Here is a 576,716-nt window from a genome sequence, read left to right on the forward strand (position 1 = left end):
TCTGCACTAGCAACTTAAAAATAATCTTGGTATCGATGTGGGATGTGAGGTAAGTCCAGCCTACCTTCTTCATATGCACTATACCGTTTTAATGTGCCTGTAAGAGCGCTTTGTTTAGAAGTGCTCTTTGGAGGCAAATCTCCCAGATTTCTCCACCTACCACTCTTTGGTTCACATTGCTGGGCAGGCTTGGAGATGAACGTCAGGACTCCTTTCTGTGGGACTAACCTGGGCAATGCAAGCCACAGGACAGGGAAACATTTTCCAACCAGAAATGGGCATTCAGAACAGGACAATGTAGAGCTGGTCTGGAGACAGGGCAGACTATTAGTCCTGACCTGTCAAACCAGTAAAAAGGACTGAGTTTATCCGTAAAAGGTCCTATCCAGATCAAAATCCACTCAAAGATAGGCCACTCAGCTGGTTTACTACAATGCCAGATGAAATATATCTAATGAAAAAAGCAGATCTCAGCACTAATTGTCCAAATCCTCATTTCTTGATATTTGAAACCTGCTGTTGTTTCACCTGCTCCCTGCCACTGACCACTGCTCAAGAGAAGTCTCTCTTTCTCCACCCTCTGGCTTCATCTCCCTCACTCCATGAACATCCACTTCAACTTCTTCTCCTCTTCCTCATTCACTTCCAGCCTCACCCTCCTACTTCTAGAGCAGTTAACCTGATTTCACATCCTATTATACTACTCTTTAAGCTGCCACACTTCCCCTCACCCTTCTTTTAAGAGTGCATTTTTTCAATAAGGCCCCAAGTGTGGAAAAATACTGTAGAGAAAGAAAAAAAAAAAAAAAAGGGAGGGAAACTTCAGAAGTGCTAACGCCGATGTATTATCTTATCTGATATTCTGTGTGTTGGATTTTGCCTCTCTCTGGGTGAGCCCAGGACTCCATTCCTTCTGTTGTAAATTGGCTTTAAGGATTTAAGGACATTGGTGGCAGGCCCAGAGTCTCCAGCAGAGGTCTGGGGCCTCTCAATTCTGTCCTTATTGCAGATTAGTTCAATGTAGTCAGTGTACAATGGGCTCTCTACCCAGACTTTACTGGGGCCCTTCTCTTTCACAAGGGTTTCCAACCCATCTCTTTCCATACCAGGACTTCTTGTCCCCCGCTGGAAAGTTCAGCAGGATAAGCATCATCCTTTTTTTGCTTGATCCAGTCCTGGGCAGCCCTCAGAGCACCTCGTGCTGTTACAGAGAAGGCGTCTCCCTTTCCTGACAGGAGAGGAAGGTCTGAATGAAGAGGATCTCTTTTGACACTCATGTTTTCACATTATATAGGAAATGGAAACAAACCCTCAGGTCTCACCTTGTTAAAGTCCTCCCTAGCTTCAATACAGGCAAGTAACTGAGGCCTGCAGTTTTTGTTTTCTTCACCCTCTCCTGAACACGTGTTGCTTTCAGCTCTGCCCAACCACTTAAATAATTAATGAAGACTGAACTCTTGCCTGTTAAACAAACTTGTTCTTCCTCCCCTACAAATTCACCCATCCTTGCAAAGTACTTTGACTTTACAGTGGGTTGTACCTTCCTTTTCCTCTGGCTCTTTGAAGATTTTGCTCTTTGTTCAGCAAAGTTCCCCAGTTCCAGGAACATGTACCACATTACCTAAATCATCCTGGTGTTTATTTTAGCCTGACGGTGTTAATGAGGCTTAGCTATGTTACAGTATATAAAATCTTTGTAGTATCTTAAATATACTGTATCTTAAAAGATCCCCTTTGGGTATGTATTATCCAAATCATATAAATGGAGAAGTAAAAACAAATGTTTAGGGATTTGCCTAAGGCCGTGCAATAAGTCAACGTCAGAGCCAAGAGTCAAACCCAATTTGTGGTGAGTCAGCCCACGCTGGCATGATTTGGTGTGTTCCTACTATGGAAATCAGCCTGTTCATTGCGCGTAGTATTCATTTCAATCATTTCATAAACTGGCTCTAGCAGTTGCCTTCCCTTTAATAACAACTTTCCCAGAAATACTTTTGTTTATCTAACTCCATATACTTCCTACACACCTACATAGGGAATAGCATGTGGAATCTGCAGCTTGCATAGTTGCTGTTTTTCCTTGTGTTTTGGGTTCTTTTTCTCAAAAAGGCCAGAAATTAAGCAGAAGTAGAGGGGACTGTATTCCTAAAGTGCTGGGAAGAGTTCCTGTGCCTGCCCTTGAAATTAAAAAGTATCTGCACAACCATTTATTTTGTGGGGTTGAATGGTAGTTCACGCTCCGTAATTTTCCTTTCTCTACTTTTTAAGGATTCAGCAAGACTCTTAGGGAAGGGAGAGAAACATACAGGCAACAAATATGTTTGAGAACATTTATGCTGGGAGTAGGTAATCCAAAAAATGATGAAATAGTAAAGTGACAAGACCTGGCCTGAACATCTAAAACTTTGATGATGTTTGGCAGGGAAAATTAGACCAATTAAAGGGTGCCTCTGGGAAGCTTTACCTTACATGACCAGAACTTCTACACAACATCTTGGTGCACTTGGCGCTTTTACAGGGATAATACTCAAGTGAATATGAATGGTTTTGCCAGTGTGTTAGTCATCTGCAGGATTTTAGTCTGTGCTTGGTTTGGATGCGTTTCTGTATCACCTTTTTTTTCCTGAGATCTTGTGGTAACGCACGGTTTAGCCTGACCCTCTGCTATTGTCTCAGTTCCCCTTTCACAGTATTTTGAGGTATTAGTGGAGTGAAGGATTCTCTCTTCTACACTTGCTTTCTCAAACTTCCCCATTTAAAACTGAAGTGCCTGGGGGCTATTGATTGGTGTTTAATAACAGTCTACAAAAACAACTTTCTCTTCATCGTCACACTAGATTTTTATACCTTAGTATTTATGGCTCTTAAGTGTTTCCCTTCACCAGCAGACATAGGATTCTAGAATAGCACCCACAAAAAAGGTACATCTTTTAAACTCCAGAGTCAAAGGCAAAGAAAAGCACTATTGGATTGTACTGAGATATTTTTTCCCTCTTCCTAGAAAACAGTGCAAATCCAACCAGTAGCATAAAAAGACCTAGAAAAAGTAGAAATGTAGTCAAATAATAAATGAATGAATCTGTTTGGAAAGTGAAGCTGATAATACTGTACTTGGGAGACAAAGACAAAACACAGCTCTTGGGCGTGAAAAAGAAACACAGAGACCTCTTCAGACAGCCTCTTTTTACTGTGAGCACTAATCCGTACTGGGGAATGGAGCTTATGTGAGAGGCATCTGACATGGTGAGAAAGCAAAGCAATAGCGCCTCTGTGTATGATTTTAGAGAGTCAAGAGATATTTTTCTTCTTTTTTAATACATGTCATCACCTAAATGGTTCAGGCACGAGGCACTGGTAAAATCAGAGATACTAATGTGTGATACTGCAGTAATTGATCATTTTGACCTGCTTTAAGCTCATACCTTAAGGAGAAAAGCATTTGGAGGGGTTTAGAGACTACAAACTTCAGGCTGGAAACATAGTTCATCTTTGTTTCTGGCACCTCCTCGCATGCTGGCAGCCAGCTCTTTATCCACAGGACTTTTGTTTTTAGGTGATCATATAAGTGCCTGACAGGCAGAGTCATCAATATACTTTCAATTGAATACTCTTCTATTGCAAAACAGTGTTTTGTAAAAATGGAGATGCCGATGAAAAGATCTATTTCTTTTCCACTTTCCATCCCTTTGAGAAATAAAAGTAATAATTAAAAAAAAGGGGGGGGCAGAGGGGAATGGGAGTTCCTCCCAAGAGGTTTTGTCTGACAGGAAAGAATACACACAGGTACTGTCATGTTCTAGTATTGTCTTAATTGTTAATTTTATACAGTTGTTTTAGGGGCCATCACTTCAAACCTGAATTACTTGAGGGGAATACTCACAATAACAATTCACAGAGAGAAAAATTAAAAGAACTGATTAGAAGTATGAAGGAAGTTAGCTGTTTGGAGAATCTGAGAAGTCTAAATATTTTCCAGAATAAAAGTAATTAAAGAATACTTGGTAAGAATCTACAAGTATCAGAAAACTTGAATCCCCAAAGGTTTAAAAAATAACACAGCTTGGTGTCAAGGTAACAAAATATGTTAAATTAGAGGGCCTCATAGAAGTTTACATTTCCTGAAACTCAACCTGAAATGTACTTCAACAGTGAGATTGTTTCAAATATGAAATAATTTTCTAAAAACAATTGGAGAAACTATATGGATTTCACTTCTAAGAAAGGAAGTAGACTACCAGAATGAAGTATATTAAAGTTGGTGAATGTATTATTCCTCATCTTCACACATTGACCTTGTTTCTGTGTTCAGAAACCATATATAGAGTTGTTGAGTTGGTCAATAAACTAATCCAGCCATCAATAAAGCACACCTTCTTGTTTATTAATATGTGATTAAAAATGTATATGATAAAAAGATATTGACTGAGCAGAGTTTGGGTGACAAGAACAATTATAGCTTCAAGACTAATCAGTACATGAGCTGTTTAACCCAGTGAAAGTCAATAGCCTATTTCTGAACAATTACACTTTTTGTTTTAAATAAAGTATTTGGATTTTGCTAGTGCTCTCGTTTTCTCTTCATGATTTAGATGTGTACACTGAAGCAGAAAGAAACAGCCACAAAATAAATCACTGAATATAATTCCACTTTATGGTCCTTGTATGATAAAGTTGTAAATAAGCAGCAAATAGGATTTGTTTTAAATGTAACTTGCTAGTCACAAATAAATTAAACTCAGAATAAATATGTCTCTTTTCAGTTGTATTACTAGTTGTACAGGTCTTAATCATATTTCTACAGTGCCCTAATTTACTTCTATACTTCTGTTGTTATTTTAAGCTAGTCATAATTTTACTGCGTTCAAAGTGCTCCATCTTGATTTCATTAAAGCAGTTTCTTAAACCTAATAAGAAATTATAACTGAAGTCCATTTAATTCCTCAAGTGATCCTTAGCTTTTACAAACTTTTCTCACAGCTTGATGCACCTTCACTCCAAAGCAATAATACTTCACAGAGCTCAATGTCTGATGAAAAGTCAATAGCAACACAGAAAAGTTTGCACTGGATGCATCTATAAACAGCAAAATATTCCAGTATAGTGGGCGTTCAGTAGAAACTGGGAGCCAGTGAATGGTCAGACATTCCTGAGCAAGAACACAGGGTCACTGGCTTGTCCCCACAATGTTAAAAATTAACCGTGGGCCCAAAGCAAGCAGCATCAAATGTCTGGGCTATCCACAAGCAGAACTTTTAGCATTTTTATCACTGGTTTGTGGTGTCAACGTTGAAGATTCAGTTAAATCAGTGTACTCCCCAAAGTGTTTGCAAGTTGCACATCTTTAAGTGCTAGATCAGAAAGCTCCTTATCTATTCCATAAGTATCGTGTTCATCAAACAGTTACAGTGACTAGCATTTCCACAGATAATTTTCCTACCTGCTAATCATGTCATCTTCTTAATTCCTTTGTGGAATAAAATGATAAAGACTTCAGAAACAAAATCTTTTGCATTAAAGCTAACACAGTTCCATCATTTATTCTTCTCAAATGCATTTGTTTTAGGTGAATGTAAAATTCACCTTGTTGTTGACTGCTGCTATAGAAAGTTGTTGTTTAACAAGGAAGAACAAATGAACTGAAAGAGAAACCTGCCATTGTTCTCACACAGCCTTGAAAGTTTTGGCTTCTTTGAAATCAATGTTGACACTATAAACGCTCTTTTCTGAGTACCTTCATATTAATATATCAGTTCTGATCCAACAGTAAGTAAAAGTCGATCGGCTTTTCCCCTGACTAAAGCAAGAGTCACTGTTTGACTCTTAGTCCTCCAGGAGGTAATTTCCACTTGATTATGGTGTAGTTCCAACATTTTTCCTGGGTATGTCTGATTCTGGCTAGTGCAGGAGGTGGCATACTGGTATAGGTGGACCATTGGTATGATCCAGCATGGTATCTCCTGGTCAACAAGAAAAGTTTTACTTTAGGCAGGGGAAAACCTTCTGATGTCTTGTGAAAGAACACTCACAGGGTCAGCTTTGGTTTATTTTGGATGGTTTATTTTGGATGGTGATGTCTGAAGCATAGAGAATGCTTGTCCAGCAACTGAATTGTTCTAATTTAAAAAATTTCCTCTTTAAATAGATGGTACAGTCAGTCCCTCAGGAGTATGTGCGAGGATGCAGTAGATGTGAGTAAAGGGATTGCCCCAAAAGACAAGCTGGGTCATCTAAGATAAAAGTCTTGCCCCAAGTCGCCTTCAGGAGAAGACAACTATGTAGCTACAGTGTGGAGCTCAGGGAAGTCAGCCCTAGCAGCCTGACCACCTTCAGAGCTTACAGGTCATAACATCTCTGCAGGAGGAGCCAAGTACAGTAGGAGAGGTCTGAATCTCTTTTTATCTATGGCACCAATATGTCTGAGCAATTCCCAATAGATTCTAATCTGAAGAAAGAGTTGGGTTTGATATCCATCTGTTTCAAGATAAATGAGAGCTTCTAAATCAAGGGTGGGGAAGGTATAAATATTCAGGCAAGGAAAACTGTTCCTGAAGAGAAGATCCACTGCACTTTCAGATTAATAGGTGTAGCTGTCCCACCACAATAGCATACTGCCAAACAGTAAAAAAAGAGACTCTGAGAGGTAAATTTATTAGGCTAAAAATCTACTTTTTTGAGTTTAAACTTACCCATCTGCTTATCTTCAGTCTCTGAATACAGCATTGCCAATAATATGCTTTGTTCCAGCCTATTACTTGATCCAGTCACATGTCTAAAAATATTAGTACATTTAAGAATGGTGGTACGTTTATGACTCTAGATATGTGTATTGTAGATCTTTATTCTTCCACTAAATAGGAGTTTAATTCATTTTAGATTTCATTTTTTTATAATGTTCCTCCTCAACTTTTTAAGTTAAAACTCTAGCATTAACTCTACAATTCTCAGCATTTAGGAAAAGCTCATCTGCATTCTGATGAAGCAAATACCCAAGGTGTGTTATTAGGAAAGTGTATTGAAAGAAATGTGTAGTAACTCAAAAAATACGTATTTTTCAGGTGTAGATAACAGTAATAAAATCATTAAAATAGGATAACATTGAGGATTTGTATGATGGCTGGGAAGTAATTTCTATTTTTATTCATCTCAGCACCCTTACTTATGAGTGAGTTTGATCTTCAGCATCAGCCCCCTCCATGCAATTCTACACACTTTACCTTCTTCATCATCATTGCTCATTTTCTCCATGCAGAAGATGGAGGCTTACTGAGCTTTGTACACACTGTTATCCTCACACATATTCTATACAGGACTGAACATTAGTATGTCTGTTGCAATGAAAGCATGCAATGTCTCCTTTTATAATAGTTTCCATTCAATAGTGGGAGTTCAGATATAGGGAATTTTCACTTTAATTATTGTCAAAACATTTTATCATGGATACTTAGCTTAAAAACTACTCTGTTTTTTGAAGGGAGAGCTAAACTAATATGCAGATTTAGTAAGAGTCACAAATTATAGCTGCCAGATCTCAAGTACTTGCCACTTCTCTGCTAAGTGTCACAACTAAGCCTGTATATGTTCCTCATTCACATAAATGTGGAGTAACCCTGACCAAAAACCCGGGGCAGGGGGAACACCACCCCATGAAAGTAGTTTAAACACTGTAGCTCTTCCTGACAAGTTGAACTCAGTGAGAGACAGGCACTTACCTGCCTTTAGGGAGGTTGACTCTTGCTTGTGCAAAGTCAGACTGGATGCCTAACTTCTGTTTGCTAACTTCTGTTTTCTAACTTTGCAAACCTTCCCCAGGAGTTGTCTACTGAGGCCACACAGCAGGCCCAGAATATCTTCATCATCTTAAATTTACTTCCCCAGACAACTCTGCCTTTCACCTTCTATCTGTTGGTGATACGGGGGAGCGAGCAGGAAGTTTCTGAGCAACGAGTGTGACAAAGATGGACCAGCCACTGCTAGAGGAAGAGGCATCCTTATACCCAGAAAATTAGAATAAACTTTTATTTTACTCCTCTCTCTAAATTTATGCTAGGAGTGTCCAAGTCAGTTATATCATTGGTGTATTTATGAATAAAACCTTTGCCTTTGAACATGTACCTATGAAATATTGCAGTGCTATTGCAATGAGTGTTAACCTTATACTCAAATGATTTACTGTGACCCCTACTGTTGTTTTGGAGCCTTCCAAGATACACAGAGATACAGTCAGATTACTGTACATCAAAGAAGGTACATACTTTTATATAGTGATCTATTCATTCATGATTGAGATATAGTCACCTCAGGGGTTGGATGATACAGGATTATCATCACAAGCAATAGTAAAGCTTTATTGACATGAATACTAGATCTTTTGACTTGGTCAGATACACTGAGAAAAGCTTTTTCTTTTTCTTTGCTATTCTATTATTATTGGCCATGGTGAGAGGAATCTATCTCTGCAAAGAGGCTGATAACGTACAATATATAAATACAGCAGTGAATATACTGTTTTCTGTCAACATGACTTTTGTACTACATCTTAAAAGTTGTTTGTTTTGGCTTTATTAACGTTGCTCAATGGAAATGTGGATGTCACACCTAAAACTTCTGTCTCTGACACAAAAACATTTGCTGCTATCTGGGTCAAAATCAGTGCCTAGCCAGCCAGATGGCCACCCTTGCGTTGCGTAATTGAGATTATATTAGTTGTTCTGTCTTGTATATTGGTATAAAAATGATGGACTTGAAAGCATATGTTGCTTTGCTACTAAATCCAAGCACAGCATCTAATACCAATGGGAAAAAGACAGAGGCTCTGTTCTCTAGCAGCTCAGTTTTGTTATGCTTGGTTTTGAAATAAGCTGTCTCCTTTATGCACTGGGTACTTCACATATTTGAGGTCTCTAGAAAGCATTAAGCAATTTACTCTATAACGTTTCAGTCAGCCTGTGGTTTGTTAGAGAGTTAGGCTGTGGTGGTAAAAGTGATGCTAAAGAGGTCCTTGCTCAGAGGAAATGGCACTTTATTTGTTACGAGTTACTACTCAAAATAATGGTGACTGCTGATTGCATCAGGACTCCTGAAGCTATCTTTATAGTCTGCTCTCATAGAGTCTCTGTGTTACTAAAAACTGGATTAGTTTTCTCTTTTTACATTTGCATTTATTTATCCCATTTGTTCAAGTTATTACAGGTACAATTTTACAATGCCACTGTGGTTATTTCTGGGCATAAAAACTGATGCTGTGAACTGCAGGCTTATTCTGAATGAGGATCTGCTGTAAAGCAAAGTAGGAGTAGCAAATTATTGTCTCACTTACTGTCTTGGATCAGTGGATGAATTTTAATCCATGGCTAAGCAGACAGTTAATTTGGCTGTTTCAGTGAGTGCAGCGACTGCTTGACTCCAGGCCAAGGATCCTCCGGCTGAGGTCAGGACCACATGCCTGCAAATGGCACTTCCTATCTCTATGACTAAAAGGGAGAGCAATTCTGGAGCTTCTCTGTGTTGTAACACAGAAAACAGAATTTTAAAATTTTAGGAGTAGCTTTTTTCCTGTCATTTGTTCAAATACAGCCCCATGTAGAGCAATCTGGGTTGTTAATGTTAAACCCACCCGACTGAAATAATGTGAAGATTTTAGTCCAGTTCCCAATGGATAGGTGTCAGTGTTACTAAATAAATAAGCAATTAAATATGTGCTAATTAAGAAAAATGTCAGAGGGTACTTGGACTCTCTAGTTCAGTCACCTTTTTGCTATTATGTTTAACTTCTGCAGGACAGAGGCATTATCTGTATTGTACCTGATCAGTAGATGAGCTGAAATACTGCCTAAAAGCTATCAACCTTCTACCTCTGATAAGCACTCAACAACTAAAAATAAAAATTAAAAAAAAAAATGTTAAAATAAGTGGGATATCACTAATATTCCTAAATTTGTGGTGGGGCTGAATGAAATGAAAAATCAAGGAATAAAAATTGGTAGGGAATGAAAAATCAAAGAACCCATGCAAAAATCTATATTTTAATGGAAATTAAAAAGAACAGCGATAAATTAGGTAGGAGATAAATCTTGCATAGCCATGTAATATTTTACACATACACAGAGACACACACACTCAAATTAAAAGAGCATTACAAACTCTTTAAACATTTAAAGCCAGTAGGAAGTGAGAGAATGAAAGCTAATCACACCACTCAGCACCAATCCCTTGTGCAGATGCTCTATCACACAGCCTTTAATTATACCACCACATACTTGGAGATGATCAAGAATTCTCCAGGAAAAACAGTTTTCCTCAAAATTCAGACTACATAACAGAAAAATGTTAGTTCTGAGGCAATTGGAAGGACTTTAAAAAACAAAGGGACTGTGCAGTAACCAAAAGGCAAGTGACTGCGGTGTACACCTGAAATGGCAGTGTCCCAGATACCAAGTGCTTTCACCGGTAGAGACATGTACTTTGGTCTCTTCTGGGTCAGTACCTTATTTCCACGTTCTCTGATACCCTGGGCTTGTTCCTTTCCTTTTTTTCTCCCTCTCCTTCCCCCTTTTCATGAATAACTTTACAAAACCTTTGTTTCATCCACTCTTATGCAACGGCATATGAATGCAATTTGAGAAGGCAGTGGGACTTTTCCTCTTGATCTTCTTCACAAGCACCCCTTTGGCACTCAGAGTAGTACGTGGTCAAAGCTTTCTTCAGGAGTTAGTTTCCACTGTTAAGCTTACCTATATGGGACTCTGTAGGTTTTCTTTGGGGCACACAACTTAAATCCTGCTGTGAACCCAACACTGCTGTTTTTCTCCTGTGCCTCTCCCCGCCTTGCCATAGGATAGTATCTGGGTGCTTAGCAAACAACCTGAACTTGAAGCAATGAGATCGCCTCATCCTTTTTAATAAATCTGTATTCCAAACAAATGAGATTAAAGTAAAAAAAAAGCCTGGTGATTTTTGGTATCCAATTAGAGATACTGACTACTTGATTTTTCAACCCATTTAGCATTCTGCATCACTTGGCACAGTCAATGCACAGTCCCATGGATTTTGTCTGAGGTAGTAAGCGATTCACTTCAGCCTACCAGACCTCAAAATTTCAGGATTGGCCCTCATAATATGGAAACCTCTTGAGGCAACTTTCCCCACATTGTAGAAGCTTTGAGGCGAAAGGGCAATGGAAGCAACCTCAGCAGGCAAAATTCAGCTATCACGTTGCTACAAAGCCCTGCCTTTCTCTTCTTGTAGTTCTCTACCTCACACATGAACTGTACCCAATTCCATGACAAATCAGAGAGGAATCTAATGAATAAAAACTACAAAGTTCTGATCTGTCCCCAGAGGGAGCGTACCTTGCAGGGTTTCGTTTCTGCTTCAGGAAATTTGTGGAATAAACTCTGTGTGCTTGTGTATCATAATGTACAGAGACAGAATCGAGGTGCTCTGAAACCCTCAGGTTAGTCATTTCTTTATCATCCCAGTGCCTGATGTTGCAGCTAGTGTTGAATATAAAACACATGTCCTTAGTTTGGTGGCGATGCACAGAAAAAAGCATTTTAAAAATGTTTTGGATCAGCTCTGAAATACTTCTCTTGAAAGTCATTTAATTCTTTTTTAGCATTAGAAAGCAGACTCTATTCCAAGTAAAAAGCAATAATGATGCAGCTGGAGTGCATCAGTTAAAAACAGTGAAATAAAACATTTTGACTTTCAGGATTTCTACCATGTTTCAAATGAAATTCAGCCCACCTACTCTGGACTTCCTGCAATTACGCATCCTTGCTCTTGGCTGAGAACATTAGTTGGCTTTGCTATCCTTGCCCTCCTCTCTCCCCTCCAGGCTCCTCAACCGAACGGTTTCTCTCTGCTTTCTGTGCACAACCTCTGTGTCTCCTTACCTAATCAGTCCCAGGCTCCTGCCTCCAAACACCAGTCCCGGTTTTTCTCTCTGGACTGCCTGGCTGCTTCTATCGCCTGCTCTGTCACAGGCTGGATTTTTTTTTCTCCCCGTCGTATTCATGCAGAGACCTTTCTTCTTGACACAACCTTCAAATCGTTTGGAGCTTAGAAGAGATAGGATTCCTACCTCTCAGATCCTGCGCCAAAACTCGGGCTCACGGGGAAAATTTGGAGGTGGGGATTAAAGGGGAAATCTAGCCTCACCACTGTGTCCCTAAGCTTCTGTTTGCAGAGGAGGCCAGTCTTTAGCGATTCCTTTCTCCTGCTAGAATAAAAGAAATCATTACTGAGAGTGTGTTCATTACAAAAATTCTAATATTTACAAGTTAGCCACGTTTGGTTAAATTTTCAGACAGAGAGGGAAAGGCACATTTTAAATAAAAAAAGGTCACATTTTGAGTCTGTGCTTCAAAGCCTGAGGGCAGCAGAGCATTTCAAAGGAAAAAGTTTCCATTTTTTCAGTATGAGCAAAACTGTTTATTTTTCCATAACCTTGTTCTTGGAAATGGACAAATTGTTTTGGCAGGTATTTTCAAAATAATCTGCCCAGTACAGACAGTCAGCATATCAGTTTTCAGCCTAAGTGATGATGTTTTTTTCTAAAGCTACATGCAACAGAAAATATGGTCTCTGCTGAGAAATGTTTGCCAACCAGAATCCAGGGAATAGCAGCACATCCACCTTATTGTCACAGATTACATCCTCTGTGGAGTTCCAATTTTTTTCAAACATCAATTGCCTCATGGAAAGGCAATAGTGTCAGTGGCTATTACTTCTCTATTTTAGAGGCAGAGAAACTAAAACGGGAGGAAAGGAGAAGAAATAGGAGATAGAATCCAAAAATCCTGGTCTGATTCTTAGTCCCCCATTTATGCACCCGTTGCTGCCACCTCTGAGGGGTGTTATTTGTGCGATGGTCCTCTGGTCTGGAGTATTACAGACACACACGTCAGAGACAACATCCCTTGAGTAATTTCAGTGATTTAACTCGCTTGTGATAGAAAGTTTTGGGGGCTATAGGAGAAGGCACAGCAGGTGCAGGAGATACCTGCAAATAATAGTTTAATTCAGCTAAGAACAAGCAGCCTCCCACATTCAGCTTGTATGAGTACATCGGTACAGTATAAAACCAAAAATTTCACATATTTCTTAGGTGCCTGAGGCAACTCGGGGGCGAGACCCTTGGAAAAGAGAGGTGTGAGGCGGAGAGCTGTGGTAGGGCTCTGCCGAGATGGAGCAGCTGGGTGATGGCCACTGCTTTTGCTGTTGCTCCGGGTACCCTGACTGGAGTGAACCCCAGCAAAAGCACAAGCCAGAGATGCCGGAGGCCTGAGGTAGACAAGCTGCATAAAAGTTCATGCCACTGTCTGGCTTACTTAGGAGAGCAAGAAACACAGTTAAGTGTTAACAATAAGTGATGAGATAGCCCCATGCAGACTGAGAACCTCTGCTAAAAACCACACCAACAGCAATAACAAATTCCTTAGCTTAAACTGCAGTCCTCTTCAGAGAAAGAAAAAAAAAAAAAAAAAAAGAAAGAATTGCCAAATCAAACTGCTGACTCCTTTTTTCTTATCAAAACACCACAGCATACATCTTAACAGCCTGAAGTAAATCAAATGCGGGACCAGCTGGAACTGGTCAGCTCTTGACCCTCCCTTGATATCAGGTGTGTGCCGCACTTCTCTGGCAGATTAATTTATGATCTGAAGTAACTCAGAGCCCCTAAAACTTTCAGTACTGCTGTTAGGATGAGGCTGAAGGTTTTCTTTGGAAAGCGTCGCCACTAGAAAAAGATGGAGGTCTTCCCAATTGAGAGAGACACTCCCCTACTGATGTCAGTGACTGTTCCCTCTATATCTCTTCTTTTTAAACTCATCCACAACGTGAGTATGGGACAAAATTCGGAGGCATGGCCAAAGTCTGGATGTGTGCATCTGAGTGACTGTCAGTCCCCTTTTGCATGTGGAACTTCCTCTTGGGGGGGAGTTTGGAAGTGTTTCTAGCAATGCATCCCTAAAGAAACCTTTCAGCTCAAGAAAAAAATGGGGGGGAAGGTCCAGGAAAGAGTGTGCAGAGTGGACCGAACTGAGAGCAGCTCACAGGTGGCTCCTCCGAGGAGAGCGTGTCCCTGTGGGTGATCAATGTAATCTATTGCGAAAGAAAACCTCCGTGTTTCTGGGGGGCAGGGGGGGGGAAAGAGATTTAGAAAGAAACTCTTTAATTATTACCTGCGGAGAAGTTAAAGTATAACTCGTCAGTAACATACTCCAGTCCCTGTGCTGGGGAGGGGGGGTTGGGGGCCAAGTCAGGCATCTAACCTGCCTGAAGTCTGCATGGGAATCTAAAAAAAAAAAAAAATAAAGTTAATTAAAAAAAATAAAATTAATTAAAGAAGGAGGGGAGGGGAAGACAAACATAAAGCATTGGCGAGTGAGAAAAGGAGCTCGTGTTTCAGGCCGCTGACCTCTCTTTGTGCTTTGTGGGGGGGAGCCGCCGAAGAGGCTCTGGAGCTGTAGCACCCACGCGTGAGCCTGTGTGGTTCCCACCCCCCCCCCAGCCCGGTGTTTATAACACACCTCCCGAAGAGCCCAAATCTTCCGCCTTTCTGCCACGACTTTTTGCTCACACACGCTGCTGAGCGACTCCGGCCGCCTTCCCCCGCACCTCCTCCCCGGGGCCGTCTCCGCCCGCGCAGCACCGCGCAGGATGCGCGGTGCTGCGCGGGCGGCGACGGCCCCGGGGAAGGGGGTGCTTAACCCCGGGGGCTACTTGCGCATCTCCTCGCCCCTTTCGGAGATCATCTCCCCCCTAAAAAAATAGAGGAGGAGAGCCCTGGGGCTTCCAGGGTCACGCCAATCCGGCACTGCAAGTATAGGAGAACTTTTTTTTTTTTTTGAGGGAGTTTACTTCTTCGGCAGGTCAACGTGTTAATTAACAGTTGCTCCAGATTGGTCGCTTGCTGTCCCAGATGCGCGATTAACACATTAAGGAAATTATTATTCTTTTTTAAGACATCAGAATGTAAAAACTCAGTAGCAACCCCATTTCCTCCTTACTATTAACTAGCAGTCGCGGAGAGAAAATCATTAGAGATATAATTAAATATGGGTCTATTTTTGAAGAGTGTCCTGCAAAATAGCCCCAAAATATGATGTAGTAATTTGATTTTTTTTTTTTCCTTTGGCACTACAGGTGCTACCTATGTTTTCCCTTCATCTCCCACCCCATGTATATTAAACAGGGAGGCAACATTGCTCCATTGTCGGTGATGACCCCAGACTTCGCCGGAATATTTTGCTCTTCGGTGTAAAATTGCGAAGTGGGTCTCTCTAAAATTCGCTATATTGGTTTTTATAATTACCTCGTGGTCTAAACTTTTTCGCATCCCATTTCTTACAGGGAAAAAAAAAAAAAAAAGGAAAAAAGAAAGAAACTAACTTAGCTGTCACTGTATTAACATCCTTGTTTGTCTCAATCCCAGGCTTTCAGTAACTCTGCCTGGATCGGCTCCTACGTTTCTCTAGTCGCCCTGCTGAGGCGTGCGCTTGCCCCTGCCTGCCTGTCCTGCCTGCAGCTGAGCCTGACGGCCGCTCTTCGCAGGCCTTGGTGCGGCGGTTTGCTGCCGCTGACCCCCCCTCGGCGGGTCCCCCCGCGGAGCGTCGCGCCGTCCCCCGGCTCTGACCCTTGGTTCGCTGCAGTGTGGCCAGCGTGGGCTCCACACCCTCGCGTGTCATTTGTCAGATTTCCGTGGAGAACTAAACAACTCCTAACGTTATTTATTGCAGGGGGGTGGAGGAAAAAAAAAAAAAAAAAAAAAAGAAAACCAGACTGCGTCAGGCCGCCATCCCCCATCCTTTCATCCCCAAGATTTTATTCTTTTCTCCGGAATATTTTCCCCGCGTCCAGTCAGGCAGAATTCGCGGTTTCGCTTTGCCTCCGAACGCGGCTGACCTCCGCAGTCCCTCCGGGGCAACAAGCAGCAGCCGGAGCCCAGCGCCGGGCGATGAAACCCGGCGGGGCCGCCGCGGCCGCCGGCCCCGCTCCGCGCCCCTCCGCCGGCCCCCGCGGGCCGGGCAGCCCGCCGCGCCGCGCTCCGAGGCAGCGGGAAGCGCTGTGGTTTAAACCCAGCCCGGGGCTCGTTGTTACCGGGAGCGTGCTTTTTTTTTTTTCTCTCTCTCTTCTTTCTCCTTTGTAGGATACAGAAGGTGAATAATGAAATCCCTTTGCTAATAGTTTATGAGCCATGAGATTGGAAATGTGCGCGGATGGACCAGCGCGCCGCGCCAAGAGTCACCCGAGGGGCTGGGGGAGCCCGGCCTAGGGACGGCTTAAGCAAGCCGGGCGCAGGGAGGCGAGGGGCGGCAAGGGGCTCGGGTGACCACTCTCTGCCCCCGGGAGCGGCGGCCTTCCCCGAGGATGGGGCTGCGGGGGCTCCCCGCCGCGCACGGGCCGCTCTCTGTCTGTCCGTCCGTCTCTTCCGTCCCGCCCCCCCGGCGGGTCTATAGCGCGGGGAGCGCTTATATAGGGGGGGCTGCCCGCGGTGCGCAAAGCGCGCACACGCTGCCCGCAGCGCTCTGCCTGCACCCCCCCACACCCCCCCCCCCCCCCCCACGCCGGGCGCTGCCTGACACAGGCTCGTGCGCGTCCCCGCGCGACAGCGGCCGCGGGCAGGGACCGCGTGGGCGGCACACAGGCAGCGTGTCGCGCGTGGGGCCGGGCCGTGGGCCCTGCCCGGAGGGGCGGGGGGCGCTCAGCTCCCCGCGGGGGGAAGGGGGGCGAGCGCGGGGCGACCCTTAGGGCCGGTTTGGAGGCAACCGGGGGGGGCGGCTCCGCAACCGGCTTCAGCAAAGGTGCTAAAAGCCGCTTTCCTCGGCGTTTTTGCGGCAGGTCACGCACGCGTGGGACGGGGCAGGAGCAGGCGGGAGCGTTGCCGCTGCCCCCTGCCCTCCCGGTTCACGTCTCCGCGGCACTCCCGCCTGTACGCGAGCGGACATTCCACGGAAGGTCCGTGCCACGGGGTGTCCGAGGGCATCGCTACCTCCTCGCCGTAAAAACAAAACGCTCATCAACTCCGCTCGGTGTACGCCATCGAGAAAAGTCGCCACGGCGCGAACCGGCACCATCTGTCCTGCCATTCTGGGAGACACAGATATATTTCTTTAGACAGGTCAGCAGTTCTTCCCTGGCCAGCCCTGTCAGGCACCTGTCAGGGGAGAAAACCTCTTCATAGCTGCCGCGGTAGGATCCTTATCAGCGGCAGTGCCTCAGCTGACAGGGACCCGGCCTGCGGCCTCCCGCCAAGCAACGTCCCCCGGCGGCGGGTACCCGGCCCTCGCTGCGAGGGAAGGCCCGAAACTGCCGGTACCGCTCAGTAACAGCCGCTGGGCAGAGGGGAGCCGGCCCCAAGGAGCCGGAGGGCACTTGCCGGGGGGCTGCCCGAGGACGGCGCTGGAGCTGCCGGCCCCCCCCCCACCGGCCCCGTGCGGGGGGCGGCTCTCCCGGCCCAGCCGTCGGACCGGCCCCGCCGCCGCGGCAGCGAGAGGGGTTTCTGCCTCCCTCCCCCCCCCCCCCCAAAAAAAAAAAGGGCTAGGCCGGACGCTGCTCTCGGAGGCGAGGGGGGCGCGGGGCGCCGCGGGGGGGGCGCTTGCCCCGGCTGCCCCCCCAGCCCCTCCAAAAAAGCGGCTCTGCCGGCTCCGGCGGTGCCGGGGCTGGGCGCGCTCAAGGACGAGGCTCTCGCGACGCCCACGCGTGCCCAGCCACGGTCCCGGCACCCCCGCGTGCCCGGGGCTCCGCTGCGCCGGGCGGGATCGCGGGGCGGCGTGTGCCGGCTGCCGGCGGGGGGCCGTGCCGCCGGAGCGCGTAAACCCCACAGGCAGGTGTTTCACGGGGCTTTCTCTCGAGTGGGTCCATCGCTCCGTGGCTGACCCAAAGCCCCAGGCGAACGCCTCATCCCCACCGAAGTAACACCCCACCCCCCCAGTAATTCCGACCTCTTTTCTTTCTATTCCCCACTTGCTCTCAAAGTGAGGGCACGTTCAGGAAAGCCTGCCTGCCCCCCTCCTTCACATCCACCGGTATCGCGTGGACCCCCACACACCCCCCAAAAAAACAACCAACAAAAAAACCCACCATCACGCAAACGCACCGTATTTCCAACTTGGAGTTAAAGTCGGTGCTAATCCGGGTCAGTTCCTGCCCCTGGCTGGGAAGGCTGGGAGGGAGGATATAACGTATAGGTTGGGGGGGGGGGGGGGGGACGGGACAAAAACAACCCCCGAAATAAACAAAGAAAAATCTCGCGCACAGTCACAGTAAAGTGAAATTCCTTTCTACACACCCACAACTTTAGCTCTGTCTGCTGCCTGGGGGGTTTTAATCTTGCAAAGAGAAAGGGGGGCTCCCTGCGCAAAATTACGCCTTCTCCTCTCATTTGTTAGCTGATTCCATCAAAAAGTTCGCTATTTATAGGCTACACACACGAACCTGGAGTAATACAAACCCTCCCGTGTTGTTCCCCTCGCAAAGTGGCCGGTCCTGAAGCATCTGATCGGGTTTGTGTGTGTGTGCGTGAGTGAGAGAGAAACACACGGAGCGCGCTACCATCAAAAAGGGGAAAGAAGAGCTCAAGCTGAGAGACTTATTAATTGCTAAGAGCTGCTCTGCCACCAGCCATGTGAGTACCTAACAATGATCACCTTTTGCACAGATGGTCAGCGATCAGGCACAGACACTTTCTGTCCTTTTCTTTCTCCCTCCCCTTTCTTATTTTTTTTTTTAATTCCCCTCCTGTCTCCTTCCCTCCCACCTTTTTTTTTTCTTTTTTTTTTTTTTTTTTTTTCCTTTTTAGTTTGAGTTTGCACGGCTTATTCCTCCCGAAGAGGAGGAATGAAACGTGGGCGAGCGCGGGGGAGAAAATGTGCCGGAGAAGAGGAAGGAAGGAAGGAGTGGTGGAGGGAGAGGAGGAGGAGGGTTTGTTAAGCGATCGCCTTGTCCCCCGAGTCCGAGCCGGCTGGGAATTAGTAACAGCGAGATAACGGAGGTTGTATCCCTCCCTCTTCCCCCGCTTTTCTTTCCCTGGAGCGCTCAGACCCCCTGACAATTATTACCCTGGTATCAGCGCGGGTAACGAGCTGTATTCATCAAACCCCATTGGGGGGAATTAAAAGGGAAATTTAAAAAGAAAAGAGAGAGCGCGGGTGTAAGGGGGCACAGCAATGACTGTCCGCCGGCTCCCGCCCGCCGTGCAGGCAGGTGGAAAGCGCTGGGAGAGCCGCCCGCGAGGTTTCGGGGAGATGGGGAGCGCCCCGGCTCCGGGCCCCCGCCACCCCTTCCCCGGCGGGGGCGGCAGCGAGGTGCGACGGGGGCGGCAGCGCGTCCCCCCCGGCCGTGCTCCGTCCGTCCCCACGCGAGCTCCCGGCGCTTTTCAGGCAGTCCCAGAGCTCGGCGCGGCACCGTGCGTGAAACCGAGCCCCACGCAGCAGGCAGGGCACGGCACGTGGGTGTGCGAAACTGCACGGTTGATTCGGGGCGGGGGGAGGGCGGGGGAGATGCAGTCTGCGGTGGGAAGCGTGGGTCTCGAAAAGGTAGGTGTCCTGGGGTGGGGGGCAGTGCGGGGCTGGGGGACTCTTGGCGTGGAAAGGCGGGGTGTGGGCAGAGAAGGCGCGTTTGCGTCCAGCAGGGAGAGGCGCTTTTCTAAACCTACACGCGAGCTCCAATCACGCCCGCTCAGGTCAGCGTAGCGTTAAATTAACAGGGTCGGGGTTACCCGGGGCATTACACCGTGTGCCCGGGATGTAACCTCTGCTCGCTTACACACAAAGAAGAGGGAGAGACGGAGTTACACCTGGAAAGCCAAAGAGCACGGTGAGTATCGGTGTTCGCTCCTCTCCCTCCCCTGCCCGGGAACAAAGTTCGAAGGCAGGCGGTGCGGGGCTGGGGCTGCCGGAGTCCCTCGCTCCTTCAGGGCCTCCCTGCCGGGCCCCCCAGCACAGCCCCCCCGGAGGCGAGCCCCCGCCAAAGAGCAAGAAGAACTTGCGGTATCTTGGTTATAACTTTGCTGCTTTAGGTAGGGGAAAGGAAAAAAAGAAAAAAAAAAAAAAAAAGAAAAAGTGACTCGGCTCCGGCGCTATTTATAGGTGGCAGTAAAGGCTCCTTTTCAATAAGCAGCCGTGGAAAAGAAGCGTCAGAAAACTGCCTGCTTTATCGATCCAAGGTGCCGGCCGGTCACAGCCGCGCTAGCCAGGCTGGACCTACAAAGTCACGGCTCCTCTCGGGTTAGGCAGTGAGAAGAGGAACAGGATCCGTGTTTTGCTGACCACTAGCTTGGACACGAGTCAATTCCCAAGCGCAGGTATAGGGCACAAGAGTGTGAGGTGGAAGACTTTTCCCTTTTCTTTCAGACACGCACACAATACAGGGCACCCGCAGGGCTGAAAGTGGGCCAGGGCTACACGGTAGGTATCAGATCACACAAAGCAGAGGAAAGAAATCCAGTTAAAAATACATTAGTTGAAATCAGAGGACGAGCTTGATTTTTTTTTTTTTTCCTTTTAAACAAAGGTGCACGTTAGAACAAGCTGGAAGCACTTTGTGCCTGACGGTATCCCCCACGCCCATTGGAAATAAAGCAAGAAGCTTGCTCTTTCTTTGCATCTTTTAAACCTTGTTTTAATTAGAATTGCTAAAGTAGGACACCCCGATGGGAGATGTTTTCAAGTATCCACCTACCTCTCTGCTGTAAGCAGAATTGCTGTCTTCAAAATTGCTTGAAACGCAAAATTCTGCCCCACCCCCAGCTTGTTTTGGCACCTACTCACCCTTTCCCCCCCGAAATTGCAATCGCTGATGAAAGGTTACTCCATTAGGAGGAAAAGAGAAACCCCAAACAACCAGCAGTAATGAGATGAGTGGACTCCGAGAGCCTGGCTTTGCTCTGTGCAGCAGGAAAGGGTTTGAGCAAAGAGCGTCCCTCAAAACTAATGCTTGCCTTTTTTTTTTTTTTTTTTTTGAAGTCCCAAATTGGGCGTATCCTTACCCTTCTCCTTTAATTTATTTGATTAAATCATAACAAAAACAGACTCAGCTTCTCGTACTCCCTCACATGTAACCATACGCGAAACCTTTTATACGGAGACAAGTAATTGGCTGTAGTTAACTAAGGGCACAGGCTGGGTTGAAGTTTTACTCCCGGTCCCAGGGCAGCGTTTCACGCAAACGCGGGTTACAGCTGTACCTCACGCTCCTCAGTCGCGAACCTCAGGGTTCTTAAACTGTTTATCTCATTCCTCACCTCTCTCTGATGTCGCTAATGAGGGTCGCTCATGACAGCGGCTTGGGGGGCTCCCCCCCACCCTCGGGGCCGGTTCAGGGAGCGCCCAGCCCGGTTTAAACTCGGAACCGCTTGTGGACCTCTTCTCCGAGGGCATCCGCACCCCAGCTCCGTACCGCGCTCGCTGCTTGTTCCCACTCCTGATTCAGGGCTAATTTAATTTCGCCTTCAGGAAAGCGAGGTTCTGTTAGCCCACTTCTAACTTAAATTTTAAAAAGAAGGAAAGAAAATTAAAAAACCCTCTAAAAGTTTCTCAGGTAAAGCTCGGGTTTCCTTTGGTTATTACTCAAATGGAGAACGGCGTCAACTAACTCTTTACTTGGGAAACGCCTGCCCGAGAAGAAGAAGAATTCCCCGTCCTTCTCTCAAAGGTAGTTGCAGGTGGCATTTAGTGCATGCGGTCCCCAGGTGACCTAACGACAGGGTTGCTCCCCTGCCCGCTGGCAGCCCCTGCCTGCCTCTCCCTGGCCCCTGGGTTTCGCTCCGAAGTTGGGCAGCAACGCCGGGCGCCGCTCGCAGCAGCTTCTGGGGGTGCCGCCGCGGCTGCCCGTCCTGCCCAAACCTGCCCCCCAGCCCGCAGCAACCCGGGCTTTACACCCCGGCGGGGCTCCCGCAGCCCAGTGCCACCTGCAGCGAACACGGAGTGGTCAGAGTGAAAGAAGAATTAATTTTTTGTGTGTGTGTCCCCCGATAGGAGGGCAGGGGCCTCAGAGCAACAGGTAACGAGGGCACCTGCGGCTTTTCGAGGGTGTTTAAGCGCTAATAGAGGCAGCAGGAGTTTTGCGAAAGGGTCGCCTTCGGGTAAGGGGGGGTGTGCGGGCGGGAGAGGACCATCCAAAATTGGTGCTTAGTGGCACTTTAACAAAGTTTAAGGTTGCTGCGCGGCGAGCACGACCTCTGCGGGGAAAGGGAACGGCGGCCCCGCCTTGGTGTCCGGCTGCCCGGTCCCTCGTGGTCCCTGCGAGCCCCGGCAGCCGCCCCGCGGAGCGGCCGCGGGTTTGGGGCCGCACACGTGTTGCTCTCCCGGGGCGCGGGTCCCTCCCCGCGGGGACCCGCCGAGGATGCTCCGGGGGCCTGGGGCCGCGCCGGGCAGGGCCGGGGCAGCGGACAGCTTCGGCTGCGTGGCGGGGGGAGCGGGGCAGCCTCCCCCCGGTTATTTCATCGTTGCTCTCGAGAGTACTGCGGGAGCGGGTGCAAACCAGACCCCGAGCAGGTCCTCGCAGGGTGTGTTGGGGATGGGGGGAGCTCATACCCCGGGAAGGGTGCCCACGGCCACCCTGGGGGCTGGGGCGCCCCGCGGGGCGCGTGCGTGCGTGTGTGCGTGTGTGTGTGTGTGTGTGTGTGTGTGTGTTCCGTCGCGGCAGCCGCCGGGGCCGGGCGGCCGGGCGGGCAGGGCTGCCCCCGGGGCGGCGGCCGAAGGGGAGGGTCCCAGGGCTGACCCGAAAGGGGGGAGCTCTTTCCTCCCCTTCCCTCCCTCCCCTTCCCCGGCTCTTTGTTCTTTGCCCCTTTGTTCTCCTTCTCCTCGGCGTTTGCCCTAAGTTTCCGGGGGGGTGGAGGTGCGGAGGAAAGTTGTTGAAAGCGGGGGAAGTACAAAAAGTGGATGCCGGAGCAGTAAAAAGAGGCGGGGGTCCCTTCCCGGGGCTACGAGCCGTTCCCCAAATTCTGTCGCTTTGTCTGACTTGCCCAAGGGATCGGTGTGTCGCGGTGGAGACGGGCCGCGCTCGCCCTGATGCTGAGGCAGAGGGGGGAGATGGGGCTCCCATGGCCGCAGCGCACCCCTGAGGGACCCCGCACCCCCTTTTCTCCATTTGAAAGCATTCTGGTGGGCAGCTGTCCTTTCTGCCCTTTCTGGTGGGAAAGGAAAAAAAAAAAAAAACCCAAAAAACAAAAACAAAAAACCGGTGAACGTATTGTAATGAGGTGAGGCTATAGGGCACAGAGCTGAAGGATTTCTGAATGTTAGATTTTAGGGCACATGTCTTGGTTTGAGTTGCACAAACCCGGAATGGATTTGGCCCCATCGCTTTCTTTTCGGCATTCTCCCTGCTTGCTTGACAGGGCAAAGTGTTGTCAGGAGTTAAACAAGTTGGTGCTTACTTTCAAAGCAGATGGAATATCCCCATAGAGCAACATCGCAACTTAAAAGATCTTCAGCATGGTTAATAGGAGATTCTACAGTATGATTTGGTATCGACAATAATAATAAAACTTCATTGGAAAAGGAAATCTCTTTGCTCAGCACAGTATGGTATAGCCTTATCCTGCCTTTTCTAATCATATTTAAATGCTAGAGCTTATTTACTTTGCACTAAGAAATCACCAATAACTTTGCAAACACCAGTTATTACAGGATTCTTCCCTCTTCCCCTGACATATGAAAATAGGAAAAAACTTTATGTGGGTGAGACAGGTACTAGGAAAGCTGATGTAAAAGGAAGTTTTAATATGGTGCATTGGAGTAGGTCACAACAGGTTACGGACAGACCCAGATTCGAGTCCTGAACTCCAGCAGACTTGCCTAACAGCGCTGTTACGCTCCCACCTATATTTAACCAAGGATATAATGGGTGAACATAGCACTTTGGCATTTGTTGAAAAGCTGCTTGAATGTAATATTGAATGTAATGTCATATTTCATAATCAAGAGAATGTCCATAAATATTTATAGCAGCATAATGCAAATCTACTAAAATTTTTATGTATGTAGAGATCCTGTAAAATTATTTTTTAAAAATATTATTTTCACAGTTCTTTTGTATTAAATAAAAGGCTAAAATTGTTTATTATAGTGAGCCAAATTTCCAGAATTTGCATACATTTTTCTGATACCAAACAAAACAAACAAAGTTGAGAAATGAGGTGAGATAAGATTGGAGTTGACTAAATAAACATTTTAGATTGGAATTTTTTTAACGTGCCTATGCTAATAGAGATCATACCATCCTTCTAGCAGATGCTAAACCCCAGGATCAATTTTTTAAATGAAATGGGTTTTGATTTGAGGTGATGTGGGGCCTGTTCTTCTGGCTTTGTTTTTTCCTGATGTTGAGGGGATACGATCCCAGTGAGAGGTCTGGGAACTTTGCAACTGGAAAATCCAGCTTTAGATATTTCAAGCTGGAAACTCAAACCCAGAAGGTGTCCTTGAAAACTTTGACCTTTATTATTTAAGACTGTGGTTCACAGTTGAACGCAATGATCGCTCACTATCAAAGAACAGAAAGATACAGGCATCGTACTGGATGCTTTGGTGATAGTTCGATTTTCTAGCTGAGTCTGTCTCCATACACAAGTCTACTAGTTTATTGCTTAAATCTGGAGGCCAGCTGCATTACTTGCTATTCTGTTTATATCCCAGTGTTCATAATGTGTTGTTGCAATACCCAGATAAAAATGTTCAATGCCATTTACAACAAGGAATCTGCCTTAAGCAATACTATAGTCAGTAATAGCTAACGTTATCGAGAGCAACAGTTTCTGCAAATGACTTACCGTGACACGAGTTAACAAAGCTACAACTGTAATTGTGTTCAAAACTAAATAAAAGCAGACGTCCAAGAAAGAGAATATACATTTAATTGGAAAAATGGATCTTACAGAATGCTGTGTATGATCAATAACAGTTGCTTCTGTCTTGGTAATGACGATGCTTAGAGGGCCAAGGGATGTTAGTGGGTACTTGTTCAAATAGAGGGTTTCTGCAGCATGAGAAAAAATAATTTCTGACTCAAAAGCATCCACTGAAGAAAAGGTGGTTGCATTTATTCACGTTAATTAATCTTCCCTTTTTGCTCATGTTTTTTACCAACGTATGTATATTTCCTTTCAATAGATGAGAAATTTATATGTATTTAAAAAAAACCAACCAGACAACCCCCTACTACTTCCCTTGGAAACTCTGACATCAAATAAAAGTTACTAAATATTGCACTGGATTTCAGAGGCAAACCTAAATATGTAAAGACGGTTTGGGATTTTGTTGTTTTGGTTTTGGAGCAAGGGACAAAGCTGCTGAGCTATAGTAGTTTGCTAAACTATTGAGTTGTTTAAATGAGATGTCAGGCAAGACCTTTTACCTCTGAATTTTTATCATCTTTGTTGATAAATATTTGCAGCAAATGAGGGAAAAAAATATGTTGCTTTCATTTTTACTTGCACTTGTTACTATATCTAAGCAGTTCCAAACAGCATTCGTGCAGAGGAATACAGTATAAAATCAGAATAAGGAGGAAATTAAAAATAAGGACTCCCTGCTTTATAATAGATACCTCTAGGTATAGGTGTGAATGAATACTGATTCATTTATACAGTTCTTAAATGTAAAAGCCTTAAGTTTACAACAAAGGTAAACAGCATGTCATACTGCGTTTAGCAGATGTTGGCGTGCTAACTTTAGGAAAATGGAGAGCAGCGGTCCCCTTGACCTCCCTGCGGAAAATTAGATCTTGCCAGAAAGGAAAGGAGAGTGTATAACTACATGGACTATGTTGAGAATGGAAGGTTAACAACTTTAATATTTTATTTCATTTCTTTTATTAATTTATCTCTGTCTTAACTAAATTAAAAGATTTTTTTTTCTTGTGAATGCCCATGTTTTATTCTTTCAGTATATACTTAATAAAATTAAAAAAGTCTTCAGAATAATGCAAATCTAGAGCTTTCAAATGTTTCAAGGGCCTTATGTGCTTACTACATGTGTAAAATTGCCACTAACCATGGTAAAGAGTGGTACATTTTGGCTAAGATTCAATTGCTGAATAAATAGCGAGATAGAATTTTTTTTTTTTTTTTTTTTTTACTGTTATGTCATGTATGGAGAGACCTGGAGTTCATTTCATTATACAGATATAGGAGTACACCTAGGTTGTTGACTGAATGTAGTAAATATATTTGCAACAAATACTGGTGATAATGACATGTTTCCTTGTAAGTATTTAATCTGTTTCAAAATTTGTCTTATTCTTAATAAATAGAGTAGTAGTAATAACTTAGAAATTACTTCCCCACATTTATATTCTGTCTCAAAAGACTTTTTATTCAAAGCACACAAATAAGTATTTCTCTGTCTTTTCTTAGTGACTCATGACCCTAAGATACAGCACTGCCATAATACACGCAGTCTCCCTTCCTCAAAATACTTGCAAGAATAGTACGTTATACGTGGTTTTTTTGAATATACATCAGTAATGTGTAAGTGTCTCTGGCTCTAAGCACAGAGGGAGAAAAGATGATAAATCAATATAAGTTCATTCTAAGTAACTGATGAAGATAAAGGCTCTGTTCTGTTTCCATTGCAGTTAACACCAAAACTCTTGTGACTTTGAATAGCTTCCTCTTACTGTTTGGATTGTAGAAATGCTCAGAAATTCCAGACAGTGTTTTGGTTTTGTTGTGCAGAAAAACATAGAAGTAACATAATCTTTGTTGAAAGCTATGGTTTCCAGGCCCAAATTTTTTCATAGACTTCTATTTAATATTTTTATATTTCTTATCATGTAGTAGGAGGTTTGCCCTCCTGCCCCCCCCCCCGCCCCCCCCCCCCGGCTTGTATCAAATACAAATCCTTAAATTGGTGCCAGTCTTGGGAAGTTGCCAATGAACTGTTGTTAAGTTTAACATCCATTAATGATGACTGTTAAAATGGGTGAAGAACTTACACATTTTCTTCCAGTTAGGAAAATGTTCGAGTAGAACTGAACTAGGTAATTCTATGCATATGCTTATCAGTCAGCGCTTTCTGAACAAATTGTATCACTATTTAACTTTTTTTTACCTTATTCTTTCATATTTTTGTATTCACAAGAAAAGACCAAGGCATCTAAAATATGCTTGAAATTTGTAATTAAAAATCTAGATCTTTAAAAAAGGAATTAAAATAGTCCAGACTTCTGAATTATAAATTAGAATATATTTATTTTTTCTATTGCTAACTTGTCTTTTCTCTGAATACTTTTCTTCCCTCCTCCCTTCCTGTTCATCTTGTACATTTGAAAAATGTTGGAAGTAGTATGTATTTCAGTAGGATACAGTGTAGTGACTCCTTCAGGTTTGAAGGATACTTGGAGCTCTTCATATGATGTCTTTGCATCAGTAGAAAGTGCTAAATATTTATAGGCTGGTTGAATCTTTTACATACAGCAAAAAATACAGTAATCCAGTGATGGTTTCCACTGACACGCAGAAATCAAAAGATTTTGCAGCTGTACAGGTACATATACTGCTACTGACATCAGGTACTTGTGGGGTAGGTGGTGGTGTATTCAGGGAAAAACAGAAATACATGGAGCTTATACTTCTAATTGGGGTGATACCAACTTTTCTTATACACTTAGCAGACACATTTGTACTTTTTGTTTTTCTTTTTCTAATTTGTAATAACATCTATCCAATGGAATAAGTGAGATATATAGATATGTATGACACACATATAGATGTGTGTGTGTATATATATATATATACATATCGCATCAGAGCCAGGGAAAAATTTACTCAAGCAGACAAACTTGCTTTAAAGGAAGTGCCACGTAAAAGAGGAACTTTATGGGTCTGAATTTGTCTGTCTCAATAGAATGAAGAAATTATTGAAACTGTAGCATCCCACCTTCCTTAAACACAACTCTCTTTATTTAAGGAAGGATTACCACTAGTAGACCCCAGTAGTAAGTGAGAGTAACCATAGTGACTGAATTATTTCTCAGCTCCTTTACGCATCACCTAGCAAATAAATTTTCATCAATATGTCAAAATCCAAATTCTTTAAGAAGAAAAACATGCAATAGATTCAGCCTTTAAATACTGGGGATTTGGGTTTTTGTTTTTGATTGCTTGTTTGTTTTGTAGCAAACAGCACTCGTAGAAAAATATTCAAAGTGGGGGAAAAGACATTTGAGGGACTGTGATGAGACTGATACAGATCTTTCCTGAACTGGTAGAAGATGTAGACCAAACCACTTGTCACTGGAGTGCTAATATCTTTAGAATCACATCGAAGTTCATCTGACTTTAAGTTTGGCATTGCATCCATTGAAATCACTGAGATTCATGTTCCACAGTCTGGAACTTCTGCAACCACACCTAACTTTTGTGAATAGTTTATTTTGATATTATAGTTTTAAATGTTTGGGTAAAACATACATCATAAACCTGTGATTGATTATATTACTTGACATTTAATGAGGGAATTTGATCCATTCATCCGAGGGGTATCAAAGTCATAACCCTTACTTTCATATAAGGAAACTGAGGCACAGAAAGAGAAGTGACTCTCAGAAGCCCAGGTTCCCAATGATATGTTGGTGATGGATTTAGAAATACAGAGCAGGTTGCCTATACCTGTTACATGTACGTTGTAGCCTCACAAAGCACAGGCATTTTATGACGCCTTCAAAAACTTCTAAAACCTTGTTCCAACTGTTTCCTCAAGAGCTTTGTGACGCTTTTCCATTCAGTGGCAATGCTTCATTCATCAAAGGTCTATAAAGCTCGTACCTGTATGAGGATTGGAAGGTCTGTTTGCCTTTCCATTACCCAAATAACTTCTTGAATATTAACTCCTGTATTTGTCAGTATAGCAGCAGAATTACCTGTAATCAATTGGAATTGCTCTTGCAAAGCAATTTGTTGCACTGAGGCCACAGGGAGGAAAATTAGCATCCCATGTTGTACATCCTCTGCAGCAGCATAAAGCCGAGAGAGAAAAAATGAGGCATAGCAGAAAACAGTGAAGGGCCATTTTCACTTGGCTTGTACCTAAAGAATTGACCCAAGAAGCAGCATATGCTGGTGGAATAGAAGAAACTGTTTCTGGATGTTAACTCTGAGTAGTATACTGCCCTGGTAACTTAGACAGTAATGTGATATCTGCACAGGTAGGAATGTAGAGCAACAGTCTCCTAACAACTGGAAATTAACACACCAACCTCTTAAAAAGTCATTATTCATACAAAAGAGGGGGAAAAAAAAATGGTTCAGGCAAAATCATGTATCCTGCTGTGCATCTGGCAGTAACAAGTAAGGGTTAGGAATATGGTTTTATATTGAGAGCTATTAAAATAATTGATTGTTGACTGTGGCAATAGTTTTTCTGTAGTCTTAACTGAACGCCCATGTCCCAGAGGCTCAGAGCAGGGGCTGAGACCGGCTGTTCGGGTTGCATGCAAGCCTGATAAGCATAGAGGGTCTAGAACGGGGATCACAGAAGTCCTCAGGATGGCTCCAGAAGGACTTGGATGGGACATTCGTGAGCTAGTGACTTTACTTCTCAGCAGAAATTTAGTAGCAAAACGTTATGGTGAAGTGTCCTAACTAGTAAAATTGCTCTAATGCAATGAACTGTACCGTAGTGTCCAAAAGTACAGTGCAAAAAATTGCCCTAGGTAAAATTATTCTTGTTGAAATAAGTGAATAGAGAAAATAAGGGACACAACTGAACTCTGGATAGCATATATAAAGAATAGTATTAGTCAGTTGGGAAAAACTGATTTGATATCAGTCAGTAATATCAGTCTCCCTGACGTTTCTTTTAATTCTTCTGTAACTAAAATGAGAACTGGCTTCATTCTAAGGGAACCTCAAGAACATGTCCAGCAATGATGTTTTCCATACACCTTGTAGTGTGCTGGTGGACACAGACACCAACATAATACCAGGCTGAAAATTTTCAGCCAAATATGAGGCATGCTTAGCCATCTCATGGGAGAAGGCAAATGCGGATGAAGAGGTGTTTGCAAGGGAAGCAGTTCCCCAACACTAGATTCTCCATGCCTTCCGCCAGAAGCCCATTCGGGGGATGCTCTCCAGCTCAGCAGCCTGGTTCGTGAGTCCTGACACACCTGGCTGGACACCAGCTCCCTCCTCCCCTGCCTGCTTCTCTCTGTGCAAGAAGGAAATGCCAGGTGGCTACATCTGTCCTCTTTTCTTGTCTTTTTTTGGTCAGAGCTGCCATCTGACCAGAGGGGTAACACGGGGAAGATTGATCCCTTTCATGACCTATTCAGGGCTATGATTGTCTAGACCAAAATTGAAAAGACAGTACTCTGCAGTGGGTCTCCTCGTTTTGGTGAAGATGGTTGAAACTCTGCCATCCAACTACAGAGCAGATTAAATCAGCAACTGAAGCATCTTTTATTTTCTATTTCATTATCTGTAGTAGATATATACAGATTCGGGGGCTATCCTTTATATTCCTTCCTGAATCTTCTAAGAAGACAAAAACCAGACCAAAAAATATCGCTCCTTTACTAAACTTATAAAAAAAACAACCAACCAAAAACCTATTAATTTTATATTTTTATAGAGATTTAGTTAAATTGTTACATGTTCTTAGATATGACAAGGTTTCTAAAGCTTTATAAACTTGATGTTTGTAAGCTATTAACAAACTATGATTCAGTAACGCAATGGAAATATCATAGCTAAAAAGGAAATAAACAACTTGCCTCCTTGGCAGAATTATCACTACCCTTTGTGTAGAAAAAGCCTCCGTAGCTGGCTGCCTTTGCTGTAATTACTGGTGTACTTTCTTCCCAGGGTATGCCGTTGTTTGCCACACTCCCTCCACAATATTTTTTTGTAGGGCTTTTGGGTGCAGGAACTTCAACTGATGAAATCTTTTGTACAGCACAAATTTACCTTCTTACCCTGAACAATGTTACTATGTTAAAAATACCTAATGAGAACACATCTCTGGTAGCATAACTCTGGAGCAGTTACCCTAATTTTTGTAGACATTGCTCTGCATTGACACTGGGGCAACTCAGTTAGGCCTGAAGGCAGCAGGTCTCTCACCCTGCCTTTTGCGGCATGAGAGAAGGACCTGGTATTTTGGGGCTTATTTCTGCAAAATGTTGAGCACCTGTAATCCTGCTGACATCAGCAGGAGAGGAGAGCCTGCAGCTCCTGGCAGCAGCAAGCCCCACTAATTTCTGCACTGCCCGGAAATTAACTTCAAGAGTCTCAAAATTGTCATTAAAATTCAATTGTTTCCCTTCATAATTAGACATCCGCCCATGGAAAAACACCCATCGTGTAACTTCTCCCCCTCACCCTGAGGGTGGTACTGGGAGATTAGCTCATGAGAAGGATGGGAAGGTTGCAGCCCTAATGGTGACAGAAAAGACGGAGGCACGAAAACGAGCTTACTTTGCTGTCCTAAAGTTAAGCAGTAATCTACATGGCTCCAACGCTGAAATATGTAATAACGTGGTTGTGGGATTTCATTGCTAAAGGTTTCGCATTGGTTCTGCTTCTGTCTTGGCTATATAAATATTTATAACTTTTTATTTTATTGCTCTTGCTGTGTAACATGACCAAAATATCACAGAAAAAAATGCAATTTCTCAATTTTTTATTAGAAATTGAAGATCAGATCCCCAGCTAATATAAATTGGCATGACTCCACTGATTTCATGAGATCTATGTCAGCTTTCACTGGCTGCATATCTGGTTTCTAGTTTGTGGCTTTGACCAGCTAATTACTGAGTAAGACTTCACCATACCATGACATTCATATACAGTAATGGAATTCAGGGGTCTGACTGGGGTTAAGCAGTTAAATATAAGTAAATGCATTGGTCTGTGGAATAAGATCTTTTCACTTTTCTCATCATTTTTCATCATGAACAACTGGATTAAAACTAGTGTCCTCTTCTTCCCATTGGTCTCTTGCTAGAGGTCTGCAGGTATAAGAGGAAGGATGGGTTCAGTATCAGCACATGTCACTTAGGGCTCGAGAAATGAGCATCTTCAATGCACACCAAATGAGCTAAAATTATAGGGAGTATTTCCAGCAGGCATTCCAGGGCTGTGGACGCAGCCTGGGAACCCGTGGTCCAACAGGCTTTGTCACCCTGACTGATGTTAAGGAAGTCCTCCCTACACGCTTCCGTATGTCATTTTCTACCTATATCTATCACATCTTTGCAAGTACAGCTTTTTGCGTGTGCCTGGGGATATACTTACGCATGTTGAAAAGTCAGAAGACTCACTGAACTTTTAAAGCTGGGTAATGTCAATGTGCTTCAAGCAGGGTAAGGATGGAGTTGAGGTAGTTGAGGTCCTTCAGTCCAAAATTGTTTAAGATCCAGTATTGACCTATTCATCTTTTGACTTAACATGCCAGCTGAAGTTCTGCAACCTCAGGGAAGACTTAATTTGTACAGTGTTGGGGTTCCATACTGGAGTGTCACAGGTGCTTTCTTCTCAACTACAATAGTATCACTTCCTCTGTCTTTATATAAAACATAGCAGTTAGAGAATTCAAGTTCAGGGATGAAGGGTTTCAAGTTTCCTCTTCTTCCAGTCTATAAACTATGTTATGCATAGGCTTCTTCCACCCTTCCTTTTGAAGCTCTACCATCAGCGTTTAAGGTTATTCAAGCCAGAGAAAAGAAGCAGCAAGGAGCATGACTGTAGCCTCCTGTGAGAACACTGAATTATGTGGGATAATCCTGGATCTCTGGCTTCCAGGACTCCTTTAGCACTTATACATTAAGAATAAATACATTAATGGGCTTTTGAGAATTCCTGAGATATGACCTGAATCATAGATAGAGCCTATCTGCCATTAAACGTAATACCTTCTTGGCAGCCATTCCTCTTCTGCAACCTTTGGCTTTGAGATCTGTTTTGGAGAGGCAAGAGGCATTTTGGAAATCTTGTAGTCAGCACCTGTATACCCAGGAATCAGGCCCATCACATACTGGTTTGTACCTGTACTTTCCCCAGTATGTTGTATGTAATTTGCACATACAGCACGGTTGCTTAAGTGCAGACTGTTAATTGTTGGTTATTTTAATATTTGTGTAGCATGTGAAAGGGGAAAGGCCTTAAATTCTCTTTGTATTTTAAATAACTGTTTTGGCAGTTACACAACCCATAATGTTTATATTTTTATGGAATGCAGTGTTTGTGACTGACGTTAAAATGAGAGGAGCAGATACCAGATATGGCCAAGCAGGTTCTAGAGTTGGTCCAGACTGGGCCAGCCGTGCGCCACAGCTGGCTGTCAAGGGCACCTGGAAAGGTGCCACTTAGCACTGTACAGTTTGTCTGCTATGTATATGCAATGTTATTACTTGCTGATGGCAGAATATAGACTTTTGTCTATATTAAGCAAGCCAAATTCTGATCCTTTTACTACTTCTTAGAGTTAGTTCAAATTTCTCTGACACTAGGCACAATTCTTGTTAGAAGCCAGACTGCAAAAGCTGAGGGGTGAGCGTGCTTATTCTGAGCTGACTTGGATCTCGTATTGAGGGCCCCACCCCAAATCCTGATCTCTGATAACTTTTTAACACCATGTTACTGCTAGCGTACAAGCCAAATGTCTGTGCAGATATTTGTGTTTCAACAGACAAATGCAAGCTCATTTTTTTTTTCCTTCTAAGTATGTTATGCTTTACAGACATGAGTAACCCATGTGGGATATCTTTCCCACAGAGTAAAACCAATGTAAATTCACATGACTCAGGGTTTTGTTTCAATGCTCATGTATAAACTCTCATTAGAAATGATTATGCTTGAAGATCAAAAGAAAAGTGCACTCGCTTGTATTAATGTTTAATGCATAATTCACATTGTTAGAACAAAAAACAAAACAGTTGGTGGTTGTTATGACATATTAAACATTGGCACTACTAACCAATTCCCATAGAGGATCCTTCATTTCATTGCATTGGCCATGTGCTGAGATTTCCTCTTGCACGTGTTGTGCCATTGTTTCAGAGATTTAAAGACACCTTCCTCACTGGATGAATAACTCCCCCTTAATGACAGGAATGGAGGAGAGCCAGGATACACCACCACTGCAGGTGGCTCCAACACTCAGAGACCTCTCAGTGGAAGCAGAGTGTAAAATAATCTAATCCAATTGTTTACACAAGCAGGATTTCAGATCAGGCATGCTTCTATATGGCCTGAAACTCTCATTGCCTTCAGTCTTAGTCTAGTTTGAGCCTTAATATCAAGACTAGACCCATGGTCAAAAGCACCCAGCATGGCAGAATTCAAGGAGAACTTGATTTCTTGTTTTATATTTATCCATGTTTTACCTTCTTTAGTCAATGCTTACTTTCTTACCAGAAAGCTTCTTGCTTAAATAAGCAGGTTTTATGTGAGGGAGGCATACCTGAAATCCATTCCCTATGTCCTTAACCGAGACCAGCACAGGAGAGCAAAGCCATGCTCGTAACCACAAATCGAGCTTAGGAACGAGAATCCTAATGATGTGTGGCATCATTGCCTGTTACACGGTGTAGCGGGGCTACTTCGTCTGCATAAGAGAAGACCCCTGGGTACCCTCTGCCTTCCCACATTACAGCCTTTCACACAAAGTAGGAGTTGGGTATTTTTATCTTCATAGCTTTTATTGGCTTTTTCCATGTCAGTGTTTAAAGGGTCAGCAATTTGTACCATCCAGCTTTTATATTTATGCCTCTTTCAAAAAAAATTGGCTGTTTTATTAGCTGAGCTTACATCATTTCTTTCTTGTCTAGTTTTTTTTTTTTCTTTTTTCCTAAAAAAAATCCCAACAAACAACCTTGAGCTTAAAGTTTAGGAATTTTAATTCATGTCAAAGAGTCACCTCCCTTCCTAGGGAGGTCTGTAGCACAGAATGAGACTGAATGACATTTGACAAACTTTTTGCTTGGCACAAAGTCGCAAAAAAATATGTATGTTCTCATTATCATTTTGGTAACCTTTCTGTGTACCAGTAGTAATACAATATACCTGATTCAGAACAGAGTAGCTGCCTGAGTTTCGGGTAGGTTCTTCCTGATTCAGATCTCTGTAAGCAAACCATAAATTAGTTCTTTATTCTTAATGTGCCTGCTGAAGGCCCTGTTGTTCTCCAAATCCTTCTGTGCAAGTCTGGGAGGTTCCTCATTCGGGAACTAATATTGTTGAATCAGAATGGGTGCTATTGCTTTGAATGGTATGCGGACAAAGTACAAATGGATCATGCGTGTTCAAGAGGACAGAGCAGAGCTTCTGGTTTTGTTTTCTTTCTGTTTATAACAACCCGCTCAAAATATTTATGATTGGGAAGCTGGTATTTTCTCCAGTAAAGAACTTTAAGGCAGCTGAGAATGTTCTCAGAGTTAAATTGTTTATTTTTTAGTGGAGTGTACATGGCATTGCTATCCTGAAATTGATCATAAATACATAGCTGTTGTGGGGTTTTTGTTGAGAAAGAAAAACCTGTAGTGAATTAAATATGCTTCACGAGGAAAGAAGCAGGTCAAACATTGGGCAAATTTAACCTCATGTTATACAGAAAGACTGAATTCTGTTGTTTTCACCTGTGGGATTTTGGACTTGTCTACACACCAAATTATTCCAAAAGATTTATTAGGTACGCTGCAGTAATTACTTTTGACTAAAACCATGTGTAGACAAATCTTACACCAGCATAGGAATTCTCTTGAAATATCTTAATCCACTTTGAAAGTGGATTAAGTGAAACCAGGAAACAACTCGGTCATTCCAGAATGAATAAGCTATCTGAACACAGTTCTGCTTTACATTCACATCCGACCTTATTCCAGCATAATTTTCCTGGGCTGAGAGGCTCCTAGGATATATCTACATAGCAAATGAACATGTGATTATAGACATACCAACCTTTCCTTTACTCTCACTGGCATGAGTAACAGCAGTAATGAAAGATGGTAGCAGAGACTTCAGTCCAGGCTATTAACTGAAGCATATATGCAGTTGGTTGTGAACAGCCTCTGCTGAAATCCACCTCATCACACCCTCACTTCAGATACAACTCACGTCCCTTAGACTAATACCGGGGTTGGGAATGCCTCTCTGCAGCTCCGGTGTGTACGCACACCAAAGATTGCATACGCGATAGGACTGCGCAGCTGAGCTCAATGGAAAACAGGTGAATTTAACTTCAGAGGTTAATCACATTGGAGAAGAAGCATGGCTCACACATTTTTAATATACACACCTTTGACAGCCAAATAAAGTGTCAGCTGTGTGACTGTGGAGGCCAAATTAAATATGCTGTAGACAAGCACAACTCAGTTGATTTCACTGGGGCTGAATCTGGCTCCATAGGTGAGATCTTGCTTATTTGACTAATACTTATTTTGTTGCCTATCTGCTCATTTATTTTAATGAAATTAATGCATTTTAATATTGCTTTAAGTGCATTCCAAAAATAGCAATTTGATTAACTAATTCACTTTCAAAAGTGTAACAATCACGACTAAAAATCTCCCTGTTAGCTGAGGTATGGAATAATTGCAAGTAGCATCTTGGGTAGCTATGCTATACCCTTCATCCTTTCAAACAAATTCCCCACATCAATCAGAAGAGCCTCAGTTAGAAATGAATGGTGAAATACAGTCAACAATCAAGCTGTACACAGTGCTTTTCAAGTCTACCAAAAAAATGTATCAGTAATGTACTCTGTACTCTGCTGAGACAGTACAGTTAAGACAGGTAAGAATTTAGCCTAAAAGCAGTTCAAAACAAGTCTAAAACAGAAACATGAAACAAACTTGTCTTTCTAGCCAAGCCAGAAAGCATCTTGAGTAGCTTGGGTTAAAAAAAAAAAAAAAAAAAAAAAAAGAGGCACTTTCAATTTCAGGCTCCTTAAAATGATGCTTGGACTGTACAATATTCCGAGAAGGATTTCTTTTTTTCCCCAACTCTTTTGTCAGTTGCGATAGATGCTCTCACCATTTAAAATAAGGTGCTATTGAGAGCACCGAGTCCAGCAACAGAGAAGGCGTACACTAACTTCTCCCCTGACTTTTATCTCCTTATAAAAACTGGAATAGCAAAACCTGATTAATAACAATATTAAGGAAAGGCAATTTTCCCTTTTATTGTATTTAAATAAGGAAAATGAAAGTGTTAATGCTAATATTAAGGCTGAACAGAGGCAGTTGCAAAAAATAATTTAGTTGCAGCCCTGCTGCTGTGTCCCTTCATGAACTGCACTGCGCTAGTTACATGTGTATCCGCAACGTTGTAAGTTGTTATTAAAATAGGTGGTGCAAAACCCAAAAACACAGGAGTTAAACTTGACTTTGGGCGCTGCTGGGACGCTCTGTGGTCGCTGTGCAGGTGTTGTGGTGTTTCAGCAGTTTGGGATATTAACAGTGTCTAAGTAACAACTGCTCTCTAGCTAGAGAGGCACTTAAATCTGGACTACCATGGAGAGTTTCGTTTTAAGTGAGGCCTAGTTCTGGAAATGCTTTTGCACCGAGTTAAAGCCAACGTGTAAAAGGTCCCCGGAATTTAGCAGGACCGTTCACGTAGACTTAACAGGATTTGCCTTTTAAAAGTGCCCAGATCAAGGAAAGAAAATGCAGGTGGCTTACCAGCCCCTACCATTACTCATAACACCGCTCACAGCGTGCACCGTGGTCACACCGACTTCGGTGCTGACTGCAGGCCTGAGCTCGCGCTCTGTTCTAACGTAAAACGTCCTGCTTTCAGAAATAGATGCTCCGCAACCCTAGCAGCAGAGGTAGGCAGCGATGGCCTGAACACCCGTGATTAAATCCTGCCAGGGTTCAGCGAGTCCTTCGCTCGCCCGAGCAGCGACGCCATTGTGCTCGCGCGCTGCCGCCCTGCCGCCCTCCGGCCCCGCAGCCCACGGGGCGCACCGGGGCACCCCGAATTTAACCCGCTGACAGAGGGCTCTGTGCGTCGGGGGCTCCCCCCCCCTCCCCACCAGCCTTCCCTTGCAGAGGCTTGTAGGAGATTTTGGGGGGCGCGGCGCCGGGCCTGCACGGCAGCAGCAGTGCGGCGGCTGCACCGCCAGCAGCGTTGCTCCTCGCCTACCTTCCTCTTGCGTTTCGGGTGGTTTCCTTTCCTTTTTTTCTAAAAAATTTTTTTTTTTCTTTTTTTGGTGGTGTCCCCCCTCCCTCCCCGCCCCCCCTGCCGCGGCTCGGCAAATGGCCTGCTGGCGGCTGGCGGCGTGTGCGTGCCCGTGTGTGTCCCCGCGTCCCCTGGGCGAGGTGTCCCGTCCGCCGCCGGAGGACTCAGCCGCGGCACCCCCTCCCCGCCCCCCGTTATCGGTAGTTGGTTTTGTCGGGTTTTTTTTTTGGTTGGGTTGTTTTGTTTTGGTTTGGTTTGTCTGTTTTTTCCAGGTGGGACTTGGCGGTGACCGGCGAGGCTCGCCTGGCACTGAATGTCACCCTGAAGGTAAAATGAAAGACAAAAAGATGAACGCATGCCTGCTCCCCCCGGCCGCGCCGCCGCCGCCGCTCCCCCGCGCCCGCCGGCGAGCGGCCGCCACCATCGCGGGGCGGCAGCCCCCGCCGCGCCCCGGATTTCCTGTCCCGGCTTTTTATTATTTCGCTTTTCTTAAAAAAAAAAAAAAAAAAAAAAAAAATATAATGCCGCCGCCGCTGCACAAAAAAAAAAAAAAAAAACCCGCATGCAAAGGAAACGTGCACGTACCCGGTAACGAGCCCAGGAAAAACCCGGCCGCTTCCCCCTTCTCCTGCCAAGTTATCATTGAGAAAACAGACAGGCGGCGTGACGTCCCGGGTCAGGCCGAGTGCGGACCGGCGCTACCAAGGCGGCAGGGAGGCCCGGGGCCGCCGCCGGGGCCGGGGCCGCGGGGCCCGGGGCCGCCGCTGCCCGCCCGGGGCCGCCGCCCGCCCGCCGGGCCGCGCCCGCCGCCGCCGCCGCCCCCCGCGCCCCCCGCCCCGCCGCCGCGGCGCCCCTCGGCCTGCCGCCCGCCGGCGGCTCCCCCCTCGCCGGCGGAGGTCGCGGGAGCCCAGTTAAAGGAGGCGTGTGTAAAGATTTTGCAATGTCCCTGCATGGTGTTGTAGACTTTCCTAGCAAAGAAACCGGCTTCGGCTTCTTTAAAATCCCCGACGACTCACCTGATTAACCTGCCTGCGGTTCTGAGCTGACCAGGTAAAGCGAGCCCCCCCCTCCCCACCCCGCACCTCTGCGAGCTGGCATTGCATCGGGGGCATGTTTTTGCTTGGAGACGAGACGCTGCCAGAAGCGCTTCCCACCCCCCCCCCCTTCCCCCCCCGCCCCCCCCTTCCACCTTCAGACCTTGCCAATTTGCACTTGCTCAGAGTCATTCCCCCCAAAAAATCAGCTTCGTAAAAAGCCGCACAGCAGCACCGGCCACCCGGGGTTTAGCCGTTCTCGCCTCTCGGACTATTATTTAAAATTATTGGCCCGAGGGGGGAAGGGAGAATGGTTTTTTTCCCGCTGACAGACCCTACCCCGGCAGGTTTTGTCCCCCCCGCGCGTTGCCCAGGGTCAGGAGTGCCGGGGAAGTGACGAGGCTTCAGCCAGCAAGAGTTTGGGGCCGGGGTCCCGGGGTGACTCTGGCGGTTGCGAGCCGGGAAGGGGGACCGGACTCTCAAAGCCTGTGCCGGGGCGCGTGTGACTGTCGCGACGGCTGCCCGTGCCGCCCACCCTCCCCCGGGGTGCCCTTTCGGGAGCCCCGAAGTGTCCCGGCTGCGGCTGCGGCGCGGCCCGGGCGGCGGCGGCGGGGCCCGCCCGCCCCGGCGGGGTGAGGCCGGCGGGGGGGCCCGTCCTCGTCCCCGTCCCTCCCCCGCCGCCCTCTCCTTCTTGAAACACTTCTGCCGGCGGCTGGGGGGAGCCGAGCAGGCCTGGGGGGAGCCCCGCACGCCGGGCGGGGGGCATCGCCGCCGCCGCCGCCGGGGGTTCCTGTCTCGCTGTCCCCGGCCGCGGGAGCGGCGGCGTGGCCGCGCCACGCGGGACGCGCCCGGCTCTGCCTGCGCCGGAGTGTGGGGACCCGCGGGCGGGCGCAGGGGGACACGGACACGCACACACAAAGGGAGCGGGGGCCGCTCGCACCCACAATCAGGAGGGGCGAAGCAAAGTGTGGAAAGTCAGCGCGCCGCCGGCTCCTCCCGATACTTCACCCTCCCGGCTCCGGGCGGGGGGGGGGGGGTTACAGAAGTGGTCGCGCGGGGGGATCCGAATGTGACCCGGCTGCGAGGAAACTGGTTTCCCACCCCCCCACCCCCCCCCTTTTTTTTTTTTTTTTTTTTTTTTTTCCTGGGCATTAATGCTACGAAGGGGCGAGTGGTCTGGAGGTATATTTTGAAGTGCTGCAGGGGAAGCGCTCTGAGTACTTGGTCTAGTTAATATGTTTCTCGTGATACCAAAGAAGAGAGGACTGCATTTAGGAGATGACTAAATAATGGGGGAGGCAAGTAAAAATGAGTAGAATATAAAGGAGAGGAAAATGAAGGTGAATGGTAGTGTGGGAAGGCAGGCACTAGGCAGCTTGGGTTTCTCTCCTGTAATTCCCTCCCGCCCCCCCCCCCAATCTTGTCATTTCATACTATTAAGGAGACTCTAACAGCAAACATAAGCCAACAGAAAAAACAGATGACCCCCGACACACTTCAGCCTATCATCATTTGTGGCCAGGAGGGAAATCTGAATGCCCTTTGCATAAAACCACCAAAGTTTGAAGCATTTGGTAGCCACCCTGTCTCAAATACAAAGCGTAAAACTTGCCTGATACATTTTGGTGTTACTTCCCTGTTTTATTTCAGAGGACAAAGTGCTCTGGTGTAGCATACCTACCGTTACTTTCAGAATGGGAGTAGTTTACAATATAACCTACATTAGATTATACGCGGTGCGTGCGTTGCATTTCCACTGAAAATAGCCAAAGACTTAGAATGACGAAACGACTCGTGCTTATGATCTTTGTTGTCTTGAGAGCATCAAGGTAGCCGTGGTTCTGTGTGCTGGGGAGGGGGGGGCTGTGGTGTGAGGGGTTTCACGTTCGTATGGGAATCTGGCAGGTCTCCTTTTAGAGGACTTTACAGTTTAAAATGTGCCAGGGGCAGGAGAAGGTAAACACGACATTCAGTGTGCTCATTATCAAAATAAGGAAAACAAATCGATTGCATTAACTCTGTGTGCAGTATCGCAGCTATTCCACAGTATTTTGTCAGAAATTAAAAGGTTACCACTAGAGTACCATATCCCTATCTTGAGCCTGGCACCACTTATTACTGCAGCGGTATTTCAATATTAAGTGATCTTAGAGATATTTCATCTTTCATTTTGAATCCTGAATTTGAATCAGCATTAGGATGTCAGGGCTGCGAGATAAGGTATAACAAACTAAGTAGACAGCTGAAGGGCTCCCGGTGAAGGTGTTGCTGAGAAGGATATCTTGGGCCGTTCGCAGTAACCTTGTTTACAGGGACATTTCAATTGCAACCTGAATTTCAGCGAGAGGCTGCCTGGACCAATGCCTGCATGTCTGAAACCCATCACAAGTGTCTTTTGCACTCTAAACCCTCTCTTTGCCTTCCTTGCATACTCGCAAAAACTTTTGGGGAAGGTTAGGATGATTTTCTGATATGAAAATTAAGATGTTTTCCTAAGAGGAACGCTGCTCTTTGAACTCGTGTACATTAGCAACAAAGTATTCATGAGGTTTGATTTTTTTCTGGTTCTCTGATGTGTCAGGATCAGTAGTTACACCAGTCTTTTTAACTTCACGTGCATGGCTTTGATTTATTATATTTAAGTCTCGGCGGTTTCGAACGTATTTTGCAGCACATGAAGTCGGTTCAAGTCAGAATGTGCAAAGATGCATATTGTAACAAGGAACAGTTTTGTAGTGATCTGCTAATTTTGTGTTTTCTTTTCCTAAAGCTGTTCCAGGAAAATCACGTGCATTTAGCGAGTGGGTGCTAAATGCCAGCAGCCACACTGATGAAGAAAGATGCTGTTGAAATACTTTGGAATAATAAATAGGATATGTAATGGTCAACCACAAGATAAAAATTTTACACAGTGTTTTTATGGCTCTAAATTGGCTGCATTGTAAACCAAGCTTACTATTCTATTAAGTCATCAGAGTTTTCAATTATTTAAGATTTCTAGTCAAGCTATCTAATGTAGTTTCATCGTCCATATCAGAAAATTATACATAAGGTTGTAATCCCTTGTTGTTGGTATGTGAGGGCTTTGTTGTGGATGGGGGTTTAATTTTGACTTATCAGGACAAATATTACAAAGCACGCACACAGAAAAATCATATGGAAATGGCCCCGGTCCTACGAAATGAGGATAGTTACAGCACTGAAATGTAGCTAATACAATTTGAGATCCACTCACTAAGAAACCTTGACAGTATCTGCCTTGCAGGTACCGTGCATTTGGAAATACTATATCTCCATTTAAATGCAGATCTTCAGTTTTCTCCAGGGGGCAGTTGGCGAATCTTTCGATTGAACCACCGGTACTAGAAAAACTAACTGAAGATTTACCCATGAACAAGAGACCCTTTCAAGTCTGCCTTTTTGAAATAATGATTATAAAATTTCCTAATATTGTGATTTTATATCGATTTTGAATGCCTTTCAAAAGTCACAGGGAAGGAATAGTGTCTTTTACTCAAGGTAGGCCAATGTTTGCACGCTTGTTTAGCAATCTTAAGAGAGATAACTGTTACAAATAAGTTCTTTGTTTTTACATGGGTATTGTGTTTGCATGTGAGTTTTGTCAAATGGACAGAGCAGTCTTGCTTTGATTTTGACCTAGATTCCTCCTGATTATTCCTATACAGCTAGTACCTGCTTATTTCCCACTGTGAAAATAGGAGAACAACTGTTGATGCTATCTAGCTGGGGCTACATGGGCAATAGGCACACATGTCCAGTTATCTCCCCTCCTCCTCCTCCAAGGCTTCATTAGTAACGGATAAAATAGCGCTGCAGTCCAAAGAGGGTGCAGGCCATTACTTGCTTTCCTGAGAATTTTCATTCTTTGAGGGTTTGATTCAAAGGAAGATGGAAAAAACCCCACAACTGGGTGGAATGAGTGAATTTGTTTCTGTTTCCAGATTTGGCACACAAATTTTGCACACTTGTAGGGATGAACAGGGCTATGTTTTATTTGAAACAAGTCTCAGATGCGGCTTACTTCATATTCGCTTGAAACTCAGTGCCAGTAGGTATCAGTCCTCCTTAGAGGGGCTTGTCCCATCCAGTCCAGTTTTCTATGTTGTTTGCCAGCCGTCTAGGTTGCGGTGTAACCCAAGGCATTAAAAGCCCAGGGCGTAGGGAACAGGAACTCCCTGTTTGGGGTGCAGGCAGCACAAACTACCTGGTGCAGGGGAGACAGAAGATCCTGACCTTCTCTACGCTGGGTGCCATCTGCTGCATGTGTTCCCGGCTGCTCCGGTCTACCCACCGGGGGCAAGGGTGCTGCCCAGGGAGGCTGCCCTTGTCCCTGTGCCAGAGCCATGAGGTTGTGGAGATATCATCCGTATTATGCTCACCTGTTTAATGGCACATAACCCATCGGCCTCAATACCCTGGAGAAAACATGCACTTCAGCCTCTGCATAGAGTTCAAGGCAGATCTGCAAAGTCCAGCCTTACATGCACCAGCATTAATGGCAAAGCTCCCATTCAGCTTAATTGATATTCCTATAAACATCTGCAGGTTTCTGCTTCTAGTGGAAGCTACAGCTGGGTGGACTTCTTAAATTAATGTTTTGCATATTGAGGTTGAAAGGGAAGTCGAGCCTGATACATTAACTTATCATCTGTGCCATTCTCTTGACATCAGCTGGATTACTACAAGCATATATGACAAGGAGATTAGGTGCAAGATCTTCACACACGCATGCTTCTGTTAGCATGTTGATCAGTGGAGATGTTACTTCCCTGAAAACCCTGTTCTAAGTCAAGTCTAGGCAAGCACAAACCTGTGCATGCATATACAAGTTGAGCAGGGCCTATCCTTTATAATACAATTTTTTTCCTTTAATATCTGAGCAAGATCTCTTATTATAACTCAACCATTAGGGGAAAGAAAATGGAACTTTTCTCAAACAGCTTTTCTGTTGGGGAATCTAGTGGCAGTTGCTTTGAAGCATGTGTAATTGATTATCATACATTTATTTTAAAAAGGAGACATAACAAGGAATCTAACATGATGTTTTGGAATATATCTTCTCCCCACAATGTTCTTGAGGGAAATGTAAGGTTGCAGGCATCATTTCATGCCCTGTATGTTTTTGAACATAAATCAAAGAAATTGTTGGAGAGTTATAGATGTTCATAGCAACTGTAGCTATAATAAACACATGCAGTATATATTTTCCAAGCTATTTTGTATGGGTGAAAAGCTGAAGCTGGCATTTTGTACGAACAATTCAACTTCATCACTGAAAATTTATTTCCTAGTTAGGGTGGATTACCGGTGTAGCATGAAGTCGTACACCTTCGTTTAAGTTCATCTGGTTATGAAGCCTCAGTTAAAATTGGGAAAGAATTTAAATTGAATCTAGACACCTTGAATGAATTATTCCAAATGTCAAATTTATTGTGATGCCTCCATGGTGATATTTACATCTATATTATGACCTATATTGGTTTCAAAGTATGCCAGATACTTTAGAGAGCAAATAAAAGACAAGAACAGTGTGAAAACCAAACAGTTTTAATTGTACAGATAGCACAAAATGTGAACGTAGTAAATACAACAGGAAAGAGAATCCTGAACAATCCGTTAGTGCAGAGCTGCTAATGGGACCAACACCTAGCTTAGGCATACAAATTTCTTGATGATTGTATTACTTTTGGGTTAAAGTCTTAATAGATGAAAAGGGACAAGTGACTTTTATGGAGGAATTCCAATGAGGAGAGCGTAGCCACTCAGTGTGTGAGGATGAGGAAGGTGTTCCATATGTTGATGAGGATGCAAATGCATTAAAACGCTGGAAAGGAAATCCAGTAGTGACAGTTAATATGTGTATGGATAGGCTGGGGATAGGACATATTCAGGATCTGTGCAGAGATCAGACGCGTCTAGATGAACAGAGTTTCGGACTTAACATTTAAGAAAAATCCTGAGTGTCTGACTGAAACAGGTGGGATGTGTTTCTTGGAGTCTGGCCTTCCAGGTGCTTTCAGGTGTAGATCTCATTACTCTGTGTACTCCTATTGGGCTCGGAGATTGATGATTAAAACTGATACTGCTTATTGAAAATTTTGAGACTAGCTAAAAGGTGTGACTTTTAAAAGTGTCACTGTGCTTCTGCTGGACTTGTTTTATTGCGGTTACTTTCAATCATTCCTCTTTTATTACAAGAGCCAGAAATCTCTTTTTAAAAGAGAGAGCTGATCTCTTATTACTTGACTCCCGGAAACAGGGTTTTAAAATATAAAACAAATATCCTGAGATTGATGCTAAAACTGAGAATTTGCTCTGTTTTACTTGTTTGTAGTATTAGCCTTAAATGACTTCCTCTTGATGATGTCTTTACATTTTAAGACCGACATGAATTAAACAAGAAGCTGTCTAAATTGTTACAACTGGTGGACGTCGGGAAGGCAGGGCACGGCCCATCTTGGGCGCCCAGTACTAGTTCAGAGTTCAGAAGACCAGGCAGTGGGGTTGGTTTCCAAGGGCCACCCTTTCCACTGAGGATGGGTGGAGGAGGGATGGAGACATACAGCTTCTGACATCCCGTAAGCTTGGGGTTGGCTTCCCCTTCTTCATTTCTTGCCTAGCTCTTGCTCCCCATCCTCTCTGAACATTTTTTGTGGTCTCTCCTTAGTAGCCAGGCTACTTTACCCTGTCCTCCAAAGCTTGGAAAATGGACTTTGAATTGTTACTATACTCCCTGCTGGATACAATGCTGTGAAAACAAAATTCAGTAAGAAAATCAGAAAGGAGAGAAAAGGAAAGACAGAGTGTCGCAGGTTGAGGTATAGCTGTGAAGACTGGAAGGAGAAAGATTTGGCAATTCCTGTGTGTCCCATGATCTGGATCCATATATACTTTTACAAAAGACTGGACCTGAAGGAGCTGTGTCCCTGGATCCGTATTGACCCAGCTGTGACAGATGGGACACGATTATAGAAGAGAGGCAAGGAGAAATGAAGTCTAACCTGGAGTGGACGTCCTCCAGCCTTAACAAGTGCCAGTTGGGCTGTGTGGGGTAGGCCTGTTGAATATGGTTGGATGACTGCTCTTGTGCTGCATTAAGAAGTCTCAGCCTTTTTGCACAGACACTTGGGTATTTAGAGGCTCTTGAGGAGGAATTCTTCATTCACTGAAATTCCTGCTTCCACAAGGATTTTTTTTTTACTTGTCTTAAATTAGTGCCTTGAGTTCCACCTGACAAAAAGAGCTTGTTTTTGTGCTGAATTTCTAAAAGAAAAAAACCCCTCTCCTGCCGTATTACAGTCAGAAGAGACCAGGTGGACAAGGGTTGCGAGTGAAGTATGTGGAGTCTGGGCAGCAGGCTGGGCACTGGAGCACAGAGAGCAGGCGGTCCAAGGTCACGGCCCTTCTTAGGGCACAGCTGGGAGCTGGACGCACAACCTCAGGTTGTAGTCCTTTACATTTCTCCGACATGCAATCCCTGTCTCGCAGCTTGAGCAACAGAGGCACAGAAACTGTGCTTTTGCAACACACATTAAATGTGATGGTGCCAGTTTAGGCATGGAAAGGTGAGGTGATGTGTTGGAGGGGACGCAGCCCATCAGTGAGCCCAGCCTCGTAGCCAGAATTTCGATTCCCTGCCTTGCACTGTCTCTTGAGGGAGAAGAGCAAGATTCATCCTCCTGGTGCCACCACATGCTTTCATTTCTCTGGTGTGACATGGTCCGGGGGTGGACAAGATCCTTCTCCCAAAGGAGAGAGGCAAATTTGTGTGGAAGTGCATGTTGAATCAGCATGGTTACCCTGCTATAAATGGTGCCTACCTTTTATAAAAATTATTTTCAATGTTTTACTAATCAGATTTTGCTTGTTCTTGCTTTTTTAAATAGAAGGGAAGGTGAGGACGTGAACTATGAGTATCTCTGAAATTTGGGCCACAAACCCTTATACTTGTTTGTGCTTGTGAGTGTGTGCACGCGTGTGCAACGTGCTTATGCACACTAAGATGTTGTGTATGCACAGGATCTCAATTATATTGCTCTTTGAATCATAAAGCATGCTGTCTTGATGTACTGTCAGTTTTGGTTTCTGCCCTTTGGAATAAAGTTCAAAATATTAAAGAAATAACACGCAATATACTAGTAGCTAGAACAGTCATAGCGCCCGAGGGGAAAAGAGAGCGGTGAATAATCTGTTTTACAAATGCCTGGAAAAAACCCCCTTAACTCTGCCTAACCAAACTCTGCAGTGGTACACTTTTAAAAGGAACTCTTCTAAATTTTGTTTCTGAGGTTTGCTGGTTATCCTGGAGAGAGAAGTAGGTCCTGTTTGGAAAGCAGCGTGCAAGCTTTATGGTCACGCTCTAACAGTGTGCCAGGGGAATGTATGGTCCCAGTTACTCTTTAGAGAATCACCGTGGGCTAAATGGTGAAACAACTAAATCCAAATTAATTATTGATAATTCTTTAACATCAAATGTGAGGATGTGTTTGGAGCATTGCTTCCCAGTTCAAGAGTTGAAATAGCGCTAGCAGATGTATTATTTCTAAATGTTGCTTTTCTGGTCTTGTTTGTTTACTTGGACAGCAGTAAGAACTAGAGAAGCTGATGCAGGTTCTGCCCACCCCTGGTTGGTTCTGAAGGCCTGAGGCAGGAGCTAAGGGGGTACTAACAGATATTTGGAGTCACACTGGGACTTTGGTCAGAATCTCAAACTTTGCTGAATTTGGGATGTTGCGCTCCATGCTTTTAGTCCAATGGGGACCGTGCTAAAAGGCTCTAGATAAGATATTAAATGAAGGAACCAGCCCCCTCCCACTCCCAAAATCTTTTGACTTGTAATCTGTATCAGAAAAAAAAGCGCTGAGAAGTGGGTGAGTGATGCAAGGCAGGCTCGGGATGAATTTAGGATAAACAGGATGCCTATTGCACTTAATTTAGCAATTCTAAGTCAGAAAATGCTTTTGAGTGCAGCTTACAGCTTCTCATCTGCAAATGCCACAATCAAGACAAAGCAAAATATATTGTGGCGAATTCTGCAGTTCACAGTCGTGACACAGTCAAACCTGCTATTACAGCGAGGGAGACTTCTGCTTGTATCACGACTGCCTAGGATGCAGGATTTCAGAGTGGCGTTAATAAAAATAATACAGTAAATATGCAGTTTCAAAAGTCCTGCAGGACATGCAGCAAACGCCAGTGATTCGAACTGGGTGAAGTTGTCAAAGGTTGCTTTGCTCTCCAGAGCCTGGCAGTAGCTCCACTGAAATGTGATGCCATTGGTTTTCAGCAAAGGTTTCTTTCTGCAGGGCTGCAAACAGAGATCAGCTGCTACTGTGTATACACAACTAGGGAGCAAATCAAGCAGCATATTTAAGCAGCCTTTTTAACCTGAGACTTTCCAAGATTTCTTCTTCACGCAGGAAGTTTCCTTTATATTGTCAGCTGTAGCACTTTGCTCATGTAATGAGATCAGAGCTAGGATCACTGCTGCACAGTAGAAAGACTTCCTTAAGACATTTGTCCTTGAAACTGCACCAAACTCTTGGAAGAACCCAGAACCTGTAAGTATGTATGATATAGGCAACAATAGCACGGTGCAAAGCTGCAATCAACCATTATACAATATCCGATTAGCAGGGCAGGAGGGATTTTTTTTTTTTTTTGAATGTTATGTTACATTCATTTTCAATTTGTTCTAAGGAAACAAATCAATTCGGGCTTCTGATACAGTGACTTTGCAGTAGATGAGCTAGTAGTAATATGTTTGATTTAACTATTTGTTGCTCTCATGTAGCTTGTGGGACAATTATTGTAGCCATCAAACTATAGAGAACTTTTCTTATGTTTTTAGGCATTTTAAAGGATTTGGGGGTCCATCTTGCAAATAAGTTTTTGCTTTGCTTTTTGATTTTGGCAACCCCACCCTACGCCAAACTATAAATAACAGGGCAAACGGAATTAGTGCGTATTGTTCTTAGGTAGCAATAAAATATATTTGTTTGCAGGCTTAATTTTGTCATTAACAATGTTGCACTGTTTGAGGTGTTTTTTGTCTTAATTGAATTCTACTCAAGGCTGTCTATTTTGTGTTTTACTATCTTGTCTGTGTCTGTTTAAGTTACTTTGCCGGGACTGCAGTCTGGTTAAACCTGTATTTAAGCACTATTTATATTCCAAGCACATTTCTGGTAAAATAAGTGTTTGAGATTTTTTCTTTTTAAAGCCTTAAACAGTATAGTTTTATTAGCAGTGAGTGCCAGAGAAGGCACAACATGGATGAATGTCAGACATAGACCACATAACCTAAGTCTTCTGTGCACTAAGTCTGATCCGAACGTGTCCACTTTTGCGACTGCGACTAATAAAAGCCTTGAGCTCCCTTTCAATAAATTTTTCATACACAACGATACTTCTGTTTATCAGATTAATTTCTCCCAGGTTAGCCTGATTGATAGCTGGATTGTGGTTTCTTAAGAGCTTTCTCCATGAAACCCCACCGAAGAGCTGCATTCCATTTAACCAGTGAATGTAAAAACTGGTAACCATGGATTCAGCCACCACTAACTGTCGAGAGCAATGACTTGTTGTAAACAATACAAATGAGCCAGGATAGCAGAAGCAACCAGACATGAAATGATTTTAATAGAAATTACGGTAAAGGTCATGTGATACTGTATCGGCTTGAATTCAGTGTTAAAGGGAAAGTATTTCAGTTTTTCAGGTTTGATTTAAATTGCACATCTCCACTGGCTTCATGTTTGCGTAAGACCCCTGGAAGGGAAAATGAAGCAGTTCTTTGGAAATGCCTCTGCTTAATTGCATGTTGTGACTTAGGCCCTGATCCTGAAAATGTAGGAATAGCTTTAATCAGTGGGATTATTCATGTACTTAAAATTAAGTGTAAGTGTTTGCAGGATTGAGGCCTTTCTGGATAAGTTAGTAAGAAAAAAAAAATTGTATTCTGAGGAAATAATAACCTGTCACTAAAGATAAATAATGGAAATGCAAGTTTTACTACTGTTGTGTGGTTTGGTTGGAGATATTTGTTTGCGTGCTTTGGTAACATGAAAACAAGTTATATTTATCCCTTCGTTTTTAAATGTTATGACTTTCATTTCTCATCCACCATTCCTCAAATCCTCTTCCTAATTTATAGTCTCTTTTGGAGAACTGGTAAACCATAGTGTCAGCTATTATAATACAGCATGATGATAGGCACATGCAGATCGCATGAGCAGTCGTGTGTCCTATCTCAGGAATTTCCATCCCTACAAAATCTTTGCTGACTCCCAGCTGTCACATGGCTGTCACTCACAAATTCTGACCATAATCAAATCCTCCCCGGGCATGCGCTCACCAAACCCCTCTATGTACACGTAGACGCAGACACCAATGCCCCTGCTTAAGCACTTTCTTCTCGTAAATGGGTCTCTTCCCCCAAGCCTGCTGCATTCCACTGATGTTTCTCCCTTAATTTGTTCCTGCGTGCTACTTTGTGCTTTGTAAGGAGGAACCTGGAATGGGAATAGTAGTCAGTAAGAAATGGAAACAAAAATAAGTTTGCACATTATTTAATATAACAGATCAAATCAGTGTGAATCTAAATTCGCAACTTTCATGGCCCCCTTAAATGTCTAAAAAAAATTTAACCCTTACTGTTCTGTGGACAGCACTGTCACCTTGCAGTACACTGACTTACCATTGTGTCTATTTTACTTGTCGTGATATTTATATTATTTGGAAAACTTAGATTATAAGAGTCCTAGACTGGAAGTTTGGTTATTTCTGTATCTCTAGGTTATTTCTGTATTTCATAGATGTCACATACATCTATGTTGTTTTATCAGTAATTATGATTTATATATTTTACAACCAGAAGTATTTCAATTTCTCATCAGTCTGTTACAGCTGACCAGTCTCTGTCAAGCACAGGTCGCAACTAAAATGCATAGGTAGATACAGGACAAATCCTGCTTTCTCTATTCTTCTGAGCTGCCTTGCCAGACGGAGGGGCTGATTGCCTGTGTGAGTCGGGAAGGTAAGATTTAGCTTATACATAGATTAACAGCAGGCAAAAATAGACTGACTTCTTTTGAGAAGTAAAAGGAAAGCACTTAAACAGGAATATTTGAAAACAAATATGCCAAATTGCAAAACATTTTCTGTTGTTTGTCTGTGTCGGTGTTAAGCGTGTATTGGGGTACTCCTGTAAATCAGACCTATAAGTATATTAACACTTTACCAAAAGGGATGAGATGGCTGCACAGAAAAGATACCACCTTGGCTCTGCGTACATATCCTGGGATGAATCCAGAACTGAAAGTAAAATGCAGGTGAAAGCACAGTGAGGCTTGAGACCAATATCCAAGTAAATTGGGGAAACAGCACTGGCCTCCTTACCATGAGCTCATTATGAAGCATTAGTAATTCCTACACCGCTTGAAAACCAGGCGGGGGATGTTTGAATCATTGTGCCTGGCAGAAGAAACCAAGTTTCAGTCTGGAGAGATAATGCAGTGTTCAGGAAGGAAGGAGTGCACTGTGGTCCCAGGGACTTCACTGGCATCTTTACAATCTTTGACATACGTGCTTGTCTACTCTCCTGTATTTTGCATCAAATACCGATTTTGTAATGCAAAACTTGCAGGAGTTAGTGGGTGAGCTGCCAGAACTCTTTGCCCATCTGCAGGTAGGAACAACTGGGAGGCAAGTCCCCTTGTTTCTCTCTCAGTTTATAAAGTTCAAGTGCTGGTTGAAGGGCAACTGCAGGAGACTTAGACCAGAGTTCTCAGAGCTCTGTGAAGATGTATTTGACTCCCTAAAATGGAGACCTCAGTGTTTTACCCGTAGAGAATCCTCAGTGTGTGCAGTCAGGCAAATGTTGCAGTGCATGCTTGGGGACCAGCAGAAATATTTACCATTAAAATAATTAGTAATAATTAATGATATCTCCCTTGTAAACACAGTAATATAGAATAATAACAAAAAGTTGTGTTTTATGGTTGTAATTCTAATTACTACTTCTATGCAAAGACCACTTTTGTCAATTAGATATTTTTTCTGTATGAAAATATCATATTGGGCAGTCCTGTGAACTACATGTGAGTGGTGTAAGTGCAGGGATCTTTAAAAAAAAAATAGGCGGTCTTGATATGGAGGTACCAGGTGTAGGGAATATAGGCTAAACTGGTATCCACTTCTACTCACACTTTACTTCATGGTTGAGATAGTCAACAGCACTGCAGGTAAGTGAGAAATAAATTGGTAGCTTTTGTCAGGTGGACTCCTGGCTATCAGGAACTGGACTGAAACTACTTAATTTCATGGAGCATGGCAAACTACTTGGTCACTGAATGACAGAATATTGTTCTTTGAATTATTAACTCTATGTAAGCATTACAGTGTTTTATAAATTTCTGCTCCTTTCTAGTTTTGCCTCTTAGCTGGTGTGGGTAAGTTAAGTTTTTCTGAGGACTCTTGTATTCATTTTGTCTTTTGAACATTTCCAAATGTACTTCTTTCTATGGGCTATTGAAGACCCATGATTTATGGGTTCTAATGTTCTCCAGGTCAGCAAAACTGTCGTGAGGTCTAAAGACAGGACTGTGATCTGTATCAGCTGCATTAACTTTCCATTAACTTTCCATGACTAGAAATACGTCTTTGATTATTCTGCATTATTCCTTTGTACAAAATAAGGTCGTTCTCTGTGTATTTTAGTTTTAATAGAACCAGACTGTCGCTGACCATCAGCTTTTGCATGCATAGACTCTCTTCTTCCTGGCAAGGCTTTAGGCCCAGATCCACAAAAGGATTAGATGCCTTAAGTGGGACTTAAGTGGGATTTAGGCATTGAAAGCCCAAACTGAGATCCTCGATATCCCCACTGAACTGCCACCTAACCTTAGAAGTTGCCTAACCTGTGTGAGTGCCTATGTTTTCAATATCGAGCTTTCCCAGGTGGCCAAAGATCTGCTTTGGATGTTCTCAAGCACTTCCATCCTGACAAGGTTGAGCCTCTCTGCTCCCATCTTTCCCCCCATGTCTTGACAGACTTCAGAAAGCATGAGCTCCTCTTGCAAAAGGGTGGATTGCTGTGTGTGCTGTATCTCACTTTCTCCAGCTATGTCCTTGAAAAAAAGGACCCTCCAGTAGGTTTCTTTCAGGAGCACCTTGGGAACCTTGAAAAAGATATCAAAACTCAGAAATTTAAGTATCACTGCTCAAACATGTAGGCCCTAGAGAAGAAGTGGGACTTCAGATATGTGTGGCCTTCATTGTCTCCTGCTGGCAGTATCAGACTGCTCTCTGCTCGGCGATGGCCGCTCGTGAATTTGCTGGCACTGCACAAGACACGGGGGTACCTAATAAGAGGTCTGAGGGCTCCATCACATGGGCAAAGCACCTGGAAGTTGGGTACTGGGATATGAAACTGAAGAACATCCTAAAGGAACCTGTTTTGTACTTGTTCTTCCTTCCAACTCACATACCCGCAGTAACAACAAACAGGGGATTTTCTTGGAGAGTCCAGGCCCTGGTGTTTTGTAACAGCAGTTTTGTGGGGAAGCACTTTTGGGGAGGAAGAACTCCTTTCTGCAAGAAGTCACTTAGGATTTCACCTGACTCTGTGATATATGGTGCATGTTTTGTTTTTTGAAAGCCAGACTTATTGGTGTGTTCCACGTGCGCACCCAGAAATAATAATCCCTTTTTTAGGGCTTCAGTCTCAAGAATTTCTGGAGCTGTGGCTGGATTGATAGCTGCCTTGCTCTGCAGAGGCCAAAGCAAATAATGTCTTGTTAGTAGCTGAGTAAGTGGTCCTGTGCCATCACTTATTTCTCAGCTGTACTCGTGACATTTCATGTGTTCTCAGCCATGTCTGTTGTTTGTTTAAATCCTGCTCAGTTCCTTGATTTATCAGTTTTCTGTAGACTTTTGTTCGAGTAGTCCCAAATGCTATCCTATTTCAAATAGATGCATCCTTATCAGCAAATAGTCTTTCATCAATAACTTTAACTCTTTCACATAACTCTGCATACATTCACTTTGACCTTCTATTTTTTAAAATATTGGATTTTTTTATGGGGGAAGTATTTAGGAAATCTGTTAGAATTTCTACTGAATCATTCCCTTTTTTTATGCAAGAGTTGTACAGGCATTTGCCTGTACCTAATAGATAAGAGCAATTTTTAAAATTTTTTTTTCTCCTCCTGAAAGAGAGAACTTCTTCTCAGGGAATTCCTAATTTTCTAATTTGTCAAATACAGCTAGACTGCGTGCAACCTTAATATTATTTATTGCTGGTTGTGATTTATGTAGATGTGTAAAATCCTGAAAACAACAACATGGAACATAAGACATACTTGTATAGCGGTATAGCCTAGAAACTGTACAAGCACAAAAAAGGATATACTCTTTGAAAATTTAAAAACTGCAATCATAAAAAGCCTATATATAGTGAATAAACTTAACATGTAATAACAAGTGCTATTTGTGTTCCTTACAAAACCTAGTTGTGTTTATATTGAGGAAGTTAAAATTTGTAGGACTGTCTATGATAATGACATCTTAATAGGTAAGAATATTATTCATGTATTTTTAAAACTGATACAGGGAGATCTGTTATTTCAGTGGGGAGTATATGTTATAAATTAACCTGTAACTTTCAGTCCACTAACTTTGTGTTTTCAGAATAGCATGCTTGAATTATTATACATTTATTTTGGTGTTTTAATACATACAAACATTGGCTCCTAAGCACATCTTTCATCATTTCATTTGTATTTTTGAATTATTTGTCACATAATCTCACCGTGGCATTTCAAGGACAGTTTCATAAAACTTGTTAGGGGAAGTCTTGTGAGTGTTCCTGTCTTGCTGTTTTACCTCTTTCTTTCACTGCAGAAGATCTGCTCCTGAACTCCTATGAAGACACTAACATGTTATACAGAGTGATAAAACAGAGCACAAATTAGATATAGCACAGTAAGGTGATATAAAGAAACCCATTACTGGACCAGTAGCAGGAGAGAGCCAGTATTGTGAGTGTTAAATCGTCATACATAACGAATGTATGGCTATTGTATGGAACCAATTTTAGGTATAGGAAGTTCAGCAAATATTGAGCCTTGGTGGTTGCCAGATCACTTGCGTGCTTGCTAAATCCTATATACAGTGCTTCCGTTTGCTAGGTTACTCATTGAGCTTTTAATAGTCAACTTAATTTTAGTTAAGGTTCAGTTTAGTAACTCTCGCAATTAGTGGAAAATATTGCCAGCATTCATCTGGTAAACCATATTACATACGATATGCACACGCACGGTACATGCGGAGGTAAAAGATAACAGATCGATTCTGATGGATCCCATCGTGACTAGCTTTTAAGGATAAATTACAGAACCTTTTAATTATTGGGGGTAACCTTGCAGAAAATTGAATCTTGAGTTTGCATGTAGGAGGAAGTTTGGTCTCCCTTGCTCACCATTGCTTCCCAATACCGAGAGCGGCTCCGTGCTCTGGGGTCCCCAGCTACCTGTCAGGCTGCAGGCTTCACGTCAGCGCCGGTTGAGAGCTGTCGTAAAAGCGAGAGGTCTTGTTTTCGGGGCAAGCTTCTGAGCCTTGTCCTGCTTATTTGCTTTGTCTCTCTGAAAGCAGCTGAGGTGCAGGAGGTAAGTCTGCTGCTTGACTCTTTTAAGGCATTTTTATGGGTTGTTTTATGGGTGCGGGTAAAGGACTACAGGTGAGATTTTTTTGCCCTCATATAAAATGGAGATATGACTTCAGCCAGCCAGATAGCATCCTGTGAAATGAAATACCGGGGACAATAACCGTAACTAAGGATTAACTTGGAAATAAAGGCAAAGGTACAACAACCAAATGCAGCAAGAGGGTGTTTTTTTTCTCTTTTGCCAAGTGAATAGGTTAAAATGTATGTGTCTGGCTGATGTTGCTGGAAAACGAAGGCCCGTATGTTCCCACAGGACGGACACTACAAGGACAGTTAGAGCAGTGTCTTGCCCTGTCAACGGTGCTCATGTCTGAACTAGGATTTCTCAGATTCATAGATACCCAAAATGTAGCTCTCTGAGAAAATAAGTAGAAATTGTATAATAGAGGAAGCACAAGGGCACATGCTGTCTTTATCATAATTGTGCCCTTGCTCAGAAGTAAATGCTGGTTGCTTCTGTGTGGAGTGAAATTCAGGAGTGCATGTGCCGATCCAGCCCACTGGGCTACAAGTCACTGTCTTGAAGCTGTCTTGTGTGTGCAGGGTCCTACCACAGTTAGAAATACACTGATTTAAGTAAAGGTAGTAATATTTTTTTGCCATAGAAACCTAATGTAGAAAAGGTGAGACTGGTGATAGGCCACTGTTAAGTTGGGTGAAGAACAGGCAGCAGAGAACTCTGATTTATAGGAGGATGTAGGATCTTTGTAGGATCTTTGTGAGGATCTTTGCATATGAAATCATTCTCCAGCTGTATGGAAAAGCACACAGGATAAACTCTTGGCTTTGCTGTGATCAGTGGGAATCAGCCTTGATATTGTTGTAGATTCTGCGTACTCCTGCAGTGCTTTTCTCACCAGTGACAAAAACCCCAGTACAGACTTCAGCAGAATCCTCACCATCACATTAGGTCTGATCTTTACAGGACAGGTATCACTGCTAGTAATAGTATGGAATAAAAAAATACTCCAAAGACATGGTTTTTAAAACTTTCTATTTTATATTTTGACCCTATTATTTTGAGTGATACCAGCATAGAAATGGTAATGTCTGTGGGGCTTTTTGCAAAGCAGGGCAAGAATGTTGGTTTTTTTTCCCAGTTTTTCCACTTATAGGAAACTGAGGATCAAGATTTTGGATGCTAATCATAAGAGGCCCCAAAAAAGGAAAAACAGGAATACCTGCCTTGTAGGAATATTTCTTTGTAAAGTATGTGAACTCCTTGACAGAGAGGAGCCGTAAGAAATTCCAGGTGGTTATTCCTCTGTGACAGAAGTCCGTATTTAGGCTTCTGTTTGTCTCCTTTATTTATAACAAAACCTTTGAATATAATTTCCAAGACGTTCAGCTATCAGAAACGATGTGATAATGAGGACAGAGGATAGGTCACGAGTCTGCAAATACGTGTGGGGAGATGGTGAGCTTAACCTACCAGGTGAAAGAAAGGTTAGTATAGCAACTGCATGAACACTTCAAAGCATGCACCTAGTTTGCTGTGCTAACTTAATTATCCCTGCTATAGATATGTTTGACAAACATATCTATAACCCAGATACTGTTACTTCTCAGTGGGAAATAGCAGAAGGCTTCTGTTTGGTTGCCAGTTGACCAAATCCTTCCTTCTACTTCCTCACATTACTCTTTTCAAGGACTTTCCCTGCCTCTTTGCTTATTTCATGAAGAGAAACTTACCCCTTTCTTTTTAATGGTGGAAAATACTGTAAGATGGGGAATGATGCAGCCTGATGGGATGGGTGTATAATGATTTTTAAGCAAGTCTGATGAGGATTTAGTCCTATTTTAATCAAATACTGCCTGAGCCAACCAAAAATAAGCTTTAATCACTCATGCTGAATCAAGCATATTCTGGTGTCAGCACTATTTCTCAGCAAGCATCTTGTGTCCTCCGTGTAATACTACAGGGTGTTTTTGAGCATCCCAGCGTTGTTGACTTTCTCCACAAACAGTGTGATCTGAAATGTAAAGAGGCAGGATTACCCCAGCACTTCCCATTACACAGAAACGCAAGCCAGTGCCCTGTTCTTTGACACTAAAACGTGGCCTGCTGTTGGCAAGCTGTGGGCTTTAATAGGCAAGGACTGTGGGGAACTTTTCAGCTTTTTAGTCTTTCTGCTCTGTAAAGTCTGTTACACAGGGAGGTACAGTTTCTAAACGTGGTCATTTTTAATTCCCATCCTTGGAGTCTGGCTGACGGATTGGGAGTGCGGAGGATGGGAGTGGGTTGAAAAGACAAGCTGAAAACACAGGATGTATACATACATTAAAATGGAGCAAAACAAAAATAAACGAACCTAGGTGAACACAGAGGGGATCTGTTTTAGGGCCACTCAACGCCTGTTTTAGATGGCCTGTGGTGAAAAACATTAGCTTAAAAAGGTGCTATTTATGGCTCCTTTGAACTGAGTTTACCCAAACTCACTCATTAGCCAGCAGTTCTAACTGGAGAGAATGGAGATAAAATTTTGGTAGATTTTTTTCTTTATGTTCTGAACAATAGTATTTTCATTGCAAACCTTAAAAAAAAAAAAAAAAAAAGCTTTGTCATGCATTCTTTTTCATATGCAATTTATATTAGCTACCTCCCTTGTTCAGAAGCCCATAGGCACTGATGTATGCTCAATATCATTTGTTCAACAAAGAAATGTGGTTTCATAGGTGTAAATCTGGAATTTATCTGCTGCCTTTTGAGGTGTTACTGTGGATTCCCACTTTTGTAGCAAGGATCAAAACTCGTTTATTGACAGACTAGTTTTCTGATTTGAGAATTCAGGTGAACATTGGTATGTTTTATCGACTCACTTTTCTCTCCATACTGATTTTGACAGGTCACACTGAAAGTAACACTTTGAGCTCCAAATTTTTATTTGTTCCATGTTGGTCATTTGAATTTTGTTATGAAACCCTACCTCTGGCTAATTTCTGCAAGCTTGTCTCTTTGGAGGAAAGTATTGACTTTTCCCTATTTCTAGCAAACTCTTCATGGTTTTCTCTTTGTTTCCTCCTATCATAATAATTTTTATTTTGTCTTGATGACCGTTAAATCTATTTTTCCTTTATACATGGAAGAGAATAAAAGTTTTGAGAAGAGGCATTTATAGTCTGATTATCGTCTGCTTTCCTAGTGTAACTGAAAGCAGGATTGTATCTTACATGAAGTATTACTCATGTATGTAGTAGTAGTGAGAGTAGCATAGGTGCATTGTGACCTATTATTTTTAAACACAGAATGTTTGAAACAAGATATTAAAAGCAATCAGTGTATAGAAAATGAAGGAAGAACTATTCCTTTGATGCATGTATACATCTTTCCACGGCAACTATAAGAGAAGTGTGCTCATATCTGGAGGTAGTGATGTAGTGTAATGGAAAGAGCAGATGCCTGGGAGTCAGGGGGTGGGTTGCATTCTGGCTCTTCCCCAGTCTGCACACCTTTGTAAAATATTTTGAGATTTCTGGATGAAAAGCATTATAAAAGAGCTAAGTGTTATTTAAGCCTGCTTAGTTAGACAGTAGGCTTTAGTCTGTATTATTTTATGGTTTGTGTGTTACATGAATAGTGTGAAACTGCTAGGAGAGCCTTTTGTTCTTGGACACTGGCTCTTTCCTTCAGCCTCTTTTTTTCTGGCTTGATCACATGTTATTGTGTGGTAAAGCATACAGCAGCTACTGGTGCAATAAGGAGATGCATAAATAGCAAATATATTGCACCGTGAACAACAACTATTTTTTTGGACGCCTCTGGAAGAGCACTGACTCTCTCGGTGTGTTACTGTGAGGAGATGACAGGTACACACTGTCCCGTGATTGTCCATGTAGCTGGTACTTCTTCGGAGTCCTGCCATGTGCTCCCTATCCCGCTCTGCTAAAAGGCCACTCTGGCCTCTCTAAATGGTGACAGGATGCTAATGGGTAGTTTCAGAGCCCCATCGATGACAGATCTGTATTTATGGCTTTATTAGTATATGTGCCACTTAAAAACAACCTCTAGGGCAGGACTTCCAAACTGCCACCATCACAGAAAGATCTTTCCTGCTGTGCAATGTAATGCCTGCAGCAGACCCCTCTTCTCTGCCGGAGTATGCGCAGAAGACCCTGTATAGCAGTTCAAGCAGCACTTGCTGCCCAAATACTTGTGTTGCCCTTTCCTCTGCAATGAGGGCAGCAGTCTGGATTTCACCGTATCGGTATATAAAAGCTTGTTTAGTACAAGAAACGTGCAATGTAGCTGGAGAAGCTTGCTCTAAAAAAACGTCTGTAACTGCAAGTGAAGATTTCTAAAAGCGGATTGCTAATCTGGAAAAATTGTATGTATTGTGTTAAAGGAAGTCTCTGAGCCGCAAATAGATGGATGTTGGGAAGAGTAGTCTGGGGAATTGTCACTATACTCCTGCCCCATGACCTTCACTAAGCATCTGCTGTTTGCCATTGTCCCCAACAAGCCCATAAGCATAAGCGGCCCTTTGGTTTCACCTGCTGTGGCCGTTCTGCTAGATACAGCAGAACACAGATGACTGTGAATATGTATGTGTATGTATGCATGTGGATAGCTGAGTGGAGATGTACTGTGAAATATACAGCAGTGCGGACATTGACTACATCTCTTCATAATCCCTTTTCTGACAGTTTTTCTTAGAGTTATTTTTTTTTCTGGCAGTTTCTCTTGGGTTTTTTCTGGCAGTGTATGAAAATGCTGTTGCCTACTTTGACCTTGAGAGTCGAGCAAATTCAACAAGCTTACTTCTCTCTTGTTGCTCTTTGGGTGTCTTCTGTAGTGAGAACTTGAAGTCCTGCAACTCTAGCTCTGTATTTGTAATTCAGTGTGTATGGTCACCAGAAGGCCATGAGGTTGTTATTATTATTATTATTATTATTTTGTTTCATTTACTTCTTGGCTAGTCCACAGCTGTAAAAATAAGGCCAGGCTGTGACAAAAAGAGATGACCTAAAACTGATGTTAAATAAATAATCTCTTATTGCATCATAAATGGAGACTGGACCCTTGCAGTTTTAATGTCTCACAGAGAGGGGATGACACTTCCCTTCGGTGTGGAATGTGAATGTCACCTTTGTGAATGGCAGAATATGATGTTACCCTGTGACATGGAGATTTCACCTGCTCGTTCTTAAGGGACTGTCCCACCTCTGAAGCCTAGGAGCTTTGAAATATGATTGAGTTAATTCAAAAACATAATTGTCTCCAAAATATCCTTGTCTAGAGTTTCTACAAAGTCTATAGAGGCTTGATGCATGATGGATTTTTTTTTATCAAGCACCTGCTTTCTTTGCCTAGCTCAGTTATTGCAGCAAGGTTGTTTTTACAGTACTAAGAAGTGAGCAATATATTCCATATGCCACCAAGCTTTGTAAAGAATCCTGCTGATGACAATTTCACAGCTGCTGAGAAATAGGCCAAGCCTTCCCTATAAAGTGACAGTAAGGGAAAGAATATCTATTCCATTGGGACTGGCCATGCGTCCTCCCCAACTTCTTCCCTCTTGAAGGAAAATGCTAGCACTTCCAAACTATGTAACAACAGATGGTGGCAGAAACCGATTTCCACTGCAAAGCCATTTGGTCAGGAAGTATCAAAAAATGTTTTGGAATCGTGAAAATGAATTCTTGGCTGCAGGACTACCATCAGCCTACTAGAAATGAGACATGAAGCAACTGCTTAACAAACCCAAGAGCCTGATTGGTCCTGAAAGAAATGGCTTTGGTCAAACATTTTAGAAATTAAAACCTTTACATATGTAGGGTCTAAACTTCAGAAGTGTTCTGTGTATTATGGGTGTTGTAAGAATTAGGTTCTTAATTTCTGGACACTGATTGTTTGACCAACTACCAAGAAAGCAGCCTTCAAAATATGCAGTATGACCTCAAGCTGAGACAAGCTTAATATAGCTCCTACTGGCCTAGTCAGGTGGAACCTTCCCTTTTGGCTCAGCCGATTTGCTGCCCACAGACCATGAAAGTCCCAGGGCTCTGGTAACATACAGGGACACAAAATTTATGCGGAAACAGCACAGGCCACTCTACTGATGGGTTACATCTAGTAAGTTGTGTGTGTGTCCGCGAGTTGCTGGACACAGCAGGTTCTTTTGGTGATTTCTGTAGCTGACCAAATGTGCCTCTTGGTAGAGCACTTTGAGAGATATAACGGGTTTCTTTTTAGAAGTGCACCATAGATGTCTGTCTGTGCCATAACTCTCTGAAATAAACAGCAACATGTTTTTCCCTCCAGCATTTCCGTTGCGAGTCTTAGCTGCTCATATAGCGCCGTACATTGAAAATGGTTTGAGAGGACTTCCCATAGATGTGGAACATAAATGATACTTGCCGAGCCATCTTGTTTTATCTATTCTGTTAGAAATGTATACCAAATTATACGGTAATGTCATGTTACCAGAAACACAGAGCAGATGGAAGTATCTTTCCACATATTGACTCATGTTACTCTGATGAAAGGAATTTGTTTCTCTCCTTCTGTCAAGCCTGCTAGCCTCTGGCAAAGGATGCAACCCTCAGCGAGGAGAACTTTACCAATAATGTTCAAGTGACCATCTGATTTAAATACACTATCATTGGCTGATATAGTTCGCCTGCATCAACAACTGTTTGGAGTACCAGTCCTATTCGTTATGTTTGTTTAAAGCAACAAAACCAAGTAGTGTTGTTCCAGGTTGAGGAGACCTCAGGGAATTAACTCTTGAGGAAGCAGATATTCAGGTTTTATAAGGAAACCTTAAAGGCCCCAGTATTGGGCCCTTTGGAGACTAATCCTAGTAAAGCAAGTGCCAGGTCTCTGACCTGTACTTTAATAAAGTGGCACCCCGCACAACACGGGTTGTAAGTGCTGTGTACTAGCTACCAGAAATACCGTCTGGAAACCGCCAGTGAAATCCTGACAAATAAAATCACTATAGATGTCCTGTGAGCAACTGAAAAGCAGATACCCTCTGTATTTCTGTTTGTTTTGAGTGGTATTTGACTTGATGAGAACGCAGTTCTCAGATTGAAAACACGTGAAACTGAAGTCAAAAGGGAGTCAGTGTAATCATTAACTGACTCACCTTCTGGATGTGACAAGTAATGAACCAGTCTAAACTTGCCTGGAGCTTTCTTTGGGACAGTACCCACAGGGGAAACCCTCTTACGCTCAAGTGAAGCGTTATCAAATGGGCCCTCTATTTTCCCCCAAATGGCAGCTCTTTTCTGTCTTGTCTCTAACCACCTGAGGACATATAACTGCTGATCTCAGCATCCCAGCCAACATTTGCATCTCAGGACTTGAGTACAGGATAGTAAAATCCCCAACACAGCCTTTTTTACAAAAATTGCATATGCTTTTTCTTTGTTTCTTTTTTTCTTACTAGCCTGCTCCCAACAACCGGGGAAACGTTTTATCTGCCCGGTTGCAAACCTCTTTAACCAGCATTTGGCTCTTTCCACTTCCTTACTTTGATTTGGATGACTGCCTGAAGCACCTGCTAATGGCCTGAAGCGTTCAAGCCGAAATTTGCAGTTTGTGTCCCACACGCACTCAGACTGTGTGTTACCTGCCTTCTGGAGCACCTGCTACACGGTTTGGGCTTGAGAGCCTGCTCTCCACCCGCTGACAGCAGCTCTCCTCACAACACTGTCTCTCCTCAGCTTTGTCCTGCTCTCTCCCCTGCTCTCTGTAGCCCATGCTTCAGCTTTGCCTTGGCCTTCAAGGTAGCATCGATGTTGTCCTGCTTGTTCTAATGCTTGAGTGAAGAATGCTTGAGTGAAGAATGGGGTTCCCCATAGGAACAAAGGTGATGCAAAGGTAAATCTGTCATTGTGGTCATCTTAAAACCTTCACCATGTCATTCACAAGCAGACTTTTAAAATTTTTAAAGAAGGGTTTTAGAGGGAAATTATGAACTGGGGCAGCTTGCTGAAACCAGCCTGTAGATCAGTGGTGGCCAGAAGTCGAACAGCAGTTTGGTGTTGAGGAAATAAATGTCGGAAATGGCATTGCCATTTTATAGAGAAGGACCAAAAGAAACCTGAGAGACCCAAGGAATGCTCCTCCTTTTCTCCTGCTGCCTTTTGAGGATCTTTTGTATGCTTTTCCATGTGGTTGCTTCTGATGCCAAAACACAGGGTAGGCTGTTAGAATTAGCTCTATAGGCTGCATTTAATGCATTGCCCTGGCAAGGGGCAATCCTAATGGAGGCTTTCAGAGGTAACAACTTCCGACAGGGAATTTTCTTTCCATTCTGCCTTGGGGAGCATTAGCTTTTCCCAGAATCTTGGTCTGTGCTGGGCGTATAATTTACATGGACTTTCCCTTTCCAAAAAGGTGTTTGTTTTCTCTGTTAGAAGGATGCTGTTAACAGCTACAGAAGAAACTTACATGTTGGCTTCCCGCCTGGGTATTTATGCCCATATAACCTGCTGCTCCCTTTACTGGCAGGATCATCCTCTTCCCCGACAAGCTATATTCTTTAATACAGCCACACAGTACCCTCCACCAACCTTCCATGTTAGTGTTGTGTGGGGTTTTCCCCAGGAACCGAAGCATCTCCCTACGTGCCTGGGCTGCAAACCGCGGTTTGCCCGCACCAGTGACATCTGCTCTTGCAGAACTGGGCAGGGCAAGGGCTGATTTTTTCCTCCTTGCTTTGCTTTGGTTGCCTCAAAATAACCCTAATTAATTTTGTGGAGAGTTTTAGTTTGCTCCCATGATGGGATTGCTCTTTGTGCAGATCTCTTGCATGCTATATTTAGGTAGGGTTTTTGGAACACCATGTGACCCGAATCAGATAACTTCTGAACTACTAATCATGTCTTTGACTCCCTCCATGGCTTTGGGGCATTTTACGGTTGTTTTCTTCCATACAGAATGAAAACAGATATACTCATCTACCTTGTAAAAGCTGCTGCCAGGGTTAACAAATATTTAAGACATTGGTTTAAGCTAAATTTAATTTTATTACTTCTACTGTAGTCATAGTTTTATTGTTTCTTAGATCTTTAACTTCAGAAAATTATTCTTTACCATCTTAGTTTTTCTTAATGGATGACCCTCTTTCACCATTTTAAAAGAAAGAAATAAGTTTCTTCTCTGTTTGTAGATGAAAATAAGGCAGAGAGAAAAAACCTAAATGCCCTCATTTCCTGCCCCACACAAACTTTCTTTCTTTGTTTACTAGTTGATCCATGTAGATGAAAAGCCCAAAACGTTGACCTGAACTATTTCCCCTCACACTAGCTATGTCCCTTTTCTTAACAGGGGAAGTGAGTTATCTGCTTGTTTTTTTCCTGATTCTTCAAGTTACGCAGCCTGACTTGTATCCTGTCATCATCCACTGCTCAAGGCCACTGAAGCCCTGGAGGAAGCCAAGCTCCCTTTGGCTCTGCATCCAGCATGGCTGGGGTTTGGAACCTGTCATCCATTTCAAGGCATCATCTCTTTGTTGCTCATGTCCATAATTGCCGCTTTCTGTGTCTTGGCTACTTCTGCAGGGAGCTCTGGTACTGGCATTTCTTTTGGCTTTACCTTTTATTTGCCCTGATCCCTTAAGGCCTTTTGATAGGCAACTGGATCAAAAGGCCTTTTTTGGCCTTCGGTAGGTGGAAAGGAGCTTGGTTTGAGGAGGTAGTTAGTCAGATAAAGAATAGGAGAAATTATGGGAATACTTCTTATCCTTTAGGAAGTAGTGGACAGAGAGGAAGAGAATCCTTCCTTATTGCAAGGCAAATTTATTAAGTCTAATTATAAATAGTAGCTGCTTTTTCCTTTTTTCTTTTTTTTTTTTTAAAAAATTCCTTCAGAATTAAATCCTTTGCCCAAGTACTTATTCTTTCCCTCCTACAACAGCAGTAAAAAGAAAAATAATACATATAACAAAAATCAGCTTTGAGAAAAAGGCATATAATGAAATATCTGCCAAAGACTCTGCAATATGTGTCTGTCAGAGAAAAAAAACTTTCTTATATTTGAATCTCTGAAATGTAACTGCACCAGACTAGTTGGGGAAAATTTGTTTGAAGATGTATTACGTTCCATGATCAAATGGAAAAAATGGCACCTGTCATCATATTTAGAAAACAGCTGGGTAACATGGCCAAGTGCCATAGCCTCTTTTCACATGGCCTTTATGCTGAAACCACCCAAGCTCCATTCTCAGCAACTGGAGAAACCCTGTGCCTTTAAATGGTTACAGAAACATCTACTTAGGGGCCAGCTCTTGTTGCAGCAAAGCCTGCTTCTGATGCTTCTAATTAGCGGTTAATGGATTATACTTTACTTTTATAACCCACCCAGCAGGCACTCTTCTATAGTATTTTTCAGCTATTTTTGGTAGAAGATACATGCAATTGTGCTGCTCTTCATGCTTTCATTTTGAGCATGCAGAAAATATTAGAAATAAATCACTATCTGAGATTATTTTAGCACTCAAATGCTTAATTTAAATCTGATTAAGCATTTCCTAAATGTATTTTCTTTCATCTAATATCTTAGAAAAAACTGTAATGGGTTAATTGCTCTATCTGATCTAGACTTTGATGCAGAATCTCCTAGACATACATATTGTTAATTAAAATATTTATATACCCAGTGAAAAGCCTGTTTTTTAAAAAAAATTGCAAAGAAGCTCCAGTATGTATTCATTTAGGGAAAAATGTTTTTCCAGCTGAACACAGTACAGGTACATGCAGAAGCTTAGATGCTTGAGAAGTTAGATGGGCTTGTAGAAACGAATGATTTTTATACTTTGAATTAAAATAGCAATGAGATTAAGGATTAAGTATTTGCAATGCTATATCTGTGTGTCTGTGCGCATATATATGTATACACACAATATTTATGTAGTATATATGTGTCAGAGTATGTATACAAATCTGTGCATGTGCACATATATTTATGTTTAATAAAGAAATACATTTACATAGGTTTTAATTGGAAGATTATACTGTTTTCCCCTCAGGGAATTAATTTTGGTGCCAGTTTCTAGCAGGAAACCTAGCTCACTGGTACTGCCTTTGAACCTGCTCTCTTCACTCAGGCCACGCTTCCAGTAGGACAAGGTCTAACATTGGTTAGACTGGAACAGGAGGGGGAGCTCTCACCGCACCAGCCAGGAAAGGGGAGGATGAGGTACCCAAGCCAAGGGAAAGAGAGGGAGTGACCATCAGTTTGAGGTGTGCCCTCACTCTGCTCCTGCTTACTGTGGTCCCTTCACCACAGCGGAGAACTGGGATTCTCCAGTCCTTACTCACATCAGTAACACACACAAAAAAAGGGTTTGGCTCAAGAGATAAGCAATTCCAGGTTCTATCCATGGCTTGCGGCAAAGGCAGCACCACCTGCAAGGCTCCCAGTTTGAAAGCACATTTGTATTCTCATCCTGATGCAGCACTGTGCTTGCTAGCTACAAGATAGGCACTAAACTGGTACGATCGTGTTTGTTGAAGGCAGTGAGTTCCAAAATGCCATCCAGAAAAAATGGGGAAACTGCTATTACACTAAAAAGAAAAGAAAAGGAAGGGAAGAAAAAGGAAGGGTTGGATAGTGGTTATTATGTGAAATAGCTCCCTCAATGTGATGGGACAAGAGCAGTTTACTTTCCGTCCTGGTTTTTGAGGAGGATGGGTTTGGGCTTTTCCTCTGTCATATAACATCTCAGTGGAGGAGGAGGAGGAAGAGGCCTACTGTGCAGGAGCCGAAGAGCTGTGTTTCCCCTGCCCCTCACAGCGCTTGCCTGTGCTATAGGTGGGGAGTAGAGGGATGTCTGCTGACCAGGGCCAGTCCCACCTTGTTCCTGGAGCAGGTCATCACTGTTTAATCCATTTCCCGTTCCAGCTTTTTCAGGACAGTGTGGCAAGAGACTATCCCTTGCTTGAAGCAAGGCCATAGTCAAGCCTGTCTGAAATTATTTCATGTTTGCTGACTTGCAATCAGCCGAAGTTATTCTGACATGCTCAAATGTGCTGTTACATTTCCCTTAAGAAATAATGTGAAGATCAAGAGATTTCAGTATTAGCCTTTTTTTTTCCCTAAAAAGAGAGCCATCTCCCCTTGAGTCTGGTAGAAGCTCTGCTTTCTCCCAGAGCTTTCACAGAGATAAAGTCCATCATTTTGCCTGCACTATCTCATCATTGTGTTTTATAAACACAAATTGCGGTGTGCAAGGACTGCAGGAATAGCCTCCCACCAGCCTCTGTCTGAGGTGTTGGTCAAAGTATGTGGCTCCCTAGAGCTACAGTTCTGACCTCCACACCAGAGTGGTGAAAGCAAGACAGAGACACCACCAGCTCAGTGTCTGCATCCCAAGTTCTGCATCAGCCAGAGCTCTGAGATTACTTTTGCCCTCCCCAGTTTTATCCCGTGGCAGTTTGGGCCAGGGCAGGGTAAGCCAAGCTTTGCAGTAGGTGAGGTTATCAGGGAGGACTTCATCCAGAAGAGTAAGGCTCCTTCAAGCAGAGTTTGGTTTGAGTTCTCAGAAGGTCAATGTGGGAAGTTCCCATAAAAGCTCAACTTTGATGTTGGCAGCCAAGACAGATTCAGAAGTTTTGGGAACATTTTTTTTCTGCTTTTTAATTACGTGAAATGCAGGAGACCTGTGAGTAGGGTATTTTTAGATAGCACCTTCGAATATAGAGTATCATAGTATGACAGCAAACTAAAAGCCTTATCAAATACATTTTTTTTTTAAAAGAAAGGTACTGTAACTCATAGTGGAAAGTTTGGTGAAGAGCAGTATGCCTTTCTGCACAGGAATTCTGCTCTTGTGACTAAATTAAACATCACTGGTTGCTTTCATTTAGATGAACCCTTTTGGAAGTTCTTTTTTTAAAGCTAGCGGATTGGACTTCTAATTTTAACTCTTATGGTTTATAATTAGAAACATTTCCAAACTTGTTTACAAACACCTGCACTTGACAGCATGTGTCTGCAATTTTAGAAGGACTCACTTGTCACTTCCATTGGGAATTGAGAGGGCATCTGAGTTCTTTGTGTTTGTACAGTTAGTTTCAGGACGCTGGGAAAAAAGTGCATTTTTTTTTAAATAAGGTTACAAATATGTGATGTTTTGCGAGGGGGTTGTATGCACCTAATCAGCAAATAGCTCTTACTGGCTAGTTGTGGATTATTTCAAAGTCAGGAGGATTGTTAGTTAGTGGTCGTTTGGAACAAGACTCAAACTGGCACCCAAAGGAGAAATTCCAGGAACTATTTTTAGCAGTTTGGTCTCTCAACTGGAGAAGATGATTTACAGGTTTTCTGTATTTATCTCTCATACAAACATACTACTTTTTTGCCAGCTGTCCTTCAGAAGTTATTCAGAAAGAGTTTAAAATGACTTTTGAATAAATTGTTGTTTTTTCATACAAAGTTAGAAGTAAATTGCTGAACGTACAGTGAAGCAACAGAGCATGGTTCCCTTGAGCTTGAGTAGGACGCGTGTCTTACCCAAGTCTATGCAACTTGTTTGAAATAGGATGAATATCATACTATGTTACTCATTGGTCAAGTTTATAATCACATTAGAGGTAATCAAAAGACTTTATAACAAAAAATCCTTTGTCTCCTCGATATGGTCTTTGCACCTGATTTTTAGCTGCATCACATAGGTTAACAATGTAGTTTATCAATTTCTAGTATAATAGGAAAGATTATCCTCACTAAAAATTGATGCTGTGTGGGAGGGTGGCAGGAAGAACCCTCCAAATATGCTTCAAGGGTACGACTGAACCAGAGGTAGTCAAAGCAGACTTAAGCAGTAGTGGCATAATGTGTCCTATTGATTGCTTTATGCTCTTGTTGTTACTAATTAGTATGAAAAACTCCGGTTAATTAGACCAGCCTGTTTGGCTGTGTGTCCTCTACTGGGAACCATGGTCAACCTTAGAGAAACTCCAATATAGGAGAGGATAAGGAGGCAACGGAGCAAAATGGTTTTCATTTTCTGTTGTTTTGTTGTCCAGAAAAATCATGGACCTGCATCCAGATGAGGAATACATGTTCATGTCAAAGGATCGTGTCCTCAGAGGTGCTTACTCTCTATCAATTTCACTGAGAGTTGATATAAATGGAATTAGGCTCCTAAATACCTTTGTGTATGCATGTTCTTTGAAGTTAAATCTGTAGTCCGCAGCCTATATCTTGTGCTTGACCCCTCTGCAGAGCACATGGCATATTCTCACTGGGGGGCTCTTCCAAAGCAATTGCTTATAAGTAAACAAACAGATAATTAAATAAAGCTTTTGGAGTACAAAGTACAGGTCTGAAGAATTAGTTTTTTCCATCTGTAAAACAGCTGTGCCTTGTAGCTGTATTCTGAATTCCTTTAAGGCAATATGATTCTAACAAGCATTCATTCTCTACGGCAAACAGGCATTTTTTTAAAATTTTACTTTTTTTTTTTTGCTTTTTAAACGAGCAGGCTAACCAAAATTATGATGTTACTTACATAGTCCACAGCATAATTTCTTAGCAAGTATGGCTGCAATTAATAAATTGTGTTGTTACCATATTAGGCTGTTACCATCTTTCAAAAGAGCTTCAAATGCAGATTACAAGTTCCAATGTTATCACGGTCCCAGATGATCAGAGTTAGAAATACCTGATGTTTTAGAAATTGCTCATGATTCAAATATGACCATAGACATTAGACTCAAGTGAAATTTAATACCACCTCTCACTTAACTAGAAACTTCTATTTTATTGTAAATTCTATCTGGAGATGGCACTTTCCCAACTGAGGTACTGAGGGAAATGTCACTTTATGCCAGTGTTTTAAGTTTTCCTCTCTTTCTGTTTGCTTGTGTCAGCTCTGTGCCCACTTTCTTAAGTGTTAATATGTAGAAATGTTTCCAAAAGGTTAGAGGAGGCTCAAAAGCAAGAGCTATGCAAGTGTAGAAAGATCCACCTATCCAGCAACACCTTGAAAACATGCAAAAACCTCTTTGATTTCGGCAGTCTTGACTGACCCTGAAGTTAGTGACAAGCTTTCTCAAGGTATATGTGGTAAGAAAGGAAGACCTCTGTGGAATATTTGTAGAGTTAATCTAACTTCCATAAGCTTGAATTTTTGGGTGGAGTGGAGTATGTGGTGTATGCATGAAGCAATCTGTTCTCGGGATAATCTTCCTGGCTCCTATAGGGAAACAGCATGGAAAAATCTCTCTTTTGGTTCATTTAAAGGGATATTGTCTTCCTCAGAAAGTGGTAATTAAGATAAATGGAGGAGTTGTGGAAAGAAGGAAAAAAGGCTTCAGAATTCTGCTTTGGTTCTTCTCACAATAACTCTCACTTCAGGTAAAACTGTTGCTCCTCACAAAGAATCCCATGGTATGATTGAATAGTTTGAGCCACAGCATGCACGATATACCAGCATGATTTAAGAATTGAATTCATATCCAGGTAGCTGGGCATATGAAGGTATATTGTATGCCATCGTATACTGTAAGAGGGGAAGCTCTGGGAGGTGATAGCTGGTTGTGGTTAGAAATCAACCATGGGTGCAATGTGACTACTTATATATTGCCAAAGTGAGTTAACATAGGTTCCCAACCCATCAAGTCCCAGCATTGAAGTGATGGCTGCATCCCCAGGGCTGGAACATGTTGCAGATCCCTGAGATGCAGATCCTTTGCCTGCTTCTCCCATGATACATAGCTATAAACCATTTTTTAAAAGTTAATAAATAGGTGTAAAACGTGCATTTTCCATAGAAGTAATGAAGGTAAAGAGGACTGTGACTATTACTGTGGCCTATTGCAAATTATCTGTAGTTTAAATTTTTGCAGTTTCTTATTACTGGTGCATTTGCTTTATATGAGCAGCTGTTTGATATTTCTGAAGTAATCCTGTGCTATAAAAATACGTGGTTTTCCTTAAAGAAACTGTTACTTGCCAGTTGTATCCCAGCCGAAGGGATCTAGAGCAAATGTGTATGAAGTTGGAGCTGCTTCAGGATAACCTGCATTGGTTTAGGGGATGGTTAATGATAAATTTATTTTCGTGACCTGTCTGCCAAGTATTTGTACACTAATTAGGTCCTATTTTGAGGGCAGAGCATGTGAGCTTGTAAGAAACCCCTTGTACAGGATGGGAAGGGCAAGGGGATTTTTGTCCCTAATGAGTTCAAACCCCATCTTCTTTATGTAGCATCACCTAAATGTGTGCATTATTTCTAAGTAGCGTATAAATCCCTTAGCTCATATGGAGGCAGTTCTTAAATTGGCTTACAGGACTAGCTGTAGCCAGCTAAGGTGCTCAAGTGTAGAGCACTGGGGAAGAAACTGAACTGACTCAAAGCACAGTCATAGTTTTTAACTTTATATAATGTCTTTCACAATATAGTCGAAAATTACCTTTATGACTAGTGGCAGGACTTGTTGTGTAAGTAATCCAGCCGTGGTGCTGGTTGGTATCTTGCTTTTCACTTGAACCTCTCTGCGATGCAGGTCGTGGAGGAGTGAGTGCCTGGTGCAGTCTCTGCCTGGCTCCTTGGTAAGTCATTTGAGTCTATCTTTCTGTACAGTTCCTTTCCAAACTGCTGAGCAAAAATAAGGGAATTTTTCATAGAGTGCTTTAAAAGAGAGCTGCTAATCAATTTTTCTTATTATTTTATGCCCTGTGATTTTTACACCACCCCCACCAGCTGGTTAATCATGCAAAAGCTGAACACTTCATTAGCCAGAACATGTTTGCCCATGGGCATTTCTGTAGTAAATTAGTTCTTTCTATTTATACAGGTAAGTCATGGCCAAAAGTCTTTAAGGTGCCAAAGGTAAGGGTTCGAATTAATTCTTTTTCTGAGTTTTCAGGAGAACTAGGTTTAACTTTGTACGCTGTTGATTTGAAATTACTTTTGAATTAAAGATAGTGTGGGTAAAAGGGCATTCTTAGGTTGTTCTGAAATACATTGTGTCTTTCTGGATCTTAAATTTGGCCTTTGTAATGCAGCCTGCCTTAAAAAAAACCCCAAAACGCATGCACCCACCTGTGTCTGTATATATATATATACACACACATATATATACACACACAGAGTATCTACATCTACACGCAGAGACACTGCTTATCTGAGTGGCATATGGCATATTGACCAGTGTTTTTCCTTTCTTACTCTGTGCCTTTTAAACTATTAATTGAAAATATGTGGTTTGTAGATGCTTTTTTCCCTCAAATCAAATGGTGCCCTCTGAAAGCCTAGTTTAGCTCGACAATGAATTTAGCTTTCAGGCTTTGGCCATTGCAATATTGTTTGAATGCCACCATTTCCTGCAATCAATGTAATTTTATATCTACTTGGAATAGAAAGTCAAGATGGTGATTGCCTTAATTTAACTCAGTGTTGTATTCATTAAGGAGCTGATCCCGAATTCCTTTCAGATCAAAGTCTGTCTTGATTTCAGTGGAACCTTTCGGTGCACAAGGTGTGCGGTAGCCTTCTAAAATGTTGTCATTGTGACTAGTGAATAAAAACTAAATGTGTTGCTAAATTTAGGCTGTTGCTCATGTCAGCTTCCTTTTCTAAATGACGGTAAGTGCATTCCATAAATAGTATGCCTCTTATGTTGTCATATCTCTTTGGCTTGCTTTGCAGTATTTTACAGGATATTTGCAAATGAATTTTGTGTTCAGTAGGCAGGGGATGAAAATAACACTACTCATTGGGACTCCATTAACCCGCAGCTAATGAGGAACCATTTCAAGGGCTGGATGAGTGTAATTCAGATTAGCCTGCGTGCCAGGCTGCTCTGCTCCCGCTCAGGCTCGCGCCGTGCCATGCTCTCGCTGCGGTCTGGAGGGACGGAGCCCCGTGCGGCACAGCTGGCACTCCGGCCACGGACTTTTGTTGGTTAAGTTTTCTGAGCTTCAGTTCCCCTTTTGGAAGGTAGGAGAGAAGAGTGAGTGAGTGTGTGTGTGTGTGTGTGTGTGCGCGCGCGCATAGATAGGTGACAGTGATCTTGACCTCCATAGTCAAGTGTTTTGAGATGTAATGAAATACTCTACAAACACTATACTTGTGCTCACTGGTTGATAGCATTGTTACTTGTAGAAAAGGGTACTACATGATGACAGTAAAGGTGGTCCAGACTGGCCCTTAATTAATTTTATTTTCAAAATCTATATTAGTGACTGTCATGAGGGCACCTGGGCACTTTACATCAATAAAATAATCAATTTAAAAAATGTGTAGACCAGAACTCTGTGTTCACTAACAAAACTCCTGTTCCCCGTTACGACTAAAGGTCAGTCCAAGGCTGGCCAAGCAAGGAGGACTTGCATTTCTGCGCCTTGGTGCTTGCCAGATATGGCGCTGGCGGAACACCACTGGCAGCAGCTTCCAGATGCCCACGGTCTCTGCGGAGAACGTTTTGCTGCTGGCTGACAACTTTTTAACCCCCTGCAAGTCTCAAATCAGTTTCAGGACTGATGGAAAAGGTGGAGAAAGACTTGTTCAGAGGCTGGTCCCAATTAAAAATGTGACTTTGCCAGTTGTGAGCAGCCCGCTGAAGTGCAGGAAACAGGGACTCAGTGGAGCTGTGCTGCTGAAGTAGAGAGAGAGAGACACCTCCTCCTGAAGTGCAGGGTAGAGGTCTCTTAACTGAAGAAACTTTATTGATGATAAATTTGGCGTTATGCAAGCTTAGCAAATTCTCTAGGAATATAATGCTTCCCAGTTTTTTTCTTAACATGTGTTAATATTTTATGATACCTGTGCATTAAGGGCTAGTTCCTACAACATTTAAGTGAGTTTCGGCTGCTAAATTGCCTTTATGGACTTTTAAAAAAACATTACCGGTCACTACAGATTAGCTAAATTCCCAATCTTGTTTAACATGCTGATGATATCAAATCAGTTTGTTTCTGGATTTAATGCATTAGGTGAACATATGTAATTAAATTAAATGTTGTTGCAAAGCTGTATTTTATTTATTTGTATTAGTACATTTGGGGCAATAATCCCGCTTTAATATGTATCTAATTGTGCAAACACTGAAACTAGGAGTTCCTGGACACCGATGTCATTTTTTAAATGTGAAATGATTTTTTAAAATGTGAAATATATTTTGATGTCTTGAAATCCAATTGAACTCAAGCTGAACTTAAAAATCCAAGATCTGATTCAGGAGAATTCAGTCCCATCTGGCCAGTGGGTAGCAGGTGTGCAGTGTGCGAGTGTAAGGGAGGGAGGCAATTGCAGGGAGTGAAACATTTCTCTTTTCCTGTAAAGCTTTAATTCCAGTTTAATGCTGTGGTCTGAGGCTCTCTGCAGTTTAAGTTCTTGTGTATTTACGAACATCTATTGTTGGTCTCCAATTCTAGACAAAATAATGGTCATGGTGAATGGCAGAAGCAAGTAAATGTACAGTATTATGGAGAAATACGGTTTCTAATGTTTAAAGTTTTGATTTAGTTTCTGATTACACCCAAGACTCTGTGTATGGGAGAGTACGTGTTTACAAACTGATACATATGTGATCCTTGAAGACCGAATGAGAAAGGTTTCATTGCAGCGTTCAGTATCGAGGTCTTTTTGAGAGTTGTTGCATGTTCCCACAGCAACATAGAGAAGGTTTGTTTCATCTATTTTTTTTTTTAAAGCAAAGAAAAGGTATTATGCAATTTCTATGTTCAGCAGATAATAGACATGTTCTACATTTTTGTATTACTGCGATTATAATGAAAGAGGGTTTTTTAATCTTTGTAAGTACTTTAACAATCTACTGGGTACTTCAAGCAACTCTACTGGTCCCACTTTATACCTTGTAACCTTCAGAAACTTGTCCCAGCCATTCTCATTTTACTTTTTCTCCTTCCCTTTCTTCATCTTTTGATCAGATACTGCCAGTTACCCTCTGTCTCTACCTGGGAGCTTTTTACTTAGGAGGTTTAAGAACCTGCTCTTCCTTGACTTTTGGCATTAGCTCTCAAGTCAGCTCCCTTTTACACTTCTGTCAACTCTCCGTCTTCCAGCTTTTAAACATTTCCTGTTCTTTTTATTTGTCTACTGTATAACTTTGTGCTGGAAAGTCTTTTGGCACATGTGGTTTTTATGGGAGCTGGCACGCAAAGCACAACTTAATTAACAAAATAAGTAAGCAAACAGTCATACTTCTTTCCTAGTTTTTAACTTCACACTACTACAGTAGGTGACACTTTGCTACTGTATTTCACAGGGTTTTTTCATGGTGAACTGACTTAATTTCTAATGTAGAGTGGAGCTGGTGCTGTGTTGCCAAGGGAAGTCCATCTGGTTTGACAGACAAAATGATAATCATTTCTCTGGACATCTCTGTAAAGATCTTCCTTTTATTTGTTTGCTTCATGAAGTTAAATGGAAGAGGTCACCCCCTTTGACAGAGCAAATTCTTTTTTCTAGCAATAGGGCTTTGCATGAAAACATTTTTTATTAAGCAAGAAACAAGTCATCCATACTGCACCGTAGGCTGTTTGAGTGTAACAGTATGTTACAGTCTGCAAAGTTAATGCAGTTAATATTCAACTGAACTTTTGGGGGGTTGCTAATCCCTTAGGCGGGCTTAGCAGAAAGGGCAAACATATTTATAGCACTTTGAATCAGACTGCAGTGAACGAGTAAGAGTATGTGTTATACCATGCAAATGTTATACAATTTCAGGAAAGCTCAGTGCATAATCATCTTTTAATAGTACTTAAGTTGGTGAAATATCTTGTCTGTAAGCAACAGAGTTGTTGGTTCAGTGGACAACAGGTCTGTTAAAATGAGACTCTTCTGAAAGGTCTTGAGATTCCTGTTCTGGTGATAAATTCTGTAAGTTCTGAGCAGATTTATTGCTGTTTAATTAGGAACTAACTGTATTCTTTAAGCGCTGTCATTTGTATTACTCCCTAGTAGGATTTCATTGGACTTTGTCACACATCTGACTATGACTGAGTGCGTGCAGGGTCATCGATACCTTATTCCATATAGACCACGGTCTCTTACAATCCTTGTAGAAGTAAAAAGATCATTCCTCAATGATCTTTTCTCTGGACTGGAAGTGTGACACTAGGTAGAGTTTGGTTTGGTTAGAGCCACAGGTGCTCTGGGCGAAAGAAACGAGAGTTAAGTCATGAGTTGCGGGAAGTTCATAGAGGAACTGAAGTGCTCAGACCGAGAATGTCCAACAAGGAGGGTCATGTTTCTGTAAGACAAAAACTTTCCATATTTATGTCAAGGACAAAACTTGCATTGAGCGTAAGGTTATATGGAAAAGCACATGAAGGCCCTGTAGTGCTACTAAGGAGCCAGAGAAAAAGGAATTATGATCTTGGATTTTCTACAGAATTTGATTGTGTAGAGTTTTTAGTCTAAGAAATAAGAGGTCCATCAACTGGTAGTCAACAAAAAATCATTCATACATTTTTTATTTTATTCTGAGAGAGATTAATACAATTCCTAACAGCTGTAGTCTATATGGTAGATTTTTAAGGTGAACTTCTGGTGGCATACAAACTCAGAATACAGGCCTAGCAAAGTGGCCATTTTCTTCTGATTAAGATTTTTTTCTGTATTTTACATTTTGGCTATTTCTTCTATTTTTTTAGATATTAAATATTGGAATGAGTGACTACAACATGGAACTTGACCTTAAAGGAGACTTGGGTGCCTGAATTTATGCATGTACTCAAGTAATTGAATGATTTCCTACCCTACCTGCATGTACTCCCTTTTTCTTTTGCTCTTTGTGAACCACATTGGCTATTCATAGTCCTTCAGGAAAAAAAGTCCTACAAAATAATTGATGTGTCAAAATTGTTATGAAAAATGGAAATATGTTGATAAAAAATTTCAAGTCTTTCTATTTATTATATTTTCAGTTAAAAATAAAATGACTGAATACCAAAGTTAAGATTTTGTATTGGAGTTGTTTATATCTGAAGTACCAAAAAATAACTTATTATATGCAAAATTTCAAATTCCTGAATATATTAAAATATTAGCTCAAAGGTCAAAAGTCTTTCCCAAGGAAGGAAGGAAATTGAAAGGGAATTTGGGCTAACTGGGTTAAGACACAGTACGTCTGTAACGGGTGCAAAGGGATGATGTGACTGACACTGATGTGGGTTCCTTTGGTTTCTCAGCCTGAATGTCCCCAGGTCATAGCTGGATCACGTAGCTTCTGTCCAAATCCTAAGCAAGATTCAACCTTATGCCTCTACATCTATAACAAGACTCTATAACATTTCTGTCATTTTATTAAATAGTAAATACATACATCTGTAGTAAACACCTGACTTCACAGAGTGTGCTGGTGAAGGTGTGCTGGATCTTAGCTATGCATCCTGCAGCCATCTTGGATCTTAGAAATAAATGTAACTATCTGCAGTTTTATTGGGAAGACAAAGAGTTAACACTCCGGTGATGTTAACTGTGATAAAAGGTATGTGTGTGTGTGTTACTGTGCTGTACTCTATACATTTATGAGCTCTTTTTATAGTAGCATTCCCAGCAGCATTCCCAGGAGCAATCCAGGTCCAATCAGGACTGGTATGCCATTGTGCGAGGTGTTGTTCTAATTCATGTGTAAATGTGGAGTGGTTGCTGCCCTGAGGATATTACAGTGAAATTACAAACAGGATAAAAAATAGTAGGAGGTGTGGAGGAGAAGGAGGGCAGCTGCAGCGAGGTGCACTTGTCTCATCGGGAATGCGGTACCGAATGATGTACCTGATACCAAATGATGGGCTTCATTTATTTGTAAGTCTTCTGTCTTCAAAACAATTAGCCTTATTGTCTTTCATTTGTGTCTTAGTTATTTAAACAAAAATGTAGAAAGTATGAAATGAATTGCTCCCCAGATCCTTCTAGCCTCCTGTTCTGTCTCCAGCAATGACCAATCCCAGGCGCCTCAAGGAGAGTTGTAAGACTCTCACAATGGGCAGACATGGGATAATCTTCTCTCTACATGTTCTCATCCTAATCTTTCATTATTAGGGATTAATTTAAGATTTGAAGCATGAAGTTTAAAAAAACCCATGTTTGTTGTTCCCCCTCTTCTGCTGTCAACCTTGTTTAAAGTATGAAATATCCTCCCAAGCCTGTGATCTGAGAGGTTCTCGGGGTAATCTTACCTGCTTCTTGGTGTGCTGGCCAAATTTGCAGCTTGGGAACTACCGTGGTGGTTTTGCTTCCTCTGATGCCAGAAGGCACTGGTAGATCCTTTTCCACCGGGAGGTGGGTGAAGGCAGAAGCATGTTGAGCAGTTATGGCCTGGGTGTTCCCATGTCGCCGTATGTCAAAGCTGTGGTGCTGCAGCTGGATCTCTCCCCTTTCTTTTAATATTTTAGTGGCTAATTTGCAGTAAAGCACAATAGGAAATAACCATAAATAAATCTGGGAACCTTTGTATTAATTTCTTTTGCTAGCTGTGTACATATGAGCAGCTTGCCATTTGCATATGTGAATCTTGTCATAACAATTTCGGGAAGTGATTTGTTAATAATCAAGTTCTCAGAACAGCTCTAAATCAGTAATTGATGTAGGTCTGGATAAAGCAAGCCTTCCGCCTGCCTATTTTGTGGAGTATTTTTGGCAAGTTTCAAGCTAGCGTGAAAACTAGCCATCAGAATAAAATTTAGGACAGCTGGGATGCTTTGCAGTGAAGACTTTTGGCTCCACAGTTCAAATAATCACAATAGCAGCTCAATTTAGCCTTTGGCTGGATAGGTTTGGCAGGGCACAATGAAAAATAATTATTTCATGGCCTGCTTATTTGTCCCTTAACAAATAAACTCTCTGACCTATGCAGGCTTATGTAAATATGCTGCCGTATGTGGAGTTGTAGAACACTGTCATGTCCCCATTTGGAAATATGTTTTATTTCACCCTCACGTTACAAACTTTTTTTAGAGTTCTGTTTGGGAAGCAAAGAAAGGGATAGGAGATATCAGAATCTGAAGCCCAGACAGTCAGTCAGAGTCTAAAAAACCGTCTAACAGTCGTCTTTCTGAAAACACATCCATTAGTATGCAGTGTTTTCACTGCTGTAATAATAAGAGCAATCATGATACGAACAAGTCCGTCTCTTTGCAGCCTTCCCACGCGGGATGGAGAATGACAGCTCCTAAAGCATTTGGATATTTGCCTGAATGTATGCTGCTTAGCTCACCACGGTTCAACTTGCTCTCCATCTTATGGCTTCCTGGATATCCTTCTCAATTGTTTCAGTGACAGCTTAAAATGTGAGACTTGGAGGGGGGAGATAAAAGCTTAGCGAAAGGCTTTTTGTGTGTGTATTTAAGGGGAAGTTTTATTACACTTGATGATGGAGAGACGTGCCACACTATTTTCTGTTCCTATGATTTTAGTATTTGCACTTTCTGTTGTACTGGCAGCAGCCAATCCATAACATTGTCTTTCTGTTCCCCACTCTGGAGGGGGAAAAATACACAGAAGAATACAGATTGATGGGTTTGTTTTCTGATGCCACCATTTTGGTTCCGAAACAGTAAAAGAAAGCCTTTTTCTCAGTGATCCAAAAGATCTCTCTAGAACATCTGCTTTTACATGCTCATGCACATATGCACACACACGTGCACGCACACGTGCGCAGACTCTCGCTAAGGTGGCTATGATCTGTTTTTAATAGTGGCACTTCTTCTCAAAGTGTCATTTAAAAAAACATCAGCAGTCATGTCATGCATCGGGATGAATTTCTAAATGTAAATGAGATTCTCTCAGTAATTTATTTACATTTGTTTTCAGCACAACAAATGAGACATCACGTAGCTTCATAATTTCCCATGACCGAGTCACCAGCATGAGGTGTGTAATTTACCCTGATTTAAGATGCTTATCTAGAGGTTCTTGCAACAATACCTGGTGGGCTTTTTTTATACTACTTTTTACTGGCTTTTAACCCATCTACTTCGCCTCCTTCTCTGTTTTGCCATTGAAAAAGAAGTATAAATGTGTCTGCTTCTTGAGGCCTTTTTTCAGTAGAGCTGAGAGGGATGGATTTGTTGACTTGTTTTGTATATTATTTCCTCTGTCATTTCCTTCTCATTTAATAAAAATCATAGAAGGCTTCCAGAGCATATCTTGATTTACAATCTGATGATGCAGGAAGGCAATGCTGTTTGTGGACATTTCTGATGGAAAAATGTTTGTCCAGACATGAAGCATGAATGGGAAACATCCTGCAGTCATTCGTTCTCCCTTTTTTCAGCTGAAGTACTAAATCTTAGGCCTGGTCTTGGCCCTTCTACTGACTGAGTTTCTGATCTGCCTGTGGATGAAGTGATACTTAGATTGAGAAGAGATGTGAACGCCAGTTTTCAAATAATGTGGATACAGTCATGTACTACAAAGCTCATTTATTTTAAGCCTGTGCTTGGAACATTTAGATGTCTAACTGCTTGCTTGAGTATTTCAGGTAGGTAGATGATTAAAGGTGCAATGTACCATGCATACAATTTTGTACCTCTTATCTTTCAGTCTCAGATAAGGCTTGACTAAAAATCAGGGCAATAGCTTTTTCTATTTTACAGGGCAACAACACAGGAGAACTGAGAGACTTTGGTGAAAGTTACTGGTAGTTCAGCAGCAGTACAAAATGCTATGCTATGTAATTGTGCTGTGACAGTAGTTTGGGATGTTATCACGCAAAAATACGTCTTTACGGAGGTCTGCAGGATTAACCATATGTGGGTGATCTTTTCCTCACTGGGAAGAATGACATTTCTTTGTGTTAATCCCCAAAGCAAAATTCAATTGTTTCCTTTAAACTGAGCAAGAGATTCCAAAAAAAGAATAGATTTGGACTGTTTTTTAATGTGTGTTGTACATACTAGGACCCAGTTGAGATTTAATTTTTGGCCTGCTGGCCATTTCCTTAATGTTGCATGGGTCTAGCACCAAATTATGCTGATGGCCTGTCTATCACCAAATTATTTACAGAACTGCAGTTAAATTATAGAAATCTTCCAGACAAGCAGTGCTCTGGGCAAATTATTTCATCAAAGTTATTTTCCATGGTATACTTAAGCAAAAGCTTACAGGAACAACATGAATCTTTTTTTGGTATGTGATTATGCGTATGTGGTAACAGCCCCCTTTTTAGAAATAGCTAGCTTTCTACCTGGGAAAATAGAAGGAAACCGTGATATGAAAATTAGCGATCTCTGTGCTGTCTTCAGTTTGAAGCAAAAGTTTTACCTTATGGAACTGCAGGACTAGGACCAGCAGTAGGATGGCCATTTCTGCACACTGTCAGCTCATTTAAGGTCTTGGGACATTTTTTTTCTGTAGACTTCTAACTGTGCACCTCTGTGCACTTGCAAAATCAAGTACTGCATAAGCAGGTCAGCTGGCTTTACCAACTTTCTGTCACATTCAGGCCCAGTGGTCACTGTCCACTTTTACTGGGAAGTACATCTGCATTATCTGAAGACAGTATAGGCTTTTACTGTGTTAGCCCCATCTAGCAAGATTTGAGCTGCTGTACGATTATGAAATGTACAAAGAGAATATAAATCCTAAAAGCAGCCCTAACTCCCTATTATAATTGGCATCCTTTCAAACTCTATTCCAGAATTTAGAAATACAGTCAGGGTAGAACGTCTATATTTGGGTTTATATGTAATGGTCATACCTACTGGTTCACTTAGAAAAACGTTGGCATAGATCACTATTTAAGGACTCTGGATGCAGTGTTTATGTTTAGCTTGGTGGTTTTTATCACTGCATATTTTTGTAGTATTCCATTCTAACGTGTTTGCACTGTGAGACAAGAATGCCTTCCCAGTCTCTGCACGGTTGTGCGCTTTTTGTTTAATGAATATAGAAATTCGGGTTTTAAACTGACTCCCATGCATAAATTGTACTGGGAAAACAGGTGCTTAAAATCTGTGTTTTCCAGACTTCACCCGTATCTTTAGGGTAAAACTCAGCCACGTGTATATGGCAGACTCAAATGGGACCTCTGCACTCAGGGCCCAGATGTTGAAAAACTTACACGTGTGAGGAAGGACAGCAGGCTCAGAAACGCGTGAGAACTAAAGGTCTTCGCAAAATGAACATCCAATTTAACCTAATTTCTGTCTGGCGTTGGGCTGTGTTTGTTGTTATGTGAGGACTCTGCAGGGCATTGGGGCCAGACCTGGGGAACCCACTCTGCAGCTCAGATGGGTGGACTCAATCCAGGCAATGAGAGGTGGAACTGCAATAGCTGGAATTTTGTTACATTGTTTGAGGATTACTTTTTTTTTTGACTGTCAGGATGTGAATATATGTGAAAGCTGGATCTCCTTTACTCATGATCCTTAGCAGATGCAAGTCTGATTAAGAGCCCCCTTAATTTAGAAATGCTCTTAAAGACAGGAAGATACTTAAAGCTGGCTTTGTCAACAAAATGGAGGAGCTATGCTCTCGGGGCCCATTAACAGTGATGCCAAGATGGCTGCTGCTGCACAAATACTGGGAATTAAGTTTCTAAAAAACCCAAGAAGCTCCAAATTGTATATCTCACAAGTTCTTTACTCCCCCAGTTGTAATCCATATCTCACTTATTGCTAGAGTCAACAGTCTAATGGTAACAAAAAAATACAACCTTTCATCATCTATTGATTTTCAGTCTTTAAAAACTGACAATAAGCTATTTTTTGTCCAATTTCTCAATAAATAGGAACATTTATTGGTTTTTCAGTTTTATTGTATTACATTAGAATATATTTTACTGCATGTAGTGGGTAATGTAGCATCAGGAGACATGTTTACGTTCAGCAAGTAACTTTTGAAACTGCATAGCTCAACTGAGATATGTAAACAAATTTGTAATACTAGTTTAATTTAGATTACAATGCAGAATACTCAGGCTTGAGCTCATTTTTCTATTTATTCCATTATGATCCTCTAACTAATGGAGGAGAATTGCAATAAAAAATAATTACAGTAGAACATCAGTAAAGGTGAACATCTACTTTCTTCCCTATCTGAGGGAGAGGGAGGAATTTTGTAGTTAAGTAAACATCACAGTATCTGGGTTTATTTCCAAGAAATCTGCCAGAGACAATGTTGCACAGGTTGGGCAAGTCATAAATTCTGTCTGTGTGATACTATGTGTCACATGATGTGCCATGAACATATATTCTTTCTCAGTGACTTGTTACCTTCTGTCTCCTTTTAAAAAAGGAGACAATCAGGAATATGATTTAGCCGTGGTAGACCTTGGGATGTAGATCCTGAGTTGCCTCCCCACCACCACCTGCCTTCACAGTGGAAGATCACCTGATGAGTTTTTCCTTTCAGGAGACACTGAAGATCAACAGTTGCCTCTTGCTTACTCTTGTGACGAGGAATGTCAATTTGATGATATTTTTATCCCTGCTGTAGAAGCAGTTTAGGCATTTTTATTTTTTTTTTAATTACGAAGCAGTTAATTTTCCTTCTGGTGACATTCGGCCCCCCAGTCAAAGACAGTAAGGTCTCAGTTGTTTCCAACCTACCAACAGAAAACCTGAGGTGGAGGTGCCACTGCTGATGTGGGGATGTACAGAACAGCCTCTGCATTAACCATCTGTGCCACTGCACCTCCAGCACTGGCCTTTGCAGACCCAAGTGGTTCTTCTGCTTCGAGACTATCAAATAATTATCCTAGCAGGCCTCTCAGATGAAAAATTTCACCTAGATCATGAAACTTCTCCCTGTACACTATGAACACAGAGACAATTCTGGCTTATGTTTCATAACCATTGTGCAGTAAGCGGAGAGAGAACCATTTGGGCAAAAGGCTTCATTTTTGGTGAGTTGGGTGTGATTCTGCAAGTCACGGGCCTTTTCTCATAAGCTGCTGTGGATCTTGCTGTCATCTCTGCCTCACAGGATCTGATGCACAAGGAGTTAATAGATATCCAGTGACCAAAGCCATTTATATTTCTCTATATACAGAAGTGAAGTGGAGCATGTAAAATTGGAAAGCAGAACCAAACCTGAAATTCTCTAACTTTATGACTAGTGTGTGTGTGTTTTTTTCCCATGATCTTTAATTACATTCTGTTCTGGAGGAGAGAGAGGGGGGTTGCTAATCTGGTGCACCAACTGGGGGAAAAACAAACTGTTTTACAGCGGGAGTCTAGATGACAGCACACAGCAAATGCAAAATCTGACATTCATATGAAAGTGAGCTAAGCAAGACCAATAGAAGAGAGCCAAAATGACTGCAGCAAGAGAAATACAAGTGGTTTAAGGAAACCACGGTTTCTCTATTTATTGAAATATCACAGCTGACCTTTAAGGTGGTGGGGATACAATGTAGATTTTGTAGAGCAGCACCAAGAGACAGCTGTTATAAAGGGAATGTGTGATTGGATTCAGGTTCATGAGAAGCTAGGTTTAGAAGAGGATTGCCTTCCCTCTTTGAACAGATAATATAGTGGGGTATGTCTCATTGCACTGAATGGAAATATGCTATTTTCGGGACTGTTGTTTGCCGTGCTTACTAATGAATTTCCAAGGGGTGTTTGAGCCTTGGATATTTACTGTAGAGATGCTTGCAGTCAGTTGGAAGATATGTGACTGAACGTGAAGCTTAGTTCTGTGTACATACAATCCTGCTCTCTGTGGTTCTGCCTCAAGTTGTATATTCAATATCAGTCCGCATTAGTAAATAATCTGTAGGAGTTCAGCTGTGATTTAAGGCTTCTCTACAAACAGCATGCAGTGCAGTCTTCTCACACGGGACAAAATAGCCTTTAAAAAAGCTATTCCCACTTCAAGTCAAAATATTAAAGCCAATGAACTGGGTGGATGCTTTTGCCGGAGTATACCAAAATGATCTCTGCCCTGTTCTTTGGTTCTGATATGTTCTCCATCCCCTTGGCTGAGAGCTGGGTTATAGCTTGCTGCTGTGCTCTTCTGCACCACAGGGGCTGAGTTTCTGTGCAGCGGTAAATGTCTTTGCTAAACAGCTTGACTTAGGCACTATATGCTTACTGTTTATTGGAGTGAAGGATGAGCGGACTATTTAAAAACAGAATTCCCAGGGTGTTCTAGTGTTGTGTTTGAAAGGCAACAGAAAGTCTGACCTAAAAGCATCCTGTGTAAATAAAGGTTTAGACACAGGTCTTACCTTGTCTCTCCACTCTTTTTTTTTTCTTTTTTCTCCCTTCACGTTCATTAGCCTACTATTTAAATGTCAGTGGCAAGTTTTGTCTTGGTGGATAGCATGTTCCAAAGGACTTAAGTTCTTCTCTGGGAGGAGGATCAGGGCGACTATGATGTGTGCCAATTTAACGCCTTTGAGTGGCATGTGAGGGCATCTCTCCTGCTCCCCAGTGGTGCTAACCCATGAACTGAGTAATCATGGAGCGAACGGGGCAGTATGTCTTATACCTCTCTGCACCAGCTGTGACTGGTGTGGATCCCTGGGGTTATATCGAGGATGAAATGAACTCTTGTGTGCTCAGATGTGTCGATTATGAGCAGATCATCACTCAACACCCATGTTGTTATCACATTCTGGGCAGTTTACCTCTACCCTCAGGAATAGATATGACAGCGAGCTTTAATCGGATTCCAATTTTAAATCTAACTTTTATGTGAACCCTTAGAAAAAAAAGTTAAATGGTGCTTTGAAAAAGCAAATAAGTGAAAGGTGGAATGAGAGGATGTAGAATAATCAGATGTGTTTTTTTTTTACTCTTTGGTAGATGCTAGGAAGGAAGAGGAACATATTATGGATCCTCTTCTCTTGCTCATTGTTTTTTGATCCAGCCCATTACACACACTGGTCCCAACACCTTCAATCATTTCCTACCAGCTCTGTCCCTCAGAAGCCAGACTTTACTCCCACACCTTTTAGCACTGAACTGGCTGGGGGCATTCACTCGGGTTATCCTCTACATTTGCTACTTCTTACCACTCTCAGCTGGAGAAAGCACACCGCATTTGCGCATCCAAGCCCAATATCACACTTAAGCCATATAAAGGCCACTTGAGATCATTTACATTTTTCATTAGCCTCTAAAGGTACAGTGGCTTTCCTAGCTGTTTTTGAACTCCTTTGGAAAGCTGTCATTTTGGATCACTAGTCTACCAGTGGCCTATAATTGTTATGCAAAACATTGCACAAACATAACTAATTGCACAATTAAGATTGCTTTCTCCTCATCATCCCATTCATCATACTCCTCATTCACACCTATAGTCAGCATCTGGCATTAACAAAGGCTGTATTTGTTGCATTAATACATTCCTTTTGTGGTGAAAATGCCTTTTGTATATCCCTTTGTTACTTAAGGGTCCTGCCAGCATTTTCAGTAAGCCTGAAAACAGTGTTTAGAAAGCCTTGTAGTGGACATCCCTTTTTCAAATGTTTAATGGGAGGGTAAAGCAGTGGTACTCCAGGATACAAACAACTCTCAGAGCTCTGAAAAAGGACCTGATACAGCTCAGCAAAGAATCCCCCTTTTTCTTAACAACATTGAAGTAATACAGGTTTTGCTACTTTTTAAAATCTGAGGCAAATAATGCAGGATATCTTTTCTTCACAGCGGACATTTCAAGGTCATCAGTCCTGTTAGCCTGACATGTCACATAATCAGTTCATTCTGATAGTCCACACCAATCCCAAGTAGATGAAACCTATGTTAAAAAGTGCAGGAGGTAGCAGGGAGAAGTCCAAGAATGTCTGTGAAGCAAAACATGAGAAACTGCCTGGTACCCTTACTGCCAGTCCTAGGCAGAAGGTTTTGTGCTTGAAGTATTGAGGGTGTGTTTGCCGCTCATGTAAGGACAGGATGGGAGCGTCTTGGATTGGAAGCCTAAGGAGGTCTGCAGCACCATAATTCTTGGGAAAATGAAATGATGTAAGTTTCTACTTCTGGAATCTTTCCCCACAACTCTAATTTTAAAGAAATAAAACACAAACAGAAAATTGATTTTTGAATGACACTGAATTATTGTCATTAGAGGATATGTAGCTTTGTGTCAAGGAAAAAAAAAACCTGGGTGTACTATGTTCTACTTTCTGAAGCATTACTTAATGTACTAGTCATTGCTGGGAACATGGAGTCCTTTTAATGCTAGTCAGGTAATATGTCATTCTTTCTGTAGAAACTCTGTGCAGCAGAGACATGAGTTATATTCTGATGTAGTTATCAGAAGATCATGTGGTAGCACTAATGTGAGTCACTACAGTGGAGTTTGCCCCGTTTGAAATTTTTACATAATTAAATATAAGTGAGTCATTGTCCAAATTCTGCCAAAGTGCAGATGTCTTTAATTTAACATATGCAATTCAGCTTTCATATGCCTTCCACAGGATGAGCATCTCTTCATTTGTACACAACCCTGGGTTAACACTGGTCTGAGAGCAGTTTCCTTTCGCCGTTCAGTGTGCAATGCTCCCGTTCAAATCCGTGGCAGCTTCAGTAAAAATAGCTGGAACACCCAGACTTTAAACAGACCTCTCTGCTTCGTTTTATGTTCTGCTGGTAATTCTTTAAATACACATAGTTAGATCAAAACAAGCATATTTTTGTTTCTGTAATAATGAAGGATATGGCCTACATACTCCGGTGAAATACATTCAGTTGCCTTTTATGACATCTGTCTCTGTACCAAGGCAAAGACCAGAGAGAGGATTAGAAAGGTAAGGCAAGTTTCTTTAAGGGAAAGCAAGCTGGATATGCTTACATAAATATTGGACTTTTTAAAATTATAAACTTCAAGATGGTGGATGGCTTAGTAATACTCAGGGGTAGTTAAACCAGATCATTTTACCCGAGATTAAAACCACCCTCCATGCAGTTAGCTACATCATCGATGTTTCTGAAGATTTCACGAATCATTTGGTTTCTGAGGTCTGAAGATGATGATGTACCATCTCTGAGTCATTTGGCTGAAGAGGCGGCAGCTTTTCTTTCTTTCTCTCTTTCTCTCTTTCTCTCTTTCTCTCTTTCTCTCTTTCTCTCTTTCTCTCTTTCTCTCTTTCTCTCTTTCTCTCTTTCTCTCTTTCTCTCTTTCTCTCTTTCTCTCTTTCTTATTTTTTCCTCCCTCTCCTCTTTTTTCTCAGCTGTAAATCTAATTGTTCTCCGTCTAATGCTGAAACGTACAAAAATGTGATTATCACATTCAGGAGTAGCTTGTAGTTTTGCTGGTCACAGAAGGAAAGAACAGGCATATATGGAAATGTTGGAAAAATGTCTGATTAATTCATGGGAGATAGTGAAAATGACTAAGGTTGCTCTGCTAATTTTTGAGTCACTGAGTAGATAATATTTTTTTCTTATTTGTCAATGTTTCCTTTTAATAGGGATATTAAATAGTGTTTACTACTGTAAATTCTTTCCCAGGAAGGGAAGAGTTGGATTTAAATCCGTTTTGGTTTCACCCGCAAGTTGGTCTGGATGATGTACCAAACGTTTGATGAACTTGCACTGATTTCCAGATTCATTGACAGTCCCATGGTCAGGCAAGTTTTGTATGCATTACTGATTTACTTCAGATGTTTAGCACAAACTGTAACGGGGATGACTAGTTCATTTCTTTGGGAGTTTTGGCCTCTGTCTACAAGCTCTATACTTGTAATAATATTAGTAATATATGTAGGATCCTGTTCTTGAATGGTAACCTTTGAGTCTTACGCCTGCAGTTTTCCTTCTGGAATGTAAAATGGTGTGCAAGCTTTCTTTGGAGCTCAGAATAGGAGGCTGTGTTACAGCAGAAAGTTGTATATTTTTTTGAAAAAGTCTGTTCTTCTCCTATAGAAAGACTGCAGCCTTGTGCAAGATGGTAGGTATGTGACGGCAGCATGTATGCGAGCCCAACCAGAGAGTAGCCCACTAAGGGGGTATATGTTTCAAACACCCTCTGAGAGTCCTGAAAGCTGCCTTAGTAATTTATTGATGACAGAGATGAGAAATAAATTCCTTCAGTAGTCTCCCTCTTTATGCTGCTCAGCTAATACTGCCAGCAAAGGAAGAAGGAAGTTCCCACACCTTCACCTTCACCTGCTGCAGAGAAAGGATTATGCAGGTAAGCAGTCCTGCGTGCCAGGTAAATAAACAGACTCAGGAGCACATGATTTTTGACGCTCTCAGTGCCTTCTTGTTATATTTAAGCGTTCTGCCTTGTTCATGACCTCTGAGCTTGTTCCTGTTTAAGTTCGGGTTTTTTTCCCCCAGTAAAAACCTTTGCTGCGTAAAAGAAAGCTGCATGGATGTGCCTGAATGGCAAAGCACAGTGTCCTAAATGATGTAACTCAGGTTTTGGGAGCAGGATAATTGCTGTAGTATGAGGCTTCTTTTAGAATAATTAGTCTTGCTGAGAACCAGGGTATAAAAGCCTGTGCAGAGCACAGTAATAATGCAGTTACACCATTTCCAGTATTTGTGTGGCCCCGCATAGCACTGCAGATCAGAGCAGGCGTGCCCACAATGATGGTCAAGGAATGATTTCATCTTTGCAGCCCTGTGCCAGGACTGTGATACAAAATACGTGGGATTCATTCTAAAGAAAACAGTGGCACTCATCCTCCATACTAAACCATGAGGCCTTTGAGATCATTAAGAATCATTTTTGCAAAGGAAATGTTTGTGTTTCCATTCATGGAGCCAAAGCCCATTCTCATGCCCTGTTACTACCTGGCATTTGCCCATCCGGGAGTGAACTCTACTTCAGCTGCATGCACTTGCAGATGTTGGGATTTCCATTTCAAAGTACAAACAATTCTAATATTAAAAAGGCTGTTTCCCCAGTGGGAATATGGGTTGCATGAGCTTCTTGACTTTTCTTTTTTGTCTCTTGATCGCATATGATAACACCTTTAGATCTCTCTATCACTTTTGTTTTGTCAGCATCACAGTGGACAAAATGTCAGTAGAAGTTAAAGTGGAAAGTGTCCTTAGAGAGATAAAGGTTCTATTCTACTGCCCGCTATATGGTTGAATCTGCTGCTCTTTTCTGTTGAGGTTTAGTCTGCTGGGGTGCTTCATTGCTTAACTTAAATTTACTTATCTGTTATATAAATAAGGGATAGCCTTGGCTATTAAGTAAATCTACTGATGGAGGGAAAAGGGATTTTCTGGAGCGACTGTGTGCCTTTCTAAGACATGGAGTTCAAAAACATCTGATAAGGTAACCTTCAGCTGGTTTTCTGCAATGACTTTTATCAATGATCCCTAAAAGCATTGATATTTTCAGGCATTATAGCTGAAGAGAACTGCAATGTCCTTGAACTACCCACTAGCCAAAGGAACAACATCTCCAGACTCAGCTGGTGAATGAATTTCCATGTACTGTCACATGTGACTTACTTTTTCCTTTTTCTCCGGGATGTCCGACTGGTACCAGGACCTTGGCTCTACCCTGTATGCAACACTAGGCTAGTACCACTCTCAGGTGTTGCCTGGATTTGCCGTTGCCCTCAGAATGTCTGCTCCTATATTGTACAGTGAGGATAATCCTTTGTTTAATTTTTTTTAACATTTTGAAAGGAAAATAGGGGTCTCATTTCGGTCTTTCTATTTTTGCATGATAGTACAGTTGAACAACGTGTACATGTGTTAATTAAACATCCCTTCTTATCACTGTTTTGGTAAGTGTCCTGTAAATTTAATCACTACGACACCTCTGTACACATTACAATCCTTTTAAAGATCTAGAGAAAAATCCTGGTGGATTATTCAAAGCACTAAATCACACAGAATTACAGTAGTTATTAGAGGCATTAAAACCTGTGATAAGAAGCTTTATCATGCATTTTTGGGGAGGCTTAGTCTTTATCGGAGATGACTGTAAATAGAAGTGAACAGTAGAAGAACTTGATAACAGTTTATTTTACAGTACATCAATAATCAGGTACTGTAATTACAGTATAATTACATGATAATTATTGCATAGTAGGTAACTACAGCATATTAGTTTTCTTGATTTTCTATTATCACAACTACCTGTGAGACCTCAGCCTTATTCTACTCCCATTTACCCTGGGTTTACACACACATACACACACACTTATTTACATTATATATGTGTTTTGACTGACTTCAGAGGAGTTGAACCTGTTTACGTGGAGGAGGAACAGCAGTGTGACGTGCTAAAGTAGATATGATCTCTTCCACATATACATTTATCTAGACTCAGGACTATAAAAAGAAGGGAATAGGATTTTAGCTGTGGTTATATTTAGCTATCTAATTTATTTTTTTCCCCTCTTTTTGGCACTGGAAAAGTTGTGGTATTCTTAATCACTTAGATAAACCTCTCAGTTACAGACCTACTCAGTGTGTGGGTGTTTATATTATATCTGTAGATTATTTATCTCTGTACATCCGTATCTGAATACAGATTAGATTAAGTCTCTGTTAATTGTACTTGGACTGTGTGTGCATGCCTGTGTTTACATATTTCCAGTAGTAACCCTGAAATGTTCTGTCATTTTGGGGTTTAGACTAAGTGAAGATAACCAATTAAGTATGACTTCTTCTAATTTAATGCTGCTTACAACGTTAAAGGTTCCAGTTAATTAAGATAGTTGTGAAACTGGCAGAAGAAATGTTCACATTGAAATTAAGATCTTTTCTTGGTAGCAAGCGCTGAACATGTAATACAAAATATAGCCCAAGAGTATGGAGTGACTTCTGCTCCTCATGGCTTTGGTAGGAGCTCTGCTATAACTCTTAAGTGCAGATTTGAGCAGCACACCCCAAGTAAGCTACAGAGAGTTTGGAGAAAGTCCAGAGGAAAAGCAACGAGGGTGATAAGATGAGAGCGAGGAAATGTGACCTGTCAGGAAATACTGACGATACTGGGGGTGCTTAGCCTGAAAAAGAGATGTCTGAGGGAGAACATGGTGACCGACTGTAAGAATACAAAAGACTGGTGGAAAAGAAAGTCAGTAATTTATTCTCCATCTCCATGGTGAGAAATGGGAGGGTGTGGGAAGTAATTTGTTAAACAGAACCAAACAAAATTCAGATTAAGTATTAGGAATGACCTTCTAAGGTGGATAAAACAAAACACCAGAAAAAGGCAACTCCAGATGTTGTGGCATTTCTTTTGTCAGAAATTTTTCAGAAACAGCTGTAGATGGTCCTGTCTGGAAGCACAGAGGAGGGCAAAAGCTATCAAGAGATCTTAACAGCACTCCTAGTGCCCTTTTCTGTAACTTGATGATGATCTGTTTAAGAATCATGGCTGTAAGAAGGTGGCGTGTTCCCAGTTTGCTTACCAGTGGGTCAAAAGTAAAACAGATGGATTGCTCATCTGAAATAGAAACTCTATCCAGTAAAAGGCCTTGGAAAGAATCAGCATCCACTCTGGTTTGGTAAACTACTGAAACTTCATTTCTATCAAGATTTGAGGGCAGATGCTACACTGGCTGAAGTTGGTGGCAAAACTTTCCCTGGCAGTAGTGGAACCAATGTTATTTATACCATAAAATCCCTGTGTTTTGGACATAGTTTTGAACTAGTGATTGCACATGCCAGGCATAGTTTATACTGCTTAATAATAAATTATACAGTGAGAATAACTGCATTTCCAGAAGTAATGACCCTGCTGTTGACTTTAACTTTGTAACTACCATGAAGTTCCTGTATCTAAAGTCTAGTAGTAAGTGAGAATGTACTCTTAATATGCTCTAATTTCTTTTTCTCATCCATTTGGCTGAGGAAAATGTCAGGTATTATATTTACTATCCAATAGTTGTTGATTAGGGGACTCCATGTGTGAAACAACTCTCATTGGGATGCCAGTGTAACTTTTACAATGCTTCCTAATTTCTTCTAGAATAAATTTTGGTTTTATTTCTGTAGTAGCTGACATTTGTAGTAAACACTGAGAGGCAGTGATCCAGTTGGAGAAGAATTTGCTTGATACACCAGAAATTCTTCCTGCAGAAGATGATGGTACTGTTTATTTAGGCTGGGTTTCTACAATTCAGTACAAAGAGGTAGTTTTCTGTTTTTCTCTGTGTGGTTTTTTTTAATATATGACTCGTGAATAATAGTGTATTTACAACTTTCTAACTGTACTACAAGAGCACCCTGCTCTTGGGCACATGGTAAGTATTTTGCATTAAGTGATACTCCTAAAACCTGCAGATGCTTTCCCTCTGGGAGATGTTTCAAACTGAGTTTTTTTTTTAATTGTAACTCCCTCTTAGGTACAGGTGATGCCCATGGCCCCTCTTCCACCTAAGCCTATTATCAAATGATGTGCAAAATGCCAGACTGATGAGTACGTGGAAGCGCTGCACTATTGGGACAGAAAGGTTCAAATCTTAAGGACTAATTTGGAGGTTGTTGGTTCCTTTGCAAGTATTTAGCAGGAAACATGAACAGAAAGATGCTGAGGTTGCTGTTTATGGCTGAGGCCACTTTCATGCAGTCCACTGAGTGTATTTACAGTGCTCATTATACTGCTGTGGGGTTTGGTCTCCATTTCAGAGAGAAAGGGTTCTCCAGTGGTTATCTGAACACAATGAAAGAAGGACTTTCTAAATTTCTTTTCAGACTCCCATAGTTCTAATGTTAAGGACTTTAAGGATATGGTTTTCTAAAAATTTGTTTTATTTTAGAAAACATTCTTTTTACAGAGACATTAGAGAGAGGAAAGAGTAGGATTATTTAAGGGAGGGGAATTAATTGTGTCACTTCTATGGGCGTTACGCAAATTGCCTCACTTGGAGTTAAGAGGCGGCATGGGAGTATTTAAGTGTAGGGTACCTGCAATGCACTTTATGATAGTCTTAGCTTACGACCTTATATCATTTTATTTCTCTATTAAAGCAAGACATTCCACACTGAGACTGCGATTGTGCATGGTGTGGTAGTTAGCACCTCATGTCCTGAAGACTACATGGTGTACTGTGATAAAACAGTGAAGGAAATGTTGAGTACTCAAGAACTTTGTATGATAATCCAAGAAATAAAAGGTGATATCTGGTATGTGGTAGGATGGAAGATATGTAAATGAGATTGAAAAATGTCTAACTCAGAATTACATTCTATGTGTTTTACCCATAAACTTATTTTAAATGGTACAGCAGATGCCACAGTAAAGAGAGTAACTTCAAAAGTAATTATGGGTCACCCAGACCAAGTCCCTGACTCCAGAGGTAGTAAAGACCTTACCGGTCAGTCCAGTGATGGTGCTTAGCATTTATGTGCTGACGTGGCATTTCACAGAGGATATCTAGGAATAGACTGTGCTGATTGGGGCACCCTCCTGCCTTGGGGAGAAGGGAAAGCGTCAGATGAAAGATATTGTTTCTGAGTTTTATTTTATATGAAACAAGTTCTCTCAGGAGGAACAAGGGGATGCCTTTAGACACTAGCAGTACTGAGTTGTTTTCTGCATGGGAGCAAATTCTGACTCTGCTGATGAGTGCTCTCTTTAGCCTGATGCCATGGATATTGCTGCTTAGGGACTTAGGCAGAGGTAGTTAGAATCATAGAATCATTCAGGTTGGAAAAGACCCTTGGGATCATCGAGTCCAACCATCAGCCCTACTCTACAAAGTTGTCCCCTAGTTTATGGCTCCTAGATAGGTTTTGGTGCATGTTACATGCTACATGGTTCAGTCTTTCGCAGACAGATAACCTGGGCTGTGAGTAGAGATGCAGCCCCAAGGTTCTGTGGATCTTCAAGTCAGAAATTGAAAAACATATCAGGTTTAGACATTTCAGGGTTGGGAAGCAGCCATATTCTCAAAGTTACTGTTTACAGCAGATGAATAAATTCTTCTCCAACTTTTAGGCATATAGATGCTTCCTTTGACTCCAGCCAAATCCTGCGTTTTGTGGGATGGATACTTCAAGTACAGGTGCTTTTGAATAAGAAAAAAGCTATCATCGGTATTGTATTGCAAACCAAGCACAGGTTTGTGAACAGACAACTTTGTGAAGCCAGCTGTTTTTCACAGTAAGGATGCATGTTCATGCTACAGCCAGGCCTTATGATGTCTCTACATGGAAGAATATATCAACACTTTTTCCTCAATAAGTTCTCCTTCACAACAATTTAGAATTTCACTTAAGTGATGCAACACAAGGCCCAAGATGACAAAGAGGTCCAGATCACCAAAGCTTTGCATATTTTAGGCTACTTGGTACAGTGAGATTCACCAGTCTAAGATGTGCTTTTGGAAAGGTGTTACTGCCCCACTTCATCTAAATGGACATTGAGTTGCCTACTCAGTGATAAGTCTTTAATTGTCAAACTTGCTAATAATCTGTGTGATCAAAGGTATGTATAAAAGGAGAGAGAGAGGAGAGTGAAAAGCTCTTTAGGAAAAGCTGTGAAGTCCAACACAGTAACAGACAATATTTTACCACAAACAGAAATTAACTGAGTGGTGTGTCCATGCACATTCATTAAACTGATAAAAGGCAAAGGCTAAGGAGACTGGCAAAGTCCAGGGTGGCATCAGGAGCCTCCAAAGGGAAAGCCAAGCTCTCTAAGGCCAAAGGCAGTCAAGAGTCAGCCAAGCCAGAGCAGCCCAGCAGAGCCCATGGGTGTGTGCATCCATAGGGCAACTAAGGCAGGGAGCTAAGGAGCGTGTTTTTAAGCCACTTGTGCATGAGTTTTTGTGAGTGGTGTGTCGTTTATCTTTGGAGGAAGTTCAAAAGAGAACTATCACCTTTTTGGTGAATTCAGCCCTGAATGGGACTCTGTTTGAGGTGTTGGTAGGCAAAATGTGGTTTAGCACTATGAGGCAGAGCCTGGGAAACAGAATCACTGCATCTAGTGTTTAGCTGCTAATCCATGTGTGTAATGGATTACTTTGTGTAAGTTGGGCATTTTTATGATTTGCCATTGCCTTTGAATTGAGCATGTGGCATAGTGAGACACTGAGATCCTCCACTCAGGCAATGCTCTTCCAATCTACTGGGCTCTCCTCTAGATGAAGCGATGTTACCTACTACTTCTGCATTTAATGTTTTTCCTGATGTTAAATAAATAAAAACAGCAAAGGATTTCCCAAAAGGGTTGGAAAAAAAGTTTTAGAAATGTTGTTTCCAGCAGAATCATTGGAAAAACAGAGTATTAATTTCTATGGGAATTATGTTTCCATTCCTGAATTATTTTTATAAAGTTTATTTTTCAGTAGAAATTCTTGCTATTCACATTTGATTTTAGGATTCTTACCCCTATTGAGAGTTATTTCATCTCCTCTGTTTTATTTCCCCATCTATAAAACAGAAATAATGGTACTAGCTCCTGATGTACAGTGCTTTGAGTTAATTAAAAAAAACCAGTGTTGAAAACTTAGGTACTGTAATGCTTATAACCCAGAAGTCTCACTCTTAAACACTGAAATTATAGTGTTTTTTATATTTTTCTTCTTGATCCAGTTAGTTCAGCAGGAATAGTGTAAATTGGGCAGAACTACCACAGAAGGTAATAACTTTAGTTACAGCCTCTGGAACTCCATTTAACCTGTGGACTGAGAAGCGGTTGGTACTTTGTGCCCAATATCAAATCTGAAAGCATCGGGCAAACTTTAAAAATGTTTCCTGCCACTCTCTGTGTGCCAAACATTCCAGCTGATCTTAGAGCTGTAGTAACTGTGGAATGGATTTCCAATACATGGGATTTCCAGGAGGAGCCTCCCTTTCATGGGACAACTGATGTGTAACAACTGGTGCCCGCAGTTTGGCACAACTGCAAGCCCAATCTTGGTCTTGTCCCTGGAGCTGCATGGATGGCTGTGCAGAGCGGGAGCTGGCAGCACAGATTCTGTGACCTGTGTCCAATTTGTGGCTGCTAAGTTAACATGCACACATTTTATGGGTGCAAATTGTAGCTGGAAGAACAACAGAGGTCTTAGCACAGCCTGCAAATAAATAGCAAAAAAAAAGGAACACAGGTTGGCATAGCTGAAATGTCCCTATGTGTGATTAAAAATGTATACCTTCATTTGTTTTTCTTCATGCAGCCAAAGCATAGTAAAAGAAATACACCTGCTCAGGCACCCGGAGTTTCCTCCAGGAAGGTCAGCTCCCAGAAATTAAATGGAAAAATAAATTAGGTAAGAATGATGACTGAAAAGTAGACTTTATACAAAAAGCCAAGAGCGAGATCTCCACATATGAGATCTTTTTGCAGCACAGGATTCAACGAGCAGTAAATTGTTATCACAGCAGAGGACACCTCTAAACATGCAGCTAGATTAAGAAAGGTTTCATTTTCTTCTCTCAACAGTAGCTGCTGTGTGGTTTTTGTTGTTACGACTTTTTTACAAGCATCGTTTACATAAAAATCACATTATTCTCCCACTGCTGACGTAGTTGATGATGTAAATACACCTGCTCAGGGCCTGTTCCTCGGAGAGGCAGAGCACGCAGGGTTGGTCGGCAGCTCCTGATGCCAGGATTTTGGGACCGACTGCCTTTGTGTTGAGCTCTCTGAGCTCTGTCACGGGAAACAAGATTTGGTACTCAAGGAAAAAGGACCTCATTTGAGAACCGTGGTGCAGGGTAAATCTCCCTTTTCCTTAAGCAAAGCATTGCATACTGTCTCTTCCGAAAAGAAGTACATTTCTCTGAGTGATAGTCAGGAGGCTGTCTGGCAGGATGCAGGCAGAATATAGAAACAAATTAACCCCATCTCTGCGTTTAGCAGCAGTATTAATACTTTTCCAGGCAACGCTTACAATGTACGTCTGTCTGTCTGTTTGTTTGTTTGAAGTGACATTAAACTATTTTCAAGGTAGATCTCCTCCAAAATCCATTCCAGACAGAGAAGAGGGATCATCTGAAAGAAGCCGGTGACAGTAGGACGGGCTGAACCTGCGCTCCCCATGAACAATGAGTGCTGCTCCGAGTAAGACATCAGGGAAGAACTTTGCGCAGGAAAATAATGAAAGCACTGACAGGGTGAGACCACATGCAGAAAGGGAAAGCTTATTTCCTTAAGAGGTGCAATCACGCTTTATTAAAGAAGCATTGTAAGGAAACAAATAAGATTTTAAAAATGACTTCTCGCAGAACCAATAGAAAAGGAATTTCTTACAGGAAAGGAATGCTAAATGAAGTGTTTTCATGATATAAAAACACTCCAGTGTTGTGCTTGCAGCCTGTGTGGAAGAGAGAAAGAAAGTGAAACTAGAGAACGGCTCAAAGTAGCTTCACTGTATAGGCTAAGAGCAATGAGAGATTAAAAAAATAATTCAATTAATTAATAGTGCATTAGATAAATTTATAAGTGTTTACTTTAACATGGAAAATATTTGTTCTTGTGTGTGTGAATGCAGTCTGTCTTTATTTTTCTTGGTTTTAATCTGCCTTACTTCTAATGACAGTAGTTTTGGTCTGTTTTCAGCAGAGGATGTCTGACAGCCCACCGATATCCCCTGTTTGTTACACACGTAGCTGTGAGATTTTGGCAGATCTAGGTGTAAAGCCAGTGAAGCAGAATCTATACTATAGCTCTGCATTTCATTTCTAATAGTTAATTATTTGCTAGTTCTGACCAAAGGTTCTGTATTCAGTCTTGTGCCAAACATGGTTAGCATTAAACCCATACTGTGCATTAAGCCTCTGGGCTAAGGGACGCAGATTTCCTACTTAAATATTTTTTATCTCTGCCAACTGCTTTGTTCAGGTTATCTACTCCGTAGCTGTTGTCTCAGAGATCTTCCTTCCAGTGGCTCTTAAGTATCTGTGTTTTCGTCAGGAAATGTGTAGTGCATTCCATCCCATAGGCAGGTAGTGGCAAAGAATGTGGGGAGTGGGACGTGAGCTGCGGCAGTATATTGGGGAAGACTCAACAAGATAAATGGCACAGTACTCATGCAAGAGGGAGAGGAAAAGTCCTGACCCAGTGCTGAGTTCAGCCCGCATGTTGTCCTCCGAGAGACAGTGGGGTGGGGGAGAAAGTGCCCAGCAGCACGTGGCGTGGAGGCAGTGTCTCCAGCACTGCCAGATGTAGCCACAGGGAAGCAGACTTCGCCAGCAGCTCCTCACAGCTGTGGCCATCCACCAGCTAACCTGCTCATGACCACCACGGTTTACCACAGGGAATGTGTAGATCAAATGGCCCTGGTTTTCCATTTGTGTAGTTGCAACTCGATTGACTGTAGGAGATGTACTTTCGATATGGAATGGCAACAGTGCAGGTGTATGAGAGCCAACATATAAAATGGTATAAATTGGACCACATTTGGGCCTCTTGTGTTGTCTCAGTGCCCAGGGATGACTTAGACCTTAACACCCATTAGCAATGTGGGAAGATAGGTGTGTAATTCTCACTTTGGAGGAAAATACTTTCCTTAGTGTCCATGTGCCAGCTGCATCGACTCAGAACACTGTAAGGAGCTCCATTAAGTTCTATTGGGTCCATAATCTGCACATTAAGAAAAATTTACATGATAGATGGAGCTGTTAAAGTCTAATTGGGTAATCAAAAATTAGTTAATGTGCCAAAATATGTATTTAGCTGATAAACTCTAATGGTTCCAAAGGGTTCTAGTATTAATAGAAGGCATGCTTGCACATTAAGGAGCTGAGAGTAAGATATTGCTCTTCTAACACTCGTTTCAAATAAAGATCCCAAAGCACTTGACAGATATTAAATCACTTATTGATTTGATTTTTCCAAAATATGTCCATCCAAGGCTCTGGGGGAATATATGTTAACAATAATGTCAAATTTGCACATAAGTAATAAATTATAATTTCCCCCCACTTCCCAAGTCTATCAAGTGCAATAATCGCTCCTGCCCTCAAACCCAGTTAAAATGTCTCTAGGCTGGGTCTTCTTTAATTGAACCATATTATGTCCCCATGATATACTATATCCACCTGAGTGATAAATAAGTTGAACCCCAGTGAAATAAGCTGGTTTGAAAAGGGTTAGAGGTAAAGTCAGTGGCAGAGTCAGTAAAAGAACATAGCATTGCTGGTTACTTCTCCTTTACCCGGCAGAGCAACCAACACAGCATTTGTGTATTCACAGAGCCAAAAGGATGTTTTGGTATTCTGCAATTAGCTTTCTTACCTATTTGTTCAAATTTCATTCTTTTTAAAATGGAGGAAATTAATAAGAATTTTAAAATAACTCTTCTGCTTAATAGTTTCAAAATGTCCTAATGTATTATTAATAGTGTGCCACTCCCACATTATAATAGCATGTGGTTCTGTGTTTGTACAGCATCTAGTGAATAGGGACCTCATCCAAGACATTTTTGTAGGCTCTTCTACAGATCAAACAAATAATGATAGCTTTATTTTAAGATGGATCAAGGTTATCCTTGTTTTGTGGAGGAAATGGAGGCAGAAAGGTAAAACCTGTCACAGAAGTAGAACTAGACTCCAGGCTCAGATATTGTTTTGCTGCTCTGACTACTGGACCACAGCACAGAGGCATTCCTAAACTTGTGCCTGTTAAAAGCAATTTGTGCTTTTGTTCATATATAATATGCCTTTATTTCTTCATGGGATTTATAACAATAATGATCCTGAGTGTATTGGACCTGTTGTGCTCTAAAAAAGCCTCTGGGCATCTGGAAATGTTGGTCAAATGGCCAAAGTCCCTTCTTTTCGACTAAGCACAACTTTCAGGAGGGAAAGAGAACATTTCCAAGAAAACTCAAACTTAGGGTAGCCTAATTCTATCTCCACACCATGTAAATATTTAACGACAAAATGCAACAGCTGCATTGTTGAATTTCCTACTTTGGATGACTGTCACATTTTTAATGATAGTTGAATAGTTTTGTATTTTATTTATGTGGTGTCATTTGTTTGCTGGGGAATATGAATTGAACACTTTCCTTGCCTCTGAATTTGAAAATGTATTTTCGCCGGTATCATTAGTTGAAGGATGTTAGACAACTGCATGTTTTCTTTTCCACATAAATAAATAAATAAGCCAAGTGTCATGGTTGTTTGCTGTCTAATATACTTAGATCCAAATGTATACTGAAATGCTGTTTGAAACGGAGGAGTCAGTGTGACATTTTCTGACATCTGCCTAGAAAGAGAGAGGAAAAAAGACCATCTCATAGAGCCGGAAAAAACAGAAACAGTCACTTGGCTTTTTGGGAAAGCTCTGGCCTGAGAAAGAAAAAAAAAAAAAGGTGGGAAATAATGAATTCATCAGGCTGAAAATGCACAGGCCAATGGAGCGCTTAGATTTCAATAGAAGGCAAATGGAAAGAGAGCCCCCATTACTGTTGAGATACACCGACACAGCTCTACTAATCGCTTGGTCATGCTTGGTAGACAGTAAGTCATCACGGGCCATGACATGGTGAGAACGGGTGCCAGGGTTTGTTGTAAGAAAAAATTGTTTATTTAACATCTGCATCCAAGATCATCCCCCTCCTCTACCTTGCATCCTTGTGCCCAAATCCATCCCTCTCACAGGGGAAGAGCACGCCAGGCAGCACAGTCAGGCTCCTCCTGTGGAACAGACCTGGGCAGCTAATAACAATGGAGGAATGTTTTTCATAGGGTGCAACCCAGGTGGTGACAGACAGAACTGGCCCATCGTGGCAATTAGGCATGTGCTGGTAATGAGGGATGGTGCTGTTGTGGTCTCAGTGGAATGAGCTGGTCGATTCAGGTGTGTTTGTGCACCAGGAGAAGGAGGGTGGGAGTACTTACTAGTTTTAGCACAGGTAGCATGAGCATGAAAACAAGCAGGGTAGTACTTCAAGACCAGAATTGAAGTAAATTTCTGGATGTTTGTCCTCTGCTTCAGCCTTTGTTGTAAAATGTATTATGGGCCCCTTTAGCAGATCTTCCTGTCCTTTCACAACACTGTCACACCATATGAGCAGCTAGGTCTATTGCAGAGGAACTAGTAAAAATCCCGTATTTAATATACATCAGGATTTACTTGTCACCTTATGGGTGTACAGACTGAGGTATCTAAGAGGCTCCTAGGGTATTTGGGTCATGAATTCATTTTTGTAAATAAAGGATTCAGATAACATTTTTTCTAGGTTTGGAAAGGTCTGTCTCACCAAATTTGTCACCTCTTTAAACAAAATTTATAGTACTTACTAGCTTCAAAATTCATAAAAGTGTCAACATTGCTTTTATGTGAGATATGGCCGCTCTCTTTAAAAAAAACCCCAAACCACCAAACTAAAATCTACTAGGCTTTCTCTTTGAAAACTGACCATTTCTATTTGAACAAAAGGAAAGACGCTGAATCAAGGGATGCTGGGCTGGGAAAATAATGGTCTCTGGAAACTTGCTATCGTAACATGGAGGAAAGTCTCCTCAGAGCCCAGTCTTTCAAGGTAGGTAAGCTTTGTTACAGCTGTGCTCTGTGATTAATGCAGTGGATGGCAGCTTGGAAGAGCTGGGCTCTATTCTTGGCTCCTGCCACAGACTTCCTATGTGCTGATGAACAAGTCTTTTAGACCAATGCTTTTTCTTTGTGAGAATTTCCTTGCATTTTAAATCTGTGGGGAATTAAATGGAACGGACATTTAGATTCACTTCCCCACCTCCTTCAGTAATAGATGAAATGGAGAGGATATAGAAACATGTTTAAAAGATCAAATCAATGCACTTATTTTGTAACCAGAAACTAAAGGGAACAAGCTGTTGTTTTTTTAAAAATACACATCTGCTTTTGCCCCCAACCTTCCTCTGAGATAAATCAAAATCAGTCTTTGAAATATTGAGGAGTCCATCTCTCACAAAAATGTAGCTGATGACTAAAAAATAAAGGCGTAGTGTTGACTAATAAAGCTGTCTAGCTATACAAACCTTTAAAATCAAGAAATTGCCTGTCCACATGTTTTTTCTGCCACATATCTTAATTAGCTCCACAAATAACACTGCCTACTTTCACTTTCCCATCTATTAATTAGTCTCATACTACTGTGCGGTGAGCACTGAGAAAATAGCCATTCTTTGTTCCTCATGTTACAATACAGGACATTACCTTCATTCTGACCTGAGGAGAAGAGAAGACTCTTTATGCTCTTTATGAGAGTGTGGCTATCTTGTAAGGCTCCTGAATTCATTTACAGATTTGCATTATTTCTGTATAAGAAAGAATTTAATGTCCTGAACACACACACATGAATATATTCACGCAAAATTAGTAAATCTAGAATACTGAACTGTGATCTGCTCTAGGGTGTTCCTCTATGATTAAACTAATATTATGAAAGAAAGAGACTAGGAGAGCAGAAGCTAATTTAAAAAAAAAAAAATAAAAAAATTTCATGCACTTAAGGCAAAAATAAAGATCTGAGAATTTTTTGTTTTCTTCCTCTTTCTCTGGTCAATAAGGAGAAATAGTAGTGAAGAAAGAAGCACTAAATTGAACTCAGCCTGCTCTTTACGAAAAACACCCCAAATTCCTTGAGTTAAAAGTGAGTCTGGATAGCTAGCAGATTCACCTACAAAATTACTGTTGCTCTCCAGTCCTTATTTAGATGAGATAAGTTCTTTTTCTGATAAGACATGTGTGTGAGCTTGTTAACTGAACCCATAATTAACAGACTTCTAACGTTTAGAGCCTCAAGTACCTTAAAATTATATCTTGAGGGTGCTGACCTGTGAAAACAGAGGTTTTCAAAAGGTATTGCTCATGCTTCTAAGCTTTCCAAGTGGCCAGAGTAACACATATTGTTTGGATATTTTCTGGTCAGGCGAAAACTGTCTAAGCTAGTATCAAAATTTCTGTTATTAGTGGCTTTAGTTTTACTCTTTGTAAACCATCTGCAAGTTGTGGGGATTGAGCTGAAACTGATGGACTTTCCTACTGCCTAAGTGTTTTCTACCACTAGGAGACCGCAGACCACCTTGTTGTGAGAGCCAGTCTGCGTTCAGAACAAAGCAGTTTGGAGGGGCTGGAAAAGTAGGGGTTTATGGCACAGCATCAAAGTGCAGGTAGGTAACTGCAGAATATACCCACCCTCCAGAAAAATGTGATCCTGCATGGTCTTGAGTTTCCACAAGTCTAACATTATGGTATCAGTTATACAACATCTCTCCAGTGAATAGAAGTTCAGTCTGAGGATCTATCTGTTGTTTCATCTTGATGAGGAAAAAATGATTGAGTTTAGGCCAGGCATAGCTAATTTGTGTTAATATAGTTGAAGCCTGTATACCCATCTTCAAGTTTAGATCATGTTTCCCATCGTGATATCTGAGACTCCTTAACTATCTATCATGAGAAATTTCAGTTCCTCACTTAAAAAGGAATAATTAGAGAATTCACAGTGCCAATTTGATCTGATTTGAAAGAAGTATATACCCTCTTTGCCCATAGTTTAAGTGTATTCTATGTATCACCAAAGTTGGGTAAAAAGATAGGTCATTCAAAGAAGACTGTGGCGGAGTATGAAGGTTGTTCTTTCAGGTTCATAAAGTGATCTGATTTCATTTTGAGTTCCCAATTGATGTTTGTTTTTATTTAAAATGTCTGTAAGGGTAACTGTTCAGAATGTACTATCCAAGATAATAGCATTAACTGGCATGGCTGCAAAATCAATAATAGTAACAAAAATATACCTCCGCTGATTAAGAGTGACATAAAATAAATCTGTTAACAAAAATGGATGTAGTCAACAGTTTAAACACGTGTCTTAAATACTGTAACACAGTTCATAGTTCTTATTTTAACTTTTAGATATTTTTTTAAAACAAACCTTTGAAAATGTGTATTGTGTTTCTCTCCTTACAAAAAGACAAGCAAAACTGAGCCAGAAAGTATTTAATTTCCTCTGATAGAGCCTCCACCCACAAAAATAAACCTGATAACAAAACCGTAGTGGACTTCACCTGGAGAAAGTAATTGAAAATGGTAATTCAGAAACCATAGACTAGCTTTGAAGGACAGGTCTTTGTCATTAGGCTTCATGAGAAACAACAGAACAGAAATAAAAATAGATCATTGACCAAAAATATCCTTTTCCAGCTGGGTCATTTAAAGAACTGCCTTTTTTTATAATCATACATAGAGCTGATCCAAAACTACCCCCAAAAGGGGTCTAACTCTAAGGTCAAATACTCTGAAGGGTTTTGTTGTTTGCTTACTTTGGATTTTTTTGAGAGCAAGAGTGGTTACAGGGATGAAGAAAAGTGATTTGATTTGCAAAAATATAAATCCTGGAATAGAGTCTTTGAGTCAGGTTATGCAAGAGTATGTTCATCAAGCTGTGACCAGCACCAGGGCACATGCATCCCAGTCATGTCACTTCCAAACCCAATAGATTCCTACTGCAGCTTTTTGAAGTCTTCTCTGCACTGACTCATGGATTTTGGACTTAGCACAGAAATCCAGATGTGTGGGCCACGTATGCATTAACTTACCAAAGCTGATTATTAGTGTCCTTCACATAAGAAACCTAAAGGATTTTGGGTACTGAATGGGAACACTCTGGGCACCCAGCATAGCATTATCATAAAGATACCGGTCAACAGTATGGCAAGTTAATTTTTACCTCATTTTGAGGGGAAAATGAAGACACTTGGTCATTAATTTAGAGGTCTTCAAGCTGTCTGAAATTTGCTTTTTGGAGATGCTGCAGTTGAGGTCAGATTCTTATATATCGGGGGGGTTTTATATATATATATATATACATAGTTGAAAGTCATGGAAGTGCTCTGTTTCTGTAGATAATTTTCATTTTCTATTTAGCTGTGAGGATGAAACAGTTAAAAAGTACCTCTTTCCCATGTGGGTAGAGAGGGCACCAAGGAAGTGGTTTTCACTGTGCAAGGGCAGCAAGTTGACTGGAGACTAGCAGTAAGGATCCCAGGGTGCTGTGCAGGTACATGTTGCACAATTTCCTTCTATCTTGACATGTCAAAAAAAGGCTGAGGAGCAGAAGGATGAGAGGCATGCTCAATGGCAGACCTGCAACAGGGGTTCGCCAGCCACCCCGTGAAGAAAAGGGCGCTGCAAGAGAGGATTCCCCATGGATGTGCATGGTGCACATGCTGACATGCAGCTCCAAACAAGGCACCGCATGCACCCGCTGCAGCTCTGCGGAGCTTTGCCCCATCCCGTGGAAACCCAACAAGAGCTTGAGGTCTGAGCTAACTAGTCTTAAGTTGTATGCTGCAGTGTAAGCACTCTGCCATTTGCAGATTTCTCACCCACTGAGACAGATCTTCAACTTCTATAAACATTTTTTTGCTCAAGTGGGGGCCATTGGTTCATACCAGTTACTTATTTTTGCTGCCAGCTACATGGAAGTTTGGCAAAGCTTTGCTTGTGTCCCCTTCATGCAGTGGCATTTCACAGGAGAGACACATCTGGGAGACTACTATAGATGCTTCAGACGTTTATTCATCCTAGCTCTTTATTTTAATACATAAGCACAGCTTGAAAGAGAGATATAAAATAAAACTGAGTATTGACAAGAGACTGAAAAATATGAAGATTCTAGTTCAGGACTATCAGAGATAATGATACCTAAACACCTTAACCTCAAACTCATTAGTCTCACATATCTCAATCAATATGGATTCTCTCAGAAATCAATTTTCAGCAGCAAATATGATTGTTAAATAATTCACCAGTTACAGGCCTTCAGGCAAGAAGAGGTTAGAGAAGCAGAAGGAAAGTGGTGATCTCGACCTGAGATGTGATTTCAATTAAAAGAGGAGAGCATCTGTAAAACATAGTTTTATGTTCAAGGTGTCAAACTGTTTAAAGAAAAGGGGATTATAAATGTAAATTACAGTCTTAAGCAGTATGGTATTTAAAACACATTCTTATTTTTCATACATTAGCAGAAAGAATCCATTCAGTTGATCAGCAAGACATGTGTCACTTTAAAATTCCCAGCCAGTGGTACTGGCATAATTTCTTTTGTTTATTTACTACCACTTTTCCCCTGCCCGTGTTACACAGCTAATTTATTATGAAGTCTCAGTGAAAGGCAGAAGTGGTACAAAATTTCAGGAGATTCTCTCAAATTCTTTGACTTTATGCCTGTTGTTAATTTTATTTTCTCATGTCTGCTTGGTTCCATACCCGTGTTTTCATATTCGCTGTTAGGTAAATGACAGTTCTTAGTAGAAACATTATTTTAGGGATAGAAAGGTCAAGCTGGGAGAAGTCTTATGAGGTGGGATGATACTCGCACTCCAGTACTTCTCTCAGAGCCTTATCATGCCTACTGCAGCCCATGGAAAGATTTGTATTGATCTGCTGAATCTTGGATCTGGCTCTAATTATGCTTGTGTAAATTTGGAATTACATCACTGAAGTTAATGGTATAATAACTATATTAGATTAATGCAAATATTCATATTCAGGCCCTGAATTCTTTGGATTTGTAGTTTTGTTGTGATGTCCATAGATGCAAGTTGTAGTTTTAACACAATTTAAAAATTGTAATTTAATTAAAAATATTTACTAACCTAATTATTTCTATACCAGACATCTTTTTGAAGTAATTATAATGATACATTTTAATCTGATGTTATCTGTATTCTGCCAGGGATTTTTCAATGGGCATAATTTGGATAAATATCAAGCACTCCAAATGCATTTGAATTCAACCCAGGTCAATAATGGTATTACTGTCTGAAGGCCCTCGATGGGTTTCATCATATGAGCTGGTGAGCTTATTCCAGTTTTGACAGCACTTAGATGCTCTAATGTCAGATGCCAGTATAACAATTCAAGCAGATGGAAGAATTGCAGTGAAAGGTACCTTTAGCGAGGCACAACTGAGGCTTTGTATAAAGACCTAATTACATTCCTAGCCTTTGAAGTGATCTCAGCTAAGGCTCATTGGTTTGGGGTTACCATACATATGGCAAAACTTGAGCCCCACCCATGTTTTAATTTCTTTCCAAAGCACCCCATCCTTCATGGATGGCTGGCAGCCTTTCACCTGCACAAAGTTTCAGTTACATGGAACACCCCCCCCCCCCCCAAAAAAAAAAAACAACAAAACCCCTCTCCTGCCAGATCTTAGAAACCCCATATAATTTCACCATCTCTAAGGTTGTTCAAAACATGAAAAAACCCACCACTTTTAAAAATACTTAAAATACTATTTTAAAATACTTTAAAGTACTTTTAAAATAAAAAAATAAAATATTTTAAAAATATTTTTTAAATACTTTTTATATACTATATTAAATATCTCCAAAATTACTTAAAACTTTTTCTCTGTTAGAAGATGCATGAAGAGTAAAGGAGCTCTGGTTTTCTCAGCTGTGGATAATAAGTGAGTTGTGATCAGAAGTGAAAGGCAGCACCTGGCTGCTGCTGAGAAGAGAGACAACACTTAGGAAGATTGTGGAGTTAGTTTTGTTTTGCAGTGATGGGAGAGAGGACTTGATCCCCTTTTCTGACTTAGCTTACTATGAAAACAGAGAATTTGTATCCATGAATAGGGTCACAGTCTGAGCCCATGTCCCAAGAACGTAAAAGATGGGCAAGGGAGAATGTTTGTGTTTGCTGCTATGGTATTACGGCCAACCACATTAAAAATTATTTCAGTCAAAAATGGGCTAAAGTAAGTGTAATAGTTATAACACATGCTTATGTTATTCTTCTTTTCTAAATCTGGTTTTGTTTTGAATAGACTTTGTTTTTAAAAATATATTTTGAAATGTGATTAGTGGTGAACGTCAGTGAAATTTATTGTACTATTAAAATCCTATTGGGTCTTTGTTTATGAAATGTATTTTCCTGTATTTGAGGTTTAGGGAAGCTTGATAATGAGGCTGTGAAGATTCATGGCCCCTTTTCTGCAGCTTAATTTAGGCTCTATATCAAATATGTAAAGGAACATTATATCTTCCTGCAGCCTGTGTGTGTGATACATTTTTGTATTATTTCCCTGCCAATGTTATTTCTTTTACAAATGCAGAGCTGGAAAATGGTGACAAACTGACAAGCTTAGCTTTCTGTTATTTTCTAGGCTAGAAAGAGTAAATCTGAAAGATGCTGTGGTCATAAGTTTTATTAAGATGAGACATGCGTCCATGGCCACATGTTCACCAAAGATTGCATTATTCTTGATTTAAAGTAGTAACGGACAGCCAGCAGTGAAATTTGTAAGGAGGTGTTCCAGAGGCCCACTGTCTCTGCTGCTGGCTGAGAACTTCCACCTTCCAGTGTAGGACACCTGAAGATATAAACGTTCCTGTTGGAAAGCAGCATGGTGCCCCCAGCCTTGACCTGACAATGAGCTTTAGCTTTAGAGGTTTGTAGGTGAGGAATACTCTCGTCCTCTGCTGTAATGAACTCCAGAGTATGGTGATTGCAGTAGAAGGGTGTTATTTTTATTTTCACAGAGTTGGTCCAATCTCCTTGATTTTGCTGGTGATTAGTGCTGCTGCAATCCGTTAGCGCAGAAAGATGCGGGTACGGTAGGATCAGTCCCCGGATGGTTTTGGTCTGTTGCTCCAACACGGCATTATCTCTTCCAGGGACTTAGGGAAACACTGTAGATTGCTCTTTTTCATAATTCAAGAAGATCTTTAGTTCCTGTTTTCCTTGTACCATGAATTATTTCCCTCTCAATGTTCTAATCCTCTCCAAAATGTGGGTTTACTGAGAGTGGTCCTTAGGTGTCTCTGGGCACAATTGCTCTCAATTCTTCAAATATCCTTTTTACTAACTCGGTCAAATGGCTGTCTCCAACCATAAGCTAGAGAGAGGTTTCAGAAGGATGGGTATATAGGAAGAATAAGGTCAGATGTTCCCATTTGTTATAGGTGCATCCTTAAGTATGAGAGAAGGGCATTCTTTCCACATATTGAAAGTATGTAATTGAAACCACAACCCTGCCCCAGCAGTCTGCATGGAAACTGATCAAGATCAATTTTGTTACCTCGCCGAAAACTGAAATATCACAAATTGATCTCCTCTTGCTTACACTGATACAAACCCTGAATAATCCCACCGAAGGCTGGGGAATGACATAAGTAAAACTCTTGTTCTCTGATCAAGGCCCGGAGTCTTTGGAAGCAAAAGCTTTCATTTGTCTGCATCTTTCAGATTGGTAGGAGCGGTTAGGGAATGAAACCATCAGATCTGTCTCTATGAGCAGTACGTCCCTTGTTTGAATTGTTCTGAGTAGTGTCTTTGGATCCTACCTCAGCTATGTTTGAGACATTGTTTAGCCAGAAAAAACAAATCTTTAAGGGCAGGCTTTCCTTTCAGCTGTGTCCTGGGATGTCAAGAGAACAAAGCTCTGTTAATTGTTCTCATTCAAGACGCATAGCATGGCATTATAATACTCAAACAATATTCATTAGGCAAAACAATTGCAGTAATTATCTTATAAAAAGTCGGGCAGGGTAATTTCTTTTAAAATGAGGATAATCTCCAGAGCAGATTCTGCTCCAGTTTTGTTTTTGTTTGTTTATTTTTGGCTGAATGGTTTTAAATAGAAATTACTGAGGTGTCAATGACCTCTGGGTTCAATTGAATTAAGACATTTAAATGAAGTTTAAGCAATATTGGTATTTGCTGGGAGGTAGAAAATGGTGTCTGTGAAACATACTGCAAAAATGCCACCTACATACATTTTGTTTTGAAGCCATGGCTAAAAATGGTCTGGTAGAGGGGTTTTAAGTGTTTCAGTAAGGCCCTTGAAATTTGGAAAACCAGAACTCATCCTTAACCATCCTGAGGATGTTCTGATTTCTTATGCTTTGAGACATGACTGGGTTTTTTTGTGTGTCTGTGGGGACTCATACAGGGCATGAAAAATAGCAATAGCATTCCTTCTCTTCAATTTTCTTTTGCTTCTCAGCTCTCATGTTATTCCTGAGTATTAGCAAGATCCTGGACCTTGGTGATATTATGCATGATCATCACAGAAGAGGGACATGCCAGTAGCTAAGTATTTCAAAAATCAGTCATTTTTACTGGACACTATGATAATTATCCATCAAAAATTAGGAGTATTTCTAGCAAGCCAAGATTCTCCTTCTTTGGATTCAGTACTGTAGTTTCCAGAAGACACCAGTAGTACTGTGAGATTAATTCAATACCAGGATGCAGCTGCATTGATCTTTCTGATGTCATTGCCCTAAATTATTATAAGATACAACTAAAAAACAGGTCTAGAATACATATGAGCAAGGACACGATCCAGGAGTATTTCTTCTCATTCTAATAATGAGTTAGTAGACCAAATCCTTGTTTTAAGAAATCCAACTGTGTTTCAGTTTTCGTAAGATTCTTATTTTTTTTATTTTAAAATCTGAAGGGGGGGTTGTAGCAAGAAGATTGATCACTGACAGAGAAGCGAAGGCTGGAAGCTGATCTTATACTCTCTTATTCAAATTCATGAATAATTTTCACTTTTACAAATTACCCATTGAAGTCCATAGCACTTCTTATGTGAGACAGGATCAGTCATGCAAATAAAGGTTTTCGGGATGAGGATCTGGGATGTGTTATTACATGGTCATTTCCTGATACAGTCGGCTTTTTTACTTCTTACTCACTAATTTTATAGGATCTCTTCCCCTGCCAGAAGAGGTTGTTACATCATTAATAATGGAGCTTATTATTGCTTTTAATATTTGAATTATATCTGAAAAAGCTTGAAGGTGTGTTCATTTCCTTAGGAGCATTAAAATTAAAAGATGCTAGAGTCTTTGAGTTATACTCTGTATAATTTTAAAATAATTTTGGCATTTTTTCCCCTCTGGCAACTGAAGCCTTTAACCTTATGGGACTCTGATTTACAGTGACACTACAGTCTTTTCAAAGGCAACATTATTATGTCACTGATACTGAAATGGTACAGTCAGAAATAAGCAGAAAGTAATTAAGGGACGGAATTATTACAGTAGAGCAGACTTGACTCAGAGACCAAGGGCCATATCCTGCTTGCTTTACTTGAACCAATAGTCCCGTTGCATCTCATTCAGATGTGCAGCACTAGCATAAACCCAGGAAAAAGCTCACATGAAGTCACCACTGTAACTGAGATTAGAATCTGAGACAGAATTATGCATGTATATGTAGAGGGAGGGAGAGATTGTCCAAAATATTCATTTAATTTGAATATGTATAGGAAGTGAATGAAAGTGTTGGGCCAAATCCTGCTCTCATTTACATTAATGCAGCCCCACGAAGTCTGTTGAGGGTAGAATTTGATCTGACATTAGCACAAACTAACTTTTACATTTGCCAGATTCTTATTTGCTCACAGCATGTGGCCAGCCAGAAATATAAATAAATCAAATCTGTTTCTAGGAAGAATCCAGCAATCCTTTGAAACTTTCCTTCTTTGCATTACAAGAAAAGAAGGGGTAGAAAAAAGGGGAGAGGATGGAGGGTTACATAAATGAGAGCAGGTGCGGTCGTGCAGAAGTAACTATTCAGCATATGTAAGTGCAGTTGGAAAATCATTGTCTTGCAGAGAATACTTGAAATTGGTCCCTAATGGCCTTGGTTTTTGTCATATGGTCTTGATTATCAGGCTAAAATTGCATTGCCGATGCCTTTAGTGTGAACGAGATGGATGAATAATTATTACGTGCGCTGAATACCTTTCTGCAAGGAGGAACCAGGACATCCCCTGGTCACCACAGCTACCATTTCACCTTGCTGTCAAGAAAACTGCAAGTGGCCAATTCATCACTTCCTTATTGTTCTTAAAATATATGTTTATAATAATAAATGCTCATACCTGCACTAAGAATGGGCAATGCAAAACCTCAGTGTTGTTAGGAATAATTGTGAGACCCAGTTATTTCTGGGACCAAGGGGGTGCAAACCGTCCAAGTGCCTTATCTTGTTTCTAAAGACCTTGCTTTATCTTTGTATTCATGCAGATCTCTTTGACTGTATTAAGGAGAAAAATGAGCTTCCAGCAAATAAAACAAGCACATACAAGATACCTCAAATTAGTTTTGGCCTCTGTTCAGAAATTAATGACCATCTTTTTCCTTTTTAGCAGTTAAAAAAGGGCTCGCATGCTTCTTTACTTCCCTCTGCCTACCTTTGTCTCCATTACTGATTACTACTACAATAACAGAAGTAGCAATGAGGTTAACAAAAATCTTATTGCTAGAACTAAGAATAAGTCTCTGGTATTGAAAAGATCACTCCACCTGCCACCAGCCCCTCCACAGAAAGAAAAATGTGATGGTAAGGTTTAGAACCACTTTGAGATCCATGACCATGACCACACTGCTCCTTCATCACCTGAATATTTACATTAAATCATGGCTGGGTGTGACTGCTGCTTACTTTCTGTGCAATCCTTTGCAATACTGGCAATTAGTTATGGGATCCACCATTCCTAAATGATGCAGGTTGAGCTTCCTCATAGCCACAAATAGAGCACAACAGCCTGTGCTTCCTCTTGGCATGAGATCAGAAGGATTGCGTCTGCGCAGGGTCCAAGTGTTTCAGGACAAGATTTCCAGTGTCTGCAGGTTTTTCTAATTAATTGCTTGATGCTATTTGCCATTAAAACCCTAATGAAGTGCCTAAAACCAGTTTTGATTAAATCAGACAATCACCCCAACTATTCAGGTCTACTGATTACCTCTTACCAGTTGTTTTAGTAGTGACTGCCTATTATGGACCTAAAAAAATATATGTGTATAGCTTAAATTTGAAGAAAATAAATAAAAAGTTAATAAAAAAATCACATTTAAGAGAACGGGTTTTAACTATGTTTTAGTATCTTACATCAAATTCTCCAAATACTCTTCTTGCATGAGTAAATTAATAGTTGCGAAACATTTCCTTTGAACTTACGTATTCTTTTATACCTCTTTCACAGATGGCTACACTGAAGCACAGTGTGTCTCTACACTCAAAACAAAAAGTGTAGCTAAGTCAGGTTAAATGGGATCCTATGATCTGGGTGATGACCGATCAAATTAACAACTGGAGTTAAACCTGAAGAGAAGCCCAAAATGAAGCTGCTAGTCTTAATTCTCAGTTTTCTCTCATTAGCTATCCCAGGTTATCTGGCCCAAAGTAAGAAGGCTTTCTTTTCCCCCAGAATACCAAAAGTACCTGAGGAAAAGCCAAGTGACCTGTCTAAAGTGAGTGCCAGGACAGGATGTGAGAATTCGGACTTCACTTCACTCAAGCTCTTATGTAACCCATAAGCGTGCTTGCAGTAAAATTTGGGTGACAGCCTGGCCCCACTTGTCTTTTTAAACCCAATATGATAGGCATCACTCAAGTGCAACCAAACCATTAACTAATCAAATCAGCTGAAGGAAAAGCTGATGGTGAAAACTAGATGTTCTGAATTTTTTCGGAGACGTAGTCTATATATCTGGGTAGGATTCAAGTGATCTGAATCTCCCCCATAGTACCTCATTCATTTCTGTTAGCAATTTGCATTGGAGCAGCCTCTGTTTTTTTTGAAGTACCCTTTTAAAAGGTTTAATCTGTTCAAATAGTGGAACATCAGTCTTAATCTGGGACTGTGATGGACTCTTTTGTGATTGGACTTGTTTGGATCTCACAAAGGTCTCAGACACCTTCTGTATCATGCAGTGTTGCAAAAGGTCATGCATTTCATACCTTTCTCCCCTGCAATCACAGAACTGCTCCAGGGTGTTGCCAAAGTTCACAGCTATGAGGGTGCAAAGAGTTACTGCCTATCCATGTGTGTTGCTTCCCGATGAATGGTCTTTGGTAAATTCACACTGTGCCTCTTGGTAAAAGTTAATGGAGTCATCTTGCTATTAATAAAATTCTGACCATAGACATAAGAGATATTATTATGTAAAAGGATGCTATTGATATTAAGAAAGAAAAAAAAAAACCAAAACCAAACCTAAAAACCATAGAGGCTAAAATTTGGTAGTTTATCATGTCCTAGGGCTTTCTTTTAACTTTCTTTTCTAATTGAAAAAGCTAAATTGATTGAAGCATTTGAGCCCTGATTTAGCTTTTAAAAAAAGAAGCAAAAGCTAAAAATGGCTCAGCGAAGCAACTGAAATGCTATCACAAGCTAGTGAGATCGATAAGCTATAAAAAAAAGGAAGAAGAAAAGTTTTTGAGTGACAGTGTAAAAATGGGAAATTTAAATACATCTATATCGTTCTATTTTGCTCCATTGTGTATTGCATAAAATACACTTTGGCAGTGTGTTTCCATGCAATCTAGAAGGTGATTTATTAGTAACACTGAATTTGTGTTTATGTTCCAAATTGTAAACTACATTTATAGCAATATTTCTGTATTAAGGTATTAATGCTAGAAGTGCTACCTAAGCTTAACTTTACCAATATAACTCAAAATGTAGTTTATAGTGCTATAAATAGTAACATTGATATTGACACTTACAGCAGCATCTAACTCCCTGGAAAGCTGTTTCTGATGCTAAATGAAAATGCAGGGAGCTGACAGTGTATTTATACATACCAGGGAGTACAAATAATACTTCATAGTTCTCATTGTTGAGGTTCCCTTGTGCTGAAGAGTATTTAAATATTTAGTGGCATTGCCAAATATTGCAATTTAAAAACCAGTGTTTGCATGTGTTATTAGATACATGTTATTATTATTTATAATACTGCTAACCTCATGCATAAAAATACTAAACAACAAGCGTAATGCCTGTTACCGGTTTTTGGGGCCTTATAATTCACGACGGTCTTTGACTTTGTTCCTTGCCTGTTGTTTTGGAGTCTTCTGGATTTTCACTAGAGTTCTTCCACATCTCTGAAACATCTGGGAATTACAACCAGGACTGTGACTTCCCCACACCCTCCTTTAACTGAAGGGTCTGTGATAGAGAGACACTTAATGGCTTCATCTCTCCTCCTGCAATACACATGGCAAGCTGTTGTATGAGTAACTTTCTCTATATTCTTTAAAGAAAGGCGGAACAAGGGGGATCGTCAGTTCCCCAAAACCTGATTTTGACTATTCTGAAAGTATTAGCAAGATTAATCCAAATTTTTCCATACTTTTAATTTAGAAGAACATCTGAAGGTTAGATCTTTTTAAAAGTTTGTGATTGATTGTCGCCTCATTTTAGACAGTAGCTCAAAGCACTCACTCAGGACATCAGAAACACAAATCCAATTCCTTTTTCTTTCTTGGGGGTCTTGAGCTCTGTTCTCAAGTGAAGGCCCTACGCACCGTGTGTCTGAAACAGAAAATTTCTGAGGGTTGCATATAACAATCTGTCCAACATGCAACTTCTAAAAAAATTATCTGCTGAACTGCAAAATGAATTATTCTCACAGCCTTTCACGCTGACATTTTTACTTGCAGCTTGTGGCGTAAAAGGGTTTATGTAAGTTTTGGCTATATTACACATGATGAGTGGATGATGTTTTGTGGTTTAGAGTTCCAGGTCTTATTCTCAACACTCCTAGAGAATCACTGTTCAAGTATGGACAAGTTTATTTCCTGGCTTTTTTTTCCTCATTTCTAAATTAAATATGATTGCTTCCTTTAATGATTCCTTACATAAGCATTGTATATTTTGGATTACTGTGGGCCTCATGAGAGGTGTTCAAAAGTACAAACATTTTATCTAAGGTGGATATGTCTGTTACGTGTGTATGATGTGAACGTGTGCATGTGTGATGTTTTGTATTAGAAGCATATATGTATAATAGAGTTATGATGCATGAATACTGTGGTGAAGAGTACTAAATGAAATGCCCCTGCTTGGATAATTACTATTATGCTATGGTATTCCCTTTTAAAAGGGTATTCTGTCCTTTTTAACTGAAGTTGAAGCTAGTCACTCATGTGAGCCAAATTATACCCGCATAGACCATTCAGTACTTGTGTCAAACTGACTTCCTTATTTTCTCAAACAAGTTCTGGTCCTTAGCATATTTATTCACTGGAGATGAGTTAGAATTGAAGGGTCTGAATGTCCCACATTGACCTGAGAGGTGTAGGCCCCTCTGAGATTAAGAAAGGTGAGAGGATCCACTCTCTATAGACCTCCTTAAGTTCTTGCAGTTGACTTTTAAGTTCTTCTGCTCCTGTCAGAGCATGTTTTTAGCTGGGGAACAGCAGGGATGATTCAGAGGGGATGCTGTATGTATGCAGGATAGTGAAGATGAACACAAGTGATCCAACACAAAGATCAGGAAATAGCTGTGAAATCAGGGCTAGGAGTACATATGTGTTTGGTTTTTTTTTTTTCAGTGCTGTGGTTGTCCGAATCCCAAAAGTCTCAGTGAATCCTAACCAGTTGACCATCCCATTCTTTCTTTTGCCAAAACTTTTTAAACTTTTCGCTTTTTTCTTTTTAAGAAGTTTTAAAAGAATAGTAAATAACTGTTCAGTTTTATCAAGCCTGATTCCTAGCAATACGTCTGTAGGGATATTGGCAGCTGCCATTGTAAAGAGAGGTTACAGCAAACATTCTCCTTCTGCAGTCTGGGTGAAAATGACAGTGGAGAGGTCATTTTCATGATTTTTCATAGTTTCTAGCTGTTGATATCTGGGATTCAAATTCAGTGCTTTATATTCTGAAATTAACTTCTCACTTTGGTCTCCCAGAGCCCAAGTGTAGTGTCTCTTGCCCTATGTAAGTTGTGGCCTTCTCAAGCTTTTCCCCAAGAAGGTGACTATAGGTTGGTAGATTCTTGTCTGTTTTGGACACCAGTCAGTATAATTTACGCTTTGTTGGAACAGTATGTTACAATAAACAGACAGATAGCTTGTACTTTTGTACTTCTGTGCCTTTATCTGTCCAGGAAATAACAGATTAGTGTATTAAAACACACTCTGAGAGCGCACACTGGTTTTAGAGTATTGCACTTCTGCTTTACATTTAATTTAAAATACCTTTTAAAATTGTTTCATACTGTATTCATGAAACATTCTAGCAAATACTCTCACAACAAGACCAAGATCTTTCAGAAACGTTAGGAATATGCTTTTCAGTTTATCTTGGGTTTATTTATTATTAATTTTTTTTCTTTGTTCTGTATTCCCCAGTTTAATTAGATGCCTCCTCCTCCTTTTCCCTCAGGATCCTTTACTTTCTTTCTGTAGCAGTTTGTGATTTACTGGCTAATTTGAACTCTAGTTTTCTTTACAGCTGAAAAAACCCACCATGTGTATTCAGATTTGTGACTGTGTGATTAGTGTATGGGAGATAAGGCGGGAACATAAAACTAAGAAAGCAAGAGAAAAAGACTGGTCCCAGTATATATAGCAACTGTGTCACATGTCTGTTATTTATTTGTCTGAATAATGGACAAATGGCAAAACTCCCATTGATTTCAGTGGGAGCAGAAGTTAACTTGAAATGAGCAGCTTTCCTACATGTCTAATATTCTGAGGACTCAGGTGTTAATTTGCAAAGAAAGATCAACACAGATGGGAAAAGTTATAGCTTGTGGAAGAATAGCTGGTTGAAATGCAGATCCACACAGTAAGGGCCTAATCTGCTTGATGCCACATACCGACTTCAATAAAAGTCAGGGCCCTTGCAGGAATCCAAGCTAAATGGTAGTAAAAATTCTAGATAGAGGCTAGACAAAGCCCCTTACTGGTGTGAAATTATGTGTACATATAACCTTCCACATACAGATTTGTACATGTTTCCTTAGAATAAAATGTTAATAAAAGGAAAATGGCATCCGGGAAGACAAAGCATCCAAGGCAACCCATCTGCACTCTTGTCATATGATAGACTTGGACAAACCTAAAGCTGCCAATACAACTGCTCAAGAAGTATGCCAAGGGAGCAGATGCTACCTCTGCAAGGATATTTTCCAAAGTTTGGCATTCAGGATCTTGCGATTACCATCCAGAGAGGAAGAGGTGAGGAAGAGAAGTGGAATGATGTTGCCTTGGCACCTCCCGGTGTCAGCTTGCCTTTCACATTCACTTGAGTTAGGTCTTTTTAATTCTTCTTCTGCCTAAGAGAGGCATCTGGTGTGGAAGTTAAAAAGGAAAACAGCTATGTATGAAAGTAGAATACTGTGAAACTTGATGCTACCTTTAAAATATTTATTCAAAGGCAAATTCATGAATGTATTTAGATTTATGATGCATAATCATGTTTGGGTTAGCAAAAGGCCCACAGAGGTACTGAATAAATCTGTGAGATCAGAAGCCAGCAAGGCTTTTGTGAACTCAAGTGGTTGGAATAGAAGATTATTGTGATTTTTAGAGAGTAGCCTGAAAGCTCTTTTTGGAGAAGAGCAGGTCCTGCAGCACCTTTGTTCCTTCTGAAGGTTGGGGCATGCCTTCAGCACACTGCATGGCTGCTGGGTGAGCGTTAGTACAGCAGGTTCAACACGTCTGAGAAACAAGGAACCGCGTTTGTGCAAACTCTTGCACACCAACAAGACCAGGCCGTCACAGCAGTGAGAAGTGAGAAGTGGGGGCTGCCATAGTGCCGCTGCTAGCACCCAGTTTGGTAAACTGGGGTCAGTGCTCTGCCGCTGTGGTCAGCACGACCCACAACCAAATATAGATCTTTTCTGTAAAAAAAATCCTCTATGGAATTGTTTAAATATTTCTCATTGTTTTCATTCCCTCTTTATTACTAATTGTAAAGGGGTAACGTGACAGCCTGCAGACCTGTATTCAGGCACTCTGCTTTTCTAGTGACCTTCAGCATCCATGTTGTTATGCCTGACACTAGTCCTTATCATCAGAAATGTCCCTTCTCTGAGGAAACACAAACATATCCAGCCACTAACAGTCTCCTTTTCCAAAGGTTTATAGTTTCTTTCAGGCTCGTGCTGACAAATAATGTTCCAGTGATTTTTTTAACATGAGAAAATACTGCTTGAGGCCATGCTCACAATTCTTATCAAACTTATTTGGTTTTTGGACTAAGTATGCTTTTAATCAAGTCCCACCAGCACAGGAACTAGTAAGCAGTGACCTTTATTTTGTTTGGGGGGCTGGAAGGGGGGAAGAAGGAGGCAGGCTAAAACCCAATTCCTGAGGTTCATCCCCGCTGAGCCGTGACCAGCCTGCCCTCTCCCTGCGCCACAGATAGCGCCTGAACCTTTGCTCCCAAGGAGGAGAGAGGCGAGCCAGGGAGGCTCAGCCAAGCCTCCCAGCAGCTGGCAGCCACCCCGAGGAAGAGGGGAAGGAGGGCTGCTCCAGAGGGGCCCTGCCTTTCCTGCCCCACCGTGCTCACACGCAAGCGAGCTTGGTGTTTTCGTAAAGCGGCATTTGCCCTTTCCTGCTGCTGGGCACCACGAAAGGTCACCCGAAATGATCTAAATGCATCGTTTCCCTGGTGTGAAAGATACAGTAGGAAACCTTTGAATGAAGGCGGCGCTTTTTTTTTTTTGTTCTGCAAGTGTTGCCTTTGCTGTTATAGTTCCTGAAGACGCATACTGTCACCTGGGCTGAAATCAGCCCCAGACTGCTTTCTGTCCATGCAGCAGCCTCACGTGTGGTTGGCCTTGCTTTCAGCCCTGGAGTGACCGTCTCTCAGGTGTGAACTCTCTGTCTTACCAGGTGCAGACCCAGGGACTGAGACCTTGGTCACAGTGGCTCTACACATCCCTGGAGCATTGCAGAAACCCCAACCGAAAGTCCACCAAGGAAGAGGTTTTATACTGGTTTTGGCAGCATTCGTTTGACTGGGGGTTAGCAGCGTCCTGAGCAGAAAACCACAGGAACTGAATCTCATTTGCTAGGATTGAAATATAGCAACCAAGGCAGATCATCCTGTCTCGCTGTTTTTATGTGTCCCTGAGTCTAAAGTCATTTTTAAAATGTGAGTGATGCAATTTCTTGCATCTTTCATTTAATATGCTGCTTGGTAAACAGTGTTTTAGATTAGTATATTTGTAATTTAAATGAAGACAATACATCAAGTCAAGTCAGAAAAGAAGGAAGAAGTTTAAGGAATGATTGATGCCTCTTTCAGCATTATGCCCTCTTCAGAAAGGAAAAAAAAAAAAGCATAAGGAGAGGGAAGAGGTGGGATTATTGAGGATCTAGTGGGGTAAGGAAGAAAGAGAGAAACTACTGTTCATGGACAGAAATACACTATTTTTAAAACCACAGTCAGCTCTGATAGCTGAATCTGTTTTCTTCAAGCGCACTAATAAATTCTGCCTAATTCATTTTTTATTCTCTCTTGGGGTCTGCTTGCAGATTTGCCTCAACAAAGGAAGCATCATGTTACTTCTTTTAAATAATTGATGGCTCTTGGTCCAAGCCAGCTTGAAGGAAATTCAAAAATAGGTACTGATTGAGTAAATACCCTGCCTCCCCCCCTGCTTCCACCCCCCATCCCTTATTTATTTTTGCAGCCTGGGTGACTGGCACTTGCCGATGATGTCATTGAAGCTTTGGGTACACCCAGCACTTAGCAGCTCTGATTTCATTTATGTATTTATTTATATTTAAGAAAAGGAGAAGCTGTTAATTGTAAACTGTCTGATGGAGCTAAGAGCTCTCAATAAATCATCAGCAGTCTTGCGCTGTAACAGCCAGGGATGGACTTTAACAGGCTGCAGTTGGAACGGGTACCAAGAAAGGCACTGGGGAGGCTTCCGTATATACGCTCTTCTCTTCTCTGGGCATGTGGTCTTCTCAGGGTACCTGTGGATCAGTGGTTTCCATCATGTTGGTTGTTTGCAGGCTTTGTCATGCTGCCTCTGACAGCAGTGTTGTTTCCATGGAATGAGTCATTTCACTGGGCAGCACGGATTTGCCGAAGCTCTGCGATGTCATTTTTAAAGACTCACCCTGTATAATTTAATTATTCAAAACCACAGTGGTCTCAATTAACAGCAACAAAACTCCGTAATAATTTTTTGACATTTTTTTCCTTTTTTAGCTAGGCTTGGAGAGGCAGCATCATCTTTTTCTGCTGTCTTTACAGCAAATATTGCCACAGTGAGAACATTTTTGGTGTAAAATACCGCACAGGAGAAAATAGTGGAGGAGTTTTGCATTCCTACTCTGATTTGTAGTCCACTGGACTTCATGCCTCCCCAGTTTTGATAGCAGTGAGTTAAAGGGCTGAAGAAAAGTTTGTGGAAGGTAGCTTCTGTGTGAAATTGTTATCCCTCTTAGGTTTTCTTTGTAAGGTGCATTGATGTTTTGTAACATTACTTATGCAGTGTTGCATAAGTGAAGCTCAACTATAAAAGGGGCTAATGTCTGTAAAAAAAAGGGGGAGGGGGGAACTTTTTTTTTCCAAACAGGGAAGTCCTGCAGTTAATCTCAATAAAATATTTTAATGCATGAAACCAGCACTCACCTAGTAAATAACATAAGGTCTTCCTGACCTTGCAGCGTTACGTGGGCATGCATGCCTTTCAGCTGAACTACTCTAGTGTCCAATACCTTGGAGAAATTGTCAAGTATTTCCTCTGATGCCATGCTTGTGTCACCCACGCTTGCTTGGTGTTCCTCACTGCCTGCTAACAGCGCTCAGGCCACGGAGCAGTTTGAGTGCCGACAGCCATAGCGGGATCAGGCTGGGCCTTTCCAGCTGGGAGAGCAGAGCACCATCAGGGGCATGTCCACATGAGTAGGTGCAGATGGACCAGAGCGGACTGAACATGGTTGGCTCTGGTCTGGAAGCCATGGAGCTATTTAATGCAATGCTGTCATCAGGCTAATATTCTTGTTGTGTATTATTAGTAGCATTAGATCTAGAAGCTCCAGTATGAAGATTGATCTGTCAGGAGTATGCCATATATTTTGCATATTTATTGTCCTCTTCTGCCTCCTGTAAAGTGAGTATTGTCTCCAGGAAAGCAAGCATTGTAATGGCAGATAATCTGATTTACAAAGAGAGCTTTCTTTGAGAAATGGAGTGATGGAGCCAGTTCTGTGTATTTCTTCTTTTCCCCTCCAGAAATGGACCTCTGGGGTCTGTATTAAGGAAACCGTAGCATTTAGGGGGGGCAACATGGACACGTGAGTTCATTGTTTCTGAGGAATTACAATCTAGGCAGCAAGAGGACAATGCAAGAATGAAACTTGAAACAATAATACCAAAAAACTCCTGCCAAAATGAGGCATACAATTGCATATTTGGGTATTTACAAAGTGTCCCGTACTCTCCGTAGTTCCTCTGACCAATGTGGTGCACATTGGTGCACAACGATGTGTAAGAAAGAGGTTTTTCAAGAGATTGTGAATGCGTATGCATTTTTATACAACTGCAGTATCTGGAAACTTTTCGTCTGTGTGGTGCAAAGTTTGCAAGCGGAATTTAGAGATTGTTCAAATCTTCTCTTTATCTGCCAGAAGAACGGGTAAAAAATTGATTTGGTGATGGGAAAGGCTTAAAACCAGCACACTAGCTCACTTTGTGTACTAATACAGTCTTTTGCCATAGACGGAAATCAAGGACTTGCTGAAGGCATAGCATACTAAGGTATATCTGTTAGTGTGTGCTTAACTCTGTTGCCCAAGAGCTTTTATTAAATACAATGGCCAGGAAAATTGGCCTCACATTTTGGTTTTTTTTCCTTTTGGCATTGGATCCTGACTTACATCACATACATGTATAAAGCTGGCAATTTACTGGTTTATCAATGAAAAAAACCAGTTGGAAAAAAGGGGGAAACCTTGTAATAGCATCATTGAGCTTTGAAATGTAAGCTGTATCACAGGATATGAGTATGTTATTGGGTGCAATAGGGACCCTTCTATTCGTGAACGTAATGGCATATAACGAATATCATGAGACAAAGTAAAACCAGTTTCTCTGATGGCTGGAGTCTCTGGTTATAAAAAGCTGTTTCAAGCATTCTATTTAGGAAGGGAAGCTAAAAGCCTCTCAAGGGTACCTAGAAAATGCTGATCCTGAATGTATAAATGGACACATTTTAATCCTTAAGTTATTAATTATTACTCATGATTAATTGTAATATTTTATTACTACTCCAAACCCTTGGGTCAAATTGCACACTGAAGTTGGTAAGAAATTTGCTGAAGAATCTCTTGATTTTGTATGTTATCATTATTATATTGAATATTGGACATTATCAGTTGCACTAAAGACACCAACTGCTATCATGCCATCAAATTACAGGATATATTTGGGTTGCAGGCATAACTCCATTTCTTTCAGTGTCATCAGATATAACTGTAAATTTAATGCACAAAGGGAAGGGGAAATAATCCCTTCACCCACGAAGACATAAATTAAATGTTACCCCACGCTAAAAAATGTAACCCTAAATGAACCTTACATTCAGGAAAGTTCAGTGCATACATTCAGTACATAGGCCCTGTTCAAGGGGATGGCAAGTACTTTCAGATTAGTCTGTTTTATAGAGGATTTTCCAGTGAAGAGCTTGGCTCCCCCCTCCTTCTTGGCCAGCCCTACCTTCTGACTGCCTCTCTCTCCTCAAGTAACCAGAAGAATCTTTTTCTTCTGAACATATAGCTTGTAATATACATAAAAGCAGAGTTTGCTTTGATCCTGACAGCAAAATGTTTATTTTTAAACTCGGACTGGGCTGTGGTCCAGTAATGCTCTTTCCTTTGCATCATGCCCTGGGTTTCAGCTCTGCAGCCCGCCTGGGTGCAGCTGGACCTGCTGCACGAGGGACCTGTCTTGATGGGTCCTGCTGAGCTCCCTCCCTCCCTCTCCCCCCATTCCTCCTTCTCCTCTGGTTTTGAAATTCAAATTGAATGCAATTTTCAGCTCATTTGAGCCAGAATATACTCTTGCTGAGCTTCAGTGGCTCTTAAATTCAAACTCGAAGGAGAAAACAGATATCATCTGTCACTGAGGGTGGGAAAGGGTGTCCTCCCCACATTTTATTCATGGGAGGCAGGGCTGCACTGACTACTTCCAGTCTTTCTGACTAATCACTCACTGGGAAACTAATCAGCTAATCGATGTGACTGGTTTCTTGTAGTTTCTGGTTTCTTTTTGCAGGGTTTTTTTGTATTTATCCAGCCTGTTTAGTATTCATATTTAATGTCCTAGAAGTGCCCTATCTGGAACGCCTGTGTTCACATTTGACTGTACCTGCTTGTTTCTGCTCTCGTTGTCTCCATCACAGACTATTCCCTTTAAAGAACTACAGATGGAAATGCCCCAAACCAGATAGTTGGCAGAGGAGAGGCAAGGGGAGAGAGATTTTCAAAAGAAGCTTAAAAATTGAAAGGGGCAAAGGGAGAAAATGTGTTAAATGCATTAGTTGTTGATATGTCAGCAGGTTTAGGACCATGCACATCTATGGGGTACATACCATAGCTACTTTATAAAACCTGTTTCATATTAACACGTGCCAATATCTCATGAGTCACCTCATGGGAGGTGGGAGTCCTGCTTAAAAGTAAAGAAGAAATACAACTCCCTATTTTGCCTTACTGCTTTTTTAAAAAATATTATTTTTGAAATATAAGATGACACTTGCAAAGAGGACCAACTCCTGCTTTTATTGCACTCCTTTGCAAACCCTTCTTTCATTTGGTGAAAATAGCATTGGTTTGGAGATCGGCAAACTACCTTCAAAAGGAAATGTTGCAAGAAACAGCAATTTGGTAGGTGTAAGGGCAAAACTAAAGTACAATCTGTGCTAGTAGAGAAAATAGGTTACTTAATCTAACAGCATGATAGCATTTTAATGCTGCTCTGAGCAACATCAGCTTGTTACTGGCAAAAATCCACAACCTGAATTTTTGCTGTAGCAAAATCTACATGCCATAAAGGATGTCAGAAATAGATAGGACATCTGCAAATGGTGAGAACATATTAAAATCAGACTGAAAATAATATCAAACACCATGCTGATCCCTCAATTGTTTTATATTCTCTAAAGCCTTGATATATTACTAAACCTGGGTGATGGTTGGAAACTGCAGTTCCACAGCTTTCTTGGTGCCTGTTCATTGCTCCTCATACTGACCAAGGGTTTGCCTACAATTAGGGCCCAATCCTGTAGAGACGTTTGTATTTGGTATGCTAATGTCACCCAAATTGAAATCAGACTTTGTACCAATATTCAGTTGTGTCTTTGGGCACCTTAAGTACTTCCAGTTTAGTGTGTTGTAATCCCTAAAAAAATGCTTTTTTGACATGTGCTAAGTCAAAGCAAAGATACAGGCCTGTGCAGTCAGCTGGCCAGTTTGCGATAGCCAGAGTCAGATGTCATGCACAGAAGCCAGCATGCTGTTGTGGCAGAACTTGTGTGTTTTGTATTAAAGAGTCACTGGCAAAAATCAGGGATGAGAAAAGAGGGTACTGTTAGTGTGTGTTAGGAATAGTCTGAGCTCACCTTTGGGACTGGGCCCCTTCACGACAGGCAGTGTTTAGGGACCTGTATCTGGATCACAGTGAAGTTTAGCGAGGTAACAGGCACGCAACTGCCAGGGTAGCAGGAATTGATTTCCAGTGGTCTTTATGGTCGTAAATGTTAGCCCTGATGCATTTACAGTTTCTGAAGCCGGGGATTTTGGAATCTCTTTTTTAATTAGGCAATTAAATTCAGGTTAAGCCCTGTTTTAGGCACCTCAGTGTCTCTCTGAATCTTCCCCTTTGTCTCCAGCGACTCTGTTAGCCATTGACACTGACCTGCAAAGCTGGTACTACAAGTCCTTATAAAGAAATCTGATATTCCTATGGAAGTTATGATGATGTATGTAAATCAGCTGCCACATCCACACTGTCACCTCTTCGGCTGAAAAAGAAGGGCAAATCATTTCGTTGGTAGCTGCTGAAACCGTCAGCTGCACTGTCATTAATACTCTACCCTCTTTCCTGGAAACTCAATATGTCAGCTACCTGATGTACCCGTCCTCTTCCAAGAATACATCTCTTCATTCCTTCAAATTCTTCTTGAGCTGGGACCTCCCATCTGCCAGTTTATTGTTCTTCTGCTGGCCCATTAGTTTTCCCTCCCATTCTTTTTTCATAGCCTCATGTGTTTTTTATAGAGTTTTATCATCTGCTAATGACCAGAGTATCCGAGCTCCTTCCAGGAGTGTATAAAGCAATGTGTCCAACTGCTATTTTATGCCTTTTTCTTCACTCTTTCTCGGGGTTAAAGCATTAGGTTTCGAATTTTTTTATATATACCATCATGACCCTGGTCACTCTCTGCCTGTAAGGCATCCCCTAGATGACCCTGTTTGGACTTTGGTGCTGGATCTGTTCCTCAGGGAACTGCCCAGATTTTTTTCGCGGCTCTCTGGGAAAAGACTCTTCATATGGTGTCATGTCTCTGACCCAGGTCTCCTTGGTCCCTCTCCATAGATGCCACTGTTGAACCTTCTTGTTCCACACCCCCTACTCTGTCTTGCTGCTTAACCCTGATGGTCCCAGAGATCTTCCATCATCAGTCCCCTCATCTATAATTTATCCTACAGTGGCCACACAGCAGCTTGCACACAAACTTCATGCTGGGATTTATACAATAAAAATGATTTTGCTTCACAGCAGAACAAGAGCCATAGAAATCCAGGTGAAATAAGAAGTGCCTGCCTCCTTGCTTTGGTGGATCTCCTGGATCTCACTCCTCTCTGGCACTTGCCTGCCTTTCAGCCCACAGCCATGTTTCTTGGTTTGTGCTTGGCCGATATACAAAGCTCTCTGTTGCAGAAGAAAGCAAAACTCTGGCTGATGTCAGTAGACATTGGCATCAGTGGGATTTTTACTTAAATTATGTCTCTGCAATTCACCTTTTTGTTGTTGCAGATATTCCTGTATGACTACTAAAAAGTTTTCCATGTGAATAGACTCTTGTGTACCTGAGGAATCCTATTAGAGATTTCCACATGAGGAAGAAATGACTGTGCAAGTCACAAAACTCCTAAAATTTTTGTCCTCCCCATCCCTGTTGGTGTGTCTATGTGAGTTTTGCATGTATAGGTGTGTATCCATAGAGAAAGAGATATGGTTTATGATATCCCCTAAATATCATACTGCTTGTTGCTATTCAGAAGTCTCTGGGTGACCTGCAATTCCTGCTTGATTATAGCATGCTCAATAGAGATCACAGTTTCAGATGAATAAATAACTGCAACCAAACTGTGGGTGTTTGTGGTATTGAACCTATAATCAGATTTTTGCATTTTAATTTTTTGTCTACTTTTAAGAATATATACTTTAATCCTTCAGATTGGTTGTTATTCTTCTTTATCATTCTCTATATTTTTTGTTTATTTCTTTCTTTACAGTGCTTCAAGAAATATGGTAGTGTATGATCAGAACTGTTCTCTTTGAAATTATCTTTAGAACTGCTATTGACTTTAACAGGACTAGCGGTCATGTTAGAGAGCCTGAGAAAGTGGTCTTAACAGCATACACGGCATCTGATGCCTAAATAACAAACCTCATCAAGTCAACTATTTTCCTGAGTCACATTTTGTTCTGTCCTGGCACAGACCAGACTGGGACAACAAATTGTATCACCAAAGAGGCATGACATTAGCCTTGCGTATATTTTCACCGGCCTTTGTATTGCCATGGCAACAACAGTTTTAATTATGGAGAGCCAAAATGATAACTTCTATATCAGATAGGGCTCAGTTTTCCCCGTGGATAAAACTCTGATTAGCCATTGGAGAAAAGCTTTGTATCTCAGTTTTCCTCCCAGGCTGGATTTTATTCTCTGCTTTAACAGACAGCTGTTGTGCTCACAGTGTGAACTTGGGAGGGGCTGCAGCCAGCTGGAGGGCTGCTGGACAGTGGCCCAGCGGGAGATGAAGTGACCCTCCTGTCCCAGGAGCAGCCTGGCACCGTGGTGGTTTGTGTGTTTAAGAACAGTTCTCTCACTATAGGACTGCTCCTGGCTTCCCTTTAAACCACTGGAGATCCACATATTTGGAAAAGCCTGGTGTGAAATGATGTCTAATAATCAGCCTTGACAATGCTCAAGACTGTGCTTGGGGGACAAACAAGAAGCTCCACTTCAGCAGTAGACATGAAAATTTGCAAAGCAGATCCACATCCACATCCAGCTGTGACATAGGAAATAAATATGTCTGCGTGATAGGATGCAGGTCAGGAGTGGCTTCTTCACAGTGGCAAGGTTGTTGTTTAAGTCACTTTTCCAAGATGGGACGTGTGAAGGTAGTGACCAAAAATGTGTATGTTACTCAGGGAATTCATGCCAATAGAGAAAAAAATTGGTTGATGTAAATCAGTGGGGTGTTTTTTATTTTATATGTAGTCAATTATGTGGACTTCTAATGCATTAATTTCCTATCTTGGATGAATGGTGGCCCTTGGTGATTATGGTAAGGCTGCTTCTGTGTTTGTGAACTTCCTGGCAGTGCTTGAAGAGCAGAGAGGTTGGTGAGGAGATGGGATGTCACATAACTTTGCCTGGATCTTCTCTGACATGCTGAGATTCCTATTGTGTGTTTTCATGATTGCAGGTCTGAGGCAGTGTCATCAGGAGATTATGGCTAGAGATCATGAAATCACTGAGAATAAGAGTTGCAAGATTGCACTGTTAACTAGAAATTCAATTATTCAAATGTGGTTCCAGAATGCAGGGGGCTCAGCAAGCATGTAGGCTAATATTTAGACTTGCTGAATCTCTAATCTCACTCCTTGCCATGTTACAACAGGTTTTTTTACAACACAAAATCCTCAGCAAGTATTGCACTGGTAATTGTACTGTTGATTCACTTACACTTTTCAAAATTTAAGAAGTCCTGCCTCTAAGATTGTGATTTTGAAATCTGAGATCATAAATTAAGCCCTCTTATGAAAGAAAATAAGAAGTTTGCTGTTGTTTTTAATAAGATTTTACGGTAAGTATGGCAACGGTAAGTCTGTCAGTCCCGGCTTTGCTGCACATGTGTAGCTCTGTGCTTTGAGACCCTTGAAATGTCTGTTTTTAGGACATCAGCAGGGGGCTAATGAGAAGGCTTTGTTGATTTTAACGAATTGCAAGCCACTGTAGCCAAAATAAATATAATCTGCTTTTTGGATTAGTTGTCACACATGATTTTACCTACTAACAGTGATTAAAGAACCCTGGTGGACCAGAAGCATAGCTGCTCTCTGGTGACTCTTGCTAAAATAGCAATAAACAGAAGTAAATAAAGACTTAGGGCATTAGTTATCTTTAATAAACAGTGACACTGCATATAATGTTGGGGGAGACTTCAAAAACCTGCATCGTGTACAGCAGTGTCACTCTTTCTAGCACAGAGCATTGGTCATGTTAGATGTCTGGAAATGATGGCATCACTGTGCTGCTTTCCTTATGTTACTGACCTGCAGTCCCTCTTCAAGAGTTGCTGACCCAGTCGGACACCTCATGGAGACCTTCATTGCTCAGCCATTTTCATCCAGCAGCAGACATCAGAAACAAAGTTTAAAATGTTCAGAATTAGAGGGACTACACTGGGAAAATGAAGGGAGTGTTGACTGCTTGTGTAATTACGCAACCTCCAAACCACTGTAATTCCATCCAGGTAATGAAGAGAGGGCTGATGTTGGACTCTTATACCTTAGTCTTTGTAAGCTGATAAAAAGAATTACTTGCCCCTGCTGACATCTTTTATCCCTGATATTTTCCCAGTAATCAAGGGTGGGTGTGTTTCCTGATCCCCTTCACGTTTGTTGTGAGAAGCAGCAATTACAGTTGATGGTATGGTACTACTCCTTTGGACTCACTGTTGCTTTTAATCAGTGGATAGAAGAAACAAAACAAACAAAAGCATGTTCTCTCTTCCGAGAGGGAATTATAGCTGCAGTACTGAATGTTGGGAGCAATTTTAGGCTCTGTTGTAGGGAGAAAAACACCTTCCTGAGAGTGGCAGAGAATGAAGGAGTTTCCCAACAGGAACATGGAAAGTCAGGGCTTTTGAAATTAAAAAAATCAAGGGATAGCAAAACATAAGAAATATTACTTTAAGGAAAAATCCTATGGAAACAGGGAGAGAGTCTGAGCTTTCTAACGAGTCTTCAATTTGTATTCATCTGTCCCTAATTGTACACCCCTGGAAGGCACATGGCACTGTTCTACGAGGAGTTTATCTTTCACATGACAGCTAAAAAACTTCAAATTCATTAAGCAAACATCCTCAGGCTTTTTTAGAATTGTATGACTCCTTTTTGATGGAGTTAGATTCTTGTTTGGTGTTTTCAGTGAAGTTGTACAGCGGTTACAATCCACTTCTGACTTTACAGTCTATGGAAAAAATACTTTGATATCATGCTCAGGAAGAGAGTAAGACCCACCAAGGGCCCATCCTTCTCTTGGCTGGCAGTCATTAGGAGTTTGGAGACTTGCCCGATGGTGTAATTCAAGTCTTGACTGCATATCTTATTGGTTAAAAATAGGAGCCAACTCCAGCTCATCAGTTTTGCTAAGAAACTATTGATTGTGATTAGCAAGCTTAAAAATAATTACCTTGTGTGTTCATTGCTATCTTTGGACTTACTCTCATATTCCTACTCTTATAGAAAGTATTGAGCAGCACAATAGGGCGATTTGATGACTAAGGTGTTACACTGTTTGTGTGGGAGAAGGGTATTGAGCACTTCTTAATTGTTCCATCTCCTGGTGATTAAACAAACACGAACACCTACACAGGGGAGGAAACCCACTGGTCTTACTGAAGGGTACAAAATGAGCTATCCACCACCCCCTTGTTCCCCTGGGGGAACATATATCCAGTCCTTCCCACTTTCAGTCATCACTTTCACCACTCAGCTCTTCTTTGGCAGGAGCCACAAGCTCACCCAGCACCACAGGTGCTGCACACTGGGAAGGAATAAAACACTGATTTGCTTAGCACCTGGGGAAGGGGGGAGGAGTTTCTCCTGGGTTCTAACACATTATTTTAAAAGCCTGATGGGGCCAATTCATATGTGGTAGTGAGTTGACCCTGAGTGGCTGACTCAGTTAATGATAACTCAAAGCCTGTCTGTCTCTAGAAGTTGTTCCTGTAGCAGGGGCAGTTACAGCAAGCAGTTGAATTTTTGTTACTTACAGCACTGTGTATTCAAGTGAATCAGCATCCACTTCAGTATGCTCAAGCCTAGGCTGCCTGCTGAGCTTGTGAGAAGAGCTACCTGTACTTGTCAGATTCCTAATGCAGGTCAGTAGCCACTTCAGGGGGCCACCTTCCCCAGACTTTAACCCTTGAGCACCCCTGGAAAAGCTGATTTCTTGCCATGTTGTTCCTCTCTGTTGAGAGAGCCTGGGAAGAGTAACTTCCATTTAAGCTTGGTGTCAGAAGCTGGATGATGAGAATGCTGTTGTGTGATACTATGTCTGTAGGATTGCCTCACCTTGGTCTTCAATTTTTGTATATCCTATGAATATGTCAGTAACTTCAAATTGTAATAATCCATAATGCCCAGTTTGGTTTTGCATTTTCAATTTATATTTCTCCTAGAGTTTTGCTCTTGTTTCAGTTTGGTGTGTAGCAGGGTTACCCTCAGGGAGCACCTGATGATAGGGACATGCCCGATTATACACGTGTTTTGCAACCATGGATGGTTGCTGTGGGGCTGTGTGTACCAAACTGAAGTCTCAACCAGATAGTGACGTGTGGGTAGGGTGCAGACAAACTCTTCAGGCCACTTGCAAGTCATATGAAAATGTATGCGTTTGTGTGTCCAGGGGAGGGATTTGTCCCAACTTTTTGTCTGTTAATGGCAGCTTTTTGAAATTCAGAGTTGGAATTTACTAGGGTGGTGCAGGGGAAGTCACTTCCTAAAGTGTTTGCTGGTGTAATGGTCTTCATATCAGCACAGGTGGGAGAGGTGAGTGCTGGGTCACACCAGAGTTATTGTGCCTTGTGTGGGTTTTGGATTTTGTGTTGCTTCAAGAACAGAAAAATGAAATGCGAGGCTTCGGTATGGTAGCAAGGGAAACTGCGGGCACGTTTGCTTTCCTTTGTGCTCTGTTCTGTGTCAGAGGAGGAGATGCAGATGGACTGCAGCTGCAGCTCTGAGAAAACAGGGCTGGAGCAGGAGACCTGTGGGGGTGGCTGAGGAGCCGGTGAACCTGTTGGAAAGGTACAGCTCAGTTCCTCTCATTGCCCTGTAAGGGATGTTATGACAGCCCTAAGGAAGGTCTGGGCTGTGTGGATAGAGAGCAGGTCACAGTATGGGAAAAAAACTTCACTGACAGGAGTTTCTGACAGCAGCTTTATGCACTGAAGGTATTGTCATAAGCTTTTTAAGACTTTCTAAGTGACTCTAAACCTGTATGCTGCAGTAATTTCTCTATAAATATCTGTGTAAACTCTCAATAGACTCATAAACTATGTATTTTCAAACAATTTACTTAAAAAATACTGGGCTGACCAAGAAAAATACTATTGGAAGAGCTATTTTTTTCCTCTTGTATTGAAAGGGGCTTCAGCTTGAGCCCTTAAATTCAGCATCCTTTATTAGCATGATTCCAGGACTCGCAAGGATTTATATAAGAGCTTAAAACATTTAAAATACATATTTTTCACATTTAAAAACAAATGATACAATTTTAAAATTTGATCTGTTGGGCTGTACTGGAGCTAGAAGTGAGTGTTGTATTGCTTTCCCATGGTTTGAGTACCTTCTTCACCCGGGAGACTGCAACATATTTTTTTGTGTCTGGCTGTCTCAGTCTCACATACTTACATGGTTGCAACTACTGCAGTTTCTGAATGTTTCACAACACTTCTGGGAGAATATTATTACCTTAAACATATCACTGGCTCATGAATACTTACTGCCTTTCTTTAACACAGATGAACTTTGACAAGACTTTTGGTGCTTTTTTGGAAAGAAGGGCGTGATTTGGAGGAACTTTACTAACAAATATAACGAGAAGAACTGCAGATTTCGCACACCAACAGGGAACACTGGGCTGAAACACATCAGGTCTTGGCCATGGAGAAGCTGAGGTAGTCAGAAGTTCCCCTGTTTACTTTATTTGCCATGTGAATATAACTGTTATACAGCCTATTGGCTGCACAAACAACTTGTGATCTTACACAGTCATTTGTTTGTGTTATATTTAACACTTTTCTTGACAGAAACAGTGAGAAACAGGGAGAAATACTTACACGTGTATGTAGCTGATGGCTTGGAATCAACTACAGCCTGTCAATAATTTGAATTACTGCAAACGTGTGGGAAGAGTAAAAAAGAAGATTCAGGGCAAAAAAATAATCATCACTAGGGACATTTCTTAAGGATAATTTTATTAAAAGTTCATGTTTGAAGTGATGTCATCCTTTTCATTCTCTGTATTCATTTGCCTTTCTGAAGCTTGGCATAGTTATTCTGATGTGCAGCAAAAATATTACATCAAAGGTGAACGTTTGAATCCTGGCTGAAAAATAAAACAGAGGGCAGTGGGACACAGAGCGGGGGAGAACCCCCAAATGACTGAGAGTTCTTAAAAGTAAGATATAAAAGAAAATAATCATTTCTCTCCCCTGACAAATAGTTCAAAAAGTAGCCAACAGTTTGGATCTGGTATGTCACATTGCATACAAATGAAGAAACTGTCACCATCAGTTTCCTTTGAAACCTTTTGATCTTATCTTCTGTAGTAAAGGGCATGTGACTTGATCAGGGCTTCTCCTCTCTGATATGTAGTCAGAGTCCTGATCTACTGAAATATGTGACAGGTATCTCCACTCAATTGATACGATTATTTTTTTTTCCTTTCCCTTCAGTGCCTTTGTCTGTGGTGGGTATGGTTCACCCTTCCCTTCCCATCCAGGAAAACCAGGTTCCTAATTTGGCAATTTCCAGCTAATCCTGCATATTGTCTTTTAATCAGTAGTAGTCTTATACCTGTTTTCTCTCTGTTTGCCAGGCTGCCTTTTTTTTTTTTTTCTGGTAAGAACAGGAAAGTGGAATTACAGTATTTTGTAAAGACACATTGGAGACACAATTCTTCCAAAAAGTCATGGTATATATATTCTGATAATTAATCAAGGATTGTTTTGTTACACTGTACCTTTAAGTGGACGATTTGAATATGCGTGGTCAGTAGTGTCAGGGGACAGCAGTAGAAGGAAAATATTTTTACAGACCTCTAATACTTAATCTTTAAAAAGTACAGTTTCTGTGAGGTGTTTATATTTAATATGAGCTATATTAGTTAATGTGCTTTAGTTGATTAATGGTTTGGTCCAGAACTAGTGAAGTTAGGGAAAATTTTTCCTAAAGGGTTAAACTCTGCTACTGGGACAATCGATGCCAAAACTGTCTTTGAGCTCTCTGCTGTGAGGGAGAGTTGAAATGGGAACTATATCCCGGGAGATCTTGCTGGGCTCCTCTGTGCACAGTAAAGGCCTGAACAAAATATCTTTGGGTCCATGTGCTGCCACTGCTGGGCTTTGCCGACAAGCTCCTGGTGAAGGACACCTTTCCTGGTAGTCACGTCAGGGTGGTTTCTGCCCCTCCTGGGACTGTAGGAACTAGTTTGCAAAGTCTGTGAGGCTTGCAGCAGAGACAAAGAAAGTTTATACTGATTTTCTTTTTTTTCTTCTGATTTTTCTGAGGAATGTAAACAGTCATTGAGGTGTCCAGGAATTGTCTCTACCCAAACTCCCTAATTAAAAAAAGTACTGGAGTTATTGAGTGCAAAACAGTGTTTAAATGGGTGAAAGTTAATGGCCAGTGTTTGCACAGGAGGTCAGACTGGGTGATCTCTTTTAGCCTGCAGCCAATTAACCCCCGCGTATGCAATGCTGCCTTGCCCTCCAGCCTTTCAGATGGGGAGTTGTCTAAGAGAAACCCAAAGGTTTCCCGGTCCGGTCCCGGTCCGTAGGAGCGACTGGCCTGGCAGCAGACTGCCTGCCTTCATGAGCAGGCGTTGCTCTGTTCGGTTTTCCGTTTGGCTTCTGTCACCAGCATGTCCCTGTTACAAGTAATGAGCTGATAGAGACTGGAAGAAAGCCTGAAGCGTGCCAGCTCATCTGGGAGGTGCAGCTGGGTAAAGTGCAGCAGCAAGTCATTTGCAGCGCTGGTACTGAAAGCTGTTTCACAGAGCAATTTTGTTCTTCAGTGATTTTAACGCTGCTAGCAATTAGATGCGTTTACGTGGTAAGTGTCCCTCTACGCGCTGAAGTGGCTTGCGTGCGCTTCTTCAGAGCTGGAAAAAGGTGGTTGTTGGGCTGCTTGTACAGAAGGGTCTCTTTCGGAGTCTTTCATCGTGTGAAAATCCTTTGGGAGAACCAGAATATGTGGGATTGGTCCAGCAGCACATTCTCTTGTTGCTGAAGTCTTAGCATTCAGCTCCTGGTTTGGCAGAGTAGGAGAGCATGTCAGGGCATCCTGTTGGGGTCCAAATATGTGCTTAGGATGTTTTGCTTCTTGGCTGGCAAGAACAGTTAGCAAAGCTAACTTGACTTTGTTTCATCTCAAGAATTTGGCTTTTCCCATATCTGTGCTTTTTCACTTATGTCGTCTGTTGTGTAAGGAGTAAGAGCTAGCATTGAATAGTAGCGCCTGAAAAGCAATGGGTTTGGATGCTCAGTGGAGGTGAAGGTCCTAACTGTTGGGATCTTGGAATGCAAATGGCATCCAAATCAAAATGCAGGTCAGATGTCTTAACTATCAACATGGGTGAAAAATCAGTCTTCCTGATGCTTCACAGGCCTATCAGTTCAATATATTCTGGATGCTTCAGCCCTGGTGTGTAAATGGCCAGGGACAGAAACACCAGGGGGTTGCTTCCTTCTGTACCGTCTGGAGATGCTTGCAATCTCCCCAGCACCGTTTATCTGGGGTAGACAGCACCTCAACAGCCAGCTGCCAAGCAAGGAGGCCTGCTGGTGGTGCTGAGGGCTGGAAGAAAGACTCAGATGTGGCTGGAGATAACAGGCTGCCATTGCAACCCCCTTCTCCCCTGGCTGGTGGGAGAAGAACAGTGGGGTTCTGACAGACTCACTGTTTCCCCACCAAGGAGTGAGGATGTGAGGGAATGTGATGCTTAACACTCAGTGGCACAGTTTAGGAGTTCCAGAAAACCACCCATTTGCTTTCAAGGCTTACTCTGCAATCAGCATAATTTCTCATGAGGAGAGGATTTTACTGTAGAACAGAAGGTTTGGGAAGGGAGTGTTTGCGAAGGGAAAGAAAATTATATTTATGGACTGGGAGTCTAAGACCTTTTTGGACCCAATCACCTATATCTGTCTTGCTTTGCATACAGGAGGCAAGTTATTGGATAATTTAAAATATTGTCTATTTTATAATAATACTAATAACAATTGAAAGATTTTCCCAGCTGTTGGAGGATGCAATTTTTCTTTTGTAGGCCATTATGTATGCAAGACCGATTGGTAAACTGCAATGTACTGTTCTGTAATTATTCTCCCCTGTAGCTTTAATGAGGAGATCTGCATGCAGTTTGATGGGAGAATATAGTCTGCCGACAGCTACATCGAAAATCAAGACAGGTGTAATCTGCTTACTGTAGTCTGTGAATCCTCACCATGTGGCTATGTTATCTCTAGTGCATGTTTATAGAAAGATGCTTGTAAAAGGATTTAATTTAATGGAATAATGGTAACTGACACTATGAAAATGAAGGGGCTCAAATAATGTGGTGAGCGGAGTCATATAAATACTAAAGTAGATGATTAAAAAATTGCTGTATTACGTCATTCAGTTAACATCATATGAAAGGCAAATACAAATTAAGCCCTATTATGTACTAAAAGAAAATGCATTCTTTATTACTAACCTAGTCTTGTAACAGACTTTGGAGAAAACAACATTTTTGAGTATGCACATAAAGATACGTCCCCAGTCCTGCAGTTGCACTTATGTGGGCAGATGTGCATGGCTATCGCTGGGGCTCTGCATGGGTGTGTTTCCAGGACTAAAATCCTAAAAGCAGAATATCTTTTAGAAGGCAGATACTCTGTTGAGCTGTAGCCAAAAGCTGCAGCTTTCTCTCAGGTGGAAGAATAGTTGATGATGAAAGGACCAGTTGAGACTTTGTTTAGGACCTCACTCTGTTGTGGTGGGGAGGCTTCAAGACACTGACATGTTTCCTTACCTGCACAGTAATGATAATAATAAACTATTAGTAGAAAAGCAGCACAAATACCATAATATTTTGAGCGCTGTTGAGAAGAAGAAGCATCTCCTTGCAAGCAGCAGCTGCACAAGATGGTTCATTTGGAAAGATAAAATTATTTAGGCAGAACTGTGAATCTAGTTCTTTTTTCAGAGTCTGAAAGAAATAATAACCGGTCACTCTCCATGGATGTGATTTATTAATTATCAGTCATTCTTAATCACCTGATACTGACATATATCTAACACACTGGAGAGTTTAATATCTGAAAGAATACTTACCATGATTTTTCTCAGCAGTCCTTTTTTAAGTGCTGGGGGAGATAATGTGGAGCCAGCACTTTGGTATTGTGTTTCTGATCCTGTATGACTCTGTCCTTGAACATGGAGTGTGAGCGCACAGGGGATGGCAAAAAGTTGCTAGCAAGAGCTATGCTAAATGTTGCCATGCTCCTCACTGACTTGCTTAAAAGCCTTTGGCTTATAGAATTTGGACATCTCATGACACTTTTTTTTTTTTAAATATTTAACCTTTTTGGTGTTAAGGTAAATGGATCTGATTTTATTATCCATATCAAGGATAGTGAAAGTGCATGAGCAGACATATTATGTTACTGCATCAAGCAAAATGTATTTTAAAAAATAATACTGGAAAGCACTTCTGTTGGGAAAAGATGAGGGCTAGATAGGAGTTGGGCATTACTGTTAATTATTCTTATTATTCTGATCTCGCTCAGATTTTGAGTGTGGTGATTGCACTGACAAAGGAGCAGCCTTGATTTCTGCATGTATGTTACAGTTACTTGTAAAACCGGGCTCACAGATTGCTCTGAAGCTTTTACTGTTCCTGCAGAACATTTCCATAGTTCCAGCAGTTTGATCACAAATGCAGCATCTCTCTCCTAATGCTGTGCAGGTTGATAAAACAGTTGCCGAGCTGGAGTCCCTAAAGAAATTATTAATTATCTGGTTAATGTGCATCAGGCTGTGGGAGTGTGAGATTAATCACCAGTGCTGGGATGAGTTGCTGAAGTGGATTTTGGTTTTTTGTCTCCTGTCACTCGGTAATGGCTTTTCCTTCCTTCACCATCAGGTGAACAGGTGCGGAGATGCTGTATTTTCATTTTCCTGTAGTCGGTAACAGCCGGTGACCAGGAGATGCCTTTTTCTTAGTCCTGCTGCATGAGCAGTTTACAACATGGAGCACTACCTGCTTTGGATGTTCCAGCTGCAGGAGATGCTCCTACAGCACAGGACTGACCTGAACCTTCCCAGATAAACACATTTGAACACATGCGCTGAGGGAGGGGTGCCAGGGAGGACTCTTGGGCTGAGCTGGGGCTGGCTCTTCTGTATTCCCCAGGTCTCAAAGGGATGTGCAATTGCAACTTGACTCCTATTTTGAACATATTTATAGTACTCAGAATTTTTCAGTTAGTGAACATTCAGCATGCCTCCTTTGTTTTAATGTAACAAAAGAAAAATGTGCTTCTTTATTGGAAAGATACAGAAGAAGGTTCTTCTAACTCAGTCTTTAGTGGTACCGTCCTTAAAGCCAATGGGCTGCACAAATACTCAGCCATGGGAGAATGAATCAGACTCCAGTGGTGGTGGATCAGTCAGGGTGTTCAGGTACAACGCTACAGAACTTGTCCTGTTCCGTTAAGTGCTGTTAACCATCAGCAGCTGCATCAGAAATTGTTCAGTGAAGCCCTGATGTTCTTCCAGAAGTCCCTATTGGATTACACACACTTGCACCACATAGTGCACTGCTGAAAAAAACTGAGGAGTAATTTGTCTTACATTTTACAGTTGTGTTGCTACATGAATCTTCTTGTACATGAAGACATAACAGCTCTGCCTCAGGGTCAGGACTGTTGGCTGGAAGAGTCTCTTGTTTTAGGCACTACTGGTGAGGAGAAGAAGGAAGCTGAGATGAAAGGAGCTGTATACTCATCTAAAGAAGACAGTTTGCCTGAGGCCAGGGGAGCATCTTCTAGTTAAGAAGGGAAGAAACTGTAGACAACATCACAACAATCGTTCTGCTAATATGTGCTGAGGGACAGAAGAAGAGTTTGAACCTCTTTCTATTTATGAAGTCTAGTAATTTGGATTACTTTATCATCTCTAACACAAGTGTTGTTTCTCCCTGAGGAAGTTCTGTAAATGACCACAACTACTGAGACTTTGAGATGCATAGCACTTGAGACTGGAGACCTGCTTTTAACCTTCTACTTGACTATGTTGTATCAAGCTTTTTTCTGATGTGAATGTGTTGGTACTGGCCTTCATCAGCCTATGGGTTTTGTTTCTTCTTGGCTGAACTAGTGGGGTTTTTTGTCCCTGGTGAACTGAAAATTTTTTATTACCTTGCCACTTCAAGCAGGCAGAGACGTACTCGTATTTGAGATTGCATTGCACTACTCCATTGTTGAGCTTTTGTTGTCCATATTGTACTATCCTGAATCCCTCTTCAGCTAAAGATGCTACCTTGGGAGGGGAGATGTGTGCAGTTTTCAGAGAATTTGCTTTTTATAATAGCTATGTGCTCCAGTCTGGAATCCCTGAACAGCCCCATGATGGCATAAACATCGATTTGTTTGTCAGGCTATGGTATAACTTCACATTAAATGTAGATGACCCATTCATGTTTGAAACCCCCTAACCAGCGAGTCAGCATGGCAGCAGTGGGGTTTTAAACATTAAGCAGTCTTCAGGGCTTCAGGTTGAGCATTTGCATCAGAGTTGTCTAGGTTTCTGCTCCTTAAAGAGCTTTCTGAGCTTGTTGTGATAAGTAAAATCAAGTTTACTTTAAGCTCAGCAAGCAGTTCCCAGCACTGAAGAGATAATGGGGGGAAAATAAGACCTTTAGGAGATGAAGTCAATTTCTGTCTGTGTGGGGACGCAGATCACTTTTTTGTATGGCTTTATTTGATGGTGATGTGCCCATTTCTTTATGCATGGTTGTGTGACCATGCACACACGTGTGCTTGCACACAGTGGTGTACAGAAGTGATGCAAAAGGAGTTTTTAAACTTGGTATATGTATGAACCATAAAGAGTAAGTCACCAGACTCTTTTGTAGCTGTTGATCTCTGGTGCTTAAAAATAAGTAGAATAGCAAATTTTCAGATGAGTAAATTGTGCAAATCCATGCCTAATTTACATGTACGATCACCTTGACTGCTTGTACAAATCAGGTAATTGTGCATGCAAATAGCTAATTAACACAATTAGCTGATCTGCTGATGCAGTCTCAGGATCTGTAAGTGTATAGTAGCCATGTAGTTATCATGTATCTGCAGAATAATTATATGAAAAAAATCTAGGCCCTGTTAACTGTTAGTAGGTGTGGGGAGTTGCTTACTTTTTAATATCACAGTGTTTTGGCTTTGGGGTGAAGTGTCTGATGGGGTTCACAACTGTTATCGTAGTTGGAATCCAAAATCACTTAGGTTTATTTACAGAATTTAACTTCAAAGTAGCAGGCTGGCATGTCTGCTGCAGCACGCTCCCAGCACTGCAACCTGTGACGGGCTAGCTGGTCTGGTGGCACGAAGGCTGCAGTCATGCCCATCTTGTATCAGTTGTTCCACGTGAGCACAGGGCCATGCTAGTTTTGCCCTGTGGCTTCATAAAAAGTACCTATGAAGAATGCTTGTTAAAAACCTACCTATTACTATTTTTAGCTAATCAAAATATTTGAGATTTTAAAGCCACCTGCCTCTTTTCACCTTGGTAGGAAAAAATTTACTCAAAGATTTAAAGAGTGAGTGTCCTCTTTTTATTTATTTGTCCAGCTTTAAGATCTATTCCTTAGCATTTTCCTGTGAAACAAAAATATCCAGGCAAGTTTAAACATGCAAATTGTCAAAGTTTTCCAGCTGCATCAATGGATACTAAATACAAGTCCAGGGATTTCAGAAATGTGTTTCTCCCATCTTTGTTTCTATTATTTTTATAGCTGTTATGGGGCAGATGGACAGCCTTCATCATAGTAATTATTTGTACTTTCAAAGCAAACATAATGTGAACTTGCAATCAGTTCCTACAAATACTTTACATCAGCATTTGTGGCTTCAGGTTGAGTCTACACAAAAGTAAGTAATAGCGTCATCTTCTGAATGCATGTATTTCTTGAACTACCTTTTTAAAAATGTTTCCTAGTTATAAAATAGAGAACTTAAACCTGTGTATTAGATTTGTGACCTACCTAATATCCCAATTTTTCTCTGAATTTCCTTTCTTACAAGTGTAGTTGTATTTTAAAACAAAGATGAAATATGCCAATACCACATAACTGGCCAGGATTAAAATCCTAGCAAAAGGTTTGTGTCCAAGACCACATCACTGTATTCTATTTCATATTTCTCACATAGGTGTTTGTGGTATGTAGCATTTTCCTTACTCGGGAGACTTCAAAACACATTGAAAAGCAATGAGTTAGATACTGATTGTGCAGGCACTGTGTTGGCAAAAGGAGCACCTTGTTACATGTTCCACAGTAAAACTCTCATGTCCTTAAAATCTGCTCTGTGAAGGGACTTAAATGTGGCCAGGAAAGCTGGGATATGTCTTAAAAAAACCTGCTGTGAAATGTTTTACTGTCATCTAGGTGGCCACCAAAGACCCAAGGGACTTCAGTGTAAGACTTCATGCGGGGGAGGGAAAATCCTATTCCTGGTAGAGCCGTATCCATCTAGTGGCAGTTGGGTGCAGAGTCGGGAGAGAAGAGTGTCAGCCCTGATGTGGTCATGAAGCCTCTCCCCTGAGGCTCAGGGTGTTTCTAAGCGAGTACAGAGGAAGCCTCTCAAACGTGGACAGAAAATCTACTTAAAGGTACATTTTTAAGAAAGCAGAATTAAAAACAAAGCAGTGGAGACTTCCACACTTCTTGTTTGCAAAGTACACTGAAGAAGCATAAAACCCATAGAGAGCCTCTTTAGCAATCTGTGTAGTGGCAGTATGGGAAGTGGGAATTAACCCCCCTGCCCCTCCCCCAACAAACAAAAAGACCCAAAACCAAAACAAAAACCACCCCAAACCAACCAAACAAAAGAAGTCGAGGTTTGGATGCTAGGTAGCATGCCGATACCCAAGAGCACATCCAGCCCACGGGTTGCTCTTACCAGCTTCAGTGTCCAAGCCCTGGGAATGGAAGGGAAGAGCTGGGGCCATGCTAGTGTGTGCTCAGGCTCTTCCCCACTTCCAGCCCGTGCTTTGCAAAGTAAAGATGCAAAAGTCATTGAATGACAAATGATGATTAGGAAGGAGCTGAGGCTTGTCTGCCTCAAAAGGGAGCTGGGGAGGATGACTATTCCTGGTCATGTCAGGCTTTCACTTCTGCTGCCTGCTTAGTCTTTAGAGGAACAGTGGCAGCTGTTTTGTTAAACATTTTATTTAAAACTTTGCTTTGACAAAAAGAAACTGCTTTTATAATTTTATAACTTATTATTTCTCAATGATTCTTTAAAAAATAATTGACTATAAAAATCTTCTTAATCGTCAATCAGCCAAATTTTCCCATTGACTGTACTGGTGACCTGGAATTGAAAACTAATGGGAAATGAGAAGGCAAGAACAAGAAAAATAAGCAGTCTGTTTTTAAAGGCCAAACTGAATGAGACTAGTGGAGAAACAAAGCTGCAATAAACTGAAAATAAGACAGGCAAAGCTTCTGTAGCTATTTATGTTGGGATAGCTTAAATGCTACTTTTACCAGGTTGCAGAACTGCTTGCAGAATTGTGGCCCAAGGCTATAACATACTTAAGTGTCTTATAGGCGTGTGGTGTTTTTCCTTCTGACCTGACACTAACTGTGGGCTATACAGTGCCAGTCAGAAAGAGAAAGAGACATTTATTGAACTGTTTAGAAGTTGGAAGAGCAGAGCTCATACTTAGCTACGGTGATGACGTTTATACTTTCAGGTAGTTGAAATGCTGTTAATATCCACGAATACAGGCTTAAAGCTCTGTCTGAAACATTAGGAATTACTTGGCTGTTATTTTAAGAGACAGCTCTTTTTTCTTTTTTTTTTTTTAGATGATCTATGCTGTGGCAAACTTCTACCTGTGATGGGATGAAGTTCCCACTCACTGCTGTTTCATTAAGGACTAAAGGAAAAGGCAGGTTTTATGTGCTTTAGAATAGCTTGTGGGCTTTTTCAGAAAGGACACACCTGCCAAGCAGTGAAGCAGCACCTCCGTTCCTAGGCATTTCACTTGGAAGGTCCTAAAAGTTGATATTCTTTTTTTCTCCAGTTACTCATAGACATTAAATAAACGGGAAATGCAGTGTTGATGCAAGTGCCAGATTGCTACAATATGCAGATGACTTCTCTCCTTGCCCTTTCCTGTTAAGGACCATAGTGCCAGCCAGCAAGATGGCTGATTGCCTTTGCCTGATCAACGGATGTTTGAGGAACAGCTGATGGCTGAACACCTCTAAAATGGAGTTGATGGTTGTGAAGAAGAGAAACCTGTGCTAAGAGTTGGTAACCACAGTTTATCTAAAAATATGTGCCTGCAGTCATTCCCTTGAGCCTGCCTGAAAGCTCTCACATTGTGATGTCCAAAAAACATGATCTCCATTATCTCTAGGTGGTTAGAAGACTATATTCCCATCTGGTGAAAGATTGCCTCTTCCTAGATATTTACACCTTTGTCTTGGAGCCCTTTGGTGTCCCTGGACCTGAAGCTGGTAGTGCTTGGGCTAATCTGTTTTGTACAGCGTGTAGGCCTCTGTGTGTGGCCTCAGCAGCGCCAGTCTCTGTGAGCATCCTAGTGCTGACTTCCAGGCAGTTTTAAATACTGTCTGACATCCTAGGTGTTTATCTCTCAATTTCTTTGTGGCTGGGCCTTGCTTGGGTATTTTTATTAAAGTCCTGTGATGAAAACTGTAATGAGTGGCTTTGTGCCTCTAGCACAATGGAGTGCTCTGCAATAACAGTGTTAACTTTTTTCCCCAAAAAACATCTTCTAGTGGAGTCATGGACAGCTGTGCAGTGAGTTTGAGCAATAGTTTGTTCATCTCAGTCATTTCAGGTTTATTGGGGTTCTGTCAATTGAAACATGTGAAAATCCAGTGTTCTACAGCCAGTACAGAGTTGGCCTATGTTCCAGGCAGGATTTTCTTGTGGGATGGTCTGAAATAGTTACGTGGACTTCCCCACAACTTTCTGGTCACATGTCTGGTCTTGTGCACTGGGTGCATGGTTGACTTGATTCTTGCATTCCATATCACAACCATGGAGTCTCTGCAATGCAAACAAAACACTGCTCAAGTTGTTTCCTTTGTGGAGGGGGTGAGAGAAGAAGCAACATGTGAGAGAGATGGTAATGGCTCCTTAGTGTGGTGGTACTGAGGGCAATGTGGCAATACCCCCTAGGACTTCTTGATCCCCATTTTCATGAAATATAGGCTGTTACACCCTTCAGAAAGCAAAGGAAACGTGCCTTGGAACAGACAGACAAAAGAATTGTGTTTTGTCCCGCAGCGCCTTTATTTATAGAGTTTATCTTGGGAGCCTCAGAGCATCACTATCAGAAACTCGGTACACAATGACTTACTTTTCCCAGTGAATCAACAAGCATATTGTATTGACATTTAAGTTTTGAGGTCTTTGTACATCCCTGGTGCAGGAATGAAGCTCCCAGATCAGCTGCTGCTGGTGAGGAGGTGTAGATGCATTATTAGGGATAACTTAGTTTATCTCCTTTGACACTTTTCTGATATCTCTTGATCATTAAGGTCTGGATTAAGTGGGAAAAAACATTACTTGCACAGATGTTATGTAGCTTATGCCTCAGATCTTTCATGAGAGCGTTTGGGTGCTTAATGTCTTCTAATTCAAAAAGAAAAATCAGAGTCTTATGTACAGCTTCCTTCTGTCAGGTGCTGAGATGAGGGTTAGGTGAGCATGTAACAGAAACCTGAGTATTTGAAAGTCACATTTCCAGCTGCATTTTAATATGGCGGTAGCTAAAACACATTGAAGTAGACGGGGCTATTTGGAAGTGGTTTTGCATTTACTTAGTGGGTTTAATGAAGTTTAAGGTGTACTACTCTGTGTCACTCTTCGGAGAGCAGTCATCTGTATTTTCTTTTTCTGTGAAATTGCAACTTGATGTTTTTGTGAAGCGCTGCTGTGTCAGGATCTTGTTGTACGTTCATCCCCGGCATTGGGAATAGATGGCTCTCTGGCAGTGGCATTGGCAGCATTGCACAGATGTGAGAAGGTGCTTGGCGGCCAGCATGTATTGGAAGAGTAGGAAAAGTAGGTCTGTGTGTGTCTGGCTTCCCCAAAAACCATACTGATCTTCAGAGAAAGGTATGTTTTTTCAATGTTTTGTTCCTAATCCCTACTCCAGTGAAAATGTAGCTATTACTTATAATTAATAAATTAAGGGCTTTCATTGTGAACTTGTAACAGAATGGAGAAATCAAATGTTTCTGTCTTTCAGTCTAACCAGAAGTGCCTATTTGTGTTTCACAGGAACTCAATAGGCATTTCTGCTACTCCTGAGCTGATGAAATCTCAGGAAGGCTTTGTCATTGCTTCATTGTGATAGCGGGAACACTATGGTAATATTGAAAGACCTGTCCTAGGGACCGATGTATTTAGCAGCCTGTTGCCCCCTAACTGGGGCAGTCCTTTTATTGATCCTAGTTTGTTCCTCTTCAGCACTTTTCATCTGAGGATTACAAAAAGTGGACTTCACCCTGTGAAGCTGTTACCATAACGGTTTATGGATGAAGAACTGAGGCTCAGATAAACTGTGACTTTCCAAAGGTTACCTCACATTCCAGTAGCACAAACAAGAGTCTGTGTGTTGTTTCCCAGACTGCTACTTTTTCCACACTTTAACCACATGGGAAGAAACTCATCCCTACATGGGGTCTAGCACAACTTAGGTAAGCAAGGATCACTTAAATTGTCAAGTGAGACCTTGTGCTGGTGCTGCACAGAGGGATAAATTGGTCAAGAACTTTGTGGGCTGCTTTACAAAAGACAAATGACCGCGTGAAATTTGATTTGCGGAGAAACTGCTTCCTAGGAGAAAACAGAACCTCAGCATAAGTAATCTGTAGACTAATGACGTAGAAATAGCTTGGATAATAAAAAGCTGGTAAATAGAGGTATGGCAGCAATTTGGATGTATGTGAGAGACAAGATAAACTGATCTGAGTTTTGAGGTATTTATTATCTCAGAGTTCCTTCTGGTTTAACTCAGTGCTATATCATTTTTAGTTGAAGCAGAAGAGTATTTATTTGTAGAAGCCTAAAGTCATCTTCCTGTAAAACAAAGAAAAAAACCTGCCCAACTGCAAGCTTGAGCTTGCTCAGAATAATCCAAATGTGTTTTGAAGGACTTTGGGGATATATTTCCTTCTGAAGATTCCTGTTCTTCTGTATTTTCTTTGCCAAGTGAGTAATTAGTTACTCCTTGATTATTGCTTATCACTTTATAGTTTCTCATGGAGACAGCAAGGGACTGTAAGGCTGTTAATAGCTATGCTCAGATCACCTTTCTTTCTCAAGCATGGTTTCATTAGCTTAAAAATAACATTGGGACTGAAACATTTTTAAGTTCCTGTAGTTTTTTTTTTTTTTTTTTTTTTTTACTGGAATCCTGAGTGCTTTCCAGAGCATCCTCAGTGAATACCAGAAGTGTGTAGTCTCATTTTTCTTGCCTTGAATTGCTGCACCCTGACAGTGTTGATCAACAGCACTGGACATGAAAGCTTGACTTAAGCAGTCTTGGTCTCTTTTTCATCCCATAGTTGAAAATTTTCTTTCATCTTTTCAGATGTTCCTAAACATGGCAACAAGCATGGCTCTGCAACAGATGCAATTCTTTCTAGGTCTCTAGGTAACATTTTAACCTGTGTAATGTTCACAGCATAGCATCGTAAGTAATATTCCAGGAAATACGCTGCTGCTTGTTAAAAAGGATAGGACCCCAGAGATGCCTTTAAATATGCCTGTAAAGTGAGAGGTGCCAAGAGAAAGATAATATGGCTGATTATAGTTATTTACCTTACATTTTCATTCGCCCTTAACTGGGTGTAATTTAGGGGCATGAAATCTCTTATTGGAAGTGTATTTGCATTAAACAGCTCTAAGCAACCATGAAAGTGCAGAAGCTGAAAAATTGACAGACTGGGTTCCTAGAATCCCAAAGTAGCATTTTTGTAATAGGCATACAAACAAATCAAATAAACATGTTTTGCTTCAACGATTTAAAGAATATGGTCTTTGGAGTAATTTGTCTTTTTTTTTTTTTTTTTAAACTATCATTTCTAACCTTTTCATTGCCTATCTCTAGTTTGCAGCTCCTCCTAACAATCTGCAGCAATTTCCTACCCAGCTGTTGTGGTTGCAGAGCATTGTGCCTTTGTTTAGCTTTCCCTGAGCTATCAAATCGGCCTATAAAGGGGATTACCTGGCTGGTGATGTTGTTTTTCAGGTCTGCACTTTTTAACAAATAATTGTTTCACAGTGGCTTTTCAAAAAAAAAAAAAGCTCTGAAAATCCGACTTTATGGTTGGATGGAATCAAGTCTTGCAAGTAGGTACCTTTGGTTGTCTTTCATAATCCCCGTCGCTTCCTTTGCAAGTGATCATAAACAAGTTGAAATCAACTGCAAGAGTCATGGATCTTTTCAATCGAGTCATGTTTTGTAGCAAAACTTAAATGCTTTATTTAAAAAAATACCTTTTTCATCTTCTATATTGGTATGTGCTAAGCCTAAGAAATTTATAATACGACTGTGTACTATTAAACAGGTATGATCTTCCACCTCTACCTCTCAGTAGTTGGTCAGTTCTTTTATATCCATTGCCTCTCCTGCAAGGCAGTTTAACTGAAGTTTGTGAAATGTTGTGATCTTTGCATGAATGGGGTTATTGAAGTGAAAAGCATTAGCAATATTTATTTCAGCAGGCTGTGGAATTAATGACTAAAGAACTAAAACTGGTAAAACTTGCTTTTTATATATACAATAGAGTCTTTAAGAAACTTAATTTACGTTTAAGAATGCAGACGTGTCTGCCTGAATTTATATTACGGTATGTATGCCCCCCCCCATACCATGCTACGCTGAAAGTTTTCTAACAATATGTGTTATTGAAATATGTCTATAGTATTTGCTTTTTTAGTATTTTCTTACATTGAGTGTTAAATGGGAGCTAGTGTCTGTCTTGCTCTGCTCAGTGCAAAAGATATATTTACTGTACTTGAGTGTCTTCAATTTTGGTTCTTGTTTTGCAAACACAGTACATTTTAATTAAGGCTTGTCACTCGAGACCTAATGAATACATTTACTGTAATGTCTCCATCTTCAGGAGGTGAATTTGACTTAGAAATTGTCTCTGTCACAGAGGGGCTGATAATATCAGTTTAAAGATTTCTTATTTTCCTGGGGAAGAGCAGTCTGTGTGGTTTGTGCTGCTCTGTCTGGGTACAGGGTAGCAGCGCTCCCCTAAAGGATTGCAGAACAATGCTTACTGCAACATATAGGCAGAACAATGCTTACTGCAACATATAGACAGACAAGAAAATTCCCTAAAGACACGTATGTACACTTAGCTCAGAGAATATACCTGCATGAGACTTTTTTTTTCTTCCCTGTTTTTGACACAGTTTCAGAGGTGGTTTATTGATTATATTTGGAAAGATTAAGAAACTCCTCTCCCAAATCACACTTCTGTTAGCATATGAGAGGACTTTGATCAAACAAACAACGAATAGTCTAATATACACAGTGGGGGGAAAAAAATTTCCTATAAACAGTTTCAATCGACCTTTACCTGTGCCTGTTTCTAGTTTGGCAGGTGGGGACTGTGCGTGAGGACGATTGCCATGCTTCTGTGTCCCCAACTTGTGTTACTGTTGGCATTAAAACTCCTGCTTTTAATGTCAAGTCAAAACCATAACTAGTTTTACTGTCATGTAGATGCTGTTTTATGTCCTGTTGTTGCTGGGAAAGCACCAAAAAGTGCATTTGGAGTCTTCAAGAAAAAGACACTAACTAAAGCCTTGAATTTGTTGCTTTTGAGTGTTGCAATATTTTAAACTGAAATGATTTCCACATACTTAAGTCAAGATTATATTATGGTGCTGTCTTCTGGTGTGGTGTTATGGGGGAAAGGGTTTAGCTCCCAAGCTTCTTACCCAGCAGCTTTTACTGTCACTGTATTCAAACTGTGTTACACCCACCTTTGTTAGAAAATGCTGGGTTTTGCATGAAGGAAGGGCCTGGTGCAGGGTCAAGATAAAAGGGAGATGCTGGGGGGACCCCACACGGCACAGGAAGGTGTCCTGCCCTGGGGTCTCTGGCAGGGAGGCTGCCCACCTTGGGGCTCTCATCATCCTTCTGACATTCTGCTGAGAGTGCCAAGCAGGGCTTTGTACGATGCAAGACAGTGCTTGTGGCACAGAGGGGTTGAGAATGGAAGGTGCAGTAAGAGGGCGGGAGGAGGCTGGTGGGATCCCCCAAGAGCAACCCATGCTGTGTGCAGCACAAAAGAGAGGCCAATAGGGTGGCTGTTTGCTCATCATCCTCGGATGCCCTGGTTAGGGACTTATTTGGAGGGTAGTATGTGATTCACCCCGATCATCCAATGCAAATGTTTAGGAAGTGGTATTGCATCTGTTTGACATGCAAGGAATCACATCATAGTGAGAACAAAGCCCAGATTTTCAAACTTACTTAGGTGCTGTGCACTGGTGTCCTCATCCAGGGTCCCAGAGGAGGTCTGTGATGGTGAGGAGACCAAGGCTGCCTCACCCAAATCATGCCACGGGATTCGTCCTTCTCTCTGCCAGCCCATCCCCAACACAGGGGTGGTGGGAGCAGGCTGAGAACCAGGGTGCTCTGGCTGCTGCTGTGGAGGGGTAGGGAGTTAAGTGCTGTGAAGGGCCCTGAAAGGGCCACCTGGGAGGTGGCAGGTTATGGCTAATGACAAACACATGCCACTGATAGTTACATGCTTTTTTGACCTGCCTTAATTTTTCTAGCCTGGCCTTTAATTGCCAGGGAAAGGTATAGACAAATGCAATAAAAAAGAGCCAGACAAATCGGAGCTATAGCAAGGCTCTACAGGAAATACGTTTTAAAAAGATTTTTTTTTTAATTAATCGGGATTTTGTTGTCAGGCTAAAACAGACTAAAAATAAACAGCTGTATAGTACTTCATTAAGCTGCCTGCTTGGAGTGATTTTCCCATTGATTAGTCTCAGGGCTAATGCTGGTTCATTCCTCATTTCATTGCTAATTAACATCAGCTCTGCTCCTGACCACTTGACCGCACTCTCTCTGTGAACATGTGCTGGTTTGGCAAGTAATAACTGCTCCCTCCCCCTTAAAAGAGAGAATTAAGGGAGAAAAATAGCTATCAAGCGTAGATCTCTGGCTGCTGCTACTGTAAGGAGAGCAAACTGTAAAACCGTATCGGCCTGTACGAAGGGTAATAAACATAGTTTACAGAGCACAGGAGTTTGATTGAGGAACTATGTAAATACAGATGATGAGCTCAAGCTGCTGTATGAATTGACAGGCTTGGCTCATCTCCTGTCAGTCGAGTTGATTCAGGCTCTTCTGGGATGCTTGTGGTGCAGATTACCTGACCCAGGGGCTTACAGCTGCTGGCCATCAGGGAGAAGGCTGCTTTGGATGGGCAGCACTTACTTTTCCAAGTCTCCACAATGTTCTCGGAGTTGGAATAATGAAATACGTTAGCAGTGGGTACGGCAAGAGCAGGAAACATAATGCCACAGTTATAGCTTTGTCAGGCCACTTCCATGCAAGCAGAATATAGATGAAAATAGGGGAATGAAATACTAGAATTGGCATGGATGCACTCTGAGAAAATATCTAACAACTTTAATGAAATTAGCAGCTTCTGTTCTGGGTGAAAAGGTCAATTTTTCCATAAAAACCAAGTAAACTGGCATTTTGGAAAACATCTACTAAACTTGGCACAGAATAAATAACATTATCCCAAAGTCTTGGTTCAATTCCAGATCATAGCATTTCTTTTAATTGAATTGGGTATTGCATTTCATTTTCAGAAAGTCTTTTTTTTTTTTTTTTTTATTCCTACATTTTGAAGCATTCATATCTTAGAACTAATCAGAAACTCAGCCTTATACAAATCTATCAATCAGGAACAGTCACTGGAGAGAGAGCTTGCCTGAGTGATAATCCTTTTCTACCTACTTTTGAGCAGAATCCTAATTCACTTGTTCATCAATTATATATTTTATATATTTCCACCATTAATTTAATGGATTTAGGGCTCAGTCTTGCAAACACTTCTGCACGTGAGTAACTTTATTCATGCAAGCAGGCTGCTCATGTGAGTGAAATTAACCATGTGAGATATTTGTAGGATCAAGCTTTGCAGTAGTTGTATGTATCCATATGCAAAGCCATTGCCTCCCTAATTCCCCTTCTTTGATCTGTAGTAACAAGAAGCATTTTTACTCACATGAGTAAAAAAAACCAAAACAAAATAATTAAACACTATATGAATTATAATAAAGATAGAGAAGTCCTTTGTATGTTTAAGAATGTAACCACTTTGGGTCAGGAAGGACTGCCTCCTAATTAAGTATTGCATGATTGGTTACATCATGTAGCCTTCATGGATGGTTCTGGAATTGGCCTCAGAGCAGAAACAGAAGTGTAGAAAATCCTTTATCAACTGACCATAGATAAGGCTAAAACCATATTGTGCTGCAGATTTTGTTCAGCTGGAAAATGGAAATGGAATTTTGCTGCTTGTTCCCAGGATACATCCAGCGTCTCCTCTTTCTAAAAAAGATGCCTACAATTTTTTTAACTTTTCTCATGATACTTCCATTTCCAGTCCTGGTCAGATGCAGAACAAAACAGCAAACAAATATTTACATTAATAATAAAATAAACCCAAGAAAAATATTTCCTTGGATGCTTTTAAACTGTAAGGAGTTCTGTTTGAGAGAGTGTCTTGGTCTGTATCTTGCTTGTGGTAGGTCAGTAGTTATACCCTCTTGCTTGCATTCAGATATTTCATATTTTGCTCTCCTGTGGAGAGGTATTGGGAAATGGCAAATTACTGATTCATTGTTGGCATAAAAATAACCGCTAAGTTGTTTTATTTCCTCTCGCTTATATAGTGAAATAAGCGTATCCATGTACTTTTGCACATATGTATTAGGAGTAAGCATAGTTCTTCTGCAAGACACTGTCCATCCACTTGCTGGCTGTCCCATGTAGAGGTGAGCTTTCTGGGAAGCTTCACTGGCTGCATGATGTGGGGTAACACTGGTGGGTGGTCCCCAGGGCACAGGGACAAGCTCTGGAGCCCCCATTGCAGGGTTGGAGGGGACTCCCACGGTGATGGAGGAGAAGAGCAAGCAAATGAGCCAAGCGCTATGGGCAGGACTGTGGTTTGGAGGTGGTGGGTGCCTGGAGTATTGCAGATTTAGCTAAACCAGTAAATCTGTGAATGGTCCTTACCTGTCACCAAAGCATTTAATAATGAAGTTGAAAGCTGGGTGTTTTCTATTTTTCTTCTTTGCCTCTTCATTCAAATAATGTCAAAGGAAGGAGCTAAGAGAGTTTAAAAAACCCTTATGAAGATGGCATGCTTTGAATAAGATCTTAGAGGAGGCTGACTTGGATGACAGAGACTTTGTCATCCTAGCAGTGAGGCTATTTATGAACCAAACCTTATGATAAAGATGCCCTTTCTGGCCTTGTTACCCTCACTACCTAAAAAGAAAATGAATCTTTGAGTTTTCAGAGTTGAAAGTTACTGTGAGGGCCTCCAGTCGTTTGAACTGTAAGTTGGCATATTGTATTAAATAGGCTTCAGTAGCTTCTTGTTTCACTACGGGCTAGAATTTGGTGACTAAAGTACAATTAATAGCTCTTAGAACCCTCTGGATGGACACCCAAAGGAGAGGAATAATACAGTTGCAGTATTACAAGTCAGCCACATATTAAACATTTTTTTTTTTCCTTAGGAAAGGATTTCCTGTAGAGGTCCTGAAGAAAAATAAGTTTCATTAGTTGAGCGTCGAGCAGAGATAGAGCAACAGGATTGATTGTAATAAGCCTCTCCTTTTTACCGAAATCCATTACTTTCTGAGCTATTAAGTGATGAAAGGGATTAAGAGAATAAAAAAATATAAGCGGGACTGTATTCGTAAATCTAATAAAGTTGATAACAGTAGAGCATTTTGTGAAATTTGCATGTGAATTTATAACATCCTAATCCATCGGCAGGCAGCGTTGTGCTGCAGAGGGAAAGAGGTGCACTGTGCATACTGGATAAAAATGCAAGAGCAGAATTTCTGGCCAAGAAACCTTTTTTTTTCCCATATGGATATCCATATGTTTTATCACAGATTCCATACTTTTGGTGCCAGGATCCATATGTTTAGCTTTTGCTCAAATAAAAGACTAAAATCATTCTTTATTATCTTTCTTCCTAGCTGGTGTTTTTGTAGACATAACCAAATGTGATGCTAGATGTTTGAGGCATACCCAGATAGGATGCAGTTGGCTCTCATCAGAGGTATTTAAAACCAGTACCTGGGGAGTTCAAGGGCTGGATTATCTTCTGAGTATAATGCCCCTTGACAGTGCTCAAACAATGCAGGGGGTGCTATCATCTGATTGCAAAGTCCTGGCAAGGCTTTTCCCCTATAAAAGAGAAGCTCCTTTGGGAGCTACAATGAGAATTTTCCTCCTTTTTATTTAATTTAATTCTCAACCTGCACCTCTGCCTCTGTTCTTCTGCTGAGGGGTGTGTAATGCAGGGAGATGATGTGACCGACCTTTATTTTACTTCTGCCTTTCCTGCTTGCCCTAAAGCCTGCAGTTGGTAGAATATCTGCAGCATTTAGAAGGGCTCATATAGAGAATTTGGGGTTGGCATAAGGATCCTTGAGTCTGTTCTGTGCCAAGCAGGTATCACTCACCAAGAATTGTGCCTAATAAGGTTTTATTTTTCCTTTTCTATTCCCTCCTTTCCCCCCCCCCCCCCCTTTGATGGAAATGTTAATATAATGCTTGTAAAGGTGTAAAACACAATTCAGTGTCCACAGTTAGACCTTGGAATAGGTACCAAGCAACCATCAATATCAAAATCTGCATGTTGGCTTTCCAATTGGATCCTATGTTCACTTGGACTTCCAGTCCTTAACTTCTCTGCTGGGACAGCATGTGGCAGAAAAGCAGGTGTTGTGTGTGCATTTACTTCTCTTGGGAGTTTCATTGCCTACCAGCAGATTCTGACTGTCCTATGGCTATGGTGTTTTTAAGTTGAGGAAGGGGTAAGGAATACCCTGTGATTTTTGAATAGGAGAAAATTAGGGTAGTTGTAATTACAAGCATTACAGTACACAGTTTCAAAAAAAAGGCAGCAACGTGAATATTTTATTCTCAGTTCCCGCCTCTAGCCCATGAAAAGTAACCCTGAGATAGGTTTGGAGTTATGCTTTATCCTCTACATTCCTGACATTAATAGAAGTTATTGTGAAATAACTATTGTGCATCAGAGCTGTATTATCTTTCATGTGGAAGAAGGAAAAGGCAACTACCTTCTCTGAATAAACCAAACAGTAGCATCTTGCCTTTAGAGAGGAGACAATCAATGCCGTAAGAGCTCCACGGAAGCAACTACATATCGGATAGACTCATTATATTAATTTTCAGGCTAACCTCACTCTCATCAGAGACAAAAGCAAAATTTACCACTGATATCATTTAAAGCAGACATGACTCCTAATATTATCTGTACAGAAGGTATAGAGAAACTTAGCCTTTCTTTTGAGACTTACTTGTAAAAGTATCATCTATTTGAGGCTGAACTTAGTTTGCATTTCAGTGGAAGTAATCCATCATTTTTCAGCTCTACCTCTCCTTCCCAGGGTTGTGGCTCTGGCAAGGTCAGTGGCAGGTTTGTAGCAAGTTGCCAGTTGCAAGCTACCTCATGGGTCTTGATTGATAGTGCAGTGAGCCACTATTCAAAAGAGATGGCTCACAAGGCATGCCCCGTGCATGGTGGCCTTCTGCATGTGGTGGTTCCTGGGCACAGTGGTCAGACATCCCAGTTCAACCTCCCCAGCTGCCTGGCCCATGCATGCCATCCCCACTGGAGATGTCTTAGTGTGAGGAGCTGGTATGTTGACCCCCAAGTTGGCAAGAGGTTGGCAGTCACCTACTTGTTATATTCATACAGGGAAGATACACTCTAAATACTAAATGCAACTCAAGCTGCTTGTCCAGAGAAATTGAGTGATGCCTTTCCTCCTTTCAGAAATTATTCTCTTGTAACAATGCTGTGCACTTTTTTCCTTCCCCCCCCCGCCCCCCCCAGTGTTTGAATACCAGATTGAGCTAATTTTAAGATTCCTCAGGGCAGTAGCACTGCATTCCTTCCACTCTGCTATTCCTTACCACATTACCTCACCGCATCAGCACTTGTATCTCCTGCTGATGGCATCCAGTTTCCATTCCATTCACAGAAGCCAAGGATCATATCTCTGATCCACTTAGAAACACAATGATCTCTACCCCTGAGAATGCAAACGCTTTCTCAGTCAAATCTATTGATCTACAGGGCTCTATTTCTGGCTTTCCATTCACTCACTCGATGTTTGGGATGCTGCATATTCTTTCTGGGGAAAGAGTTAACTTGGTACTAGGAACTCAGTGAAGAGTGTTTCTGCAGAATCCAAAGATAGATGTGTTCTCTTATATATTCTTGCATCTGTACAAATACTACACTTCTTAACTGAGCAAAATTAAAACCTCTCAGCTAGCAGTGTGACAATGATAGTGAGCGTGCTATCACATTCTTATCCCAAGCTGATTCACTGAGTGTGCTAATGTTGAGTTGAGACAGACAAGCATATGCTGACTTCTGGAAAGGAAGAAATAAACAGTTTACATGTGTTCTACAGGCTAAGGAGATTTAAAATCTAAAAAGAAATACAAACAGACAATGACATTGGATGTGAAGAATGATGTGGTTTGATCAGCAAAAGCACTTTAATGACAAATAAGAAATTTTTCTGAAGGCCGTTGCTGCCGGGGAACTTGGCTCCTAAAGGCTTCACTTTGGGGTCTCTCAGAAGTATACTTATGAAGAAAAGCAGGAATCTGTGTGGTGAGTATTCTAGCCTCCCCATGCAGGTTATGTGTTAGAATAAGCCTCTCCAGGAGGCAAGCCCAATGTGTGCTTCAAATGGTCCTCAGGAAGTCCTCTTCTTTCATGACTGATAGCACAGGCTATAGAGCAAATACACCTACATGCCTAACTTTGGCCTTGGTGTTCAGAGATGTTCACCATCACCCCCAAATGGGATTTTGGTTCTTAAAATATGAAATTTTAAGGATTTTCATGTATTGCTCAACATTGACCTTGAACTCATGATTAAAAGAAAACCAGGCACCATGATGTTGAGTGAGCTATGCCTGAGTTAATTTAATTATCTAGACCTTAGACAATTTTGAAAATATTACCCGTAATTCATGTCTTGTGGGTTCCAGCCGAGTGCCCTATTTTCTCTACTTGTACATGACAAATGAATCCACTGTTTCTGTGTGGGGTTTTTTAAATACAGATATTAGGTTACCACTTGGTCTAGGAGAAGACTTTTATTATTCAACATTAGACTGCCGGGGGTGTAGTAGCTAACCTGGTTTTGTCTTGATTGTGTCACTCACCCTATAGCTAAAATTGTTTCCCACCACTCACGGTGTTTAGTCTAACAACTGACACGTTATAGGTAAGTCAAACAGGCAGGGATGGGAAGGGTCCCAGGTGAAATAATTATGGGGTTGATTACTGTGATTATATACAATTATAATCTTTCTTAGTATATCCATAAAGAGTACTGATGTATGAGAGAATTTGACTTGCGAAAGAGTATTAAATTTTGCATGGAAACTTACTCTGAAGTTAAACAGATACTGGCTCCCAATGTGCAGGAGTAGTACACGGTTGGTGATGAACTGCCTTGCTTCACTTTCTCCTTTAGCCACAAAAGTTTTCTTCCTCTTCTCCTGTGAGCTTTGCCTGCAAAGATAGGTAATAAGAAATAAGTAGTGCACTTCTTTATAACTTTCCCATGTAGCCAGCTCCTCTGACTGTTCAGCATGTTTGTCAGCATTTCCAAATTTAAACTGAGGAAGGGGCAGGAAATTTCTCCTTTCTAATCAAAAAATGCAGGAAGAATAGTGTAAAAATATGAACACTGAAATAATATGTAATGTGGTATAATGTCCTTGTCTGGACATTTCATTGCCTTTACAGCAATAATTTAATTTGATGTTCTAAAACTCTAGGGATATAATAGTGCATGGATGATTGTTCCCTGCTTACAGACATGAAATAGGCTTGTACGTGTACATACACACAGGTAAGAGCTTCCTTTCACTTCATCTTTCTAGCAGATACAAACCATTGATCATCTTTGATTCCTGCAGAAACTGGGGGAGTGGGCAGGCATCTTTTAGGAATAGCCTAGAGCTGCTTGCCCAAGTCTTTAATAAATCCAGTCTTCTTGACTAAGGCCTGTACCTTAGCTGCCTTCTCCCAGCAAATGACACAGATAGTCTTTCTTACTTTATGCCAAAGAATTACAAATTACTTTGAAGATTTTATTACTTTATTTTTCAGTCCTTGCTCCTAGTACACCATTTGGTAATGCCTTTCCCTCTGAAAGAAAAGAGCATTGAACTCTTCCTGTATACCTCCCTTATCTGTACGTGTACATAGCACATCTATGCGCGCAGCACCCGTAGGTCTCACTAGAAGTGTATTCTTTAGCAGGATATCATTATGTGCCCACCACAAAAAAGGTTTCTGTACCAGTTTGGGCAGTGGCTTTATAAGTTTTCAAGACACCCTCTCCCAGTTCCAAATAAAGAATTTCAGAGGGCAAATGTGCTGCTGCTGGTAGACATGTAGCTACTGTTGTATTACAGGGTTCTGTTTTGGTTTTTTGCCAGCTACTTGACATTGTTTTACAGCTGGACTGTGCGGCCATTTCCAAAAGGCTCAGCTAATTCTGTTGTCCTTTTTTATCAAGGAAATTCTTGAGAAACCACAATAAAGCAGCTGTAACCCTGGCAATGCTTACAACTGCAGCCAAAAATAGAAATTGGTGCTTCATGCATTTTCTTAATGAGGGTATAGGGGTTTTTTTTCAGTGTGGTCCTTGACACCTAGCCAAGTTAGGGCTTGGCTCTAAATGTTTAGTGCAAGCTTTATAAATAGTCCTAGATAGATGGGGCATTTAGTTTTCCCAGCGGCATGCCCTCTCTGGGCTGGCCCTTCCCAGGGCTGCTAGGGGCAACTGTGCTCCTGGGACATGATGGTGTTTCTGCAATGAGCCTTTTAGGCCACAGTTGCCAAACACTTCACAGGAGGTGCTGATCACCTTGCGTCCCCATCATTTGGAGGAGGAGGCTCAGCATCTTGCAGAATTAGGCCTGTAAGCTTTTGTTATTAATTATTTTGTTATTAATTTTGTTATTAAGCCTTTGTGTTTGTTTTGCTGATAGACAGGATTTATTTGGCTTTTGACCATCAGTGAAAGTGTCCCTGTAACTGGATTTTTATGCTCTCTCTGAACAAATAGAAAACCTTGGTTTGTTTGCCAACTCAAGTAAGAGTTTACAGATGTAGGGTTTTTTTCTATGGCACATAACATGGCTAGTAAATGGGTATGAAATGGCTCAATGCTGGGATTTCACAATGTTCCCATAGGCTGAAGAGAGAGAGGGATGAGGGAAGATGAATTAAAACTTTGGGAAAGTTCAGTCAACAAACTAAGAAGTGCAGACATACTGATTTATAAAGATACTATAACTCTTAAACATGTACTTTCAATCTGAAGGACTGCAGTAGGGATTTAAAATATGACTATTTAATTTTTTTAAATTACATAAATTAAGTGAACAGCCCATTAATGGGATGCCATCAGGATCACATGGCCAATTCAGTTCAAGTTATATTAGCTTGCTGGCCAGATTTGAATAAGAATTAAGAAATTACTATTCAAAGTGGTATGGGACATTGATCCTCATTCACAATGAAATTCGTCACCATAACTACCTGGAATTCCACTGCTTTCACAGAGGTGTTCCACTGAATCTTCTTTATGGAGCAACTAGAAGGGAATTGTATTAGTTGGAGGAAAAAAGCTGCTAATTAGTTGTTCTGCCTACATGTTAGATGAAGTCTTGTCTTGTAGAGACTTCACAGATAAGCAGCAAGACATGTCTAATGAATGATAACCCAGAATCCAATAGACAGCGAACTTCCAGTTGGTCCATCGCTTGACTAAAGGTTCACCTCAGGGGCTATTTATCTGTCCTAGTGAGAGAAATTTGTCTCTTATTTAGCAGCTGATACTTCACATTTGAACTTGGCAAATTGAAGCATGTGTGTTAGACTTAACCAAGCTGAGTGATGCACTTTAAGGATAAGTTGTTCTCAGTGAAATATTTTCCAGAGTCTCTGTGAAACTGAATAACCAAAATTTGCCATTACATACAACTATTTAGTTACTTTTCACAATTTTGGAAACCTGTTTGAAAACATCTAAAAGATATCAACTTAGTTCAGTGCTACACTATGTCAAGAACATGTAAAGAGTAAAACATAAAGCTGCTACAAGTGGTCAAGCAACTCTTGTACAGCTTAAAGAAACAAAGTCAACGTTATTAATCTTAACTACATTCAGTCTATTTTATAAATATTAATTTTACCAAGCAACAGCATTTTTCTTCACTGCAGTGCATTTAAAGTCTAATTTCTGTGATAATTAAAATGTGAATAGCAGAATCTAATTCTGCATTTGCACCACTTTTTTTGCTCCAGTTTAACTCCATTGACTTGCTGATAATTTACACTGGCATCAATGCAAGGCTACTAGGCTCAGCAGTTCAGCATGTTAAGATCAAAACCTTTTAAAACCTTTTACTGACAGAGCACACTTGGAATGGCAGATGCTGAGTATTTGCATTGTTAATCATTTACAAAATGTGATAGTTGTATATAAATGCTAAAAAGAATGCCACCAGATAAGTTACATGTCCACGCATCAACTGAAATTTGCATTCTGGAGTTTACAGTCCATGGAAAGAATTGCAGTAGCTGGTCCTGAATATTTGTGTTGTTCACCATTACCTGACATTTCATAGGCTGGTACTTGTATCTGATGCAACACAGATGTGTTCCCGTAAAAAAACTAGGAAAAAAATTTTTTATGTTATTTTTTATGAAGTCTTTTCTGCACCTGGGCTCCCCTAAGGTCACAAATTACTATCATAGGCTTTTTTCCTCTTTTTGCTTATAATGAGTAGCTACAGTAAGAGTGTGGTAGCAGGGACTGTCGGTTTCAATAATCCATTTTAAATAATCACAAACAAAACATTGAAAGTGTCTGTGTAAAGAAGTTAAGCAGTCTACCACTTGCTGATGGTTACCTATGTTCCTAGATAAGAAATAAACTCACACCTTTTTTTTTTTTTTTAAAAAACTTCTTGCATATCTTTTCACTGCCAGCATTTTACCAGAAATGTAATAGGAAAAGGAAAGGACTTCTTATAGGCTCTATAGCTATGACTAGAAGCAGAAGAGCCTAAAACCTCAGAGGAAAGACCAGGCTGGTAAGATTTACATTCACATTTACAGTCCCAGTTCAATCAGAGACACTTTTTGAGAGTTTGACCAGAATTCGAAATTTTTTGATTTAGCTGATGTGCTGAAATTTATCTTAGATTCATAGAATGGTTTGGCTTGGAAGCGACCTTAAAGATCATCTAGTTCCAAGCCCCCTGCCATGGGCAGAGATACCTTCCACTAGACCGGGTTGCTCAAAACCCCATCCAAACTGGCCTTGAACACTTTCAGGAAGGGGGCAGCCACCACTGCTCTGGGCAACCTGTTCCAGAGTTTCACCGCCCTCACAGTAAAGAATTTCTTCCTTACATCTAAATCTACCCGCTTTCAGTTTAAAACCATTACCCCTCATCCTATCCCTATACTCCCTGATAAAGACTCCCTCCCCACCTTTTCTGTAGGCCCCCTTTAAGTACTGGAAGGCTGCTATAAGGTCTCCCTGGAGCCTTCTCTTCTTCAGGCTGAACAACCTCAACTGTGGACCTGCTTGAGCAGGTCCATGTCCTTATGTTGGGGGCCCCAGAGTTCAATGCAGGACTCCAAGTTGGATCTCAAAGTGGACTAGAGGGGGAGAATCACCTCCCTTGACCTGCTGGCCACACTTCTCTTGATGCAGCCCAGGATACGGTTGGCTTTCTGGGATGCAAATGCACATTGCTGGCTCATAGTCAGTTTTCTAGCCATTAATATCCCCCAAGTCTTTCCCCTCAGGGCTGCTCTCAATCCACTCATCACCCAGCCTGTATTTGTGCTTGGGATTGCCCCAAGCCACATGCAGGACCTTGCACTTGGCCTTGTTGAACTTCATGAGGTTTGGACAGTCCCAGCTCTCCAGCCTGTCCAGGTCCCTCTGGATGGCACATCCCTTCCCTCCAGCCTGTCGACCGCACCACACAGCTCGGTGTCATCGGTGAACTTGCTGAGGGTGCGCTCAATCCCTCTGTCCATGTCGCCAACAAAGATGTTAAACAGCGTCGATCCCAGCACCAACCTCTGAGGAATCCTGCTTGTCACTGCTCTCCACCTGGACTTCGAGTTGTTGACTACAACTCTTTGATTATGACCATCCAGACAATTCCTCATCCACCAAGTGGTCCACCCATCAAATCCATGTCTCTCCAGTTTAGAGACAAGGATGTTGTGTGGGACAAATGAAAGCTTTGCACAAGTCCATGTAGATGATGTCAGTTGCTCTTCCCTTATCCACCAGCACTGTAACCCTGTTGTAGAAGGCCTCCAAACTCATTGGGCACAGTTTGCCCTTAGTGAAGCCATGTTGGCTGTCATGAATCACCTCCTTATTTCCCATGTGCCCTAGCATGGTTTTCCAGGAGGATCCACTCCATGATCTTACTGGGCACAGAGGTGACTGAGTGGCCTATAGTTCCTCAGGTCTCTCTTTTTTTCCATTTGTAAAAATGGGGGTTATGTTTCCCCTTTTCTGGTCAGTGGGAACTATGCTGGACTGCCATGACTTCTCAAATATGATGGATAGTGGCTTAGCCACTTCATGTGCCAGTTCCCTCGGGAACATCTTGAATAATATTTTTTTTTAAACACAATATTTAACTTCATTTTAGAAGGTTACTTGGTACCAGTGTTCTGGTTTTGATATTTAAATTCAAAGTCAGTGGAAGGCTATAGATGAAGATATCAATAGGACTGTGCTCTGCTATCTTCAGATGATAATGAGAGGAAATTTATACCCTGAAAACTCACCATTTCCTGGTGTAGCATAAACTGCAACCAAAGACTTAAAAAACAAACTTATATTACTCATCTCTTTTGTAATCACTTAAACTGTAAACGTGAGCTTGAATTTTGCTTGAGCTGCTGCAGTACAGTGAATTGCTAAGTCCCGTGCTGGCTGTACACTGGTGTTCATGTATGATTTATGTGGTGGGGTGCTGATTTGGAAAACCAGAACAAAATTCTTGGGAAAGAAGCAAATCAAGGAGGATGACGTGGGACCTGACTATAATCACACCATACAATTATTTTTTGTGTGGCTGTAAATGTTAACTCTTAAGAAATGACATGTCCATCGAGCTGGTCATCTGACAGCGGCCTGAGTTTTTGTTGGGGTTTTTTTAAGGATGTTGAAGTGTTATTGTTTGTAGTGTGGTAGTAACTAGAGACTTCTGTTCCTTTGTTCTAAGCAAAAGGCAAGCATGTATCAAAATGATAGTTTCTACCATACAGTGACTCAGCTGAGACTGCTTTTTAAAAGGAGGCTTTATGAAATTCCCACAGTTTGCTGCTCTGTTGTTTCTTCTTTAAAGATTTCAGTTTTCACTGCCTTTTGAATACCCTCACCCTGTCTACAGAGTCTTGTTCATCAGGCTAAGGAGGAGAAGCTCTTCAGGGTGTTTTGTGTAGCTAATGGCAGTTAACCAACTAAATTTGGAATAGATTTGTTGCAGGGTCAATAATTTATTTTACTTTATTAAAAATAAACACAGCTAAAACTGGAGAATTAAAAAACCAGCCAACCAAACAAAAAAAACTCAAACCCAAAAAAGGGGAGAAATTACATCAGGCAGGTGTGTGTTGGGGGATTATATAAACTAGCTGTTTAGAAGCTGGCTGGCAAGCTTTTTCCCTATGTGTCAGACCATTTTTTTAATGGATGTGTTTTCTCCTTACCTGCCTCTCATTTTAATTTTCCCTGTCTAATGGAAATGTAATATGAGCTTATATGACACTAGGATGGAAAACCTGCGTAGTTCCCCAATTCACAAGTCTTCTGTTGTACATGGATAATGGGAAGTATTTGGCCTCCAGTGCCAGGAAATGTGAAGGGAATTTTCCTGCATCAAAAATGGGTACCTAAGCAAGATATGTGGTTTTGGGTTTTGTTTGTTGTTTTGGTTTGTTTTTTTAAAATTCTTTTGAACAGACACACACACAAATGCTTTCATATTCAAAGACCCACGTTCATACAACGATGGTGATTTGATCACAGTTCCTGTTGCAGTGCTCTCCTTTGAAAAATGCATTGTAAGCACCTCTTTTTTGTTTGTTATTTACTGCTAACCTGTGTTGGATCTCATAGCTCTGGAGAAGGAAAAATACTTTAACTGAAACTTTGCTTTGCATTTATACCTCTTCTGTTGTTTCAAGTTTCAGTTCAAGACAGTACTTAGGCTCATGCTTAGGCTGAGCTCAGTTCAGGTGGGTGCACAAGGCTGTGTTCATCTCTAATACTACCCAGCACAAGCTGAAGCCTTGCTTAAATTTAAAGCGCTTTCTTGCAGGAGCGTTGGCTGGGAGGGAAGCTGTGGTATAGAGGGACTTGACACTCCTTCCCAGCCTCCATCCTTTGCTGCAGGAGTTGTGGAAGATTTGCTGCTGGGCCCCATTTTGTTGTCCAGTAAAGCCCATGGCAGGGCTCCTAGTGCTTCGCTATTGGTGGTGGTGTCATTGCAGGGGGAAGGAAGGATCTGCAGTGAAAGAGGGACGGTGTGCTGGGGCTGCATTAATGCGGCAGTGTGGCAGCAGCTGTCCTTTTTAAACAGCTTTATTTATTTACTTATTTTCCTTCTGTAGAGTAAGCTGACCAGATTTGCAGTTTATAAAACTGGGACAGCCTAGCAGGAGATAGGGTTGTCCACGCACCATCTTCAGGGGATAATAATATCCATCAGAGAATGACTGCCATGACAATTGCAGAGAGGTGAATTGCCGTGTGCGTGTACCCACGCAGTAAGCAGTTTCCTTAAAGAGAGAAAGATGGGGAAGACTCCCAAACTGGGTGCTGGCTTTTGTTAGAGCTGGAGCAAAGTATTTCATGAACAGTTGAACTCCGGACAATGTGCTCCTGTAAACTCTTCACCTTGGTATTGTTTAGAGAGGAGAAGGGCTGCAAGAATTGATTTAAATAAATAAACAGAGCTAGTGAGGATCCTTTTAAGCTCTCAGTGCTCTGGGTTTGCAGCTAGAAGTAAAATATTGTGGATAACAAAAAAATATCACTCTCCTACGAGCAGTGTTTTTCTTCTTGCACTGTGGATCTCTCTTTGTACTAGGCACCCAAGTGCGACTCCTCTGATTTCTTCTGTCTTAGCTGGTCCCATGTTGCTGGGGTTAGTTGATATTGGGGACATACTTCAGGGGCTGCCTGTTTTATCTGGCTCTTCCCGAGGGGCTGGATTAGAGGGGTGCAGCGAGGGAAGGCAAAGCCGTGGTACTGCGGGCAGTTGAATGTTTGTTAACATAGCTGTTGGACGAACAGCAACTGCTGTACAAAACCTTCTGCTGGTTTCTATGCTCACCACAAGTTTTCAAGGGGAAAGATTTTTTTTTTTTCCCCCCCCTATGTATTTTTAACTGATATATAGAAAAAATGAAACACAATTTGGAGCAATCTTTGTTTCTTCTGTTCTGTCAAGCCCTTGGGGGCAAAGAAGAGTAAATAGCCCTGAGCCTACCCAGTGTGTTTGAATATCTGCCACGTTTAGAAACCTGCTGGTTCGACAAAGCCCTGTTTGTTTGTTTCTCACAGGACAGCTCCGTTCCCCTACCTGGTTTGCAGTGTTCCCAGGTGTGTTGAAAGTAAGAATTACAAACTTGTGCATGTAGAAAGGAGGCTTGATTTACCTGGGGAAGATTATAATAGCATGGCTGTCAGTTTTTCACTTTTCCTCAGCCTTTAAAACTGTAGATTCAGTCTTGCATCTTTTCTCCTGCTGAAGTAGTATACACATACACACATATATACGTACACGTATGCCTGTCTGATAGCTACCCAGACTTGAATGCTACTCTTTCAAAGTGCATTCCATGCTCTGAACTGAATCAGAGATACTCAATAATATCCCTCTGTGTGGTTGCTCTTGCTGGTTACCACCATCTGTCCCTGGTGCTGCTATAACCAAGGTATTTGAATTTTTCCATCACAATTAATGTTATAAATAGTCAAATATAGATAAATCTCAGCTGTGTCATAGCTTGGTGAATGTCACAAGGAGGTAGGTCGCTGAATCAGTATGTTTTAACCAAATCTTTGACAGGAAACAGGAAAGGCACAAGAAATTAGGGTTTTTTCTTTTAATAGGGTGGTAGGACCAAATTTAGATGAGGAAAAACTGGGACTTTAATTCAGATATTTTTTCCTCTACCTATAGTAGACAGTGAACTGATAAAAGCAGGAGGAAGATTGTGTTTGTTAAAAGTCTCTGATATCTTGAAAGTGATATACATCATTTCATTTCTCAGCTTTCACTTCTGTCTAAACAGTTTAAAGACAAAAACTAGACCATCTATTTTGTGTACACATGTGGTTATCTGTTTACCCATACGTATCAGTTTGTGCCCATGTATATATAAACATATACTCCATAGGTGCACTTTTAGAATGCTCTTCAGTATTTTTTTTTCCTAACTCCTAGATTTCAGTGTTTGACCCCCTACTTCAAAAAACCAAGAGATTAAGCAGGACCCATTATTTTGACATCAAATGCAAGTCCTAAACCGTTGCTAGGATACGGGATGTGGCACTATAATATTGCCATGGTGTAAGGTTATATTGTCTTAAGTGTGGGGAGCAGGCCATATTATAAATCTAAGTAAGTTGATAGAAGAGACACCGAGTGCTGCTCTTACACTATAATTAAAAGGAAGGGAATGTGTATAAACCAGTTCAGTCATATACTCTGCTTTTATTTGGACACTAAGTGAAGTGCTATCAATAAACAATTTCATTACAGTCAGTATGGGTTTTGTCTACTTTCAGTTTCCATCTGCATTAATTCAGAGTAACTCTACGGGTTTATTATTGATTGACACTGATTTAAGCAATGCTAAAATTTGGCTGTGATGTCAGACCTGTTAATTTTCTCTCTTTATGTTTCTTTTGTCATCATATTAATTGAAACTTGGCTTCTGATTTCAGCTGTATCAATTCAGGGGGTGTTTTCTTAAACTTTTTATAGGGCTCAAATGAGCTGCAAACTTGGTATGTTGTGGAGAAAAAAAACGTTTGCCTTTGATTTTTGTTGTAGACTTGGGGGAGTTGTATAATTGTCTTGGATGTCACATCCAAATTGGCTCAGATGTGGTGTCTAAATGAGCCAAATCCAGTGTATGTGTGACCCTGCAAAGAAGTGGATGTTTTTATTACTTTTAATGTGTTTTGTCTTCTCAGGAAGGAAAAAAGCCCAAAACAAACACACAACATTCCCCCCCCCCCCCCCCCAAACCAGCAAAATGGAGATTTCTTTCTGTTATTGTTTTTCTTTTAAATCCCAGCAAGTTGTGCTGAGGAATGGCAGTCCTTTATATGCAGCCCCTGCATGCAATTGCCACTTGTAAAGCAGCTGGCTCATGTGGAGTGAGAGCCTGCACTCTGCTGTAGAGTTGAAGTCTCTATCACAGACAAAAAAGAAAGACCTTTGCACAGGTGGCAGACAGGGGTAGGTGCAGGTGGAATATGAACATGGTTACCTCCTGGGTCAAGTTGCCCACTAAGTGCACAGTGGGCCAGATCAGCATGGCAGCCTCCTCGCCTATGAAAATTAGTGATTTTCATAGGTAAGGATGCTGCCAGGGACTGTTGGATTCTTCACCACTGATGCAGACAGATCATAGGCTGCTTCATGTGTCTTACTGAGATGCAGAAGACCTTTCAATGTACTTAATGCAGGCGTGTTTATCCTTATCATAAATGCTGAGTTGGAGGGACATCCCAACTGGTACCTCAGAAAAGTAGCATAAATTGGAGATGGATGAATAGTAACTGTGTTTATTGGGGCCAAAATAGTACGTGTTTGGATGGAGCATAACCAAACAAGCCATTGTGGGTCTAACTGGTGCAATGAACTAGGTTAACACCTTCACAGAGAGAGATGACATGAACTTTCCTACTCCGAGTGGATGCAGTAAGTGAAGCTGCTGAAGGCTGTACTGGAGTGGACTAGGGTGCTCTTGTGAGCTGCTGGTGAGGCATCATGAGAGACTGCTAGTCAACAGCGGAGGGCAACACCACCTTAAAGCAGCAGAGCTGCTTCTAGCAGGTTTTGCTGTCCTTGCTCCTGCAGCCACGCAGGTGCATCCCGGTTTGGGAAGCACCACAGCCTTTATTCCTTGTGTTGCCACAGCAAAAAGTTTCCTTTTCCAGGAGTAATGGGCAAGGATCATTTGCTCAGTGTTCATATAGTCCAACGCCCTGGTTAATGGCTGAGAAGGTATTTCATATCCAACGAATATCCAACCTATTGACTGATAGAGAGCAGTTCTGGACAGCTGAATCAGACTGCATAGCTATGTTTTAGCAGACTGGGTTATGTCTGGCAGTTATTGAATTCAATGACTTCGTAGTGTTTTGCACCACCTATATGAGGTTCCACTTTGGGCTATTCAGTAGCAATGATTTTAGGGTCATTTTAGTGGAATGATGAAATACTTCCATACCTATTTAACAAAAATCTCTGTGAATATCAAGTTAATTCTTATGAAATTTCTTTAAAGATGTTAGTTTTATCTTCCCTGTTTTTTGCACAAAGACATGTAGTTTCAGCCCCTAGGCTAACAGACACCTGAAAAATCAGATTTCTGTGTCAAGTGTCTCCTAGTTCTCTGGTTTCAGGACACTGAGATTTTTAGAAGTGCAACTATGAGCCTAATCAAAATAAAGTTGGATGTGCAATAACGGAAGTAGAAAATGGTCTACATATTTTGGCTAAAAAACCTTCTCCAAGGTCAAAAAGAGAACCAGTAGCAGAGCCAGGAATAGAACCGTTATCTCCCAGGCCTTTTTCTTTTGCTTCTGTCCCAAAAGACACTATGCAAGGTACAATATCCATTTGACAAATTGCACAGTTATGTGATGAATTGCATTTATAATGCACATTTTATGGCCTCTTTTGGCCACTTCCTACTAATCCATCTTTCCTGGGGTATGTTCTTAACACTCCACAGCTCTCAGTGGCTATTAAACAACAACACAAAAATGTTCTTTTCTCCCAAACGTAGAATTTACCACAACTTCTTTGGTCTGAAGCAGAGGCCTGGAAATATTCAGGTCTGCTCAAGTGATGAGTTTAAGGCCTGATGTCCTTCAACCTAAGGGGGTAGGAAGTAATTTTTGTATGGTGAAAAGAACATGGGAGTTTCCCAATTTCTCATTAAAAACATAAATTTCTTCTACTCCTGCATGGTTATAAGGTCTGGTATTTATACATAGTTCTGTGATTTGGTACTAATATAACTTGGACTTCCTTCATAAGACTTGTATCTTCCAGCCAAAGCTGTACCTCTCATTACTCGCATCAGATCTGTAGCAATCAGCAAGTTACCAGTTACTTCTTAATGTCATGTATATAATATGTGCATATATATATTTTCTGACTTATCAGTAACATGAATATTTCAGAATATAAAACGGTTATTTACTGTGGTTCTCATTTCTTGCAGTAAATACGTATGTACTGTGGTGTAGGATAAAGTGACTGGGCTGGGACCCAAGTTGCTGGGACATATATAGACTTAGACTAAGGAACAGGACAGCTGGAGTTGAACAAAAGCCAAGCAGGACTTATGGGCGTCCTTGAAGTTAGGCAAGTAAGATCCTAGATAAGGATGGGTCTTAAGTATACACTTCAGTATTATATTGAGCTGAAGAGTTGTCAGTTTGAGGCATCTTCATGGTGACAGTTGGATTTCTGGGGCTGTACTTGTATTACTACCACTAATGCATCATGATGTTAGAAACATCACTTAACCTTTCTGTCACCTAGTTTATACACCTGTAAAACAGATATAAAACCACCTACTTCTCAAAGATCTTGTGAGAATTAATGAATACTGAAGTGCCTTGAAACTCTTGGCCAAAAGTCATTTACAGAGGTACAAAGTAGTAGACATGGACAATTATATAATATTGTGTCTCTATATAAATGTATGCGGTTCAAAACCACAGTTCATTTAAAAAAAAAAAAAGTAAAAAATATATATTCCAGGTGCAATTCTGAAAATATTGCTATAAAACTGGCTCTTAAGCTCCATGACAGAGGTCATAGATGAAAACACCCTTAATAGAAGTTACCTTTACTCTAAATTAACATCATGAATGTACGTAATTTCAACAAACCTTATGACCCCTTTTGCTCTCCATCCTTCACCCTGGAAGACTGGGAGAAATAAACTTGTTACCACACCAGCTTTATCCTCCTGCCTTTGGCATTTTCTATTGTGTTTCAGAAAACATGAATCATGGAAAAAAAAAAAAAGTGTTTATTTTTAAATATGAAACTATGTGGACAATATTATTGTTGCATTTCTTGAAATGTGTCCAGAATTCAAACCTGGAGGCAATAGATGTGTGAGAGTGAAATTGGCCCTAGACAGTTAATAAATTCTGAGCAGAGATGCATAAATCAGCGAGGGTATTTTTCAAACTTTTTTTTTTTTTTTTCCAAAGGGTGGGCATGGGGGAGGGAAATGTCTTTGGAGAATTGTTTTCTATCAGTTCAGAAAATAGAGAAAAGAATTCAGCAATACCCAGTGCTGGTTAGCAGATTGTCATTTTTGGGTTTGATGTTCCTGGGTTTAATTGTCTTTCATGTGAACAATGGCAGGAGCTCTCTAGTGTGCCATGCGAGCATGATAAAAGGGGGCCGTTCTTGCATAGCAATGCCTTTTTTTTATTATTAGCGTAAAAAATTAGCAAGCTGGAAGTCGTTAGAAGGAGTTCCATTGGCATTAATTGTAATGCAGCCTGAATTTGTTTGCAGACCAGTGCGGCAAGACAATAGCAGCAGGGAAAAAAAGCAATATTAATAGCCTTTTACTTATTGTATCATTTTAGTGAGCCTTAATAAGGTGTCTGCTGTCAACTGGAATTTATTAAAATAAAAAAAAAGACATGGTAATTGATGTATTGCAGTAAGTATGGATGAGGGCTCAACTTGATTAATGTATGAGTTGGCTTTTTAAGGCATTTTAAAAAGGCTTCTTAACTGGGTCTTAAGAGACTGGCACAAGCCCACTGTAAACTACCTCATTGCAGTTGGAAAACAGCCTGACAGCTGCTGATGTCTCCTGTGGCTTTGCTTTTTTTTCTGATCAGAGAAAACTGAAGTAATATAGTCCTCGTCAATAATTGCAGTGCTTAAAAATCTTATAAAGGGATTTCTATTCTTCCCTCCGGAGATAACTTTTCAAAGGTTAAATTAGTTTTACTTGTGTGTGCTTCAAATATCTCTGGTCCCAATAAGGATCAAGTTTTGTTTTAAATAAACTGCTAGTTTGTGTGTTGCATTGGATTAGCACTTTGCTGAATACCTTCTCTTTCAGTACAAGATGGACACTACAAAGTGTTTAGTTTAAGTCTAGCTGGAGTTCCCCACAAACCTTCAAGATACTGACTCACTTGGCTACTTTAGTTCAGAGATGGGTACTGTCCTTTGTTGTTTTTTGTGGTGAACTTTGCCTGAATTTGTCAGCTTTCCTGTGCCGTATTACTACTCAGCTTCAAGTAGTGGTGGCAAGATTTGCATACAGGTTTATGGGAATTAGGGACCGTGATCTCTTTTGACTTTAGTTTGCACCTAATTTCAAGAAAGTCTCATCTTAAAATATTTTGTCTAGATTGTTCTCACACTGCCAAAATGACACAGGATGTATGATAACAGGAAGGCCATAACATGTGTGAGGAGGCTGGTTTATGTAGGTTATGAGGAAACAGTTTTGTAGGAATATAGATTATAGAACACTAGTATTTCTGTAACTATGTTTGGGTTTTTGTCTTAACCCACCTGTTTTGTCCTAGGTCAAAATACCAAACATTTGGCATGCTGTATATAGAAGTCATTTGTGCTTACCTAGCATTTCAGTTGTATTTGCCAGGTAGTCTGTGAGCACACAGAGAAATGCCTTGTGAAGAACAGATGGAGGTTTCACCTATAGAAATTTTTCAGTTAGTTTGAATAACTATATTCCATATTTTCTGTCGGGGTCACCATGAACCTTAGGTGTAAGGTGAAGCGACAGTGTCTAGTTTTATTAAAAATTTCCAGATTTGTCTCCTAGGGTAATAGATGACTTTCTACTGGCTAGACTAATCAAGGTTCTTCTTTCCATAGCGTTGTCCCCATCAGTGCTGCAAATGTCGTCCAAGTAGATTGTCAAAGTCAAAGGGAGAGAAACAGACTTTTAATTTGTTACAGTACCATGTTGTCCTTCCTGATAGCTCTGGGCCTTTCCCAGAGGTAGTGCTCATGCTTCATTATGGATGTAAGCTTTATTAGTATAGACGTCATCAAGTTCAAGTGTTAGGAAAAGCCTCTGCTTGCTAGCAAAGGCCATGGCCTTGGATAATACAACTGTTCTCCTTTACTGAAAGTTGTAAGTCAGTGTGGATGATACCGTACTCTTCTCCTTGTTTTGTTTGTTGGTTTTCTTTTTTTTTTTTTCTTTGACATCCTGATCCTGCTTGGAGATCTTGTGTGATGCAATTCTTTCGCTCTGAAGGCTGAAAAGGAGACCTTGAGTGCTCTGTTTTCAGTACGTTCCTTTTGCTTTGGATCCAATCACTTACCAGAGAAAAAGCCTAGTTGAAGTAATTTCAGAACTCTCTGTATAACCTATACTCAATTATTCCACAGAGTGCCATATATGAATAATACTTCCTTTAAGATTTCTTCTTCAGGTTTCAGATACCAGAAGTGCAGCAACACAGTGTACGCACTTGTGTGAGACTTTTTTTTCTTTCCCCTTCTGGCAGGTTTGCTATTAAATGGAATTGTTGCATAGTTCTAAATATGAGCTTCAGTTTCTTTTTATGTTAGAATTCTGAACTTTAACTTCTTTCTATGCAGGCTACTTTCTGCGTGAGAGATGCAGCTGAGGGCTGATTTTTGCAGGAACTTTCTTTTCCTGTCACCATTATTTTATCCAGCGACACTTCTTTCTCCAGTAGCTGTTAGGGAAAACCTTGCTTTCTCCTGTTCCCTGCCAGCAGGTGAGAGGAAACTTGAATGAATTGATAGTGATACAGCATTGCATTAATTGCAGCTCCTGCTCCTTCTTCAGCCTGTTGGCCACCTGGGCTTTCCAGTTCCAAGCAACACTCCAGTGGCTCTGATGTGCTATTGAGGATAATATTTAAATGTAGACATCTTAGATATTTACTCTCCTAGTTACACCACTGTAGCAAATGCTGCAGCAGTCCAGCATAACAACTCCGCGATCTATGCAAAAAAACCCATGCTGTCCCAATGGTTTCTTCATTTAGCCTAACTCACAGTTTACATAATAATTCGCTTCAAGGTCTGATTCACCTCGAGTCATTTTCTCCTTCTCATTCCCTTCTCTCCTTCATTTTTAGGCATGGGCTTTCTGAAATCTGTTCCTGAATATACCCAAAGGTTGCAAGCATTTGAAAGCTAAGTGTGGATTCTGATCAAAATTTTACAAATGGTTTCCATTTTATTAAGGAGTCAGATTGAAGACCATTAATAAAATGGAAACTCTGCAGCTTAATCTAACCTTGATATATTTCCAGCCTAATGCATCTGCTTATAGCCCTGTCACCGCTGGATGTGAGCACAGAGAGCATTGTTGAATACATTTTCATACCTTTGCATTTTTTTCCCCACTATCCCAAGTTAGGCCAATTCTCTACTGTTCCAGGAATCTTTCCTTCCCTGAATTTGGCTAGGATTAGAAGAGCCATGCCAGCCTTTATTTGGTTCCGTGTTTGCTGCTAAATGTACAACTTGTTTAGTGGGAGTGATGAGGAAGGGACATTGAACTTCCAGCAGATTTTGGAGGTAAATAAGACTGGGTGCTACATAGCTAAATTATCTGCAAGAAGAATTACACTGATGAGCAACCCCGTAGCACAAGTGCAATAGCAGGTGTTACAGAGAAGGTGTTTATTTAGGCTTTCAAAACATGTTTCTCACAACTCTTACCGAGCCTGAACCTGACCCTAGCAAATGGATTCAATAATTGGCTTTGCGACATGGATCAAACATTTGGGGGTGATGGCAAATTTGCTTGCACTTGCAATTTTTGAGGTGCGTACTTGAAGAAGCCCCGTTTCCTCTTTTGTTCAGGTACCGTTGCAAAGTCTGGCACAAAGTCCTTTCAGTGGCACGGGAAGAGGTCTCATCTCTCACCACATCAGAGCACTCTCAGATTCCCTCTTCTGAAAGTGGCCTCTAGTTATTACACGAGTAAAAATACAGACAATCTCTGCCAGACATACACGGAGACTAGGTGTCTGTGCTGACACATCAATACAAAGAACTGTTATCACAGGAAAATTTCTCCTTCTAAACCTGGGCTTAAACTAATATGAACAGACATACAAAGGCCCCGGTGGGTGACCTTTGTTCGCACGAGAATATGTCTGCTCAGGGATTTCTTAGTTCATGTTAATTGATTGCCTGATGGGATTGATTAACTAATTGATTTACTGTGGTTTGTGATTTAACACAAGGATTGGCCTAGGGTATACTTCAGAAGTTTTTGAAGTGGAAGAGAAATTTGGGAAAATCCAGCACTAGCAGTGATAGTCTCTTTGAGTGTGAGTCCAGCGTCTTACACCAGATGAATCCCATTTCTCAGGGTATTAACACTTAGTATAAGTAACACTTTATAGGCTGGGTTAGAGCAAAGTAAGCAGAGGAGTGAATTTACAGCGTCTTTGTTAAACCCATATTTATTTCGTATAAGGCCACTTCAAGTGCGTCTTAATAGTGTCAGTTTGTGAGGTATCCATCTTCTCTCTTATCCTTTTGCAGGCAGAGGGACTACTGACAGGGTCTGTGCGCAAAACCATTGTCCCTTCCCTCTTTCTGCAGGAGCAGGCTCCTAATCATTATCCTCTGTGTGCCTCTACTCCCCCCCCTCACCATGGTGCACATGTACTCAAGCAGTTCTTGCTCCGGAGGTGCAACGGAAGATATGAACACCCTCATAGGAGACCAGCCTTGCAGCAAACAGTACTTCTGATGATGTGGTTCACAGGTGTCTCTGCTTCCTGGTGAAAAATGCCATTTTGAGTGAGACACCAGAACCAAAATTCAGATCTATTTGGCAATATTGAAAACGTTGTCTAAGTGCCTGGTAGGTGCGGTTGAAATGGCTTTCCTGCTGTTTATATAAACTTGTTTCAAAGAAATCGTGTTGTAGACCTACAGTGAGGGCGCAATAGACTTTCTGTTCACGCTCTGGGTCTTTCTTGGTACTTAGGAGACTCAGAGAAAAAAAAAATATTTCCTATTAACCTGTTTTGAAAATAGTCTTCCCATATCAAAGCATGTTTAAAAAGCAGATTGCATTTGATAGCAGTAACTAAAATGCAGTAAGAAGCAGCCTTTTGATCTGTTGCAAATAAACTCTTTTGCAGATAAATACGTTACAAGTGTATTTTTGTTCATTTGCTATCAAATTTAATAACAACCAGTGGAATTGAGTTCAACCAAAATGGTTTCATATCAGACTTTGAATACATACTTTTAAATATTAAAAGATAATGATTTGTATGGCATTGTTATATAATGCATTTCTTGTCTTCTCTTGTGTGCATGTGACGAATTCCAAGTCGATAAGCCCAGGACTCTGGAGTCAGTTGTCTGGCTAGTTATTAAGATTAAGATAAGTACTGAGAAGGGAAAGATACAGCACATTGTACTGCCCTGCTGGGACGGGGCCACCTCGGATTCCAAGTGTAAACAATGCATTAGTTCTCCCTGGCTTATTTCAAACCCGAGGTGTACACTGTAAATATTTGGGAAATATGATGGAAAGACCGTGGAGAAACTTTTTTATTTTTTATCCATTAACTGTTATTACTAAAAAGTGAACCTTAACCCTCCCTTCGGGTCCCAAATCATTACTCATCTGTAAAAGTCCAAGACAAATTTCTGTTAATTACTTATGAAAAATAACTTTTTTTTTCTCCTTACCCGAGCCATAGAAAAGCAGACAGACATTTGGATGGCATTATCACTAGGCATTTTATGCTGAATACACCACAACAGTAACAACGTAGTTAACGCTCGCGCAGCAAAATTGGGTTTTTTGGGGGGAAAGGGGAAGGCTTGAACTACAGAACACTGAGGCTAATGCAAAGTCTCCTTATGACTTCAGTAAACTTTGGATTGGGTCCAAAATGAAAGTTAGTGAGGTCAGTGCTTTCTGAGCATGTTTGAGCTGTTATTGCTTGGTGTCTCTCTGGTGGAGTCCTAAGGGCATCATACTGCCTTTGCCAAAGGAGGAGAAAGGGAAAGTTTTCTCTTATTCCAAAATATTACTGTGATATTAAAAAAAAAGACAAGTATTTCCAAATAGTTCAGTTGTTGAGTCTCACCAACTGTAATAAATATGATCTTTGTTACAAATTGGTAGTCAACGCTTTCAACACAGCAAAGTTTGACTTGTTTGTAGGATTGCTGGAGGAGTGATAGGAAGCTGTAATTTAGAAAGCATATTGAAGCTGCATGCTGTGCAATGTAGACCACTGGGTAGCAATTAATTTTTGTTAATGAATTTAAAACTAGATGTATGGAAATGGTTATATAAAATGTATACACTGCTAAACAGCTAACTAGTCCTTGGGGTTTGCATTTTCATTATCTGTATGTAAATCATTTCAGCGAACGTGATCTAATGAGTCAAAAACTGCTCTGAAATTTGAATTGAGATTTTTTTTCAAGACACTTTTTGAAAATCCTTATGCCCTGCTTCATCGTATGGCTCTTACAATGAAGCTGTGTCTATCCTCTGATTAATCACCTCTTATGTGGCAATAGTTTGTAGGTTTTATTGTGTTTCAGAAGGGTTATTTCTAAACTCTAGCAATATCCTACATTAGTGGGATGGAGAATTAAGGAACATTCAAAACCATTCAAGAGAAACAAGGAGCAGAGCTGAATGGTCCCCAGTGAACCTTCCTAAATCTGATGTTTCTTATGTGATAGGAAATAAATAAAAATATAAAGTAGTTAACTGTAAAAGGCTATCTGACCAAACCATGCAAACTGCTTTTTCCTGAGCATCAGAAAGTTCTATTACTGAATTAGAAGCTGTCTCTTTCCTTCATATGCCAGTTAAATCATTGTGCTTCCTTAGCTCCCCTAAGGTATACGCTACGATTTCCTCTTAACCAGCAATGAAGATAAATAGCTCCTGTATCTTTGCTGTTTACAGTTATCTTAAGCAAAACCAAAATTAAAGCAGAATCTCTGCGACATCAGTGTCTTACAGAATCCTGAATATAGGACAAAAAGTTAGAATACCTCAGAAAGAATATATATGAAATATAAAATATGTGTATATACTTGCATGCATATTTATAACTTCAATTACTAATAGACTTCAAAAAACTGAGTAATTAAAATTATATCTAAGCTTGATGTGCTGTAACCAGATAAATGAAATGTACAGAGTGGACTGGAATATTTGGAATACCACGCTCCGTTTCCCACCCCTTTTTTCACAGCATGAGCATTATATCATGGTTGTGTACATTCCAGTTAGCTGCAAGTGAGAAATCACTGCCGAGGTCGCTGAAATGTCAGTGCCTCGTACTCTGAGAACAAAAATGGATGGAATTCCCTGTTATAACTCTAATTATCAAAACTCATATGATACAAGAAGAAAATGTGCCTGTCCTATATGCTGTGTACTGCAGCCTAACAGAGACACTGCCTGGCTGAAAAGCCCTACAAACAAACCTATTCTAGATTTTTAAACATTTCATGCACCAGGTGAATGAGGTTAGTCTCTGGCACACACGTATGGCTTTATGCTGTATATTAACTGAATACTCTTGAAACCAGCTACATGTTTTTTAAGCTCCTTAGCTGAACCCTGTATGGTCTGAAATACCCAGGTAGTTAGCATTCCTGCCAATTTGATATGATTGAGACCTTTACTTGAACTGACCTCAGAAGGAACAGAAGACTAATTGAGGCAGCCCTAGTTCTAGCTCTCTAGAGGTGTAAAACACTGCAAATGGTTTCTGTGTGCATAAAAAGGTTTACATAGTAGAAAAGGGATATGGGAAGGAAAAGAAAGATGTTTCTTTCTCCATCTCTCAGCAGCTTTCTCCCCAAAGCTTCAAGAAAAATGGATTTTATTCCTATCTTAATGTCATGGCATTGTAAAATAATAATAAGGAAAAAAAAAAAAAGAAAATGCACCCAAACAATGCAGAAGGTAAAATTAGGACAGTACTTGGGTGCTTCAGGGCTGTAATTAAAGCTATCTAGATAAAAAGAGATATTCTCCCTCAGATTTATGTTCTGAGGAGGGGAAAAAAAAAAAGGCTGAAAGTGAAACACAGCAAAAGAAATCCGTAATTCCAATGTATTCAACTCACCCATCAGAAGAAATGGCATTAATTCAGGTACCCAATTACTGTAATGTGGTTCAGAGCACCTCAATAGGTGTTTCAATCTCAAGCCAGGACTAACATTTGTAATCCTTTAAATGCACTTAAGAAATTGATGTTACAGCCCCACAATCTGTTAGGGGCCTTGCTTCCTGGCTGATTGCAAAGTATCCCACCATTAATTGGATCATCAGAATGTGATCCGCGTTCTGGTCCCCGGATTATGTAAGACTGACTTTGCTCTGACGCGCTGAACCAGAGGCTTCTTTTGCTGGATATTTTGACCCTTAATGTAGATAAGTGGTATTTTTCATCAATCTTAGCTTGCATTAAAAAAGGGAAATGTCAATTCAATGTGGGGCATTTAACTTAATTCAACATCTTTTAATTTAATACCTTGGAGAAGTTAGTCCGTCTCCGACCTGCCAGAGACTTCTGCTGATGGAATGGTTTGCGGAGCGGGGCTGGAGTCACGTCATTCCCGCTCCATAACACGGTCAGGTCCCAATAGTTTCTTCATGTTTTGTACCTATATGAAAGGAAAAGATAGGAGAAAAAAAAAAAAACCAAAACACAAAAACCAAAAAAACCCCAAACAAAAAACCCAAAACACAAACACAAAAACCCAACCAACCAAACCACAAGAAACCCCCCACAAACCCAAAAAACCAGTGACCCCTTGACCATGCTTTGCCGTACTGGTAATGAGTTTCCTCAGTTCCTTTGGACTGTTCCCTAATGACTGCTCTGTGTGCCTGAGAGAAAAGAGGCAAAAAAATTAATTCATTGTTTACTGCCCTGTTTTATTCTTGGGCTTCAGGTTTTCTTGATTTTTTTTTTTTTTAATATTTTTTTTTGTGAATCAAGGTGCTTTGATTAATTTGCTTGATACTCTTAATGTGGTTTTGTGCTACAGTAACAGCTGGTTTGGAAATCCTCTACGTGGACTAGACCTAAAATCCTGTTGAAAATAGGGGACATTCTTTCTGCCAGGAGGAGGCTTTATCTCAAAAAAAAAAAAAAATTATTACCAGAATAGGAGCAGGACATGTTGTAACACCTTTTTTTTTTTTTTCTTCCTTTTCTTCTTGTACTGCCTCATAAAAGCCCTCTGATGTTTCTCTTCCTGATACTGAATGCACTTGTCCCAGTGGTACAGACAGAAGTTCAAAGGAGACTGCAAGATTTTTTTTTTTTTTTATTTCAATGAAGATAGTAAGCTTCCCAGTTTCCTGTGCATTGCAATGAGCATCAGATTCATTGGAGTCTTACCATGGTTTTGGCAAAAAAACATTATATGTTATGGTGTCTCTTAGCCTTATCATTGTTAGGAGTGAAGATGGTGAGGTGAAGAGAATAACCTTAGGTTTCATGACCAAGGCTTGATGTTTCTCCTGGAACTGGTGCTTAATAATCCTAGGTATGGCAATGTAAAGTTAGTACCCACTATCTATATCTCTATCTACACACATCAAAAATCACTGGCAGAATCTGACATTTTTGGTGTTTCAGAGAAAGAGAATGATTTTTTCGCCTGTGTCACACAGAGGCAGAAGCTCATAGAAATAATTTTGCAGCCGAGGCTGGCTGACTTGGGTCTCCTTTCTTTTGTTGTCTGCCATGATCTCAGTCTTATTTCTTCAGTTCTCCCCTCTCCCCCCTCTTTTACAAGTCATTCAAAAATAGTGCCATACTGTGGGCAGGAAGAACTGCTGAGGCACAGCAATGGTGAGGGGGTGGTTGGACTTCATGTTTCACTGCCGTCTTCTAGGCTGTGGATACTTTTTTTGAGTGGTCTTCAGAACTTTACAGGTTGAGGAAAAACAAGCTTTGGAGTCAGCATTTTTGTTTTGTGAGAAATGGTCAATCCCAAGGAGAATTGGACTGAAGAGATGATTCTTGCATTTCTCCCACTCTCCTGTTGGCCAGGACCAATTCAAAGTCTGCTGTGTGGGGGTAAAAAGGTCAAAACGTTGAGGCAGGGAGTTTAAATAGGAGGTTTGGGACAGTCCCGTTAGACATCTCATCCATACGGTTTTTGCAGTCACTTTGGATGACACCCTGTGAGTTTTGTCAGTGTGTCGGAGAACATAGCTGTCCTTGTCTTTGGTCCACACTAATTAGGTTTAGTAGAATAACAGAATACCTATGTTAGCTTTCTCGCTGGATTTAGAGACAATAAACACAGATGAATAAGAAGGCTTTTGGTGGGAGACATCTTTGCAGTGTTGAACACAGATAGGAAGAGAACTGGGCTGGTGTTTGGAGTGAGCTGACTTATTAACAATTAATTGCACATGGAGCAGGAAGAGGCAGAGTTTCTGGTGTTGAGTTGGGGTTTTGGGTCCATGTGAGGTTGCTGTTACTCATATAAGGTATGTGGCTCATACACAAGTGCCTGACCTTGCTTCCCCTCCCCACCCCCTTTTTTTTTTCTTTCTCCTTTCTTCCTGATATGAATTGAATAGGCAGGTAGATATATACTGTTCTGGTCAGCCTAATTGGCAGTAGAGGTGATATGGTGCTACACTAGGACAGGATAACCTTTAAGTTTAGGCTCCTGGCTGGAGCACAAGAAACATGTGCATTCAATTCCCAGCAGTTCTCTAGCTGGTCTCTTTGAATTGCAGTATGTATTGGTCATGGTGGTCGTCTCTCTTTGCGCTTGTACAGCTCCTGGTGCAGGAGGATCTCACCTGAAACAATAGATACCGCTGAACTGTAAATAAGAACCCTGGCTAGAGATTCCTATAAGCAGGTGACTAGCCTTCAAAAATATAGTTTTCTACCAAGCATGTTTCATGTTACATATTTGAATCTCTGTGTTCTCCTTGAAACTGCCCCCATGGATGAAGATTGTAAGTTCATGATGTAATGTTACATACTTGCTATACTAACATGAAAAGAGAAGTCCAAAGATGTATACATATATATTATCCATGAGGGAATTACACGTACTTAGATATTTTAACAAGCAGTGTTGAAGGAAGCTTGTTTGACTGTGTTCAGACCTGGTATAAACAGAATCACTTTTTCTGAAGTGAGTGAAACTGTATCTACTTTGGCCAGACCTAAGTTTAGCTTGGAGACTTCTAGATAAGTTCTGGAAGTTCTTACAACTCAGCTCATTCAACACCGATACAAAGCTCTTTTATGAAAAAAGAAATATAAAGAAATACAGGTAAGTCTAAAATTACTTTGGCCACAGAACAAACATATTTTTTCTTCCTGCTTGGAAGGGTCTGACCTTCTGCAGGGAGAGTAGGATCTGTGATATCTCCGGTATTGATAGAGTTCCTACAGCAACTTCATTTTCCAGCGAGCTTTGTACTAGCATAACATGCTTCTGAGTTCTTCCACTGTATGGAAGGGAAAGAAAACCTTTTAAAGTTTGTGGTGATGCCTTCCTGGGCAATTGATTTTAAACACAGAGAGTGTATCTCAGGGTGTTTTGCTGTATGGAGTTGCATTGGAAGTGCGTCACTTCCAATCTGTTTAATTGGAGTCTTGGGTGACAGTTCTCTGCTGCCTTATCCCTGGATAGAAAGTTGATCTATGTTTTACCTTTAAGTACGCTACAAGGTTGGAAAGTAAAGTTGAGTTGCAATGAAGCAGATATATTGGCTTCCCATGCTTTGAAGACAAATGGAACCTCATCCATCGCTGCTATACCAGTATGCTGGTGCTGTTTCAGGCTGCTTTGGGTTAGGATTTCAGTTTGCCCTTCCTTCCTAATGGGGTCCCTTGGTGGAGAATGCCATCCAAGCGCAGGATGGATGAGATGCCCTAAGGACCTGTATCAGGCTTGCCTTTTAAGCAGTGCCTGGCTGAACTGTGAACTGGGCTTTTCCTGGAGTGCTGCATGAGGGTATGAATTCAACTTAGAGACAAAAAAAGGGAACAAACACCACATACAGCAGCATATGTCAGCCTGAAAGCACACAGTATTCGGTGGCGGTATTAATGCGCATCTAAAATGATTTTCTTCTGGTGTCTTAAGTATTTCCCAGGGGCTCCTTTCTTTGTTCTAACTCCCTGTGGAAGGGGCAGAGAAAAATGGCTGGTGCATTTGCTTTGGCCACTGTCAGCGACAGGCTCACCGCAGAATTAATTCTGTCCTCTCTAATGACCATCAGTTACCTCATTGCCAGGGAAATGGCCCCCTCCGTCTGCAGGATCATAGCAACTAAGTTTTGTTACGCAGGACAAGACGCTTCTGTCCTCCAGGCTGCCTGCAAAGGCTGAAGTGTTTCTGCTTGCCTGTATGGCCAAGCAGCACAGGTTTCTTCGTTCGCTTACACTTACCTGTCCCAGGGTAGGCTGTGTATTGACAGCTTGCCTGACCACTGCTTGGCACGTTTCTGGTTTTTGGGGTTTCTCTGAAAAGTAAGCCCTATGTTTCCTTCACATTGGGAGGGACAAAAGATTTAAAAGTAGCAGGCAGGATGAAACAAACCCACGTGCTGTATCCATTGTGATCATACCCTCACCTGGGATTCTTGGTTCCCTGGGAAGTTGTGTTTGCAAGACCAGGTGGGTACATATAAATACTGAATGTTTTTTTGCATTGGGATGCATACTTTTTGGGGTTGGACTCCTGCTTGAATTTATAAGTATACCTTTCACACAGACCCAACTGCACAAAATGTGAATACTTTTCAAGGCAACATTGATTAATTCAGCAAATTCAGACCATCCTACACAGTGGTGTGAAACAAATGCCCTGTTTCTATTTCCCAAACTTGCACTTGCTATGAACTTTACCTATGCAATTAGTTGAATGATGTTGTTAGAAATATAGGACAAAAGTGTCCTATAAGTGAGCACTAGTCAGCATATTTGGATCTGTTGTGAGTGATAGCACTCACACATAGTAGGGTGTGAAGCTGAGCAAGTGTCTTTTAAATGGTTGATTTGGGTTTCAGCGTTGAGCCCAGCTGTTCCTTGAAACACTCTGTACAGTACAGTAATTTAGAGCGTAATGGTCTTGTGTAAGGAGACAGATGTGAATCACAGGTGAACTACTTCTGGATGACGACAAGGGTGTGAGCACTCTCTGTGCCCTTGTCTTTTCCCTCCCAGTCTCTCATTCTCATATATATTTATTTTTCTTTCCTCCTACCACCTCTTTGCAACAGAGGTAGGCACATTCCAGTGTGACTCTGATGAGCCTGCTATGTACTGGTTAATCTGGTTCTTGTGTTTGATTTTAATGTCTTTTTTTTTACCCTGCCTACCCTAAGAAACCCATGCTGCCTCATTAAGTTTGAATGTATCAGTAAGCTTATGGTATAGAGTGAGAAGTGAATCAGAGAACGTGTCTTCACCCAAGATTTGGAAGTGGTACAAAATGACCTCTTACACTTCTTTTGCTTTTTAGATCTTTAAGCCCTAAGCCACCCTAAATCTACTGTCCCTATAAAAAGCTGCATTTTAAAAGGCTTTAGAAGGCTTGCTGACCTTGCAACCTACTTTGTAAGGAGTCTGCACCCACAGCTATTAAACAAAATTAATTTCAGCACTTTTAAATTGTTAATCTTGCAAAAGACAACTTGCTTGCTCTCCAGTGATCCTACAGGTCATCATTCTGTGAGCTGCAAGCCATCACCAGGGTTCATGTCTCTGAACATCATCAGCCTGCTTGCGGTCTCCCAAATGCCTTGCAAAATTAATTCCTCTGTCCTCCACTTTTCCTCCTCCAGCAGCTCTTTGAGAACTGGGCACTTGATGAGCTCTCTGTATGTAGCAGCTATTCACCAGTAGTCATGCCACAGATTATTCTCATTTTAAGGTTACTCTATCCTAAATCAGTGCTTCCAATCCTCAACTCATGGTAATGAACTTTGGGCAGCAGGACATGAATTCAGGTAAGAAATGACAGTTTTAGTCTTTGGAGTGTTAGGTTTTCTATTGAAAGGGCTACATCTCTGGTAAGTTAAGTTTCTCCATACCCATGGGGCAAATGTTTTACCAGGTACTAATTTATTTTGTATCTTCTTAAGTGTATTTTCTCTGCCTAGACATGAAACTTGGAAATGTTGCCTTTTTTCCTCCAGGTAGTGATATGTGTGAATGCACTGGGGGTGGGGGAGAAAGTGTGTACTGCATCTGGTATTATCATGCCTGGTTGTCCCTGCTCCTTCCACCTCTTTTGTCTCTGCCACTCAAGCCAATTTCAGCCATCCGCTGACTCTCATTTGGGATAATAGCCTCTCTTTTTACTGTTGTCTTGTCATGTTTGATTCGGCAGCACAAGGGTTTTAAATTAGCCAAAACGTTTGCATGCTGGGCTTACTCTGCTGCCACTACCAGTTGTAGAGCCACTAAACCACTTGATGCTGAAATTGATGATTGCTCGGAAGGAATAAGAAATTGTTGGTGGCTATCGGGAAGATTCATTCACGCCGAGCCCCTTTTAAGAAACCTAGGGGGGAGGGAGAGAGAGATTTCCTTCATTTTCCTGCTGCCTGGCTGGTGGTTGCATTGTGCTTGTGCCAGGTTCCTGCTGAGTGATTACAGCCTTGCTAGGCTGCGTAGTTCCTGTGATTTCAACATAAAAACAGAAGAAGAAAAATACAGAGGGAAAGGAAGGAGGGGATAAAGGTCCAAAGACTTGCAGTTCAATTCAGTAACATAGAATTGTGATTTTTAACTCACTGCCCACTTCTTTGTTTTGTTTTGGGTTTTTTAAATCTAATTTATTCCCCCTGGCTAGAAGTTTACTTGTTAGAAATTTTCTCCAGTAGAAGACTCTCTGTATCAGCCTGCCTGAGTTGGTGATGCTAAACCATGGCTGGGCAGTAAGCAGTTTTTAATATTCTCTGGATTAAAAATTGACCCATCATTAATGGGATCTGGGATTACCAAGAAACTACAAAACTTATAATAATACCCCCCACATCCCCCCTAAATGCTTTTTACTTGTTTATATTAGTGTTTAAAGGTATGGAGGGCCAGAATTTATAAGGGGAAAGAAGATGACAGTGCTTGAGAAACTGTACAAAGAGAAAACAAACAAATCCACAGAATTAAATGTGAACATCTAGGGTTGTATGAGGGATATAATTATATTTCAGAGCTATATACGATCACATATGCAAAGTGAGAGAGGCATCTTTTATTTCTGTCTTTTTGAGGAGAGGGTATGTTTTGGCTTTTTTTTTTTTTTAATATTCTAGCACTAGCTTCTGGGTTACAGTGATGATAGGTAGTCAAATGACCAGAAAAGGTCAGTAAGAGAGCCATGTGCAATACCTCAGGATTTCCAAGTCCACAGACAAACACTATCTATCAGAATATAGAAACTGTGAACTAAAAACAAAACAAACCAACCCAAACCCTCTGTTAGCCATATATGCAAGTTCCCAGACAGTTAGAAGCACAGCTTCAGATATATAATGCATTATACAGTGTCACAATTAAGACCCTAAATATAATACATGTGGGAATACAGTTGCAGAGCATCCAAGCCAAGAAAGATGTTCTCATTTGATCTAATACTGCTAACATTATTAGTAGTAGTATTCTAGCACTTTTTTCCTGATTACTAAGCCACATGGTCTCTTGCATAAGATGCCCTTTTTCTGGAAGAAAAAACCACAAATCTTGTAAATTTGAAGGTGTTGGCATCCAACTTTATTTCTCTCATATGTAATAAATCGTGAAAAAATCATGTGAATGACTAAAGATCTAAAAATACAAATCTAACTAAGAGACCAAATCTCTGGAGTCCAGCAGTGGTGTGCTGTTGTGCAAGTCTAGCTCTAAGGGCTTCCGTCTGTGCCAATTAACAGTAGATTGGAAAGCCAGGTGACCATGATGGGTTTAGTCCTGTTATCTGTCTCTAACTGCTGCACTGTTCAGAATTGCTGATTTCTCTGCAAAATCATGACAGATGTATTACAGGAAAATGCATTGGTCGAGTAGCTAGTGAGAGAGTTAATGCAAGGGATAATAAGTAGCTAAGGCTATGTCCTCCAGCAGACTTTGATGTGGTTTGATAATATATGGGATGGGTCAATCTGCCCTATTAGCAAATGTAGCCAGTTTATGCTCTACATACAAACTAGAGATTTGATAAAGCACTAAATTAGTTTTCACAAGGTATTAGATGTTAGATACTTAATGGGATCATCATGCTTTTGCTACACTTGGTTAAGACGTGTTCTGTAACAGAAGCATGTGGCAGCATGACATTTCACCAGGAAAGGAAGCGTGTCTTGTGACTGAATCACGAGTCTGGGAATTACAACGTCCAGGCATCACTTGGCTTCTGAATTAATGTCTGTCTGATTTACCAGAGAGGTTTCTCTTTTCAAACCTGCGGAATGGGACTGCGTCCTTCCCTTTTCCTTTGCCTCCTTGTGAAGCTTAAGCCACCAATGCTTGTGAAGTGTATTTTTTTTTTTTTTTTTTTTTTTTAATCCTTGGATGCAAAGGGTGCAAGTAATCATAATTCTGTGAAGCTTCAGTTGCATGAGACTAATACTGTCCCGCTCAGTAGGTGCTGGGAAATTCCCTAAACTTGGCAGCAGAGAACTTACAGGTTCAAGCAAATTTGAATAAGAAACCTTAGTAGAGTGTGAAATGAGAAGTTCGGGGTTTTGATGTAGTGCTCCACAACCGTGCTCTGCATTCACTCTGTGCCAGTGTTCAACTAGTATTTAAAAGGTGAAGTAAAACCAATAGTTCAGTGAAGCTAGTAACATTTTTGTACAGCCAAAAATCCATTGGTAAGATATGTCACATGGCAACAACTTCCTTGCCTTCACACACTTGCACCCATTCTACCAGTGGGGAATGTGGGTGAAGAAGGCAACCTTCCTGGGGCCACATGGCAAGTCGGACTCTGAAACGGACGCTCAGTTTGAGCATTCCCCTTATCTGAGCTGATGTTTAATCCACTAAAGCAGGCTGCTGCTTTGGTTAGCTGGTAACACTTTTATAAGCTTGTTTCTTCACTATCAAAGAAAGCGCTGTAAAATTACACTTTTTTTTTTAAGTTCTGTGGTTTTTGTCTTGTTAAATAAAAACCTAAACTGCTGACAGCAGTGTATGCCCACAGCTACATTCAGAAAACTATGCTTTAAAACCCATTGTTTTGTATTTATCACATGAATCTACTTTTTGCTAATGTTATTTTTCCCTGTGTTCACAGATACTGTTCTCAATTACACTTGAAATGCATCATTTTACTTTCTTTAACATCTTACTACTTATCCAAGTAACCAGTCCTGAATGACCACTGCCAGGCTTTGCACTTCTCCTAGCGCTAGGGAGACATTCCTACCTTTTTGTGAAATGCAGCAAGAGCGTCATATATAAAATGATCCTGTTTGAAAGGGTAGAAGCTGCGTCCCAATATAGATCACAGTGGAAAATGACTCAAAATTACATGACAGCTTCTCCCCTGTTTAGCGCCCCCTCCCCTTCCCTTTTTCAGTCTGTTTCCCAGTCAGGCTGTGGTAAGAAATGTGTTGTGTATTGTGACGTTTTAGTTTACTGTTACTAATAATCCCTTTGCATCTTTCATTAGCGTGTTATTTATAGGATCACAAAAGGGCATCGGTACCGCTCAGCCTCTGAGGTGGTGCTGCTGGCGACACAGGACTGAAATGTTTTTTAAAAGCACTGGGTCACACCTTGGCCTCAGCAGCGGGCTCGCCTAGCTCCGGCAGAAGCCTGTACCATGCTTTGGGCTGAAATCCTGTGTTATAAAACCTGATGAGGCCAGCATGGACTTCAGATGCTTGTATAAACAAGAAGACTTTGCCTCATAACTCCTCCGAAGCTTGCACCTGACGAGCCGCTCGGAGCTGGAGGGCTGCGTTTCCCCTAATAAATTCCTTTTTGTGAACCCACTTGTTAGTCAAGCGTTGTGCACACTAACTACAGCGAGGGCCCTGTGTCTTGGGCATAAATTACTCTCGCGTGGCACTGTCTCTGAGCAGCCCCCCAGTTATGGATTACTTTGTTCTCGACTTGACAGGAACATAATTAGAACTGTTGATGAAATCTACCAAATTGTTCCTCCGTGGCCTCAATGGTCAGGAAATTTGGCTGAGTCGTATTTGTCACGGACGTAAAGGCTCTAAACACTTCATATTAACTATGTTATTAATGTGCCCTCTAATCTGTCCGTGAATTGGTAACACTTGGAGTGAGCTTGTGCTCTAATAGCACCTTGTGATGAATACATTGTAATGCTGTTAAAAAGTTTCTGGAGGGTGGGGAAAAAAAGCAAAACACCTTAATAAAAAGTGAACATTTCTAGGTTGTTTCTTTTCTCTGTATGTGCATTTTTATGTTATTCAGTTTTGTTTTGTTTAATTGGAGATTCATTTAGGCTTTACATTGACAGACCGTTTTCTGTTCTATAGGATTTGCTGACATTTGGGCTGTTTCATTGCCAGAGGAGGCTTTGTGTGTCCCAAAGGAAGTGAGTGATCTGGCCATAACAAATCCTGCCAAAATATTTTAACACCGTTACGATTTTCTAATGCAATGCGTAGTGAATGTGACTAGAAAAGGATGGTGAGTCCACGAAGGGGGTTCGCTCCCTCTCCTCTGCGATTTCTCTGGTGGAATGAGCACGCAGGAGCTGCCGGGGGTGGTGGGAGACCACAGCCAGCAGTGGGGGGGTGGTTTACCTCCTGAAGTGTATCACTTCAGACACAGCAATGGCTCACACTTAATCTTTAAACCAACCTTTCAAATTTTGGTCCTGCTCTTGAACTTTCAAAGAGTACTGGGTGATCAGAGACAGCATTTTTAGTTATGTTAAATAAATGCATTTTGGCTGCTGTAAATGTTCGATATGTTAAAACAAGGAAACGTGTTAAACACTTATAGATGAGAGCGAGGTTAGTGGCTGAAGGTCCTACAAGTTGATGAGCTGTTGTCTTGGGTAAAACAAACTCTTACATTCAAAACAAAGGGTGATCCCATACTTCAGTATGGTTTTGAAAAACACTAAGGCAGCTTTTAACTGTATAAGCAACTGTGCTTAGGTAAAGTGTTAGAACACAAAAATAAGAGTTTTCACATGTAGTGTTCAGGGCATGAAGATGCTTCTGACAGCCTAATGTCTAGCACAGAGCTGGAAGTATGGGAAAACAATAATTTAGATCCCTGAGCTATGCTCTGAAGTAGCAGGTAAATTAGCTGCTGTTTTTCTAATACCTTGGTGATTTGCTTATATTGAATTTAACACCACTCACTCACCCCCACCCCCAAGAAAAAAAACAAACCATGGCTAAAATTAGTATTTAGTAAACAATTTAAAACCTAAAACCAGTAAGCACTTCAAAATGTGCTGACTGTAGAATATCAGCCATCGTCTCTTGTGCCCAACATTCTCCATGTTGGATTACTCTGGCAATTAACTTCTGTAGCAGGGTAAACTCATGTTTCTTTGGTCATTCTGTGATCATATACTTAAGAATAAACAAAGTAGCTGACCATGTGTACCAGCAAGTTTTGCTGAAGGGAGGAAATCTAATGAGAAACAGAAAAGTTGAGCGCGACCACAGCTTTGGAAGTTGCTCCATATGAGCAGATCCTTCCACTTCTACTGAACTTTCCCAAGTTTCTGGCTGGGTTGAGCTATTTGCCCCTGACCTGTGTTGTCAGGTGCTCGGATGGACATAAATAAACTCAGGCCTTTCATTGTTGATGGTGTTTCCCACTTGGATGTTTCTCTATTAGTCTTTGAATACTGAACAGAATTGCAAGTTCTTATGCTCATCTCCTAAACCCTTGCTCAGTATTTGCTGGGCTCGCTCAAACTGCCTCTTCCCTGCGACCACTGTATGTGTTATTTCCCAGGTCCCAGGGGCAATGGTGCTGTTACCAACAGGAGGAAAGTGTTAGCCTGGGAGTTAGGACTTACTTTGAGACCATTTTATGATCTTAATATTCGTAAATTAAATGGGAATCTAACTCTGCACCTTTCTCATGCAAATCAATCTATTTCTAGTAATGAGCAATTTAAGTATTTTTTTTAATATGTAGTTGCCATCTCTGGAAATCAGGATCAGAATCCAGGATGCTCAAATTAGGTGTTAGTGCATACAGATATTCTGTTGATGACTCTATTATTAGAATGAAGTAGACCAGTACTTTCCCTGGATCTGTTTCTTTTCACTGCTTTTGTCTCTCTTTCTCTCGCAGTTCATCTTGTCGAAGTTTTTCTTCTATTCTCTAATTTCACCCTTTAATTAATTTCTACCAAAGCCATGGGATCTTGAAGGTCTTTCTAAATAATTAGATCTTGTTACTTATTTACAGTGTGTTCAAAACTGAATTACATTTTTTTTGGTCATAGTCTTGTTTTATCACTGTTCTAAAAAGGGATGTTATGTGGGGCATTCTTACCCAAAAGAATGCTTTATGCTGTTCTGGCTCTACTGCATCTGTCTTTCTAATATGCATTCACTACTAAAAAATTTTCTTTAAGTGAATGAGTATTGTATTATCCTTGAATGTTACTAGGTTTCTGGCCTTGGTGGTGGTTTTTCAGTTTCCAGTGGGAATGTCATGATATGCATCCTGTACATACAAATCTAACTTGTGGCATTCAGTAAATCAAAATGTATTATGAGCAGAGCTTAATCCTGACTTCACTTTTTGTTTAAGAGTAGGAAGTAAAATTACTTCTATAGACACCAAAGCACTTATTCAAGCAGGAGGCGGTGAATGGGGATTTAATATCAGAATCGGGCCCTCGAATATTAATCGGATAAAACTGGATCTTACAATGTCAGCTGTGGAGAGCATATGCTAGTAGACACTCGTGTTTGAAATCAGGATTCATAGTTAATCATTCTAAGAAATAGACTTATCACTTCATAAACTCTAGGAAAGACTGTTTTCTTTTCCAAACATTTAAATTACTCAGCCGTTTTATACATTAAAACCCAATTATAACTTGTAGGGTATTTTAAAGACTTTTCAAAGCTTTTTCTTTTAGGAACTGTGCACAGACTGAGGCTTTAGCACCAAGTAGTTCATTTTCTCAAATGCGTCTCTTTTTTTTTTTTTTTTTCTAGCAAAATAGGGTTTCAAGAATGTTCATTACCACACTAGCGAGTACAAATCCCAAACAGCCAGTACCACTTTCAGAACATGTGGCATGTCCCCTAAAACTAACAAACTGAAATCCCAATGTGGCTAACGAGCTCCAGAATATATCTTAAAAATACTTTATATCCTTTCTCTGAGATGATAATGACCAGGTTAAAGTAAAGGTTTATTCTGCCACCTCTCTCCTGCCACGTTATGCAGACTGCATGCAAAATACAGTCGGAGAGAAATAAAAATCAAAATGTGCTGCAGAATTTTAGGGAATGAGATGCACCTGCTACTGAATGGAAAAGTTTGGTTTAAGCACCACCTTCTTGGTTCTCAGGGACAGCTCAACACTTGAGTTGGACTGGCACACATCAGTGGCATTCTCCTGCTGAAAATTGCCTTTCTTCAAAATGCATAAATCCATACTGTTTCTCGGAGCATACAGCAAACCTGATTTGACAGAGCCCAGCTATAAAGTTGTATGTTACTTGACCCACATGAAATCATGAAGTTTCAAAAAAATATACTGTCCAAAGCTATAGAATAATATTTCAGAGTATTCATTTGGTTGCTGATTTATCAGCAAAAAGGTATATGTGAATCAGATCACACCAATCTAGGTCAGGAAATCACTGGTGTAATTGTACATAATGCAGTAGCTAGGGAGGGTATTATAAGTATGAAGACCCAAAAGATGCATGTGACACTAGTGCCGTTACCAGACTACTTACCAAAGGCACCCTTTTTCTGAGCGTAGCAAGCTATTCCCACAGCATTATTCACCTGCTGGGAATTAATAGGATGGTGTTTGGTAAATGTTATATTCCCAAATCAAGGCTTAGCTATCATGGATATCAAGGAGTTGAAAAGGAGATTCATAAGATGGAAAATTCCTACTTTAAAGGCCAAATAAGAGAGACAATAAGCTTCCAGAATCAGAAACTGCTTTCTAAAGACTACTGTCGGCCCAGGATCCCTGTATAGGAAAAAATAAAGCGGTTTGCTTTAACAAAAAGAAATAAAAGGGAGCTAGGCAATTGCTGACCTCTCTCTGTATCTTGCAGCAGAACTGAGTTGAGATGAGAACCTTGTGCTTCTCTTCATGAAGAGACTGTATGAATGAAAGGTCACAAAGATATTAGGATTTACTAAGTGAAGTCATACTTGTCAATGGCTTCTCTTGCTAGATCTTTAAAGTTCAAGTGCTTGTTTGCTTTAGTTAAGTGCTCTGAAGTGCTTTAAAAAGCATTGGCCCATTTATATAAACAAACAGAGAAATTCACTGATAGTCTTCCCAGTCAGAGTGTGTTACCCCGTATTTGGATATCCTTCCTTGGGTCTGAAAAAGATTTGCACTAGCAACTTCTAGTACATGTGAGTCTTTGTTAATGGAGTATTTATTATATGATGTCATGTGATTGTAGACATTGCCTATGTTGAAACACGGTCTCTCTGTTGTACACAACCATAAGGAAATAGAGAGGAGTCAGTAGCTTAGAAACCTATTTATCCAGAACTTAAGTGTGACTTGAGAGGAAGAATAAGCTGGAGGCCTGATTTCCTTTTGGGATATTTTCACTAGAGAATTAATACTTATCTCTCCCATATTTTTCTTTCTCCTGCTCAGCTGTGCTAACTCAGGAATCTCTTTTAGTGCTGGGAGTCAGGCAACCAAATTTAAACACATTCTCAAACCACAGGAAAATCCTGTTCGCACACGTATGACTGCTCACAGAAAGAAGGGAAACTATCAACATTAATTGGTAGTGAAGGTGAAGATTGGGATGGTATTTACATGCTTTCCCACAGTGTTCCCTACTAGTCAGTGTTGTAGTGCTTCCCTACCAGTTGTCCTCATGGTGACAGCTGTACCATCACAATGTTGCTCTTCTGGAGTAATGTCCTTTAACCTAGTGACACTGTTGTGATACTGAAAGCCTGAGAATGTAGTAAAATTGTATATTGAAAGTTGTCCTCTTTAATATGTATGAAGAAATAAGCATTATTTGGAGTAATCACTGGATATACCCTATCCAGTAAGGTTAAAGGCAGTTAGCTCCAGAAGGAAAAGTAAACTGAATACCATTGGCAACTATCTCCCAAAATGCAACGTAATGAGAACCATAGGGATGTAGATGGGTGCTATCTTAAAACTAAAATGGTGTTCTTCATTTGAAAAAAAGTTTGTCCTAATAATTTTGATCTGGATGTGTTTTCTTTTTACCTACCTCATGTACTGTCTGTGAGATTCAGGCAGTGTCATAAGGAGGTGGATTTAGAGCTGTTGCTAATTTAAACTGCATTTAATAAAACACAAGTTTGAGATATCTTACAAATCAGTGAGTGTGGCGTAGTTTGAAGATTGCTTTTGTCAAGTTTGATTAGCTCAAAGAGAAACCTTTTCTAAATATTGGTTGTGAGATTAATCAGGCAATGTAAGACCTTGAATTATTCCTCATCACAGGAAAACAACATAATGTATTATCTCACTTGATGACCGGGAAAATGTAACTTTCGAGGATTTAAAATCTGTGTTTTAAAGATTGGGCCCAAGTAAGAACTTTCAGACTGTTCTTTTTTTTTAAACTTACTTGTAATTTTCCATATTATACTTCACTTTCTATAATGTATTCCCATATTACAAGCTGATAGTACCAACATCATTACATTGAAGGATGTTCTCGTTATTGACTCCATTCTCAATTAATTATAAGTTTGTCATGTTTTAATGAGTAGGATTAAACTTTCATATTCCAAATATATGTCTGTGTTGCTTGCTTAGAAACTTTCTAAAGAAGGTGGTTGAACTATTTCTCTGAATAAGTACAAGAAACAAAATATTCCTTGTGCGCATTAAAAAGCATTTACCATATTTACAAACACTTGTAGAAAAGCTTTAATAGCTCTGTGCTTTGGAAAAAAGTTTTGAAATTTGGGCAGATTTCCTGTTCTTTTCTAGCCTTCTCTGTCACAAACAGTTGTTGTCTTCACTAAAATAAAGACTCGTATAGGCATGTGTTACATCCTGTAAAATAAAGGATAGCAGAAGGAAGAGTAGCACTAATGTATTTCAGGTATACCCTAATTTTCACTGGGTGGTCTTTATTCCTCTTTAATAAATCCCTGCTTCCTTCTATAGCATTTTTTTTTCTTTTTCCCAAAAAATTAAATGGTACTTTGTACTTTTGCTTAATTGCCCTGTCTTTTAAAACCGTGGTATGTTTGCAGTGAAGCTGCTGCCACCTGTGCCTTTGAGATTCAGATTTGGTCCAATGCAGTTCTGCAGGGCATCTATCAGACTTTCTCTCCAAAGTTTAGTATGCATTAATAGACCTTGTTTATTCATCATATTTTCTATCAGAAGTTTGATGTTAATTTGTCTTTTATTTCCTCACACAACGTAACACCTTTCTCACTAGTACAGATCAAATCCTTTCTAAGAATGCTTATTCTTTTGCAAAATACGCAAACAGGATGGGTGTATTCTAGCCCTGTTGTTGCTGGACTGTTGCAGCTGATTTCAGTATGGTTATGATTCCCCCCCATCCATCAATAATAATTAGATACCTGTAAGCAATAAACACCAATAAGTTTGGACTCTGTGTCAATAGATGGGCATCGCAATATGGGCAGGTACTGGTGTCACAACCACATAAATCATAGCAGGTTATTACCAAAGAAAAGCAGGTTCCTTGCCAAAAAGAATATCTTTCATGAAATATGTTTAGTCTGTATTGAATCAAAGCAGTAACCTTGCAATTTGAATAGCGATGTCAACTGGTATCGCAGTTTGGCTAAAAACACATGAGCATGATTTGAAGGGGGTTGGCTCAGCATGTCCCTCACCAGGTAGAAACCCAAAGTCCTGGTAAATGCTCAGCAGCAGTCTACACCCTGGGCCATTTCTCATGAGACCTGTTACTACAAATAGCATGTAGCTACATTTGGGCATTCAGGTTTTGACAGGATGTGGCTGCTCTTTCTCACTTACCAGATGGCTTTCCCTGTGCCATCACCTGTCTTAGTGCTCCTTTGCCTCACTATAACAGAGTTGTGACAAGAACTGTCGTGATGGTTGCGAAAGCTGCTTTCTGCATGTGGCCGTCATAATTATCACGTATAGGCACCTTTATTTAGCAAGTCCACGTGTATTAATATTACTGTTGCAAATGTCTTATGTTTGGGTACATTTATTTTATATCAACTGTCTGTGGTGTTGATATTCTGCAGCCTAATCAAAGAGTTAAACCTGTGTAAAACCTGCTTGATCTCAACTTCAGGCTTTGTATGACTGTATGATAGGGTATGAATTTCTTCATACTCCTGTTTGGAGGAACATCTATAACTCAGCTGTGGCTTTGCACTACTTGAAAGTAATTCAGTAATCTCATGCATGGTGATGGAAGTTTTATACTACACCTCCCCATCACCCATCCTCACGCACATTTTCTACATGTATCATTATTATCATCAGCATCTGTCTTTTGAGTGATGATTTATTTGTCTGTAGGTCTCTGTCCCTTTATACAATACTAGATCTAAAATTACATCTCCCTCGAGAGAAAGGCATGATCTCAAAGATTTAATACTGGTTTCAAAATTTTATTGCTAATATCTAAATGTGAAATTACTTTAACTAGTAATTATTTAGAATTAAGTAGGAAAGAGTTAAAAAAAAATTAAAGAAAAAAATTCCCTTTCCCAGGCAAACTGGACCCCCTCCTTCCAACAAAGCTGTTGCAGAAGGTTTCAGTGGTATGCATAAATGTATTTCTTTTAACACTTCTGTTGTTTAAAATGCTATTGTTTCATCTGAGGTGTGAGGGGATGTGCTAACCTTGTCAATGTGGGTGCAGTAGAGCAGAAATGATAACTGTATATACTTTTTTTTAACAAAAACAGAGTGAGTGTGTGTGTGTGTGTGTGAGAGAGAGAGAGAGAGAGAGACAACTTATTTAAATCCTGAATACAGTCAGACCTCATATGCATTGTTAAAAAAAAGCCCTAAAGAATTGCATATGGATTAGGGGGATGAATATTCTATTATTTCAGTCTGTTCTGCTGATCTTCTTATTGTGACTTTGCGCTTCAGAAATCTGCCAGGAATTTGGCTTTGCTGTACTAGGCAGTAATTTTAAATGTGTATCAAGCACTTGATAGTGTATGATTTGCGTGCTGTTGCATTCCCATTCCCTAAATTTTCCACCAATTTATTACTTTTTTCATACTGTTTTAATATTTCAGGATGATGAATATATACAGCATCATTAAAGGTAAATAAAAAATGCATGAAATTAAAAAATGGAATATTAGATGTTTCTTTGCTGTAATCCCTAGGTCCAATAGGAATGAAATGTCTCTGTTCTGTCAAGTAATCCCTAAACATGATTAGGGACCTTGTAGTTTCCACATAGCCCACATAATATTTGTATCATATAAGCCTATTTATGTAAGGTTTGAGTAAAAGTTGTTATTAGAAGACCTATAAACCTATTTTACAATTCAAAAAGATATGCTTGCCTCTTAATCTCTCTACTTTTATTATTTTGCTGGAGATGGCAATACGTCCTTAATTCATTTTTCAGAATTCTTTTACATCTTTTGGGTACTTATATCGTGCATTAACGATCCCAATGAAATGTATTTTTAAGACACAGGACTGAGTTCAACAGTTCATCTACTTGTATAGCTTCTCCTTAAATCCATATTGGAAGGGACATGCACCTATTTCTAGGTCTCTTCTTTGACATCCAGGTTTAATCTGAACTGGGGGTCAGGAGATGTAGAGATTGTTTTTCTGATTTTGGGGAAGGGGAGATGAAAAGAAAGAGGGGGGATTAATTTTCCCTGTTTAAATCGTCTGTAAATATATTATCAGTGATATAGGCACTTCTGGCAGCATCACACAAAGTTTTAGAAATCGGCTTTTGATTTGACCAGCCAATAGCAGAGCTCTAGGGAGAAAAGGTAGAAAGAAGGAAATGGGGAAAATTTTTGCATGACAAAAGAATAAGACAGGACAGACCATAGCTGTTTTGAGCTGTTTCTTATAACACAGTTGCGTTGGGGATGCAACAACCCAATACTTCCCGTTCCCTGCCTCAGCTTCTTGCCCGGGCAGCAGAGATGCCCATAGTCCCATCTTGTATGTTGTTAGGCTGAATTCATTAATGTTCAGAGGTATTCAAGTTCCATGGTAACACAAGGAAGATCAATCAATAAATAAGGACAGTAACTTATATATTTCTATGGTTTGAGTAGACATTTACTAAGAAAATATTTTCAAATGATAGCTGGGGTCAGCTGTGGCAATTCTGTATTTCCCATAAGGAAATTTGAGATTATATTAACCTTGGGCTATCTACTCAAAAAACCCTGTGGAAATACACCTGTATTACTTCCACACTGCACTGAAATTTTACTTTTATTTCATTTTCAGCAGTTAGGGTGGCATTTGAGCAATAGCTCTATTCTTGTATTTATGAACTGAGAGAAGCAAAACTGCTCATTGCTGAGCCCAGGGATCCTCTTCCAGGAAAACTGAGATCAATAGCTGTTATCAAGTCTTCATTTATAGAGAGTGTTAAATGACCACAAAGTCCTGATGTTCATCAATTAATAGGGTGTGCTCAAAATCAGGCTGTCTGCCTCCCCCCTAGCCTACGATAGTCAGAACTCTTGATCTTTGCTATCATTTTAAACAGTCACTTTCACGTATTATAATTTCTTTTTAACTGGAGATACTGTATTACAGTGGTGCCAGTAAGTTAAAGGTAACTGATGTTTTCCCTTGCCAACCTCCTCCTTCCTGCTAGCAATGGAAGGCAGGAATGAGATGATACCTGAGGCTTGTTTTATGATCCAGGACAAGGAATTGCAATTATTATTGCAACTATTTTTGTGTTTTGGTACTCAACAAGAAGGCAAGTGCACACCCCGACCAGCGCAGAACAAAGCTTGAAAACTAAGAATAAAAGCCTCATGCACAGATGCATTTCAGATGCCTTTATTCCCTCCCTTTATATTTAAGTGGAAATGAGGGATTTGGAAAAGAGAGAGCTTAATTTAACAAAATAATATTATGCTTTCGATCCTTAAAGTGAATGAATTATTTGGATACTTAGCAGTATAATGTCTTTGAATAATGCTGGTACTTAAGATAGAAAAAATGATATTGTGAGTGTGCTGCGTTTGCCTCTTATGATGTTTTTACCAATTTGGCATTTATGGGAAGCAATATCATTGTTGCAAAGTTTCTAAATTGCTTTTTACACAAATCTGAAGAAATTAAATCTCCTCCTTGTTATGAAAATGAAGCGATGTCTTGAGACGCTGGTATATTAGCACAAATCTGTGGAGACAGTAAGCCCAATCCTACTTGCAGTTATTGTGTGTCCACTTTTAATAGCTCCAAGAAGCTATGTTAGGTATAGGCTATTGCACGACAAAGTAAATAAGTGTATGTTTAAGTATAGCATGTGAGCAGTAGCAGAGATGTCTCATAGGACCTCTTCTGCTTAAAGTTAAGCCCGTGCCTGACTGCTTCCGTGGTGAAGAATTTAGCCCCCAATGTGGAGTAGTGTGTGATGCAGGAATAATGGCAAATTATGTAAATTGTGAGCCTTCAGAGAGAACATCACAAATCAATTTCAAGCTCAAAGAAAATAACGTGAATACAAATTGGTGTAGACCACATGAAGATTTCGGGACATGACATACCATGTGGTGCAATGCAGAGTGGGCCAGTTGTGGAGGTCTTCAGCAAAAGCCTGCTGGCATTATTCTGGTCTATTCAGAACAGCTTTGGGAAAGGCCACACATTTTGTCTGAGAGGTGGGTAAACATAGTGGTACAGATTGTACTACCACCAAAAAAACCCCCACCGTTTAGTAGAAACGTATTTTGAATAGTAGTACTGTTGGGCTCTGAATGAAGGCGCTAGGTGAGTACTGCCTGCCTGGTGAGCATTTTGCTGGGTCTTCCCCAAAACCCTGCTCGGTCACAGCTGCCAACAAAGGTGGCATCAGCAGCGCTGACTCGGGGCAACGTGTACGTGTCTGAGGGACTTTTGCCTCGTTAGTAAGAGGCAGTCTAACACCCCAGCCCCTTTCCCCATCCCTTCAGACTGCACAGCCCAATACATATCAGAAGGGAACAGACACAACATGGGTTGTAAGAGAGACCAGTTCAGGTGACTGGCATCACTTCCAGGCGAGCCACCATTTAGCAGGGTGTGATGCACAATTATTTTAACTCAGAACCATAATGGGTCTTCATAGCTGAGTTTAAACTACATGAACGTGCTGTATGTGATGTGTTTAAATTCATTGACAGAATTAAGGCAAGACTTAAGACAAGTGCATGATTGATTTTTTACAAATACAAATGAATCTAATAGATGGAGGAAAGCAAGATGGATCAAATTTTAAGACCCAGGAGCTGATTTACCTACATCAAATGTTTAATGGGATGCTTAATTTGATTGCTTCTCCAAAAGCTACTCACAATAGTCAAGCCACTGACTAAATGCCTGCGTAATCAAGGCCTCTGCGTGCATCTACATCTTGATTTCCATGTACAAATAACCAGCAATTAATGATGCTGATTGACTGCAGGGAACAGTTTGAGGTTCAGAATGGCAACTCCAGAGTTTTGGGGGTCTTTTAGCATTATTTTGCTATGTTTTTAGAAGTGAATACAGACAGACTTATGCAAGTCTATGTAAATGAAAGCTGCTCAACTCAAATTGCAGAAGGTTCTTTGTGGCTGTAGCTAGAAAACATCTCTCTTCAGCAAGGTTAGACGCTTTTAATTGTGAGAGTTAGGCTCTTTATATTAAAACCAACATATCAGCCCACTTCTGTGTAGCCTATTAGGGTCCCACTAAGTGGTTTTATATTTCCATATTAAAAAAAAAAAATCAGGAAAAGTGTTTGAATGGAAGGATGAGAGAAGTTGTATATATTTTGTAGCAATCCCAAGGCACTGTATACTTTTCTGTTTCTCAGGATTGAACACATTTCTCAGTGGAAAGTCAGCAGTCATTGTTGATACCCTTTTTATTTGTTTTTTAAAATCAGTCTCATTGTAATGTATGTGAAGGATGTTAGAATATTGGACCAAGATTCTTGAGAATACTGGTGGTTCCTCATTATTTTTGCTGTAGTATTTTCTACAGTAGTGAATTATCAATTACATTAAGTCTTTTTATTTCCCATGACACAGCTACAACTAAAATTAAGGGTGTTATGCTCACAGTCCCTTGCACTACTCATTCTACTATGAGGAAACTTTTGCTGTTTTTTCATACTAACCTTTACAATGCAACCGATACACATTATTCCTGTTTTAATGACTCCCAAATAATGTCATATTTAAATGAAATGCGGTTTGCCTCAGCAGGGTTCTTTGAATTTATGAGCATTTTTGTCCCATATCCTACAATAATGTGACAAATATTATTTGCATTTTTACTGTTTTCTTGAATACTTTTAAACAGCCATTTTTAGGAGACTTCAGATTGCTTTTGAACATATTTGAATGCATTTTTAGCTATCACCAAGCTTAAAATAGGAACCCTTTTTTCAGCTTATCTTTATTAAACACCTGTAAAAATCAGTGGTATTTCTTTTTTCTTATAAAGCTTTCTTCCTTTAACGAATGCCAGAAATGCTGCACGGTTTATTCTAGTATGGGCTTCTCTTCTTGGTGGTAATGGGCAGTAAATGGTCTGTGCCATACACACACAGACATTTACCTACCTGAATGTCATAAATAGAAACTTGAAATTGTAATGTAATGCATCTGATCTTTAACTATAATCAATTAATATTAGAACTCTTAGGCAACTTTTAGAAAATACTATCCAGAATAAAGTCTTAGAAATTGATCATTCCATACAAATTATCATGCTTGCAATAAACATGTGATCTAACGAGTAGGTGGCCAGGCATCACAGTGACCAATTAATTATATTTTCTTATTAAATATTCACTTTGCATTTTTTAAAATCACAGATATTTTTTGTTGGGGGGTTTTATGGTGTTTGGTGGGGGGGTCTTGTTTGGGGGTTTTTTAGGTACTTATTTTAGAAGAAATTTTATTATTTGCACCTTTATAACCTAAAGGTGAACTAGCAGATTAATCTTGCTGTTCTTGAAGGCAGGTGCTCCAGTGCTTTCAGAGTTCTTTATCTTGGCTGGGTTAGGTTTTCTGTTTTCCTTTGATTTTTAAATTTTTTTTTTTTAGGAATGAAAATTGTCTGATCATTTTTAAGGCAATGTTTCATGTGTTGAATCAAATTTTTAAAAAATCCATGAAAGTAATTCTTGTATCTCTATACAGTCATACTAAGACCTCTCTAACATTCGCAGACATCAGTGGAAAGGTTCTTTATTGTTGTTAATGTGCAAAAATAACTTCTGTGTATGGTTTTGTAGTCAAAAAGCCCAACTAAACACCCTGTACAGAATTTTGCAAGTGAAACCAAATTGTTTAAAGGAGGACTGCGGTCACTCACCGGTCTCCGTTTGAGCACTGTTCTAGACCCCGGTTAAAATTAGACCTACTTAATGGACTAATGAGGGAAGGTAAGAGTAGAAACAACAAAGAGATGACAAAAGCAAATATGCTTGTAAATAAGGAAACGATGTGTTTGCTTTCGTGGCCTTTGATCAAGCCCAGGAGTTTATTTTCAAAGGACATTGCGGGATGCTTGGGAAAGGAACAGCCACGCAGCGTAATTGGAAAGGGGGAAGGTCTGTAGCACGCCAGCTGCTGCTGCTCCTGCCTCTCTTATAAGATTGTAAGAGTTGCCAATATCAGTATTCAGTCTTGTAGCATGTCAGGACGCTTTCATGTGAACTGAACTGAACTGTCTCTGCAAGCTCCCTCTCACTCTCCTCCCGCTCTCCTTCCTGGCTCTCGTTGTCGCATTGAAGTCAGGGGAGAGGAAAAAAAGATTTGAGGATCGTCCAATTTGTTCTGACATAAAGAGATGTTTAGCTCTGTGAAAGGTGGTGGAGGCAGAGTGCCTGACTGACATTTCAACAGGCTGTCTGCTGGGATTGCTCACTTCATGTCCCTTCATATTCCCGCTGTGTCCTGTGCGAGTGCTCTTGTCTAATCTTCACAGTGAGAGCACCAGGAGTCCCCTGGGCTTCGGTGCTCAACACCTTGTTAGATGGGGCATACGGTGCTGTAGCTCCTGCTTTTGTATTTGCTTTTGCTCTAGTGTTTCAGGCTTGTTTCAAGTCCAAATAACTTTTTTTTTTTTTTAACGGACGTGCTAAAATAACAGTGTGTATCTCCTGATTGCCTTGGTCTTCTCTTGGCAATGCTAGATTTGGGTGATACCAGGTAGAAACACATGGAGGGAAAGAAAATAAAAGACCCCAGTAAGTCAAAGCCTTAAGCAGCATTCTGTGCTTTTGTTTTTAAATGAAGATGCACTGACCTGCTTTGGCTGGTTTAGAGAACAAATGAGAGAAAATAGTCATAGAACAACCAACAGGAGGTATAACACGTTGATGATAAAGCGAAGAAGTGTCTGATCAAGAATGCCAGATTCCGTACCAGGGGCTGCAGGGAAGTTTAGTTGTTAAGGGTTTGTTTGCTTTTACGATTCTGAACACGTTGTGATGCATTCTGGTATGCCATATCCTGTTGTATCACGTTGGGTCAACCCATGATGCCAGATAACGCTAAGACCATGAATTGATGAGAGCTAATGCTCACCTCTTACTGCAGGAGCATTATCAGGTACCTTGTTAACCACAGTTCCTATCCAGATTCAGTCCTCCTAAAGCAGAGACGATATCAGAGATATATGTATTATGTTCTTAACAGATAGATATTTTTCATTAGCCTTCTCAAAATACATTAATTAATGGATGTGATTTAATCCTTGTTAAGCCATTAAAAATAATCCATGTACTGTACTCATGGTCCTCCTTTACATCTCTTTAAAGGCACTTCTTTTCCTCAAGTGTATTATTGCTAGTGACAAAAAGCAGAACAGTATCATCCTCTCTGCTTCCTGCAGATCTGGGGTCCTGTACTATTATCTCAGAAACACATTGCACAGATTCTGTAACATATGATTGCTTGTTGAAATTTCCCCTCAATTTCAAATTTTGAATAAATATCTCTTAATATATGTTCTGAGATGGAGTCATGTGTCTCACCAATAAGAGAATTCTAACATAAGCTCATATTCTCAGACAAACTTTGCAAACTTGGGTGCCTTAAACTGAACCCTTCTACCTCCCAAAATGCAAAGACAGCTGCATGAGAACGCTGATCATGAATAGCTGCGTGGTTTCCTTCTGCCACTGGGATATCTAGTAACATGTTCTGTTTGATAGGGATCGGCAAGGACTTCTTTTCCTGTGATAGACTGAACAAGTGGATAGTAAAACAAACTTTTCTTCATTTCTGCAGCATCTGTAGCACAGAAGAGCTAAACTTATGTTAATGCATTGTCACAATTAGAGGATGTTGTAGAGATGCCATAGAGGTCTCGCCAGGGTCCAGGCTATTCAGAAGTCCAAATTCCAGTTTTCAGAAATTAAAATAACCATGGAATTAACTAGTAAGCTTTTTGCTGTAGGTAAGGGCCGGCTGATGTCAAAAAGTTTTAAAAAGTGGTTTGGTGAATCTTGGACACTCAAGAAAAGACTCACACATACATAAGGATCAGATCTCTTTTACCTGTTATCCAGCATGACTAATAACTGGGCCCATGATGTAGCAGATATAATTGATGCCTGGTCATATTTATGTAAGAACTGCTGTCATGCTTCATTCCCATTTCAATGTGTCTGTCTTCATTTTGCCTATGAGTTGGAGTCAGCACAAGCAATGATTAGCATCCCTTAAAATACATACAAAGGAATCACGATGTCTGACATTTTCACTGGGAGAACGTTATGAGTGTACTCTGGCACATGTAGCCTGATTCTGTCAACTACTGAGATGATAGTTGGTGTATGTACTGTGCAAATTTGTAAGAGGGGGCATCTCATCATGGGGCATTTGGAAAAGAGTATACCAAGGAGATAGTGCCAGTCATGCCCATCTTTATTGCTCAGTATCCCAAACTCCTGCAGACATTTCACTACAAAGAAGCACATTGACAAAACATCTCCGTACTTCAGGCTGTGGTCTAGTAGTTTGTGATATATGTCTAATTTAAATCCAACAGAAGCTCGGGGACAAGTCATGTGTAGTGTTACACACGTTTAGTGATTGACTGGATTAAATGTTAAGCAAAAGCCAGCAAGTACATAGCCAGCACATGTGAGAGGTTCAGAGATACACACTGGCAAATGTGTGTTTATGTGCATGCCTACAGGCTTTCTCTCTTCCTATTTGCTTTTGTGTGCACACACATATTATTATATAATATTTCATCTGTATCAAGAATTTAATTGTTTTATAAAACTTGTACTTGTCTGTACAAGTGTAGCAGTACAAGCCTGCACTATTAACTCAGGTTGATTGTTTCCAAACAGCTGGTTACAGAAGTTACCATCAATTTAACAGAAGTGCACTTATTTTAGAATTGACTTAAAAGACAGTAAATTAATCATTAAGTCAATTTTTATATTGATTTTATTACAGTGACTCATTATATTAAGCTATAGAAAGACACCAAATAAAAAGAAGAAAAAAGAACCCAAAACCTGACAGTAAATTGTAGTTTAGTATCCTGATTTATTTTTGTTCAGATTAAAATGGTCTGACTACCAAGAGTGGATGCAAGGACATCTTACCTGCATATTACGAAATACTCAGGTAGCAAAAGCACCACCGTAAAGCAAGAAGCCAAGTGTCACTGAAACATGTCTCTGATTTTTGTATCAATAAATGTATATTACAATAAAGCTTTAACTGGGAGATGTTTAGTTGCGTATCTGGATACTATTAATTTACTAATATTGAGTAACTGTTCTATATGTCCCTAGATTTGTTGAACATAATATCTATATGTTAAACAGTTTTCTATGGTATTTAAAAATTGACATTTCAAAGAGTGTAATTGCATAATGAAATGTAAACTGAAAACAGGAATGAGTTAATTAGACTAATGATCCCTTGACTCCTTTATTAGCTAGCTCTTTAGAAATTGGGATTAGCTTTGTTTTCTCTGCTGAATAAAGACAGGAAGGATGATGTTGATTCTAGTAAATGACAGCACCAGAAGAAATGAGTGTTTTCCTGTTCGTTATAGGTTTCATAATTTAAGATAAAAATGCAGCCTTCCTGCACGCATACCTAATTTTATTACACTTCAAGTTCAGCTCAGATTGGAAGAGACAAATCAGGAAAATAATTTAGGAATGCCTACTGATTTCATATTATCATTTTAAAGGTGATCCACTCTATGTCATTTCTGGACTTGAAACTTTATAATTCTTCTTGTGAACCTGGAGTAGACCAGGTTTGAATTTAAACGAAGTCTTCAGGAAAGGCAAGCTTGACAACTTTTTGATAGGTTTTGAACACTTAATTTCTCCTCTCTATAAGAGAGTGATTTACGCATTTCTCTTGCTTTTAAGGGCTATCAAGAAGCATGAGAATTATCTCTATAGTGGTTCAAACCAAGTGTGTACAAAGAAACAAAATAATTTTTACAACAAATAGGAGGATTTGTAAGTCAGCAGCTGTTAACGAAACAACATCATTAAAACGTCCAGTGATTCTAGACCTTGCTCTCGGGAGTCACTCAGGCCAAGCAAAACCTTAGATAAAGTGCTGAATTATAGGCAGGAAAAAGAAAACCAGAATTTAAATTGGTAGGAATTAGCAATGATTCACTAAGCTAATTTCTGTCCTTCATTTCCCTCGCATGATGGCGTGGCGGCACGTGGAGCGGTGCCGGGATGAGAGAGGGCAGAGCAGGAGCCGCTGACAGCCAGCTTTTAAGTTCAGATTCTTGATTCTTTCTGGTAGATCTTTATCCTGCAAAGTAATGAGCTCCTCAGCTTCCCCTGAAACCTACAGGTATAGAGGGCACCCAGCGCTGTGCAGGATCAGCTCTTTAACAAACGCCTGAGGAATACAAAATTTATCACACAAATGAGGCGATGGAGAGGAGGTGGCAGCAGCTGAGTTATGAAGCTTTTTACTTACAGGCAGGGTTCGTTTGCTATCCTGTATGCCCTTGTTAAGTGTTCTTTGAGCACCACGCTGAAGCAGAAGTAATAATGTCATTTGTTTGTAGTTTAGCTTTCTGGAGGGTGCTTTTGAAGAGGTGTGGTGGAGCAGTTTGGGGTTGGCAGGACAGCACCCGGCACGCTCAGGCTGTCACAGGTACTCTCCTCCTTTGTGGAAAGGAGCATCTAGTACCCAACATGTGCCTGTTAATTGTTTTGTAGGTGCTACTTGGTGGCTCTTTGGTGTGAGATTCACTTGATGCTTAATTTTACCACGCTCTAGGCAGAGGGTGCGGCCCGCGTGTCACACATGGAAGAGTTGAACGTTGCTTGTAGTCCAACACCATGTCTGACCTTGCGGCTCTGTATTAATTCGAAGTAGTGGAATTAAAATTTTCCATTCTTTTGCATTGTCATGCCTCACGTTGATAAGCACAAAGAAATGTAAATAAAAAAGACCTATTTCACAACCCTAGCTACAACCTTTTTGTTTTATGACAAAAGACAGTTAATTAGCATACTAGCAGTAAGCAGCCTTCCCAAACTCGTGCTAATTATGTATTCTGTTGACCGTGACTCCAGTCATAAGGTAATTGGCTTGCAGCAACATGACATTTCAAATCATCTCTTGAAATTACATCAAAAAGCCAGCCTGTTTTGTTTTGATAGGGGAACAATCAATTTGATAAGTGGTAACACAGCTCATTGTTTCACATTAATTAGACTAATTGCAGCATGTTAGCCTCTGAAATAGACAGAACTTGGAGAAGACAAAGGCTGTGGCCTTTAGCATGCAGTGCATGTGGTGGTTCCACTTGCTTGCACATACTGTAGGCAGAAAACAGAGTTGTTAGGATTCAGCCTTGCGGGAGACTGGGTGTTAACAGTGGTTTGATGTGTTATGCTTAATCCACTGGCTTTCAATTATAAGATCCAGGTTCAAAAACTCCAAGAGAGGAAGGAGGAGGAAGAAAAACCCCGCCATTTCAATGTTAATGGTGCCAAAGTTTTCGGTGATCTTTGGTTTTCTGTCTCCTGAAAGACAAAGCAGAGATCTGGCCACAGGATCTCTTAGATGTTTGTGGCCTGTAAGGCCTTTCTTTGAGAAGGCTTCCCTTCCACTCTTGTTTTTCCTGCCCATTCCCACTAATGTTTATTTCTTAGTATACCTTAGTTGGGCTATTTTTATTTTCACTTTTATGTTCACTTAAAAATAATGTATTAAAAAAAAATACTTAGCGGATGGATTATTAAAGACAGATAGTAGAGATGCAAAACCCACCCACATGTTTCTAATTTAAAGCATCTTTGCCTGCTACTGAGATTACCAATTGTACTTAGCTCTGTGATGATTTTTATGATCAAGCTATGTCATCTGTGGATTGACATGGCCAAATGGATTTTGCTTGTGACCTAATTGAAATGTAAAGTAAAGTTTTAAAGAGATGAAAAGTTTAAGGGGTTATCTCAGTCCACAGGCTAGGCTAACTTCATTGCTGTTTACAGCTTGGTACAGTGTTTCTTGCATGTCAAACCCAACATCAGGCCACTGGGTACATAAAGGGTGTGTTCTTTGACCAATACGTTGCTAGTATGTTTGATAAATGGGGTCATAATTAGCAACTTCTCCAAGACTGAAAAGCATCAGAGACTAGATTCCAAAACTGTGTGAATGTTGTTGAAATTGTATGCATGAGACCAACTCTGACTTCTCTTCTACAGCTCTCTAGTCCACCTGGATCCAAACTGAAGTACCACCAGAGCATTTTACCTCTTTTAATTACCACTATTCAACAAAAAGTATCCTCAGTTAAAAAAAAATAAAAAATAATAATAAAAAAAGACTGGGGAGGCAATTGTTATTAATCATGGAGTTGGTTACACGAAAGCTGTAATTCTTCAGTTGCTCTCCATGGAAAATGAGATTTTTTTAATTTTTTTTTTTTCAAGTGCGGCAGGGAGATATAGGTATCCACATATTTCTGCTGGAAACAGGCTTCACTTACACATTTTTGTTTCTGTTACTGCCCCCCAGTCATTGACTGGTTAGACAGTAAAACCTTTGGGGCAGAGATTTTGTTAAATTCATCTGTAGTCTGTTTGGAGAAGTGTAATTTCGCTTAAATCAAAGAATTTGTTCCAACAGCTTAACATTATCATTGCTCATGGAAGCTATATTTTTATTAGTTTTGCTTATGCTTTATGTTGGCCCCTTAGCAAATGGTCATAAACTCTGTTTTAAATCCAGCTACCAGTGACTTCATACTGCTGATTTATTTCTATCATTTACTGGCAAGAATACATTTTTAAAAATGTATTCTAAGCAATTCATTCCTCTCCACCTCTTCTCTTCTGTGCTTTCCTTTGCTTTCCCCCTCCTCCAACATTTAAATCGCCTTTCATTGAGCTTAAAATTATGCCCGGATTAGCGATGTAACTACCCTAACGTGCCGCTCTTACTAAAAAGTCCTGGGTTTATACAGGAGGTGAATTGGAAAGAAGCAGAAGATTGAAGCCTTTTAGCATTCAGCTTAAGTGCTGGTTCCACTTGCCTGAGCACAAGCTGGAAACGGCATTGTTAGGATGCAAGCCTGCACCCTCGCTGTCACTGCTGGTCCTTGTGTAGTCGGGTTCCTGCTTGGAGCAGAGCAAATCTTTGCTCAGTTAAGCGAGCGTCAGTCACTGGCAAGCTTGGCTGCCAGCCCAGGGTTGTTAGACTTTTCCATGCTATACCTGAATGAGATATTGAGAAGACATGGCTGCCTAAACAGAATTGAGAAGCACTAGATAGTTAAAAAAAAAAAAAAAAAAAAAAAAAAAATTAAATTGTCAGGGGGATGACAAAATAATTTTGAGAATATAACTTACACTTCCAGTGCTCACTTGGGAGGCTTGCAATAAGGAATCTGCGTTGCCTGCTCAGTGATAGATCCTGTGTGATCTTGTTTAAATGTCTGTTTTCTTGAAATCCAAGACTAGAAAGTAATGCTAACTTCTGAGTGAGAAACAGGGGCATAGGCAAATCATAGCTTAGCAAGCAGGAACACACTGATACCATCCTGCAAGGTGCTGAGCTCTTTCAGAGGTGCTAAATTACTGCTTTCCTCTTACATCAATAGTGGGCACTCAGCTACTTGTAGGATTGTGCTTTTAAGTTGCTTGGTTATTATCCAGTCAAACAAAATCGACAGGACCACCTTCAAGTAGAAAAGGAATAGTGACAAGTAAAGTTGCAAAATTTTGGGTTGCATGAAGACGCTGGCAGTGGGTATTCTGCACAGAGTGGAGGAAAATCAGGGACAGGGCAAAAAGAGATAAAATAGGAATAGTTTTTAAATAAGAATTGCTGGCAGAGCTATTAATCACAGAAGTCTTTGAGCTCTAAGGCTTGCATGAGCAGAGCTAATACAGAAGAGGAGAGATACTTTGCCGATATCTCGAAATACACTAATAAAAGCAACAAGCAAAATTAAAGGGAGATGATGTCTGAACAGATTAATGACATGTAATAATAATTAAAAAAACCCCAAACCTACAGACAAAACCCAAGTATCTTCAAAAATCTGAATCCCCACATGTGACTGTTGTTTTGTATGGGATAGCTTTTTAATAATCACTTTTGCAAGTTGCTAGTCTTGTCATATAGTCTCATCTCTGAGCTTTGACTTTGATGTCATTTACACTAGTACAAATAAATCAAAATTTCTGCTATTTCTCAGGCTATATGTTGCAACTGTGACCAGAACATGGAGTCTGCTAGAGTCTGTGTTTTTTAGCAGGCGATTTCACAGTGTCTCTGAAGCGGGTTAGAAAAGGAAGAGAAAAATACATTTTTTCATTGTTGTCTAAGGTAGGCCACTGCCTGTTCTTTGCAGACTGCCAGACTAAATGAGGACTTGATGCAGGTGTAGAGGCTTTTTGTTTGAAAAGAGGAATCAAGAATCTGTAAATATGAGAGAAAGATTTCAGACGTAACCTGTATTACTGTATTTCTTTTCAAAATCTACATCATCATCTTTGAAATGATGTCATCATTGTAGTCAGTTCAGGGCAAACAACAGAGGTTTTGACTTTGCGCAGGGGAATAATCTTTTCCTCACATGGGATGATAATTTTTTTTAGAAGTCCTTTTCTTGCTATATCTATGACCTTTCACCCCTTAAGAACAATTATAGATATTTAATGAAAGAGAACAAACCAAAATTCTGCACTGACCTGGACTTGTGAAACAACCAGGGTTTTCACTGAAACCTTCATAAGCTCTAAATCAGTGTAAAATTTAGCTCATATTGCATTCTCATTGGAAATGGGTTATATGATAATTTATGATGAGCTGATCATAACTAAACACCTCATAGTAGTGTCCTTCAAAAAATTTTAATCAAGATTGTCTTTCTCTCCCCACCTCTCTTGGTGCAATTTCAAGAGGTTTATTTGCGTGTCAATCTGCACGTGTTACTGAAGTTATTCCACTGAAGCAAGCACATCTTGGCTGCATACGTGTTTTACAGCACCATTATGTCAGGTGACTCCTTGCATTTATTTCTGATTTGTGCTAGTGGAAGAGTCAGGCCCTTAATTCTCTTAAGCCCTGAAAACAGGGGCATTTCCAAGTGCCTGTCAGAGCTGTTTTCCAAGTCTTTTTGTGCTTTGCAGTGACTGTGCGATGAACAACATAAGGGAAGAAACTGTGAAAATCACTGAGATGGTCCAACTTTTACTTTAAAATCTGTGTCAAAAAGTGTTTCTGAGTGTGTTTGAGACTTACTTTTAGATGCGTGTTTTCTCTTGAGGTTTTTCCCGTGGTTGTTGTATGGCGAACAACAAAGGGGTTCCAGGTGTCTTGGGCAGCACATACCAGGAGAGTCCTCTCCAGGGGGAATTTGCCAAAAACTCTTCACATCAAGGACTGCCTTATTTTACAGTACTTATGCAATCACTAATATGATGAGGCTCTGCAGTGAGGACAGAGTGGCTCCATAATTGGTGATAATAAACAGTTTCCCACCGAAGTATGTATAATCAAGACGAACAGGGTAGGGAGAGGTGTGCTGGTAACAGTGGGTGTGTTGATTTCTCATGCAGGCTTTTTTCTTTTTCATAATTAAAGGCTTATGTTATGAAGTTACACATGGGTGGACTCCTGGTAGAATCCTAGAAAGGATAAACAGATTTTGAATGGATATTGAAGACAAAGGTTATGAGCTATGACCAGAGAAGTTTGACTCCAGAAGCCCAGCAGAGCATATTTTTAGTTAGACTAAAGCTTTAAGCTCACTACGTGTCAAGTTTGACAGCCAAGATGTAAGTAGTTTTCATGCTGTGGTGGAGCTTTGGATTTGAAGGTGGAAGACTTGGGATTTTGTTGAAGAGTGACTGAAGTGGAGGAGTAGGAAAACCGAGGTACAGAAAACATACTCGGACAATGGTAGTTGTAGTTGCAGCAGATGCAGTGAGCTAGTGGAAGCTGAGACAACTGATGTGGGAGACTGTGAAGGTAGAGATGTTGGTTCTTTGGCAGATGGCTTGTAGCTTGCTCTGTATGGAAATGCCAGGAGATGCTCAGTACATTTGCCCCTAGATCCTGCTAAATCAGCAGTCACTACCAGGCTTCAGGTTTCATAAGTCTCATAAAATTAATGGAGATATTGCCACAAACCACTCTTTTCTCTCTCCCATCCTTTGCTACATGTTGTCTTTTTTTTGTCCCCTTTTCTTTTTTTCCCCCCTACCAGTAAACATTAAAAGTTGAGGTTGATGTATTTCCAAATTATCTTTTCCTTCCCACCAGTCGTTTCTGGCTATGTTCCAAAGAGGGAGAGAAGACGACAGGTTTTCATTGGTCGCTTAATTGTGTATGTCCATTGTTTTTTATGACTTCCAAATTCATATTTTTGTGTGCTTAGGGGCTTTTGTGACAAGGTGCTAATGGGTTCCTGGCTGGGCAAGCACCTGTGTCAGAAAGTGTTTCATTGTGTCCCTTATTTTTCCAGCTCTGACTGCTTCTATTAGCTTGTATATACCTTTATTGCAACCCCTGATGTACTTTTGTTTGTGGGGGTTTTTGTGGACATATAATCTGCATGTACAAAGGAAGCTATTATTCGCATGTGCAGAAGAAGCTATTACTCTTAAGACAGAGAGAAAATGGGAGTTTCAAATGAGAACTCTGCTTGTACCTGTACCTGAGAGACAAGAAATCTAGGAGATGTAGAAGCGATTTAGATCACTGACCTGTCCAGGGATTTTCATCATATGATCTGAGAAGTTCTGCAAGGTGGGCTGTGGGTAGCTGGTAGGTATCATGCTGCTGGAAAATCTCATTTCCAACTGTTATGCTGCATAAAAGAGTAGATAACAGTACCCTACATAGTTTCCTAATAAAGTGTTTCCAAATGAACTCCTGTAGCTGCTCCAGAGCCTTATGATTGTGAAAGTGAAGAGAAATGGTGTCTGCAGCTTTAAAAGAGAAGCAAAGCATCCACAAGGTGATCTCTGTATTAGACTGTAATCTACCTTAGGAAGATGACCTTAAGTCCCCTCAGGATATTGTGTCTAAACCTGTGTGATAGTTGCAGCAATGAGTATCTTCTGCTTCTGAAAAAGATAAAGACTAGCTTTTCTTGCTTATTTTGCTGTTTTTTCCTCTAATACAAGTTATTTATTGATGACCTGGTGCATTTTGAGAGATAATATTGGTTTCTAATCTTATGTCTATGCAATAATGTAGCATTTTATTCCAGTCCAAATACGGACAAAATCTGTTGCAGATTTTGGCCACTTTAGCACTACCAGCAAGCAAATCCAGTCCACAACTGTTATACAGTATGCTGTCTCTTGTTCTAAGGAGCAGTTTCCATAACATGGCTGTCATGAGCTCTTTTAATGGAAAATTATTAGACTTTTTTATGCTTCCTAGTTTGCTCTTGTATATTGGTTTGCCCTCTGCACTTCTTCAAAGTTAAAGATCTAGCTGATGAACTTCTGGGTGGCAAAAAATAAAGTATGGCAGGTTTGGGGTTCACTAAAAATAGAAAAATAGAAGTAGAATAGATTTAGTTAATAGACTTTCTGAAACTGAAAACGTATATGAATACAACAAAGACCTTAACTTCCAAATCTATAGGACAAGATGTGAACAATAAAGGATCTCTTGAGACCCATAGACTCCATCCTGGCATAGGTCTTACAAATAGTTTTTGTATATTAGTTTATACCATCGTGTTATAGAAGAGAGATGCGAATAGAGGAGCAGGATATATAAATGAGATTTTTATGACCCAAAAGTGCATATGAAATGTAGGACAGACTAGATTCAAAGTTAGTTCCCTCTTGTGGAACCTGCCTTTAACAGGGAGCTTGCAGCACTTTTCATTGTGCTCCAAAGACTATATTGTGCCACAAAAAAATTATTATGTCTAAGCCTATACAAATTTAAATATATCTATTAATTTTCATGCCTTTTTCCAGACAGATGTGTTTATGCTTTCCAACTGATAGACATCTTTAATGATTTAGTTTTAACTGATCTATAACCATTTTTCCTAAAAGGAAAATGTCCTTGATACCTTAAAATACAAATGTGTCTGTGACCACTGCTGGTCTGGTGGTGATGTACAGAAGCTTTTGTTTTCTCTGTACAAGGAAGGAGAGAGATGATTTTTCTTGGAATTCTGTCTCTGTGGGGTTTTTTTGCAAATGTTATTTCACTGGAGGTTGATCTTATAATTCAGCAGTGTATTATAAAGCTTGCCTGCTTAGAAGCCTTCTATCTAACCCTGGCTAATAACAATGACAGTGCATTGGGAACTCATTTAAGACATGGGCTGGACTGCAAGCTGTGCCCTGCTCGTGCCACTGGGAGAGCAGCTGTCAAGGAGTCTTTTGAGACTCTTTGGACTGACTTGTCCTCCATCCCAGCACTGTTGTACTTTGGAGCAACTTCAGGGCTACTCTGTATTTGTAGCTGGATATCTGTACACGATACCCACAAAATAATCAAATTACAGGAAAAATCTGTTTCAGTGGCCACTGCCCAAACCTCAGCACTGTGCTGAGGAAGCAAGACAGAAGCTCTAAGTCAGATGGACATTTGGGGCTTAAATCTTGCACCTTGAGTCCTCGTAATCCGTTGTCCCCACAACCAAATTCACCTTCCAGATATGCTGCTGTGAGAATTTGAGTAATTCAATGTCATCAATTAAGTTATTCTAGAATTACTCCAGTGTAGCTGAGAACAAAATTAAGCCTCTAGTCTGTTCTGGGAAATTAGACAGATATGTTTTTTTCTAAGTGGTTTCTAATACATTTCATTAGGAAATTATTTGATGAATGTCATTTAGGCATTGGGGATTGGTATAGTGTCTGGGGTTTGAACATCCTGACAATTTGTAGCTGGCCAAAAGGAATTAAAGGCTAATATCTTCACAGAACACTTCAATATTTTTAATCTTTTTTTTTTTTTTTTTTTTTCCCTAAGCATTGACTGCTTCAAAGATGTCATAAAGACATGGAATAGGAGATTCATTCCTAAGGACCTGGGAGTGCTCCAACTTATTTTCCTAAATGAGCTTGGCTATCTTAAAACTTAGCCGTCTCATAGTATTAGTTTGTATCTGTGTCAGTTGTTGTAATCTTCACAAGTAAGCAGTCTGCAAGCAAGAGGCAAAGATTCAATTATACTTAAACTGCATTAAAAAAATCACCTAGATGTTGTTCTGCCATGACTTCACAGTTTCTAAGGTACCAGAAAAACTTTATGCTAAGGCTGATGCAATATTCTTGGCTACAGAACAATTTATTTGAGTTCACTGGAAACCTGAAGGGAGGTGAATCCACCAAGGTCGGTGGCATGATTATATAATTTTTGTGTTGTGAATAAACAGATGTTCTTTTTCATGAGTATTCACACCTATAGTATTGGACATTTAGGTGAAGTATCCCAGCCTATTGATGCATCTAAAATAGGTTTGTTGCTCCCAAATACATGGAAAACTTTTAAATCCTGTTGGATGCTGACATAAATGCTGAATATAATTCACTGTTGATGATTTTCAATCTCATTTAACTCATGTTTGGAACGGAGGACTAGACCTGGCTCTTGGGTAAAATTGCAGGCTTTTTTTTTTTATTATTATTAGTGGGATACTTTGAATTTTTGCAAAGACAAGTGAAATCTGGCCCACTGGACCTCTGTTGATTCCTCAAATCAGGAATTTGTTAATGGGTGTCATTAAAAATTACCTGCTGTATGCAGGAAACAAAACAGCGACTCAACCAAGAAGTGGTCCTTGAATTGTGCTTTGGGCCATTTTTTCAGATGGTACTACTGTATATTAACTTAATCTATTTTTTCTGCATCAAATTGTGTCAGATTTTCTGGTTTCTGCAGTTATTCTACATCACTCTGATGATATAGAAAAAACCTATACCTATTTTGGCTGGTTGTGTTCCTGTGTACCTTTTTCTTACACTGTCAGAATGATGCTAAGATACTGAAGTGTGCCTGTAACTTTGGCGTAATGAATTCTTACTGCTTCTAACACATGAGTTCTTTCCTTGTCTTGACTATTTCTCTTACTGCTTTTAACTTCTCTTTTCTGCTATTCTGTTCTCAAGTCTGGACTAATTTCTCTTTTCTTAATGTGTGCCAGATAACTAGCTCTTTTTCCTTCATAAATATATACCTTACATGAGGTGCGTTAACACTTACCCGCCAGAGAAATGAGAAGAGGGGTGGAGAGGATCAGGATAGGCAAGGAAGTTCGAGAAAGCACATCAGTCAGTTTGTCTGTCCAGTCTCTGTCTTCTAGCTTAAACTGTATTGACTGTGATCTTGATCATAACTTGTTAGCAGCATGAAGTGTTATTTCAGCTGCTCACAGAAATGCACCTGCCTGGCCTCTTTCGCTGCTGTGTTACAATGACAGGGGCAGAATCACAGTAAGAAAATAGCAAGAGATAAATAAGTGGAGAATCCTTTTCCATGGATGAGATATTTTTATTTCTCTCAAGATGCAGATGTTAGCCTGACAGTGGTCAAAGAGAAATGTCAAGAAAGGAAATGGAAAAGTTGAGAGTATTTATTGTGTTGGTATGTCAATCTCTTACACACCCTGTGTGAAGCCGAGAGAGTTCAAGCCTATTAACTGAAGACTTTAAATTGTATTAATAAGTGTCAGTATAATCCAGTGCAGTTAGAGTCTAACCACACCTGTATGAATATCTTCAGCTATGTTTAATCCATTTCTAACAAGAAAAACCCCACCCTTTGCATTTTTATTGAAGCACTTTGCCTTACTCTGTGCCTTTAGTCTTCAGTCTCTGTGGTTTTACATAGTTACCAATAGCACCTGGACAGTTGTGTGCAAGACCCTCCACTTAATGTTCACAGTGAGGTTCACCAAACAAAGTGGACACACTTTAGTTAATAAAAAGCTTAATGAGGCTCAAGAACAAATATAAATTGGGGAATCACCTTTTCCTTTGCCTTCCTTTGAAAAATTAGGAAAAAGAAAAAGACGGTTTGTCCAGCTAGAACATTGTTAGAAGTATGTCAGGGAACTGGAGAAAGAAAAAATTAGTGAGAAGAAAAATATTAATATGTGATATTCATAATCCTTGTATCAAAGAATCTAGATAATTTTAGGAATGTGTAATTTGTGAAGTCCCTTTGCCTTTATGAAGAGACCGTTGGAGAGGCAGACAGATTAAGGGACTGGGAATGGGACCCTAGAGTCACTCACTTGTAAAATCAAGAACAAAGAGGAAAAATCCTCATATTCATCTTCTGTTCTGACCCACTTGCTGTGTTGTTGCAAACAGATAGAGTGAAATAACTCTGAATGTGATGTTTAAACCAATTTTGCTAAGGAGAAATGAACCCAACTTAAAGCCAGCCATAGCTAAGTGAATTATTTCTTTTTTTGACTATGACAGTTATCTTGAAATAGCTCTTTGATGAAATCCTCTCCTCTTTCAAGTCCTTGGAAAAACTCCTACGATGAGATTTATTTCACCTAACTTTAGACATCTCTAGTGTAAACTTCTATATCTGAGCTCCCCATCCTTCCCTCTCTTTATAGCTGGTGAAGAGAAATGGGCTCTTCTAGGCTACGATTCATCTTCCTTGTTTCAGATGGCTACTTTAGGAGATAGAAATTCAACACTAAGTATGTGCCTCTCTCTGTCAGCTTTAAAGAGATATTAGACGAGCAACTTTGGTAGCATCACACTCACCTAGTCAGAAGAAACCCACCTGTTGTGACTTCAGAGGGGCTTTGAACACCCACATTTTTTTACTTGGGAAGCCATCACTGGCTGTTTGTGGGAAATGCTGAGGTTCTTGCAGATTGGCAGTACGTTTTGGTTATGCTCTCAGCTGCTTTCACACCTCTACCTGTAGTCTCAGAGCTCCCTAGCATGAAAATACATTTAACTGTAGAAAATCTGCTGGAGTTATATACAGGGTGTTTAAGCTTACTTTCAAAGATACTGCTTCTCTGTACCGACAATGTATTCATTCCTCTTCCTTAAACTGCAGGTAAATGCTGTGAATCTGTGGACTCACTCACTCACCCCTAAACATTCTGGGAAAACTTTAAGAATCCTTTCAGAGGAATGCTGAAAGAAAATGTTACTCTGATATCTCTTCTCTTCTACGAGTATTTCCATTCCTAGCTTAAGGTAGAGATGAACCAAAGCAGAAATAGGCATGGGCCATAGTGCATAATGGAACATTTAGGAAATGATGTGCAATTGCTACACGGAAATCAAGAATAACCCTGAAAGCATGCTAAGCAGCAGTCAGTATGTAGCAGCGCTTCTGTTGAGCTTTATCCCAGTGTCTTGAGAAACTGGTTTGATCACTCAAAGGTGGGAAATAGCAGTTTGGCTTTTTTTTTAAAAAAAGTGGAAAAAAGAGATATACTTGGATAATACTGAAGGTGCTGTTTAGGTGCTTTCACTTTTTGTGTTGTGATTAACCCTTTTTTAGGATATGTTCCTTAGCAAAGGTTGTCTGTGCGGGGATCAAATAAAATCAAGGTAAAAAACTCCCATGGTTTAAAATGGTCTGGTATGTTGTGACTTGCCATTACATATTGGTGAGGCAGTTGGTGGCATAATCAATTCACTGGACTTTCTTCACTGGCAAGTGGGTACATTTCAGAGCCTGTTGTTTCCTTGCAGCCCCTGCTGGCCAGGTAACTGTGGAGGTTGATGTTGGTCTCCCTGCCACGGTGGTCACCTGGGCACTGAAGAGTTCTAGTGCTGAAAATGACTGCTTTGGTCAATAGGCCATCTCCTTGGTTTGGTATACATAAGTCAGTGTGGCTTGACTGATTGCAGTTCTTACATGAGCATTGACAGCCTGGCCTGCTGTTTTTTTGTGATAGTTTACTTTTCTGGACATTCAGAAGTGGATATGGTTGAGTTAAAGGAGCAGTTGCTGTAGCAGAAGTGCATTCACACAAGCACAGCAGAGGAACCTTTTATGTCTGTGGAAGGGTTTGATGTGTGGGTGGGAAAGAGGAAATCAGAGCCATGAGAGGGTCATAACAAGACTGGGACTGTAGGAGGAAAGCAGGAGAAAAGTTAGGCTGGCAAATGAAGAAGAGTATTTAAGTTGTCTATAACTCCTTGGAACCTCAGGGATAGAGGGTCATTCTGTCCATTTACATACATATAAAACCAGAATAACGTAATTGCTGTCTTCATGTTATTCTGATGACATTGTGGCTGATGTTTTTTCCTTAAAAAAAGAATACTTCAGATCACCTTTCATCTGTTTCATATAGTCACCCCCTTCATGTTGTTTTGGTGGGATCCAAAAGAAACCTCACCAAATCTTTCTTGTAATAGTGGTACAATAACATGTCTTATAAGGAAAGAAGAGTCTTCCATATAGAGGAGAAAAAAAGAAAAACCCAACATAAAAGACTCGCAGAAAATGACAGGTTCGTGTGTTCATATGTTTGCAAGGGCATAAACTAATAAACTTGCTTTATTTTTTTTAACTTTACGTAACTGCCTTTTTAGGCAATTTTTTTTTAAAAAAAAATTGTACAATACTTCAGCTATATTAAAATCTAAAAATGTACTTGCATGTTCTGTATGAAGTGCTTTAGGATTTTCTCAAGATGACTCGTGTTACAGCAGTTTAAAACACTATGTTATCACTACCTTGTGTGATACCACTGTGTCCCTTCAGCTCTGACAGTCGTCTTCTTTCTTCCCCCATTCTTTCTCCCAGTAAAAATGTCTACTTGTATTTTTGCTTCAGTGAGGTTACTTAGCAATTTATTCCCTATAATTAACACATCTGTACGTACCTGATCTAAAGGCAAGCGAAGATGAGGGAATGTTTTCCCTTCAGCGGATTTCAGATGTGATGCTCAACAGATGATTATCAAATGCTGAAATTCACATCTGAATAAAGGGGGCTCTGTGTGTGTATGTATGTAGAAATGCTTTCTGTAGCCTAAGGGATAGCAGTCAATACGGAAAGTGAGATGAAAACTGAATTTTTGCAGAACAGAGATTTCATTTTAACTAAGCATTTTTCCCCCTTTATTCTTCTCTTTTCTGTTTGAAAAAATGTTAAACACGTTGAGTCAGGGATACATTCCTGTGCTGCATTAAGAATAGCCATCAACGTCAGCCGAGACCATTTGGATCATGTCACTTGTCCTACAGTGTGTAGCTGTTTTTAAAGAAAGAACATGTCATGTTCCGTACAGGGATCTTTAATGCATGAAACTTGTTTGAAGCAATAATAAATCAAGTCCTTGCTGCTAAAACCAGCATCTGATTTTCCCTCGTGACAATCTCTGTCTTTCCGTGTGTAAAAACTGAGACAATAGCAAGAACAATTCTGTGCTCAGAAGTATAGCAAATAATTTTGATCTCAACTAAATACATAAATCTAGCAAAATAAAGAACTGAGATATAAATGTCCTATGCATTTACCACAATGTTTAATAATGTACTCTTTTTCTACAACTATCATTATAGGTTGTTGCAAACTATGTAGAGATTTTCATTATTCATGCTCTATTGAATAGGCAGTTCTGCAGACATTTTTCTCACCTCTCCTAAAAAAGTGGAATAATTAAGACCAAGTAGAGTGCTTGAGACTTACTTGCCTGTCATTTTCCACTCTTTTACGCAAGTATTAGTTCTATTAGATTCAAACCAGTTACTAATGATGTAAAGAAAAATCAGGCTTTTGCATTTTTGCTCTTTATTAATTACTCCTTTTGACTGTGCGTAGCCATAACTAATACAAGTAAAGGAAATGTAAATGCAAATCCATTTAAATTAATCTGGAGTAGTTTAGAATTGCAGGCTATTTTAGCAGCATGACTTAGTTTCAAAAGCCCTGTGAGAAGATGACAGAAATCTCAGTCCTGGCAAATGTTATTACTGTCTACAATGTATGGTAGTGTAATCATAATTACAAATGGGTGATGCTGATATCCCCGTTTGGGCTTTAGCTGGGGTTGAAGTTTAATCAGGCAAAGGATTGAAGGGTCTGATTCTTTATCACCTTACAAAGTGCCTTGCTGTTTCCTCCACTACAGATTCACTGGCTTTGGATTTGGGCAATAAATTCAAAGTAGGAAAATGTGTATTTTTTCCTTTGTATAAAAAAAACCAAACCCCAAAACTTAAATAAAATTAGTGAAGAGTATCAAAGTGGCAGCAGTAAGGGCTATGGCCCCTGTAATAGGAGTGGACTGTGTCCAGAATCAAAGCCCGGCCAGGGCACCTCCTGAACCAGGTGAGCTGTCCCAGGGGTGCTCGGGGAGTGCCGTGTTGGTGCCCACTCACTCCTCCACTGAGAATATCAACTAAGGTGCCAAGCGGTGCTAAGTGAAATTATGTTTGCTTTTTAAATATCTGTGGGCTCCAGTCCACTAGGGACTGCAGACAGACCAGAAGTGCATTTTGCATAGGCTAGGATTTGAACAGCAATTTGTAATGACTTTGAGTTACATCAAGAGCAAACTTGACTTTAGCCAGTGACCTTGAGCTGAAAAACGTTAGCCCATTATCAGCACCCTGAACCACGAAGTTGCTTTGTATGGTTTTGGGTGTTTTTGCTTATGTAGATTGGTTTATTTATTTTTTTAATCTGGTGCAGCATAGTAGAGGTAACCATCAGTTTGTTATAAAACCAAGTGCTTCATTGACCTTTCTCCTTCCAGTCCCAGTGCAGCAGAAACCCGAGGTAGCCATCACTTGTTTGTTGTTCCACTTACTGGGCTGCTCAAGAACTTCCAATTTCCAACAGCTCAGCTCCAAGGAACAAACTTGAGCATGGAGGCACAACATGTGAAGTGTTGTGATTTGTTGCCATGATGACAGTGTCAACTTAACTACAGCTGACAAACAGTTTTTAAATAGAACATTTCAATTCATTATAGTATTCTCCATCTGTTTTTTTTCACTGTCTGCATACATGCAAAACATCTGAGAAATGCTACCACAATGGTTTAGTTTACTTATCTAGTCACTAACATTAATTAGTTGTTGAGAGTGGTAGTTTAGGGAGCAAGTAAAATTATGAAATTCCCCCCTCAGTAAAGGAAACTATATTATTTATTTGACAAAATATGCCCAGTAGACCTGCTTCCACGTTTAGAGAGAGTTTTTCTAATTGATTTTTTTTTGAGCGTAGGTTCTATATTGTTGGGTTTGGGGTTTTTTTACTACTTTGTTACCTCTTGCTTTGTCACATTCTGCTTTATTCCCAAAAGCATCTGCCACAGCTATTTCCAGTGTGGACCTGGTAACAGAAGGGGAACATCATTTCGTAATTAAATCAGGCTGCTGGGGTCAAATTTAGAGGGTTTTATTCATGGCTTTGCCACTGGCCCACTCTATGACCTTGAGCAAGTTGCACATTGCTGTATCTCAGTTTACCTATAGGTAAACTAATATTGACTTCCCTTGAGGGAATATCATGAGACACGTAATTAAGCGTCTGCAAGATCTGTGAGACAGAGGACTGAAAGCTGCCATAGACATACAAATGACGATGATGATGATGATTTGTGCCCAACTGCACCACTTCCCACAGAACTGCCACCGTAGCTGCAGTGTGGATTAGTTGTCAGGTGAACTATGAATCTATCAATTCATCCATCATTCTTCCCCTCGTAGATTGAGCCCAGCTGGCTAGCTTTGCTTATTAGTAGCTTTTAATAAATCAAATCATATTTGCTGTTTTAATTGTACCTTAAAGGGTAGCATAGCTCTTTGCTTTTAAATTAAAAACAGTGTGACAATGTAGACATTAGAAGCTCTTGCACTCCACTGCTTTCAAATTACTGACATAAAACTGGGTTAAAAATATATGTTTAAGGAACCTCATAATTTTAAAACATGCAACTACTAAATTCTGGCAGAGGACTTTCTCTGGGTGCCTCTTCTGCAAAATTTGGGCATTCTTGTTCGTAAATTGTCTCAGAGCACTGTCCCAGTAACTGCATTTTGAAAATTACAATCTACTCATCCACAGGAATCTAGGGTGCAAGTAGTTTAGGATTGCTGTTTTTTGACAGAAACAGTCATGTCTATATGGGAGGGAAGCCTAAATGATGTAAAATCAGATTAATGAATTATTCAAGATATACTTTGTTGTGATTTTTATTTTTAAATAACACTGTCCAAGAAAAGGAATAGGAATAACAAACTGACATATTTTATTTTTAATCTAGGGCCAAAACAGTATCATACAAATATAATTAAAATGGAGTATATCCACTAAAATATTGATAACATAATTTCCTTTAAATTTGGTTCTCAGTCATATGAAAAGCAAAGGGCCTACATGGAAATGGATATTCTTAGAGGAATCCTACTCATTGACATCAGTGGAAGTAGCCCAGGTGGCTGGACTTTTGCCCATTACTAATTTATAGTAAATCAAGCAATACTTCCTTTTCTAACATAACTTGAATGCAAAGTCATATAGGAATTCCTTACCAAGTGCAGGAAAGGGTTCGGGTTAAAAACAGCAGGAGTTCCCCATTGATTTCAGGTAAGCTTTTTCCCAATGTCTTATTGTATTTTAGATCATCAGCCTTGGAGTTTTGTCAAATTCACCTTTCCATTGTGTACAAAATTTGATTCAAGGGTGCCTAGTAGGTAAAAGTGAAAAGGGGCCATTGGGCTCTTTAGCCATGCAGACAAACTTCACCCTCTAACTTTACTGTTTCTAGAGGAATTGTGTAATGATAATAATTCATTCAAATGGCAAGCAGGAAAATCAACACAGCATGTGCGGTCAATAATTTCTAACTCCTGAGAGGAGATCAAAGAGGAAGGCAGCAGGGAGGAGGAGTAGCCTTCTATAAATGTAAAGGAAAAACTCTCAGTAACTGAGATAGCACTATGAGGAGATAACAGAATTCAAAAAGAATTATTAAAAAAAGCAAACAAAGTAGTTAAGTGGAGAATTCAACTACTGGAACATAAACTGAGTGTGCTAAGTGGAGCGGTAAGCTGAAGCAATATATTTTTGGACATGCTGGTCCTGTATTTGACCCAAAGGCCCCCGTTCATACTGTAAAAGGGTGTGAAAAGCACAGAAGGATTTGAAACCTTTACCACCATACATTGGTGGTAGGAGGAAGGATCTCTGATCCTTCAGTAGGGGTACGGGCTTGGAATACGTGCTGAAGCTGGGCTTCCCAGTAGGAAATAGCACAGAGCTCTGGGGATCCTTCTATCCAGGCCCTGCCTTCCCACCTCCCAACTGCCCCGTGCTCCTCAGGGCCGAGACAGGACACCAGCAAGGTAAAATCCAAGTACACACGAGGATCCTCACTGGCAGCTGATAGGTGTAGGTCCTGATGAATGTTGTGGAGAAAAGGCAGTATGTAACTATTAGAGCCTCCACTAGTCCTGTGGTGGTGTGCACAGCTGAGCAAGGCAGGTTTCCTTAGAAGTAGCTTAGGCTAGTATTTTTCTCACCTAGGTATTTTAAAAAAAAAAAAAGGGGGGGGGACAGCAGCAATGAAAAAGGGACGTTGCAAACAAGAATAGCATTTCATGCAAAACAGCAATGTGTATAGAGCATACAGGCACATTCAGTTTCTTTGAAATCAGTCAGGATTGGGTTCGAACACCTGTCAGAGGGTTTAAGAAACTGGAAAGGTGAAATTCAGTGAAAAAGGCTCCACAGGAGTTTAGGATAAATATCGACATAGATTGGCAAATGAGACATTGGTTTGGCCAAAGACACTTCTGTACGGAGCAGATGAGGCAGACTGGGGGCTGTGTGAGCCAATGATGTACAGAAGCACAAGAAAGCACAAGAATAGTTATGGCAAGGGTCAGACATTCTAATAATTTAGGTAGAATTTCTTTACAGTGGAATATACTACAAAGGTCAGGAACCAGAACAAGAAAACTTTATAAGGAAAATATTTTTGTCTATGTATTAATGTTCTTACACTTTTCCCCCAAAGACTACTAATCCATTATAAAAATATATATATATATTAATAGTGTGTCTAGGGAAGTGCTGTTTTTCTATCATCAGCCTGTAAATTAGAGGGGAGTATTTTGTGTTGAAGGAGCTCCTCTTTTCCACTTACAGAAAATTTTCCTCTTGCTCCCTCCCTGACCTCTTTATTAATTTTTTTTTCTAAACCTGAACAGTTGTCTGAAGTGACTTCACTTCAGGATCCCACAGTCGGATAAAAAGAACAAAATGCGGAAAGATAAGTTCTTAAAATCACTCTGGGCTTTCTTTAATGGTAATCATTAGCCCTGTTCTGAACTCTATTGACAAAATGCTGGAGTAGTCTTGAAAGCCGAGTGAGTGCTCTTTTAAAGGAAGAACTGGTTAATTAGAAGATCTAATGCAAGTGACCTAATTCTGCAGCTCAGCACTAACTTTTCTAACACACAATAACATAAAGATTGGAAATGATATGTATTGATTCATGTAAGTCAACAAGATGAAATCTTGTTTGGAAAGTTAATTTCTCCATAGCTATTTGAAATCATCATCTTCTTTCCAGACCAGTACTTGGTATTTTTTGCCTGCGGTTTGCTAACCAGCACGGAGCTTATGTATTAATATGTACAGGGAGCCACAGACACACAGAGAAGATACTTAACGGTCAAAGAATGAGGCAACCATGTCATTACTCATAAGTGGCACAGCTCTGAGTTACTAAGTCATTTTATACCAAGTGCAAATATTCTTGTTTTCTAAAAAAATAAACAGGAATTTACTTTTAATCACTTACACAGCTATTGTTGAGGATTGAAAGCTATTGCTAAGGGTATGCAAATGTTTTCACTGTAAATCAGCAGGCGAAATGTCACTGCATTTTGGTATCCAAATAGGCCTCTTTTAAAAGCAGTGCTATTTTCTGTCCCATTCCTCAGATTTAAGTAGCAAAGATGTGTAAAATATTTTTTCTGGCTGCAGATGGATATTTTAGACATAACTGGAGGATAGTATAAATTATTCCTCACTAGGCCTGGTAAGATTAATACATAATCTACCAGCATTGTTCTGGTTTCCTTTTTATGTAGATGGGATGCTGATAAATTATGAATCCTTACAACGCCTTGCTGAAGTATCTCACCTGAACTTCAGAAACAGTTGTGCTTTTGTATGCTTATAAAGAGGCATGCTGCAAAGGAGGATCTTTGCATCCAACTTTAGACGTCCTATTAGGGTGTGTGAATAACCATCTGGAGGACCTCCCCTTCATGTGTTTGAATGTCTGGCTCCTGTCTGTAGAGGCTCTGAATGACACCTAACTTAGACATCTATGATATTGGGTCCAGAGGGCCTTCCTATCCATAACGTAACTGCTGCACATTTATATATCATTCCTTCTTTAATTTCTGTGGGAGTTTTTTATGAGTAAGAGGTACAGGATTTGTCCCAAAAGAGGAAGTATTTCAGCTATCATAGGCTATGATGGTAGTGTATTTAGATATGGAAGTGCTAAGGTGGCAAAGGCTCCAAAGCACTGATACATCAATGCCAAGAAGTCTGCAGCTCTGGTAGCAGTAAGAATAATTCCAATTATTTTTATAGCCAAAATGCCCTGTTTCAGAATAATGTATCCAAAGTTCTAGGCCTAGTGAAGGCCCTAAAAAGTATTTATAGATAAAGATATGAGGTTTTCTCTCAATCTGGTAGCCCCTTGGTATTTTATATTCAAATTCAGTTGTGCTGTGGAGTATGTACACACTCTCCTCTGGTGTCTGGAGAATTTGTGTCCTTAACTTCATTTGATTTCCTGGAAGAGGCTTTTGGAGCACCAGGTCAAAGCAACTTGTTAGTCTCTTCTGACAATTAAGAATGAAGATTTTGGGGTGTTTTCATGAAAAAATGTTGGCAATTTGGCTGCAGACTATACTAGTTCTTCTTTAAGGCTGACTTAACGGTTCCATAGTGCAAAGGCCAAGCTATGGAGATAGTGACTGAGTAATGCAGAGAAACTGGTCATCCTAAGAAGTAGGAAACTTTTTTTTTTTTTGAATCAGAGTCTTTGATGCTGTTAAATAAATTAAGTGAGCCTGCTTCAAAGAGGTAATTTGTGGGGATCATATGTATCAAATAGAGGAGCTAGCTGAGAAAAGAAGCACTGAAAAAAATTCAAAATAAATGGCAAAAATTATTTGATTCAGGTTTTTAGTCATAAGGAATCGATGTTACAAGAATACAATGTAAATAATATTCAGTATTCCTATTTAATGACTACCTACTTGATCTCTGGATTGCTGGCTATAGTTTATTCTTATTCTGTAACCTATCATTTAAGAGAATAGCTTTTTGACTGAAACGGGAATAGGCAGGGTAACAAGTGATGCTCTGGTTTGTGATGAGAGATGGGACCAAATTCCTATATGTGGATGTTCCTCCACTAGGGGAGAATCAGACTACTTTTATTTTTAGGAATTCCAGTGTATTGAGTTATGATAACAAAAGCCATTGCAGTAAAAATCCAGCACACTGATTTCAGTAGAGTGTAGTCTCTTGCACAATATGGCAGCATTTACCTCTAATCAGTTTTAATTCAGCTCCAGTCTGTAGTAACTGAATATGATTTCCAGCTGATGGAGGCTTAGGTAGATGCTTATGTGAAGGGTCAGTTGTATATAGATAATTCTTTCCTATGTAATAAATTTTTCCCACCTAGTTGGTAGTTTTGCAAGAGAAACTGGCATGAGCACTCCTGTACCTTCTCACCTCTGAAAGGCTTTCTTTCTAGACAAGGGTTAAGCTATGCTGATAACATAAGGAAGCTGTTGCATGTCTGGTTTTTTGCTTTGTTTTTTATCTGTAAGAATAAGTTCTGGGAAAATTGTCAGATGTAAAATTATTTAGCCAAATCTAGGTGAGAGACTGTAAGGAACTTCTAAAGGACTTAACTGGCTGCATAATGATACATGAAATTAATTGATAATAAGTGCAAAGAAATAACCACTGAGATGGAAACATTTTACCAATTGTCTGCCTAAAAATTCTACTGTTTGCCTAACTGGACTATAAAATACCTATATCAACTCAGGAAAGAAACCCAGCCATCAATTCTCGTGGTTACTTGAAGACATCTGCTGAGTGCACAGCTTCAGTCAAAAGACAAGTTTAGGTACACGAGGAAAGAATAAAGAATAATATGGAAAATACAGTATTGCCATTATGCAAATGGTGCTGGTTCATCAAGAAGGTGACACCATCTCAAATAGGGCATTACGGATTTACCAGGAGTTCAGAATGAGGCAAGAAGAATGATCAGGTGCATGGGAAAACTCTCATATGAGGAGAGATTGAAAAGACTGGGATTGCTACCCTCGAGAGGAGATGAATAAAAAAAGAACATGATAAGACTCTAACATTCATTATTTTGCATAGAGAAGGCAGTTTGGGAAGAGCTTTTCTCTCTATCTCATGATACAAGAACAAGGGAATGTTGTAGAAAAGGGGCTGATAAATAACAATTTTTCACCTGGTGTGCAATTAGGTAACGGACTTCTTTGCTCTGAGAAGTTGCTAAGGAATTTAATGTGTTTTAGGAAAAGGTCTGGCGATTTGTATGAATGAGAATATTCTGTGTTGATATTACCTATTAAAAAAAGACTACTAAAAGAGATCTGAAATTATATGCTTTAGGTTTGCACTCTAATTGGTAGGAGACATTGCAAGGACGCTTTCTTGGGGGATGGGTTATCCCAGATCTGCCTAGTGCAGGGTTTTTTTGCATTTTCCGCTGATGCATCAGGTTCTGCTTATAGTTCTAGATGAAACTAGATTTGAGCCCATGTGGCAATTTCTGTGTTCCTGGTTGTTTCATTGTCAGGCTATTTCAACGGCTGTTGATGCCAGCTCAAATTTACAGTCATATTACATTGTGCAAGATACTTGTGGCATGAACTGTCCTTTTGTTGGGAACTTCTTCAGCATTTACAAGACAGTGGGTCATGGTCTATGAGCACAGTTATAGGCACAGTGGTAATACAAACAACAAATAGTAATTGTCCATGTGAACATTTAGAAAACATCCTCAACTACAAAAATAAATTACTACAGGTAGTAGCAGTTATGCATCATATATGAGAATTGTTTATTATTGCAATTGTTACGCTTTCTTCTCTCTATGCAGCAAAGAGCTTATGGCAGGAGAGAAGATATGAGTGAGGAAAACATTTCCCCTTGGAAACCAGTGTCCAACTCCACCTTGAGGTCCTCACTAAAATAATGTTTGTTATTTTTGCCTAATCCCCAACCGGTAGGACTTCACATTGCAGAAGCATCACAAGACCCACTTTACAATCTCAGTGAGTTAGTCGAGGAAAACCTTTGGCCTTCAGAGACTCTCAGGCCTATATCCTTCCCATGATACATGTATAGCAGTTAACCATAGTACTACAGCGTGCCCTAGAGAGGAGAATATAGTCCTTACAATATTTGCTCCTTCACCATCCTCCTAGTGATTGCTCGATTATAGAAAAGCAGCCTGTAGACTACACGCATACGCACACTACCATATGTATGTATGAGTTGTGTGTATACACACACATATATACCGTACCATAATATATAGACAACCGTCTATATAAATCTGAAAATTTTTTGAAGGAGATGATCACCTCCTGCTGTTGAAAATTCTTCGAGGGAACTTGGTGCACCAGTGTGCAGTCCCAAAATAAAGCACTGAAAATCTCAGCAATCCTATGAGGTTAATAAAGTTCACTGTTGCTTAAATTAGATCAGTGTAATTCACTGCATCTCTAGCGGAAATTAAATTTGTGTTTAAAACTAAAGAGCAAGCTAGCCAGGTTCAGGAGCACATTTGGGATGCAAAATACATTAGGCCTATTGTGACTTGGTTATTGCTTTCAGTGCCTTGAACTCCTCAGATGAAAGTACTCTATGATAGTAGAAGTTCCTTGTGGTATTATACATACCATTTATTATCGGAACACTTTTTAAAAATTATTTTTTGTATTCTTTCCTGTCAACTCTTCCAAGAAAAAAGGAGAAAAATCATAGAACATTTGTTTAGTCTATTCAATCCTTATGGCAAACTAATGAGATACTAACCGTCAAGCCCACTCCTTTGTGCAGATAGTTTTCTGCATTGACAAGCAAGTTTACTGCACCGTTTTGATTCTTAGGCATATACAAGACAGAATCAAATGGGGTTGTTAACACAGCCCACAAGAAGCCATCAAACTTTCCATCTATCTGATGGATGTAAACCTGTGTTTTTGTTCTTTGCTGCAAACAGTGTTAAGTGGTCTCTGCCACATTCTGGAAATGGATGCACAACATGGCCAAAGGATTATTTTTTTTTTTTTCCCCTCCTTTGAAAATGAATATGTGGAGCTTTCCATAGATATTTAGCATGGAAGAGAAGCTGTGGTTTGTCATCAGACTTCCTTATTAAAAATATAATAGCATTATGGGTTCTAAGTACTGGCAGATTTTTGTTGTTACCATGCTACTCCCTAGTAGATTGCACTAGGAAGTTGGAGATGAAACTACTGTATGCAGACAAATCCATATTGTTGCTGTCTGCATGCTTGCTGTGAAACTGCTCTACAGCTATACAGTTTGAAAAGCAGAATCTCATGAAAGTAAAATCAGCATAAAAGTCAGGTTTAGACTTCCATATTCATATTTATGAATTTGAAAAACCTCCACCATGATCTTATCTGGAGCTGTGGTAGCAGTTGACAACAAATGTGCCCTTGAGAAAACTGTGCATGGTAATGCAATAGAATCGTGGATATTCCTTCCTAGTACTACTTGCTTGCATTGATGTTGTTATTAATAACAACAGTGATAATTGTTGTTAGAAGCTTGGGTGCCACAGAAGGTTTCTGCTGGCCTGCAACTATTGCTCAGCTTTGAGTTTGTAATAACTACTGTGCAACAGATTTACCTTTCTACTCTGTTCACAATGTGGGGGGACTCTGTTCTCCCAGACTGTTGTGTGTCTGGGCTGCTGACGATTCAAGGTAATTAAATTTGTTCTTCTGAAGTAGTCAGTTTATTGCACTACTGCTGTTCAAGCCACACTAGTTTGCATTCATTTCTGAGAGTCCTCACTTTCCCCCATCAGATTTTTCTGTAGATCTGTGACCATTCTAAATAAAACTCAATCTTTTTTAATAAACTACAAATTAAAGTTTCTCTTGCTCTTTTTCATTATTGGGATAAAAAAGTTGTGGTTTTCTGGAGTTACTAATACTCGATTGAGGCTTTTGAGGTGGTCAGGTAAAGATGCCTTGTAGCGTGCTGTGGTGTTTGGCAAAATCAGGCAAAAGAAGTTAGTTTTTCTTTTCTCAGTCACCAATCTGTATTGTTACCTGAAAAATGTATTAATATAAAACATGACACAGCAGGCTGAGGACTAATGGGCAGAATGTGCCACAAAAGAAGATGCTCCATAGCAAGTGTAAATATAGCAGTGTAAAAATAAGAAAAGATGATAAATCTCATTCTGATTCAACCTATTTTATTTTTTTTTAATAGCCACTTAAAAGACACAGTATTGTGGTTTATGGTGTAAATCCTCCAGTCTTTGTACAGAAAGCCATTAAATTCAGGGCCTGAAGACCAGACAGTTTAAAACATACCAAGACTAAGTAAAGTTTTGTGGGGTTACAGTGACAAGGTAGTAGTCAGGAAGGAGGAACATTTCTTATAATACTTATAGCAATATTTCTTATAATAATAATTGGAACTCCTAGTGAACAGATTATGAAACCTTCTTTTCTATAGGAATTTCATTCATTGAAGGTGTTCAACTGATTAAGTAAACTGCCCAGAGTGCCAATTAAAAGGGTAGACTTTACTTAAATTTTCCATATTTACAGTACTCGGAAATCAAAGCCAGCCTGATCTGTATGGCAACCTCTGTTACAAAGTCCAAGTGTCTACGTTGTTATAAGGGTTTGTATCTCATTGTTTAAATAGCCTTTTGATAAGAAACAATATAATAGTGTTGGTGATTGCCTTCAGATTAGCCTATCAGGATGGCCTTTTAGGCTGTAGTCCTGAGTGTTTCTTTTTGCTTTGTACCCATATTATTAATAAACAAAGCACACAGGTCTTTGAACTTCCAACCAGCACAAATGCCTGTGTGTTTGCATGCGTGGGATCACGTGTTCATGTCTCTGTGTGGCATTTTGGTTTGGGGTTGTGTTTATTTTTAAATGGAAGTGGTTGCTGAATAGAGTATTTGGTCAAGGTTTTTTAATTTAGGCTTCTGTATTCAGATTTAATTAAAATTATTGGTCAGGCAAAGAGGAAGCCATAAAGGTACAGAGAAAAAAGGACAGAGAGGAATGAATAGAGCAAAGTAGGGGAAATTAATATGCGAATAAGTTAGTAAGAAAATAAACCAAGAGGGGGGAGAGCAAGAACTGAGAAAAAGAAGATGAGAGAAACTGGGAGGTGATTATTTGCAGAGATTATTTTATTTGCAGAGTCAGTAATCCCAGTGCTCTGAGTTGTTACTTGTTTGGCAGCGTAGTGACATTTTTGTTGAGAAGGAAGAGCATGACATAAGTTTTCTAGGATGCATGCAAGGATTTATTTTATTATCCGAATACAAATAAATCTGAAGCTCATGGTGATCAAGGAATTTTTTGTGTTGCTTCTGCTGGGCATTGTCCTTTGGTTCCTTGTAGTTCCCACCTGAAAAAGGTCTTCATGGATGTCTTTACGTTGCTGAGAGAGGGGAATAATGGCATCACCCAGCTGTTGTCTGCTCAAGTTTTGCTACCTGCTTCAGGAGCAGGCCTGCTGCCCTCCATTTATGCCTGCTGGGAAGGATGAATCAGAATCTCTGATGGGAAAGGCAGGTGACAGGTGTGTGGGGTTAGCCTGTATGATAGCCTAAGATGGGAATAGACCTTGTTTCTGATAGGACTCTAAATAAGATCTGAATTTGGGAATAGGTTTGTAAGATCTACAGAGAGTTGTTGGTTGAGTTTATTCTTGCCAGAATATATTTCATCTGACCTGGATTGGCCATTGAAAGTGGAAAGTCTTGATAATCACGGCTTTATTTTTACTGGCTCTTTCAATACTTGAGCTTTAAAACTGGGTACAAGTTCTCAATCATGAGGTAGAAAATATTAACCTAATACATTGGTGCATTAGGAGAGGCACCTTCAAACAGTGACCTATATTTTTTTTTAATCTATAAAGTATGAGGCATGCCTGCAGCATGGTAAACATGAAATACCGCTACAACAGTACTCACTCCACTTGTCTTGTTCACTTATGTGACTGTATAGGATGGGTACCGCAATACATTTCTGTGAAAATATGGTTTGCAATATTATATGACTCATATAATCAGGAAATATTGAACATTATGTAGCATTTAGTATTTGTGTTTGAATTGTTATAGACTTGAATACCGCTGATGCTCGGAAATAAATCTAATGAAGAAAAGAAGAAAAATGCTGGAATCAGCTGGTACTAAGAGTAAATATAAGTACAAATATTAATTTAACTGTTTCTTATAGTCCAAAGCTATTCTATCAGCCACTTAGTTATGAACATACTTCCTTCTCTTTGATTAAACTACTCTTTCTTAAAGGATCAGTTAATTGTTCAGTGAACTATATTAGAGATTAGGTTTTGTAACTATACAGTTATAAGCCTCTTTGCCCAAAATTTTGGTGCAGAGAGCTCTTAGCAGTTATTTTTTCTTCTTAGCAGTGCTTTGACAATTGATCTTCAGAAGAATTTTACTCAAGAATCGAGATTATTTTTAACACGAGGGGATGTATACCTGCCAACATTTCTTCTCTCTGAAAAAAGATGTGTAGGAGATGCATAAAGATACCACTTCTGCCTTGCACTGGAGAGCTTTCTGGAGGGGTGACAGGCTGGAAACATGGCAGTTAATTTTCCTCCAAAAAAAGGAGGTTTTGAAACTGACTATCTTGCATGTGGTGTTGCTTTTTTTTTTTTTCCCCTTTTTTTTCTTCCCTCCCCCCAACATGAGATGGTTCTGTGGAATAATAAGCCTGGCCAGTTTAGGATCTGAACACAATCTCACTTGCTCTCATGTTGTTTGGCACTTGAACAGGAGTGACAGGCTTTGGTTTCTTTATCAAATAACTCAGTGTATCTATTTTTGTAAGCCGTGTCATTGGCTGAAAAATGCAGGTCCCTCTACAATTATGGGGCATGACCGGGAGGAACAGAAGCAGCCGGGCTTCTCTTGGACTCCTACCAGTTAATTGAAATTCTACTCCAGCCAGTTGAGATGGGAAGTGATATGAAGATGTGGAAAAACCTGAGTTGAATTGATTTTTCCCTCTCTTTTTTTTCCTTTTTTTTTTTTTTTTTTTAAGAGAAAAGAAAAAGGCAATTGTTTGTGTTTGTTAGGGGAGTTTAATACAAGTACTGAGGGATAGACCACAAAAGAATGGGGGCCTACGTGTATTATTGGTTTTGTTTTCTTTCGCATTTTCTAAATGAAAAGAGAGAAAAAAATTTACATACTTTCACTATATTGACATGTATCTATAGCTCAGCTTGCTAAATTTAAACAGGGAATATATACATAAACTATATAAGCATTAGTATTGTGGTATTTTAGAAGATGGTTTTGGTATACCTGCCCACCAGCGTTTGCCTGCCACAACTTTTGCTTACCTCTAAGAATTTGCAAAGAGGTGAACTCCAATTCTGCTTGACTTCATGGTTTTTTAGTCTTTCTTGGTGAACAAATGCTCAGGATTCTTCCGCTGTCAAGGTTTTCCTTCTCAGGGCCTAGGGGATGATATGGTGGTTACAGTAAGGCCAAAAAAATGCTTCAGGCTTTCTTAGAGCAGCAAAACTTTTTTTCTGCCTCCTACCTTCGCCATGACCAGTTGCTATCAGAGGTGTCTGTCCTGTTACTCAGACCCAGATATTTGGATTACCACCAGTTCAAAAGAAACTTTTTTTTCTTCTGACTCTGCAAGAACATACGTATACGTTTGTTCCAAATTCAGGACTTTGAAATTCGTGCTAGACTCGAGCAGGTTTAAAAAAAGTGAGAAGGGAGTTAAAATCTATTGTATTACATGTACATCATAGATGTTATCTCTGTATTTTCACAAATACCCTTGTAAACACGTGTTGTAATTTTCCTAAATATGTAAGCTGCCAAAATATGCCTACCCTTGTGTACCAGCTAAGGGTGTGGTAGCACTGAAAAAGCATAGGGGATAAACTTGTTCTCATTTTTCTCAAGGAGGAATATGGTATGAGGCACTTGGGAAAAGCTATTGTAAAATTCCCTTCAGCACTTGGTTTAGTGGTTGGTGGGTTTTTGTGTTTTTTTTTCTTTTTTAATGACTGTTGCTGCCATAAATTTGATCCCATGAAGTGATGAGCAACATTTGCTTCCATAAACATTAATGAAAGTTTAAAGTGATTAATACCCCTTTAGATTGGGCCTTTGTATAAAAATCCTCAATTGTTATAAACACATGTGTTGTTATAAGCTTAATCCAGAATGAATGATTGTCCAGCACAATTAGGTAAATCTCCAAGTTATCAGGTCACCCGTCTGATTAAGCTCATTGAAATACCCTTGTGCACTAACTTGGAAATAGTTTGACTTTGCTAATATTGAAAAATAAGCATGAAATGTTATAAGCAATAAATAAATATGCCTTAGGCTTTGGCCACAATTTAAGGAGGAAAAATCTTTGGGAAAAGGCTGGAAGCATGATATTAACTGGGTTTGGTTTGATATTTGGACAAAGAAATCACTGCTCTGAGCTGAGCAGAGAGATAAGCGCCTTGACTTGCAATAGATTAAGAGCCCTGCATTGGTTAGAACAAACCATGTTTGAGACTCTCCCCAAGTGCCGCCACGTTTAGATTTAAGATTAACTGCAGCAGAATGGCGGAGCGGCTGTTTGTTTTATGAAACAATCACTAATGACATTAAACAGACGGTGCCCCTTCCAACACGATTGTTCATTTGCGATAAACTGAGAGAAGCCCACAAGAGATTGGAAAAGAAAACTCATAAGTGCTTCATTTTCAGGCTCTTACAATGTCCTATTGGAGGTGACAATTAGTGAAAGAGAAGAATCTAACTCCTAATGCATTTAGAATTTTTTTTTTCCAAATAATTTGTAAATATTAGCTTTACTCTATCTTTATACCAAGGAGCTGCATGGCAATAATATAATGACAAGGTTTTCTGTGTGGATTTTTTTCTCTCTCCCTCCCCTCACTCCTGTCTGTGTGAAGCCCACACTAAGCATTAACAGTATTAAAAAGAGTGTTATCTATTAGTTCAATTAGACATCAGACATTTACTTTTCAATGTATTTGAAGACTGATTTGATTTGGGTCCAATCATTTAAAAATAAGAGAGCAGAGCTGTGTACAGAGCTGTGTACAGATATCTGTAGCTCTGAAGTCTTAATTGCAAATTCAGATAAGGATTAGAAGGGGCTGTATCTCTGTAGACCAAAGGTATTTGCTAATACCTGAGATATAAAAGTGGTTAAATTCAATATTTACTAATTTAGGATTTCCACTTTGGATTTTGATTAAGCTTTTTGGTTGAAAACCCCACGTTATTAAGCTGTGATGAGGGAAAAACCAACCCTTTCAGAAGCCTCACTTTAGCGCTTTATTTCAAATAATTTATTTTGGACCTTCTAAAAGCTGCTGCAGTACCTAATTTAGAGAAAGAAAAACCCAACAAAACAAACAAAACCATTGTCAAAGGCCTGTTGTAGCATTAAGCTTTTGTTTTGTACACAAAGAAATATATTAATAAAAAGTGTTTTTAAGTGCTTATTACCGAGATGGTTTGTTTTGAAACACAGGCTTTTTCACAGCAGTTTTTACACTTCATTGTGTACTATGAAAGACACACTAAGTAGAGGTTGTCAGGTTCCCATCTGAAGTAGACTACTGCTGGGGAATGGAGCCATTTATGATGCCACTCAAGCAGGACTAATCTAGAGTAGATCTCTTATAAATAACCAGCCAACAAAAATACTAAATCATTCCCCGTTTCTGATTGAAGTGGGCAGAATTGCTGTTTTAAAGAGCAGGAGATGCTCCTTATGAAGACATACTGAAAGAATTAGTGAATCCCCTGAATAGTTTCATATCAAACCTCAGCCTTTCTTGGAGGAATCAAAGCGTTGGTTTCATGTAGACTAGATTTTTGAGAGTTATGCTTCGTTTTTCAGGCTATCACTTGACAGATAGGTGCTCTGTGGTTTTGTTTTTGTGTTATCGACTCCGGCTGTTGTAAATCTCCTGTTGTAAAACTTCACCATGTATGTTCTAACTTGCTGTAAGTGGTCTCCCCACACCGTGTAGTGCTGATTTACGAACCCTGCCTTCTCCGGCCAGGGTTCCTGAGATTGCGCCCTCCTAGCAAGGGCTAAGCTAAAATTGGGGTTTTTTGCACTTTTAAGATGTGTTTTGGCAACGTGGTGCTCAGTCTTTCAGACCTTATTTACATGACTAGTCCCTCTTATGAATAATTGAACTTCTGTATATTGCTTATGGAAAAGAAAAAAGAAAAGCCACTTCAAAGTCATGTCCTCCCATTAGGAAATAGGTTCCTGCTTAAAAGGAAGGATATTCATAATTTTTTGACGCTGGAGCAGCCTTTCTGTGTTTATGCTTAGGCATCAGGAGTATGCAATTATTTTTAAAATAATAATTCTGCATTATTGACATGAAGGACTGGGTGGGTGAGTAGGAGAATACTTTTGGCTCTAAGGATATGCTCTGCAATTTGCTGATTAATTTGCCTCTTGTTTCGAAAACTAACTATTGCTTTAGGGATTCATGAAATGTGAAATGCACTTACCAGTTCAGTGCTGCAAATCTCTAGTACAGAGAGCAGCCAGCACTGATGCCAGGCATTGATAATGGCGCACCTTCGCGATTCAAACATCTCCATGCTTTGCTCCTCCTTTTCTCTTTTGGAGGAAGAATCATTGGCAAGAATTAATCTTAGGATGAATAACTACCCCTCATGCCGTAAGAAGTAAGAGAGGTCCAATGTCTACCTAGTTTTAAGGCTAGAGAAGTTTTGCTGAGTTTACTTCTATCATCTTGGATTTTTTTTTTTTTCCAAATCTCCAATTGGTTATTAACATAGTCCCTTTTATTAAAGACCTGGGGAAGAGATCATATAATTAGTTTCAGAAAAACTTGAAGACTGAATGTGAAGAAAATACAAGAAACAGCATCTATAGTATTTCCTGCAATAATGCTTAGTAGCTCTATTTTTGTATCTGGCTGTACTAGATTAAGTATCTGAATTTGTTCCACAAAGATGGTCTAAAAGTTCTGTAAAAATCTTTATATGAATGATATATATACCTTTTCTAGGACTTTGGATGTTTTCTGGAAGTTGCTAGTGTCTAAGTAGTTGTGCATAACTGTAGTTTTGATATTTCCTAATGCATTTCCAAGCCATGTTGGTTATTGTTCCAGGCAGGTCAATAATAAAAGGAAAAGAATAAAAATGACCTTGCTGGAATCATTGTTTGATAAAGGTCCTTTCTTATTTCATTAGTCTCTAGATTAGTTTTGTGCTGGTATGAGTCCATTCTAACTCTATTGAAGTAAATCCTTTTGAGTCCAGATTTAGTGATGTAACTAGTAATAAAATTTGGCCCAGTGTAGTTATAAGTATCCATCAAATAAAAACTGTGGATTAGGAACCAGTAAATTCTAATACATGTATTGAGATGGCATCTGGATCACTTTATATCCAGTATGGTCTGACATGGAGAATGACAGGAAAATAATGTTGAGACAGTCACTGAGATGACAGAGCAATCAGTATTTTGAAATGGTGGACAACACCTTGGGGAAATGTAGAGATGGGGTCAAGTAGCAGAGACAAGTCATACCATGTATCCTTCAGAATATTTGGAATCTACATTTTACCTATCCAGCAGTTTTGTGATAAACTTACTTTTTAAGAATAATTATGACTTAGATGGAAAGAGGAATTCTAAAGCCAGCATGACTTCTGACCTAGGTAAGGGCTCCAAGCAATGACTGCAAGGCACCTAACTGTGAAATACAGGGTGACAGTAGGGGTAGTGGTCGTTGCTGAGCAGCTGAAGGCTAGGCAAGGAAAATCTATGATGCGTGGACAAGTGATAAAAACTTGAATTTTTACGTAATATTTTTTTTTCTTTTTGTGTCTACGGGTTGAACTTTCATATAGTAGTTCTATGATAAAACAGCAATAAGTTGCTCAAAAGAATTTTTTAAAATACAACCTATTAAAGGTTCCTGTCTTTATCCTATTTATAAACATGTCTTCTTTTTCAGGTACTCTCCATATGTATTATCTGCCTGTGTGTTTCTATGCCTGTTGGCCCACTGCAGCTTTATTGTATACAAAATGTCTTGGCATCCATGGCTCTGTCTTCTGTTTACACTTTTAGCATAGGAGTAAGCAAGAATTTGTCTGTCACCATGGCCAGAATATGCGTTGGGTAGCATCACAGATACTGTTTGTGTCTGGCTGCTACTTGTCTCTCAAGATGGTCAATAAGACACAATTGAGTGTCATCTGTATAATAGCACTTAATATGCTGAATTGGAATGATAATCCCTCATAGCACGGTTTGTATTTTACCTCTTAGTTTGCAACATGTCTTATGACTGCTTGAAAGAAATGGGGAAGTATGCAAAGGCCAGGGTCTTGAATGGCTCAAAGAATAAAGATACAAAAGGCAGAATGCTTGCATTAAGGTCATATTTAAAAAGAAAAACAAAGAAAAAACCCCAAACTAAACAACACAAACCCCTTTGAAGTTAGGGGTCATCTTTTGATGTCAGAAAATGCCAGTGATGGTGGGATGAATAATATGTAGGCTTTTCACCTTTTCAGTATAGTCAAATAAAGAATGTCTAGTACTTGCATTGACTGTCTTGGATACACAGCCAAAACTATCTTTAAAAGTTCCAGATCAGAAGGTGGAAACTCATTATGTTTCATACTGATTCAGGACAGAAATTTGAGTTATTTTCTCTAATTGTGTGTCTCTTGCCTTGGTAGTGGAAGTAACTTGAGTCCAGCTTTCAGATTTGAGCCTAGCTATTAACATGGCCTTAACGCTGTATCGTTTGACTCTGACAAGATGCTAATATCGTAAGACATGCCAGAGTTTGGTATCTTTGAAAATGCATCGCTTCTGAAATTGAGGAGTCAGAAATTAAGCTGTACAATTCACGAAGACTTTGCTGTCTGCAGTGCATACAGGAACATGTTTGATTTTTCATTTAAAATATGTGCTGAAATTACCGCACCAGAATATTAGTCTTTGTTATGTTGCTCCAAATAACAGTTATTCTGAATTAATCAAAGTGCATTTACCAATTTTTCACAATGTTAGCAGCAATCCGTTAGTTGGTGTTTGGTATTTAAGTCTCTCTTGCTGAAGTTTCAATCTCCAAGGCTGAGAAACAAATCTGTTTCTTTCAATAGCAACGAGAGACAGGTAAGCATTTAAAAAAGGTAGATGGTGTTCTGATAACAGCAGTTCTAACAAAGTTTTTATCTTCTTGAGATTTATTCTGGGAAAACGGCTGAATTGTCTTTTAAATGGGTTTTTTTAATGCTTATAGAGAAAAGGTAGTTTCAGGTGCAGAACCTTTCTAAAATACTTGCTCTGCATGTACCACTTTGAGTAGCTGCATCTTTTTGGAGCTAGGTGAAACTGCTTAAAATGCTTTAGTGGTATAAGATCTCCTGAGAAGCCCTTCTAACTAAGAGCTTTCAGGTAGTAGCCCAATATCTCTCAATTGCTGATGTTTGCAGCCAATATTTCTATATTAGCTTGCTAGAAACACAGGTAACACACATGTTAAGCATCCTCTGGCTTCTGCCTTTATCAGTGGGATTGCTTTACCTTGAACTACTGTACAGAGGTATAGGTAAACACACAGGAATGTGGTGAGAAAGTACACAGAAGAGGGATTTGGATGAGGAAAAGTTGTGTCTGCTTTGTTCAATGAACAAAAGAAAATAACACTTTGAAAAGCTGCAAGTATTAGCGTGTTGTTATCACATCCTACTTTCTGCAGGCGAAAAAAAAAAGAAAAGGAAGTTTAAAGGACAAAGAGAACTTTTCTGAGACAGAAATCCTCTCTCTACTATCTACGTATTTAGCATAGTTGATGTGGTTTGTGTGCTACCAGTACCACCGCTATTTTGTCTGTCTGGTGCGTGATGCGTTTGCCAGATTAGAAGCATTAGTGCCCTCTATTGTTCAACAGAGAACTGCAAATATTTTTACAGATTATGGTCCTTATTATCACTCTTGGTATCAAATAGATTTTAACAAAACCCACACAGACTATAAAAGCATATTTCTAGAAGCTAAACCGCTTAATCAAGAAAAGTACATATGTTTTTTTTCCCCTATATCAACATTCTGCTGCAACTTTTTTTGCTTTATGAAACGCAATAAAATAAATTTTAACCCCCACTAGGGGAAAATGTCTTGCAATACTTATAGAAATAGGTATTCTTTTTGCTCATGTATTTGCTGACAAGTTCACTTCTTTCTAGGTGTAATTTTTAGCAGCAAAGTTATTTTTAATCAAACCATTCTTCAGTGTCCCGAAGGAAAGTGTTTTGAAAGAAATATTTGATCCTTTGCCATTTTTTTTCCTTTCTCAAATTCAGGTTTATTTGCTAGAAATCAGACTTTTATTATTTTGATAGGCTAGCGGAAATATAAGAGAGCGCAACTTTTCATTAGAACAATAGAAAAATAACATGACCAAGCTGTGGGGTTTTTTTTACTACATTAAAGTGAACTGCAAGAATGACAACTTCATTCAAGCAGATCATTTGGAATTACATTAAACAGCTGCTATTAAACAGCTGACAACAAAGGAGACCATTTTGATCTCGACAGCAGAGAGATTCGAGCAGCATGCTCCCTCAGTGATGTTATGAAGAACACATTGTGCTCTTGTATACCAACACACAGTGTACTCCCCACTGTGCTTGTTGCCAAACACCGTTTTTTCAAATCACTTTGTATTCAGTCAGGGATCTGGGAAGTCCAAATCCAGCCAGACAAATGCAGAACAGCTTAGTTGAAGCAGCTTTAACAGGTGCCATCAGCACAGACTTGTCGAACCAGAGAGACAACGCAAACAGCTATGGAGTGGTGGTCAACAGGGTGTGGATTTGCCCCACTGCACATGATGGCACGGGGGACTACATAGCTTTTTTGCCACAGAGGCTGGTTAATGGCACTTTGGTGAAGGGGAGGGGATGCGACAAGGGAAATATGTGGTAGCTCCTTACAGACGGAGTCTGCTAGACTTTTATGCTTGCATTAATTTGTTCTTCTCAGTCGTGCCAGACGCTGAGTGGACCAGAATAAAATGAGCGTACCTGTAAAGGGATAAATGGAATGAACGTAGGATTGATTTAAGAGGGTGCTTCCCGTGCTTGAGATAGTTGACTGAAGGATGAGGAATAAAATAAGAGTAGAGATAATTGGATGGGCCATTGTCTTGTGATGTCCTTGTCTTTCAGGGTACAAGAGGCATCCCTTCATTATATCATTGTAATCTGTCGTTGCTCATAATATGCCACGTGTGTTGCCCGCTAAGTTGTGTCACCGATTCCCAACGTGTAGTTATCCTGCACTTTTTCTGCCTTTTCAGCTGTAACCTTGACCCATTCCATGCTGTTGACCTCCTCCTGTAGGCATGGATTTTTTTTCAGGTGGTATAACAGGGACGGAAAATAGGTTGCAGTATTTAAAGCAATTGCATATTCTACTGGTTTTTTTAAGTGTGGACTTTGTGTAGTGGTCTCTGGATAACACGAAAGGATATAGTTGATCAGAGGACTAGAATATATTTTATTGCTTTCTAGCAAAAGAGGGAAATTCCAGCAAATGGCTCGTCTAAATGTTCAGATTTTAATTTAAAATTGCAACATAATGTTTACTGTGTTGGAGAAACATGAAACTTTACTTCCTTGAGAAATTTTGCAAGATGATAAACTGAATTTTTACGTTAAGCTCATAGTTTTAGTTTTATATTTGTATTTACATGAATAGGCCTTCTCACTTCCACAGAAATGATGTGAAAGATGTGAAAAATTGTCAGATGGGGCTCTGCCAGTCACAGAGCTATTTTGCAGGCTTGTTTTAAAGAATGCACAGTATTGGTAAGGAAAGAAGTTTTAACTGTATATTAGATTATGCTTATCTGTGCCAGAAACTGGAGACTTTGCCTGTTTTACTGTAAGAAGCATTCTACCTTTATTATTGTTGTCACACTAATAATGAGTAAAAACAGTAAGGTGGCCTGGACAGAAGTGTTAATAATAATAATTACTGATTATAAGGGGCGTCTGTCCTCTGTTCTTCACCACATAGAATAAACAGTAGTAAACTGCATTCATGTTGGATGCGTGCACTTCCAGTGTAGAAGCAGCTTGTCAAGTTTGAGCTTAAATTGGACTGCAGTGATTATCAAGCTTAACTGTATATCATGAGTAAAAAAATCTTCGGATGGCAGATTTTGTACTTGGCTTTATGCAGAATAATTCAAGCTATATCATGTATTTAAAATAGCACTAGTGCAACAAAAAACGTTAAGTGATCCAGAAACTACTACAACCTGTAGTTACCTCAATGGTCAATTTTTCCACTTGTTTCATCATAACTCTAAACTCCATTTGTCTAAAGAACTGGCTAGCCTGAAAACCTTTGTGAATATCTGCATTTTGTGAATTCTCATCAAGTCAACTCTCTGTCTTTGCTAAGCTAGATTCTTATGATAGTGAAGTTACTCCTAGTACTCTGCTGTTTATGGTGAAGTGACATTTCATTGTACTTGAAATAACAGAATAAACAGTATTTTCAAAGAAAACAAAACAAAACACAGCCCAAACCCCCTCTATCTCCAATTCTAAAGCAATAGATGCAATTGGACTCGGGCATTTAATGCTGCAGTTGCTTTTAATTGCCTGTATTGTGTTGAAGGAGTGCACGTATGAGAAAGTTTCTCAACAATGAACTAAACCAGTTTTCCAGGATATGAATGTGTCTTGCTGTTCATTGTATGTTTGTGGAATTGAGTGTTGTCCTTAAAAACAATGGGTCTTGACTGGTAGGGGCACGCAGGTGTCTTGTTCTCAGCCGGAGGGGAGGCTGTGCCTCCTCCCTGCTCAAGACAGTGGAGGGGATGGGTGGAGTTTTGCTCTCAGCCTTTGCAGAAAGACAGCTGGCTATTTCTGATTTAGTTTTGACTTCCGTCCTGCTGAGTCCAAGACATTTCTTTTTCTGAGCTGAATTATGTTTAGTGAAACACAAGTCCATATTGATGTGAAAAGGAAGCACTTACTGAAGTCAAGCATTAGGCATTCACGTTTACAGAAGTCTGTGTGCATGTTATGTCCAGCATCGTGCAATGGCTTGTATGCTTATTTTTACACAGTAAGGAAAAATGCTGTAGAGATGACATAAAAACTCAGGCAATGAACAAATAAAAGAAAAAATAATCTAGAAAGAGATCAGAGTGAGGCTGAAAAAGTCTAACTTTAGAGCAGCCTTGTTTCTTTATGTGCCCTTGTATTGGCTTAAAGTAATTTGTCTTTAACTGATACACATTCTTCTCAACATATAGCTTAGTGTTAAGGAGCTGACACTCAATGGCAAGCCACAAGAAGGCTGAAAAGGCAATATCATGAATAGTGAACTCTCTCTTGGTTTCCTTGACACCTGCATAGTGCATACTGCCAACTATGATAAATGGAGCAGAAACATAGACACTTACTAAAAAGATGGAGCAGAAGTTAAAGGCTGGAGCGAGAGACATAGAAAGATGTATGCTTGATCTCACTTGGAAAGAGAAACAAATGGGTAGGGGAGCAAGTGAAGTTGAATGACATCTTGAAGACAGGAAAGGACTGAGGCTGAAGTGGCAGGAGGCCAGCAAGAAGAGCAGATGGGAGGTGGGACAAGTTTATTACCAAAGAGGCCATTGGATAGTAACAGTGCACATATTGCTAGAGAAACAGATGAGGTGAGCTGATCATTTTTCTGATTTCTATCTGAACGTCTCCTATTCAGATTCCTCATTTCTTGAAGTTGGTATACTTTTTGGGAAACTTCCCTAGCAGATGGAAGAAAACCGTGCCATGTGACACTCAGAAAGGCGATCATCAGAAAGACAGCAGAGCGGGATGGGGAAACGGAGCTGTGTTCCAGAATATTTGAAGTTGTGTTCCAGAATATTTTCTTGAATTAAGAACACAGTATTTCCCATTTTAAACTGTTGTCCATGGAAGAGCAAAATAACATTAGAGAAGCATATTTTGATAAATCTGAATTGGTCTGAACAGTTCTTCCCTTACTGTGGGAATTAGACAAAATATACCATGTTGTTTGACTTGATAGTGGGGACAACTGAATTTTACCTGGCCACTGTTGTCTTCCAAATCCTGTGTATGTTGACAGATGAGTCTGACCTGATGCTGGGAAAAAACCCAGCAAACAGCTGACCTTGTAAATGCCCCAAAGAGCAGAAGAAATGATGTTTAGCCTGCAGGGCTCATTAATTAGTTGAATTTCTCATCTATTCCTTCTGGGTCAGCTGTGTTGCTTACTCTACTCCAGAAGGGACAGGCTTGTAGAAACCACCATGATAGGTATCTTCCAAGATGCAGTACATGGGCATAAACTATGTATGCAGTCAGCAAGGTGTATTCTACACTTTCTGTCCTCACATGTTTATGAGGGGGCAGAGGTAAGGGGTTATTTTCATTTGGATGGCTACGTAAACCCATTAGAAGACCTGATTTGAGATTAAAGCAGACCTTGGACCAATCTGTGGAAAATGTTTTCCTTGGCTACTTTTCTTCTTAACTATCCAGCTACTGTATCTCTTTTCCATCTGTACTAGTTGGGTTTTTTTTAATAAATCAACAGACACAAGTAGTTCCAACAGTGTAGTAGTATGTGATTTCTCATAATACCTCTAAGGCTACAGTCTAGAAAAAAAATTTAAAAATATTGACATGTTAGTAGCAATTATTTAATTTTGTTCTATGTTTTATTTTTATCATAGCAAGTTTAAGGACCAAATTTTGCTCTGCACTGCACCATATCTACAAGCCTTGTATGAAGTTCACTTGTATACCTGCACAGTTGACGGTAGAAGTGATCTGTCACCTTGACAGCATTCGAGGGATCTGCAGTGCTTTAGGAGGTATGATACCAGGACAATCGGTAGTTTCATACCTCCTTGGCAATAAAGCCATTTGCACTGCTAAGGATGATAAAAGTTGGCTGTTCTCTTACTAGCACTTGAAGAGGCAGAATGTGCTCCAGCTCACACAAAGGCAACAACAACAGACAGCAGTTTTTGAAGCATCAGTATTAGTAAAATTAAAAACAATGGGCTGTTTTAAGGAGCTTTGTGTTTCCTTTGAATCCAAGTAAGTGTTCTGCATTTCTCACTGTCTCTGTGCTTAACTGTCTTGTTTTTTGGCAATAATAATATCATTTTATGTTAACGTGATGATATTCATGCCTGTAAATCTTCAAAAGTGTGTGAGTGAGAAAAAGATAGAGAATCACTACTCATTGCAGCCACCTCTGGGGAGAAATTCAGCATTTGTTCAACAGCAAAGAATAACCTTACCTAGAAGTTCAGGACAATTAAAGTATAAGCTAGCAATGTAAAATTCAGTATGCTATGTAAAATGTATATTGTGCTTTAGGATATACTAAGTAGGACAAAAGGCACTCTCCCACCCCTCTCTCCATGCTTGCTAGCCCAGATTACTTCTGTATATACAAATAAACCTGTGGATAAGCCCCTCCACAAGGAAGTTTCTTGAACTCGAGATTGTGGGCACAAAGCCTATTTTACCTTGAGCATTTGAGAGTAAGGGAGAGGGACAAGAAGACAGATACAACGTGTACATATATACCTATCACGGAAAGCCAGACTAAAGCCAAAGTGTATATAGAACTGTGTCACAATTTTTTTTTCTTGCTGTTTAAAGCCCTAGCCTGTGTTATAACTGGCTTAAGTGCTGTCATAACACAAGTTTGATCTGGAGGTTTCTGCTTGTGAGGGGTTTTTTTGTGTCATTTCTAACTTTTAAATGAGACAATATTAATTTTGAAGGAATTAGCTGGAAATTTCTTCATACTGCAATGAAATGGCATGAGTTAGCCAGCCTAGCTGCTAAAGGTTTTCTAATGAAAACTAGGGCGATATGAAATTTCCCTGATAAAAGGATCTCTAGATTTCATCTGCTGTATTAAATACCAGCCTAAAAGAGACAGCGGGAGTCAAATGGTTGACTAGATATTATCTACTTTCACATTCCAGGGACACTCCTTTACTTCTCTGTTACGTCCAAACAAAGCCTGAAAATCTTGAGGGTCGGGACTATTTTCTTCCTCGAGGCTGGCAAGCTCCTTAAAAGTCTCGATAGCTTTTTATTTTCTTTCATTTTTATGATTTCAACCGTTTCCTTTTCGGACACCGGGTGAGGGTTTCAGGTTTTGGTGTGGACAGGTGTTGGTGCGACTGCATTCCCCACAGGGCTGGAGGGGGCGGGGGGGGGGGGGGGAGGAGGTGTTGAGTGCTGAATGTTAAGCTCGTTCCTTTGTATGGCTTAGAAATCTCTGTTGTCCAGAATTGTACAGATAAGGCAGACCCATTTGCTTCATTGTCAGGCAATGTAGCTGAATAGAAATGCAAATGTGACATAAGGGGACTGCGCTGGGGAGGCGGTTGCTGTTACCTACTATAACAGTGCTCCTGGCTGTTGGAAAATTCCTGCAGAATCCAAGGGTGGGGGGGTGTGTGTATGTATTTTTATTTATTTATTTATTTATTATAATTAGCTACAGGTTAGAGGGAAGATTTTCCAAAAGAAAATGTATCTCTCTTGCAGATGCTTTTATTTTTATGCAGTGGAACGGCTTGGTTTTAACTCCCTTATCAAGAGCTGCATGCACTGCCCAGACTAAATTGGGAGCATCTCCACACTGTTTGACAAATAGATTTTTTGTAAACTGATTTAGCCTTTTCATTGTTTGCATTTCATTATATAGCAGACTTCATGTCACAAAATCGGTATTCATTCAAAATAGAGAATTTAGAGATAGGACTGTAGCCAGATAAAAAAATATTGCACAGGTCAGGTCTATTAACCATAGAATAATAGCAAGTCAGTGATCCAAGGGGTAGTTCTTCTGCAGGGAAGGGCTAACATAACTGAGGTCAGGAGTCAGACCTCAGGACTTCAAATGTGGCTGTCACCAGATTTACAAGTAAATCTACTGGGAAAACAGGGAAAATGAAGGGACCTTGCAGGATAAGGAAAGAGAAAGGCAGCCCAGCTCTTTCATCTTAAATCTCAGGCTTCTCAGTGGATGAAGAATAAAAGTCTGATTTGCTTAAGTGCTTCACTTTATTCAGAAACTCCAAGTTGAATCTTCCAAAGCATGATTCAAGGATCTAACTCAATCAGGTTTAGAGAATTTATTTAGGAAAATAACAATAAAAGAGAATAGATTCTTGTTTTTCTGCCAAATTCATTATTGAATAAAGACCGATAGCATTCTGAAAATATGTGTACCAAATGCAAACAGTGCTAAAGAATACAGATATGGCCTTTAATAAGACTGGAGCAGTTTATGTTAATGCCTCAGGAGCAGACAATTTGAAGTTGGACTAAACAGATCAGTAGGAAGACTGAGTTGCAACTTTTCCTTTCAGTATTTAATTTCTAAAAGCCTTTCCAATTTTTCTGAGCCTATTGTTTCCCTGACAATATTAGAGAAGTTCTTGCCTGTCTCTTAACAGTCACACTATAATGGTTGTATGTAGAAATTGCTGTATATTTTTGTATATACAGCTCCCTGCCATCATTCTTATGCTTATAAACTGAAGCTGTTTAGAACATAGTCCTGGACGGGTTCAAGGCAGGTAACAACAAGGGTGTTCCCTCAGAAATCAGTATTTCATTGGTAGTATTATTTGAACTCGTGCTCAGATAAGTTGTAAGTGTGTTCTTCTGGGTTATCTGCTCTGTAAAGATACTGTATTATAGCACTAGTATTAGATCTGTTTTCTAGATGCACAAAAATGGATGTGCTTTCAGGAAGTAGGTAATCAGGAATTTGTTCTACAATGCTTTATTGTGGGGGGAGCAAGTTAACATGCATTTGTCTGAGAAAGGAATGTAAAATCTGGCTCTCTGCGAGAAATAAGGCATGTAACACGCTAACTTGGTGTGCTTTCAAAATAGCTCACCTGGAAGCTCCTTAGGGAGAGAAGCGGGGTCTTCGGAGGAACAAAAATAATGAAGTCACTTCTAACTAGGATGAAAGGAGCCATTCACTTCTGTGTACATACGTTGGTTCAGCTTACTTTTTTTACTACTTATTTTTTGTGTGTAAATGTAGATAACCAAGAGCGTATAATATAATACATTTATGTGTGTGTTTGTGTAGGTATAGGCACACATATCCATGCATCTACAGTAATTGAACCAGATTGTTTGTGATACAAGTGTCAGAAGTGAAGTAAGTCTAAAGGCTGTACTTTCTGGATCAATTCACACTTTGAGTGAGTGCTTTAGCAGGAAAATATTGACTGGATCTGCTTAAAAGTCATACAGCTATTTTATTGCTTTATTCAGCATACTTGAATCAAATAATTACAACTCTCGCTTTTCCTTTTTTATCTGTGAAAGACAGAAATTTCTGTCATAGGCAAGTTAAGCTCAATTTCTGGAAACGTAACACCTGAAATGGCAGCAGACCTGGTGGGAGGTAAAAAAACCTAATATAAAAACTTAGATTTGCATGTTTCTTAAAAGGGAAATTAGAATATAAATCCCAATTCGCAAGTACAAGAATTAAGCTGAAAGAGCGTGTACATAATGTTTACATCTTAACCATTATACACAGAGCTAAATCTATTGATTTGAGATTGAATAATTGAATAGGGCTAACTGTCTGGTCAATAGGACTGAAGCTGCCATAGGACAGAAACACAGGTGATAATAGAAGGCTTCATCTGCAGAAGGATGTTGTTACAATTATATTGTCTCATTTAATCATATTTACTAATACAGATGGAAAAAAATGTTTTCATTACAATAATGTAACAGGTATTTTTGTTAATGTGCAATTCGTATGTATTGTATTGAAGATGTTAATATGATCCTGTTAAATGTTAGTGTACAAGTCTGCTGAAGATAGCAGGATTTTTGCACTTATATTGGTGTATACTGATGTATTTTTGATTGGTGTTCTAGACCTTCCACCTCCCACTAAGTGGGAAATTAATATAGGAGTGGTGAAGAGCATTTCGGTGCACCTTGTTATGTTCTGTACAGGCTTCCTCAAAGACCATCAGATCTTTGACTTTCAGGTGGATGGAGCTGTAGGACCTGGGAAAAGGGCAATTGATGGTGAATTCCATCACTGAAACCATACAGTTACCCATGTGGGAGCTGTATATCCATTAAAACCTTTATTTTAAGTCTCTTCATACTAATGCTTGGGGAAAATGTGCTTAACGTCTTCCTGTGGTTGGTTTATATCCATACCTGTGCGTCCAAGAAATCATTGGACCTAGAGTCTAAATATGCCTCTATACAAAGTTTACAATATTAAGGGCTGTCAGTCAGCTGATATATGCATTTTAAAGAAGGCATGTATACAGAAAGAAAAATTAGAATTCTGTTACCACAGGGACAGATTTCAGTGGCCTTCATTATGGAGGTCTCTAACGTGCTTTAGATCTGGGGTGTTTAGAGATGAGTTAAGCGTAGCTAGTACCTTATGGGAAGGGAGGATTTGTTTACTGTGAACTCAACCTTTGTCACCCGTTTCTTCTGACTGTTCTGGAGCTGTTAATCTCCCATGGTGAAAGCTCTGATTCACCAGCACAGTCAGGTAACTCTAAGCTGAAGACTTTTCACTAGTCTTATTTGTCTCCAGTATTAATTCTGCACCAAATTCTTGCTTCCCAGATCAGTGAAATGTTTAGATAATCTCACCTTGATCTTGGAGAGAATAGTTACATACTTCTGTATTACATTGAATTCTTCCTTAATAGTTATGGATAACAAAAGTAGGATACCCATGCAGAAAGTCCCTGCTTGAGAAGCAGCTTGGTTTTTTGGCTTTCAGTACTTAAAATAGATGTTTTCCTGCTTGTCAGTATTTATTGTACTGAACTGTGAGTGTTTAATTTAGTGTCCCTTGCACCTTTAAAAAGTTCAACCCCTTTAATCTATTGTTTTAAAAACCATGCATTAGATGTCAGACAACATAAAGACAGCATGTAGAGATAACCCTGATGTAAGTGATGGTTCCAGTCATCTAGAGTATGGATAAAAGATTTCTGAGGCTATGTTACTTGGCAGTTCAACATGATCTGGCTGTTTGCTAATCAGAGAACATGAGAAGAACAAAGGAGGGAGAACAAAAATGTTGAAAAAGTGTTGTATAGCTAGAAGATGTACAGTGGGACAAGTAATGCTGTGGTAGGATTGGATAAAGCAGAGTCATGGAAACGATGAGCCATAGGAGGGTAAAATTTGTTTCACTTTGTTTCATGTGACTTCAGTTTGTTGGTAAAGGGGATAACGTTTTGTATTCAGTCAGAGAGCATGTTCTGTAAATCTCTTCAGTTACCCATTCCCTGGGTGTCGCAATAGATTAAGTCGCTGTGTGATGATATGACACCGCCATCACTCGTCTTCCTGGGATATTGCTGGAGGCAACAACAAACCTGTGTCTTTGGCACATGTGAAGAAATTTAGTGCTTGAGGGGTTAAATTACACAGGCTCCCCTGTGGATCAGCTTATGCTTGGACAGTAATAATAGCAATAACATTAATAATAAAAATGCCAGCGCGAAGGGAGTGGAGGGGGAGCAGGGGGAGAAAAAGAAGAGTGATGGAAGATGGGCTGGGACAGTCGTGGCGGTGGGCGGCGGGGGAAGGCAGGCTAGAGAGAATGGGTTTTGTTCAGCAGGTGTGCCGGCTCCACGTCAGATGTCGGAGGAGCTTCTGCGACACGCACATCCACAAATACACGTTACAAAAGCTTTGAGGATGGTTGGTGGCTCTGTGCCTGTGCGCGCACGCTCTCGCTTCAAGCCATGATATCCTAGGGCAGCGTAACAAGCAATTCATGTCAGCTCACAGTAAAGATTATTGGTGTTTTCACTGGGGAAATATTTACGCTCCATCTTCTTCTTCTTCTATTTTTAGAACTTAGAGTTTGCAGTCAGGTAGAAAGGCTGGTGAGGGAGTGGGAAGAGACCCATTGAGGGACACATCTCATCCCTCAATTAGATGGAGCTAAACCCCTAATCTTGCTAGGAATAGCTGCTGATGCTAAGTTTTCTTCTTTCCCTTCTGGTTTAGTGGGATATCACATTTCACTGCAATATAGGTGATAGAATGGGATGTCAACTGGAGTGTTTTGGTTGTTCTAACAGAGAGCACAAGAGCTTTTTAAGGAAGGTATTTTTACATAGGTGAGGCCTCCAAATAAGCCAAAAGGTAATGTAAGCGCAGAATAATGTGGATTTTTTTAAAAAAATTCCTGGATAGAAAAGTCATCATAGTAACGGGCAGCAATTTATTGCAAGGGGGGGGGGGTGGGGGGGGAGAGAGAAATCTGGATTTGTTCTCTTTTGGATTTCTTGTTTATCATAATAATCCTTCTAGTGAAAAGGACTAATTTACTCTTTCTATAGGAATATTTTAAGTGTGATTATCATAATATCACAGCTGCTGAAAAGGTCTAAAATAGGACATTGACCTTGAACGTGTTCCTGCGTTTAGTATGTGGTGCTTAACATTCAAGAAACAATATAACTGCAACTCATTTATTAATGTATAATCTCAAAATGTTAACTCTTGCTCTGTAAATACATGCCACAAGGATTGTAGAAAGCTTGCAGTATCCCATGAAGTACATGTGGTATTTTATCAGTGTAAATATGTATAAGATTTTCAAGATTTCTGCTGGGAATACTCCATAACTAAAGTAAGTTTTCCCTTTGGTACTGCACTAGTTTATGATTTAATTTTTACTGACATTCCACCAGTCATATTATTAGCTTCACAAAATGAAAGTGAAATAATCCTGTATTAATTAAACAGAGCAACTGAATTCCCTCAGTCATCTTATCCTTGGCTGTCTGAGACAGTAATGCACTTCAGCTTCTCTGAAGAAACTTACACTAAAAAAAGAGCTTGGGGTAATAGTGAGATATCCATATTGAAGTGTGTGCCTGAATTATCTTTAGGGAGTAGACCTTTTTTGGTGGGTGACAGGCAATGTGCGTGCGGCTCCCTTTTTCTATTTTTTTTTTCTCTTTCTTTTTGTCAAAGGCTTTGGAAAAGGTGTTTTGTCAAGAGAATAATTTTCATTTATAGCAATGTGAATAGTTTCTATTCTGTACCAGTGAAGGCAGTCATTTAAATACCCATGCCCTTGAAAATAAAACGACGAGAAAATACAGAGTATTTATTTGAGACCAGATGAAGTGAATGTAGTTCGGTAACATGGTAAGGCAATTGCTGTTATTTCAAGGAGACATTTTTTATATGCTGGAACTGAGTGTAGCAGCAAAAGCTAAAAGCCTTGCTCTGTGTATTTGTGAATGCCCTGTTGAAAAGTTCTAAGGAGCATTTGGAGATTGTGTTATGCGAGCCTTTTTCTCTAAGATCAAAACAAGGAGTAATTAATGCTAAATACAGATTGAAGTAGCAGATGGCTTTAAAGTAATAACCTGCTACAGTTTGTCCAGCTATGTGCAAACAGGTGAGCAGAATTTGGAAGTTTCATAGTGTTGGGGTTTTTTTAACTCATTAGCGGTATATCCAGGGATGCACCAAGTGCCTTCCAGTGAGAAGCACAAAAGGCAAAAGACCAGTAGACAGTGACAGCATATTGTTCTAATGTTGATTTTGCTGTAGCAGAGCACATCTGAGTTGTGTTTTTTTTAATTAGTGACTGTGCATAAAGAGAAAATAGTTGATGATACTTTGATATTTATTTCGAATTCTTAACATGATATTTTCCAGCTGGACTTTGAATAAGGCGCAATGGTACATGGCAAATTTCTATCTAAAGTTACAGCATACTTGTTTTCAAATAAAATCTCAGCGGCTAATGGACTCTTTTATATTCTTGCTCCTTCCTAGATGGCTTGAACTTGTTGCTCCTTTTGGTAAATACACATTTGACACAATGCATGGTGCGGCTTCTGTGAAGTGCCACCGAATCCTACTTCTTCAGTTGCTTTGAGGTAGTTGTGTTTTAATTGGATGCCTTGAAATGTCTATAGTATTTAAACATGAAGATGCTTAAAGACATACTGTTTGGCACACAGGAAAAATTATATGCACAGAGAGACATGGAAATGTAGGTGCTGCTCAGTAATGCCCCTTGACTGCTACAGGCACTCATGATGATTTTTTCCCTTCCCTCTCTGATTCCATTACCGCTGTTTTGTATAGACTCCTTGTGGTAAGATTTTGCATTGTACATTTTGATAAGTTAGTGCAGATGTGTGTTTGCATGCATGTTCTTATTCTATATCCCCTGATAAAATTGAGTAAATTGATACCTGTTTTGCTTTTTTTCTTTCCCCTACTACTATTTTTATTTATTTCTACAGAAAAGCTTGAGAAAATGAAGCTATGCTTTGCCCCAGTGTATTTGCTGCTGTGATTTCTTTCTTATTTTTCCCTTCCCCAAACTGATGGGTAACTGTGAAACCCAAGTTCAGGAATGTAGTTGGAATTCCAGGCCCCAGTCTGGTAGAGGTGACACTTTCAGTCCCAGGGGAAGAAGCCAACTGCTTTGTTTATCAACATGCAAAGTACAGCACTGTATTTCTGGTTCTCCAAGAAGCAGCACTGGCAGGGAAGAGAGCCGCTTGCTTGGATAAAAGATGGTTGATAGAAAGGTAGTGATGGCTAATAGGGGGAGAGGAAAAATGTGTAATTTGGGGGTGTAGAAGGAGGGTGGGGGATGACAGGCCAACAAAGTAGCAGGAAACTACACGAACATGAAAAGGAGGGCTTACAGGAAGACAGACTATGACAGGAGACCATCATGTTTCAGCGCTTGAATATAAATATACAATCTTAGGAGATAATGAAGGGAAAGTAGAAATCAAGCTAACCTGTGCTTTGGGAAGTTTCAAAATGGATTAGCTGTCATATTTTAAGGAGGGTGTATTCCAGGGAACTTAATACAGAAAAGTGACCTTATCAAATTACTCATGTATAGGGATTCAGCATGGGTGGTTTTTAAATAAAGAAAACACATACACATGAAAAGATTTGAAGGCATTTTAACATAAAAATATTGAAAAATAGCAATTTTGGGTATAAGTCTATGAACAGACTCTCAGAGAGACACTCAGTACAGTGTATTTGTATTTTCCTGTTTTACCAATGTAAACATGTAAATCGGTTTGTAGGAACTGTATTTTAGGTTTATGTAGTAATACATATACCTATACATAAAGACATCATATTCAAGTTCTGGTTTGATTCCAAAATCCACATTTATCAAATGGTTACTTAAAGAGGATGTCTCAATACAGTAACATGATTAAATGCCTCTCACTTTAAGATTTGATAAAAAATGATTTTTTTTGTCTCTGATGTTTCTACGGAGTACTTGGATTTTACTCTACGTTTCAGAGCTTTTTAATTCACTGCTCACAAGCAAATTTACATCTTAATTATAGAGTTCACATTTAACAATATAGACAGCATAATGCTACTGGTAATTAAGCTTTTAGTACCTGCTTTTATACAGTAGTCTGAGCTGTAGTTTTGCTGTGAGAGTTCCAATTCCTAAACTTCCATGTATTTACACCAGGTTTGTAGGAAGCAGGCCCAGTCTTTCACATAAGGTTAAATATATAACACTGGAGTCTCTCTGCTGTAAACATGTACAACCACGTCTATTGAACTTACATATTTTGGAATTGCGTTCTGTTGTTGTATTTATTTGGTAAAATGCTGTGAAACAGACTTGGAGAGGGCATTTGCGTTCCCATCTGTTAATGTTATTAATGCATTCTGGGGGCGTGCACTGATCTGTTTGGATCTAAAAGATTGTCATTTACATCATGTTAGGGCTCCAGCCACAAAAGATTTTGTAAGAGTTGAGCTGAATTATAAAAAATTACGGTCTTTTCAGTGGTGTGGTGTGGGTTTTTTTTTTTTTTTTCCTAGAAATAGCCTGCATCTGTTTTCACTGGTAGGGGCTGAAACACTTTGAACCTGGAAAATAAGTATGGTGTCTTATTTGTAATGTTAAGTAAAAATAGTAGCTTTTGAGAGAAAAAAACGCACCCCCAATTCATTACTGATCCTTTCAAAACGGGGCGTGTGCGTGTGTTTCAGTGCAAACAGTGTCTCTAAATTTGAGTACGGTCATTTTCTTGGAACAAGTTTAATCAGGGATGTTTCATACAACAGAGATGAGCAACTCTGAGCTGGCTCTAAGCAGTGGTTTGTTGGAATGGGGCTTTGTGATGTTTATGCCAGCATAAACATCAGGCAGGGCTATGTGTTTATTTCCCTTTCAGTTTGGTAAAATTTACTTTACAAAAACCCAAACTCCGAAACAGAGTGGAGGTTTATGGACGCTCCCAGATTTACTAATGCAGACCTACTACAGTACAGTCCTTGTCTTGTTAAAATGAGGTAGGTTGAGCTAGTCCACTATAATCCCTCCTCAGTTAGAAAAGAAATTGATTAGTTCAGGAGCTTTTCTTTCTCTTTATTATATCTAAACATACACATCTAAACATGTAAATATTTGCACAGGGGCATACACCTTAAATATACCCGTGTTACAGATGTAGCTGAGCTGTGTATGAACACATATACCTGTATATGCTCCCCGTGGCACCCACGCTGTTAGGGAATGGATTTGAGTGCTCGTCTTGGTAGCAATGTCCTTTTTTAGGAAATACGAAATGAGGCTTTTAATTTTAAAATATATAATTATATATGCATATAAATTTTTATGTATTTATATTTATTTACATCTATTACACATAATAAAATCCAGCCCACCCGCCCGCCTCCCTCCCCCCCCAGCAACTCGGACGACAATGAAAAGTTGAGTTACCCAGAAGCTTCGGCAGGCTGCCCTTGGTGTTACTATATTTTTTTTTTTCCCCGGCGCCGAGCAGTTCCAAAGGTTAGGGCGGCGGCAGCAGCGGTCCGGAGAGGCCGCCGAGAGCCGAGCCCGGCCCCGGCCGCCACAGCCCAACGCCCCGGCCGGCAGCGGCAGCGCCAACTGCGTCCTTCGCCACCTTCACCGGCAGCCTGCCGCGGTACCTGCCGAACTGCGCGGGAACTTCGAGCCGGCCTCCCCGGGGCGGGGCGGGGAAGGGAGGGGAGGGGAGGGGAGGGGAGGGGAGGGGAGGGGAGGTCGGGCAGCTCCCGGCGGCCGGCGGCGCGGACATCTCTGCGAGCTCTGCCCCCGCCGCCGCCGCCGCCGCCGCCGCCGCCGCCGCCTGAGGCCGCTCCCCCGTCCCCACCCCTCTACCTGCCGCCCCGGCGCCCCCGGCGCCTGATTGGCCGCGGCCCCACCAATCGGCCGCCCCCCCGGGCCGGGGGGACTGCATATGTAAAGCCCTACTTCATATTCATGAGCTCCGAGCGGGGCTTTAAGTCCTTGATTAGGCGCGCGGGCGAGCTTTTGGTCCCCACTGGCCGTGCCTGCCGCCGCCGCCGCGCCCGGGGAGCACTCCTGCCAAGTGCGCCGCGCTCGGCCACGGAAACTTTGCTTTACCGCGGGGGCGCACGAAGAATGGTCGCCGGGCGCACATGGATTCGGTAGAACTTTGCCTGCCGGAGCCGCTCTCCCTGCACTACGAGGAAGAGTAGGTACCGCTCCCCGCCCCCACCCCACCACCGCCGCCGCCTGCCCCAAAACATGACAGGCGCCTAGACGCCGCTGCAGGTAACGCTGGGCCGGGGCCGCGGGCGTCAGCCGTCGCGGGCGCGTCGGGCCCGGCCCGGCCCGGCCCGGGGCACTGCGCGGCGGCTGCGCGCCGGGAGGCGGTGGGGGGGGCGCGGACGGGAGGCGCCCGGCAGCGGAGCCCTCCGCGTCGGCGAGGAGCGGGGCTGTCGGCGGGCCAGCGCCCGGCCCCACCGCCGCCGCCGCTTGCCCCGGCGCTCGCCGTCTGACAGGTGCGCCGGCTCCCCTGTCAGCGCCGGGGCGGCGGGAGGGAGGGAGGAAGCCCGCCCGCCGCTGGGGCGACGCTTGGGAGCGGGCGGCCGCCGCGCTGCCCTGAGGTAACGGCCGCCGGGCGCCGCTCCGGCCGGGCAGCGGGAGCCACCGGGCGGGTGTTTTGTACTTTTGGAGGCGTCCGCGCCGCACGGCGTGGCCCGCTGCCCTTGCTTTTCCCTACAAAAGGCAGCGAAATACTTTTTAACGAGCCGCAGTTCTGGGCTGGCACTTAGTCGCTACCTGGCGGAGCGTCTCCGGCGAAAAGCGTGGCGCCCAAACAAAACCAGGCGGGCTGGGGCTCGCGAGTGGCTCCTGAACTTGCTTTCAGCCCGCAGCCGGGATTAAATATTCGTATATCACGGGAGCTGTCACCGATTCATTTTTCTTTATGTCGAGCCACTTACGTAGCCGTGCCTCCGTACTGGGCTGAGGGTGACAGTAACACCGAAGAAAACCCCCACGCTAAGAGCCAGCATCGCCCCAGACGCAGGCAGTGGAGAGGCTGTATTGAGAGGTGACAGTGTATTATAGGTAGATGCCCACTAGCTGTCCTTACTGTCTGCATATTGCATTGCTATTTGTAATTAAGCCAGAGATGAAAAGTGAATTGCGGTGGTCGCGTGTGGGTGAAATAATGCGGGAAGTAACAGATAGCCTGGCTCGCAGGAATACCATTGGGGAAGGGGAGGCAGGGAGAAACCCACTCTAATATTCCGGGATAAATAAAAGAAAATAAATAGACGTAGGATGCTTTCTCAGATGTGGTTTATAGGTCAGTGCACTGTGAGCTGCTGTATAGTGTGAGATAGCTTCGTAAATGTAAGAATGCAGTTTCCACAGCTTTTACTAAGTGACACGTTTTTTATAAAATATGTGAAAAGACGGTAAGTTTTTTGGGTTTGTTTTTTTGGGGGGTGGATGCTCCCCCCCCCCCCCCCCCCCCCAAGAGCTTTCTTGAATTTACCTTCTCGCAGCTAATTTGAATGATTAGTTTAGATAAGCCTCTTAGAGTAGATGCGTTTAAATGAAATCGGGGCACATGTCTTTTTGGCTCTGGTGCAAGATTCAAACTAATTTTTTTCTTTCTCTTTGGCTCAATTAAAAGTCATCTTAAAACACTCCCAATGTATTGTCCTAGTGTAGGGTTTGAGGCATGTGTGGTTGAGTGGACACAGAGAAATAACTAACATTCAGAAACATATCTGCTTCTGTGTCTCAATTAAGAAACCTCAGAGTTTTACACGTTATTAATATTCATAGTAATTATGGTTTGACTATATATTGTAATGTGAGTATGCACGTACAAGCATAAAAACATACAAAATAAATATAGTAGTTTTTGCAGTTCTTAATGTTATGGATGAGGGCAGAAAAGATTTGATCTAAAAATTGTCCGAACATTTTAGGAGTGCACAGACATCTGTCTGACCGTCACTAGGTATGCTTTGATTTTAAGGCAGAGCATGTTAAAGAATGCAATAACTTAAAGCCAGCTGCAACCTTGGCTTTTTGCTTTTTCAGCAATAACAATAACACTAATAATTACTAATAGTTAATAAGCTAACAGATGCAATAAATATATCTGCTCATTTTGACGTATGTGTCAGTTTAATCATTCTAAATGAATCGGTGCGTTCATAACGTGAAATCTCCTTCAACCTCTGATTAAAATGTAACGTTGACTAAAGGATTATAGAACGGGCTTAATTTTACTGACTGTTTTAACAGTTGTCACAGCTGTTGGAAGAAGGAAAGGCAATTGAAACACTCCAAAAAAGCGAGGCGGGGAGGGAGAGCGGGACTAGTTTAGGAAATTTAAACATGATCTCTGAATGCCAAACATAGAAAACTGAGGAGATTTGTAACTCCAGAAAGCTTCTGTGCCCTATGTACGTTTGCCCTTTGTGGCTCACTTGTGTTTCATTAATTTGAACCCTCAGCAGTTTCCCTACTTTCCCCATTTAAAACTGTGCAACAGCGTTTAAACATGAAACAAGTTCAGCTGTTGCAGCGTGTGTAGATTTTCATCTTAGAGTGCAACAGATAAAATACAGATGACAAGAAATAAAGACTGTGTAGAATGGCTATAACATTTAAAAAGCGGACGTAGGTGTCACATCACGTGAATACTTCAGTGCAGTGATGGTCAGTATACATATTTTATATTTTTCTAATCGTTCTCATGTTGCAATGTGGGAATAGTCTGTGGAGTTACCCTGCGAGTCTGTCTGGGTTATGTTTGTGTACGGGTGAATGTGTGTGTGTGTATTCACATGCATCAGCACGTAAATATATATATATTTATGTGTATATGTGCCCTCCTGCAAGGGGATTATATGCTAAACATAAAAGAGTTTATGTCAGTTTCACCGTTCTTTAAAATATTTTGGCATAGCTTCTAATTCCTGAAGAATTTTTTAGAAGTGTCTTTCATTTGTAAAGGGAGGAAAGGGGTGGACTGCAGAATGCTCCTTTGTGAAGTGGGAAGCAGCACTTGATTCCACTCCACGGTTTCTCCAGGCTGTGGAGATCTTTAACCTCATGCATTTGTCTTATTAGATAGCTATTTACAGTTGTTATGAAGAAACAAAGCCCAAAGGTAATATTAAAGTCGGAAGTCTCCCGGCCTCCGTACACGCACCCAGTGGGTAAGGTGGCGCGCAGCTCCGTGTTGTGAAGCCAGCCCCCAGGTGTGGGTGAGTGAACAGCCCCTGCCTGTGTTCTCCCCTTGGGCAGCAGGCAGGCCTTGCTCCCTTCTTCCTTCTCTGTTTCCGGTCGTAGGTCTTTGCTTTTTTGGTTTTGATGGACTGCTGGCAAGTTTTTAAATCCTGCAGAAACTATAAAGGGTTTGTGCTGAAATGCCCATCTGACAGCCTTTCATTTACTGGGGTTTGTCCCTCTTTCAGTAATGGTTGCTCATTTTCATGTGTTTATGGTTGTGCTCTTTTATTTACTGAGCCTGGTGCGTTGCAGCGGTAATTAACCCGTGTTATTAGCAAAGCCCTTGTGGATATCCATTAATTCTCTTGAATGGCTGATCATTTTTTCTGTACTTTTTTCCCCCCGTTTTTTCCTAAAGCATGCTGTCCTTTTTCTAACAGTCCTTAAGCTTTAATATTTTCTACAAATTTCTTTCTAAACCAAGGCAGGTAGAAGGGCACCATCCCCATAGTTCCATAATAAAGAATAACTATTGTCTTAGCAAACTGTTTTCAGAGATGCTAATGGGAAGGAAAACAACTGGGAGAATCTGTAGGGAACAATTTATTTAATTATTATTTTTCAAAACACATGCTTAATGATAAGAAAAGAGATAAGAATTTCCTTAGCCTTTTTTTTTTTTTTTTTTGTGTAGCTGCATTAGCTGTTTTGAATATTTTAGCGTTCATATTTTAATCAGATTTCAACTTAGTTAATAGCACTTTGGGCATTTAAAAAATATTGAGCCAGCAGAAAAATACTTGTGCTTGCACTGCTGAGAAAAGATAAGGGCCGCCTCATTAGCCAACCCTACTTTTGCAATTAATTTCAAATACATGGTGCTATTCATCAAATACAGAAGGTAACTTGTCTATGATAATATTTAACAATACTTGAAACCTACTTTGCTTAGAGTAGCTAAAAAGTATGATAAGTCTATTCTCACAGATTATGTCAGTCCATATGCTATGCTGCTATTTCTGTATGTTACAGAGCAAAATTATGATAGAAAAATTACAGTATAAAAATATGAATTATGTATAAGTGACATGATTATTCATTTTACGGAATGTTTTTAGAGGACTGACCCTTCACCTACAGGGAGGTTGCCTGCACCCCTGTGGAAGTGTAAGTAGGAATGAAAAAGACACTTATTTGAACCTTTCAAGGAAGTACCTCAAATAATTATTTTTTGCTTAAGTGAAATGCATAGGATAAGTAGGGAAAAAAAAAAAAGGGAGGAACTCTTGCTTCTATTAAAGCTTAAAGTAGCCCCTGTCTATAAGATAAGCTTTGCTATGAATTCTTCTTCATAGCACATTCATGGAGAGAAGAAACAATAAAATGTTGATCCGTTACAAGTGCATATGAGCCTCACGCTACCAAGCTCTCTAGAGGAAATCTGTGATTATGCCGGGCCAGTTTGTTCAGTTTTTATCTCTTTTACATCCACTGGCCTTGTATTAAATTGTCATTGTCCTAAAGCACATGAGAGAGAAATGAATTGCATTTCTCGACATGATCTGACAGTGAAATATTTAGCCTCTCTGTCTCCAATCATACTCATATGTATGTTTGATAGTGCAGGGATGACACCAACAGTCGCTGCAGCTTGACATTCCACTTATTACATGTTCTTTTACATTTTGTGTATCCTCTTTTATACTTGAGTTAGGTAATCATATGTGCATACGGTCATATCTGTAGAAGCACACGTGTGGTTTTGTTTTATATATTTGCATTTTATGTGGAAATCCTCTGTCTATGCATAGCAAGTTTTGAGTTCAAATACATACATATATATCTCTACGCACGTGCGTGTGTTCCAGGTATATAGTGTATACCTTATGTGATTTGTGCAATGTACATCTATTGTGTGTTTGCACACAGACATGTATACAGTAAGTATGTGCAGAGCTACATAACTTCCCTCTGTGCAGCTGCTTGTCAAAAACCTGCTGCTTTTATATGTTTGTTTATTCCTTATCCATGAGGAGAGAGCTGGCCAGCAACGTAGATAAAGTATTTGCACCTGATTTTATATTAGATTCTCCATAGAACCTGGCATTTTCTGTATTTGTACTTTTTTGTACAGTTTTGCTTTTAAAAGAAAATGCTGTATTTTTTTAAATAAAAATTTCCTCTTCCAAATAATTTACATGACTAATATTTATTCATATTCCTGTAAGTTTTGGCTCTCAATCAGAGAACTGTTTTTTCAGCTACATGTGTCCTTGGATACACAGTTACGTTTACACCTAAAGAATATAATTATTTTTAGGGGGGGGAAGCCTCCCACATATGGTTGTTAATATAAATCATGATGTCCTCAGACAAAAGTATAAAATACACATTCCATTTTAAAGGTCCTTAGTCCTCACCAAAAATCCTATAGTTTTTTGTTATGGTTTGCTTGTCCAGAAGTAAAATTACTGTGAAACATTAAAGAAAAATATTAAACTGAGTTATGTACTGCTATTTCAGATAGTATTACTTAATTATTTTTAAAGGATTTTGGTTTGTCTTTTCAGTAGCACTTTGGAGAGTAACTTCGATAGATATGATAGACTATTGCTTTTTGACATGTATATCTCGTGAAACAATTTATGTATTTGCTATGTTACAGAAGCTTTAAATCTCTTGGGTTTGTTTACATAATGCTTGTAATGTTTTTCAATTAATTTGTATTTCCTTCAAACAAAGAAGGGCTTTTCTCTTTGCTATTCCTTAATATAGCAGGTTTGCATTAAAGGGGATCTTGCCTAATTTCCTCTTTAAGGAGCAGAGCTTTTTAATGAGAGCATCATTTCCCACTACTTTTAAAATTGAAATTTTTTTTTTTTTTTTTTTTTGCTTCAGCTTTCTAGACTTTCTAGGAAAAATCTCTGTTAACATCCTAATGAAAGTTAGAGCGATATAGGTATTTTTACGGAGTGTAAGACAAGCGTATGTTACTCTTCTTTACTGCTGAATATCTAATCCTTACCATGGGTCACCTCTCTGAACCTGTATGAAATCTAGATGGAATTTTCTGACTTAGATCAAAATAATTTACAAGGCAAACTAAAAAATACTATTAGAAATATAAATTCATATTTTTCATGACACTAGCACAGAACATTAAGCATGAAATTGGAGAAGGGTCTCCATATACTGCAGAAAGTTAGTATATCGGGGTGTATGATATAGAGGTTCCTTGTCCTCGGTCTAATCAAGCCATTTATATTATCTTTGTACAGAATTGTGCACATTTATTTATATGATAACCTACTGAAATATGATGAGTTACCTCTATGCATGTGAGAATAGTATAAATATATCCTTTTATCATAAATTGAAAATTATATTCCCTTTCCCTGACTAAAACCGCTTTGCAGATTTGAGCTGCAGTCTTTATGTGGGAGGAGGGCAGATTTTGTTAAAGGGTTGTGTTCTGAAACCAAACTTCTAAGATAAAGTGATTTGAGGTTTTTTAGGTTATTATTCCATAGGTTAGTGTGGATGTCTCTTACTCCTCTGTATCCTTCCATGTTGCTATAAGTGAAAGAAACCGCACATCTCCTTTTCATCATTTTGATTGGAACTACATACCATATGTAATGTGTTTTGGCAGCACTTACCTAGCCAAAGAAAACAAATTAATATTAGCCATGCTGAGGGGTGTCAGAAGTATCACAGATGTGTCGATTTAGCTTTGCTCCATCACACACTCTTTCCTTAAACAACTGGTCAAGCTGTCGCAAAATGTAGTGTTGTCTACAGTGAGATTCTAATAGGTGTGATCAGAGATTGATGGCTTCGGCAAGTTAGAATGAGAAGATGATGTGGAGTTCCTGTTGCTTGTTTTGAATGGCCTCAGAAAAAACCCAAACAAAAACAAAAAAAAAGGAAAAAATGAAAAAAAAAAAAAATTACAAGCCAGCCCACTCCCTGTGTCTTCCCCCCCCCCCCCCATCTCCAGCTAGATATTAAACAATTTAAAGTCCTGCAGATACAGAGGTACTGGCAAGTGTAATGAAAAGGTCTATCTAAAATGTAGTGCTAACTTTTTCCTGATCATTTCTGAAATTCCTTCCAATATAAAGGTGCCAGGACCGGTGGGGAGATGACGAGGTGGCTTGTTTTATTCAGTCCATCCTTATCCGTGATATTGCTGCTCTTTCTCCCCTTTCCCCATGTTTCTGGGTTTGCTTCTAGAGGTATTTTTGGAAGAAACACTTTTTTCATCTCACACATGAATGTTTTTAAGGAAATACAAGATGGAAAAATCTAATAAAGAAAAATAGTTAACAAAATGGTGAAATCATACTCCTTTATGTACTCTTTAGGTATGCTCTTGGTATAGCCAGTTACTGGCAGTTTGTATAATTCTCCATGTATTGAAAATGCAACAGAGAGAAAGGATCAAGCAATTTTCTGTGTATTCTTCATTTACTTTTTAATTTTTTTTTCTGTCTTCAAATTGGCTGTGGGATTTGGTTTCTGTCTTTTTGGAGGATGAATGCCAGTGTCCTTTTATGTTTAAGTTGGTATTTTCTTGCTTAGATGGACTGTGATATGCTCAGTTGACAAGTATTAATGCTAAAATAGTTTTCAGAGGAATTAATTTCAGAAAGTCTGTGAGGTTTTCTTTAGCATAATTATTTTTTTTAAAAAAGGGAGAAAAAACGTCTTGTAAAAATAAAAGCTAAATCTGTTGTGCCATCTTAGAAACAAACAGATTTAGAGTGTGTTTCTGAAAGTGAATGCACATGGATTGCTAGCAAAATTATCTTCAGAGAATGGCAAAATTCTTATAGGAAAAAGTGGATGATTTCCCCCCCCCCCCCCCCCCCCCCCCCATCGTGGTAGTTTAATGTTCCATGAATGCAAGATTTCGTCTGCTAAATTATATTCACTTTTCCAGCAGTGAAAGAATTCCCTGGCAGTGTTCTCATAGCAGCCGTTAACGTAGTGGGACAGATCAGATGTTTTGAAGTGGCATGAAATGCCGTGTCTTTAACCAACTGTTCCCGTGAGCGTTGAAGGGGTGAGAATCGGATTCCCAATAACTGAGTAAAGCTCACGAGCACCCCATCGCTCTTCTCACAGGAGCTGCTCGGGCCCAGTTGGTGCTGGGTGATATTTAAAGAGCTGAGCAGCCACTGTCGGTGGCTGACATCAGTATGAATGACACCTGTCCCATCAATCACCAGGCCGTGGTGTCACAGATGGAGAAACAACAATCGGCTGAATTACCCGGCACTGCACACTTGGCTTAATTCAGCTCATTGTTCTCCCACAAATCTAGAGGATGGCTCGGTCTGTGCCGGGAGTCCAGACAGAAGCACAAGATGGGCTCAGGTGGTGGCACGTGCCTGCCCTTTGCTGCTCCATCAGAGGTATTCAGCAAAAGGCTGTCAGTGGGTGGGGGTGGTGGGAAGGAGGGGATCCATGCAGGGACTGAAGCTTCAGCTTCTGAAGAAGGCTGTAATTAATCAAGAGCTGAAACTCAGGATTTCTCCCGGCCTTCCAGAACTTTTCATTTAGCTAGCCGAAAGCGCCCAGTGCACAGCCCGGTTAACGTTTAACTCTTCAAATACTACGTTGTGGCTGTCGTTCCGAGAGGAATGAAGGGAGCTTTCGAACACATTTCCTATGGCTATGCAGTGAGCAAAATCTTCAGAGCTGTGGCCCTTCTTGAAGTGGTAGATCTTTTATTATTATTCAGTAGTTAGTACTGAAAAGTCAGTATCTGACACACTGAATGAAAAGGAGAGTTGCTGAGAGGCTTATTAGGGGGGGAGTGTTGTTTTTTGTTTTTGTGGTGGGTCTTTTAATCTCAGTGCCAGACAAAAGTTGGATCATGAGAAATCATGGTCTTGTTCCAGACAAAAACAGTAAAGGCACTTAAATGCTTTCAGACACTGTAACCATTTTCCCTTCCTTTCTTTCTTTTTTTCTCATCCCTTGCAAATCAGACAGTTCCTAGAGGACAGGAGAATAAAATAAACAGAAAAGCAAATAGAAATTATTTCTCTGCTCTTCAGTCCTCTGTCAGGTATACTTTGACTACATTTGAATCCTAGTGCTTCCATGCGCTTTTCCAAGTAGCACCATGTAAATGTAAGTGATCATTCTTACTTCAGAAAATTTTTCTCTTTTTTTTTCGCACCCCTCCTTTTCTTTTTTCTCCTCACATCGCTTTTGTGTTATGTGCTATAGAGTGGCTGTATTTTTGTTGTCAGCTAATTCACTGCTGCTTGTTTTTGTTACAGCTGATGTCACGCAGAAAACCTGTAGCATGCCAGAAACAGGCTACAATGTATTGAAGACGCAGCTTATGTTTGATTGTGTGTAAATACAGTTAGTTAGTTGGGTTTATCTGATAGCCTGGCAGAAAGAGAGAGGAGCAGTACAAACTGTTTTCAGTAACTGTGCTGTTCATACACCTGATAAGATTGAGAGTGCTTTCGAACTACTGATATGCTTTGAATAAGAAAAGAATAATCACATCCATTGGCACCGGCTTATCAGGAATGAAGTAAAATGCCAGCACTTTTACATTAGCAAAAGTAAATGTTTTAGACACTTTGGGCCTTTTTTCCATTTAAATTAAATAGCAGGGTGCTTTTGAGTGTTCTGTAATGAATGGAAGGATTTATTACCTTGACAAAATTACAGGTGAATATGTTGAGAGAGGAGTCCTCGGCAACAATAACAGCTCTTTTGATAAGTGGCTACATCTATTCATGCTTTTGGTCCAGAAATTCAGTAATTTTATCCTCTCTCACTCTATGAAGTGCAGTGGCTAACTTAGAGTGTGCAGTTCTTCATAGTGTAACATACTCGAACATTTTGTAATATACTGACAACACATTTGAAATTCAGCACGTAACACGGCTGTTCATGAAATAATGCTTGATCATTTACTAGTATGTCCTCTGCCTTCAGTTGCTGTGTATTTTTGTGTTTGAAAAAGAATATATCTCAGAGCCTTTGCTGGGAAAGCAAGGTATGATTCATCATTAGCTTACCCCAGCAGGCACGAAGCATGCTCGGATGCACTATTATCTTCTCAAAGTTCATGGATTTTTATTTCTGTATCTTTTAATTTTTTTTTTTTTTTTTATTTTGAGGTTCTTTTTCTTTCACGTGCCTACAATTAATTTTGGGATATTCAGATTTGATGAATGATAGTGCAAGAGCAGATTTGATTGATTTTGGATTATTATTGATTACTGTCAATGAGATCACTGTGACACTCTGAAATCAATGGTATGTGATTAAACCACTGTTCTATACATTAGGCAGCAGTGGGAATTTAGGAACTGAATGTTCACAAGCTATAAATTGAGAAAATGTTCAGATTTAAATAGTCCTTTGTTTGGCATTTACTCACCAAAATATGTTTCTTGGGAAAGTTAGTTTTCCCAAGTGCAGGCTTTCAGTAAAAGAAAGGTCATTGATTTAAGGTTTATTAAATTTTAGCTAAAAACAACTGGCTCCATTTGGGTGTAAAATAATTTAAGTACTTACTGCAGGCAACCTTCATGCTTTAGAGCTGTTGCTCAAAGGTTTCATTCTTCTATGAAGATGTCAACTGTAAATATAAAAATGCATCACTGAAAATGTAATGGTTTAAAGATTCAAACTGAAATAAAAATTCCTGCCTGGGGAAAGCACTATAATCAAAATAAAGTGGTCTTAACTTTTTTTTCTGTGGAGGCCATACTTGAAAAGAGTGCTTGAAGGCAGCAGGTAGTGAGGTTGGTAGGGAATGCCAATTTTCATTTATTTATTTATTTATTCTCCCCCTCAGATGATGATAGTGTACCTTTGGAATCGGCAATACACTTCAGCCCCTAATACTAGACAATATGTAAGCTGCTGCCGCTTCTGAAATATGGTATCCTGGCATTTAAGTCAACTTTATAATCTGGCAAAAACCCCACCTGGCAATATTAAAATCCACCTTCTGAAGCACTTCTATTTCTGAAAGCTTTTTATATCCTTTTATATCTTTTTAGCATATATTAAATGTCTTAGGAGCAGTGGCCTGGATGTACACTTGATGGATGACTGGGGCGGGGCTTCTCCCCCCCCCCCCCCCCCCCTTTTTTTTTTTTTTTCTAATTTTTTAAAAATGTGTGATACTTGCATATTAGGTCATGCTGGAACAGGAACACTGCAGATGCACCTGTTTGACAGAATTACTGGGGGGGGTTTGTACCATTGTTAGATAAGTTACAAGAGATTTTTCAAGGTATGAAGGACAGCCTGCTGCCAGGCTCTTGCATCTGTCTTAAGGAATCTTTTGCTTTTGCTGGTAGTGCCCTGATTCAAAACTAAATGGAAAGAATGCCATTCATTTTAGTAGATTTTGGATCAGTCTCTATAATTAATTTTAAAAAAAAGGAATGATTTGGTAGTATTTTAAAAGAAATCAATGAAGAAATGGAGCCTGTGTCCAAGGATTCACTGCCAGGAAGTGACATTTGCACCAGTATAGAGTTGCCTAAGGGAGTGTGACCAGGAAATACTAAGATTACCCCATAATATTTTCTGCGTGAGCTTAAAAGCAGTGTTGGCATTATGCCAATATCTTCAGTCCTGTGTTGACTAAAGAGGAAGTAGAAATGCTTCAGGTGGAGATGGTAAGACAAAGTGAGACTGACCCCTTTTTTCTTGGTTTTACATTTGTATTGAAAGAGAGGTTGAAATGCTGAATTTACGTGAGGATTGAGTGATCTTGGTTTGTTTCTGCTGATGAATTTTGGATGAGAAGTTGTAACATGGAATACATATATCTGCGTGGTGTGTATTATCTTCCTATATAGGCAGAAACACCTTGGTGTTCCTATGCAGAATTAAAAAGTCACAAAGGATGGTCACGGTCATTCAGCACGTCTTTCACCATGAGATGCAAAATAAATTTTAATAGATGGAGAATTGCCTTGACTGGCCTCCCACCAACATTTTATTTATGAAGAGGTTCATATAGTGTTTAAGAGATATAGGAACTGGCTCTTGGACAGAGAGCATTTTTCTGCTTTCTCTTTTGTAGAAAGAAATAGGCCAAGATGGCATAACAGGATAAAGGAGCCATAGAGAGTTCATTCTCCAAATATTCTGATGCTTCTTTATGTTATTCTAGTCATATAAAGAGTGCCTTAAAGTAGGTGTGAAAGTAGTATGTCCTGCCTTCCATTTTAGGGACTTTTCTAGCACAACACTTTGTTGTAGATAATGGTGCCTATATCTGAGTCTCTGAGTTAGTAAAGTTGCATGTGATTTCTATCCCTGATCTCGATGTACAAGTTGCACACCAAACAAAGGGTTTCTGTTGTAATTAGTTTTCCTTTCCTTGATTTTCTTACTCTTTCTGGATATGAGCACTATTGTAATTCCAAACCTATTCCTTTAATCACAGATCACCTTTTTGTCTCTGATAAACCATTCAGTATTCTGTACAAATGAAGCCATATGTGTGTTTTACTGTTGGGATCAATGGGAGGAAAATCTGACTTCCTGGCTTTTTTTTTTTTTTTTTTTTTTAATGCTTAAATGTGTAGATTAAATGCTTAAATGTGTCGATCAGCGTTGTGATTGAAAAAAGAAGCTGTTTTCTAGAACAGTACCATTTGAATTTCATCTGAAAATATGTTAAAGGAAGTTTCTTGGAAAATCTGCAAAAGCCTGTTTCTGTAGAGGTTCACAAAAGGATGCTTTATCAACATTCAGTACTTCTGTTAGAGCAAAGCCCATTATTTTCTTGGGCACAAAGGAAAAGGTTTGTTACGCAGCATATATTTATAAAGGTTGTGTCTATGAGATTTTCTCTAAGATTTGCTACCTGGAGAAGAATTAGAAAAGCTAGGCATGAGGACTAAATATAAGCATGTGCACTTAAAAGCCAATTTTACATTTTGAACAGTCGGGAGTAGCATAGTAAGGAAAACGGGGCATACATGTCAGTTCTAACCTTTTACAGTTTTTGCATAGCAGTTGGGGTTTTGTTTCCACTTTAGTGATTAGTTTTTTTGTTGAAGCTGGTGAGGATTGTCTCAGAGCAGCACAAACCACAACCCATCAGCGGGCTGCTAGTCGGCAGCAGGTGTGAACAACATAAAACAGGATTAACGCTGAACCAGAGTGTGCACTAAAAACAGAACCCCTGCCTTGGTTTTACAAGGGCAGTAAGGTAGAAGCACTCTTGTAGTGTTTACTAAACAGTGTTCAGTGGACTATGTAAATGGCTCAGCTGCAGAGAAGTGCAAGAATTGTTACGTATTTGAGATTTTTAAAGGCACTTTTTCCTCCTTTAAGAGTAGACCTCTGTTAGTGTCAAACCAGAGGCAGAGTGGCAAATGTCATGGTGTTCAAAGTTAGTGCTTCAGTTTCTGCAGCAGAAGGAAGGGAGGATGGAATGTCAGCATTCAGCGTTTAATTTTTTTGGTCACTGACACAGGGGAGCAGGTAGATTATATTGTCTTTTTGAAATTATACCTTTATGATTTAGGGTTTAATGTCTGCTTATTTCTTCTGTACACACTTCCTTTTAAAAGGCAGCTTTTCCATTCCTTTGCATTTGCATATTTGGGAACTTTTAAAGCCATGTGTTTATTATATCTGTTACATTCAACATCAAAAATCTGCTCTGTATTAAAAGTAAGGGGGATACATTTGCAGTGGAAGCAGAATTTACTTGTTGTTATATATTAGGATTGTTTATATGCTACTCCCATTTCTCTGCTTCTATCAGTATATTATCTGACCAGAGAAATTTTCATGTTTTAAGTAAAGATATGTTTAAGGTGACGTAATTTTTTGTAAATACTGTGTGCAATTCTACTAACATGAGGGTTTGTTTTATTATTGTTGTTGTTGGTTTTTTTCTCTTTCCCATTGTTCCTGGACCAGACTTTGAAAAGAGGTTAGTATCTCTCAGGGTGCATTTGCACAATATGTATAGTTTGATTTGAAAAAAAAAAAAAACCCAAAACAACAGAAAAACCCCAAAACAAATAAAAAGCACAAAACCAAAACCCCAACCCACAAAAAACACAACTCATTTTTCCTGAAGTGGTTAGCATTTTCAGAAGTTCTACAACTTTGGCCCTAGGAAAGCTCATCAGATCTTCTGTTTGCAGAACTCTAATGAAAATTTGATCCTTTTTAAAATCGACTCGATGACATTTATATCAAGTTCAGTTTAAGTATAATTATGTCTTTTCTATGATGCTGTCATGGGACTAGGATTGACAGTTACTTTCCTCATAGAACAGAATAAAGTTTTTTATCATTCAGTGTTCTTTCTTCAGCAGTAACTTCTTGCAAATTATCGGATTATAGATACATATTTAGGCATGAAAATTTTTTTACTGGAATGCCTTTATGAACAGCAGCTGCTTTTGTAGGGTCCACATCCTGTCTTCACAGATACCCGTGCAACTGAATTCCTTTTGCTGTCAAGATGTCCCTATAAACCTTTTTAGAGGTACAAGTCTGATTTTTGAGGGGATACCTCAAGCTTCAGGTGATGAGGGCTTTGCTTATGCATGGTGTCCACAAAGCAATGGCAAGCATTCCACAATCAGGAAGACTGCATTCAAAGTTTAAATTTGAAGTTAAAGAGAATTGAATAGGTTTGAGAGCAAAAAACAGCCATAAGTTAATACAAAACTAGCTTGAATAGTCACACCACTTTATTAATTAATGGATTTAGTAAATCCATTAAAAGCAGTTTTTTAAAACATTACCTAAACTGTGAAAATATGTCTAAACCAGAAAGAACTTGGTATCAGTCTTGAGGCCTTTACCATATCAGTTATTTAATTCTTTTCCCCCTATTTTTTTCCCTACCTACAGTTAAATACACAGTTTCAAGAATATACATGACCAGTTTCAGCTATGAGTTTTGCTGATGAAAACAGAAGGCTTGGGAAATCTTAATTTTTCATTGTATTAACTTCTTATCAGTAGTGGAACAAGTTTACCAGTACAATACACTTTATGAATTCAAATTTGGTTCTACGATTGCTGCTCCAGTAGTGTGTGTGTGTTCCTGTTGTGACAACCTGGCAGTGGCTCAGAGGTTTATTTTTAAAGAGGCTGTTCCTGCATGTTCAGAGTTCTGTTCATATATCGTTGTTGGGAAAACAGCTTATATCATCATAGTGAAATCATGACTTGTGTGATAACGTTTGTAAACTGACTGTAAAGTGCACAGCTTTTACTGTCTCTCTTCAATGTTGTAAACTAGTTACTATAGCTTGAAATGCTTTTCTGAAGCTGGTAGTGCATAGTTCACCATTTCTAGAAGTTGCTGGTATGAAAATCTATTGCATAATTTTGTCAGTTTGCGTGTATGATCCCTGGATTCTTTTACCTTTTTTCTTATTTTTTTTTCTTTTTTTTTTTTTTTTTTTTTCTTTTTTTCTGAGAGGTGGTGGTATAAAACTTTAAAGTTCAGGATTTTCAGTTAGGACACATAAGCAAACAGAAGTTGTGCTGATTATCCAGAGTTTTTCTGAAGTGCTTAACCTTTTTGGCCTCAAAATCAGTCAGGGCATCCCATGAAAGCAGTCTGTCCATGGAGGTTTTCTGTAATTCCTGGCTTCTGCCAGGTCAGAAATAAACAAGAATAAACTTTTTGATAATACTGCTATGTCTTCTCCCTGAGCCAGATGAAACTAGATGCTATATTATTGTGTTTATTATTATTTGAGTCCCTACTGAATGTGTTTAAATCTCTGAAGAGATAAGTTTCTGTTTGTTTCAGGCTTTAGTTTCCAGTTTGGACCAGACCTTGTTTACCCATACAGGTTTATTTACAGTCAGTTCATTTTTTCCAGTTATTCCAGTATGCTCAAAGGGAGCAGAATCTAACACAGAACATGTATCGACTTACACTTTTTCTTTTACTTTCATGTAATTATTCTGATTAAAAAAAAAAAGGATATTTTGACTCAGTAGTTGAGTGCGATTGCAAATCAATTCCATATGATTTACCCTGTTATTATTTAGTATTTCTGTTATGGTAGTATATAAAGGCCCCTGTCATGCTACTGTGGTGTACAGTGTGTAAATATATAGGTCATTCCTATTCAGAGCTTTGATGACTACAAATACAAGTAATTCATGAAAGCTGCAGTAAAGGGCACAACATACCTTTTCTGTTTAATATGGCAAGAGCAACCAAACTCTATGTGTGCATATATAGTTACGTAAAATTTGTGTGTGGTTTTGTATTTTAATTTAAAATAAAAGTATTAACTTCAGGCTAACAAGGAAGTACGGATTGTTTTATTGTAGATCAGCAGAAATCTACCTGGCTTTTGAGAGAGAGGTGGGTGGTTTCCTCTGTGTCAGTTCAGAGAAGGTGCATTTCATGGAAAGGAGTGAAAAGCACTGTGAAAGGGAGACAGACCAGGGAGTAACACAGGCTGCTGTTCTTGACATATCACAAGGGGTGGAAGAAGAGGTTGGAGAGACACATCTGGACAGTATTAGGATTGCATAGAGCATCTAACTGACCACTTACATCTAATACCTTTTTTCAATATAAGTTTTAAAAATCGTCCTTGAAACAGTGTTTTCAATTAATACTCTGACTCAGTTGCCTGCTGATTTGAAGAGTATGAAGTTAATCTCTTCTGCTCATTTGGACAGCAATACATCTTGTATAAAAAGAGTAACTTCTGTGGTACAGTGATACTGATGCCAGTTAAACTCTGCTAGATGTGTCATCAGATTTCTTTTTTCCCCTCAGTTTCATGTGTTCTTGCTCAAAACGCATATTACAGTTTTTTCTTACTGCCATCTTCGCTGTGTTTTGCCCAGTGGTCCAGAGAGGAAAGCAACATATTAAAATGTTAATTTTTGCAGTCAAAGGAAGACTTACTGCCTCAGCTTTTGTTTGCATTTTTCCTAGAAGTATCAAATCTTTTGTAATAAACTCTTGGTATTATATATCTCCTGAAATGGGAAACAGGAGAGATTCAGTCAAGGAACATACTACACAGATGGAAACTGAGGCTTTTCACTGTACGTATAATAGCTGTTAAGACTTCATCTAAAAACTGTGACCATGTACCAGAAGATACATAGATTTATATAAGAATTAGAACAGTTACCTGTGAAAGGGTAGAGGTATTTGGAAACTGAAGCTGAATAAAAATTTTTGTGAAGTCATGAGTTTTAAGATCTTTATAAGATTTCAGGCCTATTTTGTTTTATGCACACTACTTGGGGGGCTTGCTGGAGAATAGAGATGGACTTTTCCCCTTTAAGGGAAGAGGGGAGATGCTTCTTACACTCTCTAAGTAAATTGCATTTTGGTTTAAAAAGCAAATAAGCATCTGGTCATTTATTTAACTAATTCATATAGTATTGTATGTAAGGGTTTTTTTCCCTCTGCGTACTGCTTTCTGCTACACTGATGATAATGTACCTGGAAGGAAAAGGCAGTCCAAGCTGAGGCAGCCAGCGTCAGACAGGGCGGTCTGCCATCTGTCCCACCTGCTGCATTCATGTGTCCATCTGGTTACTGCAATAGCTCATTGCAGGCTTCAACAGAAGAACATTCAGGCTGAAAAGAAGGCAGTGTGAATTATTTAGGTAGCTAGTGTAAATAAAGAGAGGGGGAGAGGAGCGAAGGAGGGGGGGGCTGTGAGAGGGCGAAAGCACTCTCTTACTCCTAGATGCTTTGGAATGTGTTAATGCATGAGAGCATTTGATTTGCATATAGATTTAGATGTATAGATCATTGTGAAGATTACAAGCCAATGAGTTTTATCTAGATTTAGATAGCTCTCAGCCTGGTTTGCACATAAAATATAGCCAGTTTCAGGAGGAGAATCTTTGGGGACTTTAAACCTAAGTGAAACTGATGAAATGTAATGCTTTTAGGTATTAATTTAGCAGAAATAAAATATTTCCTTTAAGGACTTTCTGTGCCCTTTGTTAACCAAGAATTTATAACTACTTTGCATAGTCGGAGCTTTATACACACTGTGTGGTTTTGATTTGGTTATAGTTAGTTACATTTGTAGTCATCTGTACTTCATTCTAAGAGGAAAAGCAGTTGACGAATGCTTTTCCTTTTCCTTTTCCTCTCATGTTTGTCAGCTGAAGATTAAATCTAGTCGTCAAACAAATAATTTTCCAGTTGTCAGTATGTATATTGTTACACGGACAAATATATATATGCTTTTCTGCCTACATCAATGTACATAGAACACTTAAATATTTTTAGATATTTTTAATGGGGGTGAGCAAACAGAATTTCGTGTTGTTAGTGACCTTGAAAAAATATGTTTATTTTACAGTTGCTTGCTTTAATTTCAAAATGACAACCAGAAGGTTTAGACTACAGTGGATTATTTATTGCTAAAATTGAATTATTTTTAGAAAAGATAAAAATCGTTAGTGCTAGATTTGAGCATAGGAGGACATTCATCATTCTATTCTGAACATTTTAATGATAGCAGGGTCTTGTCAGATAATTTTTTTTAAATGTGTAAAACATTAGTCCAATGCTGTGCTTAAAAAACATAAAAGATTGGCTTCATATTTTGATATGTTTCCTCATGTCAGATTCTTCTTGCTCTCAAATTTTAAATGTCAAAGTTTCCTGGGCCAAAGAATAAAACCAGGATCATCTTAAGAGGAACTCTTGAAATTGTGGGAGGGTTTTGTGTCATTGTTTTGCCTGGTTTTAGATCTGCAGAAGAAAGGGACATAGCATCTTGAAATCCCAACAGCCTGGCTACTTCTCTAAGATTTGCATGAAATTCAGCTGCAGCCTTCAAAGGGATTTGAGTGGATTGGATTCTTTAAGGTTAGTCCATGTCAAACCTATTAAGTTCAATTCACATGCAAAACCCTTTTTACGTTTTTTTTAAGCCAATAAGGCTCTAGCTACTATTAAGGCTACATCATGTACTTGCAGTACTTGCAGTAGAATGTCCATGGTAATGGATCACCCTACTGGCACGTGTAACTAACCAGTAATCCACTTTGTCATCTTTCAAATTAAAAGGTTATGTGTCCTGTATCTTCCTCAGATTGAAGAGGTTTTGTTGGCAAAAGTTGAGATCCTGGAGACTATTTTAAAGTATCTGAGTCAGTGTGAATATCCATCTTCCATCTAAAATGTGATCCCCCCAGTAAATGAAGATTAATTTAACCTTTGAAAGTAACTTAAACTCTATGTTCTTAACTTTCCAGGTCTTTGAGTTCTCCTTCTTCCTGTAGATTGACTCCACTGTTAATGATTTTAGGAGTACAGTGTATGTTCTGTGGTGAATCAGGAAACAATTGCAGGGGGAAAAAAGTGATGAAAATATTTTATGGTGTATAAAAGGATTAGTGACTACATCAGAACTGCAAGGACATGACTTTCAAAAGAAGAGTTTAATTTTTAATTTAAAAGCCAATTGAAGGAATTCTATGCATTTCAAACATTTAGGCCAAACCATCTAAATGCCACGTGCAGAATTTTTGAAGTCCACCTCCTCTGAAAGGAGTACCAAATGAAGACACTTTGCCCCTATTAGATATTGTCAGAATAAATGGATGTTATAGGAATTTGGGTTAAATAAGGAACACCCAACATTATCTAAGGTTGCTTCTCATTCTGGAGCTTTCTGTCCTGCATGAGGTCTGCAAGATTTGCCCTTCATTTTGTGAATGGCTATGTATTGTTGTGCTTTGGTTTGAACATTGCACACGTTTTTGTAAAATGCTGGCTAGATCCTGTAACCAGGTGAGCTGAATCTTGAAAGCAATTGTGTGTTTACTGCACGAAATCAAATTAATCCGCTTCCACAGTGGTTGCACTGGCACCTGGGTCTTCAGTATCCAGCAGGATGCTGGATTCAAAGTTGTATTCTGATGTCACTCAAGCTCACTGAATTTTGCTCAGTTTTAAAGACGTAAGTTAGGAGAAAGTAGTATCTTCTCCCTGTACTTTTTCTGATCGTGGTGTTTGAACTTTACACTGCATGCTCAAGGTAAGCACTGCTTTCAGTTATGTTTAGATCAAAAATGGATGATTTCTGTGTACCGATTGAGAACAGATTATCTCCCATTGACTTAAGGTTCCAGCTGCTCCAAGTGTTTTAAAAATATACATAAATTAGAACAGGAAAAAACACTTATTTCCACTGTTTGTATCTTAAGGAAAGAAGAAAGCATCCCATGACACATACTTCATGTTTAGAATGCCCTTTTTTCTAGTAAAAGCTGAAGAAGCTGCTCTTTAAATGAAACACTGATTTTTGAGACTTGATCCTGCAAAGCATGCATGCGTAAGTCACTTGATACAGGTAGTAAATTACCTGGCTAAGTACTTGGAGGAAGGGGATAATAAACCCTTTCCAGTTGGCCTGGTTCACCTGTTTCTTGTGCAACAAATACTTAGATTTTCTCAATATAGAAAAGAATAAGATTAAGAAGTACTGTAATTAATTGTCGTGTGTTTGGCTTTTTTTTTTTTGCTTTTGTTTTAAGTTTTCAGCATCCATTTAAAGAACTGAAGTTGCTCTGACCTATGGTCAGAATTCTTTGTTGCATTTCAAGACCTCCGAGAGTAATTTTTTTAAAAAGTACCTAAACTGGGAATGTTTTAGCAGGTAAAAGATACATGTAGGATATGGAATTTTGTGTTTGCATGTAAATTCTTAATTGTTCATCTAAACATTCTTTATTGATAACACTTAAGCCGTTCAGGGTTGTGCAGAGCTTGCAGCTTTTAATACTGATGCCTTGTAGTATTAATGTGGCTATTTACAGCATTATTAATTATATGGGCTAAATAACAAATAGTAGCATTTATGTTGCTATTTGGTAGCGTTCCATAAAGCACGCTATTTTCTTGCTTGTAGGTTAGTGAATTGTGTTGTTACATGCATTTTTCATGTGTTAGTATTTGGGGAGGTAAAGTTAGTATTTTGCTGAGGGAGTAAAGGGGATGAAAAGGCTGTCTAGATGTGTGAATTCTCTTTTCCTTGGCACCCACAACTTTGTTGTTGAGAATATTGTAAATATCTCATTGAAGAGTATAGTCATGTTGCAAGAATTATGTATCTGTGTTGTTTGGCGGGGTGGTTCTTCTGGCAAAAAAAGGTGATTTTCTATCATATTTCTTTAGTGTGTTGGAGTAAATATAAAAAACCTGTACTGATACTACTAACTCGAGGTAGAAAATAACAAATCTGGCAGAAATTGTTTGACTTTAACAGCTTCTAGTAACATAAACAGAGGTAGTCCTCCTTGTTCTTGTTTATACTTGTTGTTGGCAGTCCCTGGATGGAAAGTAGAATGGAGGGAGCAGGGCCGAGGGAGAAAGGTTAAATGGCAGAGAGGTTAAATTGCTTCAGTGACAGATTCTCTCCAGAAAGGCATTGAGTTGTTTTAAGAATTAGTTTGGGAAGATTTGAATTGAACCCACTTCTGTACTGTTCATATACTGCATTGCTAATGCTGCCAGTCTCTTGCTTTTCATAAAATCAAAATTATTTTCCAAAATGAGTAGAGAGACCACTGGGGAAATTTTAAAAAGCCAAGAAAAAACCTGTAAGTTTCATTAGCTGCAAAACTGGTTGGAGTTTTACTGGTGTGATTTTATTGTGAGATTCTTAAAAAATTACAGCAGATTATTAAAAACAATATATTTTTTACTTTTATTCTATGATTGTTGCAAGACACCAGAGAAATGTTGCAGAAATAGTTATCAGTGATCTAAGGGGAAATGTAGTTCCTCAGTTAAAACCTGTACCAACTTCTAAATGAGTCTCTGTTTGCTCCTGATGGAGATCTGTCATTGCAGCAGTGTAGTTCTTACAGTAAGAATCTTGCATCCTATCAGCTAGTCTTAAACATTTTCTTTTGGAAAAACCTCATCATACGAGCTGGGAGTCCAGGAGGATGTATGCACAATCCCTCTTCAGAAAAAATGCGCTCAATCTGTTTCAGACGAGTTCCCCGAAAGATGGGTTAAATCAACTGATTGAGCTGATTTTCTCTCTTGAGGTGATATTTTATTTATATGATAAAATGCTTGGAAAGTGATTAATTTGTCAGGGGAACATCTTGTTACTGTAAATTTGCCGAATGTGTAATAAAATTGCCATAACACAGATGGGAAAATGAAGATCTTTTAAAATGAAATAACTGAGTAGTCTGCCCACATTTTCATCACTTAAAATTAACTTAGTTAAATTTCTTTGTCATTTTTACCCCTGGAAGAATGCAGGCTGGGGAAGATTTGTGGCAAATGTGTGGTTTGTATGTGTGTGGTGGGTGGAGGGTACGGGAATGGACTGTGTAGTTTTCCTTCTGCCCTGGAAGGGATTAATAGATTTATTAAATTTCTGCCAGGGTTCCTTGATTTGAGTGAATTTTTAGAAATTAAAATACACAGGTTGGATACTCCTTCCCAGTAGGAGAAAATTTAAGAATAGGGGACCTTTGTGGGCAAGTACCTTGTCAGTAAGATGTACATGAAGTAGTTAGTGCTTTTGTGCTAGTTTGTGCAGGATTGCTTTCAAATGCCAGCTAAATAGTGTAATACACTTCTTAATCTTTGTAGCAATCTCTTATTGTATGGAATATAATTTAAGATTATATAAGACTATCCTTGAAAATTCAAAGGAAGGCATGTCTTCTCTGTCTCTGAGTTGCAGTGTGTAACAAGTGAAAATAGCATTAGTGAAGGAACAGTGCCTTTTATTCATACATTTTGCTACTGCTGGTCCATCTGTCCACTGGAATGAGCCACTTATCATGCTTCTGTGTTTTTCCCTTTCAACTTAAAGAATTATGAAAGGAAAATTCAATTTTTCGTGTCCTTTTATGACAGGTAGACTGGAGACTGTGGTCATTTGGATTAAAAACATATCCATCACCACAAGCTGACAGGTTATTATTATGTCTTCTTTGAATATATGAATTTTATCCCTACATGTTGGAAGTCTATGAATGGGAACTTTTTATATAAATAATTATCCTAGTAGTGATGTACTGCATACTGTTGCCATATTTTTTCACTTTTACAGCATTCTTGGCCTTATCACCCATAACATAAATCTTAGGCTCTCATATTTAATACAACCTGTAGGATAACCATGCTCGTATAACGTACAGTCAGCCAATCCCGCATCATCATTTGACTATCATTATTTGTTGTCCTGTGACAGATGTTTCAGTTGATGTCCCGTTTTGGATTTGACAGTATGTTTGATGCAGCCATCCAGGGGTAGATGAGAGTGGCCTCCTTTGGGTGTTCATGCTGATCTCCACAAACACCCTCAGTTTATTAAGCTTCTAACTATAGGCAGTAAAAGTTTTGAGTATATTGGTGTTATCTTGGTTGCTCATAATTTATTTTTTAGAACTCCAGACTATTCATGCCTTGAAGCAACAGTAATATAAAGACTCAGTTGCTGTCAGACTGTGTAAAGAACCAGTGAAGGAGTGGAGCAGATTTGGTGTATATTCAAGGCAGATGCTTAGTGAAATGCAGGTGGATTTTTATTCTGGACCTTAGTCCTATCATGATAAAAAAAGTAAAGCCCAATCTGGTATAATTATCATTTAATACACTCCTGTTAACTGATCAGAGCTGATACTCAGTTTGTCAAGCAGCCTGAACTTGCGCTGGAACTAGTAAGGCACAAAACTTCTCAGGATCAAACGTGTGCATTAATTTCGTTTAATGGTGGAAGCAGTGCTCTCTTCAGGCCAGTCTTTCTTTCACTGCTTACCCAAGGACAGTTGACTTAAGCAGAACTTTTAGATCTACAAGAAATAAATACTTGATCCAGACTTTATTCTGGTGAAATAATTGAAGCAAGTCTGTCATTAAAATACAGCTGAAATTTGCGGTGTGCAATATGGAGTAATGAATGCTGATCTGTTCATGTAAAGCTTTTCTTGGACGAGTCTCTCAGTGACTTCTGTAAGAAGAGATGACCACAGGTTCAGCACGTAGTAATTGCAGCACATTGATACAATTGCTTTATAATTGCAAGTATCAACATCCTTGTTCTGAATGTAATAATTGGGCTGGTACACCTTTCTTACTTTAGACAATTCTTCTGGAATATGCTGAATTTCTTTGTTTTCTCCCTGTGATTTCCATCAAAGTGGAAGGCAAAAGAATGAAGAGTAGAAACCATATCAGGACTTCGTTAAAAGCTCATCCTGCAAACTTGCTGGAGTCATGCAAACATTTTAAAAGTGAAAGCCATTACTTCCTGACCTTTGCTGCTTATATCCAGAGGCAAATCTCTGACATGTAAACCCAGTGGCATAAATAGGTTTGAATTACACATAGTAATATGTGAAGAACAAGGAACTGTGAAAAGCCAAAGGTTTATTTATTTATTTGGAAAAATCTGTAATCGCACATTAAAATCCAGGACAGACTAGGAAAGACTTAAGATGCATAGGTTTTGCTTCTGTAAATTCTCTGATTTTTCTCATCATGTGATGAATTTGGTGATCGGTACCATACCCAAGTAACATACTCAACTACTTATTTTACCTATTTTTAATTTCCAGTGCTTTCAGGATCAAGATAGATAAACAAAGCGTAAGAATTCAAAGGAAGAGGTTCTTTTTTCTTACACTTTTCATTTACAAATGTTAAAGGACTTTATAGTGTAGAAATAGAAGCGTTGTGCATTAACAGCCAGGGCTCATATCACTTAAATGCTTTAATGTAAAAAAAAATAAAAAATGTATATATAGACTGCTGTGCTCTCCAAGTCCTTTGATGTCAGTGTGGTTTTTCTTTGGGTGCAGAAGGTTACGGTAATCTACTAGTATCTTGCATATTGGAGTATCAGGACCTTAGACCCTCTGAAAGCACAGTCTGGGTTGGGGAATAACACCATTAGCTGGTATAAATTTGCAGAGCTTCAGAGTTGCTGGGTCTGTTCCTCTGTACCTAAGATTTTGACCCACAATGAATGGTAGATGTGCTGTATTTGGAACAAATTTGATTTTGTGTGTTTACCTACTCTTCCCATTAAAATAACAAACACACACGGTTTGTACAATTACCCAGATGTTTTAAGCAATTTGTAAATTGAGCAGTGATACTGAAGGAGGAGGCTTCTTCAGAATTCATGTTCAGCTTTAGAACTGACATCTCTGTTCATGGATGTTTCACAGCAGTTGCAAATTTGTAATCTTTTCTTTTGCCAGGAATTTGTTTATGCATTACTCTTCCATATAATGAAAACTAGAGCTGCTTTCTGCATTTTGTAGAATATTACTGTTCTGTCAAAGTATTTTTTTTTCCTGGTATTGTCTGCCTCTTCCATTTCAAATCCTTAAAAAAATTAAATACATGAAAACCTTGGGCTATTCACAGCTACACGTTGCTCACACATTACCCTGTGTGCTGGCTAAAGCTGTTCTTGCCATAGGCATTGTTTTTGGGAAGGCTACACACAAAGAAATCAGGATTACTTCAACAGAAAAATAAACATTTTAATGTAGAAATAAGAAGAGATTTAATTTAGCCTTAAAATAAGTCTCCCATTTAGGAAAAAATACATATTTAAGAATAATAAAGGTGCCATTTCTGGAAGTTCAAGGCAAGTTCCCATCTTAGAAATAAATATTCAGACTTCCAAGGCATGTTTTCATCAAAAAAAAAAAAAAATTAAGAATGCAAAATATACTGAATTGGGATTTCCCAAGACCTTGATTCTGTTTCATGCCGTGTCGTTGGCCTGCTGAACAGCATTAGGCAACTTTTCAGCTTTATGTCTTGTTTTGCCTATCTGTAAGAGGGAGATAATGGTACTCCCTAGAAATGCACCTTAAGATCGGTGTTAAAATCAATAAATAAAAGATGAACATTATTAATAAATAGTACCATAAGATTATTAGTAGTAATATTTGTCTTGTCTAGGTCTTTTTTTCCTTTTTATGTTGATTTCAAGAGGACCTCTTCAAGGAGCTCTGTATGGGAACTGAGGAGAAAGCTTGAGTCACCCTTAGACCCTGTAGACAAGGGACAGCCTGTCTGAAAATGCTTAGCCGCAAGAAAGGCCTGGTCCTTTACTTTGTTTCCAAGTCCCACAAAAGTGATTGGGATTTTTGTCATCACACAGCTAAGAGTAAGACTGTGGCACCCAGGAAACTGTTTTAAACCACTTTCAATTTTGGTCCCTACCCTTTTGATTTCTTACAGATGTTTGCATCTCATAATTTGAAATAAATGTTTTCTCCCTTGTAGAATCTTACACTGCACTACTTCTACTTTCCTTAGCAAAAATACAGTTTCAAGCTTTCGATATGAGACCGTGACAAAGTGATTTTATAGCTGGTACTGAAAGTGAGTAAACTTGACAACAATTGTATTTTATGACAACCTCTGCTTTCATGTCCACAGCCTACTTTCCTATCATCAGCCGTGATGGTTTTTTTTCCCCCCTCCCCTTCTTTCCTCTCCCCTCCTCCCCTCATGACTTTTTTTCAAACGTGAGCAATTCTGTATCTCTGCATTGACTGGAAACAAATCCTTTTACCAGGAGTGCATTTTAATGGGCAGCATGCTTCACTTAAGACACCAGAACCTTAACTGTATAATATTCAATTTTTTACCAACCCAGAACCAAAGCTTTTTCTTGAGAGCGATGTTCGTAAGAGTAGTGGAAGAATTAGTATTACAGAACTAAACCAGATTAGGAGGGAATGTGAATTAGATTTGGTAACAGATGGTGCCATGGAAATTAAAGGTGCTTTGCGAATGGAAGCGACAGCAGCTTGCCTCTTTTCCTCTCCTGTCTCTCTCTTTCATGCGCTTGATAGACGGGTATAAATCACAACAATCCCGTCTTGACAGCCAATTTCGAGAATTTGATCTGGTTAAAGACATGGCTTTCCTGCTCCACTCAGTGAAACTGGCTGCTATTTTATTTTTATACAGCACCTTGTCATATTTAGGAAAGTGGAATCACCTGCCTCCCTTTAATGAAATTTTCTTTAATTACAGTTTTAGCTCTTTAGTGTTAATTACTTTTCCATTCAGCCTGAGTTCTCAGGCTGTCTCATAGGAATGTATTTCTCTCCCCCACCCCACCTCCCTGCACTATTCATGCATATGCTTTCATTTTTCTAAAGATGCTTTTCGTTGTTGGAAGTTGTTGTCAGATCCATTATAATTAGATCCTAATTATCAAAATCATCATTATTGTGTAGGAAGAGAAAGCATTGTAAACAACTGTTAAAGTTATAGGATCTTATTTGACAGAGGAGAAACCTTTCAGGATATACATGAATAATAAACATGCAAACAAAAAGCCCTACTAAAACTCTGTTTGGGAAGCATAAAAAGATCTGGATAGCAAATGCTTTCCTTGGAAGGAAAATCCACTCAGGTTATCGCTCCATACCTATTCCTTCAGCCTCTTATCCCACATTTTTCAGAAAAGATCAGAATAAAATTCCCCTGCTTCAGTTTGCTTATGTAAATATTCACCTTTGCACCTCTCATTCAGGTGCCCAGATATAAAAATCACTTTTTTGATGTGTGTCAGGATTGACTCATAGTTGCCTTGATACAGTTACTTTTTTGCGTTTAAGGCTGCAAGTGTAAGTGAAGAGACTGCTGTGATGCATGGAGATGCTTCTGCCATGTACTAAAAGTCCTCAGAGTGAAAGAGAAAAATAATGGACTATATCTAAAAAAAAAAACCCCTCTCAAAGTAAGAGAAGATCCTTAGAGCTGGCAACTAACAGTTGGTAGAAATAAAGCTTCCTACTGGCAGTCAAATCAAATGTAGTAACAACTCAACGACTCCCTGCTGCTAGCTGACAGCATGGTGTAACACACTGGGACAAACATTCACTTAAACACTGATTGCAGGAAAACGTCATTTTCCAACTCACCAAGTAGCTTTTTGGTTGCTTGTGCCTGTGTGCATATATGTGTAGGGGGGATTTAAAACTGGTGGCGTGTAGCTGGGAGGACAGGACACACTCGGGAGCCGGCTGAGTGAGGGGGTGGGAGAAGGATCACTTGCTTTATAAGTTTTAGTCCTGAGTCTTTTAAGACGCTCACTCTCTGATACTATTTCTGGTATGTTCTTTCTAATCGCTTCTCCAATTTAACAGAGCTTGGCTGGCAAATTATAATTCTTCTGATACAAATCTGCAGAAAATCAGTGAGGGAGCTGGGTGGGGAGACAGGTACACGGTGTGCACACACCTACACTCTGCCTTTCAGCAATGGAAGGAACTCTACTAGAAATTGTGAAAAATCTGATGATGCAAACTTTGACTCTCTCTTGAGACTGAAGGCATTTTTTTGTCTTCTTTTTCCTTTTGGAAAGTGATGAATGACAGCTATGTCTCTGATCTGTAGTACTGGCTTTCTGAGTGGTGCAAGTAACTGCTTTTGATGCTGTAATCATTTCAAAATAATCCCTCCTTAGAAAGCCTGTTATGTTCTTGAGTAAATCTTTACTTATTTTTGTAGTTTTATATTTTTCTCTCTTGAAATAGCTGAATGTAGCATTTTATTTTGTTTTGCTAGTTCAGTTGATTTCTCTTAATAAAAAGAATCCTCACAATTAATAATTAGATGACTCCTTGACACTTTACCATGTTCTCTGGGGGGCTAGAGACATCAGGTGGACTCCACCTGATACCGCTGGAGTATAACCGCAAGTAAAATGATGTTCCATTCTAGAAAAACACCTAACTTAACCAGAGATTTGCTGTCTTTCAACATGTCATGTAAACTGAAAGTGTTGGGCTGTAGTTTGAAAATAGAGTAATAAAATCTTACTCTTCCTGATCAATTTACTGATTTTCATATGATGAAACTTGGCCGTCATCCTAGTAGTCACATCACAGCCTTTTGGTTTAAACTGTTTGGGCACGGGAAGTCTTAGTGTGAGTTTGTGCAGCTTTCCAGACACTGAAGAGCTGACTCATTTGAGGCATGTTAATTATTGTAGCCACAAAAAATATGTAACATTAGGCTAGAAAACAGTAAACGAGAGATGGTAAGTCTGAAGTTTTTTAATGATGTGGTTGTAACTCAAACAACAGCCGTGTTCTAACTGTGTAAAAATGTTAGACACGCAGGAGAAAAAGAGAAACCTAAACGTTAAGTAAGAATATGAAGTATTTATTGAGGTTTAAGTCATATCAGAACCATAATATGTACACAAAATACAATTTCTTTTATGTATAACTTTCAGTCATTCCAGAATGATTTTCATTTAAAGTGCCGTCTATTTCTTGTGTTGCCTTCACTTCGGTATTTGCCCTTTTTTTAAGTATTTGAAAACTGAATCATCAGAGCATACCGAAAAAGTATCTTTTTCCACTTGAAATACATGAAATCCATAATAGTAGGCAAGTCTTTTTTGCAGGAAACTTTCTGTGGTGATGGCTTTCTGGTAGTATTGCATAACACAGCTAATAGGATATTTGTTGCATACACACGCACAAAAATAAAGATCAGTTTTCTGATTTTTATATCAGCTTTATTTTTTGCCTTTCAGTTGGGGAGGTTGGTTTGTTTTTTTAAGTGTGTTGCAGTGACATATATTGGATGCATTGGACAACTCTGTCACTGAGGGTTGGCATCTCTTCAGATGTCTGGTGTTTTGGCTCAAAGTTGCAAGGTCTTTGAGTATTCTTCCCTGTTTACTTTTTCTTCCCAAAAGAGTACCTGATGTAAAGAATAATAATTTTGCAGTCTGAAAAAACGTAAATTCTGTTGGCTATAAGTGCTTCAGCTTTTAAATTCAGAAGAGTAATGTTATGGTCTGTCAAACCATAGGATCTCTATGCTGCAGAGCTTGTGCATGTCTAAGGATACATTTAATTAAACCAGCATTAGTGCATCTATACAGACTTATTAAAACACTTAGTTTGTCTCAATAATATTGATTAAATAGCAGTAGTTTGTTTAATCTAAGTGTATTTTTGCTATTACTACATTACTTCCAAGTAATCAGGGTAATAGTCGTCATCATCAGTGAAATATCACGTTAGTTATGAAGTAATGCCATAAGAATTGATTTAGACTTGGCAGGAAAGGAAGGCTTTCTATCATATAGTGCCAAAGCCTGATTTGGATTATTAGAATGAGAGTTTTAAACATAATTTCTGTTCATATAAACAGGGTGTGTTTTATAGGCTTATAGGTTATTCCATACTCTGAGTATCCATTATATCAAGGAACACCTCAGACAGTTAATTATGCAAAACATCATGTAAGTAATTACACAGTATTATTATGCATTTAACAGTTTTATTGATTTGCCAGTTGCTCACTTACAGTATTTAGAGCTATAAACAAGAGATGCTCACCCTCAGTTGAAATAGGTCCAAGGAAATGAGCTAAAGATAAATGACACTTGTATGCATTGTTGCATCAGATGTAATCCTTAAACGTAGAAGCTGTCAACAGTGATAATTTGCAACACATTGGGGTATCTCAGGATCATTTCCTTCTTGTTAACAAAGTGTATCAACCAGGAAGCACAGGGAATCAACTTGAAATAGAAAGGGAAGCAATTATTAATATTTATATACTGGAGGGGAAGGAGGGGAGGTTAAAATAATTCCCCCTCATTTTGGAGAGGCTGCAGTAGTTGCAAGTCAGCCACTTGAAAATTTTGCTTCTTAAAAGCAGCATGGAAAACAAACTAAGTGCAGCTGCTCAAATTAGGTGCAAATGTGAAGGGCCTCAGATAATGTCTTGTTTTGTTAATCTTAAAATGACCACGCAGTAGTGTAGTCTTCCACTGCCTTGTGTGTAGGAAGTGCTTTAGCAGAGCATGGTAGATTGCATATAGAGCAATAATAACTGTTTGGGAAGCTGGATCCTCTGTCAGCAATCATCAGCTAACTCGGGCCACTGCTGGTAATGACATGATGGCTTCAAGCATTGCTTCTTCTGTTCCGGTGCCAGTGGCTGTGACAGCTGCTCTGGAAGAAGTCATTGGCTTGCTTTGCTTTCCCTTATGAAGGTGAAGTGGTGAAGGTTTCAAGAAAACATTAAGGAAAGAAGAAATTACAAAAAACAGTGAAACATTCAACATTTGTTTAAAAAAAAAACCAAAACAAGAAAACCAAAAAAACCCACCACAGCTGTTCTTTTTTGCACAGGGTACTCTTTACTACATGTTTGTACATGTGTTCATTAATAAAGACCTAATGCATAATAACAGTTTTGTTTGTGCGTGCATGGGACAAGATTAGCAATACTTTGCAATTAATGATCTCATCCACTAGGTTAACCAAGCAGGCCTTACGATATTTCTTATTAAAAGAAGAAATTCCTTCTTTTCCCTCTCCCAACTAAGCCAGTGCACCTTAATGCAATGATGATATGTTAGACCCAGCAGTTGTCAAAGCATCGTATTACTGTGATGCCATAATGACACCCTGTCTCTGTAAAGTAGTCATGTTTTCTCAAATCACACGTTGCACCGTTGATTTCTGACATGACACTTCATTCAGTCACTTTCCTTTTCTCCAGCATCTCCATTCTCTGACAATAGCAGCTGGTGCCCATTTTCCTACTAAGTGATTCACATTTTGCCACTTTACTTCAGTGCAATTAGCTGAAGCTAAAAAATGCTCAATGTAAAGCAGCTTGGCTGAAATTGTTACTCAGCTCTTTTTAACAGGACCCAGTGAAAGTCTTGAGGTGGTGTTGTGGGCGTCAGTGCAAGAAACATTCCTTTCCACACAAACATTTTTTCCCACTTACATTCAGAGAAGCAGAGTATGGGAAGTCAGTGGAACATGCTGCAGTTTTCTGTCTGCTGATTTTGGCATAGACCTATGAAATGATACCAAAAGTAAGCACAGTATTTGAGGGGAAATGTGGTCTTTACGGTCAAAGCAAGGAGCTGGCTTCCATTCCTGACTCTGGTACAGACTTACTGTGTCACCTAGACCAAGACTTTCTTTCATGCATTGGTTTTCATAAAGTGTGAGGATAACAAGTTAAGACCTTTTTGGTTGACATCCGTGTGAGTTAGAGGAATGTGTCGGAGGAAAATCAGATGGATTGCACTGTTAGCGTAAAAAGTACCTAGGTGTGCATAATAACACCTGCCTTGCTGATGCTCCCACATAGTAGCTGTCATTAAAAATGTCAACTGCTAACAACCTATTCTGACATTTATGGAAATAGGGTAATTCTCTCTTCAAGAAAGGAAAAACTTCATGTGCAGCTAAAAGTGGACTTTTGTGTGGTCTGTAAGAAAGGTGCTCACTCTTAATTATCGTGACTAATCATTACAGTCACTGAAACCACCAACACAGCTCTGAAGTAGTGAATGATGCTGTAAGCAGAGCTTTTCCGACTTGAAAAGCAAGCATGAAATGTGTTCATGGGTTATGAAGTATTGGTATGTTGTTTTGACATCCTTTAGGTATTTGTAATAAGGGAGATGAGGGAAGAATAACTTTCCTGAACCAGTTGCATGTATGGATGGAATATAAAGAGCTCCCAGTGGTTTCAATGGGAAGGCTTTCTTTTTTAAGGCTATATACTGTAATCAGATGCAGTTAATTTTTGCACTCCACTTGTATATTGATACTGATTTAGCCAGTGTCAGCACTGTCAATATCATTAGTAATGTGGCAGGTAGATGGAAATATGAATGTGATTGCATTAATAAATTCTTAATATATTCAACCTTTCATAAGCACATAGCATTACAATTTATTCATTATTATTTAAGACCATTTTAAAGCAGAAGTTGCATATTGAAGCGCTCTGTCATTGTACCTTTCTGCCAGCAGTGACTGGCTTCAGGTCTTACTTAAATGAAGAAGTTGTGAAGTAAATCTAGTAGAGATGTGAAGAGTCATGCTGTATGTTGAATATTACTTGAGGCTTGCAGTACCCTCTCTTGTATATGGGCATGGAAATTCTTCTAGAGCCAATTAGTTACTTTCCCTATAGCTACTGAAAGGAAGGTTTACCTGAGAGCTGCCAGGTGTTAGAAAACTTACCTGAGAACAGCCCACCACAAATGGAGCTGCCATTTATTTGATTTAAATCTAGTCAAGAAAAAAAACAACCCCACCAAGGCTTTAAAATAAATACTGTACATTTTTATATGACACATGTTATTTCTATTCATAAACCTTAACTAAATTTAGATTTTTATTAATCCAATGTGACCTAAAAATTCTGCATTAACAGCACAATGTGGAATTGGGCTTATTCTCTTTGAATGCAGATAAAGCCATCATCTTGAAAATAGCTCTTTCTGACAAAAAGGTGTTCTTTTGAAATAAAGTCTTATTCACTATATTCCTCTTAGAGTTAATGTGAATTTTAGTGCCTCTAATTTTAGATTGAAGTGAGGTCTAGAATAAAACCCACCGGCTGACAATTGAATTTATAGATAGTTGTGAATATTTCAGGCTTGAATAATAGAGCTGTAGAATTTCAGACACAGAGAGGAAGAGAGAATTAAGCTCCAACTGTAGTTTTAGACTATAATGCAATGGTGTCTAGGAATTCTTCAGTGTAACAAGCTAAGTAGTAATTAGGAGGGAACTGAGGGAGGGATTTTACAGAGATCTAGCTTAGGCATTATTCCAAACGTTCAGCATGATAATTTGATGGTGGTCCCACCTGCCATCCATATAAGATGGCTCTCAAATTACTTTCGTTCAGATGTGGTACGGTATCGAAGGAGTGAAAGCACTCTAGGTGTCTGTTGCCCACCCACAGCTAGTACCCAGCCTTGTCTCTGGTTCACCTTCAGGGGATTGAGAAAGGTTTTGTTCTCAGATTCAGGTGCTGTTGTTTTTGCTTTTCTTTGGAATGGTTAATGTTTTAACTGCATTTGTGCTTTGCCAGCATGCACCAATCCAGTCTGTACTGTTTAAGCTGTAGCCAAAAGCAGCTCTATCTGGGTTCGTACCAGAAACTGCTACTTCAGAGGCATCAGCAGACTGGCTTTAGCCTAAGCAGCACCGGTGATCAGATTTTAATGCTTTTAGAACTGAGATTATATTTTGGTTCTGACTGCTTGGAGTGGGAGGTATCCACTTTTGCACTGGCTAAAACAGCATGCATTTGGACAACTAATTAATTGCAAATGGTTTTTCTGGGAAGGGAAGGGTGACATTCGAGCTCATTATTGCACAAATTAGAAAAAAAAAATCAGCAGTGGGAGTCTTAGACAGGAACGTGCCATCAAGCTGGTTATGACAGACTGTAGGCAGTGACTCCTACTGCTGTATTTTGAGACTTTATATGTGGAGTCGCAGCAGCAGGGAGATGAAAAGAAGACCAAGTACCTGTTTAGTCAATAAAAGGACCTTAGTGTTAGTGTATAGAAAAATAATGTAAAAAATAAGTTGGGAGAATGTGAAAGTTAATTGATATTTTTATCATAGCTGTATAAAATTCAGTGTCAAAGAAAGAGGAGAGAGAGACAGAGAGACACCATGTTTTAGTACCCTAATAACTTCTAACTCTAGTCTAAGATCATAATGTATGTGAGAGCGGTCCAGTAATTATAAGGTAATAAGTGGAGTGGTGGTGTAAGTGCTCTAAATTAAAAGGAATTCGCAGAGCTGCTGTAAGTCAGTGCCGACCCGCTTTCTTTCAAACGTTGACTTGAGAAAAGTGCTTAGCCCAGAGTGCAAGTAGAGAGACAAGAGAGAGCTATCTATTAATTACAGCACTCATTAACAGTGACGGCTACAAGGCAGCAGATGCAGAAGAAAAGGCACACGCTACTGCAGGCTGGCAAGGGGATTTCCCCCCCTCCAGTTCTTGAGGAAAGGACAACACAAGCAGGTGGTCCAATGTAATAAGATATTTTCACGGCTTTAACCTTCCCATTTCCTTGGTTTATTTGCTGACACCAGATAGCTTGCTCCTTCCACCTCCCCAAACAAGTACTGATTTTAAGTTTGGAGGGTAACATTTCTGCACATCAGTCTGGCTGTTTTCCAGATTCACATGTTGTTTGTTTTCAGTAGAATTTTACAGTAAAAATCACAACAATTGGAAGGTCCTAGATAAGATCCATGGGCACTGATTTTGGGGTAAATCTCATCCTAAGCAGATATGTTTAATTGAAGGGTCAGGCTTTAATTTCAGTTACCCTTATTGGAAAGGAAGCAAGCTCTTTGGATTTATGTCTATTCTCCATTTGATTCTAGATCTTGAAATAGAAATTTATTTTTTTATTATTATGGTTTTTTTTAAACATGAAAAGGTGAAAAGTGAAGACAAGATCTCAAAAATCACTTCAGAAAGTTAAGTCAGTCAAATTGGCTGGACTTAGGCGCTTGCTTTGAAAACATGAATATATAGCTCCAGGTGGGTGGCCTTATGGGGTAGTTGCTTTTCTGCTGATAATGTTTCTAGAGAAATGCTCATAACTGTCATCTGTACTTTGGCAGCTTCTCAGAGTACTGTCAGGAATATGCTGGGTAGGCCATTTGCTACTGTGGTCTCATAATCACAGCTGTAGCAAATGAAGATAATATCTGATTCGGAGCTTTCTAATTATTATTTTTGTCCCTTGTTCTCCCTAAAATATGTTTAAAATTAATAAAAAACTTGGGGATGGAATAGACAGAGATTTTTTTTTCCCCTTAGAAAGCACTAATTTGTCAAATGAAATATCATTTCAGATGCTTAATTCTGAAAATGTGAGAATTGAGAAGTAAGGCAGAGTATCACCTTCTGAAAGACAAAACTTGTCTAAAATATCCTCTAATATATTTTTTTTAATCCAAGAATGGAACACGTAAAATGTCAGATCCTATAGAGCTGCAGATATATGGGATAGTGGCATAGTTATTACTGGTTAGTCTGAGGATAATGGCTAGAAAGTAATTGCAGCCAGAGCTGATGAATCATTTCACTTAGATTTTGTGAAAATGGAGTCCAACCTTAATTATTTGTTAGAGTTCCCAGTTGATATGCTACTCCATTACAAAATAGCTGTATCTATAATAAAGCAATATTAATACAGAAAAAAAAAAGGACTGTGGGAGACTTGCTCTTCAGTTCTGGGATCAGATCAATAGATGACGGATATGTGTTTTAGTCAAGTGTCTTGACAAATACTAATTACAGAGCAGAACATTTATGTGATCAAACTTGGAAATATTTGTTCCTGATAATGATGGAGTTTACAGAAAGAAAGTAGCAATAGGGAAAGGAAGACATTTAATAGCCAAGTCATCTAATAGGATTTTTAAAATTTTTTGACTTGCTAGATGACAAGTTTGGAATTTAGAGTTGATGCTGAGGTTGACACGTAGCCTAGAGGGCAGGTGGAGGGGACAACAAGCGGATTTGGTCACTTGAAAGTTTTTGTTTACTGCCTGTCTGGAGCTTTGACAAAGCTCTGTCATGCCCTTATGCTGATTACCTTCATGTAGAACAAGAGGTATTGACTAATGAATGAATGATGTGCAGTCCCTAACCCTTCCAGAGCAGCCTTAAAGAGCACTGTCTTTAATACACAGATTCTTCTTTCTCTCTCTCCCCACTACAGGCTTCTCTGCAGAATGTCAAGCAAAGATCGACACATTGATTCTAGCTGTTCGTCATACATCAAGACGGAACCGTCGAGCCCTGCCTCTCTGACGGACAGCATCAACCACCACAGCCCTGGTGGCTCCTCAGACGCCAGCGGGAGCTACAGTTCCACCATGAATGGACATCAGAACGGGCTGGACTCACCTCCCCTCTACCCTTCGGCCACAGGGCTTGGGGGCAACGGGCCTGTCAGGAAACGGTATGACGACTGCTCCAGTACCATCGCTGAAGATTCACAGACCAAGTGTGAATATATGCTGAACTCGATGCCCAAAAGACTGTGTTTGGTGTGTGGTGACATTGCGTCAGGGTACCACTATGGAGTGGCTTCCTGCGAGGCCTGCAAGGCTTTCTTCAAGAGGACAATTCAAGGTTGGTTATTCTTTAAATTTCTTTTCTTTCTTTTGCTCAAAGTGAAATAGTACAGTCCTTGACTAAATCCTGTTAGGACTTCAGACTGTACCTTTTCATTCTTCAGTATTTGATCCTGCAGATGTTACTCATGAAAAAGCCCCTTTGGGCTTCTTTGGGAGTTCTGTTTGTCACGTTAAGCCCACTGCAATGTTTATTTTGATCATGAAAAATAATAAAACACTGGAGCCATCCGGTGCATGTTCAGATTTGTTTTCTGTATGAGTTTCTCATGGATTCCCATAAATGATTGTTGCAAAGAAAACTGATTATTTTTTGAAGGTTGTAATGAATGCCTTTTGAACATACCTTGTGGCTGGCACACAGGGATGGTGCTTGGGTTTTGCTCCTAGTTACACCACTACCATACTTTGATTGTTATAGAAACAGTTAATTTTTGTTAAAGCATCAGTGCATTTAAAATTGGAACAAAATGCAATGGTGTAGTGCTTTGTGCATATCGGTGTATTAATAACTGGTCTTTCACCCGTGTGGTGTACAGTGGCCTTAAACAGGTTCAACAAATATCTGTAAAATCACATTCTAAGGAGAGTAAGTTGGCAGCTTTTGGTCTTTGCCCAGTACTTTGTACTAATCTGCTCTTGATACCTGTTACAAATACACCACATATTTTGGCATAAATTAGTATGAATGGGATAATTTGCATGACCACTTGTTCTAGCTTCAGAACCAATGGAGACAAAATAACCTTCTACTTTGATTTAGATATCATCCTTTCAAGTAAAATTGAAGGTGCTTTATTTAAAGAACACGAGGCCAAGCTTGGCCTGTACAGGAGTATAGTGTCACATTAAATTAAATTCAAACTTCAGAGACTAAAATTAGGTTGCTAAGTCCAAATTTAAGCTCCTCAATAAAACCTGCTTGATTTTCAGAGGTGTTGAGCACCTAGAATTCTCAGGAAAGACAATGCAATCTGGTGGTGTACTTTTCTTTTTAAAAATGAGTTACGATAAGGAGCAGAAAGTTAGTTTCAGTTTGTAATTTCACATAACCCAAAATTTGAAACATTTGGTCAAGATTTCTTAAATATAGTATCTCCATATTTAATGTAAAACTAATAAGGAAAAAAAATATGTTATTTTAATTTATCCATTGCTGAGACAATGGCAATTTTATTCTTCTCTCATCCATTTTACTACTGAGGGATTTGGGCCTTCTACCATCAGGAAATACCCATTTTATGATAGTCATATAGCCACTAAAAAGAAACTATAAACTTCAGTTGTTCTAATGAAGCCAAGTGTTACAATGTTTGCAACCAATAAACAAACATACCTGTGAAGGTTCCTAGTGGCCTTGGTTCATATGTAAAATGAGTGCATATGCAGAACCAGTAGGCTTATTTCAAGTCTTTGTTTTGGAAAAAGTAAAAAAAGAGGTAGGTGATTTCACTTGACCTTCAAGAACATTTGCAGAAAAGCTCAAAAAGTGTTTCCACTGCATCAGTTTGTATTTTGTGGTTGCTAAACTTCAAGCACCAACTTCAACTAGCAACTCCGTTTTTATAAATGATATTTAATTGCTATGCAATAGCTGCCCTACAGAACTGAATCGATGCACAATTATTTTGGTTGTATTTTGACCGTAAAAAATGCCACAGAAACGTTAACTGACTTCTGGCAGCAATAGGTAGCCTGCAATTTTACACCACACCACAGACAGCAAGTTTCTGGGCATGGAAGCACAAGACAGGGACGTCATTCTCCAGATTAGCAACCTGGACTTGGCCATGCAGCTCAAGTTAGAACTGGCAGCTGTGCAAAAAGTCTCAGTATGGTTAGAGCACTAGCTGCATCAGCAGGTGACAGTGCTGTGTAGACAAAAAAAAAATGCAGTAAGGCAAAACCAAACACTGAATGGAAAAGCAATAATGAAGAAACTAAGAATAGGAAGTATGTTACCATCATAATGTCATGGCAGCCTCTTCAGTAATGGTGCTGACTAAACTGACACAACTACTATGAGTTTTCAGATACCGTCCAAAATAATGGAAGCTACTTACTTTGGTGAATCAAACCATGGACTGTGGTAGGTGACAAGAAGTATATAAGAAAAATGTACTCTTCGTGTTTTAAATGAGCAAATTCTACCTTAAAGCTTGCATGAAGAATAATTCCCCTGAGGTGTTTTTTTTTTTGTTCTAAATGATAGAATTTAGTCTCAATGTTCCTAGAGGTCGTTCTTCCCTCTACCATTTAATTTCTGGATTCATATCACATTCTTTCTCTTCTTGTTTTTAAAATAAGTTGATTACTACATAACTGCAAATAAGAAAACAGGAAAACAGAAAATACCCAAGAAATTTATAAATACAGCCAAGTAAACCAGATTACCTGAAGAGTCAAATATTGTAACTGTGCATATGTAAGGATAACATGTCTTGGCTCAAAGAATTGCTTATTTTAAATGATAATGATTTAATTGTGATCAGTACTTACTTATAGATTCAGTGAAAAAGAATGTTTGACTTCCCAAACCTTTCTTGTTTATCGTTCATCAGTTACTAAATTAGCTGAGACTTGTAGAACCTAAGTGCTACTCCTGTTGAAGTCATGGACAAAAATGCTCTGACTTCGGTGAGAGCAAGGCTGAGCTGATAAAGTTAGATTATGAAGCACATCTTGTGTTCACGTCAGGACTGATGTCCTTTCCACTAAGTCAATGAGAGTCTTTCCATTCTTTCCATTTCGACGGAGTTGAAACCTCAGTAGGTGAAAGCCACAGGCAGCTGTTTGGAGAGCCAGCACAGTATCTGTATACCACCAGCATCTTATGTAAGAGAGAAATGAAGCGCATCACAGGATACCTTGTAGCCCCTTACATGAGGTGAATTTTGCCCTAATGTAGAGTATACACCTGTTTTTAAGGGTAGTGGAGATTATCATTCCCTTTCAGATGACAGCAATTTAGTCTAAAAAATGTCTGTTCCTGACTGATGTATTTCTCCTTCCTGCCTCTTGCAATCCCTGCTAGTTTTCTTAAAAGTAAAGAAATTAAATGAACCCTGTCTTGAATTATAAGAAGCAGTAATTTTGTCTTTTATGAATGTATATTTTATCATAGCACAGAAATACATTTGGGGCTGTGGTAAAGAATGCATGGATTATGATAAAAGTAAAGAATATTAGAAAAAATTAGAAAGAAGAAATTGCCTGCCTAAAAAACCAAACCAAAACCCACCAAAAACCAGCTCAATATATAAAATCAGTGTCTTAGGTCATAGTAGAATCTAATGACGTTCTACCCCCTTTTGTGACATATAAGGGATGGGAGAACTGGATGTTCTCTCTGCTCAGCCTAGTACTCACTCAGCTGCAGCTCTTCATTTGCTTCTGGAATAATTTACATGGTGGCTGATTGCAAATGTCTTACAGAAACACACACACAGCCAAATCTCCCCAAAATTGGCTTAGTAACAGGGATAGTAGAAAATAGCAACATCTAAAAATAGTTACAGGTCCATTGATTTTTAGGGTCTCTCTACAGTTTTTGCTGTGCACTGTATTATCTTGAAAACTCCAAGCTTTCATTAAGAGAGAAAAAAGAATTTTCATTTGTCAGCTGGGTGCAAAGTCTTGTGTTCAGCACAGAGGTCTTGTACTTACTAGATATTTTGTAGTGAATATTTAGTGTAAATACATTTCTCATCATTTTTATTTGCTCAGTTATCATAAAGACTAGTAAGTACACATTTTGCATTAATAATATGTAATTACTCAGTGTCTGTAACTTAAACATTTCTGCAAGTGGATTGAAATGGTATTCTTGCTTTCAGTAGAAGGATGATAGGATTTACAGAGTCAAAGACAGTTTACTATTTTGTTTTATTTTAGCCTTCATCTCTAAAAAAATGGCCTGCATCTAGACAAATTTCTTCCTCCCTTCTTCTAAATCTTCAGGACGGTTATCTTTGGGCTCTTTAAACTTGCATGAAAAGGCAGTGTGAAAAGCCTAGGTTTTGATATGTTGCCTTCTTGGTAAGGCTTGTTGCAAAAGTGTCAGGTGTCAGAGCTTACTTATTATTTCCTTGGACAGTGTTTGAATTTTCTCCACAAAAGCTAAAATATTTTGCATTCAATAGCCCTTGTAGTTCTTGGGCTTTGGTTTTTTTTTTAATATGTTTATTTTTACGGAAAAACTGTTGGATGAACAGTATTGTGACAGCAATCTTTTGTTTATATGCAGGGTGAGTAAACCAATAGGTAGTAAGACGACTTGCAGTCATACCCTCACTGTCTCATTTAAGAGCTTTGTCCCTGAGAGCTGTTGCTTGACCATGTCTCCTAAACAAATGAAAATTCCATTCAGGGAATACTGTTGTCTTCTTGGTCATTATGTGAACTAGATCAAGACTGCCATCTCATTTTATGCTGATCACCTAAGAGCCTTCAGCTCTACAGTTCTGCAGTAGTGTAGTTCCTATGGTCTTAAAAGCCTGCTGAAACTAGGAGCTAGATTAAACTGCTTTGTACTTGGTTCACCTTTCTGGTTACTCAAAGTTGGTTTTAATCCCTTCAGTGTTCAGGTTTTTCAGCCCTCTTTAGAGTGTTTATCCATTACTCAGCCAATTTGATCTGTAAATGTACAAACACCTTACAGTAAATATATTTTTTTTTTTAATTAGGTTAGAACTGATTAAAAGTTAGAATTAACTATGTAAATTCAGATAATAAGATGACATTTAAAATAGGCAACATAAAGTTTGATTCAAAGTTGCATTTGACCGAAGTGGCTTTCAGAGGTTAATTTGTATCTCAAAGCTGCCTCGTATAATGCTGCACATCATTTTTGTGGAGGAAATGAAAGCAAATTAAGATTTTAGGGCTTTTCAGCATATTTACTGGTAGTTAAGATTATAGTTTTTCATAGAAAGATAGGGTGGAGGCTTGCATCTTTGTGCAGTAGTCAGTGGACCTTGGCTCTGGTGCAAAGATGGCAGTCTTCCAGTGAACCTAACACTAAATGTCACCTGAATCCATCATTACCTGATTAAATCATTCACCTTCCTTATAGAAGTGAAAGTCTGTGCTTCAGCATTTCTTTCAAAGAACATTTTAAGGAAGCAATGATAGATATCTTCCCTTTTGCCCTGATTTCTCTGTGCCTATGGGCCAACCAAACTAGTGAGCAAATATTTTTAATTCCTTCCAACATGTCTTTTAATCCTGTCATAATGTCATTGTGTAACTATGGCAGCCAAACAAGATGAGACAATAAAATATAAACATGCTGAAATCTGAGAACCAGAGAGAAGTTTAAAATTATACAAATGGTTCTATCTTTTTTGCTATCTGTGCTTTCTTTTACAGACTTGTAAATTATATGCTGCATTTAAATTATTAGGGAACAAGAATGAGCATCCTGATTTGTGCGTGGCTATTTCAAACCTATCAGAAATAGAAAGAGATGTGGTTTACAAATAGTACTGGTACAGTGGTATGTAGCAATTCCATTTTAATTAGGTCTGGATCTCTATTTGTTATAAACATCTGTGAAAGCTTCTAGCCCTCTTACGAAGCTCTGTCTAGTTTGAAACTAGAGACATGTCTAGTCTCAGCTAGAAAGTGATTTATTTTAATGTTTCTACAACTTTTTAAATGACTTTTTTTTTTACTGCTGTGAAAGTCGTTTGGTTTGCAACTTCAGAGACTTAAGATGTTCTGTTTTCTGAGAAACAAACGATGACAATTTTTCATGCTACCTTGGTAGGATGTGTCAAAAACAACTTAGATAAAATACCAGTAGGGACAAAATATAGATGGTTCTGTCTTTCTGACTTGGACAACTCTTCAGTGACTCCTAGGCAGCAGGGGATCAGTTCTATTTGTGTCTTTAAAGCATTGATTCTCTCTTAAGATGATGTAAATGTACTTCATTTCTGTTGAAGATGAAGAAATTGATTCCAGTGGGAATCAAAGGTAACTGGGCCCTTACAGGTGTCGTTCAACACTCCCCAATATCAGCCTCATATTGAAAATTATGGTGGTTTTTATGATGCTGGAAACCCATCTACCTTAAGTTAGAGGCTGATGCAAAAATGTCATGCAGTCAGACGAGCCAGCATCACTTTCACATTTTTGTTTTAAATCTCTATTCATGTTGCTTTCTAGAAATAAAAAGTACATTTTAGAAGTTCTAAGTATATTATAGTTCAGTAACATAGTACACTGGCTTTTTTTGAGCAACTCAGCAGAGTGATTTCATTGAAAATGTACTTTTAAGCTGGCTGTGTTCCTCTGTCAAATACCATTCTTACACTGTAGAGTTATTTAAAAACCAGCTGCTTTTCCTGAGTTTCTAAGACAGAGTGTCAGAAAAGGCAACACAAGCAATGGAGACATAAGCATAATCCTTCATACATGATCCTATCATCTTAAAAAAATATTTGAGACATTTAGGAACCAATTTTTTAAACGTTCTGTAACTTTGTATGTGCAGTGTTGTTTCTGAAGTCACCCAGGTGAAAAGTTGTGAATACAGTCAACTTTAGTCTTAATCAGCTCCAGATGATGTGTAGCAGAATTCATAGATCTGTAGTTCATAGAGCTATCTGCAGTATCGAGTGAATCCATCTAAGGATTTGTTAGCCAAAACTGGATTCAGTTAGGTTCAAATCCAACCTCATTCCAACCTGACCCCATTTCTGAAACCTTATTGATAAGAGTACTTTTACTCGTGACAATATCTACTCATACTTAAATTCAGTTGAGTTCTGACTGCAAAGTAGGGAACAGAGCAAGAACTGAAGCTTTAACATGAGAGAAAATATTTTTACTTTCCTCAGTTCAGCTTTGCTAAGACCTGTAAACATCAAATACATTTTTTAGTCCATCTGGGACTTTTTCTCTATCCTTCTTTTCCTAAGTTAGCCTGTTACTCTCTATTTCCGACAGCATCTACTTCTCAGTTTCTCAGGAACTATTCTTTTCTGTTGTTGTTGAATTACATATCAAGGTGTGACCTAACATACCATAATTCACTCTGTGTTGGCATAGATTGTCCTGCCTCTCTTTTCAAGATTTCTCTTTTATTAATTTCCAGAAGACCTGTGGCTGTAATCCTGGCTACCTTTAATTTTCCAGAGTTTTCATGCATGCCAGTTCACAGACAAGCAGGTGTATTCCTTTGGGTCTGTCACCCAGGAAAACAGAGCATGAAGGTGGTACCTGGGGTAAACTTTACTGCAGAAAGACTTAAATCCAATGATGCAGTAGCCTCTGTTAAGAATAATAACACTTGCTTTTTAAATATAAGTTTTTGGAAAAAGGTAGTAGATTATAGAAGCTCAAAGAGAAAGTTTGGGAGAAAAATGGGGCATTATTGAATATAAATAAAGAGATACTGAAATGCAATTTCATGAGCTAATTATAGCATAAAATTATTACACTGAAGGAATAATTAATTCCTCTCTGTTGGTTTAGTGCTTTTTTTCTTTTTTTGGTCTTCTGGACCTACACTGCCACACAGTAAAAGTTTCAATACTGATATCTTCAGCATTCCTCCTGCTTTTGTAAGTGGCTCATGGCTACTCTTTCCAAACACATTTTCACCCTGTGTCTCAGTCTTCCTCATGTCTTTTATTTGTCCAAAGATTTTCTGAGCATGTTCCTATAGCTCATAGCAGTCCTTTACATCTTTAGTGTTACAATATCAAATGTCACAGTGTGAAAGGGGAAATAAAGCTTCCGCTACTAATCGCTGTCTGCTGCTTCTGTTCATGTTTGTATTTGTGGAAGGAAGACCCCTGTTTCAGCCTGTCCCACAGACTGGAGCCAGTTTCTAGAGTCAGCTTCACACTCTTGATACGTGTGAGGTTCTAAAGTTGTAACTGTTGATGCCAATAACTTCATTTGGGATAAGATGTCAAGGCATAAGGCCCACTGCTTTCAGTGGCCTCTTCTTTGTCATGGTTCTCACTTCTCCTCTTCTGTTACCTTGAGTGTCGCTGTCAATTCTGTGCTAGAAATGGCCAAAATGGTCTCAAGAATTTTGGCTAAGTCCAGTCAATTGCCTGGCTTGTAAAGCCATCAAGTCCCTGTACCATTAAAACTGCACTATGACTCCACATCTCATTCAGGTAACCTCCAAGCCTCATCTGTGAGATGAAAAAAATGGTATCTTGGCCCACTTTTCCTTGAGCTGTGTATAAAGATCTGACAGTCTGAAGCATCTAAAACCAGAGAGCTGATTATGTACCCTAAGTTTTAGCCTTCTATCTCAAGATCAAATGGCATCACATTTTTAGTGGGTCAGTTGCTCTTGATAGGCACACTGTGTTAGAAGTATTTTCTCAATTTCTGGCTGAGATAATAAAATTTAACAAATTAGTAGAAAAAAGGAACTGTTTTTAAATAAATATTCCTCAGTGCATGAGGGGAGAACAGGGACTCTGGCTGGCATAAATCCCCTTGTGTTATTATAGCACAAGGCAATGTGTTTGGGGAGTGAAGATTTGACATATATTTTTATTTTCAAACGTCATACTAATTTACATTACTCAGCCCTTTAACTGCCAAACTGTAAAAGTCCATTACGCTACTGAAAGGAATATACAAATTATCCCCTGGCACTTCAGGCAGGAGTTTTACATATAAGCTGTTATTCTATCAGCCAGCTAGCTGCACGATTCTATTAAGGAGTAAGTGAGAAAATTATATTGCCTGCAAACTAATTGTACAAAAGACTCTGAAATAAGTAATCAGAGCCCAGTCCTTTCTGAAAACCAGCCAGGAGATATTATAAATTGCTCGATCATTCTTGTCAGCCTAGTTTAAAGACTCAGAGCTGCCATGTTGATTTTGTTCACTGTGTAACACAGCTACCTCTCCAACTGTTGACAGGAGTGGGTAAACCCAACTTATATTCTCACTAGCTGCTCAGTTTCAGCCTCTAGCATCGTGCAGTAGACAAGTAAATGGTAGAGCTTCCTTCTGAGTCTTCCTCATTGAAATAAAATGCAGATCTGAGCACCCTGAATGGATGCAGTGTACCTGTGAAATTGTACAGATTCCCAAAAACTTCTTAAAATCGTTTCTGTTTCTTTATCTCCAGTGTATAGAAGTAAGAAATTATGAGAGCTCTAATGACCTGCAATGTGCAGTAAATTTAGTTTTTTACTAAAAATATATCCACTAATACTTTGAGTGCTAGGTGAAATACATTCTGAGTGTGATATATATCCAGGTACATATGCATTGCAATGAAGTTTGGTTTTTTTTAGGAAAGCTCCCTGACAGAAATGAAGTCTATCCGTGGAGATATTTGATGAAATACTGCATTCATATGTGAAGTGGTGACAAAAATGTTAGTTTCCTTGAACTCTTACTGTGGTCTAGCCATATTCTAAAATGTTGAAACACTTTAGGGGAACCAGCTATAGCCATTGATAAGTTGTGGATCTTTTCTGCACCAGTAAATCCAGTTACTGTAACTCTACTGAGTTCACTGGAGGAGCTCTTTCCAACATCTTCCAAGTTTATTTTCTAACATCAAAAATTAAGAATGAACATCTGCTGGAAAATATTTCTTTAAAGTAAAGCAGCCTAAATTGATAGGAGAAGATTCCCTCTCTAAGGTAAAGTACTAGAATCTAAGTGACTAGACTAATAGCTCATTTTAGAGTTCTTTAAGTGGAAAGAATTTGCAGGAAAAATATGTTGCATAATGTGCTGTACACTACAGACCCTTACCATGTTTCACAGTATTTTGTGCAAAACTGAAATGTCAGGGTATGGATTAGAAGTGTCTATTTAGGGAAATAAGCAATTTTTCTGGTTTTGAATGCTACTTTTTGATGTGGACATCTGTACCTTTGTCATCTGTGCCTTTGCACGAGGGCTCTGGCTATAGTGGGAGTGCTCCACTTGCCTCAGTACAGAGCTTTGCTGCTTGAAGTTCTGTGTTGTAGTCTCAATCTTATTTTTGATCAAGATCGTTTCTGACCTTGTGCAAAGATATCTTTGATCTCTTGCACAAAGCATTTCTGATGCCCTGTTTCTTTTTTTTGAATAGGGATTGTAATACATTTATTACTATAATATGATTAAGTTAATTAGGTACAGTTTGTGAAAGGCTTTGAAGATGTCCCTGTGTAGTGGTTGTGCCTCACTAAGAATGCCTCGTTAGAGTGTGAGAGGATAATGTGAATCTTTTTTTAAGCTTGCCCTTACCATTCTTTCCTATGTATCCTTCCAGAAGTGTTATTTCCTAACTTTGCTAACGTGTATTGGAAAGAAGTTTTGCAGGACCTGTTGGGCTGAATTTCCTACCCACTCTATGCTTCAGTTTCTTAAATAGCTTTCCTCTCAGGAGCCAAGGAAGGGGAACAGGACTAAACTGAAGTTTGAGTTTTGTCAACAAGAACCATTAGCATTCATACATACCAAGATCTGTTCTACTCACCAGCATTGCTAAGTCAGTCATGCAGCAATGTTCAGGAGGAAGAAAGCCCACAAAGGCCTGAGAAAAGTGTGATGGCAGTATTGACAGAACATACATTTCACAATGCACACCTGCTTTATCATAAATACTTAACCAATTTTCAATAGATTTAAGTAGTTTAAGTATTACTTCCTGTTGAATTAGCAGTTGCTGAGCATTTGAGTCTTTGTGCAATCCTGCAATCCACTAATGCGATATTTAATGAGGAGACATCAGTCTGGAGAAAGGTAGTCAATATAAATCAGTGTTTACAAAGTGTGATTAACTCTGAAATATTTCATCAATGCTGTGGTCCCAGGCAGACTCTATGCTAATTATTAGAACCTGTGCATGTTTCAGGGGACTTTGACGGACCCTGAGTGCAGCAAACATGGAGCAGCAAAATTGCAATTATGCTCGGACTGTCTCTGATGACAATTTATGCATTTGGTGTGATGACCTCTTCCTTCCCAAGAGGGCAATAAACAGAATGCATTTTCATTAAGATACTAATGCACTTTATCACAGGGGGAAAGGGTTAGAAAATAAAGAAATACCTTTAAAGCAAGATGTGACAGGCTGATGGGGAAGATACTTTATTTAAGAGAGTCAGTTTTCTGGTGAAACTTCTGACTGCTGCAAAGTCTGTCATACTAAATGTAGTCATGGGCAATAGGATGCATGGCTGGGCAGATGAATAAGCTGAGCTAAGCTGTTTTGTGAAAAGTGCAGTGGTACTAGGGCAAAAGAGAACAGATGTTGTCCCATTTGGACGTACACCCAAAGATGTGATTTTAAAAATGTAAAGAAAATTACTCATATCTTTTACCCATTAATTTTCAGGCTTTTTTTTTTTTTTCTTATTTTTGAGGATAAATAATATCTAAGCAGTAACAAAAAAAAAAAAAAAATGGAGACAATGAGGGCTCTCATTGAAGGATCTAGCTTGTTCTAGACCTTAAGGACAGTTGGGAGAAGCAGAGGCAAGCATCTCCCCCAGTTTTTGTTACTCTGACAACTTGGTAGGAATGATCCTATTTCTGATACCTCTCAGTACAAGAACTCTGTCTAAAGTATAGAGAGAAGGGGAGATGTCCTGTCTGACTCTGCAGCTGTAGGGCATGCTAGATGTGGTGGTAGCAATGCTGGTGAGCCTTGCCTGATACACTTTGCCTGCTGTTGTGGAAGGAGAAGGGTGAAGCTCAGTAGTATCTGTGACAGTTGGTTGTCCAATGAAGTATGACAGTCTCCTTTTCCTCTTCTGGACAAAGAGAGACTGATGAAACTGGTGAAAAAAAAGGAAACTAAGAGTGCTCAGGCTAGGAGGAGCCGGAGTGTGTGGCTTGGTACAGACAATAAATTACAAAATTTCCTTCTCCTACCAGCAGGAATAACCTACGTGAAGGATTTTGCTAGGGACCATGTATGGAGCCAGACACAGACTCACATTAATTGTGGGTTTGTATATTTCTTTTTTCATATACCTGTCTAGATTAAAAACAAAAAGAAGTCAAAGAGCTCATCCTTTAACTTGGCTTTTCATTTTTACTTGAAAGGTGTTTCCTTTCTGTAGCACTGTTTACTCTTGATATATTCCAAAATTAAACACCACTGCAATTGTATGAGTCCTTCATATATCCATTATGTTGGTTAGTCAGTGATTCTGAATACGTCTCTTTTCTGGCACTTTCTGTTACAGGTAACATAGAATACAGCTGCCCAGCAACGAATGAATGTGAAATCACAAAGCGCAGACGCAAGTCCTGCCAAGCCTGCCGCTTCATGAAGTGTCTAAAAGTTGGCATGCTGAAAGAAGGTAAGACTGATCAAGTCAATATGTGTGTCTCTGCAAATGCTTGCAACAGTTGTAGGGCAATCAGGAAAGAAGAGAGATTGGTGAGTGTTCTAATCAGTTATTGTAGAGGCAATTTTCATGTATACTTGCTCTTCCTGACAGTCTGTTTCTAAGCTATGGAATCACGGTGTATCTACACAGAGTTCATCTTCTCTGGAATATTTCTAACTATGTGTAATACAGCAAGATGTACCCCAGCATTCAGACTCCTTCAGTAGGTAATTAATAGAATAATCATCAGAATATATCCTCTCATTTTCCTTAATGCTTTAACATCAAGATTTCTTTCCTCCATTCCTTATCCACTGTTAGTCTGTCCCAGTTCTGGCAGAAACACACACTGTGCCTTCTTTTCCCTATTTTTACTTAGTCTTCATATCATCAGGACAAATGAAAGTGTTACTTCTCAGTTAAACAAGTATAAATATTGAGTAAGTCTACTGAAGCTACTGTAACTACCTGGAGCAAATAATGGCATACAGAAGAGGAGAATCCACCCTTTTTTTGTTTTGTTTTGTTTTGTTTTTTTTTTTTTAAGCATGTGAATACCCATGCCCCTCACTGTAAGTATATATTGAGTGTTTTAAGTCATCAGTTACATTTTGAAGATACTGAATAACAGGTAAATAACAAATGTTTCCAAGAGGCAGTACTATCTCACCTGGAACCTGATTCATCTGTTACAGAAAGAGGGAATTCCTTAAATCTTGGTCGCCTGCTATGCACTTGTATTGCTGTTCATGTGTATGCAAAAATAGGTTTTTATGTGCATGTATTGTATACATTATTATTGTAGTGCAGTTACCACCAGGAAAGAATAGCAGAAGATGTCATGGACTTCTGAGCTAGATAACCTTTTAAAATAAAATCAATGTAATGTTTTCTAAATATTGTCTCCAGTGGAGAGTACTTTGTGTTAAGCAACCACTTTAAAATAGTCCCATGCAATTTTGCTTTGCTAGTGCTTAAACAGTCAGCTTTAATAGATGGCTGATTTTTGCAAATCGTTTGATGGTAATTTAAAACAGGTTTAAGTACACGGCTATCAGGGTAAAATCCAAGAACAACAGAGACCAGCGAAGAGATGATGGACAAATTAGGCCTATCACGCACCTACAGACATATTCTTATTGGATTATACTTACTAAGAATAAACCTTGTTCTGTGCAACTGCTTTGGCAGATGCTATGATCCTGTGAGCCAAATCCTGCTGTCCTTAGTCTTACTTGAGCAAAACTCCTGTCAGATTCAATGGGGATTTTGCCTCAGTAAGAATGGCAGGATTTGACCCTCTCTTCCAGTGGTGATGGGAGGGTTCTTTACTTGCCAAAATCCTCATATAACTGACCACTAGGAACAGTTACTTAAAGGTTAAATTGTGATGCTTAGGTGAACTGTAGAAAGAAAAGAATGTCTGAGTATGGCACCTTTTGAAAGGGACTGTTCTTCTTGACATCTTTTTTTAGTAAGTTAAGACCCCATATCACTAGTAACCTAACATACAGATATAGTGAGCAACTTGTTTGGAAATGAAACAGTGCTGCCAAGAGTACATACAGGTGAATTGGTTTAGACCTTTTCTTTTTAATTTTGAGAACACCATTACACATCCATTAACATACATATTTAAAAATCTAGTCTGTGTGCAGCTTCTGGGACTGCATGAGGAAATTAAGTGACTCTTCTACAAATGAGTAATTATCTGAGCTACGAAAATTGTGCTCAGATTTACTGTGTTTCTGCATACGATTTTGGTAACTGAGATAATTTAGTTAGACAATTCAGATGCACATTGTGGATCAGATTTTTTACGTGAATGATCATTGTCCATGGATACAAATCAATCCCACAGTTTTTCTTAATCAGAATTTCATAAATTGTCTATCCTAAAAGTACATAGTTTCTTCGAAAAGTTCTACAATGACAAAATAACTAATTCCTTTGAAAAGAAGTTTCCTTTGTTGGCCCTCCTGGGCATGTCATAGTTCTTGTACTCTTACTGTGTGAGTTCTTCTGTCAAAACACAGTAATATTTGTACTTATTTATTGCTGAGTCTTTTCATCTAGGGGAGAGTTAGCTTACCTTCTTTTCAGGTATTGCTTATCTACCACCTAATAGGACAACCTAAACGAACCTACTAGGGTGTTTTGTTTTCTTTCCACCTTTAGTGGCCACTTTTACTTTTGAAACCATACTGATTCATAGTGCACTTTTAGGTCTGTACTTGAAATAGAGATATTTTTCTTTTGTTCTTGTGGAAGGTAGTTTTGGAGATAGCTGGTGGTTTTTTTTACCTATGGGGAAAGTCTGGAGATGAAATTTTGGCTTTGACCACATCCTTTATGCACAGAATGAAGAAAGATGATATACCTACTTCTTTCATGTGTAAAGTGGCATAAATTTACTGATTATTAGCATGGACTTACACTGAGCTGAAATAATTCCTGCTGTATTTTAAATGTTTCTTTATGTACAGACAAGGATTTCAGTCCCATGCAGCATGTCAGAGATCGTGCTGCAGTAAATCTATTCAAATGTAAACCTGTTCAATTCAATTACCAGTTTATAATAAAATTTGCTGCTGCAGTCTCCACGTTTTTCACAGCAGTCTCTACATGCTGATGGCACAGCATGCCTGGAAATTGACAGCCTAAATCTATTTACAAAAAAAATTTAGTTGCAGACCTGAAATAAAATCAAGTTTAAGCAGCTTTGAGAGGAGCATCATATTCCTTACAAGAACTTCTGCACATCTGCCAGTGTGCATCTTCTCCAGAAATCTTATCCTGTTAGTGGGGAGTTTTCTTCTAGAAATTTTCCTTACAGTTTTTAAATATGATTGTAAGTTAAACAATTATCACATATTTCGCTTCCCTTCACATTTGGAAGGACTTTATTACATTGTCATTTTGTGAATTGTCATGTAAAATTCATGATAAAGATTACAGTGCCTGGAAAAAGATCCCAAGTTTTATTTTAGCTTTTAGGGTAAGGTCCGAAAACCACTTACAGCAAATATATAGAGTGGCTTCTCTTATGATAGCTGCATGTTAAATCATTTACTGTGGGAAGATAATGGTGCTTTTCATCCAGCACCCAGTGTTTCTGCGAGAGACCTAGTGTTAGGATTGGGCCATGTCTTGGGGTCTTCCCTGGGAGGAAATTGGATTCCTGGTCACATGTAATACTGGGCGGAATGGGGAATTTCTGTACATATTCTCAAGGATGTCGATGGGGTATAGCCAGTGACACCTAGATCAAGATTCTTAACAATTTGTAAGTCGTGGGCCAGAAGCTATAGAAGAAAGGGTAAAGCTGGTATTGGGCTGAGCTGGAGTGGGATTAAGTCCTGGCTCCTGTCAGCATCTCCTATTGAGTAGCCCAAGAAAGTTGCTACAGACTGATCCAGAGGAATACTTCGTTTTGGTTTAGCCCATGGACTGTTACTTGAAAACAAAAGTCTAGATGTATGGACACTTTTTGAGTATGTGTTATGCTTTATAGTGAAGCATTCAGCAGATGCTGATGAGCTTTTAAGCACATGGCAAATATGAGGTTATCATATTTTCATTTACTTTCCTAGGTAATGGTTATTAACAGCACAGCAGAATACACTTTACTCAAAGAAAAAATGTTGCATTTTCCTATTTTTAATTTTGTGTGCCAGCGTTATGAAAAATCAGATTTTCAAGGATCAGTTGGTTATTCTGCTGAAATACAGTTTCTTTGACTGTGCTTATGTTTTGGTGGATTCTCTCAGATTCACAAGAACAGATGAAACAACATAAAGATTCCTGTGTAGTTCAGGGAGAAACTTTTCAAATCTGTCCCTAGAGATTTCTGTAAATAATATTGCAATTGCTAAAAGGGGGCAGGGAGGGGAAAAGTGACAACTTGCCCTTTTAAAAAAGGAACACTTTTAAGACATTCTCTAGTTTTCACTTTTGTTGGTTTATAATCAGTCTTTTTAGTTTGCTTCAGGTGGTACAATTAAATCTGTGTGTGCAAGATTGTGTGTTTTAGCTATTTTCCTTTTTATACAGCTAGTTGGAGTGAGAAAAAATGTGTTGTTTTTTTCTTTTCTAAGAAGGAAAATTGGATGTAAAACTGCATAATTTGATAAGGGAAATCATGGGTAGATACCTGACTTTTGGTTTTTTTTCTATTGCTAGCCGATCTGGTTGAATTCTACTTTTAGTCTTCCGTCAGTACTATGTGCCTTTTAATACTATCTGTGAGACTACTTACTAACATGTGTCTGTGATAGAAAATATTATTCCAAGTTTATTATACCGCAGATCTTGCTCAGACTAGGTGCCCATGTGAAATATTTCCACTGGAGTAATTATTCCAAAATAAAATTACTTTTTATTTCAGATGCAGTGTTCATATAATTATTTTTTCAAGAGGTTATTCCATATGTTTCAATTTTCTCCATGGAGGCAGAGCCATATCCTCAGTTTTATCTGTCCCTATATTGTAGCAAGGTTAAAAATTACAGTTCAGAGGGGAACCTATTGAGTGGCAATAACGCAGCTTTTAGACCAGCTGAAATATTGTATCCTGTCTTAGCTCTCATGGTTCTGAGCAGTGCTAGTTCATACCTTTTACAGGACTGTGACACCGTAACATCTCCCCATATCTCTCTCATGTCTGATATCTGGATGTTTTCAGAATTTTTTATGAGTTGTTTGCAGGGGCTGATCTCATTGCTTGTGTAGTTCATAAGTGGGTGATGGTCATGGTTTAACCCCAGCCAGCAATTAAGCACCACACAGCTGCTTGCTCACTCCCCCTGCCCCCAGTGGGATGGGGGAGAGTATCAGAAAAAAATGAAGTAAAATTCATGGGTTGAGATAAAGACAGTTTAATGGGTCAGAAAAGGAAGGGGAAAAAAATAATAATAGTAACAGCAGCAGCAACAATAGAAGAATATACAAGTGAATATACAAGAAAAACAAGGGATGCACAATACAGTTGCTCACCCCTCGCTGACTGATGCTCAGTGAATCCCCAAGCTGCTGCGTCCCTCGGCCGACTTCCTCTGGTTTATATAGTGGGCATGACGTCATATGGTATGGAATACCCCTTTGGCTCATTTGGGTCAGCTGTCCTGGCTGTGTTCCCTCCCAGCTTCTTGTGCCCTCCAGCCTCTGCTGGCAGGACAGTATGAGGAGCTGAAAAGTCCTTGACTTAGTATAAACACTGCTTATCAACAACTAAAGCATTGGTGTGTTATCAACATTATTCTCATCCTAAATCCAAACCACAGTACTATACCAACTACAAGGAAAAAAAAGCGAAACCAGGATAGTGATGCGTATGGAAACAAATCTAAGTTTATTTGAGAAGTAAATTATTCCATAATGAAATGGCAGAAGATTTGGGCTGCTTCACATAAGTATGTTTGTATTTTTCTTATGAATGGGTGACCTTTACAAATTAACTGGGTACAAAGTGACTGATGATAGACTAGGCAGTGACAGAATTCCAGCTTAATTAGTTCAGCTATTAAAAATGGGAGGCCAGATCCTCACCTAGTATTAATGGAAGCTGTTGGAGCTATGTTAGATTGCTGTTCGTTTGGCAGGTTTAGCAATTTATGCTGTGGGGAAATCAGCAATATACCTTTTTGTGTCTGTGAGTCTTTACTGTTGCTAGTATGTTAGCTGTCATTAAGGCTCCAGAACTGAATAGAAACTCTCCAAGCTTGTCATCTGGCGATGCTGACTTCAGTGTAACCCTTCCTATCACAGTAGTGCAGTTAGCATCTTGTACTTACACTCCTCACTGAGCAGCCCTTAACACTTCTCATTCATTAGTTTGCTGGGGTTTTTTTAAAAGGCATCATACAGTCCCTCGAAGTGACTTCAGCATCCCTAAGGTAGTGTTAAGGCAGTAGTCAGAATCTGCCTTGTGTGTAAAGAAATTCTGTATTTTAAGTTTTTTCCTTCAGCACTGATCTGAATAAAAACAACTACTGACAGTTTTTAAAATGCTTGAACATTTTAGATGGTCACACTACTGTAATGAACCAGAAGATTATTACACAGTAGTTAAACTTTTTCTTAACATGCTAAAATTGGGGTTCTCTAAAATATTTTTGCTTCGCACTTTGAGGGAGTTCCTTAATTCAAATATAAGAATAAATTTTTTGAAGTGGTATGTGTATTTTAAAGGATAAATTACTGAGTTTATTATGCAAAGATTACCGTATGAACATCTCTGGCTTGTGTTAAGTAGCAGATCGGATTAAATTATCATATTGATCCTTTCTGGTTTTGACAGTCTATGAAAATGAATCCGATACAGCAAGGAGAATAGGCAGCTTGAGTTTACTCTTACGTAAAGAGATGCGTGATGTGCACAGGAGCAGATTAATGGATTCTGTCTCAAAATAATAAATAAAACTAAGCAATCCTCTTTATAACTAAAAATGTGTTATCACCTATGTTTTGAGGCTAGTGAAAAAACCTGGTTAATAGGATTCCTCCTAACAACATCTCCTTTGAAAAGACCTGTGCATAAGACATTGCCAAGGTAAATTTCTCTCACAAGTCTAATACCATTAGTCTGCCAAGAAGAAAGCAGAAATTATTGTGGAGGAAGTTTTAGTTTTTGCTGCCTTCAGAAATTAGAACAAAAGGAAGGAGAAAGTGTTAATGGTATTCAAAGAAAATATTTCTATACAGGATGACAGTTAATAGAGCAGCGTTGACCTCAGTGATATTTCTTATGCTCTCTGTTGTAATATTATACTTAAGAAGCTCCTTCATTAATGCAGGATATTAAACAAAGCTCCTGTGTTATAACATCAAGAGATAACACAGTACATCTTCTGTTGAAGACTCTTCTGAATATCAACTCTTTTCTATGTTTCAATGTGTTCTGAGGGAGTTTGGTTTCTAGTGCAGATATTTTTTTGAAGTGTTTCTTCTCCTTTTCCCTTCTTCTCCCCTTCCCCCTTTCTTCCCACCCTTTCACCCTTTTTTTCCCCCCCTCCTTTTCCTCCTCTACCCCTTTCCCCCTTTTCTTCCCACCTTCTCCCTCTTCTTCCTCCTTTCACTTCCTCCCTTCCCCTCCCTTTTATTTCCTCCTTCCCCCCCTTTTCTTTCCCTCTTTCCCCTTGCTCTCTTTTTCTTTATTTCATTCAACCTGTGCTTGGTTTAATATATACAGGGACACGTTAAATCTCCTTGGAAACAGTAGAAACTAATCCCTAAGTGTTGTTGGTGTTCATAAGTAGGCCTCTTTCCTCCTAACCAAAATGTGGCCTGATAGCCCAGTTCACACATTAGAACTGACAGCCCAATTTGTCTGCCCTAAAACATGGCTCATGACTATCCACTCTCTGTCACTGATGAGGAAGGACAAACTATTCAACTGCAGGTTAGTGTTTATAGCGAGCTCAAGCAACTACCGTTTCTATTCATCCATTAAAAAAATACTCAAGAAAAAGCAAATATTGGAGATGTGGATATTCTTTCTCGTCTTAGAAATCACACAAAAGTACCTACAGCTAAGACCAGCTGTCGACCTCCTGAGAAGTTCTCACGGTGCTTGTGTTGCAGTATTGTGCCAATCTGGTTTATGTTCTGCCTCTGAGCGGTTTTGGTCCCCATAATCTCATTGGAAATGAAACAGAGAAGTCCCAGGAATTCACTGGATTCAGTCTTTAAATAAAATTTCCCTTTTTCTAGATACAGCTTTGTTTTGCAGTTGTCCCTTAATACAAACACTCCACTTTCATAAAAAAGCTGGTGTGAAGTGAATGTAGAAAAAGCAGTATTGTTTATATGTCTGTGATTGAGAACTATTTACAGTTCTTGGCTTTCCACAGATTTGTGAATGTACTTTTTTTGACATTATCATCTGCAGATCTGGGGCCAAAGCTGTTTGCTGACCCACTCATCTGCAGCTTCCTTGAGGTTAGATGTTAGGCTTGATTCTGCTCCCACAGTTGCCACTGGTGAGAATCCCAGTGACTGCAGTTGTTTGCAGGGTCAAGCAAGCAAAGTAACTATCAGCTGACAGTTACTTCGTAGTTTTTTAAATTAAAAATAATGAGTGTGAAAGTTTTTGAATGGGATTAAAATCTACAGTATTTTTCTTAGTGCACATACCTTCCTTAGAATCAGGAGTAGGTTCTGCAGATTCACAAGTCTACTTAAATTGGAATACCGTTAAAAATTAATCTCTTTATGATGAGAAAATATTAGTACAATCTGAGGTTGTTAACTGAACATTGTCATTTATCATATTACTCCTTTTGACCCTAAAATAAGGAAGCAGTATATTTCTAATTTTCTAGAAATTATTATTCCATTTTAAAAAAAAGATATTCAGTGGACTTAGCCTTTGTGAACATTTGCTTATGCACTGAAAGTGCAATGACAGCATTATAAGTGATAAGGGAAGGTAGAGACAAGTCTGAAGGATGTAGGACTGTGTATGATTTGGCATCTTTTCCCATGAGCTCCCAGACAAATAGCTGCCTTTCATTCTTGGTCTCTGCCACCCATAAACACATACATCAATATGGCACTGCCATTTATTGCAGAGTGCTTGAATTCTTATACATGGGTCCTGCCCTATATTAAATAGGGGTCATTTTGTAAAGAGTGTCATTAATGTTATTTGTATTCTTCACTTTTCTTTGTTTCTGCTATGCGGATATTTGCACATTCCCTGCTTGAGTGGAATAGGTTTAGCATCTCAGGTAGAAGGTACATTTAGCAGTGATGCATACACATTATCTCTAAAATGCCACTTTGAAGCCAAACCCTTTTTTACTTAGCCCTTACTTGGGCAGCATTTGCGTCTCCTCAGTAAGACTTTTGTCATGTAAAATCTTAGTAGTAACAACAGGATGTATGGTAGGACTATTTGGGGTGAGTGCTGAAATTATGTCGGTGCTGCTGAACAGAACCCATGTGGCAGATGTACAGGCAGACTTCTGCTGCTTGGGACGGATTGGCACCAAAAAGCTTGGAGGTTGAGGAACTCTCTTGGCCTCTTCACTCAGCCAAAGCAATGAACATGTTGAGAAGCACTAAAATTGCCATCTGCAGTTGTTACCTCTGACCTCATATAGTGCTATCCCTCAAATATTTCACACTTTCAAATCTCTGCTGTTTTACAAAAAAAAAAAGTTTGAATCAACACGGTTTATTGGGACATTAATGTAACTAAAGCCACAGACTTATCCCTCGTCAGTCATTGACCTTTTTAAGCTGGAGGTGTTTTTACCAGTGGTGAGTCTTTGTCACTTCTACTCACTGAGTCACCATGTGGGGCTGGAATATTATTTCATTTGCAGTTAGTAATGTGGCTTTTGTGGTTGAAAGTCAACAGCCTGAAATCTGAAATAAATGTCATCTTCAGCAGTGAATCGTCATTATGTCAAAATTTGCCATGCTTACTAGCTACTCTAGTAATTGATCTCATCTAACAAGCCTTTTCTTTTTTTCTTTTTTACTTCTTTTCCTTTCTTTTTATTTTCTTTGGGTATTTATGTGACAGAAAAGGGAAACTATGGGGGGAGTCTGTTTCCCTCATAATAGCAACTTTTTATAGCTATTAATCTTTATAAATGAAAAACATAGCTTTATTTTAAGCCTCAGTAGTCTTTTATTAGATTAATGATTCTGGAGAAAGTCAAACACAAGCTATGTTAAATATATTCACTTACTGAGTAATATCAATATTTTCCTGTTTGCTCTTTATTGTTCCAACAAAGTTAATATGTTTATCTATTTTTCTCTTCTTAAGCATCTGGTTTTAGTTCTCAGGATCATCAGGTATAAGATCACATGTCAATTTGGTTTGCAGTTTTAGTGCAGCAGATCCAAAATCAACACTCTGTACAACTTGCTTGCGTATGATCTTATTGCAGTCCATGTTAAAGCAGTTAATTATTAAAATAGTTAATTTAGAAAATTAAAATACTTTCTAAAAGAAAGTCTGTGTGATACTGTTCTGTAATCAGCTTAACGCCAGTCTGTGCTCTCAACGGCAGAATTGTTGGTGTGCTGTAAATGTTTTGTAGCAAAACTGCTTGAATAACAAGAGAGGATGTTGGTAACTTGCTGCATGCTGAGCACACGCAGATCCTAGGAATCACCAAATAATACAAGACCGTCATCCTCATCTTTTGTCTCCTCCTTTTCTTTCCTTTTTCTAGCCAAGAGGTAGTCCATAAAGCAGTGCTGTTCTTGTCATTTTTAGTCAGCCATATCAAAATTATTTATTGCATCACCATTGCCCTTTGTCTTTTTCTAATATTCCCTTTCGGTTCTGTGGGTGGATGACTGAAGAAAGGCTTTCCAGACGGGCCATGTCTTTCGTTCTGGTCTGAATCAATCAACAGACCGGTCTTATATCATTTGTTAAGCAGTTGTACAGCCACATGTTGCTGTTAATGACAGCCTGCCAGACTAGATTTACAATGGTGTCCAGTGTCTACATTTCCGAAGTTCTAGCTCATTTTCATACTTTCTGTAATTCAGTGAAAGCTTAAGAGACGGGCACCTTAGATTTCATTGCATGGTCAATTGCAAGGGTTATCCACTGAAGCATGAGAAGAGGAACATATTTGTCCTAAGTCACTGGAACTGCTGGATATAGTTTGTGGAATCTGTTAAGGTAAGATGACTTAAGAGATGGCATAAATAAACTTTAGATCCAGATTGAGGATACCTGCCCATGATTATTGAATGTTAGGAGAGGTCTTGCTCTGAACTGATTTTTAAGTTCACAAGCCACTTGCTGGTTTCCCTGTCAAACTTTTAATGAAAGCTCTTAAGCTTCCAATTTCAAGACAGTTTAGACTGCTAAATATCGAAATAGGAAGATGAATGTTTACCTTTAAAAGTAGAAGGCTGTTTTAAAATACTAGTTTTGGTGTATTTCTTTTGTGAATTCTCGCTCAAAGATGTACTAGAAAAGTTTCTGCTAATTTGTACCTCAGGTGAAGGATCAGGCTGAGAAGGGAAGCTCTAAGTGTAATGATCTTATTATAAAGGTACTAAATAGACTCCTCCTTTTCAACAGCCCTCAAGAGCATCACCCCAAAATACAAATCTCTGACTGTATTCCAGACAAAAAGAGAAGCTGGAACACCTCTGAGTCTGGTGTGTACAGGCATAGTCTTTGCTGATGCTTTTCGTCTGACAGAGCATGCCACATGCCCCATTGCTTGGTCTTGTGTGAGATGCAAGGGAATGCAGTAATCAGAGAACAAAGCCACAGACTAGCTAAGATGACATAAGATTCTTCTTTCGTCTCTTTTTTTATCTTCTCTCATTCTCATGATTTTCTATTCTTTTTCCTCTTCATACCACAATTGTATCAGAAGAATGCTGATGAGAAAATCGTTGCTGCAAGCACATATCCTCCAGGCAGTCTTTTTCTGGCCAGGTGGGAGAGAGAATCATTAATTTCTTGAGGTTCTCGTTACCTGACCTGCACTATTTTGTGAGTACTAGTCAGGCTGAATGACTGTATTTCCTCCTGGGCATCCTGGTATTGCTGGAGATATCCATACTGGCGGGATACTTCAGCTCATCTCTAATTAAAATACTTGTTATGAAGTATTCTTAAACACGGCTGCTTAATGAAGTTAGAAAAAGCATTTGGATGCAGAGTGTGAAGGCTTCAAATGTTGGCGTTCCTCTCTAGGGAGATGCGTGCAATCAGAAAGCATTCTGAATGCTAGCAATCCATCCCATTTTGTTCCCATTTGTTTTCTCTAATTTCCTGCCTTTTTAATGCTGGTTAGCTGAAATAAGTCCTCTTTCCCTCCTCTCCACAGTTCCCTCCCCCTTTATGGAATAGCCCATGACACGTGCCTGTAAAGTGGCTTCTTGGGAATTTGCAAGTCTTTGAATGTGTTATCTGATTAAAGGGATGTATGTGTCTTTAATTCTCATCTGCAGTTCCACCTTTGACCCCATCTGTTAAAGTGGAAAGGAGTTGAGAGTCAGCAAAGTCCCAGATTCAACCCAGATAACCTGCACATTGGAATGCTTTAACTCTTTGGTTGCCCCTGAAAACTGCATACTTAATTAAGTGACAGGTTTGATTGGAAAATGTGGCGGGTCTGATATGAGGCAGGTGAATTGTTTATTTTGTTGATATATTGAAGGTAGGATAATTTAGTTCTGGCTTCACCTTTATATTAAAGAATGAATGAACATATAGTTGCGTGACACAAATAGGTATAATATCTTGTTTGTGTGTGTGTGATTTTTTTTTTTTTTTAATCTCTTGCTTACAGAACAGGAGGGAAAGTTCAAACCCCCACATCTATTACACATGCTTCCTTTTTGAATAGGAAGCTGAATTACATGGTTGGAAATGATGTTGCAATTTTGGATGGGATTTTTAGATACTCATGAATAACACAGAACTCTTTCCACTGAAAGATTAAAAAAGTAGATAACATGAGTGTCGTTTTCATTATACTTTGCTAGTATTATGCATTTTCTGCAGAACAATGTGATTGTGACAATTCCTGTGCTTTACAGACACATAACATAAGTGACTAGAATATCCTAATACATTTGGACCTGTGGATGTTTTCATCTTTCCTCTGGTCATTTTCTCTCCTAGCTTTCAAACACTCTTAAAATACTGAAAGGATTTTCAGTATCCCAGATCTATCCCTGTTCTCTGAAAGCCAGAGCCAAATTCTTCCCCCACTTACATCTGTTCAACTCTGGTGGTTTCACTTATGCTGCGTAGCTGTAACAGTGCAGAATTTGTCCTAATCTGCCCTTTCTTTTTCGATGGAGAATATGCACACGCAAAGTGAACATAAACACAGTAAGTTGAATTGCAAATAGACAAAAAATATCTCTTTTGTGTGTGTGTACACACAAATAGAGAGAGATAAATAGCACACAGATAGGTTTGATAGTATATCTACTGTACATAATATTGTAAATGGTATCTTGCTGTGCTGGAATCTAGGCAATATGAGTTCAGTACTAAAGTGTTCAAGTTGCACCTGAGCTAGCTGGAGCCTGCCAGCCTCTGCAAGCCCACTGAGAGCATCTGTCTCGCCACCACCTTGCTCACGCTGTGTCCTCTGCAGGCTCTCCGATTCTTCCGACTATGAGCATAAATCATCCACCTGTCAGGAGCTCTAGCTGCCTGGATTATGCAATGCCTGCCTTCATTTGGAGATGGTGTGAGCAGAAGATTGCGGCAAATGGTTTGCATTCATTTTAATGCCGTTCCAGCATCTCTTCGGCTTTAATGAGGGTTCAGGGTGGTGACGACTCCCTGAGACAATGGAAGTCCTAGAGACCCAAGTTTGCTTTGTACAATTGTATGGCCTAGTTTAGATTTATTTTTTTTTTCGCTTTTTTCCCCTCTCTTTCTTTCTTTTTTTTTCCCCCAAAGAAATGAATGGCTTCAAAATTGAGGCAGAGAACTGCTACTGCACAAAGCCAGCTGTCCACAGCTCTGTTTTTTGGCCTTGTAGTACTTCCCTCCAGCTGAGCAATGAAGAATTTAAAAATCAGTCATGTTTAATGTTGATTGTCCATTTGTGCTGTCTACGGCTGTGTAATGCTTAGTTGCCTACACTTAAATGTTTAAAAATCCTACCTTTGTGATTTATTCAGTTACAGGTATATTGGATTACACTATCAAGTGTGGAATACCATGTTGTGTATCCCAAATTTAAAATACAGCTCCTCTATATAAAGTTTTCCTCTTATTAACAACAAAAAAAATTGTCTGTCAGGAAAATTGTCTTGTTTCAGCTTCATAGACCTGAATTAATCAAATTTCTTAGTCATGATTTTAATCATGCATTACAGGCAGAATGAATGTGGGTGTTATATTTATTCATATGTGTAAACAGAAGAAAAAAATGGAAGTTGTAAGACAAAAGCAGCACAGATCCTTTCAAAGGCAAATGTTGAAGGTGATGAGGGTAGGTTGCGCTTTCACACCTGTAGTATCTCTCTGTCCCTAATCTCAAACAAATTGCACCAGATTCTTGCGAGTACAGCCTTTAGACTGTGGCCTTATATGACCATCAACCTCACGCTCTTACTTGCCTGAAAAACACATAGGTAATACTAATTAATAATAAAATACTTAGTTTTAATACTAGTCAGTAGTTAGCAGAGGGAATCCACGTTCGGTATCTTAGCACTACAGGTTCACTGTTTTTCACAAATATTTAAGGAAACAAACTTGTTTAATAACTTTGGAAAGCATTGGGCATGTGCAGCATGATTTTTCTGTAATGAATGTGGCATGAGCTTGTCAACAATTTTTTCAGAGAATTTTTTTTTTAAGTTTCAGAGCACTCCTGTGATGTAGGCAGTAATATCCCCATTTTATAGTATTTAACCTAAGACAAAGAGAACAAGAGTTGCTTAGTAAAAATCTCATGTGGTGTTAGGGGCACAGCTAGAAGTGGAACTTCTGCTCTGAGGTTAATGTGTCATTCAGCCTGGGACTTCAAAGTCCAGCTGTTGCCACCCCTTTCTCACCCAGTGACTGAAAGAGAGAAAGCTTTATTGCTTGTTGGTTTTGAGTTTTATATTTCTCTTTATAACACTTCTCTTTATATGTGGATTCCTCAGTCAGCTACTGCTGTAAAGAATCCTAAAAGGTACAGTCAAATTAAGGCCAGTTTTTGTCAACAGGGAGATACAGCACTCTATTTCAGTGCACCTGTATATTTCCTGTTGATATTAATGGAGGAGGCTTACACACATGCAGAGGAATCTGTGTTGCCAAAATATTTTAAGTTTTCCCCTGGGTGAAAATTTCCCCGGCTGACAAGTACCACTGGTGGCAGCTGAATGTGGAATACGTAGTGCTGCAGTCTGTATGACAGTCTGGAATCGTAACAGTACTTGAGAGCTGTGCTTGTGCCTTGTGTTCCCCCCCCTTGGTCTGAAAGCCAGAGAATTTCATGCAACCTGATCATACTTAACTAGGACCACACAGAGCAAGGGAGATTTTTTAATAGGCTGTTTGGGAAAGAGTGAAGACCCTAACGAATGAAGTGTGTAGACTTTGAGATCTTTACTGTGAGCCTTATTTGCTTCTGGTAACAAGCTAACCTCCCATGCCATTCCCTCCCCCCTCCAGTTTTAATTTGATGGAAAGCCAGCAGTACTGCCGTTTTATGCAAAGCCTCCAGTGAACTCAAAAAAGATTATTATTTCTCACTTTGTCTTTACAGATAACTTTAAAATTTTATGCATCAGAACGCAGGATTATCTGAAGACACAAATGCAACACAACACTGACAAAATCAGATGAAAAATCTCACTCTTAGCTATGAAGAAATTAGATTTATCATCAGAAAAGCATTCTCTTTTCATTTTCTGAAAGGTGCTTTTTGACAGACCCTTTGCAGTGGACGTCATGCTCACAAAACATGCTGTCACAGGGCTATTTGAATATGGTGACAGGCTCATTATCATGTTGAAGACAACTGACAACACTGCAGACTAGAAATGGACAGGCTTGCCAATCAGCTGTTCAAAGGATTGCAGTTGAAATAGAGGTTTTTTTTGTTCTGAGAACAGTAGTACAAATTGACTACATTAATTCTTTTTATTATAGTTGCATACACTGTAGTTAAGGGTCCGTCACTGTTTCCATTATAAATCCCTGTTTTCAAGGGTTTATTAGTAGACCATAAAAAATGGTTCCTGTTGAAATTTTGCATTAAAAATATATATTGCCCTAACAGAACAAAATTTCTGTGGTAACTGTGTGGAGGAGGGAGGGCAGAGAAGAGGGATTGACTGATTTTTAGATGAAAATTGCATAAAGCTGAATGCATTATTATTTTTATAGCACCTTAGATGTCCAAGAGTTTTATAGACAGGTTTGTGCCTCAGGAGTTTACAATTTTAGGATGCAGTACTGCCAACACTTATTATGGGATGGGATTTTCCTGGTAGTTTCATTGGAATTGGTAAAGCACCAAACGTTATCTGCAGTAGTAGATATTTGCAGGTTCAGGTTCAGTACTGAAATGAACAGGTTTTTTTCTTTTCTTGTAACTTAAAAATGGCTAGGAATTTTTTTTTTTTTTAGTATTACTCTGGAATGTTAAATGATAACCTGAGATTAAGGGAATTTTACACATATAAACAGGGAATAAGCAGAGAATGAGCAGGGAATTTTGCATATGTAATAATAATCCAATTTGAAATGCTGCTAGATTCCACCAAGATTAGTTAGTTGAAGTGGGGAGTTGGGTGCAATTTATCTGCTTTAATCCAATGTGGCAGTCCTGCAAAATCCTGCTCATCTTCTAACCGTGGAATTTCCTGATGTACCCAGGAGTTTGTGCTGCTGGAGTTTCTACAGTGCCCTTAAAATTTCTGTAGCTATCTACAGTGGCATACTTCTGTGCAAACACAGAAATGTCTGTGTTTTGACAGGTCTGAACAGCTTACCTTCTTTTGAACTCTGGAGTCAAAGATGTTCCTCTGAGGCCCCTGAGAGCTCGATCTGCCACGTGTTCTCAGAGCACACCTTCACACCTCAACAGACTGATACAAAATACAGTGTCCACGGTTACTTTCCTCTGTAACATACAGGTGATTCCACTGCTATGCCTCCACAATTTAAGGCAGGCCACCAGGATGTGAGAAGGGAGAGATGGGGTTTCTGCATTCAGAATGGTCCAGCAACCTCACCGTAACAGTTAGAGAGCATGCGTTTTCCCAGGAGCTGGGATACCTTTCCATTCCTTCAGACAGAGGAGGGCGTTAAATCTGTGTAAGTGCTCTAAATCTGAAGGAAGTGATGTTACTATATTTTCTAAGAGAAGAAATCCAAGTTAGCTGGAGAAAAGGCATGGTGACCTACCTTCCTGCAGGAATAGGTGTCTATGAATCCTGAGTGGAGCAAGTAATTTCTGGGAAGTCTGGAAGGAAAGGTCTGAAAGTTCCATATAAATTGACCATATAAACTAGATGTAGGTGGCAGCAATGTGTGTATGTTGGCTCATTTATATCCTGCCCTGAGATGCCTCCCTTTCCCCATGCTCTGTACAGGGAGTCTGGATCTCTGTTTAGGTTCCAGCTCTGTCTGGTGGGTCAGGTGGAAGAAGCTGGGCATTGTGGTGCATAAGAGGTGTATATCCTTTTGTTGGATTTGGTTGTTAAGTATAAAGTAAGATAGTGAAATAGAAAAAGAGCACATGTAGACCCCTCAGGTATTAAATTCATTTATCACACAGTCTGAATCTTTAATATATTCACTAAATATTTGCTGTGAGGCTGATCTAGAAAGAAGACACAGCTTTACCTAACGTATTTTGATGAGAGCTTTGCAAGGAAAAATAATTTTACTTGTAGTTCCATGGCTTCAAACATTTGGAGGCTTAATTGATGCTCATTTGATTACTTGATTTCAAAGCACAATGAATTACCTTAATGCATATCACTGTTCTCACAACTACGGTGATTGCAAAATTGTGAATGTAAAAATGGAAGTCACTTTTGAAAATTAAGTCTGCAGTCGTATTTGCAAAGTCAGAACTGTGACTCTCATGAATTACAGCACTACAGAGCAGAGGACTGTATTGTCAGATTGCCAGAGCTATGATAATGTATCAGGTCAATTGTGTGCCTACTTAAAATTTTTAAAACATTTACTGCTGCTCTGATGAAGTCAGTAATCTGTTTTTAGGAGGAAACTTACTGAAGATACATCAAATAATGCAGGATGTTGAAACTAAAAAGTAGTGTTCAGTTGAAAATTATTAAGGAAGATTTTTTTGTCTTTTCATGAAATTATGGCTCCATTGAAGTCAGTGACAAAGCTGCTGTTGATCTGAGAGCATCCAGGTTTTTCTTCATGGAGAGAGTAATTCTAGTGGTTAAATCAGAGGAATGGAATCAAGACCAATTTCTATTCCAGAACAAGTCACTTCTACTTTGTGTGCCTCCAGCAAAAACATAATAGATAAAATAATATGCAGCTATCTCACCACCATGTTGTGAGGCTTATTGAATTAATATTTATGGAACACTTCAAGATTCTTTTGATAGAAAGTGCTATATAGCTGCATACTATTACAATAAAATCCTGAAAAGCAAATCAATCTGGAGTTTGTCTTATCTCATCCAGTTTTAACTAACTACTGGAGCTGCCTATCGTGTTACAGAAAAAAAATCAATATTAGAAACCAATGATAACTATTTAAAAATCCCACAATTATTTGGAAAACGCTGGGCTTAATATTTGAATTGACTTTTAGTTTTTATGGTGATGGGCCCTTTTTTAATACTTTCTCAACTAGATTCATAGTTGAAACCAAGCACAATGTAGTAACCTTATGTGGTTTGGGAGAGTAAATTAATATTTTCTTCTTACACTGTAAATTGCTTCACAGAACACACATCCGATACCTAGCCAACTAGACAAGTAAATATCATTGTCTTTGAGTCATTGGTTCTAGTGATTCCTTGTATGAACAAGTATTATTGATGCATTGATGTGGAAGTTTTTGTTGGCTAAGTATTTTTATATTTGCTTTTGAAAAAAACCCCAAATATTATTACCATTAAAAGCTGCATTGATTTGAAATGAGTTACACATGAGGGTGGACTAATTACCTATTTTTTTCCTCTCATCAATCAAACTCTCGTTACTTTAAACATCCCTCTGAAAAGTTAGCAGAAGCCCTGAACAGCAGTCTTTAAAGAGAATATTATAAACAACACTGGACAGAAAAAAACCCACCCAAAAATGTAAATGTACTGAAGAGATGTTGGTTGAATAAAGTTATTCATATCATGCAAAGAAAGCAGCTTATCAAGCGTGTAACTTAATTTTGCCTATCACCAAGTGCAGGACGAAAACTCTGAAATCTAGGCTATGAAGCCTGGAGGATATCGATGTTTTAGCAAAACAGCGCAGGCACGGAATATTCTTTTTCCCCAGGACTGACCTAGTAAATTGTGCAAGCACCAGGAGAAATTTTGCCACCTGTCCCTTATAATCAAGGCCTGTCCCTTACTTAGTCTCATTTCAGTGATATAATTAAATGACACCATTTTCCCATTTATGTTGCATGAACATGCTGCCAGAATCCTATAGTCTTATCCAGGTACCCAGGAATGTGACTTGATTTGTTTCATCTAAAGCCAAAAAAATAATAATTTGACCATGGTCCCTTACCCTAATAGCTAACCCAGCATGGTATATTAGAATACTATTGTTGCAGCATTCATTGCAAAAATCAATAATCCACTAGATGGAGCAGAATAGAAGTGTAAAAAGTGAGTTAAGTCTGGTATTTTAAGGAACAGAAATGAGTATCAAAGTGGCAGGACTCGGACAAAACAGCAGAAAAATGCAACAGTAGTATTTTTGCAGTGTGTAGTTTTAGCAAATCAATTAGTTTTACAGTCATTCATGGATTAACGTTACAGCCTTCCTTTGGTGGTCTCTTTTTTTTCTGTAAGCAATAAAATGATGATTAATCTCTGCTCTAGAAAAGATGATGGTGAGAAAATTTTGGGGAACAAATATCTTTCTTGGAAATAATTAATTTTTTTCCTTGCCCAAAACAAAGGCAATTTTTTTCCTGGAAAATAATATGAAATAATAATATAATCAGAAAAAGGAATCATAGATTTGGAATCAGCTAAATGAAAGAAGGGAAAATAAGTTCTTCAAACATCCTGAAGTTCATGTAATTTGTTTTTAATCTCTTGAATCTTTAAAGTAGAAATTGAAAGTCCAGTGGATATTGGAGAATAGTAAGATGAGCATTTCTATCTATGCTATCATTTCCAGCCTGGTTATCAGTATGAGTGTTTTTATGAAAGACAAAAATTATTTCTAGAATCAAGGAAAATTGAACATTGCATGCAGATAATGTTCTATAAAAATACATAAAAATTCAGTCAGTTTTTCTTCTTTTATGGTTTGGTATTGGTGAATATTGTGAAATGTGGATAGCAGTGCTTCGGGGTTTTTTTAAAGTTTCTGCAACATTCTGAAGTCATATTCCCTACAGAGGACAAAGCGTTAGTGTTAATGTAACTAGCTGTATTTTTTAATGAACGACATTTTTTTATTCCTCTCTATCCATCTATAGAAAAGTCAAATTGCAAATTTTACTGAAACCTTCAGGTTGCATGCTGAAAAGAAAGAGATGCAAACTCCGGTTTTAGACTTTGATCTATCTTTGTTTAGAAGGAAGAGGGCAAAGAAGTAGAGTGAAAAGAAAGATAACTCTGATTGTTTTCTGAATAAACAAGTCTACAAGGATAACGTCTTTAAAGTTTTACACTATATGAAAAGTCCAAGCACTGCATGGGTATTTGCATATAATTAAGATTTTCATTCAGGTGTTTAGTTAGCTGAGTCCCTTAAGTTTTAAACTGTTTGAAACTGGTTTTACCAGCAGCAAACATCTATGTATAGTGGTTATTTTCTAGAAGTTATTACTCATTATTTTGTGGATGAGCTGAATTTTCATGAACATGAAGATTTGGGGTGTAAAATCACAATGTTTTTCGTATAAATAATCCTTACATTAATATAATCTTAAAAGATGTGCAGGTGACATGATGTTGATGGCAATCACATCAGTAAGTAGACTGATGAAGATGGCAGAAAAGGCTCCAGTTGCACTATTCAGCCAGTTTCTACTGCCGGTGTACCTTAGGCATGACCTAAAACCTGCTTATTCTGTCCTAGGTGTCTTATGAAAAGGGATTGCCAGTTATGCCAATATGAAGTGGTTGTTTGATGGAAACACATATGGGAAAGATTGCTCTTAGTGCTGGAGTTATATATTTTGCAAACACAAGGAAGAAAGATATAGTCAGTATTTCAGGGAAACAGCTATCAAATTTGGTTTGCTGACATCTGTAAATGTGCTGCTTTGTTGTCTAAGCAAGGCTTTGAACCCAGGTCTCCAGAGATGAAAGCCTCAGGCATTAACCAATTGCAGTATCTCACCCTCAGCTTTGTATTTAATAAAATGCTTTAGATAGATGCAGGTGAACTTTATTTGCTTAATATTGATTGCTTTGCCTCTTTGAACAAAGAATTGTAGGAACTTTGATAAATTAATTTAAAAGTTGTCCAGTTCTATAGTATCTTCTGCATATTTCTGTGTATCTGAAGCTGCATTCTTCAAATTACAACAGATAGGCTTCCCACAGAATAAATGTGGAGATGATATTTTCTTTTTTCTTAAAGAGGAACTTATAGCAATTAAACTTCCCATTCTCAGCTCTAACTGCCCCCTGCACTGTTTTGGTGTATTATGGCAGTACAATCTGAAGTTTTTTCTTTCTCTGGAAAGGGTTCTTGTATGAAATTCTAATTTTGATGATGTAAAGTATTCCTGTTACTTTGTGTCCTAAACTACTGCACAACATCACTGTGAGCCATCTGCTGGATTTCTCCCCATGCTTATTCTCTTTTTTCAAGATATGATTGATTTGTGAAATACTTTGGGATTTGCTGTTGCTACAGAAATAGCAAGTGTTAACATTTGTAGTCATGCACGTACTTTGGGAAAAGAATAGCCTGAAGTTCTTGCATTACAAGATGTCTTTTCTCTCTCCTCTCTCCTTCCTTTCCTCTCGCAAGTATTAGTTTTGTCCACCAACAGATAATATTTTTTCTTTATTTCTGCCAAGTGTTCACATACGCATTTAGTCTAAATCAGTACAATATGTATAGAATGGATATCAGTTTTCTCTGAAATGTGAATTTTAGTTAGAATGGCTGATAATCATCAATTTTTCTTGAAACTGTAACACTGTTCTGCTTCAGTTTGTTTGAACCGATGCATCATCCTGAGCCCATGGAGTACAATCCACAAAGGTCTTGGTGTAATACAGTCTTAAGTTAGTGCTTCTCTCTTCCTTGTTCCCTATGTTGACCAGACACCGAGAATCTTCAGAGGTCGTGTTGGGACAGGATCTCCAAATGAGCTAGGAGCTGTGCAGGAGAGTTGTCCAAGTGCTTTTTTAAAAAAAAAAAAAAAAAAGTGTCATCTTGGTGCACGCTGGTTGTCACATAGTCTATAAGTAATCTATCTCTGTGCAACTAGCGTTTTCCCTTACTCTTCATGTTACAAAAATGAGTATGTGAGCCTGAACTCTTTTCTTTATAATATTCTTCCTTCCCTTCTCTCTTTTCGCAAGGACATCTGTGCTAGGACACTTGTTCAGAACCCATGAATGCCCATGGACTGATCTCGTGTTACTGAAATACAGAAGGTGTCTCAGCATGTCTGAAGGAAAGTAAATTTAATCTCAGCTTTATCCTTTCTCTGTTCGGCAGTTTTGATGCACACAGAGGGCTAAGATCTGTGAGTGGAAAGTTCTGCTGGATGTCACTGGGACCAGGTTGAAGATAATCACAAAGACCATTGGTTGTAGGAGGCTTGGGTCTTAAGTAAACCACTGGTTTTGTGAAGGACTAATGTGGAAAGGACATAAAGTCTTCTCATCTCTCTTTTTTTTCCTCTGTGTTGGGCAGGAAGAAAAGATTTTGTCTGTACTGAAGGAAGATTAGAGAAATGAGAGAATTCTTTTCTAAAGAACAACAGGGCAATAACCAGTTAGTCACTTTTATGTTATTAGTTTGAAGTGTTTATTGCGGAACCGTGGAGTTTTACCCATTGTCTATTGTGTGATAAAGTAGGTTGCAGATGGCTTTGTCACACCCAAGCTTGGGAAAGAGCAAATGAATTTCAGTAAAATTAATTTGTGTCTTGTCCTCAGTTTGCAGAACAAAGTTGCGAATTCAGTGATAATTGATGATATAAGGCAGATTCAGCTCTTTGCAAGTGTACACGTTTGTTACAAGTACGCAATGGAAGACATGGAAGCTTAAGCATATAATTCTACAATACTGGGGAATATGTTTTAATCTAGTGGCAAGGCATACACTGGAGTACAGAAAAGGCTCGGTCTGGCGTCCTTCGTTTACAAGTGCTCACAAAATAACTTTTGTTGAAGTTAGCAAGATGGGATAGTGAAGGGGGGCTCATTCTCCTTTTTGAACAGAGCATCAGGAATGAACAAAGCAGTGACAGAAAATAAAAAAGGTATATGTTGAAAGCAATCTTGATTTGTAGGAATACAGGCTGTGAACTTGTTTAGGATGTTTCCCTACAATTAATTAGAGAAATATTTCCTAAATGTTTCTATTCAGTTCTCAGGTTTCTTTTTTTAAGTACTTAAAAATTTTCTGAAAGAACAGTTTTAACCAGTAGTTTAAAAAACCCAACAAAACCAAATAGGATCAATGTTAAAAAGAGGAAAATAAAAAACTTAAAAAGATGATGAGACTGAATGTTCTGATGGGATTATCGTAACAAAATGGAAACGGCCTAATTTGGAAAGATGTTTTGTAAAAGTATGCCATTACACACTGAATTCTGTAATATTGTTTTGTGGTTTTATGTATGTGGTTGCATGTGATTTATTAGGTCTGCAGTGCTTGAAAGTCCTGCTCCGGATTATCTTGTTAGAAGAGAGAAGTTAGTTTTAAACTGCAAAACTAATTGACCCTGTAGAAGAAGTAGGTCTTGAATAAAGCCGACTTATTCTCAGAGGGACAGTCTGTGGTAAATGAGAAGTGTTCAAAAGAAGCATTTCCAGGTATTTATTTGCATATTAATAGTTATGTGCAAGCAATGAAAGAGGAATTAAAAATCAAATATATGTGGCAAATAACCTACCCTATGCAACATGGTTGAGGGTCCTGTGCTTTAGAAAACAATTTTGCAGAAATAAGTCTCCATGAGTGTTTCTTAAGATGTTAAATTTTTCATAAGCATTAGTACTTCATCTATTCTATTGTCAATGTAGACTGATAAACAAAACCCCAAGGCTTGATTTCAATGATGTTTAATTTTAGTCCCACATTAAATGCAAGCTCAGTTTTACTATATTACACATATTATATGATGGGTTAAATAGCAAGAGAACAGTAGTAGGTTATCTTTTTTTAAAAATTACTATTCTAGTACCCTGACTTGGCCATCAAATGTTAATGGCTATTGTCTCTTGTACAACAATAACTGTATGCTTGAATTATTTTGTGGTGCAATACAATATGTACATTAATTTTTGCATTTTTTAACAAAGTGAATTTTAGTATTAAAATCATAATAGTAAATTATCAATGCTATTAACCAGCAGTATTGATTAACTATGCAGATTTACTTATACATTAGGCCTGATCCATAATCCATTGAACACTTGCTAAAATCTTGAGACTTATGTGGTTAGTTAGACCTAGTAAATGAGAGAGAAATTTTCTCACATTTTTCTTCTGATTAATTTTATCTGCTGTAAAATTTTGTTCAACTATGAGTAGTGACATTTTCACACACAACTGTGATGTTTTTGGCATTTTATTTTCTTTGGTTTTATTGAGTTTATCATCAGAAGGCATAGGCTACCCCACTAACATGAGAACTAGAAATGAAGTAGATGTGTCTATTCATTCCACAGCTAGAAGGAATGAGCAGTAAGCTAGCAGTATACTTGCCAAAATAAGTGACAAATACAGATGTTTCAGTAGGAATAGAAAATATTACACAACTCATGACAGAAATAACATTGCTTGCATTTAAAATACATAAAAAGCAAACCCTTATATTCTAACTGACATTATCTTCTTAAATTCAATTTCTCCCTTTCACTCATCCACATTGCTTCTGATAATAAGGCTTCACCTTGCCCAGTAGAAGTTAAGAAACTGTTTTATCCTCTCCTGAAATATTTCTGCAGTGATGTGCAAGGTACTAATTACGCCACTGCTTGTGACAGGCATTCTTACACTTTGCTGTATAGGCCTCATTCAGTTGGGACCCAGATGATTTGCCCAAGCAGTGCATTTGTAGACTGTTGCTAAAAACAATTTCACTCCAAGACCAGTGGACTTTTTACAGTCTAATTTTGGCCATATATGAGGGTTACTTAAATACAGAGATAACATTAATCTTTCAGTAGCAACAAGTGCTGGCGGTGGTTAAGACCAGGAGCTTAGCATTCCTGTAATCAAAATGTTGTTGCTGGACATGAGTAATACAGTATGTGATCATTTCTGAACATTAAATCTAACCTGGATTGGATTCAGCTCTGCTACATGATACCATGTTGCCTCACATGGCACTGTTCTACCCCTTTGGTCCTTGAAGATATGGGACAGTAATTAGCAAGTACCTCATTTAATTGGCAGGAGTTCATATAATACCAGTCCATGCCCTCATGATGCTTGCGTAAATAAGTGTTTCTATTTCTGTAGTCAGCAGGCATTTGGCTTTTTTTTTTTTTTAACAATATAACTGCCTGGGCTTAGTGTTACAAATCATGAAACATTTTGTTTATGCATTATAAATAGTGATATCTATTTATAAATCAAAGGCACTGTGTTCTCGCTCTATTCCTAGGAGGCCTTTGGTTGTGTTAGCATTAGCCACACATGTGCTTCCATTTTGTTGCCCAGGAAGCTAAATAGAAATATATGACTCTTAGCTGGCCTCATTAATGAAACAATAGATACGGATTGGATGCAGAATCTGGAGAGTCACTGAAAAACATAATAAGCAGTGAGGGTAAAAAACCAAATTCAACAAACTGAACATACTATTAAAAAATGTTATTCATAGGAAGCAACACAGAGTTTTATTTAGGGAGGTGAAAGGAAAACCCTGCCACCTGCAGAGGATTCCTGAAGGGTGGAGAACAGCTTATCCCGCATAGTCATGTGGGGACAATTTATTCTCATCTTGGAGGAACAGGAAATATTTTAAAGTTAATAATGTTTCTGCCACCTTTCTCTCCCCTCCTATCATGCTTACAGTCAAAGGTGAAAGCCTACCCTACATCCCCTGTGACTGGTACAGAATCTACATCAGAAGAAGAGAGATGAGGGAAGGAAGAAGAGTGGAATGAGATCAGCTCTGTGGTTTGTGACAGCCTGTAAAATTAGAAAAGCCTTTACAAAAACCGGAGCCAGATAGAACTCATAAAAAGACAGTAATGTCTAAACATGGGCTAGTTAGCCATCCTGTGCTGCGGTTGTTTGTCATTACAATAGGATATCTTGCTGCAAATCAACAGATGATTTCTAATACAGTTGTATGTACAAACAGTAGAGAAATATTTGTTTCTGTTTCTTCCAAGCTTTGTGGACTGACTTTGTGACATTGTGCGACAATCCCTGCCCCAGTGATCTTGCAGTTTAAGAGAAACTGCAGATTCTAGTGCAAAGAAGTTGCCGGAGTGACTGGTATTCATGACTGTTTTGTAGCACTCCCCCCTCACAGCAACCTGGGAAGTACCTCTTCTGCTCAAAGTATCTTCAGCATATACCTTGTTCATCTGGGTAATGTAGCGTTAACCCTAATACTGAATTTGAAGTAGTTCCCTTGAATAGTTAGTGAATAGCAAGAAAAGTGGTGTAGTAAGTAGTGCTCTTGCTTTGTTCTGTTATGGCTTTATTTCTGAGCCCACTGTTTTACAGGGTTTTTTCTGCATATCATATCCCCACTGGCATGCTGTAGTGCACACTAACTTACTGAACTATTGCCCATCACAGCTGTAGGTATAAGCTATCGCAGACGCCTCTGATGCACTCCTGACATAATAGACCTGATGACCCTGGGGCCTTGCAGTGCTCTGTTTAGGGTGAAGTGCCATTTTGCTGCCTACGTAAACTATATACATGACCGCTCCCCCCTCTCCATGTCAGACGGCTGCAGAGACCCTGCCTTTAATAGGCAAGGTTAGAAGGATAGAGTGTGGCACATGGGCTGAGGCTTCCTTTTTATAAATCAGTAACAATAGGGTGTTGACAGGCCTTGAAGCCTAGACAGGCTACGAGGGTCATCACGATAAGAAAGGATTAGTGTATATAATTTGCCAAATATGGGGCCAGCCACTAGCTGGGTTTTTCTGCATATGGCAGATTATCTACACTAACTTCGTGGCATGCACCTTAGCTGCAGGCTATATTTATTAGCAAATTTAATGCTGCTTCCAGCTTAAAAACTATATGTTAAACAGGGAATGTATGCAAATGAGATGAAAGAAGTTTTGGTTTACGTTTTGACTGAAGAATAAAAAATGGAGGGTACTCTGTATGTCTTAAGTATAAATACTTTTCAGTATACCATATCTGTTTTTCCCCTAAGATTTTCACTTGAGAGATTTTTGTTATGCATCTTCATTCTTTGTAAATAAAGCTGTTTCTAACTTAATTCCCTGGAGGGTATAGTTACCCAGCCCAAAGATCAATGGTCAACAGAAAATATAAAGAGCCCCTAGATCAGATACTTGACTGCTTTGTGGTAGATAGCTAAACTGCCCACCTTAAAATGTTAAGAGAAGGATAAATGCTGTAAATTCTTGGCTGCAGTGAAGAAGAACTTGTTAACCCCAAAGTTACTGGAAATAGATATGGTCAAAATCTAACAACATTGCTGTGTTGTAAACTGTATTTATTCTTTAAAAGAAAAAGAAGAAAACAGGGATTTAGTCAATTCTTGCAAATATTCTCCAGATTTTCACGGACTCCGTTAATTTTCAGTTTGGGCCAGAGTTCATTCTTTTGATCTTTCGAGTGGTATTATGCCAGTTTATGTCAATTTATACAAATGTTTAAAAATGAATAGGCAGTTACTTTTTTCTGTATGTTTACTTGAACATTTTATTTATTAGTATGGCAGCTTCTTTAAAGTAAGGTGCTGCAATGCCTTTGTGCTTCCTTCCTCAGCACCTTGATAAGCTCACCCATTAAACAAAAGACCCAGTGTAAATAAAATTTTGCAAGTCATTTGAGGATGCAGCAAAAGACATAATTGACTTTTTTAGTCCATTTTTAGAACAAACTCTCTCAAGGCCTTTTTTTCCTCGCAGGAACACTTCCCACTGCACTGGAACTGACAAGACTGTATGCATTACTTTATTTTGATACTGACATTTAAACAATAAAATAAAGCCATTTAAAACAAATAGTGGTGCTTTAAGTGTCTGAGCTGTCAAGATATCAAATTATATAACTTGGAAAAATCAGAATTCATTGTTAATGGTATGCACTTAACACAAAGGGTCGCTGGAGTACTAACCAGATATATATTCAGCTACCATGTTGGAGCTAACAGGCTATATTCCTTTAGATAGAATTGACTATATTCACTTAAATGGACTTGACTCTAGTACAATCACTGTATTCAAATGTCAAAAAAAAGAGAAAGAGGATGTCACGTAGGGTCACAAATTATGTTGGATTTTGACAGATTGTAGCCTTGCTTTACAAGAGCAGTAACATCTCATTTGTCACCGTTTGATCTGTAAGTGCGGGAATGAGAGCGGAAGGCCCTCCATCTCCACCGCAATTTAATCGCTCTGAGGCCGACAGTGGCAGCTAAAGCCACCTGCCCATGCACTGTACTGCTGATCTGTTTTAATTTAATCGTCCGTCAGCTGGGATGAAAGCATAAATCGTCTCCCTTTGATCTGCAAACGGTGTGGTTTTTTTGTAAAGCATGGTGCAGAATCAGGCAGACAGTTTTCACATTTAGTGCAACATAGACAACATGGGCTTGGAAAGCTTGTAAGTGATATTTCACTGTAGTAGTAAAGCAAGAAGTTGCTCTTTTTGTAAATTGATATGAAATAGCATAAGTTTTTTTTAAAAAAAATTGGTCATAGGGGAGGTCAAGTGTGAAAAGCCAACCTCTACCCTTAAATAACTTAAACATCTTTAAAACTCCGAAGAACGCTAAACGTTTACAAAGGGTGGGATAAGAGCAATTATTTGGCGATAACACTGGATAATTCTGTGAACTGTATACTGGTCGTGTTATTTAGTTATATTATTGCATGTAAATGAAAAAGGGAGGATCTCTAATAAAAAAAAAAAAATCTCCCTTCTCCAGTGAAAAATTTTAGGCTTTCCTGGTATTGTTGGAAGTTTTGTTTAAGGCCAAAATGCTATTTACACATCAGATATGGTTGGTAAGCCAAACCCCACTTTTGGCTATACTAATGGAAATCTTATGCCCTTCCTTGGAAAGAATCAGCATGAATACAACTGAAACTAAAATGGTAACATATGCACAAAATCTTTCTCATTATTATGTTTTATTACAGAATAGCTAGTGAGCAAAAAATCCTGATTTCTCCATTGCACTTCTCAGCCCATTCTCCCAACCCTTTAGGCTTCCTTTTTTCAAGCTTCTGCTTTCTTTGGTTTTGCACTTGGCCTCTCTCATGAGGTATGTCATTCATTATTTTGACGTTGTCCATTTGTGACAAGAACCGGCTCCTTCAGCTCCTTGTCAATCCAAGCTGGGTCTTCCAGTGCTTCAGTCATTAAATCTAAAGAAACATAGCAGTGGAAGGCTCACCCCTCAACTGTGAGAATTTTGACTGACCCCATAAGCGTTTAAATGCACCATCTCCTCTCCATTTCTTAGGACACCTTTTAGGGACTGTGCTCCCAGTTCAAATTCCCAATTGCCAGTATGAAAATCAAAATCTCACGAACTCTCCCCAAAATTCATACAAAGCCAGAGAGTTGCATATATTCTCTGCAGTGTCATTTTTCTGACTGGGATTGGAGGTATGAACTGCCCACTGCGATCTCTGAATATCTTTCCATTAGTGCTGAGACTAGACTGTGATATTTTTGTGGTCACATGTCAAAACTGCGAAGTTCCTTTCCTAGTAACAAATGCAGCGTGTTTTGTCGGAGAGCAGAGAACACGAACCACAGCTTGTAAGAGTCCTCCCTTTTTGAGTGACTAAACATCTTTTATTTACCGAACGGTTTTATTTGAGAAGGTTTTCCATCTCCATGATTTGTAGCAGGATTTTATTATTTGGCAAAGGATTCTGTCTTGGGGTAAAGAAATGTTTATGCTTTCTCTTGTAAAATTCCATTCAGCCTATGCTGGAATACAAATAGTGAAAAATTGCCTTTGTCCTTCTTTTGCTTTCATTCCTCATGAAAATTTTGTCAGCTGACAATATAATAAATAATTATGGAGTTGCTGTGGCCCTGGCTTGGGGAGGGAGAGAGAACCAAGCTGCTGTCTCCCAACACAGATTCAGCTTATGGACCAACTGGGCCCTGACCACTTTGAGAGCACTGGTTTGGTCTAAAACACACCAACATGTTTTCTTGGGGAAAGAAGAAGAAAGAGAACAGAGAAAAAACTTACTCTTATCCCCAAAATTGACATCTGGGGCTGACCCAGATCTCTGGGGCATAAGCTCACATGGCATGGGACCAAGAGAAGACAAATGCGCCAGACTGTTCCTAGCCCTGCTAAGTGACCCTTGTCTCATCTCTGAGTTTTCTACTACAAGCTAAGGTGGTAGGGATCCTCTGGTAACAATCAGTGGTGCTGTTATGAAATTTAAGTGTTAAAAGGTTGCTGACAAAGCATGTGGAAGAGAAAGACCCTTCGCAAATACTACAAATTGGTTTATTTTTCTCAGCTTCAAAAACACATCTGGAATATCATACGTGTACAAGCCAGTAATAACATACAGCAAAGGATATTAATTTGCAAAGTTGAGTGTTACTTGCCTAATTTTCTGTATAAAGTCTGATGCAAGAGAAGGCAGAAATTAAGGTTGAATGAACTATCATCAGTTCTGATGTGTTCTGAGTTCTTGCCTTTGCGGACCAAACCTGGGGATGGCTATGCAATGTTTGTAACTGTAAGGGTTTTTAGATGGAATAATGAAGTGCGTAGATGCAGGCACCCTGTGTAGTGTAAATGATGGTGACAGTTATCTTTAGTCATGTGTGGGTAATGATAACGCAAATAGCAGTAAATGTCATATAGCCTTATACTGAACTATCATCTAATCAGTCCTAGGAAGGTTTATTTAAACATATTTAAATAAAAGCAATCTAAACTAGCAAAAGATGACAAATTAATTTTCATACTAAATTTTTATCTGAGATTAAAATTATTTTGCAAGTTTGAATAGTTTATTTTCCCTAAATATAAAAGATTTCTACCAAATTTTAGTCTTCATGATGATGCTTAATGTTCATGGGGCATTGCTCCACTGAATTTATAATTGAGCTGATAAACAAAAGGCATATTTTCTAATCCCATTGCTGTAACTGGCAACACTGTCACTGAGCTACTGGGTACAGAATGAGCCTCTTAGTACTAAACCATAACATCCTGAAAGATATTTCCAAGTCGTCTGACTTTTTGATTCCAGCTTTATGAAAGATGATGTCAGTCTAGTTTTGTATCCCCTTCATACATCCAGTCCTTTTCCCTCTTACTATTTTGGGTATTTTTAATTAGCTTTTCTATGGGAATTCTGAACTCCGCTACACTGTAGTCAGATAAGTACAAATATAAACCACACCATGCTGCTATCAATACAGTCCTCTCTTAAAACTCCAGCCCATACAACAAACACAGATAACTCCCTCCTGATAATGTTCTTGTATCTACTTAGACTAAGTAATGTAGTGAAAGTGAAGGAAAAGACACAAACGGTATACAACATATGATGGGTTTGTGGAAAGTGCAGTAACAGCTAACGAGTAGGGAGAAAAATATTCAAGAGCATTGCTAGTTATTTATAGGCTCTCACTAGTCCATTCATTTGCATTGCATTTGTGATGTTTGTATTATTTTTGCCAGAGTGTGTTCTTGCATTCATTCATACTCTCCATTCTTCTGTGCCAATGTCACTTTTGACAGCAGTCACCAGAAATCCCCTCCACTGCAAAAAGCAGAAGCAATAGTAGAAGGATATGGCTATGATACCCTGACAGCAATATGATGATAATGGATAGATGATAGTTAGCACTTCTGTCTTTATTTTTCTTTATATATTTTGGTGTTTTGTTTACAGCTTGAGGTGTGTGGCTCCATTTACGTAGTCTTCTTCAATGTGGGTGTAGTTCAGCGTACATCATCAGTTGTGGTGGCACCATTATATACTGAATTCTGTATGTACGTGTACACATACACAGGTCAAACCACCTCCTGTCTACTTGTGGCACACTTAACAGCTGTAGCTTTTGATCTTTTAGGACAGTGTTACATAGTATTGGGAAATGGGTTTTGTCCATGGTACGAGTTGGAGCAGAGGGTAGATACTCTGTGGACCCACTTAAACCAGGTATTTATTTCTGTGGTTGCTTACTGTTACGGAGGACAGAATTCAGTGACTCAAATATTTCAGTCCTATGTATAAAAGGTCCATTATTTTATAGCTGGAAAAGTAGAGAAACTCTTAGCTTCTTTACTAATACTTTTCTTAATGGTTTATAAGGTGGACAAACACATTTGCACACATCTGTCACAGAATATTGTGAATTACATATTCAGGAGGTCTCCATGGTCTAAATGGCACTATTAAATATTTACCATAACTATATAGACCACGGCAGCCAGAAATTTATTATGGGTACAAATAATTTTTCAGCCTGTCTGTTCTTAAGAAAAAAGCAATAAAGCAAGATATTATTTAAATTGATAAAAGATGCAAACACAGCTTCACTGGGTTTCTAGATTCATATTAAAACAATAAATATTTCATCAGTGATACTAATTAAAGATTAGTCAAAAATTTATCCATGTCTTGTACTGCAAATACCTATCAGACCTGATTAGGAAAAGTAACATTTGTAGTACTGCCCACTAGTTGAAAAAAAATTTTCTATGAAGCCCACTTTACCAGATAATGATTGTTTTATTAGTCTTTGTTTAGCAAGGTGTTACCCAAGAATTCAAGAAGGTAGTTTCTGGTAGCAAAAATCAATGAATTCGTTTTTTAAAAGCCAGATCTTTACAATGGCAAATATTGTATCAGGGGAAGGCTGTTAGAAAACTACCATTTTACTAATTAATTTCCATGTGGATAATGGATATACACTAAGGAGTGGAAGTAGATAAAGATCTCAATAGCATAGGCAAAAATTAAGTAAAGCCTAATGATAGTATCTTATGTCCTTTTTTATAACATCTGATTAAAAAAAAAAAACCCAAAAAACAGAGACCAGAAATACATTTTTGTGGTGACACTTTCTAAATTAGAAACCTGGGATTTTCCTTATTTGATCAGATTGAAAATCTGTCATTCTGATACGTTGTTTCCATTGGAGACCTAATAACTGATTCTTTCAAGACAAGCATTCAAGTAATTAATTTTGTTATGCAGATAATATTTAGAGAGTGGGTGAATATTTTTTCCAAATGTTCTTTAATTCTCTGACAAGTTGATAAGGCATATTCCACTGTTTCACCTACCTCATCTTAATTCTGGTCCTTTCTTCTGCAAGTGGTCTAAATCTGCCAAGCTACTTGACTGAAGGATTTGGCCCAAAAAGTATTGAGGTCAGGTAGTAGCTTGGAAAAAAGCTGCAAGTGCTGTTTCTGTCTCCTTGTGTATGTGTCTGGAAACCTTTTGTACATCCTGTTTTTCTGTCTCAGACCTAACGTTTTTTTTTTTAAACTTTAGTAGAATTTTTTATTTTAGAACTAAAATAGTACATATAATGGCTGAACATGTTTCTGGCTGTGGGAATGTATTTTGTTTTCAATGTTTTTTCTTTTTCCATATTAGTAAAAATTCTTTAGTTTTAATAAGTGCAATACAGCCACACTCTGGTTGATGTATTAATGAAGAATTTGCTTTTGAAAATTTGTTCAAGAGACCTGAGTAGATACACAAAACAGTGCTGGGATTTATCTAAAAAGACATTACTCCTCTCTGTTACAGGGAGGAAGATTCAGAAGTTATGTAAAGCCTGTGCTTCTCTGAATGGTTTATGCAGAGTATACTTATTTGATACTGTTTTCACTAATGAAAATACGGAATAACTGTTAGTTTAAACCGTGTCTTTAGTGACCTACACAAACTAGGTACCCACCTGCATGTGTTCACCATACACTTTCTGTCTCGCTTGCTTTTTGTTACTTACCAGGTACATTAAAATTCATATTTAAATTTCAAATGAGCTAAACCATTTATTTCAGATAAATAGCTGGTTTTGTTCCTCTTATATTAATATTAGTATTATGGGGTATTCTGTACCCTTGCTTTACTTCTGAATATCTGATAATTGGGTTGGCAGAATATACCTGGGGTCATCTTGTTTAGCTTATCTGCACAAGAGAAAGAGTGGCAAATAATAAGGGAAAGCAGCAATAAAATAGTGAAAAAAATTGAAAGGAAGATTTAATCTTTGACCAATTTGAAACATATCCTAGAGAATCCATGGAGAAAAAGATAAAGTGTGACTATGAGTAAGTTAACTAAACACATTACAGTGTGTGAGAGCAAATGGAGTTAGTCCATTGTACATGTTTAATTTCCTATTAGTCTCTGGCGTTTACTACTCCAGTCTGAGTTGGGGCATCTGTAAATTCAGTTAAATACAGTGCATTGTCTAAACATATCACAGCTCCAATCAGTCACCCAGGCTGCTGATAAGAAGCCTCTTGTATTATTGAATCTACAATAGGGAGGCTCTGCAGGCACAAAGATAACAGCTAGGTATTTCACTTTAAGTATGAGGAAAAACAGTGACTCGCCTTTGCTGCTACAGCTCTGACATTTATTACTACTCCCTGATTTGTTTTATACTACTGATGTGAGTTTGGTTTCAGGTGCTTTATATCTCTTCTTATTCCTAACTTAAGACCTCTATCTGGAAACAGTAAGGAAAAACAAGTAAACGAAAATCAACTTTCATGGTATTACATAGATAGCAACAACTTGAGCACTTTCTAGTGCTTTAAGAATGTCTTACTGCTTTCATCTCTAAAGGATGAAACAGAGGCTTTTGTTTATTCTTTCACCATGTTGTTCTTTTTGACTTAAAGGAATTTCAGTGATGTCGCTTCAGAAATGCAGCTACTCTAGAGGAAGTATGAATCTGGCTATAATAGTGGGGGGGGTTAGACTTCTCTAATGTTTTTAACAGAAAACATTTTTAATAAAAAAAATTAGGCATTTTTGTGATCTTTTAATAGAGGCCTTGAGTTTAAAAGAAAATAGTAAGCAAGTTTTATCAAAAGGTGTCAAGGCAGATAGAAGTACTACAGCAGCATGTCCAAAGTATGTTACATACAGAAAGACACTGCAGATTGGTAATGACTGTCTGTCAGGGTCCTTTCTGTTTCTTAATTTAACAATGTCTTTTTAGTCATAAAATTTTGGCAAACTTTAGGTGTTTAGGATAAAAATTCTTCTGCCCAAATATACTAGTCAAGCTGATAGTTTGGGGTTTTTAAAGTTTTGGCTATTGTCAAGAATAGGGCTTAGTAAAAATGTAAAAAAAAAGGTTTTTGTTTTTTTGTTTTTTTTTAAAATAAAACCTCATGCTTTAGTGCAAAGATCTGGGATTATGAAGGTTGATTGTCAAAGCATGTGTCTCTTGCTTTCCCCGGAGCAATCAGTTCAACTTTGGCCAACACTGTTGGCCAATTTAATGTGACTTTGAACAAGAATTTATTGTTCAGTGAGTATAAATTCATATACCTTATTTCCCATAGCATATATATGTATTAATTGTGATATATACACACAAAAGGTCTCTATATAGTAGAGAGTATCTATATATATCATATCATATCATATATTATGTAACATTTATATATTTATTTACTTGTAAGCTATATTTAAAATGCTGCAATTTTGATCTTGAAATGTCATGCAGATACTTTCTCATTGTTTTTGTCTCCTAGAAATACGCCTATTTTGTACTATAGTTGATATATTGGATATTCTTAATTCACTGGTGATTTTATAGGTTTTATTTCTAGTTTGATACATTTCTGAGAGGCTATAATTAATTGTTCAGTCACTTTGCAATAGAAAGTTCATAGCTTATGTACACATATGTTGAATTACAGCTGTATTTCTTGAGGTAGCTTACATGAGTTTGTTTTGTCTGAGCCCTCAGTTACAACTAAGTTTTCTTTTTGATTGCCATCTGATTGGTAAGTGCATAAAGTTCAGCTGACTACCTGATGCTACACAAATAAAATTCCTAAAGGAAATAACCCAGAGATCAAAATAACCCCAAAGCCCTCAGCAAGATCCCTAGTAAATGCAAAATCAAAACAAAGAAAATGCTAAGATTCACTTTTGTCTTTTGAACCAAGGCATTGCAGTATGTTATGTAGATGCAGGTTCTGAAGCAAGTTAATGCTCTGTTCTGCTGTGTGAAAAGCAGGTCTGATTAAGCATTCAGCATCTTGTCTCTTTGACTGCTAGCAGCAGAGTTCCTTCCAACAAATATTTTGTGGCGCTCTATGTAACTGAGATTAGGCAAAAATTCAGCAAATTTAAGGCTGTTTTTAACTTTCTGCATAAACTTAAATCCTTCTTGTGTTCAACCAAACGCAGTTAAAAGGCACTCATGAACTGGTCAGTGTGATTCGAGAATGTCAGCTGATGGGCTTTTGAAGGAATACCATGTAGTCATCCACTGTAGAGAGACAGTTGCAGTAATACATATCCTGGAGGACAGAAAGGATATGAAGGACACATTTGCAGTAGGAAACAAAATACAGAAAAGCCTTTTCCTGGACATTTTAAGACTAAAGGTATGTGGTACTGCAGCTTTTTTTCCCCTTGCTTTTAAAGAAAATGCTTGCAATTATTTCAAGATTTTTTTGGTTTGTACCATGGATTATTTGCAAAGCTGGTGTTTGTTCGCATTTGTAGGATCACAGTGCTGGGCCTTATTGTTTCTGATACAGTGAGCATCAAAGATATGGCTAACATGGCAGGCTAGCACATCTGCTCATAGTGTTAAAGGTACACCTAATGTAAGAGTGAAGCTTTATACAGCCAAAGATAGACTTAAGAAGAAAGCAGCTAAAGGACATGGCAGATAGGAAAACTGCAAAGGGGAAGGAGCTACCAGTTGATGATAAAAGCAAAGGTGGTGATTAGGCTGTAAAAACCAATATGTGCGTACATACTGAAATATAAAATTGCTCCCAGTAGACAAAAATCCAAGGTGTTGCCATGCCTTTAGAAAAACCTGTTCATTTTGTAGAAGAAAAATTTAAATCACTTCTATACATAGATGCAGCCTCTAGTGCACACCAATAGCGATAAGCAGGGATCTCTATACTTGTGAGATCTGTGGGGACCAAGAAGAGATTGCATTTACTCTAATCAAAGGTTGAAATTACCAGGGAAAAGCCAAGTTGGATATTCATTTCATGAGAATTAATGAAAGCCAAATTTCTGAATAGCTAGAATTTGTAGGGGTAGAAAGCATCATGAATTGAGAGTGACCTGAGATGAAATACTCCAATCTAGCAAAGCCAAAGTTGATTAGAACACTGTTTTATAAAAAACCACAATCATTTTCAGCTTCTCAGTGAGGATTAGTAATACTGAAATATATTTTCCATCACAGTTTTCTTGGTATTTACAAAAGAGAGCTACCAGAACAATTCTAGAGTTTGTAGGAGAAATACTTCAGTAAAGTTTCATCACTGTAAATATGCAATTTTGTAATGACTGTGCTTGTTTTGGTGTATTTTCAGCTTAACTGTTATTCCTTTACCATAAGTTTTTGTACTAGGAGGGACTAGTTGCGCTCCAGGTTAACTTGGTGTTGTCTTAAGTGGAAACCTAGGTTCAGGAGTGGTTTACATAATGGAAATTAAATATTGCAGTTCTTGCCCAGCCCATTTGGAGGCCATCCACATCACTAAACCAGCATCCAGGTTGGCATAGCTTGAAATGCCGACATCATCTGTGCCAGGATTTCATTATCCAGTGTGTTACAGGTTGGTTACAAATGTATGTCAGGATTGTTTGGAAAGCTTGTGAAATGTCTGTCTGGACTGGCCTCCAGTTTCTCTCATCAGGTAACTCCTAAATTTTCAGAAACATCTATGTATTTGGCCTTGCTACTCAAGTTGTCCCTGGCTCAAAGCAATAGAATGGGACAGTCTGTTTCCTGAGGGTCAGAAAAATAAGAAACACCTGTGTCACAGAGATACACACTGAGGCTTGATCCACAAAAAAACCTACAGCTCTGCTACTCGCTTCTATATGGTTACTCCATGCGGTTACAAAGATGACTGTGACACAACCTTGATGCAAGCATTGAACCTTCAGTAAAGTCAAACTGATAAGCAGAAATTTTAGCGTCTTCCTTGCCATGGCAAGTGGAATAGTATCAGTCTCTGTGCTTTGGCCCAATTCGGAGATGAATGGGGTGTGTTACAATTTTTCATTGAACATTTCATATGGCATGAGTGAATTTGTAATTAAAATGCAATGTTATTCATTTATCAATATAAATTGTGATGACTTTTTACTGGTTGATAAGCACCATAACCTGAAAAATATGTAGAATAGTCACAGTTCTTAAAATAAACTTTTGTGAGAACAAAGCTAATTGTAGGGGTACAAGAAGGAGAGAAAAATAGAACTTTGTTTTTCCTTTTGTAAGCAAATTAAGGGTCTAATGGGTTGGACCTCTCTTCTCTTACAAGACAGTATATGTGATCTGAATAACCAGTTTTTCTTCAGTTAATATAGCTGACTTTTTTTTTTTTTTAAGCCCAAGATCTTTCTCTTCCCTAGTAGACAGCCTGTAACTAGGTATTAGCAGTTTTGGGAAGGTTAAATTGCTCTTTCATAGATTAGGATTTGTTAACAGATGTGGTTATTGGTACTGTGTGCTTTCCTAATCCCTCTTCAGTACTGGTGCATCTCCAACCCTACCAGTTTAATTAACATTGCAATTCTCATATTATTTTGGTGTGCTGATTACAGGCAAAGACTAAGGAAAGTCAGTTTGGCATCCCAAGAGAATTCAGTGTTAACAATGCAGAAAGGGTTTTTTTTTTTTAGCTTTTCTCCCCCTTCATGAACTCCAGATAAGCAGTAGGCCCCAGTTAGATTTCATTACTATCACGCACTCTTCATGGTCATCTTTTAATATTTGAAAGGATCATTTGTTAACTGGAAATGGTCAATTTTTTTTTCTTTGGCTTTTGAAATATAATTTTCAATTTTTAATTTGATTCATTTAGATGAAATCATTAATCAGGGTTGAAACTGAGTTAATTTTCTGGAAAATAAATGAGGTTGTTAGAGTGAACGTTATTAAGTGGGCTCTTTGCAAGAAAGGAATAATAGCTGAAAATATGGAAGACTTTGAGAACTATAGCAGTTGAGGGATAAAAAACAGAAAGGTTTTTTTTCCTAGCTAAGTGCAGTAATTTTTTAAAGGAAGCTAGGAATAGGAGGAATATTTCAGAACTATCATTATTAAAGAGTTATGGAGTAAATACTCTTATTAAGTGTATATATGGCTTAAAATGCTACAGAGCCAGAATATAGATAGTGCTTTTTAAAAATGCTGTTATATTTTTACAAACAATATGTTTCTCCTAAAGCTCAGTATTTGCTATTCCAAGCAACAGCCACTTGATTTTTGAGACAGAGAAACATTATTCTTAGTAATTCAGCAGAGGTACAGCCATCCAGGTAGAAAGCTTCAGCAGACGGGGAGTGCAGGCCACAAAACCTTTTCTTTCAGTCTGACCCAAATTCAGCTACTGGCCTTGAGAGGCTTCTGTTTGATTATTTTCTGGAGTTTACCACATGATACAAAGTGATTAAGATAGCCAGCAAAATCTCTTATAAACACAAACCAAAGAAGAAGGGATTGGACTAGTCAGGCAACATTCTAGATTTACTATTCAAGTTTATTTCAGTTAACTACAAAATTTATTTTGCATTGTTTCCTAATGTCATCTACTTTCTGCAAATCTTCTATTTAAAACAGTGCTTGCCTTTTTTTTTTTTTTCTTTCACAGAAGATAGGGCTGCCTCCTCTGTTCTGATAGGAAAGAATGTTTTCCCTTCAAGTGCTCCAGTCTCTGCTCAAGAGTTATCGTAACACTAAGCACTTAGTGGCCTTAGGTCAAAATTTTTGATGAAGCACTACAACTCTGTTTAGGTTTTCTTTAATGCCCGTGAGCTTGTTAAGGACCATTTCAAAGTCCATTACTGTGAATGAATGGTAGAAATTGTAGGTGTCTTAACCGACAAAATGTTTCCTTGTAGGCATTTTTTAACTGTCCTGTCCAACAAGATACTAAATACTCTCAACTACCTTTAGCTGCAGAGGGAAACAGGAGTGCGTGCCACGTTAAAAAGAAGAATTCTCAAATGGAGAAGGGTGGAAAAGTTTCTGTGGTGGATCAGAAAGTCACATGGAAATGGATATTATTCCAGACTATAGTTGCTTTCCTTTTGTGATGTATATGATAAAAGGTGAAAGATAGTAATAATCTAACTTGCTCAGGGAGCACGAGAGTTCAGTTTTCCTTTCCCTTTAAAAAGGGGCAAACAGCAGCAACCAAATCTGAACCCTGGCAGACATGAAAGTTGAGTTTGTACATCCTCTCTGCTAACAATGCTAACTAAAGAGATGGTAGCTACAGGCTTTTAAATGTCAAAAATAGTATTTGAAAGGTGGTTATTTTGAGGCAGAGCAGAACAAATGTTGATTTACAATTTAATTTTCAGTGACATCATTGTGATGTAATGAATCTCAGTGATGTAACAGCCTCAAGTGAATAGAGTATAGCATGTTAATCCAAAATGGCAGTGCTGTGGTATCAGTATTCTTGAGCAATGCTAACTGGCTTTGAGCTGCATGATGCAAGTACTCTTCTAGAAGTGGCAAAAGTACCTCTCTTCTGGAATAAGAGAAGGTCCCGAAGTCCCTCCACATGATTAAGATCAGTCACTTGTCATCAATTAGTCAATTGAAATTAGTTACTACTAATGGTTTTTGTATCCAGCCTGCATTATAGATCCTGCATGCTAATAGGAGCAGATTAATGACTTGGCCAGGGAGGCCAGAGGCCCCAGTTCTTAATAATATAATTTATTATTAAGAATAGTAGGTTTATTACGTAGATGCTATGAGAGTATGAAGAGGACCTGCTAAATCTCAAGCCTTTGAAGTTAATAGGCTTTTAAAACTGCTGTAAGTAGCAGAAGAAGGATCAGGCCAATGCTGTGCCATGAAGTTGTTTTCAGATCTATCCTGCATACACACCTTTGGGTTTAATGGTATTGTTTTCAATATGCAGTGTACTTTGATATGCAGAATCTGTTTCTCATAGGATACATTTGCAGAACTTCTTAAAATCACTCAAATTTTAAATTAGGTTTTAAAATGTTCACGTTGAGAAAACATTTGTTGTTCCTGCATGACTTAATTTTGCTGCTTGTTTGGTTATAACAATAGCCGCTTTTCTCACAACTCTACAAAATGTTTGCAGTATCGTGGTCCCTCCCACAGTCAGAGCCATGTCAGACTCTTACACTTACAAGTCAGTAAGGTTCCTGATAAGGTCTTGAGCGTTTACATAAAGTTATTTCCTAACCAAGCTGTTTCCAGGACTTTGCTGCATTTGATACTCACGAATATCAAATAGCTTGTGGTGGGGGTACCAGGGATCATGGAGGTTGGTCGGGGCAAAAAGATGGCAAGGGTTGCCTAGTTGGGTGTGTAGAGAAGGACCCACTTGTCAAGCTGAGCGTATACAGCATGGTTACTAAACAGTGCTTTGCCACTTGCTTGCAGGCAATTTCTGGCAGGTGGCTTGGCTACTGACTATCATTTTAGAAGTTGGTTCTTCTGATTCTAATCAAACCATCTCCCAAGCCCCCTTTTCTTTTTCTGTGGTGTAGGAAGCCCTTCTCTTGTCAAGCTTCCTTTTCATGTTTTCTTCGGCATTCAGTCCTTGCCAGCTTTATATTTTGTTGTAGTGTTTTGTGGTATCTTTGGACAGCCATTTCTAACTCTTTCTTTCTTCAAGAAGTTTCCTGCAGGGAAGGTTGCATTGCATTTCTTATTTAAAAATATGTTAACAGAAATTTGCTGTAATTTTGGCATGGAGATTCTGCCCTCCAATGGTCATTTGTAGTTTCTGGGTAACCTTCAGTGTTTGTCTTATGACAGTGTTAAAAAAGTCAAGACTCCATTACATACTTATTCACATTAGAAGTCTTTCTGGTCGGGAAAGGCTGTTTTGCTTCTCTCTGCTATGTTATTGGCTCTGTTTTCAAACTGTGCCATTAAAACTCTTCAACAATGAGGAACTTGCTATCTAGATCTGGCCAAAACTTACGATGTACAGCAGTGGACAGCAGTATTGGGCCTCTGAAGATGATAAATCCCAAGTAGTTATAGCAGTGGTAATAAGGTGGTAAGAGTAGATTTCCAATGTCTTGAAGAATGACATCATGTAGAAAGCACCTTGAGGGAAACTTCCATGTCTAAAACTCAAGGATTTTTGCAAAATGACCTCTTCTTACTCCCACATATCTTTCCTTTAAACTCATGCTTCTGGTAAGTTTTAACTGCAGATATCAGTATTAGTTGGGTCTTCATCATGAGCTGAACAAGATGTTCTGCTTCTTTGGTGCATTCCCAATGTGGACAGATTAGTAATATGAGACCGGCAAATATTTTTCATTTGAGTGGATTTTGAACTAGATGTTACAGAGCAGGAATACCTATGCCCTGAGCCACCACTCGGTTCTCCACCTGGCAAACTACAGCTGACATGAAAGCAAAGTATTTTAAGAGATGGACAGTTAATTTGCTTTGTTCCTAATGACCCATTTTATGTAAGCTTTTAAAAACATAGCAAGTTTTTGTAGCCACTAGATAGTAAGTAGCTATCTGGTGAAACAAATTTCATGTATAAAATCTAACAGTAGGGGAAGTCTTTGTTAAAGTTTGTTTTTCTTTCATGTCTCCTTACTGCGCAGCAAACAGTGCTAGGACTTGGACATTCACACAACGCTTAGGATGTCAATGAATGAAACATGTCAATTCAGGTTTGGCCCAAGTCATTCTGTCCACAGATGGAAACATATGCCACTGATTGCAAAAAATTTTAATTTATTTGCTTTTTGGATAAGGAAGCTGGAGCTGTAATTCACATGGTTTTGAACTGAGTGCCCTGGAATGGGATAACCATCTGTCCTGTGAGTGAGATGCTCAGCTATGTGTGGCTATTGATAGTAACATGGGTTACTGGCTAGCAGTGTTATCTAAGCAGTCGCCAAAGGTTTAAGAGTACACAAACAAAAATGAGTTACAATGACCATTTTTAAGGGACTTCTGAAGCTTTTAAAGAAAAAGCAGGGTTGGTGAGTGCAATAGTCTTGCTTCAAGTTTCTTATTTCAAGCTAAGCTTACCAGTTTAATTTTAATCCCTTTCAAACGCCTTGGTCATGCTTTGAAGATAGAAAACCGCCCCCTCAAGCTCTGAAGCTGAGCAGTGGCCCTTTTTGTTTCCACAAGCCGAAAATAAAGTGTTCGCATGAGCTCATTTACAGACAGTAGAGTTGGCAGCCTTATCAGGAGAGGAGAAAGGAGCTCTGAAGATGAAAAGCTATCGCTGTGACAGAAGTCTTTATTAGGTTGGGCAGTAATGGAACGTGGTGTACATGGGATAAAGTGACAGCTACCTAGAGCATTTAGGGAAAACCAGAAGAGTAATAATGTTTTATGTTGTTCTTAGGCTGGCTTCTTTGGTGATCCCTCTGGCCCAGGGATGTTTGGAGTGAAAAAGGGGACTATGTAAACAGCATACTGTCTCAACTTTGCTTGGTGTTTGAGCCTCTGCTGATCACAAAAAAGAGTGAGTCAGAAAAAGGAAAAGTCATTATGTAGTTTCATAATTACTCAGCATTCTGTGTTGTGCCAACCCTCCCTCTGCTATAGAGCTTGCTAGGAGACAGACTTACATTGAAAATCTGTTTATCCAGTTTCACACATATGTCAAATCCCATTTACAACAAATACTTCTGTTGTTGAAATTCGGGTTTCTCAGGATAATTTTTTTATATAATAAAGATGCTAAATGTATAATTACATTAAGATAATACTTTAGTATTTTATATATATATATAATCTATATAAAATATAATTTGCGTGAGAGTAAAACATTTAATTTTATTCAGCTTGCTCCAGTGAGTTACTTCTTTTGCATTCAAGGTGAGGTGGCACTTTTCTATCAGTTTCCACAAAAAATCTGTGTGTTGTTGTTGCGAGTTTTGTTTCTAGCGGTTAAAAAATTACTTTGTAAAACAAATAACTGATCACTCAAGCCCATTGAAATTAGTGGAATTTTTGTCACTCACTTTTCTTTCTGTGGATTGGGACTGTAACATGTGATAGGTACTGTGTAACCAGCAGATACACCCTCTGATGCCTTCTTACCTTATAGTGAGCAAGCCTGAATTTCCCAAAGCTCATCTCAAGTCTTTGCCGAGGATGTGTGGAACATCTTGTTTAGCGTAGTGGGCAGTAGTATTGCATGGACCTGTATTCTACAAGTGTTATTTAGCCCACCTTGTGCTCCTATTCACTGGGAATGATAGGGATAAAATAGCAGTTACGACCGAGGCCTGCAAAACCCACTGCATGCCTGGGAAACAGCTTGCTACTTGTTCATAGCTGTGTATACATACATCCATGAATAGAGGGAGGATTCCCTGAAAGCGCTTCACTCAGCGACTGCTGACTGTAGTTTGGAAATACAGGCTATAAACCAGGGCTAGTCTCATCCTTTTAAGACTTATTCCTGTCACTTCAAAAGGCTGTGTTAATACTGTTTCAAGGGCTTACGGAGTTTCAACTTGTGCAGAGGTCTTTGTTTGCTCTTTGTGTATTTATTTTACCTATGTGAACTAACTGATCTGATTTTGGCCTGATGGGCTTTTTCAGTACTGAGGGCTCTTCTTCTTCCAGCTGAATGCAGTGGCAAAACTTCTGTTGACTTTAATGGGAATAAGACTGGAACTTACTGTCATCATGTAAAAGATCAGATTTAAATTGATAATAAACAGTATAATTCCTCTAATCTTTCCCCTGTCATTGACAACCTATATGGCATTTTGTTGTTGTTTTTACTTCAGAATTTTTCCTATTTATTTGTTTAAATTTCCTTCTTCATTAAGGATTCTGTCTCTTGCTAGCCCAGGATTAAAGTCACAGCAACATTTTGTACGCCACAATGTCTTCACAACCCAAACCCATTAGAAGTAGTGGTACTTTAGCTAAAAGAAAAAATGGATAGCTAATTGTTTCTGTGGTTCTTCTAAATTTCACAGCTGCTATGAAATTCAGATAGAGACCTGCATTGCTTTTATAGGCATCTCTGCCCCTCAGTAAAAACAAAAAGGCTTTACTTCAAGTTTTGAATTGCCTTCTTTAATGCCACTAAACAATAGACCCATTTCTTCATTTAATTAAAACAGTAAAAGTTGTGCCTCAACCATACAGATTGACAGAGGACTGTAATTGATTTGGTTCATTCTTTTTTTTATCACAATTAACAGTAGAACACAGTGCATTTTGCTGGAGAAGTAACTGAGAAAAAAACAATTAAAAAGACAGATAAATGGCAGTAATACTGCTTACATTAATTAGTTGAATATTAGGCTGAATATTATGCAGTTGGGATTTCAGTGGCATGGGAGTTTCAGTTGGAGTTTTCTCTGAGTGAGGACTGCAGGCATTTGTTCATCAAGAAAACTGTGTAAAATCACCTGATTTTAATAACAGATCTTTGTGCAGTGGAACATGCCACTGATCTTTAAGTGTGTCCTCAGGTAAACTGCTCATTAAAAAGGTGTGATGGAAAACCTTTTCTTGAAAGATACACTTGCCCATTTCTTCATGGTCTGTGTTAAGATCCCATATTTGGGTGGGAAAAAAGCACCAATTTTCATTGATCCTTCATCCAAATTAAATTTTTAAAGTTTTGTTAATAGTTGTGTGTCAAAACTGAAAGGGGGGAGGACACATCCACAAGCCAACTGACTTTTTAAAATGAAGTTTTTGCGCCTTTACTATAGTTTTGTTCCTTTGCAATGCTTACTTTCTTGCAAAACAATATTTAGTCTGGTTCCTCACATTAATAATGTAAATTGAAACTAGCACTAAATAATCGACCCATATTTTTTTTTTTTGTGGTATCTACTGATGAATGCAAAGGACATAAAAGAATTCTTTGTCTCTCCCTACCTGTTCTCAGTGGAGGAATTACTAGCCTAGCCATTGATCTTTGCTGTTGGCAGGATGGGCTGTGTTGCAATTGCATGTAATAAGGTATGTTTTCTGTTCTAATTTCTAAACTGACTTAGTTTTACACAAATAATATGCATTAACCGGTTTTGGCAATATACTTTAGGAATCACCATTCATTTTATGATGCATGACATGTGAGAGATACCTAGAAAACATCTGATTATGGCCCAGTTCAGTAACAACCATCCAAGATAAACAGGTAAATGTCTGTTCACGTCACTATGACTTGCACTGGTCCACGTAATTGAAGTTGAACCCTTTTCTATCTCTGCCAGCAGTCAAAATTTCTTTACTGATACTTCACACCTTATGTACATAATAGTTAACCTGTTTGTTTTTTAATACTGTGAAGTATGTTCATGAGAGAAAATTTTATTTTCAATTTCCCTTTAAAGGTCAGCACATAGAGCCTTTCTTTCTTATGCATATGCTGGCAAAGGGGGATTTCCTCTAGATAAGTAATGCTCTCTCTTTCTTAAACAAGATTTAAGAGCTTCTCTGGCTGTTAAATATAGTATCCAGCACTTGAAATCCCAGTGTGTTTAGTTCACTGTGACAATTGCCAACTGTGTGGAGTTTTGACAAGGATTGTATACCTTAGTGGTACAGTGTACTGCATGGCTTAAGAAATGTAGAGTGCATTTCTTTACATTTAGTACAAAGATTAAAGTGCATTCCTCAGAGTAGAAGCAATAGTATAGAATGGGAGAAATAAAAACCGAGCATATTAAAAGCTTTTTTGCTCTCTTACATATTTATATAACTAGGAGGAGAATTTCCCCATATTTTAATTAGATCATTTTAAAAACGAAGAGTCCTTGTAGAGGATTTTTAACTGTATTTTAATGTTGTTTTGTGGAAATGGCTTTGAATAAAAAAAAATGGACTACACTGTTCTGGATGCAGGGAGGCTACCAATACAAATCACAGAACTCTGGCTCTGAATTTATCTGAACTGTAGGAATTTTTTGATGTGGAATTTCAGTAATCTTTGGTCTGTGGAAGTTGTACTAAAATTCACTCTGAATGTGGAAAGGACTGGACAAAGATAAGATTCTTAATTTCAATTTTGCAGTATATTCTCATTTTTGCTTTTTGCTCATAATCTTAATTTAAAGGTCCAGTTATCACTAAAACTGCTGGGTTGATGTATTTAGGATATCTGACCAAGTTTTCTATTGATCTAGTGCTTAACTGCAAGTTAACCTAGTTTCAAGAAATATGTAAGTACTGTCACTGAAAGAACAACAGACCCCACACAAACTTGGCACAAAGTAGAGAAGTTTACTATACTTCTACTCTTCGTGGATAGTTTGAAAAGATCACTGAGCAATCTAAAAGGAAAGGCACAAGCTGGAGAGCATAATAAAGAGGTATCAATCCACTGTACCACACCATCTCTGACACAATGGCATGACAAGTGGAAAATAACTTAACTCTGTAAAATGGGGAAAAGGCAGTAAAAAATGAATTGTGTTACAGTTTCTAAAACCTGCCTCAATTCAAAAAACAAATGCTCCTGAGCATTGCCAAGGTGTACGATGTTCACATAAATCTCCCATGTCAGCAAATGGGAAACATGTAAAACCTTAAGAAACAGCACCAGAAAATATCAGATTTGTTAAGACTATTGATACCACTGATTAAACAAGGTCCAGTCTTCAGTCCCAAAGGCCTTCCTCATAGGATCCATTCTCAGTGCCATCTGTTTTGATTTTCTCCAATGAGTGATATGGCTGACTATTCCCAGAAAACATATTGATGTTTCCTATAACTGATGCACGATTTTGCTGGATATAAGCATATTTATAGGCACATTAGTCAATGGTCAGTTCCTTTCTTTTCTGCAGGTTAACTAAGGTAAGGCGTCAAGGAAAAACATTTGAATCAGTTTCCTTTGAAAATACAGGCAAGATCTTATTCCTGTTATGTCATTATAGTAATGCAATAAGCAGTGCTCTCTTATTCAGAACTCTTGGCATCTTTTTATACCATTCTTCTGAATATATCTAGTCCAGATTAAAACTAGTTGAAAAAAACTGGAACATCTGAAAATGGATCCAAATTTGACCTCAGGATCGAAATACCTTCTGGAACAAACAAAGCACATTGAAGAGGGAGGTTCTGATCCAAAGAGAAAGTTGTAAGGTCAAAGAGAAGGAAAAGAGTAAGAAAAGGCTTGTTTTGCTTAAAGGACAGTCCTAGGTATAAGTTTAGATTTTAGGGAAGTAATGTGGATGTGTGGGGACAGGTAAAATCTAAACGCTGAAGACTGAACCACAGAGAGACCTTATTTTCCAGCAGCTGTCAAGCCCTTTACTTGGTTGTGTTCAGTTTCCTGTATTTGTATTGAAGGATTACCTGTGTTAAGGCAGGATAAAAGAATGAGTAAGGAATTTTGACTCTTAGCTTTTATTAATCATTAAGCAATGCAGTTTAATTTGTTCGAGTTACACTGTGATGTGCAAAGCACACATGCCTTTGGTGATCGTTCTCTCAAGAGTTCCTGCTGGAGAAAGAGAAGCGTACTCACTGCAACACATTATGGGTCGTGTCATCTCCTTTTCCTTTAAGCCTATGTCTGTTTTCCTGATCACAAAGGTGAAGAGGTGACAGCAGTACATTTTTTCATGGGGAACTCACAGGACCCAGGGAACTCATCTATATTCAAGAAAAATTTGACTGCCCTTTGTATCCAGTTAAGAAGTTAGAACTTATGTGCATCTGTTTCTTTTGTGCTTTCTTTGATCAGATCAAGAAGAATGGATTAGTAATAAAAATAAATTCTATGTATCTTTCCTTTAGATATAGCTTTGTAATCTGACTTCCAAAAGACCTAAAGAAGCCTTAAAACTAAATGATGATTATGCTAAGAGCATTTCTGATACTCTTGGCAATAGTATCGCGTAAATATTTTTCATGTGTTTTATTTCCACTTTGCATTAGTATTTTAAGCTGTGATTGTCCTCACTTGACCTAGAATTTTAATGTCTTTAATATCATAGCAAATGTATATAAATGTTTCAAGTCAAATCTTACATGAACAAGCCTTTATGCTTTGACTATATAGACAGGAAAGGTATAAAAAAAAATTATCGAAAGTGAACTTCAAATTCCAAAACAATGTTAGGAAAACTTCTGTCGAAATGTTTGCTTCTGAAGTCAAAAGAACAGTATTCTTAGTAATTCAAAATTATTTTTTTCAATCAAAAAAAGGAAAAAAGAGCAGCTAAAAGAATCCCCTGTTCAAATATGGCAGGAGGAACATATACAGTAATAGGTGAAAGGGCACTACATGTTTGCTGGAAGGGGACATTGAAAAAGATGCTTCATAATATGTCCAAGGCTCTTTCTGTTAGAAATTTTGGACTTCTGCTGAAGATGAAATGTAATTCCATTATTGCTGAATTTTACAGTGAACTAGTATGGTAAGTCTCATGATGATGAGAAGAAACTTAGATCTTGCAGTGGATGTCCCAAACACAGATTTGGATTGACTTGTATGTACACTTCATGGTTAAGTTGCACAAAAACTATCCTTGTGAGAGGATTATGCACATTTGTCTTGTGGGTGCTAGTTATAAGCATCCTGAAATATTTCTGTAGGTTTCTGTTTGTGGGTTTGTTTCATTAGGTTATTTTGTACATAACCTGTCAACTTTCTACACAGTAAATTCTGCTCTTGTTTAAAATGTCACAGTCCATGAAATCCAAGTAGAAATGAATAGTTACATGTTTAAAAGAAAAAAGAAAGAATGAGTCCAATGTACATGTTTTAATTGGGGGAAAAAAACTTTGGGAGAGAAATAGGAGAGAAAGCAGAAAATTTTGAAAGGAGCACAGTATTTGGAAAAAATACTGAGTCCATGAAAGTAAATTGTTTGCTTTTCCTGCCCTTAGAAGTAACTCTGGAGAAAGGTACAGACTTCAGTAGAATTACACTAGATTTGCAATGCATTGAGTGAGAAGACCTTCATCTCCTGTTTGGTAAATATTCTTTTTATGGCCTCTAGAAAAATAAAATATGTGTGTCTTTAGCATTGCACACAGTGAATATTCCCACTGAGATCTACATTCAGAAGGGTAAGCATGGGCCAATTTAAATAGATCGTGCTTGTCAGGAATTATTGACTTAAAACTATTAAAGGTTGTTTTTTTTTTAAATTCTGCATCTGCTAAAGTTCTATATGAAAATAATTCCTGGGGATGAGGAAATTTTATGCTTTATTTCCTCTTTTAAATAATGTTTATATAATTATGTAGCGCAATTACTTGCATTAACATACCCTTGTACACTTCGTATGATTTTTTTCATAGCAGTTGCCATTACAATTTGGACAAAAATATTCTCCTCAGACAAACATCTTTTATATAAAGGCATTTTTAACAGGGAGGAGTTGTTGTGGAAAGGAATAATTCTTGTGACAACAATTGTTGACCTTTTTTCTCTTTCTTTTTGTTTTGTTTTGTTCATTTAGTCTGGCTAAAATTACATACATATTCATGTATTTTAATAAGAACAAAGCATTACTCTTGGATATTTTCCATAAATTTGTTCTCATAAGCAATTTGATAGACATCTACTATAACTGTAATGGGGGAAGTTTGCAGTAAATCAGTCTGCCTGGTTTAGAAAACTAGAATTTATTAACCCATTTCCCAAAGGCCCGACATTACCTATGAGATTAGAAGAAAATTGTCACTGTTTCCTGTTTTAGAGCTGGGGCATTTTATAATCAGAGTATATTGTCTAATTGTTTCAAAATTTATTGTGTTTTATTAAAGTGAAATCAATTTACCTCATGGTATTAATTGTGCGTAACATTATGGATAGTCAAAAAGGCTAGAAAACACTTGAGCACATTACAATTATGTTTTTCAACTGGGATCTTCTGCATTAACTCTGATCCAGTCCTAGTGCTAACTATGAAAGAATAGTCGATACCGTTATGCTTTTGTATGGAGGGCTTCTAGCAGTAGTATCAATAAAGTGGTATCACTAATAAACTTATCATTAATTGCTCAAGTATTACCTCAGGACGAGACGCAGAGGCCACAAACAAGATTATCCGTCACTCCAGCATGCTAGGCAGGATGTCAGGCTATGAGGCTAGCAGGATATATGAGCTGATGTATAAATCAGTTACACTCTGGGCATGAACGAAGTGTTAAATATGTTCGGGAGAATACTTAAAATTCAAAATGAAGAGTTACTTAGATTTTTTCATTTCTGTCCAGAGAACTTTGCCTGTACCTGTTAACTCCTTGTGTTTCATTTTCTTTTCCATTGCTTTACCGAGATGAAACACAGAATATATACACTTGTTATAGGAATTGTAAAGATTTCATCGGGTGTTCTCTTCAGGCTTTAGCTGTTAAAGCCACATATTATCTTAGGATTTTTATAAATACGTATATACAGGAATATTTCAGACCTTTTTGTGTTAAGGGAGAAGAAGTGAACATTAGAAGATTCAAAAAGTAGTAGGTATTTTTTAATCTTACAATATTTCACCAAATCTGATACTTTTATATACTATATAGATCTGCCCATATAATTAAATTGAAGGACTGGAGCCTTCTTTTATAAAGTTAAATAATTGAAAAATTTTATTCCCTATTTTGCTCCTCACATAACCTTAGTATCAGAAGTTCATTAAATAATTTTGGTTTTTTCTGTTGTCTCACTTTCTGATTCTCAGTGTATGCACAATTCTTTCATACTGGTATTCATGGAATAACAGGGGAAAGGTTAGATAAAGACAAAGGAAAAGGCATTTTTAAAACATTTGTTTCAGTAATGTTATGTAAATACACAAATATCTATTTTAAAATGTAAAAGCTTTAGCTGAGTTTACAGCATCCCTTCAACTGCATCTTTCACTGACACCTGGGGTATTCTCAGTACTCTGGAAAATGTTGGGTCACATGTTTGTACACTCTGATACTTTGTATAAAATACAAGTATTTGTTTCTTGAGAAGAGTTCTGTGGATGGGGTTGTGAGCCTCAGTAAAGGCCATTTATAAAATCCCTTCCTGACAAGGCCGTTTTGAGTGGATCACTCACGAGTTCAACATCAGGTGATTTTTAATCAAACACAGATAGGGATTTAATGTCACAACATTTTGATTTTATGCACTGGTTTAGTCTGTGACTTTGAACATTTTTCATATATGTAAGAATGCATGTGCGGACATAAATACATTCTCACAATAAGAAGCTATGATAAAGAACCATTCTCTTAGAAATACTGTGCTATAATACCCTCATTTCCCTTTGCTTTCAGAAACTTTGCAGACAGATGTTTAATTCTGAACTAAAAACTAGTTTGCTGTATTTAGTCTCTGAGAAAACATTTGAAATTAATATGAATCAATTAAATTCCTTAATACTGGGGTGGGGGCAGAAGAAAGTTTCAGATTAATTGTAGCACATTGTAGATGAAAATATTCTGTACTAATGCTCTTGCAGGACTTCATGAAGCTGTTATTGTCATGACCAAAAATTATAGAACACTATTTGTAAAGGGTTTGTCTAATTAATTTATTTTTCTGTTATTACTGAATACAATTTTGTGAGTAAATTATCAGGGTTTTTTACAGACTCTACCTTTATACTCATCCTTAGATACACTACTACCCAACTTTTTTTGAGGAAGAGACAAATACTTTCTTCCCGAGTGCTTTTTTCCCAGGGCTGCACACATTCTAATGTTTTTACCTGCCACGTCCAGAAACCATTATAGATGCAGAGAATGTATCTCCCTTCTTTGTTTCTACCTTTCAACACAATGCTACAAGACAACTCAAATAGGAAGCAATTCCACCACACTGACATTCTACATTTTTTTTTTATTTTACTATGGTATGTCTTGATTTGATGCCCATCTAGCCACTTAATTTTGAAGTTTTAGTTTTGTTGTTGAACAATGATCACTTTAACCCACTGCAAATAGTGAAACAAAAAAACTTAAATTTATTCTTCTGCATAGACTCTGAGATTTTCAGGCAGGAGCAACACTGCATGGGAAGATGCTGTGATGTGGTATGTCAGTGCCTTCCAGTCTGAACATATTAACCTAGATCACTGTTTTTTTCCTACCTAAGTAGCAGATAAAGATTACCTTTTTAAAATAAGTAACTGCTTGGGGAAGTCAGAAACAGAGTAGAAACCAGGAATTTCAAATTCTTCACAGTTATAAAATGTGACCGTCTGTACTATGAACTCATGTAAGCCACTGTTGAACTTTACTCTTGCAGCAGGTAGACTTTTAAGAAACAGAAAGTTACAGTATGTTGACAAGAGGAGCAAAGTACAGAAAAGCCACATCATTTGCCAAAGACACCTGAAACTAGTAATATAAGATTTTCTTTTATCTTGAAGTTAGAATTATTCTGTAACTGTGCTTAAGAGTGCTCTGAGACCCCAAATGAAACCCTGTTGTATAACTCCTGTCTAATCCTGAAAAAAAATTGCCCACAAAATAACAGTACAGAAGACAAAATACTCATATTTTGGGTGCAAAAATAAGTCAAAACATAAGAATATCACATTTTCCAAGCCCACATTTTCATGTAAAGTTGATGCTTAGGTTTAAAAGTACCCCATCTTTTTAGCATCAGGCTGGCATGCACTCATTAAATTACTTCAGATACTCTAGTTTCCAACACAGTCTTCTGTATAGGTAAAATTGATAAGTATACTTAGACTATAAATCATGATAAAATATAATACTCTTAAAAATGTGTTAGCCCCAGTCAGAGGCTGAAACATGGTGTATGCTTCTTGGGCTGTTTTCCCATTGTGCCACCTGGTGTAGATTTTGCAGTGCCATAAAGCAGCATGCAGAAGAAGGAATAAGTTCAGAATTATACCGTACCTTTTGAGGAAGCTTGAAGGATGAAGTGTGAAATTGATGAGGTTCCACAAATCTTACTCTTTAGAAGAATAAAAAAAGCGGGGAAGAATTGCATAGTGCTTCACCAACAAAAGTGTAGTTCATAATTACTCCATACATAAATATGAGAAAGATTGCAGAGATAGACACGGATGTGCTAAGAGAAGAGACAATGTCAAAATGGTGTTTCCATGAATAGCCTTGGAGGAGTCCAAAATTCAGTGAGAATACATATTTTTGTGCTAAGGCAATATAAAGCCGCCTTAACTGAAAAGGTAAGTCTCTTACTTTGCCAGATGAGTGCAATTTGGAAACTAAATTTTGCTTGTCTTACTCTTGTACAGTTCGGCACAGATTATCTATTCCTTGAGGAAGATGAGAAAGATTTTGTCTCAAAGGAAAAAAAAATCCCCAAAGAGGATAATAAAACAGAAAAGAAAAAAAAAACACACAAACTTAGGGAACATGTTAGGGTAAAGAACTTTTAATATTTCAATGAATTGTACGTTTGTTTTAAAGTTCTAGTATGATGAGAGATATCCCTTTGTTTTCTCTGGTTCTGTTCCAGCAAAATGAAATTACTTCCTCTAGATAGAAATCCTAATTCTAAGCAAGCTATTTCTTCATCCCAGTAGGACCAATATGATTTTATATAACTGTTTCAACTCAAACTATTAAAAACTTTCCCATGACTTCTGGATCTCAGATTAATTCCAGAATCCCACATCATCCAAGCCACTAACTGAAATATAGTGAAACTGCACATTATTGTATCTGAAAAGGGTATTGAGATCTTGATTCATGCTACTGGTACTTCACAGTCCAATTATTATAACACATTTCATTTCGATCTTCCCATCTCTCCTGAGAGTCGCCAGCAAATGGTCCAGAACTTCAGTTAGACTTCTTTTCTATTAGAGTTGTCACTAGCGTTGCTCTTGAATTCTTTATAAGCTCTGGTGATGTGATCTAGAATAAAGGCCTGCTTTTGACCTTCAGGCTTTGGTGCGGCCTTGCTCAAACTTACTTTTTGACCATTCTGTCTCCTGGTATTCCATGCCCTCTCCTTGGATCATCAGCCAAGCTGACTTTCCCAGTCTGCACTTGTCACCTTAAAGTAATGGTTACAAGTGTATTGATGCGGTAATGACTTTACAGACCAGCAAGCTCCACTTCATTAAATTGGTTGTAATTTGAACTCTGAAACAAGATAGCATCTTGTGTAACTGTATTTAAATAAATTAAGGAAGGAACTGTGGTATTTAGTTAGTGATAGATTGCCTTTATTTATTCTTATGCCTTGTCCCAGGACATCGTATGCATAATTACAAAAATAAGGGCTATACTATTATGTAGTATGGTTATGATATATAAGCACATTGACATGAAATTTAATGGTGCAATTAGCAACAGTATTTTCTGTGTTATTCATAAAAGCTTTTGCAGTATTTTACAGTGCTTCCTAGTTATTAGTATATTAGTAATCCAGGTGATGTGGAGAGAAGTATTATGTGATGGTAACTGTTTCATTTCAGAAACATCAGGGCTTTATATATTCACAGTCTTAGGTCTCAGTCGCTTTTCCTTCACAGTCTACAAATATGCACATTATGCTGCAACATAGGCTCTTCCTTACTTTGGAAAAGTGAAGGAGAAGAAGTGGAAGTTTTGTAGCCTGTATTTAGTGGCCTAATTTCAGTCTCTTTAAAATCGGCATGAGTCTAGTATAATTCTAATGAAGTTCTGGTAGCATAACACTCAGAAGAAATCAGATTTAGGCACTAGGAACTGAGTGCATAGAGTATATCTCTTCTGGAAAATAAATGGATTTTTTTTATAAGTTCTTATGTGACATGTAAAAGGTATTCTTTTGTAATATTTGAGAGCTAATAATGGGTATTGCATGTTTAATGCAACAGCGTAGCTGTCCTGTTTTTCTTTTTTTTTTTCCTTTCTTTCTGCACATTCACCTCTTCCTGAACAGAAATAAAAGGTTCAAGGCTTGTCAGCATCAGTTTATAGATAGCTGTTTAAAAATAATGAGATATTGGGTATTGTAAGGCTCAGGGCTGTCTTGCCAGACTCATTTATTTCCATTCACCTTTTGTCAGAATTGAAGACAGAAGACATTCAATTAAAACTTGTCACCTGTTGCGTGTGACCTAATTTGTATTTGTGAGTGTCACAGATTAGGATACTTAGCTTCATATGGAACCATTAAAAATGTAAAGCAACGGTAGTACTCTTCAACATTTTATGCCACATTTTCTTCATGTGAACATCTTTGTTTATGGACCATTCCTCAATGGAAATCACTTGCACTAAGAAATAATAGAATTTATTTACACAAAATCTCATTTGCATGGGAAAACTAAGTGGATTTTATGCATGTTCTTTTATGTTTTAATGCATAAATGACAGTGCACAAAAATTCAGCATGTGGATGATTAGTTCATGCAAAGTTAATGTTCCTTTCAAGAGAGGTTGAGTACTGAGCTGTGTAAGTAACACATTTATCAGTTCTTTTGTCAAACTGAAAAAAAACCTCTGGGCTTTAACCAAAGAGAATTTTTTTTTCAGTTCCTTTCCCAAATTCCAGCTTTCTCATCCCTTCTTCCCAGGAAAAAAAATGGATTTCCAATATGTTACTTAATTTGGTTGCCCAGAGACATTTTTAATTATTAAACATGAGTAAAATCTGAAATGAAACGTTGGTTTGAAACACGTTTACAAAAGCAATATTTTTCTCTTTTGATTTTTCAACCTGCAAAAATTCACTAAATATTTTAATTGGCCCAATACTTGTTGTTTTTTTTTTTTAAATAATAAACTGTTGTAAATCTTTGTAATGGGAACAGATAAATCAAGCAACTTACTCATAGTCACAGAGCAAGTTGGATAATAAACACTGTTTTGTCTTTCAGTCCATTATATGGGCAGGTTCCTGAATGAAATTTTTTTATAGACATCTCTTGAGGACAGCCAATTTTATCCTATATTAACAAATACTTTTTGGTAGTGACTGAATGTAAAGTAGGAGGATGATTTTTAGACTTCCTATGCTACACTAAATAGTGTATTTAATAGTGCAGATAGCTATCAGAAGACAAAACACTAAAGCCTTCCCCTGCTAATTGTTAATTCAGCTGTCGATCAGGAAAGCTTTAATGTGAGTCATGGCTTTTATCTTCTTTGATGACTTAGGACTCTGTTTTCAAAATATTACCAGCCTAATGGACACATATTTTACATCTCTAGCTGAATTTTCACCTGCACATGGTATTATTCAAATACTTTGTAAACTGATTATAAAAGCTATCTGGCATCCTTATAATTTAGCACATAAAACAAATATGCAGGTCCAGAAGAAAAGATAGCTCATATTATCCTTTTTTCGTCATGCTGTGTTACTTCCTGCATGTTTCTACTATAGTGAGAGAGATCTTTTGTGGTTAAAGTGGAAGTATTTTTTCCACTACAGATCTTTCAGACCGTAGGATTAATGCACTGGCCTCCCACTACTCTAATCCCAAACTATGGAGATTACTGAATTGTCTAAAGAGTTACTAGATGATCATGCATTTTTAGCTCTAAATACATTCTGTCTGTGTTCGTGGTGGAAAAATCAACTGGTTTTCCCATTTTGTGTGAATAAATTGAAAACCCAGAGTTTATAATATTCACCCAAGCTTACCCAGCAATCTTACAAATAAGCACAGTATGTTCAAGTGAACCGGAACACTCTATCAAGATGTCCCAAAGGAGAACCACATCAGAACCTGCCATTAAAATTCCTTTTGCTCTTTTCAGTTTAGCTGTTAATCTGGTTTTCTGTCTCTGCTACTGATGTTCCTCTAAAGCTTGGCACAGTTATGTGTGCATCCATTCTTACTGGTCTTGCTGTAAAATTTAATGCTGGGAATCTTACAGACATCTGTAGAAAAAGGATCGTTTCCCAGTTACATATCTCAAAAATTGAGATAGGAATATATTTAGTATACATAGAGTGCTGTGTTAAAGGTGGAACTTGCCAGAACGGCACTGGTGTAGAATGTCTCTACTTGCCATAAATATCTCATGTAGGGGGGATGGAAAAGGAGCAGAATTTGAAATTTCCATAGGAAGTCAAAATTGTGGGTTTGGTTCTGATCTCAAACCTGTTCTTTAGTGATGTACTGGAAGGAAGAGAGGGAGTTTTGATTTATTCAGATATCAGTTCATATTTAAGTTAATTAGATATATTTTTTCCAAAATAAAAAGCTATCGCCATTTGTAGGTAGTAAGCAATTTCTTATGGGCAGTCCTGGCATTGGTAGGTCTTGATTTAAAGGATTGGACTAATGCCTTCCGAGTTAGTCTGAGGATTTCCTGTGGGTATAGAGCTCTATGGGAAGTACAAGAATGTTTGTGGGACAAGTAGATAAATGAACACTGGAGACTTGCAGCAGAGGTAAGAAGGAGGGAATGGAAAACAGGAAGAGAGGTAGATTATAAAGGAGTAAATAAGTATACTTTGGATATACTTGGGTCTTGGATTCTGTATGGAGAAATAGATGACACTGTTAAATATAATTATCATACTGAAGACCTGAATTGCAGAAAGAATGATATACAGGGGTAAGGGCAATCTTTTTGATTACATATCACCAGTCACAGTGGGGTGCTTGTCCCACACAAGGGGTTCAAGGCAGTGTGAGAGAAAAGGACTATACAAAAGGAATAAAATTTGCATCTGTTGGTGAGGGAGGAACAGATGAGAAAATGCAGAGAAAATTAAGAGTCCAAGTTTCCCCACATTAAGTTTGTTTAGATTGAAGTACCCGGTGGGTAACTCGTTACATACATCAGCTCTAGACTTCAGTTATTTCTGTGCAGGACTATGTGGATACTTTCACTTAAGAGTAAGTGCCTAATATCATAGAATCATAGAATGGCTTGGGTTGGAAGGGACCTTGAAAGATCATCTAGTTCCACCCCCCCTGCCATAGGCAGGGACACCTTCCACTAGACCAGGTTGCTCAAAGCCCCGTCCAGCCTGGCCTTGAACACTGCCAGGGAGGGGGCAGTCACCACTGCTCTGGGCAACCTGTTCCAGTGTCTCACCACCCTCACAGTAAAGAATTTCTTCCTTATATCTAATCTAAATCTACCCCTCTTTCAGTTTAAAACCGTTACCTCATCCTATCACTAAACTCTCAGATAAAGAGTCCCCCCTCCATCTTTCCTGGAGGCCCCCTTTAAGTACTGGAAGGCCACTATAAGGTCTCCCCAGAGCCTTCTCTTCTCTAGGCTGAACAACCCAAACTCTCTCACCCTGTCCTCACAGGGGAGGTGCTTCAGCCCCCTGAACATCTTCGTGGCCTCTGGACCTGCTTGAGCAGGTCTATATCCTTTTCATACTGGGGGCCCCAGAGCTGGACACAGCACTCCAGGTGAGGTCTCACGAGAGCAGAGTAGAGGGGGAGAATCCCCTCCCTCGCCCTGCTGGCCACACTTCTCTTGATGCTGCCCAGCATTCAGTTGGCTTTCTGGGCTGTGAGCACACATTGCTGGCTCCGAGTCAGTTTTCCATCCACTACTACTCCCAGGTCCTTCTCCACAGGGCTGCTCTCAATCCATTCTCTGCCCAACGTATTTTTGCTTGGGATTGTCTCAACCCACATGCAGAACCCTGCACTTGACCTGTTGAACTTCATGAGGAGTGCACAGGCCCACCTCTCAAGCCTGTCCAGGTCCCTCTGGATGGCACATCCCTTCCCTCCAGCCTGTCGACCGCACCACACAGCTTGGTGTCATCGGTGAACTTGCTGAGGGTGCGCTCAATCCTGCTGTCCATCTCACCAACAAAGATGTTAAACAGCGCCGGTCCCAACACCAACCCCTGAGGAACACCACTCGTCACCGGTCTTCTCTTGGACATTGAGCTGTTGGCCACAACTCTTTGAGTGCGACCATCCAGCCAATATCATTTTGTTGTGTGTTGGTAAGCATTTATAGAAGGTCGTGGAAAGATTGTGTGAGGAACCAGGAGGTGAACCTTTTTTGTAGAAGTTCGCATAGAATCACAGAATCACAGAATCAACTAGGTTGGAAAGGACCTTGAAGATCATCTAGTCCAACCATTAACCTAACACTGACAGTTCCCAACTACACCATATCTCTCAGCTCCATGTCGACCCGACTCTTAAACACCTCCAGGGATGGGGACTCCACCACCTCCCTGGGCAATCCATTCCACTGCCTAATAACCCATTCTGTAAAGAAATACTTCCTGACATCTAGTATAAACCTTTCCTGGCGCAACTTGAGGCCATTCCCTCTTGTCCTATCACTTGTTACTTGGTTAAAGAGACTCATCCCCAGCATAGTAACTATGAGGCCATTTTTTTTTTTCTGAAGGCCAGCTGGAGGAATTCTTATGTTGGATCAGTATGTGTAATTGCCTTCTTTTAAAAAAGTAGCTATTGCATTGATTTACATAGTTTCCATCTCTCCATATTTTGCAGTTCTAGTCTAATCCTTATCTTCTGAGTTTGGTACCTTTTTTCAAAATGTGTGACTGCCCATCACTCTTGAACAGAGGAGCTGTGAGTTGTACTTATCGTAAGGTGTAAAGTGAATGTGTTGCACTTGACTGTTGAAATGGTATCATAACTGGTAGCAGACCTGTTCTTTCTATTTGTACCAAAGAAGACACCCTGTGGTCATCCCTGTTTTTCTCATTTGGGTTTGTTTGTTGGTTTTGGTTTTTTTTTTCTGTTGAAGAATTTTAGAATTACACTTGGTGTTGGGGAATGTGGAGAATCAACTTGCTTGTCTTCAGTGGGACTTTGTTCAGTGACATTAATGAATGTTTTGACTCTAAAAAACTGTAATGATAAGACATAGTGCAATTGATTTGGAGATGTGCCATGAGTTTATATAGGTGGGGTGGATATCTTTTCACTTTATGGTTGAGGACTGCTATGGTCAGTGAATGGAGTTGCTGAAGACTCTGGCAAGCCACATGCATAGCAGAGTCAAAGCAGAGTTCTACTTAACTTCTCCCTGTACTGTAGCTAGATGCCACAATATCCTCCTTAATAGTCTGAGTACAGAGTATGTGTTGAATTATAGCAATTACCTCTGTAATCAAGATGTTAAGCCCCTCCCACCCCGAATTAAGACAAAATTATTTTTCTTTCTTCCCTGTTTCTCTAACAGAGAAGGCATCAGCTGTTAATTAATTCTCTCATACAAGCCACAAGAGTTACAGAGAAAGATGCATGCATATACACAGGAACCTATGGATTTCAGTTTGCTACCCACCAAACTCCAATTTTTTATGGAACATCAGATGGATATACTCTCTTAAGCGGTGTCTTGCATTGTCTTTACTTCTGTAAAGACTCTTGGGAATTAAAATACCACTTAGGGTGTGTTAGATTATCAGAAATTGATTCTAAAATAGCTACTTTGTAATGGTACTTAGGAGCAAGGAAAACTTGGGACCTAAAATGATGGTAAACTCCGTACCAGTTTTACTGAAAGGATTATAAACCTCTAATTTATATTCTGTTGGTATTATGTTATCAAAAATGTTTTCACATTAGCATTGGAATTAGTTATATTAGAGATTTACGTAATTCTAAAATGCGTAATACTGTTACTTGCCCATTATTTAGAATTATAATTTTATCATTTTAAAAAAGAAAGTAGCTATATTTATAGGTATAGCTATGTATAATAGGTGAGTACATGGATCTATGTATAATTTTACTATTGTGACATTCATCTGTATTTCCTTCCATTGAGTGTGTGAATGGCTTGAATGTGTATCTTGGCAAATGCAAAGGAGGTAAAAAAATTGTTCATCTTGGTAGATTTATATTATTTTAATTTAAGCTTCAGTTCCATTACTTTTTGATTAAACATACTTCTATCTGATTCTATCCATCTTTTATCACTATGAAATCTGCTCCCAAGCAGAAAGAAGGATGGCATCTGAATTATGCAGATATAATTTTCTATCTATTTTTCTTCAACTGCTGGGCAGTCTTTTTTATACTCCCACCAATATCGCATGTGGCTTGTTCTAATCCTCTGCCTATTTCTGAATATTCAGCTGGGTCTTTTGCTACTTGTTTTTACGGCAGTGTATTGTCATGGATGTAATTTCCTTCAGGTATAGCTCAAACTCCTAATTCAGGGGTGGAGAACACTGAGATACCATTAGCTCTGAAAAGCTTTTGACTATCAGTTTTTAAAGTGTTCATGCATTTCTAAGTATAACTTTGAAAACAAACAAAAAATAACCACACTTTGATGATTGAATCACTATGGATTTTATAAGATAGCTTAGACCACAAATAGGTCACAAGTTTGGTAGTGAAATATGTAAATACCATATATAAAATTTCATTCATCATTATAAACTGACCTGTTTGGGTATGTGGTTGATTGGTTTTATTATTTATGTAATGTGATTCACAGAAGTATAACTGGTAACACACAGTGAGAATGTACTTCCTGAGTTTGAGGGAGTGAAATACAGAGTCTTGTACAGTCAACCAAATGAAATGTCACTATTAAATAGAGGTGATCACTGCCCATTTTCCTGGTAAGCAAAAGGTGGTTAGCACTGTTGTATGGAATTCACAGCATTATAGTTACAGACATTGGTTGTGTCCTTAAGCAAGGTATCTCCTGTGTTACTAACCTTTATAGATACCAGCAGTCCGTCTGTGTGAATGAGAACCCGTGCACACAAAGCCTTCCCTGCTGGTAGGGGAATACAGACTTGGATCTGTAAACTGCCATCTTCCATGGTTCAACTAGTGAGTGTTCTGGTGTGTTAGTCTCATGCCAGCTTGGAGAGTAGGAGATCGAACAGGAAAAGAAAAAAGCAGGAAATATAACAGAAGAAGACACAAAAACAAGCCAACGAGAGTTGGCCTTGGGTTTCTGGCTATTTGGCAAATGTCTTTTCTCACCAAAACCCAGTCAATCCTCTTTTGTTTTTGAGGATGAAAGAGGACTGACAGATGTTTCTGGTAACTAGACTGAGTTACCAGTGCAGGTTCATGGGCAGCATGTAAATTCAGTGCCGTGTTCTTCTTGCTGTGCACATAAACTGTAATTTCTTCAGTGGTGGCTTCTCTGCCATCCAGAAGCCAGTTTTGGAGGTATTTCCTGTGAGGGAGAGATCAAGGAGATGGGAAGTAGTAGAGTAGGGCTCAATAATGGCAATAGAAAAGATAAATAGAGGGAGAAAAGCTAAAATAGACAATGAAAAGTGAGAAAGTGAGCTGCACTTTATTGCATCGCTCATAGGGATCATTGATATGTAATGTGTCCTTGCATTCTTGTCTAGTTAAATCCATGTCATCAGGGACAAATTTTGCACTTGGTATTACTTGTCCTGTTGCCCTGCATATGTGCCGAGGTTTTCAACTTCAGCGTTATGTTACTACTTGGTTATACTGACATTTGTATGACATGGTTGTCTGGTAATCTGCCTGTGTGACTCAGAAGGAAATGTGTTATAGGACCTACCATCTTTTTTTCTCCCGCCTTTTTTCACTATGTCTATGAGAGCAGCTATAGCTTGTTTCGGGAAGGTAAGCTCTGATGCATGCGTACAAAATAAGTAGCAGAATGCTTTATTGAAACGATGAACAATATGCAGGTAGAACATAAGTGCTAATTCATCATTGATGACATCTAAATGAACAGTCATACAATTTCTTTCAAACCCTTATGAACCATTTCAGGTCTTTAAGCCACATACATGTTCTTATTTTACGAAGGATACTTACTTTGTATCCTCTGGCCGTGTTAATCCATGTTAATTAAAAGCATTTGCTTTGACTATCTAAACTCTATATGACACTCATTGTTTCTAAAGTTCTAATTCTCTGTACTTCTCTACTCATACTGTTAGCCTTGTATATCCATGGTGTTTTATTACAGCTTTGAACTTTTTCTGGCAAAGATGACTTAAGATCAGACTCTTTCAAATGGAAACTAAACGTGTTAGCTGTTTTTAATAATATGTAAAAATGAACAAATGGTTTTAAATGAACAGGAAATTATGTTGTGTACTTAGTCTTGCATGTGTGAAAACCAAAACAGCTTGCCAATACTTCTAGTGCTGCTTTCCCTTGCTTTCTGAAATTAATCTTTTGAAATAAACATGCATTTTAAATAAATATTGGAAGGCAGGAGATAGAAGATTGTTACCTGAAAGGCATCGTCATAATATATTTAATTACATGTTTGCTTATTTTTCCCAATGTAGGTGTCCGCTTAGACAGAGTACGTGGAGGTCGCCAGAAGTACAAGCGCAGAATAGATGCAGAGAATAGCCCATACCTGAACCCTCAGCTAGTTCAGCCAGCAAAAAAGCCATGTGAGTACACCAGATATACATAATTTCTCTTCGAATACAAGGTATTGACTCCTAGCCCTGTTTGCTAATCTTCTGACTGGGACAGGGGTTTGGTCAGAAGATACTACCATGAACACTATATCCATTTAGCTCTTAACATATTTTGTTTTAAATATGCTCATCTTTCTCAAGTGGAGTTGAACAAAGAGTATTTTTACAGGTGGAAGTGTATAAAAGCATGGTTTATGCAGTGCAAATTTTACATTTACAGGTTATCTTTATTTTCAGTGGTACATAAAATGGTTCATACTGTGATCATTAGTTCATTGAAGCTTCTAGTTTCAGATTTCACAAGAAAGTGATTTTTGTAGTTTTCACTAACTAAATGAGTTTGACTGCTCAACCTCCCAAAGAAAATACATTAAGAGCCTCATTAATTTATACCTATAGATTAATACACTACCTAGTATTAGATTAAAACAGCAATATGCCACACTAATAACAAGCCTAGATTGGTAGTTACTGGGCTCTAGTACTCTCATGGATTCTTTTTGCTTTGTTTTGTTATGTTTTAATAATGTCCTTGATAGTATCTCGCCAGGCTGAAATTGAGAGATGATCATCTCATTGCTAAAATACAAGTTCCATCCTCTTTGCGATTAACTAAAAATAGTTAGGGGTTTTGCTTTGCAGCTTATATAAACTCAAGCAGCGACTGTACTAATTCCATGAAGTAAATTTAATAGCATTATAGCTGTAGTGCAAGAGGCTAGTATATTACTCTGCAAAGGCATACACGCTATGTCAAGTGTTGTAAACTCTTCTGAATTCAAATGAGAATATACACGTCCAGTTGCACCTGCCAAGAAGGTTACTTTGCTCCTAAAATAGAGAAATAAGCCAGAGAAATGAGGAGGGCAAACTCCCTCTTGTCTCCCATTTGCCTCTGTCCCTGTGCCTCTGACAACACACATGTCAGTTTTAGGCTCTTGAAAATACCTGGCTGTATGGAAAATGGAATTTGTTTCCGTGCATGTTCCCCAGTAGGGGACAGTGCTGTGTACAATACGTTTGAGCATATGGGGATCTGGAGAGCAAATAAACAGTCTTTGAACTGTAAGTGAAAGGGCATTTTAGCTGTGTCAAAGAAAAAACAGCCAGTTTTACATAAAATTAAGGCTTAAGTGAACATATGGCATAGTTTCCTTTTGCCTTTCCAAAAAACATTATGCTGATTATATTCCTTCAATTGTCCAATCTGGCATCTTCTACTCAGCCTCCATAAGCTGTCCCACTGTTCTGTAAATACAATCTAGGGCTGCACTAAGCAGATTTTGCACATTATAATAAAAACTTTCTGATAATACAATAAAATTTAATAAACTCTAATGCTTAATTTCATTAGAGGTTTAGTTTTCCTGCGTGCACAGATTGTCAGTTTTTCATTTACTTGATATTGTCATTGAGTAGAAATGATAGCCTAGCATACCAAAACCGCCAAGACCAAACAGGCAAAAAAAAAAAATCCAACCCCAAAACCCCAAGCCCTTTAATATGAATAGAGGTTAACGCAGTTTTACTGAAACACAGGAGTCTGTGTGTAAACCCAAGATGACTGCAAAGTAGTGCATTACATTACCTTTAAGACGATAACTACACCAATTTCTATAAGCTCCATTTGTCTGAGATGAACTAACCTCCTTATAAATCATTACTCATTATCTGAGTGCCTCCATTTTCCTTAGCTCATCCAATTACAAACAGTTTTGTAACAAACATTTATAAAACTTAATTTTCAGATCCTGCCAGATAAGTGTCAAGACTTGAAACAGTTGAATCGGTTTTGTGTGGAAGTAGCCTGGGAGATTTTCTGGACCCTGACTGATAGTTTGTGCATAACAAAGGCACAGGAATGAAAATTGGGTTCTATTGATTCTAATTAGGGAAACATTAAATAAGATTTACCTAGAAACAGTGCTCATGGCTATTCAGTTTCCTGAGTGATGGAGCTTTTTGAGTACATTCAGAAATTTCCTATGGTCTATACTAATGCATGCTCCAATACATGTAGCTTTTTCCCCCTATAGGGAAAGAACAGGTGTTTGGAGGCTTTCCTACACCTGCTTCTGGTCTCTATTGTATTTTCCAGCTTCCCCATGGAATCTAATGGCCTGCCCGTAGATCTTGTTGATTGCAAAAATAAAAAGAATTTGAGATTTTGCAAATCCTGAGTCAAAATGTACAATATTTGTGAATCATCTACAAAAAGCCATTGGTGAGGAACCTAATAAAAAAAAATGAAAGAGGTTCTTTGGCCATTTCTTCTGTTTGCAGGGAAAAAAAAACAGAACATGGGAGTGTGAATGCTCCTTCATTCATTTATCACTGGTTAAAAAAACACAAAGTTGAAGTCCTCAGCTGCATATGTTTTGTTGTTAAGAAACTAATTTATTTATCCTACTTTCTAATACATGTAAAAATATTGGAATTAGGAAAGAAGCGATGTTATCTTTTCTCACTTAAAAGGGTTTTGTTTTCTGTGTGAAATTAAACAGGATATGAAAAGATTGTTTAAAAAATAAAAATTACGTGCAAAGGATGTTTGCCAATATAAGTTAAAACTACCATCTGTCATCTTTAAATAAGAATAGAATTCCTCATTAATCAGTTTGATAATCAGTAGAATATTGAGATCAAGAATTACTCAGTTGGCATAGTTCCTATACTTCATATAAAGCATGAATATATCCCCTTGTAATAAAACATGCTTGATGTGATGGTTTCCAGTTGGCTCTTGCACTTATTTTACGAAGGGCTAACGTATATCACAACTTCTGACACATGAATTTGGAATAAGGCAAAAATTGTAGAGACAGTAGATCAGAATCGAGCAGTTTATGTCACAAAAGAGCAGTAAAGTATCAGAAATCTGAATCAAGTGAGTATTTTACAGAAATCTGTCATAGGCTTGTAGGGAGCCTCTCTGACCCTCCTGGGCAAGTCACATCCCCGTCAACTGGGACAGTGTGGTCCATCCTGTGACTTAAATGCGGAAAGGGAAAATTATACTAATTCTGGCAACTTTCTCTGCAGTCAGAAAATACATCACACCTTCTTGCAGTGGAATCCCATCTAATCAAGCCCCATAACTCTTTATCCTAATGAAGGGAACAGATTCGTGTAAATTTGCTAAAGGTCGTCATTTGGGCTTTAAATTCTGCTGGTGCATTTGCGGTCACAAAATATGTACCTACCATGAAAAGTAAAATGTAAATGTATTGGCAAGTATAGTACTGTATCCTGTATTAGGAGGCTTAATGAATTAGTCCTTTTCCCATTTTTCAGTTCTGCCTTCTCAGAGTAACAAATCAGGCTCCTGTATAGAGATATTTCCATTGTGCCTCCACATGGATATAATGTTATTTTTATGTTTATCCTACTTATTGAATATAGAATATCAACTCTAGTGTAAATCTTCCAGGATCTTCTATTCTTTTTTTTTTTTCCTCTTCACTTTTCCTTATAACTTAATTGGTTATTCCAAATAGATTTCACAAGTCATCTGGATGAAAAAGTAAATATTTAACACATGAATGAAAATGCTATGTAGATAAAAATAACCAGTGTGTGAATAAGATAAAATATCATTCTTTGCACAAAACCAGTTTTCTGAGGTAGAGTCTGCATCTATTGATACTTTCCTTAGTTTTACACTCTTTATTCTCATTGATTTTAGTACCTATTCCTGGCTGGAAGTGAGAGGAGATCATTAGTCTATTTTTGCACTTGAAGAAGCTAATTTTATACATGATTCTAAATTTGTGTCTTTCACTGAAAAGCAAATATAAGACAACACACTGCTTTTCTCACAGCATAGGCCCTAAGGAGTACAGATTTGTTCTTAACAGTTCAACAGGCAGGATACCCATAATATAAGATATATGGGATAATGAGTACTGGGAAAGTCCTGAGACCATTTTTGTTGCAACAGTGATATCTAAAATAAAGAATGGTAGTTGGAATTGCTGACAGAAGTTACAGATTTCAGTGACTGACTAATTGCTTGTGATATTTAGTTGCTCAAAAAATACACCTGCCTTTGGGGTTGTGGGCGTTGCAGGTAATTAGAGGAAGGCATAAATTTTCTATTTGCACAGTCCAAAATACATAATTTTTCTACGAAGTTTGTATTCCGGTATTAGGAGGTGGTCATGTATCTGTACATTCCGTTAAATTTACTATCTTAAGAACATACATGTCTAGCTTGATAAACATTGTTAATGGATGAGATTTGTTTGTGCTGTAACCACTTAGAAGCCAGTGAAGTTACAATAAGGTTTAATTGGGCCCAGTATTTTAAGACAAATTCTTGCGCACTTAGAAATATGAGCCATCTGTTTGAAAAGTAGAATGATGCTACTGGTGATCTTGTACTGTTCTGGACCATTTTTACAGATAACAAGATTGTCTCCCACTTGCTGGTGGCTGAACCAGAGAAGATCTATGCTATGCCTGACCCTACTGTTCCAGACAGCGACATCAAAGCACTTACCACGCTTTGTGACCTGGCAGACAGAGAACTGGTGGTGATCATTGGATGGGCAAAGCATATTCCAGGTACATACAGTATTTATTGCAAACAGATGACATACAGAAATCATCGCATGGGTTATTCTGTTTCAGTAAAAAATATGATTTGTTCTCTCACTACAATGCACAAAGTTTTCTTAAGGCTTTGGATTATTCACGTAGGACATATGTTAGATGATAATATATCGTACTTTGGAAATAGTATTATTGTTTCTATGAGTGTTACTATGTTAATAAGTTTTACATGCTGCTCAGTGAATGATTTTTTCTCGTGTATTACTTTTATTAAGATGAACTTACCTTGCTATCCAGAGCATTAGCCTGGTATGAAGGGAGTGTTAAGTCCTTTCATCTGTACTCATCTGATTCAGCCGTATTGAATGTAAGTCTGGTTCTACATTACATAAATGCAGCACTATCTTACCCTGACCACAGGAGGTGCAAAAATTCAGTTATATTTTGGCATGGCACAGAGGAATTGTTCTCTTCATTGAATGAGCTACTGTGAGTGAGAACTGAATTGTACCAAAAGTTCTCTTCTTATAGCTTAGTAGTTCTTTGGTCTGCATAAAATAGACTATGGTCTACATCACAGAAGTGTGTTGATATTATAAAGGCTGACTGGCAATCTTGTTAGCAAGAAGAGTGGGAGTCATCCAAAGCAGTTTCTCAGAAGATTAGCAATTTCTTCAGATAACATTTCAGGTATGTTTTGCTTCCCCCCCCCCCCCCGCCAAATGCTGAGGTATTTGTGCTTGCTCTGTGCGCTAGCAGGCAAACTTATAGAGAGTCTCCAGGGTTGTCACCTGTCACCTTTCACAAATGGTGAAGTCACACAAAAAAGGTTGCCTTTTTTTCTTGTTTCTTAAGGTATTTTTCTAGTCCAGCAGATGAGTGAACATGTTGGTGTGTTTTCATCAGCTCGTTAGTTTTCTAGTTTTGATAGTGGAGCCTTATTGAGCATAAGAACAGATAACCTTTAATTCCTCTGAGTAATACATCATCCTCATTTTAGATGTGATTTTGGGATACCTTAATAGGTATATAGTCAGTTGTTTGTTTATCAAAGTTAAATATATTTTATTTCTAGTATCAAAAGGAATCACAAAGAAATAGAAATAGTCTTCCTGGCGGTTTTTTCCCTTGTGCTGACCAGCACAAGGCTTCAGTTCTTCTGGTACGTGTTTCTGGGTCATCTTTGATAACTATAAACACTAACAAAGAACAGTAATAAAAAAATAGGTACATTTATGGATTGTTGTTTTTCTTCAGATGAGGGACAACAACCTACATACGCTAAAACTGCCGGTATGTGACACGGTTGAAATTTAGTCATTCTCTGTGCCACAAATAGCATATAAACAAGCTTTTGTATCACAAGCAATGTTTTTCTGGTACAGTTAACTTATTTCTGTCTCCTTAAACTAGTTTGTCTTTATGCTTTGAATGCTACAGTAATTTCTTTAATCAAATTGATGGAAGTCCCTTTCCCAGCCCACACTGAAACCAATTTATTGGTCATGATACGCCAGCTATGTTGCTAACAGTCGTAACGAACTGTCAGGCAATATTGCAGTGAAGCTAATTTGAAGTCATTAGGTGTGCAGCGTTCAGGCAACAATTTGTTACAGTGGTTAGGAACACAGCTGACATTTCTGAATGGCTTTGTTCAGAGCAGTTCTAGATGAGCCCAAGCAAATTGTAAACTAATTTAAACATCACTCTATATTATAGGAGCTACTTTGTCTTACACTGGTTGCTAATAAAGCACCCGAAATTAAGTCAAAATGAGTTAAATAGGTGAGTTTGAGTTTCATCTTTGGAAGATACCTAGATCACCTTAACCAAAATAGAGTAGCTCTCAACGAAGTCAAGTCATGCTCCATAGTAGTTGCAGGGGAGCTTTTGTCAGTTTGATTTGTGAATATGCTGTGTAGCTTTGATTTGGCTGGAGGAGTAGGAAGAGCAGAGGGATGAGTCTGAGCAGCCTTTAAAATGATGGCTTTGGTTAGTGTGGAAGAGGTACCGGATGCTGGAAACTGGCCTTGAATATTTAAAGTCTGTGATCTGAACCAGTTGAGGAACATTTCTGCCATCAGGCAGCCTTTTATTACAAGGCAAACAAAAAAACTCACCTGCTGTGGTAAAGCTACACTAGCTAAGTTTGCTCACCTGACTCCATTTAGGAATGAGAAGGAAAAAAAAAAAAAACAACCAAAAAAACAACCAGGAAATAAAGATAATCTTTTTATAAGCCTTCTGGTAACAGAGGGCAGTGATAAAATCTGTGCTTGTTGTCTGGCATTTGATCGCAAAAAGCAAAAGGGCTTGACATGCTAAAGGGCAAATGTGATGAGCTTTTGTAGCTTGGTTTTGAATGATGGAGTACGGCTGAACTTGGACTGCCTACACTCAGCTAATGTCTGGCACCAAAAAACTTGTAGAAGAGCCTGGATTGGTGCTAGCTGAGTGTTTTCTAAGCTAACAAATGAGACTGTAGGCAGAAACATAACAGAATTAGAAACAGGATGAGTTAGAAAAAGGGTGCAAATTACATAAAAGTTCACTGTAGCTTAGCGGACTAAGTAAACCCTTGGTGTAAATCTCTTGGAATCAATTAATTATACCAGTAGTGAATTTGTGCCTAGCACAGCAAAGCAGCAATCAGCAAATCTTTCTTTCCTATAGTGGTTTCTTAAGGTTCAGTGTAATTAAAGGCCCTTATATATCAGGTGCTTAATAATGAATAAAGATCTCAGCTGTAAAACATTAGAATTCAAAGTAAAATTTGTCTTTGTGGAAGAGACCAAAATAATGTTTTTGCTATTCTAACAGAAAGTCTTTTAATGAGACTATCTATAAAAAGGTAACAATGCAATGTGCATTCTGTCCTGGCCAACCACTTCCCATTGCAGTCATAGACTAAAAAAATGTTTTAAAATTGTACAAAGTTCAAACGCTTTCATAAAATCATTAGTATTTTTGGGCTATTGGAAACATTTCAATAGTTGATTTTACTGAACAAAAAGTCTATGCCATCTACAAAAGGAAATATTGAAAGAAAAATATATATGGAAAGCCTTTATCAGTAAATAGAATTAGTCTCCTTGCATTTATAAATCAAATAAATGGAAAGTGTGTTGTTATGAAACATGACCATGTCTTATCTGAAGAAGAAAAAGATCACAATGGCATTAGGAAATGCTTGACTTTAGTTAGAGGAGCGTAAGGGCACAAGAACAGATGATGGTGCCCTAATAGCCCTTTTTAAGAATGACAGGGCCCCGCCATTAGCATCCTTTTATATCCTTGGAAATTGCTCATGCCTCGCTTTTCTGGTTCCTATCTGCCTGACTCTTTTTTATTTCTCTTTCAATTTCATCCGCGCTCGGATAAGCGCATGCTAACACAATATGATTGAGCTGTAAAATGGAACGCTGTCGCCTCTAATCTCTTTTATGTAGATATGGAGGTACTTCCACACTCCACTTCATTCTCTCTCCATTGTTGGCCTTTTTAGAATGTGTTGCCGAGTAATGGAGGCTCAGTCAAATATTAGAGCTAGGTTTCACAGGGTGTGATAAGAAGATTATCAGCCCAGCAGTCAGATCTATTGTTGTTCTTTGTGTCAGATTAAAATATTCCGATGTACTGTAACTTTGTTAGTAAAATACTGAAGGCGCTTAGGGAGAGGCCAGTGCTGCTTCGTCTCCTGCCTGATGAGACAAAACGCCTATTAACTGACCTAAATAAATTGTAAATGTATTTATGAAACCTCTGCAAGACTTTGCTATTTTATATTTATTATTATTCTTTTAAATTTTATTTATCTTTTAAATAAGAGAGCCCTGCTTAATTCAATATTTGCTGGTGGTTGAGTTTCTTACCCTTTGCATTGTATTTTGGGGAGATTCCATTTTATATTGGTTGCATTATATTAATTAAACTCTTCTCCAGTATGGGGTGGAATTCTGCTGATACCTAGTCACAGTATCAGAGTCATTTAGGCACAATTTCTGTAATGTAACTATCTCATTGACATTCAGCAAAAATGTGCAATGTTCTTTCATATTAAGTGGCAGCAGGAAACATTAAGCTCTTAAAAATGTGCATAACAGGAAGCTAAAGACAAAATGTTCTCTAAAAATTTGCATGCATAAAAAACATCAACCAGACCATAGAAATCAACTTTTTGCACTTAAAATGAAAAATTTGTTTGGAAACAGTAAATCAGACTAATACATCAAAAATAACTAGTTACATTATTTAGTAAAATAAGCCTGCTTGTCTTCAGCTGTGTCCCTGTTTTGCTAGCAGTAACCGTGTTCAAGAAAGGGAATAGTTAGAAATTGGTACTGCCACTGGTACTAGTATTAACAAAAAAAAAAGGGGGGGACATGATTTTGATGGAGCAAATCCAAGGATGTTTTGAATATTTTAGTGTTAATGTTAATGTTTTATGAAACATTATTGTTCCGGCATACTCTTTGTGGAGGACAATATAATATTTAAGCTTTCCTTTCCAAAGCAGCTCTCAGGGGTGTAGTTTAGCATTCTAATACTGAACAAGAACGTGATTTGCTGCAGAGTTGTCATTTCTAAAATGCCCTTTTCTCATCATCTGTTTCAGAAATACCACCCCATGTGGGTAAAGTACAGAGAAAAAGTTGACCATAATCACTTTTGGAAAGCTAATGTTTAAGAAAGCATGAGAGCATACATATATGGTACATCCATGCAGATACGAATTAGGTATATAGGTACCTGCTCTCACGCACGTAGTTTATGTATCTCCATCTTAGTGGACATACAGCCTGTGTTTGAATGACAGAGAAAAAGTGCTGAATGTTACTTTATGGTAGTATTCACGTCAGTAGGACTTTGAAGACAGACTGAAATCATATGTTGGAACTGCCTGGTGCATATAATCACATACGTTGTAGCTATAGCCAGAATCCTGTTTATGCCCAAATCCTGGATTGTTATCTGAGCTCTGCAAGGGGAATAGATGTCTTCCTGTATGTCTGTACCACGCTGCTTGCTACTGTAAAATTTGCTTCTGCTGAGGTTGAGGCCTTCTCTAGTCTCTGGTGCTGCTAGCTGAATTCAGGATGGTTTCAGACAACATGAGGACTCCCGCAGCTGTCTTATCGCCCCCTATCACAGGGTGCCAGTCACTCCACAGACAGGTGGCCATGTAAATGGAGTGTTTACTGCTCATGTAACATGGAATGGACTATGAGCTGTTTCGTGCTGCCTAAGAGGTTTGTAGTGATAATAACTTGAGCCTCCTGGAGAACCAGGACATCCTGCCCTATATCAGTGTGCTATCTTGGACACTTTTCAAGTTCTCTTTGCCTTGTATTTATCAAAAGCCCACTATCTGCTCTTCTTTTAACTCCTTCTACACACATGCACTAATTATGAAAATCAGACATACTTTTCCTGTGATGGAAATGCTCTTGAACTCACAACTTGCATGACATATGTGATCTGAGGCAGACCACTCCCTGGGCCTTACAGGTAGAGATTCCAGCCAAAAGGTTTCTCAAAAACTACTGACTTCCTTGATCTCTGTCACTAAATTGTACAGTGTGGGAAATCAGCATTTGACTGTCAGTTTTATTTTTGAGCATTAACATGGATGGACTGCCTGACACTGCCAGTGTTTAGATCACCATGTTGATTCAAGCTTCTCTGAGCAGAATGGAACAGCAGTGTGCCTAAAATGCTAGCAGTTCATCTGTCCTGTCATTTGAAGTGCTAGGAATAGTGGGATTTTTTTTTTTTTCTCATTTTTTGAAAATAGTATCACGGAGAAGGTTTAAGTGTTTTTGCAAGGGAGGGAGGAAGAGGTAGGATTTCCAGTATAATGCATGAATAAACATGTCCACAGTCTCTTAGCCTTTTCAAAACAAAACAGGGATCTGCAGTGTGGTAAAAGGTAGTTACAGAAAGGTCTGTTTGTTTATTTTTAAAAGTATTTAATATGTCCACCTGAGATATGATGGCAGACTATTCTTGATGGATCTGTTGCTGAAGTCAGTGGAAAAATTTCAGCTGATTTCAGTACAAAAGAGTAGGCTTTGTGTGCAACTAGAGATGCACGCACCATCAGTGTGTCTGCTAATCAGAAGAGACTAGTTCCAGTTCAGAACTGAGAGAGACAGCAACGGAGAGGTGAGGAGGTTTCTAGTACTGCTAGACATAGATGTCCTGGGGTAAAAAGAGCACTTTAGTGTCCAGGATAGTCACTTCTGGCATTTTTTACTAGCATTAAATTAACTGAGGGGAAAAAAAGAATATAACACCAGGCATATAAACATCTCATCACCTGTAAATTATATGTTAATATAAAATAAATGTGCAGTAAGACTTTTAAAAAAGTATCTGGAACTCTTGCTAGTTTTGACTAAAATCCCTGTCTATTTGTTGAAAAAGCTTGTTTCAGAATAAACATCACCAAAAGCAAAACAAAAACAAAAAATTGAATTAACAGGTAACAAAAGAACTTGGCTTAATTCTTATGTTTCACTTTTTTTAAAAAAATAATAAATCCTTCATTAAAATCCTCTCAAGATCAGAATTAAACAATGACTTCATTTCTCTGTTCACCTTTTATTCACAGACAAATACTTGGCCTCTTCCTTCCAGCTGTCTTTTTTTTTTTTTTTTTTTTTTTTTAAACAAGTCCTCTCCCTCCACCCATGCCCCCAACATACATACTACACTGTCTGGCTGTTGCACTTTTTTTTTTCCCAGTGTCCCCCTTTATCTGCCTCAACCAATCTCCAAATGAATGCATGTCTATCATGGCCTTAGCTTTGACACTCTGGATATATTGATTAATAGTTGCCCTAAGCTCCTTTTAGCAAATCAAATTTTCACTTTTAGCAAGGATTTCGCCTCTGATTTATTCAGCAAAGTGAAATGCACTAAATTGACTTTGACATTCAGGGAAAATGGCTGAAAAACAAAGAGGGGAGGAAAGAGATATAAATTGTGTGGCAGCTGGAGACTTCAAGCATAAAAGAGGTAGTTTTCTGTAGAATATCACTGGTTAATTTGGAAACATGCATTTAAACAGGAGTGGAAAATTATTTTCTTAAAATTAGATATTTTTTAGACTGAGGATTTGGGCTATAATAAGGTTTACTTAGCAAAATGCAATATATTCAACCCAAATTCATCACTTGCTAATCATGGTGCAAGTGTGGGATCCACTTTTGTTGCCACTAATAATTATTATGTTAAACGAGAGACAAAGAGGTTTCTGAGTAGTTTTATAATGAGGTGCTAAATTGGTAAATATCTTCCTACCATTGCATTATGTTGTTCACTCCTGTGGCCCTTTAAAAATAAGAAATGATTAATAAAAAGAGAGCAAATCAACAGTAATGAATGCCAGTGCTTTTCATTTTCTTTCTGTAAACAAAAATGGCTATTATTTGATTCTTAAATGCAAGAGTATAAAAAGATGTAGAAGCCATTCCCAACTATTCTAGCAAAATCAAGAATGTTGTATTACCCTGGATGACTTGTAGGCTGACGTACACAGCCTGCTTCCTTACTTGCAAACATTGTGTTACTGAAGTACCATGAGGCCAAGAAACCACTGTTACATATTTAAAAGTGTTCGAAGGTGATGCTGAGTAGAATAAAGGAGGGGGAAAAAAAGAAAAAAAATTTGAATCTGATCCGTTAGCACATCTGGGTTTTTTCTGAGGTGGAGTGTAAGAAGATGCAAAATAAAGACATAAGAAATGGTTTGGTCTTATTCACTGATCAGGCATTATAACAAGAATTTCTAAAAGAAAATACATATGGTAGTTTGCCCAGTTAATCCATAGAGACAGACCAAGAGCCTTTGGTAGGATCAGTCGTCATGGGTGTACATGTCAAATGTGCTATGCCAGCCTCTGTTGTTTAAGGATCTGGCCCCGAAGGGAGAAACCCCCATCAGCAGTCAGTATGTCAGTTGGAGCTGAGAGTTTTCTTTGTCCCCTGTGTGTACTTACCACCTCAGGACTCTGCAGCAATGTGCAGAATCGAGCTTTAAGCAAGTATTTCCACTTAAAGGACAATACTCACCTTTGTACCCACTTCTTGTGTGACAAACGGGTTTACTAGATTAGGTCTGTGTAAATTGCATATGACTCAGTAAGAGTTTTCCTTCTTCTGAGCCAACAAGGAATTAATCTTACAACCAGAGGGTAGGAAGTCTAAATGTATCTTAACCTTTTTAATTTTACTGTAGTCTCCATTCTCTTTTTTTCTGTAAGCAAGCTGAATTTGAGACTTCAGCAATAATCGCCTTTTGCAAGTGGGACAGTGTCTGGAGTTCCATACAGGACATAGCTGGGCACATTAGATTTTCAGGCATCTTATCTCTTCAAAGTCATTTCACTGCCACCCCCCATAATTTAGTTCAACTGCCAAGCATATGAAAAGACTGCCAGTTTAAGAGCGTACTGTATGAAAGAATTTAAACTTCTGCAATAGTCTTTGAGAGGGTCTCCTTTTCCAATCTTTCCCTAATTGTACAATTGATACCTCAAGGGCCACAAGGCAGGAAGATGCCTTGCTCAGAAGCACAGTAAGAAAGTTGGAACAAATCCTGATGTTATTCCTTAGGTGAGGAATTTGCAGAAGAGCCAAATGATGCAGAACTGAGGCTATCATTTATGTTCACTTCTGTATTTGTGGGACTCCTCTCCTCTGGAAAAATAAGGCTTTTTTCAACCAGATTCAGAATATAAAGAACATCCAAAGAGATATTTTTTTGGTCAGTTTTAGAATTCCTGAAGGCTTTGTTTGGAAATAAGATCATAAATGTTACATGTCATTTAAATTGGCCTGTGAAAGGATCATAGCAGATGCTGGGAGTGCAGAAGTAAACATAGCTCTCTTAAGGTAACCATTTAGTCCATTTTAAACTAAACAGGCGACTTACTCATCTAACTTAGCCTCCAACAAAAATATATTTACTTTGTTCTGGGTGGGGAAGAAAAAGCAGCTTTTCAGTCGTTTGTGTTGATACTGTAAATCTAGGATGGGAGACGGGAGGGAAAAAAGAGCCAGTTGCTCAGACTGGATTTAGAGCAGACAGGTATGCAGACCTGTATGACTGGGTCAGCAGCACAGGATGGTCTAGTTTCCTAAAGTCAGCTGAGACCAGTTAAATACTGTAATTCTAAGGATGCCTCTACTTTCTCTCTGGATGAGTTCGGCTTCACACCTGCTTAACCTACATTAGAATAGGATTAATTACCTGAATTGCAAGGCCCCCTTAGCCAGTCAGCACGTTTCTGGCAGGGCACATGGTGACCTGGGCCTGGTTATATATATAGTATAGGGATAGCAGGGGAGCACCTGGGATGTAATGGCAAGGCTCGATCCAGCCTGATAACAGAATCAGCAGTTTTTAAAAATGAGTCTGCAGTAATCGCCTTCTGCATCAGCTGGATCATGCAAGAGCTTTATGAACTCATGTCTTCACTGCTAGTAAGCTTTTTTTATTGTGCAATGCTCAATTTATGCACACATATACATGTGTGTGTGCATACACATTTATGTGTGGAGAAAGAATCCCAAGAAACATGGGAGACACAGAATCCAAAGAATGCAGATACTGAATGCTCCTCTGTTTAATTACTTAGATGGAGCACTTACTTGGCCGTAACTTTTAAGTCATTTTTTCATGTTGTTTTAATTAACTGTCTCCAAGTTTAATACTGTATAGCAGGGAGAAATATTTGGGTAATTTTCCATGCAAGAAAAAAACAGTGAACCTTCCTTTCATTTGAAAACATGTTCTATAAAGAGAAAGTTCTCTGACAATATGTTGGTCTGCCCAAAGGATTTTCCAGCCCAGGCTCCTGAGGCGTGTATTATAGACGAATGGAAATTTCACAGTATAGCTCTGAACCTTCTCCCCAAGATGTTTTTATCTGCCATGTTGTGCACCATCAGTTTCAATCAGCTGCATTAACAGTTGAGGTGAAATCAAATATTGAAATGAGATCCAACTACAGACACAGAAGGCTCCAAATTCAATGGAAATGACACTTGAAAAGTAGAGTCAGCTAACTTACAAGGTCCTGACACGTTACGCATGAGAACACTGTGGCAAAGAGTTGTGATGAAGGTGGAGAAGAGGCAGGAGGCAAATCTGTGCGTGATGTGCATCTAGCTGGTGGAGAGATTAGAGGGAACAGTTTAGCATGTAAGGGCTGCTGCTCATATGTTTGTTCAAAGAAGAATCTGCATTTACTGACATAAATATGTCATGACATTAGCAGGTTGCAGGGTGCATTTCTAGCCAAGAGATTTTCCTATAACTATACTATAGCATTGTGCCTGCCTTAATGAACAGGCATTGGACTCCGAACTTGCTTGATTCAAGCTATATCTGGTAGCATATGGAAGTTACCATGACCCTTGTGTCTTCCATCAATTAACTGCACTTGCTGTGAGAATTTTGAGTCCTTCCCCATATCGGTCTCTTGTAGAAAGTCATTCTCCTCTGTGGCCCGTCCTTCACTTTTTACTACTTTGAAGTTTCCCAGAGATAAAGTTGACTGTTTTGTAGATTCAGGAGTGCATTGCTTAGTGTCAGTGAATCTTCAGATTTAACATGCACTATGCATTGTGAATTCCAGATGATCTTTATTCAGTGAAATTGGCAGGAGTCTATTTTGAAGAGTTTCTTTGCAAGTTACAAACCGATTTCCAGACACCATTAATGATTTGTGCTGAACACTGCCTAATACATTCAGCACAAATTTGGAGTTCACAGTGATGGCAGGATTGCACCTAGCACTTCGGCAATGATGAGTAACTTACTGTGTACTATAATCCTCATATATGAAGCACGCCATGGTCTCTGTAATCAAAAGGCCACTGGAAACAGGGTGCTTCAGAAAGGCACTAGTCAGGGAATGCAGGTAGAGTTGGGGATGAACATTCTGCAGGATAATTCAATCAGTATCATGAACCTACAGAGGGCAGTGTCTGACAAGAGGCTCAGATGGGCATTTCAGGACATAAAGTCAAGAGAAGAGGGTGTTGACAGGGAATATTTGCATACTCATCACCGTAATCAGCCAGCATCAATGACTTTCAGAGAACCTGCTTGGAGGAAAAAAATACACCTAAAAAGAGCTTATGACACGGGAAGATAGGAACACAGGCTGCCGTGGGTCTCCTGAGTTCCAGTGCTACAGCCAACACAGGTGAACTAGAATTTGCCATCGGTAGTTACGCGGAGAAGTGTACTGTCTCCGTGGTAGAAAGTGGTAGCTATTTATATACTGAATGGCAACACTAAACAATTTAGGAGAAGCAGTGAAGTGTGTCCTACCCAATTAAAAATGCAGTGAGAATTTTAGGTAGGCAAAATGTAATTATTTAATTGGAATTTGACCGGGATGCTTTTCCACTGTTAAAATAAATATAAATTACATGAGCTGTAAAACTTTAAATTATGAAAATATTTTGAGGTCTTTGAGCATGGTAATTGGAGCTATATATTCAGCTTTGTTTTTAACCTGACACTTCATAATAGCTGTTCCCTAAAGCAAGTTTTTTTTTTTTTTACATTATCGAATATCCCTTAGTGAAGCAAATTAGCAATCAGTCTGGAAAATATTTAAGTAGTACAATCACATTATTTACACAGACACTTCCATTGTGCGGAGTTCTCTGTGTTCCCAAATATTTGTAGGATCACTTCCTCAGCTGTCAACATTCACACTCAAATGTCCCTCTTTAGTAAAGCTCTGTATGAAAAGCTATTTAGGCCAATAGAAAGACTTGCCTTGATTTCAGTGTGCTTTGGATCAATCCCTAAATATGCAGGTCACAATCTGAAACCTGTGTGTACCTCTGAGCTTTATTATTTGCCTTCTTCTTGACTTACCACTTCTGTTTAAAAGGGGGAGGGGGCCTTGGTGCAATTCCTTGCACAAAGTTTTTTATTATTAAAAAGGAAGAGAATCCTACTGTGGAGAATTAGGGTCATTTACTGTAAGCACTATAAGAGTCTGGTTTTATCTAGAACCATATTTCAGCCGTTACAGAAACATCAGCATCTGGCCAGAATGATAGAATGTTTATTGTGAAATATATTATTTAACTGTTTATGTTATCAATATGGTGCAGATAAAAATCTACAGAAAGCCTACATTTATTGTTTGGGAGGATTTTAAAACATCATCCAGCATGCCTCTGATGCTGTGGCTACAGTGATTCCAATTGCTCGAATCATATTATCCAAACTACATTCCCCAATTAATGTCCCATCAGGTTGAGGAATTCCAAGTATTTATTCTGTAACTTTTGTACTGGTGAGGAGTGTTCTCCTGGGGTTCCCTAATTTAAAACCACTTTTATTTTCTTATGAAGTTTTTTTCCTCTCACTCAGTAAAGACTTTTATATCATTGAGTTTTGCTTTTCGGCTTTATGCTCACTGCTTTTTAAGGACTGAAGGCACAGTAAGTCCTATCCTGGTACTCCCACTGATACATTTGTACAGTGCTGAGGTACAGTCTCCATGTTACATCCATACTTGGCTCGTTATCCTCTTATCAGGCTCTTTGCATCCCTTTGTTTATTTGAGGAGACAAGAAGACTGTGTGAAGGCTGCTTAGTCAGGGATATCAGCGTTGTTGGCAGGGGAGTGATTGCCAGTTGAAAAACAAGGCATTATTGCTCATTTTTTCCCTCTTATTAGTTTGATTACATTTGCAAATCAAATCAATCCATCAGACATGATCAGGCCTCGTCCGCATTTTAAGGAATAGTAATCTCCGTCTAATAAGATGCAAATGTGTCACATCGGTAAGTAACCAATAAATCATCGTCTTGTCTTTGGCAATCATTAAATATCAGAACCAACAGTCAATTTTTAGTATTTTCAATTTGCGATATGCCGCTGGAATATAAAGATAGATGGACGTAATTACACAAACCAAACACTATTTCAGTTCATTCCAGACAGCAAATTTAGTGGAAGGTATAACTGGCTTGTCATCACACTACATTATTCCTGGCGGTTCATGCAAAGTTCACAGACAAGCTTCAAATGGACATTGCTTTTTTTACTTCCCTTAACAACATTCCCACTACCACCACCAAACTTCAATAAATGACTTGAAATGCTGTAGGACATCACTTCCATCAGTGCACAAAAAGGCACAGAAAGAGAAACATTGCTGCTTTTCCCAGTGCAGGCACCTTGTGCATGTATGAGACTGAAATCCAAAAGTTTCCTAATACTTGCCACATTCTTCCTCTCTCTTTCTTTTCTTTTCTTTTTAGACATTTTAATCTGAAACTTCAGTTTTTCCACTGACACAGTATCTGTCTTTCACAATTTTTGCAAGTTAGCTCACATTTAGTAATTTCAGAACATAGTGAAGACAGTGAGAAGGATTGGCACACCAGCTTCCCTCTCTCTCCTCCTCCCATACCCATCTTTTTAAAGGAGTGAGAATTCAAATTGTTTTTCTTTATCCTTTTTTTTTTTTTTTTTTAATTGATTTGGGATTTGGGAAAATTGATTGCCTCATGTGCATCCCAGGGATTAATTGATATGTCTATTGTCTGATTTGCAATGTCTTGCTTTCCATTAATGACTCTATTTGTATACAACAATTTACATGCTTTTCAAGAGAGAAAGAGACATAAGCTGGCAGCACTACTGGCAAAAGAAACCCAAACCTTGTCTTAAACAGCGTAGCTTTTACCCAGATATTTTAGGCTGTTTTAATAGTATAGGGTACAGACCCTAAAAATACAGACTTGCAGCAGACTGCTAATTTCAGCAAGAATTTGGGCCTGTTGGAAATTATATTGCTAGGCCTTCTTACAGTGCTGAGTGACATGAGAGAGGGAGAGAGTGCACAATACTGTCTCTCTGCTGCGACACAAGCGGCTATGCGGAAATAAGAAAAGAGGATTTTGTAGGCTTGTGCTGACTTATGTAGGTTTCCAGTGCACCAAAGCCAGACAGTGGGCTTACTGTATTTGACCTTAAGAAACTTCTTGCTAGGAGCTGTGTGCCCTGGGTGGACTTGCTGTTGCAGCATCCTGTCAGTTATGTTTGTTTCAGCTAACCCACTTTGAGAAGCTGAACCTCAGGTGCTTTGGAGTGACTTTTGGAGAGCTCCTTTGTCCTCCTTCATGAGGAAATAATTTTCACAGGAGCAGTTTGATTTGATTTGGTAAATGAATTAAATGGAAATTAGGGAAGGGGCTTGCTTGTGAGCCCACCTACTTGCTTTGGGTTCCCCATCGTGTTGAGCTCCTGTTAAGGTGGGAAGAGTGATTTTGCAAAAATGAACTTGTAAACTCCTGGATGGTCACTGCATCTTATTCATTCTTGGCATCAAAACTCTTGTTCTTTGGTGAGGGAAAATTGCAAAGAAATACTTGAGAGCTGCACACAGTGTTGATTCCACATGTCAGATTCAGACAACTTAAAATGTACCATCAATTAACAAATATTTATTTTTGCTATTTTGAAACAAAAGATGTTGTTACGTGCTTTTACCTATTTTTATCCTTACTGTAGCAGCTTTGTGAAAACAAGAGGTTTATTCCAGGTTTAAAATGAAGCAACTAAGCAACTTTAGCTCCGTTGTCCTAACAAAGTTTAAGCTTTCTGGCACTGTTTTCCAAAGATCTCTTTACATTAACATATTCCTAGATGTTTCATACCTCAGTGGCTAGACTAATGCTGTCTAGGTCTCTTGCAAAAGTCTCCCCTGTCTCTGTAATCTCCAGAGACTTTGGTGACTAAAAGCTCACTGAGGCCGTGTGCCTAAGAAGCTCAGTACCAGAACCTTATGTTCTGTCTAACCAATTTACATACTACCATGGTATGTTTAATTTGCTTTTTCATCAAATCAATAATGGGTCTAATTGAAAAAATTGGCAGAACTGCATCCAACCTAACTACCAATGTCAGTGTTTTCAGGAAATCGGAGATGTTACACAGCTATGCAAGTGACACCTGTGTTAGTGGTGCACCTCTGTTGCGAGTGTGTACAGAAACAAACATTACTCAGGTGCAGCATCTGTACCAATTGATCACTATGCTATCAGAATTAATCACCTGGTATTCAGCTCAGAGAATAAAATTTACATCTTAATGTATGACACGTATTCCAGCACACACATGCACTACTAAAAATGGTACTATTCACTCCTGTTTGGAAGTGTGCATCTATTTTCATAGGCAAAGCCTAGTGATTCTTGTTTTTAGCAAATTCCCAAACACTTGGGGTGACTGGTTCTATTAAGTTACGTGGTTTCAAAGATGAACTCATAAAGGACTGTATAATAAAATAGATTTTGTCCCTGGAGTTACATGTCTCAAATCCTGCCCTCACTTTCACAAGAAAAAAGGACTTTTGAGGATCTTCAGTGCTCTGCAGAAAATAACCCATGTGAAGATAAATAAGTAAAGTTTGGCACTGTACAAGATTGGCGGGCCTTCAGCAAGATGGCCCAGCGGTGTTGCAGGTGCATTGGCTAGCACTGTGGAGAAGCTTGTGTGAGAACTACACAAAATTGTAGCACGTGCTCTCAGTTCCTCACTGACACGAGTGCTCGGCTAGCACTGCTGCTGCGGATGGAGCCGTGCTTTATGCAGAGTCTGCTCAACGTCTGGGGGGCTGGCAGAAGGGTTCAGGCCAGGTGCACCAACTGCGAGATGAGTATTTTAAAATATTAATTTTAAAAGAAAGAAATGTGGATTTCAACTTTATGTTCTGTATAATTGCAGAGCTAGCAGGATTTTAAAATATGGCAAAGCCTTAGTCATTAGCATAGGGTAATCACCTTTGCTGTTTAAAAACAAAATAATAACAATAGAAAAGGTATTGTACAGTGACACATGGAAATTTAATGCTTTTTAGAGAAATTTTGTAGGGATTTTTTATTATGTGGCTAATTACATATTTACATGTAATGGCACTAGCAGAGCCATTACAGTCCATTGGGTAAATAATATGCATTTTAAAAACCATTTATAAATATGTATTTATTTGATGGACCAGAACGGTTTTTTGAAGTCATTCTCATCCACTGAGTAAATAATATATGGATTGCTTTTAAAAATAAATATGTATTTCTCCAATAGACATTCCAGGCAATTGGGTAAATAATATGCATTTTTAAAATATTAAAAAAATACATAAAAATGTATAGAAATCTGGCCTAAATATGTATCTTCCTGAGAGATCAGAATTACTCGAAAGGTGTCAGGCATAGCTTTGAAATTTCTGTTTTGAATTGTCAGTCTGTGTCACAACCTAGAGTTAATTAAATGTGTTTTATGCATTTTCATACATACAGTATAATATCAATGTCTGTTTACAGCTTTATGACGCTAGTGCACTTGACCCTCTTACTCAGTGTTATAAAGTCGGCACTAGATGGTTAAGATCCTAGTTTTACTTTGTGCTCATCTTAATACAATGCGAAATGCATTCATTCTGTGGGTACAGTCCTGCATCCATAGCAGTACATGGGAAAAAAAACTGGTCACCTTAGTAGAAGCCATCTGAAACTCTGTTGTTCTGCTCAACTTAAACTTCCTCATCATGTTCTTTTGGTCTTTTTCTGATGATTGGTTAGCAGGCAAAGTATGAGAAAACATGAAAGTGTTTCATTATGTGGGCTTGATTCAGAGCCTCTTGATGTCAGCAAGACTCTTTCCACTGGTCTCAGAGGGCTTTAGTTCAAGCCAGACATAAAGATCTGCCATAATCCATAGAGACAGCCCAATACTAGAAGCTGAAGGCTAAGTCCCTTTCTTGACTCTGACACTGACTTAGCATATGACCTTGGGCAAACCATTTAACTTCCTTATGTTGAAACTGTGATTTATACCTCCAATTTTGGGAGTCCTCTGAGAGCTATAGATTTAAAACATTAAATATAATTCACAGCATGCTAAGATTGAAAGATGTGAGCACAATGCATCACTGGTTTATTTCTTTTATATACTATGGTCTAGAGTTTATCCATCCTTTTCTAAACATTTTAGCCAGCTTATCCCTTCATCCATTTTGTATACTTTTCAAGAATGTTGAAAATACTTTGTAGACCTTCTTTTTTTGTGAAAATATTCATTGTTGTTTTCAAACATTAAACAAATAAAATAGCACAGCAGCCCTGTGAATGAATATATATATATATATATACACATAGCTTGCACAGAAAGACTGCAAGACAGAGGGGGATTAAGTGACTCCAACAGAATCACAGAGAAAGTCAGTGGTAGATTTGGGATACTAAATAGTCTTTCTCATATTCTTCATGTATACCTGTACCTCATGCTTCATCTATGTCTCTGACATCATCTATGATACACTCCTGAAAACTGCTGATTTTAATAAATTAGCGGTTTGACAAGGGTGTATTTGGCAAGTGCCAACTATAAATGACGTGTGCTCTGTGCAGTCAGGATAGCTAAGTGGGATCTGTTGTCAATCCAATTGTTACTTTGATACTGAAGGAATGAAAATATAAATACATAGTGAGAATGTTTCAAGTAGAGCTCTATTACAAAGCCAATCAGAGTAGCAATGAATTATTACAGAAGAGCTTTTGGAGCCATCTCTTATGGCTATTCTTGCACAAACATCACTGAGTCAGTGCTGATTTGGCCTTGATACCCAACATTGCCTGAGAGGCCAGCAAACATGATGTTTTGACAGAACACATGAGGAAATTCTCACCTCCTTCCTTCTCAGATCACTGATAGAGCAGATAAAGTCCATAAGGAAAGCCATAGTGAGTGGCTGGTCACCATAAAGAAGGATCAGCAAGAAACAGGCATTTGAAAGCAAATCATGGGACAAGAAGAAAGCCAGAGAAACAAAAGATGATCCAACAGTATTAGCACATTAAAATTTTGTTTCAGACCTCTCTGATGGCACATCCACACAAAGCTGACAAATGTGTCCAAATACCAGATGGTAGAGCCCAACACTTTGTGGTTGCAAGAATGTAGAATGTGGAGTGAGGAATGCAAAATAAAGCCCAACTCTCAGGTCACAATCAAAGTAAAGCTTTCCAGAGCACTGAGAGCTGCATAGAGAAACAGAGGTGTAGGTAAATTAGTGTGCACCTATTAAGGATAGGGCATTACTGGTGGTGTTTTAAACTGACCTACTGGTACCCAGAAGGAATAAGAGGGTCTGACAGGAGAAGAATGCAAAGAGAGGGAAGGCTGAAAGTAATGGTGAGAGAAACGTGGTTACGTGAAGTAGCTTTGAGCGTACCTAACGCTTCTTTGGTAAAGCACATAAGTAACTGAGATATTATTGACTGCCTGCCTGGTCATTATCAGTCACCAGTTTGCTAAGACATAGCAGTGGGAGTAGCTTGTCATGTTGAACATGAAGGAAGTGAAAGAAGGTGGTGATGTTAAAGATGAACTAGGGAAGGGTATCTGTGCATTAAAAGATGGGAGACTTGAAATATAATGTGAAGGTGCTGAGGGATAAGATGGCACAACTGTAAAAGAAAGTCACTCTGTGGCCATATTGAATATGACTGTTAAATTCTCTGTATAATTAAAAGAGATAGGAGCATTCATACATTTTGTTGCAAATTGATATGATCTTTTTTGTCAGTGATCTGAATAAGATTGTACTATAGTTTTTTAATTTAGCAGATTAAGAAGCACAATTAAAATATCATGAAAAAGATCATAATCTAAACCTCTGGGTTTTTTTTGCTTATCCCTGCCAAGTTGATAACAAGAGCCAGTGTATGTAACAATTACCTCCACTACTGTAAATCTACTCTAGTTTGTGGGCTGAAGTGTTAATAAATACCTTGCAGTATTCCAGAGGGAGAAGCTTTCCATCTAATTAATAAAACTGGGAAGAATACCCAGGACACTGAACCATATCTTTCTTATTAGTGTTGGCTTCTACAAAGGAGAATCCCTGAATCTCAACACATTAGTAAATGTCATACTCCTGGGTTGCACAGAGACCTCTTGAAAAACTGCTGATTTGCTGTGGAAAAAAATCACCATAGACTTCAGAAACAAGTCAGCTAGGGAATACCAAGTGTAGAAAATCAGTGTAAAGCATGGCATACATTAGAGTAGCTACAGATTTGTGCCACATTTGGTGAATCTTGAAAGCGAAAACATACAATTATACCCCCATTTCCCTTCCATTTTTGGTCTGTACACTTATGCTAATATCTTTCTCTATGTCTGAGTATGGTCTTACTGCAGTTAGGTTTTCTTAGAGACTTAGCAATACCTCTCCTTTACATGTTCTCTGAAACAGGTTTCTTAAAAACACTTTATACTGATAGGTAAGCCGTAACTGTTCATTAAATTTTTTTAAAAAAGGATCACTTGAAGAAGGAAAATGTTTTAAGCTCAATACTGAAATGAAAGTCTTTCACAAAATATGTAATGCTGATTCCCTTTTCCTTTGCAGTAATCCCTATTTGGCAAAAATAAACTTTGTCTCACTGTGTTTGAGCCAGTTCTGTTTCAAGACAGTTTGCAGTAGATCACAAATTAACAACCTAACTTTCTGACCAGCACATAATTCTTTGCTGTTCTTTAATAAAGTCATAGTGGTAATCTTACATTATGGAATACTGATATGCATTCTCTGACAGACTGGACATTTACCAAAGAGAGTAAAAATTCACGCAGTTCTTCTGTATAATAAAAATGGTATATATGTGTTTTCTCCCACTATTATAATTATTTTTATTAGACTGATGTAGCAAACTGGTATTACTGCCTCCAATAAAATAGAAATAACATCTTTGCATTTACTTCTTACTTGAAGTTTTTGCTCTGAAAAATGACCCTGGTTGTATTTGTATCTATTTTTCATCCTACTGATATGAGTGAGTGGGAGGATAAAAAGAGGTAAAGCTACAGAGCTTAGCCATGAGGTTGATGCTAATTTGGCTAAATATGAGTCAACTGGATGGGAAGTAGAAGAGGTAAAAGGTCTGCCAGGTTTTTTGTCTGCATCCAGTCTTCTCAGTTTTCATAGTCCATGCTTTAACTGAGGTCTTCAGTGAATTCTGTTATTAGAGCATAAGAAGGCAATTTAAAATGCTGTCCAGGAATCAGAGTCTAGTGGTATCTGTGTAGTCTAGTATTTTAAATGTTCTAATATACTGTATATGCTTAAACCTTTCAATTTGGGTTTGTTTTTTTTTTGTTTTTCCTCCCATTAAGAATGTTTATGTTGCTTCCACATACACTGCAAGGAATAGATCAATTCATACCAAGTACAATGAATACCCACCATACGTTCAGTTTCAATAAAGCACGTTAACAGCAGATTCTGGTCCTTAAAAGACCATATATCAAGCATCCTCAGCATTATGCTGGAAGAACCTGAATCACCTTGCCTGTTTTCAGTTGCAGCTTTGTTGATCAGTGACCCTTTGTGACTCTGTTCCCTCTTTCAGGAAATACTTCTCTGATCTGACCAGGTGATTATATTATTATTTTGTCCTTCAGCAAGACAGTTTTTTATATTAAAAAACCCTCAAAACATCATTAATAAGCAAAGAATACAAGTTAATGAGCAGGTCATCCTTATTCATTTCTGTAGCTTTTAGAATACCCTGAGTTTGCTTAGTACAAATGCATGCATACACAGGCTTATGCAAAGACACACTTGTGCATAAACCTGGCTTGCTTTTATGTATATGATAACACCATGACTCTTCCGTATCCATTATTTTCGTCTTTCTACAGTAGCAGCTCCAGAGTTAGAGCTCATTTGCTGTGATTTTGAAATTCTTTGCCTGCGGCACATCTCTCTAAGCTCGTCTTTCTGAACTCTAATGGTAGGAGTAGGCGCCAAGCACCTCAAATAAAGGCAACCCAAATTTTGAAGCTTCAGCTTTTAGGAAACTAGAAACTGAATGCTACAGGTCATCAACATATACTCTACTGTCTTCAGCAGTGATCAGCCTCAGGGGAAGAGATGTGGACCCCAGAGTAGACAGAAACCGCAGGAAAACTTTTTCCAATTCCTTATGCTTAGAGATTAGACTAAATAAGTAGGAAAAATGTCCTTGTCCTACTGCAAAGCAGTATTATACCTGGAGCTATTCTGGCTGTCCATGTAAGCATCAACTCCCTTTCTGAATTCTTGGCTTCAGTGACATCCTTTGGCAAGGAGTTCCCCAGTCCAGCTACTCTGTGAATGGAGAGTTTCCCTCCTTCCTTCCATTTTGAATTTCCTGCGTTTCACTGTAATGACGCTTGGTCTGTGTTACGAGACAGGGAGAATAAATAAATAAAATAGACCTATTTTTTATACCATTAATTTCTATATACTTTTAATGCATTCTCTCATGTATCACTATTCTGAGGAAAACAATTCCTGCTTTCCGAGTCTCTTTTTTTAAGAGTTTCCCCAGGTGTGCTGTTTGCTTTACTTTCTCCAAACCTTCTCTAAATCTGTCATACTTCTGTTGGAAAGGACTGAGACATTCTGTCATTAATATTGGAAATCAGACAGTACTGTTGAGATTTTCCTTTTAACTTGTCTTCTGAGGTGTTTTTTAGCCTCAGTCATGAGCCTAACATCAGCTTCACAACTAACCTTGAGCTACTAGAAGTGGTACTAATAGATGCAGTTTTCAAGCTAATGTTTTCAGACTCTTCCCTAGACTCTTTCAGAGTTGGCCAGGATGCTGCAGCTCTCCATTTCTTCTCATCTCTTAGTCAGCCTTGTCTCACTCTGGAGGGACTAGCAATACATACTTGGAAAGCCTTCTGTCTTAAAGAGGGCATTGATGGAGGTCACCTCCATAAAGTACATTCTGGTGATGCAGGTACCGAGATCATATATAATCCCCTTGTTCCTTTAACTTGCACTGAATTTTGAGAAATATTTTCATTTTCAAACTGAAAATAAAATAATGTAGGACAATGTTGCATGAAATTGCATCTCCGGTGGTGCCTCCAGTGAAAGCCTATCATCTAACTTCACCTCTGTGCATCTGCTCAGGATAATGCATTTAGAAATCAGGGATGCTTTGCCTTTTTCAGTCTCAGAAGCAAGTGACCTGGATTCACTTTTAAGATTATGACTTGAAAACTTGTTGACTAAGATTCTTCATTTGGAGGATGAGTTAATTCGTCCATATAAATCCCCTTTGACAAATTTAATAGATGGATGAAGTGACCCCTTACCTTCCATAGAAAAATACATTTTTTTTTTTAAAAGTATGAAAGGGTTTTACATCTTTAAGATACCAAACAAATTCCAAACTGAGTAAGAGAGAGGTTGCCTTTCTGCAAGCCGCCAGCTTTCCCAAGTGTCTCATCCTCTCCCCTCTGTCATCCTGAGGCAACGTGCCTGCATTTGTGTGTAGATTTATAGTTTATTTTTATCTATGGCTTCATCTGTAGGTAGCTATTATAGCCGCCTTGCCTGGATATTGTTTGGGCCTGATAGATCTGTCTGTAGTTCATCAAAGGGGAGCTGAGTGGCTAAAAGCCATTGGGTCCAGCTGAGGATGAAATACGAGCCATCAGCCTTGGTAATGGCTGTAAAATTTCATAATTACACGGCCTTTATTACATTGCATAATGATCCTGAAGCAGTATGGAACAATTAATTAAGATTTTCAACCGTGGCTCTTTCAGAAATTAAAAGGTGCTAGTGGCTGAGAAATGGGGAAGTGTCTTGTCCTAAAAGCATTAGGGATGCTTAAGAAGTACTTCCTGGGTACTTTAAAAAAAAAAAAAAACAAAAAAAAAAAAAACAAAAAAACAGAAGAAGGAAAAAGATGTGAAGAAAAAGGACAAGAAAAAGAAGAACAACTAGTTAATCAGCTGATGTCAGAGTAATGTTTTTGTACTTTACTGCTAATTCTTAATGTCAAAGCCAATCTAAAACTCTTGCAATAGTCACTGCTATAAAGCTGTTCCTCTTCTGTTCTGTAAAAATTTTCATGCGTTTCTTCCTCCATGTTCTGTTCTAGCCATTTGTCACATTTATAGAAGTTGAGCTCTGCACATTATTAAATAAATGCATGCCATGACTTAGGAGGAGGGTCACTTAGCTGCGTATTGGGGTGTACTGACCAAGGATTTTCTCTTACACACCTTCTCGTGTCTGAGGCCATTGAAATTCTTTGAAGATCTCTGCAGTTTGACAGACATCCCCAAGGAAGACTTTTTTTTTTTTTACTGTTTTGATACTTTTCTTCCTTCCTTTTCTTCTTTGTAAATGCAGCATGTCAGATGTAATATAATATTTTCCATGAGGTTGACCTCAGACCTGATCAGAAGTAATTAGATTCCTAAGGTGCTGCAAAGGTGTCTCACAGGTTTCTGATGTACATACTGAAAGAAAAAGTGTTTATATATGTGCAAGGAATACGCAGGGAGAAACAGGAGTCCTGAACCTGTGCCTGTACACATTACCTGTTGTGAGCAATTGCTGGGTGTAATTCTGAAGGCCAGCAAATTGTGATCCAGATGGGGTGTGGAGTACTCACTGTGCCAATGGTAGTAAAACTGATGAAAAGACAGCAAAAATAACCCTGGTGTTCTCCGTGCACCATCAAAACTTTCAGGTCTTACAGGAAGGAATCTCCTTTTCACTATGTGCCTTTTTTCCCCCCTCAAACTATTTTGATTCATACAAACTCTCAATATAACTCTTAGACAGGATGAGCATTGAGTATTAATGTTTTTAAATTGACTGGTCATCATGTAAGGTCCTATCATTCTAAATATTTTATGAGAAGCTAAGGTTTCCCTGAGGCACCTCTAATAATAAACTTTCTGCAGAAAATTTAGAAAGGATTTTGTGTTTCAAGGAGGAGCTGGCTGCTTGAAGTAAATTCTCTTGTTGAGTCATTTATTCCCTTAATAGGAATTTTCTGATCTGCTGTCATTCTTGTTCACACACTGGGTGTCACTGCCTCTAAAACACTTGTCATTCTTTAATGGAAACAAAATAGTCATTGCAGTCAGAGCCGCAATGTCATTCCACTACCCCTTGCTGCGTCGGCAATAGTGAAAATGACAGAGCGGCTCTCAGTAGGGGTAATTAAAATGTAAATATTGATATTTTATTATTTGAAATTACTTTCCAGTGCGGCATTTAATATCTCTCCATCTGTGCGGCTCTGTTTAGCGGTCACTTTAGTGCAGCTCTGGGATGCCAAGCGGCGGCTTGATCCCCGTTATGTCAAAATGCTTGTTGCTGCTTAATTTTGATATCTAATTAAGTGGAAAAGTACAGTCCACACTGTAATCCATGGCATCTTAACCAGCTGCTTGGGTATATTTAGAATTAATCTCCACTATGGAATCATCCTAATGTATGCAATTAAGAGTCTGCCGATGGCTAATTAGGTGTATTAGAATCAGGCAGCTTCCTTTTTTTTTTCTTTCTTTTTTCTCTTTTTTTTTCTGGATGTGGACTGTTGTAGTCCTAAGACACAGACTCCGGAGACGATCTTAATGGTACATATACACTGAACTAGGTAAACCAGAAATTTCACATTCATGTAGGAGAATATGTGGGACTCTCTTCCCCCAAACCAGGGAGACTATAAACATCGTTTGAATTTTTTGGCATCTGCAGCACATTAAGAAAATCAACTAACCAGTAGAAAAGTTTTTAAAATTGGGAAGAAGAAGGAAAATGTGTAGGACAGTGTTCTGAGCTGTTGTTTTCCTGCCGGAGGGCGAAAGAGTGTATTTACCCAAAATTTTGCAACCTGAAGTTTTTGGTTTGGCTCTGGAAAGAGATTTTAGCTAGCTTAGCACATACAGGGTTAACACAGATATGTTGATTGGATAGTAAGCATGGTTTTCTCCCTATGCTAATACATTCCAGTATTGGATTCATATTATTAACATGATTGGGGAATTCCTGGAAACATGACTTTGCCTGATGGAAAGATGGAGGGAGCAGGGAATGCCACAACTCTCAGTGAGGAAATGACTGGTGGCTTCCCCAGGGGAGTAAAAGGCAAACAGCAGTGACCCAGCACTCTTTGAGGAAAAGTGCTCTCAAAATAGATCCGTAGAGGTTATTAATAAAAGGTAGCAGGTATTAAATGCACAAGAAGTCCCTCCTTTTTGTGAAAAAAAACCATGATCTTTTATAATCCAACAAACTTGGTTTTGAAACCTAATGTGCATGAGGCTGAAGAAGCTTGAACTCTAAATTTCTTGATATTCCCAGTCTATGTGTGTAATTGTTGGGAGGCTTCTGCGTACAAGGATTGAAGTGAGCAGTGCCTAAACTAACACTGATTGTTGTTATTAGTTTAGTTAGGTTCCTCTCTCAAGCCCATGGGTTTTTTTTTTAAATTTTGTTTAGTTCAGTAAAAATTAAAAAAAAAGCAACAAGGTGGATTCTTTTTGTTTAATTATGTGTGATTGTAGTTTAATTTCTGCTACTGGAACTCTAAAGGATCTAGGTAAGGCATACCATACACAGAATATGCATGTGCAGTGCGGGCTATTCTAAACTGAACTGTGTTACCATTTTAGGGATTGGACTTTGAGAGAGATTCAGCCCTATTCGTGATACGTGTTGGTTTTCATCTACAGTCACTTTACTAATGACAGAACGTAGTTTTTATTTTTTCACCCATAAATCTGGCTTTAGTGTACGCATACTGAAATACATACGTCCACAACAGATTGAAGGAAAATTTGTGTGAAATCAATATTTATGTTGAAAATACGATTGGGTTTTTTTTTTTTTTATATAGGCTCAGTGAAAGAAAACAATCAGGGTCATAAATACAATCCTCCATTTTCTCCCATGTAAATGTCTGGACACACAGGTGATACCTCAAAATATGCCACACATTTTTAAAAACAGATTTCATATAGAATGCTGTAACCCAGCAGCAGGCTTTTCAAGTCTAGGGGCAAGATGGTGTTAGGAGCATACCATGTCATGTCATCTGCCTTTGCTGTCTTCAATAAGAGAACAAAAAAACCCCCATAGTCTAATGAAACCATGTTTAAAGGTTATAATTTAAAGAACTGCAAGAGTTAACTTTAAACAAGCAGATCAGATCACATATGTAGTGCATTAGAAAGGTCACTCTCAGGAATCTGCAAGTTCATACTGCTGACCTTAAGCAGATCTACAGCTATATTGAGCCATACTGGACTGCTAGTCTGAATTTTAAAACTTTTTCGTTGTCTGTAACTTAGAATTCAAAACCTCACTACAGAGAAGGTAATACACAAGGACTGACAACTGTCTAACATACAGGGGAAAAAAAAAAAAAGGCAGTTTACTACTTACCAGGTCTTCCTCTGTTTTCACAGCATCTAGTGATAAATCAAAATATAAGTGTTTGGCCTGGCTGCTTTTTAATACAAGGTTGGTATGAGTTTGGTGTAAAGCTGTTTAAAATTGTGGAAGTTCCAGTGGTAAAATCAGCCCAAAGGGAAAATCCAAGTATTAATCTGTTTATATCTATTGTCTTATATTTTCCTTTTCTCCATGCATACTGAAATAATAAGGTATGAAATGAAAATTAATGGAAATAAAAAGTACAGTACTTCAAACCATGTGTTTCCAAAAATGCCATTATAAAGTACTCATACATAGAGTTCTTACCAAATCTGTCCTGAAGCAAGGGTGACTCATCAGTTTTTTCATCTTTAATGTTTCACTTCAGAGTATTAGCAACTGAAGGTGATTATGTGAAGTCAGGGAGACATTCTTAATCAGTCACATTTTCCAGCTTCTTTCCATTACTGTTGCTGAAGAAGCAGCTCACAAGAGCTTGTGCTGTAAGAAATGAGAAATTTAAAAGTAGCTGCCTAGAAGTATTTGGGTGGTTATAGGGGGATGGTGCTGATTTCAGTACTGATATCAATTTGAACTATAGAGAGTTACATCTCACTATATGCATCTTACCCTGAGAAGAAATGACAAGCTTAAATTGTTCCTGTTTAGTGTTATCATGTAAGGTTTCACAGGGTAAAAGACAAACCAGAAATATTTCTAACTGGTATTTAAATTTCATTAACACCTTTTTGTATAGCTTGAGTGAAAGGTCAGGCTAGACAAGCAGCATCTTCACTGTTTGTAAATGTCTAATTTGCTGCTTTTAAATTGCTGTGAACTTCACTTACTTAGTCCTGCTGAATGAATCCAGTGTTGCAAATACTTCTGACAAGCGAATATTTACTTAGTGAGAATCCATTGTTCGTAATGGATTGAGAGGGACATGCAGTGTGAATGCATTTTTATTGCCATGCCATCTCTCTGCTGTTGTTTCAGTGAGATGAAAGTAGCGTTGTGATAAAAGCCCCGGGTTTCTTAGTGCTCTGTGTGGCATTTCTTGTCTTACTGATAGGTGTTAGTGAAAAAGTGCTTAGCATAGACATTTTTTCGTGTTATAAAATATAAAAAAAAATGTATATTTTATAGAACTTGGACAGCAAGAGTTAGGAATACAAACACACTTAAATAAAACCCGAGAAAGTGCACAGGCTTGGCTGAAGACATCCCAGCACTCTCCAAATGCGTTTTGCTTTTTGTACTCGAGTCCGAGTAATTCTTGGGCACCTCAGTGTATGCAATCTGATCTCCCTTCTCCCACGGCCACACAGTAACAGATGGCAATCACAACTCATAGCGCCGCTCACAACAGAGCCCCAGTGCTGCTTTTGCAGTGCTGTGCTATAGGGGCAGAAGGAGATGCTATATAGCAAAGCATCGCTCAGAAAAGGCAGTGGTTTTACTGTGCGGAAGTTGTTGGATGAAACTAATTTCTAAACATAACTTTAATTGTAGCACATCAGTTCTAAATAGCTTGGAAGCTGAAATAGTGTAAATTGAGCAAATAGCGTAAGTTGAGCCTTTGGCTGTATTTCTGGTCAGTTGTAGTTTGTGCTTTGGGACCTGGCTTGTGATTTTCAAGTTTGGGCAAATACCTGTGCTTTTTGTTTCGTGAGCTGACACCTTTCACATGAAAATCTTCAGTCATACTTAAATTTCAGCTTGCTATGGCATCACGTGCAGCTGTTAGCCCTTTGACCAGGGGCTCCATGAGCAAATGAGTATGACAAGAAAAAAAAACAGCAAAAAGAGAAATAATGGGTTCACCCTGGCATAATGACTTGTATCTGTTTCTGTTCCAGCTTTCACCAAATTTCATCATAATCTGTGAAATATGTTTTGTGATTAGTGAGAGTACTCTCCTTCTGTTTGATGGTTTTCATAACAGCTGAAATGTTTGTGGGTCTCGAGATATAGACTACAGAGTATTCTGAAATGCAATTAAATCTGTTTTTTCTTGGATTAATGTAATAAAAAGGATCTCTCAATTCAGATCTATGTGGGAGATTCAGCTCTAGATGTACCCTAAAGAAACAAATCATGCCATCCTCTCTTCCTTAGATTCCTGAGAGAATAATATTAAGTGGCAGTCAGGCTATGAAGGTTTCCTTCAGCAAATATTGTGATCGTATCTAGAAAACATTATGTAGCCCTAGTAGAAATTTCACTGCTGAAATTTCCCTAGCCTTTGTTTACATCCCTGGAAGCCAGCTGAAGTTGTACAATGGATTCGGGCAAGTGCTGAGTACATGCCAGGAAGGGAGAGGAGGGCAGAGTGACAGCTGTACGTCTGAGAGAACACTGGACCTGAGCCTGATCTTGAAATGAAGTGGGGTTTCTTTACACTCACTTCTGTGCAGCCAGGATAGGCCTTTGGCCCACTGTTTGTCATTGGACCATGAGCTCACACACTCTCTAAATAAAGTAATCTGGGCTGAAAGAAAAGTTTTTTTAAAAAGTGTTTACAATATCAGTTTGTTCTTTTGACAATGGTGACTATACATCATTTTTGAAATAAAGAAATCATGCTGGAAACATCAGTACCCATAAAACATTTAGAAGGAAGTTAATCTATCAAAATTAAGTGTAAATAATTTAAAAATCCAACTCTGATATTTCAACTGTGTAAATATATTGGATCTGCAACACACTAGTGAACATGTCATTTTCAAGCACAGCTTTGATTATACAAAATGTAAATGAAGATACTTGAAGTACAAACCAGGGCAAGCAAGAGGAATATTTTACTTCTGAAACTAACAATCACAAAAACAACTGGTAAAATAAATGGGAGGTGATTATCAGAAAAAGCAAGCAACTCCCAGCTTTGCCAGGTATTGCATACCTGGTTTGATCAAATACTCAGATTTCTAAACACATAACAGAGAGGAAGGGAAGTTCATTCCCTGCGAAGTGAAATAAACTAGGATTCAAGTCAGAGTAGCCTGATTTAGGCATCGCCTCAAATGTTTAAGGCTTAAAATAATGGTAGGGATCAGTCCAGCCACTGTCTTTTTTTGTCCAATAGGTCTCGGAGTGCTGTGTGCAAGGCACAGATCTTACTTTGGCACTTGACCATCTGCAGCTGCTTCACTCTAGCCCCTAGTGAGTTAGTGTCCATGAAGTCCATCTTAATGAAGTAGAGGAAAGGGTCTTCAGGAATATAAAAGATTTACCCTGCTTAGCATGGAGCTGTGTACAGTGTGAAATAGAGAGCAAGTAGTGCATGTGCTGATATTTGAAAAGATCTGTGGTTTAAACAGCCCCATCTGAGAGACTGCGAACTGTGTTTGGAGCTGGCGTGGAGTGCTGAGCGCTGCAGAGCACGGTCAGCTCACCGCCAGTTGTTCCTGTAATAAAAACGCTAAGGCCTTTTTACCTATTTATTTCTGCTTCCTTTGAGCTTTGGGTTTACTGGTATGCGAAAGGAAAAAAAAAAAACCAAGCATATGTTCGGTTGCTCAATCAACCTTTTCTCAATCCACACTCTGTGATCTCAGTGAGTCATTACGGCATAATTACAATTTGAGTGTGATACGCTGTTTGTAGAAAAGTATCTATTTTTAGCTGAAGAAACACTACAGTTCCTGAAAGGAGGAGAAAGAAAGAAAAAAAGGAAGGAAGAAAATCTGTAACCAGAAAATCAATGCTATTGTTAACTGATATTACGAGACACCCTGTAGATTTACAATGCTTGCATTCAGCCACATAAAAACTGCACTGAAAAGAATGCCTACCAGGGGTTAAATTCATATGCCTGCGCTGCAGCCTATTTCTGTCAACACTCAGCTCAGGAAATAAACATTTATGCTTTCTGAAATGAAAGTGTATTTTTGAAGACTAGCCGTCAGATATTTTTTGCCCTTCACACTTTCAAATGCTTAGCCTTTTTTGTAAGTTGACTGCAAAGTGCATCAGTTTGCTAGGGAAAAAGAGAAAAAAAAATCTTGACAAGTGCCCATGGCATCATTGTCAAGCACATGAGCGTCTAGTAGAAGATGGCAGGAGGGTTGGCACAAAACATGCTTCCTTCAAGCTTCTTACCTCAGGGGTACCTGACTCTTGAGAAGCCTTTCAATCCTTCCAAATGACGTTGTTGCAAACTGTCATCTGGTTTATTTGGAGAGCGGTGTATCGCAGATAAACATGCTATTTAACTGCAGGTCAAGGTACAGAGTTGTTCTGCTGGCAAATGCCCGAGATACATTAAATGGCATTGACTTGGGGAGGGAGATGGAGAGAGATCAAAGTTGTCACCGATATGGTACATGCTGAGGGGTAAAAAGGTACACAACATTGTATTTTAAAAAGCCATTATGCAGTTCTACATTTAAAACATTGACCTGCAGGACTCCTAAGGATTAAGGACCCACACAAAGTTCAAAACCACACCCTCGTGCAGCATCTCAGGGCTGTTTGGAAAGAGCTTGCAGTTGTGATTGGGGAGTCCAGAAAGCTAGAAGTGTATTTCATCTAATTTGGAGACTTTTTAAACAATAGTTACATTTTAAAATAGAAAATGTCCACTTGTCACAGAATGTGGTTGATCTAGAGGATTCATATAACAAAAGCTGACGGAATCAGAGCAGAGTTTGGCATGAAATAAGTATAACCTCTTCCAAACAATTAAAAATAAATCTCTGTGTGTAAATACATATGCCTGTGTAATCTATTCTTTTAACTGTGACTTGCTGAACATCTTTTAAAAGGGCATTGTTGTGATATAAGAGACATGCTGGATGCTTTCACATTTTCTGAAAAATCAAAACAAAACAAAAGCAGATTAATTACAACTTGATGCAGCTTTACATTCCCATGAGGGATGTCTTTAAAAGTTAAATCATGCTTTCAGTGAGCAGGCTTTCAAGGAAAAGTTACTTCGATCAGGAAAAAAATTATGTTTATTTGATTTATTATTGGAGAGCAGAACAGTGAGGTTTATATTTGCCAATTTTTCTGTAATGGAAAAAAATTATTTTGATTTTTTTATGTGTCATATAAAAACAATTAGTATATTTACTGCACCAGAATGCAGATTTTTCAAGAGTGCAGTACAATAAATTGTAGACAATATTCCATTTTTCCCCCTCACAGGGCATATGTAATTTGCTTTCTCTGTGGCACACAATAAATGTTATTGAAACATAGCATTATTTGTTTAAAAAAAGCCCCAGCAAATCTGTACTAGAATAGATAAGTAAATAAAAGAAGGAAGTTGGGAGTTTTCAGAAGAAAAATAGAGAGAAATTGCAGGTTAAACTTCTTTAATCAAAACTGATTTTATTGCTTTTTGCTTAATTAAACTCCTCGGAAGTGTGTGAAACATTGTTATACCTGAAAAATTGTTAATTTGTAAATCACAGGGACAAAAGGGCTCCACTGCAACTTTAAAGTTTCTATGCACGTAAATGTCAATAGAGTGCCTTCTCCATCATCAGCACTAAATTCACATTGATGCCTCTTTTCTTCTCTGTATTGATCCTTCCATGAGAACGTAGATTTGTATCTGTTAATTAATGCGTCCTGAAACAGCGTTTGTATTAATCAGGCAGATAAGAAAAATTGGATGCCTGCACCCTCATGACAACCGTAAAAGTGCTGGCCCTGATAAAATCGTGGATGGACCTCAATAAAAAAGTTCCTCCTTCCACTCAATAAACTAATCATCCTGCTTTTAATTATTCGGCAGAAAGATGTGTGGAGATTGGAGAATGTGTAAATCTATTTACTAACAGCAGTGTCTGGGAGGGAGAATGGGGCTGTCACAGGACGGTGCTGCAGGCTACGTTCTCTGTCCATCTGCTACTGCAGAAAAACTGGTTCTTGAAAGATGGGAAGGAACAGAAATGTTGAAGCTAATTGAAATCATGAATTCCTCCCTATAACCTTTCAAATGATTATTTCTTCTCCATTTCCCTCTTATTTATTTTAATCGCAGATGTGTTATTTTCCATTGTCACCTCTTCAAGGGTTTCCTGTTGTTGTTGGCTCGGTTTGTGTTGGGTTTTTTTTGAAGGCAGAGAGCTACAGTTCTATCACAAGACTCAAAAGACAGTAAGGGAAAATGAAAACAAATAAGGAGGGGGAGAAAAATGAGAGAGAGAGCTTGCAGCCAGTTTTATGTTTCATTTTTTATGGATGCTTGGTGGTTTGGATGTGGGGCTTTCTTTTTTATTGTATTACTTTTGCTGCTTAGTGCTTATGGAGAAAATCTTGTTTAGAGTAGATGCCTTGCAGATTTGCTAGTTTATGATATATTCCTGCTTGACTGTAACTCTCGACTTTCAAAACAGAAAAATGCATTTAAGTGTAATTGAACGCCAAAAAGAATGTTCTTACAGCGGGAACCCTGTCAAAGGACATGTAAGCAGCTCCATAAACAACTAAATGAAAGCCTCAGACATGTCTTTAAGACCCTTTAAGAAAAGCTTGACTAATCCCCTTTGATGATTTTATTAAGTACTTGTGGTTGATGGTGCCAACTGGCAAACTACTGCATTTCACCAGCAGGCCAGGAAAATCACTTCCTCTCCCATATTGTTTTGTAGCTCCTAATGTGATTGGGATATTAGCAGTTCGATATAATAAACTAACAGGTACTGTAAACGAGAGTCTGAAAAGGTAAGACAGTAGAGATGTTTGCCCTTACTGATCCTATTAGGAAAGACAGCAGGGGAGGGGGTGAAAAGGCAAAAGTTAAATTCATTAAGAGTCATTTATTAAGTTTTTGGTTGCCCTCAGAAAAAGAATGGTGTGACTGCTATTCAGTTGGCACTTTAATATGCCACCCTGTTATTTCAACAAGTGTAGTAAAGGTGGGAGCCATTACAGAAGTAATCAGCATCTTTTCTGAGGAGGGTAGGTGTTACTTCTCTTTTCCCCGAGGTTAAAGTTCAAAGAGAATTTTCCTCTTTGTGATAATCACCTTAATTCTATTGAAACATCAAATCTTCCATTTTAGAAAAAGCTTTTTTTTTTCCTCTCCTAAATTATCCTTCTTGGTTTATGGTGATGATGAACAGAGTCATCAGATCCCTGTTTCACAGCATCAGGTTTTAGAACTAAGCATGAGTATTTCAGAACAAAGAAGACGTCATACTAATCACAGGCTATCACTGCAGTACTCTCCAAATTAATATGATTCTTACAGAAAGCCTGCAAATTTCAAATTGTTTGTAACTTCGTACGTTGATTAGAAAACGTCTGATTTTGTATTGATTTACTTTCCTGTAGTAGGATGGGGAGGAGAGGCACAAAAGCAGAAGGGAGAGTACGTACATATTTTATCACAATGTATATAAAAATAAATCAAAAAGAGGAGCAGATTTCTGACAAATCCAAACATGCTTAATATTTTTCCTGTGTTTTTCTCCTATTCAGGATTCTCCACTTTGTCTCTAGCTGACCAGATGAGCCTTCTGCAGAGTGCTTGGATGGAGATTTTGATTCTTGGTGTTGTATACCGGTCACTTTCTTTTGAGGATGAGCTTGTATATGCTGAAGATTATATTATGGATGAAGACCAATCCAAATTGGCAGGCCTTCTTGACCTTAACAATGCCATACTGCAGCTGGTAAAGAAATACAAGAGCATGAAGCTGGAGAAGGAAGAGTTTGTCACCCTCAAAGCTATAGCACTTGCTAATTCAGGTTGGCAGAGTGGCATGATGGTTGCTATGTTTTTAATATGTCACATTTTTTAATTTCTCCATAATACTTTCTGCATGCTTGTTTTAAACGTGGTTTTAGAATAAGAAATTGCTAATCAGACTTCAGTCTGAAAGGCAACAAACAAAGCAGTTCAAACTAAGAAGAGCTTTCTGGTTCTAAGTAATTGTGGAATAAATTCCGGAGGGAGTGGAGGATACTGCACTGTATGATTTGGAGAGTATTTTACAGGCAGAGATCCTTTCACATGAATATAGATGTTGTTCTCCTAAATCCATTGCATAATCCAGGCAAGTCTAATCATTGCAATTAAACGAACAGAAAGGATGCATGAGAATATGCTATATATGTTTTCTTTAAAGGCAGCTACTGATTCATTTGATAGGGTGATTTCAGGATATGGGATGAGGGAAGAAATTATTATTTAATCTCACAAGGACCACACCTTACCTTACGGATCCTCTGCATTTATGAGAATGCTTCTGCAAAAATTATGACCTGTGCAGCAAGGGTTAAAAATCTCAGAAAGAATCTTTTTTCTGCATTTGAATTTAAAAGTGCTGAAGCAGTGAATACTGTCAGATAAGTAAAAATCGTTTGTGCTTTGTTGTTTTTCCTTTTGTGTCTCCTTAATGCTTTATTGTGGTCTTAAGTCCCTTTTAGCATTTGCATAAAGTTCACGATAGATCCCTCTTTAATGACGTGCCGATCATTAGATACCTGTGTGTCAATAACATGCTCTGATGCTATGTTCCATTGACAGTCACACCGTGCCCCTCCATCTGCTTTTGTTTTGACCCTATCTTTGAACTTTATCTTGGTTGCTGGCCAGTAGTTTTCCCTTTAATTACAAGAAGGAAACTGTCAATAAAATCTGTTAAATGGGATGCAATGAGTGGCTTGAATGGGCGGACGGCTATTTGTTCAAATTCTGCAGCATTCAAGGTATTGACAGTTTGTTTTCTGGGGCCATATGTGACGATCAATCTCAGGCTGGGCTCAGCCGCGCTGAAAAATGAAAAACCAGATTGCTTTTGCTTACTTGTGGATGACGACTTGTGATTTGGCGCGGTCCTAGTGAGATGAGACCTTCTGCCCAAATTGCCCCCCTGAGAGCCAGGACGCGTGACTGTTTTTAGAAATAATTTTTTAATTGATTTTGTAATTAACAGTTCATCTACAATATTGATGCATGAATCCTCAGATTGATAGGAGGGAAATTGTTTTCAACAATGAAGTTGTACTTTCCTATTTGTCTTTGTAATGTGATTTAGCACTCTGCATTTTTAATTGGAAATATAATTCAAAAACATGCAAAGCCAAAATGCTTATTAGTTTCTTTGTAAAATATTCTCCACCCCACTAACTCTGCCCTTAGTTTTAGAATATTATCTTGTTTCCAGAATAAACAAAATGCTGAAATGCCTCTCAGAGATCAAAATTATTTTTAATTGAAATTTTATTTATAATTTTTGACCATTGTAAATAGACACTTGAGGATGCTTTGCAGCTACAAGAAGGATTTTCTCAAAATTGGTCATGCTTAATGAACAGAGCAAGAAAGTTATCTGGAATTAGGAGTCTAAATAGAGAAGTTTTTTTTTACTTATTTTGATTCTGTAATTCAAAGCCTGAATTAGAAATATTTCTACAGCTTACTTCATAAAAAGGGTAAGGGGCTAGAATATAGGGATATGATGTTAAATACCAGTCACACCATTTTTTTTTTCCTAAAAACAAGACATGCAGTGTTCAAGTAATAATAAAAGATACTGCTGCCAGAAAAAGTTTAGTCATACATTGTGCATAGAGTGTATCAAAATCATCTGTAGCTTCATTAACTTCACTGGGAATTACAACCAGGGTAATGTCAGAGATAAATACAATTCAGCATACTGAAATTCAGGGCACATTTAAGTGAAAACATTTCCTTCCCTCATCTTAAGAGAAATAAAATTGCTGTTTTAAAATGAAACTGTTGCAAGGAGGAGTTAAAAAGCAGCCCAGCCATTTGACTTCCCTTTCAACAGAATGTTTTGACTGCTGACATTCAACATTTCAGCTTCAGGTTGTACAGACAGCAGATACCAAATTTCCATCAGCTGCAGCTACACTAACCTGTTAGGTGTAAAATAGCACCTGCAGAATTACAGCCCATCAAAGAATATCAGACCCCTAGTGTTTAAATGCTGCTGAAATTAAAAGTAAAATTAAAATTAAAGTTTTTGTCTTTTTTAATAGACAAAACTAGAAATAGTTTATTTTCACATAACTATGAACTTGATTAATGTAAATGCAGCTGTATCTGGGGGAAAAAAAAAAAAAAAGCCATTATAAAATCAATCAGTTAGCAATTCACATTTTAATATATTTTGTTGCTACATCTGCTTTTTACCAAAACTTCCACTATTTATTTTTCCGGTTTAATATATATTAGCCTTTTTATAGCTGTAGAAAGAATGGATGGAGTATAATAAGAAATCTTAGGCGTTTCGGGCATTTTTGCCGTATCCACACTGTCTAGAAAGATTCCCAGGTTGACTCTACTATAAACAGTAGACAAAGATGATTTTATAGCTCTGTATCTCTGTTAGTGATTTATGATACAGTGTCATAGTACTTTCCCTGCTGGTGTATAGAAGCAGCAAAAAGAAATTGTAGATTGTCTTCATATTGATTGTATTTTGTTTGAATAAATACCACAACCTTTGTTTGGGCCAACAAATCTCAGTATTGTGAGCATTAAAACACTCCAACTACTAACTTTTCTTTAGGCCTATGCAGTCTACTTGTGCAGTACTCGATCTGAGATAATCCTGCCATTTGGTTTCTAAAAGGTGGGGAGGAGGAGACATTTTTCAGGGAGATTCTCTGACAGCCATTATCAAATGTTCCCTTTGCAGGGTTGGCCAATGCCACGCTGCTTCTATAAATTTCCAGAAACGCAAGATATATCAACCTTGTAGATTGTCACCGATTTCAAATGGAGTGCATATAGCATCTGAAATGTTAAAATACATATTTAAGAGCACAATACTGAAATGCATAGACATTTCAGTCCTATGTGCGTTAAAGTCTATACAGGAATTATTTCAACAGTTAGGTTTAATATGTAGTGCTTAATATGGAATTTTAAACATCTGCGTTGATGCAATAGTAATTAATACAGCCTTCATGCTTGAACTCCAGAGAAGTCCCTTTCACCACAGCATTGCCCTTGTCCTGTCCGTATCACGAGTGCCTCCCTTCTTTCTGTACCTTCTCCACACAAAAGCAAGTAGGTACCTTGGAACTGCAGGATGCCACTGCCCTGCATTCCACCTCACGCCACCCAAATGAAGCAAGCTGGCACCAATGAGCACTTTGTTTACCCACGCAGAAAATCAACTTTGAATGGCTTCCAAAACATGCATGTACCAATTACTTCCTCGTGTGTAAGGGAAGGTGAAATATTTACAGAATATAGTTGAAGTGTACACAGGTGCGCACAAGCACATGCAAACACTCTGACACAGAGAAGATGACCTGCTCGTCTCCTTTGTATTAGAAAATGCTTTCATGTATTGATTAGGTAATACTAAACAGGGAATTGCAGGTGAACAGTTTTTTGAAATTGCCTAATCAGTAAGGACTAAATTGTGCCTTCAGGTCAAATATTGCAGAAGGCTTAGGAGTCATAACTGAGACCAGATTTTTAAGAGAAGCTCAGTTCCCATCTAAGACCTAACATAAGGAACTAGAGTGTCAAAATACATTAGCACATTTGAAAATCTGATCCGTGTGTACCTGGCTAATAGGCTGCTGGTATCTTGAAAAATCTGACCCAAATGTGGATGCTAGGCACTTAAAAGTATAACCCTACGCACTGTTGAAAATTTAATCTGAAACGCTAATACTAGCTGTCTAGCCTGTGCCACCAGAAGGAGAAAAGGACCTCTGCTCACTGTCACAATTTCTGGTCTCTCTTATTAATTCTCCTAAAAAGGCTCCAGCACCCTTTCCGTACTGAAGGAGCGAGAACCAAGAAGTATCTTGTGCATTTTAGTGTAATGAAACACAGATCAACACTGATGCCAGTAAAGTCACACAATCATCTATCCTGGTAAAAAAATCAGTTTGTTCTTAGAACTTAGCTTTCCAGCCACCAAAACAGTGTACTCGGAGCACTATCACCATTAAAGAATATTATCATAATAAAAATTAATCGGTAGAACCCTATAAATCACTTATTCCACAGGACATCATCTTTATTTCCAGTATAGACTGTAGCTTATCATATGTCACAACAATTATGTAGTTTCTAATAATGCCAATTTTTTCATTTGATTTTATTTAGTCATCTTGTTAGTGTTAGAATTCATGATTAAAAGGTATCTATTGTGAATAGGCATATATTTTATATATATATACACACACCTGTGTGTTATTGGTGTGTAACCAATATTTATTTCGCCAATATAAATAGCAAGGTCTGTTAACTCTTTCGTGTAATTTTGTACAGAGGGTGGTACAGCATAGAAACAAATTTTTAAAAGAGGATGTTGCCGCTATAGTCAGAGTTTTCGTGTTGGTTGAACACAGTTTCTTCCTCATATTCCATTTTCATGTAATCGAATAGATGGCACCCACAATTCTTCGAGAAAATAAATAACTCTGCTACTCAATGTTATCATTAAGCAAACGGTAGCAGAGGTAATCAATGGTTTAAATTTTTTTTTTTTTCTTTTTCTGGTAGTTGGTCTAGGAACTGAATGACTTTGAGATATTCCTCACTTCGATATGAACTTGGTGGTTACTATTTACGTGTTAGCAGTCTGAGACTCAGGAAGGGCAAGAAGCGAGGCCAGCCCAATGGCCAGTGGGAGGATGGAGCCCAGGTTCCTCCCTGCTGGGGCAGGACTGTAAGGGGAGCACTGTGCTGCGTCTGCCATGGGCCAGCTCTGTGCTGACCAGAGGATTTTCTGCGTAGGAAAGCAACAGTGTGAACCGCTGTGTTACCAGTGCAATTGCTAGTCTTCACTGTTATTCATCCTGCCTTTCCATAGCACTAAACTAGTGGCTGTCAATGGTAATTATGGCAATTACTTACATCTTGTAGTGGATAAAAAGGATTTTGAAGCATTCATTCAACATTTTCTTTTATTTGGTATCTTACCCCCCAGCTCTATCATTCGCATTCCCCTTTTCCAGAGTTTTAGTAGCCTTATCAAGGAGATACTGGAACCAGTTCATACTATGCAGTTTGTTCTGCATTGCGGAAATATTCCTTTATTTATTGCTTTCATTACCTGTCCTAGTGGAAAGTAAGCCATTTCAGGAATAAAAAAAAAAAGGTGGTTTACTGTGTTTTAACTTACTTTATGCCTGTGGTTTTAGTTCACCACTAATCCAGTTAGCCCCTGAAATAAATAGGCATGTTCCGTGAGTAATTTCTTTTCTTACTAATCTTCATTCCCTACTGTGTTTTAAAAACTGTTTTGAGGCTTCAGTTTTCATGTGTCTTCTTAAAGTAGGCCAAACCAGTTCAATCCAAACTAAGACCTTGTTCACTACAATCAATCATTAAGCCCTTTGCTTTACTTTTTTGGTTTCCACTGCCTATAATTCCTACGGGCAAGGAATTCTTAATTTATTCCTCTTTAATATCCAACATACATTTCAATTGAAGTGTCTGTTTCCGATAGAATAATGCAGATGTCAGATCATTTTTGCCATACTCTTTTGCAAGGGTAAATACTCTGTTTATGTGCTTGTCTCTTAGCCTAACCATGCAGACCCCAACACATGGTTCTGTTCAGGAAAGACAGACAAATAGGTGGTCAAAATCAAGTATATTTGTTGACCCTACACAGGGAGGAATTTCAATTCTAGACTAGAAAAGGATGGGAATTCTTGCTGGGTGAGGGAACCAAGAACCTAGTTTGATTTGCTGTTGACAATTTCCCTCTATCTTAAGCAATATGCTTTTCAAAATGTCACTGTGTTGTGTTTGTCATAAAAATTATACAGAAACACCATGTGGTGAAGTACTTTGCAAAAATGCAAGTTTCCCGGTGTAAATCTGGCATACATTTCAGGCAGGAGAGGAAGGGGTTCTGTAATTCTGAGAACAGTTCACCCTTCAATAAACACTGTGGTGGTTTTTGTGGGGTTTTTGGATTGGCAATACAATCTAGATAATAAATTCCTCTTATTTGAGACATAATCCAGATTAGGATTTTGTTGTTCTTACGTAAAGCAAAAACCATTTTGCCTGCTGTTCTTACTCTTCATCCATCCAGTTTTTCCAGGATCCTACAACTTTCTAAACTGATCTATCCAGTTTGGGTTTGTGAACTACTCAGCTTGTACAGAATCAGAAATGCCACAGTGATTGCTGTCTTTCAAGTACTTGTTGATATTCGCCTCTCTGATGTGCTTTATCAGCATCTTAATGTGTGCGTTCGCTGCTGCATACTCCCTGCTGCTTGATTCACTATAATAATTTCTTCCTTTATGCTGCTGGAATTTTCTGACGTGAAGAAATACTTTATTTGAGACCCCTGGGTTTCCCCTGCTTCTTAGTGATGTTATATACAGAATACATACAAACCAGCCTTTAATTTTCCTCAGAGCAGTATTTTGAGAGGTCTCCTTGCCCTCAGTTCAGGTGCTTTCCAGTCTTTAGCTAGTTGTCACCCTTTGTGGTGTTTTCTGAATGATTCCTGGGTGGCTGGATGTTTGTTTGCTGTATTTGAGATGAAGCTTGAATTTTAAACAAGGTAGATTGTAATCTGAATTTCTATCTGGACCTTGTGGTGTTTTTCTTGGATGAGAACTCTAGTTTTCTCCCATTTCTGCACAATGATACGATCAATCAGCTAATCAGAAGAGGTACAATTCTATTTTCCCATCCTGTGATGGTGAAAGAAAGCATTTGCAAGGATAGAACGAGATTCTCCAAGCAGAACTCAATGAGTCAATGTCCTCATCTGTTGATCTCACTCTCTCCCATCATATTAACAATTTTTTCCCCTGCTAGACTGAAATCCCATGCTCTTAGCAGCACATTGTATCATCAAGTCTTGTGTTTGTCTGTTGAGCTCTTCAGTTTCACCAGCCTGGGATCGTTTTTTTGCAGGGCATTTACGATCAAATCCTGCTTGCTTTCAAATGACAACACTTTCAAAGTACCCTGTTTAATTTCATTGTTTATACAGGCACTGATTTTTAAGTGTATTACATCTGGATATAGGTTTCCTCTGGATATTACCTGTGTAGGATGTAATTGTGAATTATCCAGACTGTCTACAAAGCCACTCCAAAAAAAACCAACCCAAAACCAAAAAAGGGTTTTTCTTGGTATAGGAAGAACATTCAAAATCTTTGTACCTAATTTATAGTTCAATTTCATAGGGTCTGTGGAATTTTTTATTTCTGGATTATCACACAGATTCTGTGTTTCCTTTAATTATAGTGGTTCTTGTTGACATTGCCCTCTCTTACTAGTGAGGATTGGGTTTATCAGCAATAAACTAACCTGCTCTGAATTCACTTCTACATCTGCCAGTCTGTAGTTACTGAAAAGATTTCTCTTTTCTTTTACTTTTCCTCCTCTTTTCCCCTTGGCTAGTTCAGCGTTTTCAACCATTTTCCTTATTTTCAAAGGCTTACACCTGAGGGATTAAGATCTACATTCGTTTAATATCGGGAATAAAGTGGAAGTTCCAGACTGCAAGGCTAAAACTTGAAGAAGGATCTTTGTAGAGATTAATATTTTCCTGAGCAATCTGCAAGCTGAATCATGGTCTAATTAAATAGCACAGATTTAGTGAGTTTGCATTTAAACATTAGCAGACCCTAGAATGGCTAAGCTGAAATGAGTCTGAATCTTTTCCGTGAATGGGAAGTTAAATTATCATAGTAATTTGATTAAATCATTTTTAAATCTTTCAAGCTAAGTCACCATTTCAAAAGAACAGTTTGAAGTCTTAATCACCGTTTGGAAGTGCCCTCTCTCTGCTATTTTGTCTTACCCCATTTCCTGTGACAAAATCTGTTTCCCAAGTCACAGGTTCCTAAACTGCTCCGTGAACCACTGTTTGGCAGCGGAGTGCTTGCATTAGGCCGGTGGAGAGCTGGCTGGTCACGTTCTTCCCAGCTGCTAAATTGATTTCAAAGACAGCAACAAATACGTTAAATGCTTCGGTACTATTACTTTTCCATGTAAGCAATTGCTCTGTTTACCGGAGGGATGGTATACAATCAACCTCTGCAAGGAGAGGATAAGATCCCTTGTTTTAAGATGTTGTCCACACAGAGGAAGAGTTTGAGAGCATGGAGTGTAATAGCTGTATCAGAGCGCAGGGTTTGATTCACCTTCCGTTCTTGCATTTTCTGGGAGTGTTCTCTTCCTCTTTTTCCCTCTCACTCAGTTTCTGTGTAAGAAATATGTAGAGCATAGATATTCCTCACGCTGCAGGCCAAATTGCTATCCAAACTGCAGAGCTAAAGATCTCAGGGAAGTTTCATCTCTGTGTGAAAAATATATTAGTCTGGACTCCGTCTATCTATTTTCAAACTCAAACATGGTTGCCGTTACAAATACTGATTCAGGGAAGAATCAGACTAGTTTTATACAGGGTTAAAAACTAAACATTTATAGTCAGGTTCTCAAGAAAGACCTGTTGTCTTATGCAGTATCGTGTAAAAAAATTATCACAAGAACAGTCAGTCTTTGACTCGCCAAGCATTTGTTGCTGATAAAATGCTCCAGTTTGGTTCCGTGACAAATCTGAGTCTGGGGAGAGGAGGAAAAGATGTGTAATTTCTGCACAGACTGCATGGTTTATGGAAAAATTATTTGGAGTAGCATATTGTGTGTTCTGTAGCACAACAGTCAATATCCAAGGACTTGGAAAAAGAATCAGGGAGTAAAGACAACAATTTGTTTGCATTCCAAATTAAGCCCAGTGGCTGGACCCTATGCTTAAGACATCAGTCACGTTTGTATGTGTGTGTTAGCATGTCTGTATCGATTACATCTGTTTGTAGGACACAGAATTCAGGGCTTTTCCTTTATTGACACAGAATTATTTAATAGAATTGCCCTATTAGAAAACTATCAAAAATGTACGAATTTGGGGAATGGTCTCACATTAATTAAAACTAAATTTTGCTAGAGGTAGTATTTCCCTGTCATCTTTTTTAAAATGTTGTAGCCATTTTTTTTCCCTAAGAGATATTTTTGTGTTTTTCTGCTTTCAGCACAGTGCACCTTGATGTGCAGTATCACATCCCTGCAGCATATGTCTTAACTGCATGCTTCTTAGAGCATGTATTCGCTAAGACTCAGAATTATTAAACATGTAAAATTCCCATAGGACTCCATTATGTGTAATTAACAGATAAACTGTCATCAGAATCAATAAAACGTGCTAAATGATCCAAACTTGTATATAATTAAGTGTCTGTTTTAGAGCAGGAGCTGTAACTTTTATTTTTTTTCTTTTCAATTTGCACATTTGTTTTGACAATAGAAGCTGGAACATTTTTGTTAACCTGTTATTTACTGGTTTGTGTTTTAGTTTACATGTTTGTGTTTGAAAAGAGAGAGGTGTTTACTATCTGGCCTAATTATCTGAGGAAACAGTTGCACATCAGCTTTTAGGAAATGAATCTTAGATGCATCGTAATTCTCTGGGTGTAATTCAGATATTTGAAGCACGTGCAAACTTTGATGTTGTTATCATCAACAGGGTAAAACATGAGGCTCTGTCAAAATACTGATCCAGGGCATCAGACTGCTTAATACAGGGCTTGGAAATGATGATAGAAGCGGGTTCTTCACCATCCAACTCCTCAATCATTATTCTGTCTGGGAACAGGAGCTTTATTCCAAAACCAAAAATTAAGATGCAAAGCAGGATTGTACTAACTAGAGTTTTCAAGGATATACTTTCATAATGCCATGTCCCAGTTTCACCCTGAGCTAAGCTTGCACAGTGTAGCCTATCCCTAGGACTTGCACCCTCTCACAGCAATTCTGTTTTCATATGGGGTTTTATTGGCTCTGTAAGTCTGTCGACCATCCAAATTTTGGTAGCTGATAGGGGCTGTTTGGTGGTCTCTTTCACGTATGACTATTCTTCCTTACTTGCATTCACCTCACTTTGGACCACATCAGGGTTGTTTCAGCATTTATGGCTACATAAAAGTAAGAGAATTAGGGCTGCTTGTCCGAAGTCATCTCAGTATGGTCCAGTAACTGCATGTTCTCAGGGACATCTTCCCTTTCTGTATCTATGCAGTTGAGGGTTTTACAGTTATTTCAGTTAGATCTTTTCTTTCTATTTCACACTTCCATTGCTTTAATCTTTCCAGGTCATGTAGCAGTTTAGTTTAGTTTCTGATGTGCATTGTGTCTAGGCTTGTCACTCAATACTTACACCACCAAAACATCTCACCTGGAAAGGTACAGGGCAAGGTGCTTGCTCTGAGTGATTTAGAAAAAATGCAGAACCCCAACAATAACAGGATAAACCACCCTCTGAGTGGGTGGGAGAGAAGGATTACACCTTGTAGGAGATGTTAGCTTCACAGAACAAAAGCTGTTCAGGAACATCCTAAGTGTTGCCTGTCTGAATGTGCCTGAGGGAGAAAAATTTGCTAAACCTATCGGGAAATCACATCAAACCTGCTTTTCCCTTGTGTCTGTGCAGTGGCCCTAATCCCACGATTAGCTCCGCTGAGCAGTGGGTAATGACCATGGCTTCCAGCTCTACAGCCTTGGAGCCTGACACAGAATTTTACTGAGCTTTTCCATAGTAGGGCAGTCATTCTTGCTTCCCCGATAAAATGCAGACCTCAATTCAGGCAGCCCTTTGGCGCTGTCATTTCTTCAAAGCAGTAACTGTAAGAGGTGGTTTATGGAGCAGCAAGGGTGACTGTTTTACTTGTTTGAGGAGGATGAGGAGAAGGATCACTTACACAAGAGTTAATGATACATTTGTAGTTCCACAGTACTTCCAGATATTTTCCTGAAGGTCAGTGTAGAAATTAGTGGGTAATTATCTTCCTTCTTTGTGAAGGAGTATGGACAGAACCAGTGACAGTGTTACGCAGCCATAGTGTTATCTGACTTCTGGAACACCAAACCAAAACCTCCTGTTGCTCCTTTGTTTTGCAGACTCAATGCACATAGAGGATGTTGAGGCAGTGCAGAAACTTCAGGACGTCTTACATGAGGCTCTGCAGGATTATGAGGCCGGGCAGCACATGGAAGACCCACGTCGTGCAGGCAAGATGTTGATGACTCTCCCGCTTCTGAGGCAAACCTCCACCAAGGCTGTGCAGCATTTCTACAACATCAAACTGGAAGGCAAAGTCCCCATGCACAAACTTTTTTTGGAAATGCTGGAGGCCAAGGTCTGACTAAAGCATCATGGGCTTCCCCATCATGCACGTTTTAAAAAAAAAAAAAAAAAAAAAAAAAAAAAAAGGGAAAATAAACAGGATAATAATGGCAAAGAAACTTAGTGTTTAATTAAGGAAAAAATGACTGCACTGATATTTAGCAGCAAGACTGTGAAGCAGCTTTCAACTTTTTCTTCTGTGTCTTTCTGATGCAGTTTTTCTTTTCCTTTTCCTTTTCTCTCTTTTCCTTTCTGTTCTTTCCTTTCCTTTTTCCTTTTCTCTTTTTTCTTTGCTGCTGAACTTTTTAAAAGAGGTCTCTAATTGAAGAGAGATGGAAGCCAGGCCTGCCAAAGGATGGAAATCCATAATATGGATGCCAGTGAACTTATTATGAACCATAATGTCCCCAATGACAAAGGAATCAAAGAGAGAACCACCGTACCTAGCAGTACAGTACAACACGATGAACTGACTGAATGCAGTATTAGATTTCATAGGAGCAGTCTCTAATTAGACGACTAAGCGACGATGCATCGGCTGCTTCTTATCATTGCATTTTCCATCTAGATCAGTTACAGCCATTTGATTCCTTAATTGTTTTTTCAAGTCTTCCAGATATTTCTTAGGTTAGCTACAATGTAACTTTTTCAGGGAATAGTTTAAGCTTTATTCATTCATGCAATACTAAAGAGAAAGAAATACTGCATTTTTGTGCTGGCTTGAACAATGATGAACAATAATGAAGGACAAATGAATCCTGAAGGAAGATTTTTTTAAATGTTTCGTTTCTTCTTACTAACGGAGATTTTTTTGTACCAGCTTTACCAGTTTTCAGCCATTTATTAATGTGGGAATTTATCTTACTAAAGCAATAGTCGAAGGGAAGGTGCATATTATCACGGATGCAATTTATGTTGTGTGCCAGTCTGGTCCAAAACATCCAGTTTCTTAACATGAGCTCCAGTTTATAACTAAATGTTCACTGACTCAAAGGATTAGATTACACCTACAGTATATCCAAGTAGTCTAACATATAAATACTCCATGTCAAATACCAATCTGTAACAGTGTTAGGAGACAGCGACTGTACAAAGGTATAGTTGCTACGTGATTTCTAACTGCTTCAGTTGCAAATGAACAAGATACTGCCTGTTTGCAAAATTATAACCTCACACGCAGAAAAACCCTATGAACCAATAGTAGCTTAGAGGCAATAAGGCAAATGCCGACGTTTGCAAAATTAAGAAATCAGAGTAGTAGACTTCTGACCAAATTGAAGAATTTAACACTTCTATACCTTATTTATTGATTTAGATTTTATTTTGTAAATGGCAATCTTTAACAAGTAGCTAAACCAGTATATGTGCTTTTCAACCAGTATTGTCACAGCATGAAAGTCAGTCAGTTTCAAGACTGTTACGAGGTGTAATCTAATGTATAAACCGATTAGATGCCCCCAGAAAACTACAGTCGCTAAATAACCAATAAACAATAACCTCCATCAAATGCTATACCAATGTACCAGTGTTAGTAGCTGCTCCCTGTACTATGTGAACATCCTTATTCTATGTACACAGATGTAATTAAAATTGTAATCCTAACAAACAAAAGAAATGTAGTTCAGCTTTTCAATGTTTCATGTTTGCTGTGCTTTTCTGAATTTTTATGTTGCATTCAAAGACTGTTGTCTTGTTCTTCTTGTGGTGTTTGGATTCTTGTGGTGTGTGCTTATAGACACAGGGTAGAATTAGAGACAATATTGGATGTACAATTCCTCAGGAGATTACAGTAGTATATTCTATTCCTTACTGGTAATAAGGTTCTTCCTAGTAATAATTAAGAGATCGAAACTCCAAACAAATACTCGTTATTAACAGATACACACTGAAATCATAATATTTTCAAAACAAGGGATAATTTCTGTAACAGTTTATTATAGAATACCAATGTATAGCTTAGAAATAAAACTTTGAATATTTCAAGATTATAGATAAGTCTAATTTTTAAACGCTGTAAATATAGCTTTTATTCAATCATCTCTCAGATGTTGTTATTAACTCGCTCTGTGTTGTTGCAAAACTTTTTTGGTGCGGACAAGTTTCCAAAACTATTGCTACGTTGTGTGCTTTAAACAAAATAACAATGGGCTGATGCTTCATCAGCCTCGTGCTAGGAAAAAAAAAAAAAACTGTGTATCTATCATTAGCTATATGGGACTATATTGTAGATTGTGTTTTCTCAGTAGAGAAGTGACTGTAGTGTGATTCTAGGTAAATCATCATTAGCAATTCATTCAGATGGTCAATAACTTGAAATTTATAGCTGTGATAGGAGTTCAGAAATTGGCACATCCCTTTTGAAAAATGTCAAAAAAAAAATTACAACTCCTGGGAAAAAGGTGCTGATTCTATAAGATTATTTATATATGTAAGAGTGCAAAAAAAAGTTTATTTTCCAGAAAGTTTGTGCAGGGTTTAAGTTGCTACTGTTCAAGTACACTATATATATATAAATATATAATATAAATATTGTTTTTGCTGTATCACATTAAAGAACTTGGGCTTCAGGGTCAAAAGCCAATCGACTAGAAGTATACAAAAACACACAAAAAATGGAGATGTGTTAAAGGCACACGGTGCAAACTTTAGTTTTCATTTTCCGTAATTTTTTGGAGCTGCAAAAGAACAAGTATCTCAAGACTGTAAAAGCATTACCTGAAACATAGCTAAAAGAACTGCACGGGCTTTATAATGTTGTTCATCTTAAACCTTGCTGGAGAAGAGTTCTTTCAAGACCACTTACTTAATGTGAAGTGTTGGGAAAATTTCAAAGGGTGTATGTTTTAGCCATAACGATTTAATTTCTATTTTTGCTTCATTTTTTAATTTTTTCTTATTTAAAGCAATATGATTGTGTAACTCCCAGAAGTTACACATTTGTTTCAATCAGATCAGATTGTTGTATTTATTCCACTATTTTGCATTTAAATGATAACATAAAAAGATATAAAAAATTAAAACTGCTATTTTTCTTATAGAAGAGAAAATGGGTGTTGGTGATTGTATTTTAATTATTTAAGCGTCTCTGTTTACCTGCCTAGGAAAACATTTTATGGCAGTCTTATCGTGCAAAGATCGCAAAAGGACAAAAAAAAATTAAACTGCTTATAATAATCCAGGAGTTGCATAATAGCCAGTAGTTAAAAAAACGAAACAAAACAACAAATAAAAACAAACATGTCTATAGCTGTAGATGGGCTTCACATCTGTATAGCAATCAACTGTATATTTTTGTGATGTGTATCATACCGTGTGCTCCAACCAATGTCCATTTGTGTAAATGTATTTATTTTATATTGTATATATTGTTAAATGCAAAAAGGAGATATGATTCTGTAACTCCAATCAGTTCAGATGTGTAACTCAAATTATTATGCCTTTCAGGATGATGGTAGAGCAATATTAAACAAGCTTCCACTTTTGATTGCTTTTATTTTATTTTTTGTGTTGTGGGGTTTTTTTGGTTTTATTTTCTTTTTCAGAAAAGGAAACAGGAATTAGCATTACCTTTTGTTACTTCCATTCAAAGAGGAGCCAGCGTTATCACTTCTCCCTTAAAGTACAATATGAGTGTAAATAAGTGCTATATAAAGCCTTGTCAGAATGAATTCCAGTGTGGTACAAGACATTTTGCATACTCTTAAATATGCAAAATGTCTCATAGCACATTAGAATTCAGGCTGACAGGCCTTTATATAGCACTTATTTAATCTTAAAGCATCTTCACATCAACCTGCATTACTCAAAATCATTGCCTCTCTGTCAATGTCATAAAAGAAAACTTTCCCACTATTTTAAGATCACATTAATATCATCTAGAAGTACTTATTTGCTTTCTCCATCAACAACCGAATCTATCATTCATTTCCTACTGCAGGAGACTCCTTTTGTGTGTTCTGGGTAAAAAAAAAAAAAAAAAAAATCTGTATTATTTGATCCAGCTTTTCTGAATGGAAGTAAATAGCCACCGGAGCAATAATATAGATTGGTGTTAATGAAGAGCACTGATAAGTCATCAAGATCCAGGGGGGTTAAGGAGCACGGCTGCAAACTGGCAGTAAACGGCCTCTCAGCCTCTTACCCCCAACAGGTGCGGGGTCAGCCCCTCTTGCCTGTGGACCCTTCTAGAACCATCACAGAAGTGCTAATGTGTGCTTTTCTTGCTTTTTAGCCTATCTTGATAGTATTTTGTCGTTGTGTTTGCCAACATTATTTCTCACCTTCACTGCTGGCTGTTCTCTGGCTGTTCTCTGGAGGTTCTGGCTGATGGCACAAAGGCTGCTGAACAGAACGCTGGCACTCAGGGACGGGGATTGTTTCAGCCAAGCTACCAGGGCAGCGCCAGTGGCTTTTTGTGCTTCACAGTCTTCCAGTAGCAGTATGCCTCTTCCCTGCTACCAGTGCCTTCTGTATTTTAACCATCCTAAGAAATAGGGGGGTTTTGAGTAAAAGGAGCAGCAGAACAATAGTAAGATGAATCCTGTGTGGACTCTTCAAGGAAGGTCAGAATTGGTTTTTTTGTGTTGACACGGCTGTGTACACAGGCATACGTACGTACGCACATACGTACGCGTGCACAGAACTGGTTTTCCCTGCTTTTTTAGTGTTCTGATTTTGAACTATTGCGAAGTACCTCCTCAAAGGAAAAGGTAGTACTGTACCATAACTTCAAAGTTAAAAAAGTAGTATCACAAATTTTTACACACAAAGGGGGGGAAAAACCGTAAACACTGGTATTCCTAGTCTTCCTCAAAATGTAGTTGTTTCTAACCGTTGGTTAAAGTTTTCACATACAATTAACAAAATCGTAATTAACATCTCTGTACCATTTTTCATGAGAGGATCATGAAGCACCATGCAATCATAAATTTAGCATCACAGAAGAGAAAATACGGGGAACGCTGAGATGAAGCCACTTCTAGGGATGCAACTGCAGAGTCGTTTTGTTTTTTTTCTTTCTGTCTTCTCCTGCCACTGTCTCTGCAGTAAAGCCAGGATGGGCACAGAAATCCATCAGAAAAGTTTCAGTAGGCAGAAATGTTTCAGTAAGTATCTGTGGGGAATTTGTCTAGGAGCACAAACTTCTCTAAAGTATGAAAATAGCTACTAAATCTTTAAAGAAAATTAAAAGGGCTTGGAGCGCTGGCATTCGTAGCTTGCCCAACAGGTCCTGCTACAGCTCTCAACTGCTGCATCCCCAACCTGTGGCTGCAGCAACACCACTGAGCTAAAACAAGGAGATGCCAAACTGACAAGAGTCTTCCTGTGGTGGATATGGCTTAGCTCAACAAAACTAGATTTTGACTGACATGGCTTACATCGCCCTTCCTCTCCCCTACTCCCCCTCCCCAATAAAAGAAGCCATCCCAGGGTAAGAGCATGGTTTTGCCACCGTGGGTGCTTGTTTGACGGCCTTTGCCCCTCTCACCACACCAGCCTGGCTGCGGAGCGCTCTGCTCCTGCCACGCTCTTACACTGGCACCCGTGCCCGCTCGCAAGCTGGCCGATGCCGCCAGTAGTGATGCAAAAGGAAAACGCTCCACTTGCTGAGCTGGCTACTAAATGGCGTGGGATTTATGATGGGCTCTGACTTTTCTTTGGAGATTTGCATCCAAGTGATGGTCTCGATGTCATTTGGACTTTTTGTGTGGTTGGCAGGGTTTTTTTGAACTGGTGAATTCACAGTGTGAAAAGGTCTGGCAAACACCAATAAAAGGTAGTCTGGTGTGGTGCCTTCAGCAGCTCCTTTCTTGGAGAAAGAAATGGCGTGAAAATCATGCACCGGTCAGTGCTATTAAGCATGCAGTTATGTGTGCTTCTTAATACACAATGCCAGTGCTGTTCAAATACTAACAGAGATTAAATATGTAAAAAAACCAAACCCACAACCAAACCACCAAAACCAAAAGAAAGAGAGATTCTGAAAGATAACAGAGATGGAAATACTGTCCTTAGTAGGACAAGCCCTCATGCTGTACATCTTTAAGTGTCCTCCTGCAGCATCGCCTGGTAATACCATACTTGAAAAAAGAAACCCTAAGCACAAAAACACCTGAGACCTTCTGTGCACAGGCTTTTGCAGCAGAAAACACCTCTCTAATTTTTTTTAACATTACCTGTCCTGGCTCCTGCATTAAACTCAAGAATGGGACAGCTTCCATCTGTTTTCTGCATTTTTTTCTACAGCTTTGTTTATTTTCCTTAACAGCTTTTTTTACTTGCACCTTTCCTTTACTTTGCATTTCATCTCTCTTGTGTAATGTAGGTCTCTGATTTCACATGGCACTTTGCTAATTACTATATCCTTCGTTATACAGCCTGCCTGCTGTAGCTGCCTCACAAGGAGTGTGCTTTTTCTGTCTGCTAAGATAGTGATTCTGTGTGTATAGGTTGTCTCTAACATATAGGTCACAAACTTCCTCCTTGTGGTTGCTATTAAAGAAGAAGAAGAAAAAAAAGTATAGAAAAGAATATGGGTGCATTTATTTGCTTTTAACATTTTTATTCATAAGTGTTCAAAAGTGTTTGCATTTCCACATCCCAGCATGCTAATCCTTAGTATTTTGTGGAGACTAAAGGCCGCTCTTTCTTAGTGTTCAGATTCCCAAACCTGGCTCCTTACAATCTCCGTTAATATAAAAAAGCAAGTGGCGGTAGATTGATTACACGCAGGCTCTTATTATTAAGCAGAACAGAAAAGAAAGGAATTTCAAAATATAATCCTCCGTTCCCAGGAGTATTTGTCTTGTTCTCCATGAAGTTAAAGGTCTGAAATAATGTGCCCATCAGGAGCTCAATGTTGCATGTCCATGCCAGTTGGTCCAAGGGCTTGTTATGATGGTAATGACCTGCTGAAACGTGAGCTTTGATGGCAACAATACAATTGCTACCAGCTCACCCGCTGGGAGAAATATTTTATTATTGTCAAATGCCCTCCACAGAGATTTGTTTTGCCTGTTCCTGTTTAAATTAAATTCAGAGCAGAACTGCATTATTATTTCTCCAGAGTATATTTGAAATAAACAACTAGTCTCCAAATTTGGGATTCCTGGTTAGTTTAAATTTTCTTATTAGCAGAAAAATTACAATAGGTGACAACATAGCTGCAGGAATATTATTATGGCAGCCATACAAGAGATTTACACACTGAGAGCATGGCCTAAAAGCACAAGAACTCCCTTCTACTTTACAAATGCCAGCCAAATTAATAATTACCTGTGCCATAAATTCTCCAGCCTTCAAGAATGATGTCAATGCTCTTCTGTGTCACACTAGAGGAATTTTGTCATAAGACTAAGTGGTGTTCTTTATAAAGAGTGTTACTTATATGTAGAAAGAGGCCCAAGAAAACAACCCTTGCCACTCCATATTACAGCAGCTCAGTGAACGAGTGACAGCAGGACTTCAGAGTCATTTACTGCTGCTTTCTCAAGGCAAAACTATCTCCTTACGCCTGTGAAACAGAGCAAATTTTGTTCCACATTAAATGGGCCAGATTATCTCTTCCACAAGCTAAAGAGACAACACTAAATCCCAGCTCATGTAATTTCCTTCAAAATTGTTCTGCTTGGGCTGGGTGTTCCCAGGAGCGCCACCAGCAGAATTATCCAGCAATTCAGCTGTACTTAAATTGGCAGATGTCGGAGATTTAAGACAGTCCCGAAGCCTTAACACAAATCCTCTACTTCTGTACTGCCTCGTGGCCTCTCCTCACTCGTCAGCCGATGCCACCGTTGCTGCCTGCTGCCAAGCAGCTGATCCCGTGGACCGACAAGCTGCCGGGCAGTGTCGTGATTGCCTTGTTCAATCCAGCACCGAGAACTGGGAGGGGGGCAGAAGATGTGCTGCATGTTTGCATCTCTCTCTTGCTAAAAACAAGCTCTAACCCTGTGTTTCTCATTCATGGTGCCTGGTTATCCACTTGCTGTTTGCCTTTTTCCCTGTCTCCTGAGTGCTCATGCCAGTGAAAAGCTGTTCCATCTCAAGACTGGGTGATTTTTGTACCCTGCTTTGCTGAAATATGCTTTGCCCAGAGGGGCCCTTGAGTAGTGCAGGGCAGGCATCTTAGCATGGGCAAGGTGATACCTGTAAGCTAATGGTGCAAGGGCAGGTCATCTGCCTCACATCAAGCCGTAGAGATCTATTAGAGGAGCTACCACACTCCTGAAGAGGAGGAACATTTACAGGGGAGGTGAGGACTGCTGGGTACACCTCCCCTGCAGTGATTCCCTTCCAACTGCATTTCCCAGCCCCTTGCACAAGCTGCCAGCCACTCACACCAGCCATGGTCTGACCAGCAGAGAGCAGGGACCACTGCGGCCAGAGCCATGAGCCAGCGTGGTTGGGGATTCTAGAATCACAGAATACCAGGTTGGAAGAGACTTTAAGGATCATCTGGTCCAACATTTCTTGGCAAAAGCACGGTCTGGACAAGATGGCCCAGCACTCTGTCGAGCTGAATCTTAAAATTGTGCAATGTTGGGGAATCCACCACTTCCCTGGGGAGATTATTCCAGCAGCTGATTTTTCTCACTGTGAAAAATTTTCCTTGTGCCCATTACCCCTTGTCTTTTCCAAGTGTCTCCTTGTAAAAAGTGAGTCTCCATCTTCTTTATAGCCACCCTTTAAATACTGGAACATGGTGATAAGGTCTCCCCTAAGCCTCTTCTCAAGGCTAAACAAATCCAATTCTCCCAGCCTTTCCTCATATGGCAGGCTTCCCAGTCCTTTGATCATCTTTGTGGCCCTTCTCTGGACCTTTTCCAGCCTGTCCACATCTTATTTGTATAGCAGGGAGTGTAGGATGGCAGTGTTTAAAGGCTCTCCTCACAGGCAACACAGGCAAGGTTTGCAAACTACAGATGTTCACCTGGCTGGGTGCTGGGGAACCTGATGCAGTGGCCCCTCAGCATGCTTTTTAGAGAGAGAGTTAGAAGGTAAATGGCAAGTGGAAGGGGTTAAAAGAAAAAAAGTATTTTTAAATTGCAAGTGCTTTATGAATTGCGCTCCTAACGCTCTCCAGTTCAATCTACCATGCTCTATCTAATTTCACAGCTTTGCTGGGAATGTCCACAAGGTGAGGGACTGGCAGTAAGAGGAAGTCAATAAGGGCACAATTCTCATACCAGGCTGTGAAGGAGTCACAGACGTGCCAGTATTACTTGCCAGAGGTTAACTTGGGGTCTACAGGGCTCCATGATGGTACTGAATGGAAAAACTCCATAACAGCCTCAGTAGTTTCCTTCTTCACTGCTACCCCAATTTAGATTAAAAAAAAAAATACCTGGGTCTGAATCCCAGTGAGCACCTCTATATTCTGACACAGAAGTGCTTCATCTTCTCTAAGACCTGCAAGCTTATCGCCCCACAGACTTGCCAGGTACACAGGTCTCTCTCCTTACCTGTAGCTGAAACTTCACTGAATATTTTGTCCTTCCCTATGTAACAAGAACATCTTAATGAGTCAGATGTCTACAGTCCATGGAGGCTGAGTTGCACAGCTTAGTGGCAGACATGGAATAACCTCCTCAAGCAGGAGCTGAATCCCAGATCATGCCCACAGTTTCCACCTAAGTTAATTTGCAGTGGGTTGTTCCCGCTCTGCTGTGAAATCTTAGCATAATTGTACAGTAGTTTTCCATGTTCATAAAAGAAGTGATAAGAAAATCCTTCCCCCCAAGCAGCCTTTCCACTTCTCTTTCTTCCCCTCCAGTCTCCTCCTGCTCCTCCTTGCTGCAGGACCAGCACTGCGTTACCAATGCGGGCCCAAAACACTGGATTTAAGGCAGGAGCAGGGAAATTATAATTTCGTTCCAGAAAGTGTGCTTTCCCCACCCCACTGCCCAGCACAGATCTTGGCTCACAGCTCTGAGCTCAGGGCCCCAGCCCATGCTGTTATTTTCAGCTGAAAGAAATACCTACAGTACCAGCATAAAGTTTATTTGGGCTGGCCCTGGGGATGCTGTGGAGCAAAGGTTACAGTGGTGCAGACACCCTAATCTCAGGCTTGAGACTGGGCATTGCAACCTGGAGCAGCCTCTCTAGAAATGCAGAAAGCAGTTCTGCTTGTTAATAAAGAAAAAGGCAGGGGTCTGATACAATCTGATTCTCTTATTGAAAAAGCTACAGGGCTCGTTACCAAATTCCCCCTCCCCTCCCTGGGAAAGAATAAAAAAGAAAAAAAAATAAAGAAGAAAAAATGGAACACTGTAATATAGTCTCACTAGACACGTGTTTTTATCCTTCCTGTCTGGCTGTCACAGCAGTCTTCATGTGACTTCCATGACATTAGCCTTCTCTGAAAGGGCTCTTTCCCAAAAAAGGGGGCACTCTCCCATTTTCCCATGCTATACAGTTGTGGTTTACAGACACTTTTGGTTTTTTCCCATTCCCAGGTGACTGGCTCAGTGTCAGCCTACCCTGGCAGTCATATATTGCTCCAGATGATTGAGATCAGCCATACTCTGGAGCATCCTGGGTTGGTTCCTTTTTTCTACTCAAGGTACCCTAAAATCTGCAGCATAAGCCTTGTAGAGCACAGTGGCTGCTTCTTCAGGGTTTAAATCTGCAGAGTGCAACAGGAATAGCTTACAGCAGTACCAGCGGCCTGGCCAGGAGTGTTTTCTAATGAGTAGCAATGGGGCAAAGGAATACAAATCCATAATAACAAGCTTCTGTCTTGCTCTAGTTTGGTTATGTGAACTTGGACATCTATATAGTGGCTCTTTTCCATCTCTAAGGTGGACATAAGCTCCCATGTCCCACTGACACTGTGGGAAATAATGAATCAATCCACGTATGTAGGCAAGGACTGATACTGTCTACGTATTCCACTCCTTACAGATGGATAAAATGAACTGTTGTGAGAGGGAACAGGTCACTTCTTGAGGCCAATTCCACACATTGTAAGGCAACAACGAAGGATGCAGACTACTACAGTACTGTGCTGGCTTTGCTTTGCATCTCAGATTGCAGTAAAATTAACAAGCTCTTCAATTTCTTTCCATGACTCTTTGTCCTCTTCCATTTATATCTTATCCTCTGACTACAGCAACAAAAAAAATTTCTCTTTGATATATTTAAGATCGTGGTACATTGATGGATTTTGGGCAAATTTTTAAGATCGGCCTTGATAATGCTCTGAGATGTAAACGTGCCTATACTTGCAATATATGAGGTTTTACATAGTTCCTACATTGATTCCCTTGCTCCTTTGTCACCTCAACACTGAGCCCCACTCACAAGGTGACCATGACAAAAGTATACAATGGAGAGGGGGATCCCTTCCCCCTCCTTCCCTTGCTCCTTTACATTGACCAAATGTCTTTCTAAATGACTTGCTGAGCCAGGCTGTTCTTGTATCTTACATATAAATGGACTCTGTCTTACAACCAGAAGATTCAGGGGAAAAAAATTTCAGCTCCCAATGTGAAAAGATTAAGGTCAGTCACTTTACACTACAAAACCTTTACACAAGAGCAGCATAACAAAAGGATCCTCAAGCCTATCCGCAACATAGTTTATAGCTCCAAGAAAAACAGGAGAGTCTGCTACATCCTTTTAGGATTGCACCACTTCTTTATAGACTTACAACAGAAACAGCTGGGAGATGAAGGTAATATTAAATAGGAAGAAAAGCTAACTTGTCTCCCTACTTCCATTTATTTACTGGTAATTTTTTAATGGGGAGAACATCTGCAGCATAAGTGGCACATGTGTGATTCACAGAAAATGCATCACATTTTGGATCACATTGGGTCACACTGCAATGAAAGCAATGGTACTTGGTAACCAAATCCCTACAATGGTTGGCTCTGAGGCTTTATTCCTCTTTGTTTACTCCATCAGCATCTAAAAGCAGGTGACAGAAGCTATGTGACTCAATACCTATGAAGCACAACACACTCCTTGGACTGAAGCAGTTTAGAAGTGCCATTCATGAAATCAAACGATCTTAACAGATGTTCCAGCTTAAAGATAAATTATTTGCATTTGGCACTGTGGCCCAGCTAAATTGCACTTCCTTCAGTAGACTTCATTTTGACAAAGCAATGAGTATCAGAAAGGACTTATTAAATGCATTAAAAAATCTACTTAAAATTTATAGACCATGCCAACAGCAATGGGGGTCTGGAGCACAGGTTGGTTAATATAAATAGATTAACAGTTGCCAGAAGGGATATCAAACATACCCATGGATTTGGAAGAATCTCAAGATGAGAAGGTCATGTCCATGTTAGAAGAGGGAGGCAAAACCTGCAGAAAGGAAAAGAGACCTATATATGAAAGAAAATGCAGTTGTGGGGGCGAAAGAGAGCAAAATATGGACAGAAAGAGAGAAAGAATATATGTAGGAATGGAGTACACATCAGGGAAAAGTCCAAAAACTGCAGCTTGCCTTTTTGTTATGTCTATTTTGTAACAGCCTAGCTGGAGTCAATACAGCTATATTAATTTATTATTATTTTTAAGTCAGTGCAGAATATGAATTGGGCCCACAAGGCTAACAAGATGGCAGGCAGATACTGGGATAAAGAGGCATCTTAACAGAAAAATCAGAACATTACTCCTTGATTTTGTGATAGAGAGCAATAGATCTAGCCTATGTTTTGCTTAAGCAGCAGGACAATTCACTGGGTGTGAAGAGCTGTAGTGTCCTGGCCTCCTCTCCGCCTTTGCCACTGCCCTGACCAAAGGGTGGTCTGAGCTGGGGTCCCTTCTGGAGCTGAGAGATGGTGGTTTAGTTCAACTAAGATTAAAAACTTGGGCATGCTGAAGGCTCTGTGGATTATTGCTGTTTGGACTGAGTGGTTGATGAAGCACTTTATCAGCATGTACAATGAAAGTAGGCCTTAGAAACTGAAGTATTGCATGGAAGGTAAAACATAATGAAGAAAAAAATGGTTGGTGGGTACAAATAACAGTGAAAGGATCCTGATCAGGTCACTATGTACCAAGTGCTTAATCAAGTGTGAGGGCTTTCCTATAAGCTGAGAGCACTAAAGTTTCATCCTGGTCAGTATGCAAACTGTTCTGTGCACTTTGGCAGCTGAAGCTGAACTATGTGAAGGCAAGCTGAATGTTGATGTCTACCTTCTATATGAGCTGCTATTTTTGGAAGCTAATTACCCCTGTTTAGGGAGTCAGGTTAATATATATTTGTGGGACACAGGATTAGAAAGCAGAAGGCCTCAGCTTGTTGGAAATCAATTTTAATATCCCTATGGCTCTAGTAGCATAAGTGTCAATATACCATATATATGTCTTACAGGGGCTTCTCTTTTACAATTAAGCCACTTGATTTACTGCAGGCATGACACTTGAACTGGAAGAGCAAGGCAGGAGTTTTATTTTCAGGGAAAAGGGGAGAACTAATGATAACATTCATAAACTACTCCTAAGCATAAGTGCTTATTTCTCTTAAGTTATCATATGAATTCTTACCAAATTGTAACTCTATATTCATGCTTGAAAGATGATCATTTAGCAAGGAGAATATTTTCGCTAGTTTGGACTTTTCTCTGCATTTTACACTTGCAGTGTTACTGCAGTACAGAGCTTGTTACTTCTATTCTGAACCCTTAGAACATCTGCCCTCAAACTGAAGGGATGAATCTTTGTATTGGGATGAGGCATGTGCCTTGAGGTGAACCCAGAGACCTTAAAAATAAGCAAAAAATCTACCTCTGTATCTCTCTTTTGCAAAATGCTTCCTCTTATTTGCCAAGCATATGGAAGGAATAAAATTGCCATGCTTTACCCAATGGACCAAAATTTGTCTTGGATTGAAGTGTGTCCTGCACACAAATCAGTAGTGTGTAACACCTCCTCTATCTCTCTTAAACCTTGAGTAAGGACAAACTTCTATACCCAATAACAACCAGAAAACAAACTACTTCATGTTATGTGAAGGACGAGCACAACACCTGCAGCTCCCTCTAAGGAGAGCCCAAGGTCACCCCCTGAGGAGAGAGACCTGTGTGAGTGGGGGCAAGGTGGTCTCTGAGCAGACGAGCTGGGGTATCAGGGTGGATGGTTCCGGTGCTATGAGTGCTTCGCATCCTTTTTGTGCAGGGAGTTCTGGCTACAGAAAGGTGAGCTGCTAGGAAATGGTCAGAATAATTAACTGCATTTCATAGGTTAATTTGGGCAGAACTGGTGTTGCTAGAGCCTGAATTGTAATTATTTTGTGGAGGGCAGCAGAGGAGAAGGCAGGGCAATGAAGAGGGGAAGAAGAGAAGACAGTGTGTACCTTCAAGGAGCTGAGGAAGGCCAGGTTATGGAAGGTGTGTGTGTTTATGGATGGGTGGAGAGGGTCCAGCTATTACAGAAAACAAGCAGCATCTCATCTGAAAAGCTCGCTACTTGCTGCTGTTGAATAGGGACTGTGGTGAGAGTAAAGGCATTGAGAGCAGGTGCTCCCACAACCATTTCTAGCTGCTGGAATGGCTGTGGCCCAAGCAAGAGGAGGAAGGGAAACATGTGCAGGCAGGCGCAGGCAGGGCAGTTCAGGCTTCAGGTAGTGGCAGGCAGGAATTCTGTCACTTCTGGGGATCATTTTGTGGGAACAATGTTTCACTCTAAGTCTTCTAGGCACCATGTTCAGTGTCCTTTCCTTCAGTCTCAGGATTTCTCTGGAGACTGCAATATGGGTATTCATTCTTTTTTAAATTTCTTCTAAACTGATCTGCACTAGCTCCTGCTCAGAATACAAGCACATATGCCATTTTAACACTGGCTAAATGAGGAAAAATCTTGTGTAAAACATCTTCTATTTTGATATTTTAAAATATATTAAACTGAAGTAATTTTGAAACAGTTTTATCAAACAAACCAAACTAGGTAGAACTAATCTGCACAGATTAATTTTGTTCTCTAGCCCCTGTCTATGGGGTAGCAATTTTGCCGTGCTTATTGATTATCAGACAAGACTACTAATCCCCTTAAGGTCATTAAGTGTACTTAATTAAAGAGCAGTTAGCAAGCTTCTCTTTACCAAGTTAATAGTGGCTGTTAAAAGTGATTTGTACATTACCAATATGGTAGCCATTAATCTAAAAGTCAATTTGTCATTTATATTTGCCCAAACAAATACATTCAGTAGGCTGCAAAGAAGGCTAGAAAGCATTCAGCATCTGTTCTTGCAGATTGTGCAAGGAAAAAACTCTGCTTTCTTAAAGTGTAAGGCTTAGGCAGTAGCAATTTCCACCTACTCTCTTCTATAACCCACTGTCCTATTCCATCCTGAATTGGAGGGGGAGGAGGAGAGGATAAAAATCTTGGGAATATTCAGTTCTGACAAGTTTCATGAAAGGTAACAGCTAGATGGAGACGCTCAAAATAATGTCTTTGGCAGAAAGTTTGAAGATCAGCTTTACTTTCTTTGGCTTTTTGACTGGCAATTGGTGAAAAAGAAGTTCAAGAAGCTTCTCATTAAAGTCAAGGAAGGAGGCTGAATGTATGGTCAGGGTGACTTAAAAGATATGGAAAGGGGAAACCAGGGATATTGATGAGAAAGGAGGGTAGGGGAATGCAGTTCTATAGAAGTCTGGATTTCCTTGTTCTGTGAATATCAGAATTAATTTTTTCATTACGAAAACATGAATACATATAAGTTTTAGTACGATATATATTTCAAGATTAAATATATAATGAAATATATAACATTTTCTGGTTCTTATTGCATACATAACTTGTTTTGTGAGAATGATGTGTATAGGTGGAATCTTCAATATAGATGCTGTTTCACTAGCAGAAACCTATTGCTACAATTAAAGCAAAAGCTCTTTAGTAAAATACCATGTCTGTCATGTACTCTCTTCTACAGACTTAGTAATTTAACACCAAAAGCAAATGTATCTAGAAAGTGATGAACCTCAGCTGAGCATCTTTTAGGGTGCAGGGTAGGATGAGCGTTGCCCTGGGAATGGGGATGTAAGGGTGATGGTCACACCCAGCCTAGCTCTGCCAGCAGGTACCTCTCAGCAGTGCTTAGTGGTGCTCTTCTAGAGAATCACCAGCTGGTGAGGAAAGCAGTTACTTTCCCTGTTTGACCTGAGTAGGTAGCCTTCCTTGAACTTGAATTTCTGCTCCTGGGACTGGAGAAAATTTCAAGGTAGAGGACTCGCCTGTAGAGTATTTTAGACTTGGGAAACTTGCAAGGATAAAATGTCAGTCACAGAAGTATTGTTTTAACCCATATTAAGGCTCAATTATTTGCCTCCAATATTTTATTTTTCTGCTGTATTTGAGATATATATGTATATAAATCTTTTACAAAGATAGACACCATGTTGTAACTTGCTTTTCCCATTAGAAAAATGGAGCCTATACTTGGCAATAGGATAAAATTCTCATTTTGTTCTCTAGATGCAAATATATCTATAAGCCAGGATAAAACATTATCTGTCCTGATCATACAGCTAGTGTCATTCTAGGATAACACCTGCATTTGAGAACTTCTTTATAATATATTATTTTTGCTTTACTCATCAAGCCTGTTTAGAAAGTTAGCAGGCACCTTGACTTATGGTGAAGGTCTGTCTTTGGCAGAAGTACTCATTTAAATCTTTTGCCTGCTCCAGTGTGTCAGCAGAGCTCCCTGTGATGACGCTGGGAACAAGACTAGGAAACCAATCTTGCTTTAAAAAAACAAAACCAAACCAAAAAAACCCACAACCAAAAAACAACCAACCAAATAAACCAAAAAAATCCCCCACAAATGTGGCCCAAAACCTCTGCTCTAAGTGAATCAGTTCTCCAATTAAGTTCAAGGTTTGGCTGCACAAAAAGCTAAGAAAATGAAGGGTGGAAACAAAACTAAAGAGGAGAGAAAACTGTGGTGGAAAGGAGGAACTGTGATTTCTTTCATGCTGGTACTACACTGAGAAAATGTATATGGGACTGTTTAGGCAAGGTGGAACAAACTGTGTGAAGTAGTGCAGTGTCTACCTGGGAACAGAAACTTGTTACATGTGTTTAATACAAGCTTAAGAGCACAATTTAGATTTTTTTTTTTTTTAAATTCTTAAAGTCAAGTGCATTAGAAAACTATTTAGTAACTATTATTCATATATAACAGAAAAGAAAGAATAGCTTTCAGTTGTGAGGCTTTTTCAGGTTTTATCAAAACAAAGTTAACTACACGACTAAGGGCCAAACCAGCATGTCTCCTAATAAATCCTTTGGTTCCCACTAGGGTGCCAAGGAGAGGTTTTTCACAGCAACAGGCAGGGGTCACAACAGGCTTGGGGCTCAGCTGGAGCACCTGTGCAGTCATCTTAATTTTGAAAATGTATATACTGTTAAATGACAGAGCTCCCTCCCATCCAAATACATTTAATTTGCAAATTTCCAAGCAGCTTATCTGCTAACAATCTTTTAATATTCTATTTATTTATTTAATATTGTTGCTTGGGCTGCTCATATAATCAGATAAAGGTCATTAAACCAAATTTATGATTAAATAGGATAAAAATATTTATTCTCTTTACTCATCCTATTAATGTTATAGCTTATGCTGACTAGATGTCGATATTTGAAATGAAGTTACTACATTTTTCAAATATCATAATTATATGAAAAAGCTATATCATCTCATTGTGAGGATTACTTTCTACTACCTTATTTACCATAATGTTTGCACATATTGGTCTTCAGATTTCCTCATGCTGCTAAGTGCAGACATTTCTCTAAGTCTCCCATCTGGTACCTGCATTAGCCTCCACATAGTTTTATTTTGATTTTTTTATTCCTTAAGTCATTGTTAATGATTTAAGGGATTGTTTCATACATTAGTCAGGCTTTGTGTTTTCAGGTTGGCTTGCAAACCAAAGTATTAAGTATTTGCTCCTTTAATTGCAGCCAAATTGTTTGTGCTATGAGAATGTCACAGTGTAAAGCAACTGCCTCATGGTTCTGGGGTGCATTAATGGAAGAGTATTCTTTCAAAGATATATTCACCAAAACACAATTGACTTGAGCACTTATCTCAAACTTGTAGGCTCTTGCAAGCTTTCTGTTTTGGGAGAAACAGATCTTAAGCTGTGTATTTTCTATGCCAAGCTGGAAGAGACCACCCTAAGGCACAGTGCATCTTGCATCTCCTTTTATTTGAAAAGCTCTGTGGTGTTTGAGGGTTTTCAAAAGAAAAGTTTCTGTAGTCTGGGCTGTTACTCTTTTGCTAACCTTGTCTCTCCTTTTAATTGCTCGTGACCTTGTCTTCAGAAAGGTTTAGTTAGAAGCTCACAATGGCCATGGCCAACTTGATGGTTTTGGTGTAAATGTAAACTGCAAAAGGAGAGCTTGTGTTCCTCAGGCAGTCCCTGTTGTTGCAGATAGCCAGCCAGTTAGCTCCAATTTCTAAGATGCCTGACAGAGGTCTGAACCCATCCATGTGTGGTAGAGTTCTAGAGAAGTGATGGCATGACCAGCCTACCTGCAAATGATACACCCTCCTAGTGTGGATGATGAGGCTGAGTCTCCTTGTGACAGACTGGTGACTACACAGCAGCAGAGTAGGTCTGGCTCCAGCAGCAAATTAAAAACATGGCAGAAAAAAAAAAAAATACCCAGAAAATATTTTGTGATAGTCTGTTTGAAAGGTTCCCAAGTAGTTACAAAGCAGAAGCATAAATCATATTTTAAAAATAATTTCTTCACCCTTTATATGCTGAAAATTTCTAATAATTTACAATTCTTCATAAGAATTAGTGTTTTAGTTCATCTCCAGATTGTCTGCTTTCCTGACTTTTTCCCTATAAAAATTGGATAGTTTTCTCCTCATTGCTGACTTCTGTCTTCACCCTCATTCTTCCAGGTTTTTCTGAGTTTCCTGTTCTCTCAACAGCTGGCCGCAATTTCATCATCCAAAACTTCATTTCTCTAGGCAATCAGGCAAATGAATTGTCTTCATCCATGTTTAAAACAAATTCATTCTAAATTAGTCTGTGCCCCTTCAGCGTTAATTTTCCATGACTATTATAGTCATTGAGCTTTATAGCATGAACACAAGCAAATATTAAGTTTGAAGGCTTAAATGTTTTTCAGTGAATTTTAAATTGTGGGCTACATCTTCAGCTGTGATTTCAGTCAGTAGGAGTCTTCAAAGCCAAGGGATATGGTTTACACAATGTGATGAGAACAGTAGCTTTATGTTGTCTTCATGCTAGCTGAAGAGCTGGCTTATAACTAGTCAAAATAAGTTGTTTCAAATTATGAATATTAACAAATTTTAAAACAAACTACTAAAATTACTCAACTAAGGAACCAACAATGTCGAATGTGGCTAAGTATCACTTCAGTGAAGTCCAAAGTCAACATAAATGAGTTGCTTGTTATTTTGATCTGGGTTAGTTTGCTGAAAACTATTTAATATTAATTATAGTAGCAAACATTTAAATACGAAATGCACTTAAGAATTTTGCAGTTGATTCACAGAACCTGGAAGTCTCATACAGCCATAAGGTTTTAGAACATTTCTTAGATATAAGTAAGATATACCTCTGACATATGAGTATTCATATGACGAAATCAAGATCAATATCTTGGAGAGTCAGTCAGCACCAGAAACAGTGGCTTGGCAGCTCCTCTGAACTATTCTCCAAAGGAACTTAATTTAGGTGGACTAAATTACTCCTCAGAAAAGTCTCTCTATGTGTACTCAGTACAAAAGGCATATAAACCTATTCATCATGTATTTAGAATTTATAACCTTATTGTATCTGCAATCACTTAGCTGGGGCTTATTCCACAGTTCTTAACATTCTCCCCTCATGAATTAGGGTACTGATAAATATTATCAAGTTGCTTAATATTTGAAGCAAGGTTCAGTTGGAAAAGGAATGTATGAGAGTATTACTTCAGTCTTATATGTATATTTTTGGAATATAATACTAGATGATGGAAATATTTCATTCCTTGTCTGCTGTTTTAACTTGATCTAGTTTGATTTGGTGACAACAAAGTTAACATTATGTGGTGCTTGTATGAAGGTAACTTTGACTCAGTCAAGATATGTCAGGAGGGAGACAATGTAAGTATCCATATAAAGTAATTTCCACTGAGCAGATGTACTCATCTTGCTATTATTTGTTCCCCCTGTTGGCTTTCTAAACAGAGAAGGTAAAGGTTGAAAACATGGACCAAGTTACTTCTACAAAAATCGGTCCTCCACATCCAGGCTAAAGTATGTTGTCAACCTGTCAATGAATATTTTATTTCCACGTTAATCTGCAATAGAGTCAAATAAGCCCTCTCCACTTGGGGAGGGGGAGCAGTTTCTATAATAAAAAGCTAGTGTTTGGTCTAGCAGCTTCAAAAGGAAGGTTTTCAGCATCTTTGAAGTTCCCTATCACTGCTGTCCAGCTGTCATTGTGGACTAACATATCAAACAGGTTCCAGATTATTTCAGTGATGCTCTGTGTTTTATTTAAATTTGTAAAAATGTGTCCTACTTATCAGACCAGTAGTGTTTTGTATATGCTTTTTATAGCCAGGAGTATTTGGTTTCATGGCATCATGTGAAACACCCTCAAGTCCCTGCTCCTCATGCTATTTCAGCTCACTTTATGTGTTGCTGTTGGTGGTTTAGTTCAGGCTTCCCTGATGTAACAGTGGACACCCTCGGGAGCTTTACATGGCCGGGACAAGTATCCCAGTTCTTGATTATAAGAGACTGATGTATTGGTCACAAATGCTGAAGACTAGCAGGCACTTTCTACATAAACCCCTTTATTAGAAAATGCTCAAAAAGAGTGGGAGTTGGGGAATGGAGCAGGAGGGAGACAAGACATGGTATCTTTTTATTTTCTTTGTCTAGGAGGAGGTTTCATAGAATCATAGAATGGTTTGGGTTGGGAGGGACATTACAGATTATTTAGCTCTAACCCCCCTGCCATGTGCAGGGACACCTCCACTAGACCAGGTTGCTCAAAGCCCCGTCCAACCTGGCCTTGAACACTTCCAGGGAGGGGGCAGCCACAGCTTCTCTGGGCAACATGTTCCACTGTCTCACCACCCTCATAGTAAAGAATATCTTCCTTATACCTAATCTAAATCTACCCTCTTTCAGTTCAAAACCATTACCCCTCGTCCTATCCTTACACTCCTTGATAACCAGTCCCTCCCCATCTTTCCTGTAGCCCCCTTTAAGCACTGGAAGGCTGCTATAAGGTATCCCTGGAGCCTTCTCTTCTCCAGGATGAACAACTGTAACGTCATTACAGAAGGTGACCAAATTCATCAGGCATAATTTACCCTTAGTGAAGTCATGTTGGCTGTCACCAATCACCTCCTTATTTTCCATGTGCCCTAGCATAGTTTCCAGGAGGATCCACTCCATGATCTTGCTGGGTACAGAGGTGAGACCAACTGGCTTGTAGTTCCCCAGGTCTTTTTTTCCCTTTTTAAAAAGGAGAGTGATGTTTCCCCTTTTCCAGTCAGTGGGAACTTTGCTGACTGCCATGACTTCTTGAATATGGATAGTGGCTTAACCACTTCATCCGCCAGTTCTCTCGGGACCCACGGATGCATCTCATCGGGTCCCATGGACTTGTGTGCCTTTGGGTTCCTTAGATGGTCTCAAACCTGATCTTCTCCTACAGTGAGCAGGTATTTCTTCTCCCAGTCCCTGCCTTTACCTTCTGCATCTTGGACAGTGTGGCTGGAGCACTTGCCAGTGAAGACTGAGGCAAAAAAAGTCACTGAGTACCTCAGCCTTCTCCATATCCTGGGTGACCAAGTCTTCCTTTTCCTTCCAGAGAGTGCCCACACTTTCCCTAGCCTTCCTCATATCATTGACATATCTATAATAGCCTTAACATCCCTGGACAGATTTAATTCTACCAGGACTCTGGCCTTCCTAACCTGATCCCTGGCTACCTGGACAGTTTCTCTGTATTGCTCCCAGGCTACCTGTCCTTGCTTCCAGCCTCTGTAGGCTTCTTTTTTATGTTTGAGCTTGTCCAGGAGCAACTTGTTCATCTATGCAGGCCTCCTGATGGTCTTACCTGACTTCCTCTTTGTTGGAATGCATCACTCCTGAGCTTGGAGGAGGTGATCCTTGAATATCAAACAGCTTTCTTGGACCTCTTTTCCCTCTAGGGCTTTATCCCATGTTACTCTGCCAAGCAGATCCCTGAAGAGGCCAAAGTCTGCTCTCCTGAAGTCCAGAGTAGCGAGCTTGCTGTGCACCCTCCTCGCTGCCTTAAGGATCTCAAACTCCACCATTTCACGGTCATTGCAGCCAAGACTGCCCTTGAGCTTAACACTCCCCATGAGCCCCTCCTTGTTGATGAGAACAAGGTCCATCATAGCACCTCTCCTTGTTGGCTCCTCTATCACTTGGAGAAGGAATTTATCACCAACGCATTCCAGGAACCTCCTGGATTGCTTTATATGCTGCAGTGTTGTCCCTCCAACAGATATCAGGGTGGCTGAAGTCGCCCATGAGGACCAGGGCTTGTGAACGTGAGGCTGCTCCTCTCTGTCTATAGAGATCCTCCTCGGTCTCCCTGGTCCAGTGGTCTGCTGCAGACCCCCACTATAACGTCACCTGTCCCTGCCTTCCCTTTAATCCTGACCCATAAGATCTTGTTTGACTCCTCATCCATCCCCAGGCAGAGCTCCATTTAATCTCATTTGAGTAGGAAGGAGCTCTGGCAAAGGGAAGAGGCCAAGCCTGATACTGGAAGAAGATGTGTATGAACAGTGCATGGGTTATGGGGAGCAAACACTTCACCAGTTCGGTTTTAGTTATCCTTTCCTTAAACAGATGCCCAGGAAAGATTATGAATCAGCTTTATGGAAGTGGGCTCCACTTGAGCATTATAGAGCAGGAATAAATTTCAAACTGCGGATTTGTGTTTTCTCCCTCTTCTTGTTAATTTCTGGACTTATTTGTGATTAATTTTTTTTCCTGGAAGTGAAGCCTTGGAAGACTGTATTTTTATGGCTTTAATTGCCCTACAAACTAGGTTAAAGTATCACAAAAACATCTTAGAAGCAAGGAAGATGAGAACAATTTCTAAAATCCTGTTTAAAATATCCTAAGAGGAACAATGTCTCCTGTAAGTCACCACATGGTAGGTGGAAAGAATCCTACATTTTGACCAGGAAAAAGGCTGGAACTCTTGTCAGCAGCTAACTGCAGTCTTCATCATCTGGTCAGTTCTGCTGTCAGGCTGAGACACGCTAATTTGAGAATCTGTCAAAATAGAAAGAATACATCTCACTGGTTGCACACATAATTTTACTTTAACATTGAACATTTCAGTTCAGCAGTTGACATGAGAAGACAAAATGGAGAAACAAGACAATCTGAGTAACCTGAGCTGTCTTGTTCTGAATCACACTGGAGGTCCTGAGTCAATAGCCTGGGCTACCTCCAAATGCCTTGAAGGCTTCAGTCAGCTTCAGGGTTTCCCAGATTCCACTTCTGTTGTATGACTGCTCTGAATTCAACCATATATTCCTGGATCATGACTTCCAAATTAAAATTTCTTCAGAGCTGCTACAGATATTCATATCAACTTTATGTCCCCCAGCCCTTCTGAGTAAGTTTTCTTGCAGATTTCAGTCAGGTTATTCATATAAAGCTGAAAGATGGGACACATTGTGAAGGACAAAACTGCTTCAGTCTCAAATTTCATTTTTTGGATATCCAGATAAACAATGCCTTATTATGTAAAATAAACTGAGGATGAATCCTACATATGAACTTTCTTTTAATATGCTAGATTAGAAAGGATTGACAGGATATCTCCTTCAACCTGTGCAGCAGGTTAAGGAGACATTTCATGGTGGAGAAATGTGATTTCAAAGTGCATTTGCCATAACTACAAACAGGGTGGCTTTAGTCTGTCCCAGAGAGCAAATACCATTTGAAGTGCAATCTAATGCTCTGCCCATGGTGACAGTGAGATCCCAGTTTTGCTTGGCCTCAGAGAAAGAGTACTTTCACCAATATGACTAAATATCAATCTTTTTGTGGTTCCAAAACATTCTTGTCCTTTGAATTCGCTAAAAAGAGGAAAAAATAACTTAAAGTTGCTTTTTATACTTTGATTTTAGGTAAAACCAAGTTGGAAGTTGTACATAGAACCCAAATGATACAAGAGGATTAAAAGCCAGCAACAAATTTTGATGGCATTAGAAACTTTTAAAGTATTTTCCTTAAGTAGACAGGGATTTTGGTTGCAAGAATAATCATGGAAACTTGTGTCTGTTCTGAAATCCCTTAGGCTTCTCCTTTTTATTTAAAGAGAAAAATTTCCCAGCAGAATAGAAATGATGTGGTATAGGTGATCCACTCTCTGCCCACAAATAGTGAACTGTCAAGGGTAAAAGAACCACCAACCTGTCATCTCTTCATCTGAACCCTGATGTCATTACTAGCTCTCCTGAAAAGTTAATAAGCTTCAACAGAAGATCAAAGTTCAGTCCTCACAGGATGGCTGGCAAGATCAGAGCTAAAGCTGGGATGGATCTTTGAACAAACTTGTAAACTGATATGTATCTGAAAAAGTTTAGGGAATATCAAATTTAATTCTTTGAAGAATCTATTATCTCTGTGGAAAGTAGGAGGGAATCACCAATCATTTGTCATTCATAATATTTATTTCTAGGGTGGACTACTGAAGTTAGTAGGTTTTCCTTCTAAATGCAGTGCCTTATGCATGAAACTTTCAAACACTTGTTGATTTTTCCAGTTGTAGGAACACTAAATTGCTATGGAGATAACTGCATAAATTTCAAAATTAAAATTAATTTTAAACCTGAAAATTTCAATTGCTGAAAACTTCTGGAATAGACAACAGTGTCAAAAGACTGGATGTACAGTGAAATGCTTAGAATACAAACCATTAAGTATACATCAGTCATATTTATATGACTGAGTTAATTTTTAGTAAGTTTTAAAGAAGTTTAACATGAATGTTTCTGGTAGACAACTACCTGAATAATTAGTAAAGATTAATAGAAAAATAATTATATTCTTCTGGAAATTAGTTTCAACAAAAGGTGCGTGTACTCGAAGGACTTCTGGAATCTGTTTTAGTGAGTAGGAAGTAAATTTCACCTTCTGAATATGCAAATAAAATGATTAATTAATAGTCAACTTGCCCCTGAAAACTGGACTGTAATATGAGGCCACTTTCTCATTTATACCCAGTTTTACTTATGTTATGCTGATATAATGCTGGTATCTTTAGTGTTACTTGGTAAAATTTATATAATAAATAAATGTGGAAGACAGTGGTAATTACTTCTCTTTATGCCAAACATCCAAATGCTGAAAGTCATATATACAGATATTTGTGTGATTTTTGTCAAGGTGTCCTTGAATGAGAGGATTTAAACCTCAACACTGTTGCTTGGGCCCAAGCCAAGTCATGTGTCCTCATTGGTCTTGAGGCTTTTCCTGTGAATGCAGCTGCCACTCGCCTTTCCAGTGTATCCTAATGGGATGAGACTTCTCTGTCCAGTCCCTGTCTAAGACTATGGATGTGTAGCTGAGGCTATAGGTACTCCTATCTATTTAGCACGTCTCACTTGAGCTCTGTGGTTTTTCATTGCTCTGAGACCAACTCTGCAAGAAAAATATCTCAATTATGAGATTTATAAAATATGTATTAAGCAAATGAGCTTGATTAAAAATATATACATACATCATATTTAATATAAATTATGTGCAAAGTGCAAGGGGATCATTGCCTGTTATTTAAACCTTCTCTACATGCATAGGCTGCATTGTTTTAGCAATACTGATAAAGCTAAAGCAGTGCATTCCCCAGTCTTCAGCTATATCAGTATAAGCATACTGATGCACATACAGTTTATTTCTCTTCCCTTAGGGTAACTGGGATATTAGGATTTACCTTTCCTCAGAGATTTCAAAGAGGAGCCAATTGCATTGTGACTGTATCAAATTGTTTGCATTTTTTGCATATTCCTGATGAAAATTGCACTGACATTTGTGCATATTCATTAAGATGGTCATGAAAATGCAATGATAATGGCATAAAGTAGTTCTGTCTCTCACAAAACAATTGTAACAAATTTCCCTACAGTTTTGTCTATTTAGTGATGGCCTATTTCTCTTACACACAGGCTCTGTCTCTCTTCCTCTGTTCTCCGATATATCTGTTAAGATCCTGGGCATCATGTGTTTTGCTTTGTCAAGGAGATATGTGTAATTACAGGTGGGCTGAGTACAGACAAGGAGAATGTATCGTGACTGAGTTCTGCCGCCTTTTTCATCAGCAGTATAACTACTTTAGATATCCCTCTTTGACTTGGGAGGGATGGCTAGTAGTTTTTCTGTTTTCTGGGGTCTCTTCCCCTGTAAAGCTCCTGGGAAGTGGGCAGATACCAGCAAGCATAATGTTCTAGAATGTCATGCCTGAGTCTACATAGCTGGTTCAAAAACTGCCACTAGTCCTGGAGACTTTAAGGATCAAATAAATACACAACCTGGGATATGTTTCCTCAGTGCAGACTGAGACCACCTAAAAGCTAACTGTGTTTAGAACAGGTGATCCTGTTCTTGCCAATACCCTTGTACCCAATTTTGGCACTCACTTGACTCCTTGGTGAGTGGACTCAATCTGCTAAATCCTCTGGGCGGGGTGGGACTGCCCCTTTGGGCAGCAGTCAGCTGTTAGATTGGTTCTGCTGCATCCTCTAGCAGCACCCTTTCCCTCCAATTGTCCTGACATACTTCCTGTGCTGTGTCCTTACGACCCACGGTCTTGCTTATCATGCTTTCTAGATTTGCATTTATTAAACTACAGTGTGGTTAAATCAACCTCTCATCAAAGAGCTACTCCACTGGGAATTTTGTGGAGAAAAAGAAAAGGACTCTTTCCTTTACAGTCACTTCTCTTAACGTGGGAGGCTCCTCTGCCTCCCTGTGTTGTTGCCCAGCACTTTGAAGGACTTTCTAGTCTTCTTTAGAACATCTTCACCTGTAGAGCTGCAAATCCATGATTTCTCGCTGTGACTTAGATGGTATTTTCATGTTATTGACCCTATTTCTATATAGGAAAGATTTGTAAAGATGCAGGGTCCTACTATCAATTTTCCTTTGCCATGGGATATTAATTATTGACTACGCTCTAGGATTTCACAGGACTGGTCTGGTGGAGCATTCAGCCATCATATGATACCTCAATTTTTTGGCTTTTAACAGTAGATCTTTTTGTTAGTAGCTGAAACTAGACTTTACTGCTGTTAAGCACTTTCTTGAACTTCAGAAAAAGGGTTGGTTTTGACATTAGATGGTTAAACTCAGAAATTTTAATGCACTTGGTAATTCTTTGGTATTTTGTTACTTCCTGCACATCTCATAGTGCTTTGCTAAAGTGAGTATCAATCTTCTTGATTTGTAGATAAGGAAACTAAGGCACAGACACGCACAGTTACTAATTTCTGAGCTCTGATTAGAATTTGGATTTTCTGACTGTTTTGTTTCCTCTTCAGATAGCGTTCCTTAAGCCCGCATCTGAATTTTATTATGAGAAGGATGTCCATTTATTTTATTTAAGCTAGCCTATACTTACCCTACAATTGTAGAAAACTACAAAACCCCACAGTAGATGCTAATGCTCCTCAAAATTTAGGGTATAGAATAAGGTACACGAAATGACTTAATGCAAAAATGTGTACATGGTTACAGCAGATATAATACTTGTTGAAGATAACTGGGAATAATGAACATCTCAAAGTTAGGATGTGTTTCACTTACAGGTGGAAGTGTAATGAGCTTAACTTAGTGGCCCTAGGGAGACCACTGTCTCTTTAAATGCAACACAATTTATAAATTATTCTTGAAGAAAAGTGGTGCCAGGAGCAGAGGAATCACTACTTTAAAGAAAAGCACATGGCTTCTACAAGCACTGCATGCATTTGAAAGATGGCAGATAATATAACAGGGGAACTTTGGAGTGAAGTAGTACTGACGGTAAAGTTCTTGCTCTATATCAGTCTGGAGAGAGGACCTGAAGTCAACTGCACCATGTTCCTGAGGCAGCCATGTCCCTTCCAGGCTGGGGGAGTAAATTGGTCCTGGTTGCTGGAAATGATTTGAAGAGGTAACTGTTACTTGAGAAGGCAATACTGCACTGTGCCAGCACAAGTGAGCTGTAAAGGGGTGGGAGGAGGGGAAGAAATCAGGCAAACACCCAACTTGGTTTCTTCTTACTTCTTCATGGAGGGGAGCAGATGGGGAGACAGCAGCAGCTCCTCCCCATGTCTTGCTCTTGCTGCTCATCAAGGGTCTCGTTGGTGCAGCAGGAAGGGTTTAATTGCTCCTCCTGGCATGGAGAGATCTTGAATGTGTCTTGTACAAGAAAGAAGCGCAGTGTGACTCTGCTCTAGAGATGATGAAAGTCCTACCTTACCATTACTGGTGCTAGGCAAAGCACAGCAGTAACAATTTTATGGCTCTGAAGTTTTTTCCTCCAGGTCTCTCCCTTAGGACATACAGAAGAGAGAGAGCCCTTGAGAAGAAAAGGGACTTAGCACAAACTTTGGAGAACTTTGGACTGAGGTTAGTTCAGGGGGGAAACTTTCAGAGGGAAGGGAAGCTGAACAGGAAGAGAGAGGAAAAACTAAAGGTGGGAGAATTAGTGAAGGCTGTGTGCTGTGAAGGAGAGGGACATGATGAAAAGCAGCAGAAGAAATTGGTGGGACATAAGGACTCTGAGGGCAGAAGACAAAGGTTTGAGGGACCTGATGCTGGTTGAAGAGTTGTTCTGAGCAGAAAGTGGTAAGATCCTTACAGGAGCAAACAGGAGAAAGATGTTTGGGGAAGGACCATGTCCTTAGCAATGATAAGTATGAGTGAATTTACTGTAGTGATTTGCAAGAGGCAACAGGAGGGGCTGTGAAATAAAAGTGAACTTAGAAGCTGAAGGATATAAAGGGTTTGGCAAAATAATTGATAAAGATAGGTGAAGTATTTTGGGAACTATGCAATAGGAATTTTCAGGAAGCATAAGTTGAACATTTATAGGAGGAAATGATTATGCTCATGCTGTATGGTGCAGTCCTCAATTGAATACCCAGTTCATCTGTCTTCAGAAAATTGCCTAATTATATGAAACTCAGACAAATCCTAATGTAACTTTCCAGTTTGTCAACATGTATATGCCAAGTCAAAGTCTACCTCCTCTGCTGTTACCTGAGGACTGTGCTGAAGACATACTGACTGTAACTGAACCCAAACAGAGAAGAGGAGGCAGATGGAGAGCTGGAAGGTCCTCCTTTGGGATAGAATGAAAAACTGGAAGAAGATGTGGAATCACGCTGTGGTGAAAGGCGGCTTTGGGCAAGGAAGGTGAGATCAGCTTGAATGCTCAGGGTTGAGCAGGATGCTTGTTGCTTAATGTTGATGAAGCAGAAGAGGATGAAAGGGGCTGCCTGGTAAAGCAGCCATAGATTAAGGAGCCATGAAATAGGGGATTAAAGGAGAAGGTCTAAAGGAAAATTAAGAATAGGGGCAGAGATTTGATTGAGAGTCAGGAGAAGGTGTTGATAATCAATTGATGAAAACAGAGAATTGATTAATTAGGTATAGATAATGTACTGAAAGGGTTGAAGGCCAGAGGATGAATTAGAGAATGGTTTTTGGAGAATGGGCTAATAAAGGAAAAGAGAAGCTTTTACTTGGACACTTCCTGTGCTGGGAACTGGCAGGAAAGTATACGATGGATTGGGGTGGGGGAAGGTGTGGAGGAAATAACAGAAAAGGTCAATTATTAGAGCCCAAGTGCTTCAGTTGTATAGGATGGCCCATCCTGCCTGGACAGGCCATTACTACAGCCTACTATGGTCATGCAAAAGAAAATCTGTGCGACAAAGTCCTTGCAGAGGTTTCTTTTCACTGGATTTACCATGTGGAGGTCTAGCTCAGTATTTTCAAGTGAAGGAAGCCTGTAAAACTTGTTGCCTAAAAAAGTCTTTCATTTCTGACTTTCTAGTAACAAAGAAAGTTTTTGGTGCTAAAATAAGTGATGTGATGTACTGTACTTCTAAAGCTGTTAAAAGGCTCTTAACAGCTCTATAAAATACTTGCTGCCTCCTCCTGTGCTTTCAGAAAATTTTACTCTAGTATTTATTTCACTGGCTTATACAGAATTTCCTCCCCTTTAAAACATAAGTTGTTAATTATTTCTGGGTTGTCATGATCAACTCCCCTCCAGCTATTAAAATATACTTGCATTGTAGTTTTATTATTACTTGCAAAATATTGGAAAAAATAATTTTGCTAGACAGTTAAATTTGAAATAAATATTGACTTGGCTATGCAAATGGATCTTTTATGTTAATTTCCTGCAAATATTCAAATGGTGTAGTTTTACGAGAAAAAGCACTCATAAAAACAATCTTTATGAATATTCACTGAAAGTGAATTTTGAATTGTACACTTGAGCCTAATCTTTGAAAGTCATGCTGTGTGGGTTAGTCTGCATAGGTCACTTCACACAACAGCAAAAACAGTACATGCGACTAGTCAGCACTGCACAAATACTGGATAATATTGTTGTAAGGTGTTTGCAGAACAAATATACAAATGAAAGCTTTCAATACCCTGCAAAATTCTTCAGTTTTTCAGAACTCTTCATGAACAGAAGACAAGGCAAAATTGATGAACAAATTAGTAGTCAGGACTTTACTCATCACCAATTAAAATATTATTTAAACGCAATTGTGACAGTGCAGAACACCCATGGCATTTTGGGGAGGGAAATGGATTACCTGAAATTCTAACTCAATAGTTCCAGGAATTATGCTTCTAAGGAATTATTTTATGTTTTAAATTGGCATTGCACTGTGTAATTATAAAACACGTGCAATTGTACGCTGTTTGTGCATACTAGTTTTGTATTATTGGAGCTCTGAGTAAGTGTATTGCTGCATTCCCTGTCTCCCTTCAGCCGTTTTTTTTTTTTTCCTCCTACCAGATTATCATTGTTACAAAGTCAAGCACACTGAAGTTTGGAAATGGTGGTGTTAAGTTTGCCCTGTATGCAAACTTAATTAGTCCCTGTGGTTTTACCATCTCCAACAAGATGCTCCAGTGATCTCCACTGAGCATATGCAAATTGGTGGTTTTGAGGGCTTTTAACTTGATTATAGAAAGACAACTTCTCATATCAAATCCCTGCTTCAGAGCATACAAATTTTATACGTGTGCTGTTCAAAATTTTCCAGTCAAGGCACAGACTGTTGTGTGACAAATTAGACTTTATGGTTTCTTTTCAATAGTAACCTGCCCCAACCTCCTAGAGAGGTCAGTGGGTCCTAGACTCTGCTAACCATGGGTTAAAAAACCAGCTGGTATGGAAAGCTTTTTTGGATGATGCTATCTGCCATGGATAAGGTGTCGAATCATTAGGAGCAGGCTCCCAGTTATGTCACAACTTTCTGATGCAGGTCAGATTCTCCGATGGCATCTGTATGGCTCAGAGCACCCCAGCGGCTATTGAAGGCTTTCTTTTCTGATGAGATGAACAGTTGTAACTAAAAGCCTGAAGCATTTGAATTAGGTCATTTTCCTTGCGTGCTTCCTAAAGTCATTCTAACTCTGTTATAAGGGCATAATGAATTCTTCACGAGAATTCACTACATAATACTAGCATACTTTCTTGCCTGGTAGGATTCCCTGTTTTCATATATGTATAAATAAAGAGCCTTCAAAACACTCCTGTGAACAGGATCCATAGTATTTCCTGCAAAATCACTCTCTGGTTTTTCGTCTGTGGTACAGTTTATATTGTATGCCTGCTCATGGTTGCCAGGGCCTTTGGATGCTTTCTCATCTTTTAACCTCCTGCAGGTAGTTTATTCATTATACTCCTGATGAACAGTGGTGTCTTTGACAAAAATGTAGTTGATCCTTGACCTGGTTAATGGTGCTGTTTGCCCGCAGTGTGGCTTTGCAAGGTTTGTACTATCGTCTTGTGTATTTGAATGAATTATGTAAAGGGAAAAATCGTGATCTCTGCTGGGCTGGTTACCTTTGGGGATAGAGGGTGTAACATGAGAGTGAGGGCCATTTTCCCAAACTGAGCACTGACTAGGGAAGATGCTGTGGTGTACCTGGGAGATGCTGGAGCTGTCAAGTATTTGCAGAGTGTAGCAGAAAGTGCATTTTGTGGTGAAGGTACCCTGAGTTTCCTTTCGGATACCTGTTAGACCTGCAAGGATTCTTGGAGCAAGCCTTGCCGCTTGATAGAAAGAAGTGGGACAAAGCAAAACTTGGTTGTTTTTTTTTTTAAATATTTTAGGAATGCCAAGAAATGCACACAAGTCACAATCTGGTATCTTGGCCACTTGGTAAGTCCCCATTTTTTTCAGACGTATGCTCCATGACTCATAGCTGTTCCCATCCTGTTTGATGTCCTGCAATGGTAGCTAATGTTTGGGATTTTATTACTGTGCTGTTTTCTGTCTGCTCTCTCTCCATCCTGTTCTGCAAGACCTGGTTTGTTCTTGATGTGCAAACGCTCTTACCGTCGTACTGTTGATGGACTGTGGTAGCCTGTAGTCTAACTGTATTTATCTAGAAATGCTTTGTGTGCTGGGATGTTGCACCATGCCTCAGACCAATGTGTTTACCACGGAAGGGTTGGGGGAAAAAAAGTTCTTTACATTTGAATACTTTAGGGAATGTAATTCTGACAACAGAGCTACGATGTTTAATGACTACCAGAACACGAAAACACTGCAAAGTGACTGATAACACTTTAGCAGGAATTACTATTTATCTTTTATGACCTTAGGAAAAAGATCTGTATTAAAGCAGAGATGTTCCAGGAACAGCTGAGGAGCTTGTTTGATGTGGGATGAAGGGCTTGTTAAAATGCATTAAGAGTTACGACACAGGATGGTTTCTTAGCAGTTGTGTATATTGCCAAATAATTTTGTCGCTATGTAGCTAGTAAAAGTCCAAACATGCTAAGGTGACAAGTTACTGGAGGCTATTTCAACCAAATTGTCAGGAAAGATACCAGCCAGGTTGCAGCTCATGTAACTTCCATAATAAAGATAAAATTTATAGATGCTTTATATATCCTCAGGGGACATATTAATTGGCGCTTGTCTGTCCAGAAATACATAATAAACAACCTATTGTAGTTCATGCTCAGCTCACTGATGACAACTTTGCAGCTTGTTTGGGCTTGCTTTGCATAGCCATACCAATGACAGAAATGAAGTTCATGTCAAAAACATCTGAAGGTCCTGACAACGTTTCTTCTTTGCACTTTTTTTTTTTTTTTTTTTCCCGTGGAAAGTGTACCTATGGCACTTCTCTGCTCTTGTTCGTGCTCCTCCGTCGGTCCTCTGACTGCGAACTCCCACCAGTTTCAGTGCGTAAAAGAAATGAATTCCCCTCTCTCTACCCAGTTAAAACCTGACCTTAACACTTGAGAAAAGTGGATCCAGAGACAACTAACTCGTTGCTTTTGAAGTTGACCAGGCAGACGCCGACAATCGCGCCCCGCGCAAGGCCTCACGCCCCCCCAGAAAGGCGGCCTGGCGCCGCCGCCACTGCGCCACGGAGGGGCTGCCCCACAGAACCGCGGGCCCGAGGGGAGCCGGGGCCTGCCCGCCGCCGGCCGCCCGCTCCTCCTCCGGCGACGGGCGGCTGCCCGGCGACGGGCGGCTGCCCGGGGCCCTCTTCAATATTTCATACGGCGCACCCGAGCGGCAGCGACACGGCTTCCCGCGGGCCGCCCTTCTCATCCCGGGGAGGGGTGGCTAGGCGCGTGTAAAACTAAGCCGGGGTGGGGTGGGGGAAGAAAGAAGGAGCCGTGCGCCCCGGGCCGCCGCCTGCCGCTGCCGCTTTAAAGCGCGGCGGGCGCCGGACGGGCGGGCGGGGGCCGGCGGGGCCGCGGCGGGCCCGGGCCGCGGGGGCGGGGAGGAGGCCGCGGCGTTGCCGGGCGACGGCGGGCGGCGTTGGCGCGGGGAGCCGGCGGGCGCCGCGCCGCTCTCCTCGCTCCTCTCCCCGGCGGAGTAAATAACGGTAAATCAACTTATTTATCAGCTGCCATCGCGCGGTTCGCCGCCTGCCCCTGCCCCGCCTGCCGGGGAGCCCCAGCGCAGGCGTTCGCTATTCGAAAGATCCACACGGGACAGATGGGGAACGTGGTTTTAATCAGCTTTGCCGAGGGCTGAAAGGAGCGGCGTGAGGTGGGCAGCGGGGTAAGGCACGAAGCGGGCCGGCCGCTTCAGGGGACGATAGATCCGTGGCCGGGGGTTCAGGCCGCCGCTCCCGCTCGCTGGCCCCCAGCGCGCCTCGGGAGCAGAGGCAGGGGGGTGTCCCTCAGCGTACCCTGAAATAGCGCGGTGGGGATGGCGCCGAGCAGCTCCCAGGGAGCGGTGTAAAGCTGAGGTGAGCATCGGGGGGTTGCAGATGTGAGATGGAAGCAACTAGCTTGAAACCCTCGGGAAAGATGTTTGGAGGCTGAAGGGGCATGCCCTGGTTTCCTACCTTAGTCTGTGCCTGTTACCTTAACGTGCGAAGCCGTGTGTCGGCCTCGCGTGACGTGACGGGTCTGGGATAAATGCTCGGCTGCGAGCGTGTGCGGGTTCAGGTCGGCCTCACCCCGTTACCCATATGTACAGAGACGTCTTGGCTGTAGCCAGTGAAGGTGCACAGGCGGGCCTGCTGGCTGAAATTTGGAAGCAGAGTTCCAACCCTTAAAATCCCTACTGGGGCATCGCTCGCCTCTGTTGGTGCAGAAGGGCACGTTCCTCCCACGGACTGTGTCTGTTTTCTGTGGTTTGCAGATACCGGCTGTCACCCATGTGCGTTTCGCTGGCCAGAAGACATAGATGTCCCCTGCGACTGAGTCCTTGCATGAGTGTTTTGAAGATGAAACAGTGCATAAACTCTTAAAGCGTACCACCTGAGGACATTGCTACCGACATGGACATCATTATTTATTTACAGATGCTGTAATCAGGAGGAGCTTTTTTGTAAACATGAATTGCTGGGCTCTTTCCTTGAGGTGTCGTTTCTTGTTTCATGCTATTGAAACATTAATCTTAACTTATTATGACTCCTTTGTGTTGGTCAGCTCTCAGGGACATTTCCCTAGGCTTGAAAATGTGGGAGCTTTCAAGAATGTGTCAACCGTGCCAACTCAAGCCACTTGTGGGCTGCCAGACCGAAGTACTTTTTGTCATAGCTCAGTAGCAGTTGAAAGTATTATGTCCTGTACCCAGAGGTTTTGTGTTCAGGAGTGTCCATACAGGTCATCGCCTTCTTCCTACAAACTGCTTCTTTCAGAAGGCCTTGGTACCTGTATCACAGAGGACAAAAGGGACTTGCAGCCAGGGTCCTTCAGCAACGCTTCCAGTTTCATTTTTCATAATCACAAGGATTGCTTCTCTACTCCCCGTTCTCTGAGGCTTGCAGCTTCGTTTACGTTAACTGTATGGTTGAAACCTGAGCAAGAAGGTGTAATGTAAGTAGTATTGAAGGTGTTTACTTTCCTGGTGCTCTTAAAAAAATTGATCATTGTAGTCACAGTCATTATTAGCAAGCTATTTAAAATTTTAAAAAGGTACAGTGAGAAACTGTGGTGCTTTAAAGCCGTATTTAGGTTGGGGGCTTCGCAAATGTCAAGACAAGTAGATTCAGTTTCAATGGCACTGACTCAGGTGATAATCCAGTTGCTTTCAGTGGAAACTATTCATACATAATGTGTGTGTCTATTCTTAAAAATCTAAATTTGTATTTCTAATTCACATTCCTCCTTCTAAAAGCTGCTAGAAAAACGTGTTGTCAGGGGTTTGTGCTGTTGCTGCTTTCGTGATGGAAAAAAATAATTAAAATTTTAGGAAACCCCCAACACAAGTTTACTTCTTAAAAAAAACCAAGGAAAACCTCTAGATCTTCCAAAATGAATGTTTCAGAGCTGTAGAAGAGTGGTCATAGTTTTTCTGGAAGATATGGGGAATGTTGATGGAACGAGAGATCATGTTGCTACTTTAACAAAAGATTCCACTATTCAAACTGCTAGTGAAGTTTCACTAGGTGTTCAAAACCAGACGTGGATAAGCATGCTCCCTCTCTTATTTGCCTACATGTCACATTTTTAGCAAATATTGCTGTTATAAGTGGCCCTTCAGCTTGACCAGGCCTAACCATAATGAAGAATTTGCTTTTTAAAAAATGCATTGCAAATCCTGCAAAAAAAGTTCCTCTCAGTGACAAAATGCAGACCCTCCTACTCTTTCTTACCCAGGTTGTGCAGATCCTCTTTGAAGTGAAGCACAGAAAGTACGGTGCATTCCTTCAGAGTATATGTCACAAATGTTTTTGTACTTGTGCTCCTGACTTACTCTTGGAATGAAACTAATGATCTGCTCTGTTGTAGCATTCTTCATACTTATTTGCATGCTGATGTGAACTAGTAAGTTGTCTAGGGGTGTGAAAATCATCGGAAACAATGGAAATGTCTAAAATTATAACAATATATGTAAAAGTATAGTCTGCTTTATGCAAAGATAATTACCTTTAAAAAACCAACCTAGCTACAGAAATTGTGGTTATGGAGGGGAAATAAATGAGATCTGCAGAGCAAAAGTGACTTTCGTTTGAGCTTAAATCAGCTCAGCTGAAGGTAGGTGTAAAGGTGTCTCTGGAGCTTTGGCCTAGTGTCTTTTATAGACAGCATTTTCTGTATAATGTTTCAATGCCAGAGAGTCCATGCCTGGGGTTGTCCTATGTCATAAATTCATGTCCATGCACATGTGGGGATTATCAACCTTGTTCAGCAGAGCATATGCCTAACTTGAAGCAGAAATGTCCTGCTAATTTCCAAGCAAGCTGTGATGTGTTGAGTGAGATCCGTGAAACTCTTTTGTCAATGAGTTAGGCTTTTGCTTGCATGGAGCCTAAAACAATGAAATGTGTGTCCTTAGTTTCAAATGATTTAGTGCTGTGCAGAAACCAGATTCTACCAATGTCTGATTATCCATGGACTAGTGTAAAACATTAGCCTCCAATTGCTACTGTGTTAATAACTACACAATGTACATATTCCTGTTCAGTGGGTTTTATAGATCACTTTAAAATCTAAATGTTTTTATTCAATTTTTGTAATAGATCACTTCATTCTTCTGCCTTGTGAGATTGCTGCTACTCAACATGTAGAAATGATTATGGTAGAGCCCAGTCCTCAAAATAGTAGTTGTACAACAGTTATTCCAGTGGTCAGGATGATATGCTGCTGTCCAGGCTCTTTTTTTCACTGTTCACTGAAAGAAGCATGTTAATTTTTCTTTCTTCATAAAAGGAATTCAGAGCTGCAGTTGTGGTGAAACAGTAATTGCACACTAATAGTCACCGAAGCTCAACTCCGAAGGCATCCTACAAAAGAGAAATAGTTTAACAGCAAACTAAGATGTTTTTCCTTTTATTGTATTGGTTTAGTGAGTCCTTCAGGTTGGCAGAAGGAATTTGACTTACCAGATGTCCTACATTTTGCAGTCCCTGATGGGGAATTGTCCCTGTTAGATGTCATTTGTGAGACCTTTTAAACCCCATTATCACAGCAGAGGGACTTCACGGAAGTGGGACTCATTCTAACAAAGTGTTTGCGCTGCCACCAAAACACAGGAAGATGAACCAGAACCAGCCGCTCACTTTTACCAGTAGAATAATTGAAAGTTTAACAAGGTATTTTGTTTAGTGGCATAGTGCTCTTACATTAAGTACCCCAGACCCATGGTTTCTGAACGTGCTATACTAATGCGTTTTTTTCATGCTGAATGTTATATGGTCTGGCTGCTAGAGAGCACTTAGGAAAGAAGCTAGGAGTGTTGCTGTGTAGTATCCCGTTGCATCCTTGTAAAGACTGTGACATGTCTGTTAGGCATGTGCCCATGTAAGAGAATAGCAGGATTTTTCTGCTAGAAGTTACTGTGCTGGCTGAAGTGAGAGATACTGATGTGAAGATGCAAAGCCTGAAGGCCCTTTAAAGATTGTGACATTCTGAGGGAGCAAATATATGTGAATAGTCAAAGACACCAAGAATTTTCTTCATCAGTTTCATATACCAAGTTTTCTTACGTGAATCTGGGAAAGAATACACTTTCATAAAAGGTGAGAGGAAAGTGAGATCATGTGGATTTATTTGAAGCCCTAATGTTCTTCTAAGATGTATAGTATAGGTATTTGTAGGTATGCTTTTAAGTCACTGCATATCGGAAATCTTGAAGAAAAGCAAGAGAACAGTGAGAAAACACTGACATTTGTACTCTAGTCTTTAAATTTACTTTCCCTTTAGGCAATAAGTGCAATAAGTCAGCAGAGCTCTTGTCCCTGAATTTTATTCTTTCCCAGCGCTTCCTCTCTTACTGCATGGACTCATCAGTTAATATAAATGATTTCTGTAAGCCTGTGCGTAGCCTGTAAGCAAGCCTTAGCACAATACAGGAAATTGTATATGATGATAACCCTTTGCAATGAAATAGGATTAAGAATGTGAGTAGAAGCTTAGCATATATGAGTAATCATTACCGGCAGTTTATATCAATTTAGTGTGAACTGGGCTAACTGGAGGTTAGATGACCAGAAGGCATTGGCGGTGGGAGAGGAATGAACCGGGGGCTTTTACATGCAAAAGGCTCGGGGGAACAGCCTGATTGTGAAGTAGGCAGTAGATGTACTTTTTTGGCTTCATTTATCTAGAGGACTAAAATCATATCCTATTACTTTGTATCCATTCAGATGTTTTACATTATGAATTAGTCTGAAAGGGGGATTTGCCCTAAGATACCATGCGTCTGATGTTGAACCCGTGCAGATGTTCCCATTTGCAAGTGCTCCAGTTAATGTGTGGGGATCACCAATACAGCCGTGTTGGTTCTCTAGAATATTTTGCTCTTTGAAAGCTGACCAAGCAGATTTGTGTTGTTTGCTTTTTCTCCCTTCAACCCCACCGTAGAGAATCACGTAGTCAGGAATTGGCTCTGTGGGACTGCAGGTTACCAGAAGTTGGAAACTTCACAAAGAACAGTGGTTTCTCTCTGTAATCATGGCTGGAATGGAAAATCATGCTCAGAGTCAGAAGTAATGCTAATGCCTGTTTCACCTACGTTAGCGCTAGTTTGGGTTTTTTCTTCCCCCTCCCCTCCCTGTTCTCTGCCTCTTGATTTTTCTCCTTCAGTAGTGAGTCACAATTCACATTTGTTCTTTCCAGTTTTCAAAGTGATGTACATCAAGGTCACTTCCCTTCTTAAAGTCATGACACCTTTGGGGATAAAAACAATGTGGGGATGTTTGTTTTAGATAACTAAAATAAACAAAAAACTGGATTATCCAATTATTGTTTATCCAGGAACTGGGTAAATCCAGTTCCTAAATATTTTGCTACTTAGCTGAGCCTTCCCTCACATTTATTATCTAGCGAAACTAGCATGTTTACAAGCAAACAAAATATTGAAAAGACCAGTTGACAATATGTTAAGAAACATGTTTCTAGTAAGGTTTGGAAAACAGAAGTCTGCATTTTGCAAGTTGTTTTATTGACAACATTTCAGTAGGCTAAAATCGTGATAGTTAAGATGAATTAATTTTTCTCTTGTATTTAAAGGTGAATTAGTGAATAGTGGCAGTATCAAAGAACAGTCTTTTAGTTTTCTTTTATAAATCCATAGTAGGTAAAGACAGTTATCAGTAGATAAGTGTGGGTTTTTTTCTGAAATACGTCTAAGTAAATCCTGGTTTCATACAAATTTTATATGCTTCTCTCTTGTGACTTAGTGCACTAATTTAGTCTGGTGTAACTTAAAATATTTGACTTTTCATGGGTCAGTAAATTGGGGACTAGATTTCTCAAGCAGCTTAAATGGCAATGCATAACTTTAGAATTTTTGTTGTGCTGATGATTACCTTAATAAAATACATAGCTGTTTCACAAGCATATATAGCCTGTGCTTTCTCAGGGCTATTGACATCATGGTGATTGGGTTGGCAAAAATATTTCAGCAGCTAGATATGCAACGTGGGTTGCTATGGATGGTATTCTTTGTGGCTTATATGTCAATGTTGCATTTGATATTGATGTGAAATCTTTGTGGGGAAAAAAACCTAACAAGTGGCTGGATAGCCTTTTTGCCTTGCTCTGGTTCTCTTGGGTTAAAGAAAGGCTGTGTCAGAGGGACGCTATAAGGGAAGCTGGTGTTGCTACCTTACCTGGGCAGATTTGGTGGAAAGATAGAAGACTTATTTCCAGAACGTGTCATTTATACTGCTTTTTGTGGTTATACTGTATTTGCCTTGTTAGACTAAGAAAAATGTAAGTGGCTCCACAGGATGTGCTGTGTTGCAGAGCTTTGTACGAAAAGTGCAGCAGAGACCTGTGCAGTGCTGGCCAGCTGCTGTGGTTTCTGCCACGGAACTCTGAAGAGAGGAGGCAAAGTGGACCCCTCTTCCACCCCCAAGTGAACTGGGGTTGCGTGCACTAAGTTTTAAAAAAAAATTAAAATCTCACAGATTAAGACAGAAAATATCTTTCTTAAAGTTCTTTTACACTTAGTACATCCTGTGACTTTCACTGTCACTGAACATCTTCTCAAGAGCTGTATTTTTAACGTTTATTTTAATACATTCTGGTTAGCATCACTTTACAGGATAGCACCTTGGCAAGAATGTGTATATGCGTGTGCCTCTGACCTTATGTTGTTTTTCTTGGTTATTTCCAAAGGTGTGTGATAGAAAAGGCTATTGATGGGCAGACTGTGTTCAAACTCACAATCTCTGAGAAAGAGACCATGTTTTATTATCGCACAGTAAATGGTTTGCAGCCACCAATAAAAGTAATGACACTGGGGAGAATTCTTGTGAAGAAATGGATTCATCTTAGTGTGCAGGTGAGTAAAATAAAAACCATTTAATATTTGTTGAAATACAACACCTGTGTGTGAATGGTATAACTGTATAAATACAAAAGGGTAAATTGGGGGATGTAAATGATAACTCTTGAGTCTTGGTAAAGATCTTAATTTGCGAGCTCATTTTGAGGCAACTGCTAATTTAGCACTGGAAAGAAATGCTGTGCCTGTTCTGAACAAGCAAGGCTGAAAAGGCTCACCCTTAAGAACACAGGTATTTGGGGTGAAGAAAAGCTACTTATTTCTGACATTACCAGTAAGTCCTGGGTCTCTGAGGTTATTTCCTAAAAAAGAGAATGTTTTCCTCATCTATACATGCTAATGTACTTCTCTTAGAGGTGTGTCCCATTTAGTTTTAAAAACCTCTTACAGTGCATATAAGTAAACATGTATGAGTTTGTGCAGGATCAGCCAAGCTAGTAAGTTACAGAGCTATTAATTCTTAATTTAAAAATATGTTTCAGAATTATTAAAATACAGTCTTTATAGTCTAAGTCTTCTGTTGACATAACTTTTTAATAAGTGTACAAATATCCACTGATATTCCACTAAAGCAGAATTGAGTTTGTTAAAATTTAAAGCGTATGTACAAAAATCAGTAAACAAACACAGAAGTTAAAATTCCGTTATTTGCATGTCTTGTAATTCCCAACAGATGCTCTAGTAAATTCTATTTGTAAGCCAAGTTCATCTAATAATTATAAACCACAATTATCAGGTATTGAAACGTTTATCTTCTTCTTCCTTCATTTCCTTTATCCATTCTATTAAATTTCATTTGGGTTACAGCACAATCAAGAAGTGTTTTGTTGCTTTCTTGAAACTTGCTAAAAGGTATTGACTGTGATTTGGATTTTTAGTGCTGATCTTGTCACTCGTAAGAAGTATCTAAGCTGACGTCTTGATTTTTTTTGCAGTTTTCTTTTTTTCCAGGATAACAGCATGGTAGTGCGAATAAGATTTTGGCTGTTGGATTAAAAGAGTGACCTTAAGGTAGAACTAATGAACTTTACACTTCAAACACTCCAAGGGTGCTATATTACTGCTGTTGCTGTCAGCCGCGTTTTGTACTAGCCTCAGAAACTGCTAAAGCCTGGGATAGCAAAGTGAAGAGTGAAAGGGCAGGATTTAAATACACACACGCATCTTAAATTGTATTGCAAAGAAACCTCGAGCACTCTGTAGAATCTGGTCCTTTGTTTCTTTGGGGAAAGTTGTTCAACGCATAGCAGGAGTAAAGAAGTGTAGCTTCTAGACCCTTAAAGGGACTGCAGGCTTAATACCTTTTCCAAGTTTTTGAGCTCAGGGTAGAACCTTACATTCTGTGGTTTGTGGTATCGTAGGATTCAATTTCCCATTAAAGATGATAGTGGCTGCAGCATGATCTATTTAGCACTAGGTCTGGCTATGAAACTTTAGGTAAAGGGGTTTTTGTTTTCTTTCATTTTTTTTTTTCCTTTTAGCAGCTGTTCAAGAGCATTTTTTCTATAAATGGAGAAATAAATGGAAAATGAGAATGGCAGACCATCCAAAATATGCAAAAGTAACATTCATATGGAAATGTCTGTGTGTCTTCAGACAACAGTAGTATTTGATGATGAGATATTTTTATATATATATCGTGATGATATATAGGTGTTTCCTTATGCTGATGAAAGTGTCTTCGGAAGATGAAGCACTATGTAGTTTTATAGGCAATAGTAATTGTAGTTAAAGGCAGTGGGAGAGCCTGGAGTTTACACCTGAAAGTACAAATCACCTGATCTTACCACAAGTGTGACTTTTGACTTCTCTGACTAACCAGCCTTCTCCCCAGGCGATGGCCATGCGGTAGGCATGGGCACTGCAGGATGGAGGAGAGACCCTCCTGTGGGCTATAGGTGAGCTGCCTGGGGTCCTGAGTGCAGTAATAACCTACTACTACTTCGAGTTTTTCCGAGTCAGACCGTGCCGACTTCCTTGCTGAGGTCTTGTTGAGGTGAAACTGCCTCTGATACCTGTAAAGGATTAACAGTCTCAGTTCTATGTCTCTGTTGTAGGCATAACCTTTATCTTCTAGCAAAGACAAGCCCTAGGACTGAGCTCCGTGGCTAGTAAGTTAGGAAAATTTGCAGTCATCCAATAGCCATGCTGGTTTTGATGTGGGTATGGTGTTACCAGTGTAGTTGCTATATAACCTTCTTCTACAGAAACAAAAAGGAAATTGTTGTTGGGTGTGAAATGTCATGTATGTGGCTGTGATGTTTAGCCACAAGGTATTAGGTTTAACTAAACTAACAGTAGATTCAACACCTTTTTAGGTACTTTGCAGAATTTAAAACATTGGCATTCTTTTTACTTTCTGGTTCTAGCCAGAGCCGGGTGGCGTGTCCTGATGTAAAAAAACCCCTAAATCTATTCAGACTTCTGTGACAGCTTGCTTGGTATGATTTTCGGACTAAAAGAAAATAATGTTTGTGAATGTTCTGATAAGGCAGTTGAAAATGTGGAATGGATTTATTTTTGTGCGCATAACAAAACTTGTATGTGTGGAAAAAGTGTAATTAAAAAAAAGGCTGCATTGCCATATTTGGAGTTGTAGGACCCCTAAAAACCTCATCTGTGAATTTAAGATGGAGAGGGTTAGGATGCAATGCTGCTATGCTAAACAGAACTTTACATAAAGAAATTATATTCTTTATGCCTGAAGCATAGTAGGCACAAGCTATTCAGAATATTTTTTTAAAAAGTATGTACTTTTGCAACGTTTAGGTAATTAATTAAGATACTGCTGGTAACTGAAGATGTATATGTTAACAACTCTTCTGTTTTTTATGAAAATATTTTAACTTTATGCCAGAGGTGTGGGCATGTAACCTATTGACAGTTGGTTTCCCAGAAATTTAAGGTAGAAACATTAAATGCTGCAATTAATATCCCTTGCCTTCAATATGCATGACTTTTCTGGTAGCTGAAGCATATTTGGTCCTTGTTTTCTCTAAGACTACAAAACTTTTTAACAGTGTAGCTTTAGGTGGTTTAGGTCTGTATAGGAAATGCAGGTGACAGCAGTGGGTCAAAATAGTTACCTTGTAAATTATATTGGATATAAACTTGATGGGATATTCACAGCATATTGCAAAATATCGTTCAAAGCCATGCACAGTATTTCATGTTTGTATGGTAGACAGGGAGGAAAAAATAGTTTTTGGCATGATACCTTGTTGCTCAGTGACTGCAGACCAAATTACAGGTATGTGTAATTTGAGGTGAGTCTGATTCAGGACAAAAGTTTTTTTTACTGAATGCTAGCACTTACTAATATGGTTAGCAAATAAGGGTGTCTAATGGACCCTGCCCCTGAGAAAAAAGCAATACTTGTTGGTTGACTCACAGGGAATTTATGCATCTTGTTTGTGACAGTACATGGATGAAGGGCAGGGGCGGGCAGGCTGGCTGGCACAACCCAGTGTCAACAATCAAAGAATCAGGGATTGAGGCATGAGGCTTTGCATGCTAAGTTGGTGACAGGAATAACAGCTAAGGGAGGCTGTGGGATTTGGTTTTGAGAAGTGTTCACGGCAGATTGGTGATTTTTTTGTGTTTGTTTTTCAGCAGGTTGGTTATAGTTTGTGAAAAGTGTGTGTGTGAGTGATGTAGCTGACCATGAGAGACGGTTCTGCCAAGGACCTAGGGTCCAAGTCCATCTCTGGACACAGGTCCAGCCTAATGTGAGACTGACTGGGGCCAAAGACCTCCAAAGCCAAGAAGTCAGTAGGAGCTGGGAGCCTGCAATCAGGGGAGTTCTTGTGGTCAGTAGGAAAAACTGAAATATTTGTGCATAAATGCTAGGCAACAGACACCATAACAGAGCGTGAAGTATTGGTTACAGATGTGCAACTGAATTTAGAGAGAGCAGAAATATGGTAGGATGGCAGATATGTTTGGACTTCAGGTGTAAGAGCATATGCCTATTCAGGAATGATAAAAATGAAAGCTAAATGGTGGAATAGCACCAAATAGTAATTAAATGATAAGAGGGAAGGACAGAAGAAAGGACAGCACAGATTGAAAATAATTTCTTTGGAATAAAATAATTCTAGGGGAAGAGAAGGCTACTAAATTAATTCTACTGAGGTAATCTAGGAATTTAAATCCTTGGGTTTGGATTTAGATGTGTAATTTGTTAGAGAGAACTACTACTAAAAACTGTGTCATTGCAGAGACTTATTCTCCAGTTTATAGCTGGGAAATTAAAGTTCGAACAAGAGCAGGGGCCAAACATTCCTGGATGTTCTGCATGAAAGATTTCTTCATCAAGTAACTGCTGAAGCAGAAAGTCTGGGTACCAGCTTTGTTAAGTGATGAGGGCATTATTAGAGATGTGGGTCTCAAAAATATTGCATATTTACAACTAGATTCAGATGAAATAGTAGAATAAACAGTTCTTTGGTTCTGTAAGTACACTTTTGGATTTCAAAGAGAACAAATAAATAGGACTATTTTAATAAAACAAGGTGACCTGTGGAGCCCAGAGATGGAATGGAAAAAAGACCTGGAGATTGTTAAAAATAATAATAGAATTAAGAGGAATCTCTGCTCTTAAAGAAAAAAAAATTGGAGGTGTAGTGCCCGGGCTTATCCGAGTGAGTAAGCACCTCTACAGTTAGAGATGGCAGAGTCTGCAAGCACTGGGGAATGAGGATGCAAACTCACAGAGAATGCTATGTAGGAATAGAAATAAAACTGTAAATATGTCAAGCTGAATTAGACTGCAGTGACTGTCAAATGGTAAAAAAGTTCTTAAGATTTTTTTTGTGTAAGAAGGCAAGACCTGTGTACAGTGAAGGTGTGCTTGAGATGAAGAATGATTTGAGTAAGGTCCCCAAAATAAATGAATAGTTTTCTTCTGTTTTCGATAATGATAACAGTCACAGAGCAAAAACAAGCTGGGTAACAGAAATGAACGTATGGAAACAGAAGCGATCATAAAGATGTAGAAACATGAATTTGTAAGCTTATTGTGTACATGCTGATGCGATCAGATGGTCTTTGTCCAAAAATTCTGAAAGAATTGGTACATGAAATCCTTTGACAAAGAGCTATTTTATGCAAATTAACAAGGCAGATATGGAGCCTATAATGCTTACATTTAGGAAGAGTGTCATGCATTGATGCCATCTAGCAGCTGGGCCTCCCTCGCCCCTGCCAGTGGAACAGGGGAGAGAGTAGCAATAGCAAAAGTGAGGAAATTCATGAAAGAAAGGTGAGTGGGAGGGGAACAAATGACTCGTCACCTCCCAGAAGCAGACCGCTGCTCAGCCAGTCTCCAGGCAGCAGCCTCCTCGGTAATAAAACCCCTGTCTTCCCAAAGTCTTCCTTCTACTCCAGTTTTTATTGCTAAGGATGAGTTATACAGTATGGAATATCCCTTTGGTAAGTTTGGGTCACGTGTCCTGTCTGTGTCCCCTCCCAGCTTCTTGGCCCAACCTTAGTTTACTGCTGAGGTGAGATGGGGGAAAAGAATGGGAAAAGAGAAAGGCTTGACACTGTTCAAGCACTCTTCAGCAGCAGCAAAATGTTAGTGTGTTATCAGTGCTGTTTAGCCACAGATTCAGAACACAGCACCACGCAGGGTGCTGTGAAGAAATTTAACTTCATCCCAGCCAGAGACTGTACAGAGGAAGGAAAAAGGATCTTGGCAATGCAGACCTATTTGTCTTGACGCAGTGGCATATGAGGATTTAGAAAAGATCTTTGGAGGAATAGATAAAGATGTGGAGCTAAATGGAAAAGGGGATAAAATGAAGCGTGGATTTACTAAAGATAGCTCATCACTGTCTAACCTCTTAGCTTTTTTTGATGAGAAAACTGATTTTCAGGCAAAGTAAATGTGTCAGATTTCCTCTATCTGGAGTTCAGTTTAGCATTGATGTGACAACCCATGAGAAGTTGTAGGGTCAAAGGGAATGCTCATGGGGAGGGTTGGCAATAGATACTGCTCAAAGGAACTTGCTTATAATCCCGGGGAGGGGGGAGGTAAAAAGCAGTTGAATTCCTTGAGAATTAGTCTTTGGGACCAGCCTTGTGTTATATTTTCATTAATGATCTTGGCAGAAATATTAAGAGTGTGCCGATAATACTAGCTAGTAACATAATGTGGAGAGGCGTCATTAGAAAGAGGAACAGTAAGATGTCATACAGGAAGAATGGCATCACTGAAGGAACTAGTGTAACTGTCATGAAACAAAATTTGGTATTACAAAATGCAAAGTGATGAACTTGAAATCCCTCACAAAATCTTTTGCTAAGTAGTTAATCATTAGAAAATTGCTGAAGTAGTAGTCCCAGGTAGTGATGATGAGTTATTGGCGTGATGTGGCTACAAAAAAGGTATGTGTTGGGGAAACGTATCAGGAGAGGCCTTCCCAATAGTAGTGAGAGAAAAGCATCGTTGCTGCTGCTCTAGACTCGTGAGATTTCATGCAAAACGTTGGGTACAGTTTCCATCATTCATGTCTAAGGAATATAAATCAGAACAGAACTACTAAGCCTATGATCACAGTGAAAGGCTCTATGCAGGCCTTACAGAAGATGATTTGGAGAACCTTCTTTTGGGAATTAACTATGGTGAAGAGTAGGAACTCATACAGTTTTCTTCTCTAAATCTCTTGGAGTGTAAACGCCAGGCAGAAAAAGGGACTGTTTAAGTTGGAAACTGAGTTTGTTCTATTGCAGCAGAGTGTTTCTGAAAAAGCGTTCTGATCAGAATAGTGAGGATAAGAAAATGTTTGGGTTTTTTTGGTTTTAATGTAAATTCAGTAACTTTCATAAAAAGGGTAATGTGGTATAGTGTATCCAACAGGAAAAGATGGGAATTGCTATATCAATCAGTTATGTAGGTAGACCGTGGGATTTCATTCTTTTTTTCCCCCCTTTTCCTGCAGTATTACTGTAACAACTGCTGCCAGCAGGATGTTGGACATGAGTCACAAATAGTCTTGGAATGGACTGTTGAAAAAGCTACTTGAGACTAGGTGGCATTGGTCTAAGAGTAACTTCATACTTTTTAATAGTTTATGCAGCCTTCTTAATATGCGGTATATTGCTGACAGAGCTATTTGCTATCCATTTCTTTGCTCTTTGTACCAAATAAACATTTGAGAAAAATCATCCTTGAAAAGTTCTGCTGAGGTAAGTTGAAGTGGATTTGCAACAAAAGTCAGTTTTGACCATTTTTTTTCTGCTCTTCAATTAATATGACTTATTTTTCTCTAATAATGTCTGCCTTTATTTTCACCTGCTTATGATTTGTAAAGGAACTTACCTTTTCATTTTGCATTTTCAAACAGCTTTGTCTGTTGTTTTTTTTAAGGCCATAAATTGTGGATCCTGTTTCATTGAAATTACTGCCGCTATTTTAGTTGATTTCAGTTAGTGAGGATCAAGTCCTTCAGGCTTCTGAAAGTTTTAGATTCCTTCTGTGTTTGATCTTGATTTAATGATATTTATCACTGTATCTTTTTAGGTATATATTAGCAAAAACTCTGATTGAAGGTACACAGTGGAGTAAAGCATATATAGCCTTAACTTAAAGGAATCTGATATTGCATTGAAGTGAAAACTCAGGAAAACTGGTGTCTTAAAAAATTAACTTTTAAAGAAATAAAGAATTTGAAAGCATAATTAAGGCCAATTGTGTGCCGTATTATTTTTGCATAGTGATACCAGTATGAGATTTGTGCCACTTATGTATTTTCATTTTCAGATTCATGTTAAGGGTCTCTCACTTTGATACTTCAGAATTTATTTAAGCAATTAAGAAGAGTGGAATTTAAACATGAATTTTCAGATCCAGCCAAGGCTGCTGAAACAGGAGATTCTTAGAGAACATGTCAGGTTGATGTATTTGTTTCATATTTAGTGTCTGCAATTATAAAAATAATCTTTTTACTAGCCTTTATTTTGCCTGATCATATCTGTGTAACTCTGCCATGTTTTGGCAGACTATAGCACATTAAAAGCTTAAGAAAGTAAGTTTAAAATCTAAATGCAGAGAGGTAACCATGACTGAATTACTCTCCTGGGAGGAAAATGCTCTTAGAGTGCCTATTGAAATCAGCATTATCATTTCAATACATGTCAAATATGAGTCATTTCCTAGTTTAGGGAAAATTTCTTTATAAATCTTTAAATCTTCCAGTTCTTTCAAGAAAAGGTTAAAGTACTTATGATTTAATGAGACCGCTTTACATCATAACTGTTTGACTATCAAGAGAAAACTTGTCCTTTCCAATTTGTGAAATCCTTTTATTTTCTGCACAAGTTTTTGAATACTTTAAAATTTATATTAAAAGCAAGGAACCTAAGACTTAAAAGTAAGGAGGAAAACATTTACTCTGTACACTCTTTGTGTATGTATTACTAAATACAAGGTGTTTTAAACTGTATATTCCCTAAGTTTAGTAAGGCCATGAGAAAGCAAGGAAGCATTTTAATTTAACAAATCAGTTTGATTTCCTGCCTGAAGTCACAGCTTACTATTAGTAGTTCGTCAGTCCCAAGAAGGGAGGGGAGAGTTTGCATCAATTCTAAATATTAAAGTTTCCTGTCTATTAATTGCAATTGTGTGTTGAAAATATTTAGGAGGTTTCAGTCTGTCCATGTGGTTGGTGCTGTGCTCCCAACAGACAGCAGAAATAAGCCACGTTACAGTCTGTGTAATGTATTTGAGTGTCTGTTTAGAGAACTGTTCACAGAAACAATGAGCATAGCTCTCTTGGCAACTGGTTCATCATTTAATCTGCTACGGTTGCAGGCCATGGAGACACTGCTGCTGAACTTGCAGCCTTGCGGTTCTCTGATATTAGTAACTTGCTGTGCTGCATGCAGAAGTCCTACTGTGGTGCTTGTCTCTTCTTCTCCTGGTCCATGGGTACCAGGATGTTGACGTTTGTTGATTTGAAAGCTCTTTGTTATAACTTCAGCTCCTTGGGAAACTGGGGTATTTCTTAGATCCTCGTATCTTCTTTTCACTTACGCTATCTCTTAAACTGCTTCCTTTCTTGCCTGAATATGAGTTCAGGCAAGTTCTTGCATATTTGCAGATTTAGATTTACAGTCTAACAACTGTCTGGGAACAGAAGACAAGGAACTTCAGCTGGGCCAAGATTTTAATTTCAGAGAATGCCAAAAAAACAGGTTTTGTTGTCATCTTGACTACACTTCTGGAAATTGCGAATGTTTTTTCCATTGCAAATGAAAATCCCACTGAAGTGTGCCTAGACTCTGTTATATACAGTAGTAATGGAATTAAGCCTTTGTATGACCAATGCTGGGAGGAGGTAGTATTGAATGGTTTGCAGAAACTATGCCTGATTTGTCTGGAGAGTTTCAGATGAGATTTGAAATCCATCAAGTTTCAATTTGTTTTACAAGCAGTTTCCCTATACAAAAATATGTGGCAGCCAATTAAATTATGTTTTTAATAGTGAAAGCACTATGTTAAGAATGATTTGCTTTTTTTTCCCCCTAATCTCAAATCTTGAAACATCTTACATTTCTTAAGGTTGTATTTTCAGCATCTGGTGCATTTTTGCTTTTTTATTTAATTTTAATTTTAGATATAAATGAGTAGAGATAAATAATGGTCTGTACTACTCTAGAATTGGGAGAGGGCGTGGTGTCAATTAGAAAATAACTTTCAGTCTTCCTAAACATACCGTAACATTTTTAAGGATAATTAATAGCTGTGGAACAAACTTCTAGTGACCATTGTAATATGCAATACATCTGTTTCTGTCATGTGTACTTACAGAATATAAAATATAATTTGTAAGAATATTTTTTGTTGGAAAAAATATTTAATATTGTGGTGACATATGAATCTAAAAGGTGTGTCATACCATATGGAAGTAGCTTGCATACTTCTTAGAGGAGAATGTTTAGAAAGGTAAAGAAAAAAATGTTCTTCAAGTGTTCAAATTCAATATTAAGAATAATAGTAAAAATTGCATAACTGAAGTTAGAAGAACTGACAGAGATGTGTGCTGTTTAACAGCATCTGGTGAATTAAACTGTGGCTGTTGGAATCAACTACTTTCAGATTGCTAGAAAGCTGGAGTCCTACTGGAAACATAAGCAAAAAAACATTGTTTAAGCTACACAGCCCTTGATTCTGAACTAATCTTTTAAATACCTGTATACATATACCACTTACAAGTGGGTTCCCAGATATGTATTGCTTGGTGTAACTTTAGGTACACTTCTGCACCTGTGTGACTGCTCTTCCATTTGTATGTTTGTGTGCCCTTGAGTTGTGTAGGGAGCAAATTTTGAGAGATGGGAAGTAGCTGCATATACTTGGTATGGCTGTTGGTGTAAAGCATTAAGATGACACAGGGTACATCTACACTGTCAGTTTTGTGTATGGGGAGGGTGCTTTTTGATACAGGTTTGCCTTCTGTCTATTTGGAGTCTTGTGTTAGTGAAGAGCACTTCTGATATGCCTGAATTTGATTCCGTTCTGGGGACAGCAAGCTTCAAGTTGTACACTGGAGTATCACCATTTAGAGCACACCATTTTCAATGTGGACAAAAGGTCCTCCAGCAGGTAGTTCTTGGGATGCATGGTGTGGGAGCGGAGAACTGGCAACTGGTTTGAACTTCTTTGCTGGTGAAGGTGGATCACAGATATTGAACCATTGCCCTTAACCTCTTCATGCTATGACAGTTGCTAAGTAGATGTTTTCACAAGATACTTGAGACTTTTTGGATAAGAGTCTAAAAACTTCATGAGTACAGCCAAATAGAGCAGCTTCTGCTTTTCCTCGTTATTAAAAAAAAAAAAAAGTAATTACTACATTTGGTTCAGGTTTCTGTAGCTTGAAGAGGGAGACATGAGACAGAAGTCTGATCAAGAAATGGAAGATGAAATTTACAGATTGTCCTTTATGCAAACTCCATTATTTATGTGTGAACTCTCTCATGTACATCTTGCATTAACACCTGTGCATGCAGCAAATGGAAGGTGACATAAATGACATGTATAGATCCTGTAAAATGCAAAATCCATATGTGCTGGTGACAGTCCACAGGAGGAATATTCTGGTAAATCTTCACATGTATCATTTTCTCATGGAAGCAAAGAATATTTTCTGGTACTGAAATTTGTCAACTTGGCTAGAGGCCAAGGCTCGAGGCCTGTATACTAAAGTGCACCGCAAACCACTATGAACTTTCTGAGCAGCCTCCCCTGGTCCTCTCCTGGCCCATCTCCAACAAAATGTGGTTGAGAGAGCTGCCACATGAACATTTTCCTTTAGCTGTTTCCAAAAACGAACAATAAGCTACCAAAACACAGACCTCCTAAATCAGGTTTGGTCTATTTTCAGTTAATAGCAGAGTTTGGATCTACTGCAAAACTTTGCTGGTAAGATGCTTAGTAACTCTGGAGAAAAAGCAGTTACTATCAAAAAATGAAAATTGAAGCTTACAGCGAATTGTCATCAAAAAGAGTGTTGGAGAGCTACAGTATAAAGGAATAGCTGAACGACTGTTTCTAAAGGACTTTGTGATGGAAGGAAGAAAGCAGGGCACAGAGGAGGAAGGAAGGGCCTGAAGTGAGGTTGTTGGGAGGAATGTGAAAGGAATCAAAGGCAGAATTTTGTGAATCCTTGACCATGAAGAGAAACTAAGCCTTGAAAGAAAAGATGAGACTTTATTTGCAAAAATCCCTTAACTGTGTACATGGAACTTTTGTGGTGAGGCATTCAGAGGGCAAGAATAATTTTAATTCTTATTGAACTCTTCTTATGTAAATCATCACAAAAAAAAGAGAGGGATGAATTTTCAACCTTCTAGTCCCAGCAGAGCTGTTCAGCTGTTGTAGAACCAATGTATTCTTGCATTAAATTTGGGAATGACTTACAAGTCTCAGTACTGAGGAGTGCAAAGTGGTACAAAATTCTTCATATATAATCAATTCAAAAGACTAGTATTTAATGTACAGCTGATAGTGTAATACAGGGTTAATAATTGTACATTAGTAACAGCTCTCTTCATTTGTGTGGGTATCTGCTTATTCTTTGACTAGCGAAGCACAGAGGCTTTATTCAGAAGGGACGTTTCATTTGACATCTACATCTCATCCCTAATTTACATGATTACAAGTAGTTCAGGAAAATTCAGAATCAGTGGTTGTGCTGTATTTTAAATGGAGGGGGCAGAGAGAAAACGTGCATTGTTATGAGATTATCTAAAATGTACTTTCAGACCTTTTGTTTCAATTAATTTTGGCAAGTCTATGTAACTGTTTTAGCTGCTAAAAAGCAGCTTGTTGAATCCTTAATACTTGTCTCCTTTCATGTTACTATAGTGATCATTGGATCTTGGATCTGATTTGTTCTGTGACTTAGGGAAAATAGAGTCATTATGCATCAAGAAAGCAATTGTTCTTCATGTATTTTCAAATCTGATTACTATGATCCTCTTATTATGTTTTATTGTTTGGAACTCATTTACAGCACAAGAGTCACTTGTTAAACCTTTCCATGTAAAAAGAACAGAGGTTGATCAATGTATGAAATAGTAGTTAGAGTAAAGCTTATTTATTAATTACTTCAGTTTCTGACAGAATCTGTATTTGTAATTTTGAGCTCTCGGGTTCTCTCTGCCACTCCCCTGCCCAGATACATTTATTCTGTCCTGAGGCATCAGTAACAGATTGATAGAGCTCTACTGATACAGGCAATAAAGAATATTTTTCGTTGGTACAGTGCTGGTTGGAGTAGAAAGCGGCAGAGCTGTAGTTAACCATTTTTATATTACTTCATATTACTGAAATACTGATGTACTCACCAACAAAAGATTAAATGAAAATTGCTGATCCATAATTGGAATGCATACTCTGTGGCAGAAGGATCACTAATCTCTGATTCAACTGTTTATTTTAAAACAATTGTTTACTTTTTAAAATACTAATTCTTTAAAAATACAAACCACTTCAAATCTGTCTCTTTTCACATCGATCTTTCTTTGTCTTCGGCCTTGTTTATCAGATAATTGGCAGTGTGGGTTATATCACTCAGTTTTTAACACTACTAAAATTACCCCTCTCCAAAAAATTAATGGCATACATGATTCTTATTTTGGATCCTTCTGCTTGCTGTTACTTGTATTTTTGCATTTTGAAGGCTTTATTCATGGAATAGCTATTAGTTTTTCTTAAGCCTGTACACCACCTTATGGATCGGTCTGCATTCCAGTTGCTTTCTGATTTCACTGTTTGGGGTCAAATTTATATTAATACATGGCTTGGTCTTGAACAGAGTTAATTGCTTCAGGAACACTCCAGGGTTCCATCTTTTTCTCTGCCCCCCCCTTTTTTTTTTTTTTTAATTTTATGTTGTTCTTCAGGGAATTCAAGCTGAACTCGTGGATCTATGCACAAAAAGAAAGACTTGGATTGAAGGAAAACCATTTCCCATTGAGAAGGGATTAACATTGTAGGAGATAGTGAAAAAGAAAAGTAAAGGAGGGCAAAGAGAAAAGCTAAATATCTTTTACACAAATGCTAGGAGCATATGTAATAAGTCTGCTGAATTGGAGTGACATGTTTTCAAGGATAAGAAAGATATTATTGGAATAAGAGAGACAACCAGGAAAATGAAGGGGGATTTAAAATGCCAAGATACACAGTTTTAGTGAAGGGAGAGCTAATATAAAGCTGGAAGAGATGTAACAATATTGCTAAGGGATGATACTCAATCTGCAATAGGAAATACTCCTGCTCCCCCCCCCCTTTTTTTTTTTTTTCTTTTTAAACTAAGTTCTGTGGTTTGTATACAAGGTAAGGACAATTTAATGTGGTTGTGATTCTTGGCTGTTGCAGTAGACTTGCAGGTGGTCAGAAAAGAAGCCCAAACAATAAAAATATTTAAGACATAAAATGGGTCCCTAGGAAAACCAGAACTTTGATTTGAAGAATGCTGGGGGATTGAGGAAGAGACAGTAGGAAGAGAGTTTGTTAGAGATCAGTTAGAATATTGACTTTGTTAAAACTAAGTCTGAGAGAGCATGTTTCCACTGTTGCTGTAAGGTTGTTGCCTTTATGCTGTTATTGAAACATTATAGACTATTGTCACTGTTACAATGGAAAGATCGCAAATATAAATAAATCTGTATATGGAGATAAGAAATATAATCAAATGATGATAAAATCATGACATTTGAAATGGTCATGGGGTGAGGGTATGTGCTAGATGGAGGAAGCAGTCCTAAAGTTATTGATTTTAGCAAAGCTACCTTTGAAGGAAAGAAAATGCTCCCGGGATTTTTTGCCTGCAATCCTGTGATGAATGGGAAATCCACTCCACACAAGTAGAGAGTACATAGTGTATAAAACACGTAGAGAGGCTGCAATTAAAATTCATCCCAGTTAAGTCAAGAAAAGGAAAGGCCGATATGGGCCTGAGGCAAAAGAAGGAAAGGCAAAGAGACAACTTGCCCCTCCCGACCTTATGCTTTTTCCTTCCCCTTCGCTGTTCTTTACCATTTCTTCTACTGTCCCTTTATCCTCTCCAGCCCTTCGTTTCAAGACAGTTCTGTCACTGTGGTCCCCTGATGAGGTTTCTTCCTCAATTCTCTCTTTGTTGTACACTGGTTTTCTCAGAGCATGGGCATAACTGCTTAGAGTGCTCATAACATGGGTGTGAATATCTCTTCCCCCTGCCCCCCAAAATGCTTACACTGTGTATCCCCATAGCATGGTTGCAAGATGTATGTAGTCGACATAGTTCCTCTTCCCCAACTTCCTTTATTTGTCTGTGGCTCTGGGATGATTTCAATTCACTGTATGGTGAGTGAAGGAATGAGGCAGCAGGAGCTGGGGGGTGGGCAAGTAAGTGGATACACAACAACTCACGTAGACAGTGGGCCTATATGAAAATTTTTAGAAAAAGACACTGCTGTGCTAGAGCATCTACCACTGAAATGGCAGTTCTCTGAGAGAGAGAAGGGTCAACAAACAAGCACCTAGATGGTTGCAGGTGGTGTTCCTCTCTTCAGTGCAAAGTTAGGACATGAATCAGATCTTCTTCTGGGACCCAGTATGCAAGATGCCTTATTGTTCATCATGCCACATACGCACACTATTTGACATCTTGTTTCGAGGTGTAAAAAACAGCTGTGAGGAAGAAAGTAAATTTAACATATTTTAGACTCATATTTGAGTCTAAAATGGCATTGCTGAAGCTGAAGGCAGTTTATAGTAGCTGAAAATCTGGTCCTTAACTAAAGCAAACAGTTTGAACAAATTTTGATCTGGCATTTCACCTTTAAAAGGCGAACAAAGATGATAATGGCAAAAGGAGATTTCAGAGAGAGATTTAATGGGACAGTGATGAAAGAGTGAGTGGTCTTTTTCTGTCAGTCAATCTGTATTCTCTCTTTTTCTTTTTTTTAAGTCACAGTGATCTGTTAACTGCAGAAATTGGCAACAGGCAGAGAGGATGACCATGTGGTCTTACGGCATCCAGCTGATGACCAGTTTCTGAAAATGGTATGAGGGATCATAAAGTTTAGCTCCATGTGTATTGTGATGATAGTTGCATCTATATTTAAAGCTTTCTGTCACTGAAGCACTCTTGGTGTTGTCAGATGTCTATTGGACTGGCTGAGCTGCAACTTCTTGCAATTGAATGTCAATAAGACCAAAGCAATTTTGGTTGATTCATAGCACCAGCTTAAGCATATTCACTTGCACAGATTACATTTGACAGATAGTTACCTTCAGCTGAACTCTGTGGTTAGAAGCCTTGGTATACTCTTGACAGTGAGCTTAGAGCTGATGCCTTATGTTTATTTCATACCCTGTTTTTGCCTTCCTAACACTGCATGTGTATGTCTACATTTAAATAAATTCACAGCTGAAGTACTAGTCAGTCCACTTGTTATCTCTGGACAGAATGTTGTGATGAGTCAATTTCAGTATTTAAGAAATGGTGTTTTTTCCCATTTAGGCAGTTTTAATTTCAAAAGCCATCTAATCGAGGATTTTATTATCAGGAACTCCTGGAAAAGTGTCTGTCAAAATCTAACAGGAGTAAAAGAAAGAAAAAAGTAGAGAATAAAACCAAAGATGAAAAGGTATTATTCCTTTTGGAATGTTTTCCTGGTATTCTACCAGTTTGCTGGCCTGCAGAAAAATACATTCAATACAGGTGTTCTTACCCTGTTATATTAGTGAAAGTTAAAATCCTCTGGATTCTGTAACAAGGTTGTGCACAGTGTGCATCCCCTGTAAATCTTGTAAAGAAAGACATATTTCCAGGTCTTTTCTTGTAGTGGTCCTAAAATAGTCTGGGTTAAAACAGAGTTTAATCCACTGATTCATTTGGTTAGTTGGTCCTGCTTATGGTGAATTTACCATTCTCTAAAGTTCATTTGGAGCATACTGAAGAGCTAAACTTTTGAATTATTTCCAACCATTTCCCCGTGCAGGCTCCTAGTCAGTTTAAAGCAGCATCCTGATTTGGAAGAAAAATTCAGTGATTTAATGCCAAATACCTTGTGCATATACTGTTCCACTTACAACTTCACTTCCTGTTTTTAAAGGCTGAAGGTGATTTTCCTGTAGAGCTTAAGGAGGTGTTAAAAGGGAGATTTTGAAGTTTTTACTTCCTTCTCTCACTGAAGAATAGGAATGCAGCATCCTTGAATTTTGATATGAATGAACTAAAAATAAAATACTTAAATGAAAACATTTGTAGTTGCATGTTTCAGCTAGACTGACAGTGAGAGGGTAGAGTTGACTTTGGTTTTTTGGCTCTGGTTAATGAATCTCAGCCTAGAACTACGTTGTCAGGGCTTCCTTCTAAAAATGACAGAATGGTTGGTAGTAAAAGAACCTCCACTAACTATGAATGCTAATTTAAGCATTTTCTTTTTTTAAAATCATCATAATAAAGTCCCTGACCATGCTGTTTAGTTAGTGGTTGCAATGAATGACCCCAAGGCCTTTGTTTTCTTCCTGTAAAATGCTCTTTGATTTGAAAACCAAAGATGTGTGAAAAGCATCACATTGAAACCTCCATAGATGCCAGGGTTGCAGCTTGCCTCTGTCTTCATGTGCTCTTTTCCTACAAGCTTGCAGCCAAGTTGCTTTAAATGCTTGAAATACAGAGGGGTGGGTAGTAGGTTTGGGTTGGCTCAGAGGTGCAGAGTTCTTATAGCTTAAAAACTTCATTTTTTGCCATGTGAGGGTAGTATAGGATTTGAATATGGAAACACAGGAATTTAGAAATGTGAATAAAGTCATTTAATAATATCAGGTAAAATAAATTTTATTAAGTAATATCTTTTGAATTTGCTGTAAGATAATGGGTAAACAACCTAAAAACAACATGGAAGATTTTAAGTAACTGCAATGGCTATATAGGACAGTACTCCTTTTCTCCTGTACTTGGTAAGAAAGAGAAATACATTTGAAATCGAGACAGGGTTCTGGCTGAAGCAGCAGCGAGCTCACTGGTAAACTCAGGCAGTTCTTTTGTTGGTATAGAAGGTGCCATTTGTCTCTCAAGTGTTATGCAGATAAATTATCTGATCTGGCTTGTCCTCCTGGATATTATTTTTCAATTTTCACACTCGTCCCTCCTCCCATCCTCCTGTTCCTATTAACATGGTTATTAGCATCTTTTTTGGTCTGTTTGAGAACAAGATTCTAGACAAATTTCTACTGACATATTCTTGTTCTCATATGTTTGCTACATAAATTCATAATCTCTTGCCAAGCTTTAGATCTGCCAAGTTCCCTCTGTGTTGTCTCAATTTTCATTCCAAATAAAAAAATTAAAATGCAAAGAACAAAAGACTAGAAGTGAACTCTTTTTATCTTAGGATTGTAAGCTTTGTCTCTGAGAGGGGTGGGGGGAATAAAAAAAAAGCTCAGAGGGGATTTTTGATGTATGTAAGACATCTGCCCAAGCATCCCTAGCAGTAATGTCATCACTGCCAAAATGTACTTATACTACAAAAATGTACAATAGTGCTTATTCCTGAATTAACCGTTCAGCTAAGGTTTTAAGTTTGACTTAGGCTGCATGTGGTATGTTGTAAGGAGAGATAAGCAATATAAGACTGTACGAGCAGGTTGTGCACCAGTGCTGGTGAGTGCTGTGCAGAGTAGGAGGTGGCTGAGTGTGGCGTGGAGTCCTGATGCATCTGCAGAAGTTAAACTGTGGAAGCTACCGCACCTCTTTATTTTCTAAAGCAGTCATAAGGTGGCTGACAGAAAGACTACCTGAAGGCTTAGGACGAGTACAGGAATTTTGGGATAAACAGTTTATTTTGTTCCCTGTTTGTAGTAGTATTTGAAAAAAATAGTGCTTGGGGACATGGAATCTGCTCCCACCTGTATTCACTACTTTTTTTTTTTTTAAAAAAAAGCTAAACATAAATGTAGTAGATTAAAAAGGAGAAATTAAAAATAATAGAATAATGCAAAATAAGAATAAGGCAGAACTGGGGGGTAGGAAAGGAGCCTTTGAGATGGATGTTCAAGATCTGTAAATTCTGCAATTTAATCAGTGAAGGAAGGTGTTGAATTGTGGCAGAAAGTTCTATGCAGTTTCTGATGCATCAATTTAGGGGCACATAGACATCCAGCTTTTAAAAAATATGTAAAACGCAACATTGTGCATTTTGGTCCCTAGCACTGCTTAAATCACAGATGAAAGTAAACTTGGATTCATGCTAATGGTTTCATCCTATTTTTTTCCACAAAATTCCATTCATCTGCTTTGTGTTGCTTAAGTCTGTATCACTGACCTTTCCTCTTTACAGAAATTCACTTACGAAATATTAAAGCTGTGTGGAAGCCCTTGTAACTGCAGCTTCAGCAAGATTTGCAATTATGCAAGAAAATACTGAAATACATACCTGTGTACATCTCATCTCTTTGATATGCAAACCCCCTTTACTGTATCTTTCATTAACTGTTATGCTTCTGTTTCACACCTGCTTTCGCAGAGTAGAGATGTGAACCCACATGTCCCTGAGTAGTAGGATATGCCGTATATCTTTATATGAGCAGGCAAAAAGAACATATTTAGACAGGTTGAAGGTGAAAAATATTTTTATACTCAAGTTTCTGATTAGGCCATTATAGCAGCATCACTAATTCCCCTCCTTCCATCTATTGTCTTCCCTCATCTGTTGTCATCAGTGACCACTGTTGATTTGTTGACTCTATTAAAGTATTCAAGGAAGCCACAGGCCTGTCATTTTGGTCATAACCTTAATCTGTTTTCTCACCTTGGGAGAAAATGTGTTAATACACTGTCTGTTTCTATAGAATGAACTCTTGAAAAAGTTCCTGATGCAACAAATCTGCAATATGTTTAGAAGTAAAAAAGGTTTTCTGAATCTTGGTTATTTTAACAGATAGCAAGCTATGTTTAGGTAGCAACTTTTGTAAGAACCATACCAAATTAAGTGACGGTAAGCAATTTTAATGGTATGTTGTGTAGTAATTTTTGAGCTGGATGAGTTGCAACTTCTCCTGATTTCTTATAATCTCTGATTCCTCATTATTTCTGAATGATTAAGCAAATCATTTATGTTAACTTCTGCTTTCATTTACATCTCTGTAAAGCCTGTGTAACTTATTGATTTTGGAGTTGCTTTAGCTTTTATAGTAACTGAGGGGAGGGGTCATTTCTACCAGTCAGCTGATCTGGAAAATAAATGGAACTTTTTTTTTTTTTTTTTTAACGCCTTATAGGTAAATTGTATATCTACCTAATTGGTCTTCTTAAAGCAGTTTAAAATTCTTCATATTGTGCATTGCCTTCTTTACGATAATAAAATTATTTCTGTTTCTGAGAAACATCTTGCTGTGCAAATAGAGAAAATTCAAAGGATAAACTAATACAGACTTGTTTGCATTTTCATAGTTTATTTTTTTTAATTTATTTGGAGGAGAATTTGCTTGTTTTCTCATATTTGAGAAACAGGCTTTTGTTTTAGTTTTAGCATTTGCATTTTTAACTTAAAAATTAGCTTGCTTTTTTTTTAAGTTTTAGTTTACAGATACCTGATATTTGGAAGAATCTTGTTCACTGTCTGGTACCTATCATAGATCCCTGAACTGCTTTTTTGTTTATTTGAACACAGTGGTGTCCATTACATGTACTAGAATGTATTTATTTGAAAATGAATTTTTGGTCCTTGTCCTTGTTTTATATGTGTCGGTCATTCCTGCCCCTGCCATCTGAGACTTTCTTTAATGGTATAAATAGCCTTAAGAGCTGAAGTTACAGTTGAAGTGTTTGCCATCACTAGGTTGGCTGGATAACTAAATAGGCCAGGGTTGGTATCATTTGGCTTGAATAACTGAAAAAGATTTTTTCTTTCTTTTTTGGTGCCAGAGTTCTTTCTATTGTGGAACTCCTCATTTATGGCCTGCAAATCTGGGAAGAAATCCATCTGGTTTCTTCAGCTGTCTTGCCAGACACTGTGATCTAGTTATTAGAACAATAGATGATGAGAAGAAACTTTTAAGATTAAATTGTATTTTATGGTTAGTAGAAGCTATGATGAATAAGAGTAAAAAGAATGTATATTTGACCAGTAGAAGAGATTAATGTTGTCTTGAAATAACTCCCCTCAATTTATCTGTAATATTTTAACAAATCTTTCCTGTGCCATTAAATACTGGGATAGGAAAGATAACCTAAAGGGAAAGATTGACCTTACTAAAAAACAGGTATGCCTTTGAAACATATAATAATTATAAAATCTAAAACATTTGGGGAAGAGACTACCACATCTGTTGGTTGTATGGCATTTAGTGCAGTGGATTTTTGATCTCTGGTTAGTGATCTTGAGCTCTGCTAGGATATATTAAGGTATTCTTCATTATTTTTTAATGGAACGTAAAGGATTCTTTTCCATGTCACTCCTTTCTGTCTAATTTATTAGAAATAATTTTGCACAAAGTATATGGGTAGTATTAATTTTAGGACTTATTTTTTAATGGAAAAATCTTACTGATGCAAAAAGATCATAGCGTCCACTGAAGAAGAATTCACTTCATTTATTTTGGCTGTAATGTTGCAATTCAGTTCTACATGGACGAGACTAAAACTGTCTCCATTGCCTTTATATATATGTAACAGGAAATTCTGATGACAGGATGATGAATGTGTGTGAAGAAAAAGTGTGTTTTGCTTAAATGTGCCAGATGTAACACATGTATGTTGCAATGTGATATGTGTGTGTTATTACCTGAAAGCCAAAACTTTGTAGATTGGGGTCTCAGAATTCCCCCAAATTGGCTTTGTCTTGGAAAGTTCCATTGTAGCTCAAAAAAAGGGATTCAATATAACGTGTCTTTTACTTGATACTCCAAATGTCTTCTGCCTCTGTGTTAATGAAGAGGAATATTAGGCTTTTTTTGAAAAGGATATTTATAATTTTTATTGAAATACTAAATATCTTTTTATACCTCTTTTACTGTTTATACCTGTTATACTGTGTATTTATTCATTTATTATACCATTACACATTATACCTATAGATAACATTTCAAGGTTTAAAAAAAAAAAAGAGAGAAAGAAAAAACCATGGTATTCTTGAATCAGTCTATGCAGTGAGTACCTTTGGGGGAAGTACAAGTTTTCGCATTCAAGGAGCAGCTATACAAAATCATACAAAAGAAATCTGTGGAAAGCTACTAAATATATAGAAACCATGGTTGGCTGATGAAGTCTCTGAACTGCCAGTGTTTTGAGGTTCAAAGAGTATTCAGGAGCAGTGTCATACGTGCTTACCATGCTCCTGTGTGCTCCTCTGCTTCTGCTTTTTGCCATAGTTAGTCCCTCAGTCTTTGCCAGTACTGCTCTGAAGTGCAGTATTTGGTTGTGGTGCTTCTTTTTGCCACACAGATTACTGCAATATAATGGAAATTTCTGTTAGCAGTTAATACATGAAAATACTGGCTTTTGTTTATGTGACAGCTCTGCCTGGTCCAAGCCAAGTGGCAAAATTAATGTTAAATTTCATTGTTATGTTTTCATGGGTAGGGTCTGAGAAGGTGAGAAAATAAACAGTTGTAATGCCTGCCTTTTCTGTCCCTGTCTCATTTTATAAGCAGTAGGTTGTGCTTGTGTGTGTCCTCCTTCATTCTGTGCTACAGTGACCCATAGGGCAGGGAATTTTTCCTTGGTAGGAAGTGATTGGATTTGGTACTGCTGGCTCTGATGGGCAATTTGCTTGTGTGACAGAGGACCATAAGGGCTTCATTTGGGATGCACCGAAGGAACGTGCCTATCAGCTCATTGGCCCGGCCCTCTCATCTTTGAAACTCTTCTGTATCATAACAAGAATGCTATTATGGATATCTTTCACCATCTCAGTTCACCATCAAATGGATTTTCCATTGCTTGGAACTGGTATTAGGCTCTGCATTGGCAGAGGCTAATGTAGTTGCAGAGTGAATTTATCTTAGTAACTAATCCTTGCCACCTCCCTGTGAGGTGATTTGCTAAGTATCTGACAGATGGGGAAGCACATGAGGGAGAGATGGTTTCAGAGCTGGGATTAGAGCACTGATGTCTCAGGCTTCTGGTCCTGTGCCCCGCACAGCCATGAGACCAGCCTTTCCTACCCATCTCCTCTTACTCTCCTGGGGCAAATTCCTATTGAGCATTATTAATAAAGACAACAGGGGAATAATCCTGTTGTCCTAGTCAGGAGTGAAACTCATCTTTTATTTCTGTGGTATTGTATGCAATTTAATGCTAACGGTCAGGAGACCTTAAATAACCACATCAAACAGCTGATTCGGTGCCAGCCGTCCTTCTTATTTAGCTTAGTCTAAACTGACACCAAACTTTGAGACATTCCTCTCCTCCCACAGTGGAGAGCCGCTGGGATTTTTTTATACCACACATGGTTTCCCTCCTACATTTCCCTCCCATGTCAGATATTCATACCCCCTTTAATAACCAGCAGGGGGATCATTACATTGAGCTACTGCCAAATGCATAATGACTGCTGCCTTTGCCTTACACAGTCACTGCACTACTGATATCCAATTCAGCATTGTAAAGTGCTTAGGGCTACCTTGGGGATGTGCTATATTAAACCCAACTATTCTAAATCCTATTTAATACAAAGAGATTGGTGGTGGGGGAGGGGGGAGGGAGATTTAAAATTGTCGTTAGCCACCTATTTTCAACAAGTAAAAACACCTGGTCACTTAGGGCCCAATTCTGTCACTCTGAAGTCATAAATAGTCCCACTGGTTTTAGTCGGGGGTGCATGAAGGCATGCACTCTGCTTACCACTGGGGGAGGCAGAATCGGGTCCTATAGAAGCTGCGGCTGAGATGGTAAGTTTGCAAGGAGCTGATGGGGGGGAGTGTGCCCATTTCTGAATTCCACTTACAAATGTTTTACAGTGAAAACAGGAAAAAAGAAACATGCTTCATATCTGACTAAAAATAAAGGTACTGTTAAACTTGTAAAAGACAACATTTTTATTTGAATGATATGACAGAGCTGCCACAGGAGTGTTACCTGCTATAAAGAAAGCTTAAGAATTATTACCTTTATTAGACCAGTGACACTGAGCTTTAGCCATACATTTCTAACTTCTGTCCCTCTACAGAGACAATTTTCTTTTCTTAAATAAACTGTCATGCTAGTGTTAATATATTGTTGGCTCCCTCATACTCTGAGAATACTGCTGATATAAAACATGTATATGTTAGATTGGTAATAGTATCTTTAGTGTAGCTGACTAGAACAAATGTGTTTCCCTCATGGCTGTGCTAATGTGATAAAGGAAAATTGGCTGTTCATCAGCTTTTGGCTGGGTAAAGACAGTGGAGATGGAACCACATTCTTTTTTATGCATTAATACCACTGAGAACTTTTCACTAGTTATATTTCATGTGCGGGCATGTTGTGCAAAGATGTTGTAAAACATGAGATAATGCTACAAATAACAAAGTAGAAAAGCCTGTATCTTTTATGATGATAACAGTCAAACACCAAATGACAGTAACAGGCTGTAAAAAATGTGATGCAGAAAAAAAAATGCAATGTAACCACCATATACACATATACTTAGGCTCTTGCAAATAGGGCATCAGATGTTTAGAAGGCTTTGAATTAAAATTAAATAAAAAACTGTTGTGTTTAGGTCATTGATGTACCAACACAAAAGATAATTTAAAATGGAGAGATGTATTTTGAGTGGTGAAACTCATATGCAATAACTTTTTGAACAAATCTCAAGGCTTAGCAATTATGATAATAGCCTTCAAATTTCCATCAGTGGAAGGGCAATAAATATTCCTGTCTAAATTTGGGAAATATTAACTGAATCTGGAAATGGCAATAAAGCTCAGCATGAACGTGTATGTTTGAAAGTGCAGTTTAAGGAGAAAAAATCATCTGTACAATTCTGTGTGAAGCCTAAATAAAAAAAAAAAATCCAAACAAAAACCTCCATCTCATTTCATAGTTTCTTTCTTAAAGTACTGATAGAGTCATGTTGCCTGAGGCACTGATGCTGATCATCTGAGCTCAGATTTATAGATAATTGTGTCCGTTTATCTTGGTCTGAAATTTGAAAGACTTTATTGGTGGAATAGTATTGTGAGTGCTTATATTGTGGTTTTCAAACTGTTATTTTTTTCAGGTCCTGGCTTTCCTCTTTGCAACAAATTATTCTGGCTTGTAAACCTTCTGTTTGTCCTCACATATATATTGTTCTTATGGAAGCAATTATTCCAGGTTTATTTTGTTTTCATTAGCGTGGGTATCAAGACAGGCTAAAGCACTCTAGTTTTATTTGGCCTCTGTAGACAGGATTCACCAGGCATCCATATCTGCAAAATGAAAATAACGCTCTGTAAATTGGCAACAACAAAACGATGTTTCAAAATCTGAAGGCTACCAAGCTCTCATGTGAAATAAGCCTTATGCAAGCTAAATATTGCTAAAAATCCAAGTCGCTTCAGTTTCGCAGATAAATCACTTTCTGAAATAAATGAGATTAAGTTTATTCTGTAAACAACTCGGAGTTCAGAAGTTTTTCAGTAAGTTGAACTTAGTTTCTATAATTAACTTCATTAATGGGAAGCTGACTACAGCCATGATGTCTCCAGTTTCCATTTTGCATCTGCCTATATTTTGTAAATTAGAGTATTGAATTTCATAAAAAGTACGGCTGAAAGGCACTCCCATATTATTAAACTCTTTCTAATTTTATGTATTTTAAACATGAGGATTTTTAGTCCAAAAGAATACTTTGTAAAAGCTCAGCATCTTGTGACTTTGTGGAGCTGGGAGAATGCCATAAAGTATTTCCATGAACGTTAGCTCAAATTTAAAACGAATTGGCAGGGAAGAGAACGCTTGGAGAAAACAATACCCTGGGGTGGTGGCTGAGTGCGTATTCCTTGCCAAGGGTTCCCTTAATGTAAGGGAATTACCCACTGGGTGTAAAGCAGATGTAGCCAGTTCCTGTACTGCTCCCCTCAGCCCTTGTAGAAAGAAACATGCTGGGGTTAGGGAGGCAGTTTGGAGGGGTGTTAGAGGCCTGGCTGAAACATGCTGTGTTTGGTTAGCCTGAGTATGGTATATAGCCCCTTGAGGCATATTTGAACTGATGTGTATGAGAAGAGCTCTGACAGCTATAACATGAGCCCATGGCCTGAAGTGGTGATGTAGCTGTAACCAGTCTTGTACCTTGTGAAACAGACCCACCCTTCTTTTCCTCTCCTCCCCCTCCCCGCCAGATCACTGCACCGTAGTTTCTTCTTTGATTTAACAACTGTAGAAATTTTATACTCTGCACATCTGATCTTATTAACTGGATTGCTGATGGATGGACAGAAAAGAGGTAACTACTTTCAGTAGGCACCAAAAATAAAGACACGCAGCAAGTAGGTTGAAGTAATGTTAGCGGTTAATCAGTGATAGATGCAACATGTAGAGGAATCAAAGCGATTGCATAACGATGTGTTTGCCCATCTACATTGATTCTATAGGTGCATCACAGCAGAATTAGTTTCTTCTTGAATGGCTGGGAAGATGACAACACACCTTTTGATTCAAGGATTCTTGTGGGAACGGTTGCAGATACTGATGGTACACTGCAAATTGGACAAAGCTTCACAGGTAAATCTTGTAGTATTTTAGTGGAATGATCTGGAATATTCAAAATAAGATGCACACAATGTGATTTAAAAAATATGTGTGAGTCATTTTAAGTTATCTAGATGCTGAGAAGTAATACCTTCCTGCAGGAGAAAATTCATGTTGTGCAATTAGCTTTCTCAAAAGATTGGTTGAAAGATAGATGTGGGATCATACTTTATTCTATGTGTTACTGCATATAGGTAAATTTTCCTGCGTTCTCCAAAACGTAGGTATGTAAAGTGACACATTCCATTAATTTACAATCATAGTTTTTCGGAGTAAGTATATGAAACTATTTGAGAATGGGGTTGTGCATGGCCACTAGACCACAATCCTCTCCAGAGTCAGGAATAGAGCTGAAGATTTCTGGCTGTTCATGTGCTTCAGTTCTATCAGTAGTCACGTAAACCACTAGCAGAATGAGAATCCCTCAGCCTCTAGTAATGCCTGATAGCATTACTCTTCATCTACATCTAGATTTTATATGTACTACAGCATGACATGATCACTGCAGAAGAGCTGGGGGATGTTTTGTTGCTTTTCACAAATTCTTGACTCTGCAGATGTAAGAACACTGAGTACTGATCTTTAGGAACATGCACAATTTGAAGTTAACTCCTAGATATAACTATATGTCACTTAAACAACTTTATTGTGCTCTTGGGCAAGAAAGTAATTCTGTGCCCCATTTCTTAAAGCTTGTATTTGGAAATGTGTTTTATTTAACAACTGTAGAAATTTGGTAACTAATAGACATATAAAAGATAGGAATATTTTAAAATGCTTTTTATCTTTATTGTATAAATTGATAGGTACAGTTGTACCTACTGTATCTCTTCCCTAATTAGAGGTGGCACATGGACTGGCTCATTACTTCTGTCTAATGAGCCGATCCTTGTGCCACCTCTCTAATCAGAAAAGAGATAGGTACAAAATGTTCTTATAAAGTTATTATAAATCATTCTTTTTTATCAAAAAAATTAAGTCACTGCCCTCTATAGTTTTGTCCAGGTCCAAGATGGTTTCATTCAGGAGGGGTAATTGTGCAAGAGAGATCTCTGAGTGCTGAATTAAAGGTGCTCTCATGCAGTGCACAGCTGCCTTCTACTCAATAGATTACTTATTTATAGTATATTTTCTTAGGTTTAGAGCAATTTGTTGGAAGAATGCAAGATTTTCGATTTTACCCAGTGGCACTTACAAACAGGTAAAGAATCTTAATTTTTGTAAAAAAGTAAGAGTGATGAGAAGAAAGAATAGATAACAATATTTTTATTTCTCAAAATATAGTGCTTTTCAGATGTCTCCTTTAGGTGATTGCTTATGATGATGTAGTTTACTGAACCTAATTTCAAAGATGACTTTTAATCTAAAAATTTGAGTTAAAATAAATTCAGCAACTTAATGTGTTTTTCTTTTGAACTGTTGCTGAAATATAGCTAGTATATGTAGTATATATGTAGTGAAACAGCACTCAGTAATCAATGTGTCCTTTCCTCGTTATTGTTGTCCCTGTTACAACCTGACTTAGGGTTCTTGCAGAGAGTAGATCCAGTTGCTAGATTTCAGTGCTCCTAAACTGTCTAGGTGTTATCAACTCATCATAATTCTGACATAATAGTGTGTGCTGATAAACTTAGTCCTGCTGGATTAGATTTGCCAAGCTTTCCCAAAGCTTCATGGAAACTGTAGAGCAGGGAAGGAAGCATCGTGGACCAGTCCAGGTTAGACCCCTCAAATGCCAGTGATCCAAATGAAGAGAACATTAGTCAACATGCTGGCTTTGTGGCTGCGAGCTTGGGTCCCATGCTTAGCAGTTCCTTTCCTCTAGTTTCAGTTTATCCATGGTATCGGACATCCATGTCAGGTATTCCCCCCACACCCCTGCCCCAAGGTGCTATTGTCTTAACTGTTCATTGCTTTCTAGATTAGACTGTCATCATAAACCACCAGTGACTTCACTGGCTCAGCCCACATAGCCCTGGGCAACTGCTTTGACTTCCTCCATTCCTGAGGCCAAATCACGGTTGCCACTGCAATTTCTGTTGCCCTCCAGCCTCCCTTCCTAGCACATTACAAAGAAATGTTACCTTTGTTATCCAGCTCATGCTGGATTAATCTAGGCAATTCAAGCTGGCCAGAAGTAGTCAGGTCCTATTTGTCTGCTTAGTGCTTCTGGGTAGGCTACATGCAATGACACTCGTGACTGCAGACCTTAAGGCTACTTAATGATAGTCTTTCAATAAGATGTAGAGCAGTTTCGTAGGAGCTGAGCTGTCTGCAGGACATTATGATGAACTGAGCTCCTGTGAATTTAAAGTATTAATATGAATCAGAATTCCAAGTTATATGAAAATCATGTTGCTTGTATTCTTTCACAGCAATGCTTGTCAAATTCTTTGAACTACAGTTTAAGTCAGTGAAATGAATCCAGTTTGAAAATTGAAAGATAAGGTATTTTATAAAGTGTTGTGACCTAATGATGTCTTTGTAGATGTAGTTTTATATCCACAAATAACTTGGTCCAAAATGTTTATCTGGGATAAACTGTGAAGGAAAGTCTTGCCTGCATATCAATTAATTTAAGTCTATGCCTATCTAAAAGGACCTGTAACTTTGGGTTCTGTGGAATTCGTAGTGGCAGCTAGCAAGTATTTATTTGCTTAATAAGTATATAAAAATTGCATTCTTACTGATAAAGCAGGAAAATGGGAAAAGTAAGAGTTTTTTAATTAAAAAAATTAGTGTCTTCTAGGCTCACAAAATCCTTCTTTTACACCAGAGATGAGCAGATAAAGGTTTAGGTAACCTGCCCATGTCGTTCATATATCTCTCTGCTTGCCTACCGACCTACCTATGTATGTATCTATTTCAGTTGCTGATGTCAGAGGGAACTAAGGTGACTAGTTGCTTCTTACAGTCCATGTGAAAGCCACTGAGTGATCACAGACTGGGACAGCTGAAAAAGTGGGCATTTCTATTAAAGTTATTAACAATGAAAATATTTATATCCAGGTTTTCTAAGGTGCAATGTGATATTGCTCAAGCTGGTCTTTCTGGAGGATTTGAGTGCAAACATTCAACTCATCTGTGGTTACAGGCAGTATGCCAGCCCTATGGTGTGCTTAAGAACAGTGTCCAGATCACTGACTGGAGTCAGACATGATGCCGTAGTAGTTTTTCTCCTTGTATCTAGGGAGCTAATTTCCCTTGGCTCCATGTATGTCTGAAGCAATGAAAGCAACACCAGAGTGCTTCTTCACAGACACCTTCTGAAGGTGCCTGCTGCTTACCATTCATTGGCTGGTTGCTCCATTTATGTGAGATGAAACCAGGCCTTTAGGGCTTCTACCTAAACTGAATTTTGTTTAATCTATGAGCTTAGGGGCACAAGGTGGCACTTTTTTATCATGTATGTAATTACTTTTTTATATGCTGTGACAGAGACATTTTGGAAGTATTCTCTGGAAAATTTCCTCATCTGCATACCCAGTCTGAGTGCCGCTGTCCTGGAAGTCATCCCCGGGTACACCCATTGATACAGAGGTACTGCATCCCTAATGGTGCAGATGATACCACTAACGACAGAGTGCTGAGGTTGGATGCAGAAGCCCATCCTCTGTATTACATCAATGATGATGACATTGGGACCACCTGGATTTCATCTGTGTTTGCTAATACTGCAGGTCTGGATCATGGTGTTTCAATCACAATAGATTTACAAAATGGACAGTATCAGGTAATGTGAAGATTACATTTGCTGTTTATTAAATCAAAACTAGGAAAATATTTCTGTAAATGTTTCATTACAATTTTAAGGAAATTCAAACCTTATGCTTTAAGATGTTATGCTTAGAGGACCAGGAAGAAAATTTCCTTTATCAACACGAAACAATGCAAAAGGCAACAGAATGCGTTATGGGTTTTGTCACTCTCTTTTGATGTGGCTTGTCTGCTGTAACAAGCAGCAATCTAGAACAGATATACCAGAATGAATATCCTGTGTGAAGACACCAATATTTAGAAATTGGTTGCTCTCTTTTAACTCCACTTTTGTATATTTCAACTTTAATTTTAATTTCTGTTAAAACTTGAGGTGCTTGTTTTATACCTTCTGGTATAAAATGGAATTTAACATGTCTGTGGCACACTGACATATCAGAGGGGATTTCTATTCTGTGGGTGTTCTGGAGATGGTAGTTTAGCCTCCTGAGGAGAATATGGAAGGAGAATACAATAAGCAGGCAAGGTTCCTGAAGAGGACAGATTGCACCTGACACTTCACTATGCTGTTGAACAGTGTCAGGATGTCTTAGAAGGAGGGACATATCAGTAGTGGGGCTGCATTCACAATCATAGCTCTACCGAATTTCTGTGTATTCTTACTAGCTTGTCTTTTTTCCTTTTTTGTCATTAATGCTGGAAAGGGAAAGAATACAATGACAGGTTTTGGCTACATAAGTAAGAATTAGTCCTTTAGTTAAAAGCGAGTTCAAATACCTGTGAAGTTCTGAGACTTGGCTTATTTGACACACACACACTTCTACATAAGCAGTATGCTGGAGGAAGTGCTCTTTAATATGACACAGGGTATTCGATGAGATTCCAAGCTACAAATAGTGGGGATTCCTTAAAAAAAAAATAAAAAATGTACCTGTTATCAAACAACTCATCAAATATTTGGCAACACAAAGCTATGCCCTTAGTTTTTGCCAAAATAATATTACTGTAATAAATCTTGGACTTGACTTTCTGGTGCATTTTCAAATGGCCTTCAAGAAAAAGTGGAGTTCTCATAGAACAGTTCAGTTCTGTAATAATGTCTGAGAGATCAAAGAGCTTGTTTAACAAAACAGGTTATCTTTTTTAGTTGGGAATATGTGGACTGAAATATTGGTTATTTTTCTGTCTGAGTGGTAAAGCAGTCTATATTGTCACATTGAAAAAAAGCTTATTTTCTCATTGTTTAACAACTTAGTCATTAATATCAGTTTAAAAATTTGTTATCTTCATGTAGGTATTCTATATTATACTGCAGTTCTTTAGCCCACACCCTGAAGCAATACGAATTGAAAGGAAAAAAAGAGATGATCTAAACTGGGAAGACTGGCAGTATTTTGCTAAAAATTGCAGTATTTTTGGGATGGATAACAATGGATCTCTGGAAAAACCAGACTCTGTCAACTGTCTCCAGCTTCCTAGGTATGAGTGGGTATTATCTGCATAATACAGATGCTTTGAACAGGTAACACCCTGACACAGTTCTTTTCTATGTCCCAATGAGATAGAATCTTTTAATTTGGTATACTCATTTATTATGGGCTGCTGAGTATATAAGAGATCCCAAATCCGACCTTTCAATTGAAGATTGCCAAAGGTCATCTGTCACTTTTATCAGATTTCAAACACTGAGGAATGTGACACAATTGATTCCTCTGTTATTTTTGAGCTAGACTTTTGAAATTTTACATGCTTGTGTTTTGGGGGGCTATTGTCAGTACAGTTATGGAGCATTGAGATGAAGAATGGAGGAAGGTACTGGGATAACAGATTGTTTAAAACTATCTAGTAAATGTGAAAGTATATCTCTGAGAGTGCAGCTTCTTCTGAAGCTTAGAAGAGAGGCCAAACTTAAGTACCAAAGCCAATCATTCAGCCTTACTACTAATCATGCAAACCACGTAAGACATGGGTTGCAAATTGTATCTTGAAGCTTTCTAAGCTTTCTAATCTTTCTAAGCAAGAACCAAAATAAAACTGAGGGGAGGCGAGAAGGATCATTCCCTTTTAGAAACATGTTGCAAGCCTTTTTACTAGACAGTTAGCATGTGCAAATTTAAAAATATGTAATATATACAACATATATTTAATAAATATAGCATATAACATAATATGTAGGTTAATACATATTACGGTTTTACACACACATGCATGTATGTACATATATATGTATTTGATTCTATACCACTACGTATATTCAAATGCACTATCTCTTGCCTGAATTCAGATGCCAGTCAGTATTAGGTTTGTTTAGTACTTGGCTGGAAATCAGTGAGAAAATACAGGTGCTGTAGGCATTTTGCTTTTTTTGTTGTTTTCCTTTTGCTACCTTCCTAAGACTTTTCAACTGTCAGCATCTTTGTTCTCCAGGAGTTCAGTATTCTGAGGAGAAGAGCATAAGGTCATCTGAGTTACACCAATTTTCAGCAAAGGACTTTGAGCTTCATTGTTCATACTTGGTGCAGAGAGTAGAGCAGAAGGGAAATCTCTTATGTAAGCCAAACATTTTTGGATAAATAACCCAAATGAGGTGTAATGCCCTTTTCAGCTCAGAAATATGTATTTGTGTATTTTCTAAAAAGAACTGAGCGGTTAAGTATGAACTGTTTCCATAAATGTTTTTTAAGTAGCACTGTTTCTCCCCTTCGATTACAACGTAAATGATACTAGGAAGTGATATGAATGAGTGATTTTGGGTACAGCTGATGTACAGAAAGCTTTGTTTAAGAGGTTAAAAATATACTTTGTAATGGTGAGTATTCTGTATACTCAAAGAGAAGATACTGTTGGAACAATGCTCCAAATTTGTGTCAGCAGTGTAGCAGAGCTCCCTGCTGAGACCTTTATAGGAGAAGACGATTTTATTGTAAAGCAAAACTTGTTCCTCTCTCTCACTCATGCCGACATACTTGTAAGTGTCAAGACATGTTCAAATTGTCTGTGCAGGATTAAGACACCAGTGTGCTTGTATCCTGGTGACCTAGCCAGGACTCCTTGGGATGACATGGAAGGCAAGTGACCTTGGCTTTGAAATCCTTATCATGGCTTGAGGGTTCTTGGTTTGGTGACCACATGCTAGTACTGGATAGACTCCTTTGTGTTCTCTATAGGAGATGAAAGTGATTAAGGTTTTTGTTTCTACATCCTGTACCACCTCTGTAAGTTAGGAGTTGTTCACTGTCCATTATCCCCCTATCAGAGCCTTGAATCTTTGCTTAGTCTGAATATTGGCTGACCCTTGTTTTGGGATCTCCTTTATTTTCCTGTTTTCCTGAGAAGCTGTGTTTAGATGCCCTCAGATCTTGATGACCTGCTTATCTAGGTGCCATCAGCCTTACAGTCCGTCTGCTGTTCCTTCTGGTGTTTCCATACAAAGATGGTGTAATTTGTCTGCCATTCATGCCTGTCTTAACATTTCCATTACAGCTCTATATGTCATGGAAGAAAAATACTTTATTTAACTTTCTGTGGAGGGAAAGAAAGGACGGTATCCCCCAGAGAAACATACAGATATATTCCACTGAGATTTTTGTGAAGTACTGACCTGGATAGGGGCACAGTAAATTCAAAGATCCTTCATGAAGGCAGAGGAGTATGACTCAGCAGACCTAGTCTAACTACGAATCTCATCTTTCAAAAGCTCAGAGATATTTTGAAGTGACGAGACATACAACATTTTTTGAATGTTGTATGTCAGGTGCCAGGTGATACTGTGGGAATACCTATTTTTAATGCGCCCATGTAGGTGTGCAGATAAGCAGGCATTCTTACTTTTTGCGGAGGCAAGTTCTACTCCTAGCTAAACTCTGCCCAGCAAATATTCCAACGTGAGATGTGATTCATACCAAATTGTGCAAATGTGCAGTTTTTATATACTTGTTTACTCAGCCTTTGCTTAAATTCTCAGGACTGTTCTTCCCCTTCTTGGGCTTAAATATACAGTTTTACTCTCAATCCTGCTGTATTCCATTAAATTCTCTTGCACTTCACTCACTGTAAGGTGGCATGTGTTTCTAACTGTGCTTACTCATTGAACGAGTTGATACAGTTCAGTGACTCTGGAATTCAAAATGTAATTGTTTCTGTATGGTTTTTATAAGTGTTTAGCAGGTATATAATTAATGATATGGACATGTTAGTCATCTGAATGATTTCCTTATGTAATTCAAGCATAGTTCATGTTTCTTAAAGACATTGTTTTAAACTTTTTGAAAACTTAGTGCAGATAACACTGTATCAGTCACACTTTATTCATATTTTGAACTTGCCCTTTAGAGGCTTTACTTCTATTTGAAAACTTAGGGTCTGAAGAAGAGCATGGCAGTTTGAGCCATATAGACGTATAGAGGACATTTCTTTTCCCCTGCTTGAATTCTGGTGACTGGGAATCCACTGGCATAAGAATTTTCCCCAGAAACCACAAAAACCCTATGTACAGTTGAGACCCTCTCTGAGAAAAAGGATATTAGGAGATAGAATCTGTAAAATATGTAATGCTTTGATTTTCATTTGTTTTCCTCTCCATTTAAACAGCTTTACACCGTATTCCCGTGGTAATCTAACTTTTAGTGTTCTTACCCCGGAACCAAATCACCGACCTGGTTACAATGATTTTTACAATACTCCATCTCTCCAAGAATTTGTAAAAGCTACACAAGTGAGGATTCATCTCCGTGGCCAATATCATACTAATGAGCCTGGGGTAAATTTTAGGCATAGATACTATGGAGTTAATGAAGTTACAGTCAGTGGAAGGTAGGTGTTATGGAACTCTTCCCGCACCCATTGCTGCCTCTGACTATTACAGGTGTGCAAAGTATATAATGACCTGCCTAAAATTTCATGAAGTTGTTCTGCTTTTACATTTATGAATGAGCAGGGAATTTGGTCTGAAGCAGTGTATCGAGTTTGAAATGATTGGTGTACTGTTTTTTAAAACATTTGCTCACATATTATTTTAAAAATAATTAAACTTATTACACAAATCTGTCAAAAGCAGTCCTTTCCTTGGAATTACCAGTGCCTCTAAGTAGAGGCTTATGATTGAAACCATGGCTTGTGCTTTACTTCAGTAGCTCTTCCAAGTTTCACTATAGATTCCCAGACATGGCAATTCTAACAGTCTTAACGCAGAGCTCATTCTTTGTTTTAGCTTTAGTTTTCCTTTTAAAACTGGGCAGCTGTCAGTAAAAGTGTTACATTATCTGTGACTGACAACTTTATTGTATATGATAAGCGTGCTGTCTTGTGAAAGGACTAATTATCATTGTAAACAATATGCAAATTTGGCAATGAAATAGTTTCTAAGAAGCATATGGTGCAGATTTTTGTTAATAAGTATTATTCCTGAAATTATTTTGGTAGTTCTCATTTTGAGAGAAAGCACTTCATGAGAGGTCATATTTACCTTAAAATTTTCTGCACTACTAATATGTTTTGATTACTGATTTAGAAGTGTTATGATAATGCTTTTGCTAAAATAGCTACAGTCTTGCTGACTATGTAACTGTAAAATAATTTCAGCTGTAGTTTGCAAAGCTATGCCATGCCTCCAGAAGAGCAGCCCTTCAGGTAGAGTGGGATGGTTATTGCCTATTAACTAATACTCTATAAAGATTTTATTTTAGTAAGAAATGGACATTTTAACTGAGATCAAAATGGGATAAACTAGAAAATTGTGCTTAATATGGTTAAGACTTCTTGAAAAACTATAGTTACAGTGTGAGGCTTAATATTGATGAATAATTGCCATTTAATAAAGTTTTACATATTAATGTTATGTACTGAAATATAGTTTTCATTACATATTATGTATAAGGTAACAGTAGCTCTACTACATGCTGGTTTTTATTTTCTTGAAAAGCAATTGTTGATACTTAAAAATATGTTGAGTGAAGTAGTCTTTTGTAGGTTACTGCACTTAAGAACATTCTCTTTGGTGATGTTTATTTGTTCTTAATAAAGAACCAGACTATGTAATACACAAAATTGTCTTTGTGACCATGTTATATATTGTTGGACAGATGTGTTACTATGTTTTAATTTTTTCTTCACTATTGTTCTTTCAGGTGTAATTGCCATGGCCATGCTGATTATTGTGACACAGCTATGGAACCGTATAGGTGCCTGTGCCTCAAGGAAAGCTATACAGAAGGACATAATGTTAGTCTCTCCTTTGTCTATCTATGTCACCTATGACCAACCTCAAAATTGGGATTTTAGTCCTGGGAAAGAGTGTGTGTATGTGTGTTAGTGTTCTAGCTTTTATAAGGAAGCTTTCCATAGCATGGTTTGTATTAAATAAGGAAGTAAACACCCTGCCGTTGCCAAAAGTCATTCCACCCTTGACCATTAGGAGTACTGCATTCAGGGATTTGATTTCTTGTTGGAGGATTATGCCACTTTCAAACATTAGATTCAAACCTGAATTTAGACTGTCGGCATCTAATAAAGATTATGGCTCTACCTGATGTAGCAACTAGCAAACGATCTGTAGAGTGAAAAGGGTTATGAAGACTCAATGTTCAGAGTAGGTGTGCTTCAGGGATTTTGGTTTTTTAACTCCATAGTAGTTTTAGTCTGGTCCTATGGACTCCAGACCCATTCAGTAGATGGAGTGCAGTAGGCACAGTCCTGGAGTTCAGCTTAGTTTCAAATGAAACCAGTTTAGTTTCATTTGAAAGGGAACAGTTCAAGTGGTCCAAGACAACTCCATGATGCGAAACAAAGCACAGTAAATGCAGAAAATTCGGAGATTTGCTTAAAAACTGCATGTCTAATCCAAGGTAAAACACTAAGATAGATTTACCTTCTGATACTTTGAACAGCTCTAGATACTTGAGACATCTGTAGCTTGCAGTCTCTGACTTCAGCTAAGAATGAGATCTTTTAACGCAGTTGTTTTACAAAATATGTCCGAGATAGGAAGAGTTAAAACATTTTGGTCTTGATTTTAAATGTCTCTTGCATAGTTGAGCACGGTTAAGAAAACAGTGAGATGTGCCTGTGCATGTATTTGGAAGTTATTTTCTTGGGGGTCTTATTAATTGTTTTGATCTAAACCAGTGATTTGGGTAGTGGCTTTTTAAAATTTTGAATATTGAGCTTTGAACTTATTTATTTAAGGACAGCTTGTAAATGTCAATTTCCCATACTTTTTACAGTCATATATGACATTTGGTTATCTTTAAAATAATCTGTAGTAGCAACATGATTGTTCTAATACAAGAACAAACTTAATATGGCTTTTTACTGCTCCGTGTTTTCAGATAATCTATATTAACCTATATTAAGGTTAAATTTCTTGGAAATAATTAAAAGGCCATATTAAAAAAATCTAGATACAATCTAGAAAATGCATTCTTCTTATTTCTTTACTCTGCTCTTAACAGCATTTCTCAATAAAGAGGGATTTTGTGTAGTGTGTAGTTGAAACTTACCAAGTTGCAAAATCATAATTTTCCTACTAGTTTTAGAATTCTTGGCCATAGAAGAACCAGAATGGGGTTGTTTACTATAAATCATGGTCTTCTAGAGAAATATGTAGAGGAGAGTTTAGAATAATGGTGCCAGTTTGCACTTATTTCATGCAACCTTTGGTTTTCTTGGATGCTGTTCACATACAATTTAGCAAAAGCAGAACCATGATGTATGAGTTAAGAACACTTGCTCAAAGAAAAGATTCTGTCTCTAGATTAATTATTTATCTCAAAAAAAAGAAAAAAATAAAAGGAAGAGATGTTGAGGTTAAGAAAGAATGAGCTACGTCCAAGGAATGAATCCCACAGTCCCACTGAATGTTAGATTTCTGTCATGAGTACATGTTGTATTCATTGCTATATTTATGCCTTTTGGAAATAGGCTTTCTAAAAATTAGGAAGGGGTTATGGAATAGCAACAGCAGTAGCAAAGGGGACACTAATCTCACATCAAAAAACCCCCAAGCAGTCTGTGCTTGCTCGAACACAGCAAGAAGTGTTAACATGAGAGCATTTGATACTGTGCTTAGGATCATGTGAAAGATCTTTGTAAAATTTCATAGAGGATCTAAGTTTTTTAGTTTTTAAAGCAGAAGTGTAGGCTCTACAGTCTAAATGAGATTTCAACAGAAATTTGAAGTTTTTAGATGGGTCAAATTAGAAAAAAAATTAAAACTGACAGTGTCCCTTTAATTAGAACACACATTGTGAAATGTTACTTTGTAAGGATTAATTATAAATATTTAATAAGATCTGGAAGTTCACCAAGCACTCTTGCAAGACTTATGCTACCTTGTGAAAACAAACCAAATACATTTTAATGATGTATCTGCCTTATCAGATATTTTCTGTCAATATTAATGGGTTGTTCCAGTCAGTGTCACATTTTTGATCTGGCATACATTCATTGTAACTATAATTGAAATGCTTGAATTAACTGTATTCATTCAGAGTACAATAAGGAGGTTGTTTAATTATTTTCCTCATTCTTTAATGACCATGTCAGTATCTACTAAATATGAAATAAAATAAAGTCATAATAAAATACAATTAATATTTGCAAATATATCACTAAGTACTTTGAATTTTATCAAGGATTTGCATGAAGTACAAACTAGATTTTTTTTGTAAGGCAAACGCTTAAAAACAAGACCAAAATCTATCCTGATTTTTGTCTGTCATTGGCAGTGATAAAACTCTGTTTTACAGACTTAAACCTATGTTTCTCAGGCTCCTACCCCAGAAAATCAAGCATTTATTATTTTTTGTTATGTTTATAAAGGAAGTTTCCAAACATAAACTTTTTTGGTGGTGAGGGGGCAAATGTTTTTGAGAAGAAATTGTGCTGTCTGCAAACTGTCTTTTTTTACCTTCTGTCCTGTGCAGTGAGTCACCACAAGTGAGGGAGGTTATAAGAAGACTTTTGGTTTTGGGGTTTGGTTTTGTTTTGTTTGGGTTTTTTTTTTTAGTATCTTGAACTAGAAATCAGAGATCCCTTGACAAGCTCTTAACATATGGCAGAGTATGTCCTTGTCACGTTTACACTTAATACAACTAAAATTACCATCTTGAATTTATCTGGCATATACATCTGGATAGCTGTTGTACAGCAAAGCAATACCAGAAACTAAAATTTTGCAGAATTCATTACAAATAGAAATCTTAGTTTAGTTACTTGCATCACCATATTATGAAATTTGACATATCAAATGGAATTTCTTTTTTTTTCTTTTTTCTGAGTTCTGTTTTGATGAAGAAACATGTTGCTATGAAATTTGAGATGATGGGAAGAAGTGAATGCTTAAGAATGTGTTGCAGATGTTGAGGAGCCAGATTAACAAAGAAGAGGAAATAAATCCTCACAGAGCTTGTCTCCCATCTTATGAAAAAAAGTGTTCCGCTTCTTAATTTACAAATTGTTCTGTAAGTGCCTTGTGTCCTGCTTTGGGAAATAGCGCTCTCTTTTACAAATGGAAACTGAGGCACCAAGAGTGGAGTCCAGGTTTTGGTAACATTTATATGCAAAGACTGATTTATAGACATGAATAGTAGTATGTTCAAAAACTTTCTGTGATGTCACATGAAAAACTGGAAACAGCCCATGAAAAAATAAGGTAATGAAACAAGGTCAGCCTTACCTTAGAACCTCAGAGCCTCCTTTAAATTGGTCATACAGAACTTCATAAAGGTAATGGCAAAATACACAGGAATAATTGTAGAAATAATAATAGAAAATAAAATTTAAAATAAATAAAGCAACTGATAAATTCTTGAGAAGGATATGAATGGAAGTGAGAGAGTGACTGGACACAGTAAAGGCTTCAGATCTTCAGTGTTTTCTATGCAAATAATTAATGGTCTTAAACATCTGCTGTCTGCAAGCTGGATATGGCATTACTGATTGCCAAGAATTGGATAAATAAGGCTTTTTATGTTGTTACAGAAGAATCTGTCTAAACTTTTGTTAAAAGTCAATCTGTATCATCATGTTAGATGTTGGAATTTATGATACATAGTACCCGAGGAGCTGTAAATACTAACTATAGTAAGTGGTCATTCACTTAATAACAAAGACTTACAGCTTGCAGAAGCAAGCAAGCTAGCAAAAAATGCACTTTTTGGTAAGCTCTGTGCCATAATTTGTGTATCCAGAAGACAGGCCTCGAAGGAAGCTGGTTATGTCAGAATAAAAAGAAAGGAAATCAAGCAAGCAGATGGTTGACTGGAGTTTTAGGAAACAGCAAGCAGAATGTCACCTAGTCCAGTAGTCTTACCTGCCTGAAAATTTTAGATAACTTTTGACATGTCTGTGGAAGTTATGGATTTGTCCATGAATCCATCCCTGGAAAACTGGTGTAATTTCACAGTTCAGAGATCCAGGCTTCTAAAACAATTTGTGTACAAGCATTGCTGAAATACTGGAAGAACTTGTTGCAGTCTCAGATACCTTGTGATTTGTTGCACAGGTGATGACATGTTGAAGGAATTGTGAAGTGGTCATTATCTCTCATACATTTGATGTATGATGTAAATTTTACTTAAGAGGTAGGCAGATGGCAACTAGCATTATGATTGTCATTGTTAACCTCTCAGAAATTAAGAAGGCTGTTCCAGTCTGAAAATTATTTTCGGGGCTTATCCACTGTACAGGATATTTATTTCATTTTATGTGAAAGAGAACTGAGACACAACTGGACTGATGCTTCACTGTTGTTGGAAATAGCTGTTGTAAATCATGGTGCCACATATATTTATTGAATTTCTATGATTTTTTACATATTCCATCTAAGTGTCCAAGTGATTAGCCAATGTGGTTTTTTTCTTCTTTTATCCCACTAAAACTATTATTAAAAAATAATAAAAAATCCTATGCAATAGCTTCTTTAGAAGAGTAAAATTAACCCTAGAATACCTAGTAACTGTGACTATAGCACTCTCTAATGTTACAGGAGAATGAAATTCAAAGGCATATTCCAAATAGACAAGGTAGAAAGAGGGAAAAATTAACACAAGATCTCTTACCATTTAATATACTGAGCAAGTCAGAGCTTTGGTAAAACAGAATACATGCCGAACTCATCAGCTGCAAAACGTACCTTCTCCCTCTCTTTTATTTTACAGAAGTCCTATAGGGTTGGAGCCTAAATGAGAGTTAGATGGAGTGGATGCCTGATTCAAAAATAGCTTTGAATTTTAATCCTGGAGCATTTAAGTGTGAATTATTTTATTGAGCAGCCTGATTGTCAGAATTAGTGTGGTTGCATATTCTTTGATTTTGTAGGACTTCTTGTGGCTTCAAGTAACTTCACAAAAAAAAAACCCATAAATGAAAGATGAGCAGAAGTATACCTTATGCTGCCTGACAACATCTGTGCCCTGTGCCAGTGTTTGAGATCTCAGTCGTGTCCCATTATTGGAATCTGGCATCCGGAATGGTAGATCTTATGTTCTGTGCCAGTCAGGTTCTTTGTCAGTCACTTTGCCATTGTAAAACAGCAGTAGTATCTTTTCTTAGAATGCTATTTGGCATGTGGTATTTGTAAACCATCTGTTACGTCTCTGCTTAGTTTCTAAAATTATGTTGCATCCTTTTAAGGTATGGGGAGTGTTACGACAGAAGCCTGTAAGACACTCTTCTATTCTGTCTTCCTTAGTCACTTGGATTCACTTAGAGTGTTCTAGCTTTTTTTTTTTTTTTTACTTTTTTCCTTATAAAACCTGGCTTTTGAGTTTAAAAGCCCTTTGGTCTGGGGAGTTCACTAGAGACAGATGTGCTTCAAAGCTCTGCTCTCATGTGGTCTTGATAGATAGTCAAATGCTGTAGTAAGGGTGCTGAGGAAAAGCCATGGGGAAATTAAGATGATGGTCTTCAAAGCAGGGATAAGGTATACTGGTGTAGATATTGTCTAGAAGCCATATTTATTTGACTAATGAAGCTAAATGGAGTGAAAGCATACTGTCCATTTGGGTGCAGACTGGGATCTTGTAGGAAGCAAAAGATAGTATATGATTAACTATTGTATTATAGTCAACACTTACAGGGCAACATAAATAAACATGGCTGGGTGATACACATAATGGAGTTTTTCAAAGACAAGGCAGCATTTCAAAATGCCTGAGAAGGTGGTGTTCTAATCTTTATACCACTTCAGCAGATTTTTAAGTCTGTGTACCGTTAATAACATATGTATATTATAGAAGCATATGTATAAGTATTATATGTGTGTATGTACTCTGGTTATTGCAACTGAACTTTGACTGATGGGTGTGAGATGGGTACTCCTACACAGGTTAGGAAAGAAAAAAAGGAATAAATTCTACATAACACAACATTAAAAAAAAAAAAAAAAAAGGATGCCACCCAGAGGCAAGCAGTGGGATATTTTAGAAGTGTTGGAGTAGAAGGTTCTAGCTGATCACAACTTATTGCTAGTCTTAAAGCATTGTTATTGTTGCCTTCTGAAGTATTTCTTTGAATATTTGTTGACTGTTTCTTCAGAGGCACTGTCCTCAGCATTCTTAGTGACTAATAAGGAACTTGGCACATAAAGACTTAGGCTGAAGTCACTGGTGATCTTTCCATAAATGTGCTGGATTCAGGAATTTTGAGAAGGTAAGTTTTTCATAATAATTTTAGTTAAAAAAATTCCTGAGTTCATTATCGGAAATAAGTTTTTAATCATAATTTTAAACTAATAAATTGGGCCAAGATGAGCCTAGATATTTTGACCACCTGGCTCCATGTAATGTTTTCTCAGAAAACTGTTTTTACAGAAGGTGAGTTGTTCAGAAACTATATATCACGAGGACATGTTTGTTATTCTCCATAGGGAAAGCCAGAAATTTAACATGTTTTCTGAAGGGCCTAGATGTAACTGAGAATAAAGACAAGTGCATGTTTTTGCTTTTACAGTTAAGGAGAAAGGCTTATTTTGTCAAGAATTAACATTCTTTGTAAATCTACTGGTAGACCTTGTTCAGATTTGTCAAAGGCTTTTTGTGAATTTACCTATCCATTTTACACGTGGTAGCCAAGAATTGAAACCCAAATCTCTTGATACCTTTGAAGAGTCTCAACAGCTATGCTTTTGGCAAATGCAGAGTTTTCATTTGGTGAATGAAAACCTGAAGATTGCCATGTGTACATCCTCATGCTACCAAAAGTGAAAGTTAAACACAGCAGGTCTGGAAGTTAAATGCAATTCTTAACCTAATAAAGTTGTGACAAACTCATCAGGATGAGGTGGGGGTCCAGCACATGTTTTTAATGCATACAGGTGTGACAATCTAGAATGATGACTGTTTCACAGTCATTGCTAACTTTTGAATTACTGCTTTTTTGCCAAGGCTTTTAAAAAGTTTTGTGAGTTTTAAAAGTCACAGAACAAGAGACACGATAGTTCCAAGAGTCTCTGTGCTATGTAATCATATGTCATCTTTTTCTTTCTTACTCTTAGTGCTTGTGTGTCATTTAACAATAGGTGTGCATAAGTAACTGATCTAAGATTAAATCTGAAATGAAATGACAAATGCTCTCAGCCACTATGTGGCTGGCCATGCACAAATGGAAATTCAGGGCTAGCAGGTTGGTAGGTGTTCCTGTACTGTTTTCCTTTCAAGGAGGACATGTTTCCATAGACAGGCTGCAAGAAGGAAGCTGCATGAGTGGGATGGTTTGGCTGGGAGCTCAGGTTTCTTTTTTGCACTTCCCAAGTTGTGTAATGCCTGAATGAACCCTCTTGTTTTATGTTGCTGGTGCTGTGTAATTGCTGATTTTTCTCAACGTGGAGACAAAGGGAGTGACTAGAGAGAGGAAAGGTGGATGTGAGTGAGGGAAAGACTTGAATAAGTTTAAGCTGTGTAACTTGTGTTTATGGCATTCCCCTGGGTGTACTTAAACTGGGCTAATCACTCTCAGGCAGTGATTCTTCTGATTAGCAGAGTTCAAGGTCTCAAGTGAAGCTCTGCTAATTTTCATCCTAAAACCTCCTTTTTTCTCACTGGGGTGATGTGGGGTTTGTTTGTTTCTTTCTTTTTAACAGATTGCAAAAAGGTGCGGTGCTATTGTTATCTTACCTCTTACTGTAAATTTTATTTATTAAAACTAAATTTCAGCAGATAAATTCTTGTGCTTTCATTTTCTCTCCCGAGTTGCTTTTTTTATGAGTTGTGACTGCTCTGCAATCTTTGGACTATCTTAAGCTTGTGTTTTCTAATTCAGTTTCTCTTTTTACCACAGTTGATGCTTTCCCAGCATCAGCTGTGAGTGAAACAGTTTAGAAACTTCAGTATAGTTTCCTAATTGTCAGCATGATGTAGGCACACTGGCCTTGGAATAGCAGCCATGAAGAAAGATGAGCACACTTCTGGAACTTAAGAAGAAAGAAGATGCCCAAATACTTTACAGAAGCAACTTATTTTGAAGCATTTAAATTCCTTCTGGAAGATGGAAATTAAAATTGTAATATATTTTGTTTCCTAGATTCAGCAAGACACCAGTATTTTGGAAATGGACTTTGAGTAATGTCAGTTAAATTAAAAAATTTATTCTTAACAAACATCTGTACAGTGTCAACATGTACCATTTTTTTTGAGCCAATTTCATAAAACTGGTTGGATTGTTCCCCATAAAGACAATGTAATTATCCAAAATGCTATCCATTCACTCACTTTAAGAAATCCAATTTGGTTTTAGTTCTTGATGAACCAGTAGGCACAGAAAATTTTCACCTTGAAGTTTTGTAGAGTCTATTATGAACTGAAGATTATTTCAACTTCACATTCTTCACAAAGCTCTACTTAAAGGTAACATTGTGAGTTTATCCAAATAAAAAATAAGATTCTGAGGTGCTCTGAACTACTTAAAAACTATTTTTGCTGTTTTGGATTTAAGCTAATTAAGTACTTGAATATCATTAGTTTTTGTATCTAATAAATTTGAAAAGGATTGAAGAAAACAAGACTGTTTAGGTGTTTGTTTAAACAATTTACCTGATATCCTACAATTCCATTGGTGTCATTTAAAATATAACTTGACAGGGTTGAACATATGTAGAGATTTGTGTGTTTTGTTTAAAATTTCTTCATTGAAAATTTCATGAGGTAAATGCACATTAAGAAGTGCTGGTATTTCAGATACTCTGTACAACATCACATATTTGGCCATAGGAGGCCTTTTGTTTTATTCTTCTACCCACCTTCCATGATTTTACTCTGTTGTTAAAGTAACTTGAAAAGATTAAAAGATTTTTTTTTTTTAAAGAGTTATTTCCCTATATGCTTTCTCACTTCTTGTCTAAAACCAGTATTTTTAGCATTTAAATGGGGGAAAACACACAGAATGAAACATGAACATATATAGTGTTCTTGTAAGGTAAAGAAATATCTTGTTTTTGGTTTTTTTTTTTTTTGATTTCAGTGTGATCGCTGTTTGCCATTGTACAATGACAAGCCTTTTCGTCCAGGTGACCAAGTTCATGCCTATAATTGCAAACCTTGTCAATGTAACAGCCATTCAGTAAGCTGCCACTATGATTTTGCAATGGACCCTTTTCCTCAGGAGCACTACAGAGGCAGCGGTGGAGTGTGTGATAACTGTCAACACAACACAGCTGGTAAGTCATACAAAAGAGAATGGACTGTTTGTTTTACAGTCGCTTTTTGGCTAAATCTTGTTTCGGCTGAAATTAGTAATGTTCAATGGCTGACATTCCAATAAATTCTCATGTATATGTGTTTTTAAACTATCCAGATAGTGCAGTAATTACAATTGTGTCAATATTTCAGCTGTTGGAAAATGCTGCTAAAATTTGGCCCAATCTTGTATAAAATCTTCAGTGCAAAACACATTCTAGTAAATAATTAGAGCATGTAGTTTCAAAGCTGTTTCCATTACATACGCTGGAGCATTTAACTCCAAAATATCATCTTTCTAACTGAACCAGTTTAACAGATAACATATTAAAAATGTCAAATTTTGCTCTAATGTCAGTTTCTTGCTGATTGAGTAAAAGTTTCTATTCTGTGTAAGTAGTATATTTTAATGCTTTTTTTGGACAGTTCTTCTTTCAGTTTTCTTGGCTTTGTCTAGTAAAGAGAAAAAAGAAAAGTTTCAGGTTCAACGATAATTTTTCCAAAAAATGTATAGGCATTTGCATGGCACAGCTTTTATATAAGTGTGGTATTATATAACAGATGGAAGTTTAATGGAGTAAAACATAGTTTGTAACAGGTTCATTGTTTCATATGCTCTGGATCACTAAATTGGCAGGTAGAGATGAAAGGTGCATTAAAATGGACGTTCTGAAAATTATAGAATTCTCTCAAAGGAATAGAGTCTTTAATTTTGAATTATACAGCTAATTTTAATGAATTGGAAGCCATAATGCATAACCTTTCTTTCATGCAGGAAGGAACTGTGAGCTGTGCAAGGATTTCCATTACAGACAAGCAGGTGCAGATCTTTCAGCCGTTGATGTTTGCAAACCCTGTGACTGTTACGCAACAGGCACCAAAAATAAGAGCCTCCTGTGTGATAATGTAAGTAGCCTCAATGCAAAAAAAATGACAAAACATTTTAATCAGCTGGGTAGACAGCAGTATGATTTTACAAAGTATATTTAGATGGTAACTACTTAAGCATTTTTTTTATAAAATTCAGCCTTTTCAAAATGATAATTGACTTACATCAGAGACTGAAAGCTGAGAAACACAGGAAGCAATTTGAGATGTACTGTTGAAGAGTTCTTCATCTAGATCAGCAACAGACATACAAGATACTGTATGAATTTTCAGAAGTGAATAGTAGTTTTGGGATATTATGAGGTACCTGTGTACTCAGTAATGTTAAAACATGCAGGTTTTGAGTGTTTTTGAAGGTCTTGATACTGTCTTAAAATTAGTAACAGATTTTGAAAATTTAGGCAATGACATGAGCCTGAAATTGAACTAAAATTAAGCTAGTTTTCTCTGTAGTAAGACAAGGATTGATCTCCCTTTTAATTCATATAGTCTATTTAAAAAAACCCCAAAACCCACAAAGTGATGCTGAAAAGAGAACCCCATCAGCTATGCTTTTCAAGCCTATGCACCTCACTGACATGTAAGACAGTAATCCAGTAATAAATCTGTAACCTTCAAAACATGAATGTTGGAAAAAAAGCAGGAAAAGTGACTGAAGTCTTGAGCATATGTTAAAGATACATTGTGATTCGTGTTCTATTCACATACGTCCTGTCCATTGCCCAAATCCAAATTTTGTTAGGAATAGGGTAGAAACAGCTTCTTTGTCTGAAATGTATTTTAAAAACATTTTAAAGGTTGAACTTGTTCTACAGGGAATTGAGATAGAACTTCAGCTTGTTGACATGTTTCCTGTCTCTTTTCCAAACTTTTTTCATAAAGCAATCTCTAGCATTTTTCACATGATATCTCTTGTTACTGGATTTCATTTAATGGTAAGCTCTTGTGGATCCTGTTGTATTTTCATCCTTGGTTCTATAGTGGTACAAATGCATGCCCAGTTTGACTCAGTGCACCTTCACAGGACTTGTGCATTGGTGCAGGTGCTGAGTGATATGCAAGTTTCACACAATATATTTTTTAAATAATCCCCTATAGTACAGATAAAAATTAATATATAATTTTCCGTCTTCTGACGATGATACTTTTTGCCAGCATCACAGAAATGAAAAAAACCTTGAAAAATGCAGGTATCATATTAGGACTATTTTTTTAGGGTATCGGGAAAATGAAAGCAAATGCTGATTTGTGTGTCTGTGATTTGTGGTAAAATGTTAACCTAAAACAACTTTAGCTGTGATTAACAATCAGAGGAAGAATAGTTTACAGAAATCACTGCTTTATAGTGAAATATCCAAGAACATTGATGAAGCTTGACTATGAGAGTATGAACGGGGAGATAAAATGGGAAAAATGGAGGAGACTGTATTGCTCAATAAAGCATCAGTTGACTGCTGCAGTAGAAGCAGAGCAGGGAGAAATGATTAAGAGGCATTAAAGAATAGATTAGTAAGGCTGGGGACTAAAGGCTGAAATGAATTACGTGAAATAGGAAGGCATCATTGAAGGAAGTGTTTCCAAATTTGACCTGTCGAAGATGGAATCATAAGGAATAAGGACCATACTCATGAAAATTGTTATGTCACAATGATAATTTTCAAGGAAATATGCCAAAATGGGGCAGAATATACATTTAATGCATAACTTACCATTTTATGCAGTTCATCAACATTTTTTTCTTGTCACAAAGTGCCAGTTGTGCCACTAAGTTCCAAGAGGTACAGAGCTCCAGAATTGAATCACAAATTAATCTATTGAATCACACAGAAAGTATATTTACTCCTCAAATGAAGTATTATTAATGTAGATATTTTACAGGATGAATAAGGAGTTTACTGTAACCTGGTTACTCCCATCTCAGTTCTTTGGACTGATCATGAAAACTTTATGCCTGTTCTGTTCACCTATTTCACTCTACCCTTGGTGAGAGGTGCATGTAGGTGTGTAGCATTTCTCCCTTGCACAGGTTCTCAGTTCTCATACATCTGTAGATTGTGCCCACTTACAGATCAGTGTGTAACTTCATTTGTATTTTAAAGTGCAAACTAACATTAAAAACGTCAAAATTACAACTTTATGGATTATAGTAATGAGTGGGATTTTAGAAGAGCAATGTAGCAGTGCATCTATGAGCAGTTCATTAGACCTTTTTTTGCACAGAGGTCTTCCCTTAAGACTGGTGGGTACAAGAGAGAGATTTGCTACAGCCTGATAAAATTTGTCCACTTCTGTGTAGCTTATTGACACCTAATCAGTGTAGGAAAAGATACACGCTGGTTGCATCCTCTTTGTGAACATTTGTCACAAAATATTTCAAACAATCTGAAAGTCCAGATGAATTACTTGAGGTGCCTGAGTTTTATGAGAGTGAAAGAAGAATTGGCTGCCTTCTTCCCTTCTCCCTAACTATTCACACATGAGAAAATTCTGCCAGAATACTGCTGATGTGATCGTTCTTGCTCTGTATGGAGAGCTGGAGATTAATTTCTTCTGGCCCTTATACCGCAATCCTTGACTCATTTTCCTGTGCTGCTTTTTACCCAGACTGCTCTACAAATGCTTACATATTCAATCAGGAACAGCAGTTTGTAGTTCTTTCATGATTCTATTATAATACGCCATATATAATGGCGTGAAAAAAAGCACTCTTTTCCAGGGCATTTGTTTCTAGGCAAAGCTGAAACTGCTGCTATTGTTTTTACCTAGTCTTTGGAAGTACCATTCTGGTCTCAGTGAGTTTAGGCATCTTTCTTTACTCAGGTTTTGCTGACTTTTAAAAATTTACTCTTAACATGCAAATAAATATGTATCATATACTTATTGGTGCAAAGAAGCTGTACTTTACTGCAGAGGATATTGTTCAGAGTTGCAAAGACTTAATTGCCTTCTGTCAAGGTGGCAGCTGTATTGTCTTGTGTTGCAAGAAAACTCTTTCTGAGGCATGAAGATGAACAAAATGCTAGTTACTGTTCTTCTGAGGACTCAAACGAAAACAGATTCCAGTGCTACCAAGTAAGCTTTTGGACAGGCTTCAGATTTCACCTTTCTGTATACTCCTTAAATATTGCTCTTTTGAGTTTCTTCATTTTTTCCCTCAGAATTTTAAATGTTTGATTTCGGGTTTTTATACTTAATGGAAAAGCTAGTTAATAGCTATGTATGTATACGTATTTTAAAGTAGAAATTTATTTCTGATAATTTTACTTCTGAGTTGATAAATTCTTTCCTCTGAAATTAGAATGAGCATTCCCCTTTTCTCATTTTTCCACCTACACAGTTTCAACCCATTTATTGTGATTGACAGTAGATAAATAACTGGAATGTGTGTTACAAGGAAAAGAACATAGGTAAAGCAGTTAATTAAGGGCATTTCAGTCAACAGATATATCAAATAGAATAAGGAGTATAAAGGATGCAAACGTGTCAATGAAAAGCTCATGTGCATAGTGGAGTCCATAAAAAATCAAGTTAGAAAACACTGTGTATATTCTGAATCCTGGATTTCCCTTCATGGAAAGCTTTTAATCTTAATGCTAAAATGAAGGAAAATGAGCCTTTTATGTTAAAGAATTCCATATCTAGTGGGTTTTGTACTATGGAAATGCTGGTTTTCTGTGATAGTTTGTCAAGTTATTTTGGGGATTTGGTCCATTCCTACCCTTTGGAGTATCATGGGCAAATGGTAAACACCTCATTTTACATTTTGAGCAGAAGTAGTAGAAAGCTACTGACTTTTGAAAGTCATCATATGTGATGACAAGAAGAGATAGCAGGGGAGTGAAAAGGAACTTCATTATTGCTGCTTATTCAATTTTTAGTTCCCAAGGCTGACATACCGAGAATACTCTCAGGTATTTGGTGGTCAGACCATTAACCTATGTGTGTGAGCCAGCAAACCTTACAGTTCTCATTTCCTAAACTGGAGAAAAGGAAAAGAAAAGTCCTCAATCCCCTTGCTCCCCCGTCCCACTTCCTGAGATTGCAGTCACCTGAATGCAGGGGTCCTTGCCAGATTTGCATCAAGTAAGAAGGTACTGAGAGGTATATGATTAGCATTTATATCAAAAAGGCAGAACATTGAGATCAGTACCAATCAGTTGCAAAGCCAGCAATGGCAGGATGGACAGAAAGAATTTCATGCAGGAACTAAATATACCTGTGGATCTTAAAATGTGAGTTTTAGGACATTGCCAGATGGTCAAGGGAAAGTGCTTCTCTTCTGGTAGAGAGTAAATAATTGAAATTAATCATGACTCAGACAATTGCAAAAGGGGTTTTTTGTCATGTCTTTTGGGCTTCAAAACCAGAAGTTAATTTTGGTAAATGAAATGTAGTGGCAACTTTTTTTTATTTAGTAGCATCAACACATACCTCATTTATTCTCCAGAATTGGAGAGACTTTCTGATTATGTGTCTGGCAGTGTTTCTTCTATCACAGACATGAAAGAATAGCTATTTGAAATTATAGGGATATCCAAGGAGAAAAAGACGGTTTAAACCTTCAGAAAGGCTTAGACCAGCTATTTTTTTCAGCAAATTCCATTTTGTACTTTACATATGCATATGGTCAACAAGATTTTAAGTAGTCAGAAGATATATTTCTGAGACCATGATATGTACGTGTTGATTATCTACTAGATGAGCACTATGGCTAAATAGTTTGCTGTACCCCAAACAATAATTAAGACAATTCTTTGGAATATGTCACTGTTTGTCCTGGGTACTTCAATCTCCTCTTAAATCCTTATATCAGTTTAGTAACTGGACATTGGGAGGGTTTCTGAACAGGCTTCTGTCTGCATTTCTGGTTCTCGATGTGATGACTTAGATTAGTGTACCCACTTAAAGAGTGATTGCCAATACAGTCTAAAGGAACGTGAACTGCTACTATATCTAAAATTCAGAAATCTCAGGTAGTCTGCTTCCTGATTAGGAACAGTGATGCTGTAGCTGTGATTTCTGCAGGAGGAAATTGCTTGCATATTTCTGTAACTGTTTACATTCAAGAATATGGGGCTAATGTGTGTTTCATACGTAAATTATAAATGACACAAGGGATATATGCTAACTCAGCATCAGTGATTTTCTGTATCAAATAACAATTGTAATTATGAAGTCCCAAGATACGCCAACACTTGGTAGTAATGCTCGGCTAGACTCATTTTCACAGTGAACAATCTAGACAGATATTTTCCATAAGTGATTTAGTAGCAAGATGGTCATGTTAATAGATAGGCTGGTTCTGTCTGCTTACTGTTTGGGTCAGAACCAGGCCTGTCAGGCATAAGCAACAGGAGAACAGATTGCGTTCAGCTCTTCTATAACCAGTATAATTAAAGACTGTTTCTTTAAATGACAGATAGTATTTAGATTGGGGAGAGGAGAGGAGGGTTCAGTAATATCTCCAGTATGCAACTGGTGAAGTTCTGGTTAACAAAATCTTTAAATATTAATCGCTACCAGTATTCTCAATGATACCATTGTTTCTAGAGTAAGCTAGATTTACAGAAATAATAATAGTAATAACAACAACCACTTTGCCTCATAATCCACTTAGATTTTTATGTTGTTATAGAAATGGTTAGTTCTGCCCATTTTGATGTGATTTCCATAATATAACCTGTGGTACACCTATTTCCTCAGCATTATAAACATTTGTCAGCTTGTACAACTTCTTTGTAACAGTATCCATTACCAAGCATTTCACAGTGCTTCTGGATTATTTTGGTGCTTCTCTGCCTGTACAGAGAAATTAAAGATATTATTTTTCTTTATTTCCCATTTTTTAAAGCCAAATTTCCCCCAAATTAAGCCTAATTATTAGCTTCTTTCCTAAATTCGTGCAGTAACCAATTTTCATATGAACTTGAGTGCCTTAACTTCACTTTTCTCTTTTAGCTAAAATTCCTGTTCTTTAAAACTATTTTTTAATTGCTTTTTACTGTACTTTTTCTAATTTGTGTTGTACCATTCAACTATTTGAACTGAAGCCTTACCTTTCTTTCTCATGTCTTAAATATGAGATGTCTTTTCAGTATATTGCAAAATGACATTTACCTTTTCTGGCATGGTATCATATTGTTCATAATTAATTTGTGGAGGCCCAGTATCACTTCCAGGTTATTTTCCACATTATTCTTTCTTCACAATTTTTCTTTATTTCACGTCTGATGTCTCCTTGCTATGTGTTGCGTTTTGAACTTCTGCATTTACTTCACCTTTACTGATTTTAGAATATTTGCTCAAAGAGTAAAAATGATGTTGAAAATCAACCTGCCAAGGGTGATCCCAGCACAGAAGTGCCCACCCAGACCAGGGCACGGTCCTGCAGCATCGAAACATGGCCGAATGCTCATAGTAGCTCATAATGCTCAGGCCACATGCTCATAACAGGTCCATTGACAACCCAGGCAAGGCAAAGTGATAAATCAGGTCCAGGGTCCATCCAGGGACTCCAGTCTGGAGGCAGCAGGAGATGAGACTGAAGATATGGCTTCAGCCTAAGTCCAAGGGATCCCTCCAGGAGGCAGAGGACAGGCACAACTGCAGCATAGCCCAGGCAAGGTGAGGATACTCAGACTGGAGCTTATCTGGAGCTCCTGGGCTGTGGGTAGAGGGTGTGAGTGGAGGCCCCAGGTAAGGCTGATCAGGGCCATTAAGGCTGGTTGGTGCCCTCAGGGTCATGATGGTGCTGGCTCTACATCTGAGCTGGGGTGATCTGAGGCTTGTAAGCATATTCTCTCTTCTGTCTTCAGAGTCTGCTACTGAAAATATTAACGAGCTTAGCATCCAGGGCAGGCAACTACAGAACCTTAAAAACATTCCCAGTTTTACAAATCCTTTTAACTACTTTTTCCCCCTCCATCTACTATTTTTATCTGGAGCATATTTCTCAACTTTTAATCTAAAATTCTGCACAGCTACTTGAAGTGTATGTAGTATATGAAAGTCAAAACCTGTGTAATATGGGGTACATTACAGTGGCATATTTCCCTTAGCTGATATTTACTATAGAAGGCAGTGTTAAAGTGGAGTTATATAATTGAATTTGTTATTTTGTATTTCAGAGGCTAAACTTCAATAGATATCTTTCATCTTGATATCCTATATTGACAGAAAATGGCTGAAGCAGCAGAATGGAAAGGTTTCTAGTCACTTACAGCTAAGACAAAAACAAAATAGTAATTTGTGAATACAATCAGAGGCTCCTTTTTGTCTTGTCTATAGAATTTTTTCTGCTTGACTTTTTTTCACAAGGCTTTGAAATCAGTGTTATGGAAGAATGTCAGTGGATTATTTATAGATCCTCTAATCTGGTACATAGAAACCTATTTTCAGACCTATTAAGAAGCAATCTGATAAGCCTCCCTCTCTAACAAAAACTTTAGTTTCCTATACCTTCCTCTAACTGCCAGAAAAGACTTTCACCCTTTTTAAAACCAGGAAACCAGTTGCCACTTGTATTGATTACAGATGGAAAACTCTTTTCTGCGTGACAGCTAGATAGGAGGAAATTAATACAAGGAAATCTCCAAGTGGTTTCATTGGCTGGTTCCTGGAGAAAATTTGGATTGCATTCTTCAGTTGGCCAGATATTTCTTCCTCACTCTGAAGTGTTATATTTATTCTTCTGGCATACTGTTTTACCCTATTAAGAGAAAGTTTGGGGACATATATTTTCTGCAACTGAATGGAATGGAAATTACTGCTTCTTGTAATAGCTTGACACTTAAAATTATGCTCATTGCTTCTCTTAGCATTCGGTATTCTACACATTTCACTTGTTGCATCAGGAATGGCTACCATCTGCTCACAATTAGACTTGGGTTTCCATGTATTTATGGTAAGAACAGCCATACTGGATGAAATGAGACTTCCATCTAGCATCCTCTCTGATAGTTACCAGAAGCTGGTGTTAAGAAGCATGATGCTTCTGTGATACACTTTTCTAGGTTCCAGTTATTTATGGTTTTGGGACTACTTGAGCCAAACCTAGGGGTTTCATCTGAGTTGTCATGTTTGGTGTCCACATATGGAATTAATCTAACTCATTTTTAATGCACTTCAAAAAAGTGTATTTTTCTGTACACTTAGAAGTGTATAGAAAAAGTACTTTTTCATTCTTTTAAGTTTGCTTTCTGATGATTTTCTGGGTGTTCTCTCCTTTTTATATTGTGAGAAATAATTAATATTCATTCTGTAAGCCATTCATGATTTTATAGACATGCATTCCCTTCATCTTAGTCATCTCTTTCCAAACTGAAAAGTCTTTTTTTAGTCTGCTTTCATTTGTATCTTTGCTTATTCTATTCACTCTGCAACCTCTTCTATTTTAGAGATGGTAACCAGATATACAAATTGTGCAAAATGTTGATACATAATAGATATTTATGACATTTTCTGTGTAATTTTCAGTTCTTTTCCTAATAATGCCAGTGTTCCCATTGCCTTTTTAACTGTCTCGGAGCTTTCAAATTATTTTTAGGCGGAATGGAGCCACTTTAACAGCTCTTCTCGAGTGATAATAGCTAACTTTGGACTCATCACTGTCTACCTATAGTCAGAATTGGTTTTCCCCAGGCGTTAAATTTGTACTTCTTGATGTAGAAATTAATTTGACTCTTTGATCATCCATTTGGTTCAGTATATGCAGTATTTCCAGATGTTGCTGACTTAAAGAAATGCAGTAGAATCACGAAGCATGATTTTTCTTTGCAAAAAAAGTACCAGTCTTTTCCAATATATCAAACTCATGTGTTCATTTCTAGTAATTTGCTCTGTACAGAAAAAGGCTGCTAGTATGTGGATCTCAGAAGCTTCCTTACAGCCTTTTAGGGAGATTGATGTAACTTTTATAATTTTATTCTTCTTTTACTGAGGTTGATTTAAGCAATTAATAACTGAGTAATTTTATATTTCAGTTCATCTAGAACTCTTGACTCATGTGTAGTCACTTTTCAGCAGATGAGATTTTGCTAAAATCTTTCCTTCTGACATTTTGGGTTGAAATCAGTCTTGAAAATCATTCCTAATATAGAATGGTAACACCTCTTTCATGGTGAACAGCTGTGAAAAACTTTCTTTGCAATCTCTGTTGTGGTTTTCACTTTCCGAATGCTACACAGAATCACACAAGTATTAGTTGGTCATCTGCTCTAGCTCAGATCACGCTTGTTGTCAATGCTAGATCCAGTCAGTCATGATTTTGTCTGGATGAGTCTTGATACCTCTGGGGTTGGAGATTCCACATTGCCTCTGGGCAACCTGTTACTGATGCTGCACTTCCCTCTTAGTGAAAAGTTCTGATGTCCAATATGAATTTTAGATAATAATCATACCACTTAATTATTTATTGCCCTCACTGATTCTCTGGTAGTCTTCTTTTGTTTCTGACATTTGAAAAGTATTTTTTTTTCCTTCATGCCTTAAGCGTGTTGCTTTCTAAAAGTTGATTTTTGTGTTTCCTTATTCTGGTTTTACAATTTGGTAGTGGTTGTCCTCTCTTACTTAACTTCCTTATTTTGATCTGACTTTGACTTTTTGCATGTAATGCTTTCCTTTATGTGGTAGTTTTTGGAGTAACTTTAAAGTCTTTTTGGGTATGAGCTATATGTTTGTTGAGTGCTAATGAGATATCTTTATATAATACTTGCTATTGTGTAATCTGAGTATGCCATGATCACTAACACAAAATGTTTATTTTACAGTTACATATTAAACTAGGTATTTTTCTTCATTTAGGATTAAACTCAGAGTTGCTTTTCACATGTGAGTTCTCTGATGAACAGCTGTGATGCATGACTGAGCCTCTTACAATAAACTAAATATCTAGATCAAATCCAGTCTAAAAGGGAGTAACTTGAAAATCCTTGTTGCTGTTTTTTCTGCTCTTGTGGTCTCTTAACTCTTACCTTTTTGTACTTGCTGTTGTCTTGCCTTTTGTTTATAAAATATTGTTTTCTTGCCTTTCTAATATCTTCATCTTCCTGAAAAATGTGACTGATGATATATCAGTAATAGATCGCTATCATGAAAGCATATTGAAGAGGTTTTATTGGACTACAGAATCCTTTTATGAGGAAGGGGTAGGAGTACATGCTTCTCTAACTTTCAGTGTTTTCTGCACTGAGAATTTACTATTAGATGTTGAAATACTCTATTTTATCTTGTATTAATAGAGCTTAGATCTTCATTATAGATTGAAGGGTGTGATAATAACATTTATTTTAAGTGGAACTTCCGAGTAGCTTTGTCTCTAATGCCACAGGACTCTCCTGTTGTTTCACCTTTGCTTGACTCATAGGCGTAAAATGAGAGAGACAGCTGTTAAGAGAAATTTTTGTTCTGGTACCTAATTAAAAGTGAAGTACATTGAGCTACAGCTGTTGATGTTGTATTTGAATAACTAGTTTTGAATCACTGTACTTTTTCTTAGTTGTAAATATTGCACTGGAAAAAATACACTGACCCAAAGAAAATTCCTTATAATGCAGAGTTTAATTGTTTGGTGTGATCTCTGCATTCCCCAGAATACTTGAGTGAGAAAAGGTAGTTTAAGTTCCTTGATTATGAATCCTAAACCTTTTGCCAATTCACATCTGCATCTCTGTGTTGCTTTGACTCCCTGTTCTCATGTGTTGTGTATTGACTGATGTCTTCCATTTGTTTCCCTGTCCCTGTGCCATTGCCCTTTCCCTGTGGCCAGTTTTCCCACCATATAGGAAAGTGATAAATATAGATATTGGGTTTTTTCTGGCTTTTAGAGGTTTGAAATTGAGATAGCTTTCCAGGAGTCCTTTAATCTTGCGCAAGATGAGACATGTACTCCCAGATCATGGCCCAGGCATAACAAAGGATGCCTTAGCTCCTTCCAGATAGCAATGCTACTCATTTAGGGAGTAGGAGAGGACCTTTATATCCCACCACTGAAGTGCCACACTTGGAACCCAGCTGAACCAAGAAAAGAGGGAGAGGGTTTCAGATACTGAGCTGTTAGGTGACATCCTTCTCTAAAGGAAGAGAAAATTTATCTTGGATGAGTAATCAGAAAGGAAATCTTTCAACTTTGCTTTGTTCTTATTTCACTAACATTTTCACTAAAATAAGTAAGCATATGGTTGGAGCAAAAAAATGCAAAACTTGACCTTTGAAAAAGATAGTGTTTTGCAGTAACTGATCTGAAAAAGTACTGTTTGTTTTAATACAGTCACCATTTATACAATGCAATTTTGTAATTATTCTTTGCAGTTTTCTCTGTCCAGATAGTACATATTGCCACATTGTTTACTCAATTCTTTTTTCCTTCTGTTTTGAAAGAACAGATCTTTTAAACTCTATATAAAAATTGAATAGTTGTGCTCTATTTAATATTTCTTTTTTCTCTCTCTCAACAAATTAAAAAAGTATGTGTTACATAGGCTTATTTTTTTTTTCTGTTCCATTTAAAGTTTTCTCCTCCCCGACTCATACTCCCATTCTTGTTGCTAATGAATGTATCATCTAAAAATAGGTATGTTCATCATTCTATAATATTTTGTATCTTTCTAGATTGGAGGCCAGTGTAATTGTAAGAGACATGTGTCTGGCAGACAATGCAATCAGTGCCAGGAAGGATTCTACAATCTACAACAGTCAAACCCTGATGGCTGCAGTCCCTGTAACTGTAATACCTCTGGGACAGTCAATGGAGATATTACCTGTCACCAAAATTCAGGCCAGTGCAAGTGCAAAGCAAATGTTATTGGTATGTGTAATGCAAGAGTTTGGAGCCATTTTTCTTGTTTTCTCTGGAAATAAAACACACTCGGTTTCTAAATGAAAAGTATAGTAAACTTCTTTGCTGAAGGCAGATTATAAAAATGAATGAAATTAACTGTTGAAAAATTATTAATTTAATAATTCTATCAATCTACAGCTTGAAGCTTAGTTTAATCAACCCTTTAGAAGTTTCTTTACGGCATAGCTACATTAGCTTACATAGCTCCATACTAATAAGTCACAGAAATAATGTAATTTGCTTACTGCATAGATGTTTCTTTTAGGAAATTAACACTTTTTCAAAATGTTTTATACTTAATGAGTTCTAAGAAAATCGTTTCCATGCTAGTTTTCTTAATAGACCAAAATAAATGGATTTTTTTCTCAAAATATTCTGTGCTACAGGGTCCTTTGTGATAAATCTATCCATTTTTTTCTATTATATTTCTTTGAACTGTTCCTATGAAATGCAAAATAAGTCAACATAATTCCACAGATCATGTACATAGCTAGGGTTAGTTATCAAGGGCCACATAATTTTAATTTTGTAATTCAATGCCAAGCTGATTATAATAAACTGCTACCTTCTGTGTTATTTATCATTTTTTTTACAAGACGTGCTTTTTTGTTTGTTACTCCCACAGGTATTTTTCAGAAATTAGATTTGATTATAGCAATTTATTACTTCCAGCATATTTGAGGGGAGCCACAGCCACATAAGGACAAAATTTATCAAGTGCCCAAAATACACAGTATATATAATACACTTTGAAATGTTGATGTATGGCAATATTATGCAAGGAGAATTTCCTGATAAAGTGAGCCTTGCATGGTAACTGTACATGTCTCAGACTATCCATGTCTCAAAAAAAAAAAAAAAAGAGAGAACCTTTTCTGCTTTATTAGCACAATTAGTAATCTATTTTTTACTTTAGCTAACCAGTTGTATTAACAATGTTCAAGTATATGTTAATTTATAACTCACTGACTTGTGAATATTGACTTATTTGTAATCTTGTGAGTCTGTTTCTTCTTCCTTCTAATTTCCAAAGGCAAATACAAAATAACAACAAATAATGAAAATAACTCTAAACAGACATAAGCCTGAACAGTTTCTGTCCTCTTTCCTGTGGAATGACAAGTACCTATGTTTTCCGTACAATAAAAAGGGTGCTAAGAGTAAAAAACAACCTCTGTGCATCTTAAACCCACTCTCTACATTCGATAAAAAGGACTTCAGAGCATTCTTAATTCTATATTCTTTGCCTACATTTCACGTTTGCATCTGTGAAAACATTTCTTAACTCAGTGGGAGTTTGATATACAAGAAATGCACAGTCTGGTTCTGATGTATTTGATTGTCTACATACTATTTTAAATGTTTTCTGCCTTTGATGAAAACAATAAGAATTATTTTCATTTCCACTGAAATAATAATACAAAAAATGTGTAAGTCTATGGTTTCTGCAAATTTATCTGTAACTATGGTGGGGGGGCTGTAGTTATGCAAGTGGTTTTTTGCAGGATAAAGACCTAATTCTTTCCAGACCAGATTCTTTTTTTTGTTTTCCACACCAATTGTAAAAAAGCTTCTGTATATTGGAACGTGTGCAGCAAACTTTAACACAGAGCTTTCCTCTTTGGATTTCTAAATTGGTTTTTAGAGCAATCTGTCTATTGCCATTTTATCTATTTAAACAAACACGATAACAGAAAAATGCAACTATGGACTGCAGTGTTATGAAACATGAACTGTTAGAGTTAACACAACTGTTAAATCTTACTAATGATTCTATCACCAGTAAAATACATTAGCACCAATAATTTTATTAAAGTAGGTCATTCATCTAGAATAAAAAGGTAGAAGAATGTGAATTAAATGCCAAGCGTGCTAACTCCCCTGTACTTGTTAACATTGAATGTGATGCCCTGTAGGCCTTCCTCAGTATCGTTAGGAATAGATTACCTGTCAGGAATATGTATGGCATATTCAAATAAGCACTGCGCATATTTTTAAAACTGATATGATATGAATCCATGTAGACCAATTTTAATAGTTCAAAATGAGTCATAATTCTTGTTAACAATACAGTTATTTTTAAAATTTGCAGCAATAGTAGTCCTTTTTTATTTTCCTTATTGAAATTAAATGATATGCCTTAGGTGAGTCATTCATCACTGTTAAAAGAACTTGCCTTCTGTTGGAGTTTTTGAGTTTTTATCCATATGTATAATGCATTTCCTACCATTTTTAGTTTTATTTTTCTACATGTAAGTTGCTAGATGTATTTTTGTATGGTTTTGTATTTTTTTAAATGATGACAATATTTTGCTAGAACATTGTATTTATATTTTTCTGTATGCAATAATTAAGTGATGGCTTCATAGTGAAGGATTTTCCCATTGCAAGGGAAAATACATAACTGTGAATTTGCATTTTTCATACAATAATCTAGTTTGCTTTCTTGTAATGTACATTTTATAAACTAAAATACAAATGCCATCCCTTGGGGCAGGGATAACGCAAGTGATGACTTTGAAAACAAAGCTAATAAAACTACAGGATAAAGAAAACAGTTTGGATTTTAATGTACTGCAGGAGTTAACTAAATCATATATTTAGATAAAAATAATTCATTTTATGGAAAACATTTTCTGCTTTCAGTAAGGGCTAATGATAAACACTAACATAAATGTAATCAATGTTAAAACTGACGTACAGTGTTAAGTAAATCATTCATTGTAATTAGTCTAACTTGTGTTGTCCTAGAGTATATTTAATGCTTTTAGTACAATATATAAATCTGTTATCAGAACAGATTGAGAGGCCTGTATACTGTATTTTTGTGATACAGGGTGAAGAGTTCACCTAAGCATTAATTGTGCAACAGGTCCTGTTCTGGGGGACAAAGAGATTAATTCTGGTTTGTCTTAGAAATGTTACAAAGAATCTCTTGCAGAAGTATCTTAAATTGTACTGAGAAGCCAGCAGAAATGCATTGCTTCTGAGACAAATTGGAAAAGTAAACAGATTTTTGGGATGCCACTGTTATTCAATTGATTTGTACAGCCCTGTCATTCCTGTTAATTATGCTAGTGGAGAATATTGGTCCTTTCCTTTCTCGCCTTTTTTTTTTTCTTTTTTTTCCCAAGTGTAGTGTACTTATCCTTTTTTAAAATTGAAATGAATAGCTTTTCTGCTTTTTTTATTAATACCTTTTCTCTTTCCAGGTCTTAGGTGTGATAGTTGCAATTTTGGTTTTAAAGCTCTCAGATATTCTAATGAAGATGGATGCGAGCCTTGTTGGTGCAACAGCCACGGCTCAGTGAACCAATTCTGCAACCCTCTCTCTGGGCAGTGCAGTTGTAAAGAACGAGTGAAAGGGCTTCACTGTGACACGTGCATGGACAACTTTTATGGGCTGGATGTAACTGGTTGTAAGGCTTGTGAATGTAACATTGCGGGGTCATTTTCTGGAACTGTGTGTGATGCGAAGACAGGGCAATGTGCATGTAAACCAAACATTGGAGGAAGACAATGCAACGAGTGCCTAGATGGCTACTACAAAGTACAGGAAAATCTTTCCTTTGTTTGTCTGCCATGTAACTGTGATAAGGCAGGTACAGTAGATGGCTCTCTGCTTTGTGACAAATCAACAGGACAGTGTCCTTGCAAAGCTGGTGTAACTGGCCTTCAGTGCAGTCGGTGCATGCTTCATACGTACAACCTCAGCATGAGCAACCTCCTCGGCTGCCAGCGTTGTGACTGTGATGCTCTGGGCACATTGGCAGGAACAGTTTGTGACCACATTTCTGGACAGTGTGTCTGTTTGCCTCAGCGTCAGGGAAGAAGGTGTAATGAGTGTAAACCAGGTAAGGAAATTGGAAGACAATCTATTTGGTGTAGTAAGTTTTGCTTTGTTGGATGTCATCATAGCTTCTACAGTTTTTAATATGTGTTTAGACAGCTTCATGTCTGACATGTCTCTGACACATTATTAACTATTTTTCCACTTTGTCCTAACTGTGTGAGTGAGAAGAAAGTATTAATGTCCTGATGGCCATCAAATACTTATTCTATTGCCAGAGATTGTATAATTTGTGTTATTACTGCAGTTTTGACCAAAATAAGGTTAAGCCTAGTTCTTCCAGATACTGAGAAAATACAGAAATTGTCATGGCCCATTCACTGAATAAGATGTAAACTAGCATAGTTTGATGAACAGCAGCTATCCTCATAATAAAAACGTGGATTTGGAAGGCAGATTGCAAACTCTTCAGGAAGGGCACTTCATGCATAAAGGTGAGCGTGACAGGAGGCACAGAGGTGGTTGCTTAAACTTTACTGAGGCTGGCAAACATGCCACTTAAAAAGCATTCACCTGCCTTGGTGTGTTGAGGATGTGCTGGCTTTCACAAGGACCGCTTACAGTTCGGTCCTACAAGTAAGTGATACTGCAGTTGCTACGTATCAGTTCAAGATTTTGTACCATATTACTGTAAACAGACTTTAAATGTGCATTATAAGTGGAAAGCTCTGTAGTTATATTTTAATGTTTTTGTTTTAAAAAGTAGGTGGGTAAAGTGAAACTGTAGGTAATATTAACCTACCCTTAGTAATAATATTAAACAGATAGATTTAGTTCAAGTTAAATACATATGCAATTTATTAAAGCAGCAGGTCACATTAAAAGGTACATTATAGCTCCATTGGTTTTAATATGCCATTCAATAATTTGAACAGAGGTTAAAAAAGCTGCTTAACCTCCATTAAGTATTTTTAAAAATACTTTCATTTAAATTATTTTAGGTACATATACTAATAAATAAGGCAGCGTTCTGTTTTTCTTAGTTCCTCCTCCAGTGCTATTTGACCTGCTAACCCTCTACAGCAGCCACTTAATCAGAGATCGGCAGAGGAGTGATGTCAAGGCTTCCCGAGTCAGTGACCGCCCTTGTCCTTGAAAAAGAAAGGCCAGGGTTTATGCAGAACTAAATGGTTTAAAAAGGTTTAATTGATAGTATGAACAGACTGGTTTGTAGAAAAGCTTACATGGCACTCAAAGGAATACTTCCACAATAGTTCCTGTTAAAAAAAAAATAAAAATAAAAAAAAAAATCTTGCTGTAAGAATTATTTTTAAATTTTCTAAGTAATAAGTATAAGCACATATGTGCTGAACACTGAGCTCTCCTCTGCAGGGCAAAGTGTAAATCCTTATCATTGTAAAAGCATTGTACTGCTACAGTATTTTCACTGACATTTTCCTGTTGATTGCAGTGTGAGCTCATTTAGACATTTAATATATCTAACTTTTATATAAATATTCTTTGTTAGTATGTTCCAAAGGAGAGTGAGTATAACCTGCTAGTAATACTACTGTTAAGTTGTAGAAGTATGGTTTCAAGTACTCTAAACATGTCCTATGGCTTTGCCTTGGGACAAAGATAAGAAAATGTACTCCAAGTGTATATGTAGCAAACACAGCCTAATTAAAAGCACACAATTAATTAAAACTGGCACCCCTAAAAACATACTGAGGACTTCTTAGGCTGTTGGGATATTTCAACTCTGTGATCCAAGTTTCCTTAGTCAAAATACAGGTCATACATTTTCCTGTGTTTGGGTTTTTTTTGACTTTTTCTGTGTGATTATAAGTCTGTTATAGTCAGTGGTATTTAAAATAATGTCCCCTTGTGGCATATCTTCTGTGTGCTTTGATAAAATTTGAGAGGCTTCCAAAAGTTACCAAAATCTTAATGCAGGAAGAGTTGCCAATGGAAAAAAATTCAAACTGGGTGTAACTTCAGGAAATTATTTCATCATGGGATTTTGCTGGAGCATTCAGCCATGTGTTCATTTATTAGGCTGTGTCCCTGACCTGCTGTCTTCCAGTTTGTTCTCATACAAGTAACATTTTTGGTAGAATTCTGTATATTTAAATTTTTTTAAAGTAATGGTTTATGCAAAGAGAGGAGCTCTTGGTTCTAACATGAAACCAAATGGAAGAGCAGTTTTACCTTGTATATAAAATTGCTTTTGAGATGTCCTAGGTTGCAGTGGTAGAAAACTGATCTTTTCAGCCCCTAAATAGTTGTGAACAGTGTCTCTGCCTCAGTCCAGGACTGTGTTGCCACACCAATTGGGATTTGTGCCATACAAATCCTGTTCAACACAGGTCTTGGATCCTGTTATGAGAGCAGCAAAGCTGTTAAAAAAAAAAAAAAAAAAAGTTCTTTACTCAGTGACGACAGCTTTTCATGGAGCAGTATGTAGTATGGAAAAGATGTAAACCAGCATGTAGGATGTGTGGCTGGGCACCAATACTGAGTTTTTGTCTATGTACTACCTCTCTTCTTGGCCAGAAAAATGTGAATTATGTTGTGACAACGTTGTCAGTGTTGTTAACTATGCATTTTGAAGCACAGACTGTGGTTAAGAAGTGAGCATTACCGCCATAGTTGGTAAGCGTGTAAAAGTGTTAAGGAATTGGCTGTTCCTTTTTCATGAACTATACAGTGGGAGAAATAGTATGATTAAAAAAGGAAGCTGAATACTTTGCTATGACTTTCATTCTTCCTTTTGAGGACTATGTTTGAGAAATGTGATCAGTTATGGTTGAATTGGAAAAAAATCTGAAAAAGAATATGCATAATACTATTTACATACGTAGATTTTGTAGAGATTTGCAGTATCTGTCTTAAAATTGGAAATTGGCTCTATTATACAACAGTGGATCCTTCATAAAGCAACTTTTATGAGCCCTTCTAACCTTGCTGTAAATTAAGCTTGCATTAAGTTGTTTCTTACTCTTTCCTGCCAAATTCTAGGTGGTGGAACTAAATAATAGTGGTTATGAAAAACAGTATGAATTTGTAACCCAGTATCTCCTCTCTTTTTTGTCTGTGTTTAATCATGTTAATTTACTTATACATTAGTTGGGGGAAGGACTTTCTCCCATTTTCCTATCCCTCAATTTTACTTTAAAAAAAAATTACTTTTTCTTGCTACTTCTGAAGAAAAATAATAATAGCGGTAGTATCCAGAAACTTAGTTAAACTTTTAGAGCATTTCTAAAAGATTAGCAAAAAACATCATACCAAATCCTTCACTGCTCTACAGAGGTTTAGACAGTATGGTATAGACTCTCTATAATTATGAATTTCACTGCTATGACAAAAATAATAGATGCTCTAGTGATTAATCCTACTCAGCTAAAATGAATTTATTTTCTAGATATGTGCTTATTTACCCACTATAGTCTTTTCTTAGACATTAATTCAATGCAAACTTTCAGATGGACAAGGATCTGTTTTAGCCTGAGTGCTTATCATTTACTGCAACTATAAACTGGGTCCTGAAGAAGTGCTTTGACCTTCTGCAGGAGTCCAGGCTTAAACTTGTTTCCTATCTTCCTGTTACGTTCTTTGAGTGGAGTCGTTCATTGTGCTCAAGAGTGACATTGCTGGGAAATGGTCTCCTCTATTTATGCACAGGATGGGCACTGTACTGCGCAGACAACTGCAGTATGAGATAATACATGCTGCCTCACTAATAACTTCAAGCTATTCAGTCTCTGTGGTGGCTCAGTTCGGGGCCTCTCTGGAATAAAGTGCCAACAGCATGGTTTTTTATGATGCGAATGTATGTTAACTGGAGACTGATATCACTTCACTGTCCACTTGAGATTTATCTCACTGAGGACCAGAGGCTAAACTTGAACAAAGATTTGAGCAGTAAAATTCTAATGTTTTCAATTTGTTTAGTTCCTTTGCTATTTGGATATGAGCTCACAGCGCAACTGTGCTGCAAAGACAGAGAATACCACCCTAGGGGTGTATATATAAAGCTATCTCTTGTAGACAAAATAAATAATAAGGTCTTGGGCGATATGACATGTTACAATACAATTTTGGGCTCTTTATTATAAAGCAGGACATCAGGAAGTTATTGGACAGCAAAAAACATTCGGTAACTGAGAACATGACTAAGAAGAAACTGATTGAACTTTATCTGGAGAGAGAGAGTCTGAGAAGTCTGTGCAAATACTGTGTATCTGAGTAACGGTTGAAATTCTCCTATTGAAGTTGTGCAATAAAAATTAATAGTAACCAGCTGATAGAGGTAGAAAATCCAGTCAATGGCCCTATTTTAGGATTGATGTTCAAAGACAGGTACTTGCAGTTGACTAGAGCCAGTTAATACTGTGTCACCATCGTCATTTTCAGAACTCTCATATGTTGCTACATTTTTAATCAACTGTATTACTCCAAACTAAAAAAAAAAAAAAAGGCAGAGCAATCTGTGTGAAAAACCCAGTTAAACATCCATTAATAATCGGGTAAAAATAGAAAATAATTTTGGAAAACTATGTAATTATATTTCTTACTGGCATGCCACTACTTGAATTGTCTTTTGATCAGACATATAGAAAAGAAATTGGTAAGAATGGAATAAGTCCATATATAGCAAAATAGATTATGCAAGTGGTAGGGCATCATTAAAAAGTGTATAAAAGCTCTTTTGTTTGGAATTTCAGGCGAGGCTGTGAATAATGGGCAAGTTCTTCAATGACCAACTTAGAGGTGTAAAAACTCTAACTATATTTATCAGTAATGTGTTAGAGATTTGCATAGATAAGGATTGCTTGGAGAGCAATAGGATGAAAGACAGTATAGCAGAAGCATACCAAATATACTGTGGGGAAGGTGACGTGAATGTTCCAATTCATAACTGGAAATAATATAGGAAGAGAAAGATAGGGTTCAGAATAAAAGCTTTTTAATAGCAGATTAACTTTTTTTCATCAGTTTATTAGTTTCTGTAAATGTATTTATGTAGGATACAAGCTCTATGTTGAGGAGGAGTGAAATATAAATTTTACATAGACCTGGGAATGCTCATCAAATGTAGTTTTTCCTAAGAAACATCATCATGTTTCAAGGGTTAAGCCAACCACTGGTTGGGAAAGATTAAGAGAGTTTAAGAAAATATGTGCATTTCTTGTGTTTTGCAGCTGGCCATTGTCAGAGATGAGATCCCAGACTAGAATGGACAAATGTCTGTTCTTGTACGTTATTTTTTTATGTTTCTACTGCTTGTGGTGCATTCATTAGTGCCTCTCATGTCCTTGGGTCTTTACTTTCCCCACAGACACATTAATGTACTCCCCCTATTTTGCATTTTCTCTGTTTAATATAAAGTCTGAAGAGAGAGAATAAAAAATTGGAGTTGGCAACTGGAGGATGAGTAATAACTTTACAAAGGGCCAATGAGAAGATTTAGAAGCTCATCTCTGCAGGAGAACTATATTGCTTTATTTGAGTTGATGTGTGTGTTACCTATGCTTTGGTTCTGTTGTTTCATCCCCGATTATACACAAGTTAATAATAATCTTACTGTGTTCACTTTTTACATATTGTCTGTTCTCAAAATCCCTTTCTTTTCCAGGTTTTTATTTTTCTCCATCCAGTGTCACTGGCTGTCTGCCATGCCTGTGCCACATAACTGGTTCAGTGAATCAGATCTGTGATAAACTAACTGGCCAATGTATTTGCCAAGATGCCTCTGTAACAGGACAGACATGTGAACGTTGCGAAGAACTTTATTTTGGGTTTGACTCTGTCACAGGGAGGTGAGTGTTTCTTTTTTACAGGTCACTTATAACCTCCTTGTTACATTTTCCTTATAGTAGCTCATTCAAAGGTTTAGTGACAATGAAAAGATGGGCTCCAGTTACATTAACCCTTTGAATTCATGTGTGCACTCTGATTTACGTGTGGTATGTTATACAACCCTCTGTGCTCTCATGAGCTGAAGGAAATAGAAGTTTTGCCACAGATTTAAGTAGAAACAACATGAAAGCTGTGTAATGCTAATGCTATCTAATGTTATAACTATCTGGTAATTGTTTCTGTATGTTTCCTCTGCATCTTCAGTAAGATCTGTTGGTTTCTGAGGTGTTAATCATTGACTATTAATATGCAGGTAATGTGCATTCTTATAACCAGTGAATGCTTTGAAGATCTCGGGAAGAGATTTTAATGGAAAAAAAAATGTAAAAAATTACAGATATACCTGTCTTTCCAAATTTCTTTCAGCAGCAGCAGTAGAAATATTCACAGCACCTTTCCTCTTAAACTGTTTTTCTGAAGTAGTGTATTCTTCTTCAGCATTTAGTTATGTGCCACAGGGTACATTGTTTATCTAATGTAGCCTGGGGCCTCTAGGTACACTGAAATTATATGGATATATTCCCTGGAATGTAAGAGGAAAAATGTACCTATAGGTAGTGCATTGTTATTTCAACTATTGCTCTTTCTTTTCCAGGATCATATTTCTTGCTTAATCCCCACGATCCCAATTTCCTTTTAAATATTGTTCAGAAAGATTGCACAACTCTAATGCTATCATATTTTCATGCAGACTGATGGTATTATATTGTTTTGTTGTATTTAGTATTTTTGCCTTTAAAAAAACCAAACACAGGCAGAAGCAAAATCTGTACAACATTCCCCTCCCCGTGCTCCTTTCCCCCAGCTACTGTGGGGTAGACATGCTTTTAGGCAGTGATTATCAGTGTCATCTTGCATATATTTGACATTACTCTGCAGACTTTTCACTTTAACTTTTATGTTGCTGTCACTCATTAGGAGATTTTAAAAATTATTTTTTAGTGTGGCGGGTCACAGAGGCATCTGCTAATGGCCATAAAGCAATCTGTAGGAATAAGGACTTCCTATTTTCACTTCCTGTCATTTCTAATGATAAGGAATAAAATCTGTGTAATATTAAAGTTCCCTTTTAAATACAATTTCCTTACTATTAATGATCTTTTTTTTTTAGTTGCTTGGAATAGATTTCTTTTTCCCCTCAGTTTTAGCAGGTAACGGAGAGGTTTGTGTCTGTGTTAAGCAATAGATTTCCTGAGCTAGATATTGGCCTTCAATTACCTGCATTTTGAGCTGCCTTCTGAAATTCAAAATATGGAAATATCTAGAATTCTCTAGATCCAGATCTTGATGTAAAGATGGAAAGTTTTTACAGTTCTGGAATTTGAATCAGAGCTGGCTTTAATGCCTTAATACTACTTAATCCTCATGACAGTATTGAAGACTGCTCTGGTAGTACATTAACATGATTAACTTGTGTTATATATGCTTGGTTTCCTTTTGGTTATCATCTCCTTGGGCAATGTACCTCTGTTCCTCAGGCAGAAATATTTATTCACTGAAATTGATAATCCATGTCTTTATTTGTTAATCTACTTTAATCCATTTCTTTAACTGTTAATATCTTCTTAAAAAGAGTAATATGGTTTTTTTCTTCCTCTATAAAGTTGCAAAGTCATTTAAACCATCCTTGCTTCAAGTGTCTTTTAAGGACTCTGTGGTTACAGAATGAAAAGGGTTTGAGCTATGTGTAGTGGCAAAGACATATCTGTCTTGGCACAATACCAGAAGAGGAGCAAAAGTTGTGACATGTAGAGACTGCGAGGCTTTAAAATTCTCCCAGTCTTAGGAATGCATATGTGAGCTGATTTATTTTGTGAGGGTTTTGAGATAAAAGAGGAACTCCATGTTTTTTAATGTATTTTGGTTTATGAAGCAGGAAGATTTCCTTGGCAAAGAGTTAGAAATACTGGGTGTTTGCAGTGGTCTGAACAGATCTGTAATGGTTGTGGGCATTGGTACACATTTGAAATGCTTTACCTCTGTATTGTTTACTATAATGAACTAGTCAATGAACATCACAAATTGTTTATCTCTATATATATATATCTTGACAGATTACTGTTTATGAAATCCATTTAGCAAGTGAGGTTTTCCCATAAGGATGAAAAATGAAGATTTTAAACAGATTGCTGGAGAGGCTCTAACTGCACCTAGAGAGTCAATGTAATAAAGGTTTCTCTATATTAATATTACAAAACCCATTTATCCTCACAAAATCAATATTGCAATTCATCTTGGCCTGACATTTCTCTTCCCATGTTTTAAAAGTCTGTTTTCCTTGATTATATATAATTCTGTTTTAATAAAACTCAAATGTATTTGACTCAGAGTATCTTGAAGAAGTAACATTTAACAAGAATGCTGAATATATTTTTTACATGATTAAAAGTTTCAAAGAATTAGTTATTTTCTAAAAAATCATTAATGGAATGAATCCTTAATCCTGACTGAAAAGCATGAACTATGCATAACAACAAAGCCAGTTCTAGTGTTCTGCAGTTTAAGAAAACAATGCATATGATTACACAAATATATGTGTAATGCTGTGGAACAGAATATGATGACATGTATGCTGTTGTTTGCAGGATCTGGAGCCTAATTCAGTATAGGTGGAGGTAGGGAGCCTACACTTTTTCTAGAAGAAAGTGCAACAAGCAGGAAGAAGCATCCCCACCCTGCCAGGCACTGAAAACTATGACTGAGACTGTATGTGTATGAGTTTGATTGTCTCATGTGTGAATGATAATGAAAACTGGAATACTCAGGGGACCCTTATTCATAAGAGGTGCAGTAATATACAGGAGTGGTAAGAGAAGCTTGTCTTTTACTGTTTATCCATTGAGACGCTTTTGTTAGCACCTCTCCCCTCAACTAAATATGTACTAAATATTATCATGTAATGAAATTATGAAATAATAAAGTACTGTCTTACTGAGCAAATAATTCTGTCTTAGTTTTTTTTCTCTGACTAAATTGGGTTTTTTAGTCATGATATTTAAGTAGTCTAAACAAAACCTCTATTTGAAGGGGGATTTGGATGCACTGTCTACAGATGAAAAGACTTAATACAGTTTGAAAAAATTGCCCTTTTCTCTTGACTATAAAAGAGAGCAAACTACAGTATAGTGGTTTCCAAGAGAGAATGTATTTTATTTATTCCCAAAAGGATATTAGTCCATAAAACAAATTTGCAGCTTATTTTGCAGCTTTAGCTTTTATCAGCCTTTTTAAGGGTGTTGAATGATTACCCAGGAGATCACACAGCACGAGCTGCTGTGGAGTAAAGGAACTGTAATACAGCAGAGTGCTGTAATGGGTAGAAAATGTATATGAAGAGTTTTCTTAAACTTGTTTAAAAATCTGACACATTTAATGTCTATTTCACTGATTATTGACCTGAATTTTAGTGTCCTAATGTGAAAACAGTTTCCACCCTCCCCTCCTCTCTCCCTTGCCTTAAAAAGCCAATACCTAAAACATAACTGAACTCACTTTTATTTCTGCCTTCATATAGATAGAAAGAGATAGACCAAGGTGATGGTGATGACTGGGAAAATGGCAAAGTAACTTGTGTAAAGTCACCACCACCTATTTCCTTGGATCTGGTGAAACTGGACGAGGAAAGATCAGCAAAATATAAATCAGCAACTCTTGTCTAATCTTAGGGTTAGCAGAGCAAAGGGGACATGGCATGACTGTCTCTCCCTTGGAATTCTCCAAGTTCTTTTTGCTGTTTCATCATCTTGGGACCTAGCATCTGGAGTAATTTAAGATACCCTCAAGGCTGATGTTGCTTATGCCTGATAATCGGACTTTTCCAGCTCAAGGCAAGGGGACTGAAGTGTAGATTGCCCAGTATGTTTTAGCTGCACTGTACAGTCCCACATTTCTCCTGGTCCAGGTTTTTTCAAAGCTCTTCTAGTCTGAAGTGATTAAAATATAGTGAAATTACAATCTGAAGTATGAAGTTTAATTTGCCACTGTTGACTTTCTGTTATGACTAATAATGGCATTCTGATTTGCAATAGGTAGCATAACAGTATTTACAGTAAGGAAAAAATTGCTTTGCTTAACTTCTGAGATGTTTCAAGTCTTTGAATATTTGCATAATCTGACATTGGTATCCCTGCTGAAAATGAATGTCAGTGGGGAAATACTATATCAAGTGAAACAAAAGTTGATTGTGATAGGTTTCACATGCAAAAGCCAAAGCATAAACTAATCCTGAAAGTACTCTAGTGATGCAAGAGAGATTTACAGAATTGAAATGTGGCATTTGTGTGATACCAATGCTTTTAAATTTTTTGTTCTTTTTAATTAAAAAATAATTTAATTTACACATTTAATTATTCTTATTAATTACTTCAATTTTGTCCACCACCCTGCAAAGAGAATGTGCTTTCTGTTATAATATTTATATTTCTGCTATTTCTTCACTTTTTTAATCTGAGGTTTTTTCCTCCCAGTTTTTGTCTTCGTTCATTCTCCTTTATTCACACTGTGTTATTTTTTTCAACTTCAAGTTGCCTTTGTGGACAAGAAATTATTAATGGATTTCTTTTTCAACAAAAGCCTTTGCTTCCTCTTAAGTTTGAAGGTTGCACATTTTGTGCAGAAACCTATGAAAGTTACATGTGTATCACTGAACTCTACAGTCCTGCGAGAAAGGTTGCAGGACTGAGTGCATAATGTGGTCATTACCAAACATTATTATCCAGTTTGTGTATGGATCAATGTATATAAAAGCTCTTTAGTTCTAAGGAGGTTTTGTCAAAATTAGAATATTATTCTAGCATTGAGATGTTAATGTTTATTTTTATAATAGGAACCTTCTTTGTAAGTTTTGGTTTTTTTTTAATCAGGCTAAATAGATTTTCTACTGTGTCTCAGGCTACTGAACTGTTTATGATTTTTTAATTATGTTACCAAGAATCTTTTAAACAAAACCCTACTGTGCTTAACTGAAGTGTTAATGTGTTTTGATCACTTCCTTGATTTGTTTTTGTTTATAGATGTCAGCACTGTAATTGTCATCCTGCAGGAGCCATTAGTGGAACTTGTCATCTTGTTACTGGACAGTGTGTTTGTAAACAATTTGTAACTGGCTTGAAATGTGACAACTGTGTTCCCGATGCTAGTAATTTGGATGTCCACAACCTATTTGGCTGCAGTAAAAGTAAGTGGATGTTAGGTCTTAAAAGCATGTCTTTCAAATTAATGTTTTTTTATTGATTTAGTAAGTATTAAATTAGGTCAGCAGTACTAAAACTGGGTTTGACTAAACACCCCCCACCCCCCAATAATTTCTGGTCCCTAAACTTTGGGTAATTTTCACTGTGAGTATCTTAGGAGTGGTTTCTAGAGATGTACAGAATGTTTCGTGTCATACACACAGCTAATGTTTGCAGTCTAACTCAGGGGAGACATAATGGCCCATATTTCCCTTGCACTTCCCACCATGTTCCTTGTAATGACCATTGCAGAGTTCACCTTTTAGTCACACAAATGCGATAGTATTTGTACGACTTACAGCTTAGCCCCCTTTCCTGCCATTGACAGGAGGCAGGAGACCTGCCCTCAGAAGGTCTGAAGAACAGAAGGTCTGTTGAAGACCTGCTCCTGGTGATTAATTCAAAATCTGCTCCTCAATGCAATGTAACTTTGCCTTTTTCCTCTGGGGCTTTTTTTTTTTTTTTTTCAGTTGGTTTGGGAAAATATGTGATGTGGTGTAATAGAGTGTCATAAATCGTCATGTGTGAGGCGGGGCTAATGCTATGTTGTGGGTCAGATCATGAATTGTAATGAAACGCATTGCAATGGAACATCTGCACTTCTGCCCTTGCAATGAGTCTGGATACGAAGAGATGGCACAATTTCAGCCTTTGTGTCATAATTAGTCAAAATTAAGTGTTCAGATTTGCTCACTAGTGCACAGTCTCTAAGCTGGCAGGAATTTTAAAGAAGGAGAAAGAAATATATGTAATAAGAAAATTAAATTTTTAAGTTGTCTTCAGGTCAATGTTGAGAAACGGTCTTTGGGGACATCATACCCTGCAATGCCAAACTGTGTGGACCTCAGCTAATTCTGAAAGAATTGTGTTACATTTTTGTGACACACCTTACTACCATACACAGTTAACAGTCCAGTCTTGGAAGTCATGTAACCAGTAAATGAGGCACTCTGTGGATGCTAATTGGTTATTTCTGTCAGCAGGCCTAATTAATAGTGGCCACACTTGTCCTACTGTGAGAGTTAGCTCAGGTAGCCATGTGTAATGCAACGACAGGGTTAGACATTCCCATTCTGGATTCTCTGTCAACATGTGTATTCTGCATAGGTATTTATGGGATACTCATGATTGTGATATATGCACACTGTAGATTTGCAAGCAGAGATGTACACGCACAGAGTTTGTTTACAAGGACAGACATCTCTCACTTTGATTCCAGTTTGCATTTCATTGTAAACCAGTTTAAATTTCAAATAATATGCATTGCAGAATGCACAGTGCTATAAATGGGATAGAACGAAGAGACTGATTTGTTTCCAAAGATGATTATTTTTCTCCACAAAGTCTGGAAGCATTTAGATACCGTTTAGTTTTGTTTTTCCCCATACTCTTCTGTAGAAGGCATAGTATCTGTTCATCGTGTAGATAGTTGATTGGCTTGTTGTTTCTTAAAAAATGTAGGATGTTTCAACTGAATGTATAATAATACATGGCATTTTTATGATGCTGTTCATCTTCAAAGTGCTTTACAAACATAAACCAACCTACTTATTTATGTTGGGATATACATTGGATAAAGGTCAATGGCAATTCAACTATAAAATTGATTAATAATAATATGACATAGATAAATAATATCATAGATTTTAGTTAGAAAAAATACATCAGGCAGTATTCTAAATGACAAGTGGAGTCCTCTTCTGGACATAAGTGATATAGCAATTGCAGTCTTTTGGTTGTTCATACCAAAATATTTTAACTTGTTGCACAGATAGGGAGCTGTGTCTAGCTTGATATTTGTGGTTATTTTCACTGCAGAACTGTATTTTGTTGACACATATCATTACTGATTGTAAGTCTTTGCCCAGGGAAGCAAACGTAAGTTGCTGTCGCTGTCCAGCTAACATTCTTTAGGGAAAAGACCTGTTTTCAGTTCTTCTGCCCAACAATATCTTAGATGCTCCATAAAAAATCTGAAATGCAATACTTTGCTGCTTTGCATTTTAAATGTGTAAGCAAACATGTGGAAGCAATATGTAATAGTGTGAGACTGAGAATGGAGAACGAAAGTTATGCTGGTAATTTTCGATGATTGCTCAGGTCTTGTAAGCATGTATTACATAGAGAGAAACTTTCAAAAATGCCAAAGGGATTTAGGAACACCTATTTCCTTTGATTCTCAAACTTTACTCCAGTAGACACTTTAGCATACATTCACTTCCTAACGCAGCTGAACTCAAAACCTCTAGATTGGCAGCAAAACAATCTGTGCTTTCTAATTGGAGATGATTATGTGTTCTGTTCAATCCAATGAATTCTACAAATATTTTCTGCTGTTTCTTGGCTGAGAGACTGCAGTAGAAGCAAGGCTTTTCATTAGCTTACTCAAAGAGCTTCAACTCACATTTTAGATTTGTGTTAAAAACCTGCATATAATGTGACCCACTGATGTTGGTGTAAGTCTCTACGCCTATCACTTGTGTGGCTTGAGGTCCTCATGTTGTTTTCTCTCTGCAACCTCAGTCTTTGCTTCTTGTCTCCTGTTAGGTTGGCTGAACAGATTCTGATAATTAAATTTTGGTGAGTTGTATAAATTAAGCAAATATCCACGTAATGAAGATGATTATAGTTTAGAAACAGAAGGAGAAGAGATTAATGAAAAACCACATGTTTCTAATGTTGATATTTTTCTATAATGCTTAATTCAAAAGAGAAAAGCTTATTGAGTGGTTCTGGATCCAGCTTCTGGTAGCCTGCTCCATATGCTGATTTCTGTCCTGCCCTCAGCTATTCTCATTCCTGGAGCAAAATGTTTTCCTCTAGATCCACAATCGTCTGGTTTTCCCTCCCTTGGTAAAGAGGGTAGAGAAGTGGCACAGTCTGCCTTTGAGTCAAGATATCACAATTACTAGCTGCCAAACCAGACCAGTTGTCTTCTGTGTTAATGCACAGTGTACTAAGGGACAGAGGGTAGTGCTTTCCTTAGCATAACAGGCTGGCGGGAGATCTCATAGCAGGATATTGACTCATGCTCTGACTTGAATAATAACATAAATATAGAATCATATATTCATTTATGTCGGAAAAGACCTTTAAGATCATAGAATGGTTTGGGTTGGAAGGGACCTTAAAGATCATCTAGTTCCACCCCCCCTGCCATGGGCAGGGACACCTTCCACTAGACCAGGTTGCTCAAAGCCCCGTCCAGCCTGGCCTTGAACACTGCCGAGGAGGGGGGCAGCCACCACTGCTTTGGGCAACCTGTTCCAGTGTCTCACCACCCTCACAGTGAAGGATTTCTTCCTTATATCTAATCTAAATCTACCCTCTTTCATTTCAAAACCATTATTCCTCATCCTATCCCTACATGCCCTGATAAGGAGTCCCCCCCCCATCTTTGCTGTAGCTCCCTTTAAGTACTGGAAGGCCGCTATAAGGTCTCCCCAGAGCCTTCTCTTTTCCAGGATGAACAACCCCAACTCTCTCAGGCTGTCCTCATAAGGGAAGTGCTCCAGCCCCCGATCATCTTTGTGGCCTTCTCTGGACCTGCTTGAACAGGTTCATGTCCTTATACTGGGGGCCCCAGAGCTGGACACAGCACTGCAGGTGGGGTCTCACAAGAGCAGAGCAGAGGGGGAGAATCCCCTCCCTCGACCTGCAGCCCGGGATACAGTTGGCTTTCTGGTCTGTGAGTGCACATTGTCAGTTTTCCATCCACTGCTACTCCCAGGTCCTTCTCCGCAGGGCTGCTCTCAATCCACTCTTTGCCCAGCCTGTATCTGTGTTTGGGATTGCCCTGACCCACATGCAGGACCTTGCACTTGGCCTTGTTGAACTTCCTGAGGTTTACGGTCCCACCTCTCTAGCGTGTCCAGGTCCCTCTGGATGGCACATCCCTTCCCTCCAGCCTGTCGACAGCACCACACAGCTTGGTGTCATCGGTGAACTTGCTGAGGGTGCGCTCAATCCCGCTGTCCATGTCACCAACAAAGATGTTAAACAGTGCTGGTCCCAACACTGACCCCTGAGGAACACCACTCGTCACTGCTCTCCTCTTGGACATCGAGCTGTTGACCACAACTGAGTGCAACCACCCAGCCAATTCCTTATCCACCGAGTGGTCCATCTGTCAAATCCATGTCTCTTCAATTTAGAGACAAGGATGTTGTGTGGAACAGTGTCACATGCTTTGCACAAGTCCAAGTGTCCATATTGTCGAGTCCAACCATAAAAATGTATGTTTATGTGCATGTGTGTGTTTATGTATATGTGTATATGCATATAAAGTTTAATTTCGGAGCAATAGCCATTATCTTAGGACTAGGGTCATACAGCTGAATTACAAAAGAGACATAGGAGGGACTTTGAATCTGTTTCTGAAAATGTGAGACTCTGGCTTGTGAACTTCAGGTTTGTTTTTCTATTTACTGATACTGGTGGAATTAAATAGCTCATTTTCCAAAGTTAATGGAGGTGATAGCAGAGTAGTATTTTGGTAAATAAGAATCTCAAGCTGATTTTTTTAAGTGTTAGACACCTCGCTCTCACTGATTTAAATTTCATTGGAAACAAATGGAAGTGAATTGTCTAAATAACCTTCAAAATTTGCCCCTTCATGTTTTTTGTCATTTGATTAAGTAGGCTTATTGTAACACTTTGGTAAAAATTGTAGTTAGTTGGACTTGCCATTTCTGTTCTATTAGAGGAAGTTATGTCTGGCCTATGCTAAAATGGAATGAATCCTCTGAAAAAATAAATTATAATTGAACTATAGACTTCAATAATGTGACCAGATAAACATGTTCCCATTTTATATGTATTTATATTAATATTTATATTGAACTGCGGTGTACTTGCTTTAATTTGGAGGGGAAAGGAGGATTACGTTTATTTGTCATTTGTTTAAATGTATAAATTTGTTTCATGTACTTGAATAAAAAACTTTGTTGGAGAGCATTTGGATGGATTAGTTTATTAATGTCTTGTGTGGGTGACTGTATGTTTACTCGACAGTTTTTCTTAGAAAGAAATCTTAGCAGTTTCTTTGCATTTTTAAATTTGTGTGATTATTGATTACCTTCTATTTTACATCCTCTGTTTTTCTGTATGTTTTAGCTCCATTCCAGCAACCTCCTCCTATAGGAGAAGTTGTCAATTCCTCTGTTATCAGTCTTTCGTGGAGTTCCCCTGACTCTCCAAATTCTAACAGGCTTACTTACCAGCTGTATAGGGATGAGACTGAAATTTATACAACTGAAGACTACCACCCTTATAGTAAGTATAGTAAGATGACATCAAAGATTTTGTGTGTGTGTGTACATATCTGTGTGCGTTTTTTCTTAATTATTTCTTGTTTCTGTCATTATCATTCTCTGTTTTTGAATACATTGTTCTGTTTTTCTTTAGCGAGTTACTGTTCTGTGTTATTGATTCTGCTTGAAAGAAATGAATACCGCAGTCTAACATCTGGCAAACTGAGTCACCCAAAATGGCGGATAATTTTTTACTTTTTAATCTGAAAAACTTTAAAATTGACTCACCAAAAGCATTCCCTGTGAATATACACAGGCTCCAAAATCTAAAAGAGGCAAAGTCTCAGATAAAGAATTAGGGTGAGTGGAATAGACCATAATGTGCTTAAACCCCTTTTTTCATCCTCCCGGTTTTAAACTGTTAACAGATTAGGAAAGCTTTTTGTGTCTTCTAACTTTTAGCACCTTCTGTTAAGCTCTCAGTGTAGCTCCTGATTTGCCTTTAACAGCACCATTTCTCTCATGTTGAGGCTTGCAAAGGGATCCTCAGAAGGCAGTCCTCAAGGATTCGACACTGTCCTAGCTGGAAAGACCATTTTGTGCTACTATCGATCCTCTTATCAAATAAAAGGAGATGGATTTGGATACTGTTTTTATGTATATATGACACACAAGTGGGTTTTTTTAAGGAGTCAGGTGTGGTTTAATGCCACTAAGGTTTGCTTTCTGTTCTAGCAGCTTCTTCAGTTTGTTGTATTTTCATACCAACACAGCATTAATATTTTGCAGAAGTTGAGTCTTTCTAATTATTGGCATATACCCTGGAAGAAAAATACCCAAACACTATTTTTCAGTGGAAGCACAATTCCTTTGAAATGCACGTAACAGTTTTGTGTTCTGGTGCATGCTGCTGTGTTATAGTTGATTATTCTGTGACTTATGCTCTGAATTTAGACACTCCGCAGTACATACCATGAGAAAAGGTATGCGACCCTATGCAAACATGGTGTTCAGTGATTGAGAGGAGAGAAAGAAACATTACAAAAAAGTTTAGAGAGCTAATAGAAAATATTCCAATTCCTTAATTTGGTTTTAAAGCCTAACTTTAGTAATAATATGAATTAATTTCAAAGGAACAGCTCTTAGACTTTGTTGTCATAAATTTTTGCTTAATAATGTAATTGAAACTGAATGCATTGTTGGGGATTTTATTTCATGATTGTACCTACCTACTTTGTATAAAGTGAAAAATTCTGAATGTATTTAGCTGGATAATAAGACATTAGCATGTTTCTATTTAACAAAACATTATTTTTTAAAAACGTAGATTTGGATTCAAAAGATGTTTTTGACATTTCCTGGCAATCCTCCCTAATTAATGATGTGAAATCATCTGCTGGTGTTTGAATATCAAGAATACATTGTTAATGCTGTCAGAACTTTTGATAATGTAACTTTTTTCTCAGTATAGTGTGGAATTTATAATGCTTAGGAAATGCCCCAAGAGTGCAACTGGATGAACATTATCTTACAACTAAATGAGAGTTTTATAGAAACATTGAACTTCCCAAGGAAAACTAAGAATAATTTTCTAAATCGGCCTGGTGATCTGGCTGATAGTATTGCAGAACGCCCAATTAAAACAATGTTTTTCTAACTGCTCTGGGAAACCAGAGGCTCATGAGATACCAATCCTTTCTTGAGGATAAAATGAAATACTTGCCCTAAAATCTGAAAAGAACCCCAAAGTTACTTACAATTCCACCTCGAAATCATGTTGGTTCTAATTATTTATAAATGTAACTAAATACATGGTGGAGTTGTTCACCTGAGGAATGTAGGACCTTCTGCCTTTTGGCTTTATCCAATTTTATCTAGCCTATATTCCTATTGAAATAAAGTTACCATCTGGTTATCAGGTGTTCCATCAATACCGAATGAACTTTCTTGTAATGTTGAGATGGTGCTGATTACTTTTCTGGCAGACAATATCAGCATTCTGGGTGATCTGCCTCATCCTATCCCTGTACTTGAAAAGGGGAAAGTAATGTGCTTGCTGTCAATATTAGACCTGGGGCCCTAGAGTCTGCTCTAGAGGCTGGGTTTTGGGGTTGGTTGGTTGTAGAGCTAGGGTGGTGTTGGTGCAGTTGTTTCAGAGCAGGCATGAATTCTGGAGTTGGCGGTTTGGTAGGGAGGCAGTTTGAGATCATGTTCTAGCTTGCTTGTTGGTTCTAGATTGCATTCTAGTTTGCTTGCTTGTTCCAGAGCAGGTTTAGCTCACTTGTTGGTTTGGGACCATGCTCTAACTCTAGCTTGCTTGTTGTTTCAGGACTTTCTCTTGGTTCTTGAGCATGTTCTATCTTGCCTGATAGTTCCAGATCTTGTTCTAGCTTGTTTCTTGGTTCTAGATTGGGTTCCAGTTTGCTTGCTGGTTCCAGAGCAGGATCATGGTTTAGCTAGCTTGTTAGTTCAGGACTATGGTCTAACTCCAGCTTGCTTGTTGGTTCAGGACCTTTTCTTGGTTCTTGAGTATGTTCTAGATCGCCTGACAGTTCCAGATAACTGGTTGATCTAGATCATGTTCTAGCTCACTTGTTGGGTCTAGATTGGGTTCCAGGTCAGCATATGGTTCTAGAGCAGGGTTGGGTTCGGGGGAGGGAGGTTCAGGGCATACTGCTGTTTTGTCATCTCATGAGAATTTGTGGTACTTGCTGATACTAGCAGTCTTGCTGGGTTTTTTTCTTTCTTATTTTCTTCTTTCTTCTTGTGTGCTTTTTTCTTCTCTGTGTCTCTTGATTTGAAGGCCCATAGGATGAGGGTCCTATCATCCCATGAAGTGCAGTTCTCCCAGGTTTTTAGCACACTGACTCACACTGCCTCTGTGGCCGCTAAAGAATGGAGACAAAATCGGAAACTGGACACACGGCAAGCTCCTACTTGCTGGTGTCCTTCACAGCAACTGGTTGTCAGGCTCCTGCTCAAAGGATTCTTGCCAGCCTGTCCAAGAGTCTTGTCTAACACTTGTCGTATTGGCTTTGGTACCCACTCTTGTGCCCAGAAGTGCTTCAGCCAGGGCAGGTGCATCCACGCAGCTCAAAAAGGGCTCAACAATTCTACAGTACACTCGAGTACTTGCACCCGCAATTGCAAACAGCATGCTAACCCAAAAGCTGAAGAAACAGCTAAATCTCACCGGCAAAACTGAAATTTGCTGCATCGCTTGCCTGCTCGCTACCAAGGCACAAGGATGTCACGATAACTATTGCTGACACTGGCAGAGCTGTTCCCTAACCTTGCCTGAAGTGCCAGGGTTTGAGAGGCATGAAGGTGAGATTACCCAGTCTCCGTATTGCTGGACTCCAGCAATAAGTTTGCAATTGCCATAGGTAGTTGAAGTGCTGTAAGCAATTATTGTGCTTTTGTACTACAATGTCAAGTGTTAAGTATCTGGCAATGCTCATAATTTTGTGGTCCTCCTCTTGAAGTTGTGCTCAGGGCTGGCTTGCCAGCAGAGATGTACAGAGGGGACTTAGAAATGGTTGTCCTCTCTCCATTTGCTTTGAAAATGTTTAAGAGCATCCGTGCTCTAGCATGTAATACATTTCTCACTGTTCACTAATTTTTTAAGGCAAAACAATATACGGTGGTATGATTGTACATAAATTCATATTGTGCTGTGATGACTAATATGTGTAACTGCTGCTGGGATATACCCAGGAGCTATTCATGGTCGTCGCTACTAAAAAGCTGCTAAAAAGCTATCTAGACTAATGGAAGGTAAGGGGCGAGGAAGGTAAATACAGGCTTTGGACATACTTTTTAATAATCATTTGCACTTCTGTTTCACTTTTCATCCACGATTGAGTGCTTTACAAATGAACTATTAAGCACTATTTTAGAAGTGAGGAAGTGAAAGCACAGGAAAATGAAATTTTTGGGTTTTATGCTATGAAATGAAGCAAAAACAAAGGTGTGAAAATTTACAGAATGTTGTGGGTTTGTTTTCCTAAATCAGATTCACTAATATTGATGCTGATTTACATCTGAAGTAATTATTTCTAAGCAAAGGAAGAATATGAAGATAATTGTATTAATCTTTTTCATGATTAAAGCAGGAACCTAGGAGAAATCCAGTGGAAAAATGATTTCTCTAGTGATGCCAGTGTGCAGTGGAAGATGATAAAGGGAAAAGGGAAGGGTTTTTTTCTCTGTTTAAAAAAAAAAAAGTTGAGACGTTACAATGTTCTTAATGATCTCAAGAAGAGCATGCAAAATACATAAATTTCTTATGTCTTGGATTAGACTAGAAAGACTTTAAGTATGCAAATTAAGATAATTTTTTATGTGTTTGACTGATACAGTTTTCTTCTCACCTCTTTGTTTTAGGTGTTCAGACCTTTACTGATACCATGTTATCTCCGTATACCTTCTATTCCTATTACATCCAAGCCAGCAACGTTCATGGTTTTACAAAAAGTGCATCAGTAACATACAGAACACAATCTGGGATGCCTACGGGAAGCTTGCATTTAAATCCTGTATTTCCTGTTAGTCACCACTCTGTTTTACTTTATTGGACAAGCCTCTCCAATGACTCTGGGCCCATAGAGAAATACATTTTGACGTGTACTAGCTTGGTTGATCTTCAGCCTTGTGGTCAGTATGAAGGCTTAAAAACTTCAGCAATTATTTGGAATCTCAATCCTTTTACAAAGTATGTTTTTTCTGTGGAAGCTTGTACTAGTGGAGGCTGCTTAAAGAGCCAGCCAGCAACAGTAATTACTGCACAAGCTCCTCCAGAAGGGCTACAGCCACCGGTAATAGAAACCATCAGCTCTACAGAACTGGCTGTGGAATGGTCACCACCTGAGAATCCAAATGGTAGGACATTGTATTTACTTTTGTAAGTCAAGATTTTGCAAAGGAATAGCAACATTTTCTCAAATCTGGTTAGAATATCCTTATCCATATGACAAACTGAGAATGAAGGAAGGCATTGTCTTAATTTGCCTGTCTGCCATTAAACATATCCTCAGAGTCTGTTTTATTTTTTTGGAGTTCAGAATTCCAAGTGAATGTGTTGGGTCCAGGATTTAGCCCATAGTGGCATCTGCTGCAGCAAAAATCACATTTATAATTAAGCATTTACAGTAAAATTAATTTTTTCCTAATTTGCCAGATCGCCTAGTTCAGACAGATGTGGTGATATTGCCTGACAAAGAATAAATAAGCAGGTAACAGTTATGGAAGAAAAAAATCTAAGAATTAACAGAGAAGTCTGTTTTTAAAACCATCCGTCATGTGTAGTAACTAATTCTATTACCCGTATAACTTTATTAGGGATTAGGCGATTGCCAAGAGTTGCTGGTCTAACTTGCGTAATAATATTTTAGGTTTTTGAAACTGAGAACGCAGCTGTTGTAGGATACTTTTGTGATGCCACAGATTTTACTGGTAAACACTTTATCTTTTAATATATGTACAATGGAGTTTTGTGAACTTGCACTTACATGCATTTGTGCATGTGAAAACAAGCATTTTGATCTGTTCACAAAATGGGCATCTGTGTATCGGGAGCTCAGCTTTCTCTTTGAACATCTCATTTGCCAGTTATTACCAGATTAGACAGGAAGAATGCCCACACAAGAATGCCTGTATGTATTTAGAGGGGCAGTTCCTACAATGCAGATCATGATATTTGCTGTTAGCGCTTGTTCCTCAACCTCTAGTGTATACTCTTCATAGTTTATTCCATAGCCATTATATGCATGTAATTGCCAACATAGGCAGATTTAAGCAATACTCTTATGTTTCTTTTGATGTCTGGTCAGTTTTCCTGGTCTTACCAAAAACAAAGAGATGCTGTTTCTCCCAAGCAACCTCTCCAGCTGTGTGCATGAATATAGTCCCAAATATATACATTATATGGCAATTAACTATCTCCTGGTTTTGCTATGTCTCTCATCTTTTCTGTTTGGGAAATCTCCAGTCAGCTTTCTTGCAGTCTATTCTTACAGTTAAACTACTTCCATGATCCAACCTAGATCGTGTATCACTTCATACCATAGTACTGAAGCTTGTTTTTTTTCCAAAGTGGTGAGACCTTCCTATGTACATAATAGGTTTATGTTGATAGAAAACTGACACACACACACATATCTCCTATCCAGTAGTATGTTCTAAAAGGTTAGTGTTAAACTGTCACTCAAAAATTCCCTACCCATTGTGTAAAAAAAAAAAAAAAAAAAAATTAAAAAATTTAAATATCCCTCTGAAAATCAGAGGCCTGTAGTAATTTCCAGTAACACATGATCAGAACTTTAGGATATTGTTTTCTAGTGCGAGTAGTAGAACTCATGCTGTAATCCAGCCATTTATTTTCAAATCCCAAAATTGCATCATGGAGGGGAAAACAAACAGTGTAATGCGAGAAATGCCAAAGTGATGAAAATAGCAGAAATGAGGAAAATTTCCAATGCTATTTTTTCTATGATGTTGTTTGATTCATTCATTAAATATATTGGCATTAGTATTTTAGTAGAACTCCAGAAATCGTTTAAATGCACTAATTTTTCTGGTTTGCTTTTTTCTCTAGGCATAATTATAAGATATGAATTGTACATGAGAAAAAAATTAAAACCACCTGGGAACTTTCTGCCTCCGGAGATTCGTATTTTCCAAAGCAGTGGGTGGCTCAGTCCTCGACCAGTTATGGGGTCTCCTAATGAAAATGCTCTGGCTCCACCACAGACCAGTACCACAGTCGCTGATCTGGAGCCATTCACAGAGTATGAATTTTATGTGCTAGCAGTAAACATGGCAGGTAGCGTATCCTCAGACTGGATATCAGGACAAACAGGAGAGGCTGGTAAGTATTGGTATGAATTTGTTTGATACAAATTAAAGGAAAAACTAAATTAGGATGCATTCTTCCCCCCCCCCCCCCAAGAAAATGTGTCTAGTGATGATTCAAAGAGGGACAGATTCTCATTTTTTAACTAATTAAAGATAAGACAGATTATTTCAGTACTTAGCATGTCAAGCAAAAACATTTTCTTCACCATAAAATCATATTGTTGAAAATAATCCCTGTCAATTAAACCTAAATTTCAAAACTACAAGATTGCGAAATCTACCAAGCAGTGTTTGAATTCTCCGCTGTTTCCCCAGTTGTTATTTACATGTGGTTTAAAGGGAGAAAATGTGAAAAAAGATTGGGTTTGTCACAAATGTATTAATGGTGTGAATCAGGAATGTTGTCCAAGAAGGTACATATATTCAGAAAAGAGGTTCTAATGAGTTTTCCTGAACTGAGGCTTTGATTGTTTAGAAAGCATTTTTTTTTTTTAAGAATTTGAGAGGGTTAGCTTTTCTGGAGTATAGTGCTTGAAACTTTTCATATGCTTTTATGAAGGCCAAGTGTCATAATATGGACTATTGTTTTCAGAAGTTTAACCAGTTCACAATGGCTCTTATTATGACTCTTCTGTTCAGATTTTCAAAAGGGCTTGCCACTTGACGTAATATTTGAAATAACAGCTATGTATTTTAGTGCTTTCATTAGAAATCTAATTTTTTCAGGCTGATAGAGCCTATGTTTTGCAATTAAACATTGCTGTTACATCACTGATGCTTTTGTTTGCTGTTAGCTTGAAAATCACAGTCATTTGCTCCTGCAAAACAACAGGCTAAACTAATTCCCCTTCCAAAATGAGTCTTTGTGCTTATCTGCTCTTAAATACTATATGTTATAAAAGTGTTAAATTGTATTTGGGAAGAGGTCCATTAGTGTGGTTGCTGGTACATAGCAGAAGTGCTATGAGTTGGTATCCTATTATTACAGAGTAATCAGGTGGGGATTTAGCTGCAGTGCAAACAATCCTTTTACAGATTTACTATGGAAGACAGGGGAACTGTTTTGTAAGAAGTGAGAGACATGTTAATTTCAAACTGGCCTAGCAAACAAAATTGCTTTTAAGATGCTGAAGTATTGAACACTTTTTGCTTTTATCAGTTTTTTCCCAGGTTGCATGAAGTTTTTCTTCAAGACCTTTTCATTTGTATGTACTTTCCTACCTGCTACAGGGGTTAGGACTTAGTTGTGATTAGTATTTCTTTGAAGACAGTCAAAGTTTTATTCTGAGTTCATGGCCAGAGTAGAAAACAGGAGACTGATGGGTGACATACTTTTTATGTACTATCAAAATAATATGAAAGTTCCAGTTAGACTTGAAAATAATGTTAAAAAAGAAAACAAAAGAGATTGTCTGAAATGTCATACAAATACAATGAGAAAGCTTGCATTACACACATTGCTCACTTATTTTATGAATGTTATTATATTAATTGTATTTCAGCCCCACTGTTCATGCCATCTCCATTGGTATTCCCTCTTTCACCATATTCCCTCAATGTGTCATGGGAAAAACCTGAGGATAATTTAGCAAGAGGAGAAGTGATGGGATACAGCATCAGTTTGTTGACTGAGCAAAGGTTCTTGCCACCATTTTCCCAGGTATTGTTAGTTACATTAAGTTTTTCCTAACTGGAAATAGTAAAATTGATAAAGCCTGATGTCCTCCTTGACGTTGTGATAAATTGTTTCCCTGATCTGCTGTATATTCTCTGATCTAACTTTTTCACCTATCAGTTTATCTTGAGTGCTCTGTAATGTTATACACTACTTTTAGATTTTACGTTGTATTCCTGAGCTCACTTGTTTTCAGTAGTGGGTGAGATTCAAAATTAGGAGGGGTGAGATTGAGCAACAACATTTAAATTACCTTGATCTTTGCATGTTCTGATTCTGTATTATTGCTATATTTGCTGATATGCTTAAAGCCATATTGTGTTTAGGAATGTACATTTTTATTAAGAAGGTACCTGTCTGGCTTCCTGGATAATGGACAAATCTTTGAAGTGGGGAAACCTAAAATAGCAGAAAACCAACTTTATAAAGTCTAAATATGTGATTTCAAAATAGCGTTGTAATTTTTGAGTGACTGGGTTTGGCAAACAAATACCATGGCAGTAGTAGTAGGCTAAAAGCTTAGGAATGAGCAAAGAAACGTGATAGATAATCAAAATATGGGAGTGGACCTGGTGCTCTGACATTGTGTTTCTCATTTCAGAGCTGATTTTGTCTTTCAGTGGTACCACAGATGGGCCCCAGTTTATTTGTCTATGAAGTGGGGATACTATTGCTCCTGGGGCTGTTGTAACAACACACAAATGCAAATTGCTTCTGGTCACAGACTTGCAAGATTTTGCATCTAAATAAACATCTGATAAAGAAGCTATCTAAAATACAAGAGTTTATTCATTTCCATTCTCTCTGATAGCTTAAAGTATTGTTACAGTAAAGCAGATTCAAATGTCTGTAGGTATTAGTTATTCCCCTCCCTCCTAATGCCTGCTAATCATGTCACTCATTCAATGGTGGTCAGATTTCACCAGTTAATAGTGTCATCTTTGTCATCTGGGTTGTAGCTGCGCTGTTTGTAGTGATAACTGCACCACCACACAGTTTTATGAGGCAATAACTTTGTTTCCTCATTTATCCACTCAGGAACTGGCTGATTACCTCATAAAACAGTGTGATGGGAAGTATTATCACCTAAATCCTAGCTTGTTCAGCTTCTCCAAAATAATCCTCTCCCTCACTTGGTCTTTGCAGACTTTTCCACATCTAAATGAAGGAATCTGCAAATTCAGAGACAAGCTTCTTATTAGTGAACATGTCATCAATTAATAGGAATGAAATTATTATTAACCAACTGTCATCTTCCAATCTGTTTGCTTTGCAGGTTTTGCATATAGCTGAGGCTCATGAGCTATCCTATGTAGCGACAGGATTAAAACCTTACAGGACGTACAACTTTACTGTTACTCTCTGCAATCAGATTGGTTGTGTAACCAGTGAGCCAGGCATGGGGCAAACCTTGGCAGCTGGTAAGGAAACAATCTGCATCAAAGTTCAAAGCTGACACACAGTTTACTAATGAATACTATTAAGATGATCATAGTTTGATGCACAGTGACAGGGGTAGGTGTTGTATTAATACAAAGTGACTTGCTTAATTATTATTTGTTTATCTTGACAGATTAAAACCAAAATGTTTTCAATGAATGTTTAAGGTACACTGTTATGGCAATAGGATTTGTGTACTGCTCTCTCAATTGCAAGTTATGGATATGGTTATTTTTGTTCCTGTTTATTTAAACAGTAAATGTACATAAATGTGGCTGAACCCATTCATTCATTTATGATGCTGAGAAGTTGTTAATTTGTTGTTGGGTTTTTTTAGTGTGTGTGTGATGTTTGCATGACAGGGCATATAAAATGCACATGCTGTGCCAATGCGTTGCTTAACCCATGAAGGAGGAGATTCATGGTTTTTGTGTTACACTATGTACCTATGTTAGAGTTTATTTGTGTGTCTAAATGGGAAGAGAAATACATGCTTTGGGTCTGCTCTTTTGAAAATGTTTGTTTATTTAGCCCCTGAGATTTATGAGATTTTGCTTTGTAGATATGTATACTCACACTTTCCTAGAGAAATAGCACTTAAGAAACTGCATATATGTGCCTGTGCACCTTAATAAATTTTCAGTCTTTGAGTTAATTTTAACTACATATGTCATGGATTTCAAAGGTGCTAACTTTCTACAAATTTAGGGGAAAATAAGCATCAGTACAGAACAGAGATGGAGAAAGCCTGTATGTACTTTGAAGAAAAAACTGTCATGAACTCACTTCTTAGACATCAGAGGATCAAGAGGGTTTTAAGATAGAAATTGTTAGGAAAATCAGCTTCACAAGTCTCTTTATTCATGGAAGAAGGTAGTCAGTACAGCTCTTTAATACTATAAATATAGGCTCAAAATCCATGCTATGTGACATACTGGTGGTCACCTGCAGAGAGCTGACTGCTCAACACTGTAGTTTCCTTTTGTATAGGCATTTAAAACACATTAATTACTTTCACAATATTAACGTTTTTAGTTAAGCAATTAGTGGTGGTGTCATATGGATGTTGTGATGTGATCTTTGAAATTGCCTCTCTTATGTAATTTGGTCTCCCATAGGAAGAAATCTGAAAATATCTGCTGTGCAGAATGTGTTTCCAGGCTCCCTGCGCTGTATTTCAGTTGACTGAATTCCATCAAAGCTCCTCTGTGTAATCAGTGAAGAGATATAGGAGCTTCCAGCCAGGGAATGAAGAGTTGCCCAAAACCAGTAAATAGGAAGCTTTATATACATAAACTGAAGTCGAATTTAAGCTGTTGGGATATTATCTCTAGTCTGCTCTCTGTTCTTCATCTGTCTATTTAACTGCCTTGCCATTTGTTCACAAGCGGAAGGTATTTGTTCCTTGATTCACCATATTGTCTTTGTGTTCCATTGGGCAAAGGTTGTTCTGTCATTTTTCTCTCTTGCTGAATCGCTGATTTCAAAATGTATTTTATTTCCTCATACTGGTACCTCTTAAAGTTTCAAGCTGAACATCTACAGAGCCTACTACTTGTATGAGTTTATCCCATACCAAACAGCTGTGCAAGGAACAGCGTTCCAGTCTTGCTGATAACCGTGGAAACAAATATGGCCTAAACACACACATTATTACTACAAATGATCCAACTTTGCGTTTATACATTTATTAAAAGATTCAGAAATAAGAGTTTAGTTATGCTTGACAGCTTGTTTATGACCATCTCCTCCCTGGTTGTGTTAATACTTAGAGACCTATCACATTAGAGAAGACAGGAGAATACAAAATAGAATAACGGACATGTCCCCATTTATTAGCTGCTTTGCAGTGTAGCCTTTTCCTGCTTCTTGTCAGCCTTGAAAGCAAAGAATCAGTCCTGTATTGGGTTCCTTTTATGTTTTTAAAGCACGTTAATGCAGTGTCTTAAATTATGACAAACTAAAGAGTAAAATACTTAAATTTTCCACACAATTTTATCTTCCACCATTCATATTTTTCATTTCTGGAGAAAATTGTTTAATAATCTCCATCCAGGGTTGTGTGTGTGTGTGTGTGTGCATGTTCCATTTTGTGAAGTTCTGTAAAACTGTTTCCAAAGAAAATTTAAAGGAAACACTAATTATGTGATGAATTCTAGATCAAAGTGAGTTCAAACTTGGAACAAAGTTAGGAGAAACCAGTCCCCATCATTTGTAAAAATAAATGATCAAGTCTTAGTCCATTAATATCTTTTTGTGTCATTGAACAGTGCAAAATTAAATTTAAATTGCCTTTCTAGGACTGTTGAGGAGTTCTGTTTCATGAAGGAATGTCTCCCTGGCACACAGACAGCCTTCCTGGCTGGACGCCAGTCTCCCCCTCCATGCCCTGGCAAAGAGAGCTTTCTGGAGGAAGTCTTGACTGAAATGTGCTCCAGCATGATGGTCCTGTTGCATCGTAACACAATCCAGGAGCTTTGAGTTGTGTTCCAAGATGGGCTAGAGGTTATTCTAAATTAGACTAATTCTTCTCCTCTGATCCTGAGGAGGATAATGGAAAACCATCTCTACTCCTTCCATGTGTGGAGTATACTGATTTATCACGTGGAGCATTTAAATCAATGGGTATTTTGATGACTGATCTTGGCATGTCCAGCTGATGTATATTAGCAAGGGGCTTGCTTTTGGAATTGCTAATGTTTTCTAAAATTTGCCACTAGAAGTCTTAAGCAATTTTTAGGTGTTGTTCATATCCATTAGATTAATTTGAAGACTAGCTATAAAAAAAAGGTACTCTTCATAATCTAACATTCTTCTTTTTCTCTGGCAACATGTTTTTTTAATATGGCCTAATACTGCAAATAAAAACAAAGGCAGAAACAAGGGCATGAAATCATAAGAAACAAAAATGCTGAGAAATAAGATTAAGAGGTTTTGAGAGAGAATTTAAAAGGCAAAGAAAAGAGACTTCTGCAGTCAGGGACAGAATTTAGGGGTAAGACCTAAGGGAGCAGAAACATCAGGAACAGTCTGCTTATCTTGCAGTGAGAAGTCTTTTGGAGTATAACTTAGAACTGGTTAAAATAATCCAGAAGCAAACATAACAAGTAGATCCCTTCTAACCTGGTTCAGTATAGGCATCTGTACTGGGGATATCTCATGAGTAGCTTTGCAGGAGGAGAGTGAAAGAAAACTAAAATCAGCCATATGTCCTTGAGTCTGTCAGACTGGCAAAAAATCTCCTCTTCACCAATATATACACCCACAATATTTGTAAGTGGTAATAAAAGAAGACAAGCCAGAAGAATGTGAGGAGAGAGAATGAGGAAGCAAACAAAACGGAATTATTAACACTTGAATTATTTTATAAAAAAGCTGAGTGGAGACTGTCACAAATGCATATGAAACCAGGAAGAAGAATAGGTGTGATAAATAAAAGAACTTGCGCAGGTATGCCTGATCTGTGACCAGCTCCAAGAATGGTAAAACGTGTTGGAAGATCAACGTTACGTGGTAATACAGTATTGGGATGAAAGATCAAAGCAAGTATGCCAAGGTAATGGAGGAAAAGAATTAACCCATCTCTGCTACTCAAAGAGATGATGACTGGACAGGAAGAGAACCTCAATTTGGTATGTTCAGATACAAATACACAAACAGTTGTTTTTTAAAGACTCAGATAATTAGAAAGTGTTTCATACTTTTTCGATCAGTCTTTTAAATGTTAAATTAAGAGGATGTTCATTCCACAATCCTTGTGGTATTTTAAATACTCTTTATGCACTGCAATATTGTGCACATACTATTGAAAACCTTGGCCGATAGATGAGGAATAAGTTCATTTTTAATACTTTGAAAATTTGGAATCCAATTTGAGCTTTGTTTTTGTCTTTGCTACCCCAAGATCATCAAGTGGAACTGCATGTATGTGACTGAAAGCAATACTGGACAGTAATTACACGTTTTTCATCTCAACACTTAGAGCCACATTTTACTTTATTCCTTTCTCCAGGTTCTGCTGAGTTCAAATTCCTGTTTATTTTTGAGAACAGCATTCAGCCTGTTGTCACCAGGTCTTAGGCTATTTTTTGATTTTCGAAGGTGCTTTTTGCTCTGTGGTTTTATCTCATGTAGGATTCTGAGCTGGTACCTTGGAATCTATAGAACTATACTAGCTGGTACCAGTGAAAGACCTGGTCCCTTAAAAGTGATTTTTGTGAACAATATATTTTCATAAAATTATGAATTAGTTGCATTATTTTTTTCAGCATCTACCAAGAAAAAACAGGCATGTTTTCCAAATCTTTCAGTTAGGCAGAGAAACACCTTTTTATTCTAAGCAATTTCTGACATTTCAACAGGATGGAATTAGCCATGTGAGTGCTTGGACTAGTACAATTGTTTATGCTACCCCTCTCAAATCAGATAGTCAAAGGGTGCCTTAAACAATCTATACAGCTATGTTTCATTAACTACTGTGTGACTGAGCTTATTTCTTGTAATTAAGTTCGTCTTTCTTTTGCCCTTCTTAATTTTTTTCTAAACTTCATTTAAAAAACATTTTTAATACACACCAAAGTATGGCTTTGTGATTGCTGCCATTTACCCCAGCACATTGTATTCCTGATCCTTTGCTTTTGATGGCAATTACAGGGTTCAGAAGCTAATTTGTAGAAGATATTCTTCCAGTACCAGCTGCATCTGGCTTCTTGGCAGACTTCTCAAGCAGTTGTATTGGTGGCTTTGGAGTTGCCTCTGGGTTTGCTGGGATAATGATGCTGATGGGCTTTCTGGGCTGTCTTACACCCCTTGATGTCGTTTTCTTTTTGATTACCCTTTTAATCTGAGTAATTTGTCCATTTTTTCCATTCATAAGGTCTGGTGTAAACCCTTTTCAAAAGCCTCAACCCATTTGTCATGGCAACACAGCATTTGTTTATGTCTGTCATAGACTGCTTTTCTACAAAATTCTATGCCTCAATTTTAAAATCACAAATACCCATTAAACAGGTAATAAGGAATGTATATTTTCCTTTGTTACAGAAGAGAAATACGAGGGCCATGTGCTGCTGGCCTGAAAACACAGATTGTTTTGCATGCATGTACATAAGTCTCTTCATTGTGAATAGGACCCAAAGTGATTAAACAAGCACTCTTAATATGTTAATTTATAATTTTAATTACAACAATCTTGTATATATAGTCATTAGTGAATACTAATATAAATATTTTTCTACCTTTTTATTCATAATGCATAAACCAATCATCCAGTTACTTCTCGGCAGTTGCCTGTTTCCGTTTCATAATACAATCTTTGTTCTTAGTTATGAATGCATTTTGTTCATTCCTGTCTTGAATAATCCCTCATTAAGCTAGTCACTTTCTGCTCCATGCTAAAAAGGAAAAATTATCATGCAAATGTGGCATGCCATATTAAAAAGCACATTACCAAACACTTTTGTTGCTGTCCTTCAATTAGTTTCCCTTCTTTGAATTTAATTTCATTTGTTGTTAAACTACTGACTTGATGTATGGACTCATGAATTTGAGGCTGCTGCCAAGAATGTAGCAGGAAAAAAATCAAAACCTCTTCATAAAGCTGCAGAGGCAAAGCTGAAATGAATTTGCTTCACCTTTGACAAGAACACTTGAGCAGCATTGGAATCCTCTGATGATTCAGCTTGGCTAATTATCCAATTATTTATTTCAAGAATAAAGACACTGTTTTACAATTAAAAAAGTGTAAAGTAATCTGAGAAATTTCATAATGACAGATGACTTAAGTAACTTCTGAGATAAATAGTATCTGCTCAAACTTGTCTTGCCAAGTGTTCAAGCTGTAGTTAAACTGCTCTTTGAGTTTCAGAAAATTAGCAGGGACTCAAGTTATTTGTTTCTTCTCCCCTACCAACCATATATTATACTTCAGAAAATAGCTCAGTTTGTTCTTTTTCCTCTGTGTCAAATTTGCAAGGTTTTTAAGCTATGTTTAAGTTGCATTCCTCTTGATTAAAAGCTTTTGGTTCAAAGCAATACTTTTTAATTGCCTAATAATATAAGTCAGTTCTTAGGAAAGAACCGTGCATTTAGGAGTTCATTTGCAATATAACTGAAAAATTCATTGCATGGCAGTAAAACAATTTACTGTTAATTACAAGGAGAAGAATTTGCTGTACCATGCTCACAGATTGCCATGAATCATGCAGCACTCCTAGAGATTTATAACAGATGTGTAAGTGGGATGAATTAGCAGGGTTTAATAACAGAGACACAAATCATGCAGACTTCAAGGAGCTTTAATTGATATACTAGAATGTGACGGGCATGAATCACTCAGCCATTCAACAGCACTGTAACATATGGTCAGCTCAATATGCTGCATCTTAAATCGGTTGGTGAGTCGTTGGTTGTCCCATATGGTGGAAGCAATATATTTTTCACGATTTTTAAAAAATATTGTGTATTACATCTATTTTTAAAGAAATATGGTTGTAACATATATGTGTTATTAAATTTTCTTTTCATGTCTGTTGTGGGTGGGTTTTATACTGTTCTGCGGAAGAGTCCAAAATGGACTCTAAAGAATCTTTCAAAAAATCAAAATATTGTCAGAAGACTTAAATATTATTTCTTGACTCATTTACCATTGAAATGACTGATACTGTTGTGAAGCACAGAGAAAGAAGAGATCATACCAGAAATGCTATGGCAATCTTGGGGTCCTCTGGTCTAATAACTTGTAGCAGAAATGAAATGGATGACCAGTAGTGAGGCATGTAATTTTGCCAGCAAGGTAAACTCCAAGATGAAAAAAAAAATAATTTCTTTAAGTTTTTGTCCTCAAATTTGCTGAATATTTCTGTTTTGATTTGTATGTATGCATTTTGAATTCAACTGAAGAATAATTAAAAACCGTATCCTTTTTCTTACTGTTACCTTCCCAAACTGTTCAAAGTGGCTAATTGTGAGAGACGAAGGCTTCTGTGGAAGGGTACACAAATATCTACCTACAGTATGCTGAGCAGTAGCTATTCAAACATATGTAAGCCTGTTAAATTTAGCCACAGTGTAAATATGTTATTCCTGGGACAAGAATCTGGCAGAGTATGGAAAAGCTTTAACAGTTGTATTAGTAAACCTGACAGACTTGAGAAAGGAGTATTGTATCCTTAGAACCGTGGCTGCCAGAATTTAATGTCAACAATTAAAATTTATTTTGATCCTTACCTAGTGTTTATTACTGTTTGTATACACAACAGACCTTACTAATACAGAGATGCACTATTAGATGGAATTACCATCTGTTCAGAGTGAAATGCTGGCATCTGTCTTCAGGTCTAAAACTAAAATGATATTATTTCAAACAAAACAAAATTAACTGCTCTTTACTTACCAACTTCATTTTTGTATACATGTGTGTGCGTAAACACATGGGAAGGGCTTATTTGTAATGACCTGTGTAGCAACATCTATATTTAGATATATGACTTCAACATAAGCTGTATGGACCATCTGTCTTTATTGGTCTTTTTTGTGCCCTCTGCTACACAATGGCATGCAGCAATCATGGGCTTTTAAATACTGTTTTAGCTTTATAATATATTAAATATGTATTATATAGCAAGACATTAAAACTACATAATTAAAATACACAAAATGTGACTTTGAATCCACTAAAATGTAGTATGCTCATTATTTTGACAGATGTGTCTTAACAGAACGTGACTAAAAAAAATTAAATAGGTAAAATTATAGTCGATTCATCTTTCAGAAAGTAGCTACAGGTACCACAGTGACACCTTTAGGAAAATATATACTGTATCTTTTAGTCTTGAATATTTTTAATTTCAGCATTTAGTACCCTGCTGGGCTAGTGCTACAGATTTATTTTCAGCCCTGTCTGTTCCTGTGCGGAGTTTGGTTTTCTGTTTTGATTTCTTTTTTAACTTATGTAACCTATTATGTACAGTCTTCCACTGTCCTGATGCACAAGAATTCTCAAGCATCAATGAGACTGTAGTTTAAGGACTAATGTTATAGCAAGGATGTTACTTTCTGAAAGGGTAAGCTTCTGTTTCATATATCACAAAATAATAAATTGTGTCATGCCAGTGTTTAATGCATGTACACAGTGCATTAACTGTAACTGTAGTACATTTATTTGTGCTAGAGGAGACTTGAAAATGATTAAAAAATCAATACTTCCCTGTCAGAGAAGCAAGTGTTACGATGCATTTAAGTAGTTAATTGCATAAGCCCCATAAAAGCTTCAGGTTTGGGTATCAGAGATGCCATAATTATGGTCCAAGTAACTGCCGTTTATTAATACTAGACTTTAAAGGAAGATATAGTTATTGTCATGAGTGTTAGTTAGCTGTATGCGTTTTACAAATAATGAATTTTAGTATTTCTGTTTTACCATCAGTAAGCTGAACTGGAGAGCTCAACCTCTTATGTTCGCATTTAAAATGCTGACGTACACTAGTTCCTCAGAGGTGAAGTTTTGATTGTTAAGTCATGTTTTCTATTTAAACTTGTGCATTAATACCACAATTCATTAGTGCTGTGCCCTACTTATGCAGAAAAGCTTATGACCTCACGCTGCATTACTTCAATTTTGACATTGTAAATTTCTACCATAGTGTGAGATACTAATTAGATTGTGAAGTCATAAATGATGCCTAAGCAGGAATTTACAGCACATAGTGCCATTGGCAGTCTCCCAGTTCCCCCACTCCATGCCTTCTCCAAGAAGAATATTTATCAAGTTAGAGGGGAAGCAAAGAAAGAAAGAAAGAAAGAAGCAAGCAACATGCTACGGGCAAATAGGAAAAATGAAGAATATGTTAATGATCTTGGAAATGCACGAATGTTTAAAAGGATGTTATTAATTCATTCTAAATGAAGAGATCTCTCTTTCTCTAAAGAACTCACACTATGTACAATGCTGTGCTATGAAGTAATATGTCAGATTTTGAAGGCCCATATTTTAATTCAGGTTTTATTGTTCTTGAAAGGCGTTTATTGCTCTTTACTGTGTCATTATGGGAACAAGTAGTTTCTACAAGTTGTCATTGTATTTCACTTCCTGGGTACAAATGAAGTTTCTGTTAAATCCTTTTCTTTATCAGGGAAAGAAGGGAAGAAGAAAAAGGCAAGATAAGATGGATATAAATTCTATAGGTAGTAGAATGTTCTTGTACTCTCCAGATGATCTCTTTTATTGTTTCAGTGATGGTCCATTTCTTTCCCACCTGTATGGCCATCATGTCATTATCCAAACAGGTCATGCTGCCCTCCAGTGGCTTACTGTACAGGATTTAAAAAAAAAAAATTTTGTTGCTCATAACTCAGCTATAGAGTGACCAACGCTATCAGAATGTTTAAAAGAATATCAGAGTATTGGTTTTTAATGGTAGGAGGATCACTGTAATAACATAAAATTATCTTATGCTGATACCTTTGTGGAAACAACCTTGTATGGAGTCTTATTGGGCCACCAGTGTGGTGGAGAAGTTAGAGAGGACCATTTTCTTGAACTGAATAATTATCTGAACATATGCTAAATGTCTTGTGTGCACACCATGAGGAAAACAACCTGATCGGCCTTCAGTATTGTGGACGGATAGCTGTTCCGCTCCTGTTGACAAGGATAAGTTCAGCGATGAAAGATTCGTGTTGTCATGTACCATACTGCTGAGATGTAACAAGAGTTAATTAACTGTTCAGATTCTCCTCTGGTATTTCACTGAAATCCAATGCTGAAAGTCATACAGATACATGGTCACAGTGAGCTTGGCATGAGAGGCTAATCAAGGAAGGAATACAAATATACTTTTTATGAAGATGTTGATTCAGATTCTTAAAGATTACGAAAAAACCAGTATTTTTGATATAATACTAGAGACATTTATCCAAAGCCAGAGTAAACACATAAGGTAGTTCTTGTGGAATTGAAAGCAAGTTCTTATAAAGATTAAGAATGTTTTTTTTTTTTCTTCTAGTTAGGCTTCTATGCATATCTGTGTTTATTCTTAAGATGATCAGAAACTGAAGCAGGATGTTTTGCAAAAAATGTTATCTGCAATAAATAATTTCCCAAGTATTATAGAAAATGATACCTAGATTTTTTTTTTATGCACAGCTCCAAGAAAACTTAGTGCCCCTCGTGTTGAAGGAATAAACAGCACAATGGTAAAGATAAATTGGAACGAACCTGAAGAACTTAATGGGCCTTCTCCCATCTACCAGGTGGAAAGGATGGATTCGTCTTTAGCTACATTGAATACAGAAGTAGTGAAAGGGATCCGTTTCCCAGGAAATGGATATTACAGATTCACTGGTTCCACTCTTCCCACCAATACTTACTTTACAGGTAAATGAATTTAAATGACTTAGAAAACATACCAATTGTACTCTACATTTGTTTTACTATTTATTATCATGTTCTGTATAATTTTCATGGTAAAATCTGTAGTTTTTAATTTATGAGCATAGTGTGATTGTTAGTGATGTGTGGGCTATTTTGATTCTCACATAAAAAAACCTGTGGAAAACATTATTGGACATCTGGGATTTGTATTCTCTTGCCTTTGGACATAGAGATGTACATGATGGTGAATGTTGTTCCATATTTGACTGATATCCTAGTGCTAAATGTGAGAGATTTTATTTATTCTTCTGGGAAAAAAACCCTTTTTAATTAATTTGCTGTGAATACTAAGGCGTGTTTTCTTTGCTGTCTTTTTGAGGATTCCTGAGGTTGCATAAGCACTCAAAAAGTATTCTCTTCCATGTTCAGAACATTTGTGTTGTGGTCCTGTTTGTTTTGTCAATCTGCCTATCTGATGGAAGTCTGCTGTTTCAGGGCTTTTGGGTATTATCTTCTCTCTTTTCTGATTAGTTATTTATTTTGGAACTGGGATTTTTTCAGATTGAAGCAGACCAATTATCCTGTATTCTGTGATTCTCATCATTTGCTGATGTCTTCACTTCTGGGATAAAGCAAAGATATAGACAGTATGGTTTTTGGGAAAATGAACCCGGTTGGATGTTTGAGATGTTGTAGAGGTCTGTAAGTGAAATATTGCATTGATGTGCATCAAGTATGAATGTTTAAAAGAAGAAATGGCAGAGCTGAAGGTTTAAAAAAAAGAAAAGGTATATATGAAAGGGGTCTGGGTGTGTGTATGTCTGTGTGTGTATGCCTGTGTGTGTGTGTGTATATATATATATATTTATATATATATGTATAGTTGTGAGACTGACAGCAGCAAGGGGAAATCCAAAAGGGATCTGGGCAATAGTGAGAGCAAGCATTAGATGGAATGCTGATAGTGTGAAGGCCACACCACAGCGTGATACAACTTAACCTGGTTCTAAGCTTTGTTTGTTAAGACAGATAAGGGCTGCAAAAAACACGCAGCATTGTTGACATACAAAAGAATGCTGAAGATTTGAAGAGCACTGAGCTGACATCCCTTGTCTTCAGGGTCACCACAGGTAATTCTGGCAAGAATATGTGAGCTATCTTGGTACTTGCAAGTATGTGTGTGCAAATTCAGTTTTTGTTTAAAACAAAAATCACCTTCTTGATCCATGATCGCTCAGTGAATCTGATTTTTAAAAAAAAGTTGAAGATCACTTCCATTTTTTTTCTTGCTAGGTGCTTACTTGACTGATACTCAAATAATAACAAGTGATAATGTGTTAGTTAAATATTGACACCATGTTGACTTGCAAAACCTGTCTCTGTGCAGGAATCTGTAGGAACAGCTGTTGGGCTCCTTTCCTCATCCAAATTGCTCGATGGTTTTCCTGACATCGGAGTTTGCACCCTTTACTGTATATTTAGTAAAAAAATATTTGATGTGTTTCTTCTGTTGTCAGTTGTGATGATCTAAACACCAAAGGAATTGTGAGCTGCAGTTTTTCTCATGGGAGCTTCAATCAGCTCCATCACTGTGGTATAGTTACATATTTTAATCAGGCAGGTAAAGAATTGTGGGTATCTCTGAATTTCCTATTTCTCATCAGAAGTCTCTGAGAGTGTTGGGGAAGAGGGTGTTGCACTACTGGGATTGTTAACATATCTGTCTATTTGTAACCAAGCAAGCGTGACACTAATCTACCCAAGTGCTCATTCAGTCTGGGGTTCAGTTATGCTCCATAAGATGAGACTGAGGCCTTGAATAAGGTTTATTGTGATGACTGAGGTGATTTGAGAGAGTTTGGACAGACTGATTGGGAGATGATGTTAAAATAAAGCTCCCTGTGTACTGGCACCTGATGGCTGATAATGCTGTGTGGATAAATATAATTTATCATTACTTTGGATTGTGTTATTTTTGACCAGCTATTAGACTGAATATTTGGAGACGACCTAGAACCAAAACACCCTAGGCAATTTGTCCAGACATCTGCTGGTAATGACTGACAATCAGGTTAAATCAGCCTGTTTTGGTACCTAAAAATGTGTTAATTCAGGTACTTGGCAACTCAGTAAAGTTTTTGACAAATATAAATCTGGGTTTTTCTAAGTAGATCGTCAATCCTTCTTCTAAAACATGATGGAGGGAAAATTGTAGCAAATCCAGGAGAGTTTAGAAAGACACTTAAGGGAATAAAAACTATTCTTTAATTGTGCTCTGCACTCGTTTTCTTGTCAGACCCTCTCTTATTACCCATATCTGAAGACAAGCAGTTGGCAATTGTGCTTTATAGATGGAACAGCTTTAGTGTGTGTGCAGCTGTGTACATTTTTGACACAAAAGTGTGCCAGCTTGTATATGTCAGTCAGCAGACAGATACTTCTTAGTGTGTCTGGGATCTCCCACTGCTAATCCAGAAAAAGATAGATCAGTGTATTCACTGCTAATAAATGCAGTTGTCCTCACTACCTCCCTGGCTGGTCTTACACTCTGAGGTGCAAGTAATAGGGGCAGATGTATTATCTGGGAAATTTTCCAAATTCATCTTTAAAAAAGAAAAAAAAAGTTAGGCAATAAACACTGGCTACACTAAGCAGCGTCCTTCTGTCTGTAACAAAGCCTCCAGCTGCACAGGAAGATGTGCTCTGAGTACACATTAGATGAGAGGAAGTCAGGTAAAGAAAAGGCTTGTTTCTGCCAGCACTGTCCACATGCAACGTCCCAGCTCTTCAAACTGTGAAGAAGTGTTTTAGGCATCTGTAATAATATGTCCCAAAAGATGCAGACTTGATTTTTAATATTTATTTGTATCCCTTGAAATTCTTAGATACAACAGCATTCATTATATCTACAAAACACCACCAGGCAAAAGAACTGTTAGTGTTCTTGTTTTAGCTAAGGAACTCATCTGTCTCCCATCACTCTGAAGATTGGGGTATTGAGGTGTTTATCTTCATATCTTTCCCATGAGACAGCAAAGTGCTATCATTCTGATTTAATAGATGGGGAGCTGAAGTTTGGATTCTACTTAACGCAGGAGTTTATACTTAAAAGGCCCTCTAGAAATGGCTTAGAAGGTTTTACAAATCAGTTATTTTGTGTGGTTTGCTTTATCAGTACAGCTTGTGTGATGTGGCTGTTGGTCTGGAGTCAGAATGCTGCAGTAACACTGTTGTGTTTGTCTTTCTGGTTGTCTAGTAGCAAGAGAGGTACTGTCTGTTTTATACTGGATGTAGGCAGGTGAGCTTGGAGTTCAAAGAACTGTAAATAGTAAGTGTATGAGTATCTTTTAAATTCAAATTATACTTGTATTATCTCTTTAATGACTGAGTCTAATGGCTAGGTCCAAAAAAAGCCTAGTGGTGAAGGTAATGAACATGATGTCGTGTTAACCTGGCTTTCACTGCTAACAAATGGGTGAGAATAGTTTGCTCTGTAGGAAAGTTAGGGTCTTCATGTACTTTCTAGCAGAGGCGTACCAAGGCTTACAAATAAAAACCTTTGAGATCATTGAATAAAATCCATGGAAAATAGCATGCTGAACTGCTGAAGTGTGTGTTTGTGTGAATATCAACAACAAGCCAACAGATTTATTTATGAAAGAGTTTTTCCTCAGTTCCTTTTTGCTCCTTGGTTGAGGGTTAGGACTTGAGGTGCCTGAATGGATGATATAAAAATCGATCTATGAATTTTGACCTGTGTAAATGAGCCCTGCTTAGGATCAAGTTTGGTTCTAATTTGAGGCACGACCTTCTGTTCATTATTCATAATTTATAAATATCTCCTGAGGGTTAGGCAGCTTTAATTTTTTGTTTTACAGAGAGTAGGGCATCACATTTTTATTTGAAAACATGACTCCCTGAGAAAGCACACGTGCACCCCATTGGGTATGTTGGTGGATAGTACACCTCAGATAGAAAAAATGCCACTGTTTAAACTTTGTAGAAGATCCTGTAAGAAAGCTGTGCAATAGTTTTTTTTCTAGAACAAGTATACTGGATTAAGTTCCTAAGGACAGATAAAAGAAAGTTTAGTTTTCAGATTTTATTGGTTAAATAGATGCCAAACTACTGAGCTATTTCATAAAGGGCCTTCTGGGCCCAAAGAGCAACTGGGTGAAAATTGAACCCTGAATGTCTCTGGGATACAACAACATCTGAGCTAGGAGTTTCAGGACTGCAATTTAGTTGTCTAAAGTACAGTCATGGATTACATAAATCACTTTTTGAAACTTTCTTCTGATCGATCCATTGCCAGACAGAGAGTCTGTGGCAGAGCTGATGGGATAGGGCGTATTATAGTTAGAAAGGATAGAAATTGCAGTCAGTTGGATGTGTGAACGAACGAGAAAGCTTCTTGACCCCATGCTATGAAGATATAGTTGGGCTCCATGAAGAGAAACTCAGTAGGGGTATGTAAGAGAAACTCTGTAGGGGTATGTAAGAACTTCTCACTGTGTAAAGAGTGACTCATTTGCTATGAAAGAAAGAAATCACAGAGTAGCAAGATGGTTGTGTGGAAGGTTATATTCCTCCTGACCTCTCAAAATAAGACTACTTTTCGAATATAACATTGAACATAAATTGACAATTCTGTGGCATTGTACTGGGTTTTGTAAATAATATACATATTCTTTCTATGAAATGGAGCAAAACAAATCCTCCAAGCATGCTTTATGCATTGCTTAAAATGCAATTTGAGCTTGATGTCAGGAGTTATAGTTACACATCCATGTGAGAAGGGAGGCCTTTACTTAGTGATAAAATAATTCATTTTTTTCAGGTGAATGAAAGATTCTTTGTAATATTTCAAAAACAGTTGAATTAGCTACTACTGTTTTAATGTGATTCCTCTTGGATGCTACTTGTTTAAAAAGAAAAATATTCATGTAATACTGATCAAAATGCAGTCCACTCTGAAGAAACTTTTTTGTTTGGCCTTGCTTTGAATCCAAGCTTTCTGAAATAGGATACTACACTTGAAAAGAAGTGGGTCTTGCCTGGAATATGTACTCTTTGCCAACCTCTGCATGATGCAAATTCAGCTCTGTAATAATTAGGAAATAACTGCATGAGGTAAGATGTTCATATATTCAGCATTATAAGTAGAGCTTTTTTACAATGACGTTTTTAGTGTCATGAAGTGGCCTTAAAAAAGTGTATTTAAAAAAAAAAATAATTCTGTGCTAGTGTTTTTACTGCCAAATTCTGACTCAGATACACACACATTTCTCAGAGTGGAGAATCTTTCCAGTAATGATGTTTCTTAATGAGTTTGCCATGGAACACTGCACAAGAATCGTTTACATTTGTTCTGAGCAGAAGTGCTGAGAATGGCTGTGGTCATTCAGTGTTGGATCTCTCCGTGGTTCTTCATCTCAGTGAACTTACTTTGCTGTAATGTAAAACAAATTCCACTCCATATAATCTTGAGCAAACATTTTATAGTTAGTAGAAGGCACAAATATTTTCATTAGCGTATGGAGCCAAATAAACAGGCCTTTTCCAGCATCCTAACAGAAATTTATGGAATGCATTACAACTGAATACCAAGAAAATGGACATGATTGGAGGTCTAAAAACAATGTAAGAGGAAAGTCTGAAGAAAATGGTGTAGTTTAGAAAAATGAAGACTAAAAGGAGACATGGTAATGGTGTTACAGTATATGAAAATGTGTAGTTTAAAAGAAGAGAATGAACTTTTCTCCATGTCTACTATGAGTAAAGCAGCAATGCACTCATAATAAGCTGAGAATATGGCAAGGTAGATTGTCTTCTCTCAAGAATTTTTTTGTAAAAGATTCAGGTTAGTTGGGCAAAGGAATACATTGCTGTGAGGAAGAAAGGAAAGCTCTGACACTGCAGGTTTTAAAGAGTAGTTGAATGAGCATTTGTCAGGAATAACCTAGGTAAAATTGATTCTGCTTTGGCGTAAGCTTTGGAGTAAGCGGATTGATTCTCTGACCTCTAAGAATGTTTTCCAAATATATATCCTATTACAAACTCAGATTAACCCAATGAAAATAGGAAAAATGTTCATTTCACCAAATAACTTTTAGAGGGGAAGAGCTGCTGCTTTTTTGTTGTTGTTGTTGGGAACTTTGCATAGAGTTCTGATTTGACAATTTTCTATAAAGAGGGAAGGCTGCATGAGTTGGACAAGTTTTGTTTCTGTTTTATTTTTTCTCCTCTAGATATTTTCTAGTATTTCTTTTTATGACTACTGATAAGGTTTGAGGTGGTTAGAAATCAGTTCTAATCACTATACCAAAATAATAAAATAATTTTGGTTGGAAGAGAAGTCATCTGGTTCAACGTCCTTCTCATAGTGAGTCCAGCTGGACCTGTTTAGGCCTTTGTCTAGTTGAGTTTTATCTCCATATGTAGTTAAGTATATTTCCAAGTACTCTTCCCGTTTCCAATATGACCAGCCTTTTGTTAATCTTTTCCCCCTGATGTCTATACAGAATTTTCTGTATTTGAACTTGTGTCTGTTGCCTTTTGCTCTGTCACTATATAGCTCCAAGAAAGTGTGGCTCCATCTTCTTTAGATCCTTCTGTGGAGAAGGCAATATCATCTCGTCCAGCCTTCCATGCTTAAGAGTAAACAAACCCTGTTCTCTTGGCCTCTTCTCATGTCATGTACTTTGGCCCTCTGACTACCTTCATGCCTCTACACTGGATTTGTTCCAGCGTGCCAGAATCTTTTTTTATGCCAGAGTACCCAAAACTGCATTTCAGGACTTGCATTTGCCTTTTTTGAATTTTACAAGGTTTCTGTCAGCCCATTTGTCTGAATATGGCCTCCTGCATAGTGTCCCTGGGGACAAAGGTTAGGCTGACCAGCCTGTAGTTTCCCTGATCTATAGACACAACTTTACAGCAAATGCTATTAAATTTTTTGCTTCAGCCTTACCCTAAAAAGGTGAAGAGAATTGAAACAGGAGAGAAATCTGACCTTTTGCTTAGTTTGGCTTTATGTATTGTGTCTCTGCTGGGATTTTTTCCATATATAGTTTTTTAAGAATCGTCATTACAAAATAAATTTTTACACCAAGCTTTCTAATACTGAGAGAGAAAGGAAGAGAGTGCATTTGTTTAGCTGACATGAAGAACTTACTTGTATCTCAGGGAACTTTTGATAGTGCCACTCATTTTTCAGACTTTTATATTAAGTCATACAATAAAGAGCTCTCCAAGAGAGACATTTTTTTTTGTGTCATTTCTGGCTAGGTTGTTGCTACAGGACTTCTTAGAAATTATTTTTAATTTTTCTGCCAATTTCTTACATTTTCTCTTCTTGTCTTTGCAAAAGAATGGTTTGAACCCACATCTTCATCTTCTGTGAACGAAAGATAAAGATCTTGTATATCACCGTCAAGTGGATGGTTTCAGTAAGACGGGGAACCATCCTTTTTTCTGCCTGAGAACTGTTTGCACAGACATTTTAGGTAGAATTTTGTCCGAGTATTTAAAATGAATTCAGAGTTTCATTTTGAAAAACACATTCCTTTCTTCCATCCTTCTGAATCCCAAGAAGCCTAAAGATAGGGAGCGAGAGAGGAGCTGTGTATAGAGAAGGAGTGATCCAGCACAACAAAGTGAACTGTGCCGCTTTATGAACAAAACAACTTAAAACATTTTCGAACATGCACAACAGGGACTTAGGCAGCAAATAAGCCAAGCTGATGCTGACCTTGCCAGTGCTACAGGGGTAATATTTTCACTAAGATGAGCTGGTTTTTGTTAGGCACAGACATACTTTCTATCAGTATCAAGTATCTGCTTTTTCCATTTTTTTATTGTAGAAAAGGTTTATTGTAGACACTACAGGGGAGGGGGCAAAAAAAAAAAGATTCTCCCCTTCTGTATTATTTCTCTATTTACCTCTTGCACTTCAACAGATCAACGATGCAACACAAGCTTTGGCATGCAACTACAATGTTTTTTTGCATCATCTTGGCTTTAGTGCCAAAGTACTTTTTTGCCAGTGTTGTGTGGCATTCTGGACTGTGTGGTTAAAAACAATTATTTCTGTTTGAGCATGAAAACTTTCAGAACATGTAGTAGCCCCAGCTGTGAAAGTTGTAAAAGCAGTAGCTTTCCTATTGTTATGTAAAGCTGTCAGTGGAAAAGCCCTTTCCCAGACTAGAACATAGTTTCAGCTGTCTGCTTGTGCAAAACCAGTTACAGAACTGAGTCTTTTGATTATCACAAATATAACAGATGACCTGTACTCTGTAAAACAGAAATTCTTTCTCTTTTGTGACAACTCTAGTTGTGCTTCTGTTAATTTTGTGCAAGCATGATTCACAATTTTGAAACGTTTTGGGCATTCTCTCTGTAGGTGACAAACCTAAGAATTAGCAGAAGAAAAGGTTTTTATCAATTATTGTTTAGTCAAGGGTAATAAAAGTAGTTACTCTCTACCAAATTTTTATTTTTTATAAACTAATCTGAAAGTGTAACCACTTAGGTACCAAGCTATTTTATACAAGATTAATTTCCACCAGTAAAGCATACCTATATATTTGGTGTTTCTTTTTCTTGTTCATCTCCAAACAAAATGCTGATAGGATTTAATGTAGGAACTTTGTATGGAAGTCTGCAAAAAGAATGCTCATTGAATTTAATGAGAATGACTGTGGAAAAAAAAAATATTTTTTTAATATCTAGTTTGGTCTTTCCTTGGTAAGAATGGAGTTGTCATGTATTTGTTCAGCTCACTGGAGAAGCCAAAGATGGGATTATATTCTGTATTTACAATAGCAAAGAAGGGAAGGAGAATGTTCAAGGAGATTTTCTGTACTCTGTGCCTCTTCTGTGTGCAACAAGGATAGTGGGTACCCTCATATATGTTTCTGAAAATAAACAGTTATGGAAGCGCTGTGTTTTGCTTCAGGCATGACATCTTCTGAGATTCCTTTTGCGCTTGTGCACTGCTAAGTAAAGGTGCAAGATGGAGGGACTTGTTAGGAGAGAGATTTAGGGAAATAAAAGTTGCTGAAATTAACTAACAAAGAAAAATCTAGAAGGTAGAAACCACACAAATGCATGGAGTTTAATTTAAAAAATAGTAAAAGATGGTGGGGGAAAGTGCTAAGCATCTCAGAAGTTTTTCATGCGAGAGATCCATGTACTGTGTGCTAAATGGAGGCTCATTTCATTTTAGTTAAAGCAAGGGCTGAAATGATACAGATCAAAGAAAGAACTTGAAGGAGGTTTCAGCATAGAAAACAGTAGTTCAATGGATGTTCATCTTTTAGAGTGAAGTAACTTGTAACTAAAAGTAACTTGTACCCATTACCCCTTGACTTTTCCATGTGACTCCTTGTAAAAAGTGAGTCTCCATCTTCTTTGTAGCCACCCTTTAAATACTGGAACATGGTGATAAGGTCTCCCCTAAGACTCTTCTCAAGGCTGAACAAACCAAATTCTCTCAGCCTTTCCTCACATGGCAGGCTTCCCAGTCTTTGATCATCTTTGTGGCCCTTCCCTGGGCCCTCTCCAGCCTGTACACATCTTTTTTGTATAGCTGGGACCAAAACTGAACACAGTATTCCAGGTGTGGACTGACAAGCGCTGAGTAGAGTGGGGTAATGACTTCATCTCTGCTGGTGATGCCCTTGTTGATGCAACCCCACATCCTGTCAGCTTTTTTTGCTGCAAGAACACATTGTTCACTCATATTGAGCTGGTTGTCCACCCGGACCCCCAGGTCCTTTTCTACAAAGCTGCTCCCCAGCCAGGTATATCCCAGCCTGTGCTGCACTCCTGGATTATGTTTTCCCAGGTGCAAGACCTTACATTTTACTTTCCTGAACTTCATAAGGTTCTTGTTAGCCCACTCTTCCAACCTATCCAGGTTTTCCTGCAGAGTGGCTCTCCCTTCTGAAGTGTCCACTTCCCCACTCAATTTTGTATCACTGGCAAACTTCATCAAAGTACACTTGATCCCATCATCCAGGTCACTTATGAAGATATTAAACAGCATTGAGCCCAACATCGATGCCCAGGGGGACCCCACTTGTGACGGTTTGCCAGTTTGAAAAGGAGCTGTTTACCACCACCCTCTGGGTGCAGCCTGTCAGCCAGTTCCCCACTCATCTCACAGACCACTTGTCTAGACCATAACACATCAATTTTCTCTAGGAGGAGGCTGTAGGGAACCATATCAAAAGCCTTGGAGAAATCCAGGTAGACAATGTCCACCACTTGCCCCACATCAACTGAGCAGGTTACTTTGTTGTAGAAGGCAATCAGGTTTGTCAGGCATGATTTCCCCTTGGTAAATCCATGCTGGCTTTTCCCAATCATGTGCTGCATTTGGCTTGTGATAGCCCCCAGGAGGATTCATTCCATAACTTTCCCAGTGACTGAAGTAAAACTGATGGGCTTATTTCCTGGATCCTCCTTTAAGCCCTTCTTGTAGATGAGGGTGACATTAGCCTTCGTCCACTCTTCTGGGATGTCCCCCAATCTCCACGACTTTTCAAAGATTATGGAGAGAGGCCTCGCAACCATGTCAGCCAGCTCTCTTAACATCCTCGGGTACATAATGTCAGGGCCCATTGATTTGTAGGGGTCACGCTCCTGTAATAGTTCGCATAAGAACTCTTCCTTCACTGATGGTGGGTCTGTGTTTGCATCACCATGGATTTTTGTTCTCAGGGCCTGGGGCCTAACAGTACTGGTGAAGACAGAGGTGAAGAAAGTGTTGAGAACCTCTGCCGTTTCAGCATTGCTGGCGGCTAATTCACCTCTCCTATTTAACAATGGGACAATATTTTCCTTTTGATGCTATGGACAGTTTTCAACAAGGGTGCAGCGGGTAATTACCACTATGTTGGCTGGTGAGATACTTCAAGTGAAATGAATGCTTTCTGGTGCATGCTTATTTAGACTATTTCTATAAAGGATTATTTAGTCTGATGACTTGAGACACTGTATTTGACTAATACCGAACCTTTAAATTCCTGCTTTTAAGATACAGATTCCTTCCCATATTGTTTTTAAATGATGAAGACGTAACTACTGAATTATGTATTGACTAAAAGTGTGTGAAGTGTCATGCATTGATTATGATTGCATTGTGAATTTGATCAGGAAATTTTCATAATAATAATATAAGGAAGCTTTTCACCTTCTAATTGATTTTCAGGGCGATTAAATTAAGACCTTGTCTAAGTACGACTGTCGTTATCAATTACTGGCAGAATAGAGAAATTAAAGGATTAAAAATTTACGTGTGTTAAGATTCAGTGTTTAAGGTCTAAAATCAATCAGATCATAGACTGAATAATTCCATTATGACAAAAATATCATTCAGGATTAGACCGTGGTAATTTGGAGAAAAAAAGGCTGTCTGCACTAGTACATATGGGAAAAATTAAGATTGCAAAATTAAGCACCTAGATTTAGGAAATGGAGTTAAAATAAGCGGTATGAACTTAATTGAACTTTTTAATTTTTATGTGTTATGATGTCATGTAATCAGTTGTTTAAAAAGTAGCTTCTCTGTAGGTTCTGTGTATGGTATGGACCAGCTGTTGTCTTTTAAAAGTTCTTATGGTTCTGTGTATGGCTTGATGTATGTCTCACTGTATATATCTAATTCTTAGGTAAATACAGATTTTAATTTTTTTGTTTCCCTGTGCTATTTTCATTGGTGTATCTGAGTACTTTGTAATCATTGATAGTCACTTTTACAACACTTACTAGTTTTGTTTTATGAATGGGGACTTGGGCAAAGAAAAAAAAGTGAACACTGGTTTTGAGTGCCCAGCTTTACAGAGGTAGGACCAGAGTTTTCAGAGTAGTTCATGTGTTTAGAGTTTCCACCGACCCCTGTTCAGTGAGGAACACTTAACACTTCCACAGATCTCTGTGGGCTGTTTAAATGCAAGCACTCAAGAAAATGAAGAGTGCATAACAAGTGAATAAATCTGAAAAGTTTGACTTAAGCAGTTTGCCTCACATTGCATAAGAACTTTGTGGCAGAGGTAGGGACAGATTTCTCCAGAGTGACATTGAACTGCACTAGCTATGAAACTGTCCGTTCACTTTTCATACTCCCCTTCCTCTTTCATTAAACATCCGCAGAGCACTACATCAAATAAGACAGGCTTCTGTGCACAAAACCCTTATTTGCTACATGAATTCTCTCTTAGTTGCTGAACATCATAAAATCCTTGAGGCAGGTATCTTATGGGAAATGTGTGTTTGTATAATTGCAGACTATATCATTATTCATCCTCTATTTGTGTATGCATTAATTGTTTGCAGACAATTTTGGTTTTTCATTTCCTAAATTTTGAGAGTCTACTTTTACAAACCCAATGTGGTCTAAATATTTATTATGAATAGTAATTAAAAAAAAATTCCAATGTCATAGGAGAATCCCAGACATATCCATCATGTGGAACATTGCTGACTAATACAGATGTCAGTGAGTAAAAGTCTTTAATATTCATGAAATCTCTTTCTGATCTGAACTATTAGAGACACTGACTGCTGGACTAGATGATCATCTGTATGTGAAGGATAGAGTGCATGCTTTTCCCCTGTTTTCTGGGTTGACTGGCAACATATATATTCAACTGGATTTGTAAGGAGAATTTTTACTAGTAGTTATAGATTCTCCTGTTTTTCTATTTAATTCCCCCCCTATTTCTTTTGCTTTTGCATCCTTTTCCTGTTTTGGCACTATCCATGATTTATTTCTTGCCCCGCCCCCCCTTTCCCTTTTTTTTTTTGACTCCTGGTTTGACCATTGTAATGTCCTTGATTGTCTTCCTTCTGTGTTCTTCAAGGTGTTGTCATCTTTTTCTTCATACTGCCAGGCACCGAGTGGTAGAAAATTAAGAGACCAAGAGAAAGACTCTTTGCCTTCCTTTCTAGTGTCTAGCACACCATCAGAATTTGGTGGCCAGGACCAGTTTAGTGAAAGAGCCTTCTTAGCCCATACATTTCTAAGATGAAAAATCTCCATGCAAATGTAATTTTTCTTTGAGAATTTCACTACTATCCCCTAGCTAACCATCCTGCAAAGAGCTATTTCCTGGCATTGATAAAGTTAGACATCCATCTTTTTTACTTCATGATAACCACACTCTAACAAATTCATATCTCTGATCCACAGAAAGAAGGAACCAAAACACTTAAAAACTTTTGTTATTTAAGATTATAAAAGTGATTTAAAATAATTATTCAAAGCAATAATGAAAAAGTATTTGGCATGAAGATAATATGGTTATAAAAGATTTACTTAAGAGAGAATATTTTAGAAAAATACGAATGTGCTGCTGCCGTTCAAATTTGCAGATCTTGGGGAGGGAGTACCATCTACTTCTGAGTGTTAGTGATTTGTTTAATAAATGCACTGCCTTAAGAAGTATGTTGAAGTTGCAGCGTTTTAAAGATTTCTAAAGATTATAGTAAGCTTTGTCATAGGATAGGATCCTCAGGAAGAAGCACACAGTGCTTTTGACTCTAGAATGACATGTTTTCTCACATGTTACTTGCTAGTGTTTTTCTTCAGTAAGTGCATATTTTTTAAAAAATTGAACTAAAAGAGTATAATGTGTATTTGATTAGATACTGGCTACACGTAGCTTATTATTT

The 576,716-nt window shown here is 38.9% G+C and overlaps 2 protein-coding genes across 14 annotated transcripts in view; both read left to right on the forward strand.

The window, feature by feature from the left end:
* Positions 1-18,471: 18,471 nt before the first annotated feature.
* On the forward strand, positions 18,472-426,697 carry ESRRG (estrogen related receptor gamma). Of its 13 annotated transcripts, XM_074817900.1 has the most exons (9): positions 48,524-48,746; positions 72,377-72,422; positions 190,134-190,192; positions 296,027-296,442; positions 308,624-308,740; positions 373,108-373,218; positions 377,653-377,814; positions 411,535-411,804; positions 422,990-426,697. In XM_074817900.1, exons 1-9 carry the CDS (start codon positions 48,649-48,651, stop codon positions 423,232-423,234), a joined length of 1,524 nt encoding a protein of 507 aa, XP_074674001.1. In that variant the 5' UTR covers positions 48,524-48,648; the 3' UTR covers positions 423,235-426,697. The 13 variants fall into 13 exon arrangements, with proteins under 13 accessions (XP_074674006.1, XP_074674005.1, XP_074674012.1 ...); XM_074817905.1 differs by lacking the exons at positions 48,524-48,746; positions 72,377-72,422 and adding an exon at positions 18,472-18,631; XM_074817908.1 differs by lacking the exons at positions 48,524-48,746; positions 72,377-72,422 and adding an exon at positions 39,065-39,181.
* Positions 426,698-458,217: 31,520 nt separating this feature from the next.
* Positions 458,218-576,716, forward strand: part of USH2A (usherin) — a 390,731-nt gene continuing 272,232 nt past the window's right edge. Inside the window, exons 1-20 of the mRNA XM_074817915.1 lie at positions 458,218-458,749; positions 464,000-464,165; positions 490,231-490,360; positions 491,525-491,588; positions 493,826-494,120; positions 495,399-495,583; positions 498,695-498,916; positions 500,230-500,323; positions 509,558-509,753; positions 510,548-510,678; positions 522,268-522,463; positions 525,709-526,350; positions 531,928-532,111; positions 537,224-537,387; positions 542,558-542,716; positions 547,081-547,575; positions 549,290-549,562; positions 551,052-551,209; positions 552,501-552,645; positions 562,809-563,039. Of these exons, the coding sequence (XP_074674016.1) occupies positions 458,265-458,749; positions 464,000-464,165; positions 490,231-490,360; positions 491,525-491,588; positions 493,826-494,120; positions 495,399-495,583; positions 498,695-498,916; positions 500,230-500,323; positions 509,558-509,753; positions 510,548-510,678; positions 522,268-522,463; positions 525,709-526,350; positions 531,928-532,111; positions 537,224-537,387; positions 542,558-542,716; positions 547,081-547,575; positions 549,290-549,562; positions 551,052-551,209; positions 552,501-552,645; positions 562,809-563,039 (4,615 nt within the window). The 5' untranslated portion in view covers positions 458,218-458,264. The remainder of the gene's footprint in view (positions 458,750-463,999; positions 464,166-490,230; positions 490,361-491,524; positions 491,589-493,825; positions 494,121-495,398; positions 495,584-498,694; positions 498,917-500,229; positions 500,324-509,557; positions 509,754-510,547; positions 510,679-522,267; positions 522,464-525,708; positions 526,351-531,927; positions 532,112-537,223; positions 537,388-542,557; positions 542,717-547,080; positions 547,576-549,289; positions 549,563-551,051; positions 551,210-552,500; positions 552,646-562,808; positions 563,040-576,716) is intronic.

Source organism: Strix aluco, chromosome 3 (assembly GCF_031877795.1).
Source record: "Strix aluco isolate bStrAlu1 chromosome 3, bStrAlu1.hap1, whole genome shotgun sequence".
Taxonomy (NCBI): Eukaryota; Metazoa; Chordata; class Aves; order Strigiformes; family Strigidae; genus Strix; species Strix aluco.

Excerpts from the sequence above, each read along its gene's own strand:
- ESRRG (XM_074817900.1), top strand. The coding sequence starts at position 48,649 with ATGAGATCAGAGCTAGGATCACTGCTGCACAGTAGAAAGACTTCCTTA. Across the intron at positions 190,193-296,026 it reads CTTTGTGTGTCCCAAAGGAA|GCTTCTCTGCAGAATGTCAA; the intron begins GTGAGTGATCTG and ends TCCCCACTACAG. Across the intron at positions 308,741-373,107 it reads AGTTGGCATGCTGAAAGAAG|GTGTCCGCTTAGACAGAGTA; the intron begins GTAAGACTGATC and ends TTCCCAATGTAG.